This window comes from Cydia splendana, chromosome 19, assembly GCF_910591565.1.
Source record: "Cydia splendana chromosome 19, ilCydSple1.2, whole genome shotgun sequence".
NCBI classification, from domain to species: domain Eukaryota; kingdom Metazoa; phylum Arthropoda; class Insecta; order Lepidoptera; family Tortricidae; genus Cydia; species Cydia splendana.
The window spans coordinates 13,768,956-14,345,671 of NC_085978.1; the positions used below are offsets into that span (position 1 = coordinate 13,768,956).

At 38.6% G+C, this 576,716-nt stretch overlaps 12 protein-coding genes, 2 long non-coding RNA genes and 1 other non-coding gene across 20 annotated transcripts in view; 10 read left to right on the forward strand and 5 right to left on the reverse strand.

Moving 5' to 3' along the window:
- The window catches only part of LOC134800120 (uncharacterized), a 4,250-nt gene extending 3,368 nt beyond the window's left edge, over window positions 1-882 (forward strand). Inside the window, exons 2-3 of the long non-coding RNA XR_010145504.1 lie at window positions 389-553; window positions 811-882. This is a non-coding gene — a long non-coding RNA (uncharacterized LOC134800120). The remainder of the gene's footprint in view (window positions 1-388; window positions 554-810) is intronic.
- Window positions 883-65,006: 64,124 nt separating this feature from the next.
- On the forward strand, window positions 65,007-290,881 carry LOC134800060 (uncharacterized protein CG3556). Of its 3 annotated transcripts, none has more exons than XM_063772518.1 (11): window positions 65,007-65,163; window positions 172,321-172,354; window positions 281,118-281,190; window positions 282,035-282,231; window positions 282,655-282,752; window positions 283,116-283,363; window positions 284,625-284,788; window positions 285,230-285,446; window positions 285,641-285,788; window positions 290,165-290,376; window positions 290,503-290,879. In XM_063772518.1, exons 3-11 carry the CDS (start codon window positions 281,118-281,120, stop codon window positions 290,562-290,564), a joined length of 1,419 nt encoding a protein of 472 aa, XP_063628588.1. In that variant the 5' UTR covers window positions 65,007-65,163; window positions 172,321-172,354; the 3' UTR covers window positions 290,565-290,879. The 3 variants fall into 3 exon arrangements, with proteins under 3 accessions (XP_063628588.1, XP_063628587.1, XP_063628589.1); XM_063772517.1 differs by having other exon boundaries at window positions 65,032-65,159; window positions 290,503-290,877; XM_063772519.1 differs by lacking the exons at window positions 65,007-65,163; window positions 172,321-172,354; window positions 281,118-281,190; window positions 282,035-282,231 and adding an exon at window positions 282,455-282,551 and having other exon boundaries at window positions 290,503-290,881.
- LOC134799808 (uncharacterized) lies at window positions 153,130-157,227 on the forward strand. The gene is made up of 3 exons (XR_010145468.1): window positions 153,130-153,577; window positions 153,662-153,829; window positions 155,925-157,227. It is a non-coding gene; the product is annotated as an uncharacterized LOC134799808 (long non-coding RNA).
- An 8,718-nt stretch (window positions 290,882-299,599) lies between the features above and the next one.
- On the reverse strand, window positions 299,600-330,374 carry LOC134800111 (nucleoside diphosphate phosphatase ENTPD5). Its single transcript, XM_063772585.1, has 12 exons — window positions 330,217-330,374; window positions 329,619-329,745; window positions 323,509-323,652; window positions 317,236-317,324; window positions 316,842-316,958; window positions 315,905-315,951; window positions 305,443-305,531; window positions 303,403-303,559; window positions 302,401-302,547; window positions 301,213-301,385; window positions 300,370-300,533; window positions 299,600-299,932 (listed from the first exon to the last, which is right to left on the reverse strand). Exons 1-12 carry the CDS (start codon window positions 330,247-330,249, stop codon window positions 299,840-299,842), a joined length of 1,380 nt encoding a protein of 459 aa, XP_063628655.1. The 5' UTR covers window positions 330,250-330,374; the 3' UTR covers window positions 299,600-299,839.
- Window positions 330,375-330,583: 209 nt separating this feature from the next.
- LOC134800089 (protein lethal(2)k10201) lies at window positions 330,584-336,212 on the forward strand. Of its 2 annotated transcripts, none has more exons than XM_063772563.1 (4): window positions 330,584-330,640; window positions 334,486-334,634; window positions 335,294-335,492; window positions 335,849-336,212. In XM_063772563.1, the coding sequence occupies exons 2-4, from the start codon at window positions 334,492-334,494 to the stop codon at window positions 336,188-336,190; spliced, it is 684 nt and encodes a 227-aa protein (XP_063628633.1). In that variant the 5' UTR covers window positions 330,584-330,640; window positions 334,486-334,491; the 3' UTR covers window positions 336,191-336,212. The 2 variants fall into 2 exon arrangements, with proteins under 2 accessions (XP_063628633.1, XP_063628632.1); XM_063772562.1 differs by having other exon boundaries at window positions 330,592-330,644.
- LOC134800086 (phosphoglycerate mutase 2-like) lies at window positions 336,201-343,937 on the reverse strand. Its single transcript, XM_063772559.1, has 5 exons — window positions 343,773-343,937; window positions 343,472-343,704; window positions 342,696-342,887; window positions 342,292-342,364; window positions 336,201-337,034 (listed from the first exon to the last, which is right to left on the reverse strand). Exons 1-5 carry the CDS (start codon window positions 343,873-343,875, stop codon window positions 336,868-336,870), a joined length of 768 nt encoding a protein of 255 aa, XP_063628629.1. The 5' UTR covers window positions 343,876-343,937; the 3' UTR covers window positions 336,201-336,867.
- Window positions 343,938-344,204: 267 nt separating this feature from the next.
- Window positions 344,205-360,748, forward strand: LOC134800044 (uncharacterized). The gene is made up of 6 exons (XM_063772498.1): window positions 344,205-344,556; window positions 345,294-345,413; window positions 346,145-346,249; window positions 348,736-351,101; window positions 359,424-359,657; window positions 360,378-360,748. Exons 1-6 carry the CDS (start codon window positions 344,436-344,438, stop codon window positions 360,408-360,410), a joined length of 2,979 nt encoding a protein of 992 aa, XP_063628568.1. The 5' UTR covers window positions 344,205-344,435; the 3' UTR covers window positions 360,411-360,748.
- A 10,354-nt stretch (window positions 360,749-371,102) lies between these two features.
- Window positions 371,103-379,587, reverse strand: LOC134799809 (uncharacterized). The gene is made up of 4 exons (XM_063772213.1): window positions 379,202-379,587; window positions 378,945-379,037; window positions 378,457-378,563; window positions 371,103-371,292 (listed from the first exon to the last, which is right to left on the reverse strand). The coding sequence occupies exons 1-4, from the start codon at window positions 379,397-379,399 to the stop codon at window positions 371,211-371,213; spliced, it is 480 nt and encodes a 159-aa protein (XP_063628283.1). The 5' UTR covers window positions 379,400-379,587; the 3' UTR covers window positions 371,103-371,210.
- Window positions 379,588-379,957: 370 nt separating this feature from the next.
- On the reverse strand, window positions 379,958-381,291 carry LOC134800095 (mitochondrial import inner membrane translocase subunit Tim22). Its single transcript, XM_063772571.1, has 3 exons — window positions 380,955-381,291; window positions 380,480-380,743; window positions 379,958-380,142 (listed from the first exon to the last, which is right to left on the reverse strand). Exons 1-3 carry the CDS (start codon window positions 381,184-381,186, stop codon window positions 380,054-380,056), a joined length of 585 nt encoding a protein of 194 aa, XP_063628641.1. The 5' UTR covers window positions 381,187-381,291; the 3' UTR covers window positions 379,958-380,053.
- A 14-nt stretch (window positions 381,292-381,305) lies between these two features.
- Window positions 381,306-398,620, forward strand: LOC134800107 (HIRA-interacting protein 3-like). The gene is made up of 16 exons (XM_063772582.1): window positions 381,306-381,697; window positions 381,877-381,990; window positions 382,080-382,298; window positions 384,499-384,668; window positions 385,290-385,383; window positions 387,604-387,660; window positions 387,741-387,794; window positions 389,095-389,167; window positions 390,228-390,309; window positions 391,662-391,870; window positions 392,498-392,714; window positions 394,369-394,443; window positions 395,053-395,254; window positions 396,214-396,411; window positions 396,879-397,033; window positions 397,478-398,620. Exons 2-15 carry the CDS (start codon window positions 381,885-381,887, stop codon window positions 397,031-397,033), a joined length of 1,911 nt encoding a protein of 636 aa, XP_063628652.1. The 5' UTR covers window positions 381,306-381,697; window positions 381,877-381,884; the 3' UTR covers window positions 397,478-398,620.
- On the forward strand, window positions 393,242-393,314 carry Trnad-auc (transfer RNA aspartic acid (anticodon AUC)). The gene has a single exon. It is a non-coding gene; the product is annotated as a tRNA-Asp (tRNA).
- Window positions 398,621-410,393: 11,773 nt separating the features above from the next.
- On the forward strand, window positions 410,394-463,282 carry LOC134800067 (proline dehydrogenase 1, mitochondrial). Of its 3 annotated transcripts, XM_063772531.1 has the most exons (12): window positions 410,394-410,688; window positions 431,779-431,900; window positions 432,792-432,878; window positions 440,159-440,340; window positions 442,961-443,025; window positions 443,730-443,908; window positions 453,701-453,824; window positions 454,590-454,745; window positions 455,306-455,443; window positions 456,132-456,242; window positions 456,873-457,041; window positions 457,510-463,282. In XM_063772531.1, the coding sequence occupies exons 1-12, from the start codon at window positions 410,482-410,484 to the stop codon at window positions 457,713-457,715; spliced, it is 1,746 nt and encodes a 581-aa protein (XP_063628601.1). In that variant the 5' UTR covers window positions 410,394-410,481; the 3' UTR covers window positions 457,716-463,282. The 3 variants fall into 3 exon arrangements, with proteins under 3 accessions (XP_063628601.1, XP_063628600.1, XP_063628599.1); XM_063772530.1 differs by lacking the exons at window positions 410,394-410,688; window positions 431,779-431,900; window positions 432,792-432,878; window positions 440,159-440,340 and adding an exon at window positions 440,432-440,521; XM_063772529.1 differs by lacking the exons at window positions 410,394-410,688; window positions 431,779-431,900; window positions 432,792-432,878; window positions 440,159-440,340 and adding an exon at window positions 440,883-441,013.
- A 20,707-nt stretch (window positions 463,283-483,989) lies between these two features.
- On the reverse strand, window positions 483,990-487,500 carry LOC134800341 (uncharacterized). Its single transcript, XM_063772842.1, has 7 exons — window positions 487,393-487,500; window positions 487,167-487,274; window positions 486,128-486,865; window positions 485,695-485,961; window positions 485,214-485,477; window positions 484,737-484,948; window positions 483,990-484,213 (listed from the first exon to the last, which is right to left on the reverse strand). Exons 1-7 carry the CDS (start codon window positions 487,498-487,500, stop codon window positions 484,207-484,209), a joined length of 1,704 nt encoding a protein of 567 aa, XP_063628912.1. The 3' UTR covers window positions 483,990-484,206.
- A 42,989-nt stretch (window positions 487,501-530,489) lies between these two features.
- Window positions 530,490-532,297, forward strand: LOC134800057 (cytochrome P450 6B5-like). The gene is made up of 2 exons (XM_063772513.1): window positions 530,490-531,882; window positions 532,104-532,297. The coding sequence occupies exons 1-2, from the start codon at window positions 530,505-530,507 to the stop codon at window positions 532,280-532,282; spliced, it is 1,557 nt and encodes a 518-aa protein (XP_063628583.1). The 5' UTR covers window positions 530,490-530,504; the 3' UTR covers window positions 532,283-532,297.
- Window positions 532,298-535,280: 2,983 nt separating this feature from the next.
- On the forward strand, window positions 535,281-545,057 carry LOC134800056 (cytochrome P450 6B5-like). The gene is made up of 2 exons (XM_063772512.1): window positions 535,281-536,685; window positions 544,798-545,057. The coding sequence occupies exons 1-2, from the start codon at window positions 535,308-535,310 to the stop codon at window positions 544,977-544,979; spliced, it is 1,560 nt and encodes a 519-aa protein (XP_063628582.1). The 5' UTR covers window positions 535,281-535,307; the 3' UTR covers window positions 544,980-545,057.
- Window positions 545,058-576,716: the final 31,659 nt, after the last annotated feature.

A 576,716-nucleotide genomic window follows, 5' to 3' on the forward strand; every position in this document is an offset into this window, starting at 1 on the left:
ATAGCTAGACAGTTGAAATTTTCACAGATGATGTACTTTCTGTTGCCGCTACAACAACAAATTCTAAAAACAATAACATAAATATTTAAGTGGGGCTATACAACACACGTGATTTTTTTGCCGTTATTTGCGTAACTGTACGGAACCCTTCATGCGCGAGTCCTACTCGCACTTGGCCGATTTTTTGGATTTATTTATTCATTGTTTAAATGTTTATTGTTTAAAGATAACCTTAAACCAAAACAAGGACTCTCTAGCATCTGTTTTAAGAGGGACATGAATTCTTTTTCATCTATTCTGACTAAATTCTGGTCTGGTGTCTGTTCGATTCTGACAGATGGTTTCCAGAGATATTCACACTAGAGATTAAGTACGTTTATTTTTTTAGAGGAAGAACACGGCGATATTGCTGAGCAATCTAATCGTGCACCAGGCTCCGAAATGCGAGCGGCTGTCCCGAGAGCTGGACCAGTTCGCCAAGCAGCTGACTCTGAGCAACACCACGTTCTCCGCGCTCGGAGTCTACACCCTGAATCGGAAGCTCTCAGCAGCGGTATATCTCTCTCAGTCTATCTATATCCTATGCCACCTTTGGGACGGTTCCGCCAAGTATCAGCTGGCGGCCCTGGACTCAATAGAGCGCCGGGCTCATAGACTTTTAGACGATTAACCAGCTGTCAAATCAAAGTTAGAGCCTCGATCATCGCCGACGAGTCGCATGTCTAAGTATGGTAAATGGGTTCATCCCTTGGTTAACACTCTACTGATTATGTTCAAGCTTCTACAGGATCTAATTTTCTTATGTTGCAGATTCTCGGTGGCGTCACAACGTACATGGTTTTTATTATACAGTTTCAAGCGATTTCAAGTGGTTAATGTATTAAAAATATATATTTATTTTCAGACAATTACAGTCCATAGTTGTTAGTATTAACTTACAGGCTATGTTACGTTACAATACAATACACTAAGTTAATGTATTGGTTTTACCTTTGATTTTAAGTGCTGACCCAGGGAATGCTCCCGGTACCACAGAAGAAATAATAGTACTACCGTACAGAAACGACACTTCCTTCAAACCCGAAGTTTGACAGCGGTTCAGGGTCGAATCATGCTATCCCTTTCTAATATATGGCACTATCCCGTTCGGCTATTTAGGGTAGTCAAAATTCAAGTGATTATCTTATCTTATCTTTTTTTTTTTTTTTTTTTTTGTGGTCGTGCAAGCAAAAGGAAGTCAAGTGGTGCCAATGCCAACCCTAATAATTGCTCGGAGCAATGCTGAGCCGAACGGAGCCGAGTTCGACCGAAGTCAGGAGTGTCTCCACCCTGCCGGTACTGAGTTTGTATAGCGAGAACTAGGAATTACCGGTTTTGGTACTGTATTTGTATAGAAAACCAGTACCGGGAGCACTCCCTATCTTGACCTATATATAGTTAAATTTTTAAAATACTTTTTGTGTATTTTTAAGGATGTGTGTATAAAATAAATTCTATTTAAAGTTATATTTCATATTTACAAAGTTTAGAACCAAAAACCAAAAAAAGGATGTGAAATGTTATAATTTCTAAGCTAAAAATTAAAAGGTGAGTGCAGGTCTTAAGGCAAATTGCATTCTGTGATTTTAATAGTTACAACGATATTGTCACTCCTCTATAGTTATTAATTGGCCCCTCCGTAGCACCTAATTGGCCACTCCTTAACAAGGCAGAAAAAAACAAGCCAATGGAAGTCATATTGTTAAAGAGTGCATGGCCAATTACTATGGAGAGGCTAATTTTAGAGCAGTCACCCTACTAATACCTATTTCAAAAACACGACATTCGTGATAGTTGTAACATGATATAGGCATACAAGTCCAATTCAATGTAGCGATTAAAAACTCTTTATGTCTAGTAGCCAGTAAATCCGCGGTAAACGGACTTTACTTTAACTTCAGTTACTTATTATACCTACTCTGGCAAGCTCACTTTGTCAGTAGAAAAAGGCTATTTTCATGGCAGATCGATCCTCAGAACCTAATTTGGCGCCTTTTTCTACTGATAAACCCGGCTTGCCAGAGTATACCTAAGTCCATATCTTATTTTTTACAAAGGGGTAGGATGAGTGTTGCATTGGTAGTTCTTACGATTACGTAACATATTCGCAAAGTTTTTAATTGGAAAAGCGTGGACTGGTCAATATCTTATGTAAACATGAATGGTAGGTAGTTGTTTAAATATAAATTAAAACAAATCAAAAAAAACATATACTTACCTATTGTTTTTCTTTGCATTCTTACGTTTTATTATTAAACAGGGAAGAGTTCGACCTATTCTTATTCTTTTCTTGCGTAAGGGTGGAAGAGCATTCAAAACTGACTTAGGGCCACTTGTACCGTTTACTAACCCGGGGTTAACCGGTTAAATCTGGAGTTACCATGGTTACCATCAGTACCATTTGATACTGGGTTAACGGTTTAACCACTTAACTCCGGGTTAGTGGGATGGTGAAAGTGGCCCTTACAGGTATTCAAACGGTTCTGGAAGCCCTCTTTTTATTGCGTCCAACAGCATAGCCTATGCCTATTGCTCATAGGCACTTGTCAATACAATGATATCATTTATCTAGGTTTCACGTAGATTCTTATTAGAACTCATTACTATGTACTTTCCTGCCCCATTACATTGTCGATGTTTTGTTCTTTTCCGTCCTAATAATTAACAAGTACCTACTACCTAAACGAAAGTAAAACACTTCTGTTGAAATCTAATACAAAGTATTTTTGAGTCTGAATAGGTATTGTTATTGTCTATTGTTATGATATGATCTTGAAATCACCTGCATTTTCACGAGATGCCTTAAGGTAAACGTACTGGTGGTCGACGCGGTCCCAGTTCATGTCAGCTTGAAACTTAAGCCATTGTCAATAGAGGTGACAGCCAGGTGTCATCTATTGGGCATTAGCATGTCGAGCACAAGTACGTTTACCTTATGCGACACATAAGTCGTAATGAATTTCGCGCGCAAAAATATGCGATCGTGTCATTATATTAATATCAAAACGATGACAGATTTTAATATCTGAATATATCGCTCTACTCCGCTAACTCTCAAGAACTAAGCACTATTGTTGGGTTTCATTGAAATCGGTACTAATCGATAGGCAGAACCCCTCTAGTGTACATTCGATAGCGTGACCTGCGTGTCTTGCGTTGTTTATTTTTGTATTGGATTTTGAACAGCGCGCCAAACGGGACGTTTTGTAAACTCAAAATCCCATACGAAATGTCACGTCACGCTATAGAATGAAATTTACACCAGGGGTCCAGCCTGCTTCATCGATTGCAAGTGGTCTGTTTGGTATTGAAATTCGATGTGTTTTCATACCAAAAGAAGTGAAATTCCTCTGTCCCTATAGAAATTCTGTGGTAAAATGAAGCTATCGCATTGAGTTTGGGGCCATTAAAATCGGCTCGGTGGATAGCCATTTAAATAAAAGGTCTTCAAATAAACGTAGTTCCAAGGATCGATTATTATCATGGGAACACGTTTGAATGCTTCAATACTACATATGAAACCTAATGAGTATTCTCGACAAAATGACTACGGTAAGATTGGAGAAACATCTTTTTGTTGTTTATATTTTGAGAAAAACTTGCAGTTTTTAATCAACTGTTTCCTCTACAGTACATACAGAAGACGGTATGTACGCAAAGGGCACGTTGGCGCTGATTCTCCACCTGTGTCGCTACACAGGAGTAGCGCCGCTCAGCGCAAGACGCGCGCGCGCTGGTTGGCGCTTTTATATTTCACCGACGCTCGCTGCTATACAGGCTGTTATTATGACAGCCATGAGTGAGTATTGTTCAATTGTATCACATGTACGCCGGGGCAGGCGTGGCTCACTCCGCGATTTCGTCGCGTCGCTCAAGTAGCTACAAGTACATCCGTCCTACACCAATTTTGGTGGCTAGCCATAAGCCGCGCGTGGCGCTTGCGCCATCTAGCGGTCATATCTGTCCTAATCTCAACAGACGCGTTTTGTTAGAGAGTGAATCTTCTGTACCTAGTACTATTATTTATTCTGTGGCCGGGGGCACCTTGAGTGAGTATTGTTCAATTGTATCACGTGTACGCCGAGGGCATGTTGGTGCTGATTCTTCGCCTGTGTCGCTACACAAAGAGTGACGCCGCTTTACGCGAATCGCGCGCGCTGGTTGGCGCTTCCATGTGTCGCCTGTGTCGTGTCGGCCCCACTTAGCCCAATCAAATTAGATTTTTTCGAAAAATTCATTTGTGGCACGCTGGAATTCGTTTAAATACCGTCATTTGGTCCTTAATGCGAGTAATCCGAGTTTACGCAGTCCCAGGTGGTAACAGTTTAAATTCTTTTATGAATTTTATTTCAGACATCATGTCACTGACGAGTATAATTCTAGAATTATACCAAGTTCCTGGCGAGCGTGTCCACGCCGGGAATACTGTGGTGCAGTCGATTGTGTGGGTCTCCAACTTAATGCTGACGCTGGTCATAGCCAGCCTCGCCGTCTATAGAGGTCAGGCGCAGATGGAGACCCTGAAGCACGTTCTGGGTCAGGTAGAAAAGGTATAGGAAACCATCATAATTTTTACCTTTTAATGGATTTTATCAGTTATGAATGACGTCTAACTATTAAGTACGATTCCTACCGAACGGGAGGAGGCGGAGCGCATGTCACATTTGTACGGTCGGCTTCTCGCGGACGCGGACGGCTCCGGACGGACTCCATCGTGTCTGCCATACTTAAATTATGTAACTTAATGTATGGGCACCTTAAAAATGCGCTCCGGCGCGGCCCGACTCCAGCCGATCGGTGGGAACCGTACATTACAGGGATGTTGTGATTTTTTCACATCCTCGGATGCGGATATTTAAAGGCTCACATCCACGGATGCGGATGCGGATGTCAAGATTAGGTATCTACATAAAAAACGTCAAATATTATATTTTAGTAAATTTTATTAAAAAAAAACGAAACTTAGTATTTGGACAAGAATATAGGTGCGTTATAATTAATAAACGTTAACTTGGGCGTCATTTCTGGATATAGACGATTTCGGTATAGGTAAAATAACTATTTACTGAACTATTCTAGTTCTACACGATACTATTCAATTAAAAAATAAATATATCAAAATAAAAAAAAATACCTGAGATGTCTCTTTTTTAGGGTTCCGTACCCAGGGTAAAAACGGGACCCTATTACTACGAGTAAGACACCGCTGTCCGTCTGTCTGTCCGTCGGTTTATCAGTCACCAGGCTGTATCTCATGAACCGTAATAGCTAGGCAGTTGAAATTTTCACAGGTGATGTATTTCTGTTGCCGCTATAACAAATACTAAAAACAAAATAAAATAAATATTTAAGTGGGGTTCCCGCATCAAACGTGCTTTTTTTGCCCTTTTTGCGTAATGGTACGGAACTCTCCGTGCGCGAGCCCGACTCGCACTTGGCCGGTTTTCTTGTACCGCCACTTCACCGCTGAACAAGTTGATCTGATAATGGTGGTTTAAGGATGACTCAAGTTAGACCGGGCCGTGTTCGGGCCGGAGCTTCCGGACCTTCGTTTTCTATGGAAAGCATCACGTGATCACCTGTCAATGTCACCTGTCATAGAAAAGTAAGCGCCGGAAGATCCGGCCCGGACACGGCCCGGTCGACCCGGTCTAACGTGAGTCATCCTTTAATTAGTAATGTTTTCAGATATATTTCGATCTCAAGGTGCCTGCTCCGTCCGCTATGATGGAAATCAAAAATATTACGATGGTCATCATGCTCCTGTGGATGGCGGCCATTATGGTGGTGGACTTCGTTATGTATTACATGCAAGCAACGACGACGGGAGACGCAACGTGTCCGTATGATATAATACAATACAATACTCTTTATTGCACACCTCACATACTCCTTCTTCCTCGCGTTATCCCGGCATTTTGCCACGGCTCATGGGAGCCTGGGGTCCGCTTAACAACTAATCCCAAGAATTGACGAAGGCACTAGTTTTTACGAAAGCGACTGCCATCTGACCTTTCAACCCAGAGGGGGAAACTAAGCCTTATTGGGATTAGTCCGGTTTCCTCACGATGTTTTCCTTCACCGAAAAGCAACTGGTAAATATCAATGATATTTCGTACATAAGTTCCGAAAAACTCATTGGTACGAGCCGGGGTTTGAACCCGCGACCTCCGGATTGAAAGTCGCACGCTCTTACCGCTAGTTTGCAATAAATATACAGTAACATAAACAAAGACAATAGAGGTAACAACAGGCGGTATTATCGCTTAAGACCGATCTCTTCCAGACAACCTTTGGGTATCGGAGACATTAAATTAGAATATACGCTACGCGGCGCGAAGAAAATATTATAATATATGATATTTAATTTCTAGCATGTCATCCTTGGTCAGAAATCAGACAAGCTACAAGTATTTATTTCGTAGTTTGTTGCTTAACCTTTTACATATATGTGTATGATCAAATATCGTGGATTCAGAGTCCGGGTGTGCTGTATTTAAGTAGAGCAGGAATAAGCGACAAAAAGTTACTAATAATGGTCAAAATTGATAATATTTTTACATAATTTGATGTATATTAACCGTCAGTTTGAATTTTTAAAGTTTTGGTTATTATAAGAATTTAGGATGACTAACGCTAGACCGGGCAGGGGCCGGGCCGGAGCTTCCGGCACTTCGTTTTTCTTTCACGGAAAGCACCACGTGATTACCGATTAGCCGTCATAGAAAATGACATGTCGGACGCCTCGGCCCGGTCTAGCGTGAATCATCCTTTAAATATAGCGTATAATAATTGTAATATCTGTTGTTTAATAACGTAAAAATTAAAGCTGTTTTATAAAAAAAAATACCTATTGCATTTGTTTATTTTGTGTTATTAAGTATTTCCTATTTTAGGCTCTTGCACTACTTAACTGTTGACTTTTATAACTGACTGGTTGACAGTAGAGCAGGAAAAAAGACAAAAAAACTTGGTCCAAATTTATAATATTTTTACATAATTTGATGTAGATATATTAACTATAGCTATGCCCCTCCGTTTGATGTTTTTCAAGTTTTGGTTACCAATTATTAAGAATTATAGTAGTATACCCTATAATGGACACGGAACCAGTAATGGGACAAAAAAACACAATTCCTCTAAAATAAGTATATAAAAGTAGTTTATAAACACTGGATATATTTTTATCGTAAATAAGAGTCCTAGAGCTGATTATGTTTGAATTTTTATTAAATTCGGTTATTTTTTAAGAAATGTGCGTCAACCCAAAAGTTGTCGTGCCACTGAAAAAAAATATCACTAAAAATTCTTAACAACTTCGCTAAGAGAGGTGAGTTAATTTATTAAATTTTAATTAATTAATACTTGATGAAAACTAGAATGTGTTTTGTTAATTGCATTTACCATGAGATGAGGTATACAACACACTATGTTGTGACTCCACAGATGTAAAAAAATAGTGGTATTTGGCACAATCCCATTATAGGAGCTGTAAAACTGCATACCTCCTATGATGGGACAATTGACATAATGATGCTTGCCATGCCATAATTTCATGTTTTAAACAATACAGAAGTAAAATGTAGTTACGAAATATGTCAACCAGGAGGTATTCTCGGACTTAGGATAAATTAATATCGTTTTTCCAAACTTTTATTTAACTTGCCTTGTTAGTTAGTGTGGGTCAAATCTTGGTAGCTGAATTTGACCCACTTTTCGATTTCCGATTCAGTTGAAATTTTGTGTAAGTACGTAATTAAGTATGGAAATCGGATAATAATGCAACATTATGATAACATGGACTTGATCTGATGATGGAGACAGGAGGTGGCCATGGGAACTTTATCGCAATAAACCCTAACTAATTGTGTTTGGGTATATTAGAATTGTCTCGATGAATCTAATACAATAATAATTGGCTGTGGAAAGAAAAATACATTCAGCGATAAAAGCTTATACCAAAAATTGATTTTTTTGCCATAACTTATTCCCCATTTCAATATTTTATACTGATAGAGCAATGTCCATTATAGGGGGCCCATTACTGGATCCACGTCCATTACCGGGGGCCCATTACTGGAGCTTTGGTGTCCATGACTGGAGAAAAAAAGCATAGTTTTAATTTGTTAATTATGTGGAAACTCATTGCAGTATCTTTGATACAACACGCCTAAAACATGAAAGGCGGATAGGACTTTCATCTTTTAACACGCTAGGCGGAAGACCATTTACATGTACAAGGGAAATATCATAAATACTCCAAATTTCCTCTTAAATGTCCCATGACTGGTGCTGTTACTATAAGAGCGAAAAACAAATTCCATACAATTTTTAAATGCTCCTAACTCTTATAATAATGAAAATTTCGGAAAAAATCAAACGAAGGGGCTTAGCTGTGGTTGATAAGGACTGTATCGTTTATTATGAGTACAGATAAAACCTGGTCTAACTGTTGACGTGTGTATTATTTTGTATTACTATGTTCTTAAGGTATAATCTGGGGGTAATTTTAAGCCATATCTGATATAAGGTTTTACATTTATTTTATTTTAGGGACTTTATGATGATTTTAATACCGTCTAGCAAATATAATTTGGACAAGCCTATCGAGCTTAATTTGAGACTATTTCACCGATTCCTTGGTACGATTTAAAGAAACAAAGGGTTAATATGCTGCCAAAATATGTCATCTAAGTGTCCTTTTCATGATTGCTCAATTGAACATCCACAGAATAAATGTGGTGAATTTTTATCTTTAGATGAAAACGACTTTTTATGCAACATTTTGGATTTCCGTCAATTTCTGACGCAAGCGAAATGAGGGAAACAGCTAAAGAGAATCTACCGAAATCCAAAGCCTAACGGACATTCATGGCGTTGATCCATGGCTAGAACAGGTCGATAGGAACGCTCCATGATGGTTATATTGTATACCAAAGTCGTAAGCAACATGCCATATTCTCTAAAAGGCCACCATGCACAGATCCAAAACTTTTTTTCCAACTGAAAGAAATGATTAGACTATGCCCAGATGTTTCGCTTTACGAATCATATGTAATTGCTATTTACATAGTAGGTACAATTTTTTTTGTGTAATATCTCGTCTTGTTCGCTAACCGCAAATTTTCTTGTAGAATTTGTCCAAAATCGTTGTAGTTACTCGGGAGGATTAGGTAAACATTGTCCAAAGCATATGCTTTACGTGATCTCCCAGGACGAAATGTTACTCTCTTTATTTATTTTTCGTCTTAAGTTAGGTTTGTATAATATGAATATAAAAGTAAAATATAAAAACACTTACAAAACAATAAAAAATACATATAAACACATTATAAAAAACCTAACCTAGGGTGCCGCCGGCAGCGGGGCTTGGCCCAAGCTGCCGGTGGTCAGGGCCGCAGAGTGAGGAACCGACGTACTATACGCGCCGTGTCCAAAATTACCGCCTTCTGCATTTGACCCTTGATCCAACCACCCAGCGAGAGTCTCTCTAGGTGTTGGTCGAGACTCTTTGCTATGAGACCGTTCGCTGATACGACTATCGGAACAATGATCGTCGAGTCAACATCCCACATGGCGGTAATCTCATGAGCTAAGTCTAGGTACTTGCTGGACTTGTCCTTCTCGGCCTTCACGAGATTCTCATCATGGGGGATGGTGACGTCGGCGAGCACGGCCCGGCGCTGCGATCGGTCTATCAGGACGATGTCAGGCTTATTGGCAAAAATGTTACTTATTATTAAAGCACTAATTAAACTATATGTGTATTTTTTTAATAAAAATATAATACCAGAAAAAACGGCTAAGTAAAGTTGTACCCATAATAAACGATACAGTCCTTATGTACATCAAATTGTGTCAAAATATGTAATATCCAGGGATGAACATGAGGAATACTTTTGTATGGTATCGTCTTGGGTCGTCCCATTCGTTTTTCGTCAGGTTCTTAAATTAGTCCTATTCTGCTTTCGTCACCCATTCTACATTCGTCACAATCGTCGGTGGCTTTCAATGTAGAATGCGTGACGAAAGCAGAATAGGACTAATTTAAGAACTTGACGAAAAACGAATGGGACGAACAAGACGATACCTTTTGTATGAAAAAGCGAGCGTCCACTTTCGTCTTAAGTTGATAGGAGCCATTTTTCAGGGATCATGAACCTATGTTCGGGAGTACGTTACATCCCGGACCTGCTGGGCATAATGGCGGTGGTGAAGTGGGCGTGCATGGTGCTAGCTGTGCATGAGGGCGCCACTGCTCTCAACCATCATCTGATCAGACTACGACACGGTAATTGATTGGTTTTATTCGGCGGCCTATAAATATTATACTTCGATTTTTTAGCATTACAAAGAATTTCGCAGATGCTAAAAAATCGAACTACATACATAGTTAGTTTTTACCAACAAATCAAATTTTAGAAAAGTAACATATCTAGACAAATATAATAGCCTATACGTAAAAACTAGCCAAGATAAATCCTTTATAATATCAGGATTTTCTACACAGCGCAGAACTTGGCACCCATAAAGATCTCAATTCTTTTGTCGGCGAGTCAACAACGACACATATTCTTATAATATTGAACTTAGCTCTTATTTCACATTTATGTTTATGTTGGGATCTATTTTTCAGGATCGGAATTATCAACACTGCCTGCCGATGTGAGTGTGAAGAAAGCAGAGGCATTGATTCAGCGTGTCGCTCTCTCGCACGAGCGCATGAGCGAGATTATGAGACAGATGAACGACACTAACGGCTTGTTTCTGATGGCCATTCTCATTGCCACGTTCCTGAGGCTCTTGATCACTCCCTACTACATGCTCTATCTGAACCGTAAGGACTATTGTCTTTTTAGGTGGTCCGCTAGCTGGCGCGAAGCGGGCAGGCGGGTTATCAAAAATAGTATGAGCAAAGCTAAGTGACGGAGACGCGTGCGGCGGATTTTACCTAGGTATAATGGCATGGCAAGGAAGCGTGGGGTGGACGTATGGCCACACGTTGGGCGGACAGAATAACGTCAGAGACAAACGCCACATTGCAGGCTAGCATGCACTGGGCGACAGGATAGAGCGGCTTCGAGATCACTGGTGAAGAGTGTCCACAATCGTCACGTCCTTCAGCCATGAGCCGTGCAACCGTGCACGTGCACCCGCGCCAGCTAGCGAACGCCCTCAAAGCCCGCGGCTTAGACTTCGATTACGCTGCATTTGTGTCTACTCTCCAGACTTCACCTAAGAGCGTTTTTCACAATGCCCGTTCTGATATAACTAGGTTACAACAAACGGTCTTACTTATCGTTAAAAAGCGATCTCTTCTAGACAACTTTTGGCTAGCGGGAAATGTAAAACTCATATAAAAGTCAACAGATTAAGTAGTGCGAGAACCTAAAATAGGAAATACTTAATAACACACAATAAACAAATGCAATAGGTTATTTTTTTATAAAACAGCTTTTATTTTTACAACAGATATTATAATTATTATACGCTATATTTAAAGGATGTTTCACGCTAGACCGGGGCCCGTCCGACATGTCATTTTCCATGACGGCTGATCGGTGGTCACGTGGTGCTTTCCATAGCAAACGAAGCGCCGGAAGGCTCGGCTCCGGCCCGGTCTAGCGTGAGTCATCCTTTAATCCGCTTAAATAGTTTTATTTTATAAATGTATTTTTGTATCCATTCAGATGTGCAAGGAATGACGTTGTCAATAAACTGGCTGCTCATTCGCTTGGCGGTGTTGGTACTAACCATAGAGCCCTGCCATTGGACGCATACACAGGTAATTCTCTTCTGTTCACAGGCAGCCTAGCCAAGGTGACGATCGCTTGCGCTTCGCCATCGAATCGCTTTGTGTCTCTCTACTCTCTATCGCTCTGTCATAATATTAGTGTGACTAGGGTTACCAGACGTCAGGAATTTTCCTGACAAGTCAGGAATTTTGGCCGTTTGTCAGGAATGCGGCCGGAATACGAAATTGTCAGGAATTTTAGTGAACTAACAGACTTTTTTATTATGTACCTAAGAAGGTACATTGTTCAAACTTACTTAGGTACATAAATCCAAAACAAATCAAATTTAAACAATTAATTGTATCAAGCATACATAGATATTGCTTACGGCTAGATCCCCCCCGACATGAGCGTCAGGAAAAAAATTCGCAAATCAGGAATTTTGTCAGGAAATTCCAAATTAGGATCTGGTAACCCTAAGTGTGACAGTTACAATTGCGTTTCGTTCGCTACGGAGAGTTAGCGATTGGCATGATGTCTACGGGGCCAGGTTAAGACCAGACAGCCTAGCCAAGGTGACAATCGCTTGTGCTTCGCCAAATCGCTTTGTGTCTCTCTGACACTCTTCCATATTAGTGTGAAAGTGACAGTTGTGTTTCGTTCGGTACGTAGCGTTAGCGATTGGCATGTTGTCTACGGGGCCAGGAGCCCGTGGTTTGATAGGTACTAGTGGAACACCATATTATTAAATTAGAATTAATGAAATTTATTAAATCAATTATGGTTTTGATATGATATGATAGGTACAGCTTGCGGGAAAAAGGCATTACGAGCCGTGTGAAGTTCGTATCATAACAAAAACAAAACAAGTTAGGATTTTAAACTTAGAATTGGCCCTTAACTGCCTCTTTAAGCTGAAAATTTGCATGCATATGTGAGTCGGGTGACAATGCAATATTATGGTACCATCCAGCTGATCTGATGATGGAGACAGGAGGTGCCTGAGGAATCTAATTGTGTTTGAGTTGTTAGAATTTCCTCGATGAGTAAATTTTAGCCAAAAACTTATTTCTGTCCTAATTAGAGGGAGAAGACTGCGCTATTACTGAGCCAGCTGATCGTGCACCCGGCCCCGAAAAACGAGCAGGTCTCCAAGGAGCTGGACCAGTTCGCAGACCAGCTGATGATGAGCCACACCCAGTTCTCCATCCTCGGAGTCTACACCTTGGATCGGAAGTTAACAGCGGCGGTATATTTCTCTCAGTCTACCCTAATCTATCTAATAATACCTTTAAACAAGCAATTCTTGTTAATTTATTTATTTAAACCTTCTTGCGTGGTAGGAAATAGACAAGACGTCTGATGTTTGAAATTAAATTTTCATTGAACTATACTTATTGAATGTCATATTCTTCAAATACAAATGTTAGATGCTCGTGGTTATTTAAATTTGTGGGGCTGTGTAAAAGATATGGTGTACCAAACCAAACGGAATGTGAAACTGCGGACGAAATGAGACAAAGGCTAATTGGTGCTTTCTGTGGAGGATAAATGACGAAGAGCATACATTATATCGCATGTGCATCGACATACTCGGGTACGGGCTGCGGCGGCGTTGTAATACACGCAGGTACATTTGAACACCGTATGTGAAAAGAAGATAGTATTAAATATTGGAAAAAAGTAATTATCTAAGAAAGTAATAAAATTGTTTGTAATATTTTTGCATGCATTTGATTTATTTGACATTTATGCGTCATTCATACATCATTGCGATACTGTCAACGATCGGAAAAAAGTGTAAAGTCCCGAACTTTCCCGACGGAGATCCTTAATCTAGCCGTCATGTGCACATGCTATAGGGTTATCACCACAGTTAAAAAGTAGTATTTTTGCAATTTTTATTTTTTACTCAATTAACGATTCTTACCATTACCAATAGTCTCTGTATCACTTAAACGACCTAATACTTCCGGGAAGGATCGTCGTGCCTTTCCACCCTGTATATACATTATACATATATTTATTTCGGGGATCTCAGAAACGACTCTTACGATTTCGATGAAATTTGCTATATGGGGGTTTTCGGGGGCGATAAATCTCTGGGAAATACGCGCATTTTTTAATTATAATATATTTTCCGAGCAAAGCTCGGTCTCCCAGATATTCATCATAATCAGAAAAAAACCAGCCAAGTGCGAGTCGGACTCGCGCACGAAGGGTTCCGTACCATTACGCAAAAAACGGCAAAAAAATCACGTTGGTTGTATGGGAGCCCCGCTTAAATACTTATTTTGTTCTGTTTTTAGTATTTGTTGTTATAGCGGCATCATGAGATACAGCCTAGTGACAGATGGACAGAGGAGTCTTAGTAATAGGGTCCAGTTTTTATCCTTCGGGTACAGAACCCTAAAAAGGGCTTTCCAAGCAAAGTTCTGTGTTTTCTTTGTGAGTCTCATTATTCATAACTGCTTACTAGAGATGCCACGAATATTCGGCAACTAATCGGTATTCGGCCTTTTCGGCCACTTTGCCGAATATTCGGTATTCGGCCGAATGTGTCGTACTATTCGGCCGAATACCGAATATCTGTTGGACTTACCTAAAAAGAAAAATTACACAATAAACATAACCAAAAACTAGGTATATTTAATTTTTAAAATGTATTATTGGAAAGTTGTTAAATACGGAGACACTTTTTTGAGCATTTGGTGATTACAAAATATTTCATTTTTATCATGGGCCTGAATTGATTGACTCTTTAATTACATTCATTAATTCTGTTCAACAAAAAATATATCTTAGTAAATGTTGTGCTTTTTTGGCGTACGGTTTTCATAATAATTGTGACTCAAAATGATCGCATGTCATGCCGAATATTTGGTCGCCGAATATTCGGCGCTTCGGCCAAGAGAGGCGCCGAATATTCGGTATTCGGCCAAAACCACTATTCGGGGCATCTCTACTGCTTACTACCTACCATTAAGTCCCAAGTGAAAAAGGTTGCCGACCTTTAGAAGCCTTTTCCTTATTTTCCAGATTCTCGGTGGCGTCGCAACGTACATGGTGATCATAGTACAATTTAAAACAGCTGGAAGTATTTGATGTGGTATTTTATTCATAAATTTTATTTTAAGTCCTGATCGATGTATCTTTTGAAATTACATTTACTTGTGTATTTAAAGCATGTGGATACCTATTTAGAGTTTTATTTCATCCTTCCTTACGTAAGTCAGATCGAAAAACATAAGAAAGGTATTAATATTACCTACGCGTTCTAATTTAAACATAAACACATATTTCGCGAAAAAAAAATATTTTGAGACGTACCTAAACGAGATGCTCAAATGATGTAGACAAACTCATTTTTTTATGTAATTGTGAGGTAATTAACTATCTACTTACTTACTTCCAATTCTTTTTGTAAAAGTGGTAGAATCATAAAGTATTTATGTCACATCATTTATTCGATTTCCTAATATTTACATTATACCTAATATTTACGTTACAATATGTACTTAACGGCTTAATTTTGATACATTGCGACTTTTAATCGATTTATTTAAATCGTTGATTCTCTTAGCCGGCAATTTATCTAAAATCACATGCGATTTGTTGCAAGGTGAGTAAAGGCTTAAGGATAACTATAAATTCTAATATATCTGTGATTTTAAAAGTTAATATACCTACGATGTTACGATACCTACCTCAATAATTAATTTTACGAAGTGTTCTACTCTAAGGGCCACTAACCCGGGGTTAAACGTTTAAACCGTTAACCCAGCGTCAAATTGTCCCATGGTAACCATGGTAACTCCAGATTTAACCGGTTAACCCCGGGTTAATGGGATGGTGCAAGTGGTGCTATGATAGGTACCTACATAATTGTATATTCTACCCTTAAATATACATGTATGTAGTATAGTATTTAGTACACAAACAGCATATCATTATATGTTGTTTGTATGCTACATATCACGCAAAAGTCGTTAATTTCAATCCCATTTCACCCCCTTAGTGTTTAAATTAAAAAAAAAACTTTTTAGCTCTATAACATTTTAAAAACAGAAGATTGATAGACCTAGTCTGACGTCACTTAATATTTCTGTAGGTAACTGATGCGTTATGGTGAATAAAATACGTAAATAATTCTTATAACCTTTTATTTCATAGGGGTACACTTACATCCCATCAAAAAACCATTTATGTAACATACAGAGGTACTAGTGGTACTACAATATAAATACTAAACTAAATTAATAACCTGTTTATTTCGTTAGATCTAGACACGCGGGAGCGTGTCCAGCCATCTAGACACGCGGGAGCGTGTCCAGCCAAGTTCAAAGAAAAAGGAACTGGCGACGCAGCAACCGTGTGTAATATTACACGAACCATTTCGAGCTACTTTTGACCCCTTCACAACTTGAAACCTACTTAACCTACACAAATGAAATTTGGCAAATGTATTCAAGCCCCTTAGCTTGTCTAAAATACAAAATTTCATAAACGTAGCTCAAACATTTATTGACAAATTAACGTTTAAAAACCGGCATTTTTGTGACTGACTGACATATAGATCACAAACCTAACCCACTTCCAGATGACCTAGAAACTTGAAATTTGGCATCAAAGTAAACTATTAGGTGTATATAGAGGGAAAAATCTGAAAACTGGAAATTATTGATATTTCGATGGAAAAAAAAATAATTAATACTTATAGACCAAAAACCTAACCCACTTCTAGATCACTTAGAAACTTGATATTTAGCATGAAGGTAGACTATTAGGTGTATATAGAGGGAAAAATCTGAAAACTGGAAATAATTGATATTTCGATGGAAAAATAATAATAATACGTACAGACCAAAAACCTAACCCACTTCTAGATGACATAGAAACTTGATATTTGGCATCAAAGTAGACTATTAGGCGTATAAAAAGGGAAAAATCTGAAAACTGGAAATTATTGATATTTCTATGGAAAAAAATAAATTTAATACTTATAGACCAAAAACCTAACCCACTTCTAGATGACTTAGAAACTTGATATTTGGCATCAAGGTAGACTATTAGGTGTATATAGAGGAAGAAATCAGAAAACTGGAAATAATTGATATTTCGATGGAAAAAAAATAATTAATACGTACAGACCAAAAACCTAACCCACTTCTAGATGACTTAGAAACTTGACATTTGGCATCAAGGTAGACTATTAGGTGTATATAAAGGGAAACATCTGAAAACTGGAAATTATTGATATTTCGATGGAAATAATAACAATTAATACTTATAGACCAAAAACCTAACCCACTTCTAGATGACTTAGAAACTTGATATTTGGCATCAAGGTAGACTATTAGGTGTTTATACAGGGAAAAATCTGAAAACTGGAAATTATTGATATTTCGATGGAAAAAAAATAATTATAGACGGTCAAGCAAATCTTGTCAGTAGAAAAAGGCGCGAAATTCAAAATTTCTATGAGGCGATATCCCTTCGCGCCTACATTTTTCAAATTTGCCGCCTTTTTCTACTGACAAGATCTGCTTGACCAAGTATAATACTTATAGACCAAAAACCTAACCCACTTCTAGATGACTTAGAAACTTGATATTTGGCATCAATGTAGACTATTAGGCGTATACAAAAGGAAAAATCTGAAAACTGAAACTTTTTGACAATTGACCGCGCGTTAGCGAGGGTCTCCTTTTCAGCTCAGGCAAACTGCTTTCACGATGAATACCTACTATAGTAATTTCTGTACAAAAAGTAATGATATCCCAACAAAAACATAAATGTGAAATGGGAGCCAAGTTCAATATTAAGAATATGTGTCGTTGTTGACTCGCCGACAAAAGAATTGAGATCTATATGGGTGCCAAGTTCTGTGTTGTGTAGAAAATCCTGAAATTATAAAGGATTTGACTTGGCTAGTTTTTACCAACAAACCAAATTTTAGAAAAGTAGCCTATACGTAAAAACTAGCCAAGACAAATCCTTTATAATTTCAGGATTTTCTACACAACACAGAACTTGGCACCCATATATCTATATTTCTATCTCAATTTTTTTTTCGGCGAGTCAACAACGACACATATTCTTAATATTGAACTTGGCTCCCATTTCACATTTATGTTTTTGTTGGGATATAATATTACAATAAGTCTTGAATAATTGAATAATAACAATATACAGTACAATTTGAAATCAAATAAACTAACTAATCAATATTTATACAAATACATATCTACGAGTACAACTAGTCCAAACAAGTGCCAGTCGGACTCGCGTTTCTAGGGTTCCGTATAGGGTTTGCACGACGGATCCGAAATGTATGGGAATATCCGCGGATCCGGATCCAGATCCGGATAATTTCATACATTTCGGATCCGGATTGCAAACCCTAGTTCCGTACATAAGTCCGACTCACGCTTGACTGCACATTTCTAATAGGTTTTCCTGTCATCTATAGGTAAAGAACTATTTTGTGTATTTTTTTCAAAATTTTAGACCCAGTAGTTTCGGAGATAAAGGGGGGGGGGGAATGGTCATTTTTCGGCTATTTTCTTAAATACCTTCGAACCTATGTATTTTAAAATTATAAAAAAACATGTCCATCTTTGGGTCACTAATGTACATATGTGTACCAAATTTCAACTTAATTGGTCCAGTAGTTTCCGAGAAAATAGGCTGTGACAGACGGACAGACAGACAGACGCACGAGTGATCCTATAAGAGTTCTGTTTTTTCCTTTTGAGGTACGGAACCCTAAAAATACAATAACTAAAACAATACTTAATCTAACCTCCATCACTTAACATAATAAAACTAATACACAGCAAAACCATACATCAAATAGGCACAAAAGACAAAAACACAAGCCATCATTAAAAAAAAAACCACATAAAACCAATCTAATCAAATAACCCACCCCGAGTCATTCCAGGTGCAGAAGTTCCCACCACGCTCGCTGCGTTTCCGCGTTGAATCGCAACCGCTGGACCAGGAATGATCCGGAGCGGGGGTCAAGACCCCTCTCGCGCAAGCGACTCCCGAGCTCCCTAAAGAAGGACAGTGCCTCCAAGCACCAACACCCAGCGGTCTCCACTGCGAGCGGAACAAACAAATAACCACCCAAGCACGCATACTTTTCCCGCTTTCTAAGAGCAGCTATCTCGGCAGCTGCCCCTGCTATACCTACTGTGCGACTTATGTGCGAAGCAGCAAAAGTGCTGACGCATGTAGCGTCCCACAGCAAGCACTTCCCTTTCTGCCAAGGCACTAACGTCATGCCATCCGGCCTCTTGCCATCAGACCGGCTAAGGCCCGGGGGCTCAAGCAAGGAAGGCAATTAATAACTAGCTTAAACCTAAAATAGGCCCTTGAGGCATTGTATATACCAAGGATGCTACCGGGTTTTCGCTGTATCGCAATGCTGATACGTTGTGCGAGGAAGCCGCCACGATAGTTCTTCGGTCACCCGTTACGTTAGGTACGTCAACCAGACGCTTCGTGATTTCTGCAAACAACTTATGTGAGCTGGGACCCCATGGACCTAGGGAACGCAAAGTTTCCAAGATATTAAGTGAAAAACCGAAAAATGAGACCTTCTTACCCCCCTCTCCCCCGGCACAGGGGCTACGGCCGGGGACTTTTTATATGTTCACCTCTTTAGTCCAAACAAAGTCAAAAATTGTGTTCCAAGCATTTCCCTCTACAACTTTTTTTGAGCATTCGTTTCCTGACCGAATTGTATTACGATCACCAAATACGCTGTGACGCCACCGAGCATCTGTAAAATAAAGAAATAGCTTTACTTTTATCCCAAAAGCGGTCATCTAATTAAAATATAAAAGTTTTACGAAATTCCTAAAGACAGAACATCGAAATTCAAAATGTCTAATGTACGAAATTCCTAAAGATGCATGTCCTATTACGGTTAATCTTAGTTCTTAAACTGAAAGCGTTATCTTTTCAGGATTTTCGTAAGGTTATCCTATAGATAGGTTAGGTTAGGTTTGTTTTATGGCAATCCCGTAAAAATACGCGTTTCTGAAAATTCTGAACCAAACAGATTATGACTAACGAAAATGTGGACAAACACATTATGAATTAAATCTTTTTGGGAAACAATGGAGACCCTACGGAAACATACCGCTGCTGTGAGCTGCCGATCCAGGGTGTAGACTCCGAGAGCGGAGAACTTGGTGTTGCTCAGAGTGAGCTGCTTGGCGAACTGTTCCAGCTCCTTGGATAGCCGCTCGCATCTCGGGCCCTGGTGCACGATCAGCTGCCGCAGCAGGAACACAGTGTGCTCCCTCTGTTGTGGACACATACATATCATATAATCACGCCTATTTTCCGGAGGGGTAGGCAGAGACCACGGATTTCCACTTGCTACGATCCTGACATACCTCTTTCGCTTCCTTCACTTTAACGAAACAAATTTAACATTAGGTACAGTGTGTTTGACAAGAGCGTGACCAGTGTTTATATGTATATTTTAAGGATGTGGCACATAAGAAAAGTACTGGCTGAATACAATGTTCTTTTGCCTAAAATGCTTGGTAAAAAATAATAAAAAACTTTCGACAGTTTCCCACCTAAAGTTCAATAAAAAAAAGAATGCCGCTTACGATTCACGTTATGAGGCAGTGTTCCTCTGTACGTACCCGAAAGGGCCCAAAATGACACGAAAACCTGCTGATTGTATATATATAAATAAATCGATGGCGTTTGTAATTAAGTGGATTCTATGAAGCATTATATGGAGTATAAAAATGTTTACGACTTACCAGAACGCGGGAAAACAAAAAAGTCCTCCTCCACAGAGGTTAAACGGGTCTTGCAGATGTTTTCAAAAAATCCACTTCTATCATTGCGTTCTGGCGGTTCTGGGCAAGTAAAATTGGAGAAAAAAGGTTTGCAGATATCTCTAGATACAATCAAAAGGCGTTTGAATGAAAATGGTTTAAAATATCGCAGTACGGAGTACGGCTTCTCTCTTACTAAAACATATGAAATAAAAAATAAGTTCAAAAACTAAAACCCGACTACTGCAAATCGCGCTCTAAAAGTATGAAACAAGATAGAATTCTTATCTAAAATTATCAAACAAGAAATATTATAAATGTTATAATTTTTTTTAAGGAAAAAAATACAACGTAATATAATTTACTATTATTTTTATATTTTTACAGATATTCAAAGGATCGCCGTGGTCGTATGCCACGATTATAAAGTTTAAGGTAAAAGTGGCATATACAAGAATTGCTCGTTTAAAGGATAAAAAGGATGAATATCTAACCTGCGTATGCGTCCAGTGGCAGGGCTCTATTATTATCGTCAATACTGTCAAATGAAAGGCCATCCAGCTTATTGAAAATGCCATCCCAAAAACGTCTTCTGAGTACGCAAAAAAAATATATATTACGTTTTAAAAAATATTCCAAAGTTCCAAAACCGACTCATAAGAGGGTAAGTTCCACGAAAACTGTCAAACTATTTGGATAAGAAGAAGAAGAAAAAGAAGAGTTACATTTATTTAACACCACAAGTCACAACATAGGACATGAAAAAAAGAAAGGCATGCAAACATAAAATACATTTGGACGCTAAAATAGGATCCCCACTAAGCATAATGCCGCGGAAAACCATGGCGCTGGTTTTCTGTGGGGACCTGACTTAATCTAAAGTTGATGGCGACACATACACCAACGACACACAAATAAATAAATAACAAATTATCTATGCCGGCGTTGCCTGGGCTCATAAAAAATGAACAGCCCAGAGGGCCTACCGCGAATACCGAAGTTCGCAAATACTAGCTGGATGCTGCAAGGGATGACATGCGTGCCAATGATCTTAATAGAATGACGAAAACCAGACCAGGAGAAAAAGTAGGAAGTTGGATACTGTAACAGCAGTTAATCATTAAAAGGATATTTATTGTTGTAGGAGAAAAGTTGGAGAAAACTCCTCACCGTCTTGAGACACCATGTAGTACGGAATGGTGGTGATCTCCAGGAAGATGTGCATGAGAAGGATCATCAGAAACAGGCCATTGGTGTCGTTCAGCTGTCTCATAACGGCGCTCATGCGTACATGCGAGAGAGAGAGACGCCGAATCAGCGCCTCTGTTTTCTTAACATTCTCATCGCTAGGTAATCTTGAAAATACTGATCCTGTAAAACAGGTTTAATTACTTGAAAGTTGCGTCTATATAATAGATTAGATAGATAGGTCAGTTACAGATCTTTCTATCTAATCTATTATACAGTATAATCTGGACAATTTCAGATCTGTAGCCCGTTGCGGGGCACTTTGTCTTTCCTGTTTTTCTTCGATGTATTATTTTCTCTTCTGTGTTTGTGTTTATATTGATTTTATTCAACCAGAATAATTATACTGCCCTGCTAAGCCAAAGAGCGCTATCTCAACAGAAAATTAATTGCTAACTTATTTATACTTACTTTAGTTTCTATTACTGAGAATTCCATTTTCAAAATCATTTGTTTTTGAGATAGCGCTTTTCGGCTTAGGAGGGCAGAATAGCTGAGATGAGAGAGAGAGGTCACCGTGTCGTAGTCGCTTCAGGTGTCGGTTGAGAGCAGTGGCGCCCTCGTGCACCACTAGCACCGTGCATGCCCATTTCATCACCGCCAGCTTTCCCATCAGGGCCGCAATGAGAATTACTCCGAGACCTATGTTTATCTTCCCTAAAACATAACCTCTATCTTAGAGCGTGACTGCAATATCGTCGCACGCCGTAGCTCTGAAAGTGCGTCCAGAATTTATCCTAAAATGCGTTCGCGAGCTTTGGAGTGGATCTTATTAAGGAGAAGGAGACGCAGTGGGAGTGATTTCCTTAAACGTGCAATCTAAAATTCATGTTCATGTCGCTAATTTGGATTATACGAGGGTAATCTGGACGCACTTTCATAATGTCGCCGCGTGTGAAGAAAGTTATGGAAAATGAATACCTATTGACTTTATTTTATTTACCAATTTTTAATTAGATAAATATACCTACACAAAACGCACACACACACCAGAAATGAGGAGATCCGTAGACGAACTAAAGTCACCGACATAGCCCACCGGATTAGCAAGCTGAAGTGGCAATGGGTAGGCCACATTGCACGCAGAGAAGATGGCCGATGGGGTCGAAAAGTGCTCGAGTCGAAACCACGGACTAGCAAGCGCAGCGTAGGATGTCCACCAACAAGATGGACAGACGACCTTGTTAAGGCCGCCGGAAGACGCTGGATGCGGGTCGCTTCCAACCGGTACGTATGGAGGTCCAAACGGTAGGCCTATGTTCAGCAGTGGACGTCTTATGGCTGGGATGATGATGATGACCTACACAAGTAATATTATATTTTTTCCTACTTCTGACCCAAAGTAAGGTTCTGGAAACTAAATACCATACTAACACATTGCGTCTCCATTGGATATTGCATCGTTTTCATACAAAACAAAGTCCGTCAAGATTATTAGCCCCATCCAGATCAGCGCCACCACCATCGCAATACTTTTGATTCGCACCATCTTAGCGGACGGTCGTCTCACGTTCAGATCGAATTTGACCTAGGAAACATTGATGGGCAATTTATTTAGTTTGTTGTGTATTTTTTTTAATTTTTCTCCTATTTTTTTGGATTTTAGGTATTATAATTATCGTCATAATAATATTGTCGTAACCGGCAAAAAGGCATGTAGGTAAAATAATATACGATTATAATTTCCTGGTACCTGTTGTAACTGGCCAAGCACTCGCTGAAGGCTCTCCATCTGAGCGCAACCTTTATATATGGCCAGGCTGGCCATCATATGCGAAAACACGACGTCAGCGATCCATATCAATGTCTGCATCACCGTCTCGCCGGCGTGGACTCGCTCGTCGGGTACTAAGTGTAATTCTAGATATATACCCGTCACCGTCATTATGTCTGAAGCAAAATGATCAGATATAATGTTCAAAAACTGAATTTACACAGAGCACATGTGACGTCCTGCGGGTAAAGGTACCTTGTGGCGGTTGGCGCTATTATTAACGATTCTCCAATAATATTGTGGTGCTAGCCGACGTAAGCGCCAGCCGCCATAAGGTATCTTTTCCCGTGAAACGTCACAAATATGGTAGAGTTAGACCAAGAAAAGTCTGCAACGATTTTGATAGCGTACGCAGTGCAAGTGTTATTTATAGATTATAATTTTATAGAAGTTTGACGTTTAACAAAATAACTACTTGCACTGCGTGTGCAAGCTATTAAAATCGTTGCAGACATGTCTTGGTACAAACTTTTTAAGGAGTGACCTGACACTTAGCGCCCGTTGCACCATCCCACTAACCCGGGGTTAACCCGTTAAACCGTTAATCCAGTGTCACATTGTACTGGTAACCGTGGTAACTCCAGGTTTAACCGGTTAATCCCGGGTTAGTGGGATAGTGCAACTGGCCCTTAATGGAAATTTATCCATAACCCAGTGTGGTTACTTACCAAAGATAGCGTGGGTTATTATTTTGATAATAAAGAAATTGGTGATAGTTACTAACTGATAGTCGTCATGACAACGGCCTGCAGCGCGGCTCGCGGCGCGGACTCGTGGAAGCGCCAGCCGGCACCCGCGCGGCTCGCGCGGAACGGCGCCACTCCCGCGCAGAGACACAGCCGGAGAATCAGCGCCAGCGTGCCCTCGTCGTAGATCCCGTCACGTTCAACTGTTTCCTCTGTAAAGTGTAGTCCAGACGGGGTGATAGTTACTAACTGATGGTCGTCATGACAACGGCATGCAGCACGGCTCGCGGCGCGGACTCGTGGAAGCGCCAGCCGGCACCCGCGCGGCTCGCGCGGAACGGCGCCACTCCCGCGCAGAGACACAGCCGGAGAATCAGCGCCAGCGTGCCCTCGTCGTAGATCCCGTCACGTTCAACTGTTTCCTCTGTAAAGTGTAGTCCAGACGGGGTGATAGTTACTAACTGATGGTCGTCATGACAACGGTCTGCAGCGCGGCTCGCGGCGCGGATACGTGGAAGCGCCAGCCGGCACCCACGCGGCTCGCGCGGAACGGCGCCACTCCCGCGCAGAGACACAGCCGGAGAATCAGCGCCAGCGTGCCCTCGTCGTAGATCCCGTCACGTTCAACTGATCCTCTGTAAAGTGGAGTCCAGACGGGGTGATAGTTACTAACTGATTGTAGTCATGACAACGGCCTGCAGCGCGGCTCGCGGCGCGGACACGTGGAAGCGCCAGCCTGCGCCCGCGCGGCTCGCGCTGAGTGGCGCCACTCCCGCGCAGAGACACAGCCGGAGAATCAGCGCCAGCGTGCCCTCGGCGTAGATCCCGTCATGTTCAACTGTTTCCTCTGTAAAGTGGAGTCCAGACGGGGTGATCGTTACTAACTGATTGTAGTCATGACAACGGCCTGCAGCGCGGCTTGCGGCACGGACACGTGGAAGCGCCAGCCTGCGCCCGCGCGGCTCGCGCGGAGCGGCGCCACTCCCGCGCAGAGACACAGCCGGAGAATCAGCGCCAGCGTGCCCTCTGCGTAGATCCCGTCATCATCAACTGTTTCCTCTGCAAAGTGGAGTCCAGACGGGGTGATCAAATCGATCGATTTGATCAGAAATTAAATTGGCGTCTATTTCCAATTTAATCACCAATTTTAGATTTATGATGATATTAGAGCTCTCTAAATTGAAAAAATGCCCCAAAACGAAAATACTGGCGTCACAAATTGGTATTCTTGAGTCCGCACCCCATTTTATCGGTAATATCGGTCATAATCGGCGGTTGAACTCGGAGAGCCAAATTGGCGATTGCGTCCGCGCGGTCTGATTCGATCGGACAATTTAATCAGATTGGCGAAAAATTGACTCGTCTGGATACGCCTTAATACGGAAAGTTTATTGAAACTACTCACACGAGTCGGACTCGCCCACCGAGGGTTCCGTACTCTTTAGTATTTATTGTTATAGAGGCAACAGAAATACATCATCTATGAAAATTTCAACTATCTAGCTATCACGGTTCATGAGATATAGCCTGGTGACAGAGAGACAGACAGACAGACGGACAGTGGAGTCTTTAGTAATAGGGTCCCGTTTTTACCCTTTGGATACGGAACCCTAAAAACATGTCATTTCGATCTTACTGTAGTTACTCGTAGTACATTCCGAATGCGCATTAGGTTTAATATGTAGGATTGTTGCAGATAATGATGTTCTCATGATAAAAGCTGATCCTGGGAACTGAGATTTCAATCAATATAGTCTGCCGAATTGTTTGCCTTTTATTTAAAATGATTTTTTGCAAATTATTTCTCAATGAATCTATCTCGAGCGGAGATGAGAATAGCTTTGGTTGTTAGGTATCTACTTCTGGCTGGATTACCTACTTACAACCAATGGGGCATGGCACACTGCGTCCGATTCGACGGAGCGACGTGCGAGCGGGATGTCGTATTACTTAATAGCGAGCGCTCATCATCCGAAGTTTGAGCGAGAGAGAGAACTCAAACTTCGGAGCGACGACGTGCGAATCGGACGCAGCGCCATGCGCCAGTACTATTGGTTGATACTGATTTCCGCTCGTCTCCGCCTCAGTGAAAAGGCAACTGTGCGGAAAATATGTTAATTAAAATATGTTATAATTTTTGATATTCGTATAGACATGATATCTACGACCAATCATGCCAATACAATATCGTTGCACTCGAAATGCATTGCGACACATGCAAGACGTATGAGCGGAACAATCGTATCGTAACAAAATCAAAATTTAAACAAATTTAAAATCTCAATACCGCTCGGGATACGAAATATATGTATGATGTATGATGATGATGATGTATTTTCCCACAGTTTAATTAAAAATTTCAACCCAAGTGGTTACTTTCGTTTTGGTGGAATTTATGTACTTCTGTGTCTATAAAGTATATTTTACTAGAAACTAGGGAAAGTAATTAACAAAATGTTAACAAGGTAAAGGTACAGGAAACATATACGTTACGAGAAGTACCTATTTAGTTACAATTACATAGTTACAACACGTAAGTGAAACCTAGTTAAATGGTATTTGTGTTTGGGTTGGTTGATCCTTGACTATTGTTATGATTTTTAATTGATAATGTAATATGGTATGATTTTTAATGATAATTTAATATTTAGCGGCCTTCTGGTCACAATATTATGGCTAGCAACACTAATGTCAGTTTTGACAGCCCGCTTCTAACCAGCCAATCACAGAAGAGTATTATGAGGCGCCAATCCGACTCGTTTCCGGTCCGGTTTTTGGGCGCCATGATGATCGCAAAAGGCGGGCATTATGGTGACAGCGCTTGACGAGTGCACTTGTATTGTGAAGTGTAATATTTGAATATACTAAGCCATCTTTAATTTAATAAAATCGGTTACTATTAATACGATTGAGTTTGAAGCCTTTGCATGTTTAATGTAAGTGTGGGCGCGAATAACTAAGTCACACAAACGGTATATTATTAATTTAAGAAATAAAGCTAATTTATATATTTGATATACTTAAGTAAAAATATTAAATTATTTAATTAGTATATGACTGTTTGTTGCCTAAAGTCATTTTAATTAATGTCATTAACATCTAACGCGTTTAAATTTCATTATTTTACCTTACCTTAGATTGAGTGTGAGTTTTCACAGCTAGTGTAACCTGGCTGAAACGCCAGAAAAAAAGGTAAAATAATGAAATATAATCGCGTTAAGCCCCCCATTCACACTCCTACCTTGTACAAACGGCTAAACGGTAGGACGGCTCGTAGTCCGCAACCCCCATACACAATCCTACCCAATGAGGCGGACTACAAGGTAGGAGTGTGAATGGGGGGCTAAATACCCGTTAATATTGTCATTAATAGGGGATATTATTGCAATGTTCTGCCGCCAGAGTGCAGCAGTAGTACTCTAGTAAATTCATAGACTAACTTATACATACTGTGCCTTAAACTGTTTTTTGACAAATTTTCACAGACAATAAAATATGACATTGATGCATCAAGGCGGTTTGTAACCAAGGGCCTACCGGTGAACGCGAAAATCTAAATTTAGTTATCTGCCTCTTTATTGCTCGAATATGCAAGTGTGATAGAGGCAGAAACCGAAATTTCGATTGTCGTGTTTCACGGTAGGCCATGTGATTGACGTAGTGACGTATGATGGGTCATTGATGTTTGTTTACTGTATGTGTACTAGTTACGCCACCTACGCAGAGCTTTGCCTAATATTCCCTATTATGTGTACCAAACGCGAGAGTTTAAAGTGTCATAAAGTCGCCGTGTGCCTGCTACACTCATGCCACATCTCAAAAAACCGTTTTTTCGAGAAATCGCGTCTCAAAGTTGTGAGAGTATAGTTCAGGGTGTTTAATAGGATCTTACTCCTTTAGTTTTAGGTCTATGAATTTAAAATTTAGCTTTTTTTACTCGGAATGATATAACCCTCCTTATGACCACGCCACTTTTTAAAAGAAATGTATATTTTTTAAGACACAAGGCCCGTAAGGCAGGTATTTAGAGTTGTGGCCGTATTGCAGACACGTTTTTTAAAGATTTTGGGATGCGGCCAAATTTAAACACAAAATTATTGGATAAAGGTTACCATGCAAATATAAATAAAAACACCAAAATAGTTAAAATCCCTTTATTTTATCAACTTTGATAGGAACAAGATCACTGTACGCGATAATATGTGTAACTAGCTTATAACCAGCAACATTATCTAATTATTATTTTCTAGGACGTAACTCAAAAGCTTCATTTAAAACGTGTGCTATATAGCCACAACTCAAAAGGGCCGTCAGGTTCACGTGCGAACGCCGCGGGAGCAGGCGGCAGACTGGCAAGTGGCTGTATTGCAGGGAATCATCTGACAATTTATGGTCAAATCCACAAGGCCACTTGTGAGAAAAAGGCTCTTAAAGACCTTTTATGCTATGGCTCTCGAAATAAGGTCGTAAATTGAACCATTTTGAATACGAATCTGCAATAATCCAGAAAATTAAATTTTTTGAATTGTGGCCGTAAGGTTTACTCGGGTAATTCCGAATGTCGAAAACTGTCGGATAATTCCGAAAGAGACTTTTATTATGATGGAATTAAGGGTGATTTTCATCTGAATTTCGGAACTATCCGACATTCGGTAATACCCGAATACACCTTATAGCAGGCACACGGCGAAGTCATTTTACCGCGGGTTTACTGCCAATAATGACTTTTTAATCACAATGAATAATTTGAATGCCTAATAATTCATGATAGGATTGTAACGATTACCACGCTTTATAAAATATTAACATTTTGCTTTGAAATCAGGTACAGGGTGTCAAGTAGAGATGCAACGGATAGTTATTTGGCCGGATACCGGATATTCGACCTGACCATCGCCCGAATATTCGGTATCCGGCTGACGAATATTCGGCCGGCGGAACTATACCTACATTTCGGTTTTTCAGGTGCGCATTGTGCTGGTTTTGATCTGTTTGGTAGTGAACGTTCGCGCGGACTCATTTCTAGGTTCGAAATGAGTGCGCGTGCAAGTGAGTGGAATGTTTAAATTGTTTTAAACTAATAAACGAGTACGATTATGACAGTGACAGTTTCTTATTCCAATTTTGTTTACTTCGAAATCAAGCAATGTTACTATCCGGTATCCGGCCGGATAGTACGTACCCCACTATCCGGTATCCGGCCGGATGTTAATATATTATCCGGATAGGCCGGATACCGGATAGTGACCGAATATTCGGTGCATTTCTAGTGTCAAGGATCTATAATGGCTCCTCTTCACGTTGGGCCAACGCCAACGCCAACGAGGGACGCATTTATGCGTTAGAGGGAGCAAGTGATACTGCTATCTCATTCTACCGCATGGCTGCGTCCCTCGTTGGCGTTGGAGTTGGCCCAACGTGAAGAGGAGACTTAATGGAGCGTACACACAAGGCCAACGAACGCCAACGACAGAGGGCCTACCGCGAACCACGTTCGACGTGTTGCCTCTCTGTCGCACTTATAATTTCGTACGTAAGTGTGACAGGGAGGCATCACGTCGAACGTGGTTCGCGGTAGGCCCTCAGATTTCGTTGGTCCCAAAGATTTAGTATACTTGGTACAGCCTGTTCACACTAAGTTCGACCGAACGGTTCGATTCCTTTTACTGATATGCCGTTTTTATCATGGTCTAATAAAACATGGTCTTCCATTCCCAGAGTGACACGGGGCTACGTCACAATAACATTGCCACTTTATTTCAACATAACATGCCATTTCAAAAGTAGTAAATTGGTTCAATGTTAATAATTTATTGTTAAATGAGAAAAAGACTAAATGTATTAAGTTTGTCACTAGTAGTAACGTAAGGCATGTGCAAACAAGTGTCATTGTGAAGGATGAGGAATTGGAATTAGTTGATAGTACAGTTTTTCTTGGTATAACTTTAGATTCTAAACTCCAGTGGGGTCCCCATATTGCTACTCTTTCGAATAGACTGAGCTCTGCAGCTTTTGCAGTGAGCAAAATCCGTCAGTTAACTGACGTGAAAACAGCTCGATTAGTATATTTTAGTTACTTCCATAGCATTATGGCATATGGTATTTTACTGTGGGGCGGTGCTTCAGAGATAAATACCATTTTTGTTCTGCAGAAGCGGGCTATTCGAGCAATATACAAAATGAACCATAGAGACTCACTTAGAGATAAATTTAAGGAAATTGACATAATGACAGTGCACTGTCAATACATTTATGAGAATATTCTGTATGTACATAAAAATATTGTAAATTTTAGGAAAAATTGTGAAATTCATAATATTAATACTAGAAATAAACATAAGCTCGCAGTGCCCTTCACTCGGCTCCATAAAATTAAAAAATCATTCATGGGTAATTGTGTAAGATTTTATAATAAACTTCCAAACCATATTACTGAATTATCTATTAATAAATTTAAGAATTATGTAAAGCGTAAACTTATTTCTAAAGCTTATTATACCACACAAGACTACATGAATGATATTACAACGTGGGATTAATTGTTATTCGAAATGATTATTTATTTATTAGGTATATTTGATTATTGATGAGGAAATGGATATTCCGATGTAATACTATCTACTTCTTTTGTTACTTATGCTTTTTTTGACATTTAGATTTTATTCTAGAAATTCTAGACTAGTATTTTTTTATACAATCTTCTTAATGTTTGACGATCCTTTTGTGAAATTCTTAGTGTTAAATTTGATATGTATAATAATCCAATTTTATTATGGAATAATATTAACATCAATAAATTGCTCTGATAATTAGATTACGATTAATTACGATTCATAAGAGCTTGTTGCTAGGCCTACATGAATAAAGTATATTTTTGAATTTGAATTGAATTTGAATACATGGGTACATTATACCTATGGTTAATAAGTTAAAATATTTCTTTATAATTTTATAATTTTCATTTATATGTATTTTAGCTTAAATTTTACAATAACACGTCATTTTTAATTACTCGTTAGCAATATCTTCCGATTCACGAAAGAAATTTCAGACTTTCGGGTAATTCTGTTTATACTACTGGCAACACAGGATAGCGCTGTGCACATTTGACAATTCGGATCTAGATAACTTCATGCCCTGACCGTCATCCTTGTCGAACGCGTGTTAATTGTTATTTCCTTCTCGCTCAGTGTCAGCAGTCGCAGTGTTTTCCAAACTTTTCACGCCGTAAGCTTGGTAATTAATGTGTAACTGTGAATTAGTTTTTCAAACGTTTGTCTTGTATAGATAAATAAAGTTTAATTTAATACATTAGATTTGTTTTATTTTACTATGTTTCTACATGAATAACTTAAAATTAATGCCGATAAAATAATTTTCACCGTTGGTTAAAATTCTCCCACATTTCAAAGTTTGAGAACCTGTAAACAGCATGATGACGTAGGCGCGTGTCAGTTAGGTCATACGCGAATCTCGGAATGGAGTACCAGGCGGAGTATTATTATACCATGGTTTTTATGTTTCCAGAATTGCGAAATTACCTCGTATTTTGGAAACTTCTCATATTTGTGTATGGGAAACGAAATTTTCTATTTGAAAAATGAAAGTTTCGCTTTGGTTCTTGTAAAACTTTCCTGAAATTTCCGAGAAAATTTCCAACTTTTTTGGAAAGTTTCCGCAACTTGCGCCTCTGTAATTTCAGATTGACTTCGATAACCTATTTAGGTTTTTCTTTCTTAACCTTTTAACCGCCGTAGACTGATATATAAGACATACAAAATCGGGCTCATTTCGCCGCGGTCTGATAAATAAGACGAAACTTCGTTTATTTTCGTACTAGTCCAGTCATTATATCCAAAAAACCGACCCTACCCGTGAATAATCAGTTCTTGGATTTTTTTTTCGTAGGTCCCTCGGGGGGGTCACTGGGAGTGTAAATTCAAAAAGTAGACTGAATCAGGCTCCTGTGTATATTCGAAAAACGGTTTTTCTTTAATAACTCGGCCATTTTTGATTTTACAGTAAACCCGTGAGGACAAAAATTGTAGGAAATTTGATTCTCTACCAGTTTGGTCCTCACAATTTTTCTTCTAGGATCGATATTTTGGAAATTAAATTTGAAAAAAGCAACAAATTCAAAATATTTTCATCATCTCGTTTAGTCCTCTTCATTTATGCCGTAAGGTTGAAAATAAACTAGATGATGAAAATATTTTGAATTTGTCGCTTTTTTCAAATTTAATTTCCAAAATATCGATCCTAGAAGAAAAATTGTGAGGACCAAACTACCATACCTACCTACCATAAAAGATTTTAAAATCTTGAAGCGCTGGTAGCCTAGCAGCAGAAGCGATTTTCAATCAGGAGGTCGCGGGCTTAAACCCCCAATCGTACCAATGAATTTTTCGGAATTTATGTACGTATGTATCATCATTTGTGTGGTATAATTTGATATTTACCAGCTGCATTTTGGTTAAGGAAAATATTCTGAGGAAACCGAACTAATCCCAATAAGGCCTAGTTTCATCTCTGGGTTGGAAGGTCAAATGGTGGTAGCTTTCATAAAAACTAGTGTAGCTCCCAAGCCGTGGCAAAAAGCCGGGATAACGCGAGGAAGATGATAAACCGATTTTAAAATCTGAATTATGATCCTGGTCTCAACTTGAACGGGCCTTCCCGTATTAAAGTTAGGCCAAGAAAAGCCTGCAGCGATTTTGATAGCCCACGCAGTGCAGGGTGTCCTTCTGAATATGAAGTGTTAGGACAACTGATCATCATGACAAACATATTAGGGAATGCAAAGAGATAGGAGAAAATACTTTAGGGATTCAGATATAGATCCCGCAGTGCAAGTGTTATTTTAAACGTAAAACTTCTATGAAATTGTGACGTATTAAATAACACTTGCACTGCGTAGGCTATTAAAATCGCTGCAGACTTTTCATGGTCTAACTTTACCTGCGTATGCGTCCAGTGGTAGGGCTCTATGGTTAGTACCAACACCGCCAAGTGAATGAGCATCCAGTTTATTGATAATGTCATTCCATGCACCTCTGAAATGATAAAATTATAAACGTTAAGTTTTGGTAAGCTTTCAGTTCTGGGCATATCTCATTGAATCAACTCTTTTTTATAACTTATAAAACCGGCAAGTGCAAGTCGGACTCGCGTTTCAAGGGTTCCCAATTTTTAACAATGTATTTTTTTATGCGGAACGTGAATGCAATGTCTTTAAAAACCCGTAGAGGTCGGATCAAAAACTAAGTAATTAAGTCCGACTCACGCTTGACTGCACATTTCTAATAGGGTTTTCTGTTATCTTAGGTAAAGAACTATTTTGTGTTTTTTTTTTCAAATTTTTAGACCCAGTAGTTTCGGAGATAAAGGCGGGGGGAATGGTCGGACAGACAGACTGACAGACAGACGCAAGAGTGATCATATAAAGAATTTTATCGGGCCTTATTTCGCCAAGTTTTACGTTTAGTCAGTAGGCTTAGTACAGGAGCGCCGCGACACTACCTATCTTACCCGCGAGATAAACTACCCGTGTTTTTCTAACTGTATTTCGTAGAGAGGGACGGATAGTTTATCTCGCGGGCGAGATACTGTCGCGGTACTTCTGTATTAACCCGGCAGGCGCAGCCATACATTGCCACTACTAAAAGTACCAAGTCGGCTAAAAGTAACAACTTAGCAAGCTATAAATTTAGCGTTGATGGAGTCTAAACGGACTCTACTCGTAAAGGGGCCCACAGATTACCAGCTCACCGGACGATATCAACCTGTCAATTGTTGGGAACTGTCACCTTTTGCGTTTAACTGACAGGCTGATATCGTCAGCCGAACTGGTAATCTGTGGTCCCCTTTAGAAGAGGAGAATTGAGGCCTACCGCGAACCACGTTCGACGTGTTGCCTCTCTGTCGCACTTGTAGATTCGTACGTAAGTGTGACAGGGAGGCAACACGTGGAACGTGGTTTGCTGCTCTGAGGAGAAAAGTCCGTACGGTTTACAAGTAGTAGGGAGTGATCACGAGCCTCAGGAACGTGGACATGAGAACGGCCGTCAGAAACGTGGACATGAGAACGGCCGTCAGAAACGGGCCGTTGGTGTCGCTCATCTGTCCCATCATGTCGCTCATGCGCTCGTGCGAGAGAGCGAGACGCACAATCAGCGCCTCTGCTCGTTTAGCACTCACGTCGCTGGGTAGTGTTGGAAAATCTGTACCTGGAAATAATAACCAGACCTTAAGGTGTGTCCAAATCTTGCTAATTGATTTGGAAGACACTTGGCATAATATCTTAAAGTGACGTTCGGATGTAAACGGCATCTTAAAGGATGACTCACGCTAGACCTGGCCGGGGCCGCGCCGGAGCTTTGGAAAGCACCGCGTGATCACCGATCAGTCATAAAAAATTACATGTCGGTCTAGCGTGTCATCCTGAATTCGCACGTGAATTTGGCTGTAGACTTCGAGCAACACCGGCTTTCGACACGTCGGAAGGGAGGAGCCCAAGTGATATCTTACCGTACAAATCGTTCTGCCATTTTTTGCGGGGGGAAACGTGCACACAGTCACACTTCTCACTCACTACGTACAGAATCCAATCTAAGATGATGACACAAGTACATAGAAAATGACACACGTCTAAGACAAATCTTGCACACCTCGGTCCTCGATCTGTATTGTGTACGGATGAGTCACAACACGCACCGCGCTAGTTGTGTGCATGCACAGTTGATCTTGTACCTCGGCAGAGCGGAAATTGTGCGAATACCGACTGTCTTCCCTGTTGATCGAAGGTTGTAGATTGCGCAAAAAGTATAATATTTATCCGATAAAGCCAGTTTATATTTGCGAATTGTGGACACGGTTTGAGGTTCTTGAAGTAATCCAATTGTTTATTAAGTCGCAGGCGCATCAGGTGTTGATTCAGTGCAGCGGCGCCCCCGTGCACCGTGAGCACCGTGCACGCCCACTTCACCACCGCTATCATGCCCTGCAGGTCCGTGATGTAACGTACTCGGAGTACGATATAACATAGATTTACCGTCCCTGAAAAATAACTCATTACTAACTTTATAAAACTTAGCAAATATCTGTAAAAAATTGCCACTTTCTAAGAAACAAATTATAAATGATAAATCGGTTTCTCAGTTAACTATGAGGGCGATTCGAACTCGACATATATTAATTATAATTATATTTAGAACTTTTTCGAACACAAGCGAGGGTTTAACAAAATGAAACCCCCTATTATATCTTTACTAATTCTGTTAAGAAAAAAATAACTATGTAAGGTATAACGTACTAGTGTTCGACATGCTAATGCCCAATAGGTGACACCTTGCAGTCACCTCTATTGACAATGACTTAAGTTTCAAGATGACATGTACTGGGACTGCGTCGAGCACCAGTACGTTTACCTTAATAGGTACTAAATAACTAATATGTACTAATTGCAAACTTCTATGAAATTATGACGTATTAAATAACACTTGCACTGCGTATGCTATGAAAATCGCTGCAATTTTTCTTAGTCTAACTCTAAATATTTTGTGATTTATTAAATTTTTGACATATGATAAAATCCTATAAATTCATCATCATAATGCATCACAATGCGTCTCCTTTCGACGTTGCTTGCATGTAATACATGAAGAAGTCAATAAACATAATGGACGCCATCCACAGGAGCATGATGACCATCGCGAAATTTTTGATAATCTCTGTCTTAGCGGACGGAGCAGTCACGTTGAGATCGAAATATACCTGGAAACATCACGACATCATTTTCATACTTAATTCATGGTTTACCCTTGAATTGCCGACAGACATTTCATCGAATGTTATTTCGAAGACAACGTTTCAAGTATTTTCATTTCATCGACAAGTTATTGCGTCGAAGAATCGATACTAGTTAATTTAAATCGGGGACTTTTAATTGGTACTTGAGTTATTTTGCATCTACATAGTTTATATCGTGGTATTTCTTTACGGGTTTTCTTATTTCATTTTGGATTGTATTTAATAAAATTTATTACGCGTAAAATTATTTCAATTTGTAATATTTCGTTATCGAAACTAAAAGCAGTCACGTCAGTCGGCTCACTCTGCGCGATTATAGGTATGTGGGTAGTTTAATATATAATATTGTTTTTCTGGACATAAATAATTTTGAGAAAGCGGCAATTTTAAGTTTGCGCTCTAATTTTGAAGATATAATTTTACAAGGCTGCCATTTACATTTTGGGTAAATTATAAATAGGTTGGTAACAATAATTTAAGCCGTTCATTTATGTGCAGGGTCGCAGTTCTAACCTAACCTAAACCTACTTTGAAAGCCGTTTGTTTCTGTGTGGGGTTGCAGTTCTAACCTAACCTAAACCTACTTTGAAAGCCGTTCGTTTCTGTGTGGGGTCGCAATTCTAACCTAATGTAAACCTACTTTAAAAGCCGTTCGTTTCTGTATGGGGTCGCAGTTCTACCCTAACCTAAACCTACTTTGAAAGCCGTTCGTTTCTGTGTGGCGTCGCAGTTCTAACCTAACCTAAACCGACTTTGATAGCCGTTCGTTTCGGTGTGGGGTCGCAGTTCTAACCTAACCTAAATCTAAAATTCTTACAACAGAAATATGTATAAATGTGTAGTACGACATATCCCTTCGGGTGGCAGCACCTCCGGTTGAATGGTAGGAGAAATGGCGCGGCCATTTTTTTAAATATGCCTTTGCGTGGCAGAGGCCGCGAGAAGGTTCGCTCATAACAAGCCCGTAATTGGCTGAGACCGTCTCGCGGCATCTGTGCGACGCTGCATTTCGCGCCTAAAATAAAACCGTTAAAACTATGCCTTGCTTGCTCACTCCCGCAAGATGCATTCGTCAATAAACAAGGATGGTATTCCCTAACGGTCGAATTCCCGCGTAAAACAAAGTTTGTTAGAAATGACGTGATGTTCCTGCCCCACCTCGCCCATTACGCGCCGACCGTCGTCGAGCCGCGAACATTCAACAACATTCAATCAAATAACCCATTTTATGCTGAATTCAGTGATATATAGTTTATATATATCATTCATACATTTTTTTGGGAAACGGTCATATTTCTAACACGCGCCAAATTCGCGATGATCACCCGTTGAGGCCCCGCCACTTGACGTATATTTTTCCAAATGGCTGCGCCACTCAAACGGCTTGTTATGTCTGTCCGTCTCGCGACCACCGCCACTTACCGTAGAGACCTCGAGGAGGACAATGCCACTCGAAGGGCTAAAAAAATGTATTAAAGTAATACGTCGAACAAATGAATTGCAATGTTTAGTAGTTGTGCCAATTAAAATAAAGTGCCAAGTAGAATAGTATTTCTACGTAATAAGAAAAATTGAAATAAATAGTATATGAAACAAAATAACGCCAAACAATATTACTAGTACTAACGTTTCGATGAAACGTTGTCGATGAAATAATATTCGATGAAAAGTTTGTCGGCAAAACAAGGGTACACCTTAACTTTAGCTATAGAAGGATAAGCCGCGCGTATTATGCGTTTGAAGCGAGCTTAGCCGCGAACGAACAGACAGACCCACATTAAAAATATCAAGAGATTCGTATTGCTTGCAAAAAAAAAATCTCATGTTAATAGTCGATCTTATATTTGACTATAAGGTTAAAATGATTATGGTTTCCTGGTACCTTTTCAACCTGATCCAGAACTCGCTTCAGGGTCTCCATCTGCGCCTGACCTCTATAGATGGCCAGGCTGGCTATAACCAGCATCAGCAATGAGTCGGACACCCACACACACGACTGCACCACAGTATTTCCGGCATGGATTCGCTCTTCAGTGGCTTGGTATAATTCTAGAATTATACTTGTCAACGAAATGATGTCTGAAATAAAATGAATAAAATTATGGGAATAATTATAATAGCACTCTACAAATACGGAGTAGTCCGGTGAAACCATTAAGTACCGTAAAATGGGGTAAGTAGAGTTCGCGGGGAGAGTTGGGTTATGAATGGGGAGAGAAGGGATGAAAGGGGGGTGAGATGGGATTTTAAGGCTACTGCTACCAAAATAATGTATTCCAATTTAAAATGGAGCTATAGTAATACTCATAATAAAGAAAATCGATCCAACAATCTTCCAAAATCACCTTTTTTATGAAAACCCAACTCACCCCAAATACGAGGGACTACGGGGTAAGGTGGGATTTCCTGTTTATCGTCAAAGTTATGAAATGGAACTACCCTAAATAAAATAAAGACTAAAATACAAACGTCCGGAACACTTATTATATACACCATTCAGTTTGCATATGTAATAATAAAATGTTATCGAGGTTTGAATGTCAGTTTTGCACCTACTCACCCCATTTTACGGTACCGCAATAGATCATTTTGGCGCACGTAGTTTGGATCTGTGTACAATAGTAGATTGTACAACAAGGGCATAAAGTGACCCATTTTTACCCGAGGCAATTTTTTGGTCTGAGCGAAGCGAAGACCAAAATAGTAGACGAGGGTAAAAATGGACATTTATGCCCTTGTTGTACACTCTGCTTTTCACTTCGATTGCGAGGAAAATATACAAAAAATCAAATATTTTAGGTTATTTTAACGTATTTATTCAAGACTAAAGAAAATTGTTCTTGGGCCGGTCGGAGGCGCGGGGCACGCCGGTCGGGAGAGCGCCGGTCGGGTGCGCGCCGGCAGGGCTGGCAGTTTGTATGGCAGAATTTGGACTTTATTGCTAAGTCAATATGGGTCGTAATAGATGATTTTACTTTATGCTCTAGAGCATAAAATGCGATTTTATGTCGTCTACGCACGACATAAAGGTGCACTCTTTGAGCATGAGAAGTGAAAACTATTTTTAACCCCTGACGCAAAAAGATGGGTGTGTGGATGGGTGGGATGGGTGGAGTCGGGTGGATGCTTGACGCCAATGTCTGTCTGTCCGTCTGCGTGCCTGTCTGTGGCATCGTAGCTCTTCAACCGATGGACCGATGCCACCTAGCGGTGGTTCTTAGCTATGTTTGCTAGAAATCGATCCAGCAGTTTGAAGATCAGCACTTTTCCAAAATATTTTTTGTCATATTAAAATGTTTTTTTTTGGCATATAGGTAGCGGAGGGGGTTTTTTAAATGTTTAATTTTAATAGTTATGTATTATGTACGACAACCGTGTACATGTAGATTACCTTCGACACTTACTATACAACGGTTATTTACCTCGAGTCAAGAAACTCGTCGTCAAATAACATATACTAATCTATGCTCGTCGTACCCCTTTATTTTTTGGCTCTTCGCGTGCGCGAATCGGCGCTACGTACTTCTCCGCAATAGCACCAGCGTGCCAGTTGGATATATCCCATCACACCATAAAAAAACAGTTTTTTATCTGTGCCACACTGTAAAGTAAACAATACTTACTGATAGCTGTCATGGCAACTGCCTGCAGCGCAGCGAGTGACGCCGATACGTGGAAGCGCCATCCGGCGCGTGCGCGCCTCGCGCTTAGCGGCGCCACACCGGTGCAACGACACAGCCGGAGAAACAGCGCCAGCGTGCCCTCGGCGTATACCTAATATGTGATACGATCGAACACTCACTGATAGCTGTTATGGCAACGGCCTGTACAGCAGCGAGCGGCGCTGACACGTGGAAGCGCCAGCCAGCGCGTGCGCGGCTCGCGCTGAGTGGCGCCACTCCTGTATAGCGACCTGAGTGGCGCCACTCCTGTATAGCGACACACGCGGAGAATCAGCGCCAACATGCCTTCTGCGTACATACCGTCGCCATCCACTGTATCCACTGTAATACTGGAAAAGTAGATTTAACCCTCCCTGCAAGTGGCTCACAAAATCGTCTTTTTTAAATATTTTATAAACTTACGAGTATGTACTAAGTACTTAGGTACTTAGGAGAGCCACGAGGAAAGCTAGCTAATTTTTAACATTACGGGCAAAATATTATAATTATACTGTCTGGGCATTATTAGTATTACCTACTGACGTTTTTTCAATAATCGTATTACGACACCGATGGTTTAAATCGTTAAACCATCGGTGTCGTTAAAGTGTAGTACTTGGTAGTACGTATTGTATTCTAATACGAATTACAGGTTTATAGTTACTTTATTAGAGTCATTGAGCTTCGTAGCGGATATTAGTTGCTAATAAATATCATAGTTCTAAGTCAACAGGAAGTAAGGCATTCACTATCGGTCAACCATTGTGCTCAATAGAAACAGTTACTTTGGTGCTTATCTCGCAAAAGTGCATTTGTTTTCAATTCAAGTAGGTACGTATAATAGACAAAGACAATGATTTGTGATTCGTAACATAAACAATGTGTGTGCAAACTTATCGTGGTCAGAGTTAATACTCAATATCCGGGTTGTGTCACGGGTAGTTTTAATTTTTTTTTTATAAATATTATGGAAAAATAACAAAACATTAACAAAGTGACGGGGGCAAAGCCATGTCACGCGAAGTAATTACTTAGTATTAACACGTAAGGACGTGAAACCTAACTAAATGGTATATATATGGTATTGATCGGAGTACCTAACGCTGTAGAACGCAATTCAAAAAGAGCTTCCAGAAATGTTCGAATACCTGGTTCAAAAGGTATAATGAGATCTTCTCTGAGATGGGGATGAATGCTAAACTTCTATAGGTGCGATGCGGATTTTTCTCGCAGAACTTTCAGTTTGGGTAAATTTCAAGTTAGTTAAAGGCCCTTCAGCGACACTGCTAAATAATCGTGATTATTTAAATTTAACAACAGGTATTTAAAAAAGGGGGCCACAACGTACTGTATTTAAGTACCTTTTGAATACATCAAACTAGTTTTTATGTTGCTGGATTCGTTAATCTATATGTCCAAAGTTGGTACAAAGTTAAAACGGCCGTTTTTGAGTTCATAGATCGACGCGACGAATCCAGCAACATAAAATAAAAACTAGTTTGATGTATTCTAAAGGTACTTAAATACAAAATACAGTACTATACGTAGCGGCCCCCTTTTTGAAATATTTTTCGTTAAATTTAAATAATCACGATTATTTAGCAGTGGCGCTAGTGTGCACGTTGATGGGCTCTTAAGTTCTGCAATCCGCACATTGCTGTAGGAAATCGCTAGCTGTATAGAAACTTAGATACTGACTGTACCTAATACCTATCTAACGCTAATTGTCTATATTTGATAGGTAATAATTAAAATTCCGAAAATTCATACAGTCCGTTTACCTAGGGTTTACTGACTTTTTAACGTAATAAGGTAAAGGGCCCATGTTTCGGCAGGTTAAGGCTCTTGAGAGTGAATTGAGAGTTTGTATATTTTTTAAAATATTACTAAGCATATCATTACCTTGACAGCTTTTGAATAAGTTATATTAGTTCTTTGTTAATAATTTAATGTATAAACTGTAGGGTTTTAGTTGAAACTTTCTTTTATATGAATTTTGTCGTGAACCTCTTATTTGGCTCCCATTTCGTGATACAAATTTAGGTCAGCTCCTAAGTTCGTGAATTCGTGTTTTCTTAGAGTAATTGGTGATAATTTGCTGATAATCATTTATATTTAACGGTCTTACCTACTTACGAATAATTGTATGGTCAAATTAAAAATAATATTTAAAAAAATGTTAAATTGAGAGCTAGCTTAAAGTATTTTGTACTCGTCGTCTTTAATGGTTGAATTAAGACTTTGTAAACCATATGGGTACTTTAATACGTGATTAAGAGCCAAACTATTTAAATAAAATAAATAAATAAAAAAATTATAAAAAATAAAAATTATTTACAAAAAATAATTTACTATAAACATACACAAAAATAAATAAAATAAATTGAATAATAAATAAAATTAAACATACACAAAAATAAATCAAATAAATTGAATAATAAATAAAATTGTGCTAGTAGTTAATATGAGAATATACGTGGAATATACCTTAAAAATTTTAACTCGGGTCACATTCAAACTCGTTTTATGAGAATTCTAGTGAAAAAAACATATACCGAATTTCGCTCATACGAATCTTCATGAAATACATTAATTGTTTACTAATTTGTTTTTTTAATTATCTTCGTTGTTATATTTAAAAACAAGCACTCAAAATGTATCTAGAAAATCCTTGATTCGTTAGTGGCACGAAATAGGAGACACACGAAAAATAAAATGACCGCTATTTCGTGAGTCGATTTATTGCAATTTTAAGTTATTTCTATGCATATATTCAATCTTTTTTCTTGTCAAATCAATTACTAAGGAACCCATAGAAACACTCCCAAAAACTTTTATTCGAATGGGTTTAGCTTTTCCTTCCTATAAGCTTAACAAGTGAGAGCGCGCACCTTACGCCTAAAAAAAGTGCACGCATACAACACAGCTGTTTGCGGCCGTCTGACAGTTTCGCCCGTCGTATTACTCTCAGTTTAATTACTAAAATATTGGTTATTATTTTATTGAAGAGATTAAATAATACAGATTTTTTTCATATGTATAATTTGAATAAAAAATAATTGAATTCCTTATTATTTGCGCCAGAAACAAAACTAACGAAATAACGTACTAACACGAACTTGGGGCCGTTTACCTTATGACTGAATCGCAAATCGCATTGCACTTTAATGCTTATATCATGTTACGACTGCCAAGAATGTGAATTTACTTTGAAAACACAAAAAAATAACTATAGGTCAGTGTCAAGGTCGTTTAACCCAAGCACAAAATAAATAATAGTACTACCGTACAGCAAGGAAACTTCCTACAAAACCGAAGTTTGACAGCGGTTCAGGGTCGAATCATGCTGTCCCTTTCTAATATATGGCATGATGACCCTAAATAGCCGAAAGGGATAGCCCTTTCGGCTATTTAGGGTTGTCAAAATTCAAGCCAATATCTTCCCTAATAGCATTTTCTTGTAGGGATTTTGTTGGGCCTTTGTTTACGTATTAGTTGGGCAACCGTTATATTTGGCCGTACGATTTGCTGGAGGGCCCTCGACAAAGGCCCTCCCGAAGATTCCCAACAGAGGGCCATAAGAGTAATTTTTTCGTTGGGCCTATTTAAATAAATCATACAATTATTCAACGGTGGTGGTTTTGGTTGGGCCGTGGTTGGGCCTATACACATTTGTTTGATGGTTGGTTAATTGTTACATTTGGCCGTATGGCTTGCTGTAGGGCCAACTGCAAAAAAATAAAAAAGGGCAATTTTTTCGTTGTGCTTCTGTTTGCAAATTCAACAATTACCCAACGGCAAGTGAGGTAGGTCGGTAGGTAGTCGTGCACCAGGTTGAAGGCCCAACACAGCTTGTCCCACAAAGGGCCAACATTGTAACTTTAACGTTGGGCCTTGTGTAGGAATCTTACAATACTACCGTAGGTAAATAGTTGTGTAATTTATAGTGTGCCTACAGTCTAATTATGTAATGGGCTTTTGTTTACGAGTCCTACAGATACCCTACGTTAAGTAAGTGGTTGTGTAATACGACGTTGGGCCTTTGCTGATAAATATTACAATTACACTACGGTAGGCATTGGTTGTATCCACATGAAGGCCCTAGGCTAGGCAGCAGTTGTTGTTAATCTTCTCTGTATCGTTCCAATTTTAGTATATGTACTGCCGAAGCAAGTACACTTACTATACACTCTAATTTGTATATATACTAACTGCACTTCGAAACTTCGTAAGCGAGATTTATGTTTTTTGAGATTTAAATTGAGAAAATGTTGGTAAAATACAATTTTTTAAATTTATGTATAAATTTTATAGTTATAGCTATTAGATTTATAAGTTACTTTAAAAAAATATTATGATTATATCCGGAATAATCGAGAAAATAAGTATAACTTCGATGTTTGGAGACAGTAACGCCATCTAGTGACGCCACAAGCAAACTCAACTGGTATTGTTGGGCATCAGTACCACAGCCAATGTTGGTAAATGCGATATTTGTGCTCACTGGGCCAACGAATGTTATCCTTGTTTAGCCACCGGTACCATAATACACAAAGGCCCATTGTTAGGCGTCAGTGCCACAGCCAATGTTGGTAAATACGATATTTGTCATCATTGGGCCATCGGATGATATCTTTGACTAGCCAACGTTACCAAAATACACAAAGGCCCATTGTTGGGCATCCGTGCCACAGCCAATGTTGGTAAATGCGGTATTCGTCACCATTGGGCCAACGAATGTTATCGTTGTTTAGCGAACGGTAGCAAAATACACAAAGGCTCATTGTTAGGCCTCAATGCTACAGCCAATGTTGGTAAATGCGATATTTGTCGTCATTGGGCCATCGTATGATATAGTTGATTAGCCAACGTTACCAAAATAAACAAAGGCCCATTGTTGGGCATCAGTGCCACAGTCAATGTTGGTAAATGCGATATTTGTCATCATTGGGCCATCGGATGATATCGTTGATTAGCCAACGTTACCAAAATACACAAAGGCCCATTGTTGGGCATCAATGCTACAGTCAATGTTGGTAAATGCGATATTTGTCGTCATTGGGCCATCGGATGATATCGTTGATTAGCCAACGTTACCAAAATAAACAAAGGCCCGTTGTTGGGCATCAGTGCTACAGCCAATGTTGGTAAATGTGATATTTGTCGTCATTGGGCCATCGGATGATATCGTTGATTAGCCAACGTTACCAAAATAAACAAAGGCCCATTGTTGGGCATCAGTGCCACAGCCAATGTTGGTAAATGCGATTTTTGTCGTCATTGGGCCATCGGATGATATCGTCGATTAGCCAACGTTACCAAAATAAACAAAGGCCCATTGTTGGGTATCAGTGCCACAGCCAATGTTGGAAAATGCGATATTTGTCATCATTGGGCCATCGGATGATATCCTTGACTAGCCAACGTTACCAAAATACACAAAGGCCCATTGTTGGGCATCCGTGCCACAGCCAATGTTGGTAAATGCGGTATTCGTCACCATTGGGCCAACGAATGTTATCGTTGTTTAGCGAACGGTGGCAAAATACACAAAGGCCCATTGTTGGGCATCACTGCCACTGCCAATGTTGGTAAATGCGATATATGTCATCATTGGGCCAACGAATATTATCGTTGTTTAGCCAACGGTACCAAAATACACAAAGGCCCATTGTTGGGCATCTGTGCCACAGCGAATGTTGGTAAATGCGATGGTGGGCCAATACAAAATTAATGTTGGCTACGGAACGAACCTCATCCCAACGTTTTCCCTACCGTTGGCACCGTGGGCCCCAACGAAAATGCTACTAGGGTTATCTGTGGTCGTGCACGCAAAGGGACGTCGAGTTGTGTCAACCCTAATAATTGCTCGGAGCAATGCTGAGCTGACCGGAGCCGAGTTTGCCCGAAGGGAGCAGTTTCACACCCCTGACCCAAGCTGGAACTCCAGTCTTTAGGGTTCATCCATAAATTACGTAGTACGTACGTTTTGTTTACAATAAAATTGCCAAAAATGTGATGTTTAGTCACACTCGAGGCGAGGAGATTGCCATTTGTGATAAGGAGGGGAAGGGATAAAAAAAACGTGGGACGTAATTTGTACATGATTTTTGACACGATTTATGAGACGTGATGATATTTTTAGACCAGAGTTATCACATTGTTACGTAAATACTTTATTCACTTGAGAAGTCAAGCTATATGTATAGTGACATTTCTAGCAATTGTCCCATCTCACTAAATTCGTATCCTCCCTAACACCGACTACGGGGTGAGCTGGGATTTCCTACTATTTTGTGTTTATCGTTGAATCTATGAAATGAAACGACAGATTATCATTGAAAAACTGATGTTTATACTACCGGAACACTTTTCAAGTATATAAATCAACGTGCCACATATAAAAATAAACGTTTATTGAGGTTTGAACTTCGGATTTGTCCCAACTCACCCCATTTTAGGGTACAAAATTAGCTACAACTTTAGTCTAGAAATTAAGCTTATTTGTACCTACATTCTGTTTTCAGTCGAGTCACTCGTTATTTACAAATTACCCACAGCGAGCTCGGACGCTTTTAAAACCAAATTATGAAATCAAAAATTCATTTGCAAACGGTTGAAACCATCCTCCATCACATTTTCATGCGACAAGTACTAGGCGTGCATACTAACGAAGAGGTCCCCTCCCTAGTTCGTATTATTGCTAATGTATACCAAATACAGGCGATTGTTCGCCTCTGGCCAAAATAGCATATCTTTAAATTGTGTGGAAGTACTTACTTAAATAAAGAAACCGGTTTGAAACTGCGTTACAGCATGGTAATGGGAGCTAATGAGGATATGGATTAAATATGTCAGTGTCAAAAGTGACGTTTTTGTTTGAAGAAACCACACTTTTGAGACTGAAATATCCATATCGTACCTAGTCGTAATATTTGACTATCTTAAAGTTCGAATCGGGCCGAGAGTCTGTATCTTTCAATCGCGCAGTAATAAAAAGAGATGTTTATGTGGATTACGATTACATCATTCATCTTTTCCATCATACGCCTGCTGCAGTATGCTGGCTCGATTATTGAGTATTAAATAGCAATATTATTTTGACGAGTTACTAAGGTAAGTACTTCTACCTTTTAGGCAGGATAAAAAAACCCCTATGAGTTAGGTTAAAGCGAGATCTAGGTAGTCGTGGTTAAGCTAAAGGAATAACCAGGGGTCGGAAACCGGTATTTGCTCCATACAAAAATACCGGTATTATTACGTTCGTTTTCGTTCTTTGGTTTATTATTTCATTTTTAATGGGACAATTTAATAATACGAAGTTGTTACCTAAATACATGATTCAGTCCTACGTACAGAGCATAAAATTATTCATAATATGGGGGTATTTCGGGGTTTAAAAAAAATACCGGTTCCGAGCCCTGGGAATAACAATAAGGTACCTAAATACTATCGACATTGTTAACTGACAATTCCTAAACCTTATTGCACAGACATAAGGTCCACCTATTTTCTATCAAGAGTATTGCTGTCGGTACCTACCGGATTAGCATAACGTCCGCGGCTGTCTTGTCGTGGCAAGCCGTTTTAGCGCCGGCAATATACCACACGGGACGTAAAGCACAGGCTTTATGGCCTATTCGGTAACGGCTAGGCCGATATTGGCCTAGGCTTACGGCCGACGTAAAGTTTTGATGAAACTGTGGGTCAGAAGGTTGACGTGTGGCTCCGAACCTTAAAACGAAAAATCTTGCAATAAATGTTTGAATAATTACTGGTTTGTCCCAAGTTTAAAAAAAAACGCATCTTTCATGGACCGACCCAATGAAAATTCTAGGACTAAAAACAGAACTTTTAAAGCTTAGAATATATTTAAAACTCGGAAAATCCCCTGAATGCCAAAATATCGAGAACTAATGGGGAATTCACGATGCAAAATATCAGGTTTCCAATTTGCTCGATTAAGTTGAAATGCATGCGGAATTTCTGTATTTTTAACATTCGACGGGATCCACAGCAGCGTGGTCATTAATAGGTATGTATACAATAGGGTAATACTGTATTAAAAATAAATTATTTTACACCAGGCATGAAATAAAGCACCAGATAATTATTAGAAAACACAGATAGGAGTAATTTTTAAACACAAGTTCTATTTAATAAATCGGATAGAAATATAAAAAACCGGGCAAGTGCGAGTCGGACTCGCGCACGAAGGGTTCCGTACCATAATGAAAAAAAAAACGGAAAAAAAATGCAAAAAAAAACCGGGCAAGTGCGAGTCGGACTCGCGCACGAAGGATTCCGTACCCTAATGCAAAAAAAAAAAAACGAATAAAAAGCAAAAAAAAAACGGTCACCCATCCAAGTACTGACCACTCCCGACGTTGCTTAACTTTGGTCAAAAATCACGTTTGTTGTATGGGAGCCCCATTTAAATCTTTGTTTTATTCTGTTTTTAGTATTTGTTGTTATAGCGGCAACAGAAATACATCATCTGTGAAAATTTCAACTGTCTAGCTATCACGGTTCGTGAGAAGCGTGATACAGCCTGGTGACAGACAGACGGACGGATGGACGGACAGCGAAGTCTTAGTAATAGGGTCCCGTTTTACCTTTTGGGTACGGAACCCTAAAAAGTAGGTGAGTTGACCGTGCCGTCACGATGTAATGTTTCATATAAATTCTATACTTATTAGCAAATCGTTTTGACAGTTCTAAAAAAGTAACTGATTTCACTAGTAGGAAAATACCCTATTTTGCACACAATGCTGTTGGAATGGATCATGCAGAAATTATGACAATGTCAGAATACAGTGATCACTACGCGTCAGCCGAGCTCAGGCGTTAAATGAAGTTTCAAAAAATATTTAACTTAATTATTCAGGTTTGATATATCTATTGACGGTAAGTATTTATTAACTAAAAATTTAAATGAAAAACCAATGACAAATAAAAAAAAATGTATCATAACACACACCAGATACATCATGCCGGTTTTGGAACGCAGTTCGGTGTTCCTAACACGGTCGGTTCTACGAACACCCAGAATGCTGCGTTCCATTGCTCTTTGGCAAACCTTGAGTCTAGACTTTTCAGCTTCAGTTTGAGACCATGTTTGGGCGCCGTAGGTGAGGATAGGCAGGATACACATGTCGACAAGTTTGCGCTTTAAAGAGAGTGGAAGGTTGCCCTTCATTAGCGTCTTCAAGGACCAGAAGCTCTTCCAGGCGTTTGCGATACGACGATCGATTTCTTTGAACTGCCTGTTATCGAAGGATACTAACTGGCCCAAGTAAATGTACTCGTCGACACACATCATGGCCATCTGGTGTGTTATAAATGCATTGATGTAACAATTCGGAATTCAGTTGAAATCATTACATAGGTGGGTGAATTGCAGAAAATATGTACCTTTTAGCGTATTTAGTGTCACGTGAAAACACGGAGGATTTAAAAAAATATTTTGAGAATAAGACACGTCGGAGTTCTGTTAATTTAATAAAAGTCATTCTTTTGATTCAGATAAAAACCATCTTATAACAATTATAGCTTTTCTTTTTTTTTTGATTTTTTTTCTGTGATGCATGCAGTAACTTCACAACAGTATAATCATGTCCCAATGTCGAGCGTATTTCTATCGAGGACGTTTGTTACGATTCATATTAGTTTCTTAAAAGTTTATTTCTAGATTATTCAGTCCTTATAAGTTCTTCTGTATGTTCAGTACGATTATATTTGCTTTTACCTATTAGGAATAATATGTCATTTTGGTACTACATAATACATACTGTCCCAACTTATACAACTTTCGTTACTCAGGGTTAGTTACGGAGGATTAATCCCAAAGACTGTTTAAAATATTAGTATAATTACTTCTCATTAATCTGGCAACACACTGGCACAACTGTAAAATCGTTGAAAACAGCGACAACTGTTTTATTTTTTCAACGAAGTGGCTCATGGATGGATGCGTAGTGTAGTGGTTTAAAAATCTCAGGGTGAGTAACGGCGAGCTTCCCAGGTAAATAGTTTGATTATCGTACACAGATTTATTCATAAACGATTGTTTTTACTCTGCTTTCTACACAAGGTTTTAAAACAATATATGACACGTTTGACGATAAATATGTTTTGAGGGTATGAATTCTCATATATCTTTCTCAGTGGGCTTAGGTGTAAAATATACGCCTTACGTTATCAGTTTCGTTACAGCAATTATTAATTTCGTTTATTCTCAGTTTAGTTACGAAATCCAAAAGGTACATATTTTCTGCAATTCACCCAGGTAGGTATTAGACAGGATTAGACAAACACGTTTTCTTAGTTCTTACGATTATTTGTACTTTTCTGCTAAGTTGATTATTTTAACAGGCTATAGAGTTTTATAAACTTTGTCCTAATCATACAGTGACTCACAGTTTGGCCAAAGCCAAAGTTGATTCAATAAATTCCTCGCAAGTTGTTCGCATAAATACGGCATGTAACGGCATAGCCGCAATAGTAGAAGCCACGAGTCGATGCCAGTTAGGTAGTCGTGGAACACTTACAGATAAGAAGGATGTAAAGTGTACAGCCATCAGATATATCAGCGCGGCCGAGGTGCTCAAATATATCTGAACACAACACTCTAGCGACTTGACAATAGAAACGTGTTCAGATATTTGTGAGCACCTTGGTCGCTCCGATATATCTGATAGCGACTGTACCTACACTCAGTTTAGTCGACTACTCAGTTTAGCCGAGTCGATGCCATTTAGGAAGTGACTATACTCTGTATCTTTAGGTATATAAATAAAAGTAAACAAAATCTACCCTCAAAATGGCTCCTTAAGCCAGTTGAGGGTAGATGAAAACATTACACGATCAAATAATGTAGGTGAAAGTCAGGTCGTTAACCAATAAATGTTATAACTACCCGAAAATGTACAAATCGTTTGTTTACTTTTATTTAAATACCTAAAAATACAGACTATAGTCTAGAACAGTTACCAGTGTTATGTATACAGATACAACAGTCATGGCATAGCATATGTAAGTATGAATGTTTGTAAATAACTTAAAAAGTGAGTGAATCGAAAGATCGAAAAAGCGCAATCCTAAATTGTGGTCTCGAAAACGCGATTCTTCATAATTGTCTTCTAAGCAACACTGCAGTATGTATCAACGGAACAACGCATCCCAATCGCGGCAGAACTAGTTTGGTGATAAATTGTTCAGTTTTCTACAGGCTCCGGATTAAGGATTATGCTTAAGCTCTGTTCTCACACAGGTTAAACATAGTGAAATTGAATATGAATAGATTCAGTAAGTTTTATTTTAATTATTTACGAGTGGAGATTGTTCTCTTCCATGTCCGCTATCACGACGTCCAGCCAGCGCTTCTAAGGTGACAGTCCATTTCCAACGACAGCAGCACTACCATTCATTTTACTATGGAAATTGACAATAACACCGACCCGTTCGTACTAGTAGTGCAGCTGCGGTCAGAAATGGAATGTTACCCTTATTCATTACCCGTTACCCGTTACAGTTACCCGCTTGATTCATTATACCTATCTTCTTCTTATTAGGTCTTCTTCGATTGAATGAATGAATGAATGAATTGAATTGAATTATTGGTCGCAGAATGCCGCTCCTGTGCTCTGCATTCCTACAACTATTAAGTTACTCTGGAAAGTTGGTAAGCCCCCACCGTAGTAAGTCTATACAGGTAGATGTACTGATTACGCTGATACGAAGAAACTTTGATTCCCGTGAGATAATCCGGAGTAATGTGTTCATTTAGCGGTTTCTAAACTGCACCTTTTAAATATAGCACAGTATTTCTGGGGCAAAGAGGTACCAGTGCTAGTGATTAATATAAAATTGACATAAGTGTTCTAGATATTGATAGAAAGCAATTTCTAAATCTTACTTTACCAAATAAGGAGCGTCAGTCCCCCCATTATCTATTTGCAAACCTCTTCAATTTATTCTTATTGTAACTTTAAGGTGAAGGGGGCGAAGTGCGCCTGCCGTGTAAGTGCGCCTAATACCTTTAATATTTACAGGGTGGCCAAAAAATAAGTGCATTCCCGTTGCCAGGGAGGTTTTGGGATTATACTGAGCACCTTTTACTATAAAATTTACCTTCCCATAGAAAATGGACCAGCCAAAATGTATGAAACAGCCATATTATTTCTCGCGATTTCGGGGTTGGTCCCATAGTAAAAGTTGCTCAGTATAATCCCAAAACCTCCCTGGCAACGGGAATGCACTTATTTTCTGGCCACCCTGTATATAGAAGAAATAGGTTCTTTCGACGTTAATATTGGGTCAAAATATTCCACTAGTCAAGTAATGCGGCGGCTAACGTCACTAATTTTTCAAGGAAATTGACAGAGGCAACAACGACGATGCAACATTAAACTGCCGTTTACATCCGAACGTCACTTAAGATATAGCAAGTGTCTTCCATATCTTTCAGCTATGCGCTTGCGCGAGAGCGTAAACACAACACGATCTCATCAGCGTCCCGAAAAATCCTCACCATTAAACTCGAAAAAGTTTCGTTTTTCCAGCAAAAATCCTTTTTTTTTTCTAGAAAAAATATAGCGATTCAAGCTTGGAGCTACCAGGGGCTCAGCCTTAATGAGAGGCGACTCATAACAAGACAAGCTCTCGACAAGCCCCTTCCAGGGGTGGCGTTCCCATCGCTCATTAGCCAGCGCAGGCGAGTTAACGGCTGAGGCCCAGCCAAATTGTCAATCGTACAATATAAACGCCAAATGAAAAGAAAATGATGTATCGAGATGACAGATGCTACGAAAAGTCACGTGACTGTTTGCATACATTATTTAAGTTTCGATTGGCGTTTTCTATCAATTATTGTTATCTTGGCTATGCCCCTAGGAGGACCAGTGGGGGAAAAGTGGTGTAGCACTTACCTAGAACTACTAGGAGCTCAGCCGTATTGAGAGGTGACTTAAAACAAGACAAGCCCCGCTCATTTAGTACTTTTAGCGAGAAAGAGCTTAGAGGAACCAGTGTAAATAATGGTATAGCACTCATTTCTCAAATATGTTATGTGGCGCAAAAAGTATTCATTTATTCGGACCAAGCTGAATCTGCATGGTATTTGTATTGGCAAAGTCAAGTTTCTATGAAAATATGACGTTTATAGTGACTAACGACACTCCCCACTACATCTACCCTCCATACTCCCCACTACAATCTGTTCAAGTTGGGCCAAAGTGTAAAATTAAGTAAGTTACCGTCCATTTAAAAGTAAGGAAAAAACTCTTTTATGTGAGAACATTTGCAAAAGTGTCCAGCTGTCAGCTATAAACAACAGGTCAAAATCTCTCCAGAGTAGCGCGAGAGTAGTTAGTAGGGTTTGCTCCCGGGAAATACCGGAACCGAAAGTACCGGGAATTCCCGGGATTTAGAGCCAACCAAAGAACTGGGATTTCAAAATTAAATTCCCTGTACTTTCGGGATTTTCGGGACTAATTTTTCCGGTATAATATTTGACTGTTTTCTTAGCATGTAATATCATGTTTTTTAAAGAAATATATTGTATAAATCCAAGTATTTTACAGCTGACCAGCAAAACAAAAATAGTCAATGAGTTTGACAATGCCTACAATATAAATTTGCGTATTTTGAAACTATACGAGTGTTTCTGCGATATATAATTTTATACGAATAATTAGTTAGTTGTATACTAAATACGAGAATACAAAAACTAGAGAGAATTGGCCTGATGACAAATTTTGAAATCCCTTTTAATATTGTCAGTACACTTGTGTTGGTTCCGAAAAACACAATATTTCAGCTATACTCATAAGATTTAACATAAATAATTGCATTTTTTTATAGCTAGTTTAAACCTCGCGCGAAAACGCCTCGCAAGCCATTTGTGACGTCATTTATTAGTTGGCGGAAGGGTGATAGACATTGTTTACATACTTACAGTTACGTATTTTCCCTTGAATCCGAATGATATTGTTAATTCAGCACCATATATTACGATTAGGGATGATAAATACAGTACAAACATTAATCACAATAACTCATTTTATACAAAAACTCTCACACGGTTGCAATTTAAGATGAATATTTAGATACATGTAAATTCTGAGTGAAAATCACTGAGCGCCGGTTTTACTTTTTAATTTTTATTTTTTTCTGGTTACGACAGCCAACATGGCAATGATAGTTCCATTCAGCCAAATAATTAAAAAAGTTTTTTGGTGAAATATCGTATTATTTTGCATTTTATTTATGTAATATCAAATAAATATTTATTTTACATCGTGTAATAATATTATTTGGACGTAATAAATGTTTAGTGGCGAAATAATTTTTTTTTTAACCTCCAAACTCTTTGGTGAGGATGTATGGATTACGGTCAATGAGGTTGTCTATGCTGCTCTAAGAAATACGTCATGGATTGATGACGTCAATCCTTAGCTCGCTTCTGATTGGCGTTTCAGTCAAAATGGCTGATTGGAGAATTTTGCACTTTTATTTTATTGAATATATTAATAATCCTAATATTTAAACTGAGATTGGGCCATTTTTTAGAATCATATTAACATATATGTTTCTTTGAAACCATTATTTCCATGATTCTTTGTTACTGTCATCAGGCCAATTGTGTAATTTATAAAATATTCCTTTTAATTCGAATACGGTATAAGAAACTCTCATTGATAATGAGAATGACATTTTAAAATGAATTAAAATATTACAGTGAAATGCCCTCTACTTGGTAAATTCTTAATTAATTCTGGCTGCAACAACTTCTTGATTTTTCGTATTGATAGTTCTATTATTATATGTATGTATGTAGGTAAAGTAACCCTGCCACAGCCCATTTTGAACGCATGTGTTAGAATATTGTTGTTCTATGTACAAATTGTATTACGTATGAAACTGACCTGTTTCTCTTTGGCGTCCAATGTTAATAATATATTACACTATTTAAACACTTAACACAACCTCACGTGAATTTTACAGAATTTGTTATTTATGTGGGTATGATACGAAACCACGGTTGACAAGAGAAACAGTAAGTTAACCTACTACTAAGATTTGTAAACTACTTTGAAGTGATTATATTTCGTATTAATATTACTGATTAATAATTATGTATGACGGTGTTTATTGAAAAGATGTTCTAATAGTTTTATTCTGCATTATTCGATAAATGGACGAGGTACATGAGAAACTACTTCTGTGACGTCACTTATCGAATGACAAGTGGCATGATCAACCAGTTGCCAGGTAGAAATGGGTATAAAAGGGACCGACCGATCCATTATTGATCATTCCTGCTTTGAGCATTCTACTTTGCGGTGCAGCACTGAGTTAATCATCGCCAAAGGAATATTGAAAGTTAAGTAAATACTATGTTGGTAATTATTATGATAATTGTGTACTTACTTGATTAATTAGCTGGATTAATTAATTAATAAGTAATTAAATCATCTCTTACTGAATTATAAACTAAGTGATTGTATTTATTAGTTGTTGATGATAAGGTGAATAAATTGGATTATTTAATTTCATAAAACAGTTTTATTTTCAATTACATCTGTTTGTTATTTTATTTGTTTTTACTTAAAACTTAAATAGTATCCAGTTATTGATTTAGCAGTTTTACATAATTATGAATCAAGGTAAATAAATAACTTCCTGACATGTTTTTGCCTTGAAAGTAATATTGACTATGAATTTTGAGTTTTTAATATATTTAATATTTTAAAAAATTATTCATTTATCTAACACATGCGAAAATGATTAATTCATTTTTTATCCTTTTTTACGAAATGGCTTACACATTTAAAATAAATGATGATATTACCTGAGCCACAATTCAGTTTATGCCGATGTTTATCAACAAAGATAATAAAATAACAAATGTAATTTAGGATTAAACCAAATTATATTATTTAGTAGTATAGTAAGCAGAGGCAGTCCATATCACAGTTAATGTAGGCAATAATTGTGTGGCTTGAAGACACATATTATCGTTAATACTAACGTTTAGAGAAAGATTCATAATCATTTTAGGTTTTTTTACCGAAAATAAAACTGATTTTTGAAGGCAGTCCCGAAAGTACCGAAAATACCGGGAAATCCCGGTTCCATTTTTGTCTGGTACCGAAAATCCCGGTTCTTTTAAACAGTACCGGTTCTGCAATCCCTAGTAGTTAGGCCGTTATTATTGACGAGGTAAAGTGCACTGTCAATGATCTGACATTATTTATCAAATATTATAGGTATTGTGGCACTACCTATTTAAGGTAAAAAAATGAAAATGAAAATGAAAGTTTATTGGTAACAATTGTTATTATTATTATTGGTATTTTATTGTTATTGGTATTTTGACGGACACTTTTTGATGACATTGAGATTGTTCTCCTTTTGTTAGCTTAGACGGATCTTAGTCGTCACGGATCTGGAAGGGCCTGTTACATTGGTTCAAAAACAAACTCGTTTACGCTCGCGAAACACGGGAACATTCAAGAGCCAGCAGCGAGACGGCTTGAAAGGAAAATCTCGGCATCCCGGAGATATTTAAACGCCGGTGTCATTTAGCATAACGTTTTTTACAAACTGAATAGGTATCATCATAACGCTGTAAGATGTTTTCTATTTCTACTGGATTTTGGCCTCCCTAACAATCTCCACGTCATCACCTAACTAAAATGGAGTTGGGCGGAACATGTTATTAGGCAGAGTGATGGCAGATGGATTAAAATGTTAACGGAATGGTGGATTTATGGCCACTTTCGGATGAAAGGAGCGCCTGGCGTCCGTTGGCTCAGGACCGAGGGGGCAAATGGCGTACTATAGTCTGTATCTTTAGGTATAAAAACCGGGCAAGTGCGAGTCGAACTCGCGCACGAAGGGTTCCGTACCATAATGCAAAAAAAAAAGAAAAAAAAAACAAACAAAAAACGGTCACCCATCCAAGTACTGACCACTCCCGACGTTGCTTAACTTTGGTCAAAAATCACGTTTGTTGTATGGGAGCCCCATTTAAATCTTTATTTTATTCTGTTTTTAGTATTTGTTGTTATAGCGGCAACAGAAATACATCATCTGTGAAAATTTCAACTGTCTAGCTATCACGGTTCGTGAGATACAGCCTGGTGACAGACGGACGGACGGACGGACGGACGGACGGACGGACGGACGGACGGACAGCGAAGTCTTAGTAATAGGGTCCCGTTTTACCCTTTGGGTACGGAACCCTAAAAAGTAAGCAAACAATTTGTAAATTTTTGGGTAGTTATAACCAAATACAAAACCGCCTGGATCAGTCAACTGAACGACCTTAACCTACATTATTTGATCATGTACTGTTTTCATCTGCCCTCAACTAGCTTAAGGAGCCATTTGAGGGTAGATTTTGTTTACTTGTATTTAAATACCTAAAGATACAGAGTATAGAAGAGGCCTTTGCTCAACTGAGGGCGATTTAAAAGCTGATAGTTGTAATGAATAATATCCACACCGACTGATTGGACTGCTCCCTCTTAGTTTCCAGTAATTTTGACCAAATATTCGGTGAATTCGGTCCGCCTTGTTGTTGATCTCTAAAGGCCCGACCACCTACAGCCTTCACCTATCATTACGTTGACGGAGTCCTGACATGCCCTCGGTGTGGACGAGCACTGCAGACGAAGATTGGGTACTGCAGTCACATGAGGGTGCACGAGCGAGCGGACCAGCTCTGTTCCCGCTCCTATAGGCATAATATAATGCAGTCGCTGTGGCCGAAATCGGCCGGGAAGGACTATTCTACACATACAGCTTGGCAAAAAGGAGTAGAAATTAAAAAGTGGCAACACTAGTGTCGTCCCGTTTTCTTATATAAATTGGTTTGAAAGGGACGACACTACAGTGTTGCTACTTTTTAATTTCTACTCTTTTTGCCAAGCTGTACGAACCTTTCTGAATCAGTTGCCATCGGTTATATGTGACGTTCTCAATCAAAAGGTACCACATTGTGGCTTGGTATAAGGACGCTCTGACAAGGTTATTTGTATAAAGATCTAAGCAAATCTCGTCTTTATGGTAAGCGACAATATGGTACCTTTTGATCGAGAACGTCACGTATGATGAATGCTGGGCACATGAACTGCCACTTGTGTGGAAAATTGAATATTTAAATAATAAATTGCATGTAAATTTAATAAAAAATTGATATGGCTGTGAAAAACAGACGGCTGTGGTTTTCGTGAATGTGAACGTTAACGAGTAGGTAAATAAATAATGTACAGGTTGTTCACATTTTCACATTAAAATTTAAGTTATAAATTTGTCAAGTTGATAAAATTTTCAAGAATAATTTTAAGAAGAGTAAAATCGTAGCACTCGTAGGATATTATGACTACGCCTCTACGCCGTAGCCATTTATTTCGTAGCAATCTAACCTTTAAAGCCTACGACACTCACGATAGCGATGAATAAAGTAAGTAATAGTAGTGAGAAAAGTAGCAGCACTACAGTAAAGCATCTCGCATAGGAGTAAACTTTTCTCGCCTTTAACATTGTAAAATACATTATTAAATAATCCAGGACGTTGGGCCATGCCAGGCGTGACTCGCTCCGCAATTTAGTCGCTTTGCTACAGGTAGCTAAAAGTACAATCCGACCCACCCACACCAATTTTGGGGTTTGCCATAAGCCGCGCGTGGCGCTGTCGCCACCTAGCGGCCATATCTGTGCTGATCGTAACAGACACGTTTTGTTAGAGAGTGAGTCTTCTGTACCTAGTACTATTATTTATTCTGTGGCCATGCTCAGTGTAGGGTTTCGTCTTGGTTTCGTAGTTATGTACCATTGTACCATTCTGTCAAAATAGGCCAAAATATTAGTAAATAAGTATCACAAGGGAGTACCTTGTTACAATGCATGATTTATGTATCCATGCCAAACAAAGTCTCGGACAGACAGACAGACATGGCGAAACTATAAGGGTTTCTAGGTGACTACGAAACCCTAAAAACATGAAAATTTATTTACTACGACATATGTAGAGCTTACTCCAAATTTAATTACTTAATTATACATTATAATTATAAGAAAATAACTTTTCACAGGTAAATCGTTGATTCAAGTCAAAATAAAACAAACCAAGTTAACAAAAGTACCTAAATCAAAGCATTAATAATTAATATCAATAAATGCCAAATCGTTGGCGAGGCAAAGTCGAGTGTTTAAATTTGTATTTGAGCTTTAATGAACAAAGTTCCAGCTTTGATAGTCTTTCTTATTGTGTCTAAATAATTAACAAGCTTTATGCTATAAAAAGTTTGCGAAAGCAAATTTACCGCAATACATACACTATACTTTAAATGCAGTCAGCAGCAGAAGTTGTTAAGCGGGCGAGGTGTTCTAAATTACCTTGACACGCTTTTATTCTCTTAACAATAAAGTCGTGTCAAGATCATTTTGAACACCTCGCCCGCTCAGTAACTTCTGCTGCTGACTGTACATGCCCAGCGACAGATATCCGGTACCAAAATTTAATAAAAAAAAAAACTGGACAAGAGCGAGTAGGACTCACCCACCGAGGGTTCCGTGCTTTTTGGTATTTGTTATTATAGCGGCAACAGAAATACATAATCTGTAAAAAATTCAACTGTCTAGCTTTTGAGATACAGCCTGGTGACAGACAGACAGACAGATGGACAGACGGACAGACAGATAGTGGAGTCTTAGTAATATGGTCCCGTTTTTACGCTTTGGGTACGGAACCCTAAACATATAAACCACTATTTATTTTTATGAAAAGGTGATGTGAAAAATAAATTAATGCCATTGAAAATCCACAAGATGGCGACAGTGACATAAAATTTTGTCAGGGTATATGATTCGATAGATATACCAACGAAGGATGTTTGTATAGTCAATGAGAATAGAGTGTATAGAGAGTTACGGCGCCATCGCTCGAAAAGATTGCACCATACCTTTGGCCTACTGTCGAGTAGATGGCGTTAATTTCAATATTTAACAAATTAACACAGTCATATCAGTGAAAGAATAAGGATCAAAGTCAAATGGCGTTCTAAGATTTAATCTTCTGTCGAAAGATGGCAGTAAATTTACTGTGGCTACATAATTTACTTTGACAATCCGCCTCTATTTCAAATTCTCCTTGGTATAGTAAGGTAAACGTACTAGTGCTCGACATGCTAATGCCCAATAGATGACACCTTGCTGTCACCTCTATTGACAATGACTTAAGTTTCAAGATGACATGTACTGGGACCGCGTCGAGCACCAGTACGTTTACCTAATAGAAAATAATATCATTCCTGCGGCCTCGTCGCCCCTTCGACAGGACTAGGACCACATAATGGGGGTAGATATTTCGTTGAAGATCAGTACGATAGACACGATCGGGTGTTATTTTATACCCTTACCGAGCACGAGTGAGTCGAAAACTTTTATTAGCAGGAAATAATGTATTTTTCAACTTAACGGCCTGGCCACGAATTTGTGCGATCAGCTTCGGCTAAGACGAAAATCATAGGTGGAAACGAAAGGTCCGATCGCTGTGTCTCACTCCAACCTATGGTTGTCGCCCTAAAAAGCCGCTACCATATAATCGAAATAACATTTTCATAAAAAAAACTTAAAAAAAAGACTTCTGAAATACCTATCATGAAATTTGACTTGGAAATTCAAGTAACATATTATATCTATATCTGGTACTAGTTGTTGCTAGAAATTAATACTGTATTTTCTTCGTATACCTAACAATTATTAGCAACGAAAACTACTACCAGACATAGATACCAATATCAATATCTTCGATCTAAGAATATAGCTTATATTAAGATTGTCCTAGCAATGAATACAATGGTAAGGCGCTAATTTTTTACATGTTCATACGACCAGCTGACGCTCTTTCCACCGCGATACAACCGGCTGACGGTATTTTTATTCATAATAGCATCTAGACTATCACCTGACAAAGTATCAATCGGGAGGCGATGACTGAAAAAATATATTCTTTACATATTCATGTGATCAGCTGACGGACTTTCCACCGCAATAAAACCAGCTGACTATTTCTTTAATACATGATAGTATCTAAACTATCAATCGGGAGGCGATGATTAACGATATATGGTCCTGGCTCGCTGTCCACAAGTACGCCTTTACGTCAGACCGGGCCGTGTCCGGGCCGGAGCTTCCGGCGCCTCGTTTTCTATGGAAAGAATCACGTGATCGCCTGTCATGTCATACAAAAGTAAGCTCCGGAAGCTCCGGCCCGGACACGGCCCGGTCTAACGTAAAGGGGTCCACTGATTAACAGTCCGCCGGACGGTATCGGCCTGTCTGTTAGAACAACTGACAGGCCGATACCGTCCGGCAGACTGTTAATCAGTGGGCCCCTTAAGTCATCCTTTATACATGGTCTTATTGATCGCAGTCCCTTGTTGGAGTTTATCAGACCAAATCCTCGGAGTATAATAAAACTGAGTGGCAATAAGCAGCCCGCCCGCCTGGTCGGTAAGCCGGCCGAAATAATGGGCTTATGTTGGTCTATCGAGAAATATTTCGGTATTTTCGTATTCTTAAGAATAAGAAATATTTATTATTATAAATAGATGTCAAAAACGCCTTCAACTCTGTCAACAGAGATACCCTACTTAGTGTAATCAAAATTCATGTACCTGAAATTTATAACCTTTTACTCCAATGTTATCATAGTCCGTCCAAATTAGTTCACAAGGGTAACGAAATTCTCTCTGCCGTGGGTTGCCAGCAGGGCGATCCTCTGGGCCCCGCCATATTCAGTCTGGCCATCAATTCAGCTATCCATAGTCTCACGTCCAAACTGAATGTTTGGTACCTGGACGACGGCACCATCGGCGGAGACTCACAATCGGTCCTGGCAGACTTATCCCTAGTTATACAGAAATTTAGCGAGATCGGCCTGAAACTTAACTTCGACAAATGTGAATTGTACATTTCCGAAAACTTAGAACCTTCTTTAGCACCCCAGGTACTTCAAAGTTTTTCAAGTTTAGCCCCAAACATTAAAATCTTATCAAAAGATAATCTCCACCTTCTCGGTTCCCCCATTTTCGATGAAGCTATTCCGTCTGTTTTGGCCAAATCTATTTCTAAATTTCGTGTTAATTCAGACCGCTTAATCAAAATTAGTAGCCATTCAGCCTTATTTATTTTAAAGTTTTGTTTGTTGGTTCCCAAATTTACGTACTTGCTCCGTTGCTGCCCTATCTGGAAAGTCGCTAATTTAGTCCAACCTATCGATAGTCTCCTAAAGTCACAACTGGAATCGATTTTGAATGTCCGTTTTAACGAACCAGCTTGGACCCAGGCTTCTTTGCCCATTAGGTTTGGCGGTTTAGGAACACGCAAAATATCGAGTGTTGCTCTGCCGGCATTCTTGTCCTCAATCCATAGCACGTCTGATCTCGCAGGTAAAATCCTTAAAACAACAAACTGCGAGATCGCGTGCTTGGAAGAGGCCAGGAATGCCTGGCTAGCCAAACTGCGAGATGTGCCACCTAGACCCGAGAGGCAAAGGGCCTGGGACAACTTGGCCTGCACCGCCGTCATGAAATCCCTAGTTGACAGTTCGTCGGGAAGGGACCGCGCAAGGCTCTTAGCTGTGTCCAGACCAGAGTCTGGACAATGGCTACACGCCTACCCATCACCCCACACCGGCACATTCATAGAGCCAAACACACTAAGAATTGCCATCGGACTCCGGGTCGGGGCCGATGTATGTGTAGACCATAGCTGCGCCTCTTGTGGGGCCCCTGTTAATCGCCTTGGCCACCACGGACTCGCCTGCTCCTCGGGCGCCGGCCGCCTATCCCGTCATGCCGCGCTTAACGACATCCTGAGGAGAGCGCTCGTCAGCGCCGACGTCCCTGCGGCTCTGGAGCCCCAGCTCGCAAGGGATGACGGCAAGCGCCCCGACGGGATGTCGTTGATCCCCTGGCGGTTGGGCCGCGCGCTGGTGTGGGACGCCACCTGCGCAGACACGCTGGCGGCGTCCTACATTTCAGCCACCAGTAAACAGGCCGGGGCGGCGGCTGACGTCCGAGAACGTTCCAAGGTTAATAAATATAGTTGTCTCGGCGCACACTACGAATTTGTAGCCTTCGGCGTCGAGACTCTAGGTCCGTGGGGTAGGGGGGCTCGGGGGCTCCACAAGGAGCTCAGCAAACGCCTAAGGCAGGCCACAGGTGACCCTCGCGCGGGCAGCTTTCTCGCGCAAAGATTGGCCATAGCAATCCAGCGCGGGAACGCTGCCTGCGTGATGGGCACCTTACCAAGGGCGCAAAGTTTTGATAAATATTTTTAGTTTTTAGCTTTAGTTTTTAGTTGTACTTAATTTTAGTTTTGTATTCATTTTATAACACTTATTTTACAATAATCAAATATACCTAATAAATAAATAATCCTTTTTTATTAGCACAAAAAGAACATAATACATAAATTCATTTAAACTAACAGAATAGAATTGAGTCACAGAATAAATAAAAATACCGTACAGAAAGGACACTTCCTACAAAACCGAAGTTTGACAGCGGTTCAGGGACGAATCATGCTATCCCTTTCTAATGTATGGCACTATCCGTTTCGGCTATTTAGGGTTGTCGAAATTCAAGTCATTATCTTATTTGTGGCCGTGCACGCAAAAGGACGTCAAGTGGTGCCAACCCTAATAATTGCTCGGAGCAATGCTGAGCCGAATGGAGCCGAGTTTGCCCGAAAGGAGGAGTGTCTCCCCACTGATTGTGTTATTGTGATTATGAGTCCTTGTTACTCGAAATAGATGAATTTTATTTACTTATTTATTAAACGGTCCTCACGCAGCTTGATGTCCCGAAGTGAATCCTACGACACACTACGTCACGCTGATTTTCAGTCAAGCCTGGTAGAACTAAAACTAGAACTAGGTGGCACAAATATCCAAGAAAACAACAATAAAATAAATAATCACAGCATTAACCTTTTCGACGCCGTGTCAAACGCAAAAGCTGTCACTCGGACGCGACGTCACCGAAGAGTCGAAACTGAAATTGAACTTTATGCATATGCACGTAGGTCCATGTTGCTCTGTGGTCTGTGACCGATTAATCGGTCTTTGGCGTTGAACCTGCGGTGCGGATATATCGGTCATTAGCGTCCAAAAGGTTAAGTAGTTCATTATAAAGTATCAAAAACATAAGGATCTAACAATGAATAAAAGTTCTTAGTTTAACCTTGATAGAGTTAGATAGCCCACGCAGTGCAAGTGCTATTTATACATCATAATTTCATAGAAGTTTGACGTTTAAAATAACACTTGCACTGCGTGGGCTATCAAAATCGCTGCAGACTTTTCTTGGTCTAACTCTACATAGGTTTTTAAACAAGCACTAGACTAGAAAGAGGAGCTGCCTCACTCTTAACTACTAACCAAATATAATACGACAAAATTTAAAAAAGCTGCTTCCATACAATCAAAGTTACATTCCGCAGTTTTTAGGGTTCCGCACCCCAAGGGTAAAAACGGGGCCCTATTACTAAGATTCCCCTGTCCGTCCGTCCATATGTCCGTCTGTCCGTCTGTCCGTCTGTCCGTCTATCCGTGCTGTCCGTCTGTTCATCCGTCCGTCCGTCCGTCCGTCAGTCACCATGCTGTAACTCATGAACCGTGATAGCTAGACTGTTGAAATTTTCACAGATGATGTATTTCTGTTGCCGCTATAACAACACATACTAAAAACAGAATATAATAAATATTTAAGTGGGGCTCCCATACAACAATCGTGATTTTTTTTTGCAGTTTTTTGCGTAATGGTACGGAACCCTTCGTGCGCGAGTCGGACTCGCACTTGGCCTGTTTCTATTTATTCTCATTTGCGTTAAGACTTCGTTTCATGCGCGTATATGATTCATTCAGTTAATCCTATAATAGAATGATTCACGAGTACTTAAGCCAGTACCTAGACTGTATTTATGATCCTTATGTACTTGAGATAGACGATATTTAGACCTCCAGCTGTAATAGGTACTAACTAGGTAACTAGTCTCCAAGTTCGTAAATCTAAAATTAATTCTACTAAAAGGTAAATAACTCTACTAAATCTAACTACTAAAACTTTATTGATTTCAAATCGCTACCCGCTAAAACTTCAAACGATACCAAGACATCATAACAGAACAAAGCGTTTTATTTCAGACAAATGCAGGCTGCACTAGGGTCGCTGCCTCCCGACCCTCTGAATTTTAAAAACCCACTTCAGTACTCGCCTGCCCGCCGACACGAACGGTCGCGCGCTCGCGGCACTCCCACCTCGAACTTTCATCCAAATACCAAAATTAAGAAGTGTTTTAATCGATGACGTAAGCAGGTAAGTTAAAGCATTTGTTGAGGGGGGAGCCTTGCTGGTTTAACGGACAAAGTTTGGTAGTTAATCTTTCAGAGTCAGTTGGGTTGGCTTATTAAAAAAGTTGAGTTGGGGCGGGCATTTAAAAAGGCATCTTATTTAAATGTCTGTGGTTCCGCAGTTTTATAGGGTGATTCCGGAGGTATAATATTCATTAGGCTAAATGGGCTCGTTTAGTATTGTTTTATCGTCCTAAGGCTAATATGTTTTTGATGGGGCGGTCTGCTAAGAAGAAAATTTATATTTCTAATTCTTAAGATTATTTATTAGAAGGAAAACAACGGTTTAAATTAGTTGGGTACTTGGCTATGTTTTTTCGGTACTTTTAAATATTCCAAGGTAAGTATTCTGTGCATTCTAATAAAACCGTTGAATATTCTTGTATAAATAACATGGTAATATTTGTATCTCCTTGGATTTCACGGGCCTATAAATCACCGTCTTTGGATAGGCTTGCGTGGGGATATAGATCCAACACGTAGAGGCCCCTTGGAGAGCTTTAATGTCATGTTAACATTATTATACAAATTTAATGTAACACCATGGGAGAACCATACATTTTATAAGATAGTTATTAGATAGATAAATTAGATCTTAGAAAAAAATGGCTCCTAATAGTTTTCTTAGGTACTGACCAATGTTTTGTGGTTTTCCCACATTGCATTATCTCATATCGATTTGACCTCTTATATAAAGTTATTTCAAGTTATTTTCCTAACGTTGATATGTAAGTAAAATACAATTATTATAAGTCGGTACTTTAACTCCCTACTTTATTTAAGCTTCCTAAATGTCTATTTAATCGTTACTGAATCCTGAAGTTCTACCGGACTTCGCTTTAAAAACTGTCGGCTACATAATTCAACGAACGTGCAGGAGGCGAGGCAAAAGTTTGGGAACCTTTATACGTCGGTGTATGAAACTATTTTTAGCTTATAACATCTCTTTGATAAAAAACTGAATTTGAGATGAATATAGAGGTACGTAGCCATGTTATGCATCCCTTTACACCGATACCTAAAAGGCCTAATTTTAAACACTAGATCTACTTGTTCATTCAGCGTAATTTTTTTTTTCTGATTAAAGATATTTTATTTACTCAAAAGAAATGTTACATTTCACTTAATGAGTAGGTAGTTTACAATGTAAACAAGTAGAAGTTTTGACGATTTGTGAGCGTCTACATGAATACATAAACATATTTGTTGCAGAAAAATTATGACAAGGTAACTAGAACTTATAAATATTGAGTGAGAGTATGTTACGTATATTAATATTATTTATTTAGTAGAAGGTCATCCATTAATTACGTCACACGAATTTCTTGGTTTTTTTACCCCTCCCCCCCTCCTTGTCACACTTGGTCACTTTTGGCAAACCCCTCCCCCCTGGTGTGACGTCACAATTCTTCAACGAAATCGGCAATTATTTATTTAATATTTTATCAAAATATTTTTGACAAAAGAAATATTAGTAATTTTATAACCCAACACTGATTAAGAAATTAAATTAAACTAATAAAAACGATTATCTTTTCAAAAACTTGTAATTTAACTGTATAGCGAATAAAATAATTTAAATAAGTTTTCGGTTACTGATGAAGTTAAAAGTGACGTCACAAAGTTTGTGACTCCCCCCTCCCCTTGTCACAATATGTCACATTTTCTTGACCCCCTCCCTCCCCCTAAACGTGTGATGTAATTAATGGATGACCCTTTATTTACTAACAGACAATAAAAATCATGACCCAAAAATCACATTAACATGTTTTTTTTATAAGTATTTACTTTAAGTGTATTTACGTAGGGATTATATCTCTACAGTTCGTGTTTATATATATGCCCGCTTTAACACATTCACTGTTAGTGACCCGCTAGGTAGATTCTCTGTTCGTAGCCGCTTATCGCTGCATGCATGGCATCATGGGGTTTTTTCCCGTGTTGTCATGCCACGTAGCGCGTAGCTCGCGCTGGCGGTGAAGTGTTAATTGTTGTACATATACAGATGTAGAATAGATCATTCATATATCATTTTGTGGTACTTTTGATGCGCAATTTATCAACAAATTGTCAGTGACAGCGACCACGCCAACGCTGCAACATTACCTGTAAAAGTGACGTTCGAATTGTGACCCTGGTACTGTTGCTACAGTAGCAATACCGATGCCGCCGCTGTATCTGTCAATTTTTTTCATAAATAGATTGACGTTCGCCGCCCTTTACTGTCGCGATTATGACGTTCATTCCGTCACTCATTTTCATGCGGCGACAACAACGACGCGGCGACAGTAAAGGTAACATTCCATTTTCGACCGCAGCTGCACTTAGCCTCCGACACTCCTGCAGCGGCCTGAACGCGTCGGTCTAAGGCGACAGTCCACTTCCGACGACAGCAGCACTACTTACCATTCATTTTACTATGGAAATTGACAATAACACCGACGCGTTCGTACTAGTTGGTACTAGTAATGCAGCTGCGGTCAGAAATGGAATGTTAGCCTAATTGCAGCTGCTATTGACATCCGAACGTCACATTAGCGCTTCAACACTTAACCCTTGGGACGCCTAGTGCCATATCCGTACCAGTCCTGTCAACTGCCGGAGGGTCTTCAATTTTTGTACCCGTCAACTGCCTAGTCCCAGATCTGTACAAAGTGTCTCAACTGCCTTGTGCCTTATCAGTCACCAAATTTATTGTATTATATTTTTACAATTTTGAGATCTAAACACTTACAAATAGAGTTTTATATCATTTGCACAATATCACTTTTTTTTGATCGCGGCAGTTGACGGGTACAAAAATTGAAGACCCTCCGGCAGTTGAGGGGGATGGGACGGATCCGGCACTAGGCATTTGACGGGTACAAGTACGTTTGTCGGTTCGGCGTTCCAGGGGTTAAGGGCTGATTTAGAGGACGCGCGAACTCGCATGCGATTGTAGTTACATTGCGGACTGTTGGTTACGTCCAATTCAACCGACCGACCAAAAACCGCAACGTAATCAAACTCGCATACGAGTTGTCGCATCGTCTAAATGAGCCCTAACGCTGCTGCAGTGGCAATCCAAATGAAGGTACCTTTAAGTTTCTCCTAACTTTGTAATTGTTATAAGTTTATAACGATAATAGCAGTGTTGAAAGTATAAAGTACCTCGAGTACATAGTTACCTTAAGTGCGGAAAGCTACAATATCTACAGGGGTTATTTATATAGGTATATTAGGTATACTGTTGTTAAGGATAGAGGGTGTCGGGGCACCGTGTGGAGTGGAATTCGCCAATTCAAAATTTGTTATTGACATGTTATTCTTATATTATTACGTGCAGCGTATCTCGCTCGTACTGATATGTAAGTGCATGGTAGAAGGGCGAGTAGTGTAAAAATTAGGTTCAATTTTGTTACATAGGTAGGTTTGACATTAATAAAAATAAGACTTTTAGGTGGCTGATTATGTCCCGTTACAGCTGATTAAGTAACACAATCACTCCGTTGGCTCAGCGACCCAAAATGAGACTTGGCCTCCGACACAATACAGCGCCACTTTTCTCGGACCTGTGCGACCTCTCGCCAATTGTTGACTCGAAGTTCGCGCAGGTCTGCCTCCACCATGTCGCACCAGCGATATCTGGGGCGTCCGATAGGACGTCTTCCTGCTGGACGGCCCAGGTATGCTCTTCTCACGTTTCGATCTTCATCCATTCTCTCAAGGTGGCCCAACCAACAGAGTCTGTGAGCTTTACTCTCCCCCATGATGTTAGGTTTATCCACTAGGTCTTCGATCTCACGGTTCCTAAGGACTGACCAGCTTCCGTCCGGTCTTTTAAGGCAAAACAGTCGTGTAAAAAAAAGCTCACTAGGTATGCTATAGGAATAGCAATCCTAGTTAATATGATATGATAGCAGGGTAACTGCGCCGTATTTCCGGCTTACGTCTCCCGGTAAGTGGACTCTGCCTGTATGATATGTACCTGTACCCAAAATAAGCTGCGCCAGGCGAGATACGGGAGTACGTGGCCCTGGTAATTGTGAAAAAGTGTTATATACGTAGATACCCTGGGGTTTTGGGTGAGGGAATGTATTTTTCTTGTAAATCTTTGTTTATTGTAAAATAGTTACCAAACTATAATAAGTAGGTACTTTTATCTCTTTTTAGGTCAGTGTAAAACAGCATCCAAACACCCGGAGTATATTATCTTATCTTATACCTTTAAACGAGCAATTCTTGTTTATTTATATATATATATATATATATATATATCGACGCTGGAAAGGAGAAATTGGATAAGCGACACGCAGCTAACTTTACGGGTGAGCCAAAAAACTGCAAGACTTTCTAAAAAAAAAACATTAAAATTCCTAATGATGACGTATTTCCTAAATGAGACATTTTATATGGTTATAGTGATGTATTCTACATTATCCTATTATTATTTTACCTTCAAATGAGTTATTTAAGAATTCAGTGTCGCTTAAGCAAAATGGTCGTAAAAATAAATTTAGGTAAATTTATCTTACCGACATGTTTCACAAGAAATTAGTCAGGTAAAAAACTCCAAGGTAAATTTGTTGTCAGAATTGATCGAGTAAAAACTAACTTATTCCAAAGTATGCTTATTTAATAGTCAAGCAAAAAAGTATATACGTAAAATTTGACAAAAAACAAATCAAGATGAATTATCTGATCACTTTTTAAGGAGCAATTTCAAACTCGATAAGCTGCTTATGCGACACATTCAACCTATGATACATCTACGTTCTATGAGTTTTATAGTTATCAACCACAAGGAAGATTGTCATACCTACGCATATAAAAAAACACCATTTAAGGAATTTGTATAGCTTTATTTCAAATAAGAAGTCATGTAACGAATCTTAAGATACCAAGTGTACCATTTCTATTTGATATCAAAATTGCTTAAAAGAGTCAACTTAATTACGAGGTAACAGTAAGAATGGGAAATTTATATTTGAAACCAAAATAGGAAAATATATTATCTCGTTTTTTCATACCTTAGATTAACATATTTTTATTTTATTTTATATATTTTTTCCGTTACTTGGCATTTTCTGATATTATGAAAAATAACAACAAAAATAAAGTACTTGGGTAAGTTAAAAAAATTACTAGGTAACTTCCAACAAACTTCAGGTAAAATGGAATAAACGACAAAAATTTTATATCTGAAATTAGGTAAATAATGATAAACGCCAATAATTCACATTTGACAGTTAAGTAAATTTATCCATATGACATAGACAGCTATTATTCGGTCAGGTAAATATAGTTAACCGACACTGAAAGGTTAGTTGTCATAAGGCAAAATTATCCAAGCTAAGGTTAAGCTGAACTGGCAAATAAGTAAAAAACTCTAAGGTTCATTACATCGAATAACTTTTTATCTAATCTCCACTTTTCAAAAAATTGTTGAAAACTAAGTCGTTTAGTAACTTAAATGTACCAGCGATTCTCCAAATCACCGACTGGATAAGCGACACTAAAGTCGTCAGATGGGTACGAAACCTAGTCCATTCGATGCAGAAAAATCTGGCGATTCCAACGATGTATATAACTCAATATCTCTGAAAATGTCGCTTATCCAATTTCTCCTTTCCAGCGTCGATATATATATATATGTATATATTCGGGGATCTCTCGGAAATGGCTCTAACGATTTCGATGAAATTTGCTATATGGGGCTTTTCGGGGGCGAAAAATCTATCTAGCTAGGTCGTATCTCTGGGAAAACGCGCATTTTTGAGTTTTTATATATTTTCCGAGCAAAGCTCGGTCTCCCAGATATTATTATATTATGTGTTATTTATAATACTTATCGTAATATTCAAATCTGTTCAGCCGTTGTTGAGTGATTCAACTACATTCCTACACAAATGTTTACTAGGCAAAGGTGCCTCCTCGTAAGTCGCCGTGTTCTTGTACAAGTACAAATTAAATTAGAGTTTTGAACTCATATAGGAATAAAAGAAAGGTCCAAATTCAAAAGCACAAAAATTGCCCTGGGTCTTACGAGGTGAAATTGAGAGTGACGTCCATCTAAGGTAACTTTGCACCGACTTAGCAAGCGACTGAGTGCCGCCATTTCAAAATACTATAAAAAATTATATGACGTTTATATAGACACTTCCATAATTTGTCGCTACCACATAGCTTGGAAAAACTTTAGCACTCTACCTATTATTTTAAAGAGCCATCAGTGATGCCCGTGCCATAAAACAAATAGTAACCCCATTATGATTTCACTAATTGTTATGGTTTTGATTTTATTTTGACACGACCTTGAAGATCGCTCACGCTGATTGGTGCATGTGAAATGAAGCGAAAGTCGTGTGTGGAATGCGCACCAATACAATATGGTTTAAATATTATTTACAGAACACCACACACGGTTCGGTTTCTTCACACATCGTGAGGAAACCGGACTAATCCCAATAAGGCCTAGTTTACCCTCTGGGTTGGAAGGTTAGATGGCAGTCGCTTTCGTAAAAACTAGTGCCTACGCCAATTCTTGGGATTACTTAGTTGCCAAGCGGACCCCAGGCTCCCATGAGCCGGGGCAGAATGCCAGGACAACGCGAAGAAGATGATGATGATTCTTTACAGAACATACGGTCCGGGAAAGAGCACTTTCCGTACAAAAGTTTAAAGGGCCTTATGTACTGTAAAACGTTGTACGATACACGCGCGAAAAGGTAATTCGCAACTCGTGTCGATTTAAAACACTCCCTTCGGTCGTGTTTAAATTTATCGCCACTCGTTTCGTGTTCCTCTTTTCGGCACTTGTATCGTAAATAACTATTATTGTTTACCAATAACAATCGAAACAGCACATATTATAACTTAACCTATGGTAACAACAGGCGGTCTTATCGGCTAAAGAGCGATCTCTTCCAGGCAACCTTAGGGTAACAAAGACGATCGTCAAGATCATATCGAAACTATAACAAATTGTTTAATTAGAATTGACCACCCGTACAACAGCGGAGCAATACAATTGTTTTACGGCTGGACTCGAGTGCTCGCGGTATTGTACTCGTTCTAAAGTGCTCTATATTTAGATCGTTTAAATGTTGGTATCCATGGTATCCAGTCAATACATCGATCAATCATACAAATTCGGTTGTAAAAATCATAGTTAATATAGCTATCCAAGCCGTAATCGGCAACGGCAACCCTAGCTAGTTAATTACCTACGAGCGTGAGCTCTGATATGGCTGGCAAAGCATAACTTAATTACTTTTAAAAACTCTATCGCAGGTGGGGCAGTAAAGATGACCAGAATTATTGTAAGTATAATTAGGAAAACCTTGACTATTCGGTGATAGTCAGTTTTATTGTCTTTTAGCCGAGTTGCCCGGTAATTTTATTGCTTAAAACAATATTTAAGAGATACCATGGATGTGACTAATGTGGTGTAATATGGTTTCATGTAATATAATTACCAGGTAACGCGGCTAAAAGACATTAAAACTGACTATCACCGGATAACTATGTATCACCGAATAGCCAAGGTTTGCCCTACTTATAGCCGGGATAGTTTTAGTATACATACTGTTATAAAACACTAAACAATTTTAAAAAGAATATTATTTTAAAAAGCTACCTAATATAAAAATTAATGACTACTGAGCGAGTAAAGCTTTTCAATCAAAACAATACGAATACAAGTTCATATTTATATATTTCGAATGCTCCTCCAGCTGCCGCTCCATTTCCCGCCGTGTTCCCTCCACTTTAATGAGCTATTTACGCGTAGGATAAAAGAAATCACTGACATCAAAGATAACTGCGTATCCTCGACGTAACTATCGCCCCTGTATCGTTTGCAATAAGAGCGGTAATGGCGTGTGGGGTAAATAACAAGCGGTGTATATTACTGGTTGATGAGCGGCGGCGAGTCGAACGCTCTGGAAAACCAGTTTAACTTGAGATTCATAATGATTCTTGTTCGCCATTTAAAAGACGACTCACATTAGAACGGTCCGGGTCTGGGCCGAGGCCTTTGTTACTTCGTTATCTATGACGGGTGATTGGTGATCAGAACGATGCTTTCTATAGAAAATTGAAGTGTCGGACGCCTTGTCCCGGACACGGACCATTCTAGTGTGAATCTTCCTAAAAAGTCATTGTTTAGACCCGAGACCCGATCTGACCTACGTTCCTGACTCGACTTAAATCTCAAAGTTGATATCTAAGCGGTGATTTGTCCAAAAGAAAAGAAAATTTTCATACATATTTGCCATAGCGATTCCCTATCCATATCGGATGTCAACTGGACAACTGCACTTAATGCATTACTGTTGCAATGTCGTTGTTGAATGAATGAATGAATGATGGAATGAAAACCATAATCATGGCTGTAATGCGGCGGGGAACATCATACCTGGCCCCATAGACAACATACCAATCGCTAACGCTACGGAGCGAACGAAACGCAACTGTCACTGTCACACTAATATGAAAGAGTGATAGACACAAAGCGATTCGATGGCGAAGCGCAAGCGATCGTCACCTTGCCTATACTCTGTATCTTTAGGTATTTAAATAAAAGTAAACAAAATCTACCCTCAAATAGCTCGTTAAGCTAGTTGAATAGATGAAAACATTACACGATCAAATAATGTAGGTTATAGTCAGGTCGTTCAGTGAGTGATCCAGGCGGTTTTGTAATTGGTCGGTTAACCAATAAATGTTATAACTACCCGAAAATTTACATATTGTTTGTTTACTTTTATTTAAATACGTAAAGAGACATACTATAAGCCGCCTGATAGAACTAATCTGTGCATGAACCAGTGAGTTCGTCCACCTGAGCGCCCAGCCTACGAGCGATTGGAACAGCACCCCTGATCGCCGCCGGCCCGCTCGTTATCTCATTTCCAGGGGTCATTTGTTCATCAAGCCACGCAGTTTGCCCTCTCCATTCGCACATCATATTTTATACACAACGTCCCAATGGACGCGGTTTTGATGAAAAACAAAAACCCACATCACACATTCATGGACAAGTAAATTAAAAATATAAATGAATGTGACTTTTTGAATGGAAATGAAGCTACATTCAAATAGGGTTTTCGATTTGGCCGGCGGGGATTTGCTACATTTTGCTGACAGTTGCAATTGGATTTGAGTTCAATTGAAATTATTAGAGTGGAGCCACACAATTTGTGGTAACCAATGGTAATTGGGTATTGTCATGAGAGTTCGTTTGGCGTACGGTTACTGTAACAAAACTGTTGATTAAGAGCGTTTTCACATTGTCCGATCCGATAACGGATATCGGATGACCCTTGGAGAAAGATAGCTGCTAGAGAGTGTCCCATGGCATCGAGTCCTTTTATTTTTCTCTTTCTTTTCAAGAATGAAAATTTTAAATAAGGCTTAAGAAAATACATATAAAAAGTCACTTTTCACATTTTGCTTTTTTGTGGTCGTACTTGACATCCGATATCGGATCGGATAATGTGGAAACGCTTTAACGGTCACATAACTGTAAGCCTAAAGATAGTTTCTATTTATGACTAAAAGGAGCTGTGATACTAGTCCTCACTGGCAGAGCGGTAGGAGACTTTAACATTTCTTTTACAATTTATTTTCAGATGCTTATTTTTATATAAGTCTGAGGTCTGAGTAGCCAGTACGAGTCAAAATTCGAACCCTCAGGCAGTTGCGTGCTCGGTACCTTTCAAACTTTTTAACATTATAATTATGCTGAAAATGACCGGATGTTATAAAGAAAATAAAACCTGACGTGCCCCATTATTAAATTGAATTGAAGACCTAATGTTATCGATCACCTCATGTAGTCATATAAGTCTGACAAAAAACGGTGATAAAGGGGCCCACTGATTAAGAGTCCGCCGGCCGGTATCGGCCTGTCAGTTGTTCGGAACTGTCAAAATTTTGTTCTAACTGACAGGCCGATACCGTCCGGCGGACTGTTAATCAGTGGGCCCCTTAAAGCATATGTACGTTTGTACGTGAGTACAGGAAACGAACCAAACAAGTAGGAATCAATGGAGCGCGGCCAATTTCTTGGCAAAACTAATATTGTCCCGGGAGCGACACGAATTTAATCAGCAACGCGGTAGATAACGGCCAAATGTCCCGTGCCCGGGGGAGAGATTTGTCCTTCTACTTAAGGATGACTCACGCTAGACTGGGCCGTGTCCGGGCCGGAGCTTCCGGCGCTTACTTTTCTATGACATTACAGGATATCACGTGATGCTTTCCATAGAAACCATGCGCTGGAAGCTCCGGATCGGACACGCTCCGGTTTAATGTGAGTCATCCTTGACTGACGCTAAACCAGGCCGGGGCATGGCCGGAGCTTCCGGCGCTTCGTTTTCTATGGAAAGCACCATGTGATCACCGATCAGCCGTCATAAGAAACGGACATGTGTATCCTGGATACACAACGTGACAAGAAGCTGAGTGAGGACCTTTTGACACAAATATTTATGTACTAAATGAATTTTAGTTTTGTGTTACTTCGTATTCTTATTCTTACATATCGGACGCTTCGGCCCGGGCCCGGCCCGGTCTAGCGTGAGTCATCCTTTACTGTTCATTTGTTTGTTCGTCTAGAAAGGCGGAATAGCATTTTCTGTGCAGCGGAGTGGTGTTAAAGGAATTGGTATAAATTTATTTATTTTATTTAAACTTTATTGCACAAAGTATATACAAAAATGTACAAATGGCGGACTTAATGCCAAATGGCATTCTCTACCAGTCAACCATAGGGCCAAACAGACATCTACAATTGGTGCAGAGAGAGAAATATACCTATTCAGTGAATATAAAAAAAGCAAACTATACATATAAACTACATAAATAAATAAAATATATATAAACTACTACATATTTATACAATACATACTATAAATATAATAATGATGGATATTATTCGAACTCTTGTTTTAGCAAATGCTTACGCAACAACCGCTTAAAAGAAAACTTACTTGGAGCTTGTCTAATATTTAGAGGGAGTGAATTCCAAAGACGACTAGCCTGGACGGCGAAAGAATTAGTCATAAAACCAGTACGGTGAGAAGGTATGGTCAGTTTGAGAACGCGGGAGGTACGCAGCTCACATCCTGGACGAGGAGTATCGAAGACGAATTTACTTTTGAGATATCCAGGAGCAGAAGGCTCAAACAGGATCGAAAATAGGATACAAAGGATCCGAAAGGACCTACGACGAATAAATGGTAAATTAGGGTTAATATTAACCCTAATTTACCATTTCAGTTGGAATTATCTATACCAATTGCGTTAACACCACTCCGCTGCACCAAAAATGCTATAAAGTTTACGATGTCTGTTGATAAGGCCTGTTATATACCTAAGCCTAAACTCGGGGTTACTAATAGCTACCGAGGAGTCCCACTGTCCACCTTCTGGCATCATCATCAGATCAGCTCGATGGTACCAAATTATCGTATTGTCATTTAAATTGCAAAGTTTCTAATTGATACGGATATTAAAATCGACTTGCAAGATGTTATTTACTGAATTGTTAGGACAAGAACGCAGGTAGAGCAACACAAGTTTTTTTTATTTTTTCTTTGCGAAAGTAAGCAACGAATGTTTTGGTTTTCAACATTAATTGTATTTAAATGTGTAATTTGCCTCTAGTTGTATATATTCTGTGTATTTTATGTGCTGTGTAAATACTGTGTAAAAATAAACTGTACATACAAACTTTTACGTGTATTTTTCGTCATCGGCGGCCCGACTGCCTACAAACCACTTTTGTAGGCAGTAGGGCCGGAACTCAGAGACAACCAAATGTACGCTGCGGGCTGTCGATGGTGAATGAAAATGCGAAAAACTTATGCTGTACAGTATATAATACAATAATTACACAATCGCACGGGAAAAGACAAATAATATATACAAATTTACACATAAAATTACAACAGATGTGAAAATATAAACATTTGTGGCTCATTGACAGAGAAAAACTATCCATATAAACAAAAGACGCGCGCTGGCCGCGGCATTCTTACCGGCCAGGCTGCCAGCACGCGCCCAGCAAAAAGATTTGTACGTTCCGTCGCCTACATTCCCCACCCTAGTGCTGGTACAGGACTCAAAACCAAAGAGATATTACGGCAAACGGTGTGCGTTACAAATTCGCATTCTTTTCACTGGGTTAACCCTCGACATAGCACCGTATGCGTCGCCGAGTACCAGAAGTGCCATAGGGCTTTAATCACAAGGTCTGTCGGGTGGAACCCGCTTCTTCTGTGGACAGTATTCAGGTGCGTCAAACTCAAGTAGTGTCGAGTACGACATGGTTAGGTTCTCTCGGCCATGCGTAGCGGTCATCACGCTGTGCATACACCAGTCCTGAAGTGTATGAGCAGCCAAATGTTTACAAGATGTAGCCAAACGTCCTCCTGAATGCACTGACGAATCACATTTGTGTGCAGGTTGTCCGACAGGAGAGTTTTCGTCACAATTTAAAACAAGTACATTTGTCACTAGCAAATTCAGTTCGCTGGCACTACATGACTTATTATGTACACTTGAATTATATACACTTAACATATTTACATTAGTCACTGTAGTGTCACACATTTGTTGGCTAGTAGTACTACGGGCGTCTCGAACCTGCACGTTGTCCGCGTGGCTACACATCTCAGCGTGGTCGGCGAGCTCGCGGTTCACGAGCGATACCTCGTACACAGATTCGTCGTTAATGTGAAGTGTAGCAGGCGTAACAGCCGGCGACTGGTACAGTCTGGCCGTATAATGACATTCATGACCAAACTGTTCCTCGTCGCAGTTCGTAGAGACGGCACCCGGCGCGCTGAACGTGCTTAAGTGCGACCCATCAGCGCCGGCGGGCGAGTCGGCGGTAGTTGGCCAATATTCCAGCTTGGCCAAATTAATGCAGTCGCGGTCAGGATGGTTCTCGTTGGTCTGTGTAGAGGCGGTGGCTAATATGTTACACGCGTTCAAAAACGACACATCAGTGCCGGCGGCGGGAGTGACGGTGGCAGCCGCCGATTGGCGCAGCCCGACCGTTTTGTTACCAGTATCGTGGTCTGACTGCACCTCCAGTTGTTCCCGTTGCGGCTGGCTAGTAGAGCGCGCGCGTGACTTGAGTGGACTGTATTTCGCATTTAGTTCAGCTAAATCCACCTCTAGCTGTTTGTCAATAAGCGCTATTTGTATTCTTGCCTTTTCCTTAGCTGCCTCCAATTGCAGCCGTCTTCGTCTGGCTAGTACAGATGATGATTTAGAGTTACTCGAACAGTGTGGTGGTAACGGCGGCGGAGTAACGTCGCTCGCACGATTAGACGTCGGCAATCGTTCCGCCCGACCGCTAATGATAACTTCTAAACTCATTATCTGTACCTGAGACTGCAGTGTAGACGTTGATATGCTATATACTGCACTTTATTCGTTTTTTACGCGTAGCACATTGCGTATTCACCATAGCAGCATGCGTGGTTCCAACCCAGTTCGAAGTGACCAAATGTACGCTGTCGGGCTGCCGATGGTGAATGAAAATGCGAAAAACTCAATCTGTCAACGTCAACTGTCACGGTTGTTTATTCTCTGCAAAATTAAATCCGTTTTATTTCTCTTTTTGATATAAACCATGTTTTAAGCTCCTATAAACGATTGAAAACTGCTATTTTCGGCTCCGGTAACATATACCAATGTTTTGCGGATATCACAAGGAAAATATGATATAATATACGACTGACAGCACCACATCGCCTTGTGTACAATTTTGTTTGTTTATTATGTGAATACTTCTGATTTTATCCTTCAACTATTCAGAGGCCCCATAAATTCACAGCTGAAGGGCATAAGCTGCCATTACTGCCTGAAAAGCAGAGCCGCAGAGGCTCTACCCGTTTCCACGCACAGGAATTTCATTCTCACAGGACACTCTAGCAGAGTTTGTACCTCCTGCGGTTGAAGATACATAATTTAGTTTTTATTTACTTTACTTATTTACTTAAGTCTTTAGTTTTACTATTGGTGTCTTTTATTTTAGGTTTAATTTAAGTACTGTATTTTTTTATTGTAGATGCCCCTCGTAAGCCTTTCCTGCCCCACACGAACTACTGCATCGCCAGAAAATCTCCTTCGTTGCCCGGAATGTCCCAAACCAAGTTATTATAAAGGCCCTAGAGGCCTTAACATACATATCACCAAAAAACACCGACAAAGCCATACTCAACCCTCATCTACCGTACTGTCCCAGCCAAACATTTTAGCGCCTTCACAGTCATCAGACCACACCAGATCGGATGTACCATTTCACCAAACTCTGAGTGATTTAAAAAATTCGCGCCCGGTATTGAAACGGATACCACGTGGTGCCCGAGTATCTGTTGCCAAATCCTTGAGCCACACAATCAAAACAGTCCTCTCAGATAACTCCATACGCAATTGGGAACACTTACTTACTTTCACCTTTAAAGTTCTTCATATAAATTCCGATGAAAATTCAAAATCACTCACGAAAACCGTTAAAGCCAACTGCTGCAGCGATATTTCATTTCAACCCTCTTCTCACAATTTTAGGAACACCAACAACAATTTATTTCAAAAAGTAGAGTCAAAAATTTCTGATGGCGACATAAAAGGTGCCGCCCGCTTGCTTTTTTCTGACGATGCAGTAGCCCCATCTAACTCTGACACCCTCACAGCTCTCCACAGCAAGCATCCACCTCCAGCTACAAACCTTTGTCTGCCTGATCCCCCACTACCTGGTGATCCAAATCTTATTGCTACTACACGGGATGTCCTTGGAGCCGTAATGTCTTTCCCCAATGGCTCTGCGGGAGGTCTGGATGGTCTGACACCTCAACACCTGAAAGATCTCCTGTGCAGCGGCTGTGGTGAAACCGGGGAAATACTCTTAAAGGACCTGACGGCACTAGTAAATATCATGCTGGCCGGCCAGGTCCCAGACGGCATCAAGGACGTCCTGTATGGAGCCAACCTTTGTGCCCTAACAAAAAAAGATGGCTGCATCCGCCCCATTGCAGTTGGCACCACACTCCGACGTCTTGCCGCCAAGATCGCCTGCCGCTCCATCCTTTCGAAGCTCACCCCAGAACTTCAACCTGTCCAACTGGGGTTTGGCTCCAAAAGTGGATGTGAAGCTGCCGTGCACGCCGTGCGAACATTCCTCGAGCATAAGGCAGGGGAGGTCCTGCTTAAGGTGGATGTTTGCAATGCCTTCAATTCCGTAGACAGAGGCGCCTTGTTGACCCAAATAAAAGACAAAATTCCTCTGGTATATAAATTTCTTTGGCAATGTTATAGTTCTCCTTCCAAATTATTGTATAAAAGCAACGTTCTGGCTTCTTCTGTAGGATGTCAACAAGGCGACCCGCTCGGTCCAGCCATCTTCAGCCTCGCGATACATCCCATCATTAAGGAACTAAATTCAAAATTAAACGTATGGTATTTAGATGACGGGACCCTCGGCGGAGAAGCGATTTCTGTTCTCGAAGACCTAAATAAAATTAACACAGACATGGAAAAAATTGGCCTATCGCTAAATTTTTCCAAGTGCGAACTTTTTATCACCGATACCTGTCCGGACAAGGAAAATACAATCGACCTTTTTACACAACTCGCCCCGGGTGTCAAAATTATAAACGAAGATTCGCTTCACCTCCTTGGTTGTCCCGTCTTAGACCAATCATTTGAAAACTTAGTCGACTCAAAAATTCAAAATTTCAAAGCAACATCACACCGTTTGGCCAAAATTAATCTTCATTCAGCCTATTCAATCATTAAGCATTGTCTTTTCGTCCCAAAATTTACATATATACTTCGCGGAACCCATTTTTGGAAACACCCCACTTTGGTCTCAACATTAGATACATTAGTCGCAGAAACTCTCACATCCATCTTCAATATTCCTTTTGACGATAGATCTTGGACCCAGGCTAGCCTACCCATTAGGTTCGGCGGCCTGGGTATCCGCAAAATTTCTTGTGTTGCTCTACCTGCGTTCTTGTCCTCGGTGCACGGTGCGCAAAGCCTTATAGAGAAAATATTAGATCCTTCCATTGGATCTATGGAGGCTGCACACTGCTCTGAGGCCAAGAATGTTTGGTCTATAACCTGCCCCAACACAGACCCGCCTGCCAATCCCTGTTCGCAGAGGCAATGGGACGAGCCGCTCTGTCAACTAGTACGGAAAAACCTTTTAAATACGTCAACTAGTTCGGCAGACCGAGCTCGTCTCCTTGCGACTGCGGAGTGGGAGTCGGGTCTGTGGCTGCAGGCGCTACCCTCTCCAAACATTGGTACCTTCCTTGATAACACCACCTTCCGCCTGGCAGCTATTAGCTTACGTTTGGGGGCATCAACAAACCAGGCACATCGCTGTCAATGCGGCACCATGGTGGACACACTGGGCCACCATGGCCTCTCATGTGTCCGCAGCGCTGGTAGACTCTCCCGCCACGCCAGTATAAACGATGTCATCCGTCGGGCCCTTGTTAGTGCGAAAGTGCCGGCAATCCTCGAGCCCAGCGGGCTGGCCCGGGACGACAGCAAGAGGCCTGACGGAATGACGCTGGTGCCTTGGAGCATGGGTCGGCCGCTAGTTTGGGATGCTACTTGCGTTGACACCCTGGCACCGTCCCATGTTCCAAGCACCAGCGCTGCTGCTGGCGCTGCGGCATCCTCGGCCGAAAGCCTCAAACGCCGCAAATATGCCGCCCTATTAGGAACCAGCTACATGTTTGCGGCGTTTGGCGTGGAAACATTGGGGCCGTGGGGGCCAAGCGCGCGTCGGCTATATAAAGATCTATCGACGCGCCTAATAGAGGCCTCGGGTGACCAGAGGGCTGGCCAGTATTTCGCACAGCGCATTAGCTTAGCTATACAGCGAGGAAATGCGGCCAGCCTTCTGGGCACCTTGCCCGTTGACGGCGATTTAGGGCAAATTTTTTACCTGTAGTTAGGTTAAGTACTTAGTATTAAGTTTTATTATGTTGGTTTTTGTTTATTTAATTTAGTTCGCAATAAACTCCTAATCTGTTTTTACTTAAGGTGTATGTGTTATAAGCCGGCCAAGTGCGTGTCGGACTCGCGCACGAAGGGCTCCATACCATTACGTAAAAACCGGCAAAAAATCACGTTTGTTGTATGGGAGCCCCACTTAAATATTTATTTTATTCCGTTTTTAGTATTTGTTGTTATAGCGGCAACATAAATACATCATCTGTGAAAATTTCAACTGTCTAGCTAACACGATTCATGAGATACAGCCTGGTGACAGACAGACAGACAGGTGGACAGTGGAGTCTTAGTAATAGGGTTCCTTTTTTACCCTTTGGGTACGGAACCCTAAAAAGGTACTTAATACTAGTGCATAGGAATGCACTGAATGTTGGGTTCACCAAAATATCATAACCTCGAAAGTAAAGGTAACATTCCATTTCTGACCGCAACTGCACTACTGCTCAACAGTAGCGCAGCTGTCGTTGGAAATGGACTGTCACCTTTAAGGTCAGCATTTCACAAACTGATTAATAATGGTCTATTTAGCCTTCAGGTATATTTCCAATTACTTTTTCTTTTCCAGAATATTAGTAAAAATAATATTACAAATGAAAACAGAACAGACCCTCATTTCGCTAGGAGGGTTTCCTTGAATAATTTTTATTCACAAAAGGCCACAAAGTACCTTGTTATTACTTAAGTAAGTGGATTGGCATTAAACAAATACCTACTTATATTTAAAATACAGCGGGTGAAATGAGTTTGTGAGTTCTTTTGTATAGTTGGACCAAGAAAAGTCTGCAGCGATTTTCATAGTCCACGCAGTGTAAGTGTTAAATAATACGTCATAATTTCATGGAAGACGTTTTGACGTTTAAAATAACACTTGCACTGCGTGGGCTATCAAAATCTCTGCAGACTTTTCTTGGTCTAACTCTTAAATGTTTTTCAACTCATAGACACCGTCTAAGCTAATTGTGCACCGATTTGAAAAGAACAAAGCGAAGGAGTGTCATTACTGACGCCATATTTTACATTAATGATGACAATATCACACTTCGTCATTGTAAATGCCATGCAGAATTAGTTTGGTCCGAATCTATTAGGCACATTTCCACATTAGGCACCCATTACTAATAAATCTCACTTTTATAACCTGCGGCCGTCGCATATAGGGACCTTATTGCGCGTTGGAGGGTCTGCCATCTTGTGGCCTGAATCGGAAACATATGTGCACATTTACATAGCCAAAGCAAGTGCTACCATTTACCGTTCTCGTCGGTACGTGTCCTTGTGCATAGTAGGTTCTGCCATCTTGTGGGCTACATCGGAAGCATAAACGACACATTTACGCCAAAAATCTGGCGGCTCATATGCTGCCCCCAAAGTCCCCGATTCGGTTTTATAAATTTAGATTTCCTTTTTTTATAAACGATTGCCCTAAACTAAAATGTTTTTACGCACTTTTATTTAGCTTCACTGCTTATATACCTATATCTCTTTATACCTATGGTGCTTTAAATCTTGTAACTTAAATGTGAACCACTTCCGGGTGTCTGATCGAGCTGAAATTTCGCATATTTCCGATGACAATGCAATAATATGCTAACATGGAGCTGATCTGATGATGCAGTCGGAAGGAAGCCAAACACTCTTCGATGGAAAAACATAAACACATTAAGTTTAGGCTCATTTGAAAGGTCTCATAAAGTACATGATAGACATGCAAAGGAGAAAAACTACAGTCGGCAATAAAAGTGTGTATCGAAAAATATTTTTGACGGTACTTGTATTAGTCCTAAAATCGAACTGTCACATTGCATTATGTTCGATTCAAAAATGGCTTTTTAAAATTATCTGATCCCCTTTAGCCAATATCGAGCCATCCCGAGTTTATTTCGATTAGGACGTAGTTTGGCAATCGTCTAAAAGGAACCGTATAGTAGATATAGAAGAATACAGTTATTTTTAATTCGTAGCATTTCCTTGAAGCGGTTAACCGATTATAATATGGGAATCACGTGCGACTGGCTACTTCCATAGACACATAACAAAGAAAATGGTTGGCTGGCTACTTCCATAGATATAGGTAACCATAACAAAGAAAATGTACTGTCATTAAATATAAGATTCAGGTGTTTTATTAATATGACGCATAAAAGATGACTCACGGTAGAACGGTTCGAGTCCGGGCCGATGCATTGATTTCGTTTTATGCCATAGGTAATCGGTGATCACGTGATGCTTTTGCAGACACCTCGGCTCGGACCCGGACCGTTCTGGCGTGACTCATCTTTAACCAGGCCTAAACCGAATATTTCGAAAAACTGTTAACTGGTCACTTATTAAGGTCACATTTTTGTCATAACATTCTAGAAATTCCTGAAAATTTCCGCTAGCCTTGTTTATTTCTACCCGATATATTTGGCAACGGGTGCTTTTTATCGAGTCTGCGGGCTCAGCACGGTTCCATTTTTATCGACTATCACTGCGCGTCCCTTTCGCACTTACATACTTGTTAGAACGTGACAGGCATGGTGACAAGGGATAAAAACGCGACCGTGCTAAGCCGCCTGGTGACTGGAAAATAGCGTTCTCGATACGTGAGAGTTATGCTTTGAAAATACTATTTACAAGGAGCATGTTTTCGTACGAGTTTAGAAAGGAATGCATTTACCGTGTTAGTAATTTACATATACACGTTTACATGTTTAAGTTTAAATAGTGAAAAAGATTTTGTTTTACAGTGTATGTATGTTTCTTTGTGACACTCTAAAGGTGAAACGTAAATATAGTTTGGTTTAAATAGAACATCAAAACCTTACAAGTATAATTGGCGAATTAAGGAACTTCTCTTTTCCCTAAAGATGTAAAATATAGAGTCAATTAACACATTCACTGCCAGCGATCCGCTAGGCGGGTTCTCTGTTCGTAGGCGCTTTTCGCTACATACGATTTTTCCGGTGTTATACGCTCGTAGCGCATAGTGTTAAAAGTCTGGGAGCTACTGCGAGGAACACCTTACTGCAAGCGTAATTTAAAGTTGTTAAAACATACTGTTTGCGACCCCTGACTCGCGGCAAACAAAGCGAAACTTTGTAGAAATATACAAGTTAGGATATAATTTGTGGTGAAGTTTCTTTATCCTGGTTAAACGTTGGTGAAAAATGAGCGAGACTCTAACACTGACTGGCAGAAAATGGATATCAAAGTCTAAATGCGTAAAGTTAATAGAAATGCTTCCGATATGCTGCAACGAAGTGTTGGAGCAATTTACCGCCACCAATCAGAAAATGTAAATCTATTAGGTACCTCTTTTAAGGACAACAAATTCGCAACGAGTGGCGATAAATTAAAACACGACCGAAGGTTTAACCCAACAACATTTAACAACTAAGCGGACGCATACAGTGAATTACTACAATGAATAGTTAATGAACCTCATAACCTCTTTTCTATAAACTTTTTATAGTGTTTATGAGTCCATTCACCAAATCTGCAAAATGTTATGTCAGTGATTGCATGTTAGCTAGGCCCCCTGGGCACTGGAGGCCTTGGTCACTTTTTCTTTCATCTATTTCAGTTTATAATTTATAGTTATCTATATATAACCACAGGTTTCAAGTGTGGGAAAACGACAATTAGGTTAATATTCGTTATCAGGTATATATTTGTTATTTGTCAGTATTGGGAAGCTGCCAAACGGGCTTTAAAACCGATGTCGCCTGTAGGCATAGATGTAAGTAAACTGAGGTAGATATGGTACCAGGCGCACGATCGTGAGCCATTAAATATAGGTTCCGGAACCTATATTTAGTTAGTCGTATGGGTGACGCCAACCTGTCAAGTTGTCAAAATCGTTGGATCAAATTTTAGTTTTGTCAACTATGAACGTCACACGTCTACATAAATAAAAGGTCATTGCCTGTAGGTAAATTATTTTCAGCATAGCAGAAGCCTGCCGATTTACTATTTTACTTTTATAGCGTTATTTATAAACGCCTCAAGCTTACAAGCCTCAATTATTATTTATAATAAAGTGTTTTATTACACAGTACTTACAAAACAAAAATTTTACCTACAGAATTTGGAATTTGTTATTAAATTTTGGAACATTATTTATGTCTAGGATTTTTAATCGTTTGTATTTAATAAATATATTTATTTTATTTTAACATTTATTGATATTATTTTATGTAAAAATGTTATTACTAATTTAGTCTATGTTCGCACACAAGGCGTGAAGTTCTAAATCTGCACGGATATCTAACTGCCTTATTCGAACTTCAAGATATTCACAAGAGACGACACGTACTAGATCCATTCTAGATACGTTATAGTTTAGATATCAACTAGTTCTCTTTTGCAGCGCAATTCGGGCAACCAATGTCACTTTTACGTTAGATAGAGTAAGATATCTATTAGATGTGAATTGGATCTCTAAGTTATATCCTGTGGAAATCGTTCAAGAGTATCTCCAGAATCGTGCAAATGTCAAATTTGATAGGTTAGATCTTAAACATATCGTTATCGTATCTTGGTGATGTCTAAAAGATATCTAATAGATGTCTATTTCAAAATCCGAATCGGGCCCATAGTCGCATTTTTATCACTTGTCATGTCATGCGTCACCTTCTTACTTGTTAGAACGTGACAGGCATGGCGGATAAAAAAGTGACCATATTGGCCTTGCTGAATGTGTAAGATTTACCACATAAATCTTGGTAAATCTTACACATTCAGCAAGGCCAATATGGTCACTTTTTTATCCGCCATGCTTGTCACGTTCTAACAAGTAAATGAAATGGAATAGTAGACGTTTTTATAGGCTTCTGGGTGGCTTGAGGATAAATATACCGTAGCTATTAATTACAACCAAATTTTTTATAAAAAAAACCATAATAAAGTACAATAACCTATATACATGCAAACCAGTTAGTGATAAATGGGCTTGTATGTAGAAGCGCATAGATTTGTTGTCGCACATTGTACGGCGAGCATACTCGCGAAGAGTTATTTTTCATGTAAACGAGATGGAATAAAGGGGGCGCTATATTTTACGCCTGCTTTTTGCCTCGAACAATACACGGTTATTCCAAACGATTTCCGAGTACCCAGATACACGCGAGAGAACTGAGATTAACACACAGTCTGGCCGGCAAACAGTGATAAAGAAAATTTCTGCGAATTAAAAAAAAGACACAATATAATTTAAATCCATCAGTAATCCATCGTAGCTATTTGTATTTATAACTTTACAAGTAGGTACTTACTAAAAGTAAGTACCGAACAAGTACCCTAGTGTAAATTTCATTCGATAGCGTGACGTGATGTACGTGTTTCCCTTAAGTATCATTTTGTATGGGATTTTGAGTTTCCAAAACGTCCCGCTTGGCGCGCTGTTCAAAATCCCATACAAAAATAGACATAACGCAAATGGGAACGCTAGTCACGCTATCTAATAAAATGTACATTAGGGGTTTTGATCATGCTCTACGAGCAAAATTTTGAAATTAGCGAAATCATCGTAAATTTGATGAAAGCCATTTTTAAAAGAAGAAGCATATCAAGACTACAGTTGAAACGAGCCTTAAGGTCCGTGTACCCTGGTTACTCGTAGAATCCGCCTCACCCACACTTTAGAAGCCGTGGCAATGTTTCCACTGGCAGATAAAGCCGTCGTGGACGTGAAAGGTTTCGCGCGGGCTATCCTCTGCATTCATGCCGGCTTGAATTAGTTGTTCAGTATTTTAAACAAGTAAAGCATGTTTTCAGGTCTCGCCTGTGGAGAGGAAATATAATGTATGATGGAGGGTTCATCTTATATCTTTACACGAGCAATTCTTGTTTATTTAATATATATTTCGGGGATCTCGGAAACGGCTCTAACGATTTCGATGAAATTTGCTATATGGGGGTTTTCGGGGGCGATAAATCGATCTAGCTAGGTCTTATATCTGGGAAAACGCGCATTTTTGGGTTTTTATATGTTTTCCGAGCAAAGCTCGGTCTCCCGGATGTTTTATTATTATAGTTGAGTAAGAAATTTTGAAGTGACTTCACTGAAAACTGTATTTTTCATGTCATCCTGTAATTCAGCTCGATTCAGATTTCACACCATGTTATGGTTTTGATCTTCATTTGGTACAACATACGAAATGAAGTTTTCGTATTCTCCAGTCCGCTAACCTTACATTTTGGTAAGTCGAGAAAAAAAAACGTACAAATTAAAGTAATTGTTTTAAAAACGATATTTTACATTATTGGCACTACGTCAGCTGCTCTGTCCATAGACGTTTTTATATAAAAATAGTACCTATAAATTCTTTGAGATCTTGAACAAACAAAAAAATATGTCTTCTCATTATCTACATATATTATCAACGCAGGTCGCTCGCTCGCTCGACGACAGTTCGGAACTTGAAATTATTGTTTTATAACGTGAAGCTGTTTTTCGGGTCAATTTTCACTTTGTCGGGAATCGGGAACACATGCTAAAAATCGGGAGAATCCCGCCAAATCCCGACCATCTGGCAACCCTAGCTGCTAGCGGCCGCTATGAAGCTCAAAAGTGGTCATGTTCTTTCATTTGTATCCTGCCTCTTTCGCACTCTAGAAATACCCGTGATGGCTTCCCTTTTACACATTTCAATTATTTCTAATCGCAAGCGTCATTTTAGATCTGTGCTCGACATAATAGATATCACAATTCTTAGTGCTCACTTACATAATACAGACTAAAAGCACTATTACCGTAAAATGGGGTGAGTAGGGTCAAAACTGTAATTCAAACCTCGATAACATTTTATTTTTACATATGAAAACTGAATGGTGTATATAATAAGTGTTCCGGACGTTTGTATTTTAGTTTTTATTTTATTTTGGGTAGTTCCATTCCATAACTTTGACGATAAAGAGGAAAACCCACCTCACCCCGTAATGCCTCGTATTTGGGGTGAGAGGGGTTTTCATACAAAGGTGATTTTAGAAGATTGTTGGATCGATTTTTTTTTATTATGCGTATTACTACAGCTCCATTTTAAATTGGAATACATTATTTTTGTAGCAGTAGCCTTAAAATCCCTTCTCACCCCTCTCTCAAACCTTCTCTCCCCATTCATAACCCACCTCTCCCCGCGAAACCTACTCACCCCGCTTTACGGTACAGACTAAAAGCACTATTACCTCGTATGTAAATTACAGCTGTGCCTCGCACAGGCATCGAACACAATAACCCAAGGCGTGGCTCCGTGCCATACATTCTATTATATCATATGATTCTCGGAGAAATTGCTTTAAATCTCGTGTGAAACTGCAGTGAGCTGAATAGCTTCGACATGACTAGACTTGGCACTTAGGTAAATGGCAGATGAAACAGTAAATGTGTGAATGTGTAAAGGCTCAAGGCTTGTGAAGGCTCAAAGAATACTAATGTACGGCTAGGGGTACAATTTCTTAATACTTTTTACGTAATTTTGTGTTTACGAGTATGTATTTTGTTTATATTTCGTTACAATACTGTGTCCGCGAGCACTTAAAAAAACAGGTATTACCAAAATATTATTTACACGATTCACACAAATTTAGAGGGCACATACAGGGCCGTCTTAAACTATGCTGGGGCCCTCGGGCACATAAGAATTTGCGGCCCTTTTGAAAAGTAAATAAAGCGAATTAAACTAACATTTATCTACTATGATCTTCTATTTATTATGAGTAATCACTAATCAGATATAATGTTACGGTACCTACTTACTGTGTATATAAAAAAACATATACCTATAACATTGAGTTTAATTTGGTTCTATAATATAAATGGCAGGTTTATCGTCAAATTACATTACATTGTTGTCAAAACAAATAAGCCAAACCAAAGAAACTTTAATTACATTGTAGAAAATTTAACTAACAAGAAAAGTAAAAACTGTCAATATTATTCGTATACTTACATTAGTTTTAGTAAAATTCAATTGACATTTCTAAATAGACTCATTTTAATCAAACCTTGTCTTAATAAGTTAAAAGTTTTATAAAAATTTAAATAATTTCTTTCCTAAAAGCAGGCGACAACCCTGACCAAAGTTACTGACAGCTCATATTTTACCGAAAGAAATATTATCTTTAGGTAAGAAAGAAGTGTAATACAGAAAATTAACAAAAGTTTTAATTGAATTTGGTACGGTACCGTAATATATAAGTTTAGTACAGAGTTTTTGATTGTTTATTGAGGGCGACAATAACAGTGTACCCTTACCTACCTACCTTTAAACTTTGTTATTATTTGGATCAAAATCTAGTAAAATATTGTCTATTATAGTTCTGCATGCTCGAGTCAATTTAAAACACTCCCTTATGATCGTGTTTTAATTTATCGCCACTCGTTCGAAATTTCCAGTTTTTCGCACTTGTATCGTAATGTACTATAAATATATTAATACATGGAACGGGAAACTGTTAGGATGCTATCAATTAAGGATACTCAAATTATACCGGGCCGGGGCCGGGCCGGAGCATCCGGCGCTTCGTTTTCTATGGAAAGCACCACTTGATCACAGATCAGACGTCATAGAAAATGACATGTCGGACGCCTCGGCCCGGGCACGGCCCGGTCTAGCGTGAATGATGACTCACTTATTAGGATGGAATCTATCCGCATCCGTTGACTGGTTTCCTTAACCTTTTCGCCGCCACGTTAATTAGGGCGAGCGAAGCGAGCCCTATCACTAATCGACGAACTATGCATTCTTGTGGTACACTTTACGGAAAAACTACTGCACTGTTAGGTTTGAAATTTAACATAGTAATTTAAATTTATGTCTAGATGTGTTATCAAACATAAAAATATCATTTTATAAACCTAAAAAAATAAAATAAAGTAATAACACTTTGTATTACTACTAGCGCCATCTGTTGGCAAAATGACGAATTAACATTCGTGCTAATGTTAATTATTTCTTTCTCTAACAGATGGCGTTAGTAATAAATAAATAAATAAATATTGGACATTCTTATACAAATTGACTACTTAAGAAGGCTTGTGTTGTGGGTATTCAGACAATATGATACCTATGTGGTGTTTTCAAGTTCAATAATGTCGATGGCGCTTACGCCATTAACAACGATGAATACCAAAGTGGGTACAATTTTGGATTCAACCCACCTCGCTTCACTTGGTTTGATTCCCATTTTAGCAATTAAGTTTTTGTGAATACCTACTAGAACAATCAATCTTGCTGTATATTTACTGCGGAGGTCAATTTACTCGTATGTTTTGTGACGCTGACGATGTGATGATCAGTCATGTTGTGTTAGCAAACTTAAATCGGGTATTTTCACATCGAGATACAGTTTTGGCGCCATTCATTTATTACGTAAGACGATTTTGGGGTGGAGGGGGGTCTAACATATCTTATTTTTTCTTACAAGGGGGTGGGAGGGGGTTTTCATAGTTCTTAAGTAAGATCACAAAGATGCGATATTTTTTTTAATTTCTATGAAATTATGACGTTTAAAATAATACTTCCACACTCTATGCTATCAAACACGGTGCAGAGTTAGCTTAAACGAGCTCAAGTACCTTTGTACAGGTACAAATAAACATTCATAAAAATATTTTTTTGAAAATAAATTATATTGGTGGCTGGACGGGGTCAGCCTATTCTTATTATTTTTTACATAGGGGAGGGAGGGGGTCAAAAGCTGGCAAAAATTGTCTTACGTAATTAATGAATGGCGCCTTTAGTGTTACTATTGCTTGGAACTGCTAAAATTATAAATAAAGATAAGCATAATTAATACAAAGTATATTCAGTGACTTAGGGCCGATACAGACGGACTACAACCCGACTGCAACTTGTATGGGAACTGCACGCCAATCGAAACGTCGTCGTGCAGTTCAGCAAAATGACCCAGTACCCTGGCAGTACCTAGTGGAACTCAGGTTTGGTGTAACAAAGGCACATTATGGTTTGGTCATCCGACTCATCTTGATGAGCACTTAGGAGAGTAGTACCCAAGATAGAGCCGATGCCGAACCCTGGCAGTACCTAGTGGAGCTCGGGTTTGATGCAACATACATAGACACACGCTGTTTTGGATATCCAACTCGTCATGATGATCACTGCGTAGATCAGTACTTTCAGTACCCAAGATAGCTGATGCTGAACCCTGACAGTGCCTAATGGAGCTCGGGTTTTATACAACATAGGCACACGCTGTTTTGGTCATGCAACTCGTCTTGATGAGAACTTAGGAAAGTAGTACCCAAGATAGAGCTGATGCTGAACCCTGGCTGAACCTAGTGGAACTCGATCAGGTTTGATGCAACATAGACACACGCTATTTTGGACATCCGACTCGTCATGATGAGCACTTGGGAGAACAGTACACAAGATAGAACTCATGCTGAACCCTGGCAGTACCTAGTGGAACTCAGGTTTGTTGCAACATAGGCACACGCTGTTTTGGCCATCCGACTCGTCTTGATGAGCACTTAGGAGATTAGTACCCAAGATAGAGCTGATGCTAAACCCTGGCTGTACCTAGTGGAACTCAGGTTTGGTGCAACATAGGCACACGCTGTTTTGGTCATCTGACACGTCTTAATGAGAACTTGGAAGAGCAGTACCCAAGATAGAGCTGATGCTGGACCCTGGCTGTACCTAGTGGAACTGTGTGTGTTAGTTTATGTGCGGAGCAGCGTGATTACCGCCAGTAGGTGTCCAGACGGGATAGTTTTTCGATCAATTGTGTGGAGTGGACGCAAAAATAAATTCAAGAACATTGGCTCGCTGACCCAACATTATGTAGGAAAGCCAGTTGGGTTCCTTACAAAAAGTACTGGGCGACCGTGTAGGATGTAATGCACTTATGAAATTGTATATTACGTGTGGATGATATTGGCAATTTGATTTTGTCGTCTGGACACGTTTTTAAAGGACAAAGTAAAAGCTGTAACAGACAGGCGTACCGGACAGCAACCGGTTCGGTACGTTAAGGTAGAAAACCTCCGCGAGCCCTTACAAAGCTCTGCTTTTTGCTAGTGAAGTAATAAAGTGTCATCAGCGCCATGTCAAAAATTGCTCGTATACAAACCTGACCAAAACTACGACTTGATACAAAGTCGTGATGGCGCGAGGGGCACGAAATGTTCGGACTTCATATCAAGTCAATGGCGGCGAAAGGGTTAAAAAAGTGTCCGGCGACCGTATAAAAGCTAATAAAAACTAAAGTCTGCAAAGTTAAAACCACGGATTCCTGAGGATTTAATACGAAGTATTAATTAAAGTTCCAACTGTCTATCCCAAGCTGAATAAATCGAAGCGAAGGAATGGCTAAAGAAAATACTGATACCAAAGACCAGTCAACCATAACGACTGACAATCATACTAGTAAAGTCTACCACTTTTTGTATAAGTAAATATTTAAAATATTAATCTAGAAAAAAACTGACATAGAGTTAGACCAAGAAGTCTGCAACGATTTTGATAGCACACGCAGTGCAAGTGTTATTTTAAACGTGAAACTTCTATGAAATTATGACGTATAAATAACACTTGTGCTATCAAAATCGTTGCAGTCTTTTCTTGGTCTAACTCTAGCAGCGAAAACCAACATTTAGCAGTGTCCAATTTGCTCCTCCGTTTTTTACAAAAAAGTTGTAAATACAATTTTGTAAAATCCTCTTGAGTCACTATTATATAAAATTGAACGCGAAGTCTTAAAGTCTCCTACTTGCATAAAACTACGTTTAACGAACCACGATATATTTTTCACAATATCTTATTTGCGCTTTATAATATGTTTAAACTTTGAGCCTTATTCTTGAGGACTAAGTTCGTATTTTTAACTACAACATGGCCTAGTTACTATGTTTGGAAAATTACTTATCTGGCTGCAGATGGGCATCGGTTTTCTCAATCTGCCATTCCTATTTTTTAATTTCGACTTTAAATCGCATAGTAATAGAGTTGCATTTTGTATGTTAACATTACAAAGGAAGATGTCTTCGATATTCTTTATTTAGAACCTTAAGATTTAGAGATAGAGTTCTATTTTGTATCTTAAAGCAGAAAGAGGTTTTGAAGATTATTAAGAGCAGATGGAGTTTTAATTAAGAGAGTTTAATTACTGCGGTTTCAATAGGAGATGCACAGACAGATCATTTCCATTCGTTTCATTCCGTTTGACAGTTTTTGTGCTTTATTTTATTTAGTGAAAGTTAATTAAATTGAAATCACTTGGCGGTGGGTCTATTTGACTCGTCAGAAGAACAGGCGGCCTAGCCAAGGTGACGATCGCTTGCGCTTCGCCATCGAATTGATTTGTGTCTGTCTATCACTCTTCCATATTAGTGTGACAGTGACAGTTGCGTTTCGTTCGCTATGGAACGTTAGCGATTGGCATGTTGTTTACGGGCCTAGGTCGTGATGTAACCGCTGTGTTTGGCATTATTGTAATGTAAACAAATGAGACAAAATATTGAGTAACTGGAGGACTTTGGTGGATAGGTCACGACCTGTCAATATGGCGAGTCCAATAGGCCCTTGTTTTCTTTAGCTGCACCGGCCCTCAGAAATTATATATTTGAAAAATCTAGACCCATGCCGCAGTGGCCCGGGTGGTGGAGGGGCTTAGGCACCTGCCGCGATAGCACAGGACGCTTGTTCGATTCCAGGCCCTGGGCACTGGAGGCCTTGGCCACTTTTTCCATTTATGTAATTCCATTCATAAACTATTGCTCGACAGAACGCTTGTACACACAACTATAGTGCGACAAATTATAGATCGACGCATCGTTTTTTCGACAATTAAAGTTGCACTCTAGTTACAGGAATAGTGCATAATTATATTCCATCGTTTTTTCACAGAAACGTACGAACGTGTCTTGCTATTTCAGTCAGTCTCGGTACAAACGAACGTTTCCGAGAAAATACGATGGAAAACAATTATGCATTACCTACATCTGCCGGCGTATTATGGATAGCTTGATCCATCTTTATCCACGTGATAAAATAACTGATACTTTTTAACACCGTGGGATAGAAAGTGACGGACACCGTTTTATCACGCTGTCACGTAGACAAGAACGACCATCATATCCGTACTGTAGGGCTAAGATGGTCGGCTCTTTATCATTTCTCACTATGCCTGTCACGTTCTAACAAATATGTAAGTACGAAAGTGATGCATGGCATGACAGGTGATAAAAATGCGACCATGATACCGCTTCTGCACTGACTTGAAATAAATGATAAGATACGACTTGTCACTGACCAATTTGGAGTGTATAAGTCTGTAGTGGTCACAGCACAGGTTGGCCTGTTGCCAATGTCTGGAGTACGCCGGGGCTGTCTGGCGTCTTCATTAAATACAATGCATTTAACATTAGTGCTTCACGAGCTCTTTTATTTTGGTCTGGGCTTTATAGGCATTTCTTTATGCGCTCCATTTATTAAGTACTTTAATTGTAATTTCATGTTTGGCACAGCTTTTATAGACTATACTGAAAGTTTTTAAAGTTGACGGTTTCATATCAGCCTGACCTGACCTGATTAAGGATAAAGGATGACTCACGATAGACCGGGCCGGGTCCGGGCCGGAGCTTCCGGGGCTTACTTTTCTATGACATGACAGGTGATCACGTGATTCTTTTCATAGAAAATGATGCTCCGGAAGCTCCGGCCCCGACACGGCTCGGTTTAGCGTGAGTCATCCTAATGAGTGGGGGGTCCTATTTTAACGTAGAGTGTTTTTTTATGTCTGTATGTCTTCTTTTCTATATTATGTAATATGTTGTGGCGTTAAATAAATGTATTTTCTTCGTTCTTCTTCTTTAAATATGTCAGTCGGTGATGACGAAAATATACACCCATAATATATGCCTCTTCAAGATTTTATTATAAGCCTGTCATCTAAAGCTTAGGTAAGAAAGTGTTTTAAACTTGAAACACTTACTCCAACTAAACACGTGTATTGTCATTATTTAAATTAATCTAATTTTGTAAAGCGACCACCCTTTGAAATATGCAATAAGGTTGTCTTTCCACACAATGCCCCTCATAAATATACCTCTGCGTAACCAGGGCATCATAACCGCTTAGGGTAACCCGACAGATCGCTTGCTAATAGACGGCGCATACAAGAATCGCGGACGGTAAGCATTCGCGCTCTTATATTAACTTAGCATGAAGCGGCGTTTGCTCAATGCTCATTTCAGACGATCAAATTCATGTATGTACTCGTACTTAACTAAATTATGAACATCGAAAAAAAATCGAGTCAGAAGTAGGCACCATTGACCTATTGAATGTAAAAAATCTTAACATGATCTGTTATTTAAATATATAGATTGAGTTATAATAAGAAATTTCGAAATTTTTAATTGGCCTACAAATGTGAATTGGTGATACTATTGTGATTTCGCCGTCTTTGTAAACCTAGTTATCTGTTTTCAAATTGATCTCACTTAGTAGCGATAAGATTGTACTAGTGTATATCATGTATATTCTATTATGTTTTAGTTTTTGAAGTGTTATTAATTATTTATTTAATTATTTATCATCATTAGGTACTGGACAGAAGTATATAGTCATTGGTACCTACCAATGACCTCTTAGATCTCTATAAACTTATAAACTATATTTATAAACTAAATAAATAAATAAAATACATATAAACTACCTCATATAAAATACAAAGGTATTATGTATATTTAATTACACAAACGGGTCTACCGCGATATAATTTCATTGTTTATTATAATTGTTAATTGTTAATTTCATTGGGTATTATGTATGTTGTGTGTATGTATTATCAGGCGTGGCTCAGTCCGCGATTTCGTCGCTTTGCTACAGGTAGCTAAAAGTACATCCGTTCCACACCAATTTTGGTGGTTAGCCATAAGCCGCGCGTGGCGCTGTCGCCACCTAGCGGCCATACCTGTCCTGATCGTAACCGACGCGTTTTGTTAGAGAGTAAGCCTTCTGTACCTAGTACTATTATTTATTGTGTGGTATTATGACCAATTATTTATTATATTATGTACGAGTATGTACGGAGTCTGTGGGCAGTAGTCTACGGATAACCCAAAAGGGAGCGGCGCAACTTTTCGTGTGGTTTTGGTGTAATTTAATTAAAGGCAATGGCGGCGTTTGTGTTCTTACTCTGTGGCGGAATAAAACGTGTTTATGTTGTAGTAATAAGTCTATCAAATGAATTCCTGTGTGTTGAGTATACAGTATGTAACTGAACGAAAAGCAATTACCTACTCAAACCCGTTAATGTTTATACTAAGCAACTTTTACTATGGGACCAACCCCGAAATCGCGAAAAAAAATGACTCTCCCATAGGAAATTTCAACATCAGACCAGCAAAATGGATGTACTCGTAACATCCAATTCTTTTTCCGTCCACGAGCCTATTTTCTCTGATTTTTAATCGTAGACAAAAAAACATCTTATGATTGCTGAAACCAAAGAGAATAGATAGTATAGAGGGGTCCTGTCATAGTAAATTTTGTAGTCACTGTAAATTTACTGCCATCTATCGACACACGACTAAAACTCAAAATGAAAACGTATAAAATTATCAAAAAAATGTATATATATGGATAAATGATTTTATTATTTTTATATCATTTTGACCCATGTACATTCACTGATATATATGTGTTAAAATTGTTAAATATGAAACGGTGTCGTCACGCCATCTAGCCGAGCATAGGCCAAATGTGTGTGCGCCATCATGTCTTTGCTGAAACTAATGGCTGCTTTGTCGATGAAATTATCAATTTTGTTCGTTGTTCGAGAAAAGCGCTAGTAGACGGAATAGTCCCTATGACGGAATTAGCCACATTGACCTTACTGGGAGCGCAGATGTGGGAAATTAACCAATAAATACTAATATGTGAGTTGTTTTTTTCAGGTACGAATCGCAATTTCTACATATACGTGGAAAACAGAAAATTATTGTAAGTTAAAACTACTTTAATTATTTTAACTTTATTGACCGAAGCGTAGCGAAGGTCTACGTTTTGATTTTGCTTTTGTATTATTTATTTATTTATTATTTATTATTAATATCACAAGAACGGTTACAGTACTTATACCAATTACACTTGCTACTACTTATACAATTATATCAATAGAATTTAAAAAAATTAACCACATCACAACATCATTAAAAATTATACAATTATAACAATAAAATCTCACATTACAAGTTTTCCATTCATCACCTATTATATCACATATCACACGTTCATTCACTCTCACTATAAGCGAGGCACCTGGACATTAGTTTAGGCCACTTATCCATGAAAATATCCACTTGTGGATTCGTGCGCAGGAGCCCGTTGAGTGAGTTGATCATGTCGCACAGCGGCGAGTTGTATGTCCGGATGTTCTCCTCTACGGGTCGCAATTCTTAACCGATTCTCGTGAAATTTTGTAACCGAATTCTATGATTCGATATTTTTTTTTGTCGAGCCGGTTTTTGGAATTTTTTTAAAATGGAAAAGTTGTCAGACAGCTCGCGCTTAAACAAATAGTCGTATCGGTATCATAAGAGTGTATTCTTTTTAAGACATGTTTACAGATTAAATGGCCAAAAATTCAGAAAAATTATTTCGCTGGTTTTGGAGGTATTAAGATATTTTAGTTTGTATGTCCGGATGTTCTCCTCTACAGGTCGCAATTATTAACCGATTCTCGTGAAATTTTGTAACCGAATTCTATGTTTCGATATATTTTTTTTTTGTCGAGCCGGTTTTTGGAATTTTTTTAAAATGGAAAAGTTGTGACAGCTCGCGCTTAAACAAATAGTCGTATCGGTATCATAAGAGTGTATTCTTTTTGAGACATGTTTACAGATTAAATGGCCAAAAATTCAAAAAAAATCTTTCGCTGGTTTTAGAGGTAATAAGATATTCGAAATCATTTATTTACATACAATATGTATAGTGGTACTACTAAACGAAATTAATAACTAGCTTAAATCTAAAATAGGCCCTTGATAAGATATTTAGTTTTTACTTGAGAATGAGTAGCTAAATTTCGTCACCTTAACTAAGAACCATCACGGCGTATTTTGCAAACGTTCGCCTTTTTTGTTTGCACAGAAGGTCTGGGTTCGATCCCCAGTAATTATATGCTGGGATATAACTTTTTGTATTTTTTTTACATTTTTCGTATTGTTTTTTTTTATTTACTATATTGTCATCGTGCCCAATAAGATATGCTCGCGAGGTCTACAGCTCACAGAGCCACTAGTATAAAATAGTCAACTACTTAACCACACCTCGGACACTGGCGATCAAATGTATGAAACAAACGCGTTCCTACGCACACAGTCTAAGCTCGTGTAGGTGAACGCGTACCATGCTTGTTTGAGTGAGATAAGACGTGCTAGGGTTCCCGCCATTTTGTTATCAAGTTCGATGACCTGGCAATACAGAGATTATTTAAATATAAAATTTCGAGCTAGATTCAAACTCGTGGATCAGTGTCCAGTCTCAACAAAGGATGACTCACGTAGACCGGGCCGTGTCCGGGCCGGAGCTTCCGGAGCATCGTTTTCTATGGAAAGCATCACGTGATCGCCTGTCATGTCATAGAAAAGTAAGCGCCGGAAGCTGCGGCCCAGACACGGCCCGGTCTAACGTGTGTCATCCTTAACTGAGTCACCGAAATTTGGTCAACCGCGATCCTTCTTTGATAAAATACCAGTAGACGACTGCTGACTACCAATTTTACGATATCCATATTATTCAAACTAGAAACGAGTTGTTGTTTCAGCAAGATTCGGAATAAAAATCATGTTTCGGCCGAAGAATCGGTTTTGGCCGCTCGGAAACTGTATTTTCTGTAGTATATCGAAGTTTCGGTTTCGGCTGGATCCGGCATAAAAATCAAGTTTCGGCCGAAACTAGTGTAAAACCAAGCTTTCGGTTTCGGTTTTGGCTATAAATCCGGTATAGTCGGCTAAAAATCCGGTTTAGATCGGTCACTAATTAAAACAAACTTGATATTCATGAAAAATATAATCTTAATTTAATTGAACCCTATAGAAATAAACTCCTTTGCTACCGACAGTACCTACTAATAAAATATTTCAGGTCTATCGTCTGTTCCTGAATTTGTATTCAGGTACTAAGTTCGCAAATTGTTAGTACTTGCGTAGGCGTTCCACTCTGCGGCGTAGATCACCTCACATAGATTCAGTATTGGAACATAATCAGATAATCATCACTGGGTTTGAAAATGGCCGTTTTTTTCCTCCAAAGGATTTACTCAGTGAACACTATTTTAGAATAAGTGTGGGACAAAGACGAATGAAACAACAGCTTCTCAGTTACGCACTGACGTTTCGACGCCATGATTCCTCATTTTAACCTACACAGTAGACATGACAAGCATTATGTAAAATATTTACAGGAAAGCGCTTAGAGATAGACCAAGAAAAGTCTGCAGCGATTTTGATAGCCCACGAACTGCAAGTGTTATTTATGCGACAAATTTCATAGAAGCTTGACGTTTAAAATAACACTTGCACTGCCAAGGCTATAAAAATCGCTGCAGACTTTTCTTGGTCTAACTCACCCAATAGACGTTCTTAAACTGACTTAGAAAGTATTCCGATATAATTATGTAGATGTGATGTAGTGCTCTAAATCTATAATATCTTTCAAAATATTTTTTTGTATTTATTATTATTACACATACCTCATAATGTAAATGAGGTAATATGCGATTTATTATGACGTACAGCTTGGCAAAAAAGAGTAGAAATTGAAAAGTGGCAACATTGTAGTGTCGTCCCTTTCAAACCAATATATATGTATAAGAAAATGGGACGACACTACAGTGTTGCCACTTTTTAATTTCTACTCTTTTTTGCCAAGCGGTATGTCCCAGTCCAGCCTTACGGGAGTTAGACAGAGTCTTGGAAATTCCGGAATTAATTAAATGAATTGTAAGATTCGTGTAAAATGTTTCATCTAGTGTGTAACATAGACTCCGCTTCAACTTCGCACAGTTTTACGTATTCACATCTCACATACCAGCTGATAGGATTGTTGAAGTGCTAGTCTATATATTATTCTTAGACGACCTGGATAGGTCTATTAAATGAGACGGCTCATACATGTAGGTAAGTACTTGTTTTTTGGCGAATATCAGTAGATGGGGGTTCTTTGCATGAGTTTGCACTTGTAAATTCGTACGTAAGTGCGACAGGGAGGCAATACGTCGAACGTGGCTCGCGGTAGATCCTCTGGTTTATACCGCGGTGGGCGCAGCCACCGTAAGTCTACTTATGCAAGTGTACATATACATATTACAATTAGCCTCATGCATGACTTTTTTTATTTTTTTTAATCGTTATTTATATCGTATGAACACGGGAAATTGTAAAAATACTTTTATAAACCTTCCCATAATATTATTAAAAACTATTTACAATGTTGAAAAATGTTGAGCGGTTGAAACGCTCATATTTTTTGGCGCGAATTAGACGGAACTGATGACGTCACTCGGCGTGAACGCAGCTGACGTTTACTACTTAGTGGCGTACCTATATAGGTCATAATGCCATCTCTTTCACTCTTTTGGTCTTAACAATTTGTTGAAACGAGTGACTACCACCACGTGTTAAACACCACGTGACGTCACTCGTTTCAACAAAAAATTTAACTAATGGCGTTGCGTTTCGCTCACTAGCTTTTCGCGGGCAAATACCTATTTGTACTTTTTATTTATTAGGTATTTTAAGCAATTCAATGATCATTTAATAACGTAAATGCATTTGTAGCATGATATAACGGCAAGAAACATCCGAATAAAAAATATCTCGTTCAAATATAAACTTCATGCATGAGGCTAATTACCTAGTTTGATGTAGGTTTTTTTAACATTTTATAAAACAAAATTTTGTCTGAAATAAAATAGGTAGGTAACTTTTTTTTAGCTTTGTCACATATTCGCCATTAGAATCGTTAGATTTAACTATCGATTAAAAAACGCCACTTTCAGAGCAAAGTGTATTGAAAAGTTGATAGTTGACTTCTATTCTTGAGTATGCGGCGCGCAGATAAAAAATACAATCCAATAAAAACAGCAATAAAAAAACCCTAACAAAGATTTGGTGATTTTCTTTTTACGCAACAAAAAACAAGAAATTAATTTAAATTCAAATCACTCCTTCAAAGGGAGAATTTTCATTAAATAAAGAAAATTGTGCTCTTGAAAGACGTCTGGGCCCTAGAATCCTTGAAATAGCACCAAATTAGAAATTAAATTATCCGTGAGAATCCGTGCCATGGAGTTGGTAATTGTATGATAAGATGAGGGGCCTTTTGGTGCTGATGACATTGTTGAGCTTAGTGAGGTAAAGCTGACTAGGAATATATGATCAGGCGCCATGTTGCGGAATTCCACTGGAACTATTTTTTTTTCATTCTATACTGAACTGTCACCCTAGATACATGAGAATAACAGCGCCCTCTTGACAATGATCATAATTATATTACTGGTCATAGGTTTTACCACGAAGTCAATCTCGAGAACAGGAAGATATTCACGGGAATATCAAATGTAATATTTTGGATATGCTTTTAACATCATCTGCACTTCGTCTCTCCAGCTGTACCTAGAGCGTCCAGGCGGTCCTTAGCGAACACGGGGCCGTCGACTGGACAGAAACGGCTTTGGACAGAGTAGCATGGCGGTCTTTGGTGTCGGAGGCCAAGATCCACTTCGGGTTGCGCCACAGCAGAGTAAGTAAGTTTTAACATCATCAATGGCCACTGCATCCCCGACGGATGATTGCTGCAACGGTGTGTCAAGAGCGGTTGAGACGGACAATGCATTCCGCTTTAAACTCTCGCGTTTTGTAGTTGTACACATATTTAATTCTATGAACGGGTCTACCGCGATATACTAATTTAATTGTTTTTACCTTACATGAGGAGCGCTGGTGGCCTAGCGGTAAGAGCGTGCGACTTTCAATCTGGAGGTCGCGGGCTTAAACCCCGGCTCGTACCAATGAGTTTTTCGGAACTTATGTACGAAATATCATTTGATATTTAACAGTCGCTTTTCGGTGAAGGAAAACATCGTGAGGAAACCGGACTGATCCCTATAAGGCCTAGTTTACCCTCTGGGTTGGAAGGTCAGATGGCAGTCGCTTTCGTAAAAGCTAGTACCTACGCCAATTCTTGGGATTAGTTGCCAAGCGGATCCCAGGCTCCCATGAGCCGTGGCAAAATCCCGGGACAACGCGAGGAAGATGATGATTGTTTTTACCTTACATCCGACGTTACAGCTGAGTTGCGCCAGTAGTGGTCACGGAAAGACAAAATTAAATTTAGTATAAGAGCTTGCATCAAAAATATTTTTTTTGACAAATAAATTAAATAGCACATCACTATACGAGTAGCTATACAAATTGTGAGTGACGTCAATGAAGTTGGTCTCTAATACGCTGTGTCAGACTCTTAGCTGAAGATCCCTTAACTAACGAGAAATTAATGTCGGGGCTTTAATTTGAGAAGTAATTGCTATCAATTTTATTACTTTTGACTTTAAAATGACTCATTGTTAACGTGAGTTAATTAGAAACCCGATGCCGCAAGTTTCAAAATGTTATTTAATATATTTATATTTGTTTCAATGAATAGACAGCATTTTATTAAGTACCTTTCATGTTTCATTAATGATATCGTGAAAGTTGCGATAAAAAATTATAGTCACTCGCTCATTCAAACAAGTGTCAAAAGTGACGTTTTTGTTTGAAGAAACGTCAATTTTGACACTTGTTTGACACTGACATATCCAATCCATATCGTTTCAATATCTAGTATTTGACGCGTATCTCATAGTTCGAATACGGCTATAGGTCTCTATTTACTGAAATACCTATAGATCCTACGAAACCTCTCGAAATTAAGTAACGACAGAAATCTTTTTAACTTTTCGACGATAATACACTCATGGACTATATAGAGGAAAGCAGAAAAAAAGTTAACCTAATTACTAATTTTGAAATTACTTTAGGTGCTGTAATCCAGTAATTAAATTGCTCCTCTTAAATTTGCGTTCCTCTAAAGCTGGGACATCAGTTAGCCGCGACCACGACCAGTGAAACCTGTGTCGAAACGTCGATAAATAAAGGTAATAAAATACATTCGCGATAGACCCGTCTATGAATGTGATTTTATATGTGTTCAAAACGCGAAAGTTTTAAATATTATATTTCCTCTAAATTTGTCCATGAGTACGTATACTTATTAAACTTTTTTTACTGCATAAAGTTACACAAAACGTGTCACTAAGCGTGCCTTTAAACCTCGTCAGAACCCGATATAGTATATTATGTGTAGTGCATTAATAATGATCACACGGGCCCTCAGCGGCGCCGCCGTCCTATATTTTGCCGTCAACTTACCAGCCACCGTGCCTAGGTCTCTGACGTAACAAACTCTATACAATACTAGCCTATCCTTGCGACTTTGTTTGCGCGAGATGTTAAAATTGACACTCCCCTCCATTTCTGCCCACTTTTTTTATTCTTTTTATGGCTCCTCTACACTATGTGCCATCATACTGGCCCACTAAGATGAGCTAGCGTATAGAGAGCTGAGGGGTCCATATTGGGTTGCATACAAGTTTAAGTCATATCTTTGATGCGCATAACAACTTGTGTCATAATCATCATTGCGCATACAAATGAAAAGTCATAATATATTGTGTCATACATTTTTAGCCATAATATTTGATGACATACTCAGCATTTGTTAAATATTTTTTGTGCATATAGGTTTTTATTATAATGAATCAAATGTCATACCAGCTAAAAACATATTTATCGATACGTATAATGTTTTTACGTATAACGTTTTGTAGCATAATAATTTTCAACCATAATAATTTAAGAAACTAATTTTAGCCTCTCAACAACTCCTCGAAAAAAACCTTTTCCCTAATCTCCGTCCAAACACTTAATTCAACGGAGCCCCGCGGGGCTCCTATTTCTGCGTAGTTTTCCCTTCGGGTATCTAAAGAACCCTAACGAACCTAAACTACTAAGATTAGTTTCTTTTATTAAACCGTTTCTCCTACTGGAGGGGGCTCCTCTCCTTCGTAGGTTGCTCACAACCGTACATAAGTATTTATTATTAATGCTTTGTAACATTTATGAAAAAAACATATTATGACAACGGAATATATGACTTATTTTTTTATGTCTATATTAATACTATGCACTGCAATACTTCGAACGAAAAATACTTATGGATATCAAGCAGATGACTTAAAATTTTATGCAAATTAAATGAATGACTATAAAAATTATGACATAACTCATTTATGACAAAAAACCAGTTATGCTCAGGAATAATTCTGACTAAAGATTTTTATGACTTGCTATTTTATGCATAAAGTGTTATGACAATTAAAAATATGACAAAAGTTGTTATGCGACCAGAGGGAGAGAGCTGAGGGTAGTGGTGTCGGATGGCTTGTGGCGCGAAGGGGGCGATGGGATGGCTACGGTGTTGGATTTTCGGTGGCCCATTCCATAGTGCGTGCAACCATCGCATGGCCATCTCGCTGGTCCAGCGCCGGGCCATCGTGTAAAAGAGCCATTATAATTTCTGTAGGTGTAGGTAGCAGTAAGTATACCAATTTTTAACCAGATTTGTTCAGCTGTTTTGGCTTTATTTCTATTTGTTTCAATAAAATACTCGATAGGTATGCGATTTTTATGTAAAATCCTTAAGGGCCAATACAGGCGGACTGCAATTTGTGTAGTATTCGGGATTAGGGATCTAAGTAAAACCACCAAGATAGCTAGACCAAGACTGATTTATTTTAATTCTAAACCTACCGCACATTCCTCAGCTACCCACATCTATAATTATGATGATATACCTATGTATGTATACAACATCTTCCCCCTTATGAATAAACATGCATATTTTCATCTGAGGTACACCAAGCTTAAAACACAGTTAACCTAGCCAAGCAAAATCAAACTAGAATCTTATCTTATTAAATGCATAACAAGACCATCTATATATTTATATATCTTTTTTAATATCTAAGTTTATATATTTATTTAACAATCACTACAGCAACACTACTAAGCTTCTATCTTATATTTTATAATATTACTTCTACACCTTTTTTTATTAATGTTACAAAAAAAATTAACATGCAGCGATACTTGCACTAGGCCATTGTGAACCCTATTACATTGCATTAAGGTTCATCACAAGGTTATTAACTGTAATTAGTGTATGAATACAATGCAGTTGATATCGTTTACTTTTGCTAAGCACATTACTTATTTACGAGTTACCTATAACCATAACTTATAACTATTTATGATATCCTTATTTACTAGTTGACATTTTAAACTTGATACGTAAGTTAGATATAGACAATGTTTTTCGTTACGTATTACGTACCTAAGTGGTTTTATATATATATATATATATAATAGCAAATACACCATTCATAGGCAATATTTATACCATATTAACTTCAGCTTTATAACTAAAACCTATCCGGCGTGCGTACTCGCCGGCCTGAACGAGTGTAGCGGAAAGCGGAATCTTGATCAGCTGTGGCCTGGGGCCCACGGGAACTCTGTGGTCCCGGTGTTTGACCTCCGCCACACTCCTCCAAGTCATCGTAATAGTATTTTGGAATATTTACCCCTGAACTGCTACTATTGCCAGAGCTGTCAGTGGGCGGCGCCGGCGCCGCCGGTATGATCTGCTGCCTGTTGCGGCGGTATCGGCGGCCGTCCGGCGTGCGCACCCAGTAGGAGCGCGGCTCGGCGGCGGCGCGCTCCACCTGCGCGCGCACCCAGCGCCCTCTGCCGTTTATCTCGGTCGGGTCTCGAATACGCACCTGCTCATTATCTTTTAATGGTTTTAATGACCTAGTTCCTCTATTGTAATATTCCTTCGCTTTGTCATTCTTAATATCGCGTCTGATTGCTATTTCTTTTCTCACCGGAGTCTTAGGGTTCAATAGGCTACTTTTTACCGGTAACTTTGTATTTAATCTCCTACCAAACAATAACTGAGCAGGTGAGTATTTTTCACCCGATATTGGTGTGTTGCGAAAATTCAACAGTGCCACGTAAAAATCAGTTTTAGTTTCTTGTGATTTTATGATCATATTCTTGACCGTTTGCACATTACGCTCCGCAAGACCGTTCGAGCGAGGATAGTGCGGTGAACTAGTAACCTGTTCGAAATCCCAATCCCTAGCGAACTCTCTAAACTCCTGCGACACAAATTGACAACCGTTATCTGATACCAATCTTTGCGGTATCCCGTGACGTGCAAACATCGGCTTCAAAATACCTATCACTGTCGCGCTTCTCAAATCCACTATAGTGGCCACCTCCACGTACTTGGAGTAATAGTCAACCACGAGCAAATAATGTTTGTCCTTTACCTGAAAAATATCAGCTGCGAGCACCTGCCAAGGCCTATCGGGGTCGGCGTGCGGCGCGAGCGGTTCGCGCGGCGGCGAGGCGCGCCGCTGCGCGCACGTCTCGCATTCGCGCACCGCGCGTTCCACGGCAGCCGCCATGCCCGGCCACCACATCACGTCTCGCGCTCGTCTCTTGCACTTCTCGATGCCGAGATGACCTTCATGTACCTTCTTGATCATTTCGGCCCGTAAACCACTAGGGATAATCACCAAGTCGTTCCGAAAGACTACGTCCTCCACGACATGGATCTCATCTCTGACCTCCCAGTAAGACTTAGCTTTTTCAGTTACAATACTTTTGGTATGCGGCCATCCCTTTCTGTAATACCCCATTACTTCACACAAACTCTGGTCTATTCTCGTTGCCTCTCGTATTGCCTGCATTTTAGTGCTACTAAATGGTAGGTTACTCACTAGCGTATTTATATGTAAATTTACCTCCTCTTGTACCCGGTGATCGCTCCTACCGCCTAAATCCGTGGTCGCCCTTGACACCGTATCAGCCACGTACATCAGTCGCCCTGGTACATAACAAATACTTAGAGAATATATTTGCAGTTTTAATAACATACGTTGTAGTCTTATCGGTGTCTCGTTCAGCGGCTTTTTGAAAATAGCCTCCAATGGCTTATGATCCGTTTCTACCGTTACCTGAGAGTGCCCATAGATAAATTGGTGAAACTTACTGCAGCCAAACAGGATAGCGAGGAGCTCCTTCTCTATTTGAGCCCATCTGGACTCGGTGGGAGTGAGCGTGCGCGCGGCGTAGGCCACGGGCCGCCCGCCCTGCAGCAGCACAGCGCCCAGCCCGCGCGAACTCGAGTCCACCGACACCGTCACCGGCTCGTTCGGCGAGTAGTACCTAAGTGTCGGCGTATGTGCTAATTGACGCTTAAGATCATTGAATGCTTTCGTGTGCCCCTCATGCCAGTCGAAACTTATATCTTTTTTTAATAGCTCCCTTAACGGCTCCACCTTATCTGCATAATTATGAATAAAACGAGACACATAATTTGTCATGCCTATAAAGCGTTCTAGCCCTTTTTTGTCTTCCGGAATAGGCATATTTTCGATACACTTCACCCTATCTGGATCAATCCGAATTCCATTTCTATCAAGTATGTGGCCCAAAAATTTTACAGTATCCTGACCAAACACACACTTGTTCTTATTGAACTTAACCCCATACTCAGCCGCTACGCGCATTACCTCCCCCAACCTCTGATCGTGTTCATCTCGCGTCTTTCCGTAAACTAATATATCGTCAATAAACACCTCCACACCCTGCCTTGCAAATAATTTATACATTATACTGTGAAAAACTTCTGACGCACAACTGACCCCGAACGGTAACCTGAGGAAGCGGAAGCGCCCAAAAGGGGTCGCGAATGTGCAAAGTTTTGAGCTAGGTTCATCTAGAACACACATATAAAACCCTTTACTCGCATCTAACACCGAAAAATACATGGCACCCGAGATATTAGCCGTTATTTCATCAAGAGTGGGGAGTTGGAAATGGCTTCGCTTTATCGCTTTATTTAAATGCTGAGGATCCAGACATAGTCGAATATTTCCATCCGCTTTTTCTACTATCACAATATTGGAGACCCAGTCAGTCGGTTCACTAACTGGCACTATTATATTTAACTGCTGAAGCCTTTGCAACTCCTCCTCTAATTTTGGCCGTAATTTAATTGGTATTTTTCGAGACCCTCTAACAACAGGCGGGACAGTTTCATCAATTGTTAACTTATGTAACCCCGGTAACTGGCCAATTCCCTCAAATATGTGCTTATGCGACGCTATCATCTTACTAATGCTCGAGTCTTTAATTTCATAAATACGCTTTATTAATCTTAATTGTACGCAAGCATCTCGCGATAACAAACTGTCACAGTCGGCGTCTAGCACATATATTTTTTGTCTAATTATAGCATCATTAAAACTCAAATCCGCTTCAAAACAACCTACAACTGGTAATATATGTTTACTAACCTCTTTCAATATTGAACTCGCCTTACATAATAATTGCTTATCAAATCCGGCACCCACATAATTGTTTATCGAGATAACTGTCACGTCCGCGCCGCTGTCCAATTTAAACTGCACCCGTGCTCCGTTTACTACTATCCACTCGTACCAGCCCTTTCTGTCAACACTTCCAATTTCAATTCCCCTTATCATAAACTCCTCCTCTTCGCTCATTTCCTCCGTCGATTGACACGATAACTCACGCATCGTATGACTCACAAATCCGGACGACCGACAACATCTCGCGAAATGGCCTCTCCTATTACACCTAAAGCATGTCACTTGCACAGCTGGACATCTGTTGCCGTCATGCGTGTAGCTACAATTCCAACATCGGCGCTCCCTTCGGCCGGCACCGGCAGCGGTCGTGGCGCGGGGCCCGGCGGGCGGCGGGCCCGGGCGGCCGGCGGCCCGCGGGCGCGCCACGACGGGCTCGATGGCGGCGCTCGGCGCAGGCGGCTCCGCGGCGCGCACGGCCCCGGCCTGCTCGCTCGCCACCTCGGCCGCCCTGCACCATGCTGCGGCGTCTTTTAACTCCAAGTCCGACTTTCTGAGCATCCTTTCCCTCAGCTGGCCATCTTTTATCCCCCTTATCATTTGAGTCAAAATCAAGCTATCCCTTAGATCCCCAAATTTACACGATTTACTTTTCACTTTCAATGTGGCATAATATTTCTCAAACTTGTCACTTCCCTGAGAGCACTCAAAAAACAGATGTCTCTCAAAGTTAATGTTTTTTGTTGGGTCACACCTCGATTCAAACTTTTCGCACAACACATCAAAATCGTCCTTTTCGGCCTCTTCAAAGTCCAATTCTTCATATATTTCACGCCCACTTTTACCAATGATATGTAAGAATAACGCACATTTTTCCTTCCCCGATGCCCCATCACGCCCCGAAGCTACCAAGTACCAATCGAATGTCTTTTTCCAATCACGCCAATTGTCCGCCATATTACCGTTGCTGCCGTCGCATAACGGCGGCGGCTGTTGTAAACTTGCATAGCCCTTATTCTGAGCGGCCGACCCTGCAATTTCTTTTCCCGTCATCACTAAACAACCGAGACGTCCGATTTACGATTAATACACTGAGTTATTTACACCTGACACCATGTAGTATTCGGGATTAGGGATCTAAGTAAAACCACCAAGATAGCTAGACCAAGACTGATTTATTTTAATTCTAAACCTACCGCACATTCCTCAGCTACCCACATCTATAATTATGATGATATACCTATGTATGTATACAACAATTTGTATAGGACCTGCACGCTGACTTCCCGCCAACAATTGCAACGTCGGCGTGCAGTTCCCATACAAGTTGCAGTCCGTCTGTATCGGCCCTAAGTTTTTGTGTTTCTATCGGAAATGCAAACGATTGTGCAGAATCAGACCGATCAGACAAATCGCCTGATTGTAAGCAATAACCGTCGCACATGGACCCTGCAACACCAGAGGAGTTGCAAGTGCGTTGCCGGCCTATAAATAAAAGCTTTTGGTACAAAAAAACGATGAATAATTTTTTAGTGTCCTTTTAACATCCAACCAAACTTTTATACATATTTTAATAATATGAGCAGGATTTTCCAAGCCTACTTCATAAAGCCGCGGTGACACGGGCCAAGATACATTGGTGATGTTTCATATGACAATTCCCCTGATAGGAGACCGGGAATCTTTATAATTGAATATTAAATTACGTTTCTTGGCGGACGCGACGTAACTTGGACAAATAAGATACGGTTGGGATACGATTTGGGATTTTTATGCTGGGTCGTAAAATATGTACTTTGTTAATACAGGGTGATATTAAAACAAGAGTAATCATTGCATCGTCTGGTCGTTAGCAATCGAAGTTAGTATTCAATTCATTCTATTCAACCTTTGTACTATAGGCACTATAATAACCAGGGCCGTCTTAAATTATGCTGGGGCCCTTGGGCACATAAGAATTTGGGGCCCTTTTGGAAAGTAAAGAAAGCAAATTAAACTAACATTTTTCTACTATGATCTTCTATTTATTATGGGTAATCAAATATACTGTTACTGTCTGTCCTTCGGGGCCCCCTGAGGATGGGGGTCCTGGGCAGTGGGCACGGGCCCCGTGTGCCCTTATGGTAAAGACGGTACTGATAATACCTATACCATTACCAAAGGTCCGTATCGTCCATGGCAGACAGTTAGTTGCAATGCCTGTGGGAAACACAGTCTATAAATAATATAATTATTATAAAAATATACTATCGCTTTGTATCGAGGCATTAAGTGTAAGGCAAAAATATGTGACACGCTCTTTTAAATGGCTCTAAAAATAAGATCGTGTCAAATATTTTAGCGGCATTCGTTGTGTAATATGTATATTATTGCAGGTGACTGTCCTTAGGGACATGAACGAAGATAAGTACCTTTGTTTGAAATAATGTTTCTTTTTTATTATTTGCGAAAAATAAGCTATGTCGCAAGCTTGAGGTTGAGGATTTCAATAATTATTATCAAATGTATTATGGACACTTTATTACATTTTCATTTTTCACTCTTCACCACATAATGTCATTTTCGATCACGTTCCCAGTGCCACCCTGTATAGCGAGTTATCGGAAATCTCCAATATATCGTCACAATATTGACTTACGAACAGGCATAAGGCGGTTATCACACTGGATGCAATTCGCACGCCCCTCCAATGTTTGAGCGAGACAATGCTATGCGCGTATTATAGCGACCTCCCACTCGCACATCGGAGCGACATGCGAATTGTATCCAGTGTGATAACCGCCTAAAGTATGGTAGCGTGCGAAGGCATACACCGGAGCTTCAAACGATTTTTTTACTTATTAACCTGACTTTTAAGGCTATTTTTCTTTGAAATGATGGCAGGTAAAATATAAGGGTCATAAATATCAAAGGCTTTTGTGGTATCATTTTTATTTTATACACACAATATGGGGTTTTAAAATCAATCCTCGCCATAAAAGGTAGAATGCAAATTTTCGCGAAAATATTCGGTATACCGAGTTTTATTTTAAAAATACAAAAATTGATTGTAGTTATTGACGTTTGTTGTTTTATGACTAAAATGTAAAAACTAAAGCAAAACAACTGTTTCAAAGATAATACGCATAAAAATGGATTTTTGTTCTTCGTTGGTATGGAAATTATTTAGTAAATGCAATTACAAATAGGTGTTACAAATTTATGAAATGAATTTTTTTATTTCAGCCAACTAATAGTGGCCCATACATACCTTAAAACTAGCATACATAGGGGTCATCCATTAATTACATCACACGTTTAGGGGAGGGAGGGGGTCAAGAAAATGTGACATATTGTGACATGGGGGAGGGGGGAGACACAAACTTTGTGACGTCACTTTAAATTCATCAGTAACCGAAAATTTATTTAAATTATTTTATTCGCTGTACATTTAAATAACAAGTTTTTAAAACGATAATCGTTTTTATTCGTATAATTTTCTTTCCTAAGCAGTTTTGGGTTATAAAATTACTAATATTTATATCGTCAAAAATATTTTGATAAATTATTAATAATACTTACTTAGGTACTTACTTAATTCGATTTGGCGATTTCGTAGTAAAAATGTGACGTCACACTAGGGGGGAGGGGGTTTGCCAAATGTGACCAAGTGTGACAAGGAGGGGGGGAGGGGTCAAAAAACCTAGAAATTCGTGTGACGTAATTAATGGATGACGCCATATTATAAAAATATATTTTAAAACTAAACATTGATGCATTACGCAACCCCGCAGTGTCAGGGCATTTATAATTGCATTCAAATGTAAACATAGTACAACGGTTACATTGTAATCACTAAAACAAACTTTACAATTACATCCCTACTGGTTGCTGTCCGAATATCATCTTCAAGGAAAGTGGGATAGGTACAGTACAGTGGTGGTAACAACGAAGCCGCAACAGTACTTAAAACGTTGACTCCCGCTAGACCGGGCCGGGCCCGGGCCGAGGCGTACGACATGTCATTTTCTATGACGGCAAATCGGTGATCACGTGGTGCTTTCCATAGAAAACGAAGCGCCTGAAGCTCCGGCCCGGCCCCGGTCCGGTGTAGCGTGAGTCATCCTTAATGCAGCTAAAGCCAGTTGACCTCCGGACGTTAGCTTCCGAGAAACGCCGGATACCTGGATATCTAAGCATCTTATTATTATTATTAATGTCGTATGGCTTTATTCCTGGATAAACATTTAATTTACAATTTATATAGGTACACAGAATGAAAATATTTACAATTTAATATCTAAATTGAGTAGCCAATCCCTTGCATCCGGTGTGAGTGCTAACAAGTCCTGCATGCTTCAATATTTAAATGTTCTCCACGTGCCTTAAGACTAGAGATGCCACGAATATTCGGCAACTATTCGGTATTCGGCCTATTCGGCCACTTTGCCGAATATTCGGTATTCGGCCGAATGTTGCCTACTATTCGGCCGAATACCGAATATCTGTTCCACCTACCTAAAATGAAAAATTACACAAAAAAATTACCAAAAACTAGGTACATAGGTATATTTAATATTTAAAATGTATTCTTGGAAAGTAGTTAAATACGAAGGCATCTTTTTGAGCATTGTATATTACAAAATATTTTATTTTTATCATGAGTCTGATTTGATTGACTCTAACTAAATTCATTAATTCAGTTCAACATAAAAATATATCTTAGCAAACGTTGTGCGAAAAATTCTCATAAATCATAATAATTGTGACTCAAAATGTTCGCATGTCATGCCGAATATTCGGTATTCGGCCGAGAGAGGGGCCGAATATTCGGTATTCGGTATTCGGCCAAATTCACTATTCGGGTCATCTCTACTTAAGACCCTCGTCTGCCACAGTTCGATCTCTGTACCAATACCTATAAATCATTAAAGACTACTACGATCGCAAGTCAAGGCACGCGCGCCCGATTTATGATGCTCGACTATTGTTGCGATTGTGGCTGCGACTTTAAACGCTGCAATTTGCCGACAGTTTTCGCTATTTCATTGTAAAGGCACGCGGTGTCTGATCAGGACTCAAATGGTTTTGTAGGTATAGTTCGTTCGCTTTAAGATGCAGAGTGTACATTTTGTCACCTTTAATAATTTACAGGGTGAATATATAGCTCATACTGACCAAATTTTACTATGGGACCAACCCCAAAATCGCGAAAAAAAAAACTATCTATATCCAATACATTTTGGCTGGCTGACGTTGATATTTTGTATATGTTTGTGTCTTGTGTATGTGTTTTCTTGTGTAGGTACAATTTTGCAGATTTAATGTAAAGATTAAATATCAAATAGTGTGTTGGCATTAATTTAGTTTCCGAATGCGGCACCTGGCAGAGAAGGTACGTTCAAAAACTGTTTATGGCTCGTTCGCAGCGGATATTACGCCCGCGGTTCCGTTCGGAAAGCACTTGTGCTTTCCTGTCGCGGTACACAAGGAACAGCAGAACCAGCATAGTAGATTATACGTCCGAGCGTAAGCGAGGGCCGATATAGGTCGAGGATAATATGGGAATTTACGCTCGAGTTATATACTGAGCTTTTCACTACGATTGCGAGGGGAAATACAGAAATATCAAATATTTAAGGTTATTTAATTATCTACTGTTTGTTTAATTTGGGTATTTTATTAACTTTTCGATTGGCGTTGATGATTGTCGTTTGTCATCCTGAATTTGCTCCCTGACACCAATGTCGTGTCCTGGGTGCCCTGAAAACCAGTGTCGTGTCTATGACGCGACTTAAGCTCAAAATACGCTGACGGTGCGGAATCGCAGTGACGTGTCGTAAACTTTACGACTTAGAGGGCATGCGATAAAATCGTGACATTTACGACGTGCAGCGTGTTTTGAGCAGCGGTGTGGATAAAAACGGTCCTCTTAACTCTTACGTTGCGTTGCGTCACTGCGATTCCGTATAGTCACCGTTTTTAAGCAGCGGTGTGGTTGGACATTTATCTTTCTATTTCTACATGCTGATCTGCTGTGTGTGTAGTCTGTTGAGCACAGAACTAGAGCACAAGGATGCTGATCTGCTGTGTGTTGAGTCTATTGAGCACAGAGCTAGAGCACAAGGATGCTGATCTGCTGTGTGTTGAGTCTGTTGAGCACAGAGCTAGAGCACAAGGATGCTGATCTGCTGTGTGTTGAGACTGTTGAGCACAGAACTAGAGCACAAGGATGCTGATCTGCTGTGTGTTGAGTCTATTGAGCACAGAGCTAGAGCACAAGGATGCTGATCTGCTGTGTGTTGAGTCTGTTGAGCACAGAGCTAGAGCACAAGGATGCTGATCTGCTGTGTGTTGAGACTGTTGAGCACAGAGCTAGAGCACAAGGATGCTGATCTGCTGTGTGTTGAGTCTGTTGAGCACAGAGCTAGAGCACAAGGATGCTGATCTGATGTGTGTTGAGACTGTTGAGCACAGAGCTAGAGCACAAGGATGCTGATCTGCTGTGTGTTGAGACTGTTGAGCACAGAGCTAGAGCACAAGGATGCTGATCTGCTGTGTGTTGAGTCTGTTGAGCACAGAGCTAGAGCACAAGGATGCTGACCTGCTGTGTGTTGAGACTGTTGAGCAAAGCAGAGGGTGCAGCTGCCGGTATTGTTCCGGCTCCGGAGCCACTCCGAGCGTTTCCGTTACGCTTCTTGCTGCTGTGTTTAATACAGCGCCGTTTAACTATTTATGATGAGCAAAACTGAGGATTCTGAGCATTCCACGAAATTTTCTACCTGTAAAAATGCGAATTTTCTGAAGATTTGCAGTTTTTTTTCTAATAAATGTTAATAATACTCCTCAGTTAAATAATCATCGACTTGAAACGTTGAAAAATGTAGGTACTTAATATACGAAACAAAATGCGTTTGTAGGTATGGGACAGATCAGGGAATGCCCTATTTATATTTTACTCTTCTTGTACGTCGAAACGTGCGTCATGTATGAGGGTTGTGATTTGTGATAACCATCACTAAGGTTTACTCGGGTAATTCCGAATGTCGAAAACTGTCGGATAATTCCGAAAGAGACTTTTATTATGATGGAATTAAGGGTGATTTTCATCTGAATTTCGGAATTATCCGACATTCGGTAATACCCGAATACACCTTACATCTTAAAACAAAGTCCCCCGCCGTGTCTGTCTATTTGTGTGTTTGTTCGCGATAAACTCAAAAACTACTGAACGGATTTTCATGCGGTTTTCACTTATCAATAGAATTTTTCTTGGGGAAGGTTTAGGTGTATAATTTGATAACCCGTGCGAAGCCGGGGCGGGTCGCTAGTAATTAATAAGTCGATACCTATTGTTTTTACTGCTAGCAGGTTTTTGAAGTCCGTTTTTTGGCACCCCACTGGACCAAAGAGGAACTGGAATGAAGGTTTGAAGAGGTTATCATATTGTAATCTGCTTACTATGAAAATAAATATTGAGGTTACAACAATTGTTTGTATATTCTACAGGTTAACCATATAAGGTGGTGGTACTAGTGTTCGACATGCTAATGCCCAATAGATGACAGCATGTCACCTCAATTGACAAGTTTCAAAATGACATGTACTGGGCACCAGTACCACTACCTTACCTAATTGGAAACATATTAGCAATAACTAAAATCCCACTATAAATCATGCTGTTTTTGCACTAATCATGGATGTATGACCACATGTGGCTCCAGCGGCCATCGGCTAATGGTAATTAAGGGCCAGGGCTTAAAGCCGGTCGTTAAACTGCTTTAAAACTGTAATTTAGGGCCCTATAGATGACGTCAAACTCAACAAAACATACTTTAATTTATTAACAAACTTATATTACTTGTGCCCGCAACGATGTCGGCGTAGAATGATGATGATGACAATGATTAATAAAAAAAATAAAAACATAATAAGTTTTTGGTACAAGCTTCTATCGATGACTGTACTTTTCTTTACATAGGCAACTAATACTCATCGAGACTATTCTAAAAACCCCAAACACAATTAGGTTGCGTTGTTTTATCACAGAGTTCCTATGGCCAACTCCTGTCTCCATCATGATCATCTCGATTGTACCATCATATTGCATTGTCACCCGACTTACATATGACAGCATCAGCTTCATCGGAAACCGGGAAGTGGGTCAAACGTAACTTGCAATGCAAGATTTGACCCGTACAAACATAGTTATTAGTTACATACATACATTGTACAATGCAAGTTAAATAAATCATTTATTCAGGCGAAATAAACCCTATTTGTACAATTTCTTCTTCTGCCAAACTGTAGGACAGTTTGTTGGTAGAGGGAACTCCCTTTAAACATAGATGGGTAGACTTAGCTAATTGCCTAGTTAATTGTCAACTTACATCTTATTGCTTATGATGGTAATTTAAATTTGATTTCGTCAAATTTGTTTTTGTTAAATCGTATTGTGTCATGCATTATTTCGGCACCGTATGTGGTAAATGGTCTCATTGGCCTATTGGTGTCGCAGTCATTTTTCTTAGCTAATGTTCCGCGCACCATTTGCGCGGTGCGTTCTGATTTCGTTACATGTTAGACATCACATAGGAGGAGTATTTTTTCCAAAGCCTATTGATAAACATTTACTTAATTGAACAATTTATATAAATCTTTTATTTAACCTGATGATTACTACTTTATTCAAAATTAAATATTCCTCCATTCATTCCCGCTACTTTAAATTTTACCTTCTTCTTCTTCTTGCTAGACCTGTTCCCATTTACTTGGGGTCGGCCTTCTTTGTCCTCAATTTCCATCTAGGGCGGTCTTGCGCTACGTCTTTATTTAAATGAGCTTCTTTTAGGTCTTTTTCAACCGTCGTCCACCAGGTCATATGTGGACTAGGTGGTCTGCCTGAGTTGCGTGTAGTGGTTGGCAGTTTTAGGGCAAGCTTCACCATATGGTCTTCTGAACGCCGACTATACCATCTTAAGCGTATCTTCTTGACCTTTTTGACAATCGGGGCAATCTTGAAACTTCCTCTGACAGACTGATTTCTGATTCTATCCAGTAGCGTGATACCCGCTGACCAGTCCCGCTTTAAATTTTACCATTCTTTTGCAAAAACTAAGCTTCCATTCTACTATCAGCATTAAACCACTTCGCACTTCCCACTTCCCTTTTGTATCCACTTAAGCTCTCTATGATTTATTACGGTTTTTGTCCGTTCCTAAATATTTATGTCATTTAAAACAGCCTTTAGCGCTGATTCGCCCGCTAATTACGACCAAGTCCTTTGATATTGGAAGAATGGACTTTATTGGTCTGATTTTAAGATTGAACGTTGGTTGTGCAGTGCGAGCCTTCAATTATGCAACGACGGGCCGCGGGCAGCGTTGGCTAATCTCATGAATACGACGCGTGATACGGATTTAGAACGCATTAGATGAAGCAAGGACTTGAGAATTTTACTTTCTATGCTTATAATTGCGTTGAACACATTATAAAGGATGACTCACGTTAGACCGGGCCATGTTCGGGCCGGAGCTTCCGGCGCTTACTTTTCTATGACATGACAGGTGATCACGTGATGCTTTCCATAGAAAACGATGCTCTGGAAGCTCCGGACATGGCCCGGCCTAACGTGAGTCATCCTTAATAGGCGAGTTTCAACAATGTTAAAATGCTCCTTGGAACGTTTTTACATTGTCCGCTCCGATATCGGATGTCGGCGAAGAAGCAAAAAGTAAAAAATGTTTTTTTATTTATTACTAGCTGTGCCCGCGGCTCCGCCCGCGGCTCCGCCCGCGTGTAATTCGGTCTGTGTCAGTAAGCGGCTAATTTCTAATCCTAATTTCTCTCCCTCTCCCCTGGAGGCGGAACTTGAAGTAAAGTTGACAGATGGATATGCTAGAGGACTGAAGTCCAGATAAAATATTTTACAATTAGGTACCACTAAATAAAACTACACTCCAAAATCAATAGTTTTATTCGCCCTTATTCAAATTTTACACGTGATTTAAACTTAGAGAATATAACCAAACGGAGTGGTCATTAACAGGCGTTCCCCTCTGTCGAAAATAGGCGGCCAATGGTCAACCGACGTTTATCTGACATGACTATGTTTACGTTACGTAGGTACACATTTGATGTGCCCCTCCCCCGCAAAAAACTCCAGACTATTTTGTACCGAAAATTTAAGGTAAGGATTTAAACGACAGAGTAGTAGGTGTATATCGGACGATACAGTAAGGTATACGCGCGCGAGCGAAAACGAAGCGGCCTGCCTGGCTAGAGCGCCACTTACCGTGGTCTTCTTCAGACTCCTGAGGAAGACCACGTGCCCCTTGTAACCTCAATGCGTTGCGAAACTTACGCGAATGATTCGATTTTTTTCGGGAAGGCATGGTAAATGCGTATAAAATGCGAGTCCCAAATCGTTTGACTCCGCAAACGACCAGTGCCGGATTAAGATATTTTGATGCCCTAAGTATTTCTAGACCATGGTGGCCCCTCTCCCTAGGGTCATCAAGATTACATTGTTTTTTTTTTGGTAAATTGAGTGACGTTCATTGCTGCATTTCAGCTGAGAATGGAAATCAGTCACATCATTTTATCACGAAAATTGACAGTGCCGCAGCAGTAACGTTGCAACAGAGTATCTAATGCTGCTGCAGTCGCCACCCGAATGTCACCTTTATCATAAACATCTTAGAATGTTAGTGAAAACGCGAGCGAAGCGAGCGCGAAAATTTTTCGATATATAAACGCAATTTGATAGACAGTTGTACATTTTTACTTTTAGTATGGGAATCAGTCACATCATTTTATCACGAAAATTGACAGTGCTGCAGCAGTAAAGTTGCAACAGAGTAATGCTGCTGCAGTCCCCACCCGAATGTCACCTTTATCATATCTTAGAAAGTGATTGAAAACGCGAGCGAAGCGAGCGCGAAAATTTTTCGATATAAAAAAACGCAATTTGATAGACAATTGTACATTTTTACTTTTAGTACGGAAATCAGTCACATCATTTTATCACGAAAATTGACAGTGCCGCAGCAGTAACGTTGCAGCAGAGTACCTAATGCTGCTGCAGTCGCCACCCCAATGTCACCTTTATCATATCTCAGAAAATTATTGAAAACGCGAGCGAAGCGAGCGCGAAAATTTTTCGATATAAAAACGCAATTTGATAGACAGTTGTTCATTTTTACTTTGAGTATGGAAATCAGTCACATCATTTTATCACGAACATTGACAGTGCTGCAGCAGTAACGTTGCAACAGAGTAATGCTGCTGCAGATCCGCACCCGAATGTCACCTTTATCATATCTTAGAAAGTTATTCAAAAACGCGAGCGAAGCGAGCGCGACAATTTTTCGATATAAAAAAACGCAATTCGATAGACAGTTGTACATTTTTACTTTTAGTATGGAAATCAGTCACATAATTTTATCACGAAAATTGACAGTGCCGCAGCAGTAACGTTGCAACAGAGTACATAATGCTGCTGCAGTCGCCGCCCGAATGTCACCTTTATCATAAACATCTTAGAATGTTATTGAAAACGCGAGCGAAGGGAGCGCAAAAATTTTTCGATATAAAAAAATGCAATTTGATAGACAGTTGTACATTTTTACTTTTAGTACGGAAATCAGTCACATCGTTTTATCACGAAAATTGACAGTGCCGCAGCAGTAACGTTGTAACAGAGTAGCTAATGCTGCTGCAGTCGCCACCCGAATGTCACCTTTATCATATCTTAGAAAGTTATTGAAAACGCGAGCGAAGCGAGCGCGACAATTTTTCGATATAAAAAACGCAATTCGATAGACAGTTGTACATTTGTTACTTTTAGTATGGAAATCAGTCACATCATTTTATCACGAAATTTGAATGTCACCTTTATCATATGTTAGAATTTTATTGAAAACGCGAGCGAAGCGAGCGCGAAAATTTTTCGATATAAAAAACGCATTTTGATAGACAGTTGTACATTTTTACTTTTAGTATGGAAATCAGTCACATCATTTTATCACGAAAATTGACAGTGCCGCAGCAGTAACGTTGCAACAGAGTACCTAATGCTGCTGCAGGCACCACCTGAATGTCACCTTTATCATAAGCATCTTAGAATGTTATTGATAACGCGAGCGAAGCGAGCGCGAAAATTTTTCGATAATTTTATTCTGCTTAAAAGGGTTAATCCGGCACTGCAAATGACGGAGGTCAATGTTTTTTCAAAGTACCCACCTTCGTGGCCATTATTAAGTGCTTAAGGAGGCGATGCGTATGAATATGGATTTGATATGGATGCGATATAATTACGATTTGGTATAATTCATGACGGAGAAAATAAATAATTTTATGCAATTATACGCGTGTTGATATGTGTGTTTATTTTACCACTACGTAACTTATGTAAACCCATTTTTAGTTTTCTTGGTTACTTAATGTTCACTCAGCTCCCCAAAAGATGGCATAGTGCAATGAGGGGCAATTAATTTACTGTCGTTTAATTTTGTTGTATTATTAAACAAACACAATTATTCAATTAAATTTGTTGATATCCGTACGATTGATTGAAATTTTAGAAGAGGGGTCTTCTAAACTTAGAGTTAATTTGGCAAAATCCTTCCTCGGTGGCTTATTTATGTCACATCGTATTAAATTCAGCGCCATCTGTTAGTTTACCAGGGTACTCTAAAGTGTTAGCACATATTTGAAAAAAGTTTGCCCCTCCTTCCTAAGTAGCGCCATACGATTCAGGGGCAAACTTAAGTCAATCGAGTGTTGTGGCTACCCTTCCGTTTAGGGGTTGAATTTTTATAGCCTATAACCTGGCCGGGGATGTTCTCGACAGATTAGTAAAGTTTTCATCAAAATCTGTTCAGCCGTTTTCACGTGATGCGCGTTCAAATAAACAGACAAACAGATAAACAGATAAACAGACAAACAGACAAAAATTCTAAAAACTGTTGGAACGTGTTCTGTTATCAATTCTAAGTATCCCCAGCCAACTTTTTTTCAAATATCTTCCATGTACAGACTTTCGACCCTCTTCAGCTTTATTATATGTATAGATTGTGTGTTATTCAAAGAAAACGTTATGCGAAAATGAAAGGACTTGGTGCCATAAGGCATTTTCTACCTGCTGTTTTTCTCCAAAGATCAACAGGCATCCGATATCGGATCAGACAGTGTAAAAACTCTTACAAGGTCTAGGACTTCAGAATTGAACCATCAATATCGCTTCGAAAGTCTAATTAGTTAGGCGCGTGTCTAGTACCTCTTTATCTTTGTTTGCACAACCAAAAGATAAGATAAGATAAAGATAGTTTATTATTCAAGTAGGCATATTACAATGCGCTTATTAACGTCGAATAAAGCTACACCGGCTCCAACCCTACCTCTGCCTCGAGAAGATTTAAATCCCCCCTCAATTGGAGGACGGTATCCCAATATCCGGGCGAACAATTCTTCAATCAGAACAGCTCGTGCAGACATTTCTGATACAAAGCCCACATTTTTAACACGTTGTGTTCTAGTTTATCATTTAGTTTCGTAAAATCTGCCATTCTGACATTTTTGTTCGTTAGAAAGAGAAAAGATATCAAAGATTTGTAAAAGGTAGCTAAGTTCTAGATGAAAAAGGGGGATAGAAACAGACGAAGGCCTGGCGGAGGCTATTACTGACTTACATATGTGGCTGGGCAACCTAAACACCCAACACATGCAGTCACGTCCTATGAAAACCTCCATTTCAACCTTTTAAAGAAATATGAGACGTTTGTATTTTACCCTACGTAGGTATTTTATAAGAAGTTGATATGTGAAATAGTGAATGTAGATAAATATTTATGTGTCTGTAAACGTAAATGCTTAGTAAACATTTCAACCCTAACGCTAAATGGTCAAAAATTCTGCTAACTAAAATACTTAATTTCTTTTTGCTAAAAAGGAAAACTTTTAGACTTATATGACTAGCGGCTCTGTGAGTGGTAGACCTCGCGGTAAGCCTCTAAAGCCTCATAAGCTTAAAAAAATGACAAAATTAAAAATAGTTAGGTACTTCGTTGAGTCATTATCATAGCGAAGGTCTTAAGTGGCATAGACCCTACTGGAACAGTCCTTTATGCCAATTTCTACCATTTTGTACATTTTCCAGAAAACTAAATGACATAAAAATTACATTTAACCACCGCCTCCTCACACCTGCTCACAAAATTTCACGAGAATCGGTTGAGAAATGCAGAGGAAAATATCCGGACATACGAAGGCATTTTTGCCCAAGTTGAAACAGAAACCTTCGCGGTTGCTCGGTCAAAAACGGAGACCTTCGCTGACGCTTGGTCAATAATTTTTATGATTAGTATGGTTTTTTGATCAAATTCTATTACAAAATGGTTAGGAGTCTGGTCTAGACATAGACCATAAAATCGGTCCGGCGCGGACTAACTTGTAACTTCTGCTAACTTCATATAAAAGTTACAATTGATCCGGCGACATGACAAGACTTAAGTCGTGGGGTCGAATGTGACAACTTTGTGGAGTTAGGGTTAAAGTTATTTCGAAAACTTACTTAATATCTATAGTATGATGATTGTAGGCGACGGACCTATACCAACCTCCGTGGTGCGCGCGTGCTGGCCGGTAAAAATGCCGCGGCCAGCGCGCGTATTTTGTTTTTGTTGTATAATATTTTTTCTTCTCTGAGTTTTCTTTGCGAAGTAAGCAAGTTTTCTTTGACCGAATTTAAACTGTTGTGAGACATACTAACATTGAATAATTTTACGGTTTAGACTCACTTGTTTTTAGTCACTCGCGCGAGTGGCTAAAAACAAGTGAGTCTATACCGTAAAATTATTCAAAGTTTTCTTTGTTTTGGTTTTGCACATTATTTGTATTTAAATGTGTAAATTGCTTCTAGTTTGTATATATTCTGTGTAACTATGTGCTGTGTAAATACTGTGTAAAAATAAACTGTACATACAAACTTTTACGCGTATTTTTCGTCATCGGCGGCCCAATTACAGCCTACAATGATGTTTTAGTGTACCTACGTATAATACATATAAATGTTACTTGAATTTGCATTTTGCCACCACTCATGGGAGCCTGGGGTCCGCTTGACAACTAATCCCATGATTTGACGTAGGCACTAGTTTTTACGAAAGCGACTGCCATCTGACCTTCCAACCCAGAGGGGAAACCAGGCCTTATTGGGATTAGTCCGGTTTCGTCACGATGTTTTCCTTCACCGAAAAGCAACTGGTAAATATCATATGATATTTCGTACATAAGTTCCGAAAATCTCAATGGTATGAGCCGGAGTTTGAACCCGCGACCTCCGGATTGAAAGTCGCACGCTCTTACCGCTAGGCCACCAGCGCTTTACTATTTTAAAAATGTTACTTGAATGTTCAAGAATCATGACTTTCATGTTCTTTAAGCATGTTGTTTTAAAATGATAGCGTTTCTTCCATTAGGTATATGAGACCGGCCAGGTGCTCAAATAATTTTAGCTATTGACGTATAATATCTAAGGACGGGCTAATGGGGCACTAAAATTGGTACTAGTTCAGCGGGGTTACTCACGAATTCCAGCCAATCGTGCAGTCTAACGCAACTAGTTGCGACCAAAAGCGCGCGTAATGCGAACTCGTCAACCAATCGCGCGCGTGATGCGAACTCATCAACCAATCGCGTTCTAGCGGTTTCACACCGCTGTACTGGCCCCTGTCATGCTTCATTATTGCCCGTAAAGCCAGTCCCTAGATATCGATGTCAATGATTTTAGCACTGCCTGCTTATTTACTTACCTATACCTACTGCCAAAGACATATGTAACTTCGTATAAGACGAATAAAGTCTAAGGAAAAAACGTGCCTCGGAATTCAAGTAAAAGTCATTCTCGAATAGGTGGCGCACACACCTTTAGCCTATCCTCGGCTAGATGGCGTAACGACACCGTTTCATATTTAACAATTTTAACACATAGATATCAGTGAATGAACATGGATCAAAATGATATAAAAATTATAAAATCATTTATCCATATATATACATTTTTTGATAACTTTATACGTTTTCATTTTGAGTTTTAGTCGTGTGTTGATAGATGGCAGTAAATTTACAGTGACTACAAAATTTACAATGACAGGACCCCTCTATACTATCTATTCTTTTTGCTACTGCTAATTGTACGCTGTATCATGAGTCGCACTGTTAATTACTACCCCATCTACCTAAGTGTATACTTACATAGAACATAGATTCTGTGTTTTTATTTATATCTATTCCATTTGGAAGATTTCAGGTTAGGCTAAGTATTTACTTGTTTTAAATGTTCCTTCAGATAAACAAAATTCGACACAAAAAGCATTCGACCCAAAAACCTTTTGTAAAGTCGAAACTGGAACACCGTTAAAGCGCTCACGAACACAAAGTTACAATAAACAAAAGACATTTAAAAATAAGGGCTCGTCTACACGGGCCGGCTTTGTCGGTAGATTCCCTAATTAAGGCGCGTCTCCACGGACCGACGAATGGGATTCCGAATATAATTTTGTAAAGCATTCGGAGCCGTAACTGAATTGGTCGTGAGGCATGAGCGAATAGCGGGCTGGGATTGAAAATGTGGTTGATCGCGTTGCACGTCAAACAGCCAAACTTTTTTTTCGCGATTTCGGGGTTGGTCTCTGGAGTAAAAGTTGCTCAGTATAATCCCAAAACGGGAATGCAGTTATTTTTTTGCCACCCTGTATATTATATTTATACCTTTAGCTATCAATGGCATTAAGAATAACGAGGCCCTTGCAGCTTTGTTGTTTAGCATTGCATTTCAGTGCTTGGTTCACTTGGTTGGTCCAGTCCTTTGGAACACAACCTTTGGCCTCTAAAGGCCTTCGAAGCTTGCGGGAGTCGAGCAAAATTACTCTAGTTTCATTAAATTTTCTCAGACATTCAGATATTGTAGTTCAGCGATCTTTTAAACAAAAAAGATATTTTTTCGCCACCCCCCTCCGCATAATAGTAGATTGTGTCACACAGGAGCAAAATTACATATTTACGGCGAGGCCGTACTTTGAATCCTAAACGAAGCGAAGGATTCTATAATAAAATCCCGAGAGTAGCGAGAGATCCTAAAGTAGAATCCTGAGCGTAGTGAAGGATTCAAGTGTGTTACGCCCAAGATGGAACGCTCCTTAGCAGGGAAGAAAAAGCCCTTTTGCGAAATGGTGACGTGAAAAAATATCCCTCATCTCATTATTCGCGGCCCATATGTGAAAAACCTATTGTACTTATACGTGTGTTGCAGCGTCGGGTCGATTTTGCCTGATGTAAGTTTACATAATTATCTGCCCTGCTAAGGCCCACTTGCACCATTCCACTAACCCGGGGTTAACCGGTTAAACCGGGTGTTACCATGGTTACCAGTACAATTTGACACTAGGTTAACGGTTTAACCGCTTAATCCCGGGTTAGTGGAATGGTGCAAGTGGGCCTAAGCCAAATAGCGCTATCTCGAAAGAAAATTCATTGCTAACTTATACTTTAGTCAGCGCCTATTCTTTACCACAACACATGACCCTCTACTTATGTCGAATATGTAAATTGCTATTACTGCTATTAGTGTAAAATTGGATGTTGCCTTTTTTTTTTGTCTCTTGTCAACTTTCCTTTTGTCTCTTGTTATTATTTATTGTGTCACAAAGCATGTAAGTTGTGGTTGAATAAAGATTTTATCTATCTATCTATCTATCTAACTTTAGTTTACTGAGAATTCTATTTTCAAACTCATTTGTTTTTTGGGATAGCGCTATTCGGCTTAGGAGGGCAGTTATGTAGTTTCAACATTTAGAATAGAATAGAATCATTTATTGCATATCACAAACCAGTTATAAAGGTGGTACATATTATTGGGTTTTTAGTGTTCTTGTCTAGAGCACTATTTCTATGAAATAATACGCGGAGATAGAGAGGATGAATATTTACATATAATGAGAGATTATTTACAATGATTAATTTACAATTGATTTGCAAATAAGATTTTAGCTTCCGTATCGTACGAAGGAAAATTTAGTTGTGAATGACATTGACTCGTTGTCTCGTTGACGTAGACGGTTTGTGGGCAGCCAGCATTGCGGTGCGCCACAGGACCCCCCTGGGAGAATCAGAGTCCTGCCTGTAAATGAGAAGGAAAGGTTACTTTCCGGCCAGACCGAGTGGTTCTCACCGGGACAACAGCTTGAGTAGGCTTAGCACTTGTGCCTGTAGGTGAAGCTGTGTCGTTCTGCATGTAGGCTGGTTTGACGCGGTCAATGGAGACTGTCACTGGTCCTCGTAGTAAGTCCAGTGTGACGGTCTTGTCCGTTCTCTTTAGCACGCGATATGGGCCAGTGTATGGCGGTTCTAGTGATCCACGCAGTGCATCCTGTCTAAGGAAAACATGGCTGCATGAACTTAGGTCTTTATGAACAAAGACTGATTTGTTTCCGTGCCTCGATGCGGGGACAGGTCTGAGGTGTGACATCTGGCGTTTCAACTGAGTGACAAAATCATCAGGCTGCAGGGTGTTTGAGGTATGAGAATGAAAGAACTCACCCGGGATGCGTAAAGGCTCACCGTACACCATCTCTGCAGCTGAGCATTTGATGTCTTCCTTCCACGCACTTCTTATGCCGAGTAGGACGATCGGCAACACCTCAGTCCACCTTGTGCTGTTGTGGGCCATGATGGCGGCTTTCAGGGAGCGGTGAAGACGCTCTACCATCGAATTGGCTTGAGGATGGTAAGCCGTCGTGTGACGCAGCTGTGCACCACAAAGCTCTGCCAAGACCTTAAACATACGTGAGGTAAATTGACGTCCTTGGTCAGTAGTTACGGTTTGAGGACAACCAAAACGCGATATCCAAGTATCGTAGAACGCATGGGCTACCGTTTCAGCCGTGATATCAGACAGTGGCTTTGCCTCCGGCCACCGTGTGTACCTGTCAATGGCTGTGAAAAGGTAACGGAATCCTGATGAAGGTGGCAATGGGCCGACCAGATCAATGTGAACATGACTAAACCTTTCTTCTGGTAATTTGAAATTTCCAAGAGGAGAGGAGGTATGACGTTGCACTTTAGCACGTTGACACGATTCGCATGCACGTACCCAGGTACCGCAATCTTTGCGTACAGATGGCCACACGAATCTCTGAGTAACAAGTTTGATTGTGGATCTCGTACCTGGATGACTCATGCCATGGATGGTGTTAAATATCTTCTGGCGATGCTGCTTGACGATAAACGGACGTGGCTTTGCTTGAGACGTGTCACAATATAAATAAACATTGGTACCTGGTACGGGTACTTTCTCAAGCTTCAGTGACGAAGATCGATTGGCAAGAAGCTCTTGTAGTTCTGGGTCTTCCTGCTGAGCTTGCGCGATGGCTTCGAAGTCTGGTGGCACGGCAATGGTCTCGATACGGGAGAGCGTGTCAGCGGTGATGTTGTCTTTCCCGGAAATGTGTCTGATGTCGCTTGTGAACTGCGAAATGAAATCAAGGTAATTGAATTGTCTCGGGGAACATTTCCTGTCTTTTTGCTGAAAGGCGAAGGTGATAGGTTTATGATCCGTATAAATGACGAAGTGTCTGCCTTCGACCATGTAGCGGAAATGTTTGACACTCTCATATATAGCGAGCAACTCCCGATCATACGCGCTGTATTGCGTCTGTTGCCGTGTCATCTTCTTTGAGAAGAAAGCAAGTGGTTGCCACTGTCCTTGCACCAGCTGTTGTAAAACGCCGGCCAAGGCCGTGCTTGAAGCATCAGTAACTAGAGCGAGTTCTGCGTCCATAATGGGATGAGCCAGTAATGTAGAGTTTGCAAGACTAGACTTACAGTTCCGAAATGCCTCTAACTGTTGATCTGTCCAAGTTAGTGGAGACGAACTTTTCAGTTTAGGTCCAGTTAGCATGTCGTGAAGAGGGGCTTGGTGTTCGGCAGCGTGAGGAACGAATCTTCTATAAAAGTTCAGCATGCCGAGAAACCTGCGTAAGCCACCGACGGTCTTTGGGGGAGGAAATTCCTGCATAACCTTTACCTTCTCGTCGATGGGACGCGTGCCTTCTTCAGATACAGTAAATCCTAGGAATGTGACTTCTTTCTGACCAAAAGAACATTTGGATTCATTGATGAGCATACCGTACTCATGGAACCTATCGAACACTTGCCGTAGATGATCTAAGTGCTGCTCAGCATCTTTAGAATAGATGAGCACGTCATCGATGTAGGAGTACACGAAGTCAAGATCTCTGAGCACCTCATCCTGGAACCGTTGAAAGGTTTGGGCAGCGTTTCGGAGTCCAAATGGCATGAATGGGAAGGAAAACAATCCAAATGGAGTCGTAATTGAAGTTTTGCAGATATCATCTTTGTATACGGGAATTTGGTTGTAAGCTTTAACTAAATCTATTTTTGAAAATATTTTACTACCAGCGAGTCGATGTGCGTAGTCCTCTATGTGGCGGACAGGGTATCTGTCAGGGATAGTGCGTGCGTTTAGCGCGCGGTAATCCCCGCACGGCCGCCAACCATTGCCTTTCTTTGGCACCATATGTAGCGCCGACGCCCACGGTGAATCAGACGGTTGTGCTACACCGTCACGAAGCATCTCTTCAAACTGCTCCTTAGCAATCTTCAGGCGATCTGGAGCTAAGCGGCGTGGTCTACAGAAGGTAGGAGGACCTGGAGTAGTTCGGATGTAGTGAACAGTGGAATGCTTTACCTCTCGCGGCAGTCCAGATGGTTTCGTTAAGCTGGGATACTCTGCTAGCAAGCGGTGGTACTCACTGTCACCCGAAATTGCCTTAACGCTGGGTTGGTTGCAGTGCTTAAGCTGTCCCGTAGTCGACAAAGTTGTTAAACTGTCAATAAGTAGTCTTCTATTTCTGCAATCGATAAGAATACCATAATGTGCAAGAAAATCAGCGCCAAGTATAGGTTTGTTTACGTTTGCTACGACAAAGTTCCAAATAAAGTCTCTGCGTATTTTTTTTTTTTTTTTTTTTTGTCAGAGGTGGAGGTAATCCTCATTGGATACTGCCCGCCCGGTATCCGGCAGCATGCCCGACTCGGCTGCGTTGGAGATTTTCCTCCCAGCCGCCTACGGACTAAACCCCTCCACCCTGTAAAGTGTTTGTTCCCAGAAACTCGGCGCTATCGGTATACGCGTTGTTTCTGGGTGTGTAGTTGTGTGATCCGGGAAAGATTTGATTTCGTAGTGTAGAGTACGTGATGAGTTGTGAAGTGTTATGTGTGTGTTGAGTGTACCTATGTGTTTACAGTGCATGAGTGCAAGAAGCGATCGTGTGATCAACTCTATGCACTGCGAAGAGTAATTTGGATAAGCAAGGAAAAGGTAAGGTATATCAAGGTTTGCAGTATTGTCTATTTGGTGATTATGATTAGGTACCGTTGAATTTTTTCAGATTTTTAACTATATACTCAAGGAACTCGTGAAAGCTTTCGGTTGTTGATTCTTTACTGAGGATTTCTTGTATATTGCTAGGGTCTATATATGTTTAAGTTGTGACATGTTATAACGTGATTAATTCGTTTAGCTGCAAACCTTGGGCATTCATTTAATAAGTGTTCCAATGTTTGTTTGATTTGTTCTGGAGGGTCGCAGGGACAGTGGTCGTTATTTACGATTTTAAATCTTAAGAGGTAAACCTTATGAAACCCGTGGTTGCTGAGATATTGCGTTGTTGCAAAGGTAGGTGAATTTTTGTTGACGTAGTCTATTAGCTGTTCGTGAGTGGGAAATAATGTTTTTGTGTATTTACAGTGGTTTGGGTTATTGTACAACAGTGCCTTCTCTTCCGCGAGTTTAGTTTTAAGTTTTAGTTTAATATAGCTAATAGGGACATTGGAGTAATCAGGTGTACGGTGCAGTTTGGTTGCGGACTTGGCTGCGGTATCGGCTAGCTCATTGCCCAGGATACCACAGTGAGCTTTGACCCAGAAAAACTGTACTGTGGTGTGTTCTTTGTGTCTTTCGATCAGTTTATGTATGTGGTTTACAAGGTTATTGTAGCTGTTGGGGTTTGCTAGTTCGGTCAACCCCGCTCTGCTGTCACTAAACACGAGAATTTTGTGGGGGTGTGCCGGTCCCTCGAGTGCAAATCGGAGGCCTTCCTTGATGGCTAGCAGTTCTGCCTGAAAGACAGAGCAGCAGTTATGAAGCTTCAGCTTTTTGACAATCGGGTTGTTTGGGGTATTAGGTTTTATGATGACAAAGGCTGACCCAACCTTGTCATCAGTCTGACTGCCGTCGGTGTAAATATGCCAGATTCGAGATGAGGTAGATGGATCACTGTGGCTACTAATCGCCTCAACAAGCTCTTCCTGTGTGTTGAGTAATTGATACTCTATTCTTTGCCTATGCATAGGGTGAAGAAGGGCCCCAGGTGTTACGGGCGATTCTATTCGTAGGTCATCCGGCAGAAATGATGCGTGGCCGTAGATTCTAGTGACTTCTATTTCTGCCACATATGTGACCTTGGCGGGTAGTGGTGTTAATTTAGCTAAGGTTATGGAGAGAGGCATGCTCAGTGTCCTGAACCCACGTATGCACTTGATTGCAAAGAGCCTCTGTAGGGATAATAGTTTCCCGTTTACATATTTTTTACTTGAGTGCCGTTTTCCATACCGAAGCCGCGTAGGTCATAATAGGCTCTACAACGTGCTCATAAATGGTGCGAATGTTTTCTGGATGCACGCCCCATGTTGGTCTGATGAAAGTCTGCAGTTTGTAGAAGAGCTTTTTGACTTTTAAAGTTGCACGGCGGAATGCACTTCCGTGCGTTGGTATTAAAGTGACTAATGATACCAGCACATACCTGATTTGACAGCTCGATACCGACCGTGTGACTTCGATCTGCTACGACTGCGCGACCTGCTGCTGTTAAAACGCGAACGTCGCTGATCGCTGCTGTTACCGGTGCTTAGCTGAGCAATTTGTTGCGTCATTTCGCTCTGGATGCGCGCCGTTATAGATTGCTCCATCTTCTTAAACATGTCTTCAAACGAAGTCATGCTTGCAACCTGCTTAAAAGAAGAACAAGGTGTCACGTCGATGATTTGGTCTGCAAGGATCGCGATGTCGTCTAAAGAAGCCGTCTTCTGAGACGCGATGATCGCTTGCACTTGAGTAGGTAAGCGAGTGGACCACAAACTTCGGAGAAAATCGTCAGTGACACTATCGCCAGCTAATCCTCTAAGGTGACGAAGGAATTGGCTTGGTTTCCTGTCTCCAAGTTCTTCAAATTGCAGCAACTGACGTCTTTTGTTTTCTTGCGACGTTGACAGTCGGTCGATCAATTGTTTTTTCAACTTTTCGTATTTATCTATTTCTGGGGGCTTCGTTATGATATCCCGTACTTCTCGAGCCGTTTTGGGATCTAGCTCTCTGATAACCTGGAAATATTTCGTTGAATCCGCTTTTACGCCCCAAACGGCGAACTGCGCCTCGACCTGGGCGAACCAAACTTCCGCATCTTCTGCCCAAAATGGTGGTAACCTCATGGTTAGACGATCAACCGCGGCGCCTGATCGCTCGGGCTCTATTTTCTCACAAACGGAATCTTCGAATTCGTCGGTCATTTTGAAAATTTTGAAAGTCGCGGGTCACCAATTTAGTGTTCTTGTCTAGAGCACTATTTCTATGAAATAATACGCGGAGATAGAGAGGATGAATATTTACATATAATGAGAGAATATTTACAATGATTAATTTACAATTGATTTGCAAATAAGATTTTAGCTTCCGTATCGTACGAAGGAAAATTTAGTTGTGAATGACATTGACTCGTTGTCTCGTTGACGTAGACGGTTTGTGGGCAGCCAGCATTGCGGTGCGCCACAGGTTAGTTTAAGTGACGCCCTGTAAGGACACATCAACATATACCTAGAATACATCAGTTAACTTAAAACTACTAGCATAACAATTTGAAACATTTACAATTTTCGTTACATATTATGAGATCATTTTAATCATATTTTTCGTTAAAGTAGTCTTTCACACTATAATTTAAAAGCACTTATTAATAAGGAAGATTTTTAACTTGTTATTGAATAATTTGTGATTTTCTAAGTTTTTCAGAGAATTCGGAAGGTGATTATAAATTTTGATACACATAAAATGAGGGCTAGATGTGACAAGGTTTAATGAGGAAAAAGGCAATTCTAGTTTGTGTAAATTTCGGTTGTTTCTTCTATTGTCTATTAGTGGTGAATAAAGATTGATGTGTTTTCTGACAAATTTGCTTGTTTCAAAGATGTACATCGAGGCAAGGGTGAGGATCTGGTGCTTAATAAAATGAGATCTACAGGAATCTAGTTGATCAATATTTACCAGTATTCTAATGCATTTTTTTTGCAATATGAAAATTGTCTCAACATCACAACTATTTCCCCACATTAACCGATTGCCGCTTGTCGCTTGGACCAGCGCTTGCTGTGCATCTCAGGGAGATAAACAAATAATCCCTCAGCGCCGCACAGACTTTACGCCTAACTGGCCACCGCTCTAAATGGATCTCGGCTGCGCTGGGTTTTACGAGTAGGATGCTCAGAGCATTATAAATTATTTGAGTGAATAATAAGTAGGTTCTGGCATATCCATCCCTTTGTTCGACATAATTATTGAAAGTCATAATGTAGATTATCAGATTATAATTAGTCATAATTCTGAAACCAGGATTTTCACAAGGTTATCCTATGGATAGGTTAGGTTAAGTTAGGTTTGTTTTATGGCAATCCTGAAAAGTTACGCGTTTCTGAGAAAAACCAAATTAAGATTATCTAAAATGCGGACAAACAATACATTATGACTTAAAACTTTATGGGAAATAATAGAGACCCGGTATGGCAGTATGATGAAAATAATATATAAAAAAATTGGTACTATGTGTATGTACTCTACGTCTATTCTCCTGCCGTAGGTGTACGTTCGAAAAAAACCGGGCAAGCGCGAGTCGGACTCGCACACGAAGGGTTCCGTACCATTATCTTTAAAAACGGTCAACCATCCAAGTACTGACCTCGCCCGACGTTGCTTAACTTCGGTCAAAAATCACGTTTGTTGTATGGGAGCCCCACTTAAATCTTTATTTTATTCTGTTTTTAGTATTTGTTGTTATAGCGGCAACAGAAATACATCATCTGTGAAAATTTCAACTGTCTAGCTATCACGGTTCGTGAGATACAGCCTGGTGACAGACGGACGGACGGACGGACGGACGGACGGACAGCGAAGTCTTAGTAATAGGGTCCCGTTTTACCCTTTGGGTACGGAACCCTAAAAACTATGAACACTGCCAATGCACTCCACTTTTCTTTTCGCGTTATAGGTATATCTACGGATTGACGTAATCTTTTAAGGCGACGGTAGCGGTGGGTAAAATTTCAGATTCTGTCAATTTACCCCATTTCACACACAAGCGCATCACGCTATCACGGTTCATGAGATACAGCCTGGTGACAGACGGACGGACGGACGGACGGACAGCGGACTCTTAGTAATAGGGTCCCGTTTTACCCTTTGGGTACGGAACCCTAAATATGGCCTGATATTGTAGTGTTAGTTAGTATTTCTGGACATTTTCTGCAAATCGATAACCATTGTGCCTATTTTGAGTGAAACGAGGTAGCGCTACTCTAACCACCCCAGCTCCTCCACGAAACTTAGTAATGCCTTCAAGTTGCTGCCTCCTTTAAGGATGACTCACGCTAGACCGGACCGGGTCCGGGCAGAGGCGTCTGACATGTAATTTTCTATGACGGCTGATCGGTGATCACGTGGTGCTTTCCATAGAAAACGAGGCGCCGGAAGCTCCGGCCCGGCCCCGGCCCGGTCTAGCGTGAGTCATCCTTTAGTGTGCACAGAGTCCCTAGGTATTTGCTCCAAATAACAAGCAAAAAGTTTTTTATTTCGCTGTGTAGTGGAATTCATAAAGCATCAATTTGCTTCGTTTTTTTCGATAAAGGGTTTTAATTTAACGAGCACATATTGGTTCCACGTAATATCTGATATTAAACCTGCATCTGCAAAGCCCCCCCGGCTTTGTGTGCATAATGGAAAAATGCGATTCACTTAATGGTGAATCGGAATGTTGCATTTGGACGTAGATTAGCAATTTAACCTTTTAACCGCCATAGAATTTTTCATCGAGCGTGCTCGTGTCGCCGGCGGTACGAAGTTACACGAAGTATAGGCATATTAATAAGATACTTAAATCAAAAATTAAGAAGTTGCTAATAGGTACAACGCATGATTGAATAAATAGGATAGGTAAATATTATATGGACGTAGTTACGCGAAAACGTTCCAACCCACAAGTCACTCGAAAATGAGTTACCATAACCAGGGTACTATTTTTGACATATTACATCATGTGCACACAAAGATGCTAGTATTTTTTAGGTTAGTTTCATCAATAAAGTTTGACCCAAATGTTCCAACCCACCATTATGCCAAGGACGTGTACTCAAAATAAAGTAAAAACATTACATGCATACTGAAACATATTGTTAAAAACTCTTAATAGAATAACATATCGTTATAATGTTCCACTTGTCTTGGAACATTATAATAAATTCATAAAACGCACATTTAATTGTTTCTTAAATGATACATGTGGGTTGGAACGTTTTTGCTAAATCTTTATATATTTTTTATTTCTGCAAAAATGTTCCATGTAATTTGAAACCTTTTAGATTAATCCATACTGTTTTGCTATAATCGATCCACATATACTTGATCCATTTTTGCTATTAAATGGACGTAGTTACGCAATAACGCTCCAACCCACAGAGACTTCATTTTGAGATAAATGCAATTTTAACATTTTAGTAGTACACTTTTTTTCACTAACTGCTACGGACAAAAACGATAGATTTTATTGTAGAATACACACTTATTATTTGATGTTTTGAGTTTTTTTTTTAATATGTATTATACAAGGTATGTATTTAGATAAAACGGTATTGGAACGTTTTTGCTAAATTTGTTTTTGTATGAAACCTAATTCATAATGATATTGCAGAAACGTTCCAAAAAGTAATTTACCCTTTTTTAAATGAAAAATTTAACAAAATTTAGTATTTCATTACGTACATACGAATTAAGAACAAATGAAAAGCCATAAATAAGAAAGAAAAATATATTGAAAGGGTTGGGACATGATAACTACCTATATAGCTTGTCATAGAAAAGGAAATCTAAATTATATTTTCATAATGTTGACAACATTATCATTATTCGTCTTCATAACCTTCTGTGTCAAAGTCTGGCACTCCGCCGAAACCATCAACATCATCAACAGTTTCCTCAGAGCTTTGAAGGGTTCTATAAAACTGAAGACTCACCTCAGGTATGAAAATTGGTACATTGATTGCAAATCGGCTAATTTTGCTGGAGCAATTGGTTTGCCATTAGGCCACAACAAACAGAAATCAGACTCTTATATGTATAGCAATTCCCGCTTTATTCTTTTTTCAATGCTCAACTCTTTAAAATCTTCCAGTGATAACCTCATGAAAATAGAAAACATTTTATCTTTATCCAATTTAATTTATTTTGTGTATAACCAACTAACTTTGTTTTTGTCCGTGAATTTCTTACGGTTGATAATCTTTTTTTCCAGATTAGTTGTACTGTAAAAATTAGTTTTCTGCATTTTACACACTTGAAGTGGTTTCCTTTCATACAGCGCTTAATTATATCGATATATTCTTCAGCGGTATGCACTCGTTGATAATGTTTGAGGACAGTTTCTATTTTAGAGAAATCTGTGTCATTCGGTAAAAACGTATAGCCAGAACCAAGAAATCTAAAGGATATTGTTTTTGGATGGGACCTTAAAATTGTTTTCATCATCAGAACGATCTTGATATTTCTGTTCTGGCCACCGCAGCAATCACTCCATATTATTAAATGTTCATGCGTTGATTTTAGTTTTTGCATTATATATTTCGTGAAACATGATCCTACTTCCTGAGCACCTCTTCCTTCTTCTCCTTTTATCCAGACATAACAATGCCCAGTGTCGTTAGAAGCACTATGTATTCCACTGTTATAAAACAATTTTAAGCTCCCATCCAACTTTGAAAACAATAAAATTATCCTTTCGATTTCTTGAGTTTGGCCATACGTTTTTACCGAATGACACAGATTTTTCTAAAATAGAAACTGCCCTCAAACATCATCAACGAGTGTATACCACTGAAGAATTTATCGATATAATTAAGCGCTGTAAAAAAGGAAAACCACTTCAAGTGTGTAAAATGCAGAAAACTATTTTTACAGTACAACTAAACTGGAAAAAAAGATTATCAACCGTAAGAAATTCACGGACAAAAACAAAGTCTGTTGGTTATACACAAAATAAATTAAATTGGATAAAGATAAAATGTTTTCTATCTTCATGACGTTATCACTGGAAAAAGGTTTTAAAGATTTGAGCATTGAAAAAAGAATAAAGCGGGAATTGCTATACATAAAAGAGTCTGATTTCTCTTTGTTGTAGCCTAATTATTTGGCATAGGTTCTAAGCTCAAAAGATCACGTCCTATTTTTTTTGTAATACATTTTCAAATTTTTTTTTGTTGTTTTTGTATGTTCCTCATTGTTATTTATTATTTTACATATTAAATTTATTTTAGATATATTATATTTATAAAATAATACACTTAAATTCGTTTTGTAACGTTTATGCATAATTGCTATTTAACAAGGTTCATACAAAATTAAATTTAGCAAAAACGTTTCAAACTCGTTTTACCTATTTATATGCCCCTTGTATTATGTATTTACAAAAAATATGCATATCATTCAATAACCAGTTTGGCATTCCACAGTAAAACCAATAGTATTTGCCTGAAATAATTACAGGGAAAAAGTGTACCGCTAAAACACAAAATTGCGTTTATCTCAAAATGGGGTCGCTGTGGGTTGGAACGTTTTCGCGTAACTACGTCCATATGTATACAACTTATACTGTGTTCATATGATATCAATATGTTATTAACCTTAGTAATGTAAGTTAAGCATGTACGACGTACATGTATATAGTCATGTAAGTTAGATTAAGGCACTTACGTTGAAAATGAGTGCATAATTTCGCCGTTAAACGTAAGTTTGGCGAACCTAATATAAGTTTAAAATGTACCACACTTCTCTGAAAAAAAAAAAAATTATCAGACCGCGGCGAAATGAGCCCGATTTTGCTTGTCTTATACATATATCAGTCTACGGCGGTTAAAAGGTCATTGAGTTAATAATTTTTTTTAACGAGCCTATAAAGTGTCCCACTGCTGGGCAAAGGCCTCCCTAGACTTCCAATCCTCCCGATTAACTGCAGCATCCGCCCAGTTTTAATAATGAATGAGTTAATTCATTCATTCCTAATCTAACAGTCATAGCCTTACGTCGTTGCCATAACCAGGCGTGTCTCACTCCGCGATTTCGTCGCTTTGCTACAGGTAGCTAAAAGTACATCCGTTCGGCCCCAATTTTGGGGTTTGCCATAAGCCGCGCGTGGCGCTGTCGCCACCTAGCGGCCATATCTGTGCTGATCGTAATTCGTAACAGACGCGTTTTGTTAGAGAGTGAGTCTTCTGTACTTCGTACTATTATTTATTCTGTGCCATAACATGCATTTCCCGGAGTTGTTCTCCTCTAGAGTTCGCCTTTTTGCAACCGATTCTCGTGAAATTTTGCAAGCAGATTCGATAGTTATATTGTTTTGTTAGAAGATCTGTTTTTGGAAACGTAATTTTAAAATTTTGCAGGAGAAGTTTCTCAATTCTCCGGTTTAATTTTTTTGTGGTAAAATAAAAAAAAAAATTTTTTTAATTTAAATCTATTTATTTCCCAAAAAAGTACTTAAGTCTACATACATATGTGTGCAAAATCTCTAGTATGAGATTATGTGCGCGGTCACTAAACTCGCGTTTACAAAATACAAAGTATACAAACGTCTTCTCTAAATGATTGGGCCGATTTGAGTTTTTTGTTAGTATATAGGAATATACTTGGTTTCCTGGTCAGAATATACATAAATACTTATATTATTCAATAATAAAACTTGTTCAAAGAGTACATTAGCAACCACTATCGAGCTAAAAATCCTCTTAAACGTAAAAAGTGAATGGAAAAAGAGCTGCTTTCGCATTGCGAATCAAAGGGACAGCAAAAAGAAGGGAAACTGAAGTGCACAGCTAGAATATGGAGTGGGGAAATATGGCGTGATTTTTTTAGTTGATCTAGACATGCGGCAGTGTGTCAAGCCAAGTTCAAAAGAAAAAAGAACCGGCGACGCAGCGGCCGTGTGTTATATTACACGAACCATTTGGAGCCACTTTTAATCCCTGCGTAACTCATAATCTATTAAACATAAACATATGAAATGTGGTTCATTTATTAAGACGCTTAAGGCTATCTAGAACCTCAAGTTTCATGAATATAGCTTAACCGATTGTTAAGAAACAAACGTCTAAAAATCGGGATTTTTCTCACTGACTCACGTACTGACCTATCATCAAAAACCTAACCCACTCCCAGATGACCTAGAAATAATTTAGATCTATTTATATGGGTGCCAAGTTTTAGTTTGCTTGGGGTGTAATTAAAGTTCAGGATTTGTCTTGGCTAGTTGGCACCCATATTAGATCTCAATTCTTTTTCCGGCGAAGTCAACAACGACGAATATTCTCAATATTGAACTTGGCTCTCATTCAAATTCAAATTCAAATTTCAAATTCAATTTCTTTAATGTCAAAATAACACATGTCAACAAAATCACAATAGAACTACGAAATATACAACTAACACTAAACACTCAACTACAAAACACTAACACTAAATTAAAAACACATAACCAGATCAAGGAAAGAAGAAGAAAATAGCTTAAACATCACAAATACATCACAAATGTCATTATCTACGAAATTATTTAATGTTAAATTTACTGTAGAATTCCTTAACCGTAAAAAATGCCTTATCAATTAAATATGCTTTCAACTTCTCAACAAACAGGTCATAAGAAGCCGCCTCTTTAATCTCACGGCTCACGGCTCGGCCACGACATCGAGCGACTTGCGACGGCGGGAGCGATAACCATAGGTTGGAGCGAAAGGTCCGATCGCTGTGTCACGCTCCAACCTATGGTTATCGCTCCCGCCGTCGCAAGTCGCTCGATGTCGTGGCCGAGCCGTTAAGGCTGTTAAAGATTTTAATTCCAACTACCCCCAACGAGTTGGATGTTTTCGCAAGCCTGACAAAGACAGACTTAATGTCCCTATCAGTTCTCCTTGGTTCAGGTCGACGCATCACATATTCACTTTTGTGTATATACATGTACTTCGCCACTTCAAGAATATATAACGAGGGTACCGTTAGAATTTTTAATTCGCGGAAATACTCTTTAGTCGGAGTAAATGGCGGCACCCCAGACAACATTCTAACAGCCCTCTTTTGTAGCAAAAATACTCTGTCCCTATCGGCTGCCAGCCCCCAAAGGTCATTTCACATTTATGTTTTTTAAGTGATACATCAAAACATCATACAGGATTAATGATTATTACGCGACTATTCATTACTGTTAAGCAATAAAATCTTCTAAAAGTATCAATATATTTTTCGGATCTGTTCGCAAAATTTGTAGAGAAGACATCCGGAATTCCGGACAGCTGGACAAACAAATAAGAAGAAAATATTTTTATTTTTATCGGTCAATACATAGCAAACTTCTCTATTTAACTAGTCTAAATTTAATCTAGTAGCTTACCATGTTTCACGTCCATTACTGTTTAGGTACCAGGAAAACAGAAGCTAGGAGGATGCATTTCCTAGCATTGTCCCTGCTAATGCAGGCGCTGAATGCCGGAATTACGGCCGTTATACCTAACTGGCCCTACATTCTCGATGCCTAGCAAGCTACTAATCATCGCTCTGGGTCATTATTTTGGTCATTATACTCTCATGCTCTGAAAGAGGGTCATTGTTGTTCTAAAAGGTGTGCAGAAAATATTACGTTTCAGCACTAGAGCATTTTAGGTTCCAAGTACGATTTTATTAATTTTTTTACGATAAGCAATTGATATTTGGGTATACTTAAATGCATTTGTTATACAATTCCCATTCTGATATTTGACTCCCCATTCCATAAATAACGATACTTTTGCCTAAATTGTTAATTGAGGGTACCCTCAAAAATACTATAAAAATGTATACTTAGCCATGTTTTTAAAAAAAACACATGCATTTTATTTCCTCGTTTTCCAAATGAATGAAATAGTAGAGTGTTTAACTCGGGTGCAAGGCCTCATTTCAGCTTCGGACTATTGGCGCTCTCACTGTGTTCGAGCGCCAAACTACCTCGGCAGAAATGAGTGCCTTTCATTTCATCTACTATACCTTACATAGTGAGCGTGCGAGGGTGTAACAATTTGTAGTCTAAATTGACACTTCATGCTAAAACAGGTACCATCTGCTCTCTCTCTCTGATTTATGAACGACAATGTTATATAATTATAAAACGACATTTATACTCGACGCGAGAGGTATAAAGGTAACCCAATCGAACATCCTATATACCTATTCTGGTTTTTTGAAGCGAATACTCGCCTGTGTTCAGAACGATGGACAAAACAGACCGTTCCTTACACGCCACAAACCTAGCTCTATTTTTCGCAAAATCCTATCTCGTTAAATAATCTAGTTATAAAATCAGTCTTAGCTAGTAGCATTAAGGTTTAAATTCTATTAGGAGTTCAGGGGAGGTAGTAGTTTGTAGTAGATAGAATAGGAGTCGTTAAATTGCAGTAGTCTTGGCGGAGATAAGCTGTTGTTTATGTGGGTTAATAGTACATAGAAGTGGTAGTTCTATATTATTGTACAGGTCTTAACGTGTTTCGAGATTATCAAGCAAAATTGTGAAGTGATAATGTTACTACGGCTATATAATAGTTTGTAGCATATTGAATTCTGCAAGTAGCAAATTTTAGTGAGTGTGTCGTAATCTTCTTCTTCTTCCTCGCGTTGGCCCAGCATTTTGCCACGGCTCATGGGAGCCTGGGGTCAGCTTGGCAAGAATTGGCGTAGGCACTAGTTTTTACGAAAGCGACTGCCATCTGACCTTCCAACCCAGAGGGTAAACTAGGCCTTATTGGGAATAGTACGGTTTCCTCACGATGTTTTCCTTCACCGAAAAGCGAATGGTAAATATCAAATGATATTTCGTACATACTCTTAAGTTCCGAAAAACTCATTGGTACGAGCCGGGGTTTCAACCCGCGACCTCCGGATTGCAAGTCGCACGCTCTTACCGCTAGGCCACCAGCGCTTTTTGTAAGTGTGTCGTAATCATATCATATAAAAGTAATGTGGAGAACCGCTTCGCCATCGAAAAAAGTCAAATAAAGGATGACTCACTTTAGACCGAACCGTGGCCGGGCCGGAGCGGCCACGGTTCGGTCATCACGTGATCACCGATCAGCCGTCATAGAAAATGACATGTCGGACGTCTCGGCTCTGGCACGGCCCGGTCTAGCGTGAGTCATCCTTTAAGGAACATAGTAAGGTTCTTATTACAGTTGAAGCATAAGGTCCCTTCTCTATAGAAAGCCACATATTATTTCTTGTATTCGGCCTGAATAAATTACTTGATTTTAGTAAAAAACTAGACATTTGCATTTACCAAATACAATCGTTCCTCATTAGGTGTTAAAGCAAAAACATCATTACCTTTTCTCATTTAAAACACAAAGTTCTCTGAAATTGGCCGTTCTCCGTTCATTTACGAAGAAAACACCAGATTACCAGATACAATATTATTTCTGGCTTGAGCATTTTGTTAATTAACGGCGTGCTTTTTTTGTTAATTATGAAAAACAAAGCTTTTGTTACTAAGTTAATTTACACAAAAAATAATAAGTTATATTATACTCATATTTAGTAATCGCCACAAGAAAAAAACTATGAACACTGCCAATGACACGGCACTTTTCTTTTCGCGTTATAGGTACGAGTATCTACGGATTGACGTAATATTTTAAAAGACAAAAATATTAACGATTTAAATATATATATTTTTTTGTATTAATCAATGTCATCTATACCAGCGGTCGGCAACCTTTTAGCAGCCAAGGGCCAGATAGTAACATAGTTATCGAAGTTGACGCGGGTCGCACTTTGGTAATATTTGTGACTTTAGCAGACATTGTCGTTTGTCAATATTACATACAAAATAGCCAGGGAGGCTCGCGGGCCGCCTGTTGCCGACCGCTGATCTATGCCAAAATCGTTTTTAAGGTCCTGTAGTCACTGGGAATCCTTTTAGTTAGTTTCGTCACGTCTGTTTGTCCGTCAGTGGCTTCGGCCCTTATTTTTAATATTATACCTATAGAATACGCTACATAGTAAAGAAAATAATATCTGATATTGATAAAGGACTGGGCAGAGATGATAAGATTGGGCCGGCAAACAAAATAAGCCTAATAAAAACTTAGAATGTTACTTACTTTACTTACTCCTCTGGCGCAGCGACCCAAAGTGTGTCGTGGTCTCCAACACGACTGCACGCCACTGATCCCGGTCCCGTGCCGTTTCTCGCCAGTTTTCAACCCGGAGCTCGTGCAGACCAGCGTCCACCACATCCGCCCATCGATACCTAGGTCGACCGACCGGCCGGCGTCCTATCGGTTTCTTAGAAAGTTAGTTTTCTTTTTATTTTCTTAACCAATATTTTTATTACAATACGAGTATAGCAGATGCTTCTATTATTTGCTTGATGGTGAAACGTGCTATTTTTTAAGGTAAATAAGATTGCAAAGCTCCGGCTTGTTCAATAAAGCATAGCACGTTAGCACAGAAAATAAAATTAACTTAATTAGTAAAAATGTGGTGTCAAAAATTGCTTGCTGGAGGAACCTTATTTTGGGAGATAAAAAGCGAACAAATTTATATTTAAGGAACTTTATTTATTACTAAAATCTTGCCTATGCAATGTTAGTGGCTTAATCTAAACTTATGACCTCTGTGTGAACCTCTAACTTGATTTGACGACACCTAATGGTAGAACTTAGCTCAGTGGACGGCGGGGCCGCTTAATAGGTCCAGAATAAAGCTTCACACAGAATTCTACTTATTTAAGAACTAAATTATCGTAACTCTAAATTCGATGTACCAGGATTTTCAAAAGTCTTTATGCTACTTTAATGGTTGCTCATAGTTTTAAATTCACTCTACACTTTACAGCTGGTGCTGATGCCCTACAAAATTAAAACATGGAAAGGACCGACCTCAGGATGAAAACCTTCCTCAGACGCTGCGGGGTGTCAGGCTGGTTTCCCCGAGAAGGCTAGAAGCTGAGCGGAGATGTAGAGCTCAGGGTCCGCGCACGTGGTACCAAGACGACGTGGCAGAGGCAGATGGGATGCTTAATTCCTCGATCCAGAAGGTCTCCCAAACAATATTCATAAATTGACTTCCAAGCTTTTGAAATGATGAAATAAATTTAATTTAAATTTAATTTAAATTCCCGGCTCCTGTAAACCGAGAAAAGGTTATATTAGCCGATGCCCTTTATGGCCGCTAGAGAAGAAACGAAACAATTGTAAATTTAGCTCACCGCACTGAAAGCTGCTAAGACTTCTGGCGGAGCGCTCCCTTCCCTCGAGCAGGAGTCACTCTGCAAAGAACCAAAACCTGGTTAAGAACAAACCCACAACGTTTCGCGCCATTGTGGAGTTGATCACCACGAAATTTAATTAGTACTCACTCAGTGGAGCTTCCGAAGGACTCAAGCTGTTTCCATCTTTCGGACCACCATGTCGAAAGTGTGGTCTTCCCATAAATTGTGCTCTTGCGAGCGAGTGTCCCCAGAGGGGTTCCCAAATCAAATGTGCAAATCATTCTCGAATGAACTCCTCCAATATGGAGGTCCCTGAGGGCCTAACAAAAGTAGGGTGGCAGTCCCTTGAAGACACAAATCCTTCGAAAATTCTATCTCAATTGTTTAGACAATTTCACTCCTGAGCCTAAGAAATATATTTTTATCATTAAATCTGATATTGTTTCATTCCAGAGCCACTCTGTAAGTCTGTAATTTCTATGTTTTGTTTTATATCAAAATTATTTTTTACCTGAAAAGCATACCTAAATCATACAAAGTTTTCCTGGAGTGACAATATAAATATCTCAAGTTTTAATTACTTTTACTCGTATGACAACCCCGACAACAGATAAGCATCTAGAGGTGCATCTGAATGCAACAGATTATGCAAAGAAGTGCAATTAATATAGTTCGTTTCGGACACTGTTAAAAACGTTGAAATAAGAAAAAGTATTTTTCTTTTGATTATGAATCATCTCAATAATACTTAATATAAATTTAGAAAAATGTACTACGTTACAATACCCCCCTCCCCGATTTTAAGGTTCAACGTAGGTGAACCGCTCGCTGTCCTCAGCGACTTGGATCCTAGAAATAGGTTTATTGGACCAAACCAACAACAAACCAAAGGCAAGAAAACTAACCTACTACACAAGCTATTCAAATTGAACAAAAACCTAACGCGGCTTCGAGATTCTGACTCTCAGGAGTCTAAGGATTCTATGATACATATATCCTCAAAAAAAATTTAAACTACCGTTTCCACAAACATGGATTAACCGAATCTAAAAACAACCGACCAAAAGGGAAATCTCGAACCCACGTTAACATACGGAAGGTGAAAAAAAATCGGGCAAGTGCGAGTCGGACTCGCGCACGAAGGGTTCCGTACCATATAAAAAAAAAACAAAAAAAAAAGCAAAAAAAAAAAACGGTCACCCATCCAAGTACTGACCACTCCCGACGTTGCTTAACTTTGGTCAAAAATCACGTTTGTTGTATGGGAGCCCCATTTAAATCTTTATTTTATTCTGTTTTTAGTATTTATTGTTATAGCGGCAACAGAAATACATCATCTGTGAAAATTTCAACTGTCTAGCTATCACGGTTCGTGAGATACAGCCTGGTGACAGACGGACGGACGGACGGACGGACGGACGGACGGACGGACGGACGGACAGCGAAGTCTTAGTAATAGGGTCCCGTTTTACCCTTTGGGTACGGAACCCTAAAAACTATGCGGCCTCGGCGCAACACATAGAAAAAACCTCCGTTTTATCTTACGAACCAGTGAACAAACCGTTGGCCTTCTCAGTACAACGCGGTAAAAGCTTGTTGTGCTGAGAAAGCCAAATCCAACCGCCAGGACCGATATTCAGCATTCATCAATATAAACTCTTCTTGACCGGGCAAAATGATGAAGTCTAGGCAATAACCATCACCCGACTCCAACAACCATAAATCCAAACCGGAAAACAATCCAACCAAATCTAAGTTTCAAACCATCAAAGTTGCTAACTTAAGTTTCAATCTCTACCTATAAAAGTTTGTCCCCGACTGACTTGTCGGAGGAAACGAAACGTCCAAAATCATGTTGCACAACACCCCCAAAAATATGGTATACCTAAACAAAACCGAGGTACGGCAACATGCGAAATAGTACTACTAAAAAAAATCGTTAGGTCTTACGCCTAACGACACGTGATTTAAAAAAAAATACACTAAGTTAAAAACAAAAACAAACAAAGTACTATTTCGATGTTTGTCGGGTATGGTAAGTACCGGACAAAGCGCAACAATGCGTTTCCATTTGGTCATATTAAAGATAGCTCCGATGTTGGGGTTGAGAGGTACTAGCAGGTGAGTGGTTTGTCGTCCTTGGCGGCACGACGACTGGTACAAGACGAGGGATCGTGCGTCCAAGGATAACTCCCCTAAACTCTAAAACCATACTAATTCCTATATCCCAATATCGCTCTGAGACTGAGCACAGCCTCGATCGCACCGCACATACATCACGCACTAACAGACTCAAACATTCATCGCCCATGCAAAAAATAATAACGAAACAGTTTTTCCCTGTTCGCCACGTTCCGAACAAAATTTGTGAATTAAATATTTTCCGAATATTTAACACTACTAACGATCTCAACCGTCTTTGTTATGTTATGAGAGGTAGGTGATAGTGGTTGTCAACTCTGGCGGCAAGACGACAAGCCAAAGTGACTCGGGGTCTTGCGTCCAGAGATAACTTCCACCTCGAAACCTAACTTCCATTTCCTACTTAAAATCTTTAATATGCCACGACCCAATTGGGTGACCATCCAGCCTTTCAAGCTCATAAACCAAAGGAGATAAAACCTTTTTAACCCTGCACGGTTCATACTTAGGTGCGAGTTTTGACGTAACAAACTTAGAGGCGTCACTTTGCGTGTAAGTACGCTTGTGAACAATATCCCCTACTGAAAACTTCGCCTCTCGGCGTCTCAAATTATAATATTTAACATTTGTTGCATGTGCTTGCAGCATACGTAACCTAACCTGCTCAAAAATCTCTCTCATACAGCCAAATTCGCCTGCATACTCCTCTCTAGGCATACCCACAGCATACTGTTTATCAGTATCTTTATAAAACGAGCCGTTAATGACGGGTTCCCTAGCGTGCACTAGAAAGAAAGGAGAATACCCGGTGGTCTCACTTACTGCACTGTTTATCGCAAACCTGATTTGGTGCAGCTTTTCGTCCCATGTACGGTGATTGTCCTTTACGTAAGACGCTACGGCGGTCATTACTACTTTATTATAACGCTCGACTAAATTTACCTGCGGAGTATAGCGCGGGCCATAAAAAATGTTAGGTACGTTGTAGCGTTTCAATAACTGCTTAAACTCTGATCCCGTGAATTGCGTTCCATTGTCTGCAATCACGGTTTCAGGAACGCCATGTTCCAAAATGACATGGTTTTCAAAATGCTTCGCCACCAAAGCGCTAGTAGCGCGGCGAAGTGGAAATAGCAGTGTGTGTTTCGAAAAGCAACATGTAACAACAAATAAAAATGTATAACCTGCGCGAGAGCGCGGCAGTGGACCGACAAGATCTATGCTAACTACCAACCATGGTCGTCGACATACCTTTGGCTGTCCCATGAGGCCTGCAGTCGGTTTTTGCGAATGCTTGTACGCTGCACAGACATCGCATGCTTTTACGAACTCGACTACATCCTTGTACATACCAGGCCAAAAGTAGGTCAACGCCAACCGGCGATGAGTTTTAAAAACACCGGGACTGCCACCCTACTTTTGTTAGGCCCCACGTTGGGCGCCAGTGAAACGTGCTATTTTTTAAGGTAAATAAGATTGCAAAGCTCCGGCTTGTTCAATAAAGCATAGCACGTTAGCACAGAAAATAAAATTAACTTAATTAGTAAAAATGTGGTGTCAAAAATTGCTTGCTGGAGGAACCTTATTTTGGGAGATAAAAAGCGAACAAATTTATATTTAAGGAACTTTATTTATTACTAAAATCTTGCCTATGCAATGTTAGTGGCTTAATCTAAACTTATGACCTCTGTGTGAACCTCTAACTTGATTTGACGACACCTAATGGTAGAACTTAGCTCAGTGGACGGCGGGGCCGCTTAATAGGTCCAGAATAAAGCTTCACACAGAATTCTACTTATTTAAGAACTAAATTATCGTAACTCTAAATTCGATGTACCAGGATTTTCAAAAGTCTTTATGCTACTTTAATGGTTGCTCATAGTTTTAAATTCACTCTACACTTTACAGCTGGTGCTGATGCCCTACAAAATTAAAACATGGAAAGGACCGACCTCAGGATGAAAACCTTCCTCAGACGCTGCGGGGTGTCAGGCTGGTTTCCCCGAGAAGGCTAGAAGCTGAGCGGAGATGTAGAGCTCAGGGTCCGCGCACGTGGTACCAAGACGACGTGGCAGAGGCAGATGGGATGCTTAATTCCTCGATCCAGGAGGTCTCCCAAACAATATTCATAAATTGACTTCCAAGCTTTTGAAATGATGAAATAAATTTAATTTAAATTTAATTTAAATTCCCGGCTCCTGTAAACCGAGAAAAGGTTATATTAGCCGATGCCCTTTATGGCCGCTAGAGAAGAAACGAAACAATTGTAAATTTAGCTCACCGCACTGAAAGCTGCTAAGACTTCTGGCGGAGCGCTCCCTTCCCTCGAGCAGGAGTCACTCTGCAAAGAACCAAAACCTGGTTAAGAACAAACCCACAACGTTTCGCGCCATTGTGGAGTTGATCACCACGAAATTTAATTAGTACTCACTCAGTGGAGCTTCCGAAGGACTCAAGCTGTTTCCATCTTTCGGACCACCATGTCGAAAGTGTGGTCTTCCCATAAATTGTGCTCTTGCGAGCGAGTGTCCCCAGAGGGGTTCCCAAATCAAATGTGCAAATCATTCTCGAATGAACTCCTCCAATATGGAGGTCCCTGAGGGCCTAACAAAAGTAGGGTGGCAGTCCCTTGAAGACACAAATCCTTCGAAAATTCTATCTCAATTGTTTAGACAATTTCACTCCTGAGCCTAAGAAATATATTTTTATCATTAAATCTGATATTGTTTCATTCCAGAGCCACTCTGTAAGTCTGTAATTTCTATGTTTTGTTTTATATCAAAATTATTTTTTACCTGAAAAGCATACCTAAATCATACAAAGTTTTCCTGGAGTGACAATATAAATATCTCAAGTTTTAATTACTTTTACTCGTATGACAACCCCGACAACAGATAAGCATCTAGAGGTGCATCTGAATGCAACAGATTATGCAAAGAAGTGCAATTAATATAGTTCGTTTCGGACACTGTTAAAAACGTTGAAATAAGAAAAAGTATTTTTCTTTTGATTATGAATCATCTCAATAATACTTAATATAAATTTAGAAAAATGTACTACGTTACAATGGACTTACAAATTATATGCCAGAGTATTTATTTTAACATGAATAATAACAAATTGTGTAATAACCTTTAGATATTATAATCAAGTTGTGTAAAAAGAAAGATTCGTTCTTATAAAGTTACAAGTTTTTTTTGTACCGTAATATCATGTAACTTTAGTCCACAACTTACAATAAGTCTAACAACTACGGTCCAAATTCAAGTTCCAGTAAAATATGTATAAGCACTTTTCAAATTATGTTGAGTATATAATATAGAAAGAGCATTAGTGTATCTAAACTCCAACATAAATGTAACGAGTACCTACCTAGGTATACATTATAAAGACTCGTTAAGAATCAACGTTAAAAACTGGACCATAAGTATTACCAAAGAGAATAGATAGTATAGAGGGGTCCTGTCATAGTAAATTTTGTAGTCACAGTAAATTTACTGCCATCTTTCGACACACGACTAAAACTCAAAATGAAAACGTATAAAATTATCAAAAAAATGTATATATATGGATAAATGATTTTATTATTTTTATATCATTTTGACCCATGTTCATTCACTGATATCTATGTGTTAAAATTGTTAAATATGAAACGGTGTCGTCACGCCATCTAGCCGAGCATAGGCTAAAGGTGTGTGCGCCATCTATCCGAGAATGACTTTTTCTTGATTTCCGATGCACGTTTTTCCTTGTATTACTTAAGGACTATATTAGTTACCTGATTTTACGGTAGGTACTTAGGTTTAATTTTAACAATGATAAAATAAAATGAATAAATTATCTAAGAATAATTTATAACATTACCCACAGACTGGCATATGTTCCAAATGCTACTACAAACCCCCCAGAGCGCCTAAGAGATATAATGGCAGCATCAGCGTCTAAAGCCTTGCACCGACGCCCCCACGAGTATCCGATTTATCTATTAACGAATCAGAGATACGCCTTACCTGGCTCGCAGCCAACGAGGATATTCACACAGCAGTGCTGAATTGCCAATTCAAGTGTGATTTCGAGATTTTATACTCATTAGGGTATTCAAATTGTTTTAAACGGGTTAAGGATGACTCACGTTAGACCGTGCCGCTTGGTTTTCTACGGAAAGCACCACGTGATCACCGATCAGCAGTCATAGAAAATGACATATCGGACGCCTCGACCCTCTAACGGTCTAGCGTGAGTCATCCTTTACGTCCTTTACCTACTCACGTGTTGACGTCTTTACTTGACAAGTTGCAATCCCATTAATTTAAATTTAAAAAGTTTAATTCTCTCGAGAGTTTCTCGTAAGGTACGTCTGCTGTGTCACTTTGTGAAACCCTGGTTTTTGTCGTTCAATATCAAACGTTTCTGGTAGCTACATAGTCCATACTAGTTATCATGAGCCGCCTCGTAAGCATGTTAGTCGAAAGTTAAATGATGCTGCATATTTATGTAGACACTGACAACTGCCAAATTCGTTTATTTCATGATGCTGTCACACAACAGTTAGCTATGATTTATATGCCTTGCTATGACATACTTTAACTAGGATACCATTAATCCCACGAGGCAAACGTTCGCCATCACTCGTGAATATGGCCCAACTTATGCATTCATAGGGCGGCTAACACGTACGCGGAAGCGGAATAACGTTATGAATTTTGCAATTGTTTCAGCTTTATTAGTACTGCGAGTAAATAGGCTTTTTGATCTCTGTTAGTTATGATTTGTGAAAAGCTATTATTATTCTTTTGTGTATTTTAAAAGTGCGAGCGAAATTTATAGAAAGTAAGTTAGGCAGACGTTGACGAATATGTCAGTTTGACACTGCTAAGGGTAACATTCCATTTCTGACCGCAGCTGAACTACTAGTACGAACGCGTCGGTGTTATAGGGCTGATTTAGACGGCGCGCGAACTCGCATGCGATTTTAGTTAAATTGCGGACTGTTGGTTACGTCCAATTCAACCGACCGATCAAAACCCGCAATGGTATGAGACTCGCATGCGAGTTCTCGCATCGTCTAAATCAGCCCTTTTATTGTCAATTTCCATAGTCTATTATGCGAGGTGGGGCGAAATATTCACCATGTTACTGAATATACAGCATGAATATGAGATTGTTTTTAAAGCTTCTGTGAACCTGGTACCCCTCTTAGGTTTGTGCATCGGGCTTACTATGGTTGCACTGTGCACTGTCAGTGCGCAAACAGAGCGTATCGGATGTAAGGAACTGCATATTATGAATATTGTAAGTCTCGAGGGAATGTCTAGAGAGTACTGAATTTAGTGTTAACAATAAATATAAGCTGGGAACGGTGGATAAACATCTCTCGAGGTTTATATCAACAGTCTTGTTTGTATTGTAATTAAATTTTTAGGGTTCCGTACCCAAAGGGTAAAAACGGGCCACAATTACTAAGACTCACTGTCCGTCCGTCTGTCTGTCTGTCACTCATGAACCGTGATAGTATTTCTGTTGCTGCTATAACAACATGATGAATATGCGGGCTTAGCAAGGTTATATCATATTGCGCGTGGAATCTACTGTCGTCTTTTAACGATAGTCGTATTTTTATCGTTTTGCTGAACATGGTTACGGGCTACGATAAGAATACCACGTCGATATCGTATAAAGTTATCCACTATCATTCGTAAGTGACCACGATTGTCTATGCCTAGAGTTTATGAAAAATCCATTTAATGCCTGGCTTTATTAAAATGTCGGACGTGTGTCGGACGATGTTTGAAAACGAATAGTTAGTTTTATTACTACACTTCCAAATTGAAAAATGTTTAAATGAGTGACAGCTTTATACAAATTGACTTACATTATAACATGCACGGATAATCGTGTTTTCTCAACTGACAATTCACTTGACATTGACAAGCATCGCGTACGCGCATGATTCAGTGAATTTAGTGAAAATACAAACCAAGTCGAAGAAAAATACTGATTTGCTGTGTAAACTAAAGGAAATGCCACCCAAAATGTAAGTTTCTCTAATTTATTTATAGAATAAGTTATAGTTCGTTTGATCATTAACTGGTTTTGTCATGAATATGTTTAATTTCAGTCGATGCTTCGGCGCACAAGAAAATGCTAGCCAAATATATAACTCAGCATCCCCTGTTCGCCTACACCTACAGGGAGATTCATGAGCCTCTCGGAACCCAGAGATACAAAATGCAATGGTGCAGCATGTGCACACAAGTTCTAAGATCTAGAAGAAAGGATTGAAGATGTAAGTACACCTTTCTTAAACTAAAATCATGAAAAGTTTCTGGTGCCTTTTAATATTATTGACACTTAATATCTATTTCTTCTCATTCTATCTATTATGTTCTACTAAGTGACAAAAGTTTGTTAAAAACCTGTTCTATCACTACTATAATTGCAGGAAGTTGATTTGGCAACAATGATGGGTTAAGAGTTACACTACAACACTACCTATGCATACATTTATTCACACTGCATAAAAAGTGCATACTTAAGGGTTCTAACAAATATTAAAATCTTTGAAACCCGTAGACCTCACTTTAAAAACTTATATATTTTTTTACTCTGTTTGTATATTCTAGAAGCTGGTTTTGTAGCAAGAATAAAAGTTTATTGAAAAAGAAAAAGACACACTTTATGCCATAAATCTAAGACATAAAGATAAAATATTATTAATAAGTATTTAGTTTTTATGCCCGTTCCGGATGTGAACTCACGCTCACTTAAACTGTAAGTCCTTCCTCTTCATAACCGTTTTATGTATGATTGTTTTGCCGTTCAGGCAACCTATCTATGGAATGCACTCCCTCTACCTGTAAGACAAGCCCCAAGAAAATTTGTTTTTTATCTGCTAAATGTCTCGTCTAGTGTCTATCATCCCATATACATATTAGTACATTTATTTTTATAACATATATGTATGTTTATGTTAGTATGTATATCTAAGATATACCTACTGCATTTGCTTTTTGATTGGTTTTTGCACCAACCTTTAGTGTTTATATGTGACGTCCCACGGGTAAAGGTACCTTATGGCGGTTGGCGCTTACGCTATTAACTATTAACGCCGCTCCAATATTATTGCGGCGCTATGCGACGTAAGCGCCAGCCGCCATAAGGTACCTTTTGCCGTGGAACGTCACATATTTGTTTCTATGGTTGACTAGTAGGTGATAGATAATGCCTTTTGGCATTAAGTTCGCCATTTTTACGTAATTCTGTATTTTTGTGCAATAAAGTTTATAAATTAAATAAATAAAGTAGCCATACCCACAAGTAACTTACAAATTCCCTGCAAGAGTTAGGCCGGCGCCCCACTGCTGCGCACGCTATGTACACGACCCACGTTCCTATACAAAATTTCGTGGGCTTGCCCACGGTTTGTATTAAAACGTGGGCCGTGGATGTAGCGTGCGCAGCAGTGGGGCGCCGGCCTTATTCAATACAAATAAATTGTATTAGTACCTATTCTACTAAGATTATAAAATAATATAATACCTACTCGTACAATATTCTTACTTATAACATGTAGGTAATATAGGAATACTAGGAACAGTTATGTTAGCACTAAAGCTGGCCATATACATTTGACAGCTAAGTTTGACCCACTTCCCGATTTCCGATTGAGCTGAAATTTTGCATACATAACAATATGTAAATCGGATGACAATTGCAATATTATGATGACATGGAGCTGATCTGATGATGGAGACATGAGGTGGCCATGGGAACACTGTGATAAAACAACGCAAACTAATTGTGCTTGGTGTTGTTAGAATGGACTCATGGAGTATTAGTTGCCTGTTGAAAGAAAAGTACAGTCAGCGATAAAAGCTTGTACCAAAAATTATATTTTTGCCAAAAACTTATTTATATTGTTAGGGCTTGGGAGTAGAAGCTGGTTTCTTTACTGCTGGCAGCTGGAATATTTTTTTTGTGTTTGGTAAAGTGGTCTATTGTACCTATACCTGACTATGGGAATGATTTTAGCAGCCTATGTATGTGTGTGGGTATGTTTGTGTCGTATATTACCCTAGCATAGAATATCTGAGATACATTTTGATAAATAAGGTGTTCGTTGGTTTGTTTTATGTTATGACGCAAGTGGTACAGAACTACACTTGATACATAATACAACTTTAATAACGGATAAATAATTACTAGAACAAAATTCAATTTATTTTCAGTCGATAATTTGGACAACTGTAACAAAAAAATCCCCCTGGCTTAAAAACGAGAGCTTTCTAAAAGTGACATTAATTTCACATAATTTGCCAATGAACCGCTGTAAGTACTAGCCTGCGCCTGACCTCATCTAATATAATTTGTTTCTGTTTCAGTCATAACATATTGGAGGCTTGAAAGTGCACATACCCATAGATTGGACGTTAAGCTCAACGAGACCATGCGATGCATCTCAGGCACTATCCGATCTACAACCGCCACTGGCTGCCGGCATTGAGTCACATTGCCCCTCCTCACATCCGACGACTCAAGGCGTTGAAGAGGGAGGCTGAGAATATCACGAATAACCCCACAATGCCTGTCCACGAGGAATTCTGCCGCCCGACTGCCCGCCGACCCTGTGCTACAGCTGGGAGCCTGAGCAGCTTTAATATTTCGGATAGGTGGATAGCGGAATGGTCAGCTTCGGCAGCTCGGAGTTGCTGTATATCTGACCCAACTAAAAAACCAAAAGGGTTTGACCTTCCTCGGAAAATCTGGTGCCGCCTGAGAACCGGACATGGCCGCTGCAATTCAGCCACACAAATGGAGATAGACGGCTTTCCCACTTTGCGAATGCAGAATGCAGACCACTTAGCATATCTTCCAACGCTGCCCACTCCACTCCTCCTCCACTCCTGGGCCTGTTGAGGACCTGAAGACCGTGACACCTGACTTGGTTGCTTGGCTTGGCAACCTCAAGGCTACACTCTGAATGCCCTCATCAGTTTATGATATGAAATGAAATCACTTTATTGGAGCATTCCACGAGCTGTCCCGTACAAACGCATTTTATTTCCTGTGTTGCGACTTTTTTTTTCGCCATTTAAAGCAAGCGATTAATTTTCCGTGCATGTTTGACCATTTGTCATAGAAAAGGAAACTCTTATACCTGCAAATCTCCAGAAAATCTGCATTTCTACGGGACAAACGGTAGACAATTGCATGGAATGCTCCATTGCCAAAACATGATAAGTTGATGGTAGAAAAAATATTAGGAATACAAACCATATACCTACATATAAATTCTATGTTAAGTATGTACTAAGTTATTCTAGGTTAAGTACTAACTTATTGTCTACTCTATACATAGGTAATTACATTTAGCAAGACATGTTGGCCGTGGGTACCAAGCTCAGCATGTGCTAGACTAGCGTCCAGCGCTGGTTTTCAGTTTGGCCCCTTTTTGTTGGAGGTCTGAGAGGAATGTTGATCTTTTCTGCGCCGTTAAGCATTCTATTTATATTGGAAACGAAACTTATAGATGAGCAGTTATGAAATAGCAATAATACAATAATATGGATATCAAATAAAAGCTAGTGAGAAGACCATTCCAAAAATATATATATGTGTCATACCTATCCACAAATAAAACAACAAACAACCTTTTCAGTTCATTAGTATTATCATTAAGCGTTTTACAACGTAAGTTAGACCGTCGAATCAGACAGAATGGTAAGGGCCCCCGCTCAGTGGCGAAACTGGGGGGGGGGGGTTGGAGGGGGCACGTGCCCCGGGCGCCGTCCAAGGGGGGGCGCCAAAATGAGCTAAAGACTACCTCTCCGCCTTGCCAAAGGCAGCAGGGAAACTTTTGTCAGTCGTATTTACCACCACTGTGAAGTGTGAAATGCGGATGGTAATCTGGCCCACAGCGCAAAAGAGAAAGACGATCTTTTAGGAACTCTTTTTGCATCGAACTCGACCTTGAAAGACGACGGTAGCGCCCTACCGCCCACCATCCCGTAGTGTGAATACTCTATGCCAGAAACTTCTATCAAGCAGAGGGATATTCGGCGGGAGTTGCTATGCTTTCGTTTTATAAGGCGAGCGGGCCAAGTGCTTCAGAGTTGTGTCCAGTGTTAGCGCGTCTTACGTTAGGGGTCTCCTGTCGAAGTTACCATCTTATGGACTGTCCAATAGACTACCTATTATGCAAGTGGATCGCTAGCCCTTTGTCCGGCAGGCGCATATGAGCCGTAGTTGACGGAACCTGCTTCAATAGCTGCTGCTGCATATCTGTGACATGTTGTCTATCGACGACATTCATCGATATGTGGACTACTGAGGCTTCCTATACAGGATGGCTAAAAAATAACTACATTCCCGTTGCCAGGGAGGTTTTGGGATTATACTGAGTAACTTTTGCTACGGGACCAACCTCGAAATCGCGAAAAAAATAGTTTACCCTCCCATAGAAATTGGACCAGCCAAAATGTATGAAACAGCCAAATTTTTTTTCGCGACTTAGGGGTTGGTCCCATTTCGTTTCGGAGTGGGGGGGGGGAGGGAGGCGCAAATTTGGTGCCTGCCCCGGGCGCCATATGACGTTCCTGGTACAAAAGCTGTTCATACTTCATAGTAATCCAGCGATAAAGCTGCTGGCATGATGGGCACTTTCACACCGGGTACGGCAGCCAATGATTTGTTTGTACACCTACATTTAATGTGTAAATAAACTTTGTTTAATTAATTGGCAATAGTTGTTTTATTTACCCATTTATAATATTCTCTCTAGCACAGAGCCGAAATTGTTAACTTATCTATAGAGTTTAGTAAACAAAAAAGACTTGACAACACCACAAGTGACGAGAATTGTCATTCTTGTATCTACCTAAATGGAATTTAACATAGTTTTTAATATTCAACATTAGTTATTGGCGTATTGAGTCTGACCGCAGTTATAGTCACTAATGTAGACTTATTAGCATAATAGAGCATTTAGGAATATTCTTATTTGACCTTTTCACCGCCAGACTCACTAGACGCGTCGTTAAGACGCGTCTTTTCATACAAACGTAGTCCACATTTTTCTCTCTGGATAATAACATTAAATATTTTGATACAATTTGTTGTATATCATATCAACATCAACTACAGCCATGCCCCTACGTTTGTTCTTTTTTTTTAATTTTTAATTATTATAAGAGTTAGAAGCATTTAAAAATTTGTATGTAATCTGTCTTCCGCTCCTAATTTTTACAATAATCAAAAATTCGAACGTAGGGGCATAGCTATATGGTTAATATACATTAAATTATGTAAAAATATTTTCCATAATGTCAATATCCAGAGAGGAAAATGAGGACTACGTTTGTATGGAGAAGCGGAAGCGGCCATCTCCCTTTCCTCTTAAGTAAGAACGTGCCTAAAATGTTTTTATTACCTATGCTTTCATTGTACTATACTGCATATGAGTCGGATTTTACATTTAGAAGCTATAATATTACAAATTTTGTACGCATAAGGCTAAAATGAAAAATAAGAATAAGTGACACCTACATTGAAGCATGCCCGGGAATGGTGTTCTGTGTGAAGATTATCCGTCTTGAATGTTTACTAGTCTCTACTTGTATAGAAATATAGGTAAATTAGGTAGGTATTTGTGTGATAGTAAAACATAGTAATAGGCGAAATATGTATTTATTAAGCTTATTAAGAGCCGGTTTTGTGCATGCTTGCATGCTTAGGAAGGTTTTTAGGAGCGTCTTCTCTAATTTTTCCCTTGATCCACGAGAAGTTTTCTGGAAGAAAAAGAAGGAAATAAGTAAAAGTAGGTTCATGTGGCAGCGATGGAGTAAGTATTTTCACATGAGTGCAGTCTAGTTCACTCAAGATATATACTAAACAATCGCCAGGAATAATATCCATTAAACAAGGCAGCACATTAGAACTAGGTGCCTTAGTTAAACCTAATAAGTATTGCATTCCCAGATTATATATCCCAGAGATAACTACTTATCATACATAACTATCAAACAATGGGTAGGTACATATCTCAATGCATAATACAGCCGCACTCATACTTATTCAAAAAAGGAAAAGTTACTAAGACAGTCCTTGTGGAAAGTCACAGTTTTTTATGTCTAATACTTAATTCAGTGCTCAAAAGAACTTACCTTCTGTTTACAGCATCTACAAACTGCTCGAGGTTCAGGCTTACAGTAGTGTGGCCAATCCAGTCAGTAGTGCTCCAATGGACAAGCCATGATCTTGACTAGTCCCACGTTGGTAGTTAATTGCCATCAGCTAGCAGGTGTAACTGTTACACACCAGCAGCTGCTGCTGCTGCTGGTGGTGTAGGTGTGCTGCTGGTGTGGTGTATACTGTTAGAACCTAAAACAAATAAGTACCTAATTACAGTACCGGCCAATAATATATCACCTCCATGCTTTTACGGTATAACTTTTTTTTATATTTGTGAGTGACTTCCACAGCTTTAGGTAGTTTAGTAGTATTCCTTGTCCAGTGATGAGAAAAATTGGTCTATGTAATGATTTTTTCATGGAGGTTTTTTGTTTTAATGTATGGTCAACCTCATTATTTTTAAAGAGCTTTTTTAGTAATATGCTGAGTCTCTTATTGTAGTTCACAGTATTTCAGTATTCATAATATCTTATACCTTTAAACGAGCAATTCTTGTATATTTATTTATTTATATGTATATATATTTCGGGGATATCGGAAACGGCTCCAACGATTTCGATGAAATTTGCTATATGGGGGTTTTCGGGGGCGAAAAATCAATCTAGCTAGGTCTCATCTCTGGAAAAACATGCATATTTATATAAAATGACTAGTAAAATATGAAATCTACAAACTAACCTACTACAAGTTCATACAAAAACACACAAAGGTGATATGTTATTGACCGGTACTGTAAATCTAATTTTGTCAAGTAGATTTTCCCCCTGGAGGTTAGGATATGAATGTTGAAGTAAATAGTAGCTTAAGTAACCTCTGTTAGTAGGTTAGTAGCATAAGTAAGACAGTACATATAATAATGAGGCCGGTACCTAGTATTGAAGAGTTTAGTAGCATTGTCATTAAGACGTCTGTTTTACATAGAATCAATGATTTCAAATATAATAGGGTCTATGCATAGAATACATATTAACTTTATAAGAAACACTGCAATTTTATAGCTTTACCTTTGAGATGTTTTGGTAGGTAACCCATCACCGTTTTGAAGCTCGGCGTTAAATTCGGCACATAAGTAAATGCACTGCACACTCCTTACGCACTCTGTAAATATGCCGAAACTCTTCGTCCGTCATATTAAATGGGCTGCAAGTGTTTCTTAAAGCTGTTTACGATATTTTTCTTCAACAGCAGCCGCGAGTAGGAATAATAAAATTTGACTTCCCTGCGAAGAAAATATTGACAATATTATATACAGCGGAACATTGTAACTAATAACTCTCAATATAATCATAGAAAAACTGATATTTACCTGTAATTTATACCTTAAAATATGATTATTCACTACTTTTGCTTTCACGACAAGGCTTATCGTCATCTAAGAAGCACGTAGTTAAAATTAACTAAGTTGAACTGTCAAAATGGGACAATCTGTCAAATTATCCACATCTTATCCAACGACCATGTTATGCAAATTGTCTTCTATCATCTACCGCTGTCAAATGTGGATAACTCCATATATCGTCTGCAACCATAGTATGGATGATAAAACCGACGATAACGGCCGTTTTATCCACACCTATTGCGTGATAACTACCTTGTCGTACAACCTTGCTAAGCCCGCTGATGATGATATAACAACAAATACTCAAAAGTACGGAACCCTCGGTAGGCGAGTCCTACTCGCACTTAGGTTTTTAACTAAAATACTATTTGGTATGTTTCATGTTATTTTAGCAATTTTGCAATATTGTGTGAATTTTTTTCTTTATTAGATTTAGCAAGTAGTTTAATGTTGTTGGAAAAATTTATATCATAAATAGAGGAAACATATCAATTGCGTGAAATCCGTATAACAGTGGTAAGAAAAATGTGGGTAATGAGACCTTTACTTACTGAAAGATCCTTAACCTTTTTTTGTACGGCCTACGTTTTAGAAAGAATACTGTTTTTTCCTCTTTTATATTTTGGATTTGATCGTTTCTAAATAAAGCCCTTCCAAGGTATAAAACAGGTAAAAAGTTATATAACGGTGGCAATATATCGTGGTGTACAAATACATATATCGGTGCGGCCAAGGTGTTCACAAATGTCTGAACACACCTCTACTGTCAAGGCGTTAGAGTGCGTGTTCATATATTTTTGAGCACCTCGGCGCTCCGTTATATCTGATGGCGCTTGTACCTGCCCAGGCAACACTACTAAACAACTCAAGCACCAGGCTCGCATAAAACCATAACAGCTACGATATAGCTCGCGGTAATTTGATGGCAGGTTATTAAGCGATCGTCGTTGGGGGACAGCTTTTAACCAAATTACCGGGCGAGTACTAGCCGTGGAGTACCTCATACAGACTCCATACATACATGCCCTATTTTTACCGGCTTTGAAAAAGAGGAGGTTCACAATTGGGATGTTTCCTCTACTTAAAATAAATTATTTCACACAGTGCACGAAATAAAGCACCAGATATTACTATAAAAACGTAGATAGCAGTTATTTTTAAACACAATTTCTATTTAATAAATCGAATTGAAATGTAAAAATATTCGTTATATTAGCAAATCGTTTTGACACTGTTAAAAAAGAAGCTGGTTTGACTAGTAGGAAAGTCTAGTGACTAGTATTCGTCGGGATATTTGTTTTTAACCTTTTGTTTATTTTTCCAATTAGGTACTGCATTGATAAGAATGATTGTAAAGGAAATTAGTTCTCATTTGGTCTTATTACAATCACGTCAGGATATAATGAGGGAAATCTAAAGACCTCGAGCGAACCTTTCAAATATTATGGTCACACGTATTGTGATTACGATAACTTATTGATAGTAGGTATGTTATGTTCTAAGCAGACATCGTAAGTTTTATAGCATTTTCGGTGCAGCGGAGTGGAGTTAACGGAATTGGTATAAACAATTTCAACCCTTATGATTATTAGTGTTAATTACGTTAATATTAACCTTAGTTTACCACTTCAGTTGGAATTATCTATTCCCATTCCGTTAACACCACTCCGCTGCACCAAAAATGCTATAAAATTTACAATGTCCTGTTATTGGACTGTTTTGTCAAGTACATTATTTTTTGTTAAACATTCTACTTGTGCACCTTGAGCTACATGATTGAGTTACATTCAATATAATTTTAACTCTAATTAAATTTATTAATAATTGTGTCTTACAAGTCTACTGTAGATCGTAAACATGGACGCAAAAATGAGCGAAAGCGAGGGCCAATATGTGATGAGGTGATCGTGTATCGTCTTACATGCTCCATCTAGCAGTAAAGCAATCTGTGGCACCAGGCTCGCAGGGTGATGTCGTATTAACCCTAATGGTCAGTCTTATGTAACGTAATTATGGGGCGGAGTAAATATTCCTGGCTATCCTGGCTAACATTATTAGGTGAGTCGGTTATACGCTCACATACACAATCGTGTGGGAGCCGGGACTTATTTACCTGTAGCATCCTGTAGTACCTACACTGATGTTTACAAAGCAATAAATATTCAATAATAGGGACTAATAAAAACTAGATTTTGTTACCTAGGTCCGTGGGGTAGGGGGGCTCGGGGGCTCCACAAGGCGCTCAGCAAACGCCTAAGGGAGGCCTCAGGTGACCCTCGCTCAGGCAATTCAGCGCGGGAACGCTGCCTGCGTGATGGGCACCCTACCAAGGGCGCAAAATTTTGATAGGTATTTTTAATATTTTAGCTTTAATTATTTTGATTGTAGTTATTTTTTGTTTTATATTAATTTTATAACACTTAGGACCAGTTGCGCCAACCACAAATTAACAGACTGATCAACGTCAAGCAGCAGATAACTATGAAAATTTCCATACAACAAAATTTAGCGAACGCTAAAACGGTAACAAACCGTGTGGTGCAACCGACCCTTAGTACCTATATAATAAATGAGTTTTCAATTGTTACCTATTAAATTTAACACCGGAGTGGTCATTAACAGGCGTTCCCCTCAGTCGAAAAAAGGCGGCCAATGGTCAACGACATGTCAACCACATGTATGGACTGACGTTTATCTGACATGGCTATGTTTACGTTACGTATACATTTCATTTTTCATTTATTCTATTCTTAAACAATACAATCATTGTGTCAGAAATCACATTAAATACATTTTATAAATAACAACAATAAACCATTAATACTAATACTAAATAACAATTATAAATACCTTATGTTAGGACCTATCATATATTTCCTCAATACTATAGGAGCATCTAGTCAATAAGAACGACTTCAACTTACGCTTAAATAAGAACCAGTCCGTAATTACTTTTAGGTCAGTAGGGAGCTTATTAAATAGAGTGACCGCCTGATATCTTGCACAATGTTTAGCTACCTGAAGCTTTGGAATGAAACTGTGCTTTATGTTTTTTGTCCTTGTGGCTAGGCGAGACTCCTGTTCTTCAACCGTACAAACTTTAGCAACGTCTTTCACAAACTGGGTAAGAAGAATGAGGACGTACAAGCTGGGACCCGTGAGAATACCTAGTTTTTGAAAAAACTCTCTACATGAACCCAGAGTAGGAATGCGTACCATTGCTCGAATTGCTCTTTTCTGGGCAATCAAGGCTCCGTTTATATTATATAAAAAACTATTTCCCCAAAACCTTATACTGTACCGCAATCTTGACTCTACTAGGGCATAATAAACAATTTACAGTTGATCTAGATCTAACACATCTCTGAGGCTTCTAAGGGCATAACAAGCGGAATGGATCGAATTTATTATAGCCTCCAACTCTCGCTTCCAATTTAGATTAGCGTCAATGTAAACTCCTAGAAATTTAACGTGATCAGCAGTATTCAAACTGACTTGGTCCATAGTAACATCAAGTTTGTCAGTTTTCTTGGCGTTTAGTTTGAATAGTAAAGCTTGGGTCTTGTCTGAATTCAGGCGTAAGTTATTAGACGTGAACCAATGGGTGAAGGCTGAAATAGCACTATTGGTAATACTATTGAGCTCGGCCATGCCATTCGCAGATATCACTGCGTTTGTGTCATCAGCAAAGACAATCAAGGAGCAGCTCGGCACGACACTAGGCACATAATTGACTAGGTCATTAGCAAATAGGAGGAAAAGTATAGGGCCCAATATGGAGCCCTGTGGTACCCCTCTGTTTACTCTAACTAACTTTGATTTAACAGGAATATCAACTCTACATTCACCACTAACTTCAAAATTATTTATTTCGACATATTGGTTCCTATTTTGAAGATAGCTAGCTAAAAGATGATACGCATTACCCCTGATTCCATAAAATTTAAGCTTTTCCATTAGAATCACATGGTCGACCGTGTCAAATGCGGAACTCAGGTCAAGGAATAGTCCTACAACTCTTTTACGATCATGTAGTTTAGTGATCACATCATCGATTAGGGCATCTACGGCATCTGCTGTTCCCTTATTCTTCTGGAAACCGAATTGTCGCGGGTTAATTATATCATTCTCCTGGAGGTGTTTTAAAAGTCGCGTTTTAATCAGCTTTTCAAAGATTTTTGAGACCACTGGCAGAAGCGCTATAGGCCGGTAGTTTTTCGGGTCACTTTTTACACCTTTCTTGTAAACCAGGAGAACTCTAGCCACCTTTAGTTGGTCAGGGAAGACAACACGATCGAAGCAATTGTTAAAGAAACATGCAAGTGGCTTAGCTAATATATCTATGCAATTTTTAATTACTAAAATTGGCATTTCATCATGCCCGCAAGATTTTTTGTTTTTCATGTGCTGTACTGTCTTTGTTATCTCTGATGGCGTAAATGGTTTCCACGAAATATCTTTATAGTACCTACTATTGTTATTATTTCCTAGATGCAGACAATGAACTGCGGCATTCAAATCACCAGAGCTTTTACATTTGATGTGCCCCTCCCCCGCAAAAAACGGCAGACTATTTTGTACCGAAAATTATAGACATGGCGTCTCCGTTGGTTATATCCTCTAAGATTTAACATGTGCCATCATCTCAATAACGGTTTACTGTTATTTAGGCAATATTATTTGCGTGTCCTTTCTCGTCTCAAGTACCTGCATTTGATGATATGAGTAACTAGACACATTTTTTACCGACGTGACATTTTCGGATAGAATTTATGCAGGGACACGCAACGCACACGGTGCACGATAATGTCATGAGGGTACGTCAGGTACGTGGAACCGTTTTGTAGACAACAGTTTTTGGCGCGATATTATGTTAACTTACATCAAAGACATATGTAACTTCGTATAAGATGAATAAAGTCTAAGGAAAAAACGTGCCTCGGAAATCAAGATAAAGTCATTCTCGGATAGATGGCGCACACACCTTTAGCCTATGCTCGGCTAGATGGCGTGACGACACTGTTTCATATTTAACAAATTTAACACATAGATATCAGTGAATGAACATGGGTCAAAATGATATAAAAATAATAAAATCATTTATCCATTTATATTCATTTTTTTGATAGTTTATACGTTTTCATTTTGAGTTTTAGTCGTGTCGATAGATGGCAGTGAATTTACTGTGACTACAAAATTTACAATGACAGGACCCCTCCATACCATCTATTCTCTTTGCTTACATTTACACCTTATTACTGTGTTGCAAGTGCGTTGCCGGCATTTAAGATGGAAGTACGCTTTTTTCTTAAAGGTTTGGAAGTCGTATCGGTCTTAAAATACCGCGAGCGACAGTTGTTCATTCAACAGGTTAGCTGTGCGAGGCAGGAAGTTTCTGGAGATACGCACAGTTGAAGACTGCCAAACCATTTAAATAAATAAATAATAAATAAACAAAAATAAAAATTATTTATTTTCGGATTCCTCAGATCCATAGATTGTTAGTTACAAGACAATTATAAAACTACATTAGTAAACTTAAAAACATAAAAATACTTGTTTTCTAGGTCGTAAGACATGAAGGTCGGTATATCGGCGGAGAATATCCGAATCCCACCTCTCTGCTATCATTCTCAGGATGCTATTTGAGCTCCCCCTCATCCGTATCACCACAGATGCCGTCTTCTTCCTTACTATGTAAGTGGTGAAGATGGAAATGTTGTAATGACTCACGCTAAACCGGGCCCGGACCGGGTCGGAGCTTCCGGCGCTTCGTTTTCTACGGAAAGTACCATGTTATCACCGATCAGACGTCATAGAAAATGACATGTCGGACGCCTCGGCCCGGGTACGGCCCGGTCTAGCGTGAGTCATCCCCAAAGCGATGGCGGAAAGAACAAGTATGCCACCAAGGTATGCCTCTTTTGCCCAATTTTTAACTGTGTACCACCGAGAAAGTATGTTATTTTTATTTCGTTATTTCGAGTCATAACTATTAATCAAAACTATTACGCGCGACTCACCGCTCTATTAATATTCATTGTATCGAGTGACGTCATTACTTGCTTGTCGGCGAGCCGATATTATATTTCACAAATAATATCATACTGTTAAACATTTTTGGGGAATGCTAAAACATACATTTATCAGAATCTTCATTCAAAGTGGACTAGCAAATTCAATTATCATATCAGAATTTTACACATACATCCTCGGCCCGGACCCGAACCGTTCTAGCGTAAGTCATCCTTTATTAGTTAGACTGACAGATAAGTAGAACGTGTAAACAACGGCGCAGATTTATTTCACAAACTAAAAATTTCATTATTATACTTGGTCAAGCAGATCTTGTCAGTAGAAAAAGGCGGCAAATTTGAAAAATGTAGGCGCGAAGGGATATCGTCTCATAGAAAATTTGAATTTAGCGCCTTTTTCTACTGACAAGATTTGCTTGACCATCTATAGTAGCCATAGTAGGTATTATTACAAAGACTCTCAAAATAGTCGGACGGATTCTGCCTGTTAATAATTTGAGCTAGTTTTCGCGAAGTCAATCCAACTTTTACAGAATTCGTGGAATTTGCTGAAAGCGTCTCCATTGAAACTTCGGCAGCTCTGCATTTAATGACTCCTTTGTTAGTTGCTTTAATATTTGAAAGATAGAACTATTATTACATTATATTATTACCTAAATTTATTTTTGTCTTTTACTTAGGTACTTTACATTTCATTATCTATTTTCATTAGTTTGCCATATGTGTCACTTTAATTATTTAAATCATCCGACCTAAAATGCGTTTGTTAAAGAGAACGCTCTTTAGCGATAAGACCGCCAGTTGTCTCTATGTAAATGTTTTATTACGGTTGTGCAATAAAGGGGATTTGTATTGTATTGTTATTCAAAACGTCAATTAATCCATTTAAAAAAAACCGGGCAAGTGCGAGTCGGACTCGCGCACGAAGGGTTTCGTACCATAATGCAAAAAACGGCAAAAAAAACGGTCACCCATCCAAGTACTGACCCCGCCCGACGTTGCTTAACTTCGGTCAAAAATCACGTTTGTTGTATGGGAGCCCCACTTAAATCTTTATTTTATTGTGTTTTTAGTATTTGTTGTTATAGCGGCAACAGAAATACATCATCTGTGAAAATTTCAACTGTCTAGCTATCACGGTTCGTGAGATACAGCCTGGTGACAGACGGACGGACGGACGGACGTACAGCGGAGTCTTAGTAATAGGGTCCCGTTTTTTACCCTTTGGGTACGGAACCCTAAAAAAAATTTGAAAGGACTGAATGTTAGATATTGGTGAACGGGATAAGTGGCGTATACGAAGAGAGGCCTATGCTCAGCAGTGGGCGACTGAAGGCTAGAATGATGATGATGATGATGATGGTGAACTTAAGATGTATAGGTACACGCCTAACATGCCTTTAGTATGTTTTCATTGTAGGTCTATGCCAGTGAAAGCGGCGTGGATTATTGAAATCCAATATTTCTAAAACTAAGAAGTTTTCATACACACAAACCTAAAACACAAACATAATGGCGATAATACAATCAAACAAGCCGCGTTGTGTGGAGTTTGAAACTCTTTATTTTATTAAATTATTTCTCTATTACTGGTAGTTCGCCCCGAACTGAGAACTCGCGGTTAACCAAAAATTATATAGAGCCATTGACTTTGTTCATTGTTGCACCTACTTATTAGTTATTTACTCTGAGCCTACTTAGGTACTCGTATAGTGCGACATAAAATAGTAGAAAATAAATGAGGGCGCCACTTTCTACGTAACTGTCACATTTTTGACGTAAAATGCTTACACATGGCAACAATTTAGTATGGACATTTTTGAGTTCCATTTTATTTAATTTCTACTATTTTATGTCGCAGTATAGGCGGCAATGGATCAAAAATCACGTGGATTAATATTGCAAGGTCTGTGGAGCCCTTAACTGATAGATTTAAACATTTAAACAAAGAGTAGTATGTATAATGTAATTCATATATAGGACAAAGAGAGCCCTCTCGTGGAACTTCTTTGCATCCATTTGAAGCGCCATCTGTAATTCTTAACCAGAAATATCAACGTCAATATCAGAGGGGGATGGGCATAAATAGCGTCTAAGTATGTTGCGAACGTAAAAAACTTCGACTTTGAAAAAAGGCTTGAGGGTATTTATTAATACACGAAAACAGATTAGGTACTTTTAACTTGACTGTTGATGTAAATAAAGTAGGTACCTATCATACACGGCTGGAATAACACACAATTGACCACGAAACAAAATTACACGCAGCAGGTTGCGATTCTACCCGCCATGATTTTTTCTGAATTTTCTGGTAATAAAGTTCTCAGCAACTATGATGGCGTATGAAAACTTTGTTTCATTTAACATTGTAAAACCGTAAGTATTTTTATTTATCTGAATTATGTCGTAGTACAGACAATAGATACGGTGTTTTAATATTTTGAGTTTTATTTGACTAAGTTGTTTTTTGTGACAATCGCCTCCATGGCAACGATGGATATCAAGCAGATCTTGTCAGTAGAAAAAGGCGGCAAGTTTGAAAAATGTAGGCGCGAAGGGATAGTTTCGCGTTTCATAGAAAATTTGAATTTCGCGCCTTTCTCTACTGATAAGATTTGCTTCTGATAGAACAGAAAAACATCTGATAGAACAGATTTTTTTATAGATGGTCACGTCTATAAAAAATCTGTTCTATCAGATGTTTTTTTGTTTGTTTCGTGCCCTGGATACAAGACTTCTAAGACGTTTTGACGAAATAAAGTGAAGCCATATTAAAAAAAAGTATAGCGTTAAGTAATATAGATGGCGCTATTTTTTTCGAATAAAGGGCTTTATATACGACTGTCCCTCCCCTGGATTTAAGGCACCATAGAAATTAAAATAAACTGTATCTGCGCCTAAGCCGAAATATTTCCTGTCAAATGTCAAATACCTATATTATGTTTATTTTATTTTATGTTAATCTTGCTAATTATTTCAAAATGGTAAATTTAAAAACGATATTAAAAAAGTGTAAACCGCGAACTTTCATTTGATACTAAACTCGACCATGTTTTTTGCAAATAAAATGACCAGAATTGCAAGACCTCTCACAAACAGTTTTTTGGCCTTCTAAGCTCTTCAATCTCAATAATCCCTTGATCGAGTCTGCTCATAATTTAATGACTAAAATATAATGCCCTCGAGTACACGTTTACCTAATTTCATTTAAATTAGGACAAATTTACTCAAGTTCTTGAGTATCAAACTATCCTCTGACAGTTCAGCTTAAAAACATCGAAATGCCGGGACGTGCCGTTAGCCGGCCGCGTGTCCCAAGTCGAATGTAAGAACTTCGCTTCGCTTCGCTCGCTCGTTCGATTATGTACTTAGTACCTAACTTCTCGTGAACTCTGTCTTATAGTTTTTAATCCAATCTTTACAGAATTCGAGAGGAGACTCAAAGGTGATCCGAACTCGTATCCTCTTGGGTTTTCAATTGTAAAATAAACGAATACTGAAATAACTGAGTTATATTTACATTAATTTAAAATAGGCTTACATAGCTTCAAGTTATTTCAATATTTAGGTACAAAAGCAATCGGAATAACTAAGTTGTGTTAAATTAAATTTGAATTATTAATTTTGCGTTCCCTACAGTCATTATTAATATTAAAAGTTTCACAAAACTTAGTTAAGTGTAGTTTACCTAAATGTTAGTAAATTTTAATGTGTTTTGGGTGACCGTTGAACGTCAATGACATTGTGCATAAAATATATAGTTGGTCAAACCAAATTTGTCAGTAAATAAGAACAAAAAAATATACACATCCTTTTCTTTTGAGTGCTACTGGTGTAAGACAAATATTGATTATCTCTGTCTATGTTTGATATGAGACAGTCCTTTGACAAACTATAACTATGCGCGTGCGATAGAGATAGCAAGAGGCGGGTCAATATACGAAATTCCTCGTGCTCAGCGTCCTTTCTTTACCAACAAGCTTATAGGGTATTTGGCTGTATTTAAAATAAATTATTTTACACCATGCAAGAAATAAAGCACCAGAATATTAATAGAGAAACGTACACAGCAGTTATTTTTAGACACAATTTATATTTTAAAACCCGTATAAAACTATAAAGAGTAAGGTAATTTGATCGTGACGTCACATGCTAGTGTTTGATATAAATTCCGTTAGCAAATCGTTTTGACAGTTCGAAAAAGAAAACTGATTTGACTAGTAGTCAAATACCCTACTGAATAACTTATCTGAAAGCGGACGCTGCCAAGAAACTGACAAACTTTATGTCCAGGTCCAAGTTATACTTATTATTTTCGCGATATCAAAGGACATTCTGCTACTACATCCTGAAATATATTTAACGTGTCTTGGCAACTTGCCTTTTCGTAATATGCTAGTTTCCTAGAGGAAAATTATAACGTTTTACAACAGCTATCAAAAATACTAGTCTACCGTTCAACTGAGGCGGTTGGTAAGCAGTTAAGGCGTATCCAGACGAGTAAAATTTTCGCCAATCTGATTAAATTGTCCGATCGAATCAGGCCGTGCGGATGCAAAAGCCAATTTGGCTCGCCGAATTCAACCGCCGATTATGACCGATATCACCGATAAAATGGAGTGCGGACGCAAGAATACCAATTTGTGACGCCAGTATTTTCGTTTTGGGGCATTTTTTCAATTTAGAGGGCTCTAATATCACCATAAATCTAAAATTGGTGATTAAATTGGAATTTGACGCCTATTTAATTTCTGATCAAATCGGTCGATTTGATCACCACGTCTGGAATCCACTTTATTCTATTCAGATACGGGCTCGTTGAAGACTTGGCCGAATAAAAGTAGTTTGTATTAAGTTAAGCAAGTAAAAATGTAACTTTTATCTAAACTACATAGTTTCAGTCCCACCGAACCAACTGCATGTCAGATCAACTACATTTTAGCATAATATGCCTATTATTGCCTTACCATTGGAATTATTTAATTGTCTCTTACGAAATTTAACTTTGTAATGATACAAAAGATATTCCTACTAAAAATTTAAAATCGCTCAAGAGATGTACCGATATTTCTTTGAAAAAAATATTTTTAAGTCTTTTATTAATTTTTCCCGTAACATATTCCGCAATTTTAGTCTATATATTACCTATTAAGCTCCCAAAGAACAAACAAATGCGACTACCTTTCGCCACGTAATACATCTTTATTGTTGCAGAGCCCGGAATTAAGCTGTCAAAAGGAATACTTCGGTAAGTACCTCTTATCTTATCTTTCCACATAAATCTTATCTGCACCGTTCTACAAAAGATCAGAAAATACCTGCGATATTAATTTAAAAGAGAAATTTACGAGAAAGTAACGCGCCATTTTCCATTTTAGAGAATATTTTAATGGCATATTCTGGCAATTTATGTTGAATTTTACCTCAAAAGGTAATTTGTTTACGACGTCCCATCGCTTAGTGTTATTAGCGTCATTATGATGGTTTATTTATTCACTTCTAAGCCTTTATAGGATATTTTCATAGGCTTGCAAATTACTTGTTAATTTGAAATTAGTTTTCCGTGTTTAACGGTCATCTTCTTAATCTTAGTAACTTTAAAGTATTCAAATGAAACCTTTAGGAAACCGATTTTGAGTTTATAATGAACTAAGGGTTATGATTATTTTTTCATTAACTGCATACTTCCACGTTAGTTCACTGCATAATAAAATTAATAAGCTATAATTCGTACATTTTAAACAACATCAATGAGCAACCAATAAAAAAATGTGACGTTTTCAACCAAAAGGTACCTACCACATTGTCGGTTATCGCTAAGGTTGATTTCAAATTAAAGCCATACGGAAATAGCACCTTATAGACATAAGTACCCTGTTGGTTGAGAATGGCACAAATATTCTCGAGACAACTTCGCCATTTTAAATTTCAACCGGAAATTCAACCCAAATATACTGGCAACCAGTTGTCAGAAAAAACGCGCCGTAATGATAATAAAGAACCCTAAGCACTGGTAGGTTCCGAACGTCATACATCTTCCTTGGTGATGCCAGTGCGAACGATGATAGATGTTGCCAGGGAAATTACCTACGTGGAAAATGCACTTTGAAGATGGCGACTATGAAGATTTATGTACACACATGGAAATTATACGTAACGGGTTGCCGTTTATTTTGCTTTCCTTTTTTAAGTATATTCTTTCTCCTCGTAACGTAAGTATATTTCTTGTAAGACTCAGGCCAATTTTTGCGCTTTTGAATTTTGAACTTTATTTTAAGTTTAAATATAAGAGTTCAAACTCGAATACAATTTTATTAGTACTTGTACAAGTACGCCGGGACTTACGAGGTTAAACATCGAGAACGGTAGAGAATACAATGTAACAAGAAGATTGTAATTTTGTTGGTGTTATATATGGGTATATTTATATATCTGGAATAAGTGGGTAGGCAGTCGCGTAATAAATACTTGCCAAGCAACACGTCTTTTATTTATCAGTGGCGACGAGGATGGGATAGCGGTATTTTGATCAGTACGAACATATTCAATCGTAAAATCATATGCCGATAATAGTATAGCCCACCGTTGTAATCGACTCGCGGCGGCCGTTGGAACACCACAGTTTGGTCCAAAAATCGTAACCAGTGGTTTGTGATCGGTGCGAAGAACAAAATTACGGCCGTATAAATACTGGTGACATGTGATGCGAGTGGACACGGCATTGCAGCGGTGCTGGCTCAAAGCATTATAGTCAGGTGCATAAGGAGGCGCTGGCCATAGTCTTTGCCATAAAAAAATTTCACCAGTATTTATACGGCCGTAATTTTGTTCTTCGCACCGATCACAAACCACTGGTTACGATTTTTGGACTAAACTGTGGTGTTCCAACGGCCGCCGCGAGTCGATTACAACGGTGGGCTATACTATTATCGGCATATGATTTTACGATTGAATATGTTCGTACTGATCAAAATACCGCGGATGCCTTATCTCGCATGATACAGAGCCATCGCGACAACGGGGTTCAGGAGCGCGACGAGGTCCCTGAACAGACGTATTTACATTTTGCCTCTGACGCGATGTTGTTAGATTATAAGCTATTACGTAACGAAACCTCGAAAGACATATTACTTAGTCGGGTGTTGAACTATTTAAAAGACGGTTGGCCGTTAGATGTGGAGGTTAGAGAGTTAAAACCGTTTTTTAATCGCAAAAGTGAACTATATGAAGAACTCGGGTGTATTATGTGGGGTCACCGGGTAGTTATACCAGAGGCATGTAAAGAAAAAGTGTTGCGAGAACTTCATGAGCCACATATGGCACATATGGGTATTGTCAAGACTAAGGCTTTAGCTAGAAGCTACGTGTGGTGGCCCGGCATCGATGAGGCGGTGGAACGCGTTTGCCGCGCGTGCGCCGTATGTGCCGCGGTGGCGGACGCGCCGCCGGCCCACGAACCGCGCCTCTGGCCGTGGCCTGAACCATAGTCTAATAAAACATGGTCTTCCATTCCCAGAGTGACACGGGCCTACGTCACAACAACATGGCCGCTATATATAGCGCTATCGCATATTATCATATAGCGCTGTCGCATGATGACGTAGGCCCGTGTCAGTTAGGTGACCTAGAAAAGACGGGAATGGAGTACCAGGCGGAGTATATTATTATACCATGGCCTGAACGTCCTTGGGTACGGTTGCATGCAGATTTCCTCGGTCCATTGGCAGGTACAAAATATTTAATAGTAGTAGATCCACATTCAAAATGGATAGAGGCAATTAAAATGTCAGGTACGTCAGCGAGTTATGTAATAGACGTGTTTAGAGAAATGTGGGCGCGTTTCGGTTTACCAAAACAGCTGGTGTCGGATAACGGTCCCCCATTTACGAGTACTGAATTTCAAGGTTTCCTAGCCAGTAATGGAGTGGAACATATTTTTACCGCACCCAGCGTCGAACGGGGCTTGTGAGTCAGCGGTAAAGATATGTAAAAAGGTAATGAAAAAAAGTATGGAACAAGGGACTAATATGCATACGGCGTTATGTAGATTTTTGTTGAACTACCGGAACACACCTCATTACGCCACGGGTTACCCTCCAGCCAAGCTGTTGCTAGGTAGGTCACTTCGAGCCAGATTAGACTGCTTAAAACCGGAGCTGGCGTCACGGGCGCACGAGCATCAGGATCGCATTAGGAAGCAGGCGAGAGGTGTACAAAGAAGTTTTCAAGTAGGGGATTTAATTTGGTATAGGAAATTCGGTACTAATAAAACTAAATGGTGCCCGGGGCGCATTGTAGAATGTCTTGGCGGTACAAACTATTCGGTTAAGGATGAATCTGGAACGGAGACGGTACATAGGCACGTAGATCAAATTAGGTCGAGAGTGATAGATCAAGCAGTACAAAATAATCCATTTAAAAATCCAAACGAGACACCACAACATCGAAGTTTAGCGTATCCTTTGCCCTCGCCCGGCCCGGCGGTGGGCACTGAGGTGAATGATGATGATGACGCTGCAGCTGGCAACACACAGGCACCGCCGATTGAGACGCAGCCAAATATTACTATGAACCCGCCCGCGGCAGGTCAAGCAACTCCGGAGTTACTGGTGGCTAACCGCCCAAAAAGAACGCGATTCCCACCAATAAGATATGGACTCGAAATTGATTGAATACTTTGTTTATGTAATGGCCTCTGTCGTTATTCATTATAGTCGGTCAAGGAGCACGTACCAGGAATTATCGCTTGTCCCTTTCCAGTCAGTTTTTTTTTAATGTGTACTCGACGGTAAAAAGGAAAAAAAAACAGGCTTAATGAATAACGGAGATGGCTCACCGGAAGGATTAATATTGTATTAATTTTAAGTTACTATTTTTTTTATTATGTATGATCTCATTAGGTAGGTATCAAGGCATAGGAATTAGCTCAAACTCCTTAGAGTAAACGACTTTAGTAATATGATAACAAAGAATATTCTGTTGTAAATGAGTTTAATAATCAAAAGTATTACACAAAAAAAAACATGATGGCCCTTCAGGCGAATACTAAACCTACCTAGGTACCTATTAATACGTGATCAATACGAAAATCTATAATAAATAATTTGTAAGAACAAATGTAATAACACTGGGCGAACAGGTAAACCTGTAGTTATGTACACGTAAATGTTATCTTTGTCTAATAGTAGAAGAGCCGGCCGCAAAATTTTTAACCGACTTGATACCACGATGAAATGCACAATGGTTTCCCAGAAAAGTTATGCTAAGTCCGAATTCGATAGTCTGCCACGGCGGAACTTGCCGAAAGTACGAAAAAGAAGGCCACTTCCGGTGCGAAAAAAGGGTCTGATTTAACCCATCTGATACCGAGATAGTAGTTATGGCAGCAGTTAGAAATTTACATGTAGACACAGAAAAGCGAAGTCTGCCACTATTTTTTTTGCCGGAAGTGCTTGGCAGACGCTCTCAAAGGTGACCATCGGGACCCCTAAATTAACCCATCTGATACCACCATGAAACCAATGCCAGTCGGTAGGTATGAACTCTCATGTCAGGAATATATAAGTCTGCCAAGGCTTTTCCTGCCGAAACACCATGGCAGACGAGATTATGTAAGCAAGGTCGCCATCGGTTACCCTACACTAACCCATCTGATACCACCATGAAACCAATTCCATTCGGTAGGTATGAACCCCCATTTTAGGAATATATAAGTCTGCCAAGGTTTTTCCTGCCGAAACACCTTGGCAGACGAGATTATAAGCAAGATGACCATCGGTTACCGTACACTAACCCATCTGATACCGCCATGAAACCAATTCCAATCGGTAGGTATGAGCCCTCATTTCATGAATATATAAGTCTGCCAAGGCTTTTCCTGCCGAAACTCCTTGACAGACGAGATTATGTAAGCAACATCCGCATCCGTGGGACCGGTATACGTGATTACTGTAGGCTTATTTATTACTTTATGCTTTTACATATTTCTATATTATTATGTTATTAATGAAATATGTTTATAATTTATTAAACCTATACCTAATACATTGGGAATTCATTACCTGCTTACGGCAGTAGTAGGGAGTAGTGGGTGAGTTCTGGCTCACTTAGCCAGGCCAACAGTCCCTCCCCCTTTTTTTCCCTTGTTGAGGCCCTGCAACCTTACCTTGAACCCAACCTAATGTCATTGTAGCTCGAATCTAACCTAATCTATTTTTATTGCTTTTAGAAAATATTCTAATAACAATTATCTACTTTTGCAAAGTTAAATGTTGAATTCTTTATTTCGCAAAATGGAATTTTAATGTGACTATAATGTATGTGCAATCTACTTAGAAACTGGGTTTAGAAATATAAAAACACACATTTTATATAGGATAATAAGTTTATTCAAGTAATATTCTGAACATATGAGATATAGTAACATCATTACTTATTCTGTGTACAGTGGAGAAAACATGCAAGTTGACATTTTTCGTTTTAAAATAAAGATAAACTAAACAGTATTTGCCACAAACCGATGTTAAAAAACTTTGCAGTTGTTGGTTGGCATAATACCATCTCTTACAATTTCTCTTCATTAACATTTTATGATACCTTCCTGTTTTTATTTACTTAATTTAATTTTTTACTTTTTATGTGATCGGTACTTCATTTATTTTAGATTTTGGGCTAATATTAGTTTGTTAACCGACTTCCAAATCTCAAAGAAGGAGGTTATCAATTCGGTTGTATGTTTTTTTTTTTTTTTTTTTTTTTATGTTTGTTACTCTATATCTCCGTCATTCCTGGACCGATTTTGAAAATTAGTTTTTTGATTGTATGTATATGCATACAGATTGGTTCCGTTTTTGTCAAAACCCAGTTCTGATGATGGGATCCATGAGGAATCGAGGGAACTCCTCAAATTTTAAACGCATACATATAGTGATTTTTGGGTTTTTATCATCAAATTAAGCATACACATTCAAAAAAGTGACATTTGATGAAGTGCAACTGCTGATGATGATCAGAACGGAACTCTTCAACGACGCATAGTTCACGTTTGGCGATTTGTCGTCTTCGTTATGTTTGTTAAGCAAGTCAAGTTTTTAAGCCACATTTTTGTCAAGCTCGAGTTCTGATGATGGGATCCATGAGGAATCGAGGGAACTCCTCAAATCTTAAAGGCATGCGTATAGACATTTTTGTATTTTCATCAGAAAATCAAGGATTTTCATTAAAAACTGGCGCATTTGATGAAGTGGAACTGCTGATGATGACCAGAACAGAACTCTTCAACCACGCATAGTTCACGTTTGGCGATTTTTCCTCTTCGTTATGTTTGTTAAGCAAGTCAAGTTTTAAAGCCACATTTTTGTCAAGCTCGAGTTCTAATGATGGGATCCATAAGGAATCGAGGGAACTCCTCAAATATTAAAGGCATAAGTATAGATTTTTTTTGTATTTTCATCATAAAATCAAGCATTTACATTAAAAACTGTCGCATTTGATGAAGTGGAACTGCTCATGATGACCAGAACAAAACTCTTCAACGACGCATAGTACACGTTTGGTGATTTCTAATTTCGATTTTGACTTGGACTGCGACCCGGACTCGGACCCAGAACCGGACTCATACCCGGATCCGGTTCGGAAACGGACTCGGACCCGGACTTGGAATCGAACTCGGACCCGGACTCGGACTCGGACACGGACTCGGACTAGGACCCGGACTCGGACTCGGAACCGGACTCGGAACCGGACTCGGACTCGGACCCGGACACGGACTCGGACACGGATTCGGACCCGGACTCGGACTCAGACTCGGACCCGGACTCGGACCCGGACCTTGACCCGGAAAACCACTATAATATATATTATATTATAATTATTATTATTACACGTAAATTTGTTCACGAAGAAACCGTGTACCGACTCTTCATGCCATTATATTTTTAATTTGCTGTTATTCTCTACAAATCGACACTAAAAGTATCAAAATATCAAAATATGGAGTTCCGTTTGAGAAAGAAGCAAAACAATTTTGTCTTTGACAGTAATTGAATTATTGTGTGATTTTGAAAGCTAGACAATTCAAGATTTATATTTTTACTCACAAAGACAACACAGAAATTCAATTTCAAATGTAAACCTTCGAACAATTTCCATACATTGACGACATCACTCAAAATTCTTCTTCAAGTCAGATGCCCGCTGGGGCTGCACCGGAGCACACGTATAATTCTTCAAATAAAAATGACAGCTTGATTTGACATTAAATCATATACGCACACGAGAAAGTATACCAGTAGATAAATTGTATTTCAAAAAATAGGGTACATAAATATCAGCTCGCGTCTCCTTTAAATTTGATTTGCTGTTATTTACGGGTCATAATGGTTGAAAACCTCAGTAAACTATCTTAAAACAATACGATTACAGTCGAATTTAAGTATTATGTTCCTTCAAATCAAAACTCGCTTAAAATGAAAAAAGTTTAAAGACTCATCCTTTACTGATTGGGATTAATTTTCATTTTGCGTCATTTTAAAAACGTATTTGACTTCTGTACGTCAATTAATTTTGATGACAATTGTAATCTTGTAATATATTATAGAACTTTTATCTTAAAATATTGCCTATTAACAGGAAGCGTTATGTAATTCGTATAAGTAATACCTGAAAGTCTTGTACCTAGATCTGTAATACCATGGATTGCGACGAATAAATGATTATGATTATGCCGTTCGTTCCGTCTATATGTATAATGCGTGTACGTGCTGTTCTCTGAAAATCTTCAAGAAAAAATAACGGCTAGACCAGCACGAAGTACTAGCGAGTTTTTGCGGCTTTGGAGACCGAGATAAAGCTTACAGGCCAATACCGCTGTGGCCTGGTTATTGTTATGTATACCTATGTATCAAATACAAATACAAATACAAATACAAATACAAATACAAATACAAATACAAATATCTTTATTCCGCTTTAAAATGTGGTACAAAAAGATGTTATAAAAGTATATCGTGGTCACACACATTCCACCAAAAGCTGGCATGCAAAACTATTCTAGAAAATACCTAAATATAAAAAGAAGCATGCAACGGTACGTACTTAGAGTACTTAAATCTAACAATCTAGTGCACTTATATCTAGCGTATTATTAAAATGTCAAAATTACAATTAAATTACTAATGTCATAACTACAATACAGATTCAATAACTAATTTCTTATATCATAAAATGTCAAGTTTGATGTCTAAAGTAATCAAAATATTCTTCAACAGAGTAAAAACATTCTTGAATGAGCCAGTTCTTAAGTTTACGATTAAATAAACTGATAGGCAAATCTTTAATGTCATCATGTAGGCAATTAAATATGTCAATGGACTTACAGTATGCGTTATTGCTGTATAATTGTGTCTTACGGCCAGGACCAGCCAGACGATTTGGGTACCTTGTAGGAAAGTTGCATATATCTTTGAAAGTTTTGAAGAGTTCTGGGTGGGCCTTAACGAATAAACAAACTTCATAGATATAGATACATGGCACAGTCAATAAATTCAGGTCTATAAATAGCGGCCTACAAGATGTTAAGACGTCTACGTCACAGATCGCCCTGATGCACTGTTTTTGTGCTAAAAGTGCGCGTCTTGCATGGGTTGAATTTCCCCAGAGGAGAACGCCGTATCTGAGGAGTGAGCAAACATAGCCGTGATAGGCCTGTATTGCGGTCTGCTTGGTACTAATTTTAGCCAATTTCCAAAGCGCATAAGCAAACGTGTTAATTTTACTGCACAATTTATTAATATGCTCACCCCAAGAACATCTGTCATCTAAACAAATGCCTAAAAACATTGTCTGACTTGATTCCGTTATTACCTGATCTGCGAAAGTTACAGTCAGTTGTTGCTTTTTGCCATTTCTATTTATAAACTGGACAAATGTGGTTTTTGATATATTTACTTGAAGATTGTTCCTATGCAACCAGTTTATTACATCAGCGATTGTTTTGTTTATGTCACTATTATACGTTTTGTCATCACTACATGGTATGACGACCGATAGGTCATCCGCGAAGAGTATACAGTCAAAATTTATCGCATTCGGTAGGTCGTTAATGTACAGTAAAAAAAGCAGAGGACCCAGGATACTCCCCTGCGGTACGCCGACCTTGTTCACTCTCGTGGAAGACCTATAAACCTCAATCGTGTTGGCCGAGTCGATTTGAGATATTTCCACAAATTGATTCCTAGTGTGTAAATAGTCTCTGAGCCATTCATTAACTACACCTCTGATACCGTAGAGCTCGCATTTAACCAGGAGTGTCTCGTGGCACACAAAATCGAAAGCTCGAGTCATGTCGAAGAAAATAGTCGTTACTGGTAAGCTCTGGTTCAAGTGACCTAAAATCTTGTTTGTCAGCGTAAAGGCAGCTAGTGATGCGCGATGCGCGATGCGCAGCTATCGAATGTTTTTAAAAAAAATTTACTATAAAAAGCAATGTTTTATTTCGATTAGGTCTACATTTTGTGCATATTGTATATCTGAAGTATTTTCGTACTAAACTTGAAACTTTCGTTGAAACTAAATAAAATAATTATTCCTAATATACAGTCACCTGCAATTTATGTTACACAACACATAACGAAGGCCGCAAAAATATCTGACACGATCTTATTTGTAGAACCATAAGAGCATGTCATATATTTTTGCGGCCTTCGAAGAGTAGGTACCGGTCATTATCACCAACTTTGCCCGCATTTAAAAAAAAACACGAATTTCTCAAAAAAAAAACAAATCGTAATTACTTTTTTTGCTCAGCACGTCCATTGTGATCAAACGCATCAGTTTATTTGAAGAAAAAATATTTTTATCGTGTTTTTACCCATTTTTTTGCGTTTTAGAGGGTGGGCAAAGATATCCGGAGTTTTCGCCAACATTGCCCACGTCAATTTGGTATTCAAATACAGCTCGTATGATGATGATGTCTAAGGATCACTGGTTTTGGGCAATCCTACCATTCCCTGTTAATAACTTAGCGATAAGTGTAAAAACTTTTAAATAAATTTGCTGGGCAATGTTGCCTACCCGTTTTTGCTCATTTCCATATAAGGCTCGCCTAAGCATTTTACAAAGGCTAGGGTTGCCACTTTTGAGAAAATCTGTTACAATAGTTTAATGGCCAAAAATATGATTTTTGCTGTGTTTTCATTAGTTAACGGGATAAAACATCTAAGTAAAGGATAATAAGACAAATTAAGTAAGTAAGTAAGTAAGTAAATACACTTTATTGCACCACAAAGAAAAAAATACAAAAACAGATTTACAGTGTAAATAAAGGTAGCAACAGGCGGTCTTATCGCTGTAAGCGATCTCTTCCAGACAACCTTGGGGTAGCAGGATATAAAGAATAGAAAACTTTTAAAACAGGTAGTGCACGAAATAAATTACAGGAATAAGAAGATTACACAAAATACAGTATATATTTATAAACTTACTTTAGTGTACAAACATAACCTTATTTTACATGCGAAGTTGGGTAAATTAGATGAAAGTGACAACCCTAATCCGTTTTTGGTGGTGGGCAATGTTGGAATGGATGCCAAATCACCGGATTACTTTGCCCACCGCTAAAACTCGCTAAAAATTACAAATTAAAGATATCTTATTGATACTGTTTTAACACCCCCTGGCACTGATTAAAATAACCGACTTGGTTTCACATTACATCTCAAAACTTTTTGAAGTGAAAATTTCTTTAGCGGCGTGTAATAGTGCCCTTGCGGCCTATTTGCTGAATAAATGTTGAAGTTTGAAGTTTGCATGCCAAGTTTCGTGCTTTCTGCCGGATGGGACAGGATTTAGGATGGGTCAGACCAGGACCGCATTTTTGCAGGTTCATCTTTTATTAGCCAGACTCTACCTCCATACTAAATCGAGCTAAGGAGTCGCACTATAAAGAAATATTGAACATTTTCTTTCAAGTTGATATACAGGGTGTCCATGCATTAGGGTATTTATATTCAATATTCAATAATTTATTCATAAAATCAATACAATTTTACACGTCAATGGTATTTAGAACCAGTATACAAAGTATCATAACAAATTACGATTTTTTTACTTTGGAGCAACCTGTATGTGTTAGTAGCTCCTGAGGTAATAAATAGTATGACTAGATTTTGCCCTGTGCGCAGGGCCCGAGGGCCCCGCGGTCTTCTTGTAGTTTGTTGTTGGTGCTGTTGTTTTTGTTGTAGTAGTAGTTTGTTTTCCAAAGGGAAAAAGAAATAAAGTTGTACTTTTGCTAGGACGAAAAGATCCGCGTGAAAGCACTACATTCCCGCAGCTCGGCCTGGCCTCGCGTGCTTGGGAACTCGTAAGGGACGCTCCGGGCCTTCGGCCCTACGCGGAGCTCGGCCTTCGTCCTTCGCTGGGTTTCGAAGCTCAGCGTCGGGCCTTCGGCCCGCCGCTTCGCTTATTAAAACAGTTGGGAGGGTTGGTTTTGCTTCGGGGCTTAAGCGGGAAGTTGGAGCTTAAACACGACCCAATAGGAAAAGTGTCTTAGACAAGCGAAACGGCGGGCCGAAGGCCGAAGGCCGTAGGCCAACTTCCCCCTCTCGTGTGACGCTTCGGGCCTTCGGCCCTACGCGGAGCTCGGCCTTCGGCCTTCGCGAGCCTCGACGCTTCGCCGTCGGGCCTTCGGCCCGCCGGCTTCGCTTATCAAGACAGTTGACTTTGTAGAACGCTTGGGGGAACTGCATTCACGCAGCTCGGCCTTCGGCCTCGCATTTTGGGAGTCGGGGTGGAGGCTCCGGGCCTTCGGCCCTCCGCCGGGGTCGGCCTTCGGCCTCCCGGCCTGAAGCTCGCCCTTCGGGCTCGCTTAACACACTTTTTGTATAGGATTTTGTTTTGTTCGTCATTCCCGCAGCTCGGCCTTCGGCCTCGCCCAAAATTACTGGGGGCGGGGCACGCTTGGATATTCGGGGTGAAGCTCCGGGCCTGACGGCCCTACGCGGGGTCGGCCTTCGGCCTCTCGGCCTGAAGCTCGCCCTTCGGGCTCGCTTAACCTACTTGGAAATTTGAATTTTGCCCTTGTCGCCCGCCATTTTGGATTTTTCCAAAAATTTTTTTTACATGGTAATACTGGGCCCCCTAGCTCGCCGCATGCCAAATCTCAGCGCACTCGGACCAACTTGAAAAATTAAAAAAAAAAGTCGGCCATTTTGAAATTTTTTAAATGCAGTTTGCTGTGTTTCGGGGCCCTCTATGACATTTGGTCGAGCACCCCCCACCTACCTCACACCGTTTAAAAGTTGCCATACAAAATTAAAATGACCATTATTTCCGCCATCTTGGATTTTTTCCAAAAAATTTTTTTTCATAGGAATCTAGAGGCTTCTATCTCTCGCCATGCCAATCTCAGCGCGCTCGGACCAACTTGAAAAAAAAAAAAAAAAAAGTCGGCCCGTTTGAAAATTTTTAAATGCAGTTTATTTTGTCTCGGGGCCCTCTATGACATTTGGTCGAGCACCCCCCACCTATCTCGCACCGTTTAAAAGTTGCCATACAAAATAAAAGGGGCCATTTTTTCCGCCATCTTGGATTTTTTCGATTTTTTTTTTTCCATATGAATCTAGAGGACCCCGAGATTCCGTGGCCAAAATTTCAGCGCGCTAGGACAAACTTGAAAAAATTAAAAAAAAAAGTCTGCCATTTTGAAAAAAAATGGCGGCGTCAAAAACTGCCGGGGACCCTCTATGACATTTGGTCGAGCACCCCCCACCTACCTCCCACCGTTTGGCCGGGCCGTCGAACATTTTTCTGACCGGAAGCGGTAGGCCAAAAGTCGGAATTTTCTGAAGTCACGAGACCGCCCTCTATACGACCGTACCAAAGTCTAACACCCCACGAACCTCCTTCTGGGAGAACAATCATGTCAATTAATCAGTCGTGTTGCAGCTTTAAATAAGATTAATTATTAATTATTAAATTATTAAATTAAATTAAATTAATTAAAACTTTCTTCGACCGTTTTGATTATCTTTTTTATTTATGACATTAATAAGATTCTGACTTTTGACAAATGTCATCATTGCCGCACATTTTCAAACAAATTGTCAAAAGCACTGCCAATGATTAATACAGTATGTTTCTTTTTGTTGTCGATTATTGGAATTAACTTTTGTTTGATAATTTAATGTTTTATCTTTTGTTCTAATTAAAAAGAAATTACCGTTAGAGCATTTCTGAGAAGTAACCCTATGTGGGATTTCAGGGTTTGTCCAATGGCTAAGGTCACCCTGTATTTAAAAACGTAAACGTTAAAGTTTTTGGGATATATGTATAGTAGACTATTTATACTCCACATTGATACCATAAGAAGTTAATAAAACTGCCTGAAAGTTAGAGAGGACTATGGAGGAGATTACTGTTTACTAGCTTTTGACTTAACTCCTGGCCCCTGTTTCACCAACGTGACAGGTGCGACGAATTGTAAAATCACTGTTGCTGACGTCACAGGCATCCATGAACTACGGTTACCGCTTACCATCGGGCGGGCCGTATTCCTGTTTGCCACCATCATTGTATTATTAAAAAAAAACTTTATGATATCGGAAAAAAACAGATATTTCTCTTGCTAAGTTTATGACAATTGTCACAGAAACACTGCAATTGTCACGAAATTCCGACATATAACTCATTACCTGTCAAGAATTACCTACAATTCTTCTAGATCTTTGACAATTGTCAGAAACTTCACAGGAGAAATATCTGTTTTTTCCGATATAATAAAGTTTTTTTTTAATAATACAATGATGGTGGCAAACAGGAATACGGCCCGCCCGATGGTAAGTGGTAATCGTAGCCCATGGATGCCTGTGACGTCAGCGATAGTGATTTTACAATTCGTCGCACCTGTCACCGATGTGAAATTGGGGCCTGGCCTCTATTTCACTACGGTGGCAGGTGCGACACTTGTCGACATCACAGTTGGTACTGACGTTACAGGCCTCCATAGGCTACGGTAACCGCTTACCATCAGACGGGCGGTGTGCTTGTTTGCCACCAACATGTTAATAAAATAAAAACTCCATTATATCGCCAAATACTAAGTACTTATTTTGCGAAGCTAATGACAATTGTCACAAGAAACACGACAATTGTCGGTAATTCTTGACAGCAAATGAGTTCTGTGTAACACTATATGAGTAAAATGAATATAGGCGTGGAATCGAATGTATTTGCAGCCAACAAAATGCCAATGTTTGTTCAGCTACCTGTTCACCTGTTTAAATTGCTTATTATCAATTTAGATCCGGATTTTAAACCTGGCTGACATCGGATAGCCATTTATATTGATGTCAATGGTGTTGGTGAATATTTTAATTCATTCGGGCGAAAACCGGAAGGTTGGTTGGGTATCATAAAATGTTCATGGAGAGAAATTGTAAAGGCCCCAGTACACAATGGGCCATTGCCGGCCACTCCAAGGGACGCAGCCATGCGGTAGAATGAGATAGCAATATCATTTGCTCCCTCTAACGCATAAATGCGTCCCTTGGAATGGCCGGCGATGGCCCATTGTGTACTGGGGCCTTAAGATATGGTATTGTATATTATATTATGTTATGTACTATATTATGTATTATATAGGTATATAGGTATTATATTATGTACTCTGACATTTGTATATATTCCTTTTTAATTTGTGTGGATTATGTATTTTTAATTTTATTGTGTACCTATTGTATATTTTGACATGTGTTTTTTGACATTAAAGATATTGAATTGAATTGTAATCAACAACTGCAAAGTTTTTTTTACATCGGTTTGTGGCAAATACTGTTTAGTTTATCTTTATTTTAAAACGAAAAATGTCAACTTGCATGTTTTCTCCACTGTACACAGAATAAGTAATGATGTTACTATATCTCATATGTTCAGAATATTACTTGAATAAACTTATTATCCTATATAAAATGTGTGTTTTTATATTTCTAAACCCAGTTTCTAAGTAGATTGCACATACATTATAGTCACATTAAAATTCCATTTTGCGAAATAAAGAATTCAACATTTAACTTTGCAAAAGTAGATAATTGTTATTAGAATATTTTCTAAAAGCAATAAAAATAGATTAGGTTAGATTCGAGCTACAATGACATTAGGTTGGGTTCAAGGTAAGGTTGCAGGGCCTCAACAAGGGAAAAAAAGGGGGAGGGACTGTTGGCCTGGCTAAGTGAGCCAGAACTCACCCACTACTCCCTACTACTGCCGTAAGCAGGTAATGAATTCCCAATGTATTAGGTATAGGTTTAATAAATTATAAATATATTTCATTAATAACATAATAATATACAAATATGTAAAAGCATAAAGTAATAAATAAGCCTACAGTAATCACGTATACCGGTCCCACGGATGCGGATGTTGCTTACATAATCTCGTCTGTCAAGGAGTTTCGGCAGGAAAGGCCTTGGCAGACTTAAAAATTTCCGAAATGAGGGTTCATACCTACCGACTGGAATTGGTTTCATGGAGGTATCAGATGGGTTAATGTAGGGTAACTGATGTACACCTTGCTAACATAATCTCGTCTGCCAAGGTGTTTCGGCAGGAAAAGCCTTGGCAGACTTATATATTCATGAAATGAGGGTTCATACCTACCGACTGGAATTGGTTTCATGGCGGTATCAGATGGGTTAGTGTACGGTAACCGATGGTCATCTTGCTTATAATCTCGTCTGCCAAGGTGTTTCGGCAGGAAAAACCTTGGCAGACTTATATATTCCTAAAATGGGGGTTCATACCTACCGAATGGAATTGGTTTCATGGTGGTATCAGATGGGTTAGTGTAGGGTAACCGATGGCGACCTTGCTTACATAATCTCGTCTGCCATGGTGTTTCGGCAGGAAAAGCCTTGGCAGACTTATATATTCCTGACATGAGAGTTCATACCTACCGACTGGCATTGGTTTCATGGTGGTATCAGATGGGTTAATTTAGGGGTCCCGATGGTCACCTTTGTGAGCGTCTGCCAAGCACTTCCGGCAAAAAAAATAGTGGCAGACTTCGCTTTTCTGTGTCTACATGTAAATTTCTAACTGCTGCCATAACTACTATCTCGGTATCAGATGGGTTAAATCAGCCCCTTTTTTCGCACCGGTAGTGGCCTTCTTTTTCGTACTTTCGGCAAGTTCCGCCGTGGCAGACTATCGAATTCGGACTTAGCATAACTTTTCTGGGAAACCATTGTGCATTTCATCGTGGTATCAAGTCGGTTAGAAATTTTGCGGCCGGCTCTTCTACCATAATATCAACATAGGTATGTACCCGTGTTAAAGTCAATAAGACTAAATAGACGATTAATTTTATTATTCATTGCATTTTTTTTGTAACTATTTTTCAAATCAACATTTACATAATAATATTGTACTGGTTACGTTATTTCCAAGGAAATTATTGTAGTTTTAGGGTGGAGGTAATAGGTAAAATCATTTTCAATATTTTCATAAATGTTATACCTACTTAGTTATAGTTTACTTTCTTTTTAATTTACAATGTTCCATTGTAATATTTATAACACAATTATTGAATTATACCTAGCACATAAATGTAGCACACTATACTCAACTTTGAGGATTGTTTTAGAATAAGGGTGAAGGTGTTATATATGGGTATATTTATATATCTGGAATAAGTGGGTAGGCAGTCGCGTAATAAATACTTGCCAAGCAACACGTCTTTTATTTATCAGTTGGTATTTTGGAATTTATGACGTCTATTAAAAGTAGCAAATGTTTTTTGAAGTGAAAACCACTTCTTCTTCTTTAGCGGCGGCGCTGTGCACTTCTTGTGGTGGGGAAAAAATGTAAAACTCGGGAGCGTAAGAGACGCTTCGTAAGATGGACACGTGACCTGATCGAAAAACTGTTACAATGTCATTAAGTTTTCACTTCTGCCGGCACTCCCGGAGTGCAACCCGTTGTTTTTTTTTTTACTTATAAAAGCTGAAAACTTTATGTACCTACTGCACGGCTCCAGCTGGGCTGTTCTTTGGGGAGGAACAGATGGTTACTATGGTTAGTACCAAAAATGTATTTACTCGTATTGTTTTCTTGAAATCATACTACATAAATCGGGGGTAAAATCAGTTTTCCGGGCACTAGGGTTCAGGTTCATAAAACTTTACAAGCCTCAATTCGTTCATTTGTGTTCTATCCCTATCTTACAAATGAATAGGTAATTAAGGTTTGTAGTGCGTTTATGAATAACACCTTAAGAGTCTAAATACTGAGCCAAGTCCTTAAGATGAGTACTCTAAAAACTTTAAAAACTCTCAGGATGTAACTTAACTACACTAGTTCGTAATAGCGACGTGCATATTAAATAGACCAGAAGTGCCTCGAGGCATGTGACGTCCATAATGCGCGCGTTTAATACTTCCCATGTGGAATGCATCGTGTTATGAGACTAGTACTAGTGATGTGACGTTCTGTGGATCCCAGGGTGGGATATCACCAGTAAAGTACTCTTAATAGGCAGGCCCTAGAGTATGACGGCCATAATACGGGCATTTAATACTCGCACGTGAAATACATCGTGTGATGAGACTAGTTCTACTGACGTGACGTTTCGTGGACCCTATGGGATGTTATCAGTAAAGTATTCTTTATAAGTAGACCCTAGAGGTCTGTGACGGCCATAATGCGCGCATTTAAGAGCGCTATTACATTTCGGCGTTGAGCGAGTTTAGGTATTTTACGCGCTGCGGCAGGCCGTGCGAGCTCAGTACGCCGATCCCTTCTACCACACTCGCACTACAATGATGGATTAAACATTCTTGATCCTTCGCGAAGCATATTGAAATCAACCATAACAACACTAACTGTACTTAACTTTTAAAGTTCTAAAACTGTTATTTGGTAAGTACGAAAATACTAAATGCAGTGCAAATGTACATAGGGGCTGTTCATAAATTACGTCATCTATTTTTGACGATTTTTGACCCCCCCCCCACCCCTCAAATCATCCAAAAATCAAGCTTCGGATGAATCTGTTTCCTCCTACGTCATGTTACCATCATCCGATGTCCAGACCCCCCCCCCCCCCACTCCTCCCATTTGAAACGACGTAATTTATGAATAGCCCCATACTTGTACTTATGAAGGTATATTACTCGAAAGAAATTATAGGTACTTACCTACTCGCTTATTTACATGTTTCGTCATTGCATTTGGTACCTATAGGTTGTAAAGTTTGTATCAACGAGGGTTTAAAAACGAACTGGTACTGAGGATCTGATGATGATTAAGGTGGTCACGGATACCAATCAACCATGTAGTAACATGATTAGGCTCTTTTGATTCGTCTCAACAAGATCTTTGACACTGAAGATACACAGGGTCTGATGATGGAGCTGGAAGGTGGCCACGGGTACCAGTCTATCATGTAACTAAACAACTTCGTGTTTGGGCTCGTTTGATTCGTCTCAACAAGATCTTTGACACAAGACAGTACTCAGGGTCTGATGATGGAGCTGGAAGGTACCATTACCAATCAACCATGCAACTAAACCACATCGTGTTTAGGATCGTTTGATTCGTCTCAACAAGATCTTTGACACTAGGTGATACTCAGAGTCTGATGATGGAGCTGGAAGGTGGTCACCGGTACCAATCAACCATGCAACTAAACCACTTCGTGTTTAGGCTCGTTTTATTCGTTTCAACAAGATCTTTGACACAAGATAGTACTCAAGGTCTGATGTTGGAGCCGGAAGGTGGTCACCGGTACCAATCAACCATGCAACTAAACCATTTCGTGTTTAGGCACGTTTTATTCATCTCAACAAGATCTTTGACACAAGGTAGTACTCACCCTAATAGCATTGTCTTGTAGGGATTTTGTTGGGCCTTTGTTTACGTATTAGTTGGGCAACCGTTATATTTGGCCGTACGATTTGCTGGAGGGCCCTCGACAAAGGCCCTCCCGAAGATTCCCAACAGAGGGCCATAAGAGTAATTTTTTCGTTGGGCCTATATAAATAAATCATACAATTATTCAACGGTGGTGGTTTTGGTTGGGCCGTGGTTGGGCCTATACACATTTGTTTGATGGTTGGTTAATTGTTACATTTGGCCGTACGATTTGCTGGAGGGCCCTCGTCAAAGGCCCTCCCGAAGATTCCCAACAGAGGGCAATTAGAGTAATTTTTTCGTTGGGCCTATTTAAATAAATCATACAATTATTCAACGGTGGTGGTTTTGGTTGGGCCGTGGTTGGGCCTATACACATTTGTTTGATGGTTGGTTAATTGTTACATTTGGCCGTATGGCTTGCTGTAGGGCCAACTGCATAAAAATAAAAAAGGGCAATTTTTTCGTTGTGCTTCTGTTTGCAAATTCAACAATTACCCAACGGCAAGTCAGGTAGGTCGGTAGGTAGTCGTGCACCAGGTTGAAGGCCCAACACAGCTTGTCCCACAAAGGGCCAACATTGTAACTTTAACGTTGGGCCTTGTGTAGGATTCTTACAATACTACCGTAGGTAAATAGTTGTGTAATTTATAGTGTGCCTACAATCTAATTATGTAATGGGCTTTTGTTTACGAGTCCTACAGTTACCCTACGTTAAGTAAGTGGTTGTGTAATACGACGTTGGGCCTTTGCTGATAAATATTACAATTACACTACGGTAGGCATTGGTTGTATCCACATGAAGGCCCTAGGCCAGGCAGCAGTTGTTGTTAATCTTCTCTGTATCGTTCCAATTTTAGTATATGTACTGCCGAAGCAAGTACACTTACTATACACTCTAATTTGTATATATACTAACCGCACTTCGAAACTTCGTAAGCGAGATTTATGTTTTTTGAGATTTAAATTGAGAAAATGTTGGTAAAATACATTTTTTTAAATTTATGTATAAATTTTATAGTTATAGCTATTAGATTTATAAGTTACTTTTAAAAAATATTATGATTATATCCGGAATAATCGAGAAAATAACTATAACTTCGATGTTTGGAGACAGTAACGCCATCTAGTGACGCCACAAGCAAACTCAACTGGTATTGTTGGGCATCAGTACCACAGCCAATGTTGGTAAATGCGATATTTGTGCTCACTGGGCCAACGAATGTTATCGTTGTTTAGCCACCGGTACCAAAATACACAAAGGCCCATTGTTAAGCGTCAGTGCCACAGCCAATGTTGGTAAATACGATATTTGTGATCATTGGGCCATCGGATGATATCGTTGTTTAGCGAACGGTAGCAAAATACACAAAGGCCCATTGTTGGGCCTCAATGCTACAGCCAATGTTGGTAAATGCGATATTGGTCGTCATTGGGCCATCGTATGATATCGTTGATTAGCCAACGTTACCAAAATACACAAAGGCCCATTGTTGGGCATCAATGCTACAGTCAATGTTGGTAAATGTGATATTTGTCGTCATTGGGCCATCGGATGATATCGTTGATTAGCCAACGTTACCAAAATAAACAAAGGCCCATTGTTGGTCATCAGTGCCACAGCCAATGTTGGTAAATGCGATTTTTGTCATCATTGGGCCATCGGATGATATCGTTGATTAGCCAACGTTACCAAAATACACAAAGGCCCATTGTTGGGCATCAATGCTACAGCCAATGTTGGTAAATGCGATATTTGTCGTCATTGGGCCATCGGATGATATCGTCGATTAGCCAACGTTACCAAAATAAACAAAGGCCCATTGTTGGGTATCAGTGCCACAGCCAATGTTGGTAAATGCGATATTTATCATCATTGGGCGATCGGATGATATCCTTGACTAGCCAACGTTACCAAAATACACAAAGGCCCATTGTTGGGCATCCGTGCCACAGCCAATGTTGGTAAATGCGGTATTCGTCACCATTGGGCCAACGAATGTTATCGTTATTTAGCGAACGGTAGCAAAATACACAAAGGCCCATTGTTGGGCATCACTGCCACTGTTGGTAAATGCGATATATGTCATCATTGGGCCAACGAATATTATCGTTGTTTAGCCAACGGTACCAAAATACACAAAGGCCCATTGTTGGGCATCTGTGCCACAGCGAATGTTGGTAAATGCGATGGTGGGCCAATACAAAATTAATGTTGGCTACGGAACGAACCTCATCCCAACGTTTTCCCTACCGTTGGCACCGTGGGCCCCAACGAAAATGCTACTAGCAGGGTCTGATGATGGAGCGCGAAGGTGGCGACGGGTACCTGTCTATCATCATCAGCTCCATCATCAGACCCTGAGTAGTATCTTGTGTCAAACATCTTATTGCGACGAATCAAACGAGCCCAAACACGAAGTGGTTCAGTTACATGGTAGACTGGTACCCGTGGCCACAGTCCAGCTCCATCATCAGACCCTGAGTACTAACTTGTGTCAAAGATCTTGTTGCGACGAATCGAAGCCAAACACGAAGTGGTTTAGTTGCATGGTTGATTGGTACCGGTGACCACCTTCCGGATCCATCATCAGACCCTCAGTACTACCTTGTGTCAAAGATCTTGTTGCGACAAATCAAACGAGCCCAAACACGAAGTGGTTCAGTTACATGGTAGACTGGTACCCGTGGCCACAGTCCAGCTCCATCATCAGACCCTGAGTACTAACTTGTGTCGAAGATCTTGTTGAGACGAATCAAACGAGCCTAAACACGAAGTGGTTTAGTTGCATGGTTGATTGGTACCCGTGACCACCTTCCGGCTCCAACATCAGACCCTGAGTACTATCTTGTGTCAAAGATCTTATAGAAACGATTAAAACGAGCCTAAACACGAAGTGGTTTAGTGGCATGGTTGATTGGTACCGGTGACCACCTGCCGGCTCCATCATCAGACCTTGAGTACTATCTTGTGTCAAAGATCTTGTTGAGACGAATCAAACGAGCCTAAACACGAAGTGGTTTAGTTGCATGGTTGATTGGTACCGGTGACCACCTTCCGGCTCCATCATCAGACCCTGAGTATTATCTTGTGCCAAAGATCTTGTTGAGACGAATCAAACGAGCCCAAACACGAAGTGGTTTAGTTGCATGGTTGATTGGTACCGGTGACCACCTTCCGGCTCCATCATCAGACCCTGAGTACTATCTTAAGTCAAAGATCTTGTTGAGCCGAATCAAACGAGCCCAAACACGAAGTGGTTTAGTTGCATGGTTGATTGGTACCGGTGACCACCTTCCGGCTCCATCATCAGACCCTGAGTACTATCTTGTGTCAAAGATCTTGTTGAGATGAATAAAACGAGCCTAAACACGAAGTGGTTTAGTTGCATGGTTGATTGATACCGGTGACCACCTTCCGGCTCCATCATCAGACCCTGAGTCAAACTATCTTGAGTCAAATAAATACATATAGAATGTCAGGTCGTTTCAAATATTTTTAATCCTGTCCGGTAGTTTATTAAACTGTACCATTATAAATTATAATACTATAAAAACGGTGCTAGGATCAAAGTCTCTCGTTGCGGTTTACACGCACACAGTATAGCGTTTTACACGGCGCCCGCCGCACACAATGATAAAAAACCTCGTCGTCGCCGTTGAAAATGTGCGGAGCCGACCGACACACGTCCTGCCTCTACAAGCTCTGCCGCGGCACTGAGCTGGCGCAGCGCGCGTCATCGGTAATATAGAGTAGTTTTCAAAAAATTGCCAAAAAATTATAGTAGAATTTCATAAACACTAATGTATACCAACAGTATAAGCAAACGTTGCAGATTGCTTGAGTATGAAAATGACTTCGATATTAAGTAGATTTTCGTAGGAATTGACACTTGTTTCGGAGAGAAAATCGAGTTCGTTTTACTTTGATTTTCTCTTTCTCAAAGGTATGTAGGAAAAATATAGTTTGATATGCCTAAAGTACAGGGTATTAGTAATACAAAATAGCCAGGTTTAGCAGAGTAAAATTCTCAACATTTCCAAATAAGAGCTCGCCATTCAGTGCTTCACGGGGTTTTTCGGAAACGACCATCAGAAAAAAAATCATTACTAATTTAATAAGTCCTTTTTCTAATATTTACAACGATATTTATAAAGATAAGAAGACGCTTTTACTGGAACACGTACTCATTGTTTCTAATAATGAGCGCAAAGTCCTGAATTTCGTCGACTAGTATCATCAATTTTGCATTATTTCGACTTTTCTTGTAAGAGCGCTCTTAATACTCGCACGTGAAATACATCGTGTGATGATACTAGTTCTAGTGATGTGACGTTCCGTGGACCCCAGGGTGGGATGTTACCAATAAAGTACTCTTGTAGGGTAGGCCCTAGAGTATGACGTCCATAACGGGCGTGAAATACGCGTCCATAACATACTCGCCATGTGAAATGCATCCTGTAAATGTAAATACATCTTACACCTCGCTCTCGCTGTTTTGTAGTTAATTTTCTCTCCCTTTGCGACCAATTTATGAATGTCTTCTAAAACAGTAAAAATAAAAATATAACAGTATAAAGAACGAAAATTACATTGTCGTCATTTGTATAAAAAATCCCCCAGTATTGGAGTAAATTATTCCTTTAGGGTAATTTTCCCGGGTACATCACTACTCCTTGCCTCGTCGTAGCGTAAGAAGTTAGCTGTAATATGTCTTGCGTTTCATACTCTCCTAGTACCAATTTGGTCTGATATAATGCTTGTGGTTTCAAATTAGGTTTTTATGAAAGAATCCAAAGTGCAATATGAAGTTATACTTAAGTGTTGTCTTTTTGACGTCATAACGCCTTATACTTAAATCGATGAACACCGGTAGCATGCACGAAAATGTGTCACGTTGTGGACAGATCTCCATGGTAACGTTATGGACAGATCTCCATGGTAACGTTACGTAATGTAATGGTAATGTTTTCTTATGACGTTATCACGCAAAATTATCGTCTGTAAACCGACTTTACAGACAACCATATATTTGTTTCTTATGATGGGTAAAAAATATCACATTATTTGCAAAAAATTATATCGTGACATCTATTTAATTATTTATATAATGAAAGCTAAGAGTTGGTCGAGTTTTTAATTAACTACCCAAGGACAGTTTGGTTTTATTATACAGAAAATACAATACATATTACAAAAATTTGAATACAAAAGCCAATTAACCATGTTGTAAACCACAAATTGACTTTGTTCTTCGATGACAGTCCCAAACTCTTCGTCATATAACAAACGTAGAATAATGTATTCAGCCACGGCCTCTCTGTCTGTCCGTCTAGCCGAATACAATTGAATTTTTCACTGGCCCATGGCGTATTTGCCCACCGTCTGCCCTATGTCCTACTAATAAAATGGCGTATGTAACAGAACAAAAGGGCATAGTGTACAGGGCAGTTAAGTCCGTAGCGTCTCATTTGTAATGAGAGTAATGTTCACAAAGGCGTAAGCGCCAGCTGCAAAATAGTCAATATTCCAGTTTCCCATTAGTGTTACTTACGTCGTTTTATAATTAGTTCTTTAGTGTTGCTTGCATTATCATTGCTACTTCGTATTTAGTGCGAGCGCAGAGACGAATTTTCAATTTAAATTTCATTATTTAATTAACTCTTTATTGTACAAAACCCACAAAGATAAATACGGCACAGAATGTGCAGTACAAAAGCGAACTTATCCTTTTAAGGGATCTCTTCCAATTAACTTTTGAGTGCATGAGAATTGATGATGAGAACGGTAGACAAGTAACTTTCAGCACTGAATAGAGTAAAGAAAAGTCAATAAAATAATATTAAGACAATAAAAAGAGGGCAAAAAAACAGAAGTAACAGTAGGTAGGTATAACAAATATATAGAACTAGCTGTGCCCGCGGCTCCGCCCGCGTGTAATTCGGTCTATGTCAGTAAGCGGCTAATTTCTAATCCTAATTTCTCTCCCTCTCCCCTGGAGGCGGAACTTGAAGTAAAGTTGACAGATGGATATGCTTGAGGACTGAAGTCCAGATAAAATATTTTACAATTAGGTACCACTAAATAAAACTACACTCCAAAATCAATAGTTTTATTCGCCCTTATTCAAATTTTACACGTGATTTAAACTTAGAGAATATAACCAAACGGAGTGGTCATTAACAGGCGTTCCCCTCTGTCGAAAATAGGCGGCCAATGGTCAACCGACGTTTATCTGACATGACTATGTTTACGTTACGTAGGTACACATTTGATGTGCCCCTCCCCCGCAAAAAACTCCAGACTATTTTGTACCGAAAATTATAGACATGGCGTCTCCGTTGGTTATATTCTCTAAGGATTTAAACGACAGAGTAGTAGGTGTATATCGGACGATACAGTAAGGTATACGCGCGCGAGCGAAAACGAAGCGGCCTGCCTGGCTAGAGCGCCACTTACCGTGGTCTTCTTCAGACTCCTGAGGAAGACCACGTGCCCCTTGTAACCTCAATGCGTTGCGAAACTTACGCGAATGATTCGATTTTTTTCGGGAAGGCATGGTAAATGCGTATAAAATGCGAGTCCCAAATCGTTTGACTCCGCAAACGACCAGTGCCGGATTAAGATATTTTGATGCCCTAAGTATTTCTAGACCATGGTGGCCCCTCTCCCTAGGGTCATCAAGATTACATTGATTTTTTTTGGTAAATTGAGTGACGTCATTGCTGCATTTCAGCTGAGAATGGAAATCAGTCACATCATTTTATCACGAAAATTGACAGTGCCGCAGCAGTAACGTTGCAACAGAGTATCTAATGCTGCTGCAGTCGCCACCCGAATGTCACCTTTATCATAAACATCTTAGAATGTTAGTGAAAACGCGAGCGAAGCGAGCGCGAAAATTTTTCGATATATAAACGCAATTTGATAGACAGTTGTACATTTTTACTTTTAGTATGGGAATCAGTCACATCATTTTATCACGAAAATTGACAGTGCTGCAGCAGTAAAGTTGCAACAGAGTAATGCTGCTGCAGTCCCCACCCGAATGTCACCTTTATCATATCTTAGAAAATGATTGAAAACGCGAGCGAAGCGAGCGCGAAAATTTTTCGATATAAAAAAACGCAATTTGATAGACAGTTGTACATTTTTACTTTTAGTACGGAAATCAGTCACATCATTTTATCACGAAAATTGACAGTGCCGCAGCAGTAACGTTGCAGCAGAGTACCTAATGCTGCTGCAGTCGCCACCCCAATGTCACCTTTATCATATCTCAGAAAATTATTGAAAACGCGAGCGAAGCGAGAATGATTCGATTTTTTTCGGGAAGGCATGGTAAATGCGTATAAAATGCGAGTCCCAAATCGTTTGACTCCGCAAACGACCAGTGCCGGATTAAGATATTTTGATGCCCTAAGTATTTCTAGACCATGGTGGCCCCTCTCCCTAGGGTCATCAAGATTACATTGATTTTTTTTGGTAAATTGAGTGACGTCATTGCTGCATTTCAGCTGAGAATGGAAATCAGTCACATCATTTTATCACGAAAATTGACAGTGCTGCAGCAGTAACGTTGCAACAGAGTAATGCTGCTGCAGATCCGCACCCGAATGTCACCTTTATCATATCTTAGAAAGTTATTCAAAAACGCGAGCGAAGCGAGCGCGACAATTTTTCGATATAAAAAAACGCAATTCGATAGACAGTTGTACATTTTTACTTTTAGTAGGTATGGAAATCAGTCACATAATTTTATCACGAAAATTGACAGTGCCGCAGCAGTAATTAACGTTGCAACAGAGTACATAATGCTGCTGCAGTCGCCACCCGAATGTCACCTTTATCATAAACATCTTAGAATGTTATTGAAAACGCGAGCGAAGCGAGCGCGAAAAGGTTTCGATATATAAACGCAATTTGATAGACAGTTGTACATTTTTACTTTTAGTATGGGAATCAGTCACATCATTTTATCACGAAAATTGACAGTGCTGCAGCAGTAAAGTTGCAACAGAGTAATGCTGCTGCAGTCCCCACCCGAATGTCACCTTTATCATATCTTAGAAAGTGATTGAAAACGCGAGCGAAGCGAGCGCGAAAATTTTTCGATATAAAAAAACGCAATTTGATAGACAGTTGTACATTTTTACTTTTAGTACGGAAATCAGTCACATCATTTTATCACGAAAATTGACAGTGCCGCAGCAGTAACGTTGCAGCAGAGTACCTAATGCTGCTGCAGTCGCCACCCCAATGTCACCTTTATCATATCTCAGAAAATAATTGAAAACGCGAGCGAAGCGAGCGCGAAAATTTTTCGATATAAAAACGCAATTTGATAGACAGTTGTTCATTTTTACTTTGAGTATGGAAATCAGTCACATCATTTTATCACGAAAATTGACAGTGCTGCAGCAGTAACGTTGCAACATAGTAATGCTGCTGCAGATCCGCACCCGAATGTCACCTTTATCATATCTTAGAAAGTTATTCAAAAACGCGAGCGAAGCGAGCGCGACAATTTTTCGATATAAAAAAACGCAATTCGATAGACAGTTGTACATTTTTACTTTTAGTATGGAAATCAGTCACATAATTTTATCACGAAAATTGACAGTGCCGCAGCAGTAACGTTGCAACAGAGTACATAATGCTGCTGCAGTCGCCACCCGAATGTCACCTTTATCATAAACATCTTAGAATGTTATTGAAAACGCGAGCGAAGCGAGCGCGAAAAGGTTTCGATATAAAAAAATGCAATTTGATAGACAGTTGTACATTTTTACCTTTAGTACGGAAATCAGTCACATCGTTTTATCACGAAAATTGACAGTGCCGCAGCAGTAACGTTGTAACAGAGTAGCTAATGCTGCTGCAGTCGCCACCCGAATGTCACCTTTATCATATCTTAGAAAGTTATTGAAAACGCGAGCGAAGCGAGCGCGACAATTTTTCGATATAAAAAACGCAATTCGATAGACAGTTGTACATTTGTTACTTTTAGTATGGAAATCAGTCACATCATTTTATCACGAAATTTGAATGTCACCTTTATCACATGTTAGAATTTTATTGAAAACGCGAGCGAAGCGAGCGCGAAAATTTTTCGATATAAAAAACGCATTTTGATAGACAGTTGTACATTTTTACTTTTAGTATGGAAATCAGTCACATCATTTTATCACGAAAATTTACAGTGCCGCAGCAGTAACGTTGCAACAGAGTACCTAATGCTGCTGCAGGCACCACCTGAATGTCACCTTTATCATAAGCATCTTAGAATGTTATTGATAACGCGAGCGAAGCGAGCGCGAAAATTTTTCGATAATTTTATTCTGCTTAAAAGGGTTAATCCGGCACTGCAAATGACGGAGCTCAATGTTTTTTCAAAGTACCCACCTTCGTGGCCATTATTAAGTGCTTAAGGAGGCGATGCGTATGAATATGGATTTGATATGGATGCGATATAATTACGATTTGGTATAATTCATGACGGAGAAAATAAATAATTTTATGCAATTATACGCGTGTTGATATGTGTGTTTATTTTACCACTACGTAACTATGTAAACCCATTTTTAGTTTTCTTGGTTACTTAATGTTTACTCAGCTCCCCAAAAGATGGCACTGTGCAATGAGGGGCAATTAATTTACTCTCGTTTAATTTTGTTGTATTATTAAACCAACACAATTATTCAATTAAATTTGTTGATATCCGTACGATTGATTGAAATTTTAGAAGAGGGGTCTTCTAAACTTAGAGTTAATTTGGCAAAATCCTTCCTCGGTGGCTTATTTATGTCACATCGTATTAAATTCAGCGCCATCTGTTAGTTTACCAGGGTACTCTAAAGTGTTAGCACATATTTGAAAAAAGTTTGCCCCTCCTTCCTAAGTAGCGCCATACGATTCAGGGGCAAACTTAAGTCAATCGAGTGTTGTGGCTACCCCCCCGTTTAGGGGTTGAATTTTTATAGCCTATAACCTGGCCGGAGATGTTCTCGACAGATTAGTAAAGTTTTCAGCAAAATCCGTTCAGCCGTTTTCACGTGATGCGCGTTCAAATAAACAGACAAACAGATAAACAGATAAACAGACAAACAGACAAAAATTCTAAAAACTGTTGGAACGTGTTCTGTTATCAATTCTAAGTATCCCCAGCCAACTTTTTTTCAAATATCTTCCATGTACAGACTTTCGACCCTCTTCAGCTTTATTATATGTATGTATAGAAGATAGTAGAAATAACAATCCATTAAAAAATGATAATAGCTTTATTTGGACTTAGTGATCGACTCACTGAAAGCAATTGCAATGACAATCACTATGTCGACATATTAAATACCTAATGAAATTACTTTTGTGTCGAAATGGAAGTCGCATTTGCACAGTTAGGTAAATAAGGGAAATTAAACGCGGCAGCCATTTGGTATGATAATTAGTGTGATGACTGGGTTCAACTGACATTTAGGGACTTGGAATATTTAATATGAATTTGTATTGCACATTAGGGTTAAAACCAATCGTTATTAGGTAGGTATAATATTGCCGTGCCAGTGCCAGGGCTAGGGTTGCCAACCGTACTATATAATATAGTATTGTACTATATTTCGGCCTTGCGTACTATATATTTTTAGGATACTATATAGTACGCAAAAATACTATATTTCGATGGGTCCTTACGCTGTGCTTTTTTTTTTCATAAATATGAAATAAGTTCTTAAACTGAACAAGCGCGAGTGTTGCATGCTTGAACGTGAACCTTCATGTCAATGTTACTGTCAAGAGTGTTATGTCAAAAGTGACACTATCAGTGTCACTGTCACGTCCTCATGTACAGCGCTCAGCCAACTGTCAACGGTTTTTTCATCTTGTGATGTGAAGTTTCAGAAGTTTGTAACTTTGCATCGACGAAATAAATTGAAATAATATTTCAAACTACTTAAGAAATGGATGACCAAAATGATAATCTGATAATTATCAAAGTAATAAGGATTATAATAGGAACAATGGGTCGGCCTAAAGCAAAGGGGGTGCAAAAAAATTTCAATCAAAACGCTAAAATAAGCATGTTATGTAGGAAAAACTTTTCTCTAAAATCGAAAATGGCCAATATATTTGACCCGAAAGTTGGGAAAAGTCTAGGACTTGGAAAATTTCGATGGATGATGTGTCATTATAACACTTATTTTTTTAATGTGTTATCGTAGAGAATACGCTAAAGTAAGCATGTTTTGTAGGAAAAACTCTTCTTTAAGTCAAAAATGGCCGAGATATTTGACCCGAAAGTTGGGATATTAACACGAAAGTTGCTGTGTAATGTGTGTAATTACGTTTTTTGGGTTGTTGAGAAAAAATACCTCGAAGCTTTGCTCTCGCCTTAGTCTTCTAACCTAATCATATCCAAGTCGGCTCTGCCCAGGAAGGTCTTGCTCGCTCGTTTCGCTCGCTCGTTGACACTTCCTTCAAATATTAAAATATAAAGTCTAACAATTCGGGCATTTTTGATTTAAAAGAAAAGTTTTTCCTACAAAACATGCTTATTTTAGCGTATTCTCTAGAATAACACAACAAAAAATACGTGTTATGATGACACAACATCCATCGTAATTTTTAATGTCCTAGATTTTTCTCAACTTCCGGGTTAAATATCTCGGCCATTTTTGATTTTAGAGAAAAGTTTCAAATAAAAGATTCTTATTTTAACGTAGGTACGATAACGTCATGAAAAATAGGTGTCGTAATAACATCACTCGCATGATTTTTTTTCTAAGTAATGCAACCCCTTTGCTTTAGTCCAACCCATGATTTTACACACGCCTACTGGTACGCGCGAGATTTGGCATACTTTTCATTTGTTTTATACCATCTCCTTGACTGTACTATATTTTCTTTCAGTGTACTATATATTTTATATGTAATTTTGCAAAATACTATATTTCACTAAAAAAAAGTTGGCAACCCTAGCCAGGGCCCACGTGAAACAAAGTACTATTATGTAACACCGTTGTACAGTGTGTGTATACCTACATATGAATGAATGATTCAATACATGGTAGGTACCTACTAATTACTGAAGAGGTTCTTAACAAAGAAGTTTTGAATAATATGACCCTATTCAAGCATAAAATAATTTATGATTTATGATTATGAATAGTTTGAAAATTTCGAGATAAGAAAGACGTCAATATAATTTTTTTAATCAGTTTAAAAATATAACTTTTTGATGCAAATTCCCCTAACCCTTTCATTCTACGAAAGTTACTGCAAAGCAAATCTTGTAAGTGCAAACGCGGCGATTTGAGCAAGAAACTAGAACTAGAAGCGATTGCTGACCAGGTTAATTTATTATTTGTAGACAGTTTTCTCAAAAAACTCATAGGAAGACAATTAATACTTATCTGAAGTCTAACACTAATTGTGATACCTATACCGTGGAAAAAGGGTATAAGACCTTGTGACTATTGGTGCTTATAATTTATTAAGTAATAGCAAATATTGGATTGACCTATTGTAATTTTAAATTATATTTATATTAAATTAACTTTAATGTTGTTTGTTACCATTTAGTAATAATGCAAACGATTTGCGATGTTAATAAGGTTTTTTACACAAAACTACACAATTTTACTTCTTCAAACACCACACAATAATCGCTATACTAGTTCTGCATTCTTAAATACCATTGATTTCCCCACTTTTGTTATAACTGTACTTGTTTGTTACTAGGAGGGAACTTTAGACAATAACTTATGACGATAGTTCGCACTTAGTTTATTGGGCTTGTGAACGCACAATGCATCTAAATACGACTTTGTTCATGACAAATCTCTGACAGGCCTCTATATATTTCTTTAGTTGTTTACTTATATATGTTTTGCATGCGGTGTTTACCTGTAAGTGATTGTGACATCACTCCCTACATGTAAATATTAGCTTGTACGTTTTAAATGCATCGGTGTCAACAATTGTTGGTGAACCTTAATAAAATAAAAAATGGATAGCCTGTAATATAGGCTTGTGCCTGCTCGGTCACTACAGAGTGCGCTCCGCTCTCGCTCAATCGGTCAAACGAACTAGTATTTTACTACTACTACTATTTTAACTGGTATTTTAGTTCCTTCAGTCCAGTTCGGTCATTGAGAGCTGGGAATCAATATGAATCGATTTTACAGAAGTTTCTTTTTAAACCTTCAGCAACTGAATTACGATTCAAGTTGTACGATCTTCTATATAATAAAGCTGAAGAGGGTCGAAAGTCTGTACATGGAAGATATTTGAAAAAAAGTTGGCTGGGGATACTTAGAATTGATAACAGAACACGTTCCAACAGTTTTTAGAATTTTTGTCTGTTTGTCTGTTTATCTGTTTATCTGTTTGTCTGTTTATTTGAACGCGCATCACGTGAAAACGGCTGAACGGATTTTGATGAAAACTTTACTAATCTGTCGAGCACATCCCCGGCCAGGTTATAGGCTATAAAAATTCAACCCTTAAACGGGGGGGGTAGCCACAACACTCGATTGACTTAAGTTTGCCCCTGAATCGTATGGCGCTACTTAGGAAGGAGGGGCAAACTTTTTTCAAATATGTGCTAACACTTTAGAGTACCCTGGTAAACTAACAGATGGCGCTGAATTTAATACGATGTGACATAAATAAGCCACCGAGGAAGGATTTTGCCAAATTAACTCTAAGTTTAGAAGACCCCTCTTCTAAAATTTCAATCAATCGTACGGATATCAACAAATTTAATTGAATAATTGTGTTGGTTTAATAATACAACAAAATTAAACGACAGTAAATTAATTGCCCATCATTGCACTGTGCCATCTTTTGGGGAGCTGAGTAAACATTAAGTAACCAAGAAAACTAAAAATGGGTTTACATAAGTTACGTAGTGGTAAAATAAACACACATATCAACACGCGTATAATTGCATAAAATTATTTATTTTCTCCGTCATGAATTATACCAAATCGTAATTATATCGCATCCATATCAAATCCATATTCATACGCATCGCCTCCTTAAGCACTTAATAATGGCCACGAAGGTGGGTACTTTGAAAAAACATTGACCTCCGTCATTTGCAGTGCCGGATTAACCCTTTTAAGCAGAATAAAATTATCGAAAAATTTTCGCGCTCGCTTCGCTCGCGTTATCAATAACATTCTAAGATGCTTATGATAAAGGTGACATTCAGGTGGTGCCTGCAGCAGCATTAGGTACTCTGTTGCAACGTTACTGCTGCGGCACTGTCAATTATCGTGATAAAATGATGTGACTGATTTCCATACTAAAAGTAAAAATGTACAACTGTCTATCAAAATGCGTTTTTTATATCGAAAAATTTTCGCGCTCGCTTCGCTCGCGTTTTCAATAAAATTCTAACATATGATAAAGGTGACATTCAAATTTCGTGATAAAATGATGTGACTGATTTCCATACTAAAAGTAACAAATGTACAACTGTCTATCGAATTGCGTTTTTTATATCGAAAAATTGTCGCGCTCGCTTCGCTCGCGTTTTCAATAACTTTCTAAGATATGATAAAGGTGACATTCGGGTGGCGACTGCAGCAGCATTAGCTACTCTGTTACAACGTTACTGCTGCGGCACTGTCAATTTTCGTGATAAAACGATGTGACTGATTTCCGTACTAAAAGTAAAAATGTACAACTGTCTATCGAATTGCGTTTATTTATATCGAAAAATTTTCGCGCTCACTTCGCTCGCGTTTTCAATAACATTCTAAGATGTTTATGATAAAGGTGACATTCGGGCGGCGACTGCAGCAGCATTATGTACTCTGTTGCAACGTTACTGCTGCGGCACTGTCAATTTTCGTGATAAAATTATGTGACTGATTTCCATACTAAAAGTAAAAATGTACAACTGTCTATCGAATTGCGTTTTTTTATATCGAAAAATTGTCGCGCTCGCTTCGCTCGCGTTTTTGAATAACTTTCTAAGATATATGATAAAGGTGACATTCGGGTGCGGATCTGCAGCAGCATTACTCTGTTGCAACGTTACTGCTGCAGCACTGTCAATGTTCGTGATAAAATGATGTGACTGATTTCCATACTCAAAGTAAAAATGAACAACTGTCTATCAAATTGCGTTTTTATATCGAAAATTTTTCGCGCTCGCTTCGCTCGCGTTTTCAATAATTTTCTGAGATATGATAAAGGTGACATTGGGGTGGCGACTGCAGCAGCATTAGGTACTCTGCTGCAACGTTACTGCTGCGGCACTGTCAATTTTCGTGATAAAATGATGTGACTGATTTCCGTACTAAAAGTAAAAATGTACAACTGTCTATCAAATTGCGTTTTTTTATATCGAAAAATTTTCGCGCTCGCTTCGCTCGCGTTTTCAATCACTTTCTAAGATATGATAAAGGTGACATTCGGGTGGGGACTGCAGCAGCATTACTCTGTTGCAACGTTACTGCTGCGGCACTGTCAATTTTCGTGATAAAATGATGTGACTGATTTCCATTCTCAGCTGAAATGCAGCAATGAACGTCACTCAATTTACCAAAAAAAAAACAATGTAATCTTGATGACCCTAGGGAGAGGGGCCACCATGGTCTAGAAATACTTAGGGCATCAAAATATCTTAATCCGGCACTGGTCGTTTGCGGAGTCAAACGATTTGGGACTCGCATTTTATACGCATTTACCATGCCTTCCCGAAAAAATCGAATCATTCGCGTAAGTTTCGCAACGCATTGAGGTTACAAGGGGCACGTGGTCTTCCTCAGGAGTCTGAAGAAGACCACGGTAAGTGGCGCTCTAGCCAGGCAGGCCGCTTCGTTTTCGCTCGCGCGCGTATACCTTACTGTATCGTCCGATATACACCTACTACTCTGTCGTTTAAATCCTTAGAGAATATAACCAACGGAGACGCCATGTCTATAATTTTCGGTACAAAATAGTCTGGAGTTTTTTGCGGGGGAGAGGCACATCAAATGTGTACCTACGTAACGTAAACATAGTCATGTCAGATAAACGTCGGTTGACCATTGGCCGCCTATTTTCGACAGAGGGGAACGCCTGTTAATGACCACTCCGTTTGGTTATATTCTCTAAGTTTAAATCACGTGTAAAATTTGAATAAGGGCGAATAAAACTATTGATTTTGGAGTGTAGTTTTATTTAGTGGTACTTACCTAATTGTAAAATATTTTATCTGGACTTCAGTCCTCTAGCATATCCATCTGTCAACTTTAGGTACTTCAAGTTCCGCCTCCAGGGGAGAGGGAGAGAAATTAGGATTAGAAATTAGCCGCTTACTGACACAGACCGAATTACACGCGGGCGGAGCCGCGGGCACAGCTAGTACTATATATGACTATTAAACATTAAAAAGCTTGACACAAAAATATTTGATTTTCGTTCATACTTTTCAGGTTTAGGACTATTTGTCACTCTTTTATCTCGTTCGCACTCGTGCCAGCGTTATTGTGAACCATTTCGTTCAGTCTATTTTCTGTTTCACTCGTGTCAAACGCTCACCAATCCCACTGAACTAAAGGAGCTAAAGACCGATTAAAAGCGGGCAAAAAATTTTAGTTCCTTTCGGTCCTTTATGGGATTTCATTCTAAACATTTCTTAGTTCATGACCGGAACAAGGCTACTATAATACCTATAATATCTTGCACTACAAAGCGCGTTACTTCTGCTAATATTAAGATCGCATCAAATAGTTTTGCACACTTAACAAGATATACCTACGTTTAGGGCTTTAAGGGCTGATTTTGACTGCGCGCGGACTCGCATGCGATTCTAGTAACATTGCGGAATGTTGGTCACGTCTAATTCAACCGAACGATCAAAACCCGCAATGTAATGAAACTCGCATGCGAGTTCTCGCATCAACTAAATTAGCCCTAGACGGCCCGCGAACTCGTATGCGTAGTAGCTTAGTTACATTGCGGGCCATTGAGGTAACATCCAATTCAGCCCAACGCTCAAATAGGTCAAAATTATTTTCGTTGTGTTGTTTTTTGTCCCCATAAAATGTGACGGAGTGGAGCTTTTTGTATGGGGTCAAATTAAGTCTTTAATTTTTCTCAAGAGAATTATAATCAACAGATAGGAAGACATGCAAAAGACAAAAATATAAGCGTGACAGTGATAATTTTAACCCAAATACCGCAATATGTTCTCGCACCGTCTAAATGAGCCGAACTGTTAAAATTTTATTCGCGAGAAACACGAGATGGCAGGTAACTGGCAGCAATCCGTATTGGCATCCCTGAGGGCCTGGCTTACTTTACGGTTCCGGCGCTATAACATGTTTGTTGTATATTCTCTAGGTCTCTAGACTTCGATTGAAAACTGAGTTCAATATAAATATGAGGCTTAAGGTACGGTATTTTACTATGGTCATTTTATGCATAGTAGTAAATTACACATTTTTTTCCAAATTTAGGAATTTTATTTAGATTCAGAATCACGAGCTATTTCGATCCTGATAGGAGTAAAAAGTGTTTCATTTGATTTTCAATAGGGGCAATGCGCGTTAGATGGTCTGCCATCTTGTGGCCTGAATAGATCATACATTGACACTTCACGCCAAAGCAAGTGCTGCCATCTATCGTTCTCGTACGTTTTCTTATGCATAGGTCCTGCCATCTTGTGGGTTGCATCGGAAGCATAAACTTCACATTTATTCCTCGCGCCAAAAATCTGACGGCTCCTGTGTTGCCACCTGTTCATTGTGCTGCACCTGGCCTTTCCCCAGCCCTATGGAATTTGCTTCACCAACCGTTCCATTAAATAGCGAAGCGGAATAAAAATTCACATGTTTTTACAGACATTTTTACATGATCAATAGCTTTCTTCACAATGGCGTTTTTCCCATTGTTTGTTAAACAAAATTGATTATTTATTACAGTGAGGGTAAATTGTGTCTCCCACTTTCCATGTGGCTTCAACTTGTAATATATATTCAGACGCGTTAAGGACTCAGGTATTAGAATTATAATCTCTATTATAATTTATAACACTTGTATACATATTTAATTACACAAACGGGTCTACCGCGAAAAACAACTCAGCTGAAACGTCGGAATTTATATGTGTACAAAACGCGAGAGTTTAGTGTTATACAACACTTGGATATTAAAAGAATGTTAACAAATAGTACATTACGATATACGTGCGAATTACCTATTCGCACGTGTATTGTACAACGTTTTGCAGAACATATGGCCATTATAATTTTTGACATAGGCACGTAATGTCCTTAATCCCGCCCTAGGGCGGTAAAGTAGCACCATATTACTGTAAAAAGTTAAAAACACTTACAGTACCGGAGCCCGATTCAAATTTAAAAACTTGTCACGGTTTTGATACGACCCTGAAGATCGCTCACTCTGATTGGTGCATGCAAAATGAATTGCTAGTCGCGCGTGAGATGCGCACCCGAGTCCGATCCCGGGCACAGAATAAATAATTAAATAGTACTAGGTACAGAAGACTCACTCTCTAACAAAACGCGTCAGCTATGGCCGCTAGGTGGCGACAGCGCCACGCACGGCTTATGGCAAACCCCAAAATTGGGGCCGAACGGATGTACTTTTAGCTACCTGTAGCAAAGCGACGAAATCGCGGAGTGAGCCACGCCTGTCCCGGGGCGAACATTTCAAACATATCACTAGGGACGGGCCATCTTATACAACAAAGTCCCCCGCCGCGTCTGTCTGTTTGTATGTTCGCGGTAAGCTCTAAAACTACTGAACGGATTTTCATGCGAGTCACTTATCAATAGAGTGATTTTTGACGAAGGTTTCGGTATATAATTCGTTAAGGTTTACCCATGCGAAGCCGGGACGGGTCGCTAGTAGTTGATAATACAAAGAGCACAACCTATATGGTCGTATGTTTGTTATATGTACCTATACATACATGGTGTGTCTGACCATGGGGCTTTAAATCCAGGGCTTGATTTTCTCGCTAAACTAAGCTACTTTACTATGGGACCAACCCTCAAATCGGGGATTTTTTTTTGGCTTTTCCATAGAAAACGTCGACATCTGATCAGCCAAAACGTATGAAAAAGTAAAAAAAATTTCGGGATTTCGGGGTTGGTGCCATAGTAAAAGTAGCTCAGTTTAGCGAGTAGAATCGAGCCCTGGATTTAAAGCCCCATGGTCAGACATACACTGTATAATCGTCCATTAACATTATGTTACACAGGAGTATCACTTGAATTTAAAAGCAGATAATTTTTCCCTCGTCCTCATGAATTAACCATTGGGTCCGAGAAGCACCTGATTCCGGTGAGGAAATTAGCAGAAGCTGGTGCTTCTGATACTTTATGGTTTAAATTTCCATTCATTTGTTGCCTGAATGACTAGCGGCCCGATTCGAACTTTGAAATAGAGATACTTCAGTTAATAGATCTAGAAACGATATGGATTACATATGTCAGTGTCAAATGTGACGTTTCTTCTAACACAAACGTCACTTTTGACGCTGACACATCTAATCCATATCGTTTCTAGATCTATTAATTGACGTATCTCAAAGTTCGAATTGAGCAGTAAAGGTTGAAAGATTTAAATTATTTTAGCATAGATTCATTCTCTTCCTTCCTCGCGTTATTCCGGCATTTTGCCACGGCTCATGGGAGCCTGCGGTCCGCTTGACAACTAATCCCAAGAATAATCCCTAATTTTTACGAAAGCGACTGCCGTCTGACCTTCCAACCCAGAGGGAAAACTAGGCCTTATTGATGGGATTAGTCCGGTTTCCTCACGATGTTTTCCTTCACTGCAAAGCAACTGGTACATATCAAATGATATTTCGTACATAAGTTCCAAAAAACTCATTGCTAGATGCTACGAGCCGGGGTTTGAACCCGCGACCTCCGGATTGAAAGTCGCATGCTACCAGAGCTTCTTATTTTGGCATAGATTCATGTCATTATTGAATAATTATAATTCGGCTTTGATTTTTAATTTTATCTTTGTACGAAAACTCCTACCAGAAATACATATATGTTACGTAAATGCTCATGTCAAGGTTCATACAATTTAAGCATGTCGTTTTAAGAGGCATACGAGCATAACTTTGATTGTATAGGAGCCGCTTTTTAGCGGCGGGTTCGTACGACCCAAAGAGTAAAGTAAGTATATAGGTAAAGAGAGCCCTCTTGAAGCATTTTATGGAAACTCATTTGAAAGCGCCATCTCTGATTGTCCCCCGAAACTAAGTATGTATGTGTGCGTGCACAACTACATATGCATCCATACGTGTACTTTCGTCCCACATAATATTAGGTCTACTTGGTCGGTTTACAAGTCCATTTTTGTTTGGTTTCTTGTAACAAATAACTTTAATTGTTTACAAGAAAATAAACAAAAAATGTACTTGTAAACCGCCCAAGTAGACCTAACATTATGTGGAAAAGGTTAATGTTATCAATAATGGAATAAAAAAAACAGAATATTAAAGTAAAATGTTTATTGCTTTAATTTTGTTGATAGCGTAAGTAATTAAATAAGTACAGGGAAAATAGTAACAGAGACAACAGAGTAAGTGTACTCGTAAACTTGTTCTCTTTACCTCTCGTGCTTATATCGAGGTACATGCGAAATATTCCAAAATTAGAAGTGTATAGAGAGATTAAAAAAGTGGAATCTTGACCGTTGCAGAGTCACGAGAAGCGAGCAAACTTTGCTGCCGAGAGTAATACATGTTTTACACCACATTATCGCTAGGAAAGTACAATTTTAGGTAAACAATAGAAAAGAAAGCGTGAGGTAAAAAAGCATTCACACACAAGAAAATACATGTTAATAAGAAAATAACACAGAACACAAAATAACAAACACAATACACAACACATAAATCAGCGAATGCAGAGAACTGGAATTACTTCTCAACGACAAGGCGGAGCAACAGAGATACAACTCAACGCACTTTCTGGGGGTTTTCACAACAGGGCATGTGTTTTCATTCGGGCTATAATCGAATTTCCTCCAGAATCATAACGAATAAAATGGCTCAACCATCACTAAAATATTTTAAATTTAGGTACCCTCATGGTATAATAATATACTCCGCCTGGTACTCCATTCCCGTCTTTTCTAGGTCACCTAACTGACACGGGCCTACGTCATCATGCGACAGCGCTATATGATAATATGCGATAGCGCTATATATAGCGGCCATGTTGTTGTGACGTAGGCCCGTGTCACTCTGGGAATGGAAGACCATGTTTTATTAGACTATGGGTACCCTCTTCCAGTGACAGCAAAAAAATTGCATGTCTTGGCATGGTCTTGGCGATTATGCATGTGTTGCCAGCATAAACAAACAGCATAATTAATCACATTTTAACAAAATTCTTATTTTGTCGCAAAATTAATTGAAAATTATAATAATTACAAATATTAATTCGTACTTATTTTAATTTAAATATTAATGCCACTAAAATTATATACATTTTATAGTGACATCTGGTGACGTAGTTTGTGGAATCGGAAGTCAACTAATGTTGTCGGACGCAAGATATAGAAGTCGCCTGTATCTTTACTGACGTTAACTACATTCCTAGTGTCCCCCCCCCCCCCCACCCCTGGTACGACCAAAGAGAATAGTGTATAGAGGCGGATTGTCAAAGTAAATTATGTAGCCACTGTAAATTTACTCCCATGTTTCGACAGAAGATTAAAACTGTTAGAACGCCATTTGACTTTGATTCTTATTCTTTCACTGATATGTGTTAATTTGTCAAATATTTACATTAACGCCATCTACTCGACTGTAGGCCAAAGGTTATGGCGCCACCGCTCGAAAAGATTGCACCATACCTTTGGCCTACTATCGAGTAGATGATGTTAATATTCATATTTAACAAATTAACACATATCAGTGAAAGAATAATGATCAAAGTCAAATGGCGTTCTAACAGGTTTAATCTTCTGTCGAAAGATGGCATTAAATGTACTGTAGCTACATAATTTACCATGACAGTAACTCTCTATTTAAAATTCTCTTTGGTACGACTCTCAAATGTTTCGTTTTGTGAAGTCGATTATTTTTTGATAAAGGTTCACAATGTTCACATGATATACGGCATCCCTGTATCTTACATCGCACGCACGCACGACGTCCAATTTATTTCACAGGCAGTCAATATTTAGGACTGGCGTTATCATATTATGCAAATGTAGCGTTTAGCTACAGCGGTATTGCTTATCGGAATACCTGACACGTAGATTCAGTAAACAACGAAGCCTATTCGAATTATTTTATTTTATTTTATTTTATTTATTTAGAAACAAACAGTCTCGTATTGCTACATTGGATACAATTGCATTTAGTAATATTGTAGACTTACAGTTTCCTTAATTGGATTATATAAACCTAAACATTAAAATATGAAAGTACATAAGAATTATGAATTATCTATATAAATCAAACATACTTAAACGGTGTATTAATGAACAGTGCCAGAAAACTTAAGTTATGTACATGTAATAACAATTATAATGCCTGTTAAATACATTGTAAAGATAATCGTTTGAAATTAGATAGTGTTTCATGAAAAATATCTACATTTTGAAACTTTTCATCATAAAGCCTGCACGCTCTCCTAATGAAACCGAATTATTGAAATCTATACATAAAATGGTATTCACTTGAGTCGTAGTGCGCGCGCACTAATAACCACGAGCATAGTCAGCAATTTTAGAACGGTGTCAAATTAAGGTGAGATTTTGTAGAGTCATACAGGACTTTTAGATAATTCGAATTACCAGTATGCAAAACGATGCCTCTGATTTAAATACCCAAATTCCGGTAGCAATATAACCCGAATTCGAAAAAAATATTATTTTTTTGCATTTTTAGAAGCAAGAATTCGATAGCAATAAAATACGAATAAAAATTGTACACATACCTCTATCAGATAGTCGAGCCAAAACGTATCCGACTGTAAGTAGAACTAAACTACCAAAGTGACATTTATATAAAACATACTATTAAAAAAAAATCAAAACAATAACAAGTAAGAATCCTGGCGGCTTAGCACGGTCGCGTTTTTATCCCTTGTCACCATGCCTGTCACGTTCTAACAAGTATGTAAGTGCGAAAGGGACGCGCATAGTGATAGTCGATAAAAATGGAACCGTGCTGAGCCCGCTGATCTCAGAAAAACTTTACAAGTTTTCAAATTTACACATTGCTATTATGCTTAGCACGGCAACTTTAACACTAAGTATTTGTAAAATGCATCGAGCTTAGCAGGTACTAAATAGTTGCTTTGACTCCATGGTCTAATAAAACATGGTCTTCTATTCCCAGAGTGACACAGGCCTACGTCACAATAACATGGCCGCTATATATAGCGCTATCGCATATTATCATATAGCGCTGTCGCATGATGACGTAGGCTTGTGTCAGTTAGGTGACCTAGAAAAGACGGGAATAGAGTACCAGGCGGAGTATATTATTATACCATGCTTTGACTCAGTTCCGATAGTTACTTCCTATCGAAATACCTTGGCTCGGTAAGCTGAAAACTAATAGGAAAGTTTACGAAAGTTTATAACACCTGTGGCCTATTTTATAAAGCTACAAGTTACAATTTACAAGCGGAAGTCTCGTTCTAACACATAGGGTTAGAAAGAGACTTCCGCTTGTAAATTGTAACTTGTAGCTTTATAAAATAGGCCACTGGTATTGAATTTATCCTACATATTTCTGTTACCCTGGTGCAGTATAAAATTTTACCATTTTTCCTTTAGGTAAAAATGTTTAGCGCACGGATCTGCTTTGATAGTTTAGTATTGTTTGGCACATTATTCATCATCATCTTCCTCGCGTTATCCTGGCTTCCGTTTGACAACCAATCCCAAGAATAGACATAGGCACTAATTTTTACGAAAGCGACTGCCATCTGACCTTCCTTGGCCTAGATCTTATTAGGATTAGTTCCGTTTCCTCACGATGTTTTCCTTCACCGAAAAGCGAATGGTAAATATCAAATGATATTTCGTATATAAGTTCCGAAAAACTCATTGCTACGAGCCGGAGTTTGAGCCCGCGACCTTCGGATTGAAAGTCGCACGCTCTTACCGCTAGGCCACCAGCGCTCTCAGCGTTTGCAGTCATGTCTGCTTGATAAAAAAGGGTATTTATGTATAAATATGTTATATATGGTACGATAGGTACTTAATTACGTTATATACTACGAAGTGGTGGCCTACAGGTAAAAGCGTGCGACTTTCAATCCGGAGGTCGCGGGTTCAAACTCCGGCTCGTACCAATGAGTTTTTCGGAACTTATGTACGAAATATCATGTGATATTTTCCAGTTGCTTTTCGGTGAAGGAAAACATCGTGAGGAAACCGGACTAATCCCAATAAGGCCTAGTTTCCCCTCTGGGTTGGAAGGTCAGATGGCAGTCGCTTTCGTAAAAATTAGTGCCTACGTCAAATCATGGGATTAGTTGTCAAGCAGACCCCAGGCTCCCATGAGCCGTGGCAAAAATGCCGGGTTAACGCGAGGAAGAAAAGAAGAGGTACTTAACGTTATACCTGTTCTCTGTGAATATATATATACTTATTACTCACTTTTGAACATAAAGAGAATGGGTAAAAGTAAAGCCATTAAAAAAATGGATTTTATCGCTTTTAAAACATGTAAGGCGCGGGTTACACTTTTTTACGACGTCATTAATCATGTCACGAAGAAAAACAGTGACGGACGGCGTCGTCACTCGCGGTAAATCATCTTGTTTTTGCAACCATGTTTTACGAAAAATTTGCCTGAAAAACCTTCCAGCTTTTGAATAGATAACGTCTATACATATATAGCTTAATAGTTTGAGCGTATTAACCCCTATAATGCTTTCTAATTATAAAGCGAAAGTATGTAAGTCTGTCTGTTTGTCTGTTACCTCTGTACGCAAACCCTTTGAAACGATTAAAATAATATTTCAGACATGGAGATATTTTGAAGGATATGGAGTAGTTTTTATCATTCATAATGTGGTATTTTCACGGCCTTCTAGCCTAGTTGGTAGTGACCCTGTCTACGAAGCAGGAGGTCCCGGATTCGAACCCAGGTTAGGCCATTTATTTCTGTGTATATCACAGATATTTGTTCCTGAGTTATGGATGTTTTCTATTTGCTTATCTTAATCTTTCTATTATATATATCGTCGTCTAGTACCCACAACACAAGCCTTTTGATCTTTATGTGGGACTAGGTCGATTTGTGTATTTTATTTTAATCGTATTTATTCCTCGCTGACGTCGCGGTCCGAAACTTTATTAAAAATATATTTGTAGTAAAATAAAATATTCAAAAAAGGTAAAAATAGCAATGAAATGAACGCTGGTTTTCCAGCTATTAACAACGAACAGAATCAATACGGACGCTTCACGGCGATCCCAATTAACAAAAGGGATTGCATGTTGCAAAGAGATTGCTCCCGAAGCCTGCTGTCGTTCCGAATGCTTCACTCGGTTGAACCATTATCACAGAATAACAAATAGTACTACCGTACAGAAAGGACACTTCTTACAAAACCGAAGTTTGACAGCAATTCAGGGTCGAATCATGATATCCGTTTGTAACTTATGGCACTATTCCTTTCGACTATTTAGGTTTGTCAAAATTCAAGTAATTATCTTATCTGTGGTCGTGCACGCAAAGGGACGTCAAGTTGTGTCAACCCTAATAATTGCTCGTAGCAATTCTGAGCCGAACGGGGCTGAAATTGCCCGAAGTCAGGAGTGTCTCCCCACTGCTATTATTCGCTCTGTGCATGACTAAATGTCACGTGTCACCTATATGTCAGCGCCTCGGCGGCCGATCGTAAAATCCGCCCGTTCTTAAAGTTCCTGTGTGTTTTGACGATAGTCACATTAAACCAATAGATCTAGGTAGGATAGGTTCGTTAGGTTACTTCAGATACCCGAAGGGCAAACTGCTGTCCAAAAATTGGAGCCTAGCGCGCGTAGCGGCGCTACGTCTACTCAATTAAGGAACCAGACAATGATTTTCACAGTGAAGAGGAATCAGAAACTATGAGAAACATTGTTGTACTTGGTCGGTTTACAAGTCCATTTTTGTTTGGTTTCTTGTAACAAATAACTTTAATTGTTTACAAGAAAATAAACAAAAAATGTACTTGTAAACCGCCCAAGTAGACCTAACATTATGTGGAAAAGGTTAATGTTATCAATAATGGAATAAAAAAAACAGAATATTAAAGTAAAATGTTTATTGCTTTAATTTTGTTGATAGCGTAAGTAATTAAATAAGTACAGGGAAAATAGTAACAGAGACAACAGAGTAAGTGTACTCGTAAACTTGTTCTCTTTACCTCTCGTGCTTATATCGAGGTACATGCGAAATATTCCAAAATTAGAAGTGTATAGAGAGATTAAAAAAGTGGAATCTTGACCGTTGCAGAGTCACGAGAAGCGAGCAAACTTTGCTGCCGAGAGTAATACATGTTTTACACCACATTATCGCTAGGAAAGTACAATTTTAGGTAAACAATAGAAAAGAAAGCGTGAGGTAAAAAAGCATTCACACACAAGAAAATACATGTTAATAAGAAAATAACACAGAACACAAAATAACAAACACAATACACAACACATAAATCAGCGAATGCAGAGAACTGGAATTACTTCTCAACGACAAGGCGGAGCAACAGAGATACAACTCAACGCACTTTCTGGGGGTTTTCACAACAGGGCATGTGTTTTCATTCGGGCTATAATCGAATTTCCTCCAGAATCATAACGAATAAAATGGCTCAACCATCACTAAAATATTTTAAATTTAGGTACCCTCATGGTATAATAATATACTCCGCCTGGTACTCCATTCCCGTCTTTTCTAGGTCACCTAACTGACACGGGCCTACGTCATCATGCGACAGCGCTATATGATAATATGCGATAGCGCTATATATAGCGGCCATGTTGTTGTGACGTAGGCCCGTGTCACTCTGGGAATGGAAGACCATGTTTTATTAGACTATGGGTACCCTCTTCCAGTGACAGCAAAAAAATTGCATGTCTTGGCATGGTCTTGGCGATTATGCATGTGTTGCCAGCATAAACAAACAGCATAATTAATCACATTTTAACAAAATTCTTATTTTGTCGCAAAATTAATTGAAAATTATAATAATTACAAATATTAATTCGTACTTATTTTAATTTAAATATTAATGCCACTAAAATTATATACATTTTATAGTGACATCTGGTGACGTAGTTTGTGGAATCGGAAGTCAACTAATGTTGTCGGACGCAAGATATAGAAGTCGCCTGTATCTTTACTGACGTTAACTACATTCCTAGTGTCCCCCCCCCCCCCCACCCCTGGTACGACCAAAGAGAATAGTGTATAGAGGCGGATTGTCAAAGTAAATTATGTAGCCACTGTAAATTTACTCCCATGTTTCGACAGAAGATTAAAACTGTTAGAACGCCATTTGACTTTGATTCTTATTCTTTCACTGATATGTGTTAATTTGTCAAATATTTACATTAACGCCATCTACTCGACTGTAGGCCAAAGGTTATGGCGCCACCGCTCGAAAAGATTGCACCATACCTTTGGCCTACTATCGAGTAGATGATGTTAATATTCATATTTAACAAATTAACACATATCAGTGAAAGAATAATGATCAAAGTCAAATGGCGTTCTAACAGGTTTAATCTTCTGTCGAAAGATGGCATTAAATGTACTGTAGCTACATAATTTACCATGACAGTAACTCTCTATTTAAAATTCTCTTTGGTACGACTCTCAAATGTTTCGTTTTGTGAAGTCGATTATTTTTTGATAAAGGTTCACAATGTTCACATGATATACGGCATCCCTGTATCTTACATCGCACGCACGCACGACGTCCAATTTATTTCACAGGCAGTCAATATTTAGGACTGGCGTTATCATATTATGCAAATGTAGCGTTTAGCTACAGCGGTATTGCTTATCGGAATACCTGACACGTAGATTCAGTAAACAACGAAGCCTATTCGAATTATTTTATTTTATTTTATTTTATTTATTTAGAAACAAACAGTCTCGTATTGCTACATTGGATACAATTGCATTTAGTAATATTGTAGACTTACAGTTTCCTTAATTGGATTATATAAACCTAAACATTAAAATATGAAAGTACATAAGAATTATGAATTATCTATATAAATCAAACATACTTAAACGGTGTATTAATGAACAGTGCCAGAAAACTTAAGTTATGTACATGTAATAACAATTATAATGCCTGTTAAATACATTGTAAAGATAATCGTTTGAAATTAGATAGTGTTTCATGAAAAATATCTACATTTTGAAACTTTTCATCATAAAGCCTGCACGCTCTCCTAATGAAACCGAATTATTGAAATCTATACATAAAATGGTATTCACTTGAGTCGTAGTGCGCGCGCACTAATAACCACGAGCATAGTCAGCAATTTTAGAACGGTGTCAAATTAAGGTGAGATTTTGTAGAGTCATACAGGACTTTTAGATAATTCGAATTACCAGTATGCAAAACGATGCCTCTGATTTAAATACCCAAATTCCGGTAGCAATATAACCCGAATTCGAAAAAAATATTAATTTTTTGCATTTTTAGAAGCAAGAATTCGATAGCAATAAAATACGAATAAAAATTGTACACATACCTCTATCAGATAGTCGAGCCAAAACGTATCCGACTGTAAGTAGAACTAAACTACCAAAGTGACATTTATATAAAACATACTATTAAAAAAAAATCAAAACAATAACAAGTAAGAATCCTGGCGGCTTAGCACGGTCGCGTTTTTATCCCTTGTCACCATGCCTGTCACGTTCTAACAAGTATGTAAGTGCGAAAGGGACGCGCATAGTGATAGTCGATAAAAATGGAACCGTGCTGAGCCCGCTGATCTCAGAAAAACTTTACAAGTTTTCAAATTTACACATTGCTATTATGCTTAGCACGGCAACTTTAACACTAAGTATTTGTAAAATGCATCGAGCTTAGCAGGTACTAAATAGTTGCTTTGACTCCATGGTCTAATAAAACATGGTCTTCTATTCCCAGAGTGACACAGGCCTACGTCACAATAACATGGCCGCTATATATAGCGCTATCGCATATTATCATATAGCGCTGTCGCATGATGACGTAGGCTTGTGTCAGTTAGGTGACCTAGAAAAGACGGGAATAGAGTACCAGGCGGAGTATATTATTATACCATGCTTTGACTCAGTTCCGATAGTTACTTCCTATCGAAATACCTTGGCTCGGTAAGCTGAAAACTAATAGGAAAGTTTACGAAAGTTTATAACACCTGTGGCCTATTTTATAAAGCTACAAGTTACAATTTACAAGCGGAAGTCTCGTTCTAACACATAGGGTTAGAAAGAGACTTCCGCTTGTAAATTGTAACTTGTAGCTTTATAAAATAGGCCACTGGTATTGAATTTATCCTACATATTTCTGTTACCCTGGTGCAGTATAAAATTTTACCATTTTTCCTTTAGGTAAAAATGTTTAGCGCACGGATCTGCTTTGATAGTTTAGTATTGTTTGGCACATTATTCATCATCATCTTCCTCGCGTTATCCTGGCTTCCGTTTGACAACCAATCCCAAGAATAGACATAGGCACTAATTTTTACGAAAGCGACTGCCATCTGACCTTCCTTGGCCTAGATCTTATTAGGATTAGTTCCGTTTCCTCACGATGTTTTCCTTCACCGAAAAGCGAATGGTAAATATCAAATGATATTTCGTATATAAGTTCCGAAAAACTCATTGCTACGAGCCGGAGTTTGAGCCCGCGACCTTCGGATTGAAAGTCGCACGCTCTTACCGCTAGGCCACCAGCGCTCTCAGCGTTTGCAGTCATGTCTGCTTGATAAAAAAGGGTATTTATGTATAAATATGTTATATATGGTACGATAGGTACTTAATTACGTTATATACTACGAAGTGGTGGCCTACAGGTAAAAGCGTGCGACTTTCAATCCGGAGGTCGCGGGTTCAAACTCCGGCTCGTACCAATGAGTTTTTCGGAACTTATGTACGAAATATCATGTGATATTTTCCAGTTGCTTTTCGGTGAAGGAAAACATCGTGAGGAAACCGGACTAATCCCAATAAGGCCTAGTTTCCCCTCTGGGTTGGAAGGTCAGATGGCAGTCGCTTTCGTAAAAATTAGTGCCTACGTCAAATCATGGGATTAGTTGTCAAGCAGACCCCAGGCTCCCATGAGCCGTGGCAAAAATGCCGGGTTAACGCGAGGAAGAAAAGAAGAGGTACTTAACGTTATACCTGTTCTCTGTGAATATATATATACTTATTACTCACTTTTGAACATAAAGAGAATGGGTAAAAGTAAAGCCATTAAAAAAATGGATTTTATCGCTTTTAAAACATGTAAGGCGCGGGTTACACTTTTTTACGACGTCATTAATCATGTCACGAAGAAAAACAGTGACGGACGGCGTCGTCACTCGCGGTAAATCATCTTGTTTTTGCAACCATGTTTTACGAAAAATTTGCCTGAAAAACCTTCCAGCTTTTGAATAGATAACGTCTATACATATATAGCTTAATAGTTTGAGCGTATTAACCCCTATAATGCTTTCTAATTATAAAGCGAAAGTATGTAAGTCTGTCTGTTTGTCTGTTACCTCTGTACGCAAACCCTTTGAAACGATTAAAATAATATTTCAGACATGGAGATATTTTGAAGGATATGGAGTAGTTTTTATCATTCATAATGTGGTATTTTCACGGCCTTCTAGCCTAGTTGGTAGTGACCCTGTCTACGAAGCAGGAGGTCCCGGATTCGAACCCAGGTTAGGCCATTTATTTCTGTGTATATCACAGATATTTGTTCCTGAGTTATGGATGTTTTCTATTTGCTTATCTTAATCTTTCTATTATATATATCGTCGTCTAGTACCCACAACACAAGCCTTTTGATCTTTATGTGGGACTAGGTCGATTTGTGTATTTTATTTTAATCGTATTTATTCCTCGCTGACGTCGCGGTCCGAAACTTTATTAAAAATATATTTGTAGTAAAATAAAATATTCAAAAAAGGTAAAAATAGCAATGAAATGAACGCTGGTTTTCCAGCTATTAACAACGAACAGAATCAATACGGACGCTTCACGGCGATCCCAATTAACAAAAGGGATTGCATGTTGCAAAGAGATTGCTCCCGAAGCCTGCTGTCGTTCCGAATGCTTCACTCGGTTGAACCATTATCACAGAATAACAAATAGTACTACCGTACAGAAAGGACACTTCTTACAAAACCGAAGTTTGACAGCAATTCAGGGTCGAATCATGATATCCGTTTGTAACTTATGGCACTATTCCTTTCGACTATTTAGGTTTGTCAAAATTCAAGTAATTATCTTATCTGTGGTCGTGCACGCAAAGGGACGTCAAGTTGTGTCAACCCTAATAATTGCTCGTAGCAATTCTGAGCCGAACGGGGCTGAAATTGCCCGAAGTCAGGAGTGTCTCCCCACTGCTATTATTCGCTCTGTGCATGACTAAATGTCACGTGTCACCTATATGTCAGCGCCTCGGCGGCCGATCGTAAAATCCGCCCGTTCTTAAAGTTCCTGTGTGTTTTGACGATAGTCACATTAAACCAATAGATCTAGGTAGGATAGGTTCGTTAGGTTACTTCAGATACCCGAAGGGCAAACTGCTGTCCAAAAATTGGAGCCTAGCGCGCGTAGCGGCGCTACGTCTACTCAATTAAGGAACCAGACAATGATTTTCACAGTGAAGAGGAATCAGAAACTATGAGAAACATTTTTGTTTCTGACAACTATGCTGTAAAAGGCTGTTTTTAGGATAAGGAAACCACAAGGTCTTCGTTTCACCTTGGGCAAAAATACTTTCGTATGATTCAACCCGAGAATGTTCTGAACAGGCCGCGTAGCCAAGATGCCAATCGCTTACGCTCCGTAGCGATCGAAACGCAACTGTCACTGTCACACTAATACGGACGAGTGATAGAGAGACATAATGCTTTTCGTTGTCGAAGCGATAGCGATTGTAACCTTGGCTAGGCCGGCAGGGTCGATAATTATGAGCCATCAGTCGCTCTGTGCCTGACTGTGTCATCGATATGTCGGCGGCCGATCGTAATATCTGCCAGATCATGAAGTTCCTATTCCTAAATTCACGGTATGTCGTGAAACGTGAAAATCATTGTCTCGTTCCCTGAGTCGACGGATCTCGGAGCCCCGCTCCTATTTCTAGGCCGTGTGCCCTTCGGGCATCTGAAGCAACCTAACCAACCTATCCTACCTATCTATATTTAGATAGAAGATAGTTTAACCCTACATTAGATTACAAAATGGTCACGCCTTTTTATTGGCAGTCTGCCTCTTGTGCACTCATGAAATCACTAGACTTATATTGACCAGGATATGAACCGTGATTACCTTTTGTATTGTTTTCGAGCTCCCAGCGAGCAGCGAGTTTTGGGAGCTCAAAACAATACAAAAGTTAATCACGGTTCATATCCCGGTTAATTTAAGTCTAGTGAAACTAACGGTGAATCACTCAAAACTGTCACTCATGAAATGTTTATATGTATTTCCTTTAGCTTTCATCGATTATCTTCAAGCGTAAACATCATTGTAGATCCGTTGTTACTCTTTCACTCTTGCCACGACCATGCAAAGTGGGAATGAGAAGTATGAAACTCAGGCCGTCAGTTTGGTTCGCCTGATAGTGCAGTTCGCGTTAGACTGGTTGGTCTACCACGAAACTGAACTCAGCCTGCCATGCTATCCGCACGCGGATCAATCCTGATTGCCAATAATGTTCGCTGATTGCTCCACGAGATCGCAGGCATATTGTTCCGTTGACGTTAACTGATCGTTAGTAAACCTTAGCGTAAGGAGATAAGGACTATGATTGGCTAGTTGCTGTTAGTTCGCACGGTAATTAATATACGCTAAATGCTAGCTTTGATTCATGTTCACCTTGTGCTTTAGAAGGCACTCTGTTTCATATTGTGTTCTGTTGAAAACTTTTTTATCATATCGACGCTGGAAAGGAGAAACCCGTTAAGCGGCATTTTGAATGTAATTGAGTTATATACACCGTTGGAATCAGCTTTTTTTTCTGCGTCTTTTAAGCCGGGTTACGTAGCGATCTGATGACTTTGATGTCGGTTAAGTTAGGTTATTAATAGTGGACACATTTAAAAACTCCCCCTTTATGCGACACATAATTTGATTTAAATTTGAACTACGTCACTTAAACTACACACAAATTTATACTTGATCGCTTAAAGTGATTTTAAATATTGCTTGAATTTGTAGTGATGGCGTTAAAGTGTTTATTACAAATACTGAATATATAAGGTTAGGCGCTTAATCGTGTCTTTTGGTATTATGAACAACAAATGCTGTCGGTTAATTGGTTGTCACAAAATTTATGACAGAATTTGCTCCTTTAAGCGACACGTTGAATTTTAGCATTTATGTCGATTAATGTATTTGTTAATACTTGCTTTAGTCGTTTAAGTGAAAGATCTAAAAGGTATCCTGGGGCTTAAATTATCGGTTTTACCTGTCAATCGTCGCATCAGTGTACCAATTTTAGTGTAATATACCTGTAAATGGCGGTTTTATGGACACGAAGTAACCGTCGGTCGCTTCAGTCGGCAGCGAACATCGCGGGGAGGCGGTTGTCTCGCTGTTTGCCGTCACAGACAGCTAGGTATGTACGATATTTTGAGAGTTTGTTGTTAATTTATAAGTGTTTATTTATTATAATTAATATTATGTATTTAAGAAGTAACATACCCATTTGTGTAGGTAGTAGGTATTCATTAAGATGTGTAATAATCACACATTACAATTACACATTATCGTTTTTTTTTTGTTTTATTTACTTATTCATGTTTACCCCGTACATTCCTGTTTTTTCCGGTTTTAGGTTACAAGGTACCCGTTTAAGATGACATAATTATCAATAATTGTGTTTATATTGGATTTAAAATATACATAATAATTAATTATATTAGTTGCATAGGTAACAGAATTCTGGACCACAAAATCTCTTTAATAATAATGAGAAAACGTTGTCCTCACTATAGTTGCTTAAAGTAATATTCCAGTAATACGTATGATATAAAAGGTCGTTTCATTGTTTTTTTCTAGTATCTGCCTAAAAATTGTAATGTCGCTTAAAGGGTTTCTCTGGTTTTATCTTAAGTTCACTTTAAATTAAACGACATTTATATCAGAAGATTCTATGATTTTTTCAGTAACGTTACTACTAATGATTAGGTATTACAATTTAATAAAATACGTTCATAGAACTGAAGTCTTTAAAACAACTAGAAAAAAAGTTACGATTTCTTTTTTGAAAATGTATACTTTTAAACGCTCTCCTGTAAAGTTAGCAAAATGTCGCTTAAGGGGTTTCTCCTTTCCATCGTCGATATATAATAGTTGTCAACAATCGGCCCGATTCGAACTTTAAGATACGTCAAATATTTGTTCTAGATGCGATATGGATTATATGTCAGTGTCAAAAGTGACGTATCATCAAACAAGAATTTCGATTCCGGCCGAATGTGATAAATTTGTTTGTGAATAAACAAATTTATCACTAATTGTTATAAACCCTCACTTCCAAATCTGTCCAATCACACTCAAACTTGGAGCATTTAATACCTGGAGCCTTTAAGAGCTTACACCTCTGCCAAAAAGTAGCACAATTGTGCAAACTTTTGTATGGACTGACATGGCTATTTGTACGTTACGTACAAATTATGTAGGAATAGCAATACATTTGACGTCTCCTCCCCCGCAAAAATTGGCAGGTTCGTAAAGAAAATGACAGCGATGACATCTCCAGTTACTAAATGCTCTAAGCACTCAAAAGATAACCAATTCCAAACTTTTCAAATTTTCATTTGTAATAATGTTGAATGGGATGGGAGCAAATCAGAAGGATCTCATTAGTGCAGGCATCCATCATCCGCGCCGACAGCCTTCACGCCAACACAAAGGCAATCAATGTAAGGAGTTTGTGGATTGTACGTAAATACCTATATTTAGGACAAATAATATTATCGAAATACTAAACCTAAATTACTGTTATAATTAAATTAGGTTATAAGCGAATTAGTGTCAAACACAATGGCAACGTATGTACACCTAAAAATTTAGAACACTATGCTTTAGTCGCCTCGAATAATTTTACTATACAAAAAACACACTTCTAAAAACTATTGTTTTATTGTAGGGTTCCATCAAGTATTTCGCTTTTCAAAAGGGTTCTGTCAAAAAAAAAGATTGAGAACCGCTGATCTATACCAATTCCGATAACACCACTCCGCTGCACCAAAAATGCTATAAAATTTACGATATCTGCTTAGGACAAATTATACCTAGCTAGTGTATATTGAAATTAATTTACATCAATAAGTAAATTAAGCAATTTGATCTGTATAATCTATACATATAATAAAGCTGAAGAGGGTCGAAAGTCTGTACATGGAAGATATTTGAAAAAAAGTTGGCTGGGGATACTTAGAATTGATAACAGAACACGTTCCAACAGTTTTTAGAATTTTTGTCTGTTTGTCTGTTTATCTGTTTATCTGTTTGTCTGTTTATTTGAACGCGCATCACGTGAAAACGGCTGAACGGATTTTGATGAAAACTTTACTAATCTGTCGAGAACATCCCCGGCCAGGTTATAGGCTATAAAAATTCAACCCCTAAACGGGGGGGTAGCCACAACACTCGATTGACTTAAGTTTGCCCCTGAATCGTATGGCGCTACTTAGGAAGGAGGGGCAAACTTTTTTCAAATATGTGCTAACACTTTAGAGTACCCTGGTAAACTAACAGATGGCGCTGAATTTAATACGATGTGACATAAATAAGCCACCGAGGAAGGATTTTGCCAAATTAACTCTAAGTTTAGAAGACCCCTCTTCTAAAATTTCAATCAATCGTACGGATATCAACAAATTTAATTGAATAATTGTGTTGGTTTAATAATACAACAAAATTAAACGACAGTAAATTAATTGCCCCTCATTGCACAGTGCCATCTTTTGGGGAGCTGAGTAAACATTAAGTAACCAAGAAAACTAAAAATGGGTTTACATAAGTTACGTAGTGGTAAAATAAACACACATATCAACACGCGTATAATTGCATAAAATTATTTATTTTCTCCGTCATGAATTATACCAAATCGTAATTATATCGCATCCATATCAAATCCATATTCATACGCATCGCCTCCTTAAGCACTTAATAATGGCCACGAAGGTGGGTACTTTGAAAAAACATTGACCTCCGTCATTTGCAGTGCCGGATTAACCCTTTTAAGCAGAATAAAATTATCGAAAAATTTTCGCGCTCGCTTCGCTCGCGTTATCAATAACATTCTAAGATGCTTATGATAAAGGTGACATTCAGGTGGTGCCTGCAGCAGCATTAGGTACTCTGTTGCAACGTTACTGCTGCGGCACTGTCAATTTTCGTGATAAAATGATGTGACTGATTTCCATACTAAAAGTAAAAATGTACAACTGTCTATCAAAATGCGTTTTTTATATCGAAAAATTTTCGCGCTCGCTTCGCTCGCGTTTTCAATAAAATTCTAACATATGATAAAGGTGACATTCAAATTTCGTGATAAAATGATGTGACTGATTTCCATACTAAAAGTAACAAATGTACAACTGTCTATCGAATTGCGTTTTTTATATCGAAAAATTGTCGCGCTCGCTTCGCTCGCGTTTTCAAGAACTTTCTAAGATATGATAAAGGTGACATTCGGGTGGCGACTGCAGCAGCATTAGCTACTCTGTTACAACGTTACTGCTGCGGCACTGTCAATTTTCGTGATAAAACGATGTGACTGATTTCCGTACTAAAAGTAAAAATGTACAACTGTCTATCAAATTGCATTTTTTTATATCGAAAAATTTTCGCGCTCACTTCGCTCGCGTTTTCAATAACATTCTAAGATGTTTATGATAAAGGTGACATTCGGGCGGCGACTGCAGCAGCATTATGTACTCTGTTGCAACGTTACTGCTGCGGCACTGTCAATTTTCGTGATAAAATTATGTGACTGATTTCCATACTAAAAGTAAAAATGTACAACTGTCTATCGAATTGCGTTTTTTTATATCGAAAAATTGTCGCGCTCGCTTCGCTCGCGTTTTTGAATAACTTTCTAAGATATGATAAAGGTGACATTCGGGTGCGGATCTGCAGTAGCATTACTCTGTTGCAACGTTACTGCTGCAGCACTGTCAATGTTCGTGATAAAATGATGTGACTGATTTCCATACTCAAAGTAAAAATGAACAACTGTCTATCAAATTGCGTTTTTATATCGAAAAATTTTCGCGCTCGCTTCGCTCGCGTTTTCAATAATTTTCTGCGATATGATAAAGGTGAGATTGGGGTGGCGACTGCAGCAGCATTAGGTACTCTGCTGCAACGTTACTGCTGCGGCACTGTCAATTTTCGTGATAAAATGATGTGACTGATTTCCGTACTAAAAGTAAAAATGTACAACTGTCTATCAAATTGCGTTTTTTTATATCGAAAAATTTTCGCGCTCGCTTCGCTCGCGTTTTCAATCACTTTCTAAGATATGATAAAGGTGACATTCGGGTGGGGACTGCAGCAGCATTACTCTGTTGCAACTTTACTGCTGCAGCACTGTCAATTTTCGTGATAAAATGATGTGACTGATTCCCATACTAAAAGTAAAAATGTACAACTGTCTATCAAATTGCGTTTATATATCGAAAAATTTTCGCGCTCGCTTCGCTCGCGTTTTCACTAACATTCTAAGATGTTTATGATAAAGGTGACATTCGGGTGGCGACTGCAGCAGCATTAGATACTCTGTTGCAACGTTACTGCTGCGGCACTGTCAATTTTCGTGATAAAATGATGTGACTGATTTCCATTCTCAGCTGAAATGCAGCAATGAACGTCACTCAATTTACCAAAAAAAAAAAACAATGTAATCTTGATGACCCTAGGGAGAGGGGCCACCATGGTCGAGAAATACTTAGGGCATCAAAATATCTTAATCCGGCACTGGTCGTTTGCGGAGTCAAACGATTTGGGACTCGCATTTTATATGCATTTACCATGCCTTCCCGAAAAAAATCGAATCATTCGCGTAAGTTTCGCAACGCATTGAGGTTACAAGGGGCACGTGGTCTTCCTCAGGAGTCTGAAGAAGACCACGGTAAGTGGCGCTCTAGCCAGGCAGGCCGCTTCGTTTTCGCTCGCGCGCGTATACCTTACTGTATCGTCCGATATACACCTACTACTCTGTCGTTTAAATCCTTAGATATTCAGATATTTGTTCCTGAGTCATGGTTGTTTTCTATGTACCTATTTAAGTATTTATATATTATATATATATCGTTGTCTGAGTACCCATAACACAAGCCTTCTTGAGCTTACCGTGGGGCTTAGTCAATTTGTGTAAAAATGTCCTATAATATTTATTTATTTATTTATTTATTTATTTATTTAGAGAATATAACCAACGGAATGGCGTCTCCGTTGGTACAAAATAGTCTGGAGTTTTTTGCGGGGGAGGGGCACATCAAATGTGTACCTACGTAACGTAAACATAGTCATGTCAGATAAACGTCGGTTGACCATTGGCCGCCTATTTTCGACAGAGGGGAACGCCTGTTAATGACCACTCCGTTTGGTTATATTCTCTAAGTTTAAATCACGTGTAAAATTTGAATAAGGGCGCATAAAACTATTGATTTTGGAGTGTAGTTTTATTTAGTGGTACCTAATTGTAAAATATTTTATCTGGACTTCAGTCCTCTAGCATATCCATCTGTCAACTTTACCTACTTCAAGTTCCGCCTCCAGGGGAGAGGGAGAGAAATTAGGATTAGAAATTAGCCGCTTACTGACACAGACCGAATTACACGCGGGCGGAGCCGCGGGCACAGCTAGTTAGTAATAAATTAAGAATACTTTTAAGCATATTTTACCATCTTAGTTTTAAAGTTCCTGTTAGCACGTTGAAATGTATTTATACTTCTTTAGTAGAGTCTATTATTAGTTACGGTCTTGACTGCTATGGCCTCACGTTTAAAATAAACATAGATAAATTAGAAATGTTACAAATCCGTTTTCTAAAACTACTAGTTAATAAAAAGATAAAATACAGTTGCAAATCTGACTACAGACAATTATTTAAATTATGTAAAATTTTACCAGTGGGAATAAAACTTAAATATATGTTAGCTGTAAACAGTCATGGCAGCCAGGAACACAGAGATCTAGTCAAACATAGTCATAATACCAGAGCACTAACTGCGGGCAAATATGAAGTACCTAGGGTGTATAATTATTACGGCGATAGGACACTTAAGAAACGTTTACCCTATTTACTGAATACTTTGCCCGCGGACATAGTCAAAGAGCCCAAAAAAAGTAGATTTAAAAATAGTCTAAAAAGGTATCTCCTGAATACTCTATAGGAGATGTGTTGTTACCCTACAGAGTATTCATGACATACCTACTTACCTAAGTATTTTAACTCCCAAATGTAAACCTATTATAATATTTAAATTTTATTAAGTATAGTATAGTGAGACTCCACAGTCAAACTAAATGTAGTTTTGTGGAGCATTGTCCTTACAAAAAAGTTGTAACTTCTTGTATAATAAATAACTATAATAATAAAAATTAAAAAATAATGTACAGTCAGCGTCGTATAGTAGGTAGCATAAGTATTCATATACATAGTTCGGTACGCCATACAAATAATATGGTGTACCCATAGATGTAAGTAAATTGAGGTAGATATGGTACCAGGCGCACGATCGTTCCGGAACCTATATTTAGTTAGCCGTTATGGGTGACGCCAACCTGTCAAGTTGTCAAAATCGTTGGATCAAATTTTAGTTTTGTCAACTATGAACGTCACACGTCTACATAAATAAAAGGTCATTGGGTGTACCGAACTATTTGAATACTTTGGATGCAACCTACTATGTATGCTGATTGTACTATGTATGTTCCTTTGTGGTACCCTACTAGGAGACCAAACGATAGGTCTTGATGGTCCGAGTGTCAGATGGTCAGATAGAGGTAACTACTAAATACCACAGAACCAGAGAATTAATATGTTTGTGGTTGAATTATATTCCCATTTATTATACATTTTATATCCGTCAGTTACGATAACACCGCAAACATATTTAGCTAACACCGCCATACACATTATGTACCTATAAGTAGGTACAGTCGCCATCAGATATATCGGAGCGGCCAAGGCGCTCACAAATATCTGAACACGCCTCTATTGTTCAGGCGTTAGAGAGCGTGTTCAGATATTTTTGAGCATCTCGGCCGCTCCGATATATCTGATGGCGACTGTACTTCTATTTATTCTTGGCGCATTGGTTTTGGCCTTTCAAACCGAAAGTCGCGGGTTCGGACTCCGGCTCGTACCTGCCAGTGTAAGTAGGTACCTATATTCATTATAAAATAGATGTACAACATATTTGATAATCTATCAATCGCTTTTCGACGAAGCTTTTGACGTTTTCGTCATAAGAAAACCGAGCAAGTCCCAATAAGTACTACTTTCCCAGCTGGAACCTTGGATGGATGGATTGGATGGCATGGATGGATGGAAATGTCAATTTCTACTGATTATATTGCCGAGATAACTGCAGGCTATCCAAGCGACAACGGCCGGGACCTTAGAGAATATAACCAACGGAGTGGCCATTAACAGGCGTTCCCCTCTGTCGAAAATAGGCGGCCAATGGTCAACCACATGTCAACCACATGTATTATGGACTGACGTTTATCTGACATGACGTACCTACACATTTGATGTGCCCCTCCCCCGCAAAAAACGGCAGACTATTTTGTAACGAAAATTATAGACATGGCGTCTCCGTTGGTTATATTCTCTAAGGCCGGGACAACCCTAGGAGGATAATGATGGAATTATAAACTGATTAATGTCATACGCACTTCTTACTATCGCTTTATGCTTTATCGGTTTATGGCGCCCCCTGGATAAAATATTTTCTGAAAATAATTGAATTTGTTCTAATAATTCTAATAATGATGATGGAAGTATACTTACATAATCACATATTTTATGAAATATATGCTATGCTTGCCTGTATAAGATAAAATATCCAGTTCTATAAATTCCAGCGGTAACATCTCAAAGGCAGCGGTCACGGGGAATGTGCCCTATTTTCACGGATTTTCCACTTGTCTCACTTTGCTGCTCTGACGTTTTAAGACTTACGTTTTGTCACTGGATGTTAGAAGACATTCTTTTAAATTTACCTCAGTATAGACAAAGACATATGTAACTTCGTATAAGACGAATAAAGTCTAAGGAAAAAACGTGCCTCGGAATTCAAGCAAAAGTCATTCTCGAATAGATGGCGCACACACCTTTAGCCTATCCTCGGCTAGATGGCGTGACGACACCGTTTCATATTTAACAATTTTAACACATAGATATCAGTGAATGAACATGGATCAAAATGATATAAAAAAAATAAAATCATTTATCCATATATATACATTTTTTGATAACTTTATACGTTTTTATTTTGAGTTTTAGTCGTGTGTCGATAGATGGCAGTAAATTTACAGTGACTACAAAATTTACAATGACAGGACCCCTCTATACTATCTATTCTTTTTGGTATAGATAACTACCGTAAAGTACTTTGCTCCAGAATACTCTCTAAAATTCGTTAATTTTTTTTTTATTAAAAATATTGTGGCATTACCGCTGCCACTTTGTATTATACATATTATGCCGATTTAAGAATGACTTACGTTTCCGTGTCCGGGCCGGAGCTTCCGGCGCATCGTTTTCTATGGAAACTATCACGTGATCGCCTGTCATGTCATAGAAAATTAAGTGCCAGATTCTCCGGCCCGGACACGGCCCGGTCTAACGTGAGTCATCCTTTAAAGTAGACCGTCAGTTCTTAAAATCAACTTTAAAGATTTTGACGACAAAGGAGAAATCGATCCAGAAAATTCATTTTCCCGAGTTTTTTCTGCGATCCATTGTGCTGTAATAATGTGTAACATTTTATTGATGACTAAACTTAATTTATTTATTGATAATCCCCATACGGTTATAACACTTATAACTTTTAATTAAATACAGTGAAATCCCTGCACTACCTATCTGATTCGTTCATGAAAGCGATTAATCATTTTAAATGGTTCTCTGAAACGTGATTCCTTAATGGTTATTTAATGAAATAAAATTTGTACAAACAAACACTCTTACAATTCTCATCTATTTTGTAAAATGCATCTAAAAGTTTTGCTAACAATCTCTAAATATTTTTACAGTTATATATTATTCTAAATATATTTAAAATAGTTCCTTTAAGTAGATTAGAATTAGAGTTGAAAAATATATTTAACTTCTAGGAGGATGTAGCAATCAAGATTTTATTCGTAAAAAACGCTCATTTATTTTTTGGGTAGTCACAGATACTATAACAGACCTAATTAACAGTTATATACGTATTTTAGTTAAATAACCTATCACTACACCTTATAAAACAAAGTCCACCGCCGCGTCTGTCTGTTTGTATGTATTTATGTTCGCGATAAACTCAAAAACTTCTGAACGGATTTTTATGCGGTTTTTACTTATTTATAGAGTGATTATTGAGGAAGGTTTAGGTCTATATCATTTGTTAATGTTTTGTGTAACCCGCGCGAAGCCGGGCCGGGTCATGCGACCATATAAACCAACTCCTATATGTATAAACCAAGATCACTTCCTACTTTTTAATTCATATATACGTATATTATACCTAGATTGTACAACCTAGCTTCAGGCTATATCATTTAATGCTTAAATGAACTCACCAAGGCAACAGAAATACCTCAAAGTTACCTAAAGACGCCAATCCCACCCAAGACAAAACCCTAAAGACATTCCGTAGCCGACACCAAAGACAATTTAATTACTTTGATGACACGCAAAACCTTCGGGCTATTTTCGTACCCTTGTTTGTGGGTCCCTTTTTGGGTGAGCTGACCCTTCAGAAGGTGCAGGTGTGGACGGATTACAGACCACTTAACTACTAGATGGAAACACTGATTTAAACTTTCACGATTATTAAACATTATCAAACTGCACAAAAGGACTTAATCGCGTATTTAAGTTTAAAGATTTATCTCCGACGTTTCGAGGACGGCGTTGTCCCCGTGGTCTCGGAGCTCGGAGTGATGTCAACTTGAGCCAGTCTTCTCCGACACCACCTTATTTTGTTACCAATTCGGTTCACAATGGTTACGAATGTTTGGTGATAATTAAGTAATTAGCTTTGGTTGAAAAGAGCACCTATTATATGTATCTACCCACAAGTCTTCGAAACTCTTTATAATGCGGTGTCTTTTAAGGGCAGTCCTTTGCATGCCTTTGGCCAATATATTGACGTGTTTCAAACGTGAACACCTGTGTTCCCGTGTTATGCTGATAGTCAAGGGTTTATTTATGATGGAAAGTTTGCGTAAATCAAACCGATTTAGACTTAAGCTGACAGTAACTAATATGAGGATAAGTAATCGTCGAAGGAATTATTTAGAAACAAAGTTATTTATAAGTTGTTACACCAAAGTCACCAAACCGCACGAATGCTGGGTATATCATGGACTGAGTTCCGGACCAACGCATCAATTCTTGAGGAGCTTGGCATTAAAGACCGGTTGCTTTCTACCATCAAAACTCGGATCCTCAACTTCTATGGACACGTGTCTCGGCGAGATGAAACACCCATAGAACGCCTAGTTGTGCAAGGAAGAGTGGGGAGGGGACAGGGCTAGAGGAAGACCGCCAATGAGATGGACCGACCAAATCAAAGCCAGTGTGTCGGCCACAGTAAGCGAATGCTCACGGAAAGCAGCTCTACGGGAGAAATGGCGACGAGTCGTCAAACAAATCGCTCAAAAGTCTACAGAATGTCCACGACCACACTGTCAAGAGTGTAACGAAGAAGAAGAAGACACCAAATATAATTATTAGATATTAAAAAATTGTTCAAAGCAATGTTATTTTTAATATAACCATAAATGTCTATACGTATCCTTCAATGTGTTGGGTCAGCTCTGTTCCATGACAAGTCGTCAGATCAGAAATCTCTTTCTTCTTTTTAATCTTTATACCTTTTTCTATTGCCGGCAGCAATGTAAGATGATAAACATTGTACACATTTTAAGGATCCCTAACCTAACTGAAGCGGTTTCTGTTTGCCGGCGACCGTGAGTCATCCGATATCCATTATTCCGTCGACCGTGGATGTCAATCGGCTGTCGCTGCTAGTGGCGATACCGGCTCATAAATTAATATTGATAATACCCTGTTCAAATATAGGTAACTATGTATAGGATATCGAGTTCAGTAGAGATCAAACAAAGGTCTATGATATAGGACTTTAAAATGTACCGATTTGATCCCAACTTTTAGTCAGCGAAAATTAATGTTTTGGGGAAAATCATCAAAATCGGAGGAATTTTCAATCAAAACTTATTATTATTTACATTCTGACCTTTTCTTGTATTCGAAATAAGGTGCAGTGGGGCAATTTTATATATAACAATCTAGTTAATAATGTAAAACATAGAATATATTTCGATTAGTTGAAATTACCCCGCAGTCGAAATTGTCCCGCTGCACCCTATTACTCAGTTTAAAAAGTTAGGTTAGCAAGGTTCAGTAAGAACACATTTAAGATTAATTCTTCAAGCCCATTAAAATCACTGAACATATGTACAAATGTAAAAATATGGGTGACATCAGAGCTATGGGACATATTTTTGAGATGATTTGTGCACACATATTTTTACAGTTGACTGTACATGGGATTCAAATGCGTAATACTTGTGTTCCGTCATGATTGGTATTAGATTGATTCGCACTGAAAGCAAACTCGGGAACTGGTCTTGAAATATACTTAATAGACATTATATTTAACTCCCGCGCCCGCCTCATAGATTGTTCGAGTTGCAACCCACGCTAAGCTTATCGATAGTCTATCAATACGAAATCAAAATAGAAGCTAACAATAGTTTCGATTGTCTCAACAAAGTATCTATTATTAAAGTCTATTGTGCAAGTCGGCGAGAGGTAGTAAATCAGGGCGGCGATAACTAACGCCTATCTGATAATAGCTCCCGTAAATTGTCTATTTCGCTCTACCGCACCCTTTCTGGATCATATTCTTTGATAAAATATAAGATAGATTTTCTGGGTCACAATATGGACGGCGTATGAAACTAAATTGCTTTTAAAATATCTCTAATTGAATCGTATTTTATGGCGATTGTCAATACAACAGGTTAGATAACAGTATGAGAGTATGTACAAGTGAGAAAACCGTATGTTAATGTTCAAATTAGGGAAAAAATCTAATAATCTCTCTATCTTATATTTTTTTTGTATTTTTAAGTGGTCACACGTATCTTTAGGTATTTAAATAAAAGTAAACAAACAATTTGTAAATTTTCGGGTAGTTATAACATTTATTGGTTAACCAACCAAATACAAAACCGCCTGGATCAGTCACTGAACGACCTGATGTTAACCTACATTATTTGATCATGTAAAGTTTTCATCTACCCTCAACTGGCTTAAAGAGCCATTTGAGGATAGATTTTGTTTACTTTTATTTAAATACCTAAAGATACAGACTATATATGTATATAAATTATAATCGTTGACCTCGTTTCTCTCGTAAAGCTGATTGATGACTGCTGTAAAACATATACATAAAATCTACTACAGTTTGTAGTAGTAGTAGTAATCACTTTATTACACACAACACAGGTGTACATCATATCGGTATCGGTTTGATCGGTACCCAAGTTGGCTTGTAGCGATAAGCTGAATTTGTAACGTCAGTCCCCCGTGTATTAATTGAATTGGTTGAGGTACGAAACTTAATTCAATTTCGCGCTTATCTGCGTCGTTTGAATGCATTCGTGGCTGCTGGTGTGCGTGATACAAATTACATCTGAGATTAGAGCGGGCAGGGCATCTGATTCCCTGGATACATCGCTTTTTCTAATCTGATTTCGGCAAGAAACTTATACATAAATACTAAGTGGAATTTGCGTAACGAAAAAGTTTGAGGAAATATTATTTATTTTATTGCAAAAAATATACAAGCGGCCCTGTGTGCTGTAGACCGCACGAATCCCCATGGCTCTGCCATTTTGAAAACAAAAATATAAAAAATGAAGCGACAAAAAAATATGCTTATGTATATAATTATTGAATTGAACTAACCCGAAAATCGCATGAAAAATGCGATTTGTAAAGAAGAATATCTAGAGAGCCATCAGACATACGGAAGCATTTTTGGCTAACCTAAAATCGAGACCTGACAGAAAACACGGTCGTGAGTTCAAACCTCCGCGGCGCTCAATAGTAAAAATGACTGGTTAAGCAAAAAATACAAAAAGCGGGTCAAAGGTTATGTACATTATTGACAAGTTGCAAAATATAAGGGCCAAACAGAGTTAACCATACTAGGGCCAAACAGAGACAGATACAAAATAGTACAAAGAGAAATGTTTTCAACGATACAACCATGAAATATTTTCTATTTCTTACTGCAAATTTCTCTTTAAGTTAGCTATTAATATAGATTTCCTTGAAAATGGCTATCCAGCAACTTTCAAGGTGTACGTGACGACTTTTAAAGTCGTATTTCCGCTGTTCAAGCGTTTGCCACTTTTGCTTTGTGCGCAAATTCCGGGGGTGTTAATATAAGTTTCTCGATTGTCGGTATTATATCTATTTACAGTGAATAGGCCTGATGACAAATTTTGAAATCCCTTTTATTATTGTCGGTACACTTGTATTGGTTCCGAAAAACACAATATTTCAGCTATACTCATAAGATTTAACATAGATAATTGCATTTTATTATAGCTAGTTTAAACTTCGCGCGAAAACGCCTCGCATGCCATTTGTGACGTCATTATTTAGTTGGTGGTAGGGTGGTAGACATTGTTTACATACTTACAGTTACGAATTTCCCTTGAATCCGAATGATATTGTTAATTCAGCACCATATATTACGATTAGGGATGATAAATACATTACAACAATTTATCACAAGAACTCATTTTACACAAAAACTCTCACACGGTTGCAGTTTAAGATGAATTATTTAGATACATGTAAATTTTGAGTGAAAATCACCGAGCGCCGGTTTTACTTTTTAATTTTTCATTTTTTCTAATTACGACAGCCAACATGGCAATGATAGTTCCATTCAGCCAAATAATTAAAAAAGTTTGTTGTTGAAATATCGTATTATTTAGCATTTTATTTAAATAATAACAAATAGATATCTATTTTATATCGTGTAATAATATTTATTGGACGTAATAAATGTTTAGTGGCGAAATATTTTTTTTTTTGCACCTTTCGAACTCTTTGGTGAGGACGTATAGATTTCGGTCAATGAGGTTGTCTATGTTGCTCTAAGAAATATGTTATGGATTGATGACGTCACTGTTTGGAACGCTTCTGATTGGCGTTTCAGTAATAATGGCCGATTGGAGAATTTTGCACTTTTATTTTATTGAATATCTTAATAATCCTTCAGTTTATACTGAGATTGGGCCATTTTTTAGAATCATATTAACATATATGTTTCTTTGAAACCATTATTTCCATGATTCTTTGTTACTTGCAACAGGCCTATTGCACAGTTTATTGGGATTTGAAATTAATGAAGTTTCTTTAGAAAATTACGTGTTGTGAAGAAGACTTACAAACTTTCAATAAACTTACTTTTACTTAACGTGAAAGTGGGTATTAGTATGCTTGTCGTTTTCATGCGATCATCCATTTTAAAATATTATCAAACAATTCTTCTTTAAGCAGTTGTTTGAAAGCACAAGTTTTAAAATCTGATGATCCAAAAAACTCTTGAAATATTTGTGTTTTCAGTGATTTTTTGCCCAACAAAACAATTTCTTGCGAATACAGCTCTCTAATTAAAAACTGCGAATATTCTGCTTTGCCACAGAAGTATGATTCACAGAATGATTGTGTAATATGAAATTACTGAACAAAATGCGGCATATTGCGACGCATTACCGCGGCTCGGCGAGGCTCGCACGCTCCGCCGGCGGCGCGTTTGATCCGCGCCCATGCGTGCGACCACGTTTATTTTTATACACGGCCAGGACACTGATGTAAACTTACACGATTTTCACACATTATTATTTACTTTTTTCCATCCAAACTTAAACCATAGACCAGTACTCTGTCCATATTCTTTACAATAGTTTCCAATGCCTGCTGAAACCGGTTCACGGGTATCTATTGATGTACCCGTGAATGGGTTCCATCAGGCGTTCTACATGACATCAAATCTCTCCAAACGGCCTCTACGTGTTGGATCCATATCCCCACGCACGCCTTATAAATGACCGGGCTCGAAAGACCCGAGAGTTTTAAAACGGAGATACAAATAATAATAATAATTTAGCCTATATACGTCACACTGCTGAGCACAGGCCTCCTCTCAAGCACGAGAGGGTTTGGGCTATAGTCCCCACTCTAGCCCAATGCGGATTGGGGACTTCACATACTTACACCTTTAAATTTGTTCGCAGATGTTTTGCTTCACCGAAAAGCTAGTGGTAAATATCAAATGGTATTTCGTACATAAGTTCTGAAAAACTCATTGGTACAGTCAACAACAGAGCTATGAATACAGGCAGTGCCAAAAATATGTATACACGACCTTAATGTACAGGCAATAAAGTACTGTATACATATTTTTGACACTTTGCCTGTATTCATAGCTCTGTTGTTGACTGTACGAGCCAGGATTTGAATCCGCGACCTCCGGATTGAAAGTCGGGCGTCATATCCACTCGGCCACCACCGCTACCAACGCAACGTTTACCTTTAAATAAATTAAGTGTATAAGAAAACAATAAACCGAAAATTTACGATTTACCCATTTATTTATCGTGTCACTTTAGCGAAACAAGTACGTTTCTAGATTAGGCATACTTAAATGAGAAATTATGTCCCAGCCATAAACGAGAATGGTAAGACATTATGTAATCCGATAATCTTACTTTACTGCCAGTTAAAATAATAATTACTGCACGTGTAATCCCTGTAATCCCCGCGATTTAGAGGGTTTTTTATTGTATTTGCCTGTGCGTGTGGTTGTTTGTCACACACTTTAAACGTTTCATATAACGAAATCGGATGTTAAGAGTATCCTAATGCAAAATTTTAGTTTTCTTATTGAATATTTACAGGTTTTAATCGAGGGCACAAGCCGTATTTTTTTTTACCCATGTAAAAAAAACCAGACACCAGATTATATTTTGACCAGATTGACGACCGGTCTGGCCTAGTGGGTAGTGACCCTGCCTGCGAAGCCGATGGTCCTGGGTTCGAATCCCAGTAAGGGCATTTATTTGTGTGATGAACACAAATATTTTTTGATTTTCTGATTCTGCATACCAAAGCAGTATATTTAATTTTGGTATAATATAGTTAGTGATATAGCCGAACAAAAGCATATTTTAAGAGTAATTGAGATAAAGGGTTAAAACCCCTGCGACGGCCATATCTTCCAACGCAAGTTTCGCGCTGTGCGCTATATATCTTTTATACAAATTTCCTGGCTTTACGCTCCCTCTTAAATGTATTAATTTATTTTAAGTCTAAATAAAGGGAAATAATAAATTCCGTCTAAACGTTAGTACGTTTAGACGGAATTTATTATTCCGTACATGAAACGGCTTCACACTGATTTTAACGCAAAAGGTGCCGTTTCTCTCAGCAGGTGTGCAAGTAGGTAGGTATCAAACGATATTTTACGCTTGAATTACTATTTCACACTAAGGGACAAACGAGGGTTGTTTCGACACTTTAAAGGTATCAAGTCGATTGGTGCTATTTTGGGACCAAATTCCGTCGGCCTAACTTTATAATAAATACTATAGGACATTTCTTACACAAATTGACTAAACCCCACGGTAAGCTCAAGAAGGCTTGTGTTGCGGGTACTCAGACAACGATATATATAATATATAATATATAAATACTTAAATACTTAGAAAACAACCATGACTCAGGAACAAATATCTGTATCATCATACAAATAAATGCCCTTACCAGGATTCGAACCCGGGACCATCAGCTTCATAGGCAGGGTCACTACCCACTAGGCCAGACCGGTCGTCAAATAGATATCAATATAGATAATCGTGTAACCGTTTTATTGGCTTAGCTACTTCAATAGTAGATTGTGTCACAAGGGAGCAAAATTAGTTACATATTTACGGCGAGGGCGTACATTGAATCCTGAACGAAGCGTAGGATTCTAAAATAGAACCCTAAGCGTCGCGAAGGATTTTTAAATGTTAACGCCAAAGATATTTTTTCTACTATACTGTGACACATACTGCTTTTCACATCACCTATGAGGAAATTATTATGTACCAAAATATTAAAATTTGCTGAACAAATGTTGGTCAGTTTGAGGAGTACAGCCTACAGTCTAGTTTACTATTCCTATTACAGGCCACTCCCGGTAGAAGCCTTCTCTATTTTGTATTTGTGAGAAAGGGATAAACCTTAAGCCAAAAACAATAATCATTCATTTCAATGCAATTGTACTGTGGACAGCAACGTTTTTACGTATAGTGCGACATAAAACAGTAGAAACTAAATAAAATGGAACTAATTAGTACATTGTGCAACATGGGGCGTAAGTTGAATATTGCAAACGAGAGTAAGTTAAATCGCGACGGCTTGCGAGGGTTAAACTAAATTTGCCCCCGAGTGAAACACAATTTTTTTTACCACAACACCAACCCGAAGCAAATATTAAATGTAAAATATAAAACAAAATCAAACCAAATCAAATCCAAATGAATGTTATTAAATATTTATCATCCAAAATCATCATTTAAAAGTCAATTCTACCAGCAAACATAGAAAACAACTCAAAATTTGCATTTGATTACTTTGCCTCACATGTGAATAAAATGCAACTTTGCTATCAGTTTATGAAGTGCAAAGTTAGCCATTCCATGTTTGAATTTTACGTCAAAAATGTGACAGTTACGTAGGAAGTGGCTCAAAAATTTACTACAATTTCTTGTCGGTTTATTAACCAGCGTCCATTTACGATGGTGATGAATACAGGGCTTGAAGCTCTAAGTCCACACTAAATCATACCGCACTCATTTCCTGCTCTTAAGTACATCGTGTCAGAGCGCTCTCAATGGCAAATCCCGTGAAAGGAATGGAGTTCTTAGTTTTAGTTTCATTAATCACAGAGTGCCCGGGGCAGACAAATGCGCCGGACAAATGTACGGTATTTCCCGTGTAGCTATTGTTACTAGAAAAGTTCGCAATGTCCAATATGGACGCCAATTCTGTTTACACAATTTGACGAGGTTTTGCTACGATACAGTAAGTGTGAGCGAGAAGCCTACTAAATAAAATAAAATAAACATTGTTTATTTCGGAAAAACATAATCCATAGATGTGTTAGTTACTTAAATACATCTTATACCTTATGACCATACTCCTGATTTTTGGGTAGAAAAAGTAGGTAGCCAAAAAATACGTAAAAACTGTATAAACATAAGATAATTTATTATTTTATTTATATTTATTTATTTAATTTCGCGTGTAGCTATTGTTAGGTACCTACCTACTAGGAGCAGTTTGCGACGTTTGTTTGCTTGCTCAGAGAAGATTTGGGAAGTGCCATCGCGCTACGTAATACTAGATATTTCTTGGAAAAATTGTAATCTGTTTGGCCCTATGGTTGACTGGTAGAGAATGCCATTTGGCATTAAGTCCGCCATTTGTACATTGTTGTATATATTTTGTGCAATAAAATTTAAATGAATAAATCCTCTTCTAGTGGTTTGCAAAACTTTAGCCGATTCCCGATAAATTCTCCGAATCGTGGTTAATTTTCGACAAATTAATTAATGATCCCCTAAACACTTTGTTCAAGTTTTCAACACCCCGATTACAATCGCAAGACTGCATCTAATTTATCTGGTCATTTGAAAAACAACCTTATTCATAGACTCGTAAAATTTATATTCGAATGTACAGAAACCTAGTTTATCTATAGAAGATTGTGAATGTGTGGAAACGGTAATAGTAATCGCTTATCGCGGTGGTCAGTGGGCTGGAATTGCAGCAGCCTGGAAACCACTGTGGGCGTAGCCAACATGCCATGATAATTTAAACTGAAGTACCTACGTTCAATATGAAGTTAATAAAATACGTTTTATTTTATGTAACGTATCAACATACGTTCGTAAAATCAATATGGAATGTATTTGCTTACGCTCTTTACATTAAACGAATCTCATAAAGTTGTAAGTAAATATCTCAAAATTAAATATTATAACTTCTGAATTGATACATATTTCCCAGTACAATGATGTGAGTTTGTAAGAGGGATACTTATCGTACCCATTCGGCTGTAAACCGATACAGCGTGGAGTTTCGCGTGGAAACACGATTGGCTACTGGGTACCATCGCCCACACTGATAACTGTACATCTGTGGACCTTATGCCTTTCGTAATAAGGTCCACCGTTGTACAGTTAGGAGTGTTGCTGTTTGTACATGTACAGCCTCCGGAGCTCGGGCTGATAAATACTGGTTATTTGGTTAATCCATTATTTTACTTAATAGGGAATTCTGTGTTAATGTGTTGGTTGGAAAGGTACATTAGGTATAGTCGCCATCAAATATATCAGAGCGGCCGAGATGCTCAAAAAAATCTGCGTTTCTTGATATGTTATTTATATTTAAATTACCTAAGATGCAGTTTCACAACGTCGCTGTCTCAGTCGTCTATTCACCCGTAGTCTTGTTATACTCGTATTAACAATCTGACGTCAACAGAAGTTTGAAACGTCATTAGCGAAAAAATATACCAGGGGATCAGTAGAAGCCAGGAGCGTGCCGATCGCCTAACGATGCTAATGAAACACATCTAGCGTTCGATAAGTAGGCAGGTAGGCAGGCACTCACTGTACATAATGCTTACCACTTGTACAAGACTCGCAGCCAAAATAGTAGTGAGATCTAATGTAAATACTTACAATGAAGAGTATACTTCATTTCACATTACATATTAGACTCTAGGAGATCACAGTATCAGAGATTCTAAACCTTTTCTGTGAAGTTAAACAGCGATTTTGATAGAGTTAGACCAAGAAAAGTCTGCAGCGATTTTGATAGCCCACGCAGTGCAAGTGTCATTTTAAATGTCAAACTTCTATGTAATTATGATGTATAAATAACACTTGCTCTGCGTGGGCTATCAAGATCGCTGCAGACTTTTCTTGGTCTATCTCTAAAACGTGAACGAATACCTAAACAAATTGTAAACTAATACACACCTGCGGGCTCAGCACGGTTCCATTTTTATCGACTATCACTATGCGCGTCCCTTTCGCACTTACATACTTGTTAGAACGTGACAGGCATGGTGACAAGGGATAAAAACGCGACCGTGCTAAGCCGCCTGATATCGTGCCTTGTTGACCCCTGTCACTTTAGGTGTTTTATACAGAAATGATGTGAAAGTCGGTATGATGATTGGTGGATAAATTGGGCAGAAGTATTTAAGTACTCTTCGATAATTTATTTAGAACTTCCTATTATTGTTCAATATCCTTGTTATTGACAAGATATTTGTGCAGACTTTGTTACGATCATTATCCTCAAATAGGTACCAGGATAGCATAACCCGTTCAGAAGTCTAGGCAAAATACAAGGAAGCCGGGCCGTTCCTATCGAGGTTAACTGGCCCGTCGAGTTTGGGACCGGAAATAGAATCTGCGGGACGGCTAGCCTGTTCACGAAAGATTTCGCCGATGCGCTCATGTTTTACCAATCAAAAGTACCTAAGTTCATACTTTAACAGTTTTGAATGATTCACGGTTAATCGACCGGGATATGAACCGTGATTACTTTTGTATTGTTTTTGAGCTCCCGATATTTCGACGCAGTTACATGCATCTCGTTCACGGGTAACTGAAGATAGCGGGTGGGTGGGAATCACGGTCCATATCCCGGTCAATATAAGTGTAGTTAGTTCTCACTATGTTTTGTTCAATCGGGTGCAAAGTTAGGTAATAGACGGAGAGCTAGCTATGGAAATAGGTTTGCAATTTATAGAGCAACGAAATCCCTCTGGTTAGTGTGCCATACTATCATTATTAATTAATTCGGGCGCCTGGCAGCTGTTCAGCGGTGGGTGTGAGAGGTGTCAAATAAATTGAAGGTGTACAGGTGAAGGTTTATAGCGCTCTGAGTGTGGTGTGATATAATAGCTAATTATGTATTTAATTCGAGTATAACATTGCCAGGCGTTTTAATTGGGGGAAAAGTAGTGCCAGGTGACGTCCAAGATGCGCGAAAAAGTGCCAAGTCATCTCATTTACTGGGTCAAATTTTATCGTGTTTCGTTACCCAATGGGTGAAAACGGGACCTTATTAATATAAGGTCCCGTTTTCAGTCCCCTGTATAAATTGCACACCTTCAATTGTTTTTACAACCCCTTTGTTGCCCAACCACTGTCACACCCACCGCTGAACAGCTGCCAGGCGCCCGGATTAATTAATAATGATAGTATGGCACACTAACTAGGAGGATTTCGTTGCTCTATGAATTGCAAACCTATTTCCGTAGCTCTCTTAGACCATAAGACGGACTCTATGTGTTTCTAATACAATTTGTTTGTTTCAGGTAGGTAAGTGTTACATGTCATCATGTTACTAAGATAGAGCTGTGGAGAGATTTAGTAAGTACCTAAGTACTAGTATTTTACTGGCGTATTGGCATTTACAAAAAAAATCTTACACTGGTCCACTTTAAGTCATGCGGGTGACTTGTAGCGATTCGATTATGAATAGCCCAGCTTCCGTCCCTCTCCGTCATTACTCAAACGGACACGGATCGATGTGCCGTCTTTTTTTAATTATGCGACGGCTGCATTTGAATTCGGACTTTTTCGTTTTATTTGAAAAGATTGTACGGACGGGAGGATTTACCTCCTTATTCATAAACGTCTACTAAAGTTGACAAGCCGATAATAATCGTTTGTCCCTTTTCATCATACCAATACGTCGGAAAGGGACAAACGATTATTATCGGCTTGTCAACTTTAGTAGACGTTTATGTATAAGGGGGTTAGTTTTTATTTCAAAGTTATCGAAAGAAAATATTACATACATTTGATATCGACTTACACAGAGTGTTTAATCTAAATTGTAAATGGAACCGTAAATAGCAGAAAGTAGTTTTTAGGACATACGGTATTGATTTTGAACGTAAAAAATTACAATACTGGATTTTTACAACATAATATTTTAACCGCTAATCGTAAAATCCAAAAACGTCACACATACGCCAACGCAACAGTAATCATATTAAACTCCGAGAAACATTTTGGTAACTATAAGTTAGGATTCGAAACCACAGCTTTTTGGTTTAAAAATCGACTGCAAAATCTGTACTATTATAATCTGCACAAAAGCTTCCAGTACTTTTAGCGCTGGAATTAAATAGGGTTTGAACGGAAAATCCACAATAAGTAACCCTTGAATACATAATAATACTGTTAAATCCCTGTAATCATTCTCGTATTTTAACGTATTTAATACGGAGGTATTATACGTATAGCTACGTTAAAATACGCTAGATATTACGTATAGTTACTGTATAATTTTGTTTGCCTTAATTTCCGATGTATCGACGCAGGTTACACTAGCAATGTACAAATTGCAGAACATTCCCAAAAAGCGGAAACGTTCTCGAGAATGTTCTCAGAACATTCCTGCAACATGGAAATTTTTAGTATTGTTCCGCCATCTTGGATTTTTTCCAAAAAAGTTTTTTTGTCATAGGAATCTAGAGGCCTCTTTCTCCCGCCATGCCAAATCTCAGCGCGCTCGGACCAACTTGAAAAAATTAAAAAAAAAAGTCGGCCAGTTTGATTCTTTTTAATGCAGTTTGTTTTTTCTCGGGGCCCTTTGTTTTTCTCGGGGCCCTCTATGTCATTTGGTCGAGCACCCCGTACCTATCACGCACCGTTTAAAAGTTGCCATACAAAATAAAAGTGGCCAGTTTTCCCGCAATTGTAGCATTTTTCCAAAAAAAAAATTTTTCATAGGTATCTAGGGGACCCCGAGATTCCGTGACCAAAATTTCAGCGCGCTAGGACAAACTTGAAAAATTAAAAAAAAAGTCGGCCATATTGAAAAAAACATGGCGGCATCTAAAACTGCCAGGGTCCCTCTATGACATTTGGTCGAGCACCCCCCACCTAGGTCTGACCGTTTGGCCGGGCCGTCATACATTTTTCTGACCGGAAGCGGTAGACCAAAAGTCGGAATTTTCTGGGGGTAAGGATACTACACCTAAACTATCGTGAATATTCATGGTATAAACTACGATAAATAAATAAATTCTCATTCTCGAGAACATTCTCAGAAGTTACCGAGAAATTCTCATGTGCATGGAAAGTTCCGCAACTTTGGAAAGTTCTCGTGAGTGCATTGCTAGGTTACACTGGTCAAGTTCACGGATGACTGATATCCGATCAAAATATCAAACAGAGATTTGTGTACCTAACTACCCAAAGACAATCACGTCCCAGCCCGGGTTTTCTCCGAGACCACTAGGAAAATGGCGTATTAGAATCGTCGGAGATAACTTTCAAGTTAAATTAGGTAGGTATACGTGACATCATTTTAGAAGCATTCGACGGGCTGTCCAGTACAAAGGCGTTTTATTACGTAGGTAGGTATATAGGCTGGCGTCCACTAGATTCGCCGAGGCGAATCGAATCGAATCGCAATAATTCGCCTCCTATATTTTCTACTAGCTGTGCCCGCGGCTCCGCCCGCGTGGAATTCGGTCTATGTCAGTAAGCGGCTAATTTCTAATCCTAATTTCTCTCCCTCTCCCGTGGAGGCGGAACTTGAAGTAGGTAAAGTTGACAGATGGATATGCTAGAGGACTGTAGTCCAGATAAAATATTTTACAATTATATAGGTACCACTAAATAAAACTACACTCCAAAGTCAATAGTTTTTTCGCCCTTATTCAAATTTTACACGTGATTTGAACGACAGAGTAGGTAGTAGGTATATATCGGACGATACAGTAAGCCGTAAGGTATACGTACACGCGCGCGAGCGAAAGTGAAGCGGCCTGTCTGTGGCTAGACCGCCACTCACCGTGGTCTTCTTCAGACTCCTGAGGCTCCTGAGGAAGACACGTGCCCCTTGTAACCTCAATGCGTTGCGAGACTTTCGGGAATGATTCGATGGTTTTCGGGAATGCATGGTAATGCGTATAAAATGCGAGTCCCAAATCATTTGACTCCGCAAACGACCAGTGCCGGATTAAGATATTTTGATGCCCTAAGCATTTCTAGACCATGGTGCCCCCTCTCCCTAGGGTCATCAAGATTACATTGAATTTTGTTGGTAAATTGAGTGACGTCCATTGCCGCATTACAGCTGAGAATGGAAATTAATCACATCATTTTATCACGACAATTGACAGTGCCGCAGCAGTAACGTTGCAACAGAGTACCTAATGCTGCTGCAGTCGCCACCCGAATGTCACCTTTATCACATCTTAGAATGTCATTGAAAACGCGAGCGAAGCAAGCGCGAAAATTTTTCGATATAAAAACGCAATTTTATAGACAGTTGTACATTTTTACTTTTAGTATGGATATCAGTCACATCATTTTATCACGAAAATTGACAGTGCTGCAGCAATAACGTTGCAACAGAGTAATACTGCTGCAGTCGCCATAGCTTAGAAAGTGATTGAAAACGCGAGCGAAGCAAGCGCGAAAATTTTTCGATATAAAAACGCAATTTGATAGACAGAGTTGTACATTTTTACTTTTAGTATGGAAATCAGTCACATGATATCACGAAAATTTACAGTGCTACAGCAGTAACGTTGCAACAGAGTAATGCTGCTGCAGTCGCCATATATTAGAAAGTGATTGAAAACGCGAGCGAAGCGAGCGCGAAATTTTTTCGATATAAATAGGCAATTTGATAGACAGTTGTACATTTTTACTTTTAGTATGGAAATCAGTCACATAATTTTATCACGAAAATTGACAGTGCTGCAGCAGCAACGTTGCAACAGAGTAATGCTGCTGCAGTCGCCATATCTTAGAAAGTTATTGAAACGCGAGCGAAGCGAGCGCGAAAATTTTTCGATATAAAAACGCAATTTGATAGACAGATGTACATTTTTACTTTTAGTATGGAAATCACTCACATCATTTTATCACGAAAATTGACAGTGCTGCAGCAGTAACGTTGCAACAGAGTAATGCTGCTGCAGTCGCCATATATTAGAAAGTGATTAAAACCGCGAGCGAAGCGAGCGCGAAAATTTTTCGATATAAAAACGCAATTTGACAGACAGTTGTACATTTTTACTTTTAGTATGGAAATCAGTCACATCATTTTATCACGAAAATTTACAGTGCTACAGCAATAACGTTGCAACAGAGTAATGCTGCTGCAGTCGCCATATCTTAGAAAGTTATTGAAAATGCGAGCGAAGCGAGCGCGAAAATTTTTCGATATAAAAACGCAATTTGATAGACAGTTGTACATTTTTACTTTTAGTATGGAAATCAGTCACATCATTTTATCACGAAAATTGACAGTGCTACAGCAATAACGTTGCAACAGAGTAATGCTGCTGCAGTCGCCATATATTAGAAAGTGATCGAAAACGCGAGCGAAGCGTGCGCGAAAATTTTTAGATATAAATAGGCAATTTGATAGACAGTTGTACATTTTTACTTTTAGTATGGAAATCAGTCACATAATTTTATCACGAAAATTGACAGTGCTGCAGCAGCAACGTTGCAACAGAGTAATGCTGCTGCAGTCGCCATATCTTAGAAAGTTATTGAAACGCGAGCGAAGCGAGCGCGAAAATTTTTCGATATAAAAACGCAATTTGATAGACAGAGTTGTACATTTTTACTTTTAGTATGGAAATCAGTCACATCATATCACGAAAATTTACAGTGCTACAGCAGTAACGTTGCAACAGAGTAATGCTGCTGCAGTCGCCATATATTAGAAAGTGATTGAAAACGCGAGCGAAGCGAGCGCGAAATTTTTTCGATATAAATAGGCAATTTGATAGACAGTTGTACATTTTTACTTTTAGTATGGAAATCAGTCACATAATTTTATCACGAAAATTGACAGTGCTGCAGCAGCAACGTTGCAACAGAGTAATGCTGCTGCAGTCGCCATATCTTAGAAAGTTATTGAAACGCGAGCGAAGCGAGCACGAAAATTTTTCGATATAAAAACGCAATTTGATAGACAGTTGTACATTTTTACTTTTAGTATGGAAATCAGTCACATCATTTTATCACGAAAATTGACAGTGCTGCAGCAGTAACGTTGCAACAGAGTAATGCTGCTGCAGTCGCCATATATTAGAAAGTGATTAAAACCGCGAGCGAAGCGAGCGCGAAAATTTTTCGATATAAAAACGCAATTTGACAGACAGTTGTACATTTTTACTTTTAGTATGGAAATCAGTCACATCATTTTATCACGAAAATTGACAGTGCTACAGCAATAACGTTGCAACAGAGTAATGCTGCTGCAGTCGCCATATCTTAGAAAGTTATTGAAAATGCGAGCGAAGCGAGCGCGAAAATTTTTCGATATAAAAACGCAATTTGATAGACAGTTGTACATTTTTACTTTTAGTATGGAAATCAGTCACATCATTTTATCACGAAAATTGACAGTGCTACAGCAATAACGTTGCAACAGAGTAATGCTGCTGCAGTCGCCATATATTAGAAAGTGATCGAAAACGCGAGCGAAGCGTGCGCGAAATTTTTTCGATATAAATAGGCAATTTGATAGACAGTTGTACATTTTTACTTTTAGTATGGAAATCAGTCACATAATTTTATCACGAAAATTGACAGTGCTGCAGCAGCAACGTTGCAACAGAGTAATGCTGCTGCAGTCGCCATATCTTAGAAAGTTATTGAAACGCGAGCGAAGCGAGCGCGAAAATTTTTCGATATAAAAACGCAATTTGATAGACAGTTGTACATTTTTACTTTTAGTATGGAAATCAGTCACATCATTTTATCACGAAAATTGACAGTGCTGCAGCAGTAACGTTGCAACAGAGTAATGCTGCTGCAGTCGCCATATATTAGAAAGTGATTAAAACCGCGAGCGAAGCGAGCGCGAAAATTTTTCGATATAAAAACGCAATTTGACAGACAGTTGTACATTTTTACTTTTAGTATGGAAATCAGTCACATCATTTTATCACGAAAATTGACAGTGCTACAGCAATAACGTTGCAACAGAGTAATGCTGCTGCAGTCGCCATATCTTAGAAAGTTATTGAAAATGCGAGCGAAGCGAGCGCGAAAATTTTTCGATATAAAAACGCAATTTGATAGACAGTTGTACATTTTTACTTTTAGTATGGAAATCAGTCACATCATTTTATTCGGAAATTGACAGTGCTGCAGCAGTAACGTTGCAACAGAGTAATGCTGCTGCAGTCGCCATATATTAGAAAGTGATTAAAAACGCGAGCGAAGCGAGCGCGAAAACTTTTCGATATAAAAACGCAATTTGATAGACAGTTGTACATTTTTACTTTTAGTATGGAAATCAGTCACATCATTTTATCACGAAAATTGACAGTGCTACAGCATTAACGTTGCCACAGAGTAATGCTGCTGCAGTCGTCATATCTTAGAAAGTAATAGAAAACGCGAGCGAAGCGAGCGCGAAAATTTTTCGATATAAAAACCCAATTTGATAGGCAGTTAGACAGTTGTACATTTTTACTTTTAGTATGGAAGTCAGTCACATCATTTTATCACGAAAATTGACAGTGCTGCAGCAGCAACGTTGCAACAGAGTAATGCTGCTGCAGTCGCCATATCTTAGAAAGTTATTGAAAATGCGAGCGAAGCGAGCGCGAACATTTTTCGATATATTATTAATTTATTAAATCAACATAATTATTCAATTATTTTTGTTGATATCCATGTCTTCTAAACTTAGAGTTAATTTGGCAAAATCTTTCGTCGGTGGCTTATTCATGTCACAACGTATTAAATTCAGCTCCATCTGTTAGTTTACCAGGGTACTCTATAGTGGTAGCACATATTTGAAAAAAGTTTGCCCCTCCTTCCTTAGTAGCGCCATAAGATTCAGGGGCAAACTTAAGTCAATCGAGTGTTATGGCTTTAAGGGGTTGAATTTTTATAGCCTATAACCTGGCCGGGGATTTTCTCGACAGATTAGTAAAGTTTTCATCAAAATCCGTCCAGCCGTTTTCACGTGATGCGCGTTCAAATAAACAGACAAACAGATAAACAGATAAACAGACAAACAGACAAAAAATCTAAAAACTTTTGGAACGTGTTCTGTTATCGATTCTAAGTATCCCCAGCCAACTTTTTTTCAAATATCTTCCATGTACAGACTTTCGACCCTCTTCAGCTTTATTATATGTATAGATAGATGCAACTGCGTCCATTGACGAATAGCCGCGGCGCGCCGATTCGACTCTCCGCACGTATTGCTCGTCAGGCGAATTTCTGCGGCTACGCGTTTCGGCTCGACTCGGCGAGTCTAGTGGACGCCAGCCTTATTAGAACTTTTTTTCGGCGTTTAAAATCGGTGATTACTTTTCTGGGCATATTCTTGACCATTTGTCACAGAAAAAGAAACCAATACCTTTAGAAAAATCCTCGTTTGTACGGGACAACGGTAGTCAACTTCATGGAATTAAAACCAAAATATTACTTTGCTAATCCGCGAAAAGATAACGTGCTAGTCAATCAGTGCTAACCCGTTATACTTACTTGCGTATTTTTTACATGCAATTAATGTTACCACCCTCCCACCGCAAAAATAAATACGCAAATAAATATAAAAATACCACCACCAAAAGAACAATACTCGACACGTGTTTCGCCTCTTTACGAGGCATCTTCGGGAGATGTTGACGGTCTGACGCCCGGCAACGGCAACGGATCCGTTGCATGTAAAAAATACGCAAGTATAATGGGTTAGCACTAATTGACTAGCACGTTATCTTTTCGCGGATTAGCAAAGTAATATTTTGGTTTTAAGTAATATGGATTTCCGCAAAGTAACGCCTGATTCTATTCACTAACTTCATGGAATGCTGATATAGTGAATATCAATGAGAGCAAACTTCGCGTCAGCACCGAAAGAATACGTATCGAAATCAAATGCTTTGGTACGTCGTGCAACCGTTAAACAGATACTTATTTCTGTATTCAATACCTCTTTATCACAAGCAAGATCCCGTAATCTGTAATTTCACACCTGCCTGTATCTGTTCAATCTCTGAAATCTCTCCAAATCTCTAGAATCTCGGTCTCAGTCTCGGTTTCCTGCGAGATTTATTAACGCTGTACTGGCGACAGAATGTAAAACAGTTTAGGGCACCATAAACGGGTTCACTTTTGATGTTTATACAGGGATTTCAGAAGCGTAGGATACATGCAAATATGTACTTTTATTTTTATGGTTTATTGTAGTACCCTTTGCTATATGTATAATATTATGCTATATTTTTAAGGTTAGTTTGAGGAACTGTGGATGGGTACACTGAAAGAAATGTTTGCATAACAAAAACAATAGTTGTTTGTTTTAGTGGGGAGCAAAACTGTTGTTTAACCGCTCTTTCTATTGATAACCGAGCAAGCGAAATATTCCAAAACGAAAAGTGAATTCTTGGCCGTTGCGAGAGTTTCAAGGCACGAGGGTTTAACAAATTTTGGCACCGAGTGAAACACAATTTTTCACCACACCAACGCGAGGAAAATACTGTTAAAAACAAAATGAAATCCAAATTATTTTTTTTCTATACCTATTAATAAATTAAGATTTTTGTAATTTTATATCAGAAATATCATTTGATTTCTACATTTGGCTATACCAAGCTATACATACTAGCTTTCCGTTGGAGAAAAACATCTTGATGAACTAAAGTATCTTTAAATAATCCCAATCATGGCATGGCATGGCAGGGAAACATCCCTTTGGACATTCTTAAATTTTGGATTAATGAGTCCTACGAAAAGCTATTAAGAAATCCATTTTTTTAGGGAATCCCGGCGTTTTTATTAATTTATTTTAAACTTTATTGCACAACTAAAGCTAAATCTTTATAACAAATAAAGTACAAATGGCGGACTTAATGCCTAAAGGCATTCTCTACCAGTCAACCACCAGGCTAAACAGAAACAGTAGTATGCATACATTAAACAAAAAAAAAACAACGGGTTGCACTCCGGGAGTGCCGACAGAAGTGAAAACTAAATAACTAGTCCAAAATGTTTGCAGCACACTATGTATAATTGACCCATCCTCCTTTCTATTGAAAAACTTTAGTTCCGAAATTGCTGGCCAGTGAACTTAAATTTGTAGCGTTAATTGTTTAAAATTCGAATAGAAATTGTAAAGTTACCTTGCAGACCTCGCATCTAAATATATTTGGTCATGATATTTTGAGTTTTATTCACCAGTACTAGAGTTCACTTTTATTAGCGATTTCATCAAGATGAGACTTTATTGAATTATTGAATTATATTGGAGTGATATAAAGTTAGAATGTAACTGTGAGATCCTCGTATTTCAGCCCGTACAAGATTAGAACATTGAGCTTTATTGCTTAATAATAAAAGTCGTTTTATTATTTTCGTCGTGGACCTGCTCGCGTCGGTGAACTGGTTACGATTCGGGGACCTCTTCGGAGAAACCGAGGGTTTTGCCTGTGCAATTGCGGACGAAGTGATGATGACGAATAACTATCGGAAATATATCCTGAAGGACGGTACGGTCGACATTTGTCGGGCATGCCGCCGTCCCGGAGAGTCACTCAGGCATATCATTTCCGGTTGTTCTCATCTTGCTAACGGTGAGTACTTGCACAGACATAATCTCGTAGCCAGGATTATTCACCAGCAACTTGCTCTTCTATACGGCCTTGTGGACCGCGAAGTACCGTACTACAAGTACTTACCTGCGCCTGTTCTCGAGAATGGCACGACGCCACGCTCTATTGGGATCGATCTATCATCACTGACAGGACTATTGTCGCCAATAAGCCTGACATCGTGCTGATAGACCGATCGCAGCGCCGGGTCGTGCTCGCCGACGTCACCATCCCCCATGATGAGAATCTCGTGAAGGCCGAGAAGGACAAGTCCAGCAAGTACCTAGACTTAGCTCATGAGATTACCGCCATGTGGGATGTTGACTCGACGATCATTGTTCCGATAGTCGTGTCAGCGAACGGTCTCATAGCGAAGAGTCTCGACCAACACCTAGAGAGACTCTCGCTGGGTGGTTGGATCAAGGGTCAGATGCAGAAGGCGGTAATTTTGGACACGGCGCGTATAGTACGTCGGTTCCTCACTCTGCGGCCCTGACCACCGGCAGCTTGGGCCCTGCCCCGCTGCCGGCGGCACTCTAGGTTAGGTTTTTTTATAATGTGTTTATATGTATTTTTTATTGTTTTGTAAGTGTTTTTATATTTTACTTTTATATTCATATTATAAAAATACCTAACTTAAGACGAAAAATAAATAAAGAGAATAACAAAGTCGTTTTAAATAATTGACCTGATTATGATACGATATGACTAAAGTTCTTTGGTGAATAACATTGTCCGTCACACATGACATAAGTCACGCAAGCGCCCTGCGCCGCCTACATGAAACAGCCGGCTCAGGCATACATTTTCGCCGTGCGGTAGAAAGAGAGGAGAGACGCCTTCGCGTTACGCGTTACGCTGTCCCGAGTTTATCATTTTTTCCCCACCTCAAAAAGTGCTCAGCGCCGCTAAAGAAGTTTTCACTTCAAAAACGCAGAATCGGTAACTTAAAACAAAAAAAATAGCGATAAATAATACAAACTTACATATACATACTATAATTAAATAAACTTTGGTACAATATATATTACTTTATGTACCCAGTGCAAAGAATACTATGCCTACGATGGACAATTAACCATCAGTGAGCTTGTTGTTGTTGGGTGAGATTTTGTTGTATTTACCCACTTATTTTCCTCTTTGCATTCAACAACACCCTTGAAAACTGTATTTATACCGCAGACCGCAGACTCGACTGCCGAATAATAGTAGTTTATGTGACTGCTACATAATGAAAGGCATTAAAATACGAGTGTGGGTTTATGAAACGAATGAAATGAGTTTCATAATAGTATCACACGAGTGTTTTTCATGCTTAATTATGTACAGTTACATATACTGCTTTATCTACACACATATTATAAACTTTCTATGATATTCACTAACCTCATACATTGCAGCCGACATTGGGGCACTTTCCTCTCTGGCGGAACTCGCGGATATGAGGTGGCGTCTCCGAAATATCTTTATCGCACATTTTACACGAAACTTTTGTTATAGTTACTTTAAAAACAACAAAACAAATTATTTTTTACTTACAAATAAATTAAAATAGAAACTGAACGTCAAATGGCGGCAAAAGAAAACTTTTTTCACGCATCCGGAGTTTTTTTTTAATTCAGAGACAAACTAGAGTCGGGGTCGATTACCATATCACAGTACAATATCGTCCGATACCACTTACATGCGGGATTTGTCAATATTGTATGCAATTGTCATTTGATTTCGAATAAAACGTCATCTCGACTGATATTAGAATAGGGGTTAAATCAAATTGCTTTTTTTTTCAGAGATGTTCGAAATTTGAATGCATTACCAAATCGATTTTCATATAGTAATGAAGCTATTACCACATTTTCACAGATAAGAAATTTGCTGTAACAAAACAGTTTATCGTAATGTGGGCCATTATTTACGGATTTTGAAGGCGTCATAGAGAGTTTATGATATGTGTGTAGATAAAAACTGATTTAATTCCGCTCGCCACGTGGCGCATGCATAATGTAAACACGGTAGTTGCCGGCAATGTTTTCAGCAGGTACGAAAACCGGCTAGTTAAAATAAGTTTTTGTTGGGAATAATATCATTTTTGATACAAGCTTTTAGCGTCGACTGCTGCTCTTGTGCTTTTCTCTCAACGAACGGTGGAACTTGGTTAGTTTGAGAAACTTTGCGACGCAACACAACTGACACTGTTGCACTAATATGGAAGAGTGATAGAGAGACACAAAGTGTTTCATTGTCGTAGCGCACTCGATTGTCACCTTGGCTAGAGTTAGACCAAGAAAAGTCTGCAGCGATGCACTTTGATAGCACTCGCAGTGCAAGTGTTATTTATTTATTTAACATTTATAACATCAGGCAACAAGGCCCATATTACAAATACCTTACAGACTAACATATATATGCATTTCTATAAACTTAAAAAACTGAACACTATTTAGGTGACAAAACGGCGTGACTCCGTTGAATCGTCTGGTCTTGTGTCGGATTCGGCAGTTTGCCCCGGAACCTCCGAAACACGACACCCTTCGGCCAGAAGTCGGCGCACTCGATGGTCCCCTGCACAATCGCGGCACGCGCACCACATAAAAGTTAAAGTGCACGTAGTATACGTCATAATTTCATAGAAGTTAGACGTTCAAAATAACACTTGCACTGCGTGTGCTATCAAAATCGTTGCAGACATATCTTGGTCTAACTCTAGGCACCCTGATCCGTTACCTTTGATCATCGACGTATATCTCAGGACGGGCCTTACGGGCACTAAAACTGGTACTAGTTCAGCGGTGTCACTCACAAATTCGGGCCAATCGTGCAGTCTAATAATGCAAATAGTTGCGACACATCGCGTCGCGCGCGTGATGCGAACTCATCAACCAATCGCGTTGTAGCGGTGTCACACCGCTGTACTGGCCCCATTCATGCAACATTGCTATTGCCCGTAAAGCCAGTCCTGAGATATACGTCGATGCCTTTGATGCTGACTGTACCTTACCCCTTACCGCATACGAAGCCATATATGGCGGATATGATATTTAACTCTATTGATAGCTATTAAAGTTCAAATTTCAACAATTTTTTTTTATTATATATGCAGTAAGGGGTTAATGGTGTACTCGTGCAATATGCTTGCGGCCCCAAACGCGGAACAAAGCCGAGCGCACTTGACACAGTTGCGGCCGCGATGCGAGCGTACAATGCAATCAAACTCGCAGACGTATTCTCACTATAATATCAGGTTATGAATTAGATCCGGATTATTTATGGATCTGATCTAATTCGAAGCATGTTATTAACATCGGAATACGGTCTAGCGTGAGTCATCCTTTACCAAAAGCAAGTAGTACTTAATAGAAACTCGCCGGCGCCGTGTAACAAAGCTTGGCTTGCTTCGAGCGTCGTCAAAGTTACTTAGTGGAAGTTACAAACTTTGAATAGTATCAGCTCAATATTAAGACTCGGCTCAGCTTAAGACTCGTTAGCACTAAACTTAACACTAACACTCCATAAGCAAAAAGGTTTCTACCTACACAATACGATACACTGATTTAAACTTTTACGATTTTTACACATTATTAAATTGTACAACGGGTCTTAATCGCGTATTTAAGTTTTAAGATTTACCTCCGACGACGGCGGGACGACGGGTTTCGAGGACGGCGTTGTCCCCGTGTCCGTGTCCGGCGTGGTCGTGGTGGTTGTGGTCGTGGTGGTCGTGGTCGTGGTCGTGGTGGTCGTGGTCGTGATTAAATACGCGATTAAGTCCCGTTGTACAATTTAATAATACACAATACGATGTTTCTTCTTCAATCTGTAGCGGTTGACTTGAACTTACTTACTTAACATATAAACCTCAAATCATTCGCCTGCGATGGGTGCTTTGTGATGGCCAGCTAACAAATAAATATTTTTCATTTCTCATGCTCTGAAAGTGGGTCGTTGTTGTTCTAAAAAGTGTGCAGAAAATGATACGTTTCTGCTCTTGAGCACTGTACTTTTTAAGTAGGTTTTTTAATTTTTTTACGATAAGTAATTAAAATTTTGCTTTTAAATGGATATGTTCTACAATTTTCATTTTGATAATGAACTCCCCATCCCATAAATAACGATATTTTTACCTAAATTGTTAATTTCAAATACTCTCAAGAAATACTACCTACTGAAGTTTATACTTAGCTGTGTTTTTTTTTAATTTCGCACCGCCAAGTCAGAAAAGAGTATAAATATAGGTATGTCCTCCGTAGATTTTTTTGTCCTCTGAAGCCGCGGTTGGTACAAGTTGATAGAAAACATGGCGAGCTCCGTCGTATCGTGTTATCCTGGTAGCTTGTTACCGCAACTGTGTCAAGTAGGCTTGCCGATGCACGCTTTGTCGTTGCAACTCTATTAACTTTTGTATATTTTTTTGTTATTCGACAGAAGGAAAAAATTCTTTGGACTTGTTTTAAAGTATAGCTGCATATACCCACACATTCGCTAGGGTTACACCTACATAGGTCGTGATCTGTCTGGCGGTTAAATCTTTCAATGTATGGTGGAAATTACGGGTCTCTATTGTTTCCCAAAATTCCCAAAAAGTTTTAAGTCATTATGTATTATTTGTCCGCATTTACGTTAGTCATAATTAGTTTGGTTCAGAAACGCTTAACTTTTCAGGATTGCCATAAAACAAACCTAACCTGACCTAATCTATCGATAGGATAACCTTACGAAAATCCTGAAAAGTTAACGGTTTCAGTTTTTGTACGTATGTATATCACTAACTATCCTCATACGTATCGTCTAAAAATGTGGTTTTAAAACTGTCACTCCGGTTAGGTGATATAAAAATAACTCAATCAATACTTGATAACCAGTGAATCCGTGCCATGGGGTCATTCGCTCAGTTGCATTTACCCCTTTCTATTGCGGTGCTTTGTGTGGGGGGCTATATGTTGAGTAATAAATTAGGAATTATCTTTATTAACCAGTTCGAATCCGTGCCATTGGGTCATTCGCTCAAATGCATTTACCCCTTTCTATAGCGATGCTTTGTGTGTGATATATGTTGAGTAATAAATTAGGAATGATTTATATTCAATTGGTATTCAATTGGAGTGGTTAGTAATTTACCCAGCTAGTTAATATTCTCCTTTAATCATGTAACGGTAGAAGACACCAAATTTTTCAGATGCATATATTTTAGTATAAAGTACTCATGGTATAATAATATACTCCGCCTGGTACTCCATTCCCGTCTTTTCTAGGTCACCTAACTGACACGGGCCTACGTCATCATGCGACAGCGCTATATGATAATATGCGATAGCGCTATATATAGCGGCCATGTTGTTGTGACGTAGGCCCGTGTCACTCTGGGAATGGAAGACCATGTTTTATTAGACTATGTAAAGTACTTAACTATTCTATGCCACAGTTACTACCATAGATGTAAGTAAATTGAGGTAGATATGGTACCAGGCGCACGATTGTGAGCCGTTAAATATAGGTTCCGGAACCTATATTTAGTTAGTCGTATGGGTGACGCCAACCTGTCAAGTTGTCAAAATCGTTGGATCAAATTTAAATTTTGTCAACTATGAACGTCACACGTCTACATAAATAAAAAGGTCATTGGTTACTACTGATGTTTGATGAGTCAATTTAAGTTCTTATCAAAAAAATAATATTTATCATAAAACCAATGGTGGTACCATAGCATTGCATTGTCACCGAATCTCGAATGTAATAATGTATGCCGATAGTTGAAAATCTATTGTTTTTTACATCTTACCTATATTGCAAGTTAATGCACATACGATGGCCACTATCAAACTTACACTGACGAAGGTAGACGCACATAGTGTAAATAGCGCATCTGCATATCAAACGCGAACTGTCAATGTTATTGCGACTCGTGGTGTCAGAACACTACGCGGGCCACGAAGCGAGCTGGAATTCCATCGAGGTTACATCGTTAGGGTCCGTCTTTGGGTCACAGACTTACATATATGATATACGGAACAAAATGTATAAATACTTCATCGAGTAGTTTTTCAGAGCAAATAGGTTGTGACAGACGGACAGACAGACGCATAAGTGATCTTATAAGGGTTCCATTGTTTCCTTTTGAGGTGCGGAACCCTATTAAAAATAAACACCAGTCTATTTTTAGACAACATACCACCACCAAAAATAAACATCCTAAGAAAACATTACTTTAATAAACTTACGTCAACCGAGAAAGTCAACTACACCTAAAGACAAACTGAAACTGAACAAAAACCTAACGGAAAAAGAAAAATTGCTGTCGGGTCCCAAACAAAACATGGTGTTTTAATAAAACGTGTTTGTATCGGGGTGATTGATGGGGTGGGTGTGGGTGGGAGGGAGGTGCGATCGGTCATTCGCGATCTCTTCAAGATTTATTACTTTGGACAAAGTGGACTGCCGGTAAACAAGATGTTGAATAGCGTAATTGAGCGGTATATAAGTTTTTACCCGAAAACTTTTTTATTGGAACCGTTTTCGCGTACCTAACTTATATCCTGAATATGAAAAACACTGGCCAACTTCACTTTCGGAGCGATTTTTTTCTAAAGTATTAACTGAATCAAAAAATCTCTTAGCAACCTCATTGTTAATTTTCTAGACAACACCTGCTGAATGATGTGCCACATGTTGATTTTAGTTATATTTTTTTCACTGTTACGTACCTATAATTATGTAGGTGTGTGTGGACCGACCGACCGACCGAGGCAGTGGAGTGAGGGGGGGGGAATTTAAAAAAAATAAACGCTTTATTTCGTCTTAACGTCTCAACTTATTGAGAAAGAGATACCACTGTACCACTGTACTAATCAAAATAAATGTGAGATGAAATAGTTTAAAAATTCTGTCACAACAAAATATAAATATAATATTCACTTACATGAGAAATAGAAGTAACTAAAGTTAACATTATCCATGTTCGGGAAACCAAGCATCGTTAACAAAACTCATGCATTTTAATTTTGAGATTAGCTCAAAGTGAACAAACTTAGCCCTTCTCAGTATCATTAAAAAATCCTTATCTAAAACTCCTTAAAGTGAACATTGTTAAAAATTCATGGATGATCCCGGCATTTAACTTTCCACTTGCCTTCCAGCAAAGAGAATAGAGTGTATAGAAGCGGATTGTCAAAGTAAATTATGTAGCCACTGTAAATTTACTGCCAACTTTCGACAGAAGATTAAACTTTTAGAACGCTATTTGACTTTGATCCTTATTCTTTCACTGATATGTGTTCATTTGTTAAATATTGAAATTAACGCCATCTACTCGACTGTAGGCCAAAGGTTATGACGCCATTGTTCGAAAAGATTGCACCATCCATACCTTTGGCACAGAATGAATAATAGTACTATCGTACAGAAAGGAAACTTCCTACAAAACTGAAGTTTAACAGTGGTTCAGGGTCGAATCATGCTATCCCTTTCTAATATATGGCACTATCCCTTTCGGCTATTTAGGGTTGTCAAAATTCAAGTGATTATCTTATCTGTGGTCGTGCACGCAAAAGAAAGTCAAGTGGTGCCAACCCTAATAATTGCTCGGAGCAATGCTGAGCCGAGCGAAGCCGAGTTTGGCCGAAGTCAGGAGTTTCGTACCCCTGCCTTTGGCCTACTCTCGAGTAGATGGCGTTAATATTAATATTTAACAAGTTAACACACATCAGTGAAAGAATAATGATCAAAGTCAAATGGTGTTCTAACAGGTTTTAATCTTCTGTCGAAAGATGGCAGTAAATGTACTGTAGCTACATCATTTACCATGACAGTAACTCACAATCATCAATGACATCATTTGTCATTTTTTGTGTAATTTGTCATGAGTGACGAAGAGAGTGTATAAGGGAGAAGTGGAAGTGGGAGTTGGAAAGGGTAGACCTCGGCGGGCTTTCTCTGATCAGATCGGGGAAGTCCTGAAGAAAGGCCAGGTCAAGAGCACCCTAAACCGGCGAGCGTGTATGAGGAATGTTATGAAAGTGAAGGAAGCGAAAGAGATATGTCAGGATCGTAGCAAGTGGAAATCCGTGGTCTCTGCCTACCCCTCCGGGAAATAGGCGTGATTATATGTATGTATGTATGTATGTATGTACAGTAACTCTCTATTTCAAATTCTCTTTGCTTCCAGTAACTTGAGTAGCTAAACTTTTAAACTGGCCAAGTTACTATAAGGCAAGTTGGGCATTATTTTTTAATTTTACTTAGAACCGCAGGATCAAAGAAAGTCGGGTAAATACGTTTTCAGGAATAATTCATGAAGGTATTCGTTAGGCTTTCTGGTCCTTTGAAGGGAGTACTTATAAGAAAATCTCGCAGTTTGAATAATGTATAGGAAAACTGAGCATTAGTTATGGATTTATTATTAAGAATTATAAGGTTTCTCGTTTATTTGATTTGGTTTATTTTGTTGATATAATATTTCCCAAAAAAGTGTAACTAAGTATCGGGAGGGGACTTGAAACGTGACCGTCCGGAAAAGACAATTTAGGATGGGAGACACAAACCACAAACCCCCTGATTCATAAAACTTTACGGGCCTGATTTAGTTAAATTACGTTTCATCTCTTTATTACAAATACATAACTCAAAAAATTACAGATAAAGACAAACGTTTCATAGTTAATTCAGGCCAGTAAAGCGTCTATGAATAACGCCAAGAGTAGTTATTCTAAGTACTTATTAATTTCCGCTAAGTACCTACATTAAGGCTTCTACAGTTGTTACATCATATGGCCGCAATTTTAGATAAATGCTGGCTAAGTAGGAGCAACGAATTCAATCGATTGATTAAAACAAAAGGCGCAATGTATTGCAAATTGCATGCGATTATCGGTGACTTCTGGAGAAATCATAAAAGGTTGTCACTCAATATCACTGTATATACCTATATTATTCGGGTACTAGTTTTTGCTGCTAATAATTATTACACAAAGAAAATAGAGCAAGTAGAAGTTTTGTACATATTTAAAACATCTACTCACATTTCTCTATTAACATTTAGCAACTCATTTAAAGTCTGACCAGGAATATATTATTATGATCACGCGCCATCTTGCGGAATTTCACTGCAACTATTTTTTTCATACTGCCTACCTATAGGTATTGAACTGTAACCCTATACATCAGAATAACAGCGCCCTCTTGACAATGATCATATATTATTGGTCAGGCTTTAGCAACAATACAAAAATTTGTACCAGATATATACAGAATGACCTTAGCCATTGGACAAACCCTGAAATCCCACGTAGGGTTACTTCTCAGAAATGCTCTAACGGTAATATTTTTTTAATTAGAACAAAAGATAAAAAAATAAATTATCAAACAAAAGTTATTTCCAAGAATCGACTACAAAAAGAAACATACTGTATTAATCATTGGCAGTGCTTTTGACAATTTGTTTGAAAATGTGCGGCAATGATGACATTTGTCAAAAGTCAGAATCTTATTAATGTCATAAATAAAAAAGATAATCAAAACGGTCGTAGAAGGTTTCATACTATTTATTACCTCAGGAGCATAGGTACCCCTACAGGTTGCTCCAAAGTAAAAAAATCGTAATTTGTTAATTTCTTCGTAACCGCTACACCGATAGTTATGATACTTTGTATACTGGTTCTAAATACCCTAATGCATATGTACATTTCGGCTTTGTCCAATGGCTAGGGACACCCTGTATAAATTATGTAATTTGAATGTTCATTTCAAATTTCATGTTATTTTAGAAAAGAGAGTAACTTCGATTGTTTGGTGGCGATTAGGTTCGTAACGTGCTTTTAATTTAACCTCAATGGATAAAATCTAAAGCAAAACAATAGAAACATTGATAGCAGTGTAGTTATTAACCATTCCTCTACCTATACCTGCACAGGGTGTGATGGATAACCCGTATCGGACAACTGGATGCTGACCGATGGACACGCATCCATCTCGTCCCGAATTTGGCACGAATTGTACCGTTCTCGACCATTCGTGAGCTTTATTACAATGGAATAAGGTCTAAGAATGGAGTGTGTTGCTGTATGTAGCGGGTTCAGGGTTAACAGAAATAATGGAGTTAATCGTATGAGTTTCCCATCGGGTTTCAGCATACTTGTATGGAACACGAACAAAGAGTAAATTAAATCGAGGGAATTTTCATGTTTTCGTATTCGTATTTTCGTATGTGGCATGTTTTACTTAGATTTCACCTTTGTGTGACTGTTTCACACCTGGGGCCCTGGGGGCTTGGGGGCAAAAAAATTAATATTGTTTTCCATCAAAAATTACCTTTTATATATATCAGTCAACTATATAGCTAAAGAGCGACAGCAAATATGGTGTAAAGAGAAAATTAGAAAAACCGGGCAAGTGCGAGTCGGACTCGCGCACGAAGGGTTCCGTACCATACAAAAAAAAAACAAAAAAAAAAGCAAAGAAAAAACGGTCACCCATCCAAGTACTGACCACTCCCGACGTTGCTTAACTTTGGTCAAAAATCACGTTTGTTGTATGGGAGCCCCATTTAAATCTTTATTTTATTCTGTTTTTAGTATTTGTTGTTATAGCGGCAACAGAAATACATCATCTGTGAAAATTTCAACTGTCTAGCTATCACGGTTCGTGAGATACAGCCTGGTGACAGACGGACGGACGGACGGACGGACGGACGGACGGACAGCGAAGTCTTAGTAATAGGGTCCCGTTTTACCCTTTGGGTACGGAACCCTAAAAATGTACTTACATAAGGTATAAGGTAGGTACATAAGTTCCCAAAGTTATTGGTACGAGCTTAGATTCGAATCCACAACCAGATTGGAAGTACCTATGCTGAATCCCGAGTACGTGGAAGATGTGATTACCGCTACTTTTAAAGAGACCTTACACTAGTGTCTTTTGAGCGTCGACGTCTAAGTATTCAGCGCTATGGAAAATGGTGTCGCTGCACAGGCAACAGGCAACAGCCATAGAGTTGATTAGACGCGGACGCTCGAGAGACGCTAGTGTGGAGTTTCTCTTAGGGTTCAAACTGAGTGGACGCTTGAGTGACAGCCATCAGAGGGCCGTCAATGATAAAATGAAATGAAAATGAAAATTGTTGCAACATAGGCACACGCTCTTTTGGTCATCTCACTCGCAAATTATACGTAAGTTTATGTGCGGAGCAGCATGATTACCGCCAGTATAGGTGTCCAGACGGGATAGTTTTACGCTCAATTGTGTGGTGTGGACGCATAAATAAATCCAAGGACATTGGCTCGCTGACCCAACATTATGTAGGAAAGCCAGTTGGCTTCCTTACAAAAAGTACTGGGCGACCGTGTAGGATGTAATAAGCGCTTATGAAATTGTATATTACGTGTGGATGATATTGGCAATTTGACAGCGACCGGGGTCCAATTAGTAGGTATATTTCTTTCTTGCTCTCACTTATAGCTGCGTCCTTAACGGACTTATTACGTACCCACTCGCTCGAACATGGAAAAAGCCTCGGACTGGATCAAAGTCGCGGTCCGGTACGTTTAGGTAGAAAAACTCCGCGAGCCCTTACAAAGCTCTGCTTTTTGCTAGTTATAAAAACCTTACAAGCTAAAAATTGTTTCGGCGACACAATAAAACAATGCAAACGAATGCGAGCAGCCTCAATACGCTGCTCAAACTCAAATACCTCCTGGGACACTCGATGCAACGCTGCAGGCCCCGCTGGTCGCTCGCCTCTGAGGTCGTATCCAAGAGTTGCCCAGGAGGATAAATCTGCCTGTCGCCACAGAATAACTAATAGTACTACCGTACTGTCGCGATGTACCATTACCACGGTTGCTAAGTCGCGGTAATCCGGTCTTACTGTCCACGGTGCAATTAATGGTTATAACCGATTTGCTGATTGATTTATGCTTCATTATTATTCAAAACCCGATTGTTATTAAGGATGAAGTTAGGGTACTTATCCATGATTAGTGTTCTGAAAAAATGCACTAAAATACCTAACACACATAGGTACATACCAACTTATTCTGAGTACTACCTACTTTTACTATACTCGTAAATAAAACAAACCCACCTCACAAAGTTTGGAATATATTTGTTTCAATGAATAATAAATAACAATACTGTCGGCAATAATGGCTTAAATAAAACAGAATGAAAGGTAACTGTTAACGCTTTCAATGCCAACTCAATGTCAAGTTCTCCATTTCCAACACAAAATGAACAGACTGGTGTGTGCAGTGAATGTGTTAAAATGTTGTCAAGCCAGGTGTTAAGTTCATCAAAGTGTTTAGATGACAACGGTTTCACTCACTTGAGCTTTAGTCGCTATTGGCGACATGTTTCGGGCCCGTCAGGGGTCCTTCTTCAGTGCACGAGTGCAGCCACCGCTAGCACTTGAATTAGTGAAACCGTTGTCGTCTTAAACAGTTTAAAATATGTCTCACGAAAGTTTAATTTCGATATGAAAAGAATCATCGTTGAGAGCTATGTTCTACAATTGGAATGGTTCACTAGACTTACTTAAAATTCAAAAGTAATTGGAATGGTTGTCAAACTCCATACAAAAAGGTACGATTTTTATTATCTGCCTTCACCATTTTACCTACCAATATCTGACTTCATGAAGTCAAAAATCAATATTACGAACGTTTAAGTAACTATTGCAAGCGTAATGTTAAGTACTTACTTTATTTTCTTTCCATTCCTTCTCATCCTCGCCTTTATCACGATTTTGTCTCTCGCCTTTTATCTCGGTTCCATAACGTTTATTTAACATTTCCGTGCAGACATTTTTTATGGTTTTTATTTAAAGTTGTTCTTGTATAGCAGTTTTATCTCAGGATTACCGTGAGCTCTCTTTTATGGCGCACTTGTTTTTAGGTGATTCTTATAGATAAGTTGAGGCTCGTTTTTAGGGCCGAAGGGTTTTAACTTTTTAAGTAGTATATAGGGAAATTAGACACAATTACTTATATGTTTCTGTTATTCAATTGACTGAGACGATGACGTCTCATGATGCTATTTATAATTATTAGTTAGATGTGTGGAAAAACGAAGGAAAATGCATTTTCAATTTTTGAGGTAATAAAAGTTCATGCACATATATTTATCTATTGTAATCAACTTTTCAAAATAGTTATGCCAATGTGGATTATGTAGGTGTACGTACCTCATACCTCTTGTAGGGTCCTCACCCTACAATGTAGTTTTGTTTTGTAAATTTTTACTTTACTTTCGGCCCAATTCGAACTTTAAGATACGTAAAATGTTACGTCTAGATACGATATGGATTAGATATGTCAGTGTCAAAAGTGACGTTTTTGTTTAAAGAAGAAACGTCACTTTTGACACTGACATATCTAATCCATATCGTATCTAGACGTAATATTTGACGTATCTTTAAGTTCGAATCGGGCAGTTTGTCATCAAATCCAATCTAAAAAGTATCAAACCGGACATTTTTATGACACAACCTTCAATTCGGTTCAACGCCGGCCAAACCATAATGCCCCTACGTTTATTATTGCTCTGGAGCCCTGGAGCCCTAAAGTGTGCAACGTAGCGCCAATCGGGGTCAACGGTCGCGTGTAGCCATAGACTGTCTTACAGAGACTCCGCAACAATTCACTACCACGGAAAAAGAAAAATCTCAACATGTTCTGGGTACTTTGACTGAAATATCACCACTTTCTGAGAACATTGAAAATATCGATTTCATATTACTTTCATGGTATTTTAACGTTTATAATAGATAAAAACCTCTATTTCGCGGTATAGGTATTTATGGCCGCCCTTGTATGTGTGCGGAATCACTGTGCAGCGTTCATAATGTCCACGACTACGCGTTTATTCTCGCCCTGGAGCCCTGGATTCCTACATCGGGGCCAACCAGCGCGTGTAGTATAGAACACCTCACACAGATTAGAATTCGTAACATTTGGGTCACCAACTCACCACACATAAGTGCTCTTTTACTTGAGAAATTCTACCCTGCTATACCTACAAGGGCAATTTTTTTACTTGAAAAAGTCCCCTTTTTACCTAATAAACAAATTATTTTATTTTTATTATTATATCCTCGTAATTTTTTAGATTAACCGGTTATGACTACTCTTAACTATAATAGCTTAAGTAACGTAAGAATTGATTTTGTACAGTAATGAATTGAACCTAAGGGCCACTTGCGCCAGCTAGGGTAAGTAAGAAAGGAAATACTCTATTGTACGAAAAGAAAGGAATATTGGCTAGATCAGATAAAACATAAATGTGTAGTACAAAGGCGAAGTTATCCCTGAGAGGGTTAGCCACTAGCCCGAGGTTAACCGTTAACCCAGTGTTAAATTGTACTGGTAAAAATGGTAACTCCAGGTGTAACCGGTTAGTGCCTTAACCCTGGCTGGCGCAAGTGGCGCTTATAGCACAGAATAACTAATAGTACTAACGTACTTATAGTTAGTAATCTGTGTCATTTGTGTGACATTTCGCGAGGGCAGGGCAGACACATTGTCCGTAATATCGCACTGACCGCGTAGCATGGGTGTGTAATGCAAAAAATGGTACCAGTTACTTTTTTTCGAAAAACCATAAACTCTTAGGTTATTTAGACTTTTAATCACGAGTACTATTGAATGAGACAAAGAAAACAAGTGTCCCCAGTTTTTCATACAAATTTTGGGTGTCAGTTTTGTAATGGCCCATACGAAATGTAACGCATTTTCACATGACACTTTTGTAATGTGAAAATGCGTTACAAAAGATTCATTATGTTGGACACTTTTTTTATATCGAATCCTCGTGATTCTGAGTAGAAATAACCCAAAAGTTGAAGGATTTTCGAAAAAAAATGGTACACGTTTAAGTGAAAATGGCCAGTAACATAATGAGATTTGGTATAGGTACCTACTAAATGATTATGAAATTATCTGTGTCGGACCGTTTTGCTTTTTTGGCTAATTGATATCAGTTTTGAATACCACGCCTCTCATTGGGCATAGCCAATTAGGCCATTTTGGCCATTTTTGAAGGGCTCTAGCGCATTAAAAAACAAAAATATCAAAAATTGCAAAACGGTCCGACACAGATATTGACAATATTAATCTGTGTTGAAAAAATAATTGCTCTAGCTTCAAAAACCACGGAGGAAAACGTGGAGTACGTTTGTATGGAGGAATGACCACTCCTGTTGGCTCTTAAGATATTATCGGGTGATTCCGAATGTCGAAGGAAAGGGACTCTTATAATGACGGCATTTCCGGTGATTCATGTTTTCATCTGATCTTTGGAATTATCCGACATACGAAACTACCCTAATACATCCTATACCTAGGTTTCAATGCGGATAAAACTTATTATAGTTTTTCAGCCGCCAAGACTTATGTTGAGTGAATCGGTATAATATGTTGTTTCTGAAATAGACCCTTGTCCATTAGCGTAAATGTTAAATAACATAAGTATTCCTCAAAGGTCTGAAGAGTACCCATTGAAGTCTGAAAGCGTATGTGTGGCCCTTTATAAGGAAATTGCGTGGCATAAGAGCTAAGGGAAGGGATCCTTTGACCGCTGCCCGTTCGTTGACCCATATCAAAAAAATAAAACTGGATTCGTCTTTTATGATTGCTTTTAATAACTATCTTTGGTAGCAATTGAGGTCTAGCATAGTGACAATGGTTTACAGAACTTATTTATTTATTATTTAGTATTGATCAGGTGACTTTATGACCTTTTCTGTCCTGGGGGCCTAGCCAAATCGCCAATTGTTTGCTCTGCGACAACGAAACGCTTGCGCCTAGAAGATGTTGATGTGAACTTTAGCCAGTCTTCTCCGAGACCACGGGGACAACGCCGTCCTCGAAACGTCGGAGGTAAATTTAAAACTTAATTTTACGCGATTAAGTCCCGTCGTTGTGAATAATAACGAAACGCTTTCTGTCTCATCTACAGATTAGTTAATCCTACACATTAGTGCGATAGAGACACAGATAGCGTTTCGTTGTCGTAGCGCAAACTATTGGCATCTTAGCTAAGCACCCTGGGCCGTTTTTGAAATCGGTATATCATATAAATATAAGGCAACCCATATAGATAGAAAAGCTTACTTCTCTAACGAGCATATACATAAAATAAATAAATGTAGGTACCTATTTACATTGAAAAGAAAAATAAAACAAAATTCGTAACTCAAAAATTAAATTCAAATATCATGACTGCGATGTGCTTCGCAACCCCGTTGCGTCAGAAAGCAGTCGAACCCCGTACAATGAACAGTCAATTACTACAGCAAAAAACGAAGTAGGTAAATATTTTTTTGATAAAATTGTGATACCTAATATACCTACCTATACCACACATTAGAAAGGCCCCTCTACATTAGGCGAAATGAAATGAGAAAAATTAGAATAAATTCATATTATAGGACATTTTTACACAAATTGACTAAGCTCCACGGTAAGGTCATGAAGGCTTGTGTTAAATTGTGAGTACTCTAGGTAGCTACATGTATTAGTATTTATATAGGTACGATGTGTAAGTATAATATATAAATACTTAAATACATAGAATACATCCATGACACAGGAACTAATATCTGTGTCATCACATAAATACATAAATGCCCTTACCGGGATTCGAACAATGTTTCAGGTTTAGGCAAATCTCTATACCTACCTACAGAGCTTTTATTTCAAGCCAGTAGCTATGTGTAATATGTGTAGCCCTTTACAAGGAAATTGCCTGTTATAGCAACTAAGGGATGGATCCTTTGACCGCTGGCGTTTGACCCAGATGTGGTGCAGGATGCAAATATAAATGGAAATCCATTTTGGGTTGACGTTTGTTTATGACGGGCGGGTGTATAGTGTGTATATGTAAATACGTTGCTAACTATTTTACGACCACTACCCCAGAGGTCAATTCAAGGTTTATATAGCTGTACTTGGTTTGATAATGATTATACATAACTCGTAGTGTAATATCATAAGCATCGGTAAGCAAGACCAAAATTCGAATACGTAGGTATACAGAGTGGAGAAAATGACGTATTACTGGTATTAGCTAGCACATAAAAATAAGTAGGTATGTACGCCACTTAAAAGGATGCGTTATTGACTTGGCACCGAAAAAGTATCGCCGAGGATTATTTTTCTCCGATTACGGCAGTACGAAGTACTTAGTATAGTAAAACATTTTACTGTGGGTACGAATACGAATAAATTCTGTATCTAAGTACGAGGGGCGTTCAATATATAATGAGAATGAGATGCAAACTCTTTAAATAAAGCTGGTCAAGCAAATCTTGTCAGTAGAAAAAGGCGGCAAATTTGAAAAAAGTAGGCACGAAGGGATATCGTTTCATAGAAAATTTGAATTTCGCGCCTTTTTCTACTGACAAGATCTGCTTGACCAGCTATATTAGGAAAGTAAATACTGGCCGGTAAAGCTAATCTACCTAGCTGATTGCCATGAAAAAAAACCTGTTTTTTGTTTAAAAAAAATACGGCGATTTCTTTGCGATGCTATTGAGTACGTTAGCGAAAATGGAGAAAATTGAACTGCGCGCCGTTATCAAATACTTGTGTGAGAAATTTTTTTCTATGGACCAAGTCAATTTAGATTTACGGGACACTTTAAGGTCTAATGCTCCTCCGTATTCGACAGTCGCACGTTGGTGCGCCGAATTTAGACGTGGAAGAACATCGACCATGGATGACCCCCGCTCCGGACGCCCTACTACAGCAGTAACTGAAGAAATTGTGAAAAAAGTCGAAAACTTAGTTTTGGCGGATCGTCGTGTCACGGTTCGTTTTATTGCTGAAAATGTAAAGATTTCAACGGGGAGCGTGCATAATATTTTATATGAACGCTTGCGTATGAAAAAGGTATCAGCGCGTTGGGTACCCAGAATGCTTACTGACACGCAAAAACAAACTAGAGTCGAGATTTGTCAAGAAGCTTTGGACCGAATACAGCAAGACCGGGAACTTTTTTTGGCGCGATTTATAACAATGGACGAAACATGGCTCCATCATTACGACCCTGAAACGAAACTGCCGTCTATGACATGGAAAAGGCCATCATCTCCAACTCCGAAGAAATTCAAGGTGGGCCCATCTGCCGGTAAGGTCATGCATGGGCTCTGTTTTTTCGGAATGGTAAAGGGGTCGTAATGATTGAGTATCTCGAGCATGGAGCCACTATTACGGGCACTTTATATGCCAAACAAATAGCAACATTGCGCAATGACATCCGTGAAAAACGGCGAGGTAAACTCTCGAAAATTGTGTTGTTCCATCAGGACAATGTACCGGCACACAAGTCCGCCGTTGCAATGGCTGCAATACGTGATGCTGGGTTCGATATCCTTAAGCATCCTCCGTATTCACCAGACCTACCCCCTAGTGATTTCTACCTATTTTCGAGATTGAAGGAATACCTAAGAGGCAAGAAATTTGAAGACGACGACGCGGTAGTCGCTGCAGTACAAGATTTTTTAAGTACTCAAGATGAAACCTTTTTTAGAAATGGAATTTTAAGTTTAGAAAAAAGATATACTAAGTGTATTACGCTAAAAGGTGACCATGTCGAAAAATAAAATAATATTTAATAAAAGTTGTATATAACATACTCATACTCACTTTTTATTGAACGCCCCTCGTAATATCCAAGTTATTGATTCATCGAAGCTTAAGGTAAAATGAGAGATCATTTTTCACACGCGCTGTTCAGTAAATAAATAAAACACATCTCTAAATATGTATGAACGCTCACGTTTCGCTCGCTACACATAGGTATACTCTCTGTCCACTGCCTATTCGTAAACCTTATTTCAAAGCCCATACGATGCACTTAAGCTCAACAGTGTTGTTCGAACAAACTGTATGTAAAGGCATAGATAAATCCTCTGGCGCGCGATGATCCGAGTTTGATTTGTGCTTGATTAATGGTTCTCTTGTTGTGTTATGTTGCCCTAGTACTTTGACTTCAGCTGGTATGTAGCTAATGGTGCATGTCGGAATGGAATTTCATACAACTCATTTAGAGGAATGTTTGCAATGGTTGTATTAAATAAAAACGCGTGAACAGGAAGCTTATTCTAATTGTAATAACATACAGATATACAGTTTGTTAAACATTAGCGTAAAAATCCTTATGTTTCAACCCTAGCAAGTAGATCCTATTGAATGACGTGTCAATTAAAAATTTAAATAACTTTGTAGGGTTGTCACTGATATTTCAGTTTAATGATTTTATTTTACTTTTTAATCCACCTTTACGATTATAATAACTCGATTGTAGATCACTTAATAGATAACACTATCCTTCAGCTCAGTCTCTAGAAATGTTCCAACCTGTATAATATATCTATAACAAATCCAGGGGACCGATTAAGATTTATCAACTTGTTACTTGTTTTGATCATATTTTGATACACCAATGATCGCTCGCGATTGGTGATTTTGGCCAATCACCAAGACGGTCGACAAGGTCCTATCAAAACCAGTTCAAAACCATAACGAATTGTAAAATTAGAATTGGCTTTACGTTGTGTTTAGTAGTGTTTACTGCGTAGCTCTAAGACGTAGCAGATAGCATGGTTTTCTCGGTATGTATCGAAAATACTGTGTATACTCTACAAGTAACAAAAATTGATGAATTAACACATTCACTGCCAGCGTGAGCTACGCGCTACGATACCTAGTCGATAACACGCATTTTTCACTTTGTGTATTTAGGTCTCCATTACGGCTACCACCAGTTTTGACATTGACATAACGCTCACGTTTAAGTAACTTACTTTCTATGCATCTCGCTCGTACTCGCATATGCGAGCAATAGTGGAAGCGAGATGTACAGAAAGTAAATTACGTAGACGTGAGCGTTATGTCAATGTTAAAACTGATGGTAGAGGCTCAGGTCTCTGAAAATATTGTCCTTCTGAAACCAATCAGTCAAAGCTCATAAATTAAGTAGTGACCATATTACTACATTACTTGCCTACCTCAGATCAATTTACTTTTACTAAGTGAAATATACACGGGATTGATGTAGATATACAAATTTCAATAAATATTTTTTACTGTCACGTGTGTGTGAAATCACATTGAAATCATTTCATCGTCACGACCTCACGAGAAACCTTTTTAGTTATCTCAAACTATTCGATAAAATACCTACATTCTCCACATAAAATGTATCAAAATATTCGATAGATTAGATTCTCCAACGTAACCGATATCGAGCACGGCATCATCGTGAGGTAACGTAACGAAGTAAAGCGGCGTTTACACGGGTGGCTGCGCGGGCGCCTCGCAATTAGCGCACCAGACGGAAAATTAACTCCTCGCCCGAAATGCTCCCCTAGTACTTTCAGCTGATGCTTGAAGCCTTTAACGCAAAATTTTAGTTATTTTTAAGGTACAGAGATATGCGAAGAGGGTGGAATTTAAGCTTTTTTTTTGCATTTTTACGTTTAGAAGCAATGTGTAGATGGAAAATTTACTCCACGCCCGACATGCTCCCTTGGTACTTCGCTGATGCTTCAAGCTAAATTTTTGTTATTTTTTAAGGGTGTGATATGCGAAGAGGTTTAAGTTTTTTTTCCCATTTGCACGTTTAGTGAGTAGAAATTAATTTTTCATCACACTTGCTCGGAAAAGATGTATTTACACGTAGGGCTTGCGGGCGGGAAATTGAAATTTTCGCCCTAGGGCGGAAAAAATCTTTTCCGAGCAAGTGTGATGAAAAACACTTATTTACACGTAGGGCTTGCGGGCGGGAAATTGAAATTTTCGCCCTAGGGCGGAAAAGTGTTTTATACAGAAGTTTGTTTTTATTAATTCTCCTTTTTTTCCTTACAAGTGTGATGAAAAACATTGTGTGTGCCACGGGCGGTAAAGAAATTCCGAACTCGTGAACATTTTAAGCCCTCGCTTCGCGTCGGGCTTAAAATTGACACTCGTTCGTAATTTCTTATTTCCCGCCCTTAATACACAATGTACTATTTCGTACTTCAAATCTTTAATGGTAAATTCTGTTGATTTTTGTGTGCGAAGGGGGTGGAATTTAAGTATTTTAAAGTCTCGTACTAAGATTACAGCGCACTGTGATTCTCTTGCTATTTTTAAATACAATAAGTATACATAATCTCAAAAAGATGGTCGTTTCAGCCGCGATTCTCAGAACTTAATACCTTAAATACTAAGCGATTTATTCAACTTCAAGTCAACAATCACCCCAGAGAAATAGCCAGATTTGTAATCGTCGGGCAGAGCGAATAAAACGCCAAGTTTAAATGAAAGGGATATTCTAACCATCCATCACTGATCTCACGAGCGCGGCTCCTTTATTATCTTTGGTTACATGAGCAGATTCTCAGATAAACCAGTACAACGTGACCCGGGATCCGTCGCCACTTTACCGGGTGTGGCCTGTAACACGAGCAAATAATTAAAACATGGAACTCCTCAAACTTGACACTTTTGTTCAATAACTTTTAAAAATGATGAAGTCTTTTGACGTCCTATTTTTTATACAAAATAAATATTATCTTCTAGTACGTCATTATCATTGTGATTGACGCCCTTGACGTTGCTTGTCACACCTTAAGGGGCTACCCGAGGTTTTCATCGATATTTGACAAGTTTTGAATCGTATCTCCTTTTTTTGCACTACAGATAGAATTATAAGACAAACGGTTATCGGTTTTTCAATCTTTTATCTCCGGTTTTGTCTACCGGATTTTGAAAGAAATTAATACTTATTTTTTTATGAATTTTTTAAACATTGTCTTTAAAAAACACTTTTTTCGTATCTAGTTTGCTGTGAAGGATCTTACATGTACGAAATCTACATATTTTGGTTCGTCTTTGACGTCTCGAAAAGCGTTTAGGGTTTTAATTTTAAACTAATGAACACAAAAGTTATGGCCAGAAAACCAGTTTTTTAGCCTAAAATTGTTCAACGTTGATGCCAAATATCTCGAAGACAATGAACTTTGAAGTAAATATATAATAACCTACAAAAAAACATTAGGAAACTAAGGGATTCCGATCGAAGGTCATTGGCGTGGGGTAGCCCCTTAAACATAACAAAATTCGCAATACATTGAGTCTTAGAATAAACTTTAAAGAGTATTAAAAATCAAAACACAAGTTACTTTTAAATGTCGCTGAACAAATGCTGGTCAGTATGAGAAGTAGAGCCGTATAGTGCGACATAAAATCGTAGAAATTAAATATAATGGAACTAAAAAAAACCATACTAAAATGTTGCCATCTTTAAGCATTTTACGTCAAAAATGTGACAGTTACGTAGGAAGTGGCGCCCTCAATAATTTTCTACAATTTCTTGTCGGACTGTATTATAGACCACACCCGGTATAAACGTTATTATTATAATTCTTAGAGTCTGTGCGGAAAGAGAAGAGTCGTGAAATGTATGGAGCCCAATACATTCCACGACTCTTCTCTTTCTGAGCAGACTCTACATTACAAGTGTACGTGCGTACACGTGCGTACTCGAGCTTTAATTTGACGGAGCTCGCGCATTATTCTTAATTTAAAATATTTCATTAATACCATCGTCCACTACCGCCTCCTTACTATACTATTTCACGGATGGTATATTTTTATTTCTGTTATTTCTACTTACATAAAAAAAAACTTAGGCCACGTCTACGCCTCGGCTAGTCTGTGGCCATGAGCAAGCCCATTTATAATAATAAAAAAAACGTTTAATTCAGACCAGGCCTCGTCTCATCCCGGCCCATCATCATCACTGCTGGGCATCATCTTTTGCCCAGCAGTGGGAGGTATATGGGCTGAATTATTTATTTATTTTATTTAAATTCAGACCAGGTGATCCATATTCTTGTAACCTTTGTTTTTTATAACCTTTTATATGCTCTTATACTGGCTCATTGGAGCGACAAAGTCGTCTTCGAGTGGAATAACTCTGCTCTTTACGAAAGACGAATTACTTTGTGTTGCGATCGCAAAGCTGTGGTTTCGAGGATTAACTAACAAATAACCTTCTGTTATCTGGACGCGTGGTAGAGCGTTGAGTAAATAAATAAATACACAAACAAACAAACGGGCCGAATTTTCAGTTATCATTTACTCGTCCAATAACTTTTCCAACGAATTAAGTTATGAGATTTTGACACACGTCTGTTTAACCGGGGACTGAAAAATCGGCTCTTAATTTAATAAAAAGAAATAAATAAAGTTTTTCTAAAAGGTAGTAGGTATAAGTATAAGTACCTACTTATTTCTTAAACGAGAGAATGGAAATGGATATGAAAAAGAAGCACTAAACAATAAAATTGTTCACGCGCGAATTCCCCGCTATCAACGCATATAAAAATGTAAATTGGCCGTATTGCGAAGCCGCGCCGTGATGTCTAATACACTCACTTTGCATAGGTACGTGATACTGCGCCGATGAGCAATCCGCTTTCATTACAGGACTGCGATTCCGACAGCTTTCCAAGTATCCATGCATGGGTGCATCGAAGGATCTATAAGTCTACCTAAGTTCGGCCATATAGCTCGCAGAGACCCTGACAACTTGGAGAGACTTGTGGTGATTGGAAAAGTGAACGGCAGACGGCCTAGAGTCCAACGAGATGGTGTGACCAAATATCCGCCCAGATGGATATCACACTAAGCAACGCTTTCCACAAAGCAACCGACAGGGAGAAGTGGAGAGCTACCATAGGAAAAATTAGCAAGCGGAGTCACGATCCTCAGCAGTGAGGGACCGACTTAGAAGAAGAAAATAAGTCTACCGTCCTTTAAGGCTTGCTCTTGGGTGTCTCTCTACTACTATGCGAGTACGAGCGAGATGCATAAAATAGTTACGCAGTCGTTAGTGAATATGTCAATGTCAAACTGGCGGTATCCGTATAGAGGTCACGCTACAGTGGTTCTCTAAAAATCCCTACTCGGTCGGCTTCTTACAACCATTAGAACATTCGCCGGGAAACTCCTCATCGCCCATTATTGCCTGGTACCTTTCAATAAGATTTCCCTGGTGCCACACTGGCTTTAAGAGTTTTTTTGAAGGTTTATGTAAAAAGGCGATACGGGAATGAAAGTACCTAAAATCTACATTTACATACATATTTTCTCGTAAGCCAAATGAACAAATATGTGCTCAAATGCATAGGGACATTAACTACCCACACTACAGCAAATGTAGTCTAAAACCTCATTCATCCAAATGCGGCTTAGTAATTTTAACACTACAGTCACACACAAAATAAACAACAAAACATATGTTACAAAGGACGCAATAGAAGAGCTAAATAATAATAGAATTGGCCCGGTTGAATCAGGATCTAGCCGTAGTAAAACCTACAGAAAACAAATAAACATGATAAGCACTTAATTATTAAAATTAAATTGACAACTAAAATTTTAGACGAGTTATTCTGAAACTTCTGCTACCAGGCACGGCACCCATAAACGTAGCAGTAAATAAACCGAGCCCTTCAACGCGATGACTAAACATAAGGCGCTACAAAATACAATTTATTATCCTATTATTATAAGATATTCTTCGAAATGTAAGCGTATTTTGTTTGGCGAAGGCAAATATTGTACGTGAATAAAGCGCGCCGTCTCGAGTGGGTACGGATAATGTTCAACACACTTTATTTTTCGAGAGTACTAAAATTGTTTAGCTATCGATCTAGTCTAGAATTTCAATATCCACTTAGCCTATGTTTTAGGACTTAATCTAAAAATAAAACGTTTTATATTGATGCGACTAGCGTTTTAAAGACATTTAGGCTTTTGTATGGCGTCATTTATGGATTCATGAAGGGACTGCGACATTGCCAAAAATAAAGTAGGTACCTTAGGTACAATTTTGTAACGGTCCTTATGTTATTTTTTTATTTATAATATGTTTTAAGGCTTACAAAACGGGTACTTACGATATGCGACTGTATATAAAGCCCTATTTAGACGATGCGAGAACTCGCATGAGAGTTTCATTACATTGCGGTTTTTGATCGATCGGTTGAATTAGACGTAACCAACAGTCCGCAATGTAACTAAAATCGCAGGCGAGTTCGCGCGCCGTCTAAATCAGCCTTAACACTTGATTTAACCGAGTTACATTTTACCTTGTTGGTCAGGTTCATCGTATTGGCAGCACAGCATTACTTTTATCCTTAGAGCATTTAATAACCTTTTGCGGCATTACCTACTTAATAAAATGGGTGACGTTCGCATTCGCACCGGCATTACAGACGCGATTATGACATTCAATCCGTTACCGTAAAACGGGGTGAGTAGGTTTCGCGGGGAGCTATGGGTTATGAATGGGGTGAGAAGGATTGAGAGGGGGGTGAGGTGGGTTTTTAAGGCTACTGCTACAAAAATAATGTATTCCAATTTAAAATGGAGCTATAGTAATATTAATAAAAAAAAATCGATCCAACAATCGTCCAAAATCACCTTTGTATGAAAAACCCTCTCACCCCAAATACGAGGCACTACGGGGTGAGGTGGGTTTTCCTCTTTATCGTCAAAGTTATGAAATGGAACTACCCAAAATAAAATACAAACTAAAATACAAACGTCCGAACCACTTATTATATACAGTCATACACCATTCAGTTTTCACATGTAAAAATAAAATTTTATCGAGGTTTGAAAGTCAAATTTCACCCAACTCACTCCATTTTACGGTACTCATAGAAGGATAAAGCAGTAATGTTGCGCGCAGTAGATACAGTTGAGTCGCTCGCGACACAATTCTCGTAGGGTTAATTTTAATCTCTAGTTCACCATTATCAAAGTGTACTCCGCGGAGCCCTAAGCCTCTGTTTGGGCTCCGCGAGAACACTTGCCATGTAATAATAAGAAAAAAAACAGCTGTTCTGTGGGTATGTATTATAAACTTATTTGTATTTATGTTGTTACAGATGACCAGCATGGCCCATCACCTGTTCAGCCTGTGCGCGCTGCTGGCGCTATCGGCCGCCCGAGGTCAGACTGGTGAGTTGCGCATCGCATGCGCCAAATTTACGGGCCACCCCACACTAGCGTCTCCCGAGCGTCGGCGTGTAGTCAACTCTATGGCTGCTGCTCGACGCAACGATGGCGCAACTGTGCAGCGCACTAGATACCGAAGGTCAAAAGACGCTAGTGTGTGGTGGCCGTAACGCCGGCTTTATATACACACTCGTCGAGAGCCAGGTCGTGAACGTGTGTACCTACGTGTGTGGTCCCTTCTCGTCACGCTCTTACTCGTCTCGTATCGCCCTTCTCCGATTGGGTCGTGTTTTTACCGATACTATCGGCGAGAGGCTCTTGACGAGTGTATGCAGCCGGTATTAAACTCACTGTACAGGGGCTCTATAAGACTTGTAAGACTATGAGGCCAACATGACTTACATTTTCATATGAAATATTATTATAATCACCTGTTTACACCAATATGAATTCGTCACATAACCCTAGGGACTGACGCTGGGACCGTCCAGAGTAAATTGGCTCTAAGTGTTTTTTTATGCGTATAGAAGATGTACCTGGTTTATTGTTAGACTTAGAGCGTCTTTACATTGTCCGATCCGATATGGGATGTCGGATACGACCACAAAGAAGAAAATTCTAAAAAGTGCCTTTTCATATTGGTTAACTAATTCATTGATGAAATGATTAATGTTCTAAAAAACTTTAAACCAAGAACTTGGTGCCATAGGGCACTCTTTAACAGCTGCTTTTCTCCAAGGGTCATCCGACATCCGAAATCGGAGCGGACAACGTGAAAACGCTCTTAGAGCGACGATATTAGGCATAAAAGTGTCAGTCTACTAAAATTTCACTTTTTTTTTTTCAGAAACCGAACCACCCACCACCGTGACCACCAAACCGCCACCCACCACCACCACAGCGGCGACTACCACTGTCGCCTGGGAGACCAAGACCCTGAACGAGGGCCAGGCCATCCAGAAGGCCTTGCAGTATCTGCTGCAACACCGGCAGCCGGATTGGGGCTGGGGAAATGATACGCATGATGTCATGCTCACTCTTCAGGTGCGTTTGATCACCTCTTGCAAAGTTCTTTTACCCTGGTACAGCTTTTCTCAGCGTCTGTGCGGTACCATTAAAGCCTTTTGGAAACTGGCTGTGCCCGTTGCTCTGTCCGCATAGGGCCAGTGTCATTTTCGAGGGAATGGATTTGTAAGGGTAAGTTAATAGCTATAGCAGCGAAATCTCCCGTACTCCTGGGAGATAAAACCCTGAGGCTCCTGAGGGTCAGGCTATCCAGAAGGCTTTTCAATACCTGCTGCAGCACCGGCAGCCGGATTGGGGCTGGGGAAGTGTATACGCATGATGTCATGCTCACTCTTCAGGTGCGTTTTGTGAGGATCTCTTACAAAGTATGCTACCTTGGTACCCATGGATCATGATTAAATGCAATTAAATCACTAACTGTATTCTGTATTTTTGTTCCAGCTTGCAAACAACACTGGAAAGGAGATAGAGCAGCAAGGATTGGAGATGCAGCTCTCTGCCAAACAAATGGAGATCGAGATTCTACTCATGATGTCAAAGTAAGATGTTTTATAAGCATTGCTCTGCTGTAAATAATGCATTTTAAAATTACCAAAATTGTAATTAAATTAATTTGATTTCATGGAAAAAATAAAATCATAAAATCTGTATCAGTACAAACCCAAATTGTAATTACTCGTAGTATTACGGAAGAACGGTGCTTCTTAATATACGAGTTTTTAAGTTTCTATTACTTAAAAAGATGCATCGGCATAGATTAGAGAATCAGTATTGAATATGCAAAAGCTTTACCTACAATCACAAATACACAAAACTCTTACTCGGACTGTATAGGTAGGTATGTATTAAATAAAATAGAATTTTCAATGTATGTATAACTAAACGTATTGTGTTGTCAACAGGCACCACGAGTCTCCCCCGCCGCTGGCGCGCCTTGCCGCCTACACCCTCGCCCTCGGCGCTCTCTGCAAGGACCCTCGCTCCTTCCACGGACGAGACCTGGTAGCAGCCCTTCTCCACCGCGAGCCGCCGCATGACTTCGACTTCGCCTACGCGACTTTAGCCGCCTGTTCGTCTGCAGCCCATGTCAGACGTCGCCATATCAGGCGGCTGCTGGATATCGCTAACGCTGCCGCTGATCATAGCCTTGGTAAGATTGTTAACAATTTTGTAACTGATTGCTTTAAGCACTCTCTGCAAAGACCTGCGTTCCTTTCACAGACGCGACTTGGTAGCATCTTGAATATAGGTACCTACTATCTATCTTTGACATCGCGAGTAAACCACTGAAGAACCCCCCCTAAGAAGAGATCCCTCAAAGGGATAAATTCGCCTTTGTACTTCTTACTAATTGTATGTTAATTTTAATATGTCTTTTTGTACAATAAAGAGTTTATTACTACTAAAACCATGACCTATAGCAATCTAATTTCATCACAAAACGTAACCTGCATCAAAAACTACCAGGGTAAACATGCCTAGGTACTCTTAGTTAAACAATAATGTAGTTCTTTACATTCCCGATCAATTGTGTGTATTGTATTATTCGTGATGAAGGTTTGCCAGCTGTGATAAAGCTTAGTTAAAACTACTTTATACCTACCTAAGTATCTTAATCCTTAAATAAAATGAATAAAAGCCACTTCAAACGCCTCCGAAAATATCACAAAAACGCTCTGTGTTGGTTGGATCAAAAGTATTAGCGTTTCACACTTGACTTGGCAGAAAACAAAAAGAAAAGCCCCTTCGGCAAAGTCTGGTTTTGTCTTACAAATACTACGAATAATCGTCCTCTTATTTTCCGGGTAGACGCCTCAAATAAGGAAATAATCTAATCATTCGCTGGAATGTCTTGATTGGATAAGGGGACAAACAACAAGGAAAAGTGATGCAAATAAATAAATTGGTGAAATCCGTCCCCGATCTAATTCGATTTTGATTTTGATTGATGTCATGGTCACTAACATTCCTTATGCAACGGTTTTTTAACTCTATGAGACAAGATATATTTGATAGATTTAAAACGATATTTTATAATATTATATCAGTTGGTGCTGCTTTTGTTGTCCAAAATGTATTTTTTGATACTTTTATTTAAGTTCCTCACGTTTTCAATTAGATTTACATTCAAGTTTGCATTTCCTGTTCGCCAGATCTTTATTACATCGTAGTATGTAGCAAAATTATCTCGATATGTATGTATCTAAAATGGTTCATAGCGGCGTAACGGCAATGAATTGACTTTGGCGCTGAATGGGTTTCCATTAGTAGTTTAAGTTTCTATTCAGGTACATTATTAACTAAGAAAATAAGTATCAGGATCTGTAGACGCGGCTTTAACACACCAAAAAATTTAAAAAGCTAGATTTTTTTTAGTTTTCCGACTACTTTACATTCCATCTGTATTACAGATACGATCTCGATGGTGATCCTGGCGTTGCGCTGCGTGGTCCAAGACCACCGCCACCGCAGTCTACTCCATTTCGTGCGGCGCCCCATGGCGGGCCTGGCGCGCCAGCAACACCCTGACGGTGGGTTCGGCACGCAACTGACGACTACCGCTCTGGCTATACAGGTACCTATATAAAGGTTGTGTGGAAGAGATCGCTTTTTAGCGATAAGACGCCTGTTGTTTACCTGTGCTATTATGTCTGTTTTTTTTGTATTGTTTTCTTTTATTGAGGTGAGCAATAAAGAGTTGGTATTTTGTATTGTATTGTACCTATGTCTAATGTTTTTATTGTTGTCAATCTGGACACTGAATCATCGCAATTTAAAAATAACATGGTTCTCAAGGCCTCGCCTCCAAACTTTACTAACCAGGTGCCTTTGGCTCTCTCGCTTCTTTTTATGCCATACCATATGGGCTCATGGGCCGTAGTTCGGAAACGCAAATTCATGTTGGTAGTGATTTGAATTAGCGGCAATAAATTCGATATTTTTCTTGTGTAAGGAGAGAAGATAATAGGCAATCAATATGCAACTATTTACCGACAAACTAAAACACTCTCTTCAGGCTCTAGAGGACTCTGACAGTGGACCAGGCGCTCATCAGCACTGGAGCCTTCCTTCAGCTCGCAAATGGCTGCTGGAGCGGCAACAAGCCGACGGCGGTTGGGGAGACGTTCGTGATACTGCTGCTGCCGTTGCTGCCCTCACTCCTGCTTCCCTCGCAGCAGTCAGGCCACCGCATTGCAGGAACAAGCTGCAGGACAACCGGAATGAATCGCTGGGTACGTTGTTAATCGCAGCACGTCTCTTCAATTGCTATATGACAATCTCTTCACTGGAAAACATTTCATTAAAACACTAGAGCTCTTGAAAAAGTGCTTCATGTTTGCATCCCCTTGAAACGTCATGGCCTTAATTTTGCCAATATTTCCTCATTATCATGATAATGAGGATTTTAACCGTGTCATTTCGTCAGATAACAACAACGGCGACGGCAGCCTGAAGATGTCATACCTGTCGCATACGAGCAATGAGTCAGACGCGCGCAACGTATCCTTCACCTACACTCTATGGCTTGGCACTAACGTCACTGAGAACTACACGCTCTACATGATGGCTCCAAGGTACCTACAGTCAGTCTCATATGACCCAGTCAGCAAGTGTGAGCAAGTGTGAGCAACGCGTCAGACGCGCAACGTATCCTTCACACACTCTATGACTCGGCACCAACGTTACCGCGAACTACTTACACACTCTACGTGTTGACTGCAAGGTACAATCTACTCGTATCTTATGTACATAACCCTGTGTCTTTGATCCAAGCAAAACTGCTTCACTTCCAACACGCTGTGGCTTGGCACCGGCGTCACCGAGAGCTATATTCTATACATGATAGCTACATGGTAAAACCAATTATGTATGTACCGTGATAATTTTTAGAGCAAGCTGATAATGGACATATTAAAAAGGTGTGCCCACCACGCGATATTTCTTTTCGATATACCTAATTGTAGAAGGAAACAGATTCTGATTAAGTTACCAATAATCTATACATATAATAAAGCTGAAGAGGGTCGAAAGTCTGTACATGGAAGATATTTGAAAAAAAGTTGGCTGGGGATACTTAGAATTGATAACAGAACACGTTCCAACAGTTTTTAGAATTTTTGTCTGTTTGTCTGTTTATCTGTTTATCTGTTTGTCTGTTTATTTGAACGCGCATCACGTGAAAACGGCTGAACGGATTTTGATGAAAACTTTACTAATCTGTCGAGAACATCTCCGGCCAGGTTATAGGCTATAAAAATTCAACCCCTAAACGGGGGGGTAGCCACAACACTCGATTGACTTAAGTTTGCCCCTGAATCGTATGGCGCTACTTAGGAAGGAGGGGCAAACTTTTTTCAAATATGTGCTAACACTTTAGAGTACCCTGGTAAACTAACAGATGGCGCTGAATTTAATACGATGTGACATAAATAAGCCACCGAGGAAGGATTTTGCCAAATTAACTCTAAGTTTAGAAGACCCCTCTTCTAAAATTTCAATCAATCGTACGGATATCAACAAATTTAATTGAATAATTGTGTTGGTTTAATAATACAACAAAATTAAACGACAGTAAATTAATTGCCCCTCATTGCACAGTGCCATCTTTTGGGGAGCTGAGTAAACATTAAGTAACCAAGAAAACTAAAAATGGGTTTACATAGTTACGTAGTGGTAAAATAAACACACATATCAACACGCGTATAATTGCATAAAATTATTTATTTTCTCCGTCATGAATTATACCAAATCGTAATTATATCGCATCCATATCAAATCCATATTCATACGCATCGCCTCCTTAAGCACTTAATAATGGCCACGAAGGTGGGTACTTTGAAAAAACATTGACCTCCGTCATTTGCAGTGCCGGATTAACCCTTTTAAGCAGAATAAAATTATCGAAAAATTTTCGCGCTCGCTTCGCTCGCGTTATCAATAACATTCTGAGATGCTTATGATAAAGGTGTCATTCAGGTGGTGCCTGCAGCAGCATTAGGTACTCTGTTGCAACGTTACTGCTGCGGCACTGTCAATTTTCGTGATAAAATGATGTGACTGATTTCCATACTAAAAGTAAAAATGTACAACTGTCTATCAAAATGCGTTTTTTATATCGAAAAATTTTCGCGCTCGCTTCGCTCGCGTTATCAATAACATTCTAAGATGCTTATGATAAAGGCGACATTCAGGTGGTGCCTGCAGCAGCATTAGGTACTCTGTTGCAACGTTACTGCTGCGGCACTGTCAATTTTCGTGATAAAACGATGTGACTGATTTCCGTACTAAAAGTAAAAATGTACAACTGTCTATCAAATTGCATTTTTTTATATCGAAACCTTTTCGCGCTCGCTTCGCTCGCGTTTTCAATAACATTCTAAGATGTTTATGATAAAGGTGACATTCGGGTGGCGACTGCAGCAGCATTATGTACTCTGTTGCAACGTTACTGCTGCGGCACTGTCAATTTTCGTGATAAAATTATGTGACTGATTTCCATACTAAAAGTAAAAATGTACAACTGTCTATCGAATTGCGTTTTTTTATATCGAAAAATTGTCGCGCTCGCTTCGCTCGCGTTTTTGAATAACTTTCTAAGATATGATAAAGGTGACATTCGGGTGCGGATCTGCAGCAGCATTACTATGTTGCAACGTTACTGCTGCAGCACTGTCAATTTTCGTGATAAAATGATGTGACTGATTTCCATACTCAAAGTAAAAATGAACAACTGTCTATCAAATTGCGTTTTTATATCGAAAAATTTTCGCGCTCGCTTCGCTCGCGTTTTCAATAATTTTCTGAGATATGATAAAGGTGACATTGGGGTGGCGACTGCAGCAGCATTAGGTACTCTGCTGCAACGTTACTGCTGCGGCACTGTCAATTTTCGTGATAAAATGATGTGACTGATTTCCGTACTAAAAGTAAAAATGAACAACTGTCTATCAAATTGCGTTTATATATCGAAACCTTTTCGCGCTCGCTTCGCTCGCGTTTTCAATAACATTCTAAGATGTTTATGATAAAGGTGACATTCGGGTGGCGACTGCAGCAGCATTATGTACTCTGTTGCAACGTTACTGCTGCGGCACTGTCAATTTTCGTGATAAAATTATGTGACTGATTTCCATACTAAAAGTAAAAATGTACAACTGTCTATCGAATTGCGTTTTTTTATATCGAAAAATTGTCGCGCTCGCTTCGCTCGCGTTTTTGAATAACTTTCTAAGATATGATACAGGTGACATTCGGGTGCGGATCTGCAGCAGCATTACTCTGTTGCAACGTTACTGCTGCAGCACTGTCAATTTTCGTGATAAAATGATGTGACTGATTTCCATACTCAAAGTAAAAATGAACAACTGTCTATCAAATTGCGTTTTTATATCGAAAAATTTTCGCGCTCGCTTCGCTCGCGTTTCCAATAATTTTCTGAGATATGATAAAGGTGACATTGGGGTGGCGGCTGCAGCAGCATTAGGTACTCTGCTGCAACGTTACTGCTGCGGCACGGTCAATTTTTGTGATAAAATTATGTGACTGATTTCCGTACTAAAATTAAAAATGTACAACTGTCTATCAAATTGCGTTTTTTTATATCGAAAAATTTTCGCGCTCGCTTCGCTCGCGTTTTCAATCACTTTCTAAGATATGATAAAGGTGACATTCGAGTGGGGACTGCAGCAGCATTACTCTGTTGCAACTTTACTGCTGCAGCACTGTCAATTTTCGTGATAAAATGATGTGACTGATTCCCATACTAAAAGTAAAAATGTACAACTGTCTATCAAATTGCGTTTATATATCGAAAAATTTTAAGATGTTTATGATAAAGGTGACATTCACACTACACACTAACATTCTAAGATGTTTATGATAAAGGTGACATTCGGGTGGCGACTGCAGCAGCATTAGATACTCTGTTGCAACGTTACTGCTGCGGCACTGTCAATTTTCGTGATAAAATGATGTGACTGATTTCCATTCTCAGCTGAAATGCAGCAATGACGTCACTCATTTACCAAAAAAAATCAATGTAATCTTGATGACCCTAGGGAGAGGGGCCACCATGGTCTAGAAATACTTAGGGCATCAAAATATCTTAATCCGGCACTGGTCGTTTGCGGAGTCAAACGATTTGGGACTCGCATTTTATACGCATTTACCATGCCTTCCCGAAAAAAATCGAATCATTCGCGTAAGTTTCGCAACGCATTGAGGTTACAAGGGGCACGTGGTCTTCCTCAGGAGTCTGAAGAAGACCACGGTAAGTGGCGCTCTAGCCAGGCAGGCCGCTTCGTTTTCGCTCGCGCGCGTATACCTTACTGTATCGTCCGATATACACCTACTACTCTGTCGTTTAAATCCTTAGAGAATATAACCAACGGAGACGCCATGTCTATAATTTTCGGTACAAAATAGTCTGGAGTTTTTTGCGGGGGAGGGGCACATCAAATGTGTACCTACGTAACGTAAACATAGTCATGTCAGATAAACGTCGGTTGACCATTGGCCGCCTATTTTCGACAGAGGGGAACGCCTGTTAATGACCACTCCGTTTGGTTATATTCTCTAAGTTTAAATCACGTGTAAAATTTGAATAAGGGCGAATAAAACTATTGATTTTGGAGTGTAGTTTTATTTAGTGGTACCTAATTGTAAAATATTTTATCTGGACTTCAGTCCTCTAGCATATCCATCTGTCAACTTTACTTCAAGTTCCGCCTCCAGGGGAGAGGGAGAGAAATTAGGATTAGAAATTAGCCGCTTACTGACACAGACCGAATTACACGCGGGCGGAGCCGCGGGCACAGCTAGTTTTATTCATAAATTTATAATGCGCATGGCGCTCTTTTCATTGTTAACAATGTTAACATTGTGGTTGTTTCTTCCCCTTCCAAGCAATAGACGACAGGCGCAAAAAAAAATATTCTTTATCTAATTTCAGAAACATCTCCTTCTACCACGTAATGCAAATGGCAGCCGAGCAAGACCCGAAGTTCAAGTTCGAAGCCAGCGAATGGCCGAACGGACATTACGTCCACACACTTGCCGGACATAAGGAAGAACCGATGGGCTATCATTACTGGTTGCTGTACCGTCTGACTGAGATTCCTGACCCGGCCAGCCCGCCTGGCAACCAGCTTGTGGCTCCAGTTGGTAAGTATCCTACAAACTCCTGAAAGTCCTGAACCCTTTCTTCATATCTTACTACTTGAACCTTTATGTCGTAAGCCCCTTGTCTGTTCTGTCATATCTAAATGGTTATTCTTTTCCCTATTTCAGGTGTCGACGACCTCTTGGTAGAGGATGGGGAGCATTATCTCTTCTGGTACAAGAAGCTGTAAATCTGTATTTTCCTTTGCCGCGCTATCAGCGGCTCTTAGATCGTAGGTATCTTGAAGGACTTTGCTAGAAACTTAATAGTATTTTAACGGAGGCACAAACCAAGCAGATAAATAATTCGTTCGCAATTATCAATTTTTCGGAACTTATGCGCAGAATATCAAGAAAATAAAACATTGTGAGGAATCCGGGCTAATTCCAATACCTATGGCCTAGATATCCCTTTAAGTTAAAAGGTCACATTAACATAGCCGTAGTTTTTGTGAATAAAGCATGTGTCGATGCTTGGAAGTGAGAAGACAAGGCCCGGACTCACTTAGGATTAAGGAAATCTAATACCAAAAGAAATCTGCAAATATCAGATACTGAGTACATCTACAGTTTGCGTCCGTGCGCTTAGGATTTTTGTGTATGCATGTGCATTGCAAGATTGTGGATTGTAGGCAAGGGGGAACCAAAAAGGCAAGTAGAAAAGGGGAAATCCTGAAATCCCTCGCAACTCGTGCGCAAACTATAGACACATCTTGACCTCTAATTTGCGAACGAAATGTTTGACTTATCTGCTGTTCTTATAATAATAGTATCAAATTAGGATCTAGTATTTTCTTCATTATACCGGCTCATTTAGTATTTAAACTATTTATTTCCTTGCTTAGGATATTGACAAGTTGTGACGCATACCAAATCTTTAGTGTAGTCCTTTAATTAAAAGACTTAAGAACTTAATCGATCCAGCTCTTAAAATCATTTCAGTAAATAATGTCGTTAAGGCGATTTACATACTGACACCGCAATATGCCACAGAGAGCGGCGGGACTAATTTAGCAATGTATGCATTCGTTTTTTTTAAATACCTATAGCACGCCCGACAGTTGCACCCCCGGTGTGAAAACCACCTATGTATCATTCTGTGGCGGATAGTGGTATGAGTGTGTGAATCGCCTAAGAAATAATAGCAACAGATTTTAACTTATATGGTTTTACAATTTTTTAGATAAGAACAATATTTTTTATGTAAATATTTGTGTCAATGTTGGTACCTATTTGATTGTAACTGGCAGTACTTTTTTTCTAATGTTGAGACCTACAAGCCTGCATGGTTGTATACCTACAAATCCAAACAAAAGGTGTTGGCGAATTGGTTGTAGGTAAGTACCGTTGTACCTACTAAAAAATTACACATCAGTTGGATAGATTTGACTTTCTAAAACTAGACTCTATGTCGCATGGATTTAAGTATAATTTCGAATAAATTTGTTATACATATATACGTGCGTTTATATGGTATTAAACAGACAAAATAAAATATAAATCTCTAATTCTTGCTTTGTTGAGGTTTTGTTTTTTTTAAGAATTATTAGTTTCTTTACTTAAATACTTCAATACTTAGGTATCACTTATTTAAATACATTTTGTACAATTTACAGTGACTTGTATTGTATTGTTTTACGAAAATCCATATTTTACAATGGTATTTTAATTGTTAAATCATAACCGATAAGTAAACATAGCAAACACTGTTTAGGAATTAAAACTATTAATAGAAAATCTTACATAATTCTGATATCATCATTTTTATACTTCAAAATATTGATGTTACTGTTAATATTGTCATTCTGATAGAAATTGAGTTAGTTGGGCAGTATGTACATTAGCTCTATAGAAACCTACAGTGATCTTTCCTTATATTGTGACTATGGAAATAATTTATTGCTGCCAAGCAATTCCAAGCTTTATATGGCTTTAAATAGCTGTAGGGTCAAGGCGGGAACAGTGGCTCAACGCAAACAGTGGCTTAGTCATACATATGCATACACTGTAGCACCCTTAGGTACGTGTTAGAATAACCATTGCTAGTCCAATTAAATTTATTCGATTACTGAATATTTCTGCTGTATTAACAGGGAAGCAAATAGCCTCTCTCATATTGGAATTAGGTTGAGTGAGCCACTGTACCCGGCTATTTTTTCCTTACCCTACCATAAGCTGCAGAAAAGCGACTGAAAAATACCGTTTGGTATGTTCTATCGCTTTTCGGTAATCCGACCACTAGGAAAACATCGTGAAGAGACGTACAGGCAGCGCAGCGTAAAAAATTGTGCCTACGCCAATTCTTTGGATTAGGTAGGTTGGCGAGTCGGACGAAGTGTAGTTGAGATGAGATTGACTTCTCAATATTGTGGAATATCATTTTCACTCACGTTTCCGTATGGCAGTAATGAATTAATTCTATTAGTGGACATTTGTGTGTAATCTTCAATAGTAATAGAAATTAATAATCATTTTAGATGAGACTGAAATGACTCAAATATTAAGTGCATTAGTATGACGTTTTTATTGTACCTACTGAATGGTTCTTAATAATAAACTATTATAAAACTAATGTTGTTATTTATTTAGCCTAAAAAACCACGCCCAATAAAGCCACAAATCCCGCAAAGATATTAAATATACGAACATTAAAAGAGGAAACTTCTTATAAAAAATCGTTGAATTTGAACGTTAAATCCACAATCATTAAGATTGTCTCTTGGAATGCCTTTTAGTAGGTATTTTTTCTATAAGTAGTTTTTTAGCATTAGAGATAAGACTAGACGCGATTTGACGTGTCTTTTAATTGAAAAACGGTTTTTATAAATCAGTAACTATTACTTATGAAAGCAAAATAATCGTAAATGATTCATTTTTGTGCGTGTTTTTCAATAAAAAGACAAGTCAAGATTATTTACCTCTTTTCTAATGCTAAAAAAACGAACTAAGTATAAGGAATATATTGAAAGCTTCGGAAGCCGGTGTTGCTCGAAGATTGAAAGTAAACAAGTTTTAAGATCCAACGTTTATTAAATTTGTACAGTTTACAGTAAACACCAAGTTGTCACGGTAGGCACAGTCAGCTACAAATATAAGGTGACGTCCAAAGTGGTCAAATATATCGGAACACGTATTAAGGAGTGGTCCGGAAAAAAAGTAGCAGCACATTATGTGGATTTTTCATTTTATTTTGTAATAATTTGTAAGCAGTTCATTTCTATACCTAGTGATCTGTAGATACTATTATTTACAATTAAATACACTCGTATTTAATACAAAAGGGTGAATTAGAGTTTTCACGTTTTATATTACATCTCTCATGACACTTTTTGAACAGTCTTTTGAAGGAAATTATAATGTATTTCTCATACACATCGTTTTTTCTAAAAGTTTGATAAGCGAAATAATGCATTATCAAATTATTTTTCGTTCTATATAAAACTTTTTTTATTTGGCTTCACTTTGTGGTAGTTTCATAGAATTTCTACTTTTGTATATTTGCCATTTTTACATAGCTTTGTCTTCCATAGGAAAGAGGAGAGATCTGTCAGAGGTTAGATTGGAGAGACTTCCTAACTACCCAAGATAAATTCCAGTTTATTGGAATAGCTAATTCGTTAGATGATGTTCTTAAAAGCATAAAAAAAGTTATGAAACTGGAACTTCATTTGTGGCGTTGTAGAAAACGGTCAACAAATATCATCAAATTGTACTGTTCAAAAAGTTACAAAGTACATTGCAATAAAAATGAGAAAACACAAACAATTTCATATTTATCGATATTATTTTATTTTATATTTTTACTTTATGGTATAATTAACTAAATTACAAAAAAAAGAAATCCGCTTCATAATTACAAAAAAAATATACCATATAATTCACTGCTACTCTTTTACTGGACCACTCCTTACATATTTCTATGGCATCATAAGTGTGTCACGATATAATTAGCCACTTTCGCCGTCAATATATATTAGACGCTGTCTGTACATTCAATACCTAAGTGCAGGAAGCTAATACAAAACATCTCATACAATGCCTCAAAAATGGAAAAATCTCATATCCTCATAAAAATATTGGGTAGCATTTATCATACATTTAATTTTTATAATATAGTTAGATTAGTGCTTAGGTTCATAAGAAATTTAGTAAAATGTTTTTTAAAAACATCTTCAGTGTTTAAATTAGGTACACAACCTTTCTGAATGATATCAAAAATAACATAGTTTTGTGCTTAGGTACATAAAATGTTTCCGTAGATCATACAAATACATATACTCGTATGTTAGATAATTAACCCTTCGAACACCTATAACGCCTAAAGTCGACCACAGAGCCAAGAACGCCTATAAGTGTTATGTCGTATGCTGTCAATGTTAATGCAACCTTAAAGCTTTCAAATAAGGTTTACATTGGCTAGTTTGCGCCCATAATGTTGGCGTATGAGCGACGATTTAATAGTTAGTCAAACCTAACTCTACCACATAGCAGCGAAAAAGTAGTAGTACAAAGACAGCTTCATATACAATTTAAAGAAATTGAGGCCTATCCTAATAAGGGATCTCTTTCAGCTAACCTTCGAGTAGATGAGTGGAAAACTCTAATTAGATAGACAAACTTACGGAATGTAGGTACCTACATTATAAAGTATGACAGCGCCACTATAAGGCATAATTTCATAGGAATTTGACCTTCATGATTTGACGCTTCCACACTCCGTGGCTTGTCAAAGCTTAGATGGACTCTTAAGACTTATGGCGTTCAAAGTGTTAAAGGAGCTGCTTAAAAATAATTCTCACTCTGTAACATAGTAACGATTACTCAAAATTGTGCTGCTATATCTCTTTACCGATTGCAAAAGACAATTTTAATAGGTTAGGTACTACAGAATATGATCTGCCCACCTTACTTACTATTCTTTAACCCAGCGGTCGGCAACCTTTTAGCAGCCAAGGGCCACATAGCAGTTAACGAAGTGGACGCGGGCCGCACTTTGTTAATATTTATGACTTTATCAGACATTGTCATTTGTCAATATTACATACAAAATAGCCAGGGAGGCTCGCGGGCCGCAAGTGAGAGGTTCGCGGGCTGCATGCGGCCCGCGGGCCGCTGGTTGCCGACCGCTGCTTTAACCCATTCAGCGGTAATCACGACACGTTGTCGTTTTGCCTTTACCAAGCATTTCCGCTACATACCGGGAAACCCATGTTATCGGTTACGACGTAGCGCTACGACCGTAGCTCAGCGGTGAATGTGCAAAAAATGACGGGTAGTCGTAAAATAATAATCCTTTTCAGGACCGTCTACAAAGTATTCCAATCTATTATATCTATTGAAAATAAAGAATTTACGTGCTATGTAAAAACACTATTGCAACATTCTGAAATCAAATTGATATTCGTTAATGAATGACACTTTCATCAATAAGCTTAAATACATTGGTATATAAAAGTACATAAGTACACTCAGCGACAGAAGTTCAGCGACAATTGCCCCTGTATCAATTTGAGCAATCCGAGCACTTTTGTTACTGACTGTACATTGAAAATACAACATCTAAACCCAACATAACCAAATTACACATGGAGTCTATTACATTTACACTACATTAAAGACTCGTTATTCTCATTAACTTTTACTTCAATACATTATGAAAATGTTCTCGTAAAATGGTCAGCCATCCTAAACATAAGCAGCAGATGTAGTGCATAATTGTTTTCCATCGTATTTTCTCGGAAACGTTCGTATTTGTCATGCTACTTCGTCAATCTCAGTACTTTTTGTACCGAGACTGGCTGAAATATCAAGACACGTTCGTACGTTGCCGTGACTTTACGTTCACGTAGGCACGTACGCTTTGTAATATACATATCCTTATGAGAGACGGCACACCGTTTGCGTGACGTGTGCGTGCACGGTTCCAATCATTTAGCGCACGCACACGTGCATGTCTACTACACACACGTAGCCGGTGTGCTCTGTCCTAAAGTGTATTTACCTTATTTTAACCTCTTTTTATCCACTCACTTTGCTTTTAGTACAGTCGGTTCCCTAACATAAGTAGGTATCCACTTCTATACAATTAGTATGGCGATGTGGGTACTTAAGTTGGGGCACCGACTGTTCCTGTAGTCAGCATCGCCATCGCTCTACCTAGGAAATGGTAGAGTTCAAATAACAAACAAATGAGTTACGAAGTATACTTCATTTTACTAACTACAATACAGGAAGGCTCGCCATTTTCCCGAGAACCGATTATGAACTCAATCACAAAGAGATAAGACTACATTTCGTTTGTATCAACGGTGCATGAATCGAGGCAGTACATTGTTACCCAATTTTCAACTCTAATCTTCGGTGACGAGAGTTAAAATTTGTTTGGGTTCATATTTACAATTACTCTAAGGTTGTAAATGGGTGCTACCAAATTTAAAAATATTATAGTGCTACAAAAATTGTTACGTGTTTTTACGTTATATAAGAATTTAGAGAAGTTAATCAGGATTTTAAATAAAATATATTATAGCTAAGTATTATTCTTAAATATATATAAAAAAAGAGTTGAGGATATCCGTTTTTGCAGAAAAATATGTAATGTATAAATAACTTCTCCATATTCTTCAAATACATATTGACTGCCTAGTACAGTCAAAGTCAAATAAAATTGCTCAGATATATAAATGTTTAAAAAACTTACTTAAATATAAAATAAGTAAATCCATACTTTAAACAATACATAAATGAAAATATTAAGTTATTTGAGGACGCACATATTTGACAATAACTGTAAACCATCATGTTCACAGCCTAGCTAATACTATACTACCCACCGAGATAAAAATATTATATTTATACAGTCTGAACTTTTAGGTAAGTATTGAAATTAATTTAAAAACAACTAGTACAGGTACAGACTACAATTTCAGTCGTCAAAGAACATTTTACTCGTCTCTTATTTTTGTCTAACAAATATAAAAATTAGTTTTTTCCAAAAATTTTATTTTTGGTACAAGCTTTTATCGCTTACTGTACTTTTCTTTCCACAGGCAACTAATACTCATCGAGACAGTTCTAGCAACCACAAACACAATTAGGTTGCGTTGTTTTATCAAATTATCACACAGTTCCTATGGCCACCTCCTGTCTCCATCATCATATCAGCTCGATGGTGCCATAATATTGCATTGACACCCGACTTAATCGAGACAGTTCTAACAACCCCAAACACAAATAGGTTGCGTTGTTTTATCACACAGTTCCTATGGCCACCTCCTGTCTCCATCATCATATCAGCTCGATGGTACCATAATATTGCATTGACGCCCAACTTACATATGTATGCGAATTTTCAGCTTCATCGGACACAGGGAAGTGGGTCAAATTTAACTTGCAAGATTTGACCCGTACAAACATACATAAGCTTGTAACTAATCGAAATGGAGAATATTTTTTTGTATCTATGGTAGTATTGATGGAAGAATCACTTTGTTTTAAATTCCTTCAAAATACCTAAAAATACAGACTTAAAGACCCCTAACCACAGATTTCTTATCTTTATTTATACATGTAAAGGGGGTACAAAACATCAGGCTAGCTAGACAGGTGAATATCTGAATATAGTGCCCAAAAATATTATATACGAAACCTGTATTGCAGTCAAAGATGTCTTATTTATAAGAATGATTCCGTACACGGCGGGAAGAAGTTGATAACTCGAGATATTTTATTGAAGAAATTTGAACTTAAAATAAAATCACATAAATTCAAATTCCTCCAATGTTTTCTCGCCATTTATCAACTTATTCCCGTCGTGTACGGTCACGGAATTATAGCTACTATTAAATCAATCTGGAACTGCTGAAAACGAAATATGCTGCAAATAAATCTAAATATCTAATTAAATGTGTTGCGAGTTACGGTAATTCATAATTTCTGAACATATTGGTATTTGATTATAGATTAAAAAGCATGTAGGCGGGTCCACGCAGAACAAGGCGCCTCGCGAAAAGTTGCAGTTTAGAATATGCTTGTACCTAGGTCCGATTTATATACCAAAATATTATACATAAATTATATTAGACACAACACAGTACTAAAATCTGTTTAACTGTATCATTTTTAAAGGCAACCTTTTGCCTAAAGTACAAAATCCGCAACAACCTGATCTATGTTGGTCTAATTTTGATACCACTCAGTAAAATTTACTCGTACTTATAATATGTTAGTGCCAGAGATGGGAGCCGATATGAAAATGACACCAAAAGCGACATCAGGCGGCTTAGCACGGTCGCGTTTTTATCCCTTGTCACCATGCCTGTCACGTTCTAACAAGTATGTAAGTGCGAAAGGGACGCGCATAGTGATAGTCGATAAAAATGGAACCGTGCTGAGCCCGCAGTTGTCATGTTGAAATCGAAGCCAGTCTACGTGATAAAACACGGCATTTGATCAAATAATATAATTTCCATAAAAATTATATCAAAATAAAAGGATAAAATAAATATGGAAAATTCACTGCTATTTTTTTCATTCAATGGTGTATTCAATAATGTTTTAAATAAAAATCATGTCATAGAAAATAAATTGAACTATTTATTTAATATTAAAATTATCATAAGTATCTCACAAATCTCTCAGATAGTGGAAATAATCAATAATAATAAAAAAAACAGTAAGTAGGAAGAAATTGGATCTAATAAATAACAAAATAATAAATCAATAACACTCGAAATAAACCTCATTTTCACAACGTTTTTAATACTAAACACAGTTAAAAATCACTGTTTTAAAAGTTTTCATAAAAAATATGAAACTCGAATAAATGACCAAACGAAGACAATTAAAACAACCAATATTAACCTTTTCGATACCAACGACAGATATATATCCGCAGGGCCAACGCCAAAGACGGATTAACGCGTCACAGAACACAGTGCAACATAGACCTACGTGCATATGCATAAAGTTCAATTTCAGTTTTGACACTTCGGTGACGTGGCGTCCGAGTGACAGCTTTTGTGTTTGACACGGCGGGAATTGATTAAAAATTGGTCGTTTAAGTGTGCCTACTAACATTTTGTACTCCAAATAAAGTTTTAGGCAAAACGTTCGAATACTTCGCAATTACACAACTTTAAATGCATAAAGTAAGTAATATATCTAAAAAGTTTCACTTATCATATAAATACACAAGACCGTTAATCAAAATATTAACAGGTTTGCGACGTCAAATGTTTTGCCTAAATACTCATGTCTTCTATTTTTTCACTGATACTGATGTCCTTAGAAGGTACTTCCTTTTCACTCGCTACTATATTGGCTACGTGCACGTAGGTGGCGCCCACCAGGCGGCTGAATTAGTTATATGACTCATGACATATTAGAGCACAAAAACCCATGTGCTTGTAGCTCCCCCAACATGCCTCGCATAGCCAATAGGCTATGTTGAATACTTAGAGCGTGTTTACACTTTGATCTCGGCGAGGCGATTCACAATGGAAGTGTAGGCGAGCCCTAACGCCCAGGAGACTTCGTGTCCGTTCACTTTCTTGAACAACTGTTAAACAAAAAAATAATACATTTATCAAAATGTTTTAAAAACATTATATTCTGCATCTGTCGAGCGACAAATGTCATATATCGATGAGAGCACGATGCATTCTAACTATATATATATCGCTCTAACTGTGTCCTTGTAACAGCGACAGACAGAACCTGAAATCGATGCAGGTGAATAGTGGACTAAATTAGAGATTACCGGCGGAGGCGGAGTACATATAGACGGCCGAGCGTAGCGAGGTCCTATAGGGATACGAGGCTGACGATCCTTTTTCACGTAGATAAATAGTAGACTTCATTAGAGATTATACGATAAGTAGTTATAAACGGCCGAGCGTAGCGAGGTTGTATAGGGAGATGAGGCTGGCAATCCCTTTTCACGTCGATATACTGCATTTCTCTATAAAATCAGATCTAAGACAGTAGATTACTCACCGAGACAGGGGAGTGGTCTGGTATTTTATACCCCTGCTGTAAGAGCGCCAGACAGAAGCTGAGGTCGATGCAGGCGAAGGGTTGCTCCACGTTGCTGGCGCCGCACGCGCGCAGCGCCGCCTGCCGGTACGCGGACACGGATATGGTGCCGCCTTTCATTACATCTACAAAAAAAGGTAAAATTTAAGTAAATATAAGGGGAACTATGTGGCGATCCTTGGAGGAGGCCTTTGTCCAGCAGTGGACGTCTTTCGGCTGAGATGATGATGAAGGGGAACTAAGGGTGCAGTTACATGTTATGTAGCAACTTTTTGTTTCATGTAATTCAGCATATTCGGAAGGAGGATTCAGGGACTGGAAATTAAGGAAGTAACTAACTAATATGGCTCAGCGACCTAAAGGAGGTCTTGGCCGCCGAAACAAGAGCACGCCACTTATCCCGATCCTGCGCCGCTTCCTGCCAATTATCGGCTTGAAGGCCTTGAAGCTGACGCAGACCCACTTCTCTCCCTAGCGGTGTCTGGGCGAGGTGGGGTGGGTGAGGGAATAACTCCCACACTAAATTTGTACGGGAGCGCTTATGTGTGGTGACCTTGATTATCTTATCCGTCTACAAATTGAGATGGTATGTGGGTTACAGCTCACAAAGTGACTAGTTAGTAGGCTTACCAATAAGTCCGCGTCGGCGGCCACCTCATAAAAGATCATGGTGGCTACTTTTCCTTTGGGCGGGCTCTGCGGCTCCCAATCAAGTGCGGCCTTGATATATGAGCTATTTTGTAGCAGCACATAGTTAAAGTGGGAAGTTATACTCACCAGAGTGGGATAGATATATGTACTCACCGATGAGGCCGGCGTCGGCGGCTACCTCGTAGAAGAAGCTCATGGCGGCCACCTTGCCTTTGGGCGGACTCTGCGGCTCCCAGTCCAGCGTGGCCTTCACGTACGAGCTGACTATTCTGTAGCAGCGCTCGAAGGCCGCTTCGCGCTTCATGTTCGCTGGGCGGGAGGCTCCACTGCAAAAAAATAAACAGATTTTTTTCTACTCCTCGACTTTAATAGTTGAATCCATTCAAAACTTTTTGAGTTTATCGCGAACATACATACATACAGACAGACAGACAGACAGACGCGGCGGGCGACTTTGTTTTATAAGTTATAAGGTGTAGTGTTATGAGGACACCTAAGTATAGTCACACAAAGTCATAATAAGAAAGGGCCGGGAATGTATGTGCTGCTGAGACCGAATGCTACCAAAATTTATTTCCTTACAATAGCTAGGTACTGACACAAACTGTAGTACTTAGACCGTCTTACCTGATGGTGTATTCCACATTAGCATACGTCCACTTCTCCCCCGACACGATGGGCTCGACACACACCGACGTGATGTCCAGCGTGCCGTTGCCAGACTCCGTTTTGAAGATATAACATACCTGATAGTGTATTCCACATTAGCATACGTCCACTTCTCCCCCGACACGATGAGCTCGACACACACCGACGTGATGTCCAGCGTGCCGTTGCCAGACTCCGTTTTGAAGATATAACATACCTGATAGTGTATTCCACATTAACATACGTCCACTTCTCCCCTGACACGATGGGCTCGACACACACCGACGTGATGTCCAGAGAGTCGTTGCCAGACTCCGATTTGAAGATATAACATACCTGATAGTGTATTCCACATTAGCATACGTCTACTTCTCCCCCGACACGATGGGCTCGACACACACCGACGTGATGTCCAGAGAGTCGTTGCCGGACTCCGTTTAGAAGATATAACATACCTGATAGTGTATTCCACATTAGCATACGTCCACTTCTCCCCCGACACGATGGGCTCGACACACACCGACGTGATGTCCAGAGACTCGTTGCCGGACTCCGTTTAGAAGATATAACATACCTGATAGTGTATTCCACATTAGCATACGTCCACTTCTCCCCCGACACGATGGGCTCGACACACACCGACGTGATATCCAGAGACTCGTTGCCGGACTCCGATTTGAAGATATAACATACCTGATAGTGTATTCCACATTAGCATACGTCCACTTCTCCCCCGACACGATGGGCTCGACACACACCGACGTGATGTCCAGAGACTCGTTGCCTGACTCCGATTTGAAGATACCGTGACGCGCCGCGTACATGCCTAGGCCCAGGTAGCTGGAAATATATCAAAAATAACTAGAGTTAGACCAAATTAAGTAGCCGCGATTTTGATTGCACAGACTGCAAGGGTTATTTAAACCAAGCCTCGGAAACCGGTTAAATTTCCAATTATCATGTACTTAGCGCAAAACCTTTTAATTTGAATTTTGTTCGTAAAACCGTTATTTTTAAACCGGTTTTTAGAAGAACGTTTCCATAAAGTTCTTGTCAGATTAACCGGTTTCGAACCATCAAAGCCGATTTCTTCCTATGTCGGTGTCTTTGTTTACGCGATTACAATGATGTTCTTAAAACGCTTGCATTATTTTGAACGTTCGGAGTAAAATCGAAATAAACCGGTAGTTACCGCTATTGCCGAGCCTTGATTTAAACTTCATAATTTCATAGAAGCAAAGAGAATAGAGTGTATAGAGACGGATTGTCAAAGTAAATTATGTAGCCACTGTAAATTTACTGCCATCTTTCGACAGAACATAAAACTGTTAGAACGCCATTTGACTTTGATCCTTATCCTTTCACTGGTATGTGTTAACTTATTAAATATTAATATTAACGCCATCTACTCGACTATAGGCCAAAGGTATGGTGCAATATTTTCGAGCGATGGCGCCATAACCTTCAGCCTACTCTCGAGTAGATGGCGTTAATACATATTAATATTGAACAAGTTGACACATCAGTGAAAGAATAATGCTCAAAGTCAAATGGCGTTCTAACAGTTTTAATCGTCTATCGAAAGATGGCAGTAAATGTACTGTAGCTACATAATTTACCATGACAGTAACACTATTTCAAATTCGTTTGTCGTTACGAGGTTTAAATGCGCGACAACCACAAGGTTAAATGTACCTGTGCGTGTATACGGTGAGGTTGGCAGAACTGGTGGGCACGAGGTGTAGATCCTTAGCCGGGAACTTGGGACTATCGTGTGGGGACAGCTGATATGTGATCTGCGTGGAGCCCCCGCCCAAGTCTAGGGCTGCCATCGTTTCACCCTCCATTATATCTGAAAAAAAAAGTCATTTATAATGTGACAAACCAATTTAGTAAATAGCAGAAGATTAAAAATCCTATACTCATTCCTTTCTTTAGAGTAGAAATATGACGTTTTCAACCAAAAGATACCTTATTGTCGGTTGTCATGATAAGGTTGATTCCAAATTAAAGGTACATATATGGAAATAGGGCCTCATAGATAGCCGACAATAAGTACCCTTTTGGTAAAAAATCGCACAAATAGGTACTTGCATAAGAAAAAGACTGTATGATTCGCTCTGCGCAGGTTAATATCTGGGGGCAAATACAATATTTGGCTACCGTTCTTCATCAATTCTCATCTACTCAAAGGTTAACTGGAAGAAATCCCTTAAAGGGATATGTTCGCCTTTGTACTGCCTATCCTGTGCCCTAAATTTGTGTTTTGTGTTTTTTACAATAAAGAGTTTATACATACATACAATATCTAGGGGCAAATACCTATGTCCATTACGTCCAAGTGTTAGAAAGGATTCTATAATTTTATAATGTCTAGTTAGACAGTATAAGTTTATATAGAGTAGTTAAGAGGAAAATATGGCTACTGACAAAAGGTACTTTTTTCATACAATTTCCATAACGGGAGAAAACGTTTTCCACTAAATAAATCTTAACATATCACTTTGATTTTGATGTCGATCGCATCAGCCTAATATATTCTAGGTTTATAGGTTTCGCTTTAAAAAACAAAAAAATTGTATTGCACATTTTGAAAAAAGGATAACCTATAAACCTAGTTTTCCATTGTGTCAATAACCTAGGTACTTAAAAAATCATGGAGAATGGAAAATATTTAGAAGTGGAAAAACGTTTTCTCTTTTTGTATGGACGATCACGTGCAATACTTCCCTCTTAAACGCGATGGACATGGACAACCCAGTTTTCATACATTATATTTCTACAAAATTGAGCTTGACTGACTTTACGATGCTAGGATTTTTATATTTTTCCAAGTTCAACTTACAATGAAATGGTCCGGGCACAAGATCGGATGACCCTGCATTCAAAAAATACTAAATCTTCTATATCACTACGCGTTATAAAACAAAGTCCCCCGCCGCGTCTGTCTGTTTGTGTGTTTGTATTGTTCACGATACTCAAAAACTACTTACTGAACGGATTTTCATGCAATTTTCACATATCAATCAATCAGTGATTCTTGAGGAAGGTTTAGGTGTATAATTTGTTAACCCGTGCGAAGCCGGGGCGGATCGCTAGTACATCTTATAAAACAAAGTCCTCATCGCGTCTTGTCTGTTTGTATGTTCGCGATAAACTCCAAAACTACCGAACGGATTGACATGCGGTTTTCACCTATCAATAGAGTGATACTTGAGGGAGGTTTAGGTGTATCATTTTAATTTGTTAAGATTTACCCGTGCAAAGCCGGGGCGGGTCGTTCATCATAAAATCAAGTTTAAAGGGAAACAAGATAAGCTGTTTAGTGTTTATTTCTCTTCGTTTTGTTATTTTTAAAATGTGTTAAAATTTAAAAAAAACCGCATAAGTGCGAGTCGGACTCGCCCACCGAGGTTTCCGTGCTTCTTAGTATTTGTTGTTATGGCGGCAACAGAAATACATCTGTGAAAATTTCAACTGTCTATCACGGTTCATGAGATACAGCCTGGTGACAGACAGACAGATAGACAGACAGACGGGCAGTGGAGTCTTAAAGGGCCCACAGATTACCAGTTCGCCGGACGATATCAGCCAGTCAGTTGTTCGGAGCTGTCAAATTTTGTGTTTAACTGACAGGCTGATATCGTCCGGCGAATGGGTAATCAGTGGGCCCTTTTAGAAATAGGGTCCCATTTTTACCCATTGGGTACGGAACCCTAAAAATATGTTACTTACTGTGGAGCAGGTTGATGGTGTACCAGATGAATATACCTTCATCCGCGGGATCCATAATCTCTATACCAGCGCGTGTGTCATACCCCAGCCTGCGACAACGATATTAAATTAGTCATAGAACTTGAACAACACAATGTTGACGGGTTAGACATTAAGTTTTTTTTTTTTATACTTATTATTATACTTAGAACATTTTTACACAAATTGACTAAGCCCCACGGTAAGCTCAAGAAGGCTTGTGTTGTGGGTACTCAGACAACGATATATATAATATATAAATACTTAAATACATAGAAAACACCCATGACTCAGGAACAAATATCTGTATCATCATACAAATAAATGCCCTTACCAGGATTCGAACCCGGGACCATCGGCTTCATAGGCAGGGTCACTACCCACTAGGCCAGACCGGTCGTCAAAAGTTATTGTTACTATAGAGAAGAAATACCAAACAATGAAATTGTCGCAATCACAACCTGTACACCATAGAGTGCTCACTCCATACATCAGTTTTAGTACCAAAACGACTATTATTTTCGTAGTCGACATCTAGCATCGAGTAGCGGAATTAACAGTACTGCTACTGGACAATAGATGTTGCATCGACCGAAAAGTCTAATGCTCAACAATTTTCAGCTAATATTATAACCGGATTAACCGGAACTCTATTTTCAATTCCTTCTGCTTTTAATATTAGTTGTAAATTGTTGTTCAATACAATTTACGTGAGTCGCGACACAAGAGAATTATAGTATCAAGTAGCGGTACTGATAATTCCGCTACTCGATGCTAGATGTCGACTGCGAAAATAGTAGGCGTTTTGGTATCAAAACTGATATATGGAGTGAGCACTCTATTCTTACTATATTTATCTATGGTCTAGACTAAACCACTGCGTATTTTATGATGTATCGCTATTTTAAGGACGCTGGGCACGAAAAATGCCGTACATTGACCCGTCTGTTTCTATCTCTATCGCACTCGCATAATAAAATTGCTGTCCCACGCCGATGATGCCACTTTGCTAGCGGGAAATCAATATAATTATGCGCGTGCAATAAAAATAAGAAATGGCAAGTCAATGTACGAAATTCTTCGTTCTTACTTTAGGATGTCGGTACATGGGGAGACTGGTGCATGATGGAGACTGCTCTGTTTAAGCTAACACGAGCTATTATACTTTGTAACTTTATTTTTGAGTTTAATTACAGTGAGACGCCTCATTCCGCTCTCGTACGTTTCTTTTCTCTTAATGGATGTGTTAATTATACAGGATTTTGACTCTTGGAGACCCTATACATCTCTAAGGATAATTTGATTTGACTATAATATGGCTACAAATATAATGACCACCAAAAAATACTTTGGTACCCTAAATAAAAAAATCATGCTTACAAAAAAAATTACTGAACACCAAAAAAATAAGGCCTAAAAATACAAAAGTACCACCATTTTAATTACGACTGCACTTCAAATTGTATTCAAATACCAAATATATTGAATGATCACCAAAAATCATTAATGATCACCAAATCTTGAAGACCAAATTAATGCGATATTTTCACCTAAATAAACCACTATGATTACCAAAAAATTTATACATATTACCAAATAAAGTAAACTGATGCCAAAATTACTAGCCCCTCCCGCTCAACCCCCCGTTTGCCCGCATCGCATATCTACCTAACCTAATCTACTTTTCTAGTAGCATTTCGTTATGCTACTAGAAAAGTAAGTTAAACTGCTATCAGTTAAGTGGGTTAGGTTAGCACTGCGACCCTTACAGAAACGAAATGGTACTAGAAAAGTAGGTTAGGTTAAGTTTCAACTGCTACCCATACAGATACGAAACGCTACTAGAAAAGTGGGTTAGGTTAGGTTTGAACTGCGACCCTTACAGAAAAGAAATGCTACTAGAAAAGTGGGTTAGGTTAGGTTTGAATTGCGACCCATACAGAAACGAAATGCTACTAGAAAAGTGGGTTAGGTTAGGTTTGAACTGCGACCCTTGCAGAAAAGAAATGCTACTAGAAAAGTGGGTTAGGTTAGGTTTGAACTGCGACCCTTACAGAAACAAAATGCTACTAGAAAAGTGGGTTAGGTTAGGTTAGAACTGCGACTGTTACAGAAATAAAATGCTACTAGAAAAAGGTGACGAAGTGGATTAATTAATTTAATAGGATAACGATATATTAAATATTTGCACATTTTTAATTAAAATGTGGTTACAATTTTTGTGATCATTTACTATTTTTGCGTTTACAATGATTATTTTGGAGTCATTTGCTTTAGTAGGATAGCAAGATTTAAAAATTGGTTTTTACATTAAAATGGAGTTCTATTTTTGGTGGTCAGTTACTATTTTTGGGTTTATAATGATTATTTTGTTGTCATTTTCTTTAATAGGATAGCAAGATGTAAAAATTTGGTTATCATTTCACATTAAAATGGGGTTTGAAATTTGGTTATCATTTTATTTTATTTTTTATTTTTTTATTTTATTCATTTTAGGGATAACAAACAGCTATACAATACAGTGTTACATTTAGTAGTAGAATTAAAATTAACTTAATGCATAACCAACGACATTATCCACGGATTACAACAAAATTATGCAATGGTTGGCACAAAAAAGGGAAACTGATAATTATTTGATGTACATTGTAGGTACCTACTTATTTAAACAGGTCAAAATTATGTGCTAAGTTAGTGACGTCATGCCTTATAAATATAACAAATATGTAATGAAAAAGTTTGCTTAGATCAGATGCAGATACAAAGCTTTAACTTAAACTAAATTAAACTTAAACTAAATTAACTAAACCTAAATTTCACTTAGGAGTTTTAAAGGAATCTAAGATAGCATATTTAAACTTAATCTCGGGTAAATGACATATATCTAAGTGGGTAAAGTGTTGGTTATACGTGGTAAGTAGCCTGCGGAGAGGCGCACGCGCGCCGGCGTTGGTGCGGCAAGTGGCCACCGCGAACAGTCGGTACGCGCGCGTGTCTCGGCGGTTAACAGTTCATCATTGACTATTTTTGGGTTAATAATGATTAGTTTGGTGTCATTTCCTTTAAAAGGATAGTAAAATGTAATAAAATTGGTAATCATTTCACATTAAAATAGTGTTATAATTTTGGTGATCATTCATGATTTTAGGGTGGTAAAATAGATTTTTTGGTATTAAATTTTACTAAATCTGGTGTTCAGTTAAATAGCAGCCCTATAATATAATCTTATAGTTCTGACACCTAGAGACATTTACACCTCTAAATATTATAGTTGTAACACTACTACCACTACCCGCCAACAGATGGCGCTACTGGTACCGCAATGTACACCACTCGCGGTGCAGCGCAGCCGCTGCACGATGTAACTCCACGTCTACCAATAGATGGCGACGCGATCGAGATAGATCTCGCTAACGGTTGTACGACGTAGAAACATGACCCTCCAACATTGACCGAGGATTATTTGGTAGAAATGCAAGTAGGGACTTCGGTACCGCACGCTACATACCTTCACCTCTGTTGAAGTATCCTAGTGTCTGTGCCGTAGTTAAACTTACTAGCCTAGCTCGCGCCTACCTCGTTAGGTCTTGCTCGGCAAGTAAAGACTAACAGTAGTGTAATAGCTCCTAAGTTTGATAATACACGCGCTAAGTACCTAACGTCGGCTTTTCGTCTTCGCCCTTACCTCCCCGTCCTACAGTGGCGCCCTCTGTGAGGCTCGTCTACGTGACGTCATCAGCGCTACGAATTGCTACGAGACGCGTGACGTCATCAGCGTGCTACGACCGCTACGGGATCCGTGACGTCACGGGCCTGCTACGAACGTTGCTACGCGAGACGATCGACCGGCAATACTTTAATGACCGGAAGGGGTGAATCTTCGAAGATAAAAAGTCCTACTTACGTTACGCGTTCCGACCGCGTTACCACTATCAAACGAACACGCACCAAGATGCTATCGTCAGAGCAGTTCACGCAACTTTTGGAGAGGATGCCAGTGGCACCACAACCAAACAGGGGCTCTTTCATTAACTGCAAGTACACATATAGTGGAGAAAAGGATGCTGAGGTTGTAGAAGCTTTCCTCTCGGCAATAAACATCTACAAACGCTCTGCAGACATAGGTGATGTGACAGCCTTGAGCGAACTACCTCTTTTACTCAAAAGTGAAGCTGGAGTTTGGTGGTTGGGAGTCAAGAACGACGTGACCTTGTGGGCAGATTTAGGAACACGTTTGCGTGAAACTGCGCACCCGTTCGAGAAGCGTACCAGATTTACCTTGACGACACAATCTTACCTCCAACATCAATCTACAACTAGACCAGAACGATTCATGTCCTATTTGTCGGGACGACTGCATGGACATAGGGGAGAGTTGTAACACTACTACGTCTACTACCACTACCCCCGCCAACAGATGGCGCTACTGGTACCGCAATGTACACAACTCGCGGTGCAGCGCAGCCGCTGCACGATGTAACTCCACGTCTACCAATAGATGGCGACGCGATCGAGATAGATCTCGCTAACGGTTGTACGACGTAGAAACATGGGGAACACCCAAATATTCCGAAATATGTTTTTCCGACTTTCATAACCTCGATTTTCATAATCACGATTTTTTATACGTCCGAAATATCGAAATCACGACTTTGAAAACCACGAAAGAAGAAAATCACGACTGCGCTATTTCCGAATACTTAAAATCCGATTGTCATATGAACGAAAACTTAAAGTTCCGATTTTTAAAAAATCCGAATTTTTTTTTCCGAATTTGTCTATTCTGAAAAATCATTGACCGATCGGAAATAAAATAATTCGGAATTCAGAAATTCGATCTACTGTAAACTCGGAATAATGAAATTCCTGATTTTCAAAACGGAAGTAATTAAGGTCAGCCGTTTTTAAAATTGATCTGCTGCTACCTTTACAGAAACCAACTGCTACTAGAAAAGTGGGTTAGGATAGAACTGCAACCTTCACAGAAGCCAACTGCTACTAGAAAAGTGGCTTAGGTTAGAACTGCGACCTTTACGGAAACCAACTGCTACTAGAAAAGTGGGTTAAGTTAGGTTAGAACTGTGACCTTCACAGAAACCAACTCCTACTAGAAAAATGGGTTAGGTTAGGTTAGAACTGCGACCTTCACAGAAACCAACTGCTTGGTAGCCGTTGGTTTCTGGTGAAAAGTGGGTTAGGTTAGGTTAGAACTGCGTCCTTTACAGAAACCAACTGCTACTAGAAAAGTGGGTTAGGTTAGGTTAGAACTGCGACCATCACAGAAGCCAACTGCTACTAGAAAAGTAGGTTAGGTTAGAACTGCGACCTTTACAGAAACCAACTGCTACTAGCGAAGTGGGTTAGGTTAGGTTAGAACTGCGACCTTCACAGAAACCAACTGCTACTAGAAAAGTGGGTTAGGTTAGAACTGCGATCTTTACAGAAACCAACTTCTACTAGAAAAGTGGGTTAGGTGAGGTTAGAACTGCGACCTTCACAGAAACCAACTGCTACTAGAAAAGTGGGTTAGGTTAGGTTAGAACTGCGACATTTACAGAAACCAACTGCTACTAGAAAAGTGGGTTAGGTTAGGTTAGAACTGCGACCTTCACAGAAGCCAACTGCTACTAGAAAAGTGGCTTAAGTTAGAACTGCGACCTTTACGGAAACCAACTGCTACTAGAAAAGTGGGTTAAGTTAGGTTAGAACTGCGACCTTCACAGAAACCAACTCCTACTAGAAAAGTGGGTTAGGTTAGGTTAGAACTGTGACCTTCACAGAAGCCAACTGCTACTAGAAAAGTAGGTTAGGTTAGGTGAGAAGTGCGACCTTTACAGAAACCAACTGCTACTAGTAAAGTGGGTTAGGTTAGAACTGCGACCTTCACAGAAACCAACTGCTACTAGAAAAGTGGGTTAGGTTAGAACTGCGACCTTCACAGAAACCAACTGCTACTAGAAAAGTGGGTTAGGTTAGGTTAGAACTGCGACCTTTACAGAAACCAACTGCTACTAGAAAAGTAGGTGTAGATTAGGTTAGAACTGCGACCCCTACAGTAAATAACTGTTTTAAAAAAATTAGGTTTAGGTTACGTTAGAACTGCTACCCCCCGTAGAAACGTAGGTACCTTTATTTTTTAACAAAAAATTCGGAATATCGTTATTCGGAATTTAAAAAATAGGAATCACGTCCAATCGGAATTCAAAATTTCGGAATTATGACAATTCGGAATTCGTGATATCAAAAATCGTAAATGTTAAATTCGGTGTTTCTCCCTATCGGAATTGTTATATTCGGAATTATGTGGTTCGGAATTTAAAAAATCGTCGGTTTTACTATTCGGAAATATAAAACTTCGTGATTTTCATCGTTCGGTAATTACGACAATCGGAATTTTGATGGGTCGAGCATTTAAAAATAGGAATAATAAAATTCGATATTTTAAAATTCGGCATAAAATATTTCGGAATTATGTAGTGTACCCAGAAACATGACCCTCCAACATTGACCGAGGATTATTTGAGAGAAATGCAAGTAGGGACTTCGGTACCGCACGCTACATTAGATATGAGCGCCGCGCCGGCGCGCCGCCGCCGCCGACAAAATTTTCGCGCCGCCGCCGCCGACGCTGCGCTATCGGCGTGGCATCGGCGTGACCTTGTTAGATAGTACTACTTTCAGAATCAGAAATATATATTTTATTTAGTTTAGATCTTTAACAGCGCCAGTCTGAATAGCTTATAGACATTCAAAAGGTATTGTAAGTTGTAACTTATTGTATAATAAATAACTAAATAAATAAATAAATAATTATAGGTCCATATAATTAAAAAATATTGATGGTAAATTCAAACTTTTCTGTTTGGTAACCGCGCTAGTACTGTTAGGGCAACGAAATGACTAATTTTTCCAGCTGGCTAGCTCATCCGTCATCATCTCGGCCATAAGACGTCCACTGCTGAACATAGGCCTCCCCCTTGGACCTCCATACGTACCGGTTGGAAGCGACCCGCATCCAGCGTCTTCCGGCGACATTAATACGGTCATCTGTCCATCTTGTGGGTGGACGTCCTACGCTGCGCTTGCTAGTCCGTGGTCTCCACTCGAGCACTTTTCGACCCCATCGGCCATCTTCTCTGCGTGCTCATCCGTCATTCACCGCGAATTTAATCATTGCAAGCATGGATTGAATGTCTTTAAAAGGGGTTAATTTCAGATATTAAGTGTTTTCACGCCCAAAGTTCCGGCCGTTGGCTTCGCACGGAATCACGGAAGGGCCTCGGAAACGGAATCTGGTCTCATATAAGCTTGGCCATGAACCCCGCACAAAATGATCGGTAATAGCCGTTCGGTCGATTTGGCTGAAATTTTGTGAAAATATAGCCTCTAATACTCTGATCAACTGTGTGAAGTTGCAACTTTAATTAATGACTAGTTTTTAAAATATGACTATTTTTATGTTCAATATTTTTTACTTACATTATAATTCTTATTAGTTAAGGTACACTGTAGCAACCTGGCTTATTATTATTTACGTGGCAATATCGAGATAAAAAAACATCATTCGAAGGTTCAAACTATTTTCACACCGAATTTCGTCTGGTTCCGTCCTAGTGTGAGCGTGGAGAACTAACAAACTCGTAGGTATGTAGCTACATTACGGTGCTAATCTGTACTAGTTACAATTAATTGATATCTGATTGGTTTTACAGGGCTATCTTTGTGCATTCAATGCATTAAGTATGGTATGAAGCGAACTTAATGATGGATACTTCACATTTTCTTCGTATCGGGCAAAACCTAAAAACCATAAGATTGCTGTAACGTGACCGCATGTACCAAGGGTTCTTGCTCCACTTTTATACGTGCAAAAATAGCCTAAGATTGGATCTTCACCTCTCCCGTTATTATGTTCTTCATCAAATGCAATCCACACATAATAAAAGGTTGCGTTTCGGAATCTTGATGTAGCCCTTATTTTAATAAATCCTGGCTCATTGACGTTTTGATATATGTCGAAATATCGCTCGTCTTCGTCTTCCGCTGCTAAGTCGTTATGACGCAATGTACTGTCTTGAATATATCCTGGAGACAGTTTCACTTGATATGTTCCAAATGTGACCGAGTGCAAATACGCCAGGTCTAACCGTGGAAACAATGGTATTTGTGCAGCAGTTAGTGGGGTCCATCGTGCTCTTCTTCGGCCAAGGTTTTCAGCTTCAATTCGTGCCTGTACAACATTAATGTCGTCGACAAGTTGTAGCATTTCATTAGCTAACTGGACATTACCATCTGGAATTGTAATAGGTCCATAGTATTTATTTATAATAGCTCCAGCTATTAAAAGAAATGTGTTTAAATTCGGAATATGGGATGTCGAAATCATACGGAAAAGAAGACGAGCGCGTTTTCGACATAGATCAAAACGTCAATGAGCCAGGATTTATTAAAATAAGGGCTACATCAAGATTCCGAAACGCAACCTTTTATTATGTGTGGATTGCATTTGATGAAGAAAATAATAACGGGAGAGGTGAAGATCCAATCTTAGGCTATTATTGCACGTGTAAAAGTGGAGCAAGAACCCTTGGTACATGCGGTCACGTTACAGCAATCTTATGGTTTTTAGGTTTTGCCCGATACGAAGAAAATGTGAAGTATCCATCATTAAGATCGCTTCATACCATACTTAATGCATTGAATACACAAAGGTAGCCTTGTAAAACCAATCAGATATCAATTAATTGTAACTAGTACAGATTAGTACCGTAATGTAGCTACATACCTACGAGTTTGTTAGTTCTCCACGCTCACACTAGGACGGAACCGGACGAAATTCGGTGTGAAAATAGTTTGAACCTTCGAATGATGTTTTTTTATCTCGATATTGCCACGTAAATAATAATAAGCCAGGTTGCTACAGTGTACGTTAACTAATAAGAATTATAATGTAAGTAAAAAATATTGAACATAAAAATAGTCATATTTTAAAAACTAGTCATTAATTAAAGTTGCAACTTCACACAGTTGATCAGAGTATTAGAGGCTATATTTTCACAAAATTTCAGCCAAATCGACCGAACGGCTATTACCGATCATTTTGTGCGGGGTTCTTTCAAGCTTTGCTTTCTCGCAGCCCAATCTTTGGCCTCGCATCGCTCGCATAGAAGTAAAACGCTATCTGAACCTCCAAGTTTTCGGCCCTGTTTGGAGCCTAACTTTCGGCCTTACTTTTAAAATAAATGCTTGGTCATTAGATCTTCTCCGATCTTAGCTTCACTGCAGCACGGCCTTTAACCTCGCACCAATGCACCTGCAGGAAAGCTCCAGGTCTTTAACACTATGGCCTCGGTCTTTATCGGCCTTCGGACTTGCTTACACTGGACCTATAGTTCAATTCCAAGCTCTGCTCTCTTGCAGCTTGGCCTTCGGCCTCGCACAGAGGCGCGCCGTAATCGGCGCTCCGGGCATTCGGCCGTCAGCCAAGCTCACACTTGGCATTACCTGCAGCTTCTGGCCTCGCATGGGAAGGCGTCGGAAACAGGTCTTCGGTGTTAGGTGGAGCTCGGCCCTGGACCTCACTTTTTGACATAAATCTGTTTTTTGGGTCGTAATTGGTTAATGACGGAGCTTGATTTTCCTCACTTCGGCTCTTTGGACTGTCGACCAGACGTTTCCCTGATACAGTCAATCCGCTACTTTTTACTAAGCACAAAAGATAAGGGCCTCGCAAAGATCTTCCGGCCAGGGCCTCGCCAAGATTAAGACCGCCTCTGATGCCCGTATTCGTACCTTTATTGAATAAATTTTGCTTGAAATTGAAAAATACACTTATTTTATAACTTCCTTACAGCAAAAACATGTTAACGGGTAAAATTTTGGTTTGAATTCGTTTTTCATTAATCAAAGGTGTTTCAAGGCCACGCCGCCGATTCGCCGCCGCCGCCGACCGATTTTGACCGGCGCGCCGCCGCCGGCTAAATGCCTATCGGCGCTCATATCTAAATTACGCGTTAGTAGTTAGTGGCAACTTCATTGGTTCGTGTATTGAATAATATTACTATAGTTCGTTTTTTTTTTAGTATTAGAAAGAAGGTAAGTGATCTTGACATGTCTTTTAAAAAAAACGCTTTTTAAAAATCAATAACTTTTCCTTATGAAAGCAGAAGAATATAAATAGTCGTATTAGATTCATAAATGTTATTCATTTGCCGTGACTTATTTTTAAAACGTGTTTTTTCAATTAAAAGACACATCAAGATTGTTTACCTATTTTCTAATGCTAAAAAAACGAACTATATCTGTAAGAATTATTGTACCGTGTGCCCAAATAAACATTAAAACAATGTTTATTACAATAAATACAGATTAGAAGAAATTTATTTTAGTGTCATTTTAAATATGTATTTCTCAAGCGTTTAAAATAAGATAAGTTTGTACTCACTTGCCGACTGCATCTGAAACGGCCGCTAGCAGCTTCCGCGCCTTTTCCTGTACAAATGGTTCTTGTCATCATCATCATCAGGCTATAGTAGTCCACTGCTGGACATAGCCCTCCCCTAAAGAGCGCCATACCGCCCTGTCCTCAGCTTGCCGCATCCAGCAATTGCCTGCAGTCTTTCGCAAATCGTCATCTCTGGTCTGGTTCTTGTCACTAACTATTTAGCTAAGTAGCTGGATACTTTTAGTAACTGGCCGCCCTAAACTAAAAATGAATCCTATACAACTATAAACAGAATTAATTTTAGTATAAGGTTTCAATAACTGGCCAGCTTTCAATAGCTGGCCACCTTATACTAAAATGAATTCTGTTTATAGGTGAATAGAATTCATTTTTGGTTTGGGGTGGCCAGTTACTAAAACTGGCCAGTTACTGGCGAATTACCCTAAAACCCCCCCCTACGCATTATGCCATAAAATCCATTTTATGCCAAAAATGCCTTAAATCATTTAGGAAAACAGCTGATGCTCCTCAAACTGCTGGCTCGATTTTTACCAAACGTAGCTAGAGTTAGACCAAGAAACGTCTGCAGCGATTTTGATAGCCCTGGTTGTGATGCCGCCGCACTCGCTGACAAGAGGCAAAAAAGACGACAAGGTGTCTCAGTACCGGTTTCCGCAAACTTCTCTTGTCAGACCTGTGGTTAGACCATGTCGGTCTCGCATCGGTCAATTCAGCCACCAAAAACGGTGTTACTCCTGTGTTACACCATAAATCGTCTGCAATAGACGAAAAGGCCTATGATGACGCAGTGTAAGTGTTATTTTAAACGTCAAACTTCTATGAAATTATGACGTATAAATAACACTTGCACTGCGTGGGCTATCAAAATCGCTGCAGACTTTTCTTGGTCTAACTTTAAACGTATCATTAAAAATACCTGTGGCAGTAGTCGCAGGCCAGCCGTAGCCCGAATTATGAGTGGCGTGTTGCGTCTCTTCTCCACTGGCGTTAGGAACTCCGCCTTCTTGATTAGCTGCACTATTGTGTCCGCGCCCTAAAACATTTAAACACTCTTTCTAAACAACTTTTCTTCTTCCTCGCGTTATCCCGGTATTTTGCCATTGGAGCCTAGGGTCTGCTTGACAACTAATCCCAAGAAAGGCGTAGGCACTAGTTTTTACGAAAGCGACTGCCATCTGACCTTCCAACCCAAAGGGAAACTAGGCTTTATTGGGATTAGTCCGGTTTCCTCACGATATTTTCCTTCACCGAAAAGCGACTGGTAAATATCCGAAAAGCGACTGGTAATTTACTATATTCTGTGGGCATACCTTAGTCGGGTCGTCAGCGAAGGAAGACAGTCCCGGCTTTGACTGCTCGAAGTACTCCTCTTCTAAATCTAAATTAGGCTGTCCGAATACTGCGAACAAACATACAAAATTAAATAAATAATATTATTTGGCCTTATTTGACAGGACGGGGGGGGGGGGGGGGGGGGAGTAGGCGTTTTTAGGGTATAAATTGTGTCGGCGTACCCATTGTGTTTGAAAAAAAAAACAATAGATAGAGCCACTTACTTATACCATGGGTGAACTCTCTTTCATGATCGACAAAACTGTGCCATGAATACAAGTGCCTCTAGCTCTAGACTTCCTGTATTTTTAGAATAGTTGCATTTGCCCCGTAGTTGCCTTTGTCCTGGGGCACTAAGGTCCCGAATTTATTTATTAATCGTGTTTTCAAATATTTACAACGGAAGAGACCCTATTTCGTGATAACCTGATGGATGCATTAATTAATCATTAATTATATTAAATAGTCAGTTAAAATTTAAGGAACGTAAGGACATTGTATCCATGTCTGTTGAACGGACTATAGAACTAAGTGCAGTAGAATTAGAGCAATTTATTGTTGTCTGTGTGTATAGGCCGCCATTAAGTAATTTTGAATTATTTGAAAACATAATGGAATCTGCCCTACTTAAAATATCATCTTCTAGTAAGAAATTGCTTATATGCGGCGACTTTAATGTAAATATTATGGAAAATTCAACAATGTCTTGTAGATTATTGAATCTTTTTAAATCTTGTAATCTCAACCACATGTTTATGGAGCCCACTAGAGTGACTGCTACTAGTGCAACCTGTATTGATAATATTTTCACAGATATTTTTCCTATTGCTAAAAAAGTTATCAGCAATTTAGAATCAGACCACTTAGGTCAATTAATGGTATTTGAGGCATTAAGGAAAAATACCATGAGAAAACAAATAACTTTTGTACCAGTAACCTCGGACCGCGTGGAAAGAATGAAGCTAAGTTTAGTTCAGGCGCTACCCTTTTTGTCTTCCGATATGAGTCCTAATAGTATGTATAATTCATTCTTTCACACTTTTATGGATCATTATAATGCGATATTCACCTCAAAATCGGTCGTAGTTAGTGGTGCATCAGTTTTTAGTGAGTGGGCTACTGCGGACTTACATCAAAGAAGACGTGAACTGTATGCCTTATATGAGGAACGGCGGTTTAATCAGAGTGATGAATTTAAAGAACATGTGAAGGAGTATTCGAAGAAGTTTAAAGTAGATTGTCATATAGCTAAGCGAAATTATCTAAGTCAGAAAATAAAAAGTAGTTCCGACATTGTTAAAGCAACCTGGAAAGTTATAAATGTGGAGACTGGTCGCTCTAAACACACAATTAAAGAGCTTAAACTAAACATTGATAACAAAATTATAGATTCCAATTTAGAAGTAGCTACAGAATTTGAAAAATTTTTCACCGAGGTACCAGTATCCACAACTAAGGATTTAAATTCATCACCCTCATCTGCTGTTGCATTATTAAAACATAACGCTCCAGAGTGTTGTGGAGACCTTCATTTTGAACATGTTTGTACCTCAGATGTAATAAAGGCGTTTAAATCAATTAATGTCAAAAAAACTAATGACCTCTGGGGAGTCTCTGTCCATGCTGTCAAATCCTTAGTTGAAATTGTAGCGCCTGACTTGGTAGTTATATTTAACAACAGTGTTGATTGCGGCGAGTTTCCTGATCTAATGAAACATAGTAAAGTAATTCCTTTATTTAAATCTGGTAGCAGCTCTGACCCCACTAACTTTAGACCGATATCTGTGCTACCAACATTTAGCAAGATTTTTGAAAAATTAGTTCTTTCTCAATTAGTACGACATTTTAACGTTAATAATTTGATGCATAATAAGCAGTTTGGTTTTACACGGGGTCGCTCAACAACCGATGCCGGTGTTGAGCTAATTAAGCATATTTTCGATGCCTGGGAGGAGTCACGAGATGCTTTAGGTGTCTTCTGTGATTTATCTAAGGCCTTCGACTGTGTTTGTCATGAAACATTAATCAGGAAACTTCATTATTACGGAGTTAGAGGATCGGCACTGAATTTACTTAAGTCCTACTTAAATGGTAGAATACAAAGGGTCGATGTGAATGGACAGCGATCACCTGGGTCATTGGTCTCTATGGGTGTACCACAGGGGTCAATATTGGGACCTTTCCTGTTCCTTATCTACATAAATGACTTGCCATTCCTTGTTAAGACCCACCATGATATAGTATTGTTTGCAGACGACACCTCACTTATTTTCAAAGTCAAACGACAGCAACAAGCTTACAATGATGTAAACAATGCCATTTCAAAAGTAGTAAATTGGTTCAATGTTAATAATTTATTGTTAAATGAGAAAAAGACTAAATGTATTAAGTTTGTCACTAGTAGTAACGTAAGGCATGTGCAAACAAGTGTCATTGTGAAGGATGAGGAATTGGAATTAGTTGATAGTACAGTTTTTCTTGGTATAACTTTAGATTCTAAACTCCAGTGGGGTCCCCATATTGCTACTCTTTCGAATAGACTGAGCTCTGCAGCTTTTGCAGTGAGCAAAATCCGTCAGTTAACTGACGTGAAAACAGCTCGATTAGTATATTTTAGTTACTTCCATAGCATTATGGCATATGGTATTTTACTGTGGGGCGGTGCTTCAGAGATAAATACCATTTTTGTTCTGCAGAAGAGGGCTATTCGAGCAATATACAAAATGAACCATAGAGACTCACTTAGAGATAAATTTAAGGAAATTGACATAATGACAGTGCACTGTCAATACATTTATGAGAATATTCTGTATGTACATAAAAATATTGTAAATTTTAGGAAAAATTGTGAAATTCATAATATTAATACTAGAAATAAACATAAGCTCGCAGTGCCCTTCACTCGGCTCCATAAAATTAAAAAATCATTCATGGGTAATTGTGTAAGATTTTATAATAAACTTCCAAACCATATTACTGAATTATCTATTAATAAATTTAAGAATTATGTAAAGCGTAAACTTATTTCTAAAGCTTATTATACCACACAAGACTACATGAATGATATTACAACGTGGGATTAATTGTTATTCGAAATGATTATTTATTTATTAGGTACATTTGATTATTGATGAGGAAATGGATATTCCGATGTAATACTATCTACTTCTTTTGTTACTTATGCTTTTTTTTTTGACATTTAGATTTTATTCTAGAAATTCTAGACTAGTATTTTTTTATACAATCTTTTTAATGTTTGACGATCCTTTTGTGAAATTCTTAGTGTTAAATTTGATATGTATAATAATCCAATTTTATTATGGAATAATATTAACATCAATAAATTGCTCTGATAATTAGATTAAGATTAATTACGATTCATAAGAGCTTGTTGCTAGGCCTACATGAATAAAGTATATTTTTGATTTTGATTTTTGATTTTGACATATTTATAGATACATACTTACTATCTGAAATGTCATGTAAAATTATGCGACACCCTAGGGAAAAATACATAATAAATGATAATTAGCTAATAAATCGTATAAATAAAATAAATTCATATTTTACGTACAGTTATCAAATGTTTTATAACGTGTTTTACGGACCCACGTCCATAAATTATACATTAAATGATAATTAATATGTTGCATAATGACCCTTCTCTGATGAAAAACCAATATATATCCACTCAATTTATTCCAAAAATGTCAATGAGACAAGCGACTTGCGCGTGTACGTACAGACGTAGTGCATTAGTAGATTGTTAACCAAGGGACGAAAGGCACTCATTTCTGTCGAGGTAGTTTGAATGAAAATTTAAGAAATGAAAAATTGTTTTCCATCGTATTTCCACGGAAACGTACGAACGTGTCTTGCTATTTCAGTCAGTGTCAGCACAAAAAGTACTGAGATTGACTAAAGTAGCACGAGTCATGACAAATACGAACGTTTCCGAGTAAATACGATGGGAAGCAATTATGCACTACATCTGTATTCTTACGTATACTGACAAGACGTTAAATGTCTGAAATGCCAAAGAATTTATAGCAAAGACATATGATGCATATATGACATATCTTTAGGCATCATGACGCATATATGACATATCTTTAGGCATCGGAGTTTTCATCGCACAATAAAATTATAGTGAGCTATGGAGTCGATATTAAAATTAAATTAAAGTCATACCTATTCATTTTCATACTAGGTACACATTTTTTCAATATTTTTAATTCTACAACTATGTATTTAAAGAAAACAACCTGAAGAAACGTAATATTTTTGTTTGGTGACGCGCTGACGCGCTCTCTGTGGCTTTCCATCACAGAAGAGTCCTTATTCTTCAAGTGCAATAATGTCCTTTCCATCTGAAATATCAACAGAAATTTTGATAGAAAGCATAAGGACCCTTCTCTGATGGAAAGCCACCAATAATCCGGTAGTTTCGACGGTCAAACTCCGGTCGGGTGCGTTTGACGTAGAATTTGTTTTATATAAACAAAGCTTTTACTTGTGCGGCATGTATTAGTAGGTACATAGTATTATTAGCCTAGGTAATTGAAATAATCCGTTTTTATTTTATTCATTTGTCCTTGAGAATAGTTAATCACGATATAGCGCTGTTATCAGGTTATAGTGTTATCAACACGCCGACATAAGATTTTGTAAAAAAATACATTTTTACTATAAGTTGACGAGACATATTTGTTATCTTAGACCTGCCTAGACAAAGTGTCTATTATCAATAAGCGATAAGACCACCTGTCGTTACCTAGCTTTTAACTGTATTTCATTTTCTGTGTATTTTTAGCTCTATATTACAATTAAAATAAAAACTGTTTGGTATAAGCCTCTTGAAATATAGTCATTTATTTATATACAAGATATATACAGTGGTAATACTAAACGAAATTAATAACTAGCTTAGGTAAATCTAGAATAGGCCCTTGAGGCATTGTACCAAGGATGCTGGCGGCATTTCCTCGCTGGATCGCAATGCTGATGCATTGTGCGTTGTGCAAAAATCGTCAAAAATCGATGACGTAATTTATGGACAGCCCCTTAGGGTGGTATTCCACCTGTCTAATTTCTTTGTCCAATGTGTATTGCGTCTCACATTATGCTTAATGAGAGAGTGAGATGCAATAGCCACTAGTGATCCAAAGGACTCGAGCCTTTTAGCTCTTTTTTTAGGGCTCGCCTCATTTCTTGACGCCTAAAAGGCTAAAAGCCTATTTAGCTCTTTAGCCCCCGAGCCTAGTTCTATTTAAGATCCTAGACTGTTGGGGCTAATAACCTTATTAAGCCCGGCCAGCCGGTCGGGGGCTAAAGAGGTAATAGGCTTTTTTTTAGGGGCTTAATAAGGTCTTGGGGCTAATCCCCAAGATTCTAGGCTCTTAAATAGAACTAGGCTCGGGGGCTAAAGAGCTAAATAGGCTTTTAGCCTTTTAGGCGTCAAGAAATGAGGCGAGCCCTAAAAAAAGAGCTCCAAAGGCTCGAGTCTTTTGGATCACTAATAGCCACCATTTAGTAAGTCGTCTTGCCAGGATGACTTGTAAATAAAAAAAATTAAAATAATTAAGGACCTAGTACGAGTATTTACGGGAGTCCTCTTGAATGACGCTTCAAGCAGGCTCTCAAAATTTCAATTATACCCATCTTTTTCTAACTGTATTAATTAGAAACTGACGAACAGATACGACTTACATGTGAAAGGCACCCTGAACTTGTACGCTAGTACCCTGGAGCCCGAAGACCCGGCGTCTATGATGACCGCGTCGTGGCGCTCGCTCTCGTACCCAAGGCTCTTGGCTAGACCATCGCACTGTCTGAACATGACTTACATGTGAAAGGCACCCGGAATCCATCCGAAGACCATCGAACCGCTGTGTCTGGCCGAACATGACTTACATGTGAAAGGCACCCGGAACTTGTACGCTAGTACTCTGGAGCCCGAAGACCCGGCGTCTATGATGACCGCGTGGTGGCGCTCGCTCTCGTACCCGAGGCTCTTGGCCAGACCATCGCACTGTCTGAACATGACTTACATGTGAAAGGCACCCGGAATCCATCCGAAGACCATCGAACCGCTGTGTCTGGCCGAACATGACTTACATGTGAAAGGCACCCGGAATCCATCCGAAGACCATCGAACCGCTGTGTCTGGCCGAACATGACTTACATGTGAAAGGCACCCGGAATCCATCCGAAGACCATCGAACCGCTGTGTCTGGCCGAACATGACTTACATGTGAAAGGCACCCTGAACTTGTAGGCCAGCACTCTGGAGCCCGAAGACCCGGCGTCTATGATGACCGCGTGATGGTGCTCGCTCTCGTACCCGAGGCTCTTGGCCAGACCATCGAACCACTGTGTCTGGCCCGCGAACAGACCTGCAGACAAAAATATATGTAAACGTAACAAAAAACATAGACCAAGCTAACTCTGCACAGGCTTTATTTTTTTATTTTAAACTTTATAGCCGAACTTTTAGAAACACCGAACTGCGTTTCAAAACTGGCATTGTGGATGTGGGCATGAAGGCCGCCAAGCTAAAGTGGGACTGGGCAGGGCACGTTTGCCGAATGCACCCGGAGCGCTGGACCAACCTAGCCACAGACTGGGTCCCACAGGATGGATCTTGAGGCAGAGGAAGACCAATACGGAGACGGCGGGACGTCCTTGATACATTTTGTAAAGAGTGGCGGGAGTGTGAATTGGATAGGACCAAATGGCGGGAGGGAAATAGGGGAGGCCTTTGCCCAGCAGTGTAGGCTTGAGTCGGTCCTGAACTAAGAACTATTAAGAATGAAATCCCATCAAGGACCGAAAGGAACTAAATCTTTTTGCACGCTCTTAATCGGTCTTTAGGTCCTTTAGTTCAGTAAGATTCGAGAGCGCTTGACTCAGTGAAACGTAAAATGGACGGAACGAAACGGTTGTCAATGTCGCTGGCACGAGTGTGAACGAGATGAAAGAACGACGTGACACTCCTAAGCCCGTAAAATATGAAGGAAAATCAAATATATTTCGACATATTTGATATTTTATTAATTATGTTAAGGTGTTTTAATGTTTAATACCGACACATCGTATCGTACAAGTTGAATTGGATTCAGTTACCAAAGATTGGAAAGAAACCAATGAAAAATCGACTCCTATTCATTCCCGGCTCTCAACGACCGAACTGAACTAAAGGAACTAAAAGACCGAACTAGTTCGTTTGACCGATTGACCGAGAGCGGAGCGCTCTCTGTAGTGACCGAGCAGGCACAAGCCTACAGCAGTGGGACACTCTTATTTAGGCTAGTAAAAAAAAACTTTACAGCACATCAAAAAAGATACAAATGTCTTTTCAGTGAGAAATTTCCATGAAAATTTGACTTTATATTAGGATCTTCAACTTTTGTTCTGTCAAAGTTGATGCTGATTATAGAGAGATTTTATCCTCTGGCCGCCTTAATTGCCTTCCATGGCTTTGTATTTTGGATCTTTTAGATAATACATTATGGAATATTCATACACGTAATCGAATGGTACCTATCATAAATATTCATCATCATCGCATAAGTTGAAAGACGTCCGTTCTGGACAAGCGCTTGATGATCTCTACAACGACAGGTCGGGCGCTGTCTGCCTGCCTGCTGTTATAACCTTGCGAAACATGTTGGTTTATGAAAAGAGCGCAATAAGAGCGTAGGTAAGTTTGGTTGTATGGAAGCGCTTTTTCGGCGGCGGGCTCGTGTGACTCTTAACAGGTCAGCTGTATGAAACTATCATTTATTAATCCAAGCACTCTGGTATGGAAACTCAATTGACTCACAGTAAAGTCACAGTGTAAAAAGTAAAACGACTTCGTCGAATGATTGTATTGTTTTATAGACTGTGGTAAAGTAAAGTCATTGTAATCATTGTTAATAAACTAGGCCAAGTCTATGCTGACATGACAACCTTGAATATCTCAATTTAATGGTATATTATTAAACAAAACTTGAAACATGACTTATGTAGAGTATGTAGACCAGCCATTATCTAAGTGTGTTCCGCGGAACCCTAGGGTTCCGCGACACCCCTGCAGGGGTTCCGCAAGAATTTAGAACATGCAATTTAGAACACAATACAATTTAGAACACAATACAATTTAGAACTATGCTTTAGTCGCCTCGAAAAATTTAACTATGCAAAAAACACACTTCTAAAAAGTATTGTTTTATTGTAGGGTTCCATCAAGTATTTCGCTTTCCAAAAGGGTTCCGTCAAAAAAAAAGATTGAGAACCGCTGATGTAGACAATGAAAACTTTCTTGTACAAACGGCAACACTCCTAACTGTACATGGGTGGACCTTATTACACAAGGCAATAACAAGGCATAAGGTAACGTCCACAGTTAACAGGGTGGGCGATGGTATGTTAACAGTAGCAGTAAATATTCGGACAGAAACTTTCACAAAAACAATAGAATTGGTCACATTCCATTGCAATATTCAAATTTACGTGCATAGTGAGTGGTGGAGGTACTTAAAGCGATTATCGCACTCGACTTGTGAATTTCATACATCTGTCCTATAACGAATAGGTATGAGTAGGTAGATATGTGCGCCGATGGCAAAATCATCGGCGGCGGCGTCCGATGATTTTTTGACCGGCGGCGGCGGCGTGATCGGCGTGAAATCGGCGTGGCATAATTTTTGATACTGCATGAGATTAAATTATATCCCATCACGTTACTTGGCATTTGGCAACCATTTCTTACTAACCTGACGGTTACCAACGGTATGTTTAAATATTAGCATAAAAAGAATATATATAGGTACTTTAAAACGCTACATTTTAGGCAGTATAATGACTTTGTAAGCGGAATACAAATAAAACACATAAATAATTATTTGTAAGTTAAGTCGTAAATCTATATTGACTTTTCCCAGCCGAATTTTTTACGAAATAATGATGAAAATTTGAAAAACTTTAAATTTGTCTGAACTGAAGTTTATCAGAAATGTATGTTAGAATAAATATGTCATCGTTTTCGAAAGTAAACGTCTCTGCCAGGTTGATTCGCTCAACAGAATGTCTTTGAAGTGTCCAGTGTCGCATGGCACTTGCAGGGGAAAACCCGCGTGTCTTCAGACCTACATACTTCGAGCGACTACCCAAAGATTTGATAGATGAGCCCTCTAACGTAAAATCGCTTGAGAAACTTTTTATGAGATAATACATTGTATTTCATAAAAGAGTTTTATGGAATATTAAAGTCTACTTTGTTTTCTTTACTGGTAGCATAGTCATGACCCTTGGTGATTTAAATTCCTATAAGTGTAATTGCTTAACCTGACTTTTATAATTTGGATTGAAAATTATATATTGTTATGTAAAAGAAGCCGATATCATGATAAAATTACTAAGAATTGATCGTGTGTTGATTGTTTTAAAATTAAATGAAATTGTATATTATGTGATAAATAAATCAAACCATATATTTCATATGCATACCCTTATGCGTGTCACCAGCATTACACGAGAAATCATAAAATACGCAATTATAATCGTAGTGAAAGCTGGCTGGAGATTCTAAGAAGAAAATAGCATTTTTATGTCCTAGGATATAAACCTGCAATTTTCTTGACATTAGTTCACTGATTAAATTGACAATCAAGAGACTAAAACAAAATGCGTTCTACAGAAAAGCTGTGCGATAAAATATCACCTGTGATCCAGAAACTAGATCTTGTTTAAATTAAAGCTAAATCGTTATCACAGCTAACACCGCAACGACAAAAATGATGCTAATTTGGTTCACTGGCAAATAATAAGCAAAAAAGCATAAGGATTAAGGATCTTCAAATTATATATCTGATACTATCTACTCAATACGCAAAATGCAATAAGATACGTTAGGTATTAAAATTTCCCACGCCGATTATACGCCGGTCAAATTTATCGGCGGCGGCGGCGTGGTAAAATCGTCGGCGGCGGCGGCGTGGCGGCGCGGCGCACATGTCTATGAGTAGGGTAGTTCGCCAGTAACTGGCCACTGTTAGTAATTGGCCACCCTAACCCACCGGATTAGCAAGCTGAAGTGGCAATGGGCAGGCCACATTGCACGCAGAGAAGATGGCCGATGGGGTCGAAAAGTGCTCGAGTGGAGACCACGGACTAGCAAGCGCAGCGTAGGACGTCCACCCACAAGATGGACAGACGATCTTGTTAAGGTCGCCGGAAGACGCTGGATGCGGGACGCTTCCAACCGGCACGTATGGAGGTCCAAGGGGGAGGCCTATGTTCAGCAGTGGACGTCTTATGGCTGAGATGATGATAAACTTCAATTTAGTATAAGGCGGCTAGTTTTTGATGGCTGGCCAGTTATTGAAAGCTTATACTAAAATGAATTCTGTTTATAGGTGAATAGAATTCATTTTTAGGGTTCCGTACCCAAAGGGTAAAACGGGACCCTATTACTAAGACTTCGCTGTCCGTCCGTCCGTCCGTCCGTCCGTCCGTCTGTCACCAGGAGATACACTCACGAACCGTGATAGCTAGACAGTTGAAATTTTCACAGATGATGTATTTCTGTTGCCGCTATAACAACAAATACTAAAAACAGAATAAAATAAAGATTTAAATGGGGCTCCCATACAACAAACGTGATTTTTGACCAAAGTTAAGCAACGTCGGGAGTGGTCAGTACTTGGATGGGTGACCGTTTTTTTTTTGCTTTTTTTTTCGTTTTTTTTTTTGCATTATGGTACGGAACCCTTCGTGCGCGAGTCCGACTCGCACTTGCCCGGTTTTTAGTTACTAACAGTGGCCAGTTACTGACGAATTATGTTTTAACTATGTTTCATAGCCGCGAGGCAGGCACTGTAGCGCACACAACCAATATGATTGGATTACTGCACAAACTGTCAATTTTTAGGGTTCCGTACCCGATTAGGGTAAAAACGGGACCCTATTACTAAGACTTCTCTGTCCATCTGTTTGTCTATCACAAGGCTGTATCTTATGAACCGTTATATCCTGTAACCTGCGCGCTATAACAACAAATACTGAAAACAGAATAAAATAAATATTTAAGTGGGGCTCCCATACAACAAACATGATTTTTTTACCGTTTTTGCGTAATGGTACGGAACTCTTCGTGCGCGAGTCCGACTCGCACTGGGCCGGTTTTGTAAGCTAGTTCAAAGAATAGTAAATAATAAAAAGCACAAACATTTATGAAATGTATATTACCAACCTGTTATTAATATAGGCAATTGCAGTAGATTTGTTGTAACATTGGACATAATGGATTATAAGACTAAGTGTTATCGTTGTAAGTCACAGACTTAACAAGGACACAACAAAAATTGAGAATTTAAGTACTACAGGTACAACGCAGTTACGCGCGTTTATGGCGAAATTGGTACTAACACGACAGAAGTGTATGAAACAAATCACAGAGTCAGTTTGTTAAGACTGTTTGAATTCGGCCACACATTTGTAAATTTGATAGATATACGTAGGCATTTTTAATAACAAAACTTCCGTGAGACACAGACATATTAAATATATAAAGAACGGGTCACTCACGTATTTTAAGTCGAAAAACGCTCCGTCACCATCAACGCAAGTTCCTGGAGTGAAACATGTCGAGCGTTTTTCGACTTAAAATACGTGAGTGACCCGTTCTTAATATATTTAATATAAACGTAGGCATTGTTAGAACGTTGGTTGCCTAGCGGTATGAGCATGCGACTTTCAATCGCGGGTTCAATTCAAAGTCCTCATACCAATGAGTTTTATGGAACCTATATACGAATTTTCATTTGATATTTACCAGTCGCTATTCAGTGAAGGAAAACATCGTGAGGAAACTGGACTACATAATTCCAATAAGGCTTAATTTCAATGTAATAAACTATTAAGTAGCATTATTAACAAGGTTGCAAGGGATTTTATGATATGACCAGGTTTATGCCGACATAGCCATGGCAGAAACTTATGTTTGAAATTAATTATTATGGCCGTTATTGCAAAATTACTGCTAAAGGTAATTATATTGCAGTTGATAAGGCTGCTGAGTAATACCTGTGAATAATGCGAATAACCAAAAAATGATGTACTATACCATATGAGGCATTAAAATTTGTTTCTACAGGCATTGCTCACTATGCGATTGATTTCTAAGCATATTTTCAAAATTACTTTCTACAATCCATACACCGTGTTCTTATTGAATTCCATTAACTTTGGGTATGGGTAGGTACGTTTAAGCTCTTTAAGGAAACTACATGGCATAGTTAAGTTTCAAAAAAATAAATAATTTGTTTTTTAATTTTGTTCATTTTTTATTATTTATAAAAAGTAATTAAACACTCACCCATAAAATATGTCATGCATAGTGCAGCTACGATGAGTAGAATGAATGTCTTCTTGAGCCGACGTGGAGGCTTCAGCACTCTGTTACTCCGTATGTTGATGTTTGGTGCCGAGCTATCATCTTTTAACTGGAAAATAATAAGCTATTTACACACTGACAAGACATCTTCGAAAATTTAGTCCGACACCCTAGTATTTTAAATATAGGAAGTAAAGCGAGCCCTTTAAGTTGTCATGTAAAAAAAATTATATGTATATAAGATTGGTATACATTTTTTATGGGATTTTTTAGTTATAACTGTCAATGATAGGGCATCGTATCAGACCAACCAAATATTGCAAAACAATCTACAATTTAAGGCATTTCTATTTATAGCGACAGAATATTTATTTGAAAACATTTTGTTTTGTTAAATCAATAGTAACGACTTGGACAAATTTAAAACTTTCATGGTATGGGGTATTTCATCACAAGAAATTCATTAGAAACGTTTCACGCTGCCCAGTTGTCAGGACACGCATAAAATATTCCGACTAAAGTGCAAAATTCATTCAATATTTACAATTTGCGTTCGTCAAGTAACAACCAACACCCTTACCTCTAAGTACCGGTAAGTACTGAATTTTCCCATATCGGGCTGACATAAACATCACAACCAGACACTACGTAAAATAATAAATACTGTACATTGAAATACTAAAAGACGTCCACTTTTTGCAACATGGTTTCAGCGACTATTAAAGCCTTCCATAATTAGCTGAAATCGACGTTCGACGTCGCTGAGAAAATTTGGAAGGCAAAAACACAACTGTCAAAAATATGTCAGTGAAGCTGTTTAAGCGCGTTTATTAATGGTGCTATGCTGCTGGCAAAAGTTTCAATCGGTGTAAAGAGTACCTTAAATAGGTTGGACAGAAAAATTAAAAGGCGTTTTTCAAGAAAATGTATTCCTCAAAATTCTTCTACTTTGTTTATGATAGCGATGTGTTTGTGCTGCAGCGTGTGAATACAGCTTGACGCATGTAAGTATTTTATTTTATTTTGTAAATGGTAATTACAAATTTTAAGTAATTGAAGGTTAAGGTTAATTAATATGTTAAATGGTACTACTTAATTAGTTAATTACCAATTCAAGAAAACTTTAGGTAACACACATGATAAGCTTTTGCTAGCCTTCTTTGAGAGAATCGAAATAAAAACAAGTAACCAAACTAAGTTTATTTTATACACACAATATCACAAAAGCCTCTAATTCAGAAAAGATTTGTTTATATAACACTAACAATTTGGATTTATCTTACCTTTCGTCTGCGTACATCAGCCATTGAAATGAAGTTTGTTCAATAACTAAAGATGTACCTATTGTTATACAATTCCACTAACACCCGTTGCCGCAGCGACTACTAGATCACTAATTTATTTGTCAAGGAAAATCGTAATATTAACCAACGTCTAGTCTGGCTGAGGCTATCGTAGACTCACGATGACTCGCGGTATTTTTTATCATTGATGGGAGAACTGGCGGGATACAATCGCTAATGTAAAGTGAGGAAGTAATGAATTTACGATAGTACCTACGTTATCATGTATTATTTATAAATATGTCCTCATAATGGGCCAAGCTGACAGCTAATTAATATCCATATTATACAATTTTATTATAGGTAAGGTAAGTACATAGGTTGTTTTTTTTTTAAATCTTTATTTGGAAAAAAGGCCTTCGTCGCTGAGCGATGATGCCGGCCTCATAATAATTACATATGATTAATGTCTACAATTTAACAATTTGATTATTAAGTGGTACAATTTAATACTCTGCTAGATGTAGGTATAGACAACAAAATATTACATACGCCAACGTCAGTTAGATTAAGTTGGGTGAATATATAGGTCATACCTACCTACTGAGCGACTTTTACTACCTACTTATGCAACCAACGATTTCGGAGTTGGTCCCATAAATAGTAAAAGTTGCTCAGTATGATCCATGATCCAATAAATTATTGCAGGTGACAAAAAACATCTTGTAAGTATAAGTAATTTCAAAAACATATTATAAGTTTAACACCTTTTAAATACCAATCTATTCTATAAGCAACTATAAGCATAAAGTAAATATATATGTAGTAAATATAAAGTAAATATATATGTAGTCTGTGCTATAAGGTAGGCAATAAGTTAAAAATTAAAAAATACAATCATTTCATAACAAGCATACATTGAAGGTCAATGTATAATGGTCTGGGCCTCCAAGGTTAAAGTACCTAGTATCTGCCCCTCCCACATACATATATGCACTTAATTTGACTGTTTGAAATCATTCAATCAAAACATCAATGGCCTTGGTACAAAGTTGACATAGTGGAGCTCGGTTTGTACCTACTTACTTATGTAGTGTAGCTGTAGACTGATAATTTCATTCACTTAAATTTTACGTTATTGGCTTAAGGTGAATCCACACCGCAGTTATGTGGAGCAATAGTGGAATGGAACAACATTGTGTTTCAAAAGTAACTTGGTAAGTAACCGCGTTGCGTTGTTGCTCCACAAGTTATTTGCGGTGTCGATGCCCCTTGTTAGCTTATCAATCTAATAATTTCTAATATAGGTAGGTATATCTGAAGTATCAATATAAGTATACCTAAATGAATCTAATAATGTACTTTAGACTGGCCTTATTTTTGTAAAATTCGATTTCGACTGGCAAATCATATTACTTTTTGGCAACCGGGTTTTTTAACCTGATTAGACCCCGCTGAATCCGATTTAGCCGGTTGCTTGATCGAATTCTTGACCGGAAGTGAGATATTTGATATAAAAGGTCCCTTTTTTTAGTTTTTCGTAAATAACTCTTAAACGTTCTACTAGATAAGTAATCTGCATAAAATTGCCTACAAGAAAGATTCCGTACAATTTTTCGCTAGGAACAATATTTAAAGAGAAGTTAATTATAATCACTTCTAAGGTCCCTTTTTTTAGTTTTTCGTAAATAACTCGTAAACGGTGGCCAATATAAAAAAAAATGTTAAAAGTTAATAATCTACACAAAATTATGTACTTACATGAAAGATTCAATACACTTTTTCGCAGGGACCAATGTTAAAAATTCGGGCAAGTGCGAGTCGGACTCGCGCACGAAGGATTCCGTACCATATAAAAAAAAAAAAACAAAAAAAAAAAGCAAAAATAAAACGGTCACCCATCCAAGTACTGACCACTCCCGACGTTGCTTAACTTTGGTCAAAAATCACGTTTGTTGTATGGGAGCCCCATTTAAATCTTTATTTTATTCTGTTTTTAGTATTTGTTGTTATAGCGGCAACAGAAATACATCATCTGTGAAAATTTCAACTGTCTAGCTATCACGGTTCGTGAGATACAGCCTGGTGACAGACGGACGGACGGACGGACGGACGGACGGACGGACGGACGGACGGACGGACAGCGAAGTCTTAGTAATAGGGTCCCGTTTTACCCTTTGGGTACGGAACCCTAAAAATGTTATTGTTTTGCAACGGGCCACCGTATACGAGTTATTTACTAAAAACTAAAAAAAAGTGACCTGTGAACTGATTGTAATTAACTTTCTTCCTTTAATATCGTTTCAAATATTGATCCTGAGAGAAAAGTGTTCAAGATGTTTTTTGGATGACATTTTATGTAGATAATTTATTCTTAAAAACCTATTTTGCTATGGGACACTGTTTACGAGTTATTTACAAAAAACTAAAAAGGGACTTTAAAATTGATTATAATTAATTTTCCCGCTGCTTTGTCTTTTTAAATATTGATCCTAGCGAAAAGTGTTCTACATGTTTCTTGTAGGAAATTTTATGTTTATTATTTATGTATAGATTTTTTTTGCTATGAGTCATACTTTACAAATTATTAACGAAAAAATAAAAACAAGGAACCTTAGAATTTATTATAATTAACTTTCCCTCTTTATTATCTTTTTAAACATTGGTCCCTGCGAAAAAGTGTAAAGAATCTTTTTTGTACATAATTTTATGTAGATTATTAAGTTTTAACAATTTTTTTTTGATATTGGCCACCGTTTACGAGTTATTTAGGAAAAACTAAAAAAGGGACCTTAGAAGATATGTATTGATAATTTTTATTTACAAAAGGTTAATGGTATATAAAAATCATACAAAATAACTTAAATGTATCTAAATATTAAAATATTTTAATCTAAAAGACCTCCGCGAGCTGTACCGGGTGCAAAGGTGCCCATCACACTTGCCGCGTTACCACGTTGGATAGGGAGGCCAGCCTTTGCACCAGGTACAGTGATTATAATTAACTTTCCCGCGTTAATCTCTTTAAGTAAATATTGTTCCTAGCGAAAAATTGTACGGAATCTTTCTCGTAGGCAATTTTATGCAAATTACTTATCTAGTAGAACATTTTTTGCTATGCGCCACCGTTTAGGAGTTATTTACGAAAAACTAAAAAAAGGAACCCAGGGAGGGAGGGAGCAACCGGAAATTCGGATTCAGCGGGGTCTAATTAGGTTAAAAAACCCGGTTGCCAAAAAGTAATATGATTTGCCAGTCGAATCAAGAAGGAGAGCGATTTTGAATTTTTATGTCTAGTCTACTTACTTAATAATGTCATAGAGAATTTTGTATAGAGGTGCCTTTTTGGATGCTTGTAGGTTTCTAAGAATGTTTCAAAGCGGAATTCCTGAAAACCGTGAACTAAACTGCTATAGTAGTAGGGCCGTGGCATGCCCAGACTGGTTTGTGGTTTTTTCGATTTCCTCTTCTATCGAGCAGACCAAGGCAAACTTAATGTAATTATGTAGAATCCCCATTAATGTCGTTACTCCCATCTTTCATGTGCTTTAACACAATCATGACAGATCGCAATGGACAGACTGGTCTTAATAGAGAAGCTGAAAGAATATGGCGTGGGTCGACGGAAGCTCACCGACGACTTGTTTAAAGACGATCCGCCACTGCCGCGGCTCGGAGTACGAGATGAGGATGAAGAGGAACTGTGTCATGAAATGTAAGTCTTACGTGCTACATACCTATATGCTGTATTGCTATATTTGTGAAGTACAAAAACGATTTTTTGCAATTACTGGAAAGCTGGTATTATTCCCACCAACCAATTACCAATAAAATTTATTTCGACATCTCGTAGGTGTTTGACAAGGATACGAAGGGCATTAGGTAGTTTCCTTCGTTTTCTTTCCCACATCTTTGTGTATCTAGATTTCTGAGTTTTATTTAAAAAAACAATACTATAATAATAGTGATTAAAAATTATAATACTTCCGATAAATTAGATATAAATGTTAGTGTACCTCAAGGGACAGTTATATGTCCCAAACTTAATCCTGCTCATAAATGACTTGGCATTGAACGTAGACTCGATTGCCGGTAATTATTTCAGAAATTGTCATCTTGTATGAAGGATCCAAATTTTCTAAATTCGGTTAGTGACCCCTAAAACGAAATTAAAAATTCTGAAATTAAACCACATTTGTTTTTTAGTGTAAGAGAATAATTTAAGGGGGCGAGACATAGAAAATTTTAATTTTGACGAAATAAGCAACACCCTACCCATTATATCCCATGACAGTTGGATTAACGGAATTTGTCCGTGAATGTATTTTTAGTACTTATCTGGGTTATAAAATCATATAGCTTACATCTTTTCAGAATAAAATCCACATGCAGCATTCCTGGATGCCAGTTCTCAACAGACTCTCTATTAGAATTCGAGAATCACTACAACGCCTCACATAGATACTCGTGCAGTCAGTGCAAGAAAGTCCTTCCATCGCCGCATCTTCTAGATTTGCATATACAGGAACAGCATGACTCATTCTTCGCTGTGCTGGCTACTAAAAAACCTTCAGTAAGCTATATGGAATCATAGTGTAATGTGACATTATTGAAGTTTATTTATGGGCTATTTTATTTAAAGTTGTACACTATACTTTTATTTTTATAAATTTGGGGATTTGTATCAATTGTATGCTATTTCTACTCAATCACGGGATCCTAAAAGGAGAAAATTGTGTCCAAAAAAATTTCCATAGCCTTTTGTGTTACTTCCATTCTGTTGCCGTTACAAAGTCTATGAGAAATGCTCGTAGTAACGGGATGGAAATAAAATCCGTGCCATCTGCCAGTGGCTGTAAAGTATACCTACTATGTATTTTATCATTTAATTTTTGCAGTTATATTAAATAATTAAACCTTCCATTTCAGTATTGCTGTTATATAGAAGAATGCAAAGAAAAATTCATGAATGCCGAAGAACGTCTAGAACACTGTGTTAATGTTCACAAAATGCCCAAAGATTTCCGTTTCGACCAAAAGCCTAAAAACAAACAGGCTAAAGCAAAGAATAAAAACAAAAAGCCGAATGAAGAGAGCTCTATGGATGTTGATAAAGTCACTGAACAAAAACAATTCATGTTTACAAATAGGAAACAGAAAGCTTTTCCTAAATATACAGGAAAAAAGTTTACTACAGAAAAAGAAAGTACTACCACAGATGTAAACATGGATGTAGTTGTAAAAGACTTAAAGGACAGTTTACCAACTTAATAAAACAAACTTTACATCATAACAGTTTATTTTACTCTCACAATCATTACTAATAAATAAATAAAAGTAAGCTTATTACTACGTTTCAACATGTTTATATGACTTGCATATATTCAGTGATATTTTATTAATGTTTTATCCTCAGAGCATACATTCAAAAATATTTAATTTGGACAGTGCAATGGCAAAATATTCGAGATTCTTACTTATTTAAACATAGAACAACATCAAGACGTATTATAGAGAGATGTCTATATTGTCTATTTCCTGTCTTATAGAATAACAACATCTAAATATCTATGACAGGCGAATTTCGCTGATAAAAGTTCATGCTTATTTACTCTTTTGCCTGAATTCTGCCGAATATTGCCTTACACTATTTACGAATATTGTTTATTCCTATGACGTAATTTTTGACTGCTTATAAAAAAGTGCATCAACTTTACATATCTCGTTTGAGTAATTGAATCCAGATAGTGAAATAATTAGAAATAAAAGAGTACGATAGGCTCAAATGAGTTTGACGCCTCACGAAAAACAAACAAATAAATCTCAAAACATTAAAAGTTAATGCATTTTCCTTTAAACTTCGAATGAAATCACATCACATTCAATAAATAAAATCACGAGTATAACTCGAATACACCTTACACAAAAGGAATAAGGTCTAATTTCGTTTACTTAGCCTTGCCCTGGGCGGCGACGGCGGCCATGGCCTTCTTGACCGTCTCCTCGTCACCGAGGAACTGCATGGAGTCCGTAGGCTTCATATCCTCATCCAACTCGTACACGAACGGGATGCCAGTGGGCAGGTTGAGTTCCATGATGGCGGCGTCGCTAAGGCCTGGATAAAAAACAGTCAAATATAAATATTTCTTGATGTATAATATAATATAAACTTGGTCAAGCAGATCTTGTCGGTAGACAAAGGCGGCAAATTTGAAAAATGAAGCCGCGAAGGGATATCGTCTCATAGAAAATTTGTATTTCGCGCCTTTTTCTACTGACAAGATTTGCTTGACTATCTATATATCTATCTATACATATAATAAAGCTGAAGAGGGTCGAAAGTCTGTACATGGAAGATATTTGAAAAAAAGTTGGCTGGGGATACTTAGAATTGATAACAGAACACGTTCCAACAGTTTTTAGAATTTTTGTCTGTTTGTCTGTTTATCTATTTATCTGTTTGTCTGTTTATTTGAACGCGCATCACGTGAAAACGGCTGAATGGATTTTGATGAAAACTATACTAATCCGTCGAAAAAATCCCCGGCCAGGTTACAGGCTATAAAAATTCAACCCCTAAAAGGGGGGGTAGCCACAACACTCGATTGACTTAAGTTTGCCCCTGAATCGTATGGCGCTACTTAGGAAGGAGGGGCAAACTTTTTTCAAATATGTGCTAACACTATAGAGTACCCTGGTAAACTAACAGATGGCGCTGAATTTAATACGATGTGACATAAATAAGCCACCGAGGAAGGATTTTGCCAAATTAACTCTAAGTTTAGAAGACCCCTCTTCTAAAATTTCAATCAATCGTACGGATATCAACAAATTTAATTGAATAATTGTGTTGATTTAATAATAAAACAAAATTAAACGACAGTAAATTAATTGCCCCTCATTGCACAGTGCCATCTTTTGGGGAGCTGAGTAAACATTAAGTAACCAAGAAAACTAAAAATGAGTTTACATAGTTACGTAGTGGTAAAATAAACACACATCAACACGCGTATAATTGCATAAAATTATTTAAAATCATTTATTTTCTCCGTCATGAATTATACCTAATCGTAATTATATCGCATCTATATCAAATCCATATTCATACGTATCGCCTCCTTAGGCACTTAATAATGGCCACTGCAGCAAATGACATTCGGTTGGCGACTGCAGCAGCATTACTCTGCTGCAACGTTAATGCTGCAGCACTGTCAATTTTCGTGATAAAATGATGTGACTGATTTCCACACTAAAAGTAAAAATGTACAACTGTCTATCAAATTGCGTTTTTTTATATGGAAAAATTGTCGCGCTCGCTTCGCTCGCGTTTTCTATAACTTTCTGAGATATGATAAAGGTGACATTCGGATGACGACTGCAGCAGCATTAGGTACTCTGTTGCAACGTTACTGCTGCGGCACTGTCAATTTTCGTGACTGATTTCCATACTAAAAGTAAAAATGTACAACTGTCTATCGAATTGCGTTTTTTTATATCGAAAAATTTTCGCGCTCGCTTCGCTCGCGTTTTCAATAACTTTCTGAAATATGATAAATATGACATTCGGGTGGGGACTGCAACAGCATTACTCTGTTGCAACGTTACTGCTCCAGCACTGTCAATTTTCGTGATAAAATGATGTGACTGATTTCCATACTAAAAGTAAAAATGTACAACTGTCTGTCAAATTGCGTTTTTTATATTGAAAAATTTTCGCGCTCGCTTCGCTCGCGTTTTTCAATAACATTCTAGGATGTTTATGATAAAGGTGACATTTGGGTGGCGACTGCAGCAGCATTAGGTACTCTGTTGCAACGTTACTGCTGCGGCACTGATAATTTTCGTGATAAAATGATGTGACTGATTTCCATACTAAAAGTAAAAATGTACAACTGTCTATCAAAATCCGTTTTTAATATCGAAAAATTTTCGCGCTCACTTCGCTCGCGTTTTCAATAACTTGCTAACATATGGTAAAGGTGACATTCAATTGACAGTGATATAATGATGTGACTGATTTCCATCCTAAAAGTAAAAATGTACAACTGTCTATCGAATTGCGTTTTTTTATATCGAAAAATTTTCGCGGTCGGTGATAAAATGATGTGAATGATTTCCATACTAAAAGTAAAAATGTACAACTGTCTATCAAATTGCGTTTTTATATCTAAAAATTTTCGCGCTCGCTTCGCTCGCGTTTTCAATATCATTCTAGGATGATTATGATAAAGGTGACATTTGGGTAGCGACTGCAGCAGCATTAGGTACTCTGTTGCAACGTTACTGCTGCGGCACTGTCAATTTCCGTGATAAAATGATGTAACTGATTTCCATTCTCAGCTGAAATGCAGCAATGAACGTCACTCAATTTACCTAAAATATTCAATGTAATCTTGATGACCCTAGGCAGAGGGGGCACCATGGTCTAGAAATACTTGGGGCATCAAAATATCTTAATCCGGCACTGGTTGTTTGCGGAGTCAAACGATTTGGGACTCGCATTTTATACGCATTCCCATGCCTTCCCGAAAATAATCGAATCATTCGCGAAAGTTTCGCAACGCATTGAGGTTACAAGGGGCACGTGGTCTTCCTCAGGAGTCTGAAGAAGACCACGGTAAGTGGCGCTCTAGCCAGGCAGGCCGCTTCGCTTTCGCTCGCGCGCGTATACCTTACTCTATCGTCCGATATACACCTACTACTCTGTCGTTTAAATCCTTAGAGAATATAACCAACGGAGACGCCATGTCTATAATTTTCGGTACAAAATAGTCTGGCGTTTTTTGCGGGGGAGGGGCACATCAAATGTGTACCTACGTAACGTAAACATTATAGCCATATCAGATAAACGTCGGTTGACCATTGGCCGCCTATTTTCGACAGAGGGGAACGCCTGTTAATGACCACTCCGTTTGGTTATATTCTCTAAGTTTAAATCACGTGTAAAATTTGAATAAGGGCGAATAAAACTATTGATTTTGGAGTGTAGTTTTATTTAGTGTACCTGATTGTAAAATATTTTATCTGGACTTCAGTCCTCTAGCATATCCATATGTCAACTTAGTTCCGCCTCCAGGGGAGAGGGAGAGAAATTAGGATTAGAAATTAGCCGCTTACTGACACAGACCGAATTACACGCGGGCGGAGCCGCGGGCACAGCTAGTATATATATATATATATAATTACAATTTGTTTATCAGGTTTGTAGGACGGATTATAACTATACAATGCAAGCATCGCACATTTGTCGCGTCAGCATTAAAAATTATGACCTTATAATAATTGCTGTATTTGCTATTACGCCATACATCGATTTATGATTTAGTTTACGTTTATACGTGCTCCTAGCTAGTACTCATATACCTTGGTTATCACTAATCAATCAATACATATACCATAATCAGTGTTTCCATCAAGATTGCAATCAACCATCAAGAATCACATCAATTCAATCAAGCCTATCAGTGACTGCAGTGCCGGATTAAGATATTTTGATGCCCTAAGCATTTCTAGACCATGGTGCCCCCTCTCCGTAGGGTCATCGAGATTACATTGAATTTTTTGGTAAGTTGAGTGACGTTCATTGCCGCATTACAGCTGAGAATGGAAATCAGTCACATCATTTTATCACGAAAATGGACAGTGCTGCAGCAGTAACCTTACAACAGAGTAATGCTACTGCAGTCGCCACCCGAATGTCACCTTTATCATATCTTATAATGTTATTGTAAACGCGAGCGAAGCGAGCGCGAAAATTTTTCGATATAAAAAACGCAATTTGACAGACAGTTGTACATTTTTACTTTTAGTTCCAACCAGAGGGCCTACCGCGAACCACGTTCGACGTGTTGCCCCTCTGTCGCGCGTGTAAATTCGTACGTAAGTGTGACAGGGAGACAGCACGTCCAACGTGGTTCGCGGTAGGCCCTCAGGCGCGAATCCAGGATTTCATACAGAGAAGGGATGGGACAGTTTTCTATCGGCCTAGCTTCGCATAGGGCTCGATATTTAAGGGTTTCAGCGAGGTTGTTTTCATACAGAAAAGATGCAAGAAAGCAGAGCTTGGAATTGACCAAGTGAATGTGAAGTGTGAGCAATACAGAAGGCCCAGCTGCGAAAGAGGAAAGCTTAGATTTGGATCCACGCCCAAGTGTAATTACCTAAGGCAGTTGATCAACTTTGCCATAAGGCAGAAGACCTCGCATAAGACCTTACGCCACACTGCAAAAGAGTGGCTTGAAATCGAATCTAATGCATGTAATCACGACTCTTCTATTGCTCGCTCTTTAGCTTCACTCGAAAGCGCTACTTGATAGGATGCTTTTAGTTTTCGGCTTTCACGGGGCCCCTTATAACACTTTGACAGTTAGGTCTCAGGATCGCGCCTAAGGAGCAACTCGGCTTGGCCGACAAATCTGGCGTGCAAGAGAGCAAAATTCGCTATAAAATGCCCTATACCTAAAACCTATGTCGAAAAACAAGATTTTAAGGTTTTTCCATGACTTTAAGGGCCTCCGCGTAAGGTCAAATCGAGACAGGTTGTTAGTAAGCGTTGTGAATTACCGATTGTTTCCCAAAGAATTACGCGCCATTAGTTTTGCAAATTAGCTTTTGGACAGCTAAAAAAAATCGTGTGGTAAATACGATGTGTCTGTCCCTAATTTTAAAATTTGTTCACCTTTTTCAACCTGGCATTTTGGTGCCCCCCCTGAACGTGGTGCCCCAAGCACGTGCTTGTTTTGCTTATTGGTTAATCCGGCACTGAGTGACTGTGAGTGTGACAGTGATTTCGTCCAAAGTAGTTCAAACGGTCTCCCACAAGCGGGTCTCACCGTGCATATTGAACAAGCGCTGTGAGTCATCCAGAACCTGACTATATTCATTGTCATACAAGAACAGCATCAGTTCATCATCGAAGATATCAAGAATTCTGTGGTTACTGGTTAACACTTTACTGAATTAATTTTCTGTTCCCAATGGTAAAAGATACGGAAAAAATCCCAGCTGTTATCAATGACAAGTAGCAACTTGTTGGTAAAGTAAGCACGAAGAATTTAGTACAATTTCGTATATTGATCCGCATGTTCCTATATCTATCGCACGCAAATTTATTACTAAACTGCTTGCACAGTGGCATTGACCACCAACTAGGGAATGCAAATCGGTTATTTTTTGTATGGAAATAACCGCGGTTTCGGTTAATAACCGATAATTTCCATACAAAAAATAACCGAAAATAACCGATTTGCATTCCCTACCACCAACATCAAGGGCGGCATTTTGAATTTGATTTCAAAGTTAAATCTTGAAAGGAGTTAGAATAAATTGACAGAATTAAAAAAAACCTGTAATTAAGTATTTTTCTAACTCACCATCTAAATGCTTGACAATGCCCCGAAGGCTGTTTCCATGAGCGGCAATGATAATATTCTTGCCTTCTTTGATCTGAAAAAATTAAATAAGAATGGATAAGTTTTCCAAATAGGTTTTCTGAAGGAGATTAATTAAAACATTCTTACAATATTGGATTTTAAAGGTTTTTTTAACAAAAGTACAATATACTTTGAAATATAAATGTGATGCATCATCAGCAAAGTTATTTCGCTGTCAAGTTTTATCCTAATCAGAGGTCAGGGTGATCTTGTACCGTTGGAAGCTTTGTTGGTCATCATCTGGCCACCCTTTGACTGCGTGCATGCATTACGAAAAGACCCAGTAACAAATCTTATCTGAATTTTTAATAAATATTTTTTTATTAATATACAATTTAAAGTACCTGTGGCACAATAACATCATTCCAGTATGGCAGTGTGCGCTCAATAGTGAGCTTGAGACTCTCGAACATTGGGAACTCTTCAGGTTTTGGGTCACCAGCATAGCGGGGGTCGTTCACAATGGTGTCATAGTAGGGGTGGTCCTTCTCCATGGGGGGAGGGGGCACATCGAAGCTTCGGCGCCAGATTTGTACCTGGATTATAAAAAAGTAAGGTTGACTCAACATGAAGGACATATTTTACTCTTACTTTGAACACATTTATTGCGATATCAGGTCTAAACTAATTGATGATATGAAATGACTCCGTATTTGATATTGGTGTTGTGATTTTGGTAGTAGGTAAGTACAAGTAGGTATTTTAAAGTTAAACTTCTATGAAATTGTCTAATAATACCTTTAAACAAGCAATTCTTGTTTATTTATATATTTCGGGGCTCTCGGAAACGGCTCTAACAATTTCGATGAAATTTGCTATATAGGGGTTTCCGGGGGCGATAAATTGATTTAGCTGGATCTTGTCTCTGGGAAAACGCGCATTTTTGAGTTTTTATATGTTTTCCTAGCAAAGCTTGGTCTCCCAGATATTGATGTTTCAAATAACACATTCAGTCTGTGTTACCAAAATCGCTGCCAACTTAGCTTGGTCTCACTCTAGGAGTATAAACTGACATAGATGTCAGATTGGAGTATAAAAATCCACAACACACTAGTTATGTTCCAGTCAATATCATTTCACATTCACAACACCCACACACAGACAAGAACTCAACATTTACCTGAGCTTCTCCATATTTGGCTGCGGTCTCGGCCTTGTTAAGGCCGGTGAGTCCACCGTAGTGCCTCTCGTTGAGCCTCCAAGTCTTGCTAACTGGCAGGTCTGCCTGGTTGATCTCCTTCAGCACCGAGTTCAGGGTGATCTGGGCTCGCTTCAGCACCGACGTGTGGGCAATGTCGAACGTGTAACCCTCGGCTTTCAACGCCTTGCCGGCGGCCACGGCCTCCTCGCGACCTGCGGCAATTATCTAATCAGACAACATCAAGATAAAATGAGCATACTTTACAAGTCTTTATACTTACCCTTATCACTCAAATCGGCGTCGAACCATCCGCAAAACAAATTCTTCTGATTCCACTCACTTTCGCCATGGCGAATCATAACAATTTTGTATTTTGCAGGCATAGTTTTGGAAAAATTCGTGACCGGTCAAACCCTCAATCTAATCAGTCTGACACCAATAACCTCTCTTTGACCTTCCTCCGCTTCATTTCATCAATGACGTTCAACATGCGAACTAGTATTATACAAAGTAAACCTTAATGAACTAGAATAAAGTACAAAATTATGTTAAATCTTTAAAACCATAGACAAAGATTGTATTACAAAGATTCTACACGATGCAGCAGAACCATAGCAGAACAAAGCATATTTAGTAATGCATTACTTAAATACGCCTCTTGATTAAAAAGTTTACTCACATGGTGTAATCAGATGTATAATCGGCTTAATATTTTAATGCAAAATATTTTGGATGTTTCCTTTCCTTTTCTATTTGCCTCTGTTGCATTTTCTATTGCATTGTAAATGTGAAAAAATACAGTCTTATTTGTTAATTATCACTACGATAGTACGATATGAAAGCAAACCTAAACAATAAGAATATTGTTGTTAGTGAGAGTAAAATAATATACGATATTCCTGATTAATAACACTGAAATAGAAACCTGTGAACTATACCAAGAATGGCACCGAAAAAGAAAACTGAAAGTTCATCATTTTTACTGAAAACACCAAAAGAAAAAATATCGAAAGCTAAACCACTCAAACCAAAGAACATTATAAAAGTAAAAATTCCTGCTAAAAGTAAGTATTCAAGTTATAATATTTTTTTGCAATTCTGCAAAATTCCTGGTCAACTCGTCATGGTCGAGTGTTTAACAGGGTGTAATTGGATACTTGAATCGAACTTTATCTTTTAACCATCTCGAAATCTATTCAACTAAGACATATGATAGAAGGCCATATTCATGTTAGGTTTTAAGGACAATAATTCAATAATACAGGTTGGATTTTAGGACATCTATGTTAAAACATTTCATTACTGATTTGACATCTTTACTGCTACAGGTAGCTTTTCATTTTACTTTTATCATTTGGTGATTGTATTTTACAAGTATACTGTTATACTTTAAAAAGTCAGTCTGGTAGTTCACTAGCAGATTTGGCAACCAGTGCCATTGCACTTTTTTTTTACCTTGTCTAGTATGATTGATCTGCGGCCCACTGCCACATAAATGAATAAAGTCTCGACTAACTTCTGATCGCCTAGCCAGTACCGTCTTTACCATATGGGGGCCCGTGCCCAGGGGCCCCAAAGGACAGACAGTAACAGTATATTTGACTACCCATAATAAATGGAAGATCATAGTAGAAAAATGTTAGTTTAATTCGCTTTCTTTACTTTCCAAAAGGGCCCCAAATTCTTATGTGCCCAAGGGCCCCAACATAGTTGAAGACAGCCCTGCGCCTAGTGTTACTCATAGTTATTAGTGTTATTACTCTTTACCTGGTATGCTAATATGTGTGTTGTATCTGTTTAGATATTAAAAATGCCATTGGTGAGAAGATCTTGGAACAAAAAAGTCCTGCAGAACTTGAACTGAAAAAGATGCTGACCATGAACCCACAGAATGATGTGAAGATTGACAGAATGAATGAAGGTTACTACAAATATTATTATATTAACACATAAAGAAAAACTACCCAACAGCAATCCAGCACACACATTTACATTGTGGCATCTACTGCTTGTTATCCATACTAATATTATAAAGGCGAAAGTGTGTCTGTCTGTCTTTTACCTCTTCACGCTTAAGCCGCTGAACCGATTTAGTTGAAATTTGGTATAGAGATAGTTTGAGTCCCAGGGAAGGACATATAGTTCGTTTTTTTTAGCATTAGAAATAAGGTAAACAATCTTGATGTGTCTTTTAATTGAAAAACACATTTTAAAAATAAGTTACGGCAAATATGTAACAATTATGAATCTAATACGTTCATTTATATTCTTCTGCTTTCATAAGTAATAGTTATTGATTTTTAAAAAGCGTTTTTCAATTAAAAGACATGTCAAGATTGCTTACCTTCTTTCAAGTTCTTTCTAATGCTAAAAAAAACGAACTATAGGATAGTTTTTATGTCGGAAATCATCCCTGAAGAGAGTGCAAAGGGGGGTGGAATTAAAAGAGTTAATGAATTGCCTAATAATTTAAGTAAGCAATGCGCGAATTGAATGATTGCTATTAGCATTATCCAGGCGTTATACCTACTTTAGCTGCTGTCACTAATTCCACGCAGACGAAGTCGCGGGCAAAAGCTAGTAAAATTATAATTGCTTGTCAAAATTAGTTCTGTATTAAAAGGTACTTAGTTGTTGGTGTTTATTTTTCAGTGGCTCTAGCACAATTAGTTAAAGATTGCCCTGTGGCAGTCACTGAGAGTGCCCCAGCCCCTGTGGCTAAGAAAAGAGGCAGGAAAAAGAAGATACTGGATCCAGGTAAGTTATTTATAACACTTTAAACTCTCGCGTTTTGCTACACATATTTAATTACACAGACAGGTCTACCGCGATATAATTTCATTGTTTTTACCTTTAATTCCGTCAGCTGAGTGATTATATTGCGGTCGACCCGTTTGTGTAATTAAATATATAAGTTATTTATGTTATGTTCCTGTTTCACACCAAGTTATAAAAGATGAAATTATAAACTATAATAGATAAAATACACTAAAATAGCTAGAGTTTGTGGTTATGCATGCCAGTTGCTGGCATTAAAAAAAATTGGACATAAAAATAAAAAAACACGAAAACCGGCTTTTATTTTTTAATTTACTTCTACGGAAATTCTTATAAAACTAGAAAACACAAATAAAAATATACAATTGTGTATAAATATTTCAATTTAGTATCTTGCGCAATTGAAGGAAATACTTTTTTAAGTAAATTTTTTAAAAAGGGCGGATTACACCCCTGTAAATGAGACAAAGCTTTACATCTACACCCATTTCATGCTGAAAATGACGCTTTTCTATATTGTTGTTTTGTTGTTGATTTTTGACTGAGTAGGTACTTGGTTTGTTTGCATACGAGCCTCTGGTGTTAGTGCCGCCCACGACAAACCATGATTATCTATAAACTATTTTTAGAAATTATTTATTTAAATTTCTCCAGTGTAAACTAAACACAGTGCTATTATATTGCTAAGTACTGTATATGGGTACAATTTAGGGTGAACCAGGTTATAGTGTTAGCAACTCCATTAAAGAATAGATCGTCGATCGAACATTGATCGATGTCGCCCGATTAGAATAGAAAAACAATAATAATCGATCGATTGATGGCTATGAAAATGAAATGAAAATGAAAATGAAAATGTTTATTTGGGTAACAAACAAATTACAATTACAAAATATGGTTGGAATTTCCTAGTAGATGAATTACATACATCTGTGTCAGGAAACCCCGCTCTTCCATTTGAGGTTTACAATAGCTGTTTCCAAAATAAACTTAACTACATATTTGCAAATTTTATATTTACATTTTTATGCTTTTTTTGCATAGCGAAATGGAATAAAACTACAATTTCAACATTAAATACATGCATAAATTCATTAATTCAGAGCGTGCGTGTGTGTGTGAGTATGTGTGTGTGTGTGTGTATGTGTGCGTGTGTGAGTATGTGTGTGTGTGTATGTGTGATATTGTTGGATATTTATTATTTTATTTTGAAAAAACATATATGGCTATCAATCGATCGATCGTCGATCGAACGTTTTATTGGTCCATCCATCGATCGTTTAATATAATAATATCCCCTGATTTATTTATTTATACATTTTATTTTATTTTATGATTTATAGAAACGGCTGTGGTCGTTCCTAAGAAAAAGCCCAAGTTGCCCACAAAGGCTAAAGTTCCACCTAAAAAAACGACTAAGAGGGTAGCAAAAACAAAGAAGCCAAAAGGTAGGCCAATTCATTGCAGTACCTGCAGTAGTCAAAAACCCATGTATAAGTTGCCCGTAGTTTTTTATAGTAGGCACAAAAATACAAGACAAGAAAAAAAAAGTGGTATTAGTATTTATTATGCTTTTAGTTTAGTTAGGCCAAAAAGGCTGAAATAGTAAAAAAGTAGAGTAGTGTAAAAGTAGTCATGGTCATCTATGGGCCTATTCATAAATTACGTCATTTAAAATTAGGGGGGGGGGGGGTTCTGGACATGAGATGATGGTAGCATGACGTAGGAGGAAACGGGGTCATTCGAAGCATGATTTTTGGATGATTTGAGGGGGGGGGGGTGTCAAAAATCGATGAAGTAATTTATGGACAGCCCCTATGGCATAACTTTTTTCTCCTATTGCAAACAATAATTATATATATATTTCATTGAAGACTATTCCTGCAATTTTTCATCTTTCTATTCTTCTTCTTCTTAGTTGGTGGTTACCTACTCTTGGTTTAGTATCTCTTTATTATCTCTATCTATCTACTATTTTATGCATGTTATGGAAATATTTTGATTTTAGTCAGTTATGTTTTGTTATATTTTAAAGGGTTATTTGGGTTTAGTTCGTTCTGGAGCCGGGTGTTATAACGGGTAGAAGTATTACGGACGATATGGAAATTATAATAATTTCCTGAATTTACTTATAACGATAAATAAGATCATTGGCCAAACTGCCAAATCCGACACAAGAGCAGCCGATTCAACGGAGCCACCTCGTTTTGTCGCATAAAGAGTGTTTAGTTTTAAGTTTATAAAATACATAAACATATGTATGTTAGTCTGTAAGGTATTTGTTTGCCTGATTAAATTTTTAAATAAGTACTTAAATAAATAAATACATTCGGCTTTGAAGACACTCAAACGAGATGCGTTCTATCTATGATAAAATCTTTTTACCTAACTAGCGCTCAATTCAACTAGTAGAAACCATTGTCAATAAGTATGATTACTTATGTAGAAACATTTTTCAATTGCAGCTCCAAAGCGAAAGGCTTCCAAAAAAATTCAACCATCCATAAGTCCGCCTCCAAAAAGACAACAAAGAGGCAGGCCGCGGAAGCAAGGTAAGCCTGTGGACGACGACTCCACCATAACCTCCCCTTCTATCCTGAGCTACAGTCAAAAAGAAGTCAAAACACCTATCAAGGACACACAGAATACGGTCGCTAAATTCCCTGTAGTCCCCAACACCACAGAAAACAATAACGACTCCAGAAGAACATCTATCACAAGTGCACCAGCGTCGGATTTGTCTTGGACCAAAGATATATCCGGATCCAGTACCACAACTTGCATCACCGTCACCTCCAACGACTTTGTGCGTATAGACGGAAAACTGCCAGAACTCAAAATAACTAAGCTAAAGAAAAGCCAAATAGTCAATAAAAAATCAGAAGAATCTGTCACCCAGATGGAACAGGAGCGTTTCCTTTCAAAAGACAGCAACATCAGCTCTTTTAATTCGTCTACTAAGTTAAAGAATAGCCTAATAGAAGATAAATTAGAAGAACCCCTTACCGAGAAGATATTAGAACCAGAGCATTCCCTTTCAGAAGACAGCAGCAGCAGCAGCAGCTCTTCTAGTTCTTCTTCTAGTTCCTCCCAAAGCGATAATACTGCGATAGAAAACGGCTTAAATTTAAGCACATCATCAATTACGGCTCCTCCGTACAGCCCGATTTATACACCACGCAATCAAAGCTTCGATAAAACCAAGCAGGACGAAGTCGCTTCAATACTAGAAATGCTTGCACCCAAATTGAAATCCCTGGACTTGGAGTTTCCTGATATCGCGAATGAGGACGAAGACTGCGACATGAGTCCCTTCGAGGAGAAGGTTTCTAAGTATTTAGAGGAGGAGTACAATACTATATTAGAATGTAGTCATCTAAACCGAATTTTATCGGAAAGTTATCTGCCAAATACTACTGTTGTCGAAACCGAACAGAAACATAGCGGAGAACCAGACTTCGCTACGTCTAACCATACTGCGATCTCCGATAAAACTGCTTGTGATAATATTAACGATACACCAAGCAATATTACGCGGCAACGGGACACTTACAATTACGATTCTGACATTTCTGACGATGACGTGCTGCAACTTTACGCCACCGATAACGACCTTGATTCTACCAGGATGGGTAGCTCGGCTTCCATCTTCGAGGAGTACGTGCCCCGACCCCTTATCCAGAGGTCCCACACCGCCGTGAGCTACCAACCTTCAAAAATAGACGAGCCAGAAACCGCAAGTGCGAAAAAACCCGTATGCGAAAAACAAAACGCTGATTCTACTTCCATCCACAAGGAACCAGAACTGGATAATGCTTCGAATGAAACGCCTGCGACAATAAATGGAACTGGCCTGCTTCAGAAATCCACAAATAAGTCAACGGCAGAAAATAAAAGACCACCGCTGACTATCTCATGTTACCCGTTCCCTTCTCGCTCTAGAAGCGCTGTACTAAATGGAGTCTGCTTCTTCAATCTGATCTCAATGTGTAACAAACAAGATATGTATCACCTAAAGTCTTTCCCTCACTGTTTCATTGAAGAAAACGTTTTTAGGATGCGAATTTCCCAACTTAGCGAAATACAGTTCATTCAAGAGTATAATCATATTGCGAGGTGGACAATATTGAGAAAGAAATACGTCAAATGTTTCATCGACGAGTGCCAAAGACGAGAGTTGCGTAAAATCCTAGTCGAAATAGTTATAGATTTTCTTTCCAGAACCCCTCCCAATACAGTAGAAGATGAAGATCTCAGAGTTCGAGTAATTGAACACGCTTTGATACACGTTAACAATTGGGAATTGACAGTTTGTGAACAGTTGCTCGAATATAATGTGGGAGATGAAGCCCTGTGTGATGTGTTCATGAAAATAATAGCATATACACAAAATTTTTCACGGTTCAAGAAAGTCTTCGTAAATCTGACAGATTTCATGGTTCGCGCTAATCGGACGTTTGATTATGGTGTTGCATGTCATATCCTCGAGAGAGTGTGCATTCTGCCCTTTGAAGCCCCATTGGCAATGGGTCTGATATCGATTATAGGAAATACTGATAGGGAGATCTTCAAGAACAGTATGACGAATAGGTTCGAGTTGTCATTGGAGACATGTAATAATGAGTTATATAATTGGTATTTGTCAATCAAGACGGAGGGTGTATCAAGTGTGGGGTTGAGGCCAGCCAGTGAGCCTGGGGCGTCATTGCCGCCTTCTTTGCCATCCCCATGTGGCAGTCGGGAGCTGGAGCCGCTGATTTTCAACCCAAGTAGCTCACAGGACTTTGAGCAGAGATACACCTCTCCGGACACTACGAATGTGGATAATGTGGTGAGTTACTTAAACTTGTTCATATACTCACTTAGGGCCCCCGCAGATACTTAACTTTGTGTAGACCTTCGGATATTTGCGGAGATCCTTACTCCTATCCTATGTTATTTTTAACAACATAACAAAGATTTTTACTATTTTTTACTGCATAATTTTACAAACATTTGCGTTAGTTTATTAAAGGTACAGCTTGGCTAAAAAGAGTAGAAATTAAAAAGTGGCAACACTGTAGTCTCGTCCCTTTCAAACCAATGTATATAAGAGAACGTGACGACACTACAGTGTTGCCATTTTTTAATTTCTTCTCTTTTTTGCCAAGCTGTAAAAGAAAATATTTTATTGCTTTGAGACTCTTACAACATACACCGTGTTTTTATTGAATTCCGTTAACTTCGGGGTATAGTTAAGTACGTTTATAAGAACTAAATGGCATAGTTAATTTTCAAAAAAAAAATTTTTTTTGTTTTCTTTTTTGTTTTTTTTTTGTTTAAAAAGTAATTAAATGTAGCATATAGCATTGTTGTAACACGGGCATTACATTTAACTCAACCAAACAATTGAAATCTGTGACATATCAATGTCATTTCGTACATCAATCGACCGAGATTGTACTTAAGTTTAGTAGCAAATGTATGAACTCATTCTAAACACTAATCAATATGTAAGCCGGCCCTAAAGCAAGTGTACACGCTTGTAGAGGCCTTATAGGAAAAAAATAAATTATGGATTATCTCCGAAATGGACTTAATTAGAACATCGGTGTCTTTGAGAAAGTTACTTGATTTAAGCTCAGGAATGCACCCTTGAAATTAACGGAAATCAAAAAAAACACGGTGTATAAAATTAAATATAGGTATTGCAACAACCCTATGTGTGATATCTCCAGGGACAGGAACCGGTTACCTTAACCGGGGTTTTTCATAGGGTTATTTTAGAGGTGTTTATAAAAACCCCTACCATAACGGTAACCGCTTAATAAGGTAACACTTTGATTCGGTAACCGTATCAGATCGAGTTAACCTCTGTTACCGGTAACCGAAATAAAAACCCAGTCTATTCAGTTACCTCATTATGAGGTTTTTGACCAGTTCAAACGATTGTAATCTTTACGCACACTTAAATTCAACTTATTATTGAATAACCGAGGTTGGCATGGGCGGTCTATGAAGCCTCCAGCACAAACAAGTTTTTTTGCCTTTCCTTTGTTTATCTTTATACCTACTTGTGTGGTGTGTTATTATTATAAATATTATTATATTATAACTAAAATAATTAAAATAAATAAAATAAATAAATAAAATAAATAAAATAAATAAAATAAATAAAATAAATAAAATAAATAAAATAAATAAAATAAATAAAATAAATAAAATAAATAAAATAAATAAAATAAATAAAATAAATAAAATAAATAAAATAAATAAAATAAATAAAATAAATAAATAAAATAAATAAATAAAATAAATAAATAAAATAAATAAAATAAATAAAATAAATAAAATAAATAAAATAAATAAAATAAATAAAATAAATAAAATAAATAAAATAAATAAAATAAATAAAATAAATAAAATAAATAAAATAAATAAAATAAATAAAATAAATAAAATAAATAAAATAAATAAAATAAATAAAACAAATAAAACAAATAAAACAAATAAAACAAATAAAACAAATAAAACAAATAAAACAAATAAAACAAATAAAACAAATAAAACAAATAAAATAAATAAAACAAATAAAACAAATAAAACAAATAAAACAAATAAAACAAATAAAACAAATAAAACAAATAAAACAAATAAAACAAATAAAACAAATAAAACAAATAAAACAAATAAAACAAATAAAACAAATAAAACAAATAAAACAAATAAAACAAATAAAACAAATAAAACAAATAAAACAAATAAAACAAATAAAACAAATAAAACAAATAAAACAAATAAAACAAATAAAACAAATAAAACAAATAAAACAAATAAAACAAATAAAACAAATAAAACAAATAAAACAAATAAAACAAATAAAACAAATAAAACAAATAAAACAAATAAAACAAATAAAACAAATAAAACAAATAAAACAAATAAAACAAATAAAACAAATAAAACAAATAAAACAAATAAAACAAATAAAACAAATAAAACAAATAAAACAAATAAAACAAATAAAACAAATAAAACAAATAAAACAAATAAAACAAATAAAACAAATAAAACAAATAAAACAAATAAAACAAATAAAACAAATAAAACAAATAAAACAAATAAAACAAATAAAACAAATAAAACAAATAAAACAAATAAAATAAATAAAATAAATAAAATAAATAAAATAAATAAAATAAATAAAATAAATAAAATAAATAAAATAAATAAAATAAATAAAATAAATAAAATAAATAAAATAAATAAAATAAATAAAATAAATAAAATAAATAAAATAAATAAAATAAATAAAATAAATAAAATAAATAAAATAAATAAAATAAATAAAATAAATAAAATAAAATAATTAAAATACATTAATTAAATTACATTAATTAAATTTATTAAACAAATATAACAAATTAAACTAATTAAATAAATGAAATAAATTAAATAAATTAATTAAATTAAATAAATTAATTAAATTAAATAAATTAAATAAATTCAAAAAAATAAATAACTTCAACAAATTCAATAAATTAAATCAATTAAATAAATAAATTAAATTAAATAAATTTAATAAGTAAAATCAATAAAATCAACAAAATATAAATAAAGTAAATAAAATAAACAAATTTTTTAGTATTTTTTTTAGTTCTGACGGCACATCACTAAAACTACTTTAATGTAGCAAACCCACAGAACAATAATCGAGATAGAAGGAAAGAGTTCATCGATTTATATCGAAACCAAGCGTGCCGACTTTTTACCACCTACTGTGACGTCACAGCCGCAATTTAGTGATGGGAAGTCCTAACCGATCTAAGACACCGATGCCCCTCTGCCCCGCTACGATTCAACTGTCTTGCTCATACTCATGGATTTTATATCTGCGCTCCCGCTCGCTAAAAATCACAAATCGATTAAGTGAATGTCATCGATTTTCTGACGGACGAATGATAAAGACAGACGAATTATACAGACAGACGAATGATTAAAACAGACGAATGATATTTCACGGAATCATTAGATTCCTAAATAATATTTGAATTGAATTTTTAAAATAAAACTTATTACTTATTCTAAAAAAAGATTGTAAGTATCTAATACTTTTTTATATGTACATGTATAGGTATAAAATTTAGACAATTTTCAATTTTTTGGATATAACTCACTAAGTATATATGTTGTTGTGGGCTATGGAAACATAAAAATCGCGAAATAAAACCAGGGAAGAAATTTTAGAAGCCAAAAGAAGAGCTAGCCGAATACGTCATGAAAAAATAAAAAAAAGATTCGAAACTAAGTGCACTTAGAAAATAACAACAAATAGAAAACTATGCAAAAAGAAAGAGAGAGAAGCGTGTCGTATCTATAAAAGATAAAAGTACAGATTTCATTTTATACTTTATTCTTTAAATAAATACAAGTATAAGTTTACAGCTCTAGATATGCCAAAACACTTATACTCTTAATACATAGTCATAACTATCTCTAGGGTTTATTTAACTTTACATATGTATAGATTAAAAAAGGTCTGAAACTATACTAATCTACATAGGTACTCGTAGAGTTAAAAAAAACTACTTTGTAAATCCTGATACTATACTAATTTACATAGGTTGAGTTTAAATACATCCTGATATTAAGTTGTAAATTCGGCCACTTGTCTGCGAATATGTCTGCGGTTTGGACTGTAGCTAAGAAGTTATTTAGTAATTCTATTGCTCGGTACGTGGGTGCGTTCGAACCGTGATAGGTGCGAACATTTGGATATGCGAATAGGTTTCTGGCTCTACGTGCGCTTCGCCCTACTGCAGCTATGTAGTTGTTAGGTGTATAAATACGCATACGCTCTAGAACGGATGGGTTGTCAATAAGATTTCTTAGTAGTAGACAGTAGTGTAAGGCAAGCGTTTGCTTACGCCTTAGCTCGAGAGACTCTAACCCTACCATTCCCAGGACAAAGGATGACGGAAATAAGTATGGGTAGTATCCGTAATACCTTTTGTAAAGATGTCTAGCAAATTTACGTTGGACGCGCTCGATCATGATGTTATACTTTGCTTCCCGAGGGTCCCATGCGATGGAACTGTACTCAAGCTTGCTGCGAACATAAGCATTATAAAGGATTATAGCGATTTTTGGGTCACGAAATTCTGAGGTCGTTCTAATAATGAATCCTAAAATTTTGTAGGCACTTTTGCAGATATTTATAATGTGAGAGTGCATGTTTAGCTTAGTATCGAGCGTTAATCCTAGATCCTTTATTTCTGTTACTCGGTCAAGGGGAGTGTTAGTAAGAGTATATGCCTGGAGAATAGGATCTACAGAACGGCTAAAACTTATTACTTTGCACTTAGATTCATTTAGGTACAAGCGGTTTGTTTTACTCCAGCTGTCAACCATGTTGATTGTTTGTTGCAGAACAGTACAGTCAGATGCATTTACGACCGGTTGAATTATCTTAAGATCATCTGCATAAAATAGTGATTCCACGCCTGATATATTATTTGGCAGATCATTGACCATGATTAAGAAAAAAGTAGGCCCCAGAGTGCTACCTTGACTAACCCCGGAACGAGTGTAATATCTTTCAGATTTGTAAGAGTTTAATTGGACATATTGTGTGCGATTCCTGAGGTAGTCAGAGAAGAAAACAAGAAGTTGAGGGGTGAAACCTAAGGCTGACAGTTTGCATAGGAGAGTATCGTTGTCAACTAAGTCGAAAGCTTTTTTAAAGTCGAAATAAACAACATCAACTTGTCGTACAGTATCCATCCAGCGCAAAACGCTATCAAAGAAGCAGAAGTGGTTGGTTGTAGTGGATCGTGAAGCGCGAAATCCATGTTAACAATCAACTAATTTACGATTTATCTGATTAAGTAAGCAGTGGTTAAGAATGGTCTCAAACACTTTTCCAAACACGGACAATACAGCAATGGGCCTGAAGTTTGTGATATCGGAGGACTTGCTTATCTTAGGAATTGGGGTCACTCTCGAGACCTTCCATTGGGATGGATATACCAAAATCGATTTTAATCGATTAAGAATTCGGCATTGAAAATCGTAGGGTACAACACTATATCTTACTTTTGACAGACGAATGAGAAATCAACCTTGAACGCGTCTCGACAAGTTTGGATTGTTTTATTTTCGTAGCTGGTTTTCAATGCTTGCCAAGTCTGACGCGTCAAATTAAAGCCGCAATGGAAAAGTAGCATTAGACACAGAGTCGCCTGCTACTGTTTATATGAAATTAATACTGAGCATCAAAATAAATTGTTTTTTAAATAATAACAGATACTTTAGGGCAAATAGTACTTACCGATGAAAGGAAATGTCTTGATTAATAGCTCCTACATTTTTGGTGGTGATTGAACAGTTTATTATCGAGCAAGGGGCCATTTTGTTATCACATCCGAACGTCACACACGGAAAGCGGTCGAGAGCAGACTGAGCATCGCGGCGAGCAAAGACGATTTATAATCGTCTTTTCGGCACGCGAGGTACATACACTTTTTCCGTCTACTCGATATAGGTCTGTGAGCAAACCAGTAAGCAACCGATAATAAAGGTTACCATAACTGAATGAAAACCTGTTAAAAACCCTTAACAAAAACCCTATCGCGATGGGGTTTTGAGATTAACTCGGTTAAAGGTTAGGGTTACCGTTTCAATAAGGTTACCATTACAATCAGGTAACAGTATGATAGGGTTACCGAATGATACGGTAACCGAATCGATTGGGTTACCGAATTGATAGGATTAAGCGTAAAGAGGGGTTTTCCGGTCCTTGGATATCTCCAATCTATTTAGGCGTATGTTATGATGTAGGTAGCTTCAAAACATGTATGTAACTACCAGTGGCGGCGCGTGGAATTTTTCGCTAGACAACTCGGAGCAAAAAAAAAACACCTACATGAAACACCTACATTATGTACTTATTTTTTCATGATAAGCGAAGGTAAAGTAAAGCGCTAGGTGTGTCCTTGGGTGCGTTCTTTTGCAGTTAGTGTATAACCACCTTTGCCATACTTGTCATCACTGACGTCACATAAACAGTGTATGTCGAGTATGACAAAAGCGAATTCCTACTCCTAAATTCCTAACAATCCTAACTAATAAGTTTTTTGCAAAAATTTCATTTTTGGTACAAGATTTTATCGCTGACTATACTTTTCTTACGACAGAAAACTAATACTCATCGAGACAATTCTAAAAACCCCTAACACAATTAGGTTGCGTTGTTTCATCACAGAGTTCTTATGGCGACCTCCTGTCTCCATCATCAGATCAGTTCGACAGTATGATATTATTGTATTGTCATCAGAACTACATACAGGTGCCAATTTTCATGACGCTACGATCCTTGGAAGATGGTTAAATTAGTTAAGTACCTTAGATTCCATTACATAGTTACATACAGATCGACCTAATAAAAGCTTGTTAAAAACAAGGACTGACCTTGAAACACCTGCACGAACAATACGCAACACTAATAACACTCAAAAATTCACTGCTTTAGTCTTTATATATAAATATATGCACAAAACTAAGTAAAATCTCATTAAAACCTATAAAACTCTAATAAAAACAACAATAACAACAAATCTTGGCAACAACCGGAACGGAAGTGTTGTCATAATATTATTCCATTTTCACCCACGACCCACGACTTCCAAAATCTATTACTACAAATTTATAAACAGTACTTTCTTTGAAGAAACCCTCGTTATCAAATTACCTTAACTAAACTTGCGACTCCATAATATTCTTGGATTTTGTAATAAAATTTCTTTTTTTAAAGGTTTTTTGAAAATTTGGTATTAATGATAGCAAAATACAAAAAAATGTTACCCATTAATTCAATTCAATGTTTTGGTACGGCAACATTAACCACACGAGCGGCAAACGCGATTCGATTCAAAATTGTGAAACATTACACTCCAATATAAATCTTACTTATTTGTATTTAAGGTTTAAATTCAAATGAAGCAGCACTTACGCCACTCGCGGACATTGACTGTGTGCGTGCATTTTTCCAATATAAACCTTACCTTGTTACGTTTAAGGTTTTTATTTAAATGAATAACTCGATACAAAACCGTGTTATTTTGATGCTTCGAGCAACACCGGCTTCCGACACATCGGAAGGGAGGGGCCCAAGCGATATCTCACCGTACAAATCTTTCTGCCATTTTTCGCGGGGGGAAAGGTGCACACAGTCGCACTTCTCACACACTTACATACAAAATCCAATCTGTAATGACGACACAAATACATAGAAAATGACACACGTAAAAGACAAATCTTGCAAACCTCGATCTCTTTTTGTGTACGGACGAGTGACAAGTGTCACAACACGCACACTAACACATTTTCGTTGAAGTATGTTATTGTATTCTGAGAGATGAGAAGTCGGATTTGTCGCTCGACCGATCCGCAATTTGTACTGAGCGAGCAAAATCGATAAATCCAACAATTACATGAGACTAAAATATAATAATTGTGTTTGAATGTAATTAAACGTATGATATGTAAAAAAAAATATTACATGTGAAATATAACACTTTCATTTTGTAAATTTGATGTCCCCCGACCTCTTTTTATAACAAAAAACCGAGCAAACAGGCATTTTTGTGCAGCAGTGTTCACGCGCGCGTCTGGACTCGGTCTAGTGAAAAATCCAAGTGCAACTAGTTTTATTACCCGCGCTAGATTAGATTGACGCGCGAATCTTGTACCTCGGCAGAGGGGAAATAGTGCGAATGCCGCCTCCCTTCCGTGTTGCTCGAAGTTTTGATGCGTAAATACGCGGACTTTCTTTAGCGAACTTTATGAGCGTGTGCGTGAGTTTTCGTATGTGTGTGGTGGCTCATGAATGAATACTCAAGCTTAAACTTAGTCGCCCGCGCGCCCGCTATGATTAGTTGATTTAATCAATAGTGAAGCTTTAGTAAATCGTGTTATCGATTCCAAGGTAATACGTAGTGTTTTCATTATGGATATATATGTAGCAATAAATTTTAGGCAAGCCGGTGGGAATCGGGTTGTATGAAGCCGCCGCTACTGGTAACTACTTACTAAAAATGTAAACTTATCGCTCTTTTTTAAGTATAATTATTCTCCATTGAAAGACGTCCTTTCTAAAAACCTTAAAAAATTTCAGAACAAACTCGTCACGGAGCCAACTATTATACGGACTCTAAATCACCTGAGTGGGAGACCTCCCAAAATGTGCATGCCGAGGCCCCCGCCCCCGCGGCCGCCGCCGCCGCGCCCGCGGGGCCCGTACCGCAAGTGGAATGAGAGGAGTATCATGTCGCAAATTCCAAGAATGCCTTATATGAGGCCGCCGAGGCCTATGAAGAGGCCTCTGTCCCGACCAGAACGGCCACCGTCTGTATGTTGACTTTATTTTTCATTATACGTAATGGAAGATTTCCGGCAGCAGATGATTTTAAAAAGAAAGAGTAATAATAAAAAATACACGAACTGATATACCTGTCAGTTCGTGTATGTTCAATAAATCATCTATTCATGAATAGATCATCTATTTAAAAATAAACACCAATAGATTACGAATCGATCGACGAAACATTCTGCACGATCGATGATCGATCGACTAGATGTAACAATGGTATCGCACCCATCGATCGATCAACGTTGCTTTATTTCTGGTTGATTGATTACTCAATGCAACGTCATTTGTCGATTGATCGGCATTGATTTGATTTATTTGTCTAGAAACAAACAACAATTCTTTTAAGGTAACTTAAAAGAGATTATTTGAAACTTAATGTCAACATTATCGTTGACATCGTCGTCTTAGGGCCACTTGCACCATCCCACTAATTCGGGGTTACCACATTATACCTGGAGTTACCATGGCTACCAGTACAATTTGACGCTGGGTTAACGGTTTAACCGGCTCACCCGGGTTAGTGCGATGGCTCAAGTGGCGCTTAAAGGTTATCCTTTATAATCTTTAAATACCTGTTAGTATTAACTCAAAAAAGTGCATCCAATTTTTCTTCATTTCATATTAGGATGTGTTTTCAAAATGTATTAATAAATGAGAAATAATTGATTGCAACTATGTTAATCCTAATTTTTGTTACAGAAATTCCAACGAAGATACGGGCCGGATTTTTAAATTTAACTAATAGTTTTCTAAGAGGTAAACTTTCTAAGGTCAGTAAGTTTAAATCGTTACTTTATTATAAAATATAAGTTGTGTAAGTAGTAGTTTTTTGAATTGTTGGACCTGATTAAAGCATATTTTATTAGTTCACTTGTATAAAATGTTTTATGTACGAGTGCGAGTAAGACTCGTGGACTCGTTGTTAAGGATACCTACTATAAAATTAATGTTACCGTACATACTATTGACATTGGTTATATTCATAATTTGACTTGCTGGCAAAAACTTACCCGCTTATTCATAAACAAACTGCAAGCCCCAATTAGTTATTATATATTTTTATCCCTTTCTTACGTTTCCCATAAAGTTGTAAGTCATAATGTATTGTTTGTCATAAAACTGAAACCATTAACTATTCAGGAATTTCGTAAGGTTATTCTATATATAGGTTAGGTTAGTTATGTTTTATGGCAATCCTGAAAAGTTACGCTTTTCTGAGAAAAACCAATTATGACTAACGAAAATTCGGCCTAACAATACATTATGACTTAAAACTATTTGGGAAAGAATAGAGATCCCAGATTAAGATTAGATTTTGAGCTAATTGAGGCTGGTAGTGCATTTAAAAGGGGGTAAATCTTTTTTTACTAAAAAATATTTCGTTGTTTAAGTACAATTTAAATCAGCAGCATTTTTAAAAAACATAGTGCGTAAATTAAACTTAATTATTAGCCTTATAATATAATTTCTTATAAAAGTGACTTGCGTTAAAATTTTGTTATACAGTTAAGTCAGATATTGTTATAAAACTTATAGTAGCTTGCCATAGACTGCTTTCGCATAGTATTTTATTAAAATTAACAACTTGAATACTTACATAGTTTTCCGTCCTAATTTCCTAGTTAGATTTCTTGCCTTTATTGAATACATAATTGAAAACCGGCCAAGTGCGAGTCGGACTCGCACAAGAAGGGTTCCGTACCATTATCTATATAAACGGTCACCCATCCAAGTACTGACCCCGCCCGACGTTGCTTAACTTCGGTTAAAAATCACGTTTGTTGTATGGGAGCCCCACTTAAATCTTTATTTTATTCTGTTTTTAGTATTTGTTGTTATAGCGGCAACAGAAATACATCATCTGTGAATATTCAACTATATGACAGACGGACGGACGGACGGACGGACGGACAGCGGAGTCTTAATAATAGGGTCCCGTTTTACCCTTTAGGTACGGAACCCTAAAAAGAGTTAATTGATTAATTTAAAGAACAGTACCATATACACTGTACAGTAGGTATTTACGAAACAAATTACACTAAAAAATTCAATAAACCGTCTCTTTTTTTTATTCGAGTATGCGTATAACGAGTTTGAGTTGCCAGTAACAAAAAAATCGAGCTTGTAACCTGTTTACTATAAAATGAAACTATAACAAGATAGAATGAGTTTTAATATAAATCCCTGCTAATATTATAAATGAGAAAGTAACGTCTGTCTATTTGTTTGTCCATCTGTCTGTTACCTGTTCACGCTTCCACCGTTGAACTGAACCGATTTAGATTAAATTTGGTATGGGGATAGTTTGAGACCGGAGCAAGGCAATGATACCTATAGGATAGTTTTTATCAATCATTATCATCCTACACAGACGGAATCAGTACAGTATAGGTATGTATATCTTCGCCTAGGGCATACTATATGAACGTGCCTTGCTAAGTTTGGAACTAGAAAATTTGCCCTCAAATCTTTATGTATTTTAACTACCTCATACTATAATACTTTTAGGTGTATCTCGGAACGTATTGTGTGGCACAAAATTTACTTATTTAGAATTCCAGGGGATAGTCATTGGAAAATCAGTTCAAATTTTAGACTAATGGCGCTAATGCTGTTTGTATAATATGAAAGATTGTGTTGTGACTTTGTGACACTGTCCTTAATTATTATTCAATATTTTTTTAATGTTTTGAGTAGGGCCTCGAGAGGTTACATGGGTTACAGAGGTTACAGGTGGAACTTATACTCGTAAGAACCCGGAACTAAATGAAAACAGTTACGATATCTTTCATGACATTTAACCCTGTCCTTTTATTCATATTGTTGCGCTATTTAATCTAAGGCTGTTACCACGCCCATCGATCGATGCCATCGATCGATTTGTGTGGTAACACCCTAAGGGTTAGCCTATTTTAAGCTAACCACACCAATATATCAATCGAGAATAGATCTTAGCTTATCGATCGAAATATCGATTTAGCGTCGGTCGATCGATTGGCCTGCTAGGTTCCGAGAAAGTATTTCCCTTCCTTAATGTTCATGCTTTAAAAAAATATTTTGATCCTAATCATGATTACTTTGACTTAGATTATTTACGACATCATATAATGTAACAACGAACATAATATTTTAACCGTATTTGATGCTCATTTGATGCAGGCATTTGCCGTAGATCGGATCTGATATTTCTAGATGCCATAATTATATAGTATAATATCAAAGTTACTTTAAGTGGAGAGTTATTTCTGTTTAAGATTTATATGTATTTTGTAAAAATATGTCTAACGAGTTAAAGTTATGTTCATTGTCTTTTTTTTTATATTAATGATAAGACTTTCTTTAGTGGTTAGGGTTGTAGACGTTTTAGTCTATAATACGCTAAATATCATTAGTTCTTGGATTAATTGTCCACGAGAAAAAAAATTGTGATCGTTATTTGGTACGTTAAAAACCATGACAGGGTAGGTACGTTAAAAATATGATAAATATATACTCATCGGTCGATTTACCAAAGCTACCGATGATTGAAAAGCGCTAGCAAGTAAATATGGGTGTAGCTATAAATCATTTTAAATGCTTATGCGTAATACAGATCGATAAGACATCCATAACCACTCGGCGATAGATATTGTATCTAGTTCATGATTTAAGCTTTATTTAGTTCAAGAACCGGCTGAATTCATTGTACAGCTTGGAAAAAAGAGTAGAAATTAAAAAGTGGCAACACTGTAGTGTCGTCTCGTGTTCTTATATAAATGGTTTGAAAGGGACACCACAGATTTTAAAATAGTTCTTACGAACAGATACTTATCTCTCAAAGAAAACGCAAATACCTACCGGTTTGATACCTACACAAAAATACAATGGAGTGACCTTCCACGCGCCGCACCGCGCGCACCGGCACAACGCTAGGGTTGCTGACGCTTAGAAATGAATGATAAATAAATACCTACTTATCAGCGGAGTGAAATAAAAGGAAATCTAAATCTTAAATTATACCTAATATTCCGTTTATGCGTTAGTGTTTGCGAAATACTCATTTTAAAAGGTCATATGTCCCTGTAGTAACCGCTGTGATTACGCCGTTTTATTAACCGCGCAATGATCCTAGCGAGAATTAGTTTTAAAACTTCGTGTAATTTAAAACCAGATAGAGATTAATGTTATACAATAAAGAAAAATAATAGAGAACCCATGAATACAGGTACTTAATTAATTATTAAGTTAACCAGAGCATAAATGAGTAGGTACTTTCCGGTGTAAAGTTAACTTACTGTCGTTTAAATAAACATTAACCAAAATAAATTAAAAATTTGCTAGCTATTTCAAATAGATAGATATTTAACTATACATTTGTCGTAATAAGCACTACATGTTTAATTAAAGAAATTCAATAGTGCCTACGAAGCTTGTAACTATCGTCAAAATTGACAGTGCGACGCGCGGCGACGTGCGTGCGTGAGCGCGTGTGGCAACCAACTGGCTTCCTTTTCTACCGTGAACGGTAGCAGATTCGTAGGTATAAATCCGAGCTCACGCGGAGAGTTCCATAGGCCTGACGACACTACAGTGTTGGCCCCTTTTTAATTGCTACTCTTTTTTGTCAAGCTGTACTCTGTAGTTGGCAATGTATGACACAGTTATTTCATGCAAATTCTTGAATCCGTCTAAATGGGACTTTACACCAGCTTTGGCACATCGATCGAATAAATTTCATTTTTCTGACAGTTAAAAAAGTGGTAACCCTTTGCTTTTATCTTTATGAAATATACTGATATATTGAAGTCTATTCTTTTACTTCTGACACCCCGAGAAAGACTGCATAATCTAATTTTATAGATTAGGGTAAAGTTGCACTTATCTAACATTTGATTATTGTTTTGTCGCTCTTTTATGTGCATCATATTCGTTATTTGAACAGTGATAAATGTCTAGATCTAAACAATTGTATATAATAGCTCTAGTCTTGGAGGTACCAAGTTTTTGTTAAGCTTAAGTAGGTTAAAATGCCTATTGCTAGCCGTTTCTATTTTATAAAGATAAGCATAAGGGACTTTTATGACATTTACTTGTACTTAATTGTTAAAGAACTATTATGCAAAACACTATTAAAGTAATCTTGGCGGTCAGTAATAGGTGGTTTACCCTACAGTTTTCCATTATAGTATTTTTCTAACTGGAAGGGTATGCTGACATGTGTCATCTCCATAAATAAATAGATAAATAAATCCATACAATTTATAATCTAAAAATGCCAAATGTCGCAAAATTCGTATTGAACTGACATCTATCAGCGTACCATTCCAGTTGGAAAAATACTGTACAAATCCCAGTTATACTTATCCTGCCAAATGCTGTCAGTAGATCTTTCACTCACTGCGTTTTGATTTTTTTGATAGTCACTATAGGCTATTACCACATCGACCGACCGATAGTTAATCGATCTATCCATGGCTTCATCATCGATCGCTTGAGGATCGACGATCGATCGGTTGATGCTGTGATACTTTGTACTTTTAGTTGGTTTTATAATTAACTAAATGATTTTTAACTGTGCATAATTGTATTTAGCAGGTAAATTCACTGGGATTGTTGCAATGGCAATTGAGTATACTACATTCCTTTGTTGATCGAAGATTTTATCCTTAAATAAACGTTACAGTTAACACTTTCGGTGCCGGGCGCCCTGTTTCCAGTACAAAATGAACACACATACTTATGTTCTTGGCAGTGAAATGTGTGCTATTGTGTGAAAATAATTACACATTTTTAAAAAGTGCGTTTTAGAAGAGTAATACGTTCGTGATTTATGGCTATCGAGCGAAAGTTGACTAATAGGGAGTATTACTGCAAAGTTTCTGCCGCCAGAGTGCAGCACTAGCACAAACTGTAAACCATAGAGTAACTTATGTATATGATGTATAGTTTGTCAAAGGACTGTCTCATTTCAATCATAGACAGAGAGAATCATACTATCTCTGTCTTACACTAGTACTAGCACCCAAAAGAAAAGGATGAGTATAGTTTTCCTGGTTCTTACTGACTGACAAATTGGTTTGACCAACTTATTCAAGATTCAAGTCATAACTGATCTTAGAACATTAGGTACTTACTACTATAGTAAGAATGACTGATAAGGAATGTAGTAGCTCATTTTGATATATGCAACTAATATATATAGGTAGAATAGATAGATAGGCAACAAATGTAAAGTCATATATTTTATAATAAAAACGAATTATATAAATAACCTATTGTTTTATTTCAGTTTGAAGGGGTAAATATGTACAGTCAGCAGCAGAAGTTGCTAAGCGGGCGAGGTGTTCAAAATGATCTTGACGCGACTTTATTGTTAAGAGAATAAGAGCGCGTCAAGGTAATTTTGAACACCTCGTCCGCTTAGCAACTTCTGCTGCTGACTGTACCTAACTTGTTTTATACCTACTCGGCAGCATCATCTGCTAATAGAGTTGGACCAAGCTAAGTTGGCAGCGATTTTGGTAGCCCAGACTGTGCAAGTGTTATTTAAACGTCATTATTTGTTAGTCACACTTCCTTAATCGTTAATACGAGTAAGGTCATGTGTAGGTACATATACATATTTGGCACTTTGTCCATGTCTTTTTTTAAATAAGTTAATAACAAAACTTCCGTGAGACACAGACATTAAATACCTATATTAAGAACGGGTCACTCACGTATTTCGACTTAAAATACGTGAGTGACCCGTTTTTAATATATTAATTAATACTGTACTTACTAAAATTACAGAGAATTTGGGGCAATCAAAGTTTTAACGAAATTAGTTACTAAACTAAAAGAAAATTTTACCGCAATTGGGTAAACCTCTATCGTAGCTCAGTTGCAAAAGCAGTGAGCCGGTATTCCGGAGTCGCTAGTTTGGTGAGTTAGTATTCAAGCACTATCAATAAAAAAAAACTATCACTCCTTTAGATCGCCAAAGACGTCAACTGACAGCGGCTGCAGCCATTATCAACCTTCGTGCATTCCAGCAGGGTTTACGATGACGCGCCGCGTTTTGTATTGAAGTTGTAAAATTGAGTTTCTTCATTTCAATGAAGGGCGATTTCTTATTTTCAGCCCACCGTGCGCCGTGAAAATGTAACATTCTTTGAAAAATCGTTGCGCGCTCTCCTCGCTTTCAACTAGCCCGCAAATCGCCGGTGTGGCATTATGTCCTTATAAGGCCCAGGGTAGTACCTACTCTTTATTATACTGTGCCAGGGTACCTATTTATGGATCGTTGTTTGTCGTCCTAAAAAGGGCCTAAATTGGGCCATAATTTTTAGTAGGTAAAGTAAAACCAGTAAATATATAGAAAAAAATCGTATATTCAGTATAATATGTATATAAAATAAAACGCATTATAGTAGGTAATTACATAGGTAAGTGTATGATAGCCTCTAGAAGGTAGCATTTTAGTTCCTTACAATGCATTTAGAGTTAGACCAAGAAAAGTCTGCAGCGACTTTGATAGCACACGCAGTGCAAGTGTTATTTTTAACGTCAAACTTCTATGAAATTATGACGTAGAAATGACACTTGCACTGCGTATGGTATCAAAATCGCTGCAGACTTTTCTTTGTCTAACTCTACCTGTTTGTGATTGGCAGATGGATTTCGAACATTTGATTTTCTACATAAAACCATTTGTCAATCATAAATACTTCTTTTTCTTTTGTAATAAGTACTAAAATGTCTAACTGCTTTTTAGTATGACCATACTTGCGAATGCCGTATAGAAGTGCCCCTCGTATATGTAGTAGTGTCCAACTACACGAGTAGACGAGATTTACTCGGATTTTGACGAATTTTCCAAGTACATTACGTTACTTCTGTACACTACTACATAGACGAAGGGCGCTTCTTTAGTTTTTTGCCAATTACATCATATAGGTAGGTAACATCGACGCAACGAAGTGTCCTTATATAATGCGTTACATTGATGAACAATAATTATTGCTAACGCTGCGTCTTACGTAAACGAACAACTCGCGAACGCGGCGCGGCGCGGCGGGCCCAAGGCGTTCGCGTTCGCAACGAGATCGCCCACGTAGGACACTTCTATAGGTATCAAAGGATTGATTCACCCCGCGCCGCATCGCTTCGCTTCGCGTTCGCGTGTTGTTCGCCTACGTAGTACGCTACGTAAGATCACCATTTAAAAAAATCGAAGTTTCCATGCTCCATTTCTTTCTCACCAATAGTGAAAGAGTGATAGAGACGGCGATACAGAAACTTCGAAAATCGTTTTAGGCCCCTAACCTATAGGCAATGTGATGAGCCTAGGAATTTGACTTCATACCTTGTCAGTGACAATCAATCTGAAAGGTAGCGATCTCATATTATTGTGACAACGTACAAAGTACCAGAAATTAATTTCCTTGACTACCAAAAAAGGCTTTATGCACAATAATCAAGCATTCTGAGGGCCTATCGCGAACCACGTTCGACGTGTTCCCTCTCAGTCGCACTTGTAAATTCGTACGTACGTGTGACAAGGAGGCAACACGTCGCACGTAATTCGCGGTAGGCCTTCTGCATTTAAACAGTAAGTAATTCACAGATCTCCGGTATATTCAATATGAATAAATCACAACACAAACTAGGTATCAAACATTATTCGAGAAATCTTTAGGAAAAATACAGTCGACATCTAGCGTCAAGTAGCGGATTTATCAGTACCGCTAGTTGACAATAGATGTCGCGACGGACAAAGTGTAATGTTCAACAATATTATATCTATTTTCAACTCCTGCTTGTAATATTAATATTAGTTGTAAATTGTTGAGCAATACATCACTTCGTCAGTCGCGACACTAGTGACATCTAGTGTCAAGTAGCGGTACTGATAAATCCTCTACTTGCCGCTAGTTATCGACTACGAAATAAGTGAAATAACCCGCGTTTTGGTAAGAAAACTGATGTATGGAGTTAACACTATATATACTAGCTTTTTGGGTTCCGCTAATATCGTCAAAGGTGAATAATATTGCAATCAGAAATCAATTTTCTGACAACCAACAAAGGTGTTTATTGCCTCATGTTTATCTTATGTTACGGATGTAGTGCATAATTGTTTTCCATCGTATTTTCCCGGAAACGTTCGTATTTGTCGTGCTACTTCAGTCAATCTCAATACTTTTTGTACCGAGACTGACTGAAATATCAAGACGCGTTCGTACGTTTCCGTGAAAATACAATGGAAAATAATTATAAACACATCTGTACAAATAATTACTAAATAAATATGTACTGAATAGCTACCAATAAGGTACACTCTCGAGATTCCAGCCAAGATAACTACCTAAATATTAAATATAGCAGCCTATAATATTGTCATAGCGAAGCGTAGCTCGTAATACATGTATAAAAACTTATCCTATAGCCTTGAAGCGTAAATTTGGCGTATCTAATACTGGATTATGTCAAAAGTAAATTGTAAGAAATTTGTAAAAGTGATCTCAATTTCAGATCTAACACATTAATAGTATTTTTCAACTAGCTTGGGTACGGTGACAGATATCATCTCCATACAATTTATAAACTAAAAACCCAAAATCTCGAAAAATAATGTTAATGAGAAAACTTTCACCATACCCAAGCTATTTGAAAAATACTATAGACTCTGTCTAAGCTGATTCTTCACGAACTTTGCAGTGAGAAAGTGTGCAAGTGTCGTATTTTCATAAGAATATGACATTTATTGTGGCACATTAACACTCTGTCACTGAAAAGTCTGTTCAGAGTTAGCTTGGTCTGACTAAAGGGGCCCACTGAGACAGGCCGATACAGGTTAATCAGTGGGCCCCTTAAAGGCCCCAGTACACAATGGGCCATCGCCGGCCACTCCAAGGGACGCAGCCATGCGGTAGAATGAGATAGCAATATCACTTACTCCCTCTAACGCATAAATGCGTCCCTTGGAGTGGCCGGCGATGGCCCATTGTGTACTGGGGCCTTATAAAGAATAAGTCTCAACGGAGCACAGATTCTGTGGACTGTGCCACAGAACAATATAAATTATAAGTAAAATTAAGACTGTCATAATATTGATATTTTTCAGTCACACACAGCTCTGTTCCATGATGAGTACTTTGTGTGGGTGTATGTGCTTAAATTCCTTTAAATTATTTCCTGGTGTAATACTTGAAAGGGTGGCAATATGAGCGTTAACATGCTTATAATGCTACATTCTTTCCTTGAGCACCCGCTTTGATGCTTGTTCCTAAAATAACAGTAGTTGATTACTAAATTCTAACTTATCCAGTTTTATAAAATACAAAACTCTCATTAATATGTAAGTTTAACCAAATTTTAAGTATCTAAGATGATATTAAATATATTAAGAACAGGTCACTCACGTGTCATGCTCGTAACATGTCGAGCGTTTTTCGACTTAAAAAACGTGAGTGACCCATTCTTAATATATTTAATATGTCTGTGTTTCACGGAAGTTTTGATAAGACAACTTTAAAAATAATTTATTAGGACTATTTGAGACATAGTTTAATAAACCTGGTATTGATTGTGTGCACGACATTGGCGTCTTCCTGGCGGCTATGGGCCACATTATTGCTTTTGTAATTTATGGTGGATTTTTATGTCAACTTATCTGTCTCAGGAATGCGTGAAATTGTATGCAGGCGTTAGTTCCCCCACCACACACTTTGCATATAGCCAATATTGGGAATCTGATTGACAATCTGGAAACTTACAAATACATGTTATTTTGGTCACAAGCATCCACAATTACACTCAGTAAACCTCCGACCTAAATATAGCACCAATTGCATTATATGGACAATACAAAGCTATAAACCTTACATATAAGCGGTGGGATATATTTTCAGTGGCGTAGCTAGAGGGTTGTGCACAAATCACGCGAGGTGTTTTCGGCTACTTTTTGACCCCTCCCTCCCCCTTGGTGATATTTGGTGAGGGTTTTGGCTACTCCCCTCCCCCACATAACCACACGTGTATTTTTTTGAAATTTTTCCATCCGACCGGTCAAGGCCACGCGCTCCAAAATTTCGTAAAATAGACACGCTATTTTGAAGTGCGGAGTGAAGATTTATGTTTAACGAAACCGAGAAAAAGTATCTACTTATGTGGTAGGTATTTTTTCTTAGTTTCGTTCACTGTAGAAAAATACACGTGAGGTCTCCTTATATCCCCCCTCCCCCAACGTGATCTGTCGTGATTTTTTCGTGACCCCCCACCCCCCTATCGAACCTCGCGTGATTTGTGCACAAGCCCTAGGCGTTAGGCCGCGGACTGGACGCACGGCAAATCAAGGCCATATACCATATGTATGAACAGCCTTGATTTGCCGCTCACCGCGACGCCGCCAGCGTGCGTATAGTACGCGGCTTTAGTCCCGCGAGACCCTTTTTGTTACTTTGGGAGTACACGTTGAAAGAAAGGGGCCTCGCAGATCCGACTTCGCCCAGGCTAGATTAGTTCACGCTACGCCACTGTATATTGTGCGTGTAGAAAGCTAGGAAGGCATCAGTGGAAGAGCGCTCGCGGTCTCTTCTTGGCGAGGATGTGCCACGAATGAGTCACGCCTTTGCGTCGTTTTGGTGATAACCTGAAATTGAGAGAAATTATGGTTAAACCTTCCACGGGTTCTACGCATTATTATTTATTTTAACGGGACTTTATTGCATCAACCACGTAAACTTTAAAATTACCTAAATGAGTTTTGATGAAGTCCCAAGTGAATAATAATGAGAAATTATGGTGTGTTTGATGTATGTATGTTTGGATTGATGATTTAACCCTTTGAATTCCATATGTCATATTCAACAATATTATTCAAAATTCCAAGATCAAAGGCAAATCCTGAACTTTAATTACAGCCCACCTGAACTAGAACTTGGCACTCATATGGGTATCAAGTCTTTTGCCGGCGAAGTCAACAATGACGCATATTCTTAATGTTGAACTTGGTTCACATTTATGTTTTTGATGGTATTATTCTTAAGCCCCGTGTCTCCATATCGTGCGGCAAACTATCGAACATTGGCTCGCGAGGCAGCCGCGCGCAATGGATACCGGGTTGGCTCACGAGCCAACCCGGTTTACCTAATCTGGACTAAACAATAAACTGAAATGGACTAAATAACATTGAGAACAAATCAAACTAGGTACCTACAGTCAAGTGTAAAAATATGGAGGCATACACTTACTCAACAATATGTCCCATAGTTCTTAATTCGCTGACATAAGAGCTATGGTACATATTTATGAGTATGCTGCGTGCACACATATTTTTACTCTTGACTGTACTAATTATAAACTGTAATAAATTTCAGTGATCTTTAGTCACTTTTTCTTTAGTAAGTTTATAAGACATCTAGTTCAATTTGGACTAAATAAAATACAAAATACTAGAGATGCACCGGATATTCGTAGTACCCTCTTGTAATTAAATGTAATTTTAATTTAATTAAGCCTAAGATGTATAAAAGTAATAACTGTGCAATATTTAATGGGAAATGTGTAACTTGGGGGGAAAGAACCTGTGATGAAATTGAAAAATATGAAAATAAATGCAGTGAACTTTTAAAAATTATTGATTTTCCTTCCGATTTAAGAGCGCTCTTACAAGAAAAGTCGAAATAATGCAAAATTGATGATACTAGTCGACGAAATTCAGGACTTTGCGCTCATTATTAGAAACAATGAGTACTTGTTCCAGTAAAAGCGTCTTCTTATCTTTATAAATGTCGTTGTAAATATTAGAAAAAGGACTTATTAAATTAGTAATGATTTTTTTTCTGATGGTCGTTTCCGAAAAACCCCGTGAAGCACTGAATGGCGAGCTCTTATTTGGAAATGTTGAGAATTTTACTCTGCTAAACCTGGCTATTTTGTATTACTAATACCCTGTACTTTAGGCATATCAAACTATATTTTTCCTACATACCTTTGAGAAAGAGAAAATCAAAGTAAAACGAACTCGATTTTCTCTCCGAAACAAGTGTCAATTCCTACGAAAATCTACTTAATATCGAAGTCATTTTCATACTCAAGCAATCTGCAACGTTTGCTTATACTGTTGGTATACATTAGTGTTTATGAAATTCTACTATAATTTTTTGGCAATTTTTTGAAAACTACTCTATATTACCGATGACGCGCGCTGCGCCAGCTCAGTGCCGCGGTAGAGCTTGTAGAGGCAGGACGTGTGTCGGTCGGCTCCGCACATTTTCAACGGCGACGACGAGGTTTTTTATCATTGTGTGCGGCGGGCGCCGTGTAAAACGCTATACTGTGTGCGTGTAAACCGCAACGAGAGACTTTGATCCTAGCACCGTTTTTATAGTATTATAATTTATAATGGTACAGTTTAATAAACTACCGGACAGGATTAAAAATATTTGAAACGACCTGACATTCTATATGTATTTATTTGACTCAAGATAGTACTCAGGGTCTGATGATGGAGCCGGAAGGTGGGCACCGGTACCAATCAACCATGCAACTAAACCACTTTGTGTTTAGGCTCGTTTTATTCATCTCAACAAGATCTTTGACACAAGATAGTACTCAGGGTCTGATGATGGAGCCGGAAGGTGGTCACCGGTACCAATCAACCATGCAACTAAACCACTTCGTGTTTGGGCTCGTTTGATTCGGCTCAACAAGATCTTTGACTTAAGATAGTACTCAGGGTCTGATGATGGAGCCGGAAGGTGGTCACCAGTACCAATCAACAATGCAACTAAACCACTTCGTGTTTAGGCTCGTTTTATTCGTCTCAACAAGATCTTTGACTTAAGATAGTACTCAGGGTCTGATGATGGAGCCGGAAGGTGGTCACCGGTACCAATCAACCATGCAACTAAACCACTTCGTGTTTGGGCTCGTTTGATTCGTCTCAACAAGATCTTTGGCACAAGATAATACTCAGGGTCTGATGATGGAGCCGGAAGGTGGTCACCGGTACCAATCAACCATGCAACTAAACCACTTCGTGTTTAGGCTCGTTTGATTCGTCTCAACTAGATCTTTGACACAAGATAGTACTCAGGGTCTGATGATGGAGCCGGCAGGTGGTCACGGGTACCAATCAACCATGCCACTAAACCACTTCGTGTTTAGGCTCGTTTTATTCGTTTCTATAAGATCTTTGACACAAGATAGTACTCAGGGTCTGATGTTGGAGCCGGAAGGTGGTCACCGGTACCAATCAACCATGCAACTAAACCACTTCGTGTTTAGGCTCGTTTGATTCGTCTCAACAAGATCTTTGACACAAGATAGTACTCAGGGTCTGATGATGGAGCCGGCAGGTGGTCACCGGTACCAATCAACCATGCCACTAAACCACTTCGTGTTTAGGCTCGTTTTATTCGTTTCTATAAGATCTTTGACACAAGATAGTACTCAGGATCTGATGATGGAGCTGGAAGGTGGCCACGGGTACCAGTCTACCATGTAACTGAACCACTTCGTGTTTGGGCTCGTTTGATTTGTCGCAACAAGATCTTTGACACAAGGTAGTACTGAGGGTCTGATGACGGATCCTGAAGGTGGTGACCGGTACCAATCAACCATGCAACTAAACCACTTCGTGTTTGGCTTCGTTCGATTCGTCGCAACAAGATCTTTGACACAAGTTAGTACTCAGGGTCTGATGATGGAGCTGTACTGTGGCCACGGGTACCAGTCTACCATGTAACTGAACCACTTCGTGTTTGGGCTCGTTTGATTTGTCGCAACAAGATCTTTGACACAAGGTAGTACTGAGGGTCTGATGATGGATCCGGAAGGTGGTCACCGGTACCAATCAACCATGCAACTAAACCACTTCGTGTTTGGCTTCGTTCGATTCGTCGCAACAAGATCTTTGACACAAGTTAGTACTCAGGGTCTGATGATGGAGTTGGACTGTGGCCACGGGTACCAGTCTACCATGTAACTGAACCACTTCGTGTTTGGGCTCATTTGATTCGTCGCAATAAGATGTTTGACACAAGATACTACTCAGGGTCTGATGATGGAGCTGATGATGATAGACAGGTACCCGTCGCCACCTTCGCGCTCCATCATCAGACCCTGAGTACTACCTTGTGTCAAAGATCTTGTTAAGATGAATAAAACGTGCCTAAACACGAAATGGTTTAGTTGCATGGTTGATTGGTACCGGTGACCACCTTCCGGCTCCAACATCAGACCCTGAGTACTATCTTGTGTCAAAGATCTTGTTGAAACGAATAAAACGAGCCTAAACACGAAGTGGTTTAGTTGCATGGTTGATTGGTACCGGTGACCACCTTCCAGCTCCATCATCAGACTCTGAGTATCACCTAGTGTCAAAGATCTTGTTGAGACGAATCAAACGATCCTAAACACGATGTGGTTTAGTTGCATGGTTGATTGGTAATGGTACCTTCCAGCTCCATCATCAGAGCCTGAGTACTGTCTTGTGTCAAAGATCTTGTTGAGACGAATCAAACGAGCCCAAACACGAAGTTGTTTAGTTACATGATAGACTGGTACCCGTGGCCACCTTCCAGCTCCATCATCAGACCCTGTGTATCTTCAGTGTCAAAGATCTTGTTGAGACGAATCAAACGAGCCTAATCATGTTACTACATGGTTGATTGGTATCCGTGACCACCTTAATCATCATCAGATCCTCAGTACCAGTTCGTTTTTAAACCCTCGTTGATACAAACTTTACAACCTATAGGTACCAAATGCAATGACGAAACATGTAAATAAGCGAGTAGGTACCTATAATTTCTTTCGAGTAATATACCTTCATAAGTACGAGTATGGGGCTATTCATAAATTACGTCGTTTCAAATGGGAGGAGTGGGGGGGGAGGGGTCTGGACATCGGATGATGGTAACATGACGTAGGAGGAAACAGATTCATCCGAAGCTTGATTTTTGGATGATTCGAGGGGTGGGGGGGGGGGGGAGGGTCAAAAATCGTCAAAAATAGATGACGTAATTTATGAACAGCCCCTATGTACATTTGCACTGCATTTAGTATTTTCGTACTTACCAAATAACAGTTTTAGAACTTTAAAAGTTAAGTACAGTTAGTGTTGTTATGGTTGATTTCAATATGCTTCGCGAAGGATCAAGAATGTTTAATCCATCATTGTAGTGCGAGTGTGGTAGAAGGGATCGGCGTACTGAGCTCGCACGGCCTGCCGCAGCGCGTAAAATACCTAAACTCGCTCAACGCCGAAATGTAATAGCGCTCTTAAGGGACTGCTGTGGCAGCTGCTGCTTAAATAACGCTGACCACTGTAAGATAATTGATCAAATTTACTTAAAATTAATATCATCATTATGTATAGCTTCTGTGCACAGCAAAGCTGCCACGGGAGGTTCCGGATGCCGAAAAAAGATTGTCATAGGATGGAACAAACATGTAAGCGATGCGCACAAGGAGGCCAGGGCTAGATTCCAGGACTGGGTTTCGTGTGGTAAGCCTAATGGTGGGTCCGTTTTTGATGCTATGACTCTTAGTCGTAAAATGTTTAAATCTAAACTTAGATGGGTCCAACAACATCAAGAGCAAATAAAAATGGACCTACTTGCCGCACATCACACGAAAAATGATTTTCGAAATTTTTGGAAAATGACCAAAAAGTTGGACACTAGGCCTGGACTTTCTGTAAGCGTGGAAGGAATTTCAGATCCCAAGGGCATTGCAAATGTATTTAAGGACCATTTCAATGTTAAACCTGCTGTCTCGCCCGTTGACGGGCGGCGGCGGTTGCTCGATATTGGGGTATCGGAGGGGAGTGACTTTCAGATCCATTTCAGTGCAGATGACGTAAGAAAAATAATAAAGGATATGAAGAGAGGAAAGTCGCCCGGTCACGATAATTTAAGTATCGAGCATCTGCTGTTTGCTGGTCCTCACCTGCCCCGCGTATTGGCAATGTTTTTCAACCTTTGTATATGTCACTCGTACCTGCCATCTGATTTGACCAAAACCATTGTTGTGCCCATTGTCAAAAATAAAACGGGTGACATATCCAACAGAGCTAACTACAGGCCTATATCTCTAGCAACAATTGTGGCTAGGGTGCTCGACGGCTTGCTCAATTTGCAATTGGACAAATGTATAAACTTACATGATGCACAGTTCGGCTTTCGAGCCGGTTTATCTACCGAAAGTGCCATCATTTGTCTAAAGCAAGCTGTGGAGTACTACACACGCAGAAAAACACCTGTTTATGCGTGTTTTCTCGATCTTTCCAAAGCCTTCGATCTTGTCAACTATGATTTACTTTGGAATAAGCTTGATGAAGTGCATTTTCCTAAGGAGCTCACACGCATATTCAGGTGTTGGTATGCTGGCCAACGAAATTGTGTTCGCTGGGGTAGTGTGTTGTCGGACGAGTACGGCCTGGAGTGCGGGGTGAGGCAGGGGGGACTGACCTCACCTAAACTTTTCAATTTGTATATCGATGCCTTGATCGGCGAGCTCAGCAGTACACGTGTGGGCTGTCATATAGATAGGGTATGCTTCAATAACATAAGCTATGCCGATGACATGGTACTGTTGAGCCCGTCGGTCGGTGGTCTGAGATTACTTATTGAGAGGTGTGAGTCATATGCCCTAGCGCATAACCTTAAATATAATGTAAGCAAGAGCGAGTATATGGTCTTCAAAGCGGGAAGCAAGTGCCCATCACACATCCCACCCATTTGTTTGAATGGCATGCAACTGAAAAGGGTTATCTCTTTTAAATACCTTGGGCACTTGATAACCGACGATTTCCGTGATGACGCTGATATCGAGAGGGAGCGGAGGGCCTTGGCCGTGCGGGCCAATATGATAGCTCGCAGGTTCAGCCGGTGTACAGCGCAAGTAAAAATAACATTATTTCGAGCGTTTTGTACATCGCTGTACACCTGCAGCCTGTGGACTCGATATACGCAAAGGGCTTTTAACGCCATGCGCGTACAATATAATGACGCGTTCAGGGTACTGTTGCGGCTGCCTCGGTACTGCAGTGCGTCCGGCATGTTCGCTGATGCTCATGTGGACGGATTCCACGCGACACTGCGCAAGCGCTGCGCCGCGACGCTCCGCAGGGTGCGCGACAGCCGCCACAGTCTCCTGGCCGTTGTTGCTGACAGATGGGACAGTGGCCTGATAAGGCACTGGTCCTCTCTGCATTTGTCATTAGTACCTAAGTTAGTCATTTAAGTTTATTTTTAAGTTAACCTTAGCTATAAGTTTTTTAAATTGTTAAGATGTACTAACAAAATATGGACCATGTTTGTCTGAAATAAATGCATTTTATTTTTTTTTATTTTTTTTATTTTATTCGGTTACTATCCAGTATCCGGCCTATTCGGCCATCATTTTAACATCCGGCCGGATAGTGGCCTACTATCCGGCCGGATACCGGCCTACTATCCGGCCGGATACCGGATAGTAATATTCCTTGATTTTGGAGTAAACAAAATTGAAATAAGAAACAGGCACAGTCATAATCGTACTCGCTTATTATTTTAAAGCAATTTAAACATTCCACTCACTTGCATGCGCACTGATTTCTAGGGTAGAAAGGGTAGAAATGAGTCCGCGCGAACGTTCACTACGAATCAGGTCAAAACCTGCACAATGCGCACGTGAAAACCCGAAATGTAGGTATAGTTACTATAGTTCCGCCGGCCGGATACCGAATATTCGGCCGATGGTCAGGCCGAATATCCGGTATCCGGCCAAACAACTATCCATTGCATCTCTACAAAATACTACATACCCATGGTCTGGTGTGTCAGGCATGTATGGAGACATCCTAAAGTCCCGGCTGTGAGGTGTCTCTATTCCAAACGGACTGTACAACTTTGCAGGACTCCTACCTAGTACCTGAAATGTCACAGTATCCTAAGTTAAAAAAAAGAAACCATAGATACAGGTACTTTGATTTGTAGCAAAGGTAAGATGTAAATGTGACTATAATATACCCTAGAAATGAAAGTAAAAGTAAGCATGTAGTGTCATTCAAGAACATTCGGTTTTGCATGGCAAGCTTCACTTAAAACTCACTTAAAATATATCTATACTAAATGGAGTAGAATTTTGATATAGGCACAGCTTTAGGGAAGGTAGAGGCACTTTTAACCATGGCACACTTCATCAACCATATAGGCAAAATTGTGCACCTGCTATTGAAGTAAATCCAGCCCTTACGATTAAAACTTACCTGTGGGCTTTGTCTCAAACAACACTTAAGGATTATGGAGTTACCTGTTTTTTCTTGGTAACAGGAGTGGATGGGGTTCTGCAGGGAGAACCAGTCTCCGCTAGGCGATGCCGGCGCCTTCCGCCCAGCCTGAAATGCTGTAGAACACCACATTTGAACATCTCTTAGATATGGTGGTATAAATCAACAACAGTATAGTAAATAGTACTAATTTTAAGGCTAGTGCAATTAAATGCTCTAAATGTCTCAATAGAATTGGTTAAATCATACTTATTGGTAAGTTATTGATTGTTTTACATACCTGTGACAGATTACCAAAAGTATTTCTAACAGTTCTAAAAGTCCTCGAAATCTTCTCAGCGCCGGACTGTAAGGCACGCCGGGAATTAGCGAAGGATTTGTTCTTAAATAAGTTCTTATTATAACATCCGTCGACGTTTCTGAGGCTTTCTCTGGCCGGAGAATCGATCGCAGAGTCCGACACAAAGGGATCCTTCATTGTATAAATTTGAAGGCGCACAAAACACTTATTATCACTTTGTTTTATTAACTAGATGACTAACTTGCTAATGCAATATAAAAATACCACTAGTTAATACATTTTTCCCAAAAAATAGTAAAAATCAATCGTGTACAGTTTTGACGGCTTTGTAACGTTTTTCTTTTTTCGGCCGTTACACACACACACACACACACATATACATCCAGTATGAGACCACAGACAAAAAAACCAAAACAGGAGAGTACACACAGGTTTCCTGTAGTACCAACCATAGTCTAATAAAACATGGTCTTCCATTCCCAGAGTGACACGGGGCTACGTCACAACAACATGGCCGCTATATATAGCGCTATCGCATATTATCATATAGCGCTGTCGCATGATGACGTAAGCCCGTGTCAGTTAGGTGACCTAGAAAAGACGGGAATGGAGTACCAGGCGGAGTATATTATTATACCATGGTACCAACATAACAAATGTGAAAAACTGGTACAAGACGTAAAACGAGATAGCATGACAATTTCTCTTTCTCTCACAATACTATAAAACAAGGAGACGGATTCAATCTTTTATTCAGACGGTTTCTTAACAATTCTTGTAGCATAAACTCTACTAATTAAATAACATTCACTACTATAATTTGTGATTAATTCAGGAGCCTCGAGAGTGCATGTAGTAATCGATAACTGTCGAGAATGCCGCGAAACCGGCTGCACCCAAAACGCCTGCTCTTAGGCCACCTGAAAAAAAAGAAAGAATCATAATTATAGTTTGGCAAATCAATTATTTACAATAAAAGGTGTAAAATTCAATATTTGTATGGGAATGATCCTTAGCAAAACTGCGTAATTGATACATTTTTCTTCATTCAGGTTCCTAAGACAGTAAGAGCGGAGGAGGGGGGGAACTCACGTGGTCAAATTCTAGTTATTTTTTCGAAAAATACCAGTGAATCATTTGAAACTAATTTATTGTAGGCACAGCCCTGGGCCCAAGGGGGGTCATACATACAAAGAAAAAAAAGGGGGGGTCATGACCGGTCCGCCAATGTACAGTTAGTAGTATTGCTGTTCGTACCTCTCAATCCAATAAGTCCACCAGTAACACCTCCAGCATAAGTCCCGTTTCTCCAGTCCGACTTCCCTCTTGCTGTTTCTACACAGCACTCAACTCCAGAAAACACAGCTCCAAGTATCGCAAAAGTCTTTGCATTACTTAACATTGCAGTTTTGAATTCGGTTAATATTTGTCTGGCTGTTTGAGTTTGTGGTGCTGTTGTGTCTGTGACGTTTGGCATGAGTGAGGAGGTGAAGAGACCAACGGCAGCCCCCAATCCGTAACCTAAAATATGATGTAAATGATGTGATATTACCATTAGGGTGTGTTTAAATCTGTGCATTAATGGCACCTGAGATCGTGTTATAGGAATAATATAAAAAAAATCTGTAGAAAAACATAAAATAAATATATATAAAATGAATATTTAATTCAATATATATAAAAGTTTAGCTTCAATGTTGCTAAAGCATCGATTGTTAAAAACAAGACTTACCAACGATACAACTTGTGAGTGATTTAAACGGACAGCTCTCTACAGCAGCTTCGATCATCTTTTCTTCGTTAGTTTTAATCTCTGCTGGACCCAGAAACCGCGGTATAAGAATGTTTTCGCGATATCGGTAATTATTACCAATAAGATATTTGGCGAGCGATTCATAATCATTTTTTTCGTAAAACCTGACTAATCTAGGGTCGGGAGGCGGTGGCTGGGTATAGTCCGTCATTTTTTTATCCACTTTGGAAAAGCATATGTAATTTAACAATCGTTTAAATACGATATTTACGTAAAAAGATGGGCCTAAGGCCTAATTACATACAACATAACCTAACGAAATTTATCTGTCAGCTGACAACATGACGTTTTTGAAGCGTTTTCATTATCACCTTAAATTAATATTGGTGATTTTAATTGCTTTCACTGCTGGTAATACTAAAAATCGATTACGCCAACCGCTTCATAACCACACGTATGGTGTGGTCGAACCCGCCAGAAAAAGACGCCTAGTATTACCATTAAAGAAAAAAAATCAAAGAATGAGAAAAAAAATACACGACCTCCGCTTCACTTGTGTTTTTTTCTAATTTTACTGTCAATAAGCTGATAATTCGATGCATATTTTGTATGCAACAGTTATTTTGACTTAATATTGTGCTCTATTATGCACCAAACTATCGCGGGGAAGGCTCGAGGTGCTTCTATTAACTAAAATCAATAACAATCTGAAACCAACAAAGGTACGCTTGTGTTTGCTTTGGCCCAGAGTATAACCTGTGTTTAGTGCTGGCGTCCGGTTGGCGTCTGTCACGGCGATCGCGAAACTATCCAATTAGTCTTAGTTTGTAACAATATCGCAGATAAAATGTGCGGTAGTGTTGTCGGGGGATGTGTATTTAAGTGTTGTTTGTTATTTTAGTTACGAAGATGAATTATGAAGCCGAACGAGCCATGAACCAGAAGCGGTTGCGTATGGACGGAGAGCCGGGCCACGGTGTGGTACAGGGGAACGGATTGCCGCTCAATTACATGGGTAAGCGTTTTAAAAGACTTATATCACCCATTCAATGTTCAAAAATGTCTGTATGAACAAGAAATCTGAGTTAATATATGTTGTTGTAGATAATGGGCATCAAATACCATACCAACCGTACGCTGCAGCGTACAACACGCACTACCCGCCCCCAGATGCGTTTGCAGCGTACGGGCCGCCGCCGCCTGGGGGCTATGCCCCTCAGAACCTGTCATATGCCCCCCCGGCCCACCAGAATTACCCGCACCATCAAAGTTTTCCTCCGCAGCAGCCGCAGGCTCAACTGCATATGCCGCAGTCTCACATGGGTAAGTCATGTAAGTGATCAATTTTTGTTTATTATTTTTTAGATTAGATTTTTTTTATGTTTGTTGGGATAAATACCTACCAGTTGTGTTAAAAATCTGCTATTCATACATACATATATTATGTCTTATATGTCATAGTATTGAAAAGTTCATTAAATCAATTAATCAATTTATTTTGCTATAATAAGGGTTGGTTTACAGGTGTTATTACAATATTTTTATGTACATTCCTTAATTATCCATAATCTATAATATAAATGCATGCAAAATATTCACAATTATTTACATATGTACGAATTCAATTGAAACTTTACTAAAATATTAAATAACATTATATACCCAAATAATATTTTTTCTAACATTAAGTACATTAAAATAATTATAATTTATATTAATTTTGCAAAAAATCATTTAATTTATAAAATCTGCATTCTAAAAGCCACTCACATATTTTTTTATTAAATTGGCCATCGGGCACTTCTTTGAGCTGTTGTGGTATTTTATTGTAAATGTTTACACACATCACCGTACAATTCTTCCTAAATTGGCTATCGGCATTGAACTAGATTCCTTTTCAAAAATAATTATGCACCTATTAACAATATTAACGAAAAAGCACTAGATGCTTCCAGTGTTGTTGTTTTTAACTGACTTCCAAATCTCAAAGAAGGAGGTTATCAATTCGGTTGTACGTTTTTTTTTTGTTAATATAATTTATTTAAATACTTATTGTAAATTTTCAATAGTTTTATTTTAATTGTATACTGATAAGAAATACTTATTAATTAATATAGCACACAAATAATTTAAAGTGTATGGAATCACAAATGTTAACTACTTACATAAAATTTTGGTGCTATTACCTAATGTGTCCCACAGAAGATAAGGACATTTACCTAAATTTACACTGTGATAAAAATCTTGAATGAGTGTTGCATAAAATGTGCTAAATGAAAATATTAGTAGTCACCCGATTTATGTGCTAAAACTAAGTTTAAAATACAAAACTGGACAAGTGCGAGTCGGACTCGCCCACCGAGGGTTCCGTACTTTTTAGTATTTGTTGTTATAGCAGCAACAGTTCTACTATCACGGTTCGTGAGATACAGCCTGGTGACAGACGGACGGACGGACGGACAGCGGAGTCTTAGTAATAGGGTCCCGTTTTACCCTTTGGGTACGGAACCCTAAAAAAGAAACAATGTCAGATTAAACAGTTGTGTGTAGTTAATAAGAAAATGAAAATTAGGGAAAAACCATAACTTAAGATCAAACATATTGAGTTTGATTATTATTATTCTGCAAAAAAAAAAGGAAACAAACTAAAATTCGTATTGTAGGAAGGGTCGGCCTGAAAACCAGCATTGTAGTAGGTAAGTCTGCTGCAACACATGCTGAGGTTCGCTCCTTTTTAGCATCATAATTAAAAAAAAATTATATCTACATGTAAACATAATAATTTTTGCCTATTTAAGTTTAATTCTAAGGCTTATAATGTTTTGTAGCATTGCCTGTAAACATTTTTCAATGTGGTGTTAAATAAAAAATTTCTATGTCTATGTCTAGGGGTCATCCATTAATTACATCACACGTTTAGGGGGAGGGAGGGGGACAAGAAAATGTGACATGTTGTGACAAGAGGGAGGGGGTAGTCATAAACTTTGTGACGTCACTTTAACTTCATCAGTAACCGAAAATGTATTTAAATTATTTTATACGCTAATTATCATTTAAATAACAAGTTTTTGAAACGATAATCGTTTTTATTCGTTTAATTTTATTTTTTATCAGTTTTGGGTTATAAAATTACTAATATTTCTTTTGTCAAAAATATTTTGATAAAATATTAAATAAATATTCGCCGATTTCGTTGAAGAAATGTGACGTCACACCAGGGGGGAGGGGTTTGCCAAATGTGACCAAGTGTGACAAGGAGGGGGGGAGGGGTAAAAAAACCTAGAAATTCGTGTGACGTAATTAATGGATGACCCCCTATGTCTGAAAATACTTCAAATAACATTAATTCAAAATTAACTAAAAACTATACTTAAATAATATTGGTAGCTCGATTTTTAAGCAGTTGAACCCAAATCGAAAATTTACATCTAATTAAAAAGGAAAGCCAAATTAGCTCAAATTTTCTAATAAATACCGTTCATGCAATTTAAATATTTGAGAATAATTAAACCTGTCCCCTCAGTTCAAGGCTACGCCCCAGAACTGGTGCACAAAGCCGCCTGGGCACCCCAGCCGCACCTGCTGCCCCCGCTGGACGCTCAGAAACCGCTCGACGTCAAGCAACTCAAGCCGGAGATCAAGCTCGAGCCGCAGGATGTGCATAAGAGACCGCATCCGGAGAGTGAAATGATGGTAAGAAATATTTTTTCTTTCTTTCTTTAGATTTTTCTTATTCTCTCTCAAAAACCTCCTGAAATATACTTAACAAGAGATAGAGATATGATTTCAACTTCAAGATGTTTTTTCAATGTTTAGCCACATCTATGAAGCGAGTATGTAGATCTTTTGCTATGGGATCTACTGGGAATGTCTAAAAACCAGGCAATTTCAAAACATTTTAACTGATCAGATGTGACAGTTATCTACAGGGCAGCACATTTTTATCGCAATTTTGGGGTTGATCCTGACCAGGAATATATGATCACGCCACGCGCCATGTTGCTGAATTTCACTGGATCAAATTTTTTTCATACTATATCGAACTGTCACCCTATACTTATACATGAGAATAACAGCGCCCTCTTGACAATGATCATATATTACTGGTCAGGGTTAAAAAAAATGCTTCAGAAACACCAGGCAAGTTTTTAGTAGTTTACCTGGAGAAATCTACACAAAGAGACTGCTCACTGTTAAGCCTGTCAGCCCTGTTGGCAACAATTTCCAGCCACTTTTTCAACTTCCTCGCAGGATCAAACCCTCATTCACTCTACAAACTTTGCTCCTCTACTTATATTATGATGTTGTTTGTAGGGCGGGGACCTGGATCAGCCGAAGATAAAGATCAAGACGGACATCTTCAAGCCTGACGAACTGGCGCACAGGCCCGATGTCGACAAGTCCCATGGTACGTCACCCACTTCTTCCTTTCATCCTGTTACCCCCAGCTGGGGCGTAGGGGTCGAACCATTTTCTTGCACTAACTCCGGTCCTGGGCAGCTTGGGTAACCTCCCACGTCACCTTATAGCTCGTTTTTTTTTTACCATTAGAAAGAAGGTAAGCGATCTTGACATGTCTTTTAATTGAAAACGCTTTTTAAAAATCAGTAACTATTATGAAAGCAGAAGAATATAAATTATCGTATTAAGCCGCGTCTCGATATAGCGCGGCGGCCGCGCGAGCATTGTTCGACCGCGCCAAACCTGTATTTTGGCTCGCGAGCCAATTTTGGCACCATCTTGAACTATAGCGCGGCCGCCGCGCGCGGCAGGCGATCCAACTAACTAACTAACTAATATGGCTCAGCGATCCAAAGAGGATCTTGGCCTCCGAAACGAGAGCATGCCACTTTTCCCGATCCTGCGCCGTTTCCTGCTAATTATCGGCTTGAAGCTGACGCAGATCCGCTTCCACACTGTCTCCCCAGCGGTATCTGGGCCGACCTACCGGGCGGCCACCAGTCGGTCTTCCCAGGTACGCCCTCTTGGCAGCCCGATCCTCTCCCATTCTTAATAGGTGACCGAACCAGCGAAGTCTGTGGGTTTTCGTTACGCCGATGATATTAGGTCCGGCCACCAACTCCTCGATTTCGGCGTTCTTCCGTATCCTCCACGTGCCGTTGTCTCTCTTGATAGGTCCCAGGATCTTACGAAAGATCTTTCTTTCCGCTACCAGGAGCTGACTTTCCTCTTTTTGTGTTAGTGTCCAGGCCTCACACCCATACATAAGGATTGGTCGGATAACGGTCGTATATATTCTTAGCTTAGTATTTCTGCTGAGAAGCCAGGACACCAACACTTTATGGAGGGCTGCACTGCATCGCAGGGCGATCCAACGATCGACCACATTATATCACAAAAATTAATTATTCGGAACGAAGTATAGCCAAATAGAAAAATGATCTGTTGCGATAATCACTATATTTACTGTTCCATTAGAAAGTACGAGACTTTTCATTATCCATGTATGCGGCCACGCGAGCCAACTGAAATATATACACATTCGTTCCAACTGCGCGCGAACATTCCTTTGCCGTGCGTCGAAAAACCGACAATGAATGGTTCTAGTTATGCGCGGCGCGTGGCTCGCGCGCCAATGATCGAGTTGGCTCGCGAGCCTGCCCGGTATCTATTGCGCGCGGCGGCCGCGCGAGCCAATGTTCGATAGCTTGCCGCGCGATATGGAGACGGGGCTTTAGATTCATAATTGTTACATATTTGCCGTGACTTATTTTTAAAACGTGTTTTTCAATTACAAGACACATCAAGATTGTTTACCTTATTTGTAATGCTAAAAAAACGAACTATATCTTACTATTTTATTGAAGATTGCCTGTCCAAAATCAAAAGCGCGACCAAATTCGGAATGATGTCAAGTATCACAGTATGTTCCAAGATGTAACCACCCATCGTATCTCCTGCAGCTTGCAATGCAGCTTTTCGTATTTTCCAGTCCGCTAACCTTACGTTTTGTACATTCATGCCGGCCATTATGGAGCTCAAAAGTTGTCACGTTTTTAGGGTTCTGTACCCAAAGGGTAAAAACGGGACCTTATTACTAAGACTCCGCTGTCCGTCTGTCTGTTTGTCACCAGGCTGTATCTCAGGAAGTTCAGGAACGGTGATAGCTAGGCAGATGAAATGGCCTCCGGCGATATCAACTTGTTCACTGGCTGGCTACGCCACGCCTACGCTGGCCCTTGTATAGTCTGCCTCTTTTGCACACTTCAGAAGTCTAAGCGACTGTGGTGGAATCACCAAGGGTCTCAGGTCATGCTTCAAAAAGTTTGGATTGCATACTTGCTTACTTTCCGTTTTATCAGGGGTACGAAACTCCTCCCTTCGGGCAAACTCGGCTCCGTTCGGCTCTGCATTGCTCCGAGCAATTATTAGGGTTGACACTTGACGTCCCTTTGCGTGCACGACCAGTCGACCACAGATAAGATAATGGCTTGAATTTTGACAATCCTAAATAGCCGAAATGGATAGTGCTATATATTAGAAAAGGACAGCATGATTCGACCCTGAACCGCTGTCAAACTTCGGTTTTGTAGGAAGTTTCCTTTCTGTATGGTAGTACTATTATTTACTTTGTGGTTTTATTTTATATTTTTCACTGTTGTTACAGATGTGTCTCAAAAATCGTTATTGTTGGATGTGCCCAAACCAGTCGAGCAAAAGAAAGGTACTATACAATTGACTTGGTATTTTTTAATTTGCATGTAACATTTTATTTGCACCAAGTAACTTATTGCTTGTTTTCAGATGATGGCCTGCCTAGCATTGGAGTTGACGGTAAACCCGTAGATAAGCCCGCAGGTAATTTAAATTATAATAATCATATCAATAATTTGCACAATTTTGTTTAACTCCTGAATGGTTTCTTATGATGTTTGACAATGCATCTATTTTTGACTAAACCCAACATTAAAGACATAAGTGCACATAAAAAACCATTGTTGTACTGTTAGGTACTGACTTAAGCGGTTAGTGTACGCTGACAAATCCCACTGTATTAGGGGATTTTTTTTCACCACATCAGTTTGTAAAGGCTCTCTTACTTGTGTCGAAGAGAATAGAGTGTATAGAGGCGGATTGTCAAAGTAAATTATGTAGCCACTGTAAATTTACTGCCATCTTTCGACAGAAGATTAAAACTGTTAGAACGCCATTTGACTTTGATCCTTATTCTTTCACTGATATGTGTTAATTTGTTAAATATTGAAATTAACGCCATCTTCTGGACTGGAGGCTAAAGGTTATGGCGCCATCGCTCGAAAAGATTGCACCATACCTTTGGCCTACTCTCGAGTAGATGGCGTTGATATTAATATTTAACAAGTTAACACATATCAGTGAAAGAATGATGATCAACGTCAAATGGCGTTCTAACCGTTTTAATCTTCTGTCGAAAGATGGCAGTAAATGTACTGTAGCTTCAATTTACTATGACAGTAACTCGATCTCTATTTCAAATTCTCTGTGCTTGTGTAAAAATCGATGAGAAAGTTACGTATTACCCACAACAGTGGCAAAGTAATTTGATACAAATTTTGAGTTGTTTCCTTATGTTGGCTGGTGGAATTGACTTTGAAATAATGATTTTGAATGATAAATATTGAATAACGTTAAATTTCGATTTGACTTTGTTTGATGTTTTACAGTTAATATTTTCCTCACGTTGGTGTGGTGAAAAATGTTGTGTTTCACTCGGTGGCAAAATTTGTTTAACCCTCGTTCCTTGAACCCCTCGCAAAGCTCATGATTCCACTTTACGTGCTTCAATTTTGGAATCCATCGCTTGCTCGGGTATCAATATTAGCACGAGCGGTTAAACAGCAACTTTGCCCCCTTGTACAACAATTCTTGTTTATTTATATATTTCGGGGATCTCGGAGACGGCTCTAACGATTTCGATGAAATTTGCTATATGGGGGTTTTCGGGGGCGATATATCTAGTTAGGTCTTATCTCTGGGAAAACGCGCATTTTTGAGTTTTTATATGTTTTCCGAGCAAAGCTCGGTCTCCCGGATATGAATTATTTTATACCACAGCTAAATTACAAAACAACTCTAGTTCTTCACGCAAATAATGATGTGATCTATTGTTTTATAACAGAAGCATGCAAGCCGGAGGGCTCGGCCGAGGGCGGCGATGCTCAGCGCTCCGAGGCCAAGATAGCAGAAAAGAGGTAAGCCTTTGGCCTAGCCGCCTACATAGACGAGACAAACTCAATGGGAAAGAATTGGCGTGGGCACTAGTTCTTATGAAAGCGGCTGCCATCTGACCTTCCAACCCAGAGGGAAAACTAGACCGATTTCTATAAAAAATAAATAAACAACCTGTGTAATATTTAAAACTTTCGCGTTATGAACACATATTAACTCACATTTATCGCGTATTTATTTTATTACCTGGTAAAAGGTCGGAATTTTTTTCCCAGTAGTTACCACCAAAATTTTGAACTCTATTCAATACTAATAAAAACAGTATAAATACAGGTTGTTTTTTTATAGTCACCTGCAATAATTTACGGGGTAAATATGTAGGTCATACTGAACAATGAACAACTTTTACTATGCATATATACAACTATTAGACACTATTAGTATACCAATATCGAAAAAATTTACTCTCCCATACAAATATCAACATCAGGGCCATGTTGCATAACAAACTACAACTAATATTACAAGCGGAACTCCTTTTTTAATTAGTGAAATTAGAAAAGGAGTTCCGCTTGTAATATTAGTTGTAGTTTGTTATGCAACATGGCCCTGGGTCGTGTTGCATAATAAATTACAACTAATATTACAAGCGGAACTCCTTTTCTAATTTCACTTATTAGAAAAGGAGTTCCGCTTGTAATATTAGTTGTAATTTATTATGCAACACGGCCCTGGCCCCTGGCCACAATAACTAATAGTACTACCGTACAGAAAATTCACTCCTTCACAAAAGTCAGATTTAGGTATAAAATTATACCTATACTCGCCGCCTGCAGCAAAATTGAAACTTATAACCGCGCACGAACCGTGAATCTTGTTTGCGCGAGCGCCACGTGCCACGACTATCGTGCGGTCGAGCGGCAGCCCACTGCCATACGCCTGCCCTGCCCGGGAGGCCCGCCGGCCAAATGTACCTAAACTGCGTAGTGACACCCCCCTGCCCTGGCCAGCCAAAATGTATGATTCAGCCAATTTTTACCCTGTCATTTAATTGTTTTTCAAAAACGAGTGACTTATTTGCAGTGAGGAGGACCGGAAACCCTTCAGCAGTCCGGAACTGCCCAAACCGGGGACTCCAGGGAAGGCCTCTACCCCCGGCCTGGAGGTGAGTGTAAGTTTATCAGCTTTTTATTTTATTTTGTTAATTTTTCAGTTTAACTTCCGTATGTTATGTTTATTTGATTTGTTTTTTTTAAGTATTTTTACTATATTTTGTTATATCCGTGCAACGGATCTTTTCTTCATTTTTACCAGGTACTTTTTAGGGTTCCGTACCCAAAGGGTAAAACGGGACCCTATTACTAAGACTTCGCTGTCCGTCCGTCCGTCCGTCCTTCCGTCCGTCCGTCCGTCCGTCCGTCCGTCCGTCTGTCACCAGGCTGTATCTCACGAACCGTGATAGCTAGACAGTTGAAATTTTCACAGATGATGTATTTCTGTTGCCGCTATAACAACAAATACTAAAAACAGAATAAAATAAAGATTTAAATGGGGCTCCCATACAACAAACGTGATTTTTGACCAAAGTTAAGCAACGTCGGGAGTGGTCAGTACTTGGATGGGTGACCGTTTTTTTTTTGCTTTTTTTTTGTTTTTTTTTTATATGGTACGGAACCCTTCGTGCGCGAGTCCGAATCGCACTTGCCCGATTTTTTTATTCCATCAAAAACATTTAAAATGTGAAATATGCGTCATTGTTGACTTCGCCGGAAAAGAATTGGGTTGAAGGTAATTAGAGTTCAGGATTTGATTTGGCTATTTTTTACGTACAGGCTATATTATATTTATTTATGTTACTTTTCTAAAGTTTAGTTTTTATCATAGTTGATTTCGATACTAAAATTCATTTTTGTTATTAGAAATTCAATAGGCGCTTAGTGTGTACACAAAAGTTGTTTTTTTTGGAAAATATTCTGTTATAAAAAATCACTGTTTCTTTATCTTAGGTTACTACACAATTGCCTAGCTGGATGCCAAATTTGAATTTGCTAGGTCATCTGGAAGTGGGTTAGGCTTTTGATATTAGGTCAGTCAGTCACTGAGAAAAATTCCTATTTTAAATGTTTGTAACTTTGTATTTTAATAACTGGTCGAGTTATATTAATGAAATTTGGGATTCTAGTTAGCTTTAACAGTCTAAAGTCTAAACTTTCTCCAAATGTTTCGTGTAATATACACACACACACATACACACGGCCGCTGCATCGCCCGTTTTTTTCTGTTGAACTTGGCTCGACACGCTGTCGCTATGGGGCTGTCCATAAATTACGTCATCGATTTTTGACGATTTTGGACCCCCCCCCCCTAAAATCATCCAAAACTCATGCTTCGAATGACGTCGTTTCCTCCTACGTAGTGCTACCGTCATCCGATGTCGAGACCCCCCCCCCCCTAATTTGAAATGACGTAATTTATGAATAGCCCCTATGCAGTATGCATTGTCTACTATTTGTTTAGCCGAAGAAGCGCGGGCGGCCGAAGGGCTCCACCAACAAGCCCAAGCCCCCCGGCGCGCCCGGCCCCCGCGCGCCCGGCGCCGCGCCCCCGCCCGCGCCCGCGCGCGCCGCGCCCCGCGCCCCGCAGGCGGCGCCGCGCCCGAGGCCGCAGGGCTACCAGTACGCCGTGCGACCCTTCCGGAAGGACTTCTCCGGGATACAGTTCCGAAGGTAACAATAATAGGGTATTTTCCTCCTAGTCAAATCGGTTACTTTTTTAGAACTGTCGAAACGATTTGCTAATATGGTATTTATATGAAACATTACATCGTGACGTCACGGTCGACTCGCCTACTTTTTATATTTCTATTCGATTTATTAAATAGAACTTGTGTTTAAAAATAACTCCTATCTGTGTTTTTCTAATAATTATCTGGTGCTTTATTTCATGCACGGTGTAAAATAATTTATTTTAAATACAGTATAATACCCTATTAATAATTACACAGTCCCCTCTGGATCTTAGCTGGTCCGACAACTTTCCATCGCCACAGGGAGCGCTGCCGGCTTAATGGGAACTTTTGTTCGAGCTTGGTTGGTGCAGGGGTGGGAAAGGTCTTCACTTCCATTTCAGCATGATGTACTAAGACCGCTTGCAATTGTTTAACATGGACACCGCGCCACTGTATGTACACTGAGTTGGCAGTTAAGTACGTACCGGCGCCCACCCTGTTAACTGTATATCGGTGGACCTTATGCCTTTTGTAATAAGGTCCAGGTTAGGAGTGTTGCTGTTTGTAAGACCCCGCACGGTTACATACTAAAATTACCCCTGATCTAAACCGTTATCTTCCACAGGCGATGGAGCGACGACTGCCTAGATTCCTCCCACATCCCCAACGAGGTGTACTTCGGCGACGTCCCCGTGTCCACTGAAGTCCTGTTTAACTATTACGACGCCAACGCGGAGCGCGAGCGGCTGGCGGCGCAGGCGGCGCAGATCGCCGCGCAGAAGGCCGCCGCGGCCAAACTAGCTGCTGCCAAACTGCAGGCGAGAGGACTCATCTCCAATGAGGTTAGTTGCCACACTAGCGAGTCTTGAGGGCTCATTTAGACGATGCGAGAACTCGCAGGCGAGTTTCATTACATTGCGGGTTTTGATTGGTCTGTTGAATTGGACGTAACCAACAGTCGCAACGCAAACGCAAGTTCACGCGCCGTCTAAATCAGCCCTCAGACTTACAATGACACACACACATTATTGCAAATCTCAATGTCAAACTTCGCTATAGTAATCGCTATATGCGTTTCGGGCATATAATTAAGAATGACGAAGCTAGCACTAGTCCGTCGCGCTCTAATCGTTCACTAGTTTTGATGCTATTGCTCGACTAAAAAGTACCAGGCGCCCATAAGTCAGTAGAAGTTGTGTTCAACTACCACGAGGCCAACGCGGAGCGTGAGCTCATAACTCAGTAGAAGTTTCAGTTGGTTAAATAGGCGCCAGAGTTTAGCAGAATGACAACATTATCACTAGTTTCACTCTGACAATTTCAAACATAACCTATAATATGGTGGAAAGATTTGCTGACTATGGATGAGGTCTTGGTGGCTCAGATGGCAGAGCGCTGGAGTATCAATCCAGAGGCCGTGAGTTCAAGTCTCACCCAAGACAGTCATTTTACCACTTTTAAATTTATTCTAAGCTTAATTTCAAACATGGTTGCAGGCATAGAAGGTAGGATCCTATAGAAGTGGTATACGCGTGCCTCCATGAGGGACAAAACATACGCAATGATTGGTCGAATTATATTTGTTGCCCACCATAATACATACTAAATTTACGCTGGGGAATTAAAAAAAATGTGAGACCGTGACAAGGACAAACAATAATAGCGCTTTCGCTGCTACTCCTACTGAAAGATACATAAGTAAATCATAAATCTGCGAAACGTATGTCTCAGATCATGGACTTAAATATAACGCAACCAAGAGCCAGTTCATGGTGTTTGAGTGCGGTCGCAAGAAGACAAGGGAAGTTCCTGCTATTTGCCTCAACGGTACCCCTATAGATAGAGTGGACCATTTTAAGTACTTAGGCCATGTGATCGCGACCGACCTCAAAGACGACCTGGACATGGAAAGGGAACGAAGGGCCCTGTCGGTCAGGGCGAATATGATCGCCCGCAGATTTGCAAGGTGCTCTAAAGAGGTGAAGGTCACTTTGTTTAAGGCGTTTTGCACTTCCCTCTACACCTGCAATCTGTGGGCGGCGTATGCGCAACGGGCATATGGGGCCCTTAGGGTCCAGTACAATAATGCGTTCCGGGTGTTGATGGGACTGCCTCGTTTCTGTAGCGCATCAGGGATGTTCGCGGCGGCGCGCGTGGATTGTTTCTATACTACCATGCGTGCACGCGCAGCATCCCTGGTGCGCCGTGTGCGTGGCAGTCCCAACAGCATCCTTCGCATGATAGCGGATAGGGTTGACTGTCCCTACTTGTTACACTGTGAGGGATTGCATTCCCCCATCAGTGTTGTTTTGTTTTAAAAAAAATAACCCTGTACCTACTAACCCCTTTGTTTGTAAGCGTTACTAATAAAAATTGTGTCTATGTGTTACACGTAATAAATGAAATATTCATATTCATTCATAAGACTATCCCGTTCGGTCATTTCCCCCCATCCCTCATGCCTGATCCAGTTATATACTAGATTCATTGTTACAGGTGACGACAGTGGACTCGTCGTCGACTGACGACTCCTCGGGCTCGTCGGGCAGCGACAGCGACGACAGCGACGAGGTAAGGAAACATTTCAATTCAATAGCGTCTTTGCTTTCTCAGCAACAGAGCGCAAACGTTTGTTTGACAATCTAGTCTCCGCAACATACAGTCGACATCAAAGATATGTTTACACTTTTGTACCTTACTTCTTTGTAATAAGGCGAAAAATGTAAACATATATTTGACGTCGACTGGACATGGGGCATTCTAGTTCAACTGTCAAAATCAGACAAAAAATAGTCTATTTCCATTATGCTCTCGCTTCCGATCGACATCAGCGAAGAAAATAAAAATGTAGGGTAATTCGCCAGTAATTGGCCACCTGTTAGTAACTGGCCACCCTAAACTAAAAATGAATTCTATTCACCTATAAACATAATTCATTTAAGGTGGCTAGTTATTGAAGGCTGGCCAGTTATTGAAACCTTATACTAAAAGGAATTCTGTTTATAGGTGAATAGAATTAATTTTTAGTTTAGGACGGCCAGTTATTGGCCGGTGGCTAGTTACTGGCGAATTAGCCTAATTCAAAAGTAACACTTCTGGGTTGTTAATATTTGCCAGTCTAAAAAAAATCAAGTATTGGGAGTCAAAAGGTTAAACCACTCTTTTCTCTTTTCCCATCAGGATGCACCTTTAAAGAAGGGCCCCGGGCGGCCTAAAGGGTCCCGCAACTCTGCCCCCCGCACGCCCGGCTCCGGGACCCCAGGGTCAGGCCGCCGCGGCAGACCCCCAGTACCCCCTGAACTGCGGGAGCCCGGTATCACTGACATGAAGAAATTCTGCAAAGCTGCTGGGATCAGATTTGACTATAAGAAGCTTGTCGAAGGTCAGTAACTCGATTAAATAATTTTTTTTAGATCACTTGACAGAAAGCTTCAGCCATACATTGTCGCGTAAGTCGCGTTCTATCAATATCGTTTAAAAAAATACCCCTCTACTCTACTTCTAAAACATCACAATTGCTTACTTACTTACTGGTGTGGCGCAACGACCCGAAGTGGATCTTGGCCTCCGACACCAAAGACCGCCATGCTACTCTGTCCAGTCGACGGCGCCGAGTTCGCTAAGGTCTTTCTGCACTTCGTCTCTCCAGCGGTACCTAGGGCGTCCAGACGGTCTTCGGCCACTTTGTACTCCAGAGTACACCACAAATACAATCACAATTGCAATCTCATTATTTCAGGATTCCACTTTGAATTTTAGTGTCACTGTCTTGTAAGAGTAAAAAGTCTCACAAATCAGTTCAACAATGGCTGGCCCTGAATCACAGGTGTAGTCACACAATGGAACAATCACAAAGTCTTAGTTCCACAATTATTTACCGTTTAAGTATTATTATAATCGATTCATATAGATAATTCATAATTCGTATACACGGTGGCCAAAAAATAAGTGCTTTCCCTTTGCCAGGGAGGTTTTGGAATTATACTGAGCAACTTTTACTATGGGACCAACCCCGAAATTGCGAAAAAAAATTATAGATATATAGAACTATAGATTATAACTATCGCAGGAAAAGATGTAACATACAAGTTTACATTTTCGCCGCAGGTGGAGTATAAAAAAGTTTCAGATAGCATATTTTTAAGAGGAAATTTATTTTCCTTAAGTACGGAAAGACGTGTGTCGTTAGTTATAAAACGGGACCAAATAAAAAAGACATTCCTCCGAGACCACGGAGACAATGCCGTCCTAGAAACGTGAGACGTGAGATACTTAAAAATGTATAAAAATCGGTAAAGTTTAAGACGTTTGTTCTTAGTCTCATCGTGATTTTTTTTGCAGGCTGCACAAAAAACAAGGAGCGTGTCGGCAAAATGATGGACCTACTCACCGCGGCGGGGCTCGAAGGCAAGCCTACGATGGAAAAGTGCAAGGCGCTCAAACAGGCCAAGGTAGACAAGAAGGAACAAGAGAAACAGGCCAAGAAGGAGGCCAAGGTGAAGAGCAAACCGGCGTCCAACGACGGAGATGGCGAGCAAAGTGAGTTCTGTTCTGTTACGGTTAGTTGATTAAGTACCAAGTGATGGTGCTCAAATAGGTCAAAGACATAAGGAGCAGGAGAAACAGGCTAAGATGGAGGGTAAAATGAAGAATTTGCTATTGTTGGTTTTATATAGATGAGTAAGGTTTGGCGCTCAAACAGGACAAAGTTGATAGGCAGAAGACGCAGGCCAAGGAGGATGTCAAGGTCCAGAGCTAATCTGCGCTTGCAGAAGTGTTGAACTACTTGACATGTTGCTGGATCTGTTTTTAAGACCAAAAGGCAATCTACCAAATTCGTAATACCCAAATTCCGTATTAAAGCGTATGTCCAGCTAGCCAGATCTAGATGGACAATAAATTAACCTCCTAAGTTATCAAGATAATATCTAGTATTGGGAATTTTTCGATCCTTGCAAATTGCCCTTGGGAATATTTAGAGTGATATCTAATCGTATGTTTTCCAGCGCCCGAAGGCACGCGGCGTATGACCCGCGGAGCGACGGGCGTGAAGCCGCGCCAGCGCATCGTCATCTCGTCCGACGAGGAGGACGACACCCCCGCCGCGCGCCGCACGCTCTCCAAGCTGCGCTCCTCCGTCAACGATGACGACTCCGACTAGGTCGGTCACTCTACGTGTATACAAATTGGACATTCTTGGGCTCATTCTACTCAGAATCGACAGCATTCTCCATCCTATCATAAAAAAAAACACGTCCCAAAATGTCCATTCCATTACGTCACGGTTTAGTATGAAATTTTTTTTACTTGTATGTGCGTGACGTAGTGGAAAGTACAATTTTCAAACTTTAAGGGACATATTTTTTTAGCATCAGGTTTGAATATGCTGAGTTGAAAGAACCCAAAAACACCAGAATCTGTGAGAATCGGGCTTTCAATACTTATTTTAGAAAACACCCAAATCATCTTCAATAGGAACAAAGTTGCATTTGTTTTGTTGCGTTGAATTTTCAAGCAAAACAAAACCAACTCTTTTCTTACACTGTAGATTCAAATTTCACTAACAAATATTGGCCTTTTTCTCAAAAACAACACTTATTTCCAGGGGCAGCGTATCCTCGACTTCTCAGCCTGGTAGCGGCCCGACACGACCCTACAGAGTCCTAGAAAGTGCTTCGACAGACTCACAGGACTGCGCTCCATTACCCGAGTGATAGTGTTCCATGGAGTGATGTGACTGGTTGGTTTACAAGTGATTGAGCATTTTATGTTACTGGCTAATGATAGATGTGACTTCTTTTGTGGTGGATTCCTTTGGCCCCCTTAGAGTCAAAAGTCTTTATGAAATTAGAAAAGTCTTTTTTAAAATTCTCTTTTTAGAGAGTTCACCGCTCTTAAATGGTTTCTAATTAAAATTTCTGGAGCTTAAATCAGTCTAATAGCTTTAGAGATACAGCCGTTACAAGTATAGTTTGAGCATTTTTAGAGCTGTGAGCAAATATTATCTGATTTTGAAAAAAAAAACAATCTAAATTTCATACTTAATGAAACATGAAAAAAATTGTTAAGATTGACCGGTCCGGTGTTCCGTTCCGAAAGATCACTATTTCGAGTCTTGCCCCATTTTTAAATTTTTTCTCTAATATAATAATAAGTAGTATCGCTCGCAGACGTATTTGCTTGAAAAAAATAGTTTAAATAATTAGTTGAGGGTAACGCCTTGAATGATTTTGTGCTTAAAAATATCTAAACATGTACGGTAACTTCTAAAGGCGTGTTTAGATGTTTATAAGCACCTTGGCCGTGCTGATATATTTTTATGGCGAGCTTTACCAAGCAAGAGAAGTTATATCTATTGTCAAAATTTGTTTTTTAATTTCTAATTGGTACAGACAGCAGCAGAAGTACCTAAGAGGGCCAGGTGTCCACAATGATCTGTACACGCGCGATCGCTGAGATACTTCTGCTTCTGACTGTACCTAAGCGCAAAATATGTAATTGGCAGCTTTTAGTGATACATTTACGTTTGTGATTATACTTATTTTCGATCTCACATAAGGAAGCTCTGAAACAGAGTATATTAATGAGAACCGTCGTTTTTGTTTCAAATTAAGTGCATTCGAGTAATTTCGAAAATCACTAATTATTCAGTGTTTTCGGAATTACCCGAATACGATTTACCTTAAGGTATACCAAGGAGCCTAAAACGATTGTCTTAATTCCAAATTAACTATATTATTATTTATCAGGATTTACATATGTTTACTAAAATATCGTCAGTTTTCTGAAGAGAACTAAAGTAAGGACGCGAAGCACTAAGAATTTCGTACATTTACCCGCCTTTTCTATCTCTATCGCACTTGCGTGATTATCGAGCTATCCCGCCCACAATGTCGGCAGTCAATGCCACCGTGCGAGCGGGAGACCGATATAATTATGCGCGTGAGTTAAAGATAAGAAATAGCGGGTTAATGTACGAAATTCTTCGTGGTTAGCGTCCTTGCTTTACCAAGTTCGCATTTAATCGATATAGATCATTTTACACACAAACGTGTAGCAATAATCAACATTTTCACGCTATTAGTACTTTGACTTGACCATAATGAAACCTACGTATCGACCGAAAAATTCGTTGTCATGTGTCGTTCCCGGGAAAAACGAACCTTAGCGTGAAAGTCACTTACTACTCGAAGCTTGGTATTATTATTACCAAATGTGACTGGTGTAAACGCTTGGAGATTTATGGTCCTTTTTTCCTGTAAACGACTTAAGGTTTATATTTCGACTAATTCTGAGCGTTTTCCAAAAAAATATTGAAAACCTGATTCTCACAGATCCTGATACTTTTGGGTTCTTCCAACTCTTCCAACTTGATGGTAAAAAAATGTCCAAAAAATTTGTATGGAAATATTAGTTTCTACTACGTCACGCACAAGTGAAAAATTTATTACACTAAAACGTGACGTAATGGAACTGACAGTTTAGGACACCTTTTTTAATTTAATTTTAGAATGGAGAATGCCGTCATGATCCCAAAAAAGTTCAGATTTGTAAGAATCAGGTTTTCAGTTCTTTTTTTAAAAAACGCTCTTCTATGATATTATTCACTAAAACATGGTTTAGTTAAAACGCACAATCTCTGGCCCAGTCCAGTTGAAACTAATGGCCAAATTTAATGTTTGCGAGAATGAATTTGCGACCTTATAGCGAAAGAAATAAGGTTATAAATCGAATGTTAAGGAAAGTGTTTAGTAAGAGATTGTAGGACTAAAATCCCTCGCCTACTTTTTAAGTAGTGGTAGTGTAATGAAGCTTTATGTAAGGCACCCGTACTGTTCATTTGTGCCTATATATATGTCAAACTATATACGTGTGTCGTCATTTAACCACTTGTGTCATTCTTTCCAAAAAGGGACCTTAGTGCGGCGCTTACATCAACATCGGTAATAATGGTGCTGAGGCTGTCGGAATAGGGTCCCTTTTACGCGGGAGCGACACATATTTCAAATATCAACATAATTTTCCATTTATTTACATAGCAGAATATATGTTGTGTGGAGTCAAATTTTATACTATAGTTTTAAAAATTAATAAAATATTAGAATTATCACTAAATTGGTAACACCAATAGTATTGGTTAGCTCATGTATATACGAAGAGAAATACATTATTGTGTGTCCTATCATTATTTTTGTACAGTTTTGAAGGGGGAGTTAACAGCTTTGTACATATACGCGTGGTTCGGTGTCGAAGGATTTTAACATTCATATTATATTTAAGGGCTATTAGGAGCGTTTTAATATTGCCAGTGATTTTCAGAAAAATCACGAAGCTTTTCAATGTAATTATATTAACAGTTGCATAGTCGACAATAACTTATGACATATATTAACTAAACAAGACAAGACACACTAAGAAACATATTTAACTGACCATTTCTTTTTAACTATTTTTGAAGTGAAAACTTCTTTAGCGACGCTGTGCACTTTTTGTGATGGGGAAAAAATGTTAAACTCGCGACAGGTCACGTGACCGTAAGATTCGTCAGACGGACACGTGACCTGATCGAAAAACTGTTACAATGTCATTGAGTTTTCACTTCTGCCGGCACTCCCGGAGTGCAACCCGTTGTTTTTTTTTTGCAATGTGTGCTAGATTAACCTTTTGATCGCCATAGACGTCAACTGACGCGCGCGGCTACATCCCAATATCAACCTTCGAGCATTCCATTAAGGTTCACGATGACGCGCCGCGCACGATAGGCGTGACGTTCAAAGGATGATAATTATTAAAACTCAGTGGCGGATTTGCCCTAAGGCCAAGTAGGCCCGGGCGGCAAAATATTAGGGGCGGCAAATTGTGACAGGAAATTCGCTGAATTTTGGCAAGAAATAACTCAAAATGTAGTCATAATGATAAGTCCCGAGCCGAGAGAGGGGCGGCTACACGGTCTGGGGCAGTGGTGGGCAAACTTTCCTCACGGGGGGCCAGAAATTTAGGAAATTTAAGTGGAGGGCCAGAATTGTAGCCAAAATTTATTTTGATTTGTGATAATCGTGGGCCAATGCCATATAGCCCATATTCTAATTATTTCATAGGACCGGCGGTGGGCCGGATAAAATCCATTCGCGGGCCGTACTTTGCCCACCCCTGGCCTGGGGCCTAGGGCGGCAAAGACTGCTAATCCGCCACTGTTAAAACTGAATAGATAAACTCTACCCCGCCCTACCCTACCCTATGAAAACCTAGCCCGTATACGTTTCAAGTCATTATTTTCTGATAGTACTATTACTAGTATTAAGAAGAATTTCGAGACGCTCCGGCTGTGGAATGAGCTCCCTGCCGTGGTTTTCCCGAGGGTCTACAGTAAGGGGTTCTTCAAAAAAGGAGTGTGCAGGTTTTTAAAGGGTCGGCAACGCGCATGTAACACCTCTGGTGTTGCAGGCGTCCATAGGCTACAGTGACTGCTTACCATCAGGCTGGCTGTATGCTTGTTTTCCACCGACGTAGTATAAAAAATTTTGGTTGCTAAAGAGGGAAATGGTCAGTTAACTATGTGGTTGGTAATAATTCTCGCAATACATATATGCCCAATACATTTGGCAACATTTTGCATCTTTTTCCTTTGATTTTTACGTCAGAAGAGACGTTCTGCCCGATTCGAACGTTAATATACATTAATTAATAGATCTAGAAACGATACAGATTAGATGTGTCAGTGTCAAAAGTGATGTTTTTGTTTGAAGAAACGTCACATTTGACACTGACATATCTAATCCATGCGTTAGATCTATTAACTAACGTATCTTAAAGTTGGAATCGGGCCGGTTGTCAGGCGTTAATAATATGTCAGTTTTGAGATTCAGGGAAGTAGAAAAGAATGTTTACATCAATGCATTATTTAATACATACTTATTATTTAATATGAACGCCCAAAATGACATAATTCTTATCTTTTGTATCAGCCGCACATTTTAACACAATATTTTTTCAATGGGGTTGGCCGGTGGAAGTTTTTAGCAGATGGCGCCATCATAGCTTGCCCCGTCAATCCCTAGAATTGTGTCAAATTTGTTTTTTTTAATACCCTGGATGCCAGCTCTTTCAGCCAAATCTCATAGAAAAAGGGGCAAGCTATGATGGCGCCATCTAGGCAAACCTTTGACAGTTGCCAACCCCATTATCATAAGGTTTGACTTAAAATAATGGCTGTATTTAAATCATATTAAATATATACATTTGAATACTTAATAACTATGAGAGTTCCTTTTTAAATCGGTCAATATAATAGGTTTGAAGGAATGTGCGAGCGAAAGATAATTATTTAACTAAACTAATCAAATGTCACCATTATTTGTGAAGATTTAACAATATATTTATTTACTTACTCATATTATAAAAATAATAATCGTTATTAATAATTTTGATGGTATAATGAATCTCATGGAGTTTACTTTAGTAAATTTGGTTTATTTATCCCATGATTTCATGCAATATGGAAACATTTTTCTTTTTGAAATACTGTTGCGAGTTAAGAAATATTCTACTGGTGGCTTTTAAATTCCAACAACCTTTTCCCCGCTCAGGAGTTATTTGAACAGCAACTACGAACAGAGAACCCGCCGAGCGGGCTCCCGGCGCTCAGTGTAGTATTCAAATTATCCAAACAGAGCATGATATTTTAGCTATAGCTGTCCGCCTTTCAATAAACAAAAGTGACATTGCGAAAGTTTTAGGTTTAAATAACCAGCCAATAAGTAAAGATATTGGCTGACGTTACAAGATAAAATCGTAAAAACTACTGCTTTTCTCTTAACTTAATATATTTGAATATTCTTGTCATAATATTATATTCGAGTACTGTGGCCATATATCATCTTTGGCAATTAACACATATGTTTCTGACAGTACTAAGGCCACGTAGTAACTGCGATAGGTAGCTCTTTACGCAAATATTGCGTTATATTCATTCTGAAATGCATTTACAACGTTCTGACTGAATGACTGGTGTTAAGAGATACGGTATTACCTAGGCAAACACCTATTTCATTTATATTTAAGACAAATGAGTTATCAATAAAAAAAACTCATTTTCTTTAAGGTTATATAGAAATCTGCCTTGCCATCGAGTGTCGTATTTTATTTTAAATAATTTAAACAAAAACTTATATTATGTTACTATTGATGCATAATATTTATAACCTATATGGGCCCTTTTGCTTTAACTGTATAGGTTAAACAATTATACATTTTTAAGTTTTTCTTGAATTGTATACCAAGTTTAGCACCAGTCATTTAATCAGTCACCTTTACCTGTACTTTTATAGTTTAAGTTCTAACCTAAAAGTTTATATTTGTGTCAAAATTATCCTTCTACCACGTGTGATAGTACGGCTCTATGTATATCATTTTTATCATAAAACCTGTACATATTAGTCGTAGTTAATAGTAAGTTTCATTAAGATCATAACTAGGCGTATGTACGATATATAGACGTGTTTGTTTTACCGTAAATATCGACCACATGTGACGGCCGCCGATTTTACTACCAGTACCCATGGTGCCTTTAGTGGTCGAGTAATATAGTCATCTTATAATATTATTGTAAGGCAATGCTTTTCGCTGACATTCTGATTTTTATTGTTTTATTAAATCGTTATGTTGAATTATGTATACAACTATATATAATACGCGATAATGGAACTAGTCTGGTAAACTAATTTTATCAGTAGAAAAAGGCGTCAAATTTGCGCCTTACTGACAAAATTGATTTGCCAAACTGTTGGCGCTTACAGTTAAAACAGTCACTTAAATACAACGGCGAATAACTACATAAGCGTCAATAGATTCCTTTTTTATTGAAGATTATCACGAATATATAGAAATATGTTTATATGCTATATCGATAGGCATACATGATGAGTGTTATTATGTCCTTGCCAGTTATTGAGGCGAATTTATTTACTCGAAAGTGCTATTTCTTTTACGTTAACTTAGGGTTTATGTTTAGGCTTAGTTTTATAATGATCCGATAGGTTTAATATCTAACGGATCTTTATGAAATTGAGCCAACACAAGGAAAAGCTTAATTATTTACAGAGTTTGGGAGATAAGCCTTAAAATCTGTGTGTAACTCAAAATATTTCAGTTTTAAGGCAGTGTCTTAAACTTGTGAAATTTTTTATAATTAATACGTTATTATAACGTAGAAAATATGTTTTTCAATACGAAAGTTATTAGGACGTCATAACTAGTAAAATCTTCTCCTGTCCTACCCGAAATAAGAAACATATCCGTTTGTTTTGTAACACGGACTTTATAAGCAGAGAAGTCAAAGGTTCATAATATGTGTAAGTGATTCTGTAGCACATTATAAGTACAATGCAATACGTTATATTTGTAACTGCTGTTACATTCTAACAATATTCTGAGGTGCCATCAATATATAAAAAATGGACTATCTACATAGACTAAGTAATCAAAACGGCCTGTACATGACTATTGAGTTATGTGATTAAGAGATTTTAACACTTATTGCGTTATACTCCAACCGCCCACAAAGCAAAACAAAACATGATTTCTCATAATATGCAATTTGATTCCTCATAATATAAAGATTCAAAATACAATGAAATGGAAGTCCTTTTTATTGGCTTCTGGGCAACTAAAGGTTATAATTATAACAACCGTTCACACGTTCGCTGCGGCAACGGGTCGATTCGGTCCGATGCGGTATGTTTAACTGTTTTATAACAAATTGCCCCAGCGAAAGTGTTAATGACAGTACAGTCAGCGTCGTATAATATAGCATCCAAAGTATTCAAATAGTTCGGTACGACATACAAATAATATGGTGTGCCGAACTATTTGAATACTTTGGATGCTACCTACTATACGACGCTGCGTGTACATTGATGGCACCTCTAGTATTGTTACACTGTACACTTTTATTATGATGAGAGAAATAATAGTAGAATACATGTACATCACTGTTATGTTATACTGTGAGGAAGAACACCACAAAAAAGCAATAGCTAGCTTGTAATTATTATTATGTGTAACTGACATTGTAATCTGATGTTTTGTGCTAGATATTGTACTGGATTGCTGTATTATTTGTGATGCATTTGACTAGAAATAATATGATTTTTGCGTTTAAAGTTAGCCTATTAAATTTAAGGATTAGGTTGGACAAGATATAAGAATGTCGTCGATATTTGAAAATGGGATATTGCCAGAGCAAAACAGCAAAAAAGGGGCTGATGCAAAATAAATGGATTACATCCATTACTTAATTAAAAGTTGGGTGTTTTGCGTAGTATTATGTACTATAAGAGTTGCAATATAGACTTGTTACGAAAGACAAAGGTAACACAATAAAGGATACACGATATCATATTAAGACAATGTTTATTTCAAAATGGAATAAGGCAAAAAAACCTGGGGTAAAGTGTTCACTAATTACTCTTCTTACTTATTTATTTCATGCCATTATTTATTTGATTTTTAAACTTTTACTGTATAATACTAGAAAACAATCAGGAACTAGGCGGGCTTAATGTCTTAAGCCTTCTCTACCAGTCAACCATTGGCCTAAACAAGTCGGTATGGTTCAAGACCTTTTGTATATTATTTTGTTTGCCCCCAACACAAAAAGAAGGGCGTTATAAGTTTGTCCGCTATGTATGTGTGTCTGTCTGTGGCACCGTAGCTCTTAAACGGGTAAACCGATTTGGATGCGGTTTTTTTTCGCAGGTTTTCCTGGTACTGGTTCTTAGATCAAAATCGGTTCATCCGTTTCGTTGTGTTGGAGGTTTTTTTTTTAAATGTTTCATTTATTTGAAGTCATGATACAGCAATCTAGTATAATACAGCCTATTAGATCGATTATTTTACCATTGTATATATTTGGCTTGATTGATTAAAGACTTTGAATTCTAAATTAATGGTGTATATAAGTAGTCGTGTGTCGCGGGTAGGTTCGGTGATCTAAGCTGCTATATTTATTTGCGATAAGTGTTTTTTTTTGTAAAAATACAGTCTTTGGGATGTAGAATGCCATATGTGATTAGTTTAGCTACACGAAGTATTTTTCAAATAAAAGTATCTATGTATACATGATATATACTGTGTTGTTTTATTCGTAGGCCCTCGTAGAATTTTAGTATGGGAGCGCTAATGTGTGGTGACTACAGATGTGAAAGTTGAGGAATGTTTCTCAAAAATCGGAAAGTTCTCAAAATTGGAAGACGACATGAAAATTTCAGAGGAAACAAACGGAAATTTAATTTTTGGAAATGAATAATTTCGATTCCTTTACAAAAATATGAGAAGTTTCCGGATTTTCATAAAAAATAACCAAGTGGAAATTTCACAAATTTGGAAATTTCCGACGACGTGTAGTATTTTTCAACCATCTTGGGCACGGTGACAGATGAGATCCTCAACACTACACCATTATAAAACTAAGTCCCCCGCCGCGTCTGTCTGTTTGTGTTTGTATGTTTGTTCGCGAAAAACTAACTACTGAACGAATTTTCAAGCGGTTTTTACCTATCAATAGAGTGATTCTTGAAGGAAGGTTTAGGTTTATAATTTGTTAACCCGTGCGAAGCCGGGGCGGGGCGCTAGTAGAATTTATAAACTTAAATGCAAAATCTCGCATAAATGTATTGAGATGACAAAGTGTCACCGCGAGAGGTCTTACATGCTTAATCATTTTTTTTTTTTTTTAATAAAATTTTATTTCATTGTAACAGACAGTAAAAGGACAAATAAATAACTTATGAACTAAATACATCTATCTATGAATAAAACTAAATTAAAACTAACAACCCTAAATATATCTAAACTAAAACAAGGAATATAAAAACTACTGAAAGAGGCCTCCCCGCGCTACCCCCGGCGCAAAGGTGCCCATCACACTCGCTGCGTTACCGCGTTGAATTGCGATGGACAGCCTTTGCACCAGGAAAAACCCGGAGCGCGGGTCAAGGCCCCTTTCTTGCAGGCGGCGACCTACTTCCCTAAGGAAGGTTTTTGCCTCAGCGCACCAACAACCGGACGTCTCTACGGCTACTGGGACGAACAGGTAATTAGTGAGTGCTGAGTACTTTTGGTGTTTTTGTAGGGCCGCCACCTCAGCGGCTGCGCCCGCCGTCCGGATGGTGCGACAAAGGTGTGAGGGGGCAAAAGTGCTTACACACGTAGCGTCCCATAGTAAGCACTTGCCTTTTTCCCATGGCACCAGTGTCAGGCCGTCAGGCCTTTTACCGTCCGACCGGCTGAGGCCTGGCGGTTCTAGCGTGGAGGGGATGTTTGCCGACACTAATGCCCTGCGGATGATGTCGTTCAGGGCATGATGTCGTGGGAACCTACCAGCGCAGCGGCAACAGCTCAGTGCGTGATGACCAATACTCTCCACCATAGAGCCGCAGATGCACAAATCTAATAGGTGTATTCTGTGTTTCTAAGTAATTTTTTGCCGTGACTAGAGACCAATCATAGACCAATGCATCTTGATCTTTATCCTTTATCTAGTCTTTCAGTTTAATAGGAAAGGAATTCCCTATGTGCTTAAATTTTGTTATTAGTGTTATTACTCATTATTACTATAAATAACACTAATCTCAATTACTCTCCCGTGAATTGAAGTGGATACTTTAGTCACACAGATAACTACCTACTACGAGTATACGCACTTCAGTTGGAGTGTTTGGGTAATCCAAAACACACACGATAAGTGTTCGCTTTTACATATTATGAATGAGTAAACGGTTTTTTTGGGATTACTGTTTTGATTTTAATCATAACAATTATTATATTAGTCATTGACTATTAGAGCTCATCACGCTGGATTTTTTAACTGAAATGAAACAATATATAGGTACTTAACTCCTGCTTGAGGCATGATAAAATGCTAAGATAACTAAGCTATCCAGTACCACTTTGCTAACCGAGTAAAGTATGTAGTAGACCTATTTTGTTGGGTATTATATTGGCATTACACTTACATATCTGAATATAGAGCCCCAATTAAGGGTGTAGGTAACTAATATTCTTGTGTACATACAGAAAATGACATAAGGTCTATGTGGCTAATTCCGTCATAGGGACATTCCGTCCATTTGCGTTTTTCTCGAACAACGAATAAAATTGATAAGTTCATCGACAAGGTGGCATTTGTATTTAGTTCCAACAGTCTAAAGCAATTTTATTTCCTACAATAAAATTGAAAATCAAAGAAATATACGTTCGTGGATGGAATAGCCCCTATGACGCAATTAACCCCATTGATATATATGTAACTCAGTATAAGATAAGTAAAGTCTAAGGAAAAAACGTGCCTCGGAAATCAAGAAGAAGTCATTCCCGAATAGATGGCGCCACATCTTTGGCCTATACTCGTGTAGATGGCGTTGACGACACCGTTTGATATTTAACAATTTTAACACATATCCGTGAAAGAACATGGGTCAAACCATATGGCATTCAAAAAAAAATAAAAAAAAATATCCATATATCTATAATATTCATTTTTTGCAATTTTTTTGATATTTTTATACATTTTCATTTCTAGTTTTACTCATCTATTTGATAGATGGCAGTAAATTTACTGTGACTACTGACTACAAAATTTACTTAGACAATAACCCTCTATACTATCTATTCTATTTGTCTTAAGTAATATAGATAGATAAAGATAAAAAATAGTTTATTCAAGTAGGCATATTACAATGCGCTTATGAACGTCAAATAAAGCTATACCGGCTCCAACCGTACGCCTCTGCCTCGAGAAGATTTAACCCATACCTAATAGGTATTGTACCTAGTTTTATACCTAGGTATTGTACCTAGTTTTATACCTAGGTATTGTATAAATACACCACAATAACAATGTGGTTCAATCATGTTCATGTTATGACTACGTGTATGATCTCATCAGAAGCGCAAAAACATTTCACAGTAGGTACATATGGTCCTACTTTCCCACACTAGTGCGGGAAAGAGCACTTTCCGTGCGCATGTCAAAAGTTTAAAGGGCCGTATGGCCCGTATGTACCTACTGTAAAACGTTGTACGATACACGTGCGAATAGGTAATTCGCAACTCGTGTCGATTTAAAATACTCCCTTCAGACGTTTTAATTTATCGCCACTCGTTACGAATTTCCTCTTTTCCGCACTTGTATCGTAAATAACTATTAACTTACTTCGGAAGTAATATAAACAAAGATAGAAATAATACAATCAATCGACAATTACCTGAGTACCTATTAATTTCGAGGGAGTCTGCTACGAGTGCTCATTTTCGGTCTCGAGCAAGCAAAACACTAATCGAATCAAGAGCGTGGCCAGTGATTCTAATTCCAAATCTTGAGCATAGCGGGAGACTCAAATGGGTGGTTCGTTTACAGGAGAAAGTAAAATGATGTGTCTCAGTCATTGTCATTATTCTAATTGATGGCTCATTGCATTATTATTCGCTAGTAGGTTATCGTAATATGTCCTCATTACGCATAAAGGAAAATAAAATTGCGATACCTGTATACTTATTTTACTTGCTTATTGAAACTTACTTACTTACTTGTCAGTCATTCGTAAATACAATTATACCTATGTCCATTATGGTTTATGTACCTACCTCATTACCACCAGTACATTTATGACTGCTTTTCCGCTTAGACTTTACTAAAGTTTGTACTAAACGAAAGCCGTAGAGTTTATAGCAGGATAGAGGAAAGAATCGGACGTCGGATTTCCGGTATGAACTGCAATCCGGTATGAATGCAACTGTTATTTTTGAACGGCGAGCCTTGTTACCGGCAGGGCCTTCTAAGCCTCACCTACCTTGTTTGATTTGAAAAATATGTCTTTTTACCTAACTGCGCCAGAACTCAAGAGTATAATGTTTTTGACTGATATGATTTCGGGTAGGTACCTAATAATTAGGTTAATTACTATAGTCTGTTCGGAAAGAGAAGAGTCGTGGAATGTATGGGGCCCAATACATTCCACGACTCTTCTCTTTTCGAACAGACTCTATAAAACATAGAAATATTTAGCTGTAATGTTTAAAATAGTAGAACTGGCTTGATAAATCCTATAGCTTATCATGAACCTAATCTAATTGTAGAAAATCGCTAACGCCGATGCGAAAGATCGATCGGTCTAGACCACACGGGTAATTAGATTTATTTCGCACCAGCAATTCCAGACTTCGAGTGCATCATGTCTGGTATCACTCGTGTGACCGGTTCTTGAACCCGTTTATGTAATCCCCAAAAGATTGAGGTTATGGGCACACGTTACGTAATAATTTTGAGGTTAGAGTTCATGCGGCCGTTTAATTTCCTGGTTTATTTTACCGCATAGGAAATTAGAACTCCATGGTGTTTTAACAATAACAGTTAAATTTTTTCGCGATACAGGCCAGACGGCCAATGGCGTAGCTCGCCGTTGACACACCTCCGTGGGATTTATAATTGGAACGGGCTGCGCGCGCCGGCAGTCGACGCGTATCGAGCGCACGTCAGTGTCAAGTAGCCAGTTGTCAGGTGTCGGCCGCGGAGTACGCGCGTGTGTTTAGTGAAGTGCGCGGGGCTCCACCATGGCTCTGCTCAGACGATTAGCCGTCAACGCGCCCCGGGGCGCTCGCGCCCTCGCCTCGGCGCCGCCGCCAATGCGCGACGAACTCGACCTTTCCTTCAGCAGCCCTAAAGATGCCTTCAAGAGCAAGAAGACGAGCGAGCTGGTGCGAGCGTACCTCGTCTACCAGATTTGCTCGGTCAACTGGCTCGTTGAAAACAACGACATGGTAAGTTACATAAGCTACACCGGTTTCAGTTACTAAGCTTAAAAATTAATGCATTTTATGCAAGTTCAATGGCATATGCAGTTAGTTTGCGGCGTTTATTGCCGATCGATCGTTAGGATTGGGTATTACCAGGATTGCTAGGCAGTGATGTTACGGGAATGAATGGATTTTTGATCGGTAGAAAAGCGCATGCGTCCTCAGTCTTGACATGGGGACCAGGTTTACGTAAGACGTTGAATGGCCAAGTTAACGGTAACTTGTATAAGGTATGACGTGTGCAGGGTTTCGCGAAGTCCATTGAAAGACTGATGTTTTAGCGGACGGCTCCACGTGGCCGCCTATTGTTATGTAAAGCCATTGTCAATGTGTCTGTGACCACTTACTTTTGCCGGCTTCTCAAGTCGTTATGGATATAATTTTTAAATACTTAATCTACCATATTCAATCGGATTTGTGAATTGGGCCCTCCTATAAGGGCTTTAGAATCTGTAGATGGCAGGGGCTGTAACTGTAACGTTGTGAAGATACGATGATGGTTTTGACGTTGATGCAGTTAAGTTAAAAACATTCAACACTAAACTTCCTTCGAACACAGAATAACAACAATGTAAAACAGTCTTTCTAGCATTGACTTAGTAGATATACAATTGGCATATATTTTTAAATTGGTGACAAACATTTGATGTATAAATTCCTTTTACAAATGCCAAAATAGTACTACCTATTTGAGGGTAGTTATACACATTTGTTATCAACTTATCATTCTCAAATAGGCAGCAAAATACTCAATGGTTAGTTACTTACGATGAAGACAAGAGCCAAATAAAGTGATAGCAATCCAAAATATACAACTAGTTCAACTATCATACTTAACTTTAGTAAAAAGTAAATGGTTGGTAAATATTTACACTAGCAACTTATCGCTTAGTATATAAAACTACTGATTTACTAAATTAAAAGTAAAAATGTATGGTCTCCAACTCTCCATAAAAAAGGTTAGGTACTGCACTCTAACTTAAAAGGCTCTACAGTGTAACTTCTATTTACGAAGGCACCACTCTGTATATCCGTACACGGCGGGAAGAAGTTGATATCTGGCGGGAAAAAATTGAAGAAATTTGAACCTTATGTAATTTTATTTTAAGTTCAAATTCCTTCAGTAGAATATCTCGAGTTATCAACTTCTTCCCGCCGTGTACGGAAATATACAGAGGATCGGAAGACACTAAAGACAAATCATTGATCTGAAAATGACTAGTACAGTGGTGGGCAAACTTTCTTCATGGGGGGCCAGAAAGTTTAGGAAATTTACGTAGAGGGCCAGAATTGTAGCCAAAAATTATTTTGATTTCCGATAATCGTGGGCCAATGCCATATACTAAATATACTAATTATTTCATAGGACCGGCGGCGGGCCGGAGATGGCCCACGGGCCGTACTTTGCCCACCACTGGACTAGTAGGTAACTTCAATACGCTTAGGGCGTCTTACGATGCATTAAATTGGTTGAGGGGCTTTACTCGCCAAAAAAAATAGAATGACTCGACTAAATCATTTACTAATCTACTCGACTAAATTACTAAAGTAGTCCGAACCAGCTTTTAGTAGAAGCCATTTCTTATCAATGGAAAGAGAGAATGGGGTCAAACGAATCGAACGTTTCGTGTTGAAAGTGAAATTAGTCCTTTGCTTGTACATACAATAAACCTCAAATAGCTCGATTTTCCACTCTGGATGCTCGGGAAAATCCTAACTCTATAGTTAGGATCATAAACACCGTGTTTTTATTGAATTCCGTTAAGTACGTTTATAAGAACTAAATGGCATAGTTAATTTTCAAAAAAAATTTTTTTTTGTTTTTTTTTTTTTGTTTAAAAAGTAATTAAATGTAGCATATAGCGTTGTTGTAACACGGGCATTACATTTAACTCAACCAAACAATTGAAATCTGTGACATATCAATGTCATTTCGTACATCAATCGACCGAGATTGTACTTAAGTTTAGTAGCAAATGTATGAACTCATTCTAAACACTAATCAATATGTAAGCCGGCCCTAAGGCAAGTGTACACGCTTGTAGAGGCCTTATAGGAAAAAAATAAATTATGGATTATCTCCGAAATGGACTTCGGACATCGGGACATCGGTGTCTTTGAGAAAGTTACTTGATTTAAGCTCAGGAATGCACCCTTGAAATTAACGGAAATCAAAAAAAAACACGGTGTAGAAAAAAAGTAAATCCCCTCTTTCATAGGTGGATGTAGTAAACCGTTTATGTGTTTCTAAAACCGCATTACCTGTAATAAATTGACGTTGACAATTACAGTTCAACCACAAGTAGACAAGTAGGACTGGATTATTTAAATTAATTAGAAAAGTAAATAATGAGTCTACAAATCTAACGTTACAAGTTTCAAATAATGGTGTATCCACCTGACTAGACTATTAGTACATATATACGACATGACGGGCTTTTACTTAACTCTTTTCCAATAAAATATATCTAGTTGAAGATAACGACGTTGATTGAAACAACAGATTACTTATTTTATACACTACAAACCTTCCAATTGTAACAGAAAACCCATGTGGAACAGCTCAAGTACTCTTAAATATAACGTCACTTACGTCACTACTCATTGTCACGGGTAAATTATTGTAACATCTGTTGACGTCAGTCATATAATCTGAAGTGATTCTCGCGATTCATGAATGGGAAATCAGCCCAGTGTCTTGTTGTTAACAATGCCTCCGATACCGCGATAATCGTAAAATGATCATCATTATAATATTGATAATGTGTGCCTGTGACATGAAGTGCATTTATAGTATTATTTATGGTTTTTATTACAATTAATATTGTCTTCAGTTGCCGCGACAGTTACTCATGAAATAAAACTGAAAACGGATTATCGAACGGTGGCATTATATCGCGTATGATGAATTTATAACTATTAAATTTAATATTAAAAAAACCCCTACGCTATATCCAGGGCCGGATTAACCCTAAGTCAAAGTAGGCAACTGCCTAGGGGCCCCGCCTCGGCTAAGGGGCCCCGGCGGCTCAGCGCGCACCAAATAAAATTTTGTTCCATAGGGTCAAAATTGAAAAGGGGAAGAAGACGAAAGTGTCCCTAGTTTTTCATAGGAATGCTCGACCTCAATTTACCATTGGTTTGTGTTCCACATCTCCTCTACTTCAGCCGGCCTAGCCAAGGTGACAATCGCTATAGCTTCGACAACGAAACGCTTTTGTGTCTCTCTATCACTCTTTCATATTAGTGCGACAGTGACAGTTGCGTTTCGATCGCTACGAAGCGTAAGCGATTGGCATGTTGGCTACGCGGCCTGCTTAGCCTTTGGCCTCGCTGCGCCAAGCTCGGCCTGCGGTCTCGCTTTTTAATACAATGGACATTGGTTCGTGTCTGTGCTCAACTATTTATCCTGAAGCCTGATGAAGCACGGCTTTGACTTCGCATGAAAGCTCGCCTCACTGGCACACTTCGGACTTTTAGGCCCAGATGAAGATCGATAGGTACCCGGCCTTTTAACACGCTTTCACAATTTGCGATATTGATAGCAAAATTTTTCGCGCTCGCTGCGCTCGCGTTTATTTCTGATTCTTTAGTTGACCCTGTATCATCTACATATTAGCTTGACTGGTGAATGAATAGAGTTAGACCAAGAAAGTCTGCAATGATATTTATAGCATACGCAGTGCAAGTGTTATTTATACGTCATAATGCACTGCACACTTGCACTGCGAGTGCTATCAAAATTGTTGCAGGCTTATCTTGGTCTAACTCTAGTAATTTAAATAATTTTAACATATGGAAATTCTTTACTATTACTTAAGTTGATTCTAATCATGTGGCTCGGCGTTTGGTCTTATGGTCGGACAATCGCTGTTCAGCCTCGCAAAATATTAACTATTGAGAAAATCAACTACTCGAAGGTTAGCTGGAAGAGATCCCTTACAGGGATAAGTTTGCCTTTGTACCTTTATTTCTGTAAATATTATGTAAACCTGTGGTGTGTACAATAAACTGATTACTACTACTACTACTATCAACTTTGCGGCACTAGTTGAGCTTAAAATTTGCCATTAGAGGTAGATAGGAAAGTGACGCTGAAGCTCACATCTTTGGTATTCTACTGGGAATTGGCCTTAAGCCTAAATGGTTCTCCCCACACTTGACGCGATGGAATCGGCAAAAACCAATAGAATAAAGCTTTATGTACATGCAATAAGAGCGAAAAAGACATCGTTCGATTCGGATCGGCTGGACCGCTGGGCCAACGCCTAAAGATTTAAATTAAAAACGCAAACTTATTTCCCTATACTGAATATGCTGTGTGCAGAATTGACTGTAGGGGGCCCCGAGCCTCGCACTGCCTAGGGGCCCCGACATGCTTAATCCGGCCCTGGCTATATCCCAAACGTATCGAAATATTCGAAATTGATCCATCCATTGGAGAGCTACGATGACACAGACAGACAGACAGACAGACATTGGCGTCAAACATATAACACCCCTCATTTTGCGTTGGGAGTGAAAAACTAACTGATTATATCGTGATAAATTTAAAATTCATCCCGACGTTCGAACCCTTTACACTCTTTACAGCGTTCGTGCCGTGGTCAACGGGTGTCACACGTAGGTATAGGTATTCGTTTCCATAGTATTTTATTACTTACAGGCGGCGTAGCACGGTCGCGTTTTTATCCCTTGTCACCATGCCTGTCACGTTCTAACAAGTATGTAAGTGCGAAAGGGACGCGCATAGTGATAGACGATAAAAATGGAACCGTGCTGCGCCCGCAGTTCTTTGTTTTTATCATACATCATTCAAGTTTTTATGTAACATTAGTTTTGGTTTTCCTTAATCATCGTCCGTTCTAGATAATAATTTGAAACACTCAATATTAAGTCATGTTCATGTAGGTACATCCAGCTGCAAAAGTGCTTGATCATTTTATGAATAAATCACTTTGATGTATAATGTCCTTGTGATTGTATGCAATGCACGCAGGGCCGGATTAAGCATGTCGGGGCCCCTAGGCAGTGCGAGGCTCGGGGCCCCCTACAGTCAATTCTGCACACAGCATATTCAGTATAGGGAAATAAGTTTGCGTTTTTAATTTAAATCTTTAGGCGTTGGCCCAGCGGTCCAGCCGATCCGAATCGAACGATGTCTTTTTCGCTCTTATTGCATGTACATAAAGCTTTATTCTATTGGTTTTTGCCGATTCCATCGCGTCAAGTGTGGGGAGAACCATTTAGGCTTAAGGCCAATTCCCAGTAGAATACCAAAGATGTGAGCTTCAGCGTCACTTTCCTATCTACCTCTAATGGCAAATTTTAAGCTCAACTAGTGCCGCAAAGTTGATAGTAGTAGTAGTAGTAATCAGTTTATTGTACACACCACAGGTTTACATAATATTTACAGAAATAAAGGTACAAAGGCAAACTTATCCCTGTAAGGGATCTCTTCCAGCTAACCTTCGAGTAGTTGATTTTCTCAATAGTTAATATTTTGCGAGGCTGAACAGCGATTGTCCGACCATAAGACCAAACGCCGAGCCACATGATTAGAATCAACTTAAGTAATAGTAAAGAATTTCCATATGTTAAAATTATTTAAATTACTAGAGTTAGACCAAGATAAGCCTGCAACAATTTTGATAGCACTCGCAGTGCAAGTGTGCAGTGCATTATGACGTATAAATAACACTTGCACTGCGTATGCTATAAATATCATTGCAGACTTTCTTGGTCTAACTCTATTCATTCACCAGTCAAGCTAATATGTAGATGATACAGGGTCAACTAAAGAATCAGAAATAAACGCGAGCGCAGCGAGCGCGAAAAATTTTGCTATCAATATCGCAAATTGTGAAAGCGTGTTAAAAGGCCGGGTACCTATCGATCTTCATCTGGGCCTAAAAGTCCGAAGTGTGCCAGTGAGGCGAGCTTTCATGCGAAGTCAAAGCCGTGCTTCATCAGGCTTCAGGATAAATAGTTGAGCACAGACACGAACCAATGTCCATTGTATTAAAAAGCGAGACCGCAGGCCGAGCTTGGCGCAGCGAGGCCAAAGGCTAAGCAGGCCGCGTAGCCAACATGCCAATCGCTTACGCTTCGTAGCGATCGAAACGCAACTGTCACTGTCGCACTAATATGAAAGAGTGATAGAGAGACACAAAAGCGTTTCGTTGTCGAAGCTATAGCGATTGTCACCTTGGCTAGGCCGGCTGAAGTAGAGGAGATGTGGAACACAAACCAATGGTAAATTGAGGTCGAGCATTCCTATGAAAAACTAGGGACACTTTCGTCTTCTTCCCCTTTTCAATTTTGACCCTATGGAACAAAATTTTATTTGGTGCGCGCTGAGCCGCCGGGGCCCCTTAGCCGAGGCGGGGCCCCTAGGCAGTTGCCTACTTTGACTTAGGGTTAATCCGGCCCTGAATGCACGAGATTATAGTGTGAACACTAAAATTGTCATTTAAACAGACCATAGTAACAAAATAAAATTAGCACAAATTGTTCGTGACTGACAAATTCTCTGCGCCAAGGTAGCTGGCACGAGGAGTGATAATTTAAAACACGAAAAATCCGGATTTTGGCAGTTCGAAAGAAAATGTGGATCTTTTTTTGCGATACACGTGTGATCTTTAAATTTACACGGGCTAATGAATGGAAATAAAACCACCTAGCTTGCATTTATCACTAATATAATATAACATATGTAAATACGTAGGTGTCTATGAAAAGTCGAAAAACACTTACCAAATCTTGTACTACTATTCTAAAATTCTAATAAGATAATTACAGAATACAGAATCACGCCTCTGTCAATCAACATTTGTTTTATTACTACAAATTAACATTTTCTTTCTACAGCGGCAGACGCAACGCACGTTTCATACCTAAAAATGGTCAAGCAAATCTTGTCAGTAGAAAAAGGCGCGAAATTCAAATTTTCTAGGGGACGATATCCTTTCGCGCCTACATTTTTCAAATTTGGCGCCTTTTTCTACTGACAAGATCTGCTTGACCCAGTTTACATACATATTTAGAATACAACACAACCAGCTAGAGTAGCTAAACGTCTATGTTATGTTTAGGCCTGAGAATATTCATTAGGTACTTTAGTACTTTTAATAATTCTATAATCTATGTCAGCGGTCGGCAACCTTTTAGCAGCCAAGGGCCACATAGCAGTTAACGAAGTGGACGCGTGCCGCACTTTGTTAATATTTATGACTTTATCAGACATTGTCATTTGTCAATATTACATACTAAATAGCCAGGGAGGCTCGCGGGCCGCAAGTGGGAGGTTCGCGAGCCGCATGCGGCCCGCGGGCCGCTGGTTTCCGACTGCTGATCTATGTTATGGTATACATTCATATGGGGTAGCGTTATCATTGTTATCTTGATCTTGATGGATTGCAGGAACTTTAATAGTTTGTCTAAAAATAACTTTGTTGTTGTTGACGGGCCTTTCATAACAAAATGGGTAATAATTTGGGAGTTTTCCTGCAAAGGAAATGTATTGGTTGTTTTTTACGACAGTAACTTGCTACGTTTTTGTTAATTGGACGAAAGTCATTTAAATATCTGTTGTATAAAATGTAACTATATATAGTCTGTATCTATAGGTATTTAAATAAAAGTAAACAAACAATTTGTAAATTCTCGGGTAGTTATAACACTTATAACATTTATTGGTTAACCAACCAAATACAAAACCGCCTGGATAAGTCACTGAACGACTTGACTTTAACCTACATTATTTGATCATGTAATGTTTTCATCTACCCTCAACTGGCTTAAGGAGTGGAATAAGGAGCCATTTGAGGGTAGATTTTGTTTACTTTTATTTAAATACCTAAAGATACAGAGTATGGGAACTTTTTCTTCAACTTGACTCTAGCTCTTAAGGAAACTTTCGTCACCGCGTCTTTGTAAATTTGTTGCCTTCTAACAATCTACTTTCCGTAGTAACAGATTGAAATATGTATTTTCGCTGAAATTATTTTACCAAGGTCGCGGCTAACCTTAAGATCATCGTTATCGACACAGGAAGATCTGAAGGCCTACAGCGAACCACGTTCGACATGTTGCCTCCCTGCCCTGTTACACTTACGTACAAGTTTACTAGTGCGACAGAGAGGCAACACGTCGAACGTGGTTCGCGGTAGGGCCTAATTAGAATATCCTATGGTTGCTTCCATCGGCTTCTATTCACCACGTTCCTCAAAATGAGAAAACATCAAGAATATCTCAACGGAATAAGTTCGCCTTTGTACACATTTACTGTATACTCATGTACTTGTTTTGTGCAATAAAGTGTTTACTACTACTACATCTGAAGAGGATTAGTGCTTTCTATTGATTTAGGTACCCCCTTGGCTCTACGGACTCTTATTTGCGCAATATTTATCTTGGTAACACACTGAAATGGGTATTTTCGCTGAAATTGCTTCAGCACTGTTGTAATGTCCGTGTCGGCGAGTGACACGTCTTGTTTAATTACGTAAACTGTTCAAACTAACGTCTCATTTTGTTCAATGCCAGCGTAGGCAGGTGTACGTCAGTGGTCTGTCGTCAGGCTTGAGCAAGACGGCAAAATTGGTGTTTCTTTTATGATATTTTATCTTCTTCCTAATATCTTTATGACTGAGGGTCGCGACCAAATGAGGTACCTAGTTGTTTTGTGCCTATTATGCACGGATCATCTGCCATCTTAAAAATAGGCCTGTGTAGATCCCTGGCAGCTGGCAGGCCTACTCAACTATAGGTACAGTCACCTGCAATAATATGTTACTCTTCGAACGCCGCAAAAATATGTGACACTCTCTTATGGCTCTACAAATAAGACCGTGTCAGATATTTTTGCGGCCTTCTTTGTGTAACATATTATTGCAGGTGACTGTGCATAGGTACCTAATACCTATCGGCCCAACGGGGGGTATAAGATAAAAAAAATAAATAAAGGTGGGGTGAATCACGCACAAATCGGACCCATAGCAGCTGTCATACCATAAGATAACTGTTAAACTTTTCATGCAAGCCAATGGAAAAGGCCGGTAAAAACATGACGCTCGTAACGTACATTTTATTTGTATGGAATTCGACAATGCCATCAAAACCGTTGCCTTCTCAATAGGTCAGACGGTTTGGTCCACCTTGTTTGTAGCAGATGACGTTTTAACATCATACGGGTCTTCAAACTTCAATGTCGGATAGCGTCTTCGAGCCGAAACCTGACAGAAAACATAGCAAGCGCCCTATGGCCTCCTAAGCCCCAAGACTACTGCAGCTGACGTTGCGAGGGTTCAACGATTTTATATAAATGAACACTTAACTCTGAAGAAAAAAAAAATTTTTATTTGTTGAGGCGCGCAAGCAGGCTAGTGAAAAGGGCTATAAATACGTATGGGTTAAAAACGCTAATATAATGGTGCGAAAAACTGACGATTCTCGAGTTATTAATATTCGTAGTGAAAACGATCTATTAAAAATGTGACTATGTTGCCGTATATGGCGGTATACTAAGTTATGGAATATTTTACATTTTAAATTGTGTTTCTATGTATTGACTGCAGCAGGGAGCAACACTTTGATTTATTATTATACCTCATTTAATGATTCACCTCGTTATAAATAATAACTACATCTCTATTTACTATCAGAACTGTGGTGGTCTCAAATCAAAACTTAGCGAATTACGAATGAATTTACTGTCCTCTAACTACGATGTTATAGTTATGGTTGAGACCTGGCTCAATGATTCCATACAGGATGCAGAGATCATTACCGGCGATTATAATCTCTTTCGACGTGACCGTAACCTACAAACCTCACTCAAAAAGAGTGGCGGCGGTGTTTTAATTGCAGTAAAAAAACATATTAATGTTACTAGGCGACTGGACTTGGAAGCGAACGATCTTGAGGAAATATATCTTCAGATTCCAATAATTGCAGATACCTTAATAATGTGTGCCTGTTATTTACCGCCTTCATCCAAAAAAGAAATCTATGAAAAACATTTGTTAAAAGTACAAGACATTTTTTCCAGTATGTGTCCCTGCAAATTACTGTTAATAGGCGATTATAACATACCTGGCGTCGCTTGGTCATTTATCGATAATATGCCTGCTAGTTCACCTCTTAGCTGCGATAGCGAAACTGTTAAATTGCTTTCCTGTACAATGGCTTTCACCAATCTCAGGCAGTTCAATCACGTCTTGAATGAAAACAACAGAACTTTAGATTTAGTGTTCAGCAATATACAAGAATGTCGTTTGTCCAAACCCATGGATCACTTGCTTCACAATGTGCCACATCATCCTTCATTAACCATAATACTTGACCTATCGCAACCGAAAACGTTGGGTATGGCTACAAGACCGAAACACAACTTCTATAAAGCTGACTATAATAAAATAATATCCGAAGTGAACTCAATCGATTGGGTGTCAGAACTCACTCATGATCCTGAAACCTGTGTTTCTAAATTTTATACACAAATATATAAAATCATCGACGCTTTTGTTCCTTTATCTAAACCTAAAAGTACACGCTACCCCAGCTGGTTCTCAAAAAGCCTGATTGGTACATTGAGACGCAAGTGTAAAGTTCACCATCGTTGGACTATATATGGGTCTCAACGAGACTATCAGGAGTTCTCACTCTTGCGTGCCAGGGCTAAAACCCAAATTCAAAACTGCTTTAATAACTATACACATAGCGTAGAAAGTTCACTTAGTAATAACATTAAACAGTTCTGGAAATATTCTGCGAATCTAAGACAAACAAACGCAGGCTATCCACAAGCAATGAAGTTAGAAAACATAACTTCTAACTGTCCAGGCCAGATATGTAACATGTTCGCGACCTACTTTCGATCTGTGTTTGAGGCAAATTCACCAAATAGCTATAACTTAGACACTCTTGAACAGTCTCATGATAGTAACTCTATTAATACATTGTCTAGCATTACATTTTCAATTGACGAAGTACGCTCAGCCCTAAATAAGATTGATGCTAATAAAGGTCCTGGTCCCGATTTACTCAGCCCAGTTTTCGTAAAAAGAACCAGTTCTGCTTTAGCGCTGCCGCTACAGCTCATATTCAATAAATGTTTGAAAGAAGGAATTTTCCCCCAGAGATGGAAAGTAGCAAACGTGACCCCTATCCACAAATCTGGCCCGAAAGACAATATTCAGAATTATCGCCCTATATCAATCTTGTCGTGTATCCCTAAAGTATTTGAAAAATTAGTTCACTCCCGGGTTTATGAGTCTGCTAAAAATTCGATACTGTCCGAACAGCATGGTTTTGTTACAGGTAAATCCACATCTACTAATCTCATTATTTTTACTGATTACCTCTTTCGATCTTTAGATGAGACACAGCAAGTTGACACAATATATACAGACTTCCAGAAAGCTTTTGATAAAGTGGATCATTTGATGCTTTTGAACAAGCTATCCTACAACGGCATAAAAGGGAATCTTCTTAGGTGGTTTGCCTCATATTTACAGAATCGCACCCAATTTGTTGTAGTGAATGGGTTCACATCGTCACCTACAGCCGTAACGTCTGGTGTGCCCCAGGGGTCAATTTTAGGGCCCCTGCTATTTGTAGTATTTATTAATGACATTTCGTCCTGCTTCGAACACAGTCACATCCTATTATATGCTGATGATCTCAAAATCTATAAAAGGGTGCAATGTCATGAAGACACCACCTTACTACAAGATGATTTAAATAAGCTTTATGACTATTGCAAAAAAAAAAAATTATTTCTAGCGTTCAACAAATGTAAACATATGATATTTACAAAAAAGAAAAACATAATTCGTAACTCATATCATATAAATCAAAACCGTCTGGAAACTATTGAAAGTACTCGTGATTTAGGTATGCACTTAGACTCGAAATTGACCCTTGATGTACACGTAGACAGCGTTGTAAAAAAAGCGTATCAGATGCTCGGCTTCATTATACGTACATCTAAAGCATTCAAAAAACAGGACACTCTTATTCTACTGTATCAATCACTTGTAAGATCATATCTTGAGTATGCTTCCGTAGCGTGGAACCCATACTATCAAATTTACATTGACAAAATAGAGATGGTGCAGAAGAAATTCTTACGTTTCCTAAATTTTAAAATGAAGAGTCCACGTTGTTCATACGCTGATCTTTTGATCAAGTATAACATTCTGTCTCTGGAGGACCGACGAGCCGTTGCTGACGCAGTGATGCTGCGCAACATCTGCGTAGCCGATGTAGACTGCCCGCAGCTCCTCGCGGCCCTACAGTTCCGCACTCCGCAGAAGTTGACCAGGTCCAAACATTTATTTAGTTTCCCGATTACGCGTTCCAACGCAGGCAAACGGGCTCCCATACACAGAATTTGCGACCACCACAACAAGCTACTCTCTAATGTAGATTTATTCTCATGCTCCCGCGCCTCATTCAAGGCTGCTGTCACAAAATTGTACAAAAAAAAAAAAAAAAAAAACAATAAGTAAACAGTAAGATAGATAATTATAGATCGTAACTTTCATAATATAAATTATTATGTTTAACTGTAGGTAAATTAAAGTAGTTTTAGTAGTTGTAGTTGAAATATTTAAGTGTTTGCATGTTACTAGGTTTACATTTAAATACCACTTATGTTCTCGGTGAGATATGTTTAAGGAAACAGCATAATCTATATTGTACTAGTTACGTATACTCTATCTATATTGTTCTTCACTTGCATGCTTCTGTTTTATCTCCTTGTAATAAATAAATAAATAAATAAATAAATAAGCGCCACTTGCACCAATCCACTAACCCGGAGTTAACCCGTTAATCCGTTAACCCAGTGTCAAATTGTACTGGTAACCTTGGTAATTCCAGGTTTAACCGACTTGCTAATGCCCGTCGCTTAAATATTTTTAAACAGGTTTGCTGGCTCGCATCGAGTTTTACCTCCCCAATGACGTACTGTAGGTACAGGTGGTTTTTGTCCTCCACAAATAGATATGTTTTTTCGTTGTTAGGAGGATCAAGCGCTTAAGTGGTAGCAATGATGGTTCAAATTACATATATACGAGTACATAGGTGGTTTTAGTTTCAATGTTAGTTTGCCTAATCTATTTATTTCGTGTTAAGTATAAACGAACAAAGGTCGAGGAAATTAATCATAACTCCCATAATAAATGATAAGTAAATTCTTACATTGGCAGTTAATTCAACAGCCTAAGTGATGAACATGGTCTTATCTTTCTCACTTTCCCACTGAGAGATTAGGCGGCGTATAGGAATATACCTACATATTTCTAATTCATTCTGATTGTTGAAGATGAATGGTGTTTAATTTTTTCTACAAATTTCCGAGTTAGAAGATCGTAGAAATACAAGATCGTAGAAAGACTTGTCAATGAATACTGAATGTCTGCTCTCCATGAAGGACCTCGAGACAACTATACAATTCTCGTGTCAATGAACTTACATTGCGTGAAAAAAACGAATAAACCGGTTTTATGCAAACTGGGGGAAACTCATAAATTGACCTGCTATGAAATGTAAACTTTAATTTGTAAATAATAAAGACTAAAATGGCATGTCGGACGCTCACGCAACTGTAATCTCGCGATCCTACGTAAGCATAATCGGAAAGCACACTTACACTTAGGGTTGCCAGATGGTCGGGATTTGGCGGGATTCTCCCGATTTTTAGCATGTGTTCCCGATTCCCGATAAAGTGAAAATTGTCCCGAAAACAGCTTCACGTTATAAAACAATAATTTCAAGTTCCGAACTGTCGTCGAGCGAGCGAGCTGACGTAGTGTCAATAATGTAAAATATCGTTGTTTTTAATTGAATGTATTTTTTCCCCGACTTAAGTCCCAAAATCCCGAAAAATTGATATTGTTTCCCGATAATAGCGCCTTTCGATCTGGCAACCCTACTTACACTGGTTCATCTACTTCGATTTGTATAAGAATAACAATTCAGAAGATGGAATTTTGCGTCGGCAACTTTATACTCCACAATTTATGCTAATTTGATCCTTGTTTCAAAGTCGTTAAGGCCCTATCAGACCGCAACAGAAGGTATCTTGCATGCTAAACACGAATCCTGCTAATATCTAAATTGGTGTCGAGATTATGCGTCAAATTCCAGAATCTAAAATCGCGATAGCAACGAATTATAGTCATACATGGCTGCTTTTAGGAGTCATTTCGCTGTTGACCCTGCCTTTAGGAAAGTAATGTACGGTGTGACGTAGTCCCGGTCGTTAGATGCCCGTTACGCAACGAATGCCGGGTGACGTAGTAGCGGACGTAATATGTACTACAACTACATATGCGAAAAACGTGACCTCCCAACAGAGCTTGCTAACTTTGTTGCCAGAACAATCTTCTGTATTCTTTCTATGATGACTAAGAAGTTATTATGGTTTGAATTATACTTTATAAATACCTATAGAGAAATTGTATGGCATAAATAAACGTATTCTACGAGGCACTAGTCTGGACGACGATATACATAGGTATATGTAGGTGTAAAATATAGATAAATATTACAATGGAAACAACATTCGAACTATGTCTTTTTGAGTTGCGATACTGGGAATACATCAGACTTCCACTAAATATTACGAAACTGATACAGTAGCTTTTCAACCATTGTAAAAGCTTCAGTGGCATTAGGACACTTTATACATAGTAATAGCGGACCCAGAACCCTTCCTTGTGCGGTCCCTGCGGGACTACGTGTGCTTCTTGGTTACTTCGATGTTTCATCAGTCATCCGTTAGGACTTGTGCACAAACCTTCATCATAAATCTTCACTTCGCACTTCAAAATAGCAAGTGTAATATTTATACGATATTTTGGAGCACGTGGCTTTAACCGGTCGGATGGAAAAAATAAAAAAATAATACACGTGAGGTTATGAGGAGGAGGGGGGTAGCCAAAAACCTCACCAAATATCACCAGGGGTGGGGGGGGCAAAAAGTAGCCGAAAACACCTCGCGTGATGTGTGCACAACCCCTTATACTTTTGATACGGACTAAGTGAAAACGATAATGCTGCCCGTTGGGTGAAGATTGTGAAGAACCTTGATATTCATTTGTAGATTTGTAGTGCGACCAAGAAATAAATAAACCTAATGAATCATTCCCAAAAAATATGTTTGCGGTCAAATTGCAAATTGCGCGACCCATACAAAATGTATGAAAAGCGTCGTGGCAATTAGACGCGACCGCAGAGTATGACCCTATTAATCCGAAATGCTAAAAATGGTATATTATATCTATACAATTACTCCCAGTTTCGCCTCTGACGCTTTTTCCCACCCCCGAGAACGATTAACCTAAATCCTTGCAAGGAAGGCTGGTTTTGATACGACCCTGACGATCGTCTTGGTGATTCTGGTGCGCATCTCAACGACTTTCGCTTAATTTCGCATGATCATAGAGAAAAAAATACATAGAGTGATCACTCCATACTTCAGTATTAGTACCAAAAAGACTATTATTTTCGTAGTCGACATCTAGCATCGACTTGCGGAATTAGCAGTACTAGCTGCTACTTGAAAATATATGTAGCACCGACCGAAAAGTCTAATGCTCAACAATTTATTAGTTGTAAATTTTTGTTCACTACAATTTTCGTGAAACAGACTGAGAATTCTAGTATCGAGTAGCGGTACTGCTAATTCCGCTTCTCGATGCTAGATGTCGACTCCGAAAATAATAGTCGTTTTGGTACCAAAACTGATGCATGGAGTGAGCACTCTATTCTTACTATATTTCTCTATGGCATGATGCACTAATCAGTCGTATTATTCAAAGTCGTATCAAAATACGATCAAAGGTGTAACAAGGTGTTAAATGAGAATCGGTTTTGCCCAAACTGTACATGTACAAACAGCAACACTAACTGTACATCGGTGGACCTTATTACAAAAGGCATAAGGGGTCGTCCAGAAATCATGTGATCCGTTAAGGGGCCCACTGATTAACAGTCCGCCGGACGGTATCGGCCTGTCACTGTCAGTTGTTCGGAACTGTCAAAATTTTGTTCTAACTGACAGGCCGATACCGTCCGGCGGACTGTTAATCAGGGGCCCCTTTAGAGGGGGGATGGCCGGGTAAGAAATATGACGAATGATCACGATGGGGGAGGGAAGTCAGAGAAGATATCACGTGTAACTTTTTTTTCAAAGTGGGAAAGCCAAAAACAACGATATTACTCAAAAATGTAATCAGATCAAATAATCGCTATTTTATATGCGTATTTACCCAATAAAAACATTTATCGCGCCAAATTTAAAACAGCTCGCATAGGCGCCATGGCCTTGTCGGCCTTGATTGCTTAGCGTCTAAGCATACCCGCATCATAACGTGATCTTGTGGCAGGGGTTGCGTTAAAATAAAAAAATATCACTAAAGGGGAGGGGGGTTCAAAAATAGGCCAAATATGATCACATATTTCTGGACGACCACTAAGGTTCACCTATGTAGAGTTAACAGTGTGGGCGATGGTGGATGTACGCAGCTATAGGTATGTATAGTTCAATCTCCCACCGGCCTTGCCGAAACTGATGAATCAAATCAACGGCCGTGCCCCTGACATTGTTTTTGCCAATACCGTGCCTATACTTACGTCTATTGAATGTGACGTATTGGTGTTGATGCCTAGTTCTTTAACTAGTTTGTATTGTACGGTAACTAGTACCGTCATAATTAACCGAGCGTTAGCGAAGGTTTCAGCTTGGGAAAAAATGTTACGTGTTTTGTCGTTTCAGTTTTTGGATTTTTTTCAAAATGGCGGAGTCATACTTTTATTACAGTTTTAAGTTATGCTCGTGATGTCTACAGCTCACAGAGCAACTGGCTTAAAATGATTGTGATTGTTTTAAAATATTGGTAGATGTGGTCATTACCTAAATTTTCAACTATTACCTTAATAACGCATATTAATATTCAATTTCAGACTTTTGTTACTCTTAAATATCTACTCATTTTCTCTAGGTAGGTATACATAATACATCACGTGCCACAGCTGTTTACCGTTGCTATGCGATGTTCTAGCATCACGAGACTCATTGCAAATGAGGTGATTACTGTTTGAAAAACTCGGAAAAATTGCTCGTCCTTGATAGTGTCTGTGGGGGCTTTTACGTACCTATGTACTTGTATACTCGTTATTCATTGGGCTACTGGAATTAAAGATAGATATAAGGTATGGATGGTTGATGAAGTATAATTTGCACCGATCTCTCAAGCAACTTGCTGCGGTACTAATAATATTTCGTCAACTATAACAATATCAAAGACATATGTAACTCCGTATAAGATGAATAAAGTCTAAGAAAAAAACGTGCCTCGGATATCAAGAAAAAGTCATTCTCGGATAGATGGCGCACACATCTTTGGCCTATGGTCGGCTAGATGGCGTTGACGACACCGTTTCATATTTAACAATTTTAACACATAGGTATCAGTGAATGAACATGGGTCAAAATGATATAAAAATAATACAATCATTTATCCATACATATATTTTTTTTCGATAGTTTTATACGTTTTCATTTTGAGTTTTAGTCGTATGTCGATAGATGGCAGTAAATTTACTGTAACTACAAAATTTACTATGTCAGGACCCCTTTATACTATCTATTATCTTTAACAATATTTATTGAACTCAGGAGCGACCGAAACGAAAACATTTTCACACACAAACTCAATTAGGTAGATTATTGTCTTTCCTTTTATGACTTACGGATATGGAAATATAAATCCCCATGTTCATACAGGATCAAGCCTACACACACATACATCCTTTTTATTCTGCAAATGAGATACGATATATGTATGCAGGCCGCTCGACTTGCTCCTACTTGGAAATGCTTGAAAATTATAACTTATTCGCAATTTTTATTATGAATTATTACGCTCACGCGAGACATCATTTAAATTTTTGAGCCGACCAGTTGCTTATATAGGTACTTACCTAAGTTTAAAAACTAATCTTCCACTGCAAGGCCACCGAGTCTCATGACCGGATGGACGAATCCTATTCAAACTTATTAGGTAATACTATAAATAGCTTAAAGTTTAAACTAAGGACATTCGGAGGACGTTCGCTCTGCCATTGACATTGACTTGGCTGCGATGCCGCTTGGTAACATGGGTGTTATATACGGTAGCGTAACCTAACCTGTCTTCTTATGTTGATGTGATGGCACTGATGGGCATCTGGTGTTGCTGCTTCTGAGATTTCGTAGTTGGTAGTTGATGTCGGCTGAGATGGGCTTTGCTTTGAGCCGCTATTTTAACAGAATAGGCATACCATAAATAACGCTAGCCAGCAAATTAAATTACGATACACACTTACCTATTAGTTCGTATTGTATGAAATCTAAAGGAGTTTACATCTATCCTTCCGCCGTACACTTTCTGGTATCTTGTTGCTAAGAGGGACAGGGAAATAAACATATACATATAGGTACTTTTCTCTGATCGTCTCACCATAAAAAGTCCTGAACAACAACTTAAAGAAGGCTGATGACGAATATGCTGCCAAAATTAAAAAGGTGACCGTCTTTTCTTCAAGTAATTACCAATACGAATACGTGTAAGTACTTATAAGTATTATTAGTTGACGGTCCGATTGCGAAATAGATCAAAAGGAATAAATATTTAACGTTTCAATTCAAGTAATAAGTTTCCGGAAAAAAGGGATTCAATTTGAAAAAGAAACCGCTTTTGTACTTTAAATAGCCCAGTAAGTATACTTACTCGTATATACGTCTTATACGGTTGACATTGAACTTGACTATGATCGCCGTTGGTAACACATGGTTGCTTAATTATCAGGCGGCGTTGAGCGTGCAAATGCAAGTGAAATGCATACATACCAACTTCATCACGCTTATGTGCTGAATTGATTTATAGCGAAATTTACGTCTACTCCGGCTTATTTGCAGTCAAGACCATACAATAATTATAACAATTTCAGTGGGTACTTTACTTTATATTAATTATGATTACTCTTGAGCATGGTCTAATAAAACATGGTCTTCCATTCCCAGAGTGACACGGGCCTACGTCACAATAACATTGCCACTTTATTTCAACATAACATGTTACATGGGTACATTATACCTATGGTTAATAAGTTAAAATATTTCTTTATAATTTTATAATTTTCATTTATATGTATTTTAGCTTAAATTTTACAATAACACGTCATTTTTAATTACTCGTTAGCAATATCTTCCGATTCACGAAAGAAATTTCAGACTTTCGGGTAATTCTGTTTATACTACTGGCAACACAGGATAGCGCTGTGCACATTTGACAATTCGGATCTAGATAACTTCATGCCCTGACCGTCATCCTTGTCGAACGCGTGTTAATTGTTATTTCCTTCTCGCTCAGTGTCAGCAGTCGCAGTGTTTTCCAAACTTTTCACGTCGTAAGCTTGGTAATTAATGTGTAACTGTGAATTAGTTTTTTAAACGTTTGTCTTGTATAGATAAATAAAGTTTAATTTAATACATTAGATTTGTTTTATTTTACTATGTTTCTACATGAATAACTTAAAATTAATGCCGTTAAAATAATTTTCACCGTTGGTTAAAATTCTCCCACATTTCAAAGTTTGAGAACCTGTAAACAGCATGATGACGTAGGCGCGTGTCAGTTAGGTCATACGCGAATCTCGGAATGGAGTACCAGGCGGAGTATATTATTATACCATGCTCTTGAGTGCGAGTTCATATGCCCATGCCCGATTTACGCACTGATTAACACTAGGTAGTGTTAAGTGCGAGATACATTTTCTACTAAAAGTAAGTATATAGCAAATGTATGAAATCGCATTTAACACTACCTTAAGTATCTAATCAATGTTTACACATAGACCCATGCATTAATTTCTCAGTCAATGAAATTTTGCTTGGTTATTGTATAGTATGAGTCGAAACTAACATATAAATATCCAAAAAAAAAAACACTCCTAAGTTAGGTATTTATACGTAAAAATACAAATCTGTTTATATATTGAACTGAGTAATTCCTCCGTCCAAAATTATTTTACCAAATAAGTTATTTGTATCAGTATGTAATACTAGAAAAAAATCTAAAACTTTTGTCAAACATGAGAATATTTTTATATGATAATTCCTTTTTTTGTCGCTCATTTTCATCGGAAAATTGCTCTGTCATTTTTTTCTTCTTATATGATCTTAGAATATAATTTGGCGTAGTGGGTAAGAAAATAAAAAAAAATGCATACCCAAATTTATGTATTTTAGAACTATTAAAAACTGAGAGTGGAAAATTTCTCAGCCTGATTTCTTTTTAAATATGTACTAAGTAGTCACGTATACACTTAAATCCAAAATATCCAAAAGAAATATCATCCCTTGTACACCCCGCTCCCTACACACTGCTCCCGATATGTTTAGTTTTTAATACGCTCGTTATTTTTTGGATGTTTTTATAGTTGAATAGAAAGACAACTGTGAACTTAATTCAGTAAATAAAATGGATAGAGAAATTTTCCACAGCGAGTAAAAAGGCAAATTCTGAAAATAGTACAGTTACATGGTAATTTTTTTAGATTTTCATTTTGTAGGTATAAAACTGCAATAATATGGCATTCCAGTGAAAAAATTAGACGGAGCAATTTTCCGGTCCCAGACACGCCAAAAATTATATTTTATTAATATTGGTATTTCTGCTGGGATTTTTTTTTGATATTTCATATATTGTTGCAATACGTTACATGAATATGTCCGGTGAAGAAAGTTTGAACGGAGCATTTTTCCGTAAAAAGATATTAACGATTTAAGACTTTAGGTATTTACTTTAATTCTATTATTATTATTCTTTGGAAATTTATGCAATACTTTTTATTTATTGATACTTTATTATACTGTAAAGCTTTTTCTGGCTGAGGAATTACTGCGGGGTCCACTACCTTTATTTACTACACTAAATATATAACAAACAATCTCTATACTCCCTATTGTATATTTCACGTTATTGTATATTTGTACAGCTGATGAAACGGATGCGGCAAGTGGTCGGGAAGAAGCTCTTCGAGATGATAATGAAAGCCACGTTCTACGGGCAATTCGTCGCTGGCGAAGACCAGAATAAGATCCGACCCACGCTCGACAGGTAAATATCAGGGTCTTCTAAGTAGGTCTAGCTTGTTGGTAGCAAACATATTGCCCGTTGACGGCGATATAGGCCATTTTTTTTAAGTATTTAGTTAGTAAGTTTTATTATATTTGTTTTTGTTTATTTCTTTTAGTTTTAATTTACAAAACATTATAAATATAGCTACCAACAATCTGGCCACTAAATAGTTTTACTGCCATCCGGCTGTAAAGCGTCAACATTCGTCCCGCTGCGCTAAATGAAGTAGTAGTAGTAGTAATCACTTTATTGTACACAACACAGGTTTACAAAAATAGATTACAGTAATGGAAGTACAAAGGCGAACTTATCCATATAAGGGATCTCTTCCAGCTAACCTTCGATTAGATGAGAGGAAAACTCCAGTCAGGTCAGATAGACAAACTTACGGGATTTAAGTTTACGGTAGATGTCGCTAAGGCACCTCCCTAAGGCACATATGGTGGAAATATTCGTTGTCCTCTAGTGTGTTCTCGGTAGCTCGAGGCAAGGCGATGGGCTAGTGATCCAGAGTCTCGAGTTCGAGCCTCGCCCGAGACCGTGAATTTTTCCACTTTTCATTTATTTCTAAGCCTTCAGCAAAGCCAGTTAAAGGTGATATAACTAAAATTGTTACAGACGTAGTGCATTATAATTGTTTTTCATCATAAGTATTTCCTCGGAAACGTTCGTATTTGTCATGCTAATTCAGTCAACCGCAGTACTTTTTGTACCGAGACCGACTGAAATAGCAAGAAACGTTCGTACGTTTCCGTGAAAATACGATAGAAAATAATTATGCACTACATCTGTTATGTAGGGATTCCCCTTTTCCCTTCTTCAGCAGACATACACTAAATGTCATTCTAAAGTGGCTGTTTCCATTTCCAGACTGCGATCATTCGGCGTCAAGTCAATCCTCGACTACTCCGTCGAGGAGGACCTCTCCCAGGAGGAGGCGGAGAAGCGAGAAGTCAGGTAAACTAGTTCTACTTTCACTAGCGCCCCCTGACGGCACCAATAGGAATGCCAATTTGGTGCATGATAATTTTTCAAGTTTTTAGTAATTTTTTCATGCTTTTGGTATCACTCTGTTTGTATATAATAAGACGGTTGTATGCAGTATTGCAGTCCACCCAGCTTGAGCATATACGGTATGTCTCTGACCATGGGGCTTTAAATTCAGGGCTCGATTCTACTCGCTAAACTGAGCTACTTATATATGGGATCAACCCCGAAAGCACGAACAGCCAAACATTTGATCAGCCAAAATGTATAAAAAAGCCCTAAATTTAAAGCCTCTTGGCCAGAAACCCCCTACATGGAAATGGACCAATATGTTATTTGAACTTTTACAGAATAGAAGGTACAATTCGTTTTTATGTTTTTTTTAAAGTAGGTATCCTTCAATTTGTATTACACCGCTTTAATATGGAATTAACGCAAATCGCAATGTGGCTACAGATGTTTGTTGCTTGAATGAGCAGAGCATTTGTTAAAATGTAGAAAATGATGCTTTAGTTAATACACTATGCTATTTTAATTACCAAAATATGTACCATGGTATTGCAGAAGTGTCGGGTACGTGACATAATTTTTTAACACTTTTGATAAAGCTAAGAATAAAAGAGATAACGTTGATAACTAGTTTTTAATACAACGGTATATTAATACAGATTTCTGCAGTACAGGTTATTAAGGTCGCTGCCATACGCGTCACGTACCCGACACAGTAGGTAGTCCTTTTTGTGGAATGCTCTCATAACGAATAGGAAATGAATAACGAGTAAACATTTTAAAACATTGACTCGATTAACAATACTTACAGACCTTACAGTTATACTTATAAATTTTTAATTTACCCACATCTTTTAACCGTTATCGTCATCCTTCCATTTGTCTCACCGATGTCTGATAACCATACAAATCACATAACGCACATAAGTATCTGTACGAAATCTGTAAGTCAATTTTGCTATTCGTAATGGCAGGCGTGGCTCACTCCGCGATTTCGTCGCTTTGCTACAGGTAGCTAAAAGTACATCCGTTCGGCCCCAATTTTGGGGAAAGCCATAAGCCGCGCGTGGCGCCGTCGCCACCTAGCGGCCATATCTGTGCTGATCGTAACAGACGCGTTTTATTAGAGAGTGAGTGTACCTAGTACTATTATTTATTCTGTAGTAATGGTGCCACTGTTGGTGTGATCAATACGTCACAAAAGTCTTAATTTGTAATCTTCAAATCTAAATACCAGTGCATTATTTCAACCACTTCAGCGGTATACCCTTTTACAACTCGGAACTCATCTCATAACTCTTCATTCGCGCAGTAGGTATGTAGCGTCCGACCGTCACCCGCCCGCAATTTTCTCATTATTTTCGCTTGTCAAAGACACGCCGGTTAACACTTATGTATGTATGTGTTGTACGTATGTATGCGTAGCTCGCCACAATGGAATCGTGATTCTAAAATAGTTGAGCGCCCGTAAGAGACGGCCTTCGGCTGACAATCATGAAACGCGAACAGTTGTAACGGCCATCTCACTCGGTTTCTTTTGTTTTTTATAAGGCCGATAGGTTATTCCAATAGACGCTCGGGAAGATCTTTATTTAAGTTTTCTCTCTGATAACGTATAGTTTCTACTCAACCGCGACCTGCTACTGTTTGGAATAACCCGCGCAATATTTGTCATTTATCGTTGTGGATGTAACATCTATCACATAAATCACATTCGTTCTCACAAATGTGTGTAAGACTGACAATTGTGTTACTCGGAACGATTAAAAGATATAAACGTAACTTTTTTACGTTAATAACCGCGTTTAATTATTTCCAATATCACTGCAATTAGGTATTGTTTTAGTAGAATTACTTAATTAAAATTACATAAAAAAGCGTGATATCCTGATATCGGTATTATTTAACGATGTTTAGATTTAACTACAGAAACCTAAGTAACGTAACTAGGTATTCATGAGAAACTATTATTTTAAAAACCATTAAACATACATTGTATGCTATTATTGCTATTCTTCCTTGTCCATTCTCTTATATCAGTGTGAACCACGAGTTTGGTTACAAAATTATCCTCATACGAGTGAGGTTAGGTACCTACCTATAATAATAAAAGTCGATGTTGAGTCATTAATATACTAAGATATTATTATATTTACCTAAATTCATTTATACATAGATTACGCTCATTGTGCTATGTGCACAATTAATACATATATAACTAAGAAATCTAAGAATCAGTCTATGAAATAATTTATTTATAAATTAATTCCGTATTTTATTAGTTTAATTTTAAAATGCCCTAAGCTTTGTGACACGTCAGTTAGATTGCAGGTTGTATAAATACTGGAGGCGTGAAATCACAGGCTACAAGTGCCATGGGATCCTCCCCATTACCTCAACCCCAAAAATCTCAACACATAAAGGAGGTGCCACTGAAATATAGAAAACCACCGCTATAGTTAGATCTAGAACTTAAGCGTCCTCTTCCATTATTTCAGAAGCAGTACGACAAGTTTTCGCTTACAAGAATTGCTAAAAAACGGCCCCCGGAGCCTCCAAGACATTGCAGTTGCCGGGTTTTTTCTTTTGTTTCTTTTCTTTTTAGCCGCCATCTTGAATTCATCTTTAGTGTGTTCGAGTAGACTCTATTTAAAAAGTAATTGACTCATTTTTAACGCCTTTCAGCTTGTAGTGTTGTTAATTAGTTTTCTTTTAGCTAATTAGCGAAGCTACGTTTGTAATTATTGTAATGTGATTTAGCAGTTACTTAGCGAATGCTAGCGAGTAACTGTGTAGTTTGCCAATACATTTACAAATAATTATCGGCATTATCACTATATTAAGTTTAGTTAGCTATGTTAATTTTATTTTTAATTTACAACGTTCTACTGTTAAATTTTTCTTGGGCAGAACTGGGATTTCGATTGAATTAATTTATAGACATTTATATAGCTAAGTACCTTACTAAAAATCGGCATTTGTATTTTATTGCTATTGTTTTCATGGGGGTCTTTACATTTATGTTTTATGTCATATATTTATTTTCTACAATCTTTTTTCCGGAACTTCAACTACGTACAATGATGATTTCCGTGATAAAAACTATACCTTGGCCTTTTCCGTGATTCAAAATATCCTCAAACTAAATTTCATCTAAATCGGTTCAACGGTTTAAGCGTGAAGAGGCAACAGACAGACAAACAGAGTTACATTCGCATTTATAATTAGTAGGGATTTTACTTTTATCATACTACTTTTAATGGTGTAGTTTCATTTTGAAAATTTGTAAGTACACGATATTATAATGAGAAGTTTATGTTAATGATACCCACTGAGGGGTAATGCGCGTGACATTGAGTGGTTATAGTTGGTCAAGCCGATCTCGTCAGTAGAAGAAGGCGGCAAATTTGAAAAATGTAGGCGCGAAGGGATATCGTCTCATAGAAAATTTGAATTTCGCGCCTTTTTCTACTGACAAGATTTGCTTGACCGTCTATCTGTACCTAGTATCAATTTTACTCAATACAATGAGGCCCTATTCAGATTAATAATCTGTCATGGTTTTGATTTGGACCTTGAAGGTCGCTCACACGTGCGTGAGATGCGCGCCAATGAGAAAGACGATCGTATCAAAACAAGTTCAAAACCATAACAAGTTGTGATATCTGAATCAGGCTGATGTTTGACACAGACCATCGCCCACACTGTTAACTGTGCATCGGTGAACCTTATGCCTATTGTCATAAGGTCCATCGTGTACATTCAAGTGTAAAAATATGGGTGTATATAGACGACTTACTCAAAATTATGTCCCATAGTTCTTAATTCGCTAACATAAAGAGCTATGGGACATATTTTTGAGATGATTTGTGCATCCATATTTTTACACTTGACTGTACAGTTAGGAGTGTTGCCGTTTGTACGGCTTCTACAAATGAGTAACGGACGTCATCTCCCATGTCCGTACATCGTGCAACTGATTGATCACGATTCATGAGAATTGGCCGTCAATGACTGATTTGATATTTGGCTTCTTAGTGCTGATACTTTAATAGATGACGTCTGACCAGGTCGTTTTGACTCCCCGTTATAATTTTCGCATTTGGATTAAAAGATGTGACCAAACGTATCTGACGGAAAACTATCCTGTTCGTAATAGCCTACATTAGTGAACTTAACATGTGTCGTGCCAGAGTTGAAAATCTGACCTGCACATGGCCAAAGTCGCTAAAAGCTAGTCTTGCTGAACTAAATGTCATTCTGGACAACACAACAACAACACAACATAACAATAGACAATATATATGTCGCAGTCAAAAGTGTGAACTGGTCAAAAGAACTTTTAACCGACAAAAACAGGCAAAACTGCTTTTGACTGAGCATGTTGGTCAAAAGTAGTTTTACCTGAAAATTTCACCTGAAAGTCATTAAGCGACGTAATGTTTGTATGACACTGTCTCAATGTACGGAGTCCCCCGAATATTTGCAGGCTTGCCGCGATGGCCATCCTTTAGGATCACTGCGACTACAATCTAAACAAAAATTACTTATTCAGCTTTCGAGTCTATTATACAGACTACACAAGTATAGGTGACAACGTTTTTCACAAAACGGGAGCGGCAAACACGACCACAAGCCTGGCAGGTGTAAGTGCCCGTGACGAACAGATGTGCTGATGACGCTTGCTTGGCTGGCTTACTTGCGAGTGCCTTAAACCAGGCTTCATCGTGAATTTTACGTACGTCGAACACCAGTTTGTGCCACTAAAAAAGGTAGGGATTCTGTAATAGGGTAACTAACAGCTTCAAAATTGCTTTTATTCTTGAAAGCGTCGGTTATCTTATCTTACTAAAAATTTTTTACACGCTAAATACTAATTTAATGAAGATTGTTAAATTTAAATAAAACTTGTATAGTAAAACGGCTGTTGTCGGCAGCCAACACTGCATATCAGTTATAAAATTTTCCAATGATTTCGTAAGAACTCATAAACATATTTTTGCAATGAAACATAATGCATCTTATTATATGATTTGTTTGATGCAGATGTCAAGTTCAAAAAATATAGGTACCTGAAATGAAAGTGGCTATGTACTGCCACATACCATTACTTATAAATCATAGTAATTGATATTTAACCCTTTGAACGCCACGCCTTTCGTGTGCGCGTTAGTTCACTTCTTTCGGTGCGATTCAGGAAATGAATTAGACATTCACTAGATATGAAATAGAAAAGATATGTGATGATCCACGGCAAAAGGTACCATTGCCTCGGCTGAATATTGTAGCGGCGTCAATGATAGCGTAAGCGCCAGCCGCCATAAGGTACCTTTTGCCGTGGAACGTAGAATAAAATAGAATATTTTTATTGACAAAAGAAAACGATCTTACAGACACATGGACACAGGTGGATCACAAACTAGGCTATGCCTGTGACTTGGGCTCCTAGAATGCAATTGACATTAGACATTTTTTACAGAAAATATTACCGACATTTAAATAACTAAGTATTAGTATAAAAGGAAAAGTTAAAGTTACGTCACATATCTTTACCATTTCATATCTAGTGAATGTCTAATTCATTTCCCAAATCGCGCCGTTTGGAGGTCATAGAGTTAAACCATGACTGATATATTATAACATAAATGAGTACCTATAGCTACAGTAGTTACACGTGTAGGTACCTTCTTACTATTTTTTCGTTGAGCTGCCAGCAAAAAATATCTACGGATGAATGAAGTTGAAAGCGTAAGCGTTAGTGGTCTGGCGGGTCATGGGAGTGTAACTAACCGTTTTACCGTAGGTATTTTTTGCACACAGTTTCAAGACGTATGATAGCTAACCGTGGAATCCCTCTCCGTCACACACTACTTGTTAGAAAGGGAAACAGATTTATATTTAAGCAATCAAGGAGCTATTGACACGATATTAATAGGTACGACCATTACAATGTCTCAGAGAAAGTAATCTACTTCTAGCTCGTGCCAAAAACGTCCGTCATATTAGGGTGACCCACTTGTCCGCCGATTCTTTCTAGACTAAAATACACAAAAAGTCTAAAATACACCTTATGGCTTGTTCGGCAGATTCGAAATTGCTTTGACACGAAATTGGCTAGAGCGTGCTAGACTATTGGATTGTTAAGAACCTAAATTAGACTTTATAACTAGTTCGTGTGAGTTTAAATTGGTTTGTCACGAATTGTTCTGGCGTTTTGCCAAATTTTAAGCATCTTATGTTCGTATGTATGGAGGTTCAGATCGATAAGATTGCTTCCTATTTCTATAACGATTAGCAGTGAGAGTGATTTTTTGACATTTATCTCAAGGGGATATGGTTCATAATTGTATACTTTTAAACCGATATTATATTAGGCACATGTAACATAGTTTAATTCGCGTACTTTGGTGTCGTTTACCCATTTTAATACTGAAGCACTACCACCAGTTTTAACATTGACATATTCACTCACGTTTAAGTAACTTACTTTCTATGCATCTCGCTCGTACTCGCATATTAGTGCAAGCGAGATGTATAGAAAGTAATTTACGTAGACGCGAGTTAATCTGTCAATGTCAAAACTGGTGGTAGCCGTACTGGTCTATTTTAAGAAAGTATAGGAACTGAAGAACACGTGTATAAAGAATGGGACGAACATTTATGAGTTCATTCATACGGACCATTTATTATTATTTAATAGACGACATCTTCAAAGAACCCGGTAACTAATAAAATAAAGTATAAAAAGTTAGTTAATGTAACTCAGTTAGAAGATTGTAAATTCGAACTAATAAAAAGTAGTGTAAATTCGAACTATAATTAAATGGTTCTTATTGCAATTATTTATTACTAATTAACGTAGGGAACTTCTAGACGAGTTGAGACACGTGAGTTGAGTTTTTTTGCCAGCGATTATCTAGTGATTCCTACATGCAGCGTATATAGCCGGTCAAGCAAGTTTGCCAGTAGAAAAAGGCGCGAAATTCAAATTGTCTATGGGATGATTATTCTTCGCGCCTACATTTTTGATATTTGCCTCTTTTTTCTACTGACGGAAATGACATGACAGACTATAGGTAGATAGGTATAGATGGTCAACCAAATCTTGTCAGTAGAAAAAGGCGCGAAATTTAAATTTTCTATGAGACGATATCCCTTCGCGCCCACATTTTTCAAATATGCCGCCTTTCTCTATTAGTCTCATTTGTTTATTCTTCAACTGACATTCTTTCTCTTTCCAGCGCTTCAATCTCCCAAAGCGGAGATAAAGAGGAAGAGGGACAGCTGAAGCAGTACCATGTGGAGCAGCGCTTCGCCGACCGCCGGTACAAAGTGCACAGTGCGCGCACGTACTTCTACCTCAACGAGGCGGCGTGCGAGAGGAACATGGAGGCGTTCCTCAAGAGTATCGAAGCTGTGGCCGGTGAGTCTCTTTCACACTCCTTCGACTAGTCATGGGTTGGACAAGGAGGGCCAACACTTAGAGTAGTGATTTGCTAACTGCCGTTACAAGGTGCACAGTGCGAGGACGTACTTCTACCTCAACGAGGCGGCGTGCGAGAGGAACATGGAGGCGTTCCTCAAGAGTATCGAAGCTGTGGCCGGTGAGTCTCTTTCACACCTCTTCGACTAGTCATGGGTGGGACAAGGAGAGCAAACACTTACTTCTACCTCAAAAGGCGGCGTGCGAGAGGAACATGGAGGCGTTCCTCAAGAGTATCGAAGCTGTGGCCGGTGAGTCTCTTTCACTCCCCTTCGACTAGTCATGGGTGGGAAAAGGAGGGCAAACACTTAGAGTAGTGGTTTGCTAACCGCCGGTACAAAGTGCACAGTGCGCGCACGTACTTCTACCTCAACGAGGCGGCGTGCGAGAGGAACATGGAGGCGTTCCTCAAGAGTATCGAAGCTGTGGCCGGTGAGTCTCTTTCACACTGCTTTGATTTGCCATGGGTGGGATAAGGAGGGCCAACATTTGGAGTAGTGGTTTGCTGACCGCCGGTACAAAGTGCACAGTGCGCGCACGTACTTCTACCTCAACGAGGCGGCGTGCGAGAGGAACATGGAGGCGTTCCTCAAGAGTATCGAAGCTGTGGCCGGTGAGTCTCTTTCACACTGCTTTGATTTGCCATGGGTGGGATAAGGATAGGGTTAGCTGTACCACGTAAAGCAGTGTGGTCAGTGAGATTCCATAGGATATGGTTAGAATGTTACCATGAAAATTGCGGTAGAAACTAAAGACTATTTTTCAGTAGCTTTGCCAGGTTTATCACAAACTCTTTTATAGTATCACCGCATCAGGCTTCTATTAATTAATTTGTTTCCCTTCTACCAAATACAAATGTCAAAGTATCAGATAAGGGTCATACCAATAATCTTCGAGCAACACCGGCTTCCGACAGGTCGGAAGGGAGGAGCCCTAGCGATATCTTACCGTACAAATCGTTCTGTCATTTCTTGCGGGGGGAAACGTGCACACAGTCGCACTTCTCACTCACTACATACAAAATCCAATCTGTAATGATGACATCAATACATAGAAAATGACACACGTCAAAGATACATGTTGCACACCTCGATCTCTTTATTGTGCACGGATGAGTCGTGTGCATGCACAGTTGATCTTGTCATTATTGTACCTCGGCAGAGGGGAAATAGTGCGAATGCCGACTCCCTTCCGTGTTGCTCGAAGCAAATAATAGCTTGAGGCTTTTAGGCAGTTTATGAATAACAGATATAAAATTTACTGTTCTCATCTAGATTACGAAGAACGTTTCAACGATGAACCTATCGAAGCTGTGGGATTTGACGTAAACTGTACCGTAATTTATTTACTTGTTCTTGCAACTTACAGTCCACTGCAATAATATCTTGCATGGCAAAGCGCGCAACTACTATTTCTGATACCATCTCATCGGGGCTATTGAAATGTGTCATATTTGTAGAGTTTTTCTTTGTCAGATATTATTGCAAGACTGCATCTGTAGTTTTAAGATGAATAGCGTGGAGGTGGGAGTATGGGCTAAGTCCGGACACCTGGGTCGTTCGACACGACCTCTCGGTCGTGGGTTCATTTCTCGTAAATAATATATTTTTCACCTCAGCAGCTCGAACAAGGGTACTTTGCTTCTTAAAAACAGTGAGCAAAATGCGATTTTGCTCACTGAGTCATTTTGTCTCACTGAGTGAGACAAAATGACATTCAAGTGACCTTTATAGTCAAATGTCATTTCAACATGCGGGGTCTAATACAAGTTCGATATACTTGGGTTCTATTATCTCTGTCCCTCTAGGTATGTTCTCACTGCTTAGGGTGAAAATTTTGTGTACTACACGAGATCAAAGTTATTTACATCTCGTCCGCTTTTGAATCCCTTACTACGCTCAAGATTCTAAATTAGAGATTATTATAGAATCTTTCGCTTGCACGGGACTCAAAATAAGCACTCGAAGAAATATCAAACTTTGATCTCTTGTTGTACAAATAACTATTCCATGGTATTCATGCGCAAAGTATTAAATGGTAGATTATTCAATTGTTTTTATTTGTATCACTACTTACATATGTAGGTATTGTAGGTATTGTCAATATTACAAACGTACTTCTCATTACAAATATTAAAATAAGTAGATAGTTAAGTCGATACCTAACCTTATAAAGCAATTCAGTGTAATTTCCATTGTCACAAATATAGTAATAATCAGACATCGTCAATTTTATAGCATTTTCGATGCAGCGAAGTGGTGTTAACGGAATTGGTAGAAACAATTTGAACTCTAATGATTAATTAGCGATAATTACGTTAATATTAACCTTAATTTACAATTTCAGTAGGAATTACCTATACCAATTCTGTTAACACCACTCCGCTGCACCAAAAATGCTATAAAATTTCCGATGTCTGGTAATAATAGGGAGAATACTGACCATCATAAACATATATTGTACATTTCTCCTTATTACGAGTAGTTTTAATAGTTGATAATAAGATTTAAGAGAGTGTATATTTTGTCGTTTGTCATACTAATGTTTTTGGTATTTTCAGACACCACGAAAAGCACCGGCCTCATGGCGGTCAAGTTGACCGCGCTGGGAAGACCTCAGTTGCTGGTGAGTTGTGCCAACATGAAAATGGTTCTTTATTCGTTAGAACCGTCCGGAAGTCGAAATCTTTTTAACAGACTTCAAGATTTCAATGGAAGGAAGAAAACAGATTCGCTGATTTTGGAAAAAATCTTTGAAGTATTTACTTCACAGTCGGTTAGATTGTCTGATGAGTCAGGATATGATTATGGAATACTAGGAAAAATACAAGAGAACTCTTCAAGTATTATTTGCTATTGAAAAGTTCCATAAAGAAGGACTGCTGATGAAGACCTATCAAACTCTAAGGACATAAAGTTAAGCATAAGGATATGGAGTTGAAAGTTTTCACGACTTCTATATACATGAGCTATTATATCGCGTGTGGAGCGGAGGTTGTAGTCAGATTAGGCACAGTCTAGGAATTTGAATTCTGGGCCACTTCATTGCCATAGTGACAATCAATATAAAATCCGCCACATTTTCTCTCTAGATCTCATATTTTGTCACTATCCGCAGTTGCACAGAAATCAAATTCCTTGACCGAACGCATCTTTCATAATTCTTCTTCCTTGTCGTATCCTCGTGGCTGAGGGACGTGACGAATGTGGACACTTTTCACCAGTGCTCTTCAAGCCGCTCTGTCTTGGGCCCAGTGCATGCTAGCCTGCGTCTCTGATGTTTGTGTCTTTCATAATTACGAATGTCAAATCTTCCGTCTAATGTTCCAGTTGCAACTGTCCGAAGTGATCATGCGCGCCCGCAACTACATGCAGCAGATCGTCGGCGGCATGGGTAACGTGCTCACCCACCACAAGACCATCGAAGACCTGCAGCGGTACTTCGGGGACCACAGCTCCAAGCCAGAGGTCCAGGAGTTCATGAAACAGATGACCTCGGACAAAGAGGGGTAGGTGTATCTTACAGTATGAGTTTACCTATTTACCATAGGCCATTGAGGGGGTGCCCCTTAATACGCCTAACATTAATTGTCATAATATGAATTCGCATAACAGATTTGGCATAAAATTATTGTTCATAACATTGAACAGGCATAATAATAAAAAAGCATAACACTTATTACGCATAATAATGACTCCGCATAAGTTAAATATGCATAATATTATTAACTATAACTTTAACTGTCATAAAATGAATTAGCATAATTTTATAAAGCGAGCGTATTAGATGGATCAGGGCAAAACCAACTTAATTAACCAACTCGGTTAGGACGGTTAGGTTAGGTTCAGAAGGCCTTAGCCTTCGATGTTAGATTTTTTTTTATAACAGCCCGATAATAGATACCTATATTCACACCCTGATTAACTCCTCAGATCTATTGAATAAATAAAATAATATATACAATCAAAATTACATTTGTCAGTACCTCTAACAGGTAAATAAAACCTATACCTATAAATCGGTAGGATGGAAAAAAACATCCAAACTAAATTTAAAATTAAATTGGCTGCAATTTCTTCCAAATACCGCTATTTGGTGACGTAACAATCTGTTTTCTTCCTTTTATATTTATACCATTTAATAATTATGCAAAGTAACGTTATGCTTATTACATTTATCCTAAGTCATCGTTATGACAATATACGTTATGCGCATTAGCATTATGCGTACTCAGCAGTTATGCGAAATAATGTTATGCGATTTAAAAGTTATGCATAATCTATATTATGCCAATTTGAATTAGGAGTATTACGTTATGCGAATTAATATAGACCCCCATTGAGGACCTGCAGCGCTACCTTGGAGATCACAGTTCCAAGCTTGAAGAGCCTTATGAAACATATGGTATTACGCCATGTTACACATGAGTATCTATGCAGACAAATGAGCATCAAGGAAGTGAAGATGGAGCCCTCTGGCTTTTTAGCTCTCTGGATCTCTATACAGGAATTTGACTCAAAAAACCTCGAACGGTAAAGCCCCGTAAAATATAAAAAGATATCTTATTCTTTACCTTACTTTTGTACTTTTTGATTGTAGTGTGTAAGTTGGAAGATGGAAACAAAGATTGAGATTTTATACTTGTATTCTAAATTAACCTCTTTCAAACGCGTAGGGATATATACACTATGTACGATAAAGCGTGACCGGTAAAACTTGGACAAAAAGTAAAGAGTTATCATGTCAAATACTATAATATTAGAGTATTGTTATTACATATTCATGCTTTATTTTTATTAAGGCGTTCAACCTCCTGAATTATCAATAATACCTTGGCAAATTTGAGGCATAATTTCGACGAAATTTTCAGCAAAACTGCAAGGTAAAGACGTTCGCACAGATTTCAGTTCTCGAGTTAGGTCAATAACGCTAAGAGTATTATTTCCTCGTAATTTCAGTTTCATCCATGCCCAAACATTTTGAACTGAATTGGCTTCGGGTGATTGTGAGGTCGAATCCAAAACATCGTCGCCATTTTCAGTTTTACATGCAGTACAGAGCTGACTTCGGCATTTAGGGTCATTATTCTCTTGCGGGATCCAAGAAGCCTTATACTTTGGAAGCTTTTGACAGAGGAAGGCAACAATGCCTTTTCATCAATTATGACCATTTTATGGGCGTCTAGTGTACCGGTACACAAGTGCAAATGGCCGAAACCCTGCTTCGAGAAGCACCCCCAAACATGTTCGTTTACTGGGTAATTCTCGGTTCGCACGAGTACTCTATTATCTGCCGTAGAACAAGCCTAAGTCGAGTAAGCAACTGCCCAAAAATAAAGTTTATCGAAAAAAAATATATTATTGCAATCTCGGTTTTTGTTTGCTCTCACCCACGATCAGGGCCGGATTAACCCTAAGTCAAAGTAGGCAACTGCCTAGGGGCCCCGCCTCGGCTAGGGGGCCCCGGCGCGTCAGAGCGTACCTAAAAAAATATATGTTACATAGGGTCAAAATTCACGCGTAATTTTTTTATTCTTAATAATAATGAGTATGCTTTGTTATTGTTTTTTTTTTCGATCCATTCTTTAATTAAATGAAACTGTAATAAAATTGAAGCAATACGTTACAGTTTACGGGGCGTATATGCGTACCTGGAGCCCGTTTCTCAAAAGCTTGTAACTTGTATACTGCAAAACGTAATTCAAGACCAAAAAAAGTTAAAGAAAATGTTGCCAATTTTTACTAGCGCGTCTTGTATTTATGTAAAAATAAGTAACTAAAAGTACTTTTTTAAATCGTAGGAGTAAAATTACTAATAAATAAATTTACTATTTTACAAACAAATTATTGCAGTGGCAACATTGTCTTACTTTTTTTGGTCTTGAATTACGTTTTGCAGTTTAATACAAGTGGAAGTCCCTTTCTAACAAAAGCTGTCAAAAAGTGACATCCGTTTGTATTACAAGTTACAAGCTTGTAAGAAACGGGCCCCTGTTGTAAAGGTTTTCTGTAAAAATGTTAACATTTACTTTTTTTCGAACAACCAACAACTTCTGAGTTATTTCGACTCAGAATCACGAGGACTATTGATTAAAACAAAGAAAAAAAGTGTCCCCCGTTTTTCATACGAATTTTGGGTGTCAGTTTAGACAGTGACGGTCCATACAAAATGTATGTATGTAAAAATGCGTCACAAAAGTGACCTTTTTTCCCCTCCGGCCGTTTTGGCAACCAAGTTTCGCAACCAGTTGTTGAAAAAGAATTAATAATCTTGTTACGCAACTAGTTGCCCAAGAAGAAAATATATTCCTGTTTTACATCCAGTTGCCAATGAAGAATAGGTCTCTGACACTTAGAACGTAGAAATATTTTAAATCAATATTTCCGAGAACATTTCCTACTTATCGAGAGTTGACGGAGCCCCGCTACGCGGGGCTCCTATTTCTGGGCGGTTTGCCCTTCGGGCATCTGAAGCTACCTAACGAACCTAACCTACCTACCTATTGAATTAGTTTAGTGTGACGTCCGTGAAAATAGTACACTTTGGGGGAAAAAGCCTAGGTAGGTAGGTAGGTTAGGTTCGTTAGGTAGCTTCAGATGCCCGAAGGGCAAACCGCCCAGAAATAGGAGCCCCGCGAGCGGGGCTCCGTCTAGTTAAGTTGTAAAGGAAATGTTTTTTGAAAAGAAAGTTTCGTACGTTAGACTCTTTCAGCTAAGGTCAGCTAAACGTAGGACAAATGTCCTTAGATTTGCCATTGAAATGAGAGTCTTATTTGGTAACTATAGTTGTAAACAAAGACAATTATTTCCTTTTCGTCCACTGTCATCTACGCTAGTTTTGGTTCAGGAATATATTTTCTTCTTGGGCAACTAGTTGCGTAACAAGATTATTTATTCTTTTTCAACAACTAGTTGCGAAACTTGGTTGCCAAAACGGCCGGAGGGCTTTTTACGATGATTGGTTCATGTTAGAGCGCCGCTTCCTTAAAGCTCGGCCTTCGGCGTCGCTTTTTAAGAAATATCAAAATTGATTTCAGTAGCTTGGCCTTTGCCTCGCATGAAAGCTCACTTCGCTAAAAGACGCTTCGGGCTTGTCGAGCAATGCAGAGATTGCTGAGCTCGACCTTTGAGCTGACTTCAGCCTCACTTTTTACCTCAATTTACCATTGGTTTGTGTTCCTCATCTCCTCTACTTCAGCTTAGCCTTTGGCCTCGCTGCGCCTAGCTCGGCCTGCGGTCTCGCTTTTTAATACAATGGAATTTGGTTCGTGTCTGTGCTCAACTACTTATCCCGAAGCCTGAACGGCTTTGAGTTCGCATGAAAGCTCGCCTCACTGGGGCACTTCGGACTTTTAGGCCCAGGTGAAGATCGGTACCCGGCCTGGCCTTTTAACAGGCTTTCACAATTTACGATATTGTTAAAAAAAATTGCGCTCGCTGCGCTCGCGTTTTTGGTAGGTTTTATTGTTGACCCATTATCTAGATGTTAGCTTGACTGGTGAATTAATACAGTTAGACCAAGAAAAGTCTGCAATGATTTTGATAGGATACGCAGTGAAAGTGTTATTTATACGTCATAATTTCATAGAAGTTTGACGTTTAAAATAACACTTGCGCTGCGTGTGCTATCAAAATCGTTGCAGACTTATCTTGGTCTAACTCTAATAATTCTAACATATGGAAATTCTTTATCACTAGGTTGATCCTAATCATGTGGCTCGGCGTTTTGTCTTATGGTTGGACAATCGCTGTTCAGCCTCGCAAAATATTAACTATTGAGAAAATCAACTTTGCGGCACTAATTGAGCGTAGCCTCGCTTAAAATTTTCCATTAGAGGTAGATAGGAAAGTGACGCTCGAGCTCACAGCTTTGGTATTCCACTGCTGTGAGCTTGAGCGTCACTTTCCTATCTACCTCTAATGGAAAATTTTAAGATAAGGTAATTATAAGAAGAGAAGATTTTAACATCGTTCTGACTAGACTCGGATTGTCTCGGCTGAAGATTGAAATTAAAAACGCAAACTAATTTCCCTGTACTGAACAACTGAACATGCTGTATGCAGAATTGACTGTAAGGGGGCCCCGAGCCTTGCACTGCCTAGGGGCCCCGACATGCTTAATCCGGCCCTGCCCACGATAGCCTTTTTTCCATATATTTTTCAGTAAGGGAGAAGTTTCTTCACCGTACTGCGATATTTTAAACCATTTTCATTTAAACGCCTTCTGAATGTATCTAGAGATATCTACAAACCTTTTTTCTTAAGTTTTACTTGCCAAGAAGGCCCAGAACGCAATGATAGAAGTGGATTTTTTGAAAATATCTGTAAGACCCGTTTATCCTCTGTGAAGGAGGTCTCTTATGTTTTCCCGCGTTCTGGTAAATTATAAACATTTTTATACTCCATATAATGCTTCACCCACTTAATTACAAACGCCTTCGATTTATTTATATACAGTCATGCACCTTGGTTTCGTGACATTTTGGGACCTTTTGGGTACGTACAGGAGAACACTGCCTCATAACGTGAATTGTAAGCGGCATTCTTTTTTTTTATTGAACTTTAGGTGGGAAAAATTGTCCAAAGTTTTTTATTATTTTTTACGAAGCATTATAGGCAAAAGAACATTCTATTCAGCCGAGTACTTTTTTACTGTGCCACATCCTTAAAATATACTATACACTGGTCACGCTCTTGTCAAACACACTGTACATGAAAGTATATTGTAAAAAACTCATCCATTAATAGCCTTGCGTCGGATATCCCGACCTCAGTCCCATAATCGTTGCATAACTGTCGGTTCACACGTCTGCCAAAAACGCTGAAACTATTTCAGTTGTTCGCAGTACACTGAATCACCCTGGCGGCCTTCCAATGGACGTCTTTTTCTTTGTTAGTGACATGGACAAAAAGGAATAATTTGCAATTTTATTTGGTTAGAAAGAATAGAAAGAACTCCGTAGATGTAATCCGCAGAGATTCGGTCTAAATCACTTTGCGACTACTCTTTATCGACTAGCAGCGATGATTTCGCTACCGAAAGATTGCCTGGCACAGGCTATTTAGCGATAATACCGCCTGTTGTTTGTAGGGACATTTGTGTAAATGTACGGACATTTTATCAATGGTTTTTATCTGTATTGTTTGTTTTATCTAGGCGTGCAATAAATAGATGTTCAATCTTACTTTTGTGGAGATCTTTCTAATGCGAAATACCTTTTAATTCGTACTAAAAATAGAAATCAATGGAGTTTCTCTTTCAAGCTACTCGTTTGTAGCTAATTTGAACACCAATGGCGATATTCGCGATGAAAAGCGACGGTCAGAATCTGATCGAAGTATTATGTACACGTGTTAACGTGTATGTCATTAGTTCTAATTAAAACATATGAGCAATATCGATTTGTCCGTTGTCATTTTTGGTGACAAATTGGATCGGACTGCCAACGAAGTCACCCGTTGTAAGATTTGGCTGGGAGTGAAAACATCAAAGGGGTCACGTCCGATCAAACAACCGCTTGTCATTAATAATAGGTAATATCTAGGAGACCGGGCTTTGCTCGGAAAACATAGAATAACTCTAAAATGCGCGTTTTCCCAGATATAAGACCTAGCTAGATCGATTCATGGCCCCCGAAAAAACCCCCATATAGCAAATTTCATCAAAATCGTTAGAGCCGTTTCCGAGATCTCCGAAATATTTATATATATATATAAATATATATATATATATATGTCGGGAATCGTGGGCGTATCATACAATCGGCAGCACATCAGAACCTTCAATCGTGGATATGACGAGGGCCTTCAATGAAATACGATGTTCAACTCACAATCTTTACTGCACAAGACTCATTACAAATCACAGCGCGCGATACGTTTCTTATCTTAAGCAAACCAGTGGATTTGACCCAGGAACCGCCACAGACGTCATCTTCTCCCGTTCGTTCTCATCGTGCTACTTCTCAAGATTGATTGACAGCTTAACTTCAATTGTTCTGGACTTCAATTGTTTTAACAGCGCACTCTATGACGTCTTGGCAGAACTGCGTCGAACGCCACTCAGGTGTACCTACGTAACACCCTAGTTTGCTCTGTCTGTCAAGGTTTGCATGATAAAACGCCTCTTGAAGGCGATAGATGGCACATTTCAACCATTCTCCGACATATATATGTATATATATATATATATATATATGTATATAAATAAATAAACAAGAATTGCTCGTTTAAAGGTATTAGATAGATTACCAGAGTCCAGTGGATTCTGCGTGGTTCAAATAGGTTTTACATTACAAAAAGGTACGAGTATGTCTTTTAAAATATCACATAAAATTTGGTGGGACTGCTAAAGAATGCCAAGTTATATATTTTAATAGTAGGTTATGTGCTTTCCACAGACATGGTTCGGTATAGTGTAGAAGTCTATATGTCCTTGTACTCTTGCCAAACGAGAGGGTGTGACTCTTGAATTGGACGGACAGACAGACGCACGAGTGATCCTATAAGGGTTCGGTTTTTTCCTTTTGAGATACGCAACCCTAAAAATATAATAGAACATCTTTTTCCACTTCTGCATAGAATTGAACAAAAATTGCATGAGGGTCTTCCATAATCGCCAGAATGTCCCCCCCCCCCCCTCCCTTCCTCACCTGAAGGGGACTTTAGAAAGGACAGTCAAACAAAAACTACAACATTAACCTTTTGAACGCCACAGACGGCAATTGACGTCAACGCAAAATCGTGACAACGACGCCAAAGACGGCATTTGACGTCGATCGTTTTTTGATGAAAATCTACTGAAAAACACCCCACATTTAGGTTGTCGGGATTTTGCGCCAAACGGCGCGTTTGGCGTTCAAAAGGTTAATAGTTCAGCTGTCTACACGTATGTCTAGCTCATCTCAATCACACGACAACATACATGACTACATGAGAAATGTCAGTTTGTGTGACGCTGCCAAAACTGATAAATCTTGTTATTATATAGCCAGCTTAACTCTATTAGTTACAGTTTACCTTGAAAATTGTTTTAACATTTTGGTGCATTTTTATAAAATATTCTAATTTCAAATACCTACGGCAAAGACATATGTAACTCCGTATAAGATGAATAAAGTCTAAGAAAAAAACGTGCCTCGGAATTCAAGAAAAAGTCATTCTCGGATAGATGGCGCACACACCTTTGGCCTATGGTCGGCTAGATGGCGTTGAATGAAGGTATCATTGAATGAACATGGGTCAAAATGATATAAAAATAATAAAACCATTTATCCATATATATTTTTTTTTCTCGATAGTTTTATACGTTTTCATTTTGAGCTGTAGTCGTGTGTCGATAGATGGCAGTAAATTTACTGTGACTACATAATTTACTATGACAGGACCCCTCTATACTATCTATTCTCTTTGCCTACGGTAAGCTGTTGAAATGTTCAACAACTTGTGATCAATCAATCGAACAGTAGCACAAATCAGATTTCTAAAACTTTCACTGCATTAAAATATGATTTGAAGAATAACCTACCTTACCTTTTATCTTACCATTTTTCAGCAATCTCTCGTGTGTGTGTTAGCTGGCTTATCGCCTCTTGCACCATCCCATTAACCCGGGGTTAAGCGGTTAATCTGTTAACCCAGTGTCAAATTGTACTGGTAACCGTGGTAACTCCAGGTTTATCCGGTTAACCCCGGGTTAGTGGAATAGTGCAAGTGGCGCTTATAGATTTTTTCTTGCGGCAGGATACCTTTTCCTGTTCTTTGATTCTTGTAATTTCCACATAAATTTCCAATAGTAATCAAGGGTAAAGATTACTTACTCGTATATGTATGAAGTAAAATTTACGATGACATCCTTGTGACCTTTCCGTGACAATGACTTAAGGTGTATTTTCGCTTGGCTTGTCATTTTTAACGACACCTACATACATTGTTCGACCTACTTAGTAACTGCTGTTCGTTATTTGACTATTTGTGACATTGGCACGGATAATGCTTCTCTGTATTCTCGTTCTATTGTGAATTCGTAATCGTTCAAAAGAATAATGATGGTATTTTGTTTGAAAGCGAAATGTTAGCGAATGTGATTTGGATTTGATTCGCTCGGCAAAAGATAATAAAAGAACCAACCTTCATTGTTTGTAAGACGACAAAGTATTCTAATAGTTGGGTTTATTTTTACTACTTTTTAGGGTTCCGTACCCAAAAGGTAAAACGGGACCCTATTACTAAGACTTCGCTGTCCGTCCGTCCGTCCGTCCGTCCGTCTGTCTGTCACCAGGCTGTATCTCACGAACCGTGATAGACAGTTGAAATTTTCACAGATGATGTATTTCTGTTGCCGCTATAACAACAAATACTAAAAACAGAATAAAATACAGATTTAAATGGGGCTCCCATACAACAAACGTGATTTTTGACCAAAGTTAAGCTACGTCGGGCGTGGTCAGTACTTGGATGGGTGACCGTTTTTTTTTGCATATTTTTTCCGTTTTTTTTTCATTATGGTACGGAACCCTTCGTGCGCGAGTCCGACTCGCACTTGCCCGGTTTTTTATAGGACGTTATTAACAGTAGGTAACTAAAGAAATTTGAAGCGACACCTATCGGTCTGGCTTGAGAGTATATAAATGTGTGTTATTCCAGCGTGCTGCACATATTCCCGTGGGACCGGTCAGTGGCGCCACCTATTGTCGTAACTCGTAAGCGTTGTCGCTAAACTATCGTTTTCTGCTAGGTACAACTAGATGGCGCTAGTTCTTTTTATACATCATGCCCTATTTCATTTTGGGTTATGTTTGAAATTGAACATCATCCCTTATTTAATTTTGGGTTAAGTTGGAAACTGATTCCTGTTTAGGTATATATGCGTTATTTCTCCAGTAATCCACTTTTGAGGACTAAGTAGTATTTTGCCTAAGTTTGTAAACGTACTAGTTGGTACAACGGAATAAACAACGATGGTTGAATGTCTGAATTTGACATAAAATATGTAGCCATCGGTTATTTTTAGATTTTCTTTTCTGTTTATCAAGGCAAACTGCAAATTAGTTACTTATCGAATTCTTCACCCGTAGCATATCTGTGTAAGTCCTCGTCATAATGAACACCTTAATTCAAACCTAACGGCAAACCTTACTTGCAGTGCAGCAAGTGTTCTTAGCTAAAAGTAATACCAAAAGTAGTTTTACAATATCCAATAATCATTCATTCCTCTGTATCAGCTCGTGCTCGCGTTTTATTTATATCCTGTTCTATACCTCCTAATCCCTTTTTTTATATGACTTCTATTTCTTTTACAGCATCGTGCATTTGTTCCCCTGGTCGGGAATCCTCGACAAGGATATGGGACTGTCGGACTCGTTCCGTGTACCAGATCCTAAGACCGGCCAGATGAGACGGCTCATCTCACAGATCCTGCCTAAGGTGTGTTTCTCTATCATTCTTATCCCACTCAGTACATACCATCATCTTTCTTGGTAATGAGAACAGAATCGGCTGAAATTTTCCGTTGAGTTACATTCAGCTGTCATTTGATACCAAATTATCAAACATCGCATGAATAGGTAAAAATATATGGAGCGGGAAATTCAGACCTGCAATTTGAGTCGATTTTTTTGCTCGCGAGTGAAGTATCCTCAATATGTATCTCCATTTCCGAGTCCTCAAACGCAGGATTGACGGCCGGAATAACTTACTGCCCAAGGTTTTCTTTAACTCATATTTCTTGTTATCCTACTCTATAATTAGTATCTATGACAAAGTTATGGAATAACAACAACTAACAACATTGTGAAGCGCTTAAAAACGCGACTGGGGACCGGTAATACATAATTTATGTCACAGATTCTGTGTAACTTAAACTAGCTTAACACTTTTGATCTAGAGTATATACCTACCCTAAAATAGCTCGATAAGGATAAGATTGACAACGTTCAAGTAGAGTCATTATAAATAGATTTGAATTTGTTGTCAATGACACTGATTATGAATATTATGATTCTGAATAAGAATATATATTTGTGACATAGTCCGTGAGTAGGTACTGTGAGTAGGTGAATTTTTCGAAAGCAGACATACCTCTAGGGCCTATTAGCGGATTTCTTTATAAACTTATTTAATTATCCTGCTACATTTAGAAGCAACTTGTAAACAACCTTTGGTTAAAATTCCCCTTGCTACTTATTTCAGGAGGAGGAGATGTTCCGAAACATGCTCCGGCGGCTCAACCACATCATCCAGACCGCGAACGACGCCGACGTGCGAATCATGATCGACGCTGAACAGACCTACTTCCAGCCGGCCATCAGTCGCATCTGTCTCGAGATGATGCGTCGGTACAACAAGGTATATTATCTTGTTTAGAAATATAAATTTATTTGCCAGAAATGTGGTAGGTACAGAAATAAGGTGTTAACATGCAATTTGCGAGTTCAGCACATTTCGCCAATAATCTAAAGGCATGCCAATGATTGTTTTTTTTAGCCTACCAGTATATTATACTATAGATACATTATTTACATAATATCATATAGTCATCCGTCGCATTACAGTAGCAAAATATAAGTCATAATATATCATAACAGCTATTAATAAAAAATATGTCAAATTGTACAGTACAGTTTAGTTTTCAATACGTAGTAGTAAGTGCACGGTCCTAGTGGCAAGCGTCCAGTGGACAATCTTTTGACGACCTGACTGGCCTAGACGGTAAAGCCAAGAGAGAAGCTTTATTGAACTTATTGTGGGGCTTAGTCAATTTGTGTACAGTCAACGTCAAAGATATGTTTACAGTTTTGCACCTTACTCCTTTGTAATAAGGCGAAAAATGTAATCATATCTTTGACGTCGACTGTACAAATGTCCTATAACATGTATTTATTATTTACCTCGTAATCGTGTTGCAGGACAAGTTTCTCGTGTTCAACACGTACCAGACCTACTTGAAGAACACCTACAACGAGATCCTCACCGACCTGGAGCAGGCCGAGCGGCAGAACTTCTACTGGGGCGCTAAGCTCGTCCGCGGCGCTTACATCGAGCAGGTACCAGAACCATTTAGGAAAAAACCTAAATGTATTAAGCAAAGATACTAGTACGTCAAGCGAAATCACAATTTTTAATTCGACGATAAACAGACAAATTCACCGCGTAAAGCAATATTTGATCTTGTGACCTTTCAGAATATTGCTCCTAATTTAATGCATTTAAAAATTGAGCGATCGACGATTATTTCGGCCCTCGGTGATTTTGTGGCATCAATTATTTATTTTGATCACACGGTATTTAAAAAGGCACGTAGCGACATCTGTTCTACGGCACTTTAATGGCAACAAAGTATCAAGTCATATTGAAAAAATATTCTATAGGGAGCGAGCATGAACTATTATAGTTAATATAATATATATATAATAGGGGGCAGCAAGCCGGCAGATTTTTGGCGCAAGGCGTAAATGTGACGTTTATGCTTCCGATGTAGCCCACAAGATGGCAGAACCTACTATGCACAAGGAAACGTACCTACGAGAACGGTAGATGGTAGCATTTGCTTTGGCAATGTACATGTGCACAGTATATGTTTCCGATTCAGAACACAAGATTAATCTTTAGACGTCATTTTTATACCAATATTTTGGTGGCAAGCATGCACTAGGCCCGTCTGATAGGAGAAGTCACCGTAGCCTACAAAATTACGAAATGACAGTTGATAACGTTGTTTGAATATGTGAACAGGAGCGCGCGCGAGCTGCGGCGATGGGTTACGAGGACCCCACCTGTGAGAGCGTGGAGGCTACCACGGTGTCCTTCCACAAGTGTCTCAAGGAGATCCTTTCCAGGGTCAAGGTGAGTTCAACTATCAAAAACTTGACATTCTTAAGATCTCTCATTTATTTTCAAAGAAAAATTGCGATTGTATCCAAAAGTCTGTTTACCTATTTTCTCCTATTGGAGGATACCTACATATAAATAGTCGAATCAAAATTTGGGTTGATTGGTATTTTTTGTTTGGAATGTTAAATTATGAGAAGCTTCCAATAATTTAAATAAGCTTCTTTTTCAAAATAATTTATTTACAAACAAGATATATACAGTGGTATTATTTTATTAAATAGAAATGCCAATCGACACTTAATAATAAATAATGTATGAACATAATCACATTTTACCTACTTTTCGGTTGACGTTTGAAATGAAATGTAATGAAATATTTATTGTGTGTTGAGTTTAGGTTACATAATAGTTTGCAGTTCTTTGTCATCTGGGCTTCGGCTAGTTTGATAGTCTATAGGTTAAACTTACGTATAAATGTCTTGTACCATTGCGCTCCGCGATTGTTGCGCTATTTAGGGCCCTAGCTAAATTGGTTGTTCAATACTTACGCTATAGAATTTCCAATTTAGCAAGAATCCTAAATGGCATAGCAATCCCGTGTGGTGACTGTATATCAATGATAAATCATCTTATATTCCCCAGGGCCGCGAGGGCAAGGCGTCCCAGCTGGGCATCATGGTGGCGAGCCACAACGAGGACACGGTCCGCTACGCCATCGAGCTGATGCAGCAGCACGGCATCCGGCCCGGCGACAAGGTGGTCTGCTTCGGACAGCTGTTCGGCATGTGCGACCATGTCACCTTCCCGCTAGGTGAGTTTTTGACAAGATGGACCTATGACATTCGCAAGGTAGTAAGCAGGAATTGGAGAAGAGCTGATGATCGTGCTCAGTGGCATGCCATCGGTGAAGCCTAGATGATAGGCAGCGAGCACTGATTGTAGGAGAAGAGATGAAGATCCCTGGCGTGACATGTTAGAGGCATATGTCCAGCAATGGACTAGTATAGACTGATGACGATAAATATTGCAACCGGCAATAAATATTGCGTATTAGTCTTTGGAAAGAGACTGCTAACGTCGGCTTCGCAGAGCGTTGTCTACCTACCTGTGTGACGTTTGTCAGTCGCTGTACTTACGATGATCGATGAATGATAACTGGTGTTAGGAAATCGTTGTTAACGGCCAATCGTCTCTTTCCAAAGACCTATGTACAATATTTACCGCCGAATACCTGTATATCATATGAGACATTCCATTTACAATGATTTATTTTTTCCAGGTCAAGCCGGCTACTCCGCATACAAGTACGTGCCGTACGGGCCCGTGAACGAGGTGCTGCCGTACCTGTCGCGGCGCGCCAACGAGAACCGCGGCTTCCTCTCCAAGATCAAGAAGGAGAAGCGCCTCCTCCTCAAGGAGATCGCACGCCGCGTGCTCACCGGACAGATGTTCTACAAGCCCGTCGGCAACTACAAGCCGGTGTAAAAACCACTTTAACACCTTGTGCTGTAGTCTAATTTCCTTTGCGGAGTGTTTCGGTTCGAGTTGAAAGTAGTGTAACTCGGAGCGGATTGTGATACGGATCATCGGGTTTGTTGTGAAGGTGGTTTGGGATACTGGCCGGTTGGAATGTCTATGAGGTTTAAGCGTCAACGTAAAACGTCACCGTTTACTCAGGTGGTGGTTCAACAATGGTGACATCTATAGTGAAAACACAGTTAAAGATGGCAAAACTACTAGCGCCATCTATAAGTAAAGGACGGCTTTTAACCCCATAAAAGTTACCGTGATTTTTTTAAAGGTTTGACGTTTGCCTACCGAAAACTCTACAAGTGAGATACTCGTAGATATTGACTTGTGCATCTCACTCACGATAAAAATAATTCAACGCGTTAGAAAGTGTAGAAAAATGGCGGATCGACACCGGCGGTACGGTTTTTGATATTGTTACTAGTCAATGTAATGGAAACGGTCAGTATTTTCGAATTTCACCTTTAATGTCAATGTGTGTGTGAACGGGTCAATTCAGCAGTACACGAGGATATCTGTAAAATAAAGTTTACGTCGAAATGGATCAAATGTTACAAACGTGAATGTACCCCGCTTGTCATACCTAATAGGAAATTAATTGTATTTATTTTAATGCTTAATTTATTGTAATAGGAAGGGTAATCGACTTTACGTAGTTGAAACAAAGTCCAAATTAACTTAAATAGTTGTACATGTCTTATTTACAGGCGGTGTAATTACAAAATCAGCGTTGTTTCTGTGCTATATTTATAGGAGTTTTACAAATGCAATCAATTATGTGTCCTATTACTGGATCTTAGTGTCCTTGTTACTGTATTTAATTTGAATGATTGTCATTGGTTCCAACTATTTCTTTTGTGTGATGGTTCAAATGATTTTAGATCTTATGACTCGTTCTCAAGCAAGGTTTTACTATAACACTCGCGAGTCTGGTGCATGGATGAACTTTGGTGACATATTAAGGCCTGTAACTTTATTGTTATAAAATAAATAAAGGAAATAATAACAGTTTATATACATATCTATTATTTGATATCTTATGTATATGTATGATAAATATAAATTGTATACCTTTATATAAAATCAAATACATCGTATAATATGTATGTTTATCAAATTAGAAGAATTGTTAAACCGATTTATATATTATACAAATTTATAGCATGTAAAATACATTGTTATATTGAAAATTTTATATATTTATACATGTATAGTAAGTTACTTGCCTTAAGATATCACCTAAAAGCGTGTCTGTATGTCACTAGTATATCGGAGAGATGTTTAACTTTTCATTTAGACAATAACGAATTACGTAGAAAATGATGGAAAATGAAAAGTGATTTATAAATGGCTTGTTTCCTTTTGGTATTACTTACAATTTAAATTATACCTCAGCTCAGACACTCTTAAAGCGTTCTGTCTCACAAAATCAGAAATAAGCTATTTTCAAAACCCCGAAAATTAAGAATAATATATCTGACCTGCGTCCATTATGATTATTTTTTGATTCAATTTTGTCGAAACTTCAGCGCAATAGTATCGTAAAATATATCTGCGTGTTGCAGTTTTGATAAAGTTGAATAACTGTTTAATTTATTGTTATTATAATTTATTTTAACAGATAACTCTCCTCGTATTGTAAATGTGTTTAGTTTTTTCTTGTTTATTGTTGGTGCCGTTTGTGAATCATGAGGACTACTTTATTGAGTTGAGCTACTTTAATATTAAAATCTCAAATCTCTCGATAACATTAAAATGTTTGTTTAGCATAATGTAATTGGGATTTTGCGCGCCACATTTGCTTTTACCCACCCTCCTTTTATATTTTGTGAAGAAGCCACAGAGAAAAGGATTTGAAATTACCATCGGTAAGTGGCGCCATCTGTTAAAGTAGCACGCAGTTGTAAGTTTCTTTGCAATATTAGGCTATATCAATGTCGCGTTTGAACAACTATTTACTTAATCGAATACGAATGCATTTCATTGTGTTCCAGGTTATAAACTAAGTTAGAAATCTGAATTTTCATGTTATTTATTATGTAAATTATGTAATATAGATAGCTGGCCCAATGAATTGTCCTATTTTCCGATAATATGGGTTATATGCAAGCGAGGCTACGTTTCTTTTAAAGATTGTATGCTACAAATGGTATTAAGTTCCTTGAGCTGGATTCGATATTTAAAACCATTTGTTTTGAATAGGAAAATTTACATCTTTGTACAATAATGCTGATAAGAAACGAAAAACATGTTTGTTTTAAGTTTTACGATTTGATCGCTCTTATAACCCATATTTAAGGCGATATCTAAGGAACGAAAGGCGTGCAAATTTTATTATTTGCAGAGCCCTTTTATATTCTACTATTGCCACCTCAAATCAGTTCCTACTTCATTGCTTTAGATTCAATTTTATTTGAAATTATTTGTTTTTATTTTGCTTTGTAAAAATATTGTTAAGTTGCAAAGCCATATGATTACAATCGAAATATCGGCCTCGACGTAAGTAATGACATATTTAGCACAAGTATTTGAACCCGTACAGGATACTTATAAATATAACATAACACTACCTACCTATAAATATAACAACAGGGCTCAACGTACAAAAAATATATATTACATGGTTGAAAAGTTGAAAGCATACCTACTATGCTGCAAATCATAACTCTTGCATATGTACAATATGTGTCCTCAGTTACATCCTTGGGGCACACCTTCCTTACTTTAATGCAAATGGAGACTAACTTACTTTTTCAAACAAAAATATAAAATCAAGTGAAAGGGATCATGAATAGCCCTATAATATATATCCCTTCAGAGAATAAAAAAGTTTGATATAATTATCTTGGATTTTTGTGTGATACAATGTCCAATGCCTTGAATAAGTCCAATGTATATAGGTTAAAGAACTTGTGCAAAGTATATGAAATTATCGAATCTCATTGCATTTTCAGTATTAAAGTTTACGTCGGGGTTTTCTAAAATTGTTAATTTCGTATTATGTTGTTTAATTGGATTTATTTGTAAGCGGTTTTACGTTGTTTACCGTCGCTTATCATAATTGTGATGCTATTTTTAGATTATTTTACGAATAGACATTTAATAAAGACATAAGCTCGTTTTGATAATTTATTTTTATTTTAATCCTTTCTATTTTTTATTGACATTCATTACTTTTATCACACTAACCATATCTTGCATTATTTTAGTGTATACTATGTATGACTGTAAAACGTGTGCTCATTTCTACTGCATCTACATAGAATCCTTCAAGGATCTCTTCCTAACTTTAATAGTAAAACAAATGCGTTGCATAGTAAAACTAAACTGAGTCAAGAAGTCGAACTGATCAATTTTTCCAATAAAGATGCACAATCCTGAACAACACCTGATGTCCTATGTCCTATTAATGAAATAACAAAAGCTACTCGAGATTACCTTAAATTGAATAATTATTGAAATATCGGGGTCGGTATGAAGAAGTTTATTTTACTTTTGAGTAGGATCTTCGACTCATCATTGAGCAAGATGGAAAACATGACATCCAGGTAATTTACCATAAATTAAATTTAAATTACTTATAATAGGGTAAACGTCGATTTTTTTGCTACTAAAAACTCCGATAGGTGGCTTCCAACTTTTACAGAATTGTCATCATTAATTAATAGAATTTGTCAACGTTTGGAGCCAACGTAAGGTAGATTTACCCTAAACCTAGAAAATGTTTGTGTAAAGTATAGACTTATACTGTTGGGAAAACGCCTAAATTATTTGTGTAACGTAAGTAGGAGTAAGAATTAGTTTTCTTCTGAAATGTGAAGAAAACTGAATTCCCCAGACCGACCCTGCATAACATAGCAATGAGTCATTATTGCAGACAATAATAGTAATATTTACTTGTATGTTATTGTCATTATCGGTCCATGTTGATTGGTAAAACATATTTACGCCCTTTTTCAAAACCGAATATTAAAATAAAAGTACATAATATGTAAGTTTGTTGTTTCACAAAAAAACAATTGAAAGATTCGTTTTAAGCTTTGTTGGGAATTCTTGTTGAATATCACATAGCTGTTCTTTCGTTATATTCTCGAAAGAAAATGCGTTAATGTATCACGATATTTGACATGGCGTTTTTAAAGACTAGATCAAAAGTGTGGAATTAATGAAAATGTATGTGAAAATTTCCTTGGTAAGAAATCTAATGGTTAATTTCAAAATTGTCGCAGATCGGGACAAACTGTATTATAAAATATTTGGAAAATATATAATATTTAAGAGATATTAAAAGCCTGAGGAAGGACCCCCGACGGGCCCGAAACATGTCTGTGAAAAATACAAGTGAGTGTAATCGTTGTGATCTAAATATTTTAAAATATGTCTCACGCAACTTTAATTTCGAAAACTGTATTATATCTCATGGGTGAATTAAAATATCCAACACTGCCGAATGAAAATATCCAACACTGTTGGATCATTTCACTAATGAATTCATTTTTCACTTTTCGTTCATTTTGTGTTCACACATGTCACTTAGTAAGTTTGATGTTTAACAAAAAAACAATTGTACGATTCGTTTTAAGCTTTGTTGGGAATTCTTGTTGAATATCACATAATTCTTTAGTTATATTCTCGAAAGAAAATGCGTCAATGTATCACGATATTTGACATGGCGTTTTAAGACTAAGATCAAAAGTTTGACGTGGAATTAATGAAAATTTATGTGAAAATTTCTTTGGTAAGAAATCTAATGGTTAATTCCAAAATTGTCGCAGATCGGGATAAACTGTATTATAAAATATTTGAAAAATATATAATATTTAAGAGATATTAAAAGCCTGAGGAAGGACCCCCGACGGGCCCGAAACATGTCTGTGAAAAATACAAGTGAGTGTAACCGTTGTGATCTAAATATTTTAAAATATGTCTCACGCAACTTTAATTTAGAAATAGTTATTTACGATACAAGTGCGGAAAAGAGGAAATTCGAAACGAGTGGCGATAAATTAAAACACGACCGAAGGGAGTGTTTTAAATCAACACGAGCTGCGAATTACCTATTCGCACATGTATCGTACAACGTTTTACAGTACATATGGCCCTATAAACTTTTGACATACGCATGAAAAGTGATATTTCACGCACTAGTGCGGAAAAGTAGGACCATATGTACTGTAAAGTGTATTATATCTCATGGGTGAGTTAAAATATCCATTTCACTAATGAATTCATTTTTCACTTTTGGTTCATTTTGTGTTCACACATGTCACTGAGTGGCAGATGAATAATGAAACACGAAAATGAACACAAAATGTACCGCCTGATTTCACCTTAACAGTCGGTCAGGATCTTTATCATACACAGACTGGTTTAAATCACCTTCGGCTATCGAAGGCATCGAAGCGCTTGCATTTAGAGTTAGGTCCTTAGCGGCTGTAGGCTTCTGTAGCGTTATTATAAGTTATCGGCTTTGGAAAAGGGCATTAATTAGATATTTGAGAAATAAAGACGTTTAATGTTGATTTTGGTGGTTTCATTTGACCTTACCTGGTAAATAGTAGCTACTATGAGCCGTATGGTCTAAGAGCTATTACCCCGGATTACGGTATACGTTTTATTGTAGGTCTGAATTGTCAACTAACCCCCTTTTTCATAAACGCGCTACAAACCTCAATTAGCTAATAATCGTTTGTCCTTATCTGTCATTTTGACTTTTGTATTTGTAAGAAAGGGATAATACATAATTTAACTAAATCAGGCCCGTAAAGTTTTATGAATAAGCACTAACATAAGTTTTATGGGCAAGCACTAACACGTCCACCACCTAACTAGGTAATTAAATACCATACATGGATTTACACATTCGGCGCGATTCGGGAAATGAATTAGAGATTCACTAGATATGAAATAGTAAAGATATGTGACGTCCCACGGGTAAAGGTATCCTTATGGCGTACTATTATTAACGCCGCTCCAATATTATTGCGGCGCTATGCGACGTAAGCGCCAGCCGCCATAAGGTACCTTTTGCCGTGGAACGTGACATATCTTTACTATTTCATATCTAGTGAATCTCTAATTCATTTCCCGAATCGCGTCCATTTGGTCTCAATTTTACAGCCTCCACATTTTGCAGTACTTTATTTGCCTTTTTCATTGTCTGTGACAGGGATGTAACGGATGTGGTTTTATCGGAACCGAAAACGGAAACAGATGTTTTCGATTTAGTTTAACGGAACCGAAAACGGAAACGGAACTGAAAACGGAAACTGAACCGAAAACGGAACCGGAACCAGAATCGGAGGCTGACTTTTTAACGATGTAGTCGTTTTCCCCTTTCTAGAATAAACCTTCAGACAAAGTTTACACTTAGCCGTGTCCCCCTAACTTCATCAAAATAGTTCCAAATCGAACTTGATTTCGGCTTCATTGTGCGTTTTTTTACACACTAACATTCACCACACACACTACACACAGTCAGTAGTCAGTACACAACAGAACACATGCGATTTTAATTTTAATAACACGAATAAAACAAAGTATACAAACCAACAACAAATTAGCGTAGCACGTGGCAAGCGGGGCGATGAGCGAATGACTGGTGTGAACCTGTTTGTTTTTGATGTACGCCGCCGCCGCGCGAAGCATTGACATCCGTTATAACTTCCGTTTCAAACATAACGGAACCGGAACAGAAACGGATGTGTAATACCAAACGGAAGTTCCGCCTTAACGGAAACGGAACCGGAGCTCCGTAACATCCCTGGTCTGTGACCAAACAAACAATACTTAGCGTTATATTTCAGTCAACTGTAATGGTACACGGAAATAAACATCCCTTGCTGAAATGAAAATAAATAGGGTTGTCGGAGTGACATTCATCCCCCACGGGACACCCCTACACAGACGACAGAACAGACCAGAGTAACAGCTTCATCAGAGTAAGAGCTTCATGAATATATCAGGTGGATTGAGAGAAACAATATGAGGATTCCCTACAAGTGTTTATCTTGGCCGGACGTTTCTTTTACCCCACTTGACATTAATTGAAATTCTACTGGCAAGTAAAGTTACTAAAAATACACAATAAAATTACTTATGTGTAAGTAATTGAGTTGTGCTTCTCCTCGTCTCGGTACTTGAGAAACACTACTTCATATACAGTTATTTGTATATGTATATTAATATAGATCTGTGTCAAAAAAATATATATTCTGCTGGTCTTCAGAATCATTAAAACTACGATTTTCACTGATCGAAACAACCATTCAAGATTTTTACTAATTCATTGGCTAACCATAGGTACCTACTACTACCTAAATATAGGTTATGATATGTAAAATGTTACACAGTAGAGGCTGACTACCGCAGTAATTTGTAAAATATAAACATGTTACTCTGGTCTGTTCAATCCTCTGTGCTCCTGCAGGACATTAATAATACAACAAGTTGCACTGTCAACAATAAATAACAATATTTATTCGTCCTTGTGACATGCAACTTTAATTCTAACATTCATATAAGCTTCGCAATTCACAATCTAAGGCTGTTATAACAATGGTTATAACATTGAAGGGCTTATCAGATAGATTCTTTCGAACGTGTTTTATATTACGTTGTTGCATTTTTTTTCCCACTTCAAAATGTTATTGATATTTTCAGTAGTCTCGGGAATATTCTAGAATAAATCTAGTGTATAGTAGAATGTTCTCGAATCTTTCACGTAGGGTATATAAGCGCGGGATTGTTACAGGGATTTAGTTAAAATCGAAAAAATGGACCAACAACATCTTCGAGTGATTTACTTATACGAACACCAATTGGGAACCAGTTTGAGGGAAACAGCAAATAAGATTAAGACGAAACAGGAGCTGAGTTTTCAATATTTTAGGTAAATATACCCGTCTCGCTAACGGAAGCGGCACCTAAAAGTAGTGCGATAAGGACAAGGCGAAAAATCCTGCGTAAAAATCTCAAAAATCGAGGTTTCGTACTCCTCTGTTTCCTCCTCCAAAACTTAACCAATCGTAACCTAATCTAAATGATTATGAAATTATCTGTGTCGGACCGTTTTGCTTTTTTGGCTAATTGATATCAGTTTTGAATGCCACGCCTCTCATTGCGGCATAGTCAATTAGGCCATTTTGGCAATTTTTGAAGGGCTCTAGCGCCTTAAAAAACAAAAATATCAAAAAAAGCAAAACGGTCCGACACAGATATTGACAATATTAATCTGTGTTGAAAAAATCATTGCTCTAGCTTCAAAAACCACGGAGGAAAACGAGGAGTACGTTTGTATGGAGAAATGACCACTCCCGTTGGCTCTTAATACTGCTTTTGGCCCAAACACTACTATCGATCGCACATCGCACATTGGTTGCAGCGCCTTAATGAAGGAGACACAAGTCTAAAAGACATTCCTCATACTGGTCGCCCCGTCACGTTTGACGAAGAAGCATTGCGGCGCGAGCTTGAGTTGCATCCGGATTCCACCACCAGGGATTTAGAGAAAACTCTTAAATATCACTACAGTACCATAGATCACCATCTGCAGTCGATGGGTTACCGTAAAATTTTGTCAAGATGGACGCCTCACGAGGACGACGCAAGAGGGACTGACTACAAACTAACCAAATTTTATCAAATTTGACGAAAAATTCGAAACAAAAATATATAAGTTTATTTAACTTTATTGCACAATAAAAAAAAGTTAAAATGGCGGACTTAATGCCTTAAGACATTCTCTACCAGTCAGAATATATAGAATACACAGAAATTCTATAATTTTATTCTAGCTTTTCGAAGTAATAAAAGGTAATTAATTGCTCACTGAAACCTTTTCTCCTGAAAACATATTTGAGCCGTTGGTTGTATTTATTTAACGTTGAAGGTTGAACACTTGACCTGCCTTTACACGAGTTTTCGGATAAAATGAATATGAACATCAAATCCATTATTCAGTTGACTGGGTCTACTCGTATGGTGCAGACTCAATTACGTACAGATACGGGGGCCTACCAGCTTCAAAAATATTCGGCACGATTCGAAAAAAGAATTAGAGACTCACTAGATATGAAATAGTAAAGATATGTGACGTTCCACTGCAAAAGGTACCTTATGGCGGCTGGCGCCGCGATTCGGGAAACGAATTAGAGACTCACTAGATATGAAATAGTTGAAGATAATTACCTTTACTATATCGTATCTAGTTAATCTCTAATTCATTTCCCGAATCGCGCTGATTGTTATCGTGAAGTAGATATTTGTTTTACAAGGGGTTGTTGTTTTTCAAGGCATGAGGGTTCGTGCACTTCAACTCTTTTGTGGTGCGCGTGCCGCGACCGCTGCAGGGGACCATCGAGTGTGCTGACTTCTGGCCGAAGTGTCGTGTTTCGGAGGTTCCGGGGCTAACAAGAGCTCAAGAGCTGCCGATTCAACGGAAATGCCGTTTTGTCGCATAAATAGTGTTTAGTTTTAAATTATAAAATACATATGTATGTTAGTCTGTAAGGTATTTGTAATACGGGTCTTGTTGCCTGACTGATAATTTTTAAATAATGATTTAAAAATAAATAAACAAATTTAGCTACCGAGTGAAACACAAAAAAATTCACTAAAATTTTCACGAAAATACTTACTGTAAAACATTACAAATCAGATCTAAATGAATACTATTTTATCATTTAAAAAGTCAACATGAGGATACAACTCAAAATTAGCATCAAATGACTTTGCCACTGTTTTAACATTGAAAATGTTTTTTCGATCGCATCAGTATAGCCCTCCAATTTCAGCCAGAGTGAGACATCGCCCTGGTCTCGTGAGTTTTAAGGCTACATAAATGGTCGAGGTCTCAAAAGATTAGTCTTAACAAGGGCTACAATATAGTGAAAAAATATTTTGAAAAAGTCATAAACTCTTTTCGGAAATCTCAAAAATGTAGAAAAATTACGCATTTTTTCTGTGTCTTTTCGCACTAAATCGACAATTAATCGAAAAAGAAAAGCGATATCGAAAAACTGAAAAAAAGCCCTCGGGGTATTGAGTTAGGCTACATTTTGAAAAAGCCGGACCTCTCTATCTCTTACGGCCTAGGCTGTGGCTTATCCTTTATTTAGCGAAATGTCAGGATACCGCAGGAGGCGTGCGCGGCGCGGGATACCTATACAAGTAGTATGATTGAAGTTTGTTGATTATTGTATAGTTAAAGTTTGATATGTTATTGAAATAAATATAAATGGCGATTTTTTAAATAATTTCCAAAATTATTTAGATGGTTTAATATCTAAGTGTGCTCGTGAGTGCACATAATTACTGACATTGTTTGTTATAGGTAAGTGTGATTTCAACATTTGTTTACTGTGTTGGTAATCAGTGATTAGTGGTGTTGGAGAGTGATTCGATTCTGTGTGAGATCTGTTTAGTGGGACTAGAGTCTAAAACAATTTAGTTTATAGGTACATACGTCGAGAAAATTCGGATAGACGTCAGGAGGGTTCGCCTTGGAAAAGAAGGAAGGAACATTCCCGTTGGCAATTGATGGAAGTATTAAAATGTAGTGATGTTCGAAATCAAAGATAACTAACAACAATTATCTACGAATCTACGGTAGCTTCTGTAATTAAATTGTAAGTTTATTTGACTCAGCGTTGTTGGTGTAACACACAGGAACACTGATTTTTTGTTGTCGGGCAGGCAAGGGAAAAAAAGCGCAGACCGAGCGCCCCTACACGTGCAAGCCATAACCACTTGACCACACTACGTTGAATCACTTCGAAAGATCGCTCAAAAAAGGACAGTCATTCTTAGATTCCAATGCACTCTCAAAATGCGTTAGTGGTGTGCATTGCAATTTGCGTCAACATAAAACGAGCATCGGTAACGCGCTAATAATAATTGCAACAGCTCAGAATTCATACGTGGACAACCTAAATACTATGTTACGCGATATAATGCGGTAAAATTTGTTTCAAATCTAAAGTCATTCAACATTCAACCTTATTCAGCCAAAATAAAAAAAAATTACTCGCGTTGTTACTTTTAATAATCACACCGCCCATACCCTTATAAGTGGGTATGAATGAAGCACTTAAAGTTACCTCGAAATACAACAACAGTCATTGATAGCTGAAACCCCAGTGATAAGAATTCTTGCCCGACTATAACAATAAAATATTCCCTAATGTAAACAAACGGTAAAACTTGCGTTAATTTACTCTGTAAAACTCAGTATAAACAATTCCTGCATATTTAATTTTTACAGCATTATTGAAAGAAAAGATAGTTGTGTAGTTGAAAGATATATCTTTCTAATACAACTATCTTTTCTTTCATTAATGAAAAAAAACGATATTCTATTTAACCCGTGTGGCGTCCTAGGGACCTACGTGGTCCGTAACTTATTTTGCACTCACAATAAAAATGTGAAATAGTTATTTGTACAACAAGAGAGCAAAGTTAGATATTTCTTCGAGTGCTTATGTGCTTCACGAGATGTAGATAACTTTGATCTCGTGTTCTACTGTGTGATGAAGAAGGATTACCTAAATTTTTCAGGTTCAGGGTGTCTAATATTTACGTTCTCACTGAAGTGAAAATTTGTGTGTACAAGTGTGTTTAAACTCAAATAATTTGTACACTTTAAGTGCATAGTATATTTCTTTCCCTTTTTTTGAGTATCGTATAATTTTAATTGTAAAGATTTTTCGATAAATAAAAAAGTGATTTCGAATAAAAATATAACTAAGTTTAAGTATGTCATTTAGGAGCCCAACGTGTCATGTGGTAGTTTTGTTTCATCCGTGTGGCTCTGTTTTTTTGTTTTTTATTACCTATATCTATGCAATCTACTATCTAAAATAATTTATACACTTATAGTGCAACGTATATATCTACACTATTTTTCTTTTCGAGTATCGTATAATTTTAATTGTTAAGAATTTTCAAGAAATAAAATTGTGAAAAACTGATTTATTTTAATTCATTTTCAATGTACCCGAAGGTCGTGAGGCACGAGATCTGTGAATTTTTGAAAAATAAAGGAAATCCTTTACGAGCTAGTGTGGTGAAATATATATGGTCCACATAACATGAAAATATTTTATTTTTACGAATTGTGATGAGTGTAATTTTTATTAAAAAGACAATCGGCCAATTAAAAAGATAATCATAAACAATGTCCAGTCATAATAGGGCGTACAGTTTTAATTGGAAAGTGTAAGTGGGTCGGTCATTATGCGTGCCCCAGTTGCGAAGGTCGGCCGGCACTGATTTTAGACATAGGCTTACCTGGCGGCTTAGCACGGTCGCGTTTTTATCCCTTGTCACCATGCCTGTCACGTTCTAACAAGTATGTAAGTGCGAAAGGGACGCGCATAGTGATAGTCGATAAAAATGGAACCGTGCTGAGCCCGCTGGTGTATATAAATAGTGCATTGATAAAAAAGGAAAATATTGAATTGTTTAGGAAAGCGAGGCAGGCAATCCCTATCCATGTCCAAATGGAATTAAGTATATATTTTTGCATAAAAAAAAAAAACAAAATTGTATTATAAAAGGCGTATTGCAGGAATAGCGTTGCCCATAGATGCAGGTATTCTGCGAATTTATGATGTCAATGACATAATACATAACTACATTTTCTCTTGAAAAAGGTTGTTAAATCATAGGCCCTCCACCTATCTTGATCTCCACCTAGTCTTACTGATGTATTATTTCTCAAATATCAAGTTATTTTAATTCTACTATATACATACTTTTTGATTGAAATTTTAAGAGGAAATGAGCATTGCATGCCGTTACATGCCGCTACATGCCGCGTTACATGCCGTTTCTCCTACCGTTTAGTTTTTGCTCATGTTACAAGGCCCACCCTGTATAATTTTCCTCACTCAACTTTGCTAGCTAAGTTGGCTACCCGGCCCGACATTGATGTATCGAAAATCTTTCGGTCTTCGTTGCACGCTTCATTTCAAACACATTACGGCCAGGAAAATCTTTATATGGAAGGAATCTCATACAATATGTATTTGTGAGGGTCGTAGCTCCTATTGGATGTAATCGAATCAGCTTGGGCAGAAATTGGGGACTTCACATGCACCTTTGAATTTCTTCAATATATGTGCATACATCTGCATAGGTTTCCTAACACAGTTTTCCTTACCGGTACGTAATAAATGTCAAATAATATTGAAATGGTCCAAATGCGTCCAAAGTTAAAACGGCCGTTTTTGTTTTAAGTCCATTAGATCGACGAATTCAGCAACATAAAAACTAGTTGATGTATTCAAAAGGTACTTTAATACAAAATACAGTACGTAGCGGTAGCGGCCCCTTTTTAGAGCACCGTACAAAACTTTGTTCACGGTGCTCTTTGCTCTTATGGGATCACTTCGGTCTTGCAAATCGGTTAAATGCGTTTTTCTCAAAGACCGTTTGATGTAGGTACCTGAAATTTGGAATAGTTATGGCAAGTACCATCACTAACACTGTGAATAAGTCGAAACTGCTTATTTCTGATTTTAGGGGGAAATTTAGGGGGTTAGAGGGGTAGGCTGAATTTTATTTTCAATTGTAAGAATCGTGTGAGGTACCATTAGAAAGCTTGCAAAAAATTGAGTCGATGGACTGATTTTGACTTCATTTTAGAATGCAATAGTTTCGATAAAAAATGCATTTAAAGTTGCAAGTTTTCATACAAAATTTTTCACCTCTGTCCTGTCGATTTTCGCGAAAACTATAGCTAACAGGCAGCTGACCAGTCAATATCCAACTAAAACAAGTTTGGAGACGGCGGGAAAATTATCAGGTTAACTCTATCTTTATTAGTTTTTAAACTGCAGCCTGATCTTTGGTTGCTTAGGGCTAGCTAACTGATGCTTACGCTGGTCATTTCATATTAGGAAGTAGTTTTAGTGAGAAAGATCCTTACTTAAAACTTTGGCATTGAAATTTATGACTTATGTCTTTGATACAAAGTTTAATTCTACTTACTTACTTTTGTGAGATTTTTTTTTTTTTTTTTTTTTTCCTAGCCTACTTTGTAGTCCTACTGCTGGGCAAAGGCCTCCCCTCGTTTTTTCCACTCGACCCTGTCATCGGCATTTTCCCACCATTTGGGGTAGAATGCGTCCAAGTCGTCCCGCCATCTCCTTTTCGGTCTGCCTAAACTCCGGCCTGCACCGTCTATTGTGTTCCGTGGGTCCCACTCAGTAACCATTTTGGCCCACCTTTCTGGGTGCATGCGGCAGACATGTCCAGCCCAGTCCCACTTAAGCTTAGCGGTCTTGACGCCTACATCTACAACTCTAGTGAGATATTTTTTTTTTTTTCTGAATAGCCTACTATAAGTATGAGAGAGTAAAAGATCTGCAAAATGCAACCTTGTAATAAAGCAAATAAGTTTAAATTTCGAACGGGCTTTCCAACCAATGGACTATCGCAGTGTGCTCAGTAAGAATCATATTTATTATTGGAGTTTATCAGTACAAATTTAAATTAAGAATTCCGTTCTTCACTGTCGTTGCGTTTTTTTTTCACATTAGCGCACATAGAGTTAGTAAAGCGTATAGAGATAATAAAGTCATTTAATATTTATTAACAGCTATGGCGTCATCTACCTATAGATTTTACTGAGAGTATCTGATTCGTCGAAACAGTATTCCTTCTCATTAAGTACCATTACATTTATGTATTAATTGTATACAGTATGTACATTTTTGAACAGATCGGTGAGAGCAGCATCTCTGTTACGAAAAAATAATTTTGGAAGACCGGGCGCAGCACGGTTCCATTTTTATCGACTATCACTACTTTTTATGCGCGTCCCTTTTGCACTAACATACTTGTTAGAACGTGACAGGCATGGTGACAAGCGATAAAAACGCGACCGTACTACGCCGCCTGTATTGTATATGACAGTTAAAATTCACAGGTTTTGGAAACAAAGGTAAAGTTGACGAAATATAAAGTAAGCCGATCTTGATCAAACTTGTTTGAGTGACAAAGATGTCAGTTAAGATTTGGTACTCATGAATTCCAGTTCTACTAAAATATTTTTCTTTTAAAAGCTGACTTACAATAAGTCCAAAATTGTGCGGTAAGTTAGGTTTATATTCAAATTATACGCAATTCTTTGTAGCAACTCCGCCAAGTGGACGGAAACAGGTACTGGACGGCAAACTGACGCAGTTACCCTACTTGTACTAAAACTTAGACATTTATTAATACTTATTTCTGTGACTTATATGAAACATGAGCAAATTGATTAATACTTTACGTTAATTACATTTTGTGTAAAGCCCCCTCCACACTCGTGCGCGAATTGCGGCGCGAAGCCGCGAACGCGAGTGTTGCGTCGATTTTCGTAGACAGCGAAATCCGCGCCCGCGATTCACGCGCATAGTCTGGAGGGGGCTTCAGAAACAAGCCTAAACGTCAATAACCGAGAAATGCCGAATCACAGACTTAATTGTAATATTATTCCTTTTTGAGTCGTGCCTGCCCAGTCTACAAGTTTAAAATACAACAATTGCGACTATATCAAAGATTATCATGAGGTCGTATGTATACCCAGTATTTTTGACGGATTTAGTTTTTCATGCTCGAAGTTGCCTGTCAACTCTGACGTATATTAAATTGTCAACTATTTTGGTGTTTGAAAGAATCAATAATTGGCAAAGTGCCCTGGCAGAAAAAGCTGAATAGCTTTTTCTGCCAGGCTCTTTCACAAAAAAATAATCAATAATAATGAAAATGTTCAGAAAAGTGGAAGAATATACTTCAATATGTTATGGATGCTAGTAAGATGTAAAAACAACAGTTTAGCGGAATGTCAGTTTACGAAATGGTTTGTACAAATTACAGAGAAATTCATAATAATTTGTTTCTACTAGAAATGTGCCTTCTTCAATAAACGGTAGGCCTATATTATATAAACGTTCTTGATTTCGGTTGGCCGAAATGGGACTTACGATTTTTCCTCTTATCACCTCCAAGATGAGGTTGATTGTTAGTGTTAGAAAGCTGTAATTTGCTATGGATATACAATCAACGCGACAAGGTGGTAAATAAAATCTTTAATCTCTAAAAAATATATCTAAGGTAGAAGCTTTATAACTTCTATATTACCTATACTAGCCCAGAGGCCTTTAATATAAGTCCAAACTCCAAGGTCCCAGAGCTTCCAGACATTACCTTCTTATTTCCTAATAGTGAATAAAATGTACTTATGGGATAAATTAGTATAAGTATCCAAACTTAAAACCACCTAGGGATGTGTCGTACGGTGCTCTGAACACCGTAGTCTTGACTTCGTGCTTGGCCAATTATTTTAAACATATTTCATTAAATTCATTTCATTTCATTAAATCAGTCTCGTAACGGTTTCTCTTTTCCCAGATACCGCTGGAGTGACCAAGCCCAAAAAGACCTGTACGGTTACCATCAGTTTGTCACTGACATAAACGCCGTCGAGAACGTAATTTACTTTCTATACATCCCGTTTGCACTAATATGCGAGTGCGAGCGAGATGTATAGAAAGTAAATTACGTTCTCGACGGCGTTTATGTCAGTGACAAACTGATGGTAACCGTACTGTCCGCCCTCGGAATACCTAACTGGCGTGAAGTGGCGCAGAATAGGGCAGAATGGCGCTCTCTTGTGTCAGAGGCCAAGATCCTCTTTGGGTCACTGAGCCAGTGATATATGTATGTATGTATGTAAATTTAAATAAACACAATTATTTAGCAGTGGCGCTAGTGTGCACGTTGATGGGCTCTTCAATTTCAACTCGATACCTCCAAGCGTTCCCGAGGGGTCTCGACAGACAGACAGACGGACGGATGGACGGACGGATAGCAAAGTGATCCTATAAGGGTTAATTTTTCCTTTTGAGGTATGGAACCCTAAAAATTGTGATTTTCTTTTACCCGCACTTGGGTAATTCAAGCTGTCAAATGATAAATGTAAAGGTATTAAAAATACTTTTTATCGCCTTATTGACAGTTAACATTTATTATAATTTGGTTAACAATAACCACAAACTAAACATATATTAAGTTATATAAACATTATATGTATAATTGTACATCTTGATCAACAATTTTATATGTGCAGTCATATGATGCAGTTTTCACCAGATTTCATTTAAATTTCAATGTAGGTACAGTTGTGTAATAGGCATAGTGCTTGAAAGTTAGAGATGCAGTGTAAAATAAGCACTTAATATAGGTAAATACAATTAAATCTAATTGCAACCATGAAATCTTGTCAGATTACAAAAGAATAGGTAGTAAACCTACATTACTTGTGTTTGGATGGTATTCCACTTGGTCAAGATCTTTGTTTAATGTGTATATGCATCTCACATTTTGCTTAAAATAATGCTTAAGATCGTGGACAAGTGGAATATCGACGCTGTCTGCGAAAATCGACTCCACACTCGCGTTCGCGGCTTCGCACCGTGATTCGCGCACGAGTGTGGAGGGGGCTTTACCGAGACAAGACAATAAACGAGGAACAGTACACGCTCCGTGATTGTTGAGCCATTTAGGGTTCTAGCTAAATTGGATATTCCATAGCGTAAGTATAGAACAACCATTTATCTAGGTCCCTAAATGGCTTAACAATCGCGGAGCGTGATTGTACGAGTACAGTTAGCGTCATATAGTAGGTAGTAGGTACTACTATCTACTATATAACACTGACTATACGTATAGGTAAAAAAATTAAAGCTATTAAAGCCTGCAAAAATTAGGTACGTCATAATTTCAAATATGGAAAGTCTATCCAAAAACTGACACAGACAAGAGGGGCTTTAGTATGTTTTTTGTCTATACAAGTAGGTATTGTCATACAAATATCAAATCAAAATTACATTTTTATAGTAGGAATACGACTCCCATAAACCTCTCGCGTCGAATGGTGGTCCCTATGACAGTTCCTATGTTATAGTTGAATTATCGAGAAGATGGAATTGCATTTGTAGTGGTTGTATGCTGATAGTACAAGAAAATAGAATATTCAAATATAGAATGCCTGTAAACAAACAATACTACTACATATGCAATTCCACGCTCTCGATGATTCAACTATACATGATTTAATAAACTAATCTAAGTACAAATATTTTACGTGACAGTGACTCCATATAAAAATAAGCGGTTTTGACTTATTTACAATATTAGTTGTGCTAGTTACTACAACTGTTCCAAATGTTAGGTATCTACGTCAAATGGTCTCTGAGAAAAACGCGTTGAACTAATTTGCAAGACCGAAGTGATCCCAGAAGTGTTCCGTGAACAAAGTTATGTACGGGACACTAATGAACAGTCATAGGGACCATTATTCAACGCTAAAGGATAGAAAGTTGCGAAGGCTGATTCAGACAGGAATAGACCCGGGCTGGCCGGCCTCCAACGGTCCAGTAGCTCAGTCCCCGCATCGCTGCTTGCCTTAATGAATACAGGGGAAAAGGTTAAACGGGTTAAACGAGACATAGCCTCGGTCTATAGGATATGTTGCACAGGATATGTTGCAAAATAGTTATTTGTTTTACAAGGCAAATTTGGTGTTTAACTCCGCGTGCTAATATTGATATCTGAGAAAGCGAATGATTCCAAAATTGAAAGGTTTCCAGACACGAGGCTATAAAAACTTTGCTACCGAGTGAAACACAAAAATGTTCACCACACCAAAGGCGAGGAAAATACGTACTAGTTCAAAATCAAATGAAAGCTATTAATTATTTATCATTCTAAATCATCACTTAAAAGTCAATTCCACAAGCCAACATGAGCAAACAACTTAAAATTTGCATGTAGTACATATTTACTATTGCCATTCTTGACATCGGTTTTCGAAGTATAAATACTTAAATATATAAAGAGATAATAAAGAGAGCCTTAACGAGCTGGTGTGGTCGCGTAGTTGAGGAAAAACAATATCAAGGTAATGACACCCAAAAATCATATTACTTATGTCCAGTTTTCCCGGCTGTCTTAACCTTCTGAGTTACCATATATCAACGCGTAAGCCTTTTCACATTATGTGAGTACTGGGCGAAAGAAACCTTACATACACGTGATTAAGTTGATATTGGGTTGACAGCGTTATAGTAGTTGCTTGCTGGTGAATGATAGCGATTTAAGAGTCGCTAGGAAACTCAACTAAACTCCTCTTTTCATTGACCGAGAGTAGCGAAAGGCCTCCATTTTAGCTGGGGCAAAAATGCTTTCGTATGTCCGGATGTCCTCTAACGGTCACATTTCTCAACTGATTCTCGTGAATTTTGTGAGCTGGTTGAAGAAATAAATAGATTTTCCTTGTCGATTCAGTTTTTGGATTTTTTTTATAGTTTACATGGGGGTACACAGGGGGGTCTGTATCTTTAGGCATTTAAAAAAGAGTAAACAAAATCTACCCTCAAATGGCTTCTTAAACCAGTTGAGGGTAGATGAAAACATTACCATGATCAAATAATTTAGGTTAAAGTCAGGTCGTTCAGTGACAGAACCAGGTAGTTTGTATTTGGTTGGTTAATCAATAAATGTTATAACTACCCGAAAATGTACAAATTATTTGTTTACTTTTATTATTTTATATTTTATTTGTTTATTTTTATTATCTAAAGATACAGAGTATAATAGGTCTACAGCTCACGGAGCCACTAGTTTATATGTGTTTTATTTATTAATTAAACAAACTAATTAAAACATTGATAAAAAATTCTTCGATTTGAAATGATACGTCTCACACTCTCTGGATATGATATGATCGCTTTGGCAGAAACTCGTGCCAAAGTAACCAAGTCGACTAAATTCGCAAGACTCTCACAAACCTAGCCATCGCCATACAAATGAAGTTATAAACTACATACTTTAATACTTGAAGTTAAGCTCCCATCAGTTAATTTCGTATGAGTCTTAATCTCAAATAATAATGTTTATCTTAAGACTCGGGTTTAATAGGGAAACTCGACACTCAAAACAACTTAACGTTCCCTCCAGTGTCACGGATTCATTCGGCGTGACGACTGGTAACAATGTAGAACAAATTGAATTTGTAACGTAACTGAGGGTGAAACTCTTGACATCTCACTAAGTGATCTTTAGAAATGTCCAACTTTGTACAAAACGTACAACATTAAGTGATAACGATTCGGTTAACACAAAGTGATCTTTAGAAATGTCCAACTTTTTACAAAACGTACAACATTAAGTGAAAACGACTCGGTGAAAACTTTACGTGAAAGGCCTATTATGAATTATGATCATAACTGGAGCTCTAAAGTCAAAACAAATTCTTTGTTTGCAGATTAGACTTTATTTCAGATACAAATAAGGATTAGATTTAATGTTACCGTTTGTGTTAAATAAATATATTTTAATTTTAATTTAATTTAAGTGATTTAAAAGCATTGTCGCAAAAAAGGGATTTAACCGACTAAAACAAGGAGGAGGTTAAACATTTTGTCAGGATCTTTTTAAATGTATAATTATGTTTTTTTTGATTCCTCGAAGATGGCTGGACGGACTTCGAAAAGTAATTTTTAAATCCTCATTGTCATCAAATCAAGAAATCTGCAAATATTATTGACACAGGGCCACTTGCACCCGGGGTTAACCGGTTTGGCCCACTTGCACCATTCCACTAACCCGGGGTTAACCGATTAAATCTGGAGTTGCCATGGTTACCCATACAATTTGACACTAGGTTAACGGTTTACCGCTTTACCCCGGGTTAGTGGGATGCTGCAAGTGGGCCTTAAACCTGGAGTTACCATGGTTACCAGTACAATTTAACACTGGGTTAGCGGTTCAATCTTTTATTTGTAGTGTTAGATTAGATTACACTTATATTTCAGCTATAATATTTTTTTGCCTACTTTGGTGTATCACTGCTGGGCTAAGGCCTCCCCTCGTTTTCTCCACTCGACCCTGTCATCGGCATCTTCCCACCATTTGGGGTAGAGTGCGTCCAAGTCGTCCCGCCATCTCCTTTTCGGTCTGCCTAAACTCCGGCCTGCACCGTCTATTGCGTTCCGTGGGTCCCACTCAATAACCATTTTGGCCCACCTTTCTGCGTGCATGCGGCAGACATGTCCAGCCCAGTCCCACTTAAGCTTAGCGGTCTATATTATTGTCACACGAAAACTCCAATTATTTGTTTGAAAATCGCGCATCCTTAGTAGGTACTAACACTTTGCTTTAGGTAGCTTTGTGAGCTCGTTATCTGAAGTCTTCTGATTTCTGAATCACCCGGCAGCGTAAGGGCTCTCGGCTGAGCGACAAGGGTTGTTCTGAACCGAAGAGAGCGCGCCATTTGCTTTTATTTTGTGATTTTTTCACTGATTTAAAAAGCGAAAAAAATCTTTTACACCGACCTGCCGCGGCGTATTATGGATAGCTTTAAGCATCTTTATCCACGTGATAAAATAACTGTCACTTTTATTATAAAATTTATTTTATTATAAAATAACTGAACACCATGTGATAGAAAGTGACGGACACCGTTTTATCACGCTTTCACGTAGACAAGAACGACCATCATATCCGCACTGGTAAAATTGCATTGAGACAAAACAAGATGTTATAAAAATGTACCATCTTATTTAAATATAGAATTTATGGCAAATAAATAAGAAAAAAAAATAAACAATAAAATAAAAAGGAGGATGTCCTACATTGGCTACATTCGTCGAAATCTTTTTTTTACTAATTCGTTTTTTACCAAGTTTTGAAATGAGAGCGTAACATCCATTGTATGGCGGCGGCTAGGGTCGTGTGACACTTAATGAAATATACAAACCGCTTTTTAAAGTTCAGGGGGTCGATTTTTGAATATCGAGCGCTCGATTTCATGATTTTCCCGTCAATACATATATCTCCACTACTAGTCATTTAAATTCTACTAATAGAATTGAAAACGAGTGGTCAATACCACAAGATTCCCAATATCTATTACTCGTATTTCAAAATTATGAATTCGCCGTTTTCCACAGACTTTCGAGTGACGAAATTGAGCGCTCGAAATTCAAAAATCAGCCTCCAGGATTTTCGATCCATTTTGTACCTTGACACAGTGACAATCTATATGAAAGTCGCTAGAGACCTCATAATATACTATATTATCATTATCACTGTGACAAGGTACAAAATGGGTAGGATTTTTTTTTTTTACTGTACCGTACAAAAGCGACTATGTTGGTGTAGCAGGTAGGGTTGCCAACCGTACTATATAATATAGTATTGTACTATATTTCGGCCTTGCGTACTATATATTTTTAGGATACTATATAGTACGCAAAAATACTATATTTCGATGGGTCCTTACGCTGTGCTTTTTTTTTCATAAATATGAAATAAGTTCTTAAACTGAACAAGCGCGAGTGTTGCATGCTTGAACGTGAACCTACATGTCAATGTTACTGTCAAGAGTGTTATGTCAAAAGTGACACTATCAGTGTCACTGTCACGTCCTCATGTACAGCGCTCAGCCAACTGTCAACGGTTTTTTCATCTTGTGATGTGAAGTTTCAGAAGTTTGTAACTTTGCATCGACGAAATAAATTGAAATAATATTTCAAACTACTTAAGAAATGGATGACCAAAATAATAATCTGATAATGATCAAAGTAATAAGGATTATAATAGGAACAATGGGTCGGCCTAAAGCAAAGGGGGTGCAAAAAAATACCAAAAGTGCAAAATGTATAGGTATCGTAGAAAAATTTCAATCAAAACGCTAAAATAAGCATGTTATTTATTTATTTATTTATTTACATAAGGAGATCCAACAGCTAACTAAATGACAATGGAATCATAAATAGATATATAGAGCCAATTACAGGAACTCGCAAATAGATATGTAGTAAAAACATATACTTAAGTAAAACGCATCACATACACACACACACACACACACACACACACACACATCGCACACATGAAAGAGATAAGACTCAAACCAAAACTAACAACATTCGCTTACATAATCAAACCCTTCTACCGGTGACAGGACACCAATTAAATAGTGTAAAAACAAAGAAAAAACAAAAAAAGAAAAAAAAAATAACTGAAAAACTAAGAACAAAATAAAGTGTTATGTTGTAACTCAGATACTACATATACAAAGCACTCACGAGATAAATAAAAAGTGCCTAATTGAAACACATTTCCGTCAATTTACGCCTCACGGAGGGAATGTCACAATTAAATATATCAATGTCAAGCTCTTTCGTTAGCTTATTCAAATGACGGCTCGCACGGTTAAGAAAACTATTACGTCTGTAGTTGGATGATGTTCGCTTTAATGAGATAGGAGGAAAGTGTCTTTTTAACCGAGAAGGGGTTACGAATGAGATCTGCTGGAGCAATTCCGGGCAATCTATTTCACCAGTTATGATTTTAAGGAGGAATACAACATCAGCAATTTCACGTCGTTCGAATAATGGTACCAGATGCTGTTATGTAGGAAAAACTTTTCTCTAAAATCGAAAATGGCCAAGATATTTGACCCGAAAGTTGGGAAAAGTCTAGGACTTGGAAAATTTCGATGGATGATGTGTCATTATAACACTTATTTTTTTAATGTGTTATCGTAGAGAATACGCTAAAATAAGCATGTTTTGTAGGAAAAACTCTTCTTTAAGTCAAAAATGGCCGAGATATTTGACCCGCAAGTTGTGATATTAACACGAAAGTTGCTGTGTAATGTGTGTAATTACGTTTTTTGGGTTGTTGAGAAAAATTACCTCGAAGCTTTGCTCTCGCCTTAGTCTTCTAACCTAATCATATCCAAGTCGGCTCTGCCCAGGAAGGTCTTGCTCGCTCGTTGACACTTCCTTCAAATATTAAAATATAAAGTCTAACAATTCGGGCATTTTTGATTTAAAAGAAAAGTTTTTCCTACAAAACATGCTTATTTTAGCGTATTCTCTAGAATAACACAACAAAAAATAGGTGTTATGATGACACAACATCCATCGTAATTTTTAATGTCCTAGATTTTTCTCAACTTCCGGGTTAAATATCTCGGCCATTTTTGATTTTAGAGAAAAGTTTCAAATAAAAGATTCTTATTTTAACGTAGGTACGATAACGTCATGAAAAATAGGTGTCGTAATAACATCACTCGCATGATTTTTTTTCTAAGTAATGCAACCCCTTTGCTTTAGTCCAACCCATGATTTTACACACGCCTACTGGCACGCGCGAGATTTGGCATACTTTTCTTTTTTTTTATACCATCTCCTTGACTGTACTATATTTTCTTTCAGTGTACTATATATTTTATATGTAATTTTGCAAAATACTATATTTCACTAAAAAAAAGTTGGCAACCCTAGTAGCAGGTGTCTCTTAAGGTGACGTTCGGATGACAACTGCAGCTGCATTTACTGTCCCGGCTTCATTGTAGCCGCCGCTGTATCCGTCAATTTCCTTGCTAAAATTAGTGACATAATGAACATCACAATCGCGGCTGTAATGCGGCGGCGAACGTCCCTAATTTTATTACGAGAATATAGGTACAGATACAGCGGTGGCAACAATGATGCCATAACAGTAATGCACAGACATAGAAGTTTTTGTGGCAAACACGAGTGTTTGAGAAAATGAAACATCGATAAATCTGTTATCGATAAGTCATAGATTAATATTTAAAATATTTAACTTCTACTTGCTGAAGGTAAGTTACCGAGGAATTTCAATAATGCAAATCAATTACAAAGCGGTACATAATTTCTTAATACATATTTAGTACTTAAAAATTAAAACGTAAACAGTTCCAAAATAATAGAAAACTAATATAAACCAATATATCAAACGAGAAGAAGATATCGAACGTGTTGTGTATTTCGCGGTAGCTATCTTCTTATAACATGTAATAAATATCTAAGTATAACGTTAAGGTAACATCGATAACAGACATATCGATATTTCATTTTGTCAATCACTTTATTTTGCCACAAAATTTTCTATGTCTGGCTAATGCAGCTGCAGTTGACATCCGAACGTCACCTTTACCGTCGAGCTATCTCAGAAAGTGACGTTTGCTATCTAAGCTATCGTTATCGCTGCGATAAGCGCGACCATCATCAGCCCGCAGGTCTTTGCATAGAACTTGGGAATAGGATGGAATAGTAAGTACATTATGATACAAGGAGTGGCGATAAATAGAAACACGACCGAAGAGAGTGTTTTAAATCGACACGAGTTGCGAATTACCTTTACGCACGTGTATTGTACAACGTTTTACAGTACAATATGGCCCTTTAAGTTTTCGACTTATGCACGTATCGCACTAGGGCGGTTAAGCACCATATGTACTGTAAAAATATACAAATGCCTCTAAGGACTACTTAGGAGCAATTTACCCTGATTTTATTGATTAGTTTACACATCCTTCTAACTAATATATTGTTTAACTTATTTTACATATATTACGCAAACACTAAACACTGTATATAATTTTCTTTACATGCAATTCCTCTTTTCTACAAATTTACTCGTGCTAACAATACAATTTAAGAATGGCTCACGTTAGAACGGTCCGGGTCCGAGCCGAAGCTTCCGACACTTCGTTTCCTATGACGGATGATCGATGATCATTTGCCTATCGAAAACTGGGGGCTTATTCAATATGACAATCGTTAGCAGAGAATCGAAACGAAACGCTATCTGTCTCTATCGCACTGATATGGAAGAGTGCGTTTCGTTTCGTTTTCTGCAAAACAATTGTCATTTTGGCTAGGCTAGTGTTGGACGCCTCGGCCCGGACCCGAACCGTTCTGGTGTGCGTCATCCTTTATAATTATTACTGTCGAAACCAACGAAACCATCTGTCAGGCCAACCACTATTTTGGTCAATGGTTTATAATATAAATCTGAGTGTATAAATGTTAAAATAAGTGAATATATAACTGCTTTTTAAAATATCTTGAAACTACCAATCTGCCAGCATTGCTGAAATGTTACATCTACAGTAAACACTTTAAAACTTAATTTTTTTTAAAGTCCTTTAACACTTAACTCACAACTTTTTTCACAGATGTCTACTACGAGTAGATGTCCACTAATCGAACTATCGTTGACGTCACGGCGCTGCCTCAATAGTACTAACAGACGGGCGTACCGGACGGCCACCTTGGTTCGATCGGCTTATCTCTTTCTTGCTTTCACACATAGCCGCGACCTTACGGACATACGGCGAACCACTTTCCACTCGATTGCACAGGCCTCGGACCTTACCAAGGTCGCGGTCCGGTACGCCCGTCTGTTAGTGCTTTTACACTTAACTCACAACTTTCTTCACAGATGTCCTGCTGTCCACACTAGCGACGTCACGAGTGACGTCACGCGTTTGCGGCTAGCTGATGACGTGCACGTCGACGTCGTCTGACGTCGCGATGAACGAGGTCGTGGTTGTCGTCATGGTGGCCCTTCGCTAGGACCTGTGGGAAAGCCTGGTGTCAGAATGCTGTTGAAGTGTGGTATTTTGCTGAAACAGTCCCCTAAAACGTAACGAAAAAAAACTATAGGGCCCGAACAGGACTTGGTGTGCTAGAAACAAAATAGGTACCTATGTACATCGATAAGAAAATAACTCTATGTTTTTCAAGTTAATTCCAATATCAATCAGATAGGTAATTAGCGCAATTATGCTAAAAGCTGAAATCACTTCTTTCTTTCTTTCAGCTATTCTTTCGCTGAAGTCCCATTTGTGAAAAAGATGTGATTTTTTGACGACGAATGTATGAGAAGTGTATAGGGTAAATACAAGAGGGTGGTAGGGGTAACAGCAACAGTTTTCAGCCTGGCAAAATTGGGTTTTTTTAAGCCTCACAAGGAACACCACTACAAGGATCAGAAGTCAGGAAGGCACCTTCTATACACTGAGGATTATCATGTCATTCTTGTAACTTGTAAATTATTATCAAGACTATCTTCTAGAGCCTAGACCAAATGTTGTCTAACCTGTGTCTCTGCGCCTCACTGGGCCGCAGTCGCAGCTCCAGCGCGACTTGGCTAACTAGCGCGGCGACTAGCGCGCTCGCTAGCGCAACAATTTGGAAGCGCGCGCATAAAAGCTGCCGCGCCGCGCACGCTAGGGCCAGCCCGGTGTGACGCGCCGCGAGCGTCAGGGACCAGGGGCCGCGCCAGCCTGGCCCGCCGATGCAGATTCCCGACTGATGAAAACAAACAGTTATTCAAGCCTAGGTTTTAACGTTGTACGCTGCGTACATCAACACGTTTTATTGAAATGTTACAGCGAACAAGAGTAGTGTACAAGGAGCAGCGGAGACCACTACCGTAACTTGACCAATACTCTAAATTTACCCTCACTCGCCAATCACTTTATATTAAATTGTACTGTGTTCACACAACGCAACACCGCGATTTTATGTTTGACCGGCGGTGAAATGTAAATAGTACTAAAAATTATTTGGGTACCTGTAGTACATCCCATAACGCCGCACAGGCGCCCCACGCCGCAGCCGCGACAGCAGGCAACGCCAGATCAGTCCTGGCTGCTCGCCACCTTAACAGTGCCAGCATCAGCGAGGCATGTGCCGCGGCGCCTCCGGCCGCTAGCGCGCCCCGTCTGCCTCGCGCGGCAGCCATGCTTAGCGTGGCGGCTGCTAGGGCTTGGAGGCAGCCTGCGCCGCAGAGAGCGCGCCACGCGCACGTCCAGCCGCCGACGCACACGCCGTACCACTGAGGAGTAGACTTTTATTTGGCTTATCAAAAACAGTTTTTATAAGATACTTACACCAGTACATACTAATATTATTTATGAATCTTTATTGTCTAATTAACCCCTGCCCCATTGGGATGCCAAGCCACAACTGACCACACATCGGGCGGCTCGGGCCTATGGCGACTAGAAAGAGCAGCGCCCACACTATGACTACTATGACACTTCATATCTTACCTTAATATAAGACGTATAAATAAACCCCTGTTGAAGACCAATGAACAGCCCCATCGGGAAGCTAAGCAGCGCCCTTGGATCGCGCACTATAGACCGCGCATCAGGCGGAGGCGCGGGCGTCGATGTGGCGCCATAAACGCCTAGGCCTATGGCGACTAGAGCGAGTAGCGCCCAGACGGCGACGAGCGCTCGGCGGCCGTCGGAGGTTAGTGTGGTGCCGGAGAGGGATTGCACGTCGGGGCAGCCCGCCGCTCCACAGGTTTGTTCCTTGAGAAAAAAAATCAGTTGAAAGGGCAAAAGAGACTTCTAAACTTAGAAGTGTTGGCGGATGGACGAAAAACGTCCAAATGTAGCCAAAACGTGAAGTTTCGTGAGCTCAAAACGTTACAATTTCATCAAATACTAAATTGCAGATTAAGCATGAATTTTTTACCTCATATTCTTCATCCGGAAAATATGAGTCATCAGGCGGCGGCCACCCCGGCACCGTCGCGTTTGTAGGCACCGCCGTGAACAGGGTCGGCGACATGTCTTCAGGCCAGATGAGGAGCGCCCCGCCGAGCAGCAGGGACCCACACACCAGCCCTAAGTCCTGCGCCGCCCGAAGCGCCCGCAGAGCTCTCCTTAAAGCTATCTTCCGTCTACACTCATCGCCCGCTGCCTGAGCCAGTGTAGTCGCTGACGCACATAAAGCTAGTGACATTGGTGACAAAGCGAAACCACAAGCACCATAAAGAGGAAGTAACACAGAAAGAGGAGTAGCAGCTAAATGCGCTGTTAATAATATACAGACTAGAACGTGCGCAACAGTGACGACTACCCTAGTCCCAGTCTTTTGAAGAATTAAAGGGGAAAACGGTGCTACTAAAGCTGCTACCGTGTGCATGACTGCTAGCGGCATAGCTCCTGCTTCCGCGCCTGCGAAGGCTGTGAAAGGAAGCAGGGCAGTTGCGCATAGGCCACTGGCTACACAGAGTAAAGTGAATCGTTGGACAACGGGTTTGGGGATTTTGGGAGGTTGGCGGGCGATGAGCCGGCGGACCGAAGCGGCGCCGACGGATGAGGCCACGGAGTCTCGGCGGCGGGAGGATGTGGGAATTGCGGGCGCTCTGGCTGAGGACTTTGGCTTCTTCCAGAGCCATTCTTTCTTGTATATTGTGCTCACAGGAATCTGTTGGAAGAAAAATAAGTCAAAGAGCTTCTCCAGAAGTACATACTAGATTTTTTACTCGTAAAGAAAAAGTAGACTGATAGCTAGAATTAAATTTCACCAAAATGCACAAGAATGAATGCAAATCACTCTTGACGAAATTTTTCTTAAAAATGGACCAATTTTTCCATGTTTTTGTTTTGCATTAAAATATCTGCTGGATTAGGCATCATTGTTTTTGCTATTATCTTGTGCTTATATCAGAACATTCCTTGAAGCACTAACTAACGATGGATGTTATTGGTTTCTCTCTCTCTCCTACTTGTTTGATAGCGTGGTGTCGATGTGGATCAGAGACCGTGCGGGCTGCAGTGCGCACGGATGCTGGCCGCGACCGCTCCGTCAAGTCCGGCAGGCTCTCTCTCTCCCACTTACTTGTTTGATAGCGTGGTGTCGATGTGGATCAGAGACCGTGCGGGCTGCAGTGCGCACGGATGCTGGCCACGACCGCTCCGTCAAATCCGGCAGGCTCTCTCTCTCCCACTTACTTGTTTGATAGCGTGGTGTCGATGTGGATCCGAGACCGTGCGGGCTGCAGTGCGCACGGATGCTGGCCGCGACCGCTCGCGCTCCGTCAAGTCCGGCAGGCTGCCCATGCGACCGCTTACACTACCTCATCTGCAACAAGGGATACCTAGTTACTGGTAGATTTATTTAGTTATAAGTTAGTTAGAGTCGCACCAGGAAAAGTCTGCAGCGGATTTGATAGCCCACGCAGTGTAAGTGTTATTTATACGTCATAATTTCATAGAAGTTTGACGTTTAAAATGACACTTGCACTGCGTGGGCTATCAAAATCGCTGCATACTTTTCACGGTCTGTCTCTAGTTAGATACCCTGGAAGAGTTAATTTTTTTTCGCGATTTCGGGGTTCGTCCCATAGTAAAAGTTGCTCAGTATGACCTATATGTATATTCAGCCTGTAAATTATTGCAGGGGCTAAATAAACACCTGTATATATGAAAACTTCTAGGGATCTTATTATAGTCACTGGTGTACTTCGTAGTATTAGCACAAATGCCTACCGCGAAACACGAACATCGAAACTTCGCTTACTGCCTTATTCAAGCGATACATAATCCTCGCATGAATAAAATTTTATATGCTCATCCCAGATAAGAAAAAGCTTTCATCACTCCAATCCCTCTCCACTTTATGTTCCTCATGACTTACGTTATCTTGTCTTTGATATCTAAAAAACCTTTAAACCATATTTACGCATAATTTAATCGCTTTTCGTAAACATGGCATCCCTAACGAATACGTTCAAAGATAAAATTGCCATTCGTCAAGCGAATAAGTCACCCGTGAAAGATAGGATTCCTCGGGTACGCGTGATACTCGCTTTAAATCTAAAAGCAAGTAGGTATTCTATACAGATGACAAGATTACAATAACAAAATAGTCGGACCAACCTATACTCTGTATCTTTAGGTATTTAAATAAAACTAAACAACATCTACGCTCAAATGGCCCCTTAAGCCAGTTGAGGGTAGATGAAAACATTACACGATCAAATAATGTAGATTAAAGTCAGGTCGTTCAGTGATTGATCCAGGCGGTTTTGTAATTGGTCGGTTAACCAATAAATGTTGTAACTACCCGAAAACGTACAAATTGCTTGTTTACTTTTATTTAAATACCTAAAGATACAGACTTTAGTTAAGGACGGCATTTGCAATGACAAAGTGCAATGCAATGTTGTAATTAGAGATGCAACGGATAGTTTTTTGGCCGGATACCGGATACCGGATATGCGGCCTGACTATCGGCCGAATATTCGGTATCCGGCCGCCGAATATTCGGCCGGCGGAACTATACCTACATTTCGGTTTTTCAGGTGCGCATTGTACAGGTTTTGACCTGTTTCGTAGCGTAGTGAACGTTAGCGCGGACTCATTTATAGGTTCGTAATGAGTGCGCGTGCAAATAAGTGGAATGTTTAAATTGTTTTAAAATAATAAACGAGTACGATTATGACCGTGACTGTTTCTTATTCCGATTTTGTTTACTCCGAAATCAAGTAATGTTAAACTATCCGGTATCCGGCCGGATAGTAGGCCACTATCCGATATCCGGCCGGATGAAACATTAATGGCCGGATAGGCCGGATACCGGATAGCAGCGGATAGTACCCGAATATCCGGTGCATCTCTAGTTGTAATGTTGCAATGGCAAATTTCATCATAAATGTCAAATGTCTATGAAAATGTTCTATTCAAATCTGTACATAGTGGACGAAGTCTGAAAGGAATGGTTTTATGGAACATTCAATAGGAGAAGCAGAGAAAGCGCTATTATCTTGAGTCCACATTAGTCTCGATTTTCATTTTTTTAAGTCCTAAGTGCAAAAACGAGACCTCTTATTGTTCCCCACCAAAGCTTCCTTGTTGCACACCAAATACAATAAACCCGCCTAAATTATATAGGTAGTTTGTGGTATGTTGTCAGCAGTGTTAAACGCGTTTTTAATTTCGTCGCATTGCGTATTTTCGGTCGTTCTCGGGCGCAGGCGTGTGGCAATGGCAATTCTACAATATATTTACTTGCTTTTGCTTTCCGCTTTAAGTAGATTTATCGTTTGGGTTATGCTCAAAAGTCAAAAAACTCTTGGTTACATAATAAGTAGGGCGCGGACACATGCGGGCTTAATAGCTATCAGACTCGTGTTTATCTGCCTATTTGAGATTCTATTTTATAAAGCATTGTTTTTGTTACATACTGGATGAGAGTTGTGGGCGGTAATAGGATTGTTTTGGTAGGTACCTAATTATTATTTAGCGAGCGACCGGCCAAGTGCGAGTCGGACTCGCGCACGAAGGGTTCCGTACCATTACGCAAAAAATGGCAAAAAAACACGTTTGTTGTCCCACGGAGCCCCACTAATATATATATTTCTGTTTTTAGTATTTGTTGTTATAGCGGCAACAGAAATAGACATCTGTGAAAATTTCAACTGCCTAGCTATCACGGGTCATGAGATACAGCCTGGTGATAGACAGACGGACAGACAGACGGACAGCGAAGTCTTAGTAATGGGCAGTGATCGGAATAGGCAGAGTATATTTACCTACACTTGGTAGAACATAGATCAAAAGTGGAGACTTCCTTACGACAAAATTTTTTTGCGGGACTAAAGTCCCGGGAACTTACCGAATAATTGATATTGTTCTGAATAGTACAAAAAACAATGCAAACTGCTTCAATACAATAAATAGGCATAAAATAAAAGAACCAATATATAAACGGATTCTTCTATATTTATTTTTAATAAACTCTCTTTATGTACAATATAAATAACATTGCAACTCAATCTACAAATACAAAATTATTATATTGATTTAAACTAACACCATTTTCACACATACCTATTAAATTATTAAATGAAAACGGGACTTAATCGCGTAACACTTATATTTAATATTTGGCCCAAGGTTTCGGATGTCACATTACGTCCGTGGTCAGAGGCATACGGGTAGGGAGTTGTGTCAACATTTTCTAGCTATACGAGTTTTTGGAACTACCCGCACTTGATTTCCATTAGTTACTTTTATGCTAGGGTAAGTGCTAAGCGATTAAGTCCCGTTTTCATTTAATTTACAAAATTATTTGTCGTCACTATCAGAATCACACTTATAATCATAACATTCATTCATTTCAGTACTATTATTATTCTCCTGGAGATGATTGAAATATATTACTATAATTTTTTCCATATTTTCAATTTTCAGTCTATTTCTTTTCACGCTTAAAATCCATTTATATGTAGAAAATGACCGTTCAACATCTACAGATGTGAGTGGTGCAACATTATAAATCAAATCATCATCTGCGTCGATCCCTTGAACAATTCTCTCACTTTTTTCTCTAACTATGTCATAGTCAGGATTGCGTTCTATAACTTTCTCTAATTTATTTTCTATTATTTCGTTCGACGACCAGTTCAAAACACATCTAACGTTGTCAATAATATCAAAATATTCTGCTAGCGATAATTTAGACTCTTGTAATTTTGTAAGTGCTACTTGAATTATACTATAATCTTGAATATTTTCTTTCCTCATCGCGGCTTTTGCTTTTCTTATAGATATTGCTTCATTGCTATTAAGGTTACCTACAACATCCGATATTTGTTGAAAATGTTCCGCATAATACGACATTGCCTTTAGCCATATTTAGCCATATCTCTTTCACTTAAACACAGCTGGTATTGGCGTAAAAGAGACGGACAAGTTTGAAATAATATAAATACAATAATGTTATATTATCACTCGTAAACTAGTACAAACTTGTAGTGTTGTGGTTACTATTTAATTTTACGTGCATTGGGGATACATTATGAGATTTTATTTATTTTACTGATTTTTAAATCCGGGAAGTCCCGGAAAAAAATGTTATCGCAAGGAAGTCTCCACTTCATGACTTTGTTCTACCAAGTGTAGGTAAATATACTCTGCCTATTCCGATCACTGGTAATGGGGTCCCGTTTTTACGTTTTTGTAGTTAAGTACAAACTACAAGTAACATTGTAGTTTGTACTTAACTACCTAAATTCGAATGTCATGCTTACTTTTGAAGATTTATTTTATTGCTAATCATTAACAAGCTTTTTTATTAGGTCGACCTGTATGTAACTAACTATGTAATGGAATCTATTAAGGTAACTAATTTAACCATCTTCCAAGGATCGTAGCGTCATGAAAATTGGCAGCTGTATGTAGTTCTGATGACAATACAATAATAGGTACTGTCGAACTGATCTGATGATGGAAACAGGAGGTGGCCATAGGAACTCTGTGATTAAACAACGCAACCTAATTGTGTTAGGGGTTTTTAGAATTGTCTCGATGAGTATTAGTTGTCTGTCGTAAGAAAAGTATAGTCAGCGATAAAAGCTTGTACCAAAAATGAAATTTTTGCCAAAAACTTATACAAAAAAACCGGCCAAGTGTGAGTCGAACTCGCACACGAAGGGTTCCGTACCATTATCTATAAAAACGGTCACCCATCCAAGTACTGACCCCGTCCGACGTTGCTTAACTTCGGTCAAAAATCACGTTTGTTGTATGGGAGCCCCACTTAAATCCTTATTTTATTCTGTTTTTAGTATTTGTTGTTATAGCGGCAACAGAAATACATCATCTGTGAAAATTTCAACTGTCTAGCTATCACGGTTCGTGAGATACAGCCTGGTGACAGACGGACGGACGGACGGACGGACAGCAGAGTCTTAGTAATAGGGTCCCGTTTTACCCTTTGGGTACAGAACCCTAAAAAGGCCTTATTTTTCCTTAAAATCAAATCTATTCCGTTAAAACGTGCACGGACATAATCAAATCAAATTCAAACTCTCATTTACAATTCATATTTCATCATAGTTTTAAAACAAAAGTTTTATCGCAGCAAAGCAGTTACAATTCCGATAAACGTTCCACGTTTCAACATTTCCACAAGTTGGAACATTCAGAGTTTATCGCTGTGAAGTTAGTCGGGAAAATGGAACAAACACAGCGGTGCAAATATGGAACAGTTATGCTATTCATGAACTGAGTTCGAACGTTTCTGCGGACAGAGCGAAATAATTTTAGTGGCTATTTTCACTTTAAATTATTTACTTCGCCTACTAAATACTTACCATTAAGGATGACTCACGTTATACCGGGCCGGGGCCGGGCCGGAGCTTCCGGAGCTTCGTCTTCTATGTAAAGCGCCACGTGATCACCGACCATCCGTCATAAAAAATTACAAGTCGGACGCCTCGATCCGGGCACGGCCCGGTCTAGCGTGAGTCATCCTTTACACTTATTATTCGTAAAAAAATGCACTTGTTATGTGACAATGATTTTCAAAATGCCCCTTTCTTAATTTTTAAGATACCCAAAGGTATTAACGAAAAATTTCGCTTTGCATTTCATGAGGTTGTTTTCACTAAGAAGGGTTTTTTCAGCAAAGTCGGTACATATTTAAATTTACAGTAAAAGTCGAATTTCTTTCTGAAACAAGTTTTCCAAGATGACGTTTCTTCGAGGTCAAATTTCCATAGAAATCATCACGTGATCACCGATCACCCGTCATAGAAAACGATGTGTCGGTAGCTTCGGCCCTGACCCGCACCGTACGGTCGTAGCGAGAGTCATCCTTTATAAATACCAAATTTCAAGCCTGTTCACGAGATTCTGAGCTTTTTCCTAGTTCGATTGTATTAATATTTCATATGGAAATATTTTACAGCTACAGAGGTCACGGAAACCATTGTGCATTGTTTATGTCCTCCCATACCGAATTGAGGGCCTACCGCGAACCACATTCGACGTGTTGCCTCTCTGTCGCACTAGTAAATTCGCACGTAATTGTGACAGGGAGGCAACACGTCGAACGTGATTCGCAATAGGCCCTCTGTAAGTTAGGATTCCACGCACGCCACAGCGTAGGTTTACCCTTGTCTGCATTACTACTACTATCCGCGAACCAAACTGAGGACCGAGGTCATATCACTACCTCTTTCACTCTTGCTATGGCCACGTAAGCGTGAATGAGATGTTTACCCCGGTTTAGTTTAGGTTGCGGGTAACAGCAACACCTAACAATGAACCTTATGCCTTTATAATAAGGTTTACGAATGGTCAGTTAACATTGGGTACAACGCTACGTACTCGTATACAGGATGATTTAAGAGACGTGAGCAGATCAACCCTGCGCATTGCAGCATTCAGTAAATTATAAGCAACTGTTTCGTAAATTCGTACTAGTAACTTTAATTTTTAACAAGCAGAAACGTCTGCGAACGATGCTATTAAGCTTAGAATAAATGTAATAGTGGAAAAATTACTGTCTTATGTGAGACTTCAACTCACGGCCTCTGGATCGATACTCCAGCGCACTGCTGGAGCTCGCTGGTTCGTACTGTCGGACCAAGAAAAGTCTGCAGCGGATTCGATAGCCCACGCAGTGCAAGTGTTATTTATACGTCATAATTCCATTGAAGTTTGACGTTTAAAATAACACTTGCACTGCGTGGGCTGTCAAATCCGCTGCAGACTTTTCTTGGTCTGACTCTACTAGTATTTAGTGAGATTAACGTATTTTTTTCTAGTAAACAAAAAAGTTTTGATTTATTTACGACATGCTATAGTATAGTCCCCAGCCGGTAAGAAGTCAATTTTGACAGTTATGAATTGACCCTTATATGACTAAGGCTATTCTCTTCGTAAATTATGACTGTCAAAATTGACTTCTTACCGGCCGGGGACTATAGGACACCCTATTATTAGAATTTAGAATACTTCCGATACTTTTTGTTTTATCCGAAAAAGCGCTGGTGGCCTAGCGGTAAGAGCGTGCGACTTTCAATCCGGAGGTCGCGGGTTCAAACCCCGGCTCGTACCAATGAGTTTTTCGGAAGTTATGTACGAAATATTGAATGAGTGAGTGAGTTGAATTTTAATTCGTTTGTGGTGAGCGTTCCGACTGACCATCTAGCGACCTTCACCAAGGAGGAGTTTTGGCCGAAGGGTGTCAAGTTTCGGCGGTTCCGCGGCCGGCTCCCTGACACTGCGGGGTTGCGTAATGCATAGCAGCCATAATGTGATATGTAGTGTTTAGTTTTTTAAAGTTTAGTTATAAAATATATTTTTATATAATATGTATGCTAGTTTTAAGGTATTTATGTATGGGCCATTAGTTGCCTGAAATAAAGATTTTCATTCATTCAATATTATTTGATATTTACCAGTCGCTTTTCGGTGAAGGAAAACATCGTGAGAAAACCGGACTAATCCCAATAAAGCCTAGTTTCCCCTCTGGGTTGGAAGGTCAGATGGCAGTCGCTTTCGTAAAAACTAGTGCCTACGTCAAATCATGGCATTAGTTGTCAAGCGGACCCCAGGCTCTCATGAGCCGTGGCAAAATGCCGGGATAACGCGAGGAAGAAGAAGAGAAGACTTTTTGTTTTATCCATGATAAGATTGTTAAGTGTGCAGGCTGTGAATTAAATGTCATCAGAGTTTTGAAAAATCGTATCTCACTCAAATGTGTCAATGTTTTTCTTCATAATCAAAGTGCTGTCATAATAGTACCTAATATTTATCTCCATCAATTAGATGTTGTAGGGCGACCAATGAATATAAATAATTAAAATTGTCCTTACCAAAAAAATTAAACGGTATGATTGCTTTACTTTACTTGAACGATCCATAACATTTAAGTACTAAGTGAGTTGGGTAGGGTTGGTCCTGCTCACATTTCATGAATCATCCTGTATGTTAAGTATAGTGCACTCGCAGGATGAGGGTTCGCCGTCACGTCTTGTTGGTACTACGACGTGACAGTGGGTCTGGAGAGCTTATGTTGAACATGGAAATCAAATATTGGCTATGTGTGCGGTGAGGGAAATTTGAGCGATTGCACGGCGTGGGAAAAATGTGAACTTTCATGGAACGTCATATTTGTAGGTATCTTGATGATTAGCTGCGATTTTAATTACATTGCGGACTGTTGGTTACGTCCAGTACAACCGACCGATCAAAAACCGTAATTTAATGAAACTCGCATGCGAGTTCTCGCTTCGTCTAAATGAGGCCCCGTGCATGAACTATAGGGGGTAGCATATGAGCCGTCAGATTTGTGGCGCGAGGCGTAAATGTGTCGCTTATGCTTCCGATGTAGCCCACAAGATGGCAGAACCTACTATGCACAAGGAAACGTACCGACGAGAACGGTAGATGGTACCACTTGGCAATGTACATGTACACATATGTTTCCGATTCAGGCCACAAGATGGCAGACCCTCCAACGCACACGGTCCCTGCGCAATTCGGACAATGCTTATAAGATGTCACAGTGATACGATACCGAAAACGTCACCTATGATACTGACAGATCGGTATAGTATAGCTGTGACATCTTATAAGTATTGTTCGAATTGGGCCTTAAGCTGAATATTAATAAAGTAGGTAATGGTCGTTTATAATAATATTATATCTAACACTTTAAACTCTCGCGTTTTGTACACATATTTAATTACACTACCGCGATATAATTTCATTGTTTTTACCTTTAATTCCGACGTTTCAGCTGAGGTTATATCGCGGTAGACCCGTTTGTGTAATTAAATATTATATCTTCTGACAGGGCGCAGTCGGTAGGATGCGAACTACTACTGCGACTGTCAGATAATGTGTTCCATATTCATACTCATATTCATATTCATATTTATTTGCAGGGTAAGGGCATATTAATCAGCAGCGGTATCATGGTCGCATTTTTATCACCTGTCATGCAATGCGTCACTTTCGCACTTACGTATTGTTAGAACGTGATAGAAATGGCGACAAATGATAAAGAGCCGACCATATTAGCCCTAGACAATATCACAGAATAGAACAAATAATTGCATTATGTGGAGTAGATACAATTGCCTTCAAGTACTATTAGAATTAGACATTTTGAGCTATACAGGATGGCTAAAAAATCTGCATTCCCGTTGCCAGGGAGGTTTTGGGATTATACTGAGCAACTTTTATTAAAAGACCTCAGTATAATCCCAAATTTGTCTGTTTCATGCATTTTGGCTGGTCCATTTTCTATGGGAGGGTAATTTTTTTTTCGCTATTTCGTGGTTGGTATTTGTTAGCCAGCGTGTATAATGGCATTCTTACTATGTGGTCGAAATATGGCAAAATTCTCAGAAAGTATACAGGTTAAAGGGGTAACCGACTAAAGTAAATAATCCCTTAATACTTCAAGTTTGAGATCGTCCTATGTCGGTACTCGGTAGGTTAGGTTAGGTCATCGCCTGACCTCATTCTGCCAAGGTCACCGCCCATGACCTTTTGCCCAACTATTCGCCCGGCAACTTCTTGATATTATCCAATTGTTCAAATACGCGTTGCTACCTCACGGTCTGCTACAAAATCTATGAAGCATAAAGCGTCAAGCGTAAAGCTTTCAAATGTAAAACATTTGAACATGTAGAACTTCATTTTATTTCTCGAAAATATCATTCGTCTCAGTCCATAATATAGAACAGCGAGAGATATTCATTCCATTTCTACGACTACCTACGCATTTATATATTTATTAAGTAAAAACTAGGCTTGACTCATTGTGTCTAGCGTCCCACTTGCGAGCCCATTCATTATGTGGGCCTATTGCTGCCACATTTCTAGAACCCAATGAGACTATATGACAATGGATTAGGGGCTGTCCATAAATTACGTCATCAATTTTTGACGATTTTCGACCCCCCCCCCCCCTAAAATCATCCAAAAATTATGCTTTGAATGACCCCGTTTCCTCCTACGTCATGCTACCATCATCCGATGTTCAGACCCCCCCCCCCCCCTAATTTGAAATGACGTAATTTATGAATAGCCCCTTAGTATAAACTACTTAGGCTCTATTCAGATAGCTGGAGCAATATAACAAAACCTTCCAAGATAAATTGATATACGAGTATCTAAAGAATCTAATGGAGTTTAAATTTTGTCTTTGTTGTCTGTCATGGTCTGGCATCCCACAACATGAACATATTGGAAAAATCATTTATTTACAAACAATATATATATATAGTGGTATTACTAAAATAGATTAATAACTAGCTTAAATCTTAACCCTTCTTTGCATGGTGATGGAAATTTCCATCATAACATTGTCCTATGAAATAAAGGTGCTTTCGGAGGTGATTGATATTTATTTTTAAGACTGTGAACTTTCAACACTAATCCATTTTCTGATTTTTTACATAAATTTACGCAGTATTTTAATTTATAAAAATTACATTTGTTTAAAGACGAAATGTCGGAAAACTTGGAAAAACCTGGAAGTTGATGATTTTTAGTATGTGATTTTGGGCAGATTTTTCAGGGTTTGTAATTATTTTATATTTACAAACTTTACCATAGGAATATCACAAATAGTGTACCTTTCTGATGGCAGTAAAATTTTTCCTATAGGTACCCCTTACTAATAGTTATATATACTCGTATTTACAAAAATATGATTTAGCCTATGCAACTTCTAACACTGATTTCGCAGTGAAAATCGATGATATAATTTTTACTATTTTTCCCAGAATCAGTAAAAACAATATATTCATTTCGGGCAAAAATAAAAAATCATGCAAAGAAGGGTTAAATAGGCCCTTGACGCATTGTACCAAGGATGCTGGCGGCATTTCCTCGCTGTATCGCAATGCTGAGGAGGCCCACATAATGAACATACATATTTATTAGACCTAAATACTTTTTAGGTGTAACATTTGTCACTTTACCTAGTCATTTGTTCATACATTTGCAATATGCACTACTTAATCAATATAAGGTGGTGGTGGTACTAGTGCTCCACATGCTAATGCCTAATAGATGACACCCTGCTGTCACCTCTATTGACAATGACATAAGTTTTTAGATGACATGTACTGGGACCGCGTCGAGCACCAGTACCTACCACCACCTTAGGTACCTATATCTGAACAGGCCTCAAGTGGCCACTGGACAGCCACACCTGACCTTATTTGTAGGCAACTTGAACACTCTCCGTTCATTAGCGCACATCTTCAGCGGCGCCTCGCTCGAGGGCGAACCGCAATTTAGCAAATTGAGCAGGAAATAGTGGTGGCGCTGCACTTTGGGGACCATATTTACGAAGATTTTAAAGGTTTGAAATTTTCCTTTAAATACAAAAATAAAACTTATCTTCGTACCTTACAATTCAGTCTAAAAAACCCCAGTAAATATATATTACCTATGGTTTTATTTAATCTATGTCCATATTCATTATAGTACTAGTTGGATATGGATATATTATCTCTTTATAATAGGTAGGTGCACATCGTCGTATAGCACCTCACAAGAACCTTATTGGTTTTTTTTATGGCACTAGGTTCATCTGTGCAAAAAGAATAGATAGTATAGAGGGGTCCTGTCATTGTAAATTTTGTAGTCACTGTAAATTTACTGCCATCTATCGACACACGACTAAAACTCAAAATGAAAACGTATAGAGTTATCAAAAAATTTATATATATGGATAAATGATTTTATTATTTTTATATCATTTTGATCCATGTTCATTCACTGATATCTATGTGTTAAAATTGTTAAATATGAAACGGTGTCGTCACGCCATCTAGCCGAGGATAGGCTAAAGGTGTGTGCGCCATCTATTCGAGAATGACTTTTACTTGAATTCCGAGGCACGTTTTTTCCTTAGACTTTATTCGTCTTATACGAAGTTACATATGTCTTTGATCTGTGTAAGGTTTTCCTATAATTGATATATTGGGGGCATTCCAGAAAAGTACCTACATGACGATTTTTTCACTCTTCTGATAAACCTGCAGCTGATATTTGGCATGATAACAGATTTTTTGTGTGTGAATGTCACATTATTTAGACTACCTAATATTGTGTTCGTTGTAGGTTCTTTATTCAACATTGCTCCATACAATTTATTTTTCACTTTTAATGTCTGACATATTTCATGAGCATGTAACTGTATTTATTATTTGCATACGTTACATTACCGTTAATTTCCAACGAGCTTCGCTGGAGGGTGAACCGCAATATGGCAAATTCAGCAGAAAATAGTGATGACGCTGCGCTTCGCAATTTGGGGAAGAAACTTGGAAAGGATTGAAAAAGAAAAAAGGTTATTTTACGTTAAATATACGAGTATGACTCATATTATTCATATACTTAATTTTACCTCCTGCCTCGACCTGTTGTGTATTTCTATTTTATTTTAGTATTGTTTTCTCTGTACCATTTCGATGTGTATGCCCTGTATGAAGAGTATTTTATTTCGTGCTTATGTAATGTAAGGTATTAGAACGCAGACTTCAATTCTAACTGTTGCTGGTGCAACTTTACACCAAAAAAGTAATTTCCTCTAAATATCCAATCTTAGAGCATTTAGTAACTGGAGACGCCTTGGCTGTCATTTTCTGTACAGAACAGTCTGACGATTTTTGCGATTTATTTCTTTCATTGACACTTTTTTCCTATATTGTATACTTTCCCCAAAAAATAAAAAAAACTGTCAACCGGGACATATTTCATGCTAAAAGGGGAGGGTTGCGTCAGGGCGAGGGCATGGGACACTAGTGTGCGTAAAGCACCATACCCAAAGGTATCATACTACATTCATTGAATGCTGGCTATAATTTGTTTTTCAAAAAACACAATTTGACCGAATCACTAGCGCCACTGCTAAATTCGTGGATTCGTCGACCTAGGAACTCAAAACAAAACGGCCGTTTTAACTTTGGACGCCTAGATTGACGAATCCAGCAACATAAAAACTAGCTTGATGTATTCAAAAGGTACTTAAATACTCAATACAGTACGTAGCGGCCCCCTTTTATTAAATATCTTTCGTTAAATTTAAATAATCACGATTATTTAGCAGTGGCGCTAGTGTGCACGTTGATGGGCTTTAGTTAACCGTTAGTCGCCCACAAATCAAAACTGCCAACATAAATGCAATTTTAATTTGTAAAAGTAAGGATTGTAATTAAAATATTGGAAGACCTTTTCAGAGGCCTCCGGGGGGCTAGAGGATAAAACTGCACCTCTGCTAAACTCTACTGTTTTAGTACCATTTTAGTTCAAGCTTCACGACGTCGTTTTTGTGAGGTTCTTATAAAAAGAAGTGCTTTCCTTACGTTTTATTACGATTTTTATAACCTGTTATAAAACAGTGTGTGAGAAAGTATAAGTGAAGCTATTCAGTCGGCAGAATCCAGCAAATGGACGTAGGTATTATAAAGAAAATCAATAGTGCGTGGGTGTTGAGACTCAAACGTGCAGCGATTGAATCGTGGATTGAATCTTTATTAAAGATAGTGCAACGCGCGTAAAGGATGAATCACGATAGACCGAGCCGTGTCCGGGCTGGAGCTTCCGGCGCATCGTTTTCTATGAAAAGCATCACGTGATCACCTGTCATGTCATAGAAAAGTAAGCGCCTGACGCTCCGGCCCGGACATGGCCCGGTCTATCGTGAGTCATCCGTAACCCGCTATGATCCAGCCTTTACAGAATACAATCTACAACGCAAAGGTGATATTTAGGTATCCTTTCGTTAACAGATTTGAACACGAAGAGAGGCCTATGCTCAGCAGCGGGCTAGAATTATTAACAGATTTGTGATAATAGTTTAACAAGAATAACCCTGGCCGCACACACTGAATGACATGTGCAAGCGACGTCCCGTTCCCACCTGTCATTCCGTACGGAAACCGATAAAAATTCCTTGCGTGTACGGCAAGCAAGGCTAAGTAATGGTAATCCTTTTGTTTGCAATTTCGTCCGCGTAGGTAGGTACACCCATACAAATCCCGGCCCTTTAGAGATGTTTCCAGGATAAAATTAATCCCATTCATCCAACCCACACAAACCAAAAGCTAACTAATCGACTAATCGTACCTATACTTGAATTAAATTATACTCGTACTTAAGTCGACTCTTCTTTTTCCGAACAGACTCTAGTAGGTACACTAAGGTACCTTTTTACGGAGTAGTTGCCTACCTAACAATAAACATGTCATAACTTCTGAACATGGGAGGCTTGTTGAAAATAAGGTGATTTATGCGCTGACGATCTGCTGCGGACAGAACGTTTTTTTAACAAACTGTATGTGAGTAACATTCAGTCATACATTCTTAAAAATGTCACTTCACGCTAAAGCACACTGCTATGTTGATTTTAAAATTTTCAATTAGGTGAAATAACTTAGGTAGGTAGCTAAATTTCCTCTTTGCAGGTATATCGAAACACAAACTCGATAATTATTTTATTGTTATTATTGTAATTTTTAATTGGATAATGTAGGCTTTTTAATTTTACTTTTTGTATAAAATTTTTACTTTAGTAGGGTGTAGTTGCGCTCTCTCGGAAGGTTTCCACGGAAGACCAGCGTCGAGATCCTTAGGTGGTATCTTGACATTAAGCTGAGTGGAGATCTTTTCAGTGACGCTTGATGATAAGTTGGTTCTCAATGTCTCATGTAATACTGAATTTAAATTTAAGCGTTTTTGAATAAATTTCTTCTATTCTATTATTTTATCTGTATGTCTATGGTAAACAAACACAGGGTGTGTTAGTATATTTTTGTCCTATAACCGGGGATGGTCACAAGGGTAGAGCATGAGACTCTTAATCTCAGGGTCGTGGGTTCGAGTCCCACGTTGGGCGCCACGCATAACCGGGGATGGTCACAAGGGTCCTGGGGCCTTACCATGGGGTGCGTAACGGTCCATATAACAACTTTTGATATATTTTTAGTCGATATAACGATTGAGGGGCATAATGCACTTTTGCTATAACAATACATGGTATATTCTTAGAGAGTCTAACTATCGTCAAGTATAATGAACTTGTAATATAACAACTTCTTATCTAACATTAACAGCGTATAACGTATATGTGATATAATTATGTTCGATATAACGCTCAGTTGGCATAATGTAGTACTGGTATAATTTGTAATATTTACTACTATTATAACAACCTACGTATTCGAACTTAAGGCAGGTCTCAGTTAGGTACGACGACGAGCGAAGCGAGGAGGAGTGTTAGGTAGAACTGCGACCCTACAGCGCGCGAGCCGAGCGAGCGAAGCGAGCGTGCCGCGGTAGCGGCCGGCGAAGCGCCAGAACCGACTTTTTTTATTATAACCTCAACTTATTTTTATACATTTGAATACATTATACCATGAATACTTATAACAAATATTCTTTATATTCAGTAAACGTTATATCGAATAGCTTTTATATCGATTAAACATTATACCCCATGAAAATTGTTATTTTGTTGTTATATCAAAAGTTAATTATACCGCTTAAGTGATTATACACCATGAAATTATATCAAAAGTTGTTATATCTTTTGAAAATATATCAAAAATTGTTATACGGATCATTACACACCCCTTACCATGATGTCCTTATTGCGATTCTATTTAGGACCTAAACTAAATTGCTTAAGGACAAAGCTATACAAGTCGCGTAACTCCGTCCCTTAGCAATTCAGTTTAGGTCCTAAACAGAATCGCAATAAGACATCATGGTAAGGCCCCTGTGATTTACACAAAAAATAGCTAAGGAAGGGAACACTCACGAAAACTATCATAAGCTCGCGTGCGTTGCATCTCGAAAGGGCAAACGGAGTCGGACTGCCAGTATGTCCTATAACCGGGGATGGTCACAAGGGCAGAGCATGATACTCTTAATCTCAGGGTCGTGGGTTCGAGCCCCACGTTGGGCGCCACGTTTAACGGGGATGGTCACAAGGGTCCTGTGATTTACACAAAAAATAGCTAAGGAAGGGAACACTCACGAAATATATCATATATAACGTCGTGTGCGTTGCATCTCGAAACGGCAAACAGTGTCAGACTGCCAGCATGGCGCATGCGAGGTGATTGAGTGATTGGTTTAAAGTGAATGTGATGAATGGTGAGTGTATGAAGATTAGGGGGTTCACACGTGTGTGTGAGGGTGTGTCTACACGTATGTGGGAACTTAAAGCTGTGCTACAGTCCACTTTTACTTGCAAAATTTGTTTGATGCTGAGTGTAAAAGGAGGCAAAAAAATTTATAGAATACGACAAAAGACGTTTGGAATCCCAACCGAAGGTAGTTAGCGTCAGCGTAGGTAGATAGCTTAAATAAATAGCTCGCTAAATGAGTTGTTGTCGGTCTAATGCAGAGAGTCAGACAGTTACTCCCATGATATTGTTACCTCAAATCAAAGCTTATCTTAACAACTTCGCGACGTCATATTAGGCATATAATGTAATGTTAGCAACATTTCACCTTGCAACTTTCAGTATGGTACCGTAAAACGGGGTGAGTAGGTTTCACGGGGAGGGTTGGGTTATGAAAGGGGAGAGAAGGGTTGAGAGGGGGGTTAGAAGAGATTTTAAGGCTACTGCTACAAAAATAATGTATTCCAATTTAAAATGCAGCTATAGTAATAGGTACGCATAATAAAAAAAAATCGATCCAACAATCTTCCAAAATCACCTTTGTATGAAAACCCCTCTCACGCCAAATACGAGGCACTACGGGGTGAGGTGGGTTTTCCTCTTTATCGTCAAAGTTATGAAATGGAACTACCCAAAATAAAATAAAAACTAAAATACAACCGTCCGGAACACTTATTATATACACCATTCAGTTTTCATATGTAAAAATAAAATGTTATCGAGGTTTGAATTTCAGTTTTGACCCTACTCACCCCATTTTACGGTATCCTCTGAGACATCAAGTCTATATGGACAAACTTTATAAAATTGCTTAACCTTTTTAACAATAAGTAGATGCTGTAAGGTATTTTGTTTCACGGGAATCTTGAAGTTTTTATGTGTGAGCAACTAGAGAATAAAGTATACTTTTCACAAATAAATAATGTTAAAGATACGATTTTTTCGACAGGCCTTTGTATTCTGAAGCATTGTTATGACATGATTGAGATCTTTTACTAATATTTTCTCCGTTATTTTTCTTGGTGCCTACAGGGCTAGACAATAGTTATTTGTTGTACCAGGGGGCAAAGTTGTTGTTTAACCTCTCGTGTAATATTGATACCTGAGCGAAAGATTCTAAAATTGAAGCTAGTGAAAGGTTCGAAAAATGGTATTTTGAGCGTTGCGAGGGTTTCAAGGCACGAGGGTTAAACAAGTTGTGCCACCGAGTGAAACACAACATTTTTCACCATGTAATATCAATCAAATTATTCAAAATCAAAGCAAATCAATTCAAAGTGAATGCTATTAGATATTTATCATTCAAAATTATCATTTAAAAGTCAATTCTACCAGCAAGCATAAGCTAACAACTCAAAATTTGCATTAGATTACTTTGCCTCACATGTGAATAAAATGCAACTTTCTTATCAGTTTTTGAACAATCAAGAGAGCGTTTACCAGCTGAAAACCAATTTTGGTGAAAACCAATTTGCAAACCTTAGATAATAACACTGTCATTGATCTCATAAAACATGTTCTTAAAATAAAGACACAATTCTCACCGTTCGAAAACATCAATCCAATCCAATGCACATTCACTAACACTGGCACTAACTAGATTCCATGTTCAAATGATATGGTACGTCGGATATGTTGTGTGTGTGTCAGTCTGTTTGTACAAGTGACGGCCTGGGAAGGTGGCGCAGTACTGGAGTCTGGACGTTGGGGTGAGGCGCTAGGGTGCCCATGGGTTCGGGTCGCACATGTGTTAATCTGGGGAATGTCAGTTTGGTACAATTTTGCTAAATTTAATAAATAAAAAATAATAATTTCAGCATATATACGTCCCACTGCTGGGCACAGGCCTCCTCACATGCGCGAGAGGGCTTGGGCTATAGTCCCCACGCTAGCCCAATGCGGATTGGGGACTTCACATACACCTTTGAATTTCTTCGCAGATGTATGCAGATTGCAGATGTATGTGTGATGATGTATGATGTTTTGCTAAATTATACAATAAATATGGTTATTAAATAAGAGAAACGTTGAAGATATGTTTTTAACCTTTTCAACGCCATGTAATAAAGTGTCATTAACACGAAGAAACAAATTTCACGTAAACTAACCTGACGAACTTCTAAGATTTTATATGAAATCATGGCATGTGGGGCACTAATTGTACTGACTTTAAGTGAATATATCAAATCAATGACGGTAAAAAGATTTATATACAATTACAAGTACTTATGGGCAGCTAAGTAACTTATTGCATTGCGTCCGGCTTTTAAAATATATCTTTACGAGAAATAATGATCGTTTAACTTTTGCAGTTAATTAATATGTTTCAATTGTGTAAGTTTATCACAAATCTAGTGATAAAATATATTTGTTAATAAGGCTCAGGCGGATCAGGCGGCTCGTCTGCTCGTTTGTCGACTATCACATAAAAAATACCTTTTCAAAATTAGCTATAACATGCCTATGCATCCTTCAAAAATATGTCCCATTTGATAACATTCCATATAATTATTCCATTTAATTATACAATATAATATAGGTACCTACACACATTATCACTTGATCCTTCATAGGCTAATTTAATCCTATTTGCTATTCCATATTTACAATATTAGCAAGATTTGTGTGCCCGAAACCCTCGCAAATTATTAAACGTAATTACCAGAAACCGCGAAACGAGCAAAATTCACGGCTATTAATTGATCGCATTCCGAACCAAATCGCATTAGTCCGGACACTGAACCTCAGTCTCACATTTCACAGAGTCGAAGACACCCTACGAATCAGGGAGACCTTGCTAAGGGGATATGAAGGCTGAAGCGCGCCTGCGCCTAGTCAGCGTCACCACCACAGAACTAAAATAGCATATGTCACTTTCGTAGTCGTTAATATGTGAACAAATATCGACTTTAAGTTAAAGGATCACGGTGCAAAATTATAAACATATCTTTGCCACACTGCCTTTTTAGTTTTAAGGCATATTCGTGTGTCAGGCGTGCAAATACAACCTTATTAGAATGTATCCACATTGGCTGCGACAGGTGGATGCTGGTAGCAGTCCTTAAGGCACAGGATATAAGGGCTATACTGCGATGGCACGATTGGTGGCCAGTGTCGGACTATTTGATTGATTAGTTCTATCATTACATCAGTTAATTTGAGGGCTAACTTCGACATTGCTGAGAAAAACAAATGTACCTAACGAATAAATAGGGATATTTTAATTGTGTAATGTGTAAAATCGATTTAACCTTTTAACCTTGCATATGTATGTAGTGGTCAAAATCGTAGGTTCACACTTCGGCTGTGCTATGTAGAAGAGAAAAAATGTAAAAAAATGACTAAAAATTCGGTGACTAAAAATGACTAAAAGAGGATAAAAGTTAAAACGAATCAGTATCTAATTAAATGAATAATAAAGGTTGACTCACGCTAGACCGGGCCGGGGCTAGGTCGGAGCTTCCGGCGCTTCGTTTTCTATGGAAAGCACCGCGTGACCACCGATCAGCCGTCATAGAAAATGACATGTCGGACGCCTCGGCCCGGGCCGGCCCGGTCTAGCGTGAGACATCCTTAATGAATCCATTAAAATTGCACGATTTCCTTAGCACTTGTTGCTTCAACCCGAAATTGACAGACTCATTTTTAATGAGCGCTTAAGATTCGATTTAATAAATCAGTGGGACACCCTCTGTCTATGTTCGTTCAAAATTTCCTCTTAAAAAAATTTGTTACTGTAATGCCGGCTGTACACTCTCGGCGAGACACCCCGAGACAGGCCGAGAGCGAGTGTGTACAGGCTGCTCTCGTCTTGTCTCGGTCTTCCTTGTCTCGTCTCGCCGTTCTACGATTGCTGTCGGTTTTTTGCGGCCGAGTCAAAGGGTCTCGCTACTCTCGCGAGGGCAGTGAGGCAGAGCATGTACACACTCATTGTTAAAACAGAGGTGTCCGCGAATGTCCGCGAATGCACTAAAGTCCATTATTACACCGTTAGCCGGCACGATCTCCTACTTATGCAACGCTAGCGCCCGACAGGGGATTTACCCAACCGCTCTAAAAAGGGTTAAGATAAGCCCCCTGTACAAAGGTAAAGGTAAGAGATCTGACGCGAAATCCTACCGCCCAATATCACTTGTGCCAGCGATCAGCAAAATCTTCGAAGTAGGACTCAACACAAGACTATTAAAATTTATAGCGGACCGCGACATATTATCAGATAGGCAATATGCTTACCGCGCGGGCCGCGCGACTACAGACCTCGTGCGTGAAGTGGTATGGCGCGTGCTGAGTGCGCGCGAAGCTGGGCTATGCGTGGCGCTATTGTGCTGCGACCTCTCGCGCGCATTCGACACCGCCGACCACGCTCTTATAGCAGATAAGCTCCAATTTCATGGAATACGCGGACCGGTACTCTCCCTATTCTCGTCATTCATGGCGAATAGAGCACAAGTCGTGGTGGGGGAAGCGGGACAGGTCACTTCAACGGAGATGCAGAATATTCTAGGTGTTCCGCAGGGCTCGTGCTTGTCCAACTCGCTATTCAGCCTCCTATTGAACGACCTGCCCACTGCCGTCACTGGCGCAGATATTTTTATGTACGCCGACGACGTGGCCGCGGTTATAACGGCCCCCTCAGACGCCATCCTTGAGCATAATCTGAACTCTGTGGTCCAGCAACTCGAGTGGTGGTTCGCATCAAACGGTCTAGCGTTAAACAGAGATAAAACATGTTTTATGACCTTCGCCCTAAACGGAAGGACGCAGACACCACTCAAGGTCAGTGCCGGTGGTATCGTACTACAACAAGTACGATCCACTAAGCTGCTGGGCTTTTTAATAGACAGTTCTCTGACCTGGGACGACCACATAGAGGAGATTTGCTCGAAGTTAGGACGAGCGTGCTTCGCGTTAGGCAGGCTAGCAAAGACTGCAACGCGCAGTGTAGTCCGATCCTGCTATTTCGCGACCGTCCACAGCCTACTGACTTATGGTGCGGAACTATGGGCCCGTGCCGCAGACTCTACGTGTGTTCCGTATGCAAAAGCGGGCAGTAAGAGCAGTAGTGGGAATATCCAGCGACACTTCCTGTAGGAACGTTTTCAGGGACCTAGAAATTCTAACATTGCCTGGCGAGCTCATATACCAAGTGGCATTATTCACACACTTAAATATTCATTTATTTAAGCGTCAAGGTCGAAATGCTAGCCGTCCTCTCCGTAAAGACAAGTACCACTACCGCCTCATAACGCCGAATCACAAGCTGTCGAAGTCGATACGGTCAGTCTACATAATGGGCTCGCCGGTGTACAATAGGCTACCTCAGTATATCCGAGATGCAGCTTCCACCGCAGCATTTAGAACTAGGCTACGCAAGTGGCTGCTCGATTTAACTTTGTACAGCGTGGGAGACTTTTTTGAGTTACCATGCACATAAATTATGTAATAAATTACTATTGACATTGGATTATTTTCTAATAATTAATGATTAATTTAAATTATGTAACAACATAATTATGTTATAGTTATACAATGTATACCTAATTCCTTTGACATGTAACATTGGTGTTATCAATAAATATTTGTATTTGTATTTGTATTTGATGTGTGTAATTACCCGACAAAAACCTATGAACAAATTGGGGGTAAATGTCACAAATGCAAATTACCACCACACGTATGTTCAATATTACTATCGATAATTACCCGGTGTGATCTGTAAAGACGCGTTTTGGTGATCAGCCGTTAAAATGTGGTCCAACAAGACTGAATTGCAGTTTTTAGAATTTTACCAAATGGAAACCAAAAGATGTGAAACATAAAGATAAGCAATATATCTACGATGCTTGGGTCCGAATAAGTGAGCTAATTGATTTGGGTTCTTTTGCGGTGCATAGTAACCACCCACCATCTTCTTCTTCTCCATGGCTTAGTAATTTTTTTAATGATATACGGTTTACGGTTTAAGACATTTATTTCTCAAAAGATTTACATAAATCACTTACTGAGAAAACAATAATTTTGCTTAAATCTAAATAGGAGAGGGTAGCATGCAAAAACGGTAAACGACTTAAGTACAAAGGCGCTTGGCAACAACAAGCGCGGTGCAAATATGTTATGCAGTGCGTTGAGTCCAGTTAAACCGAACTGGTACGTGTGACGACTGGTTAGTTATAGGGTGGTTTAACTTGTTAAGCAAAGCATGTTAACTGTGGTTTAAAAATTATGCAAGTATATATCTATTATTAAAATATTATTGAAAAAGCCTTAAAAGATGTTTGATAAGATTATATTGAAAATAAATTATTGATAATAAGTACTTGGCGCATAAGCAGACGGCCTACCTATATACGCCTTAATAACTAAAGTAGCTAGCAGCACAGAGGCAAATCGCAGCAACAGTTTCTATGTCCATCGTGGCGGACATCCGCTTAAATGATTCAACGAGTGTGTACATGGTGTGCTCTCGTCGACAGCTTCCCGGCCGAGACTCTCGGCGAGAGGCTCTTGCCGAGCGTGTACAGCCGGCATAAAAGATTAAGATGTGCTATTGTTGATATAGTTATAGATATTAAGAATGATATTATTTAGTTATCGAGCATCTCACCCGCGCCAATACATGTACGAACAAGTACGAGCGACACGCACGATAACTGAATGATATCAGTTAGATGTTCTGATATCTGTGTACGTTCGAATTGGCCTGTAAAATTAATCTAAAACCAATTACATTTAGTTGTGAATGGATGGGTCCCTGGGATAACAAGCAATATAAAAGATGGAGAGGCTTTGTCAAACTTCATATGATTTTTCCATAATATAAATACATAGTAAGTTTTCCTCATATGCAGAGTAATGAAAAAACGGGTTCAGTGTGTGTCGGAACGCTCACAAGCGGGTTCCGGAACTTAACTTAAACATGCAGAAACTGTAGTTAAAAAGACGGGTAAGACAAAAAATTCACAGATTTCGTGCCTCACACGACTATCGAGCACATTGGAAATGAATCTACGGAATTCGAAAAAATATTGTCGCTGAGCGACGAGAAAGTCTGGATAAGGAAAAAGTTACAAAATAAAACTACAACGTTGAATGATAATTATTTTATTCTTAGATTAACACAAGTATCCTGGACATAACGCATGTGAACAAACAAATTGCAAAATTTCCACACGCGTATCGAAGTTTGAATAATTGTCGCCGTGGCGCATAAGTATAGGTACATATTTCATTTTTCGATTAATAAGCAGGATATATTAATGTTCAAAGTATAAGAAAATTATTACACAGCAAATCCGTAGTCAACTCGAGAAGTGGTAGCCACATCGCCGTTATCGTCACTCGAGTCTTGATCGGCAGCGGCCCTTGCTGCAAGATATGAAATTTTTTTGACAGCAGTTTGACGCGACGAGAGATGACCATAACAGCGTTTGTCTATGTTGCACCAAACCTGAGTTCCAATAGGTACCACCAGGGTTCAGCATCAGCTATCTTGGGTAATGCTCTACTAAGTGCTCATCAAGACGAGTCGGATGACCAAAACAGCGTGTGCCTATGTTGCAACAAACCTGAGTTCCTTTAGGTACAGCCAGGGTTCAGCATCAGCTCTATCTTGGGTACTACTCTCCTAAGTGCTCATCGAGACGAGTCCGATGACCAAAGCAGCGTGTGCTTATGTTGTATTAAACCCGAGCTCCACTAGGTACTGCCAGGGTTCAGCATCACCTATCTGCTAGCAGCCGCCAGCAACATGCTGAGGTGAGACCATTTCGTGGCACTTTTTCTTTTTTGTTTCTCTGTATAAGTTTATATTTTGTGTTTGTGCTCACGAATAAAATTATTTCTATCTCTATCTCTATCTCTACCTCTACCTCTAACTCTACCTCTAGCTCTACCTCTACCTTTACCTCTACCTCTACCTCTACCTCTACCTCTACCTCTACCCCACCTCTACCTCTACCCCACCTCTACCTCTACCTCTACCTCTACCTCTATTTCTACCTCTACCTCTATCTCTATCTCTATCTCTATTTCTATTTCCTACACCCCAAGAATGCATAGATTGTCGAATAGTGCGTTCTGACTTTTTGACTATTTTAAGGTTAGGCTACAGGGCAAACCCTTAACCTGATCGTCTTTGTTTTAGGCTCAAATTGTAGCTGACTAAATTGTCCAGAGCCGTTTTTCTCAAATTTTTGATATCATTCTTCGTTTCCAAATTATCGAGCACCAAAATCAAAAATTCCGAAAAAATTGAATTTTATTTTCTCTATTTCGACCATAACTTTTTTCGTTTTTGACTTTCTCGAATAAGTATTTTTGCACCTTACAGCTGTCGTGATTATGCGTCTTTTGAGCCTATTTTTTAATATCATATCTTCACAACTTTCCGAGATATAAGGGGATCGCACTTTTTCGTAAAATCGGACCCTATACTGGAGCGAACGAAAAGACATTTCCAATGTCAAAAAACTAATTTAATACTTACTCCGTTGATTCAGTAACCTAAAAGTGAGACTTCGACACAAAACTGCCAGTTGTTGACTCGGTTTATGCGCAGATCCGCCTCTACTAGGGTTGCCAGATAGTCGGGATTTGGCGGGATTCTCCCGATTTTTAGCATGTGTTCCCGATTCCCGACAAAGAGAAAATTGTCCCGAAAAACAGCTTCACGTTTTAAAACAATAATTTTATGTTCCGAACTGTCGTCGAGCGAGCGAGCGACCCGCGTCGAGCCGCTCGCCACCGCGAATTTTTTTTGTTTGTTCGAGATCTCAAAGAATTTATACTATTTTTATATAAAAACGTCTATGGGCAGAGCAGCTGACGTAGTGCCAATAATGTAAAATATCGTTGTTTTTAACATAATTACTTTTTTGTAATTAACTTAATTTGAATGTTTTTATTTTCCCGACTTAAATCCCAAAATCCCGAAAGTTTAATATTTTTTCCCGATAGCGCCGGAAGCTCCGTTTGCTACGGAACCCTTGAATTGAGAGTATTTCGTTGTTACTTCATGAGATTCCAAGATTAGGTATACGAATTTAAACTATCGTGACCATACTAACTTTAAGCTAATTTTACAGTTTCTCTACTCACGTATTTTAGCCACTCGCGAGACATGTTTCGAAGAGCCTAATATTTAAGCGCTGCGCGAGTGACTAAAAAGTCAAAAAATACGTGAGTGAAACCGTAAAATTAGCTTAAAATTTGGTAAGGTAGACGTACTGGTGCTCGACGCGGTCCCAGTACATGTCATCTTGAAACTTAAGTCATTGTCAATAGAGGTGACAGCAAGGTGTCATCTATTGGGCATTAGCATGTCGAGCACTACCTAGTACGTTTACCTTATACGTTTGTGCGGCTCAATGGGCTCATGCGTTTTTCTTATTTCATATTGAGAACTAACAAAAAATCAAAGAAAATGTTATACCAATATGATTTCAATTCAGTCCGGTGCCATTGAAGTCTTGGGAGAAATCGTTCCCAACACATGATCTTTGCAGATAACTGTACCAACATATCGTGTAATAATAAATCAAAGGGCACACTCTAGAGGCCAACTAATGATAATTTAATGAAATATCCGAACTTTGTGGGCCTATAAAGTCTCGACAAACTTACACTTGCAGTTGACAAAGTCGCCCTCGTCAAAGCTTACTCACCGATATGTATGGAGTTTACTAGTTGTAAAATTTTGCCGGGATTGGTAGATAAGTTTGTCGCAATTTTGTGGTTTACGAGGTAGACGTATGGCGTGGTCTCATCAGTGAATAATTCTGTACTGACTGATATGTTCGGGAAAAATTTGAGAGTAGGGATGAAATGCAGGATGATTTTTTAAGCCCCGGCAATATTTTGCGACTTGAATATTATACCTATATATCATACCTACTAAGTAACATTCATTATGGGACCAACCCCGAAATCGCAAAAAAAAAGCAGCTCAATATTACATTGTCAGTGACTTACATAATATCTATGCAAATTTGCAGCTCAATAAAAAATCGGGAAGTAGATCAAATTTTGCTTCCAAGATTTGACCCAAACTAACTAACATACATACTGTGTACATGTACAGCTGAACCACTAAAAGCGCGAGGCGAATACGCATCGTTTAAACTGGGTGTGCCATCTACATTAGTCCAAGCAGCGCTGGCTCCAGAAAATTGGCCCAAAGATATCTGCATAAAACTCTGGAAGCAAAACTTTCGTAGCTTTCGAGCCAAAAAGCCAAAACCCCAACCAGAGTAACAATAAAATCAAGTGCGTAAATAACCATAATAAATCATCTAATAAGGGAAACTTTACATTAAACGCCTACTACCAAAATGTTCGTGGGTTAAGATCCAAGCTCTATAATTGGAGAACTGAACTAGCGCTGGCACCAGATGAACTGCGGTTATTGGCTATAACAGAGACGAATTTGAACGAATCTGTGGATGATGCCGAGTTATCCTATGGAAATTGGAAGATACTGCGACGTGACCGGAGCGACGGCCGCAATGGCGGCGGGGTCCTGCTAGCAGCACGCCCACCTATACAGCTGGAAAGAATTAGGGACTTCGAAACGACTAGCGGAGAAGACTTGTGGGCGAAATTTCAAGTGCATGGCCAATCTATTTACGTCTGTGTCGTGTATATACCGCCCAATGTATCTGACCAAGTGTATTCAGATTGGTTTGACAAAGAAGAGGCGTTTAGTGAAAAACACAGTAGTAAGAAACTAGTTGTATTCGGGGATCTCAACTACCACAGTGCCAGTAATGTGTGTTATGTGTTTTATTAATGTATAACTACTTCCTAACTGTTTGTGATTTAATTCAGTACAATTATGTAACTAATATGAATAACAGAATACTGGATGCGGTATTAACGAGCCCAGAGTTGAGCGGAGCAGTGCGGGTACGCGGCGCAGAGGAGGGGGAGGAACTGTCTACAGTGGACGGGCATCACCCACCGCTATTTGTGAGCATCGAATATAATATTTTTCTTGAAAAATATAAGCTTATGCCTCCGTCGAATATTAGTGGCGATCTAGACTGGGACTACAAAAAGGGTGACTTCGATGCATTGTACCATCTTATAAAAAACGCGGATTGGAACGATTTGTTTACTACTAGAGATCCTAATGAAGCAGTTAACTTTTTCAACGAGTCTATGTATAACTTTTTCAATATGTGTTTTCCAAAGAAAATTAGGAAGAGTTCAAATAGTAGAGTATATCCAGTTTATTATACAAAGCAGATAATTCGCGATATAGAACGTAAGGCACGGGTCCATCGTTTATGGAAAATTCGTAACGAAGCGTCTTTAGAAACAGAGTTTAAATTATTACGGTCCATAATAAAACGGGATATCAAAGCCGCACATGAGTTGTTTGTTACAAATATCTCTAATCGACTTTGCAGTGATCCAGCAAAATTTTGGCAATACGTTAATAGCTTACGCTCACGAGGAGGCATCGAAACTAAAGTTACTCGTGGTGAAGAGGAATACCAAGGCACTGAAGCAGCAGGGGCATTCGCGGATCATTTTCGGTCGGTATTTCTAATAAACAAGCCTCTCCTAGATCCATCCGTAGTTAGCGCGACTGGGGCAGCAGACACGCGGAGGGTCGACGTATCGACGATCAATCCGAGTGATGTCCAAAAAGCTATAAAGAAGCTAAGGTCTAACACTTCCCCAGGGCCGGATGCCATACCGCCTTATGTCATAAAGGGATGTGCTGACTATCTGTGCGAACCAATTAGGTTTATATTTAACATAATTCTATCGACCGGAGTTTATCCTAAGTGCTGGAAACAATCTCGAGTCACACCTATCCCAAAATCGGGGCCCAAGACCCAAGTTGAAAATTATAGGCCGGTAGCTATATTATGCTCACTCGCTAAAGTATTTGAGATGACATTACATGCGCTTATATTACCTCAATGCTTACCGCACATCACGAGCGCGCAGCACGCATTCCTTCCTAGGCGGTCAGTTGCTACCAATCTGGTCAGTTTACTTAGTTTAATGTCTTTCGAAATTGACAGAAGAAACCAAGTGGACGTCATATACTTGGACTTTCAAAAGGCATTTGACAGAGTTGATAATGATGTCTTGCTAACCAAATTGGGTTCTATGGGTTTTGTACCTAGATTGCTACGATTTTTCTCAAGTTATCTCAGTGACAGAACGCAATTTGTGAAGTACGGACCATTTCTATCAGATGCATACGTAACGCTGTCGGGTATAAGTCAAGGGTCGAATTTGGGCCCGTTGCTTTTTAATATTCTAATAAATGATTTACCAACAGTAGCGCGTCATAGCAAAGTTCTCATGTTTGCAGATGATGTTAAAATCGTAAAGGTAATAAAGAATGCAGCAGACTGTGAGGAGTTACAAAACGACATCAACGCGATATATACATGGAGTGTGCTAAATAAATTGACTTTTAATTTAAAAAAATGTGAAGTGATATCATTCACTCGTTCTTCCCAGCCAATTATATTCCAATATACTTTAAGCGACAGCGCTATTACACGCGTAAGCTCGGTGAGAGACCTGGGGGTAATGTTTGACCAACAATTAACGTTCCGCGAACATGCATTAAATGTTGCTAAGAGGGCGGCTCAAAAACTGGGATTCGTACTGCGTAACTCTCAGCCATTTTCGCCCATAGCTCTGCGCGCTCTATATTCGGCTCTCGTTCGTAGTGTATTAGAAACGAGTGCAACAGTTTGGACACCTCACAAAAATTCTTATATACTCTTGCTCGAAAGGGTTCAGAAAAGGTATTTACGTCACTTATACAAAAAACAATTTACTTATTATCCATACATGTACCCGACGCGTTTTCTGCTAGGCATGCTAGGGTACGAATCACTAGAAATCAGACGACACCTAGCAGTAGCGAAGCTCGCCCTAGGCGTCATCCATAATAGGGTGGATTGTGTAGAGCTGGTGTGTGAGGTAGTAAGACTGTATGCACCTGATGCGCGCGGGCGACTGCGCAGCGCGCGGCTGCTGGCAGCGCCGCCCGCGCGCAGCGGCCTGCTGCGCCAAGCGCCGCTACACACCGCACTCACGCTGCTCAACTCTGTGCTTAATATGGCACCACACATTGATGTGTTCGCATCCAAGTGGTCACAGCTTGTAAAAGAATGTAAACGAATATTTGAATCGCTGTATTAATTAAGTAGTATAGTGTAGTGAATTTAAAAATTAGGTTAAGTAATGTTGGTTAGTATTTAAGATTGTAATGTATTGGCAAACGCTGTAATTACAATTTTTTTGAATAATAAACAATAAACTAACAAAACCAACTAGCATACATATACTAACAGGGCAAGTTAAATAAAACCTTGTAATAAACAAAACAAAAGATAAAATAGAGCAAAAAATAAGTGGAACGGATACTAATGCCTATCTTTTGTTTCGAAGTATAATGGAATCGCATCGTTTTTCCACTGTTTTCCACAATACGAGTAACTGCTATTGTGAAAATAGTAAAAACTAGTATAATGCTGCGATAAAACAAAAGGGTTTCCAGAAGCTTGCCTTTACGCTCAGAACGCTTAAATGAATAAGCTATAATAATTAATAAGAAAGATCTGAGAGAATCTTTAAATATTATTGTATTTAAAATAAATTATTTTACACCATGCATGAAATAAAGCACCAGATAATTATTAGAAAAACACAGATATGAGTTATTTTTAAACACAAGTTCTATTTAATAAATCGGATAGAAATATAAAAACCGGGCAAGTGCGAGTCGGACTCGCGCACGAAGGGTTCCGTACCATAATGCGAAAAAAAAAAAAACAAAAAAAAAGCAAAAAAAAACGGTCACCCATCCAAATACTGACCACTCCCGACGTTGCTTAACTTTGGTCAAAAATCACGTTTGTTGTATGGGAGCCCCATTTAAATCTTTATTTTATTCTGTTTTTAGTATTTGTTGTTATAGCGGCAACAGAAATACATCATCTGTGAAAATTTCAACTGTCTAGCTATCACGGTTCGTGAGATACAGCCTGGTGACAGACGGACGGACGGACGGACGGACGGACGGACGGACGGACGGACGGACGGACGGACGGACAGCGAAGTCTTAGTAATAGGGTCCCGTTTTACCCTTTGGGTACGGAACCCTAAAAAGTAGGCGAGTTGACCGTGACGTCACGATGTAATGGTTCATATCAATTCCGTATTAGCAAATCGTTTTATTTAGACAGTTCTAAAAAAGTAACTGATCTGACTAGTAGTAAAATACCCTATTTGGTTTGGTACCTAATTATTTTTTAACGCCCCAAATAAATAGAAGACATCCGTTCATTCGCGTATAAATTGAGACTTTACCTAGGAAATATGACTTGGACGGTTGCAAAACTCTTCCAAACATTTAAACAGCACTAGGCTAGACCCACACACACAAAATACACGCCCCCGTACCTTTAAGGTTAATGAAAGCAATATCGATGACCCTCCTTAACGCCTGATCGATTAATTAGAGCAAATTTCACTAACGCGTTTAGTCAGGCGCTTACGAATGAAGAGCGCGTCACTTCACTGGGTTTAAAATAAAGACTATTGGCACAGTATATGAAGTAGCAGTGGTCCGACGGCTTTTGACGTGTACCGTGTACCGAGCTACTAACAATGCGATGACAGCGATGTAAGCAGCTCGGGTGCACGCGATCCCGTCACCCGTCGTGCTAAGCTATTGGAGACATTCTAGTTGCTTGCGAGCACAGAGTGTATTGAAGGCTTTATAATCAGTATAAGTGAATAAAATTTCTAACTAAATGTACATTACGATACAAGTGCGAAAAGTAGCGCAACGTATTGTTATAAATTCGACACGAGTTGCGAATTACGTTTTCGCACGTGTATTTCACAACGTTTTACAGTACATATAGCCTTTTACATTTTCGACATATGCACGTATTTACGATATATACTTATGTATACGTTAAAATAGTACATTACGATACCAGTGCCAAAAGTAGTAAATTCGCAACGAGTGGCGATAAATTGAATCACGACCGAAGGGAGTGTTTTAAATCGACACGAGTTCCGAATTACCTTTTCGAACGTGTATTGTATAACGTTTTATAGTACATGTAGGTACATGTCCCTTTAAATTTTCGACATATGCACATATTGTGCTAATTGCCGCACTAGGGCGGTAAAGTACCACCATATGTACTGGAAATTGCATTTAAAGCATGACAAAAAATATTATAACTTATAACAATGACTAAGTAATTATCGTTTATGAAAGTCATCCAAAACTAGTCACCTAGTAATGAGATAAAATAGTAGGTACTTATCATGCTTTAAAACCAATTTTGTCGAAAACAACGAAACACAATCACATTAAACAGTTTAACATATGTCTCACGAAAGTTTAATATCGACCACAATCACATTCTAACGTAAATAAATTATTGATATACAAAAATAATAAAATCATCGTGACATAGCCCGATGTAAGTACGGGTAATTAGTACAAACACTTATATCTAAATACAAATGGTTAGATTTAACCTAGCGCCTTTCTATTTCAGTTTACAATTTAATTTACACACCGTGTTTTTTTTTCGTTAATTTCAAGGGTGCATTCCTGAGCTTCAATCAAGTAACTTTCTCAAAAACACCGATATTCTAATTAACTCCATTTCGGAGATAATCAATCATTTATTTTTTCTGATAAGTAGTTAAAAAAGTTTTTTTTTATATTATCTGCTATTAACCTACTTAAATAACTATACCCTGAAGTTAACGAAATTCAATAAAAACACGGTGTAGTGTAACTACTTAAAACACACAAATGAAAATTTTTCATAAAATAATTTTGTTGAAAACACACAAATGAAAATATTTTATAAAATAATTTTGTTGTAGATTTATTCAAAAAAATATATTTATTAGTATTAGTACCTATATAAACAGTGATTCATGGCTGATAAACGTATTAAAGATAAACGAGTCATAGTGATTTAGCATTTTTATTTAAATACATTTATCTATTTAAGTAGCTAACTTCGTAAACAATAATTTCACAATGTAGGTACCTATCTGACGATAAATGAGCCGTATTGCAAAGAGATAAGGTCCACCGGTGGTCAATAAATATAAGAGTGTTGTTGTTCCATGTTGTTCATATATGTTATGTAATTGAGGACTGTCTTGTCCAAAGGGCTTATATTTGTATGGTTTTCATAGAGAAATACGACATTTTGAAAATACTCCTTAAATTGCCAAGTCATGATGATCCGTTCAAATAAGTCATGATGACACAGCATTTTATGAATTCGGAACGATTAGGTAATATCATGCCGGCTCCACGCTTGGGAAACAACGGCAAACAGCGACCCCCAAACAACATTCACGAACGTGTGGATAGATGTTTAAGTCCGCGAACCACGTTCGATGTGTTTCCTCTATGTCGCACTTGTAAATTCGTACGTAAGTGTGATAGGGAGGCAACACGTCGAACGTGGTACGCGGTAGGCCCTCTGTTTTGTTTTGTGTTTGCTAGTGATCGTCGGTTTGGCACGTTCGCCAAGCCTGGGGATGCCGTGTTAGTTTTAGGTGGTGTTTGGCGTGTTTTTGGTGTTGAAGAGGAATGAAAGAAAAGTTTATTGTTTCATATTTTATATGTTTTTACTTCGGAATAAATTCGGCTACAAATATAATGACCACCAAAAAATACTTTGGTACCCTAAATAAAAAAATCATGCTTACCAAAAAATATTACTGAACACCAAAAAAATAAGGCCTAAAAATACAAAAGTACCACCATTTTAATTACGACTGCACTTCAAATTGTATTCAAATACCAAATATATTGAATGATCACCAAAAATCATTAATGATCACCAAATCTTGAAGACCAAATTAATGCGATATTTTCACCTAAATAAACCACTATGATTACCAAAAAATGTATACATATTACCAAATAAAGTAAACTGATGCCAAAATTACTAGCCCCTCCCGCTCAACCCCCCGTAGCCCGCACCGCATACCTACCTAACCTAATCTACTTTTCTAGTAGCATTTCGTTATGCTACTAGAAAAGTAAGTTAAACTGCTATCACTTAAGTGGGTTAGGTTAGGTTAGCACTGCGACCCTTACAGAAACGAAATGGTACTAAAAAAGTAGGTTAGGTTAAGTTTCAACTGCTACCCATACAGATACGAAACGCTACTAGAGAAGTGGGTTGGGTTAGGTTTGAACTGCGACCCTTACAGAAAAGAAATGCTACTAGAAAAGTGGGTTAGGTTAGGTTTGAACTGCGACCCTTGCAGAAAAGAAATGCTACTCGAAAAGTGGGTTAGGTTAGGTTTGAACTGTGACCCTTACAGAAACAAAATGCTACTAGAAAAGTGGGTTAGGTTAGGTTAGAACTGCGACTGTTACAGAAATAAAATGCTACAAGAAAAAGGTGACGAAGTGGATTAATTAATTTAATAGGATAACGATATATTAAATATTTGCACATTTTAAATTAAAATGTGGTTACAATTTTTGTGATCATTTACTATTTTTGCGTTTACGATGATTATTTTGGAGTAATTTGCTTTAGTACGATAGCAAGATTTAAAAATTTGGTTATCATTTTACATTAAAATGGAGTTCTAATTTTGGTGGTCATTTACTATTTTTGGGTTTACAATGATTATTTTGGTGTCAATTTCTTTAATAGGATAGCAAGATGTAAAAATTTGGTTATCATTTCACATTAAAATGGGTTTGGTAATCATTGACTATTTTTGGGTTAATAATGATTAGTTTGGTGTCATTTCCGTTAAAAGGATAGTAAAATGTAATAAAATTGGTAATCATTTCACATTAAAATGGTGTTATAAATTTGGTGATCATTCATGATTTTAGGGTGCTAAAATAGTTTTTTTTGGTATTAAATTTTACTAAATCTGGTGATCAGTTAAATAGCAGCCAATAAATTCAGCTACTTAAAATGAATTGTGCTGAAATTTAAACTAGGTACATTAAAAACAAGAATAGTACCTAGTGACACAAATACCTACGTTCTACTTTTTAGTATAGTACCTAATTCAAGAAGTATATTTAATAAAGTCTTATTATTAACCGGGCAACTAAAATTTGAATCAGGAACTTTCACTGGGTATATCTATCTATACATATAATAAAGCTGAAGACGGTCGAAAGTCTGTACATGGAAGATATTTGAAAAAAAGTTGGCTGGGGATACTTAGAATCGATAACAGAACACGTTCCAAAAGTTTTTAGATTTTTTGTCTGTTTGTCTGTTTATCTGTTTATCTGTTTATCTGTTTGTCTGTTTATTTGAACGCGCATCACGTGAAAACGGCTGGACGGATTTTGATGAAAACTTTACTAATCTGTCGAGAAAATCCCCGGCCAGGTTATAGGCTATAAAAATTCAACCCCTTAAAGGGGGGGTAGCCATAACACTCGATTGTCTTAAGTTTGCCCCTGAATCTTATGGCGCTACTAAGGAAGGAGGGGCAAACTTTTTTCAAATATGTGCTACCACTATTGAGTACCCTGGTAAACTAACAGATGGAGCTGAATTTAATACGTTGTGACATGAATAAGCCACCGACGAAAGATTTTGCCAAATTAACTCTAAGTTTAGAAGACATGGATATCAACAAAAATAATTGAATAATTATGTTGATTTAATAAATTAATAATATATCGAAAAATTTTCGCGCTCGCTTCGCTCGCATTTTCAATAACTTTCTAAGATATGGCGACTGCAGCAGCATTACTCTGTTGCAACGTTGCTGCTGCAGCACTGTCAATTTTCGTGATAAAATGATGTGACTGACTTCCATACTAAAAGTAAAAATGTACAACTGTCTAACTGCCTATCAAATTGGGTTTTTATATCGAAAAATTTTCGCGCTCGCTTCGCTCGCGTTTTCTATTACTTTCTAAGATATGACGACTGCAGCAGCATTACTCTGTGGCAACGTTAATGCTGTAGCACTGTCAATTTTCGTGATAAAATGATGTGACTGATTTCCATACTAAAAGTAAAAATGTACAACTGTCTATCAAATTGCGTTTTTATATCGAAAAGTTTTCGCGCTCGCTTCGCTCGCGTTTTTAATCACTTTCTAATATATGGCGACTGCAGCAGCATTACTCTGTTGCAACGTTACTGCTGCAGCACTGTCAATTTCCGAATAAAATGATGTGACTGATTTCCATACTAAAAGTAAAAATGTACAACTGTCTATCAAATTGCGTTTTTATATCGAAAAATTTTCGCGCTCGCTTCGCTCGCATTTTCAATAACTTTCTAAGATATGGCGACTGCAGCAGCATTACTCTGTTGCAACGTTATTGCTGTAGCACTGTCAATTTTCGTGATAAAATGATGTGACTGATTTCCATACTAAAAGTAAAAATGTACAACTGTCTGTCAAATTGCGTTTTTATATCGAAAAATTTTCGCGCTCGCTTCGCTCGCGGTTTTAATCACTTTCTAATATATGGCGACTGCAGCAGCATTACTCTGTTGCAACGTTACTGCTGCAGCACTGTCAATTTTCGTGATAAAATGATGTGACTGATTTCCATACTAAAAGTAAAAATGTACAACTGTCTATCAAATTGCGTTTTTATATCGAAAAATTTTCGCGCTCGCTTCGCTCGCGTTTCAATAACTTTCTAAGATATGGCGACTGCAGCAGCATTACTCTGTTGCAACGTTGCTGCTGCAGCACTGTCAATTTTCGTGATAAAATTATGTGACTGATTTCCATACTAAAAGTAAAAATGTACAACTGTCTATCAAATTGCCTATTTATATCGAAAAAATTTCGCGCACGCTTCGCTCGCGTTTTCGATCACTTTCTAATATATGGCGACTGCAGCAGCATTACTCTGTTGCAACGTTATTGCTGTAGCACTGTCAATTTTCGTGATAAAATGATGTGACTGATTTCCATACTAAAAGTAAAAATGTACAACTGTCTATCAAATTGCCTATTTATATCGAAAAAATTTCGCGCACGCTTCGCTCGCGTTTTCGATCACTTTCTAATATATGGCGACTGCAGCAGCATTACTCTGTTGCAACGTTGCTGCTGCAGCACTGTCAATTTTCGTGATAAAATTATGTGACTGATTTCCATACTAAAAGTAAAAATGTACAACTGTCTATCAAATTGCCTATTTATATCGAAAAAATTTCGCGCTCGCTTCGCTCGCGTTTTCAATCACTTTCTAATATATGGCGACTGCAGCAGCATTACTCTGTTGCAACGTTACTGCTGTAGCACTGTAAATTTTCGTGATATGATGTGACTGATTTCCATACTAAAAGTAAAAATGTACAACTCTGTCTATCAAATTGCGTTTTTATATCGAAAAATTTTCGCGCTCGCTTCGCTCGCGTTTTCAATCACTTTCTAAGCTATGGCGACTGCAGCAGTATTACTCTGTTGCAACGTTATTGCTGCAGCACTGTCAATTTTCGTGATAAAATGATGTGACTGATATCCATACTAAAAGTAAAAATGTACAACTGTCTATAAAATTGCGTTTTTATATCGAACAATTTTCGCGCTTGCTTCGCTCGCGTTTTCAATGACATTCTAAGATGTGATAAAGGTGACATTCGGGTGGCGACTGCAGCAGCATTAGGTACTCTGTTGCAACGTTACTGCTGCGGCACTGTCAATTGTCGTGATAAAATGATGTGATTAATTTCCATTCTCAGCTGTAATGCGGCAATGAACGTCACTCAATTTACCAACAAAATTCAATGTAATCTTGATGACCCTAGGGAGAGGGGGCACCATGGTCTAGAAATGCTTAGGGCATCAAAATATCTTAATCCGGCACTGGTCGTTTGCGGAGTCAAATGATTTGGGACTCGCATTTTATACGCATTACCATGCATTCCCGAAAACAATCGAATCATTCCCGAAAGTCTCGCAACGCATTGAGGTTACAAGGGGCACGTGTCTTCCTCAGGAGCCTCAGGAGTCTGAAGAAGACCACGGTGAGTGGCGGTCTAGCCACAGGCAGGCCGCTTCACTTTCGCTCGCGCGCGTGTACGTATACCTTACGGCTTACTGTATCGTCCGATATATACCTACTACCTACTCTGTCGTTCAAATCACGTGTAAAATTTGAATAAGGGCGAAAAAACTATTGACTTTGGAGTGTAGTTTTATTTAGTGGTACCTATATAATTGTAAAATATTTTATCTGGACTACAGTCCTCTAGCATATCCATCTGTCAACTTTACCTACTTCAAGTTCCGCCTCCACGGGAGAGGGAGAGAAATTAGGATTAGAAATTAGCCGCTTACTGACATAGACCGAATTCCACGCGGGCGGAGCCGCGGGCACAGCTAGTAATAATATAAATTGGCTGTGCATTAATATTTAAGCGCCAATAAATGTATATTAGACTCAAATATACGCATCATATTATTAAAAAACTGGCAGCAAAATCAAGCCACCCAAAATAATTTTAGGGAACTTGAAGTGATAGGTTGGCGTCTTAAATAATAAGTTGGCAACTAATATTGTAAAGTTGTAAATTGACAAATTTCCTAATCCACAAAACAACTCAAATTTATTTACCTACAATGGTCAGTATAGGTACTTAAGGTCAAAATTCCTAATCATGAAACACCTAATGGCCTTTATACCATTAGGTTTTTCAATTTTTAATTACTAATGTCAATGGTTATCACGTTGTTCTGCCTGAGCCAAAAGATGGACGTGTTAGGTTGACCGTGTTAGTGACCAAACAACATATTTTTCTCAAACATGCAATGAAATATTGATGTTATGTTCCTTATAATAGGCTGCGAAGTATGACGTTTCAGGTGCGGCTAGGACAAAAGGTCGTTAATGGAATTTCATACACATCTTGCAGGCCTAGGCCGGCAAAGTCCTCTTTTTTAATTTTCATTTCACAGATATTTGTGACACAGCATCGTGGCATTCATCCATTAAAAAAAACTAGAGGCAGTATTTACTTTATGGTTCGTAATGACACTCTGCCACTACGCCGGCCGCTTTAATGGATCTTAAGCAGCTAGTGTTATAGCTCAAAGTGAATTCTACCACCTTAACATCTATATGAGTAATAAGCAGCTGCAATTTTCACTTAAGGTTCTAAACAGGCGATAAAAACTCTTTTATATCTCCGTTACTCGCAATCGCTTCTTAACTCTCTTGTCTCACTTACAGTCGAAAAGAGAAGTTATGAGTCACTTTTATAGATCATGTAGTCGCAGACGGGCGTTATTCAATACCTTAGTACATCTTATAGTGTTATTAGAGTCTTACTTACAACCTAAGCCTATAGCGCCATGTTAATATGACCGATGAATCAATAAGCAAAACGAAAACTGTTAATTAGAACGTAAATACTTAATAAAAATCGATAATTTTACTCAATATAGACATAATGTTAGTATTGTTGTATTTAAAACCGGACTTCACGTATATTGTGTAATTTTGCGAAAATTAAATACGGTGGACCACAATTTAAAAAATATTATATTCAGATAAATATGCAAAGGATCAGAGGCCCTTTAAAATTTTGTTAGTAATACATATAGTTATTGACAGTGTAATTAATTTCGCCATCATAAATCCGCAGATAACACCGGCATCGGTGAACTAAAATAATTATTTGCTTTTATTTATCCGCCATTACATTTCACTTCAAGCTGTCACAGTGCAAGCTTACAAATAATAATACAAAATGGAAACATCTGCAACCAAAGCAGTCAGGGCTAAGGAAAAAATGTGCAATTACCTTCTTGAGTGTTACAAATATTGACTTTAAATGCTAATATACCATCTAAAGCTGAAAGTATCATCTATATAGCTCTACACTACTACTCAAACAGTTAGTAGTCGCTTATTTGGCACCCTTTTAAATCCTAAGTTGTTAATCAACGCTATTACAGCACTACTTTAGCGCTCTTCTACTACAACAGTTTGTAGTCACCTATATGCAACCCATATCGCTCCTAAAGAATTAATTAACACTATTGTAGCTCCACTATACCGCTCTTATGTCTCTTTTTTTATCCCCTAACCCTACTGTAGCACTGTTATAAATCTTACGGTGATAAAATTTGTGCCCAATCCGGGGTTAAAACGGGGTCATAGCCGGCTATAACTCCTATTTTTAGAGTACTAACAACACCTAAAGAGTAAATAGGCGCTTATATAAATCTCTTGTAACCCTTAAATTTAGCGCCTAATGTTAGTTGGGATACGCGTGATAATGATATAGGTGCGTGTTGGTTATATTTTGGGTGTACTTTACTTTTAGTTTTTTCTATAAATAAAACTTGGGTTTCGTTGATTTTTTATTTTATTTATTTCATTGCATGTTTGAGAAAAGCACTATACATACCTCGGCGGGAAATGGGGTTGCCCGCGCTCAGACCTATCCGGCCTCGCTCGGCCGGCAACCCCTTTCGTCCCGGCCTCTGTAGTAATGTACTATTAAAAGAACTTCATTTTCTTTTTAAAATGTGCTTCATAAATGGTAATATAATTTTAATAATTTAGGTGCCAAACAAATATTTGGTGCCTGCCTATTAATAAACATTAACGTAAGGGCATTAAAATACAACTCATATTGATATATTTTAAGGCTTCGTTTTTGTTGCCAATCTATTAATTTTAGTACCCATTTCTATTTTTTTAAATTACCCAAAATCGATTAATTAGTTGACCGGTTAAATACGTGCCTTTAATAAAAGAGTAAGGCTAATTTTGTTACCAGATAAATGTATACAAACAACTTGATTTACTTTTGTGTATAGTCTATTTAGAGAGCAATATTTTCGAGTAGGTAATATCATGTGAAAAATGTCGTTCTGACTTTTTGACTATTTTAAGGTTAGACTACAGGGCAAACCCTTAACCCGATCGTCTTTGTTTTAGGCTCAAATTCTAGCTGACTAAATTGTCCAGAGCCGTTTTTCTCAAATTTTTGATATCATTCTTCGTTTCCAAATTATCGAGCACCAAAATCAAAAATTCGGAAATGATTGAATTTTATTTTCACTATTTCGACCATAACTTTTTTTGTTTTTGACTTTCTCGAATAATTATTTTTGCACCTTACAGCTCTCGTGATTATCCGTCTTTTGAGCCTTTTTTTAATATCATATCTTCACAACTTTCTGAGATATAAGGGGATCGCACTTTTTCGTGAAATCGGACCCTATACTGGAGCGAACGAAAAGACATTTCCAATGTCAATAAAACTAGTCCGTTTGCAACTGTCAACACGAGTTTTATTACTTAGTGAGGGACACACTGATTTTGCCTCTGAAATTGGTCAGGGTTATTTCTAACAAAGCTACTTCATAGATGTAAATGTGCCAGACCTTTTACACCTGCAGCCTATGGACCAACTACACTCGAAAAACCATCAATAGTCTAAGAGTCCAGTACAATAACGCCCTCAGGATGCTGTTGGGGCTGCCTCGCTGGTGCAGTGCGTCGCGCATGTTTCTAGAGGCTAACACGGATGGCTTTAATACGATACTGCGGAAACGTGTTGCCTCCCTGATGCGCAGAGTGCGAGAGAGTACCAATAGCCTCCTGAGTGCTGTTATTGAAAAGTGTGAGTGCCCTGTTATGAGGTATTGGAACTATTTGCATACAGGTGACAGACCTCTCATTTTTAATGTAAAATAATTAGGAATTTAATTGTTTAATTTTGATTTTAATTTTAATTTTGATATATTATTATTACATGTTAATTAGTTTTGTGTCGTGGATATTATAATAATTATTAATTATTTTAATGTATGTTTAGTATGTAGGCACTAACTCTTAAATGTAAGTACTTGTAATACTAACAATTTTATGGACCTATGCAGTCTGAAATAAATATATTGAATTGAATTGAATTGAAATAGAAGGAAATGTCGACATTTTTTATTTTGTAAATGTTTCTTAATTATTCCTAACTTCCATTGGTATCTTATGATAGATTTTAGGCGCTATACCAAGTATACTTTTTCTCAGCAGGGCAGTATTAGCAATCTGATTGTGAATTCTATTATTATCCCGTGCTCTTAGGGAGGGACACACTGAATTTTGCCTCTGAAATAGGTCAGGGTTTCTAACAAATAAAGCTACTTCATAGATGTAAATATAAGGAAATGACAATATTTTATATTTTGTAAAGTATGGCCTACTACTGTTTAATGGTTTCAGACCAAACATTGCTCTAAATCTTTTTTGAGATTTTAAAACATGTTATCGGTCGGTACTATTTCCCCAAAAGATTACCCCATATCTCAAAATAGGCGCTACCAACGCATGATTATTTCTATATTTACTATATGTCTCAACTGGCGAAGTGCATATATGCTGATTTTGCTAGTTTTGAGTATTACTTGCCATGCCATTTTAGTTTTTTTTTCAGCAATAACTTTAGTGATCGCTTTCAATTTGGCTGAATATTTTTTTAATTTTACTTTTTTCTATCGTAGATTTAGTCCTGTATTCCCATAAAACCTTTCTTTTAGTTACAACAAACATCAAACATCAAACATCAACATTTATTCAGCAAATAGGCCACAAGGGCACTTTTACACGTCATCATTGAATTTACATACAAGCAAAAATAATAAAATAACAATACATCCACATTTTTATAAAATAAAACTAACAATTCAAACTAATGTAAGTATTACAATTACTTAGAGATGTATATGGTCTCTTAATGTCGAATTACATAAAAAAACCTATAATATTAATATAAAAAAAATACAGACAAAAACACAAAAAAAAATCTATAACATTTAGAGGTATAAATGTCTATAGGTGTCAGAACTATAAGATTATATAGTTTATCAAATTATCCTTAGAGATGTATAGGGTCTCCAAGAGTCAAAAAACACATTCATTGAAAGAAAAGAAACATACGAGATCAGAATGAGGCGTCTCACTGTAATTAATTAATAAAAATAAAGTTACTAAGTATAATTAGCTCGTGTTAGCTTAAACAGACCAGTCTCCACAAACAGCACCCGTTCACGAGTATGACGTGTATCTCAGCCATCGCCTCCCTCAACCATCATTCGGGAAAGTGGCGACCCGATCAACGACGCCACCGTATATAAGCAAGCAACATTTTTGATGCCCTGTGTGATCCATGTAGGCCGTTTGGCAGTTTTTACAGTTATTGTATTTACGGGGAAACAAAGGTCATAAAACAATTTAAATGTAGTTTGGAAATTATTAAAAGCGTCATTCGGTGTTTTTGTATCCATCATTTCAGCAAATGAGATATTTTCTATGCAATGTCTAAATTTTCTAAGATTATCTACACAATGTCTCGTTTTTCGACTGGCCAGCTATTAACCGTGAAAGAATTTTTTAAAGGTATTTTTAATAACTGCGCAGTGTGAGGCTAGAGCATGTTCTATTATACCTACTTATTTCACATTTCTTCGGTATATCATGGGCCACATTATCTATACAAGTGCCTGAAGTGATTATTGTGGCTTGATTTACTTGTAAGTGGAGATACATAATCTCAATTGGCAATTGATAAATTCTTGAGTAATATTAATATTTTTTAAAGTATTTACGAGTATATTAAAATCTCCACATAGGGCAATGTGATGCTGAGTTTTTTTACTGGCATTAAATAAAATTGACTCAAGTTTTTCAAAAAATACGTTTAAATACGTTTGCTTTGACTTTGGCACTTTATACATACACACATAATTACTAACTTATGGTTAGTTAATTTTATAGCACAGCATTCAAAAACACCGCGAATCGATAGATCTGCTACTAGATATACTAGGTAAAATTATATTCGTATTTGATAAGATAACATTCCCATATAAAATCCCAACCGATTAAGAAATGATGTTGGATTCCTTTCATTCACGCCACACAACAAAATTATGTAGTCGTTTTTGGTAAATGACTCACACATATCAAAGCAAAGCGTGTATTAGATTTAATTGTTAACTTGTACAAAAATCGCGCAATATTGTTATCAATACTTCCAAATTTTGTTATCGCCCGAGTATAAAACCCAGGCCCACCGATCAGTAGACATCAATCAATTATTAGACATGTTTGTAACGACACTCGTAGTACTCGGTTCCGCTTTGGGACTCTTCTATCTATACTTAAAGAAAAAAAATGAATACTGGAAGTCCAGAGGCCTCGTTACTCCCAAGCCCTTGCCACTTGTCGGTAACTACGGGGATTTCATCCTGCTGAAGAAAAACCTATTTGACACTGTCACTGACATTTGCAAACAGTTCCCTAAGGAGCCTATCGTCGGCGCGTACTACGGTACGGAGCCGGTCGTCATCGTCAAGGATCCCGAGCTCTTGAAACTCGTCATCGCCAAGGACTTCTACTACTTCAGCAGCCGAGATCTCCAGGGACATAACGAAAGGGAAATAATGACCAAAAATGTGTTCCAAGAAAATGGGGATACCTGGCGCGTCATGCGGCAAAACCTCACCCCGGTCTTCACTTCAGCTAAGATGAAGAAGATGTTCTACTTAATTCAAGAACGCACGCAGGACTTTGAGAAATTCTTGGCTAGAGAAATCGATGCTAAACCAACACACGAAGTCAGGGGCTTCATGGGGAAATATACCATGGACTGCATCGGATCATGCGTCTTTGGCCTTGAAACAAAAGTCATGCAAGAGAAGAGTGACAACCCTTTCGTGGCCATCAGCGAAAAAATTTTCGACTTTCCCGCCCCCAGGGTTTTTAAGAATATCATGAGAACTATCTGGCCAAACATTTTCTATGGATTAGGCATGAGAGCTTTCGATAAGGAAATTAGTGACTTCTTTAACAAGCTTATCGGCGGTGTCTTCTCTGATCGTAACCATACTCCTAGTTCAAGGCACGACTTCATCGATTTCATCCTTGGATTCAAGATAAATAAGTACATTATAGGAGATGAAATAAAAAGTCTGAAAAATGGAAGCGATGCAAGAGAGAAAGTGAAGTTAGAAGTAGATGATGGAATGTTAGTGGCGCAAATGATGATATTCTTTGCGGCTGGATTTGAGACGTCAGCAGCGACTATGAGCTTCGCTTTGTTTGAGATGTCCAAAAACCCTGAAGTTCTAAAGCGTGTGTTAGATGAAGTGGACGAGTATTTCGTGAAGACCGACGGAAAGGTCACGTATGAGTGTGTCACCGATTTACCTTACTTGGAAGCTTGCGTCGACGAAGCTCTTCGCATATACCCGGTACTAGGAGTTCTGACTCGCGAGGTGGTGGAGGACTATCGCATGCCGTCAGGTCTGGTGCTGAAGAAGGGCATACGCGTGCACATACCGGTGCAGTACCTGCACATGCACCCGGACTACTTCCCGGAGCCAGAAAAGTTCCAACCCGAGCGGTTCTTGGAAGCCAACAAGGATAACATCAAGCCTTACACGTACTACCCGTTCGGAGATGGACCTAGGATTTGCATAGGTGAGTGTACAAGTAAATGCAAAATGTAGTAGTTCATCCTTGTTTCATTTCACATGATGCTCGCTCTTGTCCTTTCTCTATCATTTAGGGTCTATAGCACCAAATATTTGTACGCTTTCACATTAACCCTAATATGCTCTTATTGAATAAATGAGTTTAGATTATGCATACAATCTTGTTTTATATACTTAGGTCTTCTAATTCTATTTTCATTTCTCCAGGCATGCGTTTCGGGAAGATGCAGATGATGGCAGGCCTGGTCACGTTGCTCCGACACTACACCGTGGAACTGCCCCCACGCGTGCCCAGAACGGTTGAATTTGAGCCGTTAGCCTTCACGCTGCAATCCAAACATAAGATCGAGCTGAATTTTATTCCGAGAACCAAGGTTTCTAGTTAATAATCGACAATCAACTCCTTCAAATGCAATCCATAGGTTGGAACAAATTTTAAATATTTGAATAATATTAGAAGACTGTAGGTACCTCTGGGTTCAACAGGATCCATGCACTGTACGACGGAGTTTTGAGCCTCTAGCCTTTCGTTGCAAGCGCCACACGTCAACTTCATGAGTTCATGACACGGGGAAATGTTTTTATGTCATGCGTCACTTTCACACTTACGTATTTGTTAGAACGTGACAGGTATGGTGACAAATGATAAAGAGCCGACCATCTTAGCCCTACATCACTTTATAACTTCAGAATACGTAATATTATAATTTATAATAATATTCTCATTGTGAAAACGTAAATGAGCTACCCAGGATATTCGGTGTATATTATATTAAGTATTCGTAAAAATTCTTACGCTCATTGTGCTTTAATATACACATAAGTTCAATATTAAGACTGTGATAAAGATATGTGAGGAAATACCTCAAATAAAATATTATTTACTTACTTGATTTTATTTTTAACTCACTAACTAATTTCAACTTAAACTATTTTACCACTTTATTATTTAGTAAATAAGGATGTTTTCTCCATTTCTAAGCATTTATTTTGAAATGAAAGAGCTATACTCCTAGGTCCATGAGGTCCCAGCACCACAAGTTGTTTGCAGAAATCGCTGCGACCGAAGAACTGGTGGTTTTCTCGCACAAGGTATCAGCATTGCCATACAACGAGGAAATACCGCCAGCATCCTTGCTACAATATGCCTCTAGGGCCTATTTTATTTAGATTTAAGGATGACTCACGTTAGACCGGGCCGTGTCCGAGCCGGAGCTTCCGGTGCATCGTTTTCTATGGAAAGCATCACGTGATCGCCTGTCATGTCATACAAAAGTAAGCGCCGGAAGCTCCGGCCCGGACACAGCCCGGTCTAACGTGAGTCATCCTGTAAGCTAGTTCTTAATTTAGTCTAGTACCACTGCATAATATATCTTTTATGTAAATAAAATATGTACGTATTTTTAGTAGTTGTTTGTGATTTTTATAAATCTCTCTATATAGTAACAGTACCAGACATGGGACATTTAAGAGGAAATTTGGAGTATTTATGATATTTCCCTTGTACATGTAAATGGTCTTCTGCTTAGCGTGTTAAAAGATGAAAGTCCTATCCGCCTTTCATGTTTTAGGCGTGTTGTATCAAAGATACTGCAATGAGTTTCCACATAATTAACAAATTAAAACTATGCTTTTTTTATCCAGTCATGGACACCAAAGCTCCAGTAATGGGCCCCCGGTAATGGACGTGGATCCAGTAATGGGCCCCCTATAATGGACATTGCTCTATCAGTATAAAATATTGAAATGGGGAATAAGTTATGGCAAAAAAATCAATTTTTGGTATAAGCTTTTATCGCTGAATGTATTTTTCTTTCCACAGCCAATTATTATTGTATTAGATTTATCGAGACAATTCTAATATACCCAAACACAATTAGTTAGGGTTTATTGCGATAAAGTTCCCATGGCCACCTCCTGTCTCCATCATCAGATCAAGTCCATGTTATCATAATATTGCATTATCATCCGATTTGCATACTTAATTACGTACTTACACAAAATTTCAACTGAATCGGAAATCGAAAAGTGGGTCAAATTTAGCTACCAAGATTTGACCCACACTAACTAACAAGGCAAGTTAAATGAAAGTTTGGAAAAACGATATTAATTTATCCTAAGTCCGAGAATACCTCCTGGTTGACATATTTTGTAACTACATTTTACTTCTGTATTGTTTAAAACATGAAATTATGGCATGGCAAGCATCATTATGTCAATTGTCCCATCATAGGAGGTATGCAGTTTTACAGCTCCTATAATGGGATTGGGCCAAATACCACAATTTTTTTACATCTGTGGAGTCACAACATAGTGTGTTGTATACCTTATCTCATGGTAAGTGCAATTAACAAAACACATTCTAGTTTTCATCAAGTATTAATTAATTAAAATTTAATAAATTAACTCACCTCTCTTAGCGAAGTTGTTAAGAATTTTTAGTGATATTTTTTTTCAGTGGCACGACAACTTTTGGGTTGACGCACATTTCTTAAAAAATAACCGATTTTAATAAAAATTCAAACATAATCAGCTCTAGGACTCTTATTTATGATAAAAATATATCCAGTGTTTATAAACTACTTTTATATACTTATTTTAGAGGAATTGTGTTTTTTTGTCCCATTACTGGTTCCGTGTCCATTATAGGGTATACTACTATAAATAAAATACATAACACGAATAAGTGTAAAAAACCGGTCAAGTGCGAGTCGGACTCGCGCTCCAAGGGTTCCGTACATAAGTCCGACTCACGCTTGACTGAACATTTCTAATAGGTTTTCCTGTCATCTATAGGTAAAGTACTATTTTGTGTATTTTTTCAAAATTTTAGGCCTAGTAGTTCCAGAGATAAAGGGGGGGGGGATGGTCGGACAGACAGACAGACGCACGAGTGATCCTATAAGGGTTCTGTTTTTTCCTTTTGAGGTACGGAACCCTAAAAATAATTAAAGATTACGTTGCAGCCGAATAAAATTAGTTAGTAGTGGTTGTTAGTACTTTATTTTATTAATTTTAATAATAAATAATTAAATATTGCTCTAGAACATATTGCATTTTGGTTCATAAAAGTTATGTTACATTAGCATTTCATACCTAATAATAATAATAACGCGTAACGGAACAATATAAAATAAATAACGAATTCTTACCTATTTCTACAAAAGAGAATTAGGAAAAACAATTCAAGACATCGGAACATCGCTTCTTAATACCACATATTAACCCAAAATAATGTACCTACAAATATATATCGTTTTGCTAAAAATAACTATATATATAAGAACAAACTAGTTACGTACTTAAGTAAAATCACACATCATTGTTGTTAATATCTACTTATCAAGGTTGTTATCGTGCGAGTATAAATTGAAGGCCCACCGGCCAGTCAAGACCAGTCAATCATTAGACATGTTTGTTACAACACTCGTAGTACTTGGGTCCATTTTAGGACTCCTCTATCTATACTTGAAGAAAAAAAATGAATACTGGAAGTCTAGAGGCCTCGTTACTCCCAAGCCTTTGCCGCTTCTCGGTAACTACGGGGATTTCATCCTACTGAAGAAAACCCTTCCTGACACTGTCAATGAAATTTGCAAACAGTTCCCTAAGGAGCCTATCGTCGGTGCGTACTACGGTACGGAGCCGGTTGTCATCGTCAAGGATCCCGAGCTCTTGAAGCTCGTCATCACCAGGGACTTCTACTACTTCAGCAGCCGAGATATCTCGGCACATGCAGGAAGGGAAACAATGGCCAAAAATGTGTTCCAAGAACATGGGGATACCTGGCGCGTCATGCGGCAAAACCTCACCCCGGTCTTCACTTCAGCTAAGATGAAGAAGATGTTCTACTTAATTCAAGAACGCACGCAAGATTTCGAAAAATTCTTGGCTAGAGAAATCGCCGCTAAACCAACACATGAAGTCAGGAGCTTCGTGGCAAAATATACCATGGATTGCATCGGATCATGCGTCTTTGGCCTCGAAACTAAAGTCATGCAAGAGAAGAGCGACAGCCCTTTCGTGGCCATCAGCGAGAAAATTTTCGACTTCCGCACCCACCAAGTTTTTAAGAACGTCGTGAGAACTATCTGGCCGAACATTTTCTATGGTTTAGGCATGAGCGCCTTCAGTAGAGACGTTGTTGACTTCTTCAACAAGCTTATCGTAGGTGTCTTCTCTGATCGTAACCATACTCCAAGTTCAAGGCACGACTTCATCGATTTCATCCTCGGGTTCAAGAATAATAAGTTTATTACGGGGGATGGTATAAAATCTCTGAAAAACGGAAACGATGCCAAAGAAAAAGTGAAATTGCCAGTGGACGATGAACTTCTAGTGGCGCAAACTTTCGTATTTTTCGCGGCTGGATTTGAGACGTCAGCAGCGACTATGACCTTCACTTTGTATGAGTTGTCCAAAAACCCTGAAGTTCTAAAGCGTGTATTAGACGAAGTGGACGAGTATTTGGTGAAGACCGACGGAAAGGTCACGTATGAATGTGTCACCGATTTACCTTACTTGGAAGCTTGCGTGGACGAAGCTCTTCGCCTATACCCGGTACTAGGAGTCCTGACTCGCGAGGTGGTGGAGGACTATCTCATGCCGTCAGGTCTGCTGCTGAAGAAGGACATGCGGGTGCACATTCCGGTGCTGTATCTGCAGATGCACCCGGACTACTTCCCGGAGCCAGAGAAGTTCCAACCCGAGCGGTTCTTGGGAGCCAACAAGGACAATATCAAGCCTTACACGTACTGTCCGTTCGGAGATGGACCTAGGATTTGTATAGGTGAGTGTACCTACAAGTTAAAGCAAAACATATTAGTTTATCCTTGTTTCATGTATAATTTTTTACATGTTGCTCGCTCTTTTCCTTTCTCTATCATCAAATCGGTCTATGCACAAAGTTTTGTACGGGAAGTTACATAAGTAGTTCAATGCTGAGTCACGTTGATTATTTCGTCGAGTGTGGTTTGTGCAACTGGTTCTAAATTAATCCGACCGAATAGTGAGCATATACTAGCAAAAAGCAGAGCTTTGTAAGGGCTCGCGGAGGTTTTGTACCTTAACGTACCGAACCGGTTGCTGTCCGGTACGCCTGTCTGTTACAGCTTTTACTTTGTCCTTTAAAAACGTGTCCAGACGACAAAATCAAATTGCCAATATCATCCACACGTAATATACAATTTCATAAGTGCATTACATCCTACACGGTCGCCCAGTACTTTTTGTAAGGAACCCAACTGGCTTTCCTACATAATGTTGGGTCAGCGAGCCAATGTTCTTGAATTTATTTTTGCGTCCACTCCACACAATTGATCGAAAAACTATCCCGTCTGGACACCTACTGGCGGTAATCACGCTGCTCCGCACATAAACTAACACACACAGTTCCACTAGGTACAGCCAGGGTCCAGCATCAGCTCTATCTTGGGTACTGCTCTTCCAAGTTCTCATTAAGACGTGTCAGATGACCAAAACAGCGTGTGCCTATGTTGCACCAAACCTGAGTTCCACTAGGTACAGCCAGGGATTAGCATCAGCTCTATCTTGGGTACTAATCTCCTAAGTGCTCATCAAGACGACTCGGATGGCCAAAACAGCGTGTGCCTATGTTGCAACAAACCTGAGTTCCACTAGGTACTGCCAGGGTTCAGCATGAGTTCTATCTTGGGTACTGTTCTCCCAAGTGCTCATCATGACGAGTCGGATGTCCAAAATAGCGTGTGTCTATGTTGCATCAAACCTGATCGAGTTCCACTAGGTTCAGCCAGGGTTCAGCATCAGCTCTATCTTGGGTACTACTTTCCTAAGTTCTCATCAAGACGAGTTGTATGACCAAAACAGCGTGTGCCTATGTTGTATAAAACCCGAGCTCCATTAGGCACTGTCAGGGTTCAGCATCAGCTATCTTGGGTACTGAAAGTACTGATCTACCCAGTGATCATCATGACGAGTCGGATATCCAAAACAGCGTGTGTCTATGTATGTTGCATCAAACCCGAGCTCCACTAGGTACTGCCAGGGTTCGGCATCTATCTTGGGTACTACTCTCCTAAGTGCTCATCAAGATGAGTCGGATGACCAAACCATAATGTGCCTTTGTTACACCAAACCTGAGTTCCACTAGGTACTGCCAGGGTACTGGGTCATTTTGCTGAACTGCACGCCGACGTTTCGATTGGCGTGCAGTTCCCATACAAGTTACAGTCGGGTTGTAGTCCGTCTGTATCGGCCCTAAGTCACTGAAGTTTGTATTCATTATGCTTATCTTTATTTATAATTTTAGCAGTTCCAAGCAATAGTAACACTAAAGGCGCCATTCATTAATTACGTAAGACAATTTTTGCCAGCTTTTGACCCCCTCCCTCCCCTATGTAAGAAATAATAAGAATAGGCTGACCCCGTCCAGCCACCAATATAATTTATTTTCAAAAAAAAATTTTTATGAATGTTTATTTGTACCTGTACAAAGGTACTTGAGCTCGTTTAAGCTACCTCTGTACCGTGTTTGATAGCATAGAGTGTGGAAGTATTATTTTATAAGTCACTAGCTGTGCCCGCGGCTCCGCCCGCGTGGAATTCGGTCTGTGTCAGTAAGCGGCTAATTTCTAATCCTAATTTCTCTCCCTCTCCCCTGGAGGCGGAACTTGAAGTAAAGTTGACAGATGGATATGCTAGAGGACTGTAGTCCAGATAAAATATTTTACAATTAGGTACCACTAAATAAAACTACACTCCAAAGTCAATAGTTTTTTCGCCCTTATTCAAATTTTACACGTGACTTAAACGACAGAGTAGTAGGTGTATATCGGACGATACAGTACCTAAGCCGTAAAGGGGCCCGATTAACAGTCCGCCGGACGGTATCGGCCTGTCAGTTGTTCGGAATTGTCAAAATTTTGTTCTAACTGACAGGCCGATACCATCCGGCGGACCGTTAATCAGTAAGGTATACGCGCGCGAGCGAAAGCGAAGCGGCCTGCCTGGCTAGACCGCCACTCACCGTGGTCTTATTCAGAGTCCTGAGGAAATTTTTCGATATAAAAACGCAATTTTATAGACAGTTGTACATTTTGACTTTTAGTATGGAAATCAGTCACATAATTTAATCACGAAAATTGACAGTGCTGCAGCAGTAACGTAGCAACAGAGTAATACTGCTGCAGTCGCCATAGCTTAGAAATTGATTGAAAACGCGAGCGAAGCGAGCGCGAAATTTTTTCGATATAAATAGGCAATTTGATAGACAGTTGTACATTTTTACTTTTAGTATGGAAATCAGTCACATCATTTTATCACGAAAATTGACAGTGCTGCAGCAGCAACGTTGCAACAGAGTAATGCTGCTGCAGTCACCATATCTTAGAAAGTTATTGAAAACGCGAGCGAAGCGAGCGCGAAATTTTTTCGATATAAAATCGCAATTTGATAGTTGTACATTTTTACTTTTAATATGGAAATCAGTCACATAATTTTATCACGAAAATTGACAGTGCTGCAGCAGTAACGTTGCAACAGAGTAATGCTGCTGCAGTCGCCATATCTTAGAAAGTGATTGAAAACGCGAGCGCAGCGAGCGCGAAAATTTTTCGATATAAAAACGCAATTTGATAGACAGAGTTGTACATTTTTACTTTTAGTATGGAAATCAGTCACATCATTTTATCACGAAAATTGACAGTGCTGCAGCAGTAACGTTGCAACAGAGTAAAGCTGCTGCAGTCGCCATACCTTAGAAAGTGATTGAAAACGCGAGCGCAGCGAGCGCGAACATTTTTCGATATAAAAACGCAATTTGATAGACAGAGTTGTACATTTTTACTTTTAGTATGGAAATCAGTCACATCATTTTATCACGAAAATTGACAGTGCTACAGCAGTAACGTTGCAACAGAGTAATTTTGCTGCAGTCGCCATATGTTAGAAAGTAATAGAAAACGCGAGCGAAGCGAGCGCGAAAATTTTTCGATATAAAAACGCAATTTGATAGACATTTGTACATTTAGACAGTTGTACATTTTTACTTTTAGTATGGAAGTCAGTCACATCATTTTATCACGAAAATTGACAGTGCTGCAGCAGCAACGTTGCAACAGAGTAATGCTGCTGCAGTCGCCATATCATAGAAAATTATTGAAAACGCGAGCGAAGCGAGCGCGAACATTTTTCGATATATGTATTATTCATTTATTAAATCAACATAATTATTAAATTATTTTTGTTGATATCCGTGTCTTCTAAACTTAGAGTTAATTTGGCAAAATCTTTCCTCGGTAGCTTATTCATGTCACATCGTATTAAATTCAGCGCCATCTGTTAGTTTACCAGGGTACTCAATAGTGGTAGCACATATTTGAAAAAAGTTTGCCCCTCCTTCCTAAGTAGCGCCATAAGATTCAGGGGCAAACTTAAGTCAATCGAGTGTTGTGGCTACCCCCCCTTTTAGGGGTTGAATTTTTATAGCCTATAACCTGGCCGGGGATTTTCTCGACAGATTAGTACAGTTTTCATCAAAATCCGTTCAGCCGTTTTCAAGTGATGCGCGTTCAAATAAACAGACAAACAGATAAACAGATAAACAGATAAACAGATAAACAGATAAACAGACAAACAGACAAAAATTCTAAAAACTTTTGGAACGTGTTCTGTTATCGATTCTAAGTATCCCCAGCCAACTTTTTTTCAAATATCTTCCATGTACAGACTTTCGACCGTCTTCAGCTTTATTATATGTATAGATAATTTCATAGAAATAAAAAAAATATCGCATCTTTGTGATCTTACTTAAGAACTATGAAAACCCCCTCCCACCCCCTTGTAAGAAAAAAGAAGATATGTTCGACCCCCCTCCACCCCAAAATCGTCTTACGTAATAAATGAATGGCGCCAAAACTGTATCTCGAACTGAAAATACCCGATTCAAGTTTGCTAACACAACATGACTGATCATCACATCGTCAGCGTCACAAAACTTACGAGTAAATTGACCTCCGCAGTAAATATACAGCAAGATTGATTGTTCTAGTAGGTATTCACAAAAACTTAATTGCTAAAATGGGAATCAAACCAAGTGAAGGTGGGTTGAATCCATGGTATAATAATATACTCCGCCTGGTACTCCATTCCGAGATTCGCGTATGACCTAACTGACACGCGCCTACGTCATCATGCTGTTTACAGGTTCTCAAACTTTGAAATGTGGGAGAATTTTAACCAACGGTGAAAATTATTTTAACGGCATTAATTTTAAGTTATTCATGTAGAAACATAGTAAAATAAAACAAATCTAATGTATCAAATTAAACTTTATTTATCTATACAAGACAAACGTTTAAAAAACTAATTCACAGTTACACATTAATTACCAAGCTTACGACGTGAAAAGTTTGGAAAACACTGCGACTGCTGACACTGAGCGAGCTGAGAAGGAAATAACAATTAACACGCGTTCGACAAGGATGACGGTTAGGGCATGAAGTTATCTAGATCCGAATTGTCAAATGTGCACAGCGCTATCCTGTGTTGCCAGTAGTATAAACAGAATTACCCGAAAGTCTGAAATTTCTTTCGTGAATCGGAAGATATTGCTAACGAGTAATTAAAAATGACGTGTTATTGTAAAATTTAAGCTAAAATACATATAAATGAAAATTATAAAATTATAAAGAAATATTTTAACTTATTAACCATAGGTATAATGTACCCATGTAACATGTTATGTTGAAATAAAGTGGCAATGTTATTGTGACGTAGGCCCGTGTCACTCTGGGAATGGAAGACCATGTTTTATTAGACCATGGGTTGAATCCAAAATTGTACCCACTTTGGTATTCATCGTTGTTAATGGCGTAAGCGCCATCGACATTATTGAACTTGAAAACACCACATAGGTATCGTATTGTCTGAATACCCACAACACAAGCCTTCTTAAGTAGTCCATTTGTATAAGAATGTCCAATATTTATTTATTTATTTATTTATTACTAACGCCATCTGTTAGAGAAAGAAATAATTAACATTAGCACGAATGTTAATTCATCATTTTGCCAACAGATGGCGCTAGTAGTAATACAAAGTGTTATTACTTTATTTTATTTTTTTAGGTTTATAAAATGATATTTTTATGTTTGATAACACATCTAGACATGAATTTAAATTACTATGTTAAATTTCAAACCTAACAGTGCAGTAGTTTTTCCGTAAAGTGTACCACAAGAATGCATAGTTCGTCGATTAGTGATATAAATATAAATATAATAATAATAATAATAACAAGAACAACTATCGGAAATATATCCTGAAGGACGGTACGGTCGACATTTGTCGGGCATGCCGCCGTCCCGGAGAGTCACTCAGGCATATTATCTCCGGTTGTTCTCATCTTGCTAACGGCGAGTACTTGCACAGACATAACCTCGTAGCCAGAATTATTCACCAGCAGCTTGCCCTCCTATACGGCCTTGTGGACCGCGAAGTGCCGTACTACAAGTACTCACCTGCGCCAGTTCTCGAAAATGGTCGTGCCACGCTCTATTGGGATCGATCTATCATCACTGACAGGACTATTGTAGCCAATAAGCCTGACATCGTGCTGATAGATCGATCGCAGCGCCGGACCGTGCTCGTCGACGTCACCATCCCCCATGATGAGAATCTCGTGAAGGCCGAGAAGGACAAGTCCAGCAAGTACCTAGACTTAGCCCACGAGATAACCGCTATGTGGGATGTTGACTCGACGATCATTGTTCCTATAGTCGTGTCAGCGAACGGTCTCATAGCGAAGAGTCTCGACCAACACCTAGAGAGACTCTCGCTGGGTGGTTGGATCAAGGGTCAGATGCAGAAGGCGGTAATTTTGGACACGGCGCGTATAGTACGTCGATTCCTCACTCTGCGGCCCTGACCACCGGCAGCTTGGACCCTGCCCCGCTGCCGGCGGCACCCTAGGTTAGGTTTTTTATAATGTGTTTATATATTTTTGTTATGTTTTGTAAATGTTTTTATATTTTACTTTTATACTCACATTGTAAAACCCTAACCCTAGACCCTAATTGAATAAAGAGAATAATAATAATAATAAGCCCGCAGGGCAGCTTGTGGCGAGCTGTTGGGGAGTAACGACCCCACGGACCCGAGTGCTCCCGAGAGTCGGTCAGGGTCTCCGTCTCCGGCGTGTCTTCGTCGGTCGGAGTGGACCCCAAGGGGACCCGCAGGACTCTCAGCTCTGGCTTGCCTTCATTGGCCGTCCAGAGAGGAGTCGCTAGAGCTATATGCTCCAGGGGTGGAAGTGTTAAAGGGCATAACGCCGCGAGTAACTTCGGAGAAAGCGCAGCACCACCTCTCGACACCCCTGAGCCGCTCACGCCGGTGTTGCGCCTGGCCGTCTTTACGATGGCGCATCAGGTGCCCATCTAACGAGTGGCGAGTCACCGCCTGCCTCGATAACACTGTATAACACAATGTTATGGCAGGTGTCCGGAACTCTTAGCAATAGCCCAGACTTATTTTCCACCCAAATTTAAACCATAGACCAGGACTCTTTCCATTTTTCTATAATAGCTCCCAATGCCTGCTGAAACCGGTTTACGGGTATCTATTTATGTACCCGTGAATGGGTTCCAGTAGGCGTTCTACATGACATCAAAGCTCTCCAAACGGCCTCTACGTGTTGGATCTATATCCCCACGCACGCCTTATAAATGACCGGGCTTAAAAACCCGAGAGTTTGTAACGGAGATACAAATAATAATAAAAATGTAGATAAGTAAGGTGTATTCGGGTATTACCGAATGTCGGATAATTCCGAAATTCAGATGAAAATCACCCTTAATTCCATCATAATAAAAGTCTCTTTCGGAATTATCCGACAGTTTTCGACATTCGGAATTACCCGAGTAAACCTTACTCGAAAGTATAAATAACAATCTATCGCTATTTCGGCATTTTTTGTCAAAGTTGATTTACATCAATTTGTTTTACAGACCCATAGTTGTCCCCTTGCACATTTACCTCAAAATTGCTCTTTTTAAATAAATGAGGTTAGATTATGCATACTTATAATTTTGTTACAAAACTTAAGAGGCCGTTATCGATTTTAGTCGCAAAAATGTAAAATTGATAGATTTTGACGAAGAAATTCTACACTTTGTGCTACCTAATAGAAATAACAAGTATATTCGAATCCCTATCTTATAGAAAAATAATAAAATTAATAAGTAATAGTGTATAATTAATTATAACGTAGACTCCTTAACTCAAAAAATCTTTTTAATTTAAGATTAGTAGTTAAGATTGTAAATATGCATGCTTTTTTTATGAAATAAACAGATTAAATTTTAATTTTTTTTTTTTAAGTACTGGTTTCTATTCGCACGTCTTCCTATCTTGTACTTAGATCATTCTTTTGAAAAGAGACTCACTAAATTAGTAATCTTATCTTATTTGTAAATTTCGTAAAGTTTGGACTGCTAAAAATGGTAAATTTGTATTACACATATCCTGTACTCGAACTTTTGTAGACTACATTTTTGTTATTATGACTTTGAAGTACGTTATCATTTCAACGTAATTTTGATACTTAAACAATCGACAACATTTACTGAAACTGTTCTTATACATCATTTAGTATAATTTACTACCATAATTTTTTAATGAATTTTTAAAAACTGCCCCTTCTCGTCATATATTACCGTGACGCACGCTCGCGACCTCATTATTAAAACGCAAGATGAAAAGACGTGCTAATAGAAACCAATATTTGCTATTTAGATATTACGTAACAAAAGGTGTACAATTTCAACGACCAAATCCATCAATTTCACATTTCTGTTCTAAAATCGTACACGGCCTCTTAATAGGTTCTAGTTCTACTTCTCTAATTTTATTTTCCTTTCCCCAGGCCAGCGTTTCGCGAAGATGCAGATGATGGCCGGCCTGGTCACGTTGCTCAGACACTACACCGTAGAACTGCCCCCCCACGTGCCCAGGAAGGTCGAGTTTGATCCTTTGGCCTTCACCCTGCAGTCCAAACATAAGATTGAGCTGAATTTCTTGCCGAGGACCAAGGTTTCTAGTCAGTAGTCACTAATCAACTCCTTCAAATGGGATGAATTTGTCTGATATATTTTTGATTAATTAAAGAATATTTGTCACGGAATGTTTGCTACTTTGAGATGTTTGTAGAGAATGAATATTCCGTACATTGACATTATGACATCGATTTTGTCGCTAGCGGGAGGCCTATAAAGGTGCCCGGGCCAGGGCGTCCGACATGTCATTTTCAATGACGGCTGATCGGTGATCACGTGGTGCTTTCCATAGAAAATGAAGCTCCGGAAGTTCTGGCCCGGCCCCGCTCCGGTCTAGCGTGAGTCATCCTTAAGATAGTATTTTATGTTATTTATTTGTTATGGATGTGATCTGTAAGGCTTTGAGTACTATCTAAAAATACCTCTGGAGTTTGGTTTTTAAGTCCTGAAGTTAAAATGTCCTGAGCTTTTCCCATGTGAGGAAAAGATAAAATATGTGTTACTTATAATATGTATTTTAAGCTAGGGCTAAAATACTATGAAGCCAAATTTATTGCATCTTGTAAGTATATAAATATTTTCTCTTTTGTCTGTTACCAATTTTTTATGCCACGAATAAACTATTTCTATTTCTATTTCTAAATAATTTTAACATAATATTAATTGTATTTAGAGTAAATACCTATTATTTGTATTTAGAGTACTAATTTATAAGTACAGCTAGCCAATTTAAATTCTAGGTCACCTTATAACTTGTCACAATTTCAATAATAAATATTGTGAAAAAGTAGAATGTACCTATCTCGGAATGTAAAAAGCTAATGAATGTAATGTGTATGTTTTATACGTTAAACTATGGATTTATTGGAAAATTAAAATATAAGTTAAATATAAAGACTGTGATAAAAGTTTTTTATGGAAAAATCGTTAATAAAATATTATTCAATGAAAACTATTTTTAATATACCTACTGAACTCAACTTTCACGATACATTACATTTTATTATTAACTAAATAGAGTCGGTATTTAAATCTATTATTTTCATGCGCAATTTATTTCCGTTTTAGTAAATAATAACATACTATTAACTTACCTACTTATCTAGTAAACATAAGTTAATTTCATTGGGGTAGTAGCTTTTATCCCATAGCATAAAGGCTTGATTTTCTCTTAAAAAATCTCGTGATCAACACAATCGAATGCCTTTGACAGATCACAGAAAATTCCAAAAGCATCTGACCTTTTTCCAAGGCGTCAAAGATGTATTTTAGAAGTACTCCAAGTACCGCACTGGCGTCAGTAGAGTAAACGTATCACTTTCAACCCGCTTCATATGTATATAATAGTGTCCGACCGAAACATGTTTTTTTGCCGAAACCGAAACCGAATGTTCGGCTTTGGCTCTAGTTTCGGCCGAAACCGAAACCGAACCTTTTGTAGACTTGTTAAAATCGTTTAAAAAATGTCATAAAACCGCTTTTACACACATATTATGGAGCTGTCAACACCCAGTGTCCTTGAAATTGATGTTACTTAAGCAGTTTTTTAAGAAAATTACTAGAGTTAGACCAAGGTAATTTTGCAACGATTTTGATAACACACGCAGTGCAAGTGTTATTTTAAACGTCAAAACTTCTATGAAATTATGACGTATAAATAACATTTGCACTAGTTGCACTGCGTATGCTATCAAAATCATTACAGAATTTTCTTAGTCTAACTCTATTCATTCACCAGTCAAGCTAACATGTACATACAGGGTCAACCAAAAACGCGAGCGCAGCAAGCGCGAAAATTTTTGTTAAAATATCGCAAGGCCGGGTACCGATCTTCACCTGGGCCTAAAAGTCCGAAGTGCCCCAGTGAGGCGAACTTTCATGCGAAGTCAAAGCCGTGCTTCAGGCTTCAGGATAAGTAGTTGAGCACAAACTCCAACCAATGTCCATTGTATTAAAAAGCGAGATATTTCCTTGAGCGCTGGTGGCCTAGCAGTAAGAGCGTGCGACTTTCAATCCGAAGGTCGCAGGTACAAACCCCGGCTCGAATCCAATGAGTTTTTCGGAACTTATAGGTATACGAAATATCATTTGATATTTACTATTTGCTTTTCGGTGAAGGAAAAACATCGTGAGGAAGCCGGACTAGTCCCGTTAAGTCCTAGTTTACTCTCTGGGTTCGAAGGTCAGTCTGATGGCAGTCGCTTTCGTAAAAACTAGTGCCTACGCCAATTCTTGGGATTAGTTGTCAATTGGACCCCAGGCTCCCATGAGCCGTGGCAAAAATTCCGGGATTACACGAGGAAGATGATGAGTTTTCTTATTATTCCTTTGCCCAGGCCCAGTAACATGCGACAGTGCTATCTCATTTACTCCGATACAATTAGACAGTGTGCGCGTTATAGGTATTAACAGTCTCTTAAGACTGCGTCTAGTGGCGCCCTCATTAGTGGAATTGTGTTTTGATAATAAACCAGTTAATTACTGTACCTATACATGAATCAGTATATGTAGGTATATATTAATATTGTTGTCCTACTTATTCCCCAACTTTTGGTCTTTGTCACATAGTTTAGTTTCATAGTACGAAGTACCATTTCGTAAGTTTCGGCCCGGCCGAAAGGTTCGGCCGTTTTTTGGCCGAAACCGAAACTACAGCCGAAACATGATTTTTTTAGTGTCCGACCGAAACATGTTTTTTTGCCGAAACCGAAACCGAAACCGAATGTTCGGCTTTGGCTCTAGTTTCGGCCGAAACCGAAACCGAACCTTTTGTAGACTTGTTAAAATCGTTGAAAAAATGTCATAAAACCGCTTTTACAGCAACCGCTTCAACACCCAATGTCCTTGAAATTGATGTTACTTAAGCAGTTTTTTAAGAAAATTACTAGAGTTGGACCAAGATAATTCTGCAACGATTTTGATAACACACGCAGTGCAAGTGTTATTTTAAACGTCAAAACTTCTGTGAAATTATGGCGTATAAATAACATTTGCACTAGTTGCAATGCGTATGCTATCAAAATAATTCTAGGACTCTCTTGGTCTAACTCTATTCATTCACCAGTCAAGCCAACATGTAGATACAGGGTCAACCAAAAACGCGAGCTCAGCGAGCGCGAATTTTTTGTTGACAATATCGCAAGGCCGGGTACCGATCTTCACCTGGGCCTAAACGTCCAAAGTGCCCCAGTGAAGCGAACTTTCATGCGAAATCAAAGCCGTGCTTCAGGCTGCAGGATAAGTAGTTGAGCACAGACTCCAACCAATGTCCATTGTATTAAAAAGCGAGATATTTCCTTGAGCGCTGGTGGCCTAGCAGTAAGAGCGTGCGACTTTCAATCCTAAGGTCGCAGGTACAAACCCCGGCTCGTACCAATGAGTTTTTCGGAACTTATATACGAAATATCATTTGATATTTACTATTTGCTTTTCGGTGAAGGAAAAACATCGTGAGGAAGCCGGACTAGTCCCGATAAGGCCTAGTTTACTCTCTGGGTTCGAAGGTCAGTCTGATGGCAGTCGCTTTCGTAAAAACTAGTGCCTACGCCAATTCTTGGGATTAGTTGTCAATTGGACCCCAGGCTCCCATGAGCCGTGGCAAAAATTCCGGGATTACGCGAGGAAGATGATGAGTTTTCTTATTATTCCTTTGCCCAGGCCCAGTAACATACGACAGTGCTATCTCATTTACTCCGATACAATTAGACAGTGTGCGCGTTAAATAGGTATTAACAGCCTCTTAAGACTGCATCGACCGTCTATATAGTGGCGCCCTCATTAGTGGAATTGTGTTTTATAATAAACCAATTAATTTCTGTACCTATACATGAATCAGTATATGTAGGTACATATTAATATTGTTGTCCTACTTATTCCCCAACTTTTGGTCTTTATCACATAGTTTAGTTTCATAGTACGAACTACCATTTCGTAAGTTTCGGCCTGGCCGAAAGGTTCGGCCGTTTTTTGGCCGAAACCGAAACTACAGCCGAAACATGATTTTTTGGCCGAAACTGGCCGAAACCGAAACCGAAACCGAACCTTCGGTCGGACACTAGATTTTTTGGCCGAAACTGGCCGAAACCGAAACCGAAACCGAACCTTCGGTCGGACACTAGTATATAAACAATGAAGCGCTTTCAGAGTATGAGAAATTAAAATAAATATACTTCCCGTATTAAATTAGTTGTCATACTCGAAGCAAAGGTCCTACCTATAGTTCGTTGTTTTTAGCATTAGGAAAAGGTACCTAAACAATCTTGACGTGTCTTTTTATTGAAGAACACTTTTGAAAAATAAGTCACGGCAAATATGTAATAATTATGAATCATATAAGATTATTTACATTCTTTTACTTTCATAAGTAATAGTTACTGATTTTTAAAAAGCATTTATCAATTAAAAGACACGTCAAAATTCGTAGTCTTTTTCTAATGCTAAAAAAACGAACTATTATAGAGAGATTCGATTCGACGAATCTCTCTTAGGCTTCTACAGACGTTGCCACACTGGCAACAAATGTGGTTTCCGCGTGTTTCAGATATTGCTGGCTAAGTAGGAGCAACACATTCAATCGATCGACCAAATGCCGCAATGTATAACGGTGACGTTTGAAACGTCAAACTTTTATGAAATATGACGTATAACACTTGCACTGCGTATGCTATCAAAATCGTTGAGCTATATGCTATCAAATTCGTCAGTCTTGTCTTGGTCTCACTCTACACATCTAATACAATCAATGATCCTTTTGATTTCTCATAGTTATATAATTATTTGTGAAACAGATGGACTTATGAGTTATGAATAATATTGGTTTGTACAATGTCCTTGAACTTCCCAATAAGTTTGATAGCTGTTGGGGCATTCGACCCGATTCGAACTTTTAGATACGTCAATTAATACATCTAGAAACGATATGGATTAGATATGTCAGTGTTAAATATGACGTTTCTTCAAACAAACACGTCACTTTTGACACTGGCACATCTAAGCCATATCGTTTCTAGATCTATTAATTGACGTATCTTAAAGTTAGAATCGGGCAGCTTGTTTACAATACATGCGTAGTTGAATCATAATTAAGATTATTTTATTATCTTAACAGCAATAACATGTTATCAGGATTCATTAAAAATATATACAGAAGTAGATTATTACGTGCGATACTTATAACTATAGATATGACACATCCAAACAATTATTCATTTATTGCGTTGTGTAAGTTGTGTTACATAAGGTCTTACAATAGTTATTTGTTTTACAAGGGGGCAAAGTTGTTGTTTAACCGCTCGTGCTAATATTGATACCCGAGCAAGCGAAAGATTCCAAAATTGAACCACGAACGTAGCGAGTGGTTCGAAAAATGGAATCTTAAGCGTTGCGAGGGTTTCAAAGCTCGAGGGTTAAACAAAATATGCCCCCGAGGGAAACAAAAGTTTTCACGACACCAACCCGAAGCAAATATTAAATGTAAAATATCAAACAAAATCTCAAAATCAGGCTTTGGCTCTAGTTTCGGCCGAAACCGAAACCGAACCTTTTGTAGACTTGTTAAAATCGTTGAAAAAATGTCATAAAACGGGGGCTGTCAACACCCAATGTCCTTGAAATTGATGTTACTTAAGCAGTTTTTTAAGAAAATTACTAGAGTTGGACCAAGATAATTCTGCAACGATTTTGATAACACACGCAGTGCAAGTGTTATTTTAAACGTCAAAACTTCTGTGAAATTATGGCGTATAAATAACATTTGCACTAGTTGCAATGCGTATGCTATCAAAATAATTCTAGGACTCTCTTGGTCTAACTCTATTCATTCACCAGTCAAGCCAACATGTAGATACAGGGTCAACCAAAAACGCGAGCTCAGCGAGCGCGAATTTTTTGTTGACAATATCGCAAGGCCGGGTACCGATCTTCACCTGGGCCTAAACGTCCAAAGTGCCCCAGTGAAGCGAACTTTCATGCGAAATCAAAGCCGTGCTTCAGGCTGCAGGATAAGTAGTTGAGCACAGACTCCAACCAATGTCCATTGTATTAAAAAGCGAGATATTTCCTTGAGCGCTGGTGGCCTAGCAGTAAGAGCGTGCGACTTTCAATCCTAAGGTCGCAGGTACAAACCCCGGCTCGTACCAATGAGTTTTTCGGAACTTATATACGAAATACTAAAAACTAAAAACTAGTGCCTACGCCAATTCTTGGGATTAGTTGTCAATTGGACCCCAGGCTCCCATGAGCCGTGGCAAAAATTCCGGGATTACGCGAGGAAGATGATGAGTTTTCTTATTATTCCTTTGCCCAGGCCCAGTAACATACGACAGTGCTATCTCATTTACTCCGATACAATTAGACAGTGTGCGCGTTAAATAGGTATTAACAGCCTCTTAAGACTGCATCGACCGTCTATATAGTGGCGCCCTCATTAGTGGAATTGTGTTTTATAATAAACCAATTAATTTCTGTACCTATACATGAATCAGTATATGTAGGTACATATTAATATTGTTGTCCTACTTATTCCCCAACTTTTGGTCTTTATCACATAGTTTAGTTTCATAGTACGAACTACCATTTCGTAAGTTTCGGCCTGGCCGAAAGGTTCGGCCGTTTTTTGGCCGAAACCGAAACTACAGCCGAAACATGATTTTTTGGCCGAAACTGGCCGAAACCGAAACCGAAACCGAACCTTCGGTCGGACACTAGATTTTTTGGCCGAAACTGGCCGAAACCGAAACCGAAACCGAACCTTCGGTCGGACACTAGTATATAAACAATGAAGCGCTTTCAGAGTATGAGAAATTAAAATAAATATACTTCCCGTATTAAATTAGTTGTCATACTCGAAGCAAAGGTCCTACCTATAGTTCGTTGTTTTTAGCATTAGGAAAAGGTACCTAAACAATCTTGACGTGTCTTTTTATTGAAGAACACTTTTGAAAAATAAGTCACGGCAAATATGTAATAATTATGAATCATATAAGATTATTTACATTCTTTTACTTTCATAAGTAATAGTTACTGATTTTTAAAAAGCATTTATCAATTAAAAGACACGTCAAAATTCGTAGTCTTTTTCTAATGCTAAAAAAACGAACTATTATAGAGAGATTCGATTCGACGAATCTCTCTTAGGCTTCTACAGACGTTGCCACACTGGCAACAAATGTGGTTTCCGCGTGTTTCAGATATTGCTGGCTAAGTAGGAGCAACACATTCAATCGATCGACCAAATGCCGCAATGTATAACGGTGACGTTTGAAACGTCAAACTTTTATGAAATATGACGTATAACACTTGCACTGCGTATGCTATCAAAATCGTTGAGCTATATGCTATCAAATTCGTCAGTCTTGTCTTGGTCTCACTCTACACATCTAATACAATCAATGATCCTTTTGATTTCTCATAGTTATATAATTATTTGTGAAACAGATGGACTTATGAGTTATGAATAATATTGGTTTGTACAATGTCCTTGAACTTCCCAATAAGTTTGATAGCTGTTGGGGCATTCGACCCGATTCGAACTTTTAGATACGTCAATTAATACATCTAGAAACGATATGGATTAGATATGTCAGTGTTAAATATGACGTTTCTTCAAACAAACACGTCACTTTTGACACTGGCACATCTAAGCCATATCGTTTCTAGATCTATTAATTGACGTATCTTAAAGTTAGAATCGGGCAGCTTGTTTACAATACATGCGTAGTTGAATCATAATTAAGATTATTTTATTATCTTAACAGCAATAACATGTTATCAGGATTCATTAAAAATATATACAGAAGTAGATTATTACGTGCGATACTTATAACTATAGATATGACACATCCAAACAATTATTCATTTATTGCGTTGTGTAAGTTGTGTTACATAAGGTCTTACAATAGTTATTTGTTTTACAAGGGGGCAAAGTTGTTGTTTAACCGCTCGTGCTAATATTGATACCCGAGCAAGCGAAAGATTCCAAAATTGAACCACGAACGTAGCGAGTGGTTCGAAAAATGGAATCTTAAGCGTTGCGAGGGTTTCAAAGCTCGAGGGTTAAACAAAATATGCCCCCGAGGGAAACAAAAGTTTTCACGACACCAACCCGAAGCAAATATTAAATGTAAAATATCAAACAAAATCAAACCAAATCAAATCCAAATGAATGTTATTAAATATTTACCATCCAAAATCATCATTTAAAAGTCAATTCTACCAGCAAACATAAGAAAACAACTCAAAAAAGCATTTGATTACTTTGCCTCACGTGTGAATAAAATGCAACTTTGCTATCAGTTTTTGAAGTGCAAAGTAAGCCTTTCCGAGCTGGTGTGGTGAAAAGAGCTTTTCACAGCTAGTGATCACATGAACGCCTGTTAGGGTTATAAGGGGTAGGTAGGTTAGGTATCTATCTAGACACGCGGCAGCGTGTCCAGCCAAGTTCAAAGAAAAAGGAACTGGTGACGCAGCAACCGTGCGTGTCTCCTGTAATATTAGTCGAACCATTTCGAGCTTCATTTGACCCCTTCACAACTTGCAACCTAATTATTTAATCTACACACATGAAATTTGGCACATTTATTCAAGCCCCTTAGCTTTAGAGCGACCTCTTAATAATGCTTGATTTATTATAATGGGTTATATTTATTATATTTTTTATACGTTCTGGACTAAAAAGATCCTTCTGGAGTTAACATTCAAAAATATTTTTTGGGCCAAAACTCCCTTCGGTCGTGTTTTAATAAATCGCCACTCGTTTCAAATTTCCTCTTTTCCGCACTTGTATCGTAAATAACTATTGCGATCAAATCTGCTGCTGTGTTATCATGACTTATTAGAACGGATCATCATGACTTGGCAATTTAAATAACGAATACCGACAACAACACTCTTATTTGACCATCTGTGTACCTTATCTCTTTGTAATAAGGTTTATTATAAGCGCTGGTGGCCTAGCGGTAACGGTAAAGAGCGTGCGACTTTCAATCCAGAGGCACAGAATAAATAATAGTACTAGGTACAGAAGACTCACTCTCTAACAAAACGCGTCTGTTACACGACCAGGACAGATATGGCCGCTAGGTGGCGACAGCGCCACGCGCGGCTTATGGCTAGCCACCAATATTGGTGTGGAACGGATGTACTTTTAGAGCGACGAAATCACGGAGTGAGCCACGCCTGCCTGAGGTATAGCGGGATCAAACCCCGGTTCGTACCAATGAGTTTTTCGGAACTTATGTACGAATTATCAATGATATACCACTCGCTTTTCGGTGAAGGAAAACATCGTGAGGAAACCGGAATAATCCCAATAAGGTCTTATTTACCCTCTGGGTTGGAAGGTCAGATGGCAGTCGCTTTCGTAAAAACTACGTCAATTCTCGGGATCTGTTGCCAAGCGGACCCCAGGCTTCCATGAGCCGTGGCAAAACGCCGGGACAACGCGTGGAAGATTAAGATGAGTAAGGTTTATTTTAATCTTGAATAGGGTATTTGACTGTATTTTAAATAAATTATTTTACACCATGCATGAAATAAAGCACCAGAAGATTAATAGAGAAACGTAGACAGCAGTTATTTTTAGACACAATTTGTATTTTAAAACCCGAATAAAACTATAAAGAGTAGGTAATTTGATTGTGACGTCACATGCTAATAGTTTTTCATATAAATTCCATAGTAGCAAAATCGTTTTGACAGTTCGAATAAAAGGTAGGTTTAGTAAAGGCAAAAGGTAATCAGTGTAAGTAATCACGGTCCATATCCCGGTCGATATAAGTCTAGTGAAACGTGAACCATACAAAACTGTTAAAGTTGGGTGGTTTTTCATAAATTACTTCTATTACTATTACATAATTACGTCATCATTCGAAGCATGATTTTTGGATGATTTTAGGCAAAAATCGTCAAAAATAGATGACGTAATTTATGAATAGCCCCCTAGCTATTTAAAAAAGAAAAAGTGAAAACAAAATCATTATGACTTACGATATTTCGCCTCAAGTCATCGTGATTGTAACTATACGATGATAAAGTAGTTACCAGGAAGATAACATTAGTAAGAAGCTTGTGCTATTAAAAGACATGAAACGTGTTATGATAAGTAGGTAATAAACCTATATTAGATTATAATTAATAAACAATTAAAGGGTAAATGAGCCGTTACTAATAAATGGCCTCTTACGCGGTTATCACACTTAGGGTTGCTATTACGTCAGGATTTCCTCTGACATGTCAGGATTTTTGGTCCTTTATCAGGATTGCAGGGGGCTTGGCGAGTGTCAGGATTTATTAAAACCCTCAGGCAAAGGGAGTAGTGAATTACTTAAAGCCCCCCATTCACACTCCTACATTGTAGTCCGGCTCGCAGGACTGCGAAGTAGGATATAGCTCACACACCTCCTACATTGTAGTTCGCCTTGCAGGACTACGGAGCAAGAAATAGCTCACACACGGTACTGTTTTGCCGTCCATACTGCTTCGTTTCTCACAAGTGTCGGTCTACCTACTCTTGAAAATGTTACGTGCAATTACAAAAAAAAGAAAATAGCTCTTCTGCTCTGTATTTTCTTGTTATTGGATAAAAATAAAAAAGAGTGTGGGAGAAGAAACTGCTAAAAATTCGCCAGAGAGCGTCATATTAAGTATTGGTAATAATTGTTGCAATGCCTATTCCTCCGTTGTTTGTTGGTGTAATTGCCCATTGAGGACCCAAGAGGCATCCTACTTGGTGTTGTAGGACGGCACGTAGTCCGCGACCCCCATACACAATCCTACATAATGAGGCGGACTACGAGGCGGACTACAATGTAGGAGTGTGAATGGGGGGATTAAGAGGCTAATAGTGGCCCAAGAAAGGTTCAGTTTTGTAGAAGTAGCTAAGCATACCTTAAGTTTAATAAGAATCTTTTCGGTACGTGCCAGGATTCTAACCCACGATGGTTTAAAGTATCTACAAATTAACTTATCCTTTCATAAGCACAAGGAGTAATTGAGTTATGCTTTGAAATGGAAACAAAGTACTGTCTTTCGTTTGTCTGTCCAGTATTATTAAAGATTTATAGATACTTAATAAAGGTAGCAAACAGATATCGTTTTTAGGGTTCCGTACCCAAAGGGTAAAAACGGGACCCTATTACTAAGACTCCACTGTCCGTCTGTCCGTCTGTCTGTCACCATCAGGCTACAGACATTTGTAATTTCCACAGATGATGTATTTCTGTTGCTGCTATAACAACAAATGCTAAAAAGTACGGAACCCTCGGTGGGAGAGTCCGAGTCGCACTTTGCGTTCCGAGTCGCAGTTTTAGTTTGCCTCTTTCGAAACGGCCGCAAGTAAACGCCTCTAGTAAATTATTAGCTTTTGCTTTTTAGATGAGATAGCTAACACATTAGTTTCAGGCGTCTAGAAAAGCAATAACATGCACGGGAGCCATATCAGGGAATATTAGGCAAAGCTGTACACAGGTGGCACCACTAGCAAATACAGTAAACAAACCTCATTGACATCATCAATGACACATCATGCATCACTAGGTCAATCACATGGCCTACCGTGAAACACGACAATCGAAAGTTCGGTTTCTGCTTCTCTATCACTCTTGCCTATTCGATCGATAGAGAGGCAGTTAAAATTGGATTTTCGCGTTTCGCGGTAGGCCACCTGTAAACAAACCGCCTTGGTGCATCAATGTCATAGTGAAAACTTGTCATAAAACTGTTTAAGGCCTAGTATGTATAAGTTACTCTATGGTTTACTAAACAAATTAGTGCTGCACTCTGGCGGCAGAACATTGCAGTAATACTCCCTATTACCAAACTCATGGAGCTTATTATTCACACAGTGACCTATATAGTTATTTTACATTACTTTTTTTTTGCGTTATCACCACATTCTCCACTACCCAAAGTTATACGTGAAAGAGATCGCTCTTTAACGAAAAGATTGCGTGTTGTCTACCATACTTTAATTTATACCTATGCTTAATTTGTATGTCATGTTTCTTTTGATACTGGTATTTAGTAAATATTTGTATTGTATTGTACTTATTTATATATTATATCATTTATATCGCACTCGAAAAAGACTACCAACTCTTTTCTTTCAAACCGAAATACCCAAATAACTAGAAGGAACCTAAATATGATGATATTTATGTACTACTGTAATGTAGGCATGTTAGAGATATAATGACACTTGCACTACGTATGGTATCAAAATCGCTGCAGACTTTTCTTGGTCTAACTCTAGTTAGTGCTCTTATTATGTATCGTAGGGTCGAAATTACAGAGCATTTTTTGGAATTTGTTCACTTCTATTCGATTAGGGTAGTCCGCCTACGCACACTTGGCACCGATCTGAACAGAACAAACTGAGGGAGTGTCATTACAAACGTTATATTTTCATTGAACTTTAACATTAATGATGACATTTCCACACTTTTTCGTTGCAAATGCCATGCAGAGTTATTTTGGTCCGACTCTAGTAGGATTAATGTATGTAATTACAACTACAATACAAAATAAATAAATAAAATATAAATCATTTATTTTAGACCTTGGTCCATACACTTACACTGTTAGAACTTAATTTCTTAAGCACACTAAAAAAATATGTTATTATTTTACTTAAATTTAACTTAAAATCAAAATTATATATTCTAGCCTAGCGTGTTTGTCAGGACTCAGGAGCGAGGCACATAACTTCACATAAGTAATAACTACACACACTCGCGTGTATGTAATTACCCTAAGTGTACCCTCTTGTCGTGTGCACAAGAAGCTGACTGTCAAGTCTGTCAGCTATAGGTAACTGCCAGGAGACTGCAATGTTGAATAAATATAAGTTTAGTGTTTACTTGTTAATCAAGACAATTGACATCACGGTCGGAGGCTAATTTCGGTAATACCTACGCCATAGTTTTTTACCCCGTTGTTAATTTTCCTCGAATGACACGTCAAATTGTCGGCGGCAAAAACACCAGGAAGTCGGCTAGTGAAAGTGAGGCTGATTGCGACCTTCGGTTATCACTAATGACTTGTAGGTATTGTTTAGATTTACTACTAACATTCAACCATTACTTTATATCATAGGTACTTACTCGTAATTTACTTTCGAGTCCCCAGCAAGCTCGGTTCTCCATACAAACGTAGCGTTACTACGTTTGTATGGAGAACCGAGCTTTCATTTTATGACAAATTTTAAACGACTATCTACCTACATTGCTCTGAAACTTTGTACTTACAATAGGATAAGGTCCTGTAATTAGTTTATAACAGTATGTAAATTAACGAAAAACATTTACCTACTTAATTAAACCTGTTCAAATTTAACATATTGTAATCATCCTACGACTAGATTTTGATATAAAATAATAAATAAATCAATATTAGAGGGACTTTCACACACACAGATCAACCTAGCCCCAACTCAAACTCTTTAATGTGTGAGTCACACTGAGCAACTTTTATTATGGCACCAACCCCGAAAACCCCAAAAAAAAATTGTTGGTTTCATACATTTTGCTGGTCGTTGATTTTTCCTATGGGAGGGTAAATTTTTTCCGCGATTTCGGGGTTGGTGTCATAGTAAAAGTTGCTCAGTGTGACTCACACATTAACTAGTTTGAGTTGGGGCTAGGTTGATCTGTGTGTGTGTAAGTCCCTCTAATATTGATTTATTTATTATTTCATATCGAAATCTAGCCGTAGGAATGATTACAATAAAATGTGAACAAAAACAACGATATAGGTACTTAGGTATATTATCTGTATTGAAAAATATCTGGACGCGTAATATTAGCCCCGATCGACATGAGATGACTCCATAAAATATTAACTTGTATATGACCCCGACTACCCATATCGGTAAAAAGGCAAGAAAATGACATTTTGTCAGGACCCTTCACAGCTGTAATGGAATGGACTTGTCACGAGAGAATAGGGTTGTTTAGGCCTTCACACACTGCAGGCTTTACTACCGAGAAGGTATATTTTTTAGATGAAACTAACATGTAATATGTATTATAAAGGGGCCCACTGATTAACAGTCCTCCGGACGGTATCAGCCTGTCAGTTCGAACAAAATTTTGACAGTTCCGAACAACTGACAGGCCGATACATTCCGGCGGACTTAATCAGTGGGCCCCTTTATACGCGACTCTACTCATCACTGTGAGCAACTATTGTTATGAGAGCACCCTGGAGTCGCAAAAATTATTAAAAGTTCCGTACTAAAGTTAAATTCGTGAATAATTGTTTATGGCCCGTAGAAGTAGACGATTGTGCCCAAATTGCCGATATTCTTTTACGTGTCTGTTGGCGGGCCCTTCTGACAATCTAACAATAGTAACTCTGGACTTCGGCACTTTTTGGGGTGGTTATTTTGTGAAGGCAAAGCTAAGCCATAACTTTTTATCGCTTAGCTCTTCATAGGACATCTACCCTAAAAAGGAAGTGCCGTCAAGTCCGGAGTGACACGATTGTTAGATTGTCAGATAGTTACGGTTTCCGGTCGCGGCGGCCCTGATACTAGCTGCACCAGCGGCCACGCCTATTAAAGGTCCTTTAGGACACGATTTTGAATTAGCTACAGTTGTCTTAGGTTATAAATAGGAAATTGATTGTATAATAGTTTATTTAAATATAAAATCTATTGATTTAATACTTTTGTATAACGGGGATCGTGGGTTCAAGCCCAGTAAGAGCATGCTAACTCTTTTAGAAATTATGTATTGGTATAACACGGTTAATTTTATTATTCGCCTATAAGACACAACAACTAAACTCGCTCTTAGGGGCTGTCCATAAATTACGTCATCGATTTTTGACGATTTTTGACCCCCCCTTCTATAATCATCCAAAAGTCATGCTTCAAAAGCCCCCATTTCCTCCTACTTCATGCTACCGTCATCCGATGTCCAGACCCCTCCCCCCTAATTTGAAATGACGTAATTTATGAATAGCCCCTTATCGCTAAGATTTGATTCGCAGTTCCAACACATAAAAAAATTGTTAGCTAATACCTATAATAAAGTATGCCGTTCTGAAAAAAATAAACAGACTCAAAAAGATAGCTACGTAGAAAATTTAAAGAAAATTCTCACATTCACATTTAAACACATATTACTGTAAGTAGTGCGTGTTGTGTGTTGTGTTTGTGTATGGTACCTTGAGACAAATCCGATATTGAAAGAATTTAATTGAATCTTTAATCTATCTTGATTTAATCTTTATCGTATCTTTACCTGAGGGCCTAGCCAAGATGACATCGTTGACATAAAACTCCAATCGAAGCTTAAATAATTTATGGAATCAGTCACGTGACTAACCGTAGCATCTGTCATCCGATACATTTTTTCTTATGGCGTTTGTCGATGTACAGTCAGCAGCAATACTTGCTAAGCGGACCAGGTGTTCAAAATGATCTTGACGCGACTTTATTGTTAAGAGAATAAGAGCGCGTCAAGGTAATTTTGAACACCTCGCCCGCCTAGCAACTTCTGCTGCTGACTGTACTCAGGCAACAACACATTTAATTATACAGGGTGTTTCTGACCATGGGGCTTTAAATTCATGGATCACTACTCGCTAAACTGAGCTACTTTTATTATGGGACTAACCCCGAAATCGCGAAATAAAATGGCTTTTTCATACATTTTGGCTGATTAGACGTCGGGGTTTTCTATGGAAAATCCAAAAGTTTTGGAGTTGGTCCCATGGTAAAAGTAGCTCAGTTTTGCGAGTATAAAATCATTTTACGCAGAGAAAGTAGCGGCCAAAGCCAGCCATCTCATATTTTTACAATAGTGATGTCGTGACAATGCTGATATTGGTCCATAATTCAATTTATCTGGCCGTACCGTACCCGTGTCAAAGAACGAAATATACTCAGGGACAACCAGTACCTATAGTACACGATACAAACAAACTTAGTATTTTATGGCGCTATGATTTTCGAATAACTTTAAATACTTTATACAAAACGAGGTCAGAAGCGGCATTCTGAATTTATAAGTTATAACTTGGTTTGTTATTGATATGATACGAATTTGATAAAAGTGCATCTCGCTCGCCGTGCTTATTGGTGTACGCGAAATATATAATTTGATAAAATTGCATCTCGCTACGCTAGTGCTTATTGGTGTGTGTGTGTGTAATATTAATACTAGGGGACAATCCTACACAGATCAACCTAGCCCCAAACTAAGCAAAGCATGTTATACTAGGCAATTATACTAGGTTATACTAGGCAACCATATGCGTTATCTAATGAAAGTTGCCTAATTAATTCCTTTGGAAATGATAATTTGCTAAATTAAAATCTGGCAAATAAGTACCTACTTAAATGAAAAAAATTGCATTGAAAAATTTGGAAAGGATTTGTTGGTAAGTAAAAGAAATTTGTTTAAAAATATTTCAAAATTCAAATACAAATCATTAATTGTTAGAAAGTGAGTAATAGAAAATGATGTTTATGTTTCGGTAAAAAAGCGTCTACTTAAATAGACCAGTGCATATCAAGAACAAAGCGGGAAGGTTAAACATCCATAGGACTCTAGGATCCATAGGATGTTCGTGATAAAATAAAATGCCCTTAGGATTCGAAAACCACTCGCCTCGCTTCGTCACTAATGTCACTATCGACTAGTGCTTACTAGGCCGTTTGCCGAAATGCACTACGTACCTATAATGCCCAGTTCGTATCATATCAATAATAAATCAAGATGGAATTTTTGAACGTCGAATGGACCTCCAGTTGAGAATAATTTGGATATTTACAAACAAATTCTCAAAGACGATTTGACAACACGTGCAACCACTAAATGGGAAACCGGAAATGGTCTTAATTTAATCAAGTGCGTTAGTTATATAAGCTATTTGACAATATAATATATCATATCCATATAATAAACTCTACTAATGTGACCGAGCATCCGCAAGAGCTGAGCGCACGAAAAATTGGAAACGGTTTTTTTTAGATAGAAACCCAAAAAGAAATACTGCACCAATATGGGACGGGACGCCAAAGGGAACCAAAGGAGACGACGCATCCTCGCACCGCTCAACTACCTCGTTCAGCAACAGTTGGGTTACATCGTTTACTTACACCTACATTTAACTTATTGTAACCTAAGTTAAACGGTGCTATAGTAGCTGTCTCAGCATACAACACGATGGCGACAAACAGGGACGCGGTCTGGAGATAGTTTTTGGTTATCACTTAAATATATCGTCACAAACCGTACTCGAATTAATTTTGGCTGTTATGGATTTTTTTATAACCACGATCTGAGGCAGGAAGGATATTGTAGATATTGTGGTCCGTATATTAATAGCTAACTCAAGAGGCACGTAGGAGTCGGAAAATATGTATGTATATTAATATAATCGAATCCGGTAGGCATTCTTGCAAGGCCAAAATTTGCATTGTAAATTTTTTTGATAAAACATCTTTGTAAGCTGATCATGAACAATTAACATGAGACGTGTGCAGGACTAATCCTGCACACACAGTAACTGATAATTGATCGATCACCGTCGTATTTAGGTGAAACAACCACACTTGTCCTATTTTAAAATTTTTTGGTGTGGCCAAATTTAATTCTCTACAATCATGGTCACCCTACAAGATCTAATTAATAAATATAAAACCTCTTTATCCGTAATGACAGCATTTTGATTACGAAGAAAAAACTGTCAAACTTGAGTGAGATAAGAGCATAGACCTATATATATAATAGGGACAAGACATATTGTTTTATACGTACAATTGCTTATACAAATAGCACCCATTTTGACGGCACACACATAAATATATATCTATCTCGTTTTTACTCAGCACTGTTACCCTCAGCAAAAAAAGATGACAGTATTTCAGTACGTACATAAAGTGATCCATGAAAATACGTAAATACCTAATGCGGCCGAAAATCCGCCATGTTTAGCGGCCCAAATGTCATTGTCTGTCAGTTCAGCCGGTACTTGTCCTGTCAAAAAGTCGTGGTGAAAATTAAAATTATTAATTTATATCTTTCAATATTTTGCTTGTGATTGAAAATAATTGAAGCCAAATGTGAATAATTACGTCGCGAATATGCCAGTGTGTAGTGTATTAGGGTGCGGCATAAGAAAACCACCAAATCAGCCATCTTTAACCTTACACAGGTACGCTATAATTTACATTAAAAATATTGGTTATTGTTAATGTTCCTGGAAAATTTAAGAATGTTTCACATTATAAATAGCAAGGTTCTTCTGTGCAGTTATAGATCATAAAGTGATTTGATTTATTTAACTATATTTTTGCGATTAAATAATGTAAACATTTTAGTTAGGGTTGTACTTTATTTATCGACTTTGATATCGATGTATTATGATTGCTTATTTATATTTTCTTATTTTATCAAGCTACCCCTCTTAAAACCTACTAAATTATCGTAATTAAGTAATTAAAACATTTTTTATAGGTTACCAAGAAATGAACATAAAAAGAAAAAGTGTCTGGACACGGAGACCCTGACCGACTCTCGGGAGCACTCGGGTCCGTGGGGTCGTTACTCCACAAGCTGTCCTGTGGATTTTATAATATTATTATTATAGTTTTTTTTTATAATTCGACATTAAGAGACCATATACATCTTTAAGTAATTGTAATATGTTAGTTTGAACTGGTAATTGCAGTTGGTTTTATTTTATAAAATTGTTGATGTATTGTTATTATTTTTGCTTGTATGTAAATTCAATGTTGACGTGTAAAAGTGCCCTTGTGGCCTATTTGCTGAATAAATGTTGAAGAAGTTGAAGAGCGGAAGGCATTCCTTATTTTTGTAATTAAAAAAAATGTTTAGAAAGGCGTTTTGTTTTTTTCACCCGTCGCTTAATGAGTTTGAATTTTGTATCGCTCTCACTTATAGGTACGGCGCACCAAGGTCGAGGTGCGGTGCGGTAGTATGTTACGGACTTTAGGGTTAGCAACACAACAAAATTGATTGTAATAGAGAGGTAAAGTCTAAGAAAAACACGTGCACTAATTCTGACATCCAAAGCAGATGGCGCTGTACTGCGCCATGTGTTTTGCGATCACTGAGTTGTGAAACGTCAACTTTTGAAAATCAGAGTTAACGCAAACATCGCAATATGTATGGAGTTGTATATACAGTGTCATCTCGTTTACGTGTCAAATTCGAAGCACGAAATTGTCTTAGATTTTACACATCTTACTCAATCAAAGTATCTTTTCACATAACAATATACTCATACAAAATATTTATTTACTTACTTACTTCCTATTAAAACATAAACTCTACAAATAAATCATACTTAGTATTTTAAATAAAATCATCTACGTTAAAAATTTATCGATGTATCGATAAACCTAGTAACAGTAAAAATCATCTGGGCAGCACTAAAACCGCCATGTTTAGCGGCCGGATGACGTCACAGTGGCACGCATTATTCGTTGACGTTTCACTTCCATAGGTTTCCTATTTCAGTAGATAAGAGTTTTCATAAGTAACCAGACCCTGATAACTGTGATGACATTCAATTTGACACAGAATATCGGTAGTTTAGTATTCTAATTTTAGGGTGACCATGCGTCAAAGTAGGCGTTCATCAAGGATCCGTGCTCAGCCCGCTGCTATTTAACCTGGTCATGGATTACCTCACCAGAAATATACCATCTCCACTGCCGTGGACCATGTTGTACGCGGATGACATAGTTCTAGCTGCCGACACCGCGACAAACCTGCAGGAACTTCTGAACATGTGGACACGAGCACTTGAAAAGCACGGCCTGAGGGTTAGTAGGAGTAAGACGGAATACCTGAAATGTCCTTTCAGCAGAACTAACATACCGGAAACCATCTGTATTGGAGACGCGCCTGTCCCATCTGTAGAAAGGTTTAAGTACCTAGGCTCCATACTTACACCCGATGCAAATGTCGATGCTGACGTGGCACACAGAATAAACGTCGCATGGCAAAAATGGCGATCGCTTACAGGTGTATTGTGCGACCCACGTATCCCCATAAAAACAAAGGGACAAGTTTATAAAACGGCAGTCCGTCCCGCGCTACTTTATGGATCTGAATGCTGGACAACAAAGAAAATTCATGAGCAAAAGGTACATACCAACGAGATGAAGATGCTCAGGTGGGCGGGAGGTGTAACACGGCTAGACAAGATACGTAATGAATATATACGCGGTAGCTTCAAGGTTGCACCAATCGCAGACAAACTTACCGAAAACCGCCTTCGTTGGTATGGCCACGTTAAACGACTGGAAAACGATCACGTAGTACAAGTAGCCCTCAATCTACCAGAGGCCCCAAGAGGCCGCGGCCGCCCGCCATATACCTGGTGGACAAGTATAGAAAGAGACCTCAAGAAAGCCCAGGTGCCCCAACAGACAACCCAAGATCGTAGGACTTGGCGCAGGACAGTGAGGAGACCCGACCCCAAATAATGGGAACAGGAGAGGAAGAAGAAGAGAAGGGTGACCATGCATGTCGTAAATAAATTAATAACTTTTTTTTTCAACACGACTAGAAAATTAACGTTAACCTCACTAATACTGATACGAAACAGTTGCTTATAATTTACGAAATGCGCCGTGTTAGTCCTGCTCACGTCTCCTGAATCACCCTGTATAGCAATGCCATCTAGTTCGATCAATGTAAAATTAATTTAAAGTTTTAAAAAGCTTTAAGTGTATTCGTCTCACTAAGGTGCTTACGCCCTTATCACAATAAGAATTCAGATTGTCGTTAAGATCCTATCTTATACCTTTAAACGAGCAATTCTTGTATATTTATATATTTCGGGGATCTCGGAAACGGCTCTAACGATTTCAATGCAATTTGCTTTATAGAGGTTTTCGGGAGCGAAAAATCGATCTAGCTAGGTCTTATCTCTGGGAAAACGCGTATTTTTGAGCCAGTTAGCGTTCCTCGTACGATTCGTGCAACAGCGCCAGCTAGCGGGACGCCCTTAGAATTTAACCCTTGGCAAGACAAGACCGTCTATCAGGTAAGACCTTTACAAGTTCATTCGTCGCTTCAAACTCTTGCGTTTGTAGGTACACATACTCCACTTACAGAAGATCGGTAGAGCAGGAGTGAAGCTCTTCCTTATAACTATGTCTCAGAAAAGTACGTACCTACATATACATGAACAAATACCGTTTTTATCCTTATGACGCTCTTCCCATCCAAAAATGTTATATGCCGGGCTTCCCCACACCACACCTCCCCCACTACTACGGTCAAGTAGTAGGTACTCGATAGAGAATTCAGTTTATTACCTTCACTCTACATTTCTCTTTATATTTTTACTATTTCTCAATAACCTATAACAATCATCCCATATTAGGTTAACCGTCCAATCAATCATTCAGGTCAATCATTCGGTCGGAAGTGTTTGTTTCCTACATTGTAAAGAATGACAATCATTCCTGACTATATACGATAAGGTTTGCTAGTTATAACACCAATTAATATCAATAATAACTGAGATACATTCGCGATATGAATGCCGGAGCATAAGTGGTATTGAGTCGACCAGATTTAAATAACAAATATCTAGGTCTCATCCCTAACAAGATCTATTTGGCCCCAAGATAGGGTCGCTACAAGCTACTTACATATGGGAATATTGTGCGTACGTCATGTAGATATATAGTCATATAGATTATAGAATATCAGAGGGCCTAACGCGAACCACGTTCGACGTGTTGCATCTCTGTTGCACTTGTAAATTTGTACATGTGACAGAGAGGCATCACGTCGAACGCAGTTCGCGGTAAGCCCTCAGTACCGGTCAAGTTAAGGACTAATTCAAAACATCGTTTATTGGTATACTACGCTATCTTTGGTCCTTTTTACTTATGGAAATGTTTTATCACTTTGAAAATCTTTTTTGGCATTTTTGTGGTAATATCGTTTATAATTGCGATTTTTTTGTCTTGTTTAGAGTTAGACTAAGAAAAGACTGCAACGATTTTGATAGCATAAGCAGTGCAAGTGTTATTTCTACGTCATAATTTCATAGAAGTTTGACAATTCGGTGACATCCGATGATTATCAACGTCTGTGGTCAAAGTCTCCTTTCCAGTAAAATAAATTAGTACCAGTAAAAATCCGCAACACCTCGAAGGCCAAATCAAATCTTGGCCAACGAAATATCATTTGATATTTAACACTAGCTTTTCGGTGAAGGAAAACATCGTGAGGAAACCTGCATACATCTGCGAAGAAATTCAAAGGTGTATGTGAAGTCCCCAATCCGCATCGGGCTAGCGTGGGGACTATAGCCTAAGCCCTCTCGCGCATGAGAGGCCTGTGCCCAGCAGTGGGACGTATATAGGCTGAATTATTATTATATTATTAAATGTCGTCTCCACTGCCTCTGTGCCGATGCAATAAATTCCGGTAGTGATAACAAGCCAGCGCGAGCGGTATGCCTGTCGTTTATTGCTCTAATACCAGCACCGGTTCTGTGGCCGCTTCATGCTGACCCTGCCCCTTATTGTCATAGCTTTATCCATTTTAAGCTTGACTTTATTTGTCATATACATTTTTTTTATTTAATAGGCAATCTAGGCAGTGATAGAGTGTTGAGGTGTCGCCATAAATTTCAAATTACTATGAAAATATGACATTTGTAATGGCATTTCTTCTTTAAATTTTCATATTTCAGAAATTATAATCTTAATTTAACTTTAAAGAACAAGGCATTTATTTAGATAATGCCTTGTTCTCTGGCACTCCCAACACCCACTAGCAGGTAGCCCATTTTAAATTTAGATAGATATCTAAACCACCGGATTTAATTAGTGAAATGGCGTTTAGTATGCGAGACGGCCTACAGCCGAGTTATTTCAAACTGAATTACATTCAGATTAACCGCAACCCTCAGAGGGAGCCAAATGAAGTGAGTGTACGTGAAGCCACATAGGATATTCCCATACCTATCGGGAGAACCAGGGCAAGTGAGACTCGGAGGTCCATAATATACAGAATGAAAACTTAAGAAACGAATCAAATAATTGTATTTAATATTTTTAAATAAAAGAAGCGCGGACGTGGCAGGCCCAGACGGAGATGGCGGGACGACTTGGTGGCCTTCATCAGTAACTGGCCGGAAAACGCACTACATCGGGAGTTGTGGAAATCAAGGGGAGATGCCTTTACCCAGCAGTGGGACACTATAATGGGCTAAAAAAGAAAAGAAAGAAAAAGCAATTTTTTTTTTAATTTGAGTTTTTAAGGAGTCACACTACTATACAGGGCGAAATCGGGGTCGTGATTCAAACCTATTGTACTTAACTCGGTAAATTAATGCGATGTTAGGTATAAAGTTAGTTTTTAACTAATTGCAGCTATCCATTAATTAATCAGCAATTTAAGTATCCCAGTTGAAAACACAAATTATGGTTACCTTACAATTAATGTTAAAACCTATTTAATAAACAACTGATTAGACGAGTAAGAAATGTCAACCGTCACTGTTATGACAAAGTCAAAACTTTAAAATAAATAAAATCATTCAAGGATTGTACATTGAGTTCATTAATTCTGGCAATTCTAAAGATAATTAAGCAGAAAAATGCCCGCGGCATATCCGTTTTCAAATGTTGAGCGGTCTCACATGGTAATGTTTTATTACTAAGCACGTCGTGCTACCACTGCTCGGGATTTATTTATTTACTAGCTGTGCCCGCGGCTCCGCCCGCGTGTAATTCGGTCTGTGTCAGTAAGCGGCTAATTTCTAATCCTAATTTCTCTCCCTCTCCCCTGGAGGCGGAACTTGAAGTAAAGTTGACAGATGGATATGCTAGAGGACTGAAGTCCAGATAAAATATTTTACAATTAGGTACCACTAAATAAAACTACACTCCAAAATCAATAGTTTTATTCGCCCTTATTCAAATTTTACACGTGATTTAAACTTAGAGAATATAACCAAACGGAGTGGTCATTAACAGGCGTTCCCCTCTGTCGAAAATAGGCGGCCAATGGTCAACCGACGTTTATCTGACATGACTATGTTTACGTTACGTAGGTACACATTTGATGTGCCCCTCCCCCGCAAAAAACTCCAGACTATTTTGTACCGAAAATTATAGACATGGCGTCTCCGTTGGTTATATTCTCTAAGGATTTAAACGACAGAGTAGTAGGTGTATATCGGACGATACAGTAAGGTATACGCGCGCGAGCGAAAACGAAGCGGCCTGCCTGGCTAGAGCGCCACTTACCGTGGTCTTCTTCAGACTCCTGAGGAAGACCACGTGCCCCTTGTAACCTCAATGCGTTGCGAAACTTACGCGAATGATTCGATTTTTTTCGGGAAGGCATGGTAAATGCGTATAAAATGCGAGTCCCAAATCGTTTGACTCCGCAAACGACCAGTGCCGGATTAAGATATTTTGATGCCCTAAGTATTTCTAGACCATGGTGGCCCGTCTCCCTAGGGTCATCAAGATTACATTGATTTTTTTTGGTAAATTGAGTGACGTCATTGCTGCATTTCAGCTGAGAATCGAAATCAGTCACATCATTTTATCACGAAAATTGACAGTGCCGCAGCAGTAACGTTGCAACAGAGTATCTAATGCTGCTGCAGTCGCCACCCGAATGTCACCTTTATCATAAACATCTTAGAATGTTAGTGAAAACGCGAGCGAAGCGAGCGCGAAAATTTTTCGATATATAAACGCAATTTGATAGACAGTTGTACATTTTTACTTTTAGTATGGGAATCAGTCACATCATTTTATCACGAAAATTGACAGTGTTGCAGCAGTAAAGTTGCAACAGAGTAATGCTGCTGCAGTCCCCACCCGAATGTCACCTTTATCATATCTTAGAAAGTGACTGAAAACGCGAGCGAAGCGAGCGCGAAAATTTTTCGATATAAAAAAACGCAATTTGATAGACAGTTGTAGGTACATTTTTACTTTTAGTACGGAAATCAGTCACATCATTTTATCACGAAAATTGACAGTGCCGCAGCAGTAACGTTGCAGCAGAGTACCTAATGCTGCTGCAGTCGCCACCCCAATGTCACCTTTATCATATCTCAGAAAATTATTGAAAACGCGAGCGAAGCGAGCGCGAAAATTTTTCGATATAAAAACGCAATTTGATAGACAGTTGTTCATTTTTACTTTGAGTATGGAAATCAGTCACATCATTTTATCACGAAAATTGACAGTGCTGCAGCAGTAACGTTGCAACAGAGTAATGCTGCTGCAGATCCGCACCCGAATGTCACCTTTATCATATCTTAGAAAGTTATTCAAAAACGCAAGCGAAGCGAGCGCGACAATTTTTCGATATAAAAAAACGCAATTCGATAGACAGTTGTACATTTTTACTTTTAGTATGGAAATCAGTCACATAATTTTATCACGAAAATTGACAGTGCCGCAGCAGTAACGTTGCAACAGAGTACATAATGCTGCTGCAGTCGCCACCCGAATGTCACCTTTATCATAAACATCTTAGAATGTTATTGAAAACGCGAGCGAAGCGAGCGCGAAAAGGTTTCGATATAAAAAAATGCAATTTGATAGACAGTTGTACATTTTTACCTTTAGTACGGAAATCAGTCACATCGTTTTATCACGAAAATTGACAGTGCCGCAGCAGTAACGTTGTAACAGAGTAGCTAATGCTGCTGCAGTCGCCACCCGAATGTCACCTTTATCATATCTTAGAAAGTTATTGAAAACGCGAGCGAAGCGAGCGCGACAATTTTTCGATATAAAAAACGCAATTCGATAGACAGTTGTACATTTGTTACTTTTAGTATGGAAATCAGTCACATCATTTTATCACGAAATTTGAATGTCACCTTTATCACATGTTAGAATTTAATTGAAAACGCGAGCGAAGCGAGCGCGAAAATTTTTCGATATAAAAAACGCATTTTGATAGACAGTTGTACATTTTTACTTTTAGTATGGAAATCAGTCACATCATTTTATCACGAAAATTGACAGTGCCGCAGCAGTAACGTTGCAACAGAGTACCTAATGCTGCTGCAGGCACCACCTGAATGTCACCTTTATCATAAGCATCTTAGAATGTTATTGATAACGCGAGCGAAGCGAGCGCGAAAATTTTTCGATAATTTTATTCTGCTTAAAAGGGTTAATCCGGCACTGCAAATGACGGAGGTCAATGTTTTTTCAAAGTACCCACCTTCGTGGCCATTATTAAGTGCTTAAGGAGGCGATGCGTATGAATATGGATTTGATATGGATGCGATATAATTACGATTTGGTATAATTCATGACGGAGAAAATAAATAATTTTATGCAATTATACGCGTGTTGATATGTGTGTTTATTTTACCACTACGTAACTATGTAAACCCATTTTTAGTTTTCTTGGTTACTTAATGTTTACTCAGCTCCCCAAAAGATGGCACTGTGCAATGAGGGGCAATTAATTTACTGTCGTTTAATTTTGTTGTATTATTAAACCAACACAATTATTCAATTAAATTTGTTGATATCCGTACGATTGATTGAAATTTTAGAAGAGGGGTCTTCTAAACTTAGAGTTAATTTGGCAAAATCCTTCCTCGGTGGCTTATTTATGTCACATCGTATTAAATTCAGCGCCATCTGTTAGTTTACCAGGGTACTCTAAAGTGTTAGCACATATTTGAACAAAGTTTGCCCCTCCTTCCTAAGTAGCGCCATACGATTCAGGGGCAAACTTAAGTCAATCGAGTGTTGTGGCTACCCCCCCGTTTAGGCGTTGAATTTTTATAGCCTATAACCTGGCCGGGGATGTTCTCGACAGATTAGTAAAGTTTTCATCAAAATCTGTTCAGCCGTTTTCACGTGATGCGCGTTCAAATAAACAGACAAACAGATAAACAGATAAACAGACAAACAGACAAAAATTCTAAAAACTGTTGGAACGTGTTCTGTTATCAATTCTAAGTATCCCCAGCCAACTTTTTTTCAAATATCTTCCATGTACAGACTTTCGACCCTCTTCAGCTTTATTATATGTATGTATAGATAGATTTACTGCGAGAAGTGCCGGAACATTACTTGCATAACTTACACTATCAAAACGATGGTGCTTCGGCTCATTTTGAACACCGAGTACGCAATTACCTCGATGAACAGTTCCCGGGACGTTGGATTGGCCGCGGCGAACCCGTGGCATGGCCTCCTCGTAGTCCCAACCTGACGCCCTTGGATTTTTTTCTCTGGGGCGAAATCAAAAGATTGGTGTATGAACAAGAGTCCAACACTATCCTTCGATTAGTTCGATAGCTTCGTCAGCGAGTTATTGGAGCATTTGAAAGTGTGAAAATGAATCACTTTGCTCTCGGCAGATTAAAAGATAACCTAAGGCGACGAGCCGAATTGTGTCGACAGCAAAACGGATCACACTTTGAGCAGCTCCTGAAGTAGGTATGTTTAAGTTTTGGACGTATTTGTTAAAAGCTTGTGGAGTCTCCGTCCCAGTGATTGTAATATTATTTTAATAAAGTCTTTAAATTACTTTTTAATTGCTTTTACACTGAATGTAAATCCGAAGATAAGTGTTATCAATTAATTATCGTAAGTTACCACTACTTTCTTTACTAGATGTTTGTCTTGTCAAGTCTGTACAGGGTGACCATGACTCTAAATAAGAAATTATTTTGTATTTAATTTTTGTATGTACGAAAAAGATACAAATTAATGCACTCTAATCTACAGTGTTGTATTCCTAATTAAGTGGCAAGTCTTATTTTTCTTTCTTGCTACACGACCCCGATTTCACCCTGTATATAAATTAATAAAAACTTTTTACAAAAAAAAGCAAACCGACTTCAAAAAGGATGAAATAAAATATTATCCTTTTTGAAGTCTATGCGTTACCAACTGATATGTTTGAAGTCGGTGCCAAGTCAAATTTTGAAGCATACCATGATTTTGGTGCGATTCGATAAGGATGTACCTACGTTGGATTGCCTTACACGACGACAATGAACGTACTTTCTGTAGGTACAGTCGACGTTAAAAATATGTTTACACTTTTCGCCTTATTACAAAGGAGTAAGGTGCAAAAGTGTAAACATATCTTTGACGTAGATTGTATCTAAGAACACACCTCAGAACACACGATCAAACCTTCTTGGCGCAGTTTGTACCATGTTTGTCGGCACATTAGTGGAAATCCAATGCATTTTTTTCCGTCATATTTTTTAAAGAGCATTTCTTACTAATGCTCCAACAGTCTATAGCACGCAAGTGTGAGATTGGGACTGAGTAATTTCCCGTCCCTTATCCAGAGGACTACATTTCAAAATATAAAACAATTCAAGAAATTTACCTTCTTGCCAAATTTCACCTAAAGCGGTTCAGTTGTTTAGCCATGAAAAGGCGACAAAGAGGCAGACAGAATTACTTACACATTTGTAATAGTTATTAGTACAGTTCTAATGGGATTTATAGCCATAAAGCTGATTATTTTTGACTGGTATTGTTACTACTTGGCTTGGCACCGACTTCAAACATATCAGTTGGTAACGCATAGACTTCAAAAAGGATAATATTTTATTTCATCCTTTTTGAAGTCGGTTTGCTTTTTTTTGTAAAAAGTTTTTATTTTTCCATTTTTAGTTTTAACGCATTGTTAAGAGCGCGACGCATGAATGAAAAACAAGATCATGTTTAACACTAAATTCGTATACCTACCTATTTCTTTAATAAATATGTAATCAGGAATTTTCTCGAGTCCGTCTGGGAAATAATTCCTGTCACTACTACACTAAATCAATCCTCCGCCCCGCCACTGACCCAACCCCTCAACGCCCCGATCACTCAACCTCACAGCGCATCAACCCCTGATCCAGGAACCCCTCGACCCTGAACCAGAAATTTTCTCGAGTCCGTCTAGGAAATTAATATAATTCCTGTCAACTAAATCCATCCGCCCGCCCCGCCACTGACCCAATCCCTCTGCCCCCCGATCACTCAACCTCACAGCACATCAACCCCTGATCCAGGAACCCCTCGATCCTGAAGCAGCAACTCTTCAACCGCCATTCCCCGACCCCTTAATCCCTGACCCCTTGACTCCTAACCCTAATCCCCGATCAGTAGCCTTACCAGCTTACCACGAGTTTGACATTGATATATTCGCTAGCATGTTTGTAACTTACTTCCTATGCATCTCGCTCGTACTAACCTTAGTGTGAGCGAGATGCATAAAAAATTACATTTAGATGCATAAGACGTTAGCGAATGTGTCAATGTCAAACTCGTGGTAAGGCTACAGTTGCAGTACATCAAATTGGTGGTTTTCGGAAGCAATTGCTCGAGTTACTTTAGAAAACCCCGAAATCACTTAACACGTGCCTTTAAAAATTGAGGAGTTCCCTCAATTCCTCATGGATTCCATCATCAGACCAGAACCAAAAATAATACGGAAACACCTTGGAGGTAACTTCTTCCAAACAAAAAAAGAATTACTCAAATCGGATCACAGGTGCCGGAGTAATCGCTGAACATACTTAAATTTAAAGAAATCATCATCATTATCATCAAAATAATCATCATCATCAGGTCTACTTCATCAAATTGGTGGTTTTCGGGAGAAAATGCTCGAGTTGCTTAAGAAAACGCCCAAAACACCATGCATGTGCCTTTAAAAATTGAGGAGTTCCCTCAATTCCTCATGGATCCCATCATCAGAACAGAAGCAAATTAAAATGGGACCAACTCGGAGGTAGCTCCTTTCAAACAAAAAAAGAATTACTCAAATCGGACTACGGATGTCGGAGTAATCGGTGAACGTACATAGAAAAAAAAAAAAAATAATAGCCACAACCGAATACAGAACCTCCTCCTTCCATGAAATTGAAGTCGGTTAAAAACTGAAATAGATGTCATATACTAAAAATAAAGTGACCAAGCCCTCTCGTTCGCTATACCGCAGTAGCTTTTTAAGCACGTACCTGCTTGCCCTTTATACAGAGTGTTTATTTAGTCTCCTGCAATAATTTACGGACGGAATATATAGCTCATACTGAACAACGTTTACTATGGGACCAAGCCCGAAATCGCGAAAAAAAATAACCCTCCCATAAAAAATGTCAAGGCCAGACAGCCAAAATGTATGAAATAGACAATTGTTTTTGTTGCTCAGTATGACCTATATATTCACCCCGTAAATTACTGCAGGAGACTAAATAAACACCCTGTATAGAGTTGGCCAAAAGGCCTCCGGCTTCCGGAGGACTTGGTCACTTTTTTAGGGTTCCGTACCCAAAGGGTAAAACGGGACCCTATTACTAAGACTCCGCTGTCCGTCCGTCCGTCCGTCTGTCACCAGGCTGTATCTCACGAACCGTGATAGCTTGACAGTTGAAATTTTCACAGATGATGTATTTCTGTTGCCGCAATAACAAAAAATACTAAAAAGTACGGAACCCTCGGTGGGCGAGGCCGACTCGCACTTGTCCGGTTTTCTTTAGTATATTACATCTATTTCAGTTTAATACCGCTGTTTTTCAACCCTTAGCCATATTTTGCGAACGCTGTTTTTTCCGGCTTATATTGGCTTTCTCTGAAACCAGTAGTTTGTAAGCAATTAAATAATAACCCTGTAGTCCTAGTACAAAAGCCTCCCATTACGAGTAAAACGGCATAATACCTTTGCACAATAGATAAGGACTGAAATACATTTGAATGTCTAAATTATATTCTGGGTTAGTTCTAACAGTTTAGGCTCAATAATTGACCGAAGCGAAGCGAAGGTCTACGTTTTGACTCGGGCATTTTGCTTTCGTATGTCCGGATGTTCTCCTCTACAGGTCGCAATTCTTAACCGATTCTCGTGAAATTTTGTGACCGAATTTTATGACTAAATAAAAATTTTTTGTCAATCCGGTTTTTGGAAATTTTTAAAAATGGCGGAGTCGTGATACCTGGCGCCTAAACAAATAGTCGTATCGATATCATAAGACTTTTTTCTTTTTGAAACATGTTTACAGAGTTAATAGCAAAAAATGCAGAAAAAAATTATCGCTGGTTTAGGCGGTATTTAGATATTTAATTTTAACTAATTTTAATTTGAGAAGGAGTAGCTAAATTTCGTCAACCCATCTAAGAACTATTTGGCTCAGTTTGTAAACGTTCGCTTTTTCTGTTTGCACAGAGGGTCTGGGTTCGATCCCCAGTAATTGTATGCTGGGATATTATAACTTTTTGTATTTTTTTACACATAAATTTCGTATTGTTTTTCTTTAATTTACTATACACCGTGTTTTTATTGAATTCCGTTAACTTCGGGGTATAGTTAAGTACGTTTATAAGAACTAAATGGCATAGTTAATTTTAAAAAAAAAAAATTTTTTTGTTTTCTTTTTTGTTTTTTTTTTTTTGTTTAAAAAGTAATTAAATGTAGCATATAGCGTTGTTGTAACACGGGCATTACATTTAACTCAACCAAACAATTGAAATCTGTGACATATCAATGTCATTTCGTACATCAATCGACCGAGATTGTACTTAAGTTTAGTAGCAAATGTATGAACTCATTCTAAACACTAATCAATATGTAAGCCGGCCCTAAGGCAAGTGTACACGCTTGTAGAGGCCTTATAGTAAAAAAATAAATTATGGATTATCTCCGAAATGGACTTAATTAGATCATCGGTGTCTTTGAGAAAGTTACTTGATTTAAGCTCAGGAATGCACCCTTGAAATTAACGGAAATCAAAAAAAACACGGTGTATTTAAAGCTCTTAGCACCATGTTATTTCAAGC

Coding starts and splice junctions, on each gene's coding strand:
- LOC134800057 (XM_063772513.1), top strand. CDS start 530,505: ATGTTTGTAACGACACTCGTAGTACTCGGTTCCGCTTTGGGACTCTTC. Junction 531,883..532,103: donor TGGACCTAGGATTTGCATAG/GTGAGTGTACAA, acceptor TCATTTCTCCAG/GCATGCGTTTCGGGAAGATG.
- LOC134800067 (XM_063772531.1), top strand. CDS start 410,482: ATGGCTCTGCTCAGACGATTAGCCGTCAACGCGCCCCGGGGCGCTCGC. Junction 431,901..432,791: donor ATCCGACCCACGCTCGACAG/GTAAATATCAGG, acceptor TTCCATTTCCAG/ACTGCGATCATTCGGCGTCA. Junction 455,444..456,131: donor GCGGCGCTTACATCGAGCAG/GTACCAGAACCA, acceptor ATATGTGAACAG/GAGCGCGCGCGAGCTGCGGC.
- LOC134800095 (XM_063772571.1), bottom strand. CDS start 381,186: ATGACGGACTATACCCAGCCACCGCCTCCCGACCCTAGATTAGTCAGG. Junction 380,744..380,954: donor ACTCACAAGTTGTATCGTTG/GTAAGTCTTGTT, acceptor ATCATATTTTAG/GTTACGGATTGGGGGCTGCC. Junction 380,143..380,479: donor TGGACTTATTGGATTGAGAG/GTACGAACAGCA, acceptor CTTTTTTTTCAG/GTGGCCTAAGAGCAGGCGTT.
- LOC134800111 (XM_063772585.1), bottom strand. CDS start 330,249: ATGGGAAAATTCAGTACTTACCGGTACTTAGAG. Junction 302,548..303,402: donor CTCACCGTATACACGCACAG/GTACATTTAACC, acceptor ATATATTTCCAG/CTACCTGGGCCTAGGCATGT. Junction 299,933..300,369: donor CAGACCACTCCCCTGTCTCG/GTGAGTAATCTA, acceptor TTTGTTTAACAG/TTGTTCAAGAAAGTGAACGG.
- LOC134800056 (XM_063772512.1), top strand. CDS start 535,308: ATGTTTGTTACAACACTCGTAGTACTTGGGTCCATTTTAGGACTCCTC. Junction 536,686..544,797: donor TGGACCTAGGATTTGTATAG/GTGAGTGTACCT, acceptor TCCTTTCCCCAG/GCCAGCGTTTCGCGAAGATG.
- LOC134800089 (XM_063772563.1), top strand. CDS start 334,492: ATGGACAGACTGGTCTTAATAGAGAAGCTGAAAGAATATGGCGTGGGT. Junction 334,635..335,293: donor GAGGAACTGTGTCATGAAAT/GTAAGTCTTACG, acceptor ACATCTTTTCAG/AATAAAATCCACATGCAGCA. Junction 335,493..335,848: donor TGGCTACTAAAAAACCTTCA/GTAAGCTATATG, acceptor CTTCCATTTCAG/TATTGCTGTTATATAGAAGA.
- LOC134799809 (XM_063772213.1), bottom strand. CDS start 379,399: ATGAAGGATCCCTTTGTGTCGGACTCTGCGATCGATTCTCCGGCCAGA. Junction 379,038..379,201: donor CTTTTGGTAATCTGTCACAG/GTATGTAAAACA, acceptor GGTGTTCTACAG/CATTTCAGGCTGGGCGGAAG. Junction 378,564..378,944: donor CTGTTACCAAGAAAAAACAG/GTAACTCCATAA, acceptor GTGACATTTCAG/GTACTAGGTAGGAGTCCTGC.
- LOC134800044 (XM_063772498.1), top strand. CDS start 344,436: ATGGCACCGAAAAAGAAAACTGAAAGTTCATCATTTTTACTGAAAACA. Junction 351,102..359,423: donor CTACGAATGTGGATAATGTG/GTGAGTTACTTA, acceptor AAAAAATTTCAG/AACAAACTCGTCACGGAGCC. Junction 359,658..360,377: donor GACCAGAACGGCCACCGTCT/GTATGTTGACTT, acceptor TTTTTGTTACAG/AAATTCCAACGAAGATACGG.
- LOC134800107 (XM_063772582.1), top strand. CDS start 381,885: ATGAATTATGAAGCCGAACGAGCCATGAACCAGAAGCGGTTGCGTATG. Junction 387,661..387,740: donor ACCAGTCGAGCAAAAGAAAG/GTACTATACAAT, acceptor GCTTGTTTTCAG/ATGATGGCCTGCCTAGCATT. Junction 396,412..396,878: donor CGACGGAGATGGCGAGCAAA/GTGAGTTCTGTT, acceptor TATGTTTTCCAG/CGCCCGAAGGCACGCGGCGT.
- LOC134800341 (XM_063772842.1), bottom strand. CDS start 487,500: ATGGGCAGCCTGCCGGACTTGACGGAGCGCGAGCGGTCGCGGCCAGCA. Junction 486,866..487,166: donor GACACCACGCTATCAAACAA/GTAGGAGAGAGA, acceptor TTCTTCCAACAG/ATTCCTGTGAGCACAATATA. Junction 485,478..485,694: donor TTTATACGTCTTATATTAAG/GTAAGATATGAA, acceptor TCTACTCCTCAG/TGGTACGGCGTGTGCGTCGG.
- LOC134800060 (XM_063772518.1), top strand. CDS start 281,118: ATGACCAGCATGGCCCATCACCTGTTCAGCCTGTGCGCGCTGCTGGCG. Junction 281,191..282,034: donor GGCCGCCCGAGGTCAGACTG/GTGAGTTGCGCA, acceptor TTTTTTTTTCAG/AAACCGAACCACCCACCACC. Junction 283,364..284,624: donor TGCCGCTGATCATAGCCTTG/GTAAGATTGTTA, acceptor TCTGTATTACAG/ATACGATCTCGATGGTGATC.
- LOC134800086 (XM_063772559.1), bottom strand. CDS start 343,875: ATGCCTGCAAAATACAAAATTGTTATGATTCGCCATGGCGAAAGTGAG. Junction 343,705..343,772: donor CGCCGATTTGAGTGATAAGG/GTAAGTATAAAG, acceptor TAATTGCCGCAG/GTCGCGAGGAGGCCGTGGCC. Junction 342,365..342,695: donor ATGATGTTATTGTGCCACAG/GTACTTTAAATT, acceptor TAATTTTTTCAG/ATCAAAGAAGGCAAGAATAT.